Source organism: Bubalus bubalis, chromosome 9 (assembly GCF_019923935.1).
Source record: "Bubalus bubalis isolate 160015118507 breed Murrah chromosome 9, NDDB_SH_1, whole genome shotgun sequence".
NCBI classification, from domain to species: domain Eukaryota; kingdom Metazoa; phylum Chordata; class Mammalia; order Artiodactyla; family Bovidae; genus Bubalus; species Bubalus bubalis.
The window spans coordinates 27348565-27925280 of NC_059165.1; the positions used below are offsets into that span (position 1 = coordinate 27348565).

Consider the following 576716-nt stretch of genomic DNA (forward strand, 5'->3'; position numbering starts at 1 on the left):
AGAAAAGCTGAGAATCTTAAGCTTGTTTCTCTTTGAAGACAAATAATAAAATTATTACTGGTTCCTTTCAAAGTAAGAGTTTACAATATTTTTAAGTTGTTTATATTCATGAGCCAATAAAGTCATATAAAATGATTCTTCCAACTCATCATCACAGTGGACATAATCTTTAACCAAAACATAGCCTTTATGGCTGGATGTTTGTACTCAGAAAAAGTTGCCATTTTCTCTGGGATTTCTGCATCACTTTTCTGATGTCTGATAAAATGCCTCCTCACTTTATTCTCCAAATTGCTGACATCCAGATGCCTTAGAAATAAGAGCTAGGAGCTATGGCACTGTCTTTGCATTTACATTTTCTCTTTCAAGATGGAAACCAGGGGCTTTTTAAACAGTTTACTCATATTTCTCAGAGGTACAGGTTAATTCCAGAAGAAACTCAATGGAAATATGGAGAGTTTCAGAGAAAAAAAATGGAAAAACCCAGAGAAGCCGACTGAGATGGATATCAGTGATGTTCATGAGTTGAGCCATCATTGATGGATTTAATTATTCAGCAGCAACCTTATAATTTCACTGTCTTTCTATGGCTGGGCAAATATTTTTTTACGAAAATTGCCTCTTTAGTTTATTCACTAACTTCATCACCAGAAGTCCTCTGAGCTACTGTTGGTATGCGTTTCACCAAGTCTCTTGGCTTTCACTGGAGCCATGGCTCTCCCCCTTCCTGCCCCCACACATACTTTCCTTAAACAAACATCCTTTAAAAAAAAAAGCAAAGAAAATCTCTGCTTTCCATTTTTGTTTGACTTCCCACACATTGCTGTTAACCATTCCCCAAACACAGATGGAAGACCTGCTTGGACTCTTCCACTGGTGGCTTTTCCCCAAGATCTTCTTTCTTTAAATATTGTGACTTATTCTCCTGAAAAGAAATTGTACTTTTCAGGGGTTTTCTCCCTCAGCAGGAATTGGTTATTTGCAAACCCTGCCATTTTGGCAGTATTAAATAGTTCTCTGGGGACAAAGCATACACAAATGGAGTGGCCTAGTGTGTGGTTAAGAAACCTCACAACTGAGGTCTATCTCCTTTGGCATCTCCTAAAGGGTTGAGGATGGAAGGAGACAAACCCACTGATGACCTCTGATTGAAAGGATGTATATGTGAAAAGGAAAAAAAAAATGATTCCCTCGCTTCTTTATCACCTGAAATGTTCTCGCTTTGCCACTAAGCCAGGAAGGGTGTGGACATTGAGCTGTCAGCTGCGGAATTGTTTCAGAGCACAGTTCAACCTAGTGCAGGCGGGCAAGGAGGAAGGACACTGTCAATTCCGTGACTTAGAAACCAAGAAGAGCGTTCTTTACTGTGTGTATTGGGGGAGGGCATGCAGACTTCTCTTTGTCACACAGAACAACTAATTCCAGCACGAGACCATATAAAAATCTATCTAGCATGATTTCAAAATGACATACAGCTTTCACTTAGAAAAGAAGAAGTTTACTATACAGTAAGAAGTATAACATCGAGAGATTATCCAGAACCTAAAATTTATAAAAATCTTGCACTTTGAATCTGTCACTGTTAACCTCACCTGTATTTGTCTATACAATAAAAGAGTTTCCTTAGAACCAGCTATAAACTGAAAAAGTGAAAGTTGCTCAGTCATGTCCGACTCTTTGCAATCCCACGGACTATACAGTCCATAGAATTCTCCAGGCCAGAATACTGGAGTGGGTAGCCGTTCCCTTCTCCAGGGGATCTTCCCAACCCAGGGATCGAACCCAGGTCTCCCACATTGCAGGTGGATTCTTTACCAGGTGAGCCACCAATCAACTATAGGTTTCCTTCTAATGTTAATATCTGTCAACAGATAGATATGTAGATCTACCTATATAATTATTGCATGCTGATATGAGTGGAATTATACATAGGATAAGAATTATATACAATAGACATTTCTTTATCTATTTCTATATTATAGAGATAGGTACACATCTATCTATATATACATACGTATATGTGTGTATATATAGAGAGAATCAATGAATCAAGCTTCATAGGACATAGATTCTTGAATTAGTTTTCTAAACACATATGAGTGTGTGCAAGTATGTGTACCCTATATTAGTGCTATTTTTCACCAAATACTTTTGGATTTCCTTCTTATACACACAGGGTAGGATTTCTCTGCCCCTTTGAAGTGAAATAAGGCCATGTGACTTGCTTGGCCAGTGAAATGTGAGCAGAAGTGGGATGTTCCATGCCCAGGTGGAAATTCTGAGAGCCAGTGTTCGACTCATATTCCCTTCCCATGGCTGTGGCAACCATGGACGCGCATAACAACAGTCTCTGGCAGCCTCGCTTCCTGAGTGACCTAGAAGCAGAGACTCCCAACAGCCAGCGTTGGACATGCAGTGTTGGCAAGAAATGCAATTTTGTCTGGGAAAATCACTGAGATTTTATCAGTATTGTTTGTTACCACAGCATAACCTAGTCCAGAGGTTGGCATACTTTTTTGGGGTAAAAGGCCAGATAGCGAATATTCCACTTTTTATTTTTCTCAACAAACGTTTAAAAAAAATTCTTAGTTCCAGACTGCACAAAAATAAGCTGCAAGCCAAATTTAGTCTTAGTCTTCCAACGCTCTTACCTAGCCCACACTGGTGTAAAAGGCAGTTACTTCTCTCTGCATCATTTTTTTCAACCATAAAAGAGAATCTGTGTGTGCATGTTCCGTTGTGTCTGACACTTTGTGGCTTTGGACTGTAGCTGGACAAGTTCCTCTGTCCATGGGGTTTTTCAGGCAAGAATACTGGAGTGGGTTGCCTCCAGTATTCCTCCAGGGGTAAAAAAAAAAATACAGTTGTCCTAACGATCCTCTCAGAGGTTCCTTGAGAGCAAAAAGAAGAAATGGAGAGGAATTTATTTAGAAAAAAGTAGAGTCGGACACGACTGAGCGACTTCACTTTCACTTTTCACTTTGATGCATTGGAGAAGGAAATGGCAACCCACTCCAGTGTTCTTGCCTGGAGAATCCCAGGGATGGGGGAGTCTGGTGGGCTGCCGTCTATGGGGTCGCACAGAGTCGGACACGACTGAAGCGACTTAGCAGCAGCAGCAGCAGCAGCAGCAGTGCTAATGTGATACAAAATGTTATTATTTCAATGAAAAGATTCATAGTAAAACTTCTAGACAAAAATAGATAAAAAGAAATGTTTTCTCGATTGTATCCTCTTCATTTTCATATAATTAACTTATTTTGAATGGAACCCTCTGATATGGTGTGTTTTACACTTCTCCAGGTGTGTTTTATAGAGCCCTAGTCTGCTAAGATGCTACAGTCCACCCTCCCACACACACAATAGGTTCTTTGGATAAACAAATTTAGGCAAGCCTACATACTGTAACAATGGAATGCTTATTATCCATGGAGTACTTACTATCCATAGAATAGATATTACCTGTGAATAGCCAGTGGAATTTGTATTCAGCCTAACATGCTCTGGGCAGCCTTACCATGCCTCTTACCAAGCTCCTTGAAGTGAAGTCCTTGTTAGTATGACTGGTCAAAGTCTGAATTTACCCTGCTTCCCCAAGTCCTGCATTTCCCCAGCCTTATGGTTGAGCTCTAGGTTTACAGCATCTCTGGACAATTTGCATGCCACACTTGGCCTTGAATGCCAGTTGTTGGCTATGGTAAAAAATTAATTTCATGCTAAAGCTCCAGACTGCAACAAATGCAAGTTATCTTGGCTTTAAAAGAAACACTCAGGAGAAAGTGCTGGATGAGAGAGGCAAAGGAAAGATGTTTGGTTATTCGAGGTTTTATTTTCCAGACCATTATTCTATAAGAATCAAGAGAATCCATATTAGCACTTTCTGAAGAACTTCAGGCTTTTAGAAGCAATAAGCAGAGCTCTACAGACAGCGTGTCATCTGTGATTGACAGTGGGTTGTTTCACTCACATGTGTGATAATTATCTTTATTTTCGGTGTTATTCAAACCTAATTCAGTATGCAGCCCTAGAATGAATCACAAATATTTTCCATTTAGAGTGGCATTAGAATGTTTTAAGTTAGTGAACCCAAGACAGGGAGAACCGTGAGACAAACAAATTAAAAGCTAAATTAAATATGCTTCAGATATAGTATATCTGTATATATTTATATATGTTTTCATGCATACACACATAATTTTTATGTGACTATGAAGAGACTTAAGAAACGTGTTAGCTGTGCTAAAATAGATACTCCTACTTCAACTTACATAGTGTTACAGAATGTTACACATATGATTCTGGTAATTTTCCACAAGATACAATAGCAGTGAGGGGTGGGGCGGGGAAGTGTTAGCCTATAATGTTCAAAGTGGTAGGTAAGGTTTATCCTATGAAAAGAAATTGCCTCCAAATGATACAAGGTGGAGTTCTTCATGCAACCCTATCTTCCTGACTGGAATCAAAGTGCCAGGGTAATGGAAACTGGATTTGAAAGACTTGAGTTCAAGTGAGAAATTTCCAACAAGTAACAGTGTAGTGTGAAGAAAGTTATGTAACCACTCTGAATTTCTACTTATTCACCTAAAAAAAAATGCAGGTAACGATCTACTTGTTGCTTAACCTGTTGTGAATGTACTTAGAGATAACTACATTGCTACATCAGCACGTGTTACATTATGTGCTTAATAAATATAGACATGAATCTGGGTCGGTTTATATGTTTGAACCAAATCAATGATTCACAATGCACAGATCCTAACTGCCCCTTTAAAACCAAGCCAACAGGGCAAGCGGTAAGGGGTGAATATCTTTTTCCTAACTGTGTTTGAGCTGCAAAAATGAACAGAAAGCCAGATTTAAGACAGCTTAAACTGTGATAAAAATGTGTTTCTTCTTTCAAGGTAGTGTGGCCTTCAGGGTTGGTTGACTTAGCAACTGTAACAATGTCATCAAACATACAGATTCTTTCTCCTTCTCCTGTGTTGTCCACAGTGTTAACTTCATTCCACATCTTTCTTCAGTGAGAGTAAAGGTTGCTCCTCTTAACCATAAGTCCCTCCATGGAATCTGACTGGATCAACTTAGGCCACAGATTCTAGAGTCAAAAGACAGCCAGGGGAATGCGGTATTCTAATAGGCTTAAGCACTGGTTCCTCAAGGAATACTGGCAAGGAAGACAGGATTATTATAATTGGCTTAATCAAATCAGCACCTGCCTCCAGAATTAGGGTCAGCTCCCAAACCACATGGATGCTGCCTGTTAGAGGGTCAGCCACATTATCCCTATAACCAGTTTTTTCTAAGTGAACTATATTGGTTTTTAGTTAGCTTGATACAGTCACCATGTTGCTTTCGAATGCCAATAACCCATACAATTTTGAGTTAGAGATTTATAATGTGGTTTTTAAAATTATCTTCTTTTAGTTGCTTTATCTAAACTAGTCATGCAAATTAGCCCAGATCAGGAAAACAGGAAAGAAATTTTAGCTTAGTTTGAGAGAAACCAAGCCATAGGAAAGAAGGGATTTTTCTTCCTAGTTAGGAATTATATATGAGCACTGTATCCCAAACTGGGAGCTCAGATCATGAACTCCTTATTGCCAAATTCAGACTGAAACTGAAGAAAGTAGGGAAAACCACTAGACCATTCCAGTATGACCTAATCAAATCACTAACGATTATACAGTGGAAGTGAGAAATAGATTTAAAGGACTAGATTTGATAGACAGAGTGCCTGATGAACTATGGATGGAGGTTTGTGACATTGTACAGGAGACAGGGAGCAATACCATCCTCAAGAAAAAGAAATGCAAAAAAAGCAAAATGGCTGTCTAAGGAGGCCTTACACATAGCTGTGAAAAGAGGAGAAGCCAAAAGCAAAGGAGAAAAGGAAAGATATACCCATTCGAATGCAGAGTTCTAAAGAATAGCAAGGAGAGATAAGAAAGCCTTCCTCAGTGATCAGTGCAAAGAAATAGAGGAAAACAATAGAATGGGAAAGACTAGAGAGGTCATCAAGAAAATTAGGGATACCAAGGGAACATTTCATGCAAAGATGGGCTCAATAAAGGACAGAAATAGGATGGACCTAACAGAAGCAGTAGATATTAAGAAGAGGTGGCAAGAATAAACAGAAGAACTGTACAGAAAAGATCTTCACAACCCAGATAATCACGATAGTGAGATCACTCACCTACAGCTAGACATCTTGGAATGTGAAGTCAAGTGGGCCTTAGGAAGCATCACTATGAACAAAGCTAGTGAAGGTGATGGAATTCCAGTGGAGCTAATTCAAATCCTAAAAGATGATCCTGTGAAAGTGCTACACTCAATATGCCAGCAAATTTGGAAAACTCAGCAGTGGCCACAGGACTGGAAAAGGTCAGTTTTCATTCCAATCCCAAAGAAAGTCAATGCCAAAGAATGCTCAAACTATCGCACAATTGCACTCATCTCACACGCTAGTAAAGTAATGCTCAAAATTCTCCAAGCCAGGCTTCAACAATACATGAAACGTGAACTTTCAGATGTTCAATCTGGATTTAGAAAAGGCAGAGGAACCAGAGGTCAAATTGCCAACATCTGCTGGTTTATAGAAAAAACAAGAGAGTTCCAGAAAAACATCTATTTCTGCTTTATTGACTATGCCAAAGCCTTTAACTGTGTGGATCACAATAAACTGTGGAAAATTCTGAAAGAAATGGGAATACCAGACCACCTGACCTGCCTCTTGAGAAACCTATATGCAGGTCAGGAAGCAACAGTTAGAACTGAACATGGAACAACAGACTGGTTCCAAATAGGGAAAGGAGTCCGTCAAGGCTGTATATTGTCACCCTGCTTATTTAACTTATATGCAGAGTACATCATGAGAAATGCTGGACTGGATGAAGCACAAGCTGGAATGAAGATTGCTGGGAGAAATATCAATAACCTCAGATATGCAGATGACACCACCCTTATGGCAGAAAGTGAAGAAGAACTAAAGAGCCTCTTAATGAAAGTGAAAGAGGAAAGTGAAAAAAGTTGGCTTAAAGCTCAACATTCAGAAAACTAAGATCATGGCATCCAGTCCCATCACTTCATGGCAAATAGATGGGGAAACAGTGGAAGCAGTGGCAGACTTTATTTTCTTGGGTGCCAAAATCACAGCAGATGGTGACTGCAGCCATGAAATTAAAAGATGCTTACTCCTTGGAAAGAAAGTTATGACCAACCTAGACAGCATATTCAAAAGCAGAGACATTACTTTGCCAACAAAGGTCCATCTAGTCAAGGCTATGGTTTTTCCAGTGGTCATGTATAGATGTGAGAATTGGATTATAAAGAAAGCCGAACACCGTAGAATAGATGCCTTTTCACTATGGTGTTGGAGAAGACTCTGGAGAGTCTCTTGGACTGCAAGGAGATCCAACTGGTCCATCCTAAAGGAAATCAGTCCTGAATGTTCATTGGAAGGACTGATGTTGAAGCTGAAACTCCAATACTGTGGCCACCTGATGCGAAGAACTGACTTATTTGAAAGGACCCTGCTGCTGGAAAAGATTGAAGGTAGGAGGAAAAGGGGACGACAGAGGATGAGATGGTTGGATGGCATCACTGACTCAATGGACATGAGTTTGAATAAACTCTGTGAGTTGGTGATGGACAGGGAGGCTTGGCATGCTGCAGTCCACGGGGTCGCAGAGTCAGAGACGACTGAGCGACTTAACTGAACTGAACTGAACTGTATCCCAGGACAGATGTATTTATCACCTACTGATACACCCTAAATTTCATACTGATAAGTTTTGACCATGTAACAATTTTAGCCAGATGCTATTTTAGGGTAAAAACTTAAATGTTTGAGTCCTGGTTCTTCCAATTTCTATCTGTATGAGCTTCAGCAAGTTACTTTACTTCTCTGTGGCTCATTTTCCTGCAATGTAAAAAGGAGTCAAAAATAGTACCTACCTCATAGGGTTGATATGAGGATTAAATGACTTGTGTAAAGGATTTAGAATATGGGAGAATGTTGAAAAAGAAGTATTTGCTATTATTATCATATTACTCGATGGCATCACTAACTTGATGGACATGAGTTTGAGCAAGCTCTGGGAGTTTGTGATGGACAGGGAAGCCTGGCCTACTGCAGTCTATGGGGTCGCAAAGAGTCGGACATGACTGTGATTGAACTAAACTGATCATATTATTATTATTATTATTACTTTTCTACTTTAAGGTAGTAAGCCATCTACTGTGGATGTTTCAGTCTAGACAAGAAAAATAAGAGTGGAGATAACTTTTTATATGTATTTTCAGGACTGTTAAGAATTTGTTTTTAACCAAACCATACTGCATTTTAGAAAGCTATGATAAGATTTGTGGGAAACGTGAATCTGGAAAGACATTTCATGCAAAATGATGGAAACTCAACACCTCATTTTGTATACATCATGCAGCCATAAAACTCCCAAGACATACTCATGCCAAGTCCCAACGTGCAAGAAAGAATCTGATTTGTTTTAAACAGCATTTGGGTGCAATTGTAATGGCCAGTTATTCATAAATTTAGCTTGACTTTAAAAAATACAAAATTATTCAAATCTCTTCTTCAACCTATTATGTTACAGAATAACTGTGCTTATGTGATTGTTATCTTTGGAATATCCTTTTAATTCAAATAGTTCTGAAAGTCTGTGAGTGGTTTATGTTGTCCACATATAAAAATGAATCCAAATATTAATTTAAAAGTTCTTGAAATAGTACGTAGTCCAATTAATGATCTAATAATAAAACAGCTAAGATATTAACATAGGCTGGTTCGTATAGTTCGCTATCAGGTTGAGGTGAATGAGGTCAAAATTACAGATTCTATATAAGTATGATATGGTTCAGTTTGAAAAGCTCTGTTCTATAACCAGTGAACCTCCAGGAAAACTCCTGGGAGTGCTGGCTTTTGAGAACATGAGAGAGACTAGGAAGGGTGGACAGGGTAGAGCCTGTATCTATGTAAATATTAGAAAGTTACTGAGGACTGTTCTTACAGATGATGGGTCAGTTGCATTATGAGTTACAATAATCATGACAATTACAGGTGATTGAATACTTATACCTGCTAGACACACTGACAGATGTTTTACAAAGTTTATTCAATTTGATTTGATCTCCATAACAGCACAATGAAGGTGTTATTAACCCCTTCCCAAAGAAGAAGAACACGAAACTTGGAGAGTTAAAGAAGTATGCTCACAACCACACGGCTAACAACTGGCAGAGACATAGCACTGCATGGAGGAAATGCTCTTCTTCAGAGAAAGATGCTGAGGATGGACCAGCAGGGCAACTGGGCCACAAAGCTTACTAAAGCACTGATGTTGCTTTTCAGTACTTTTTGAGCTACACTCTAGAGTTGGAGTTTACAGACATCAACTGCATCAAAAGAGAAATAAAAAAACATGACTTAAAAATACACACACAAAAAAAATCTCTGATTTTTTTCTTCAGAGGAGGAAGACTGGATAATGATAATAATAGATATTATTCAAGCCAAGCACTCTCGAGCCAAGCAGTGTTTAAACACATTTAATCCTCTTAATGACCTCAGGTATGAGATAGATATTATTTTACTCTCATTCTACAGATGAAGTAAATAAGGATTAAAAAGCTAAATAATTTCCCCTACGATCACATGACCACTAAAAGGAAGAGCCAGGACCTAAGTAACTTCCTTATAAGGACAAAAGCCTGTGCTCTTACTGAGATATTACACTGACAAAAATAAACAGCAAAGAAACGTTTACATAATTTGGTGCATTTGTGATAAAAATTGTACCAACTCATGATTACACCACAATTTAGCTCTCAGAATGATTTATCAATGGTTTGATGGTATAATATATTATGCCTATAACAAAAGCCTCTTGCAAAAACATAAATGTTTCCTGGGAGATAAAAATACAGAGAATGAAGTATACATTTTGAATAGGATGCAGATTCTCATCTAAGTGGTGAAAAGTCATAATTCTGTTGCTGCTTCCCTAAGGTACCGATGATCTGTATAAAACGCTTACATTTACTTACAGCATGCGTGCACTCAGGCGTAAAAACAAAATGGAGAACAATTCAGATTAAATGTCATCATTTGTTCAAATACATGTCTCTTTGGTCGCACCTTCTTAATGAATAGTAGGGGACAAGCAACGCAGCTAATAAGTTATTTTAATAGGGTGATGTAACTGCGTGTGAATTGTTACCTCCTGGGAGAGTGAGTGACAGATTCCAGTTCTCATTACTGTGTAGATTAGTCTCAGAGAATTCATTAGTGCCCAGTGTGGCAGATCTGCTGAGTGTCCTTAATTTGGAAAAAGAGACAGGAGGCCTCTGTGCCCAAGAAACTCTATAGACGGATGATCTGGAATTGAAGGCTTTAGGGCAAAGGACTCTCCTAAGAAGACGGCAATTATTCACCTAGTTTTTCAGGTGATGGGTGACAGCTTTCTTCCCTGTAGTCTCTGTGGTTAAACTCACAAGGAATGACAGAGGACTGCCGGATTTCCCCTCGCCTCCGTGGAGGCAGGTCTAATGCAGAATGCTTCAAGTATACCATACATCCATGTGACTTATCTCCACGAGAAATGACTTTTTTATTTTACAGAAGGGCACTGAGCAGAAGTGGTGCCTAAAAATGCAGTTTATCAATAATCTTGACTTTTCATTTTTAGATAATGGTTTTAATCCTTTGCACCAAACCAAGAGACCTTAGTATTGACTGATTTAAGAATTCTATATGTGCAATTTCTGCCACATGCTGCTAAAGATATTTCTTCAAACTAGCTTCATAACAAACACAATCTTTTGACTTCTGGGCAATTAAAGGTACCAACGGTGCTGTCATGTGTTGTTAGAAAGCTTTCAAAGTTTCTTGCCTGTAACCCATCAGTTCAGTTCAGTTCAGTCACTCAGTTGTGTTCAACTCATTGTGACCCCATGGACTGCAGCACGCCAGGCCTCCCTGTTCATCACCAACTCCTGGAGTTTACTCAAACTCATGTCCATTGAGTCAGTGATGCCATCCCACCATTTCATCCTCTGCCGTCCCCTTCTCTTGCCTTCAATCGTTCCCAGCATCAGAGTCTTTTCAAATGATTCAGCTCTTCACATCAGGTGGCCAAGGATTGGAGTTTCACCTTCAGCATCAGTCCTTCCAATGAATATTCTGGACTGATTTCCTTTAGGATGGACTGGTTGGATCTCCTTGCAGTCCAAGGGACTCTCAAGAGTCTTCTCCAATGCCACAGTTCAGGAGCATCAATTCTTCGGTGCTCAGCTTTCTTTATAGTCCAACTCTTGCATCCATACGTGGCTATTGGAAAAACCATAGCCTTGACTAGATGGACCTTTATTGGCAAAGTAATGTCTCTGCTTTTTAATATGCTGTCTAGGTTGGTCATAACTTTTCTTCCAAGGAGTAAGCGTCTTTTAATTTCATGGCTGCCGTCACCATCTGCAGTGATTTTGGAGAAATAAAGTCAGCCACTGTTTCCATTGTTTCCCCATCTATTTGCCATGAAGTGATGGAACCAGATGCCATGATCTTAGTTTTCTGAATGTTGAGCTTTAAGCCAACTTTTTCACTCTCCTCTTTTACTTTCATCAAGAGGCTTTTAGTTCCTCTTCACTTTCTGCCATAAGGTTGGTGTCATCTGCATATCTGAGGTTATTGATATTTCTCCCAGCAATCTTGAGTCTAGCTTGTTGCAACCCATAGTAAGCAATATGTTTGACACATATCATTATCCATATACATGTGGGCATTTCACAGGTAAACTTAATGTTTCAGTACATGTGATACCCTGTCATTTGTACTGTTCTCTTTTAATCTCTTCCTTTCAAGTATACTATTCTAATGTAACCTAGTCTAACTGTTTTAAATTTTGATTTTTAAAGATGATATTGTGTTAAAAATTGATTTTACAACATACTACCAATGAATCATGATTTGTAGCCTGAAAAACTGTATGAAAAAAACTATATCCCAGGACAAAGACCTTTTCATATTTATTTTTGCAAAAATAATAATTTATTGAGTGCTTATCATAGGCCAGGCACTATGCCAGTGCTTCACTTAACTTACTTAATTCTTAGTTAATTTACTCTCCACAGCAGAGATAAAAGTTGATATTATTCCAATTTTCAGATGGAGAAAATCAAGCTCAGAGAGGTAAAGAGTAGCTCCAGTGCACATAGCTGGTAAGTGGTGGAGCTACAATATCGACACATTGTAGGCATTCTGTAAGTATTAATTGAATAAATACATGAATGAATAAATTATGGTTGAAAATGAGGGCTCAAGCTGACTGGCTTTTGACTATTGTGTATATTAACAAGTAATTCTCACTGTAGCATTTTTTCTGGACCACAGTCTAATACTTTGGATTTCAACTATCTCAAAATAAAAATAAAGCTTTTACCATAAAATGCAAAAATTATTTATTGATTGGGAGGGGTAGTAATAATAATGGTGATAATGGTGATTGTGGCCAATATTGATTGATTACTTAGTATGGGTCAAGCACTGCTCTAAGTGTTTTCACATGTTGATATAAAAAATAGTAGCCACCCCATTAGGTTGCTATGAGAACTGAATTTATTTAATTCTTACATCAACCCTATGGGATGAGTACTTATTCTTACCTCTGTTTTATAGTTGAGGAGACTGAGGCACAGAAGGTTAAGTGACTTGTCCCAAAACACAAGGTAATAAAAGTCAAGAGGTCTGTCACCAGAGCCTTAGCTTGTAACCTCTACTTCCTCGTGTAGCCATTGGAGACCAGCAATGTTCTTTCATCATTAAAACAAGGTAGATACTTTCCAAAGCAAATACAAAAAGAAATGCTAAATGGAGTGATCCACCCATGATGAGTCATTTCGTTCTCCTAATATATTTGTGATTTCTTAATTTTAGAGAATTTGTCTGAGGGTTTGGATATAGCCCATGTCACTCAGCAGAAATATGAAAAATTATGACTTCATAATATCTTATACTGTCATGTCTTTTTTATATGTTTTATCACTAACTTTATAAAACAAAGTTAGTGATAAAGCATACCTTTTAAGAAATCAGTCATATTTTATTTTTAATAAATCAAAATAAAAAAATATTTGTGTAGTTAGCAATTCACTCTAAGACAATGTTGGGAAGACAAATAAACACTGTCTCAAGTATAATCATGAGTGTCTTACTAGTGGAGAAATCTATGGTGGGACATTTCATTGGCAGAATTTAAGAGATTAACACAGGCTTGAAGAACAAATCAATTTTTTTTTCTGGCTGTGCTGGGTCCTCATCACTGCATGCAGGCTTCTCTGGTTGCAGAGCACGGGCTCCAGAGCCCACAAGCTAGGGGTTGCAGCAGGTGAGTTTCTCTGGGTATGGCACATGGGCTTAGTTGCCCCATGGCATGTGGGATCTTAGTTCCCTGACCTGAGATTGAACCCACATCTCCTGCATTGGAAGACAGATTCTCAACCGCTGGACCACCAGGAAGACCCAAGAACAAACCAATTTAAAGTCAAAAGCCAATTCATCAGCTGATCCCACAAGGAAGTAAGAGAACATAACAAAGGAAGGTGGTCAGAGGACAGGTGAGCACTGCAGATCCTTCAAGCTATTTTGCAATGAAACTTTCTCCCCTTGGTCCCCAGATTATCTCCTAAATTAGTTGAAGACTATATGCCCTACCACATAAAGATAGTGGTAAAATCGGTTACAATTTTTGTAGCACAGAAGGCCGGTGCCTATGTATACACACAACTCTCCTCTTCTACCTGGAACCAACACAAAACCACAGTTCCCAGCCTCCTGACATTCTGACCAATGAAACATGAATAGAAGCCATATGCCTGGTCTCTATCAAGTCTCTTGGGATCCTCCATTCTCATTCTCTTTCCTCATCCACTTGCTGGGCAATCTTGTGTCAAAGAAGGAGGCATATTAGGTCCCTGATCAAGTGGGTGGAGCAGGGGCTCCCTGACAACCTGCATCAGAGAATGGCAAGAATGAGAAATACACTTTTACTTTATTAGGTCACTGAGATTTTGATGGCAGCTAACATTATTTATCTGAACTAAAATAGTCCTGGAGTATGAACACTGGGGTAAATGTTATGTGTTAAATAAAGATTACGATTGGTGTTTAATGATGTCAGTTCTGGGAAATGGGTGTGCTATTTGTACATGTGGCCCCATCTGCAAAGATACAGCTGATCCTGTTAAGAGTCACGAATGTTCCCAGCAACCACTCTGGGCCAATAGAACATGTAGTGAGATTGGTTCTTTCTCCAGTAAATCTGCTGGAACCTGCTAAGGGATTGATCTATTGCTCTCCTTTGACAAGTCGTATGAAGCTGTGATTCCTTAAAGACTTACGTGGTAGAGTCTGGGTTAAACTACCTGAGTCCAAACCCTACCTTCACCTCTTAGTGGCTATGTCACTTGGCAGTTTGATTAAATTCTTTGTGCTCATCTTTCTTATCTGTTAGGTCATTAAAACAATAGTACCTATATCATAGAGCTGTTTTGAGGATGAAACAAGTTAATCAATATAAAGCATTTAAAATAGTGTCTGGCACATGGTATGCATTCGATCAATGTTAGTTATTACTGCTAGCGTTTTTATCATAATACTTGAGTCATTCTTTCTCTCCTGTTTGGAATATTAAGCCTTATAACTCATATCTTTTCTAAGCAAGAGACCTTCTCTGTCTAGGGAAGCTGGGAGGCAGTAACAAAATTTTTCTTTATTACAGTTCTAGTCTTTGAGTTCATTTTGCCATGTTCTCACACAGTCAGAAGGGAAGAATCTTCTTTGGGCTTTACATTAAGACTTAGGGAAAAAGAAAACTTCTAAATTCTAATTGGCCCAAAACACAAGCTACAGTAACTTGGAGGTGAGATCTGGGTCCAGATTGATAGGTCTGCCCCCTTGTGGCTTAGCCAGTAAAGAATCCGCCTGCAATGCAGGAGACCTGGGTTCCATTCCTGGGTTGGGAAGATCCCCTGGAGAAGGCAAAGGCTACCCACTCCAGTATTCTGGCCTGAAGGATCTGTATAGTCCATGGGGTCGCAAAGAGTCGGACATGACTAAGTGACTTTCACTTCCTGCAGCTGAGAGAGCATTTTTACAAGGCATGAATCTGAGCTTGGCTTTCTGTTGCCCAAGCCTACACAGTCTTTGTCACATCTGTCAGTATGAGTTACAATGGGAAGTTCAAAGCCAGTTTTCCTATCATGGTTGTGAGGAAAAGATAGCTCCATCATGAGCCAAGGTTTGGGTTGAGGGAGGCAGAAGTTATAATGAATTTTCACACATTAAGACAGTCATAATTATTTCCCTAAATCCCTGGGCACAGGTAACGATTAATGCTTGAAGGGACACTGTTGCCCTTTCTCTTTCATTGGACAGTTCATCATGGTAGCAGCCAGACTCTCTTATGAAAGTTAAAAAGTCATTATCGGCCAGAGAGTATTAGTTCCATTTTTCTCCATTTCAACAGCCAGTTAACTGTCCATAGTTTAAAAAGAGAACAGATGGGGTATAAGCAGAGACCATGAATGTGACCGAAGGTACGCGGTGACAACAAAGGGAAACGTGTCGATATTGGGATGCTGATACTTGCTCAGACCTGCCCACAGTCCGTCTGCACGGAGTTCACTGCTCACAGAAGATAAAAGAAAAGGTGGGGGGTGGGGGGGGGAGAAAAAAAGAAAGAATAGATACTTGATTCTTAAGGCTTGAGTACAAATCAATATCTACTTGGTTTGCTTCATAAATTAAATAATTTAAGTATTTTTTAGAGACAAGTGATATGTATTTTTAAACTAAGAAGAAACTTTGTGGCAAAAACTTGTCTCCAGTGAGAGAGAAAGTTTCACTTGGAAACAAGCAATGCAGAGCTTTTTGTTTGCACTTCCTTTTTTTTAAGTGAACGGGCAAGGATCTTCAATAAAGAAAAATGATGAGTTGTAAGAGAGTGAATACTAGGAATTTAAAGCTAAATACATATCTTCCAAAGCTTAAACAAAGCTGCCTTCTCTTTACCTTGTCTTTCTACCTAGTTTTCCATTTTATACAATCAGACATGCTAAACTGAATTGCTTGTAGATTATTTTTTTCATAACTTGAAGGTTCTAATAATACCAACATTATATTCACAAAATATAGCAGATCTTTTCTCATTATCCTTGGCTGCAAGTGTCTGACCTCCTTCATATATTCTTGTATTACCTATTCATTATTCAGTTCAGTACAGTCACTCAGTCGTGTCTATGACCGACTCTTTACGACCCCATGGACTTCAGCACGCCAGGCCTCCCTGTCCATCACCAACTCCCGGAGTTTACTCTAACTCATGTCGATTGAGTCAGTGATGCCATCCAACCATCTCATCCTCTGTAGTTTCCTTCTTCTCCTGCCCTCAATCTTTCCCAGCATAGGGGTCTTTTCAAATGAGTCAGCTCTTCGCATCAGGTGGCCAAAGTATTAGAGTTTCAGCTTCAACATTAGTCCTTCCAATGAATATTCAGGGCTAATTTCCTTTAGAATGGACTGGTTGGATCTCCTTGCAGTCCAAGGGATTCTCAAGAGACCTCTCCAACACCACAGATCAAAAGCATTAATTCTTTGGCGCTCAGCTTTATTTATAGTCCAACTCTCACATCCATACATGACTACTGGAAAAACCATAGCCTTGACTAGACGGACCTTTGTTGGCAAAATAATGTCTCTGGTTTTTAATATATTGCCTAGGTTGATCATAACTTTTCTTCCAAGGAGTAAGCACCTTTATATTTCATGGCTGCAGTCACTATCTGCAGTGAATCTAGAGCCCCAAAAAAGGAAGTCTGCCACTGTTTCCACTATTTGTTCAGCTATTTGGATGAAGTGATGGGACTGGATGCCATGATTTTAGTTTTCTGAATGTTGAGCTTTAAGCCAACTTTTTCACTCTCTTCTTTCACTTTCATCAAGAGGCTCTTCAGTTCTTCTTCGCTCTCTGCCATAAGTATGGTGTCATCTGCATATCTGAGGTTATTGATATTTCTCCCAGCAATCATCATTCCAGCTTCTGCTTCATCCAGCCCAGCATTTCTCATGATGTATTCTGCATATAAGTTAAATAAGCAGGGTGACAATATACAGCCTTGACGGACTCCTTTTCCTATTTGGAACCAGTCTGTTGTTCCATGTTCAGTTCTAACTGTTGCTTCCTGACCTGCATACAAATTTCTCAAGAGGCAGGTCAGGTGGTCTGGTATTCCCATCTCTTTCAGAATTTTCCACAGTTTATTGTGATCCACACAGTTAAAGGCTTTGGCATAGTCAATAAAGCAGACATAGATGTTTTTCTGGAACTCTTTTGCTTTTTTGATGATCCAGCAGATGTTGGCAATCTGATCTCTGGTTCTTCTGCCTTTTCTAAGTCCAGCTTGAACATCTGGAAGTTCACGGTTCACATACTGTTGAAGCCTGGCTTGGAGAATTTTGAGCATTACTTCACTAGCGTGTGAGATGAGTGCAATTGTGCGGTAGTTTGAGCGTTCTTTGGCATTGCCTTTCTTTGGGATTGGAATGAAAACTGACCTTTTCCAGTCCTGTGGCCACTGCTGAGTTTTCCAAATTTGCTGGCATATTGAGTGTAGCACTTTCACAGCATCATCTTTTAGGATTTGAAATAGCTCCACTGGAATTCCATCACCTCCACTAGCTTTGTTTGTAGTGAGGCTTCCTAAACCCCACTTGACTTCACATTCCAGGATGTCTGGCTCTAGGTGAGTGATCATACCATCGTGATTATCTGGGTCATGAAGATCTTTTTTGTACAGTTTTTCTGTCTATTCTTGTCATCTCTTCTTAATATCTTCTGCATGTGTTAGGTCCATACCATTTCCATCCTTTATTGAGCCCAACTTTGCATGAAATATTCCCTTGTTATCTCTAATTTTCTTGAAGAGATCTCTAGTCTTTCCCATTTTGTTTTTTTCCTCTATTTCTTTGCACTGATCACCTAGGAAGGCTTTCTTATCTCTCCTTGCTATTCTTTGCAAGTCTGCATTCAAATGGGTATATCTTTCCTTTTCTCCTTTGCTTTTGGCTTCTCTTCTTTTCACAGCTATTTGTAAGGCCTCCCCAGAGAGCCATTTTGCTTTTTCGCATTTCTTTTCCTTCAGGATGGTCTTGCTCCCTGTCTCATGTACAATGTCAGGAACCTCTGACCATAGTTCATCAGGCACTCTGTCTATCAGATCTAGTCCCTTAAATCCATTTCTTACTTCCACTGTATAATTATAAGGGATTTGATTTAGGTCATACCTGAATGGTCTAGTGGTTTTCCCTACTTTCTTCAATTTAAGTCTGAATTTGGCAATAAGGAGTCCATGATCTGAGCCACAGTCAGCTTCTGATCTTGTTTTTGCTGACTGTATAGTGCTTCTCCATCCTTAGTGCAAAGAATATAATCAGTCTGATTTCAGTATTGACCATCTGGTGATGTCCATGTGTAGAGTCTACTCTTGAGTTGATAGAAGAGGGTGTTTGCTGTGACCAGTGTGTTCTCTTGGCAAAACTCTATTAGCCTTTGCCCTGCTTCATTCCGTACTCCACAGCCAAATTTGCCTGTTACTCCAGGTGTTTCTTTACTTCCTACTTTTGCATTCCAGTCCCTGATAATTAAAAGGACATCTTTTTGGGGTGTTAATTCTAGAAGGTCTTGTAGGTCTTCATAGAACCATTCAACTTCAGCTTCTTCAGCATTACTGGTCAGGGCATAGACTTGGATTACCGTGATATTGAATGGTTTGCCTTGGAAACGAACAGAGATCATTCTGTCGTTTTTGAGATTGCATCCAAGTACTGCATTTCGGACTCTTCTGTTGACTATAATGGCTACTCCATTTCTTCTAAGAGATTCTTGCCCACAGTAGTAGGTATAATGGTCAAGTGACTTAAATTCACCCATTCCAGTCCATTTGAGTTCGCTGATTCCTAGAATGTCATTGTTCACTCTTGCCATCTCCTATTTGATCACTTTGAATTTGCCTTGATTCATGACCTAACATTCCAGGTTCCTATGCAATATTGCTCTTTACAGCATCGAATCTTGCTTCTATCACCAGTCCCATCCACAACTGGGTGTTGCTTTGGCTTTGGCGCCATCCCTTCATTCTTTCTGGAGTTATTTCTCCACTGATCTCCAGTAGCATACTGGGAACCTACTGACCTGGGGAGTTCATCTTTCAGTGTCTTTCTTTTTGCCTTTTCGTACTATTCCTGGGATTCTCAAGGCAGGAATATTGAAGTGGATTGCCATTCACTGTTCCTTTTTCCTGGGTCCTGGTGCACAAGGTTCTGATGTGCCCTCCAAATTCATTATTCAGATCAGATCAGATCAGATCAGTAGCTCAGTCGTGTCTGACTCTTTGCAACCCCATGAATCGCAGCACGCCAGGCCTCCCTGTCCATCACCAAATCCCGGAGTTCACTCAGACTCACGTCCATCGAGTCAGTGATGCCATCCAGCCATCTCATCCTCTGTTGTCCCCTTCTCCTCCTGCCCCCAATCCCTCCCAGCATCAGAGTCTTTTCCAATGAGTCAACTCTTCGCATGAGGTGGCCAAAGTTCTGGAGTTTCAGCTTTAGCATCATTCCTTCCAAAGAAATCCCAGGGCTGATCTCCTTCAGAATGGACTGGTTGGATCTCCTTGCAGTCCAAGGGACTCTCAAGAGTCTTCTCCAACACCACAGTTCAAAAGCATCAATTCTTTGGTGCTCAGCCTTCTTCACAGTCCAACTCTCACATCCATACATGACCACAGGAAAAACCATAGCCTTGACTAGATGAACCTTTGTTGGCAAAGTAATGTCTCTGCTTTTGAATATGCTATCTAGGTTGGTCATAACTTTCCTTCCAAGGAGTAAGCGTCTTTTAATTTCATGGCTGCAGTCACCATCTGCAGTGATTTTAGAGCCCAGAAAAATAAAGTCTGGCACTGTTTCCACTGTTTCCCCATCTATTTCCCATGAAGTGATGGGACCAGATGCCATGATCTTCGTTTTCTGAATGTTGAGCTTTAAGCCAACTTTTTCACTCTCCTCTTTCACTTTCATCAAGAGGCTTTTGAGTTCCTCTTCACTTTCTGCCATAAGGGTGGTGTCATCTGCATATCTGAGGTTATTGATATTTCTCCCAGCAATCTTGATTCCAGCTTGTGTTTCTTCCAGTCCAGCATTTCTCATTATGTACTCTGCATATAAGTTAAATAAGCAGGGTGACAATATACAGCCTTGACGTACTCCCTTTCCTATTTGGAACCAGTCTGTTGTTCCATGTCCAGTTCTAACTGTTGCTTCCTGACCTGCATACAAATTTCTCAAGAGGCAGATCAGGTGGTCTGGTATTCCCATCTCTTTCAGAATTTTCCACAGTTTATTGTGATCCACACAGTCAAAGGCTTTGGCATAGTCAATAAAGCAGAAATAGATGTTTTTCTGGAACTCTCTTGCTTTTTTGATGATCCAGCAGATGTTGGCAATTTGATCTCTGGTTCCTCTGCCTTTTCTAAAACCAAGTTGAACATCAGGAAGTTCACGGTTCACATATTGCTGAAGCCTGGCTGGAGAATTTTAAGCATTACTTTACTAGCGTGTGAGATGAGTGCAATTGTGTGGTAGTTTGAGCATTCTTTGGCATTGTCTTTCTTTGGGATTGGAATGAAAACTGACCTTTTCCAGTCCTGTGGCCACTGCTGAGTTTTCCAAATTTGCTGGCATATTGAGTGTAGCACTTTCACAGCATCATCTTTCAGGATTTGGAATAGCTCAACTGGAATTCTATCACCTCCACTAGCTTTGTTCGTAGTGATGCTTTCTAAAGCCCACTTGACTTCACATTCCAGGATGTCTGGCTCTAGGTGAGTGATCACACCATCATGATTATCTGGGTCGTGAGGATCTTTTTTGTACAGTTCTTCTGTGTACTCTTACTGAATAAAGGCCAGACATTCATTTCCCCAGTTTCTCTAAGCAAGATACAGGCATAAGACCTGACACCCACTAATCACATACATATGCCATGTTTTGAATAGAAAGCTCTTGATTTTAAGCGGGAGCGTCAAGAAATTCTTTCTAGAGTCAGTGACTATTGCAACAAGCCCGTATTCCCAGGGCAGCAGTGACCATAGTTCCCTGGGAATGAATCAGTGCCTGAAGTGCTGGCAATTCAAGCAGCAGAGAGAGCCACACACTGAGGAGGTTAGCTCCTCTACACCACTAGGGACACTGCTCCAGGTTGCACGGCCTTTAAGCCTGATACTCCCATTATCTCAGCACCTCAGCGAGCTATCTGATATCTTTTTTCTTTCTTTTTAACATTTTTTCCTTGGAATAATCTCAGATTTACAAAATAGTTGCAAAAACAGTAAAGAGAGCTTCCAAATACCCTCACCTCAGCTACCCCTAGTATTAACATCTTACATAACATGGCACATCTCCCAATGGTAACAGTTAACACTGGTGCAGTACCGTAACTACCCTCCCTTCAGGCTGCCTCAGCGTTTCCACTAGTGACGGTCTCTGTTTCAGATAAATCCATGACACTACACTCCTTGCCTCTCAGTCTCCTCCAGTCTGTCAAGGTTTCTTGGTCTTTCCTCATCTCTTATGGCTTTGACACAGTCGTGGTCAGGTATTTTGCAATATGTCCCTCGATCGGGATTTGTCTGATGTTTTCTCATGATTAGACTGAACTTATGGATCCTGGAAGAGGAATCCACAGAAGTGATGTGCCTTCTCAGTGTATCACATCAAGAGGTACAGGATTTTGGGCTTCTCTGGTGGCTTAGGGGTAAAGAATCTACCTGCCAATGCAGGAGATACAGGTTCAAGGCCTGATCCGGGAAGATTCCACATGACTCGGAGCAACTAAGCCCAGGGGCAACAACTATTGAGCCTGTGCTCTAGAACCTGGGAGCCAAAACTCCTGAGCCCATGAGCCACAGCTACTGAGGCACGTGCACCCGAGAGCCCACGCTCTGCAACAAGGGAAGCCACCACGAGAGCCCACACACCACAACTGGAGAGTTGCTTAACTAGAGAAAGCCCACATACAGCAACGAAGACCCGGTGCAACCAAAATAAATAATCTTTAAAAAAAGGAGGTATAGGATTTTGGTAGGTCTTCTCACTGATGATGTGAACTATGGCCTGCAGGTTAACCTGGTGTTTGCCAGGTCTCTCCAGTGTGAAGTTGCTATTTTTTCCTTTCTATATTTCATTTGTTAGAAGCAAGTCACCAACTTCCACCCCCACACAATAAGAGGATATTAAGTTTCACCTTCTTGAATTTATGGACATAAAACCACCACAGTAATTAGTAGGTATTTTGAAGCAGATACTTTCAATCGATGCAAACATTCCATTGCCACTTAAAATTTCTGACCACTAATTTCTGCATTTGGCATTGGATCCTGCCATTAATTTCTGCATTTGTCATTGGATCCTGCCTGTAGGGCAGGTTCTGTGGTGTACTCATGGTTAGATTCATCTGTCACATTCTGCATCCCAGTCTGGGTTCTCTCAATATCCTGGGGTAATTCTTTTACACTTGCACAGCATACAGTGGTATCAATTCAGTTCAGTTCAGTCGCTCAGTCGTGTCAGACTCTTTGCAACCCCATGAATTGCAGCACGCCAGGCCTCCCTGTCCATCACCAACTCCCGGAGTTCACCCAAACCCATGTCCATCGAGTCAGTGATGCCATCCAGCCATCTCATCCTCTGTCATCCCCTTCTCCTCCTGCCCCCAAGCCCTCCCAGCATCAGGGTCTTTTCCAGTGAGTCAACTCTTTGCATGAGGTGGCCAAAGTACTGGAGTTTAAGATTTAGTATCAGTCCTTCCAAAGAACACCCAGGGCTGATCTCCTTTAGGATGGACTGATTGCAAGTCTCTTTGCAATCCAAGGGACTCTCAAGAGTCTTCTCCAACACCACAGTTCAAAATCATCAATTCTTCGGCACTCAGCCTTCTTCACAGTCCAACTCTCACATCCATACATGACCACTGGAAAAACCATAGCCTTGACTAGATGGACCTTTGTTGGCAAAGTAATGTCTCTGCTTTTGAATAATTTTTGACAAATTCATGGAGTCCTATACTCAGCCCCACAGTGCCACATTGACCAATTCTATTACTCTAAATTTCCCTGGGCTGCCACTTTACAGTCAGTTTCCCCATCCCTTCTCCCAGAATCCCTGGAGATGGCTGATGTGTTTTGTGATCTTATAGTTTTGCTTTTCCCAGAATGACATATACATGAAATCATACCACATGCACTCTTTTATGTATGGCTTCTTTCACTTAATGAAATGCAATGAAGACTCATACATGTTGTATGAATAGTTTACAGAAGAATTCTACTTTTCAATAGCAAACTATCTTATATTTTCTTCTGCAGATTTGCAGTAAGATACATTTTACATGCCCAGTATTAGTAAATCCAGTGTTCACTCATTTACTTGTTAAACTTCTCCTTTGGGCTCAGCATTCTATGCAAGCAGGGTGACAATATACAGCCTTGTCATACTCCCTTCCCAATTTTGAACCAGTCAGTTGCTCCATGTCACCCTGCTCATTTAACGTCTATGCAGAATATATCATGTGAAATGCCAGGCTGGATGAATTACAAGCTGGAATCAAGGTTGCAAGAAGAAATATCAACAACCTCAGATATGCAGATGATACCACTCTAATGGTACAAAGTGAAGAGGAACTAAAGAGCCTCTTGATGAAGGTGAAAGAAGAGAGTGAAAAAGCTGGCTTAAAATTCAACATTCAAAAAACAAAGATCATGGCATCCGGTTCCATCACTTCATGGTGAATAGACGGGGAAAATGTTTAAACAGTGACAGATTTTATTTTCTTGAGTGCCAAAATCACTGTGGACAGTAACGGCAGCTGTGAAATTAAAAGATGCTTGCTTCTTGGAAGAAAATCTATGACAAACCTAGACAGCATATTAAAAAGCAGAGACATCACTTTGCCGACAAAGGTCTGTATAGTCATAGCTATGGTTTTTCTGGTAGCATGTGTGAATATGAGAGTTGGACCATAAGGAAGGCTGAGCACCAAAGAATTGCTACTTCTGGACTGTGGTGTTGGAGAAGATTCTTGAGAGTCCCTTGGACTGCAAGATCAGACCAGTCAATTCTAAAGGAAACCAACCCTGAATATTCATTGGAAGGACGATGCTGAAGCTGAAGCTTCAATATCTTGGCCACCTGATGCAAAGAGCTAATTCATTGGAAAGCACTGTGATACTGAAAAAGATTGAAGGCAAAAGGAGAAAGGGGCAGCAGAGGATAAGATTATGTAGCATCACTGACTCAATGGACATGAATCTAAGCAAACTCCAGGAGATAGTGAAGGACGGGGGAGCCTGGCACTGCAGTCCATGGGATTTCAGACTCAGACACAACTTAGCAACTGAACAACCACAACAATGCTGTGCTTAGACCCAGGAATTCATCAGTGAACAGGAAGGACTATGGTGTACTGTGATAACTGTATCAGGAGACCAAAACTACACAGAACCATGGCAGCAGACTGAAGAACTCCCTCAGCCAGCCAGGGCCCAGCAGAGTTCACGAAGTAAGGGATATCTTGGCTGAAGGATAAAGAAAGAGCAGTAAGTGGGAGTTAAGAGAAGTCACACAGAACAGGGAAGGATGCAAATAGTTCCAGGCAATAGGGATTGCACTTTGAAAGCCCTGTTAGCCTGTGAGGAAATGAAGTATGTTCAGAAGAGCCAAAACTTGAAATTAGAAGTGGGAACGAAGTGGAAAACGTGGCAAGGGTCCCTCAGGAATGAGACTGTGTGCATGCTGTGTTAAAGTATGTGAACTTTATCCTAAGGGAAACTGCCTATGAAGAGGCCTGGGAGTCCCAGCAGCCCCTTTGTTCCACCCACTCCCAATCTCACCTTCATTTACCTCCTGATTTTTCAGTGTGAGTCACAGGGAAGTAAAAGAGTAAAATTTGGAAATGTAGTCGCTTTAATTTTCCTATTTTGAGATTGAAGTGAACTTGGGACGTTCCTTTGAAGCTTTGCTTTCCTTATACGGATACAGACTAGCTTGTCCGAAGGGAGGAGATAATCAAGAGTTTGGATTCAGAATTAAAAACATGTTTTTCTTCAGGAAGGAAAACAAACAAAAAACATGATGACAAAAGGTAAAACTCTGAATAAGATTAATGAGTTCATTGTGCTTCTAATAATAAGATTGGCTCAGGGAGCTGGCTTATTTAGCAGATTTCTTTTTTTTTTTTTCCCTGAAGCCAGTTCTATGACCAAACTGAATGTCTTCACTGTACAGTTGACAGGCAGAGAGCTGCAACTGAGAATGGAGTTGAAGTTCTGGGTGCAAAGAGATGATCTTGTTTTGCCTGGAATGCTTGTCTGGCTTCTTTTGTTTACTGACATGTAATGAGCAGTATTAATGATGTAAAAGGAAAATAAGAAAACATCGTCAGACATCTCTTCCTCTCTCGAAAAAGGTATTTGATGACTATTTCCCTCATGCAATAGAAGAATCTGGTTGGAATTCCACTGAGTATGCCACATAAAGAAGTAGGTGGACTGATAGGTAAAAATGATACAGTTAGTAAAATTTTAAATTTCTATCAGAAATAGTCTTATTAAAAAAGAATCTGAAAATGTTGTAATTCTGGGCAGCAATTTGGTCATCTTTCCTTTACCGTTGCTGTTGGTAAATAGCTAGTGATGTGGATTCAGACACTTAAAATATTGTGACACTTAGACAGAAAAATATACGCTGAATCAGCATTTAAACTCCACCTCCTCCTCCCCCAGTGCACACCTTCTTCACCAATACCATTTACAACTCCATGCGGTAGATACTATTAGCATCCATGTTTTACAGATGAAGAAAATGAGGTCTACAAAGGTTAAATAATTGCTTAGGGTCACACATCTGGCAAGTGGGCATGAACCCAGATTCACTTGATTCCAAGTCTGTGGTACCCAGACTTGTGCTGTTTGCTATTTTCTTTTTTAAATTTGAATTTCACATGTCAACCTTTTTCTAAAAAATGTATTTTTAATTTATTTTTGGCTGTGCTGGGTCTTTGTTGCTGCATGGACTCCAGTTGCGGTGAGCTGGGGCTACTCTCGAGCTGCGATGTTCGGGCTTCTCACTGTGGTGGATTCTCTTGTTGGGCAACATGGGCTTTAGGGTTTGTGGGCTTCAGTAGTTTGGGCACATGGGCTTAGTTGCTCCGAGGCATGTGGGATCTTCCTGGATCAGGGATCAAACCCATGTCCCTTGCATTGGCAGGTGGATTCTTTATCACTGAGCCTCCAGGGAAGCCCTTGTCAGTCTTTTTAATGACTGTGTAGCCATCCAGTACACATTCATAATTTGCTTAACCAGACTTCTACTAAGTTGCATTGAAGCTATTGCCAATTTTGTGCCATTATGAAAAAAAAAATGCAACCATTAAATCCTCATGCCTGCTTCTTGTCCCATTTGTGCAAATGGACTTACAGGATAAATTCCTATGTACTGAGCAGAAAAAGCACAGTGTAACTGATTGATTTTAAATTTTCTATATACTATAATAATGGAAACATTTAATCAGTTGATAGAAAATGTAATACTTCACAAGAGCCTTAATTCTTCTAGAAGCAGTAAATGTAGTTTTGCTTTTCTTTGTGGCTATAGTCTATGATCCTAGAGAACATGAAGTCACCATGAAACCACAGTGGGTTGTAGAGTGGTACATACTTTCTAAAAATACATATGCTCTAGAGCCAGGAGGGTGTGAATTTTAACTGAGACTCTATTTACTAGCCTTGCAACCTTGAACACATGATTACTATTTCTAAGCCACAATTTTCCATGTGAAATAGCCAACCACCACTTTAGATAAGGTTATTTAGATCATTATTTAAGAGAAGGCAGATAGAGCCCTAGCATCACGCCTGGTACATTAAAAGTGGCTGATAAACATTCATTATTATTATCTGTCTATTAATTCTGTACATTTGCCTTTTGGGTGTGTGTGACAACACATTTTGTATCCAAGTTTCCACATGAGTTAATATATTACAATACTCATATTCATTCATTCAACAATATTTATTGAACACTTTCTATGTACCTGGCACTGTTCCGGGTGTTGGGGATAGCGTATGCCCAGAGAAAGATGATAAATATTTAAAGTCATCCAAGTTCTGCGGAAATTAGAATGTTTTAATGTATTTTTAACTTAAAAAATAACATTAATTAAAATAATATCCTGTGAAGCAGAATTTAGGACATTTAATTATAACTAAAGATTTGGTGTTACTTTAAATTGATTTTGATATTTCTCTAAAAATGAAAAATGACACTACTGTTTATGGGTCAATGGCTAGTGGGAATTCTTTTTACAGCTGCCTTGTGTCATTTATCTTGATCAGACACTAAATAAGCCATTTTTTAATAATTTACAAGATCATTGTGTTTTATATCCTGGCTCCCAGATCACAAAAGAATACAGCTTAACCTTTACTTTCATCTATCCACATGGAAAAATAACAAGTGACAGGGTTTCTGAATTCTACTTTTCAATTCACCTGCTTTAAAAATATCAGATGAACAAAGATAGTTACAATTGCAGCAAGAGGGAATTTAAATGTATATTTTACTAGAGACATACATTTTCAAAAATGTAATAACTTAGTATCAGATAGGATATACTTTTCAAAATGTATGTATATACATATGTGCATTTTTTTAAAATAACACTAGCTGGTATTTAGTGGATAAGTAGCAATCCTCTTATTGTTATTTAAGTCTCTGTGTACAGTTTGGAAAAGTCAGTAAGGGATCAAAGTCTGCCCAGAATGATGTCATAACAAGGTAATATGGAGTCTGATTATGTGAAAAGCTGGATATTTACACAGAGAGGTCAGAAACCAGCTGGCTACATATAAACTACAGAAAAACCAACAAACGTCCTAAGACAGTTCTTATTCTTGATCTGCTAAGGACTTGCAAGCTTAGCACAATTTTTTTAAGTTCCAGATATTGAGACTGTTTTCTAAGTCAGCACAAATCCACTAAAAATTTTTGTGTGGCTTGCTATTCAAATTATCTGGAGGCAATAAGAAAATGTGTTTATTTTCCTTTGCATGACATTATTTAAAAATTATAATGTTTTGAAAAACTGTAGCAACATTTTACCTCTAAGATTAAAAAAACTTCTCAGATGGAATAAAACAACTTGGGGCTATTTTTATATGTGTTTTCCTTTTATTCTAAAGATATGAATCTATGTTCAAATCGGGTTTGGTGTGGAAATTCAACTGATTGTTCTGGACTATCACCAATATTAGAAAAAATTCATATCTGAAAAGTCAGTTCTCATTGCTTGCCTTCTTCCCTTCTTATTTTGCTTCCCCCCCTCATTTCTATCCTTTCTTTGCTTCTGTTTTCTCTCATTTACTTTTATCCCCACTCTCTGTCTTTATCCATGACTAAAATATCAACAACCAATATCATGAAAGATTATGTAAGTATATAAAAACTTGGGTCACTTATGCTGCAAAAATCATTACTGAATTATTTGAATCATTTTATCTTCAGTAACTCTATTCAACCTCTTCAAAAGATGTTAGATATATTCTAAACTAAGTAATGGATAATAGGAAGGAAAAGAACCAGAAGTGTGATATTTCAGAATTATTCCTTAAAAATAAAAGTGAGATGGCAATGACAAGCCTAAGTTGTATATTCAGGCCTAATAACAAGAATTGAAATAAGTTAAAACAATTCTAACATTAGATTGAAGATAAGATTTGTTAAATTCTTTGATGGAAATATATCTAACGGCTATATTCATTCTATGATACGTTTCTCAAATTTTTTAAACTCTTGGTTACCAAGATTATTGTAATACCATCTGATTTTTATGAGGTTAAAAAGCACTCAGTGTTGGCATCTGGAGCCATTTTTTATTAGAATGCTTAAAAACATCACAAAAGAAGCCCTACACAGGTATATTCCATGGATTTTGCTGACTGAGATATACATAGTCATATTGATGAACTTGAATATCTGATAGAACATAAAAGCATTACATAATGAGCCACAGAGAGACTTTGACATTCACAGAGAAACTCCTTTTCTGAACATTTGGTTTTAATAATCTTGAACTCTTTAACTTTCTTTAAATCTTTAACTCTTTCTTATACTTTCATAGACACTTCATCTGGCCAATCTTTTAAAATAAAATAAAAATGGTAAACAATCCCTTTTTAGCACAATATAGCTTACATAGCAAAGGACCACAGCCTCAAGTGCCCAAGGGCAAATACACAGATAGTAGTGAAATAATGGTGATGTAATGAGCCACTTATTACTGTGACTTGGGGTACACAGGCAGGGTCAAGATAAAACAGTTGCAACACAAAGCTAAAAGTGTCAACTTACACTTGGGCTGGGCCATTTTGTCTAAAGCAATTAAAGTCCCCACCAGACTCCCCACCTCTTAATTTTCCCTACTACCTCTGCTTCGTGGTTCTTTGAAGTTAAAGGAGTTTGCACCACACAATTTGTTCTTTGAAGATTATGAGTTTTTCTACTTTACGTGAAAGAGGGCTACCTAGCTTCTGCTTCTTCTTCCCAAGACTAGACAGAAATGCAGAAGTCTCAGAAGATCCAGACACTATTTAAAGATCTGCTACAGGGCAGTGAAGCCTTGACTTTCTCAGGAGAATGGAATAGACTCCTTGGCAAAAAAGGGGTTGTAGTACATGAGTCATTCACTCATAGTAAGCCCCAGTGGAAGTTTTGTTTTATATTTTCAAAGTCAAAAGAGCTTCTTTGTTCCTCATAATTGTAACAATATTTTGTGCTTGCTCTACAAATATTAGAGGATCAAGAAAGGTAAGAAATGAGGTCTTAATTGTAGTTGTGCTAGGCATTACAACTATTTTGCTGTTTACTTTAATTTTTAATACTCAAACACACAGTTGTTTACCAAAATACATACTTTTTATTGTGATGAAAAACACATAACATAAAATTAGTAATTTTAACCATTTTAAGTGTATGGTTTACTCATATTGTTTCAAAACAGATTTCCAGGACTTTTTCATCTTACAGAACTAAAATTCCACATCCATGAAGCATCAGCTCTTCCCCCCCGAGTCCTTGGTAAATACCACTCCCTGTTTCTATGAATTTGACTATTTACATAAATGATGGCTGAGACGATAAAGAATCTGCCTGCAATGCAGGAGACCAGGGTTCAATTCCTGGGTCATGAAGATCCCATGGAGTAGGAAATGGCAACCCACTTCAGTATTCTTGCCTGGAAAATCCCACGGACAGAGGAGCCCGGTGGGCTATAGTCCTTGGGGCTGCAAAGAGTAGGATACCACTGAGTGACTAATTTTCACTTTCATATAAATGGAATCATACACTATTTGTCTTTCTGTGAACGGCTTGTTTCACTTAGCTTAATGTCTTCAGGGTTCATTCATGGTACAACACATGAAGGGGTTTCCTTCCTTCATGATGCTGAATTATATTCCATCACATGTATGTATCACACTGTGTTTAATCCATTGATGGACACCTGGGTTGCTTTTGTCTCTAAGCTGTCATAAACATGGGTGTGCAGTATTTATAGATTATAAGCCTTAAAATTATGAACATTATAATGAACTTCTCTGAACATAAATATTTGTATCATTGGTGAATTATCTTGTTAAGAAAAAGCCTAGAAGTAGAATTGCTGAGTCAAAGGGTATATGCATAAAAAAATGACCTACATTTCAAAGTAGTACATTCACAAGGTACAGAGCAAACATTTCAAAACTTATTACAATCCAAATAATCGTCTTCTTTCCCATGCTTCCCCATTGACTAGATAGATCCACAGGCAAATTTTCTAAATTGTTTATGTTTCTATTCTCTTGGTCACTTACCACAGTTATTCTAGATCACTAATTCTCAACCATGACTACACATTGCGGCCAATTCTGAAACTGTTAAAAATATGAATATATATATATATATATATATATATATATATATATATATATTTCTGGACTCTATCCCAGACCATTTAAAATGTAATCTCCTAAGGTGGGGTCTGGGCTTTGCCCTTTTTAAAATAATATACTTTTTAATCTCCCAAGTTGATTCTATAAAAACGCATAGCTAAATGTGAGAATCATTGTTAAGAAAGAGTGCTATTCTAATGCATGTATGAAACATTGATGGATCTTGTTAAAATGTAGATTTCACTTCAGTAGTTCTGCAGGGGTTAGGGGAGCTGAGGTTTGGCTTTTCTAACAGGTGATGTCAAGACTTCTGATTCACAGACCACAGTTTTGTGTACTGAAGAGATTGATAACACGAATATTCTTCTATTTAACTCCTTTCGACAATAGGCAATGACTACTTGAGATAAAGACAGGGATTTACTTATTTTTATCACCCCCTCTTACCTCCTTCTTTCAGTGTTTGTTATATTATTACTTTTAGTTCTACAAAACTAAACATAACTTTTAGTTCTGATTATTCTTATAATTTTAGATAATATAACTACATTCCAGTTTCTTTCTACTATTTTGAGAGTATTTCTTGATACGTGACCCCCATTTAAAGATGAGATTGAAAGTGAAGTCGCTCAGTCGTGTCCAACTCTTTGCGACCCCATGGACTGTAGCCAACCAGGCTCCTCAGTCCATGGAATTTTCTAGGCAAGAGTACTAGAGTGGGTTGCCATTTCCTTCTCCAGGGGATCTTCCCAACCCCGGGATTGAACCCAGGTCTCCCACATTGCAGGAAGATGCTTTACCATCTAAGCCACCAGGGAAGCTAAAGATGAGATGAGATTATTAGTATCCTATTTCTTAGTCCATCTTTCCTCTCAGAACAATTTTGTTACATCTTTTGTTAGCTTTACTTTGACATATAAACAATCCAGGTAGTTATTATTCTGTTCTCTCCTGGAATCTCCAGAGAAACTAAATCTGCCATTTTATGCCCTTAGGTTATTTCTTAAAACAGATATCAACAAACAGATTTGCTGGAGTCATGAAAGTGAAAGTTGCTCAGTCGTGTCCGACTCTTTGCGACCCCATGGACTATACAGTCCAGGGAATTCTCCAGGCCAGAATACTGGAGTGGGTAGCCTTTTCCTTCTCCAGGGGATCTTCCCAACCCACGAATTGAACCCAGGTCTCCCACATTGCAGGCAGATTATTTCCCAGCTGAGCCACAAGGGAAGCCCAAGAATACTGGAGTGGGTAGCCTGTCCCTTCTCCAGGGGATCTTCCGAACCCAGGAATTGAACTAGGTTCTTCTGCATTGCAGGTGGATTCTTTACCAACTGAGCTATCAAGATTTAGTGCAAAAACAGATCTATGCCATGTCAAGTGATAGACTAAGCTTCCAGAGCCTCCTCTATGGGCTGCTGTATAAGAATCTGGGCCACCCAAAGAATACTGTTCTTAGCAAGAAGGTCCATGGAGTCCTTTAAAATCACAGTATTTAGGCTGCTTCCTATTTTGATCAAGTATAATTTTTTTCCCAGGAATTTCAATTACTACCTACCCCATGCCTTTTGTTAATTGTCCTTCAGTTTTTCCACACTCTAATCTATATTTGCTATCGCACAAGCCATGGATTGTCCCAGAAGCGTATCCCTGGTCTATGGTCTTGCTGCCCTAGACCTGCGGCAACCTGGAACATGCCTTTACTCTTTTTTTTGGATCAGATCTACTGTTCCTCAGTTCCTAGGTTCCTGATCTGTTCTGCTGAAGCACTCTCAAGAAGCTTTGCAGAAGATGACATTTAGACCTAAACACATATAGGGCTTTTATCTTTGAGATTATAGTTACAGAGAATTCTAGGTGGAAAATTACTTTCCACCTAGAGTAAACAATAAACCTACAGTGAACCATTTTATACCAAAGATTCTATCTTTTGGCTCCAGAACATATCTTTTTATCATTCGCTTGAAGAATTCAACACTTCTTTGCCCTCCTCTCTCTCTCTCTGAGGTGTCTATTAGTTGAATATAGGTCCTCTCAACTTGCTCCTCTTTTGCTTAACATTTTAGAAGATTTCTTCGATTTTTATCTTTCTAGGGTCTCTCCTAAATTTTTTATTTTGGCAATTACATTTCAATTCCCATTTCTTGTTCCCTCCTTGTCTTATTTCTTGTTTTATAGGTGTAATACTTCCTTGCATCTTTTTGAGACCATAAAGGATGATTTTTACAGTTCTTTTTTGTTCCATAAGTTATTTTTTTTTTACTCTAAGGGTGCTTTTCTGTTTTTTAGAAATTGGTATTTCTCCTTTTATATTGCTAGCTCTCCTCACATTCTAGTGACTTCTTCAGTTATTAAAAAAGGAGGCTTGGGTAGATGGAAGAGATGTTTCTGCTTTTGTGTGAACAAGACTGTTTTCCTAGTGGGTCTCTTCCCTTCTGAGACTTCCTCCTAGGATGGGTCAGGCAGTGTTGACTGGTGAACTCTGATCGAAGAGTTGGCTGTCAGGCTGAGTGCCTCCAAAATGCCTCAATGATGATGGCTTCCCTCTGGGGCAACAACACATTTAGAAACGCTATCTTTTCCTGGTTTGTTCAATTTCTTTAAAGAGTCGACAAGTTTTGCCTGGGGGTAAAATGTTGGCTGCCTGCTCATGGCGTACATGTTGGGGATGTGGTGCCGACTGGAAGAATTCAGAACATATTCAGACCTTTAAGTAATCTCTCTTTTTAGTTCCATCTTTCACTCTCCCTCTGATATGTTGCTGACCCTGCACTGAGGCATCTGGGGTTCCACAGGGCAGATTAGATTTCTTCCTCTGCATACAGAGCTGACAGAATCTATTCCAGGCTAACGATTTCTCTGCCCTTTTCTTCTAATGGCTCCCATTCTATATTTTGTAGTCCAGAAGTTATTAAATATCTCACCCTTTAGCAATACTCACACACGCACATACTCTCCTGTCTGTTGTGCCAGGCAGCTGCCTTTTTGCTTTGCTTTCGGCTGTTACTCACTGTTCCTCGGCTCTTGTCTCCCTCACAGGGAAGTGACTCTAGCAAATGACATGTCCATGCCAACTGGCTTCGACCTAGGTTAAGCCAGTGGGAAACGGATAGAATATTGGAGAAAGGGAAGAAGGGAGGAGGCAGGATATTTCTCTCTTCTCTTTCTGCCTTGGGCAACATCTCTAAAAGTGGTTGCATTTTTCCATGTTGTCCAATATCTCTTGATTCCAGGCAGCTCTTTTCCTCATAGTTCCAGCTCCTGCCACTGAGTACTGACTCCTGGACTCCAGGTGGTAATACCTTCTTCTTTGGTCCTTCTAAGCCCTAGAGGGGTAGTAGCACCCAATGTTGTTAATTTATCTTTTCCTTTTTTGACATGTTCTGACACCTTCATAAATATTTCCCCATGTTGAGTTCTCTCTATTGAACTATGTGGCTAAATTTTCCTGATTGAACTCTCAGAGATAGAGATATAAAAGGTATATTCTGTTCTATATTTCCATAATTTTAATCCAATGAGGAGGCTTTCCAGGTGGCACTAGTGGTAAAGAATCTGCCTGCCAATGCAGAAGACACAAGAGATGTGGGGTTTGATCTCTGGGTCAGGAAGATCCCTTGGAGGAAGAAATGGCAACCCACTCCGGTATTCTTGCCTGGAAGATTCCATGGACAGAGGATCCTGGTGAACTGTATAGCCCATGGGACTTCAGAGAGTCCAAACAAGACTGAGAGACTGACTACCACCACCACGAATCCAATGAGGTCTTTGAAGAAATGGGAGCTCAATGCATGTGTTCGGTCTGCCATTTTTAATTGGAAAATATATGCATTTGAGGGTTTTGATACATATAATTAATTTGCCTACAAGGCAAATTACAGTTTAATTTGTATTATACCTGTATCCTGTCACCCTCAAAACAAGGGGATTGTCATTTCCTTTGAATCACTGCATCCAACTTTGTATGAGGGAGTCAATAAAAATTTCCAGCTTTCTTGGCTTAGAAGATCTTATATTTTGTGTTGTGCTAACAGCTGGAAATGATCTCTGAGGAGATAGAGCCAATAGTGCTTGCCTAACATTTGCTTCAACATGGCTGGCCAAGTTACCAAGGAGCCTAGAATCCCAACAATATGAGAGAGACACAGAAAGCAGCTTTTCCAATGCCTGCTTCTGATATCTAAAAGGGAGGAATTATTTTGGCTGTCTAGAAAAGTAAAGTTCCCCTAAATAAATAAAATCATTTCTGAGATCCAAATTATTAACGCATGACTCAGAGAAGAGAGTGTCTCACAAAAGACTGAGTCAAAATCAACTCCTAACGTCCCTGCTTCCTAGCTTAGACACTCACTGGAAAAAGCCATCACCTCTTTTATGGGACTTAGCATGCCTGAATGCTCCCCATGGGGATCTCACATAGATTCCCAACCAGAGGACCAAAAACAGAGTAAGAATATTAGAAATAAGGAACTTCTGGGCTCACATTATGGAGTAGTGTTATAACTGCAACCCTCAGTGAAACTGTGTGGAAATTTCTATCTAGGGTCTTGATTAACCACATCTGGCCATGACTCAGTCCATTTTAGGAGAAGGCAATGGCACCCCACTCCAGTACTCTTGCCTGGGAAATCCCATGGACGGAGGAGCCTGGTAGGCTGCAGTCCATAGGGTCACTAAGAGTCGGACACGACTGAGCGACTTCACTTTCACTTTTCACTTTCATGCATTGGAGAAGGAAATGGCAACCCACTCCAGTGTTCTTGCCTGGAGAATCCCGGGGATGGGGGAGCCTGGTGGGCTGCCGTCTATGGGGTTGCACAGAGTTGGACATGACTGAAGTGACTTAGCACAGCAGCAGTCCATTTTATAGTGCCTTTGACCAATATTTTTATTTCCCTGCAATACGCTCTCAATATGCATCACCTGACCAATTGACAGTAGTCATCCCACCCACACAAGACTTCCTCTCCTGCCTTCTGTTTACATACAGAGAACACTGAGACATGCTTTATTATCAACTAATCAGCTATGCTGCAAAGCACATAATTTACAGTCTTTGACCTCAGTTTTCTTATCTATCAAATGAGGCTAAAAGATCTTGGAACTTCCATACAGATCTGAGCAGGAGTCACGATGGCTGGGAAATAGAGATCTTCAGAAGTGCCATCTATCCAGGGCCTTATATTCACAAAGGGCCTCAAATGTGGCCATTTGATCTGCATTCCAAAAAGGTTAGTTTATTTTTTAGGTGTTTAAAGCATGATTTTAAGTACTTAAATTGTAATACAGTTTTTGCTTTCCTGTCTGGCACTTCTTTTTTAAAATATTCCAGGAGACTCAAAAAATGAGTATCTCAGATCTCTTTTGACATCTCAGAGGGCTGACTCCTATTATTCAATGAGTGTACTCACACCTCTCTCCCTCTCCCTCTGATCTATGAATGGGTTATTGAAGGATGGAGAAGAGATTTGATATTAGGAAGTGATGAATTGGTGTTCTGACTAAACCCAAATGTTCTGGTGACTGTGGGGTGGAACCCAACAATTCTGCCAAGTTGGGATTAGCACCAATGCTACTTCCCCATGGTGGAAATTCAGCCCCAAATCGTGGTTAATGAGAAATAAAGAGAATCCAGTGTGCAAGTGGACTTCAATTATAATAATCACCAGAAGTTGTTTTCAAAGCTTCAAAGAAAGAAAAATGAAAAACCTCATCAAACACATTAACACACCATTAGTAATTTGCCTAATGGATATCTTTGTTGAAAATTATTTCTAATGAGACAGATGAAAAGCCAAAGTGGTCAACAGATTGGGCCAAATGAGGTACAAAAAATGTTTCTGAGGTCTCTTTTATTTCATTTCACCATAATCTTCCACACACACAATTTCTCATCAGTCTCGTCTGTCACAACCTTTTCCTTTGAACCCTGGGTATCAAGGTTAAGTTCACAGATTAGTTTACCACCATTTGTCACGTTCTATAGTCACAAAAATTGTAGAAATGCACCAAATGTATGTTTCACTTTATACCTAAGAGATTTAAATTTAATCCAGTTAGTTCCATATTAAAAATGAGAAACCAAAGCATCTGGTGTGACTAAAACATTCCATGTATGTTGTGCTTTTATAGAAACATAGGTTAAGTTTTGGAAATCAATTTGCTTTTTCAGTCTACCAGAGTATCATGTAGGAAATAACTAGCAGGGTTATCAACCTATGGGACAGGGTTCTGAAATACTAGATATCTCTTGCTCTCTGCTATTTGGCTCAAGCACACAAGCTAATTTGTCCACACAAGATACCACCTCGATCTTGCCAGTATTTAAATAAAAATCTGTTCTCTACGTGTTCTGTATTGCCCAGCAAATATCTGTTCCAACTCAATCCAATTCTTTGGTAATAGCTGAGGCAAAAGGTAACAGTGTCATCTTTATGTGTGAATATTTCCATAATAAAGTTTGACTATCTGTTCTCAGGCTAAGTAGACACATGAGTACATCTTCTCAACATTCCAGGTGATTCTTAAAGGTAAAGCATGTTTGTTCCATGAATCACAAATGATATCTCTGCTTTATAAAAACTATTTCTCTAGGAAGCAAAGCATATTCTCAAGTTTTCTACAGATATCAGGAAATTCAGTTTCAAAGCACAAACAAAAACAAAGGCAAAAAACACAACAAACAACAAAATAACTGAAAATTTTTCCATTTAGTTGATACCTGCCAACATAGGGGCCTCCCAGGTGGCGCTAATAGTAAGGAACCTGCTTGCTGATGCAGGCAGGCCACGTAAAAGACACGGGTTCAGTCCCCGGGTTGAGCGGATCCTCAGAGGAGGCAAGGCAACCCACTCCAGTATTCTTGCCTGGAGAATCCCCATGGACAGTGGAGCCTGGTGGGCTACAGTCCATAGGATCACAAAGAACTAGACACAACTGAGTGACTTAGTGACGTACACACCAACATAGAGACAGAAAAAATAGCAAGTCCACTCCTTCTATACCACACTTCATGGTTAATGAGCCCACAATCACGCAAAGAAATGCTCTTCAGTACAAGCAAGGTCTTTCTGTCTGGTAGGAGTCTTGGATGTTGGTGGGGAGTATTTGAAGTTAACTGACCTAAGAAATCACTTAAAAAGTACAAACTTCTGGAAAGCACTTTTGCACAGTGGATTACGCTGTGGGTACTGCCTCTGTACAGTATCTGCCTTATCTGTGCTCAGACAAGAAGCCATGTGAGCAGGTCTCATTCTGGAGGAAGCTGCCTTCCAAAAAGAGGTTAAGTGGCTGGCTGGCAAAGGTAGTTCGGCAGCAGGACAGCCAGGGTTGGGACGTCAGAGTGAGTGACTCCAACCCGTTTGATCCCACTGTGATGCTGTCTCCACTCTGCTGAAAAAAAGTGTTGCTGCAATTATCCATCAATGGAGCAGGCACCCACGCTATCTGCAGTCATTTGGGGGAAATGTTTCCAGTTAGCAGTAAGAAACATTTACTTCTCCTGTTGTGGAGATCATCATGAATGAGGTAGGTATGGAATTAATTCATTTTGGCAGCCATATCCTGGAGGGGAAGGGAGAGCCAGAATTATCTCACAGACAAATAGAAAGGAACAGCAAGTTTTACACCCACTTTCTTGAAAACGATAGCCAGTTCCCTGTGTGACGTCTGCCCTGAGCTGAGTAATGCACTTGAGAACTATTCTCCCCGCTACTCAGAACGTACTCTTTAACCCCTCATATTAATGGAGCCTGTGACTCTGTGGCATGGGAAAAATGATACACTGCCAGGTTAAAACTATGATGGAATTTAAACTGCTTTTCTCATTCTTTACTTTCAAAGATGCTGGGGCAAAGCGAGTGGTAATGGTGTCTGCTGGTGTGCAGAAAGGGTCAAGCCAGAATTCACTGCCTTATGGCCATAACGTTGACCTATTCTGGGTCCTCTTATTAAGGATGCTGAGTGATGAATGGCTTTTCCACCTTGATAAACTACTTTGTGTTCACAGGTTAGTATTTTGTGTCTCTTTGTAATCTATTTGCTTTGTGACAGGAGAGGATCACACAAACTTTGTTCTTGAATAACTCACATGGTTTTTGCTGTACTATGAAACCTCTAATATCTATATAATACTTTTCTTTAAATTGACTCACTTTTCCTACTATTGTAAAAGATTATATCACTACTGTAAATGGATAAAGAATATATTATGTGCCTTCAATAGGAAGTAGCTAGAAAATATATCAACAATGAATATAAAACAATGCTTTAAAAATTAGGTACCTATTGTTAATTTGTGGTTAAAACTCTGAATGTGAGGCCTAGATACTCTCTCAGTTTCAAAAATAAAAGAAGAAAGAGAAAGAAAAGAAAGAGAGAGGGCAGGGAACACCATAAGGAAAGTCAAATACTTGCCAACACTAACTTAAGGTTTTTCTTGTGTGATCAGAGGGTTGAGAGAACCTTGTTAAAGAAATCAATTTTTCATTACAGGATTCAGAGTAATGATGCTGGGTCACTGGGCCGCCTTGCGCGCTATCTTACCTTGGGAAGCACCACAGGGAAGAGTTTTTATCAAACTTGCCTCGATTGAAAGCGCATTCCTGCCGCTCACTTAGATGCTAATGAGAAAGAGAACACGAGACAAGGGTGCCTGCCACTTCTCCTCCATGGTCAATACTCCTCAACGCATGATATGAATTGTGTGCTCAGATATTGGGGCAGCTTGTTCTCTTGTTGGTGAGAAGGGACAAATGTATTTGAAACAAATAACAACTAAACAAACCAACACTCAATGAAAGGTGCATTTATTCAAGCACCTGACTAGATGGAAGTGCACAAGAAGCCTCTGGGCTCCTCTGTATGAATGAAACATAAAACGAAGCTCCTTCTGGGCAAATTAGAAATGAGCCAGTCTGAAAGAAGCAGCCCAGCGGGGTCCAGGACAGGCAAAAGAAGGCAAGTAAAAGGAAGGTGGGATTTTTTTTTTTTTAATTTTAAAAATGTTGTTTATTTTTGGCTACACTGGGTCTGGTTGCTATGCATGGGCATTCTCTAGTTGCAGTGAGTGGAGGTTACGCTCTAGCTGCCGTGTCCAGGCTTCTCTGGTCGCGGAGCACAGGCTCTAGGGTATGTGGGCTTCAGCAGTTGCAGCACGTGGACTCAGTAGCCGTGGCACACGGACTTAGTTGCCCCCACAGCATGTGGGATCTTCCCAGACCAGGGATCAAACCCGTGTCCCCTGCATTGGCAGGTGGATTCTTAACCGCTAGACCACCAGAGAAGTACAAGCTGGGATTTCTGATCCTACTTTTCTACTGCTGGAAGTACTCTCTGTGCTCAAAGGAGGGAGAGAAACTCCACTCAGACTTTTACAAGATCTGATCGTGTTTGCTGGGTTGAGTGTGGACTAAGAAGGCCTTTAGCACAAAAGCAGCCTGCAGAAGCAAAGAGGGAATAAAGTAAGTTTGTGTGTTGAAACATATTACTATCGTTTTGAAGAAAAGATTTTTATAATGCAAATAATTTTTAAAATACTAAAGAACACTTTTTGCTTCCTGTGTAAATCATCATCTAAAGGCTTTCTAGCAGTAACAGTAGCAAAAGACCAACCTTTTTGAGTATGAGGACTCAAAATATAATGTATCATGCTATATACATTATACTCTCACATGTGTAGTTTGAGAAAACACATATTGATCAAAGGCTGCTATTAATTTCGCAAAGCAAGCTTGTATTTTATTCAAAATTTCCTCCACAGACATTAAAAAAAATAGCAGTGTGTGTGTATATGACATATTATTTATTTAGTCTACTATACTCAGTGTGCATATGGATTTACAGGCCCCTTACAATAAATTCTGCTCCCCCTAGGGGCCCGAGACCTACTGGTTGGCAAGCCCAGGGCAGGACAGGCTTATGATTGATGACAGCGAGGAAGGCCTGGGCCGCATCTGCTGCTCCTCCATTGCTTTTGTCATCATGACCCTGATACTTTCCTCCTGAAACCCTGCACTGGGATTTGTTTACCAAAAATATTTTCTGTGTAAACTTCAACAAGTTGGTTATGACTTTCCACAGTGGAAATATTGTTTTTTCATGCCAAAATATGTATTGTACTTCTAATAGAGACTTGAACAACTGGGAGAAAAGTCATTTAAATTCAAGATACACCAGGTCACTGCATTTACTGAGATGTTCTTCCTTAAGCCAGGTGGTGATACACGGTTATTTGCTGCACAACTATCTGTACCTTTGTAATATCTCTGTGTGTGTGCATTCTAAGTCTCATTCAGGCATGTCTGACTCTTTGCGACCCTATGGACTGTATCCCACCAGGCCCCTCTGTCCATGGGATTCTCCAGGCAAGAATAGTGGAGTGGGCTGCCATGCCCTCCTCCAGGGGATCTACATGACCCAGAGATTGAACCCACGTCTCCTGTGGCTTCTGCATTGCAGGTAGATTCTTGTACTTTATTAAATATTAGGCAATCTTTGTACTTCATTAAATATGGGCGTTACAAGGGGCTTCCCCAGGGGCTCAGTGGTAAAGAATCCACCTGCAATGCAGGAGCCACAGGAGACGTTGGTTCAATCTCTGGGTCAAGAAGATCCCCTGGAGGAGGGCATGGCAGCCCACTCCACTATTCTTGCCTAGAGAATTCCATAGACAGAGGAGCCTGGTGGGCTACAGTCCATAGGGTCCCAGAGAGTCAGAGATCAATTTGCCAACATCCATTGGATCATAGAAAAAAGCAAAAGAATTCCAGAAAAAAAATCTACTTCTGCTTTATTGCTTACTCTAAAGCCTTTGACTGTGTGGATCACAACAAACTGTGGAAAATTCTTAGAGGTGGGAATACCAGACCACGTTACCTGCCTCCTGAGAAATCTGTATGCAGGACAAGAAGCAAGTTAGAACTGGACATGGAACAACAGACTGGTTCCAAATAGGGAAAGGAATACATCAAGGCTGTGTATTGTTGCCCTGCTTATTTAACTTATATGCAGAGCACATCATGCAAAATGCCAGACTGGATGAAACACAAGCTGGAATCAAGATTGCTGAGAGATATATCAATAACCTCAGATATGCAGATGACACCACCCTTATGGCAGAAAGTGAAGAAGAACTAAAGAGCCTCTTAATGAAAGTGAAAGATGAGAGTGAAAAAGTTGGCTTAAATCTCAACATTCATAAAACTAAGATCATGGCATCTGGTCCCATCCCTTCATGGCAAATAGATGGGAAAACAACGGAAACAATGAGAGACTTTATTTCTTTGGGCTCCAAAATTAATGCAGATGGTAACTGCAGCCATGAAATTAAAAGACGATTGCTCCTTGGAAGAAAAGCTATAACCTAGACAGCATATTAAAAAGCAGAGACATTACTTTGCCCCAAAGGTCTGTCTAGTCAAAGCTATGGTTTTTTCCAGTAGTCATGTATGGATGTGAGAGTTGGACTATAAAAAATGCTGAGTGCTGAAGAATTGATGCTTTTGAACTGTGGTGTTGGAGAAGACTCTTGAGAGTCCCTTGGACTGCAAGGAGGTCCAACAAGTCAATCCTAAAGGAAATCAGTCCTGAATATTCATTGGAAGGACTGATGCTGAAGCTGAAACCCTAATACTTTGGCCACCCTGTGCGAAGAACTGACTCATTAGAAAAGACCCTGATGCTGGGAAAGATTGAAGGCAGGAGGAGAAAGGGATGACAAAGGATGAGATGGTTGGATGGCATCACCAACTCGATGGACATGAGTTCGAGCAAGATTTGGGAGTTGCTGATGGACAGAGAAGCCTGGCGTGCTGCTGTCCATGGGGTCACAGAGTCAGACATGACTGAGTGATTGAACTGAACCGAAGGATTGCCTGCATCTCAGTTACAGCTGTTTCCCTTTATATTGCTATCACCACAGGCTAACAAAGTCTACCAATAAAGTTTTTACTTGCTGCACAAAGCATAGTTAAGCAACATTGAAAATCTCTTTCTAAGAGCTTTCTGGAAGTTCAACTCATTTAGCTTAGCAAATGGTATCAGAACTTGGGATTCAAAATGTGCTTACAGACTTCAGTCCAACTCTGCTTCCCTTATTTTGTGACTACCTTATGTGTGACCCTAAGGACAGTTCTGACTTCCTTATAAGCAGTTTCTCCAATCTTTCATGTGTTTCTTCCTGCAGGTGTCCCCTCTCCCTCCTGCATCAACAATGTCTTCATACCATGGCACAATTTTCCAATAAACTTGTCTACATTTGCTGTCTACATGAGCTCATGTCCTAGCCAGTTTCAACCCACTCTCCTCTGGCTTCTGTCCCCCTTGTCCCACTGAAAGTGTTCTTGTCTTGGTTATAAGCTGTTTCCATCTGAGCCCGAAGGTCACTTTTTTGGTTCTCAGCTCACTTGCTGTCTCAGACACATTTGGCATGTTGACACTTCTTGCTTGAATACTTACGTTTGTTTCCACTATACTCATTCATTCATTTATTCATTCGGGAAGACTTGTTCTACGTACAAAGAACAGAACAGTGAGAAAGAAAAACTGGCTTTTTATCTTTACAAATGACAGCATGAGAGAAAGAGGCAAATACACAGTTGCAACAAAGTTTGCTAAATATTATGGTCGGGAAAACACCGTGTTAAGAAAGGACTTAGGAGGAATGTCTAATCAGGATGTAGAGTGGCAGGGAAACGTTCCTCAGTAAGTGAAATCTAATTCAAGACTCGAAAGAGCAACAGCAGGGGAAGAGAATTCAGAGAGTAGAGTGAGAAAGGAGACCCAAGCAAATGGAAGAGCAGACTGCAGAGGATTGGAGGTGAAGAAAGAAAGTGATGAGATGGAATACTCAGTGTCAGTCAAATAGGGGAAGGGGTAACAAAGCAGAGAATGATACAAATGTCACTGGAGAGAGGAGGAGTCATATGACAGGACTTATAAGAAAATTTTTTTTCCTCTACAATATATTATTTTATTTTATTTATTTACTTTTTTAATTTTCCAATGTCTTTTTTTATTTTTAATTTTTTTAATTTTTTTTAAAAATTTTATTTTATTTTTTTTTTAACTTTACAATATTGTATTGGTTTTGCCATATATCAAAATGAATCCACCACAGGTATACATGTGTTCCCTATCCTGAACCCTCCTCCCTCCTCCCTCCCCATACCATCCCTCTGGGTCATCCCAGTGCACCAGCCCCAAGCATCCAGTATTGTGCATCGAACCTGGACTGGCGACTCGTTTCATATATGATATTATACATGTTTCAGTGCCATTCTCCCAAATCATCCCACCCTCTCCCTCTCCCACAGAGTCCAAAAGACTGTTCTATACATCAGTGTCTCTTTTGCTGTCTTGTATACAGGGTTATTGTTACCATCTTATAAGAAAATTTAAGAAGATTAGAGTCTGGCCATTACAGAAGAAGAAACAACAAAATCTGCTGATTGACTAGGGGCTAGGATGGGGAAAAACATCTGGTCAGGGAGATGGAAGAGTCAATAATAACCATGATAAGGTTGGTACCTTTCTCCCATCTGGAAAACACCCAGGTAGGAAAAAGACGTGGCTAAAGGCAGCAGGGAGATTATGAGTTCCATTGAGTTTGTTGACACTCTTCACAGGCAGAGACACAGACATGCAGTGAGGACTCCGGAAGGTACTGGCTCGCCTCTGTTTATTTCAAATATAAGTTAGAGATGGAGGAAATGATGACGATGTCTCTACTCTTGGGACCTGTCTCAGAAGCACATCTGAGTGACCCGTGAGGCAAGATGTGGAGAGTAGGCACAACAGGCTTCTAGAAGCATCTACCTTTTCGCTAAGTGGGGGGATAGTGAGACAAAAGCCAAGGCTAAAAAACCATGGATTAGAGAATTGGGGTATCAGGGACTCTGCAACAAGAGACGGATCCTTAGGGCCAAAATTCACATGACCTCTCATATGCTTTAAGAGGCCCCAGTGGTCATAAGGAGCTGGAGAAGTAGAACTAGCCCTGAAATAGCTACACCATGAGTGGGGGCTCTTGTCCTTTCTCAGTATCCTGTCAAAGTCTTGATGACATATTCAGGTTTGGGATCAGCAAATCAGACCATGTTGAAATGAGTCTAGACAAATTAAAAATAGGGGAAGAAAAATATGAGCTTTTTTCAGTTTTGTTGGCTTGAGCCTTTTCTTTTGTATTTTAAGGGCGCATACCACTTGCAGTGGAGGTCTTATTTCTTGCAAGATCATCGCTTGTGCAATCCTATCTGGAGCAATATGAACAAATGAAAGAAAAAGTGAGGAAATGTATTTCAGTCACTTCTAAGAAATTCTTCAAGTTGCTCGATATTAGTTTAATGCCAATACCTTTCTAACACACTTACTTGAAATATTGTGTTTCGCGATTCTGTCAGCAGAGCAAAACTGAAAGAATTCAAATATTGTGGTGCAAGGGGACCATTTTTCTGTTTTCAACATGAGCGTTCCAGTTCATATTCCCATTACTTATCATCTTTCAAATCCTCTGTCTCTCTCCACGCTAATATTTTATACACCAACACGCTCTCAATACACCATTAACGGAGTGTATTTCACTCCAGGAAGTCTGTTAGGAATGCCCAGGAAATTCTGTTCAGCTTATGTGAAAGGTTGAAATTTCTGCAAATGAGTAAATGTCTTCTAAGATAGGAACTGTGGCAGGAGCTATGGGATTAAAGCTCATCGGTGACCTGAATTTCTGTACACAAAGTCCTATCAACGTTGCAATAAGGGTGGCCAACTCCCTTCTGCTGAATTAGTCATTGTCAGTCACAGCGGGAGAGTGATTTAACTCAGTTTATAAGATTGTTCCACTATCCTCAGGGGAGGGGTTAGTCACCAGCACCAGCTTTTGTTGCCTCCTGCTCATACTGCCCCATCCTCCTCTGTAACAGTTTTGGCTACAAAGGAAGTGGCATTTTAACATTAATAACCTGCCCCTCTAATGGAGTGATTCTTGTGCACTAGGAACTGTGCTTAATACTATTTTATATGATCTCATTTAATCCTCATATCCACCTGAAATGTAAGACTACTGGCTGCATTTCAGAAAGGACAAAACTCAAGTTCAGGAAGGAAGCAATTTCCCAAGGGTTATCCAGAACTGGGGTTTCAACTCAACTGTTTGACTCTTGAATCTGTTCTCTCAATCATAGGACCAATTGCTTGCAAATCTGTTCCCAAAGGATGAGGGGGCAGAGCTCCAGGATCTTATCCCAACCAAGCAACTCTTCTTTTGTTGTTTTACATACTGAGATTCAATGTAGAGTTTATTGAAATAAGGGTCCACAACCATATTTTAAAAATTGTTTGAAGCACCTGCATTCACTATATTGCCTCCGGGTAGCATCTTCACTGCACATGGAACCCAGACGTGCCCATGCTGTGCACTCGAGGGTCACTAAATGATGAAAAGAAAAGCCCCACTGATTGGCTACAAAGTCTAAAATCTTTGACTTTCCTGGTGGCTCAGTGGGAAAGAATCCATCTGCCAGTTCAGGAGACACAGGTTTTATCCCTGGGTTGGGAAGATCCCCTGGAGAAGGAAATGGCAACCCACTCCAGTATTCTTGCCTGGGAAATTCCATGGACAGAGAAGCCTGGCAGGCTACAGTCCATGGGATTGCAAAAGAGTTGGACATGACTTAGCAACTAAACAACAACTAAAATCTTATGTCAGTAACTCTGGGTTAGGTCGGTGAAGGCCTGTCAAGCAGATCACATGATAAGACAAAGGAAAGTCCAGTACAAATGAATTCTCATCTATCTTTGGCGTCAATTTATTACCTACTCTGTCATTCAGAAATGTCCCAGGACAAGAGACCTGAGGAGGTACATTTTATTCATGGGAAAGCCAGAGACAGTTACAAAAGTACGGACCCAATGACGAGCTCACGAGAGATCAAGAGGGAGAGATGGAGGAAAAGCTTTCTTTTTATATAATGGGCTAGTCCCATATAGCAGAAATTAAAAAAAAAAGAGAGATGGCTCTGATTCATTGCAGAGTGTTTATTTAAAAGGCAATTAATCAGATTTAATTTCTTATAGGCCACCCTAAGAAACTACATGCCAAGTCTCTTTATCATTTCTCCTAATGACGGTTCTACAGTTAGAAAAATATTCCTGTCTTTCTTCTAGACACAGCTATCATTTCACAGTTCAGAAAAATGTTGTGAGAATTTATTGCATGGTATGAAAACTTTTTGGAATCAAAGAATCACTATTATCTAATAGATAAAGGAAGCCTAGATTATAGAGAAGTGATGTGTATAAACCACAAACCCTCGGCAAATCAGATGCAATGGGATTTCCTGCGTGAGACCATACTTCAAAGTTCTTAGACACCAAAAGGCAGCAGCTGAGGAATCTGCCACTTTGATGCTGCAAGTCATTTTTTATATCCTAAGAAAAGATAGCTGGAGCAGACAGATTTTTGATTCTGGGAAAAGCAACCCAGTATGCCTCTCAGTTCTGAAAAACAGAGAAAGTAAATACCCTCTGTTCTTCTTGGGGGAGAAATAAAAACCTGGATTCAGACACTTTAAACCTAAAGGTCCATTTAGTCACATAAATCAAATATAATCTAACAGACTTCCTCTTCTCTGAAGCCACTTTTTGTGGTGGAGGAGCGCAGAAAACTCCTTCTTTGTATAGATTTATGCTGCTTTATAATAGCACATTGTTGATTGTTAAGAAGCCCCTCTGAGAGCACTTAGGGCGGTATGTGAGTGTGTAGGTGTGTGTTTGTGTGCATAAACACATGTGTTTGTACATTACGGTTCCCATACAGGATGTTCATATCAGAGAATCTGAAGGGTGCAGGAAAGTTGGCTATGTCTGAATCTGACATTTTATAAAAGACTTCTGACTGGGCTGCAGACACCCCATATTTAAGTGTAGTATACTTTGGCCACCTGATGCGAAGAGCTGACTCATGTGAAAAGACCCTGATTCTGGGAAAGATTGAGGGCAGGAGGAGAAGGGGACGACAGAGGATGAGATGGTTGGATGGTATCACCGACTCAATGGACATGAGTTTGGGTAAAGTCTGGGAGTTGGTGATGGACAGGGAGGCCTGGCATGCTGTGGTTCATGGGGTCACAAAGAGTTGGACACTACTGAGCGACTGAACTGAACTGAACTGACTCAACAGCAACAGTTTGGGAGAAATAGACTGATACTGAACCATTTGCCTGATGAAGTTAATAGATTGAGGCTAGCTCGGGCAGAGCATGGAGCTTCCCTTGGAGAATTAACATGGTTATCCTACAAAGAGACAGATCCTGGGATATACAGTGATGGGCCAGGAAGCCAACTCTAGGATGATGAGATGAGGGCTTCCTTTTTCCTCTGGAGCCTCGTGGTAATTTGGCCCAGGAGGGAGGACAGGTTAGAGGGCTTTGAGGGAGGTGCCTATGTGTGTGCTGGAGAGAATGTGTTGATTAAGTTGGTTCTTGCAACATGGCTGCATGCTACTGGTGACTCCCTATAGGTGGCTTTGGTAATTAAATTAAGTCAGTGCGGTGTGCATTCCTTGCATACTTGCTGAGTTTTCAAGTAATCAGGTTTGTAGCATGGAATAACTACTGAATTTGCCAATATGGGATCCCCTGGGGAGCTTGATAAAGATTTATTTGAAGTAACAACCTGGTCTCTGCTGTGCTGTGGAGAATCAAAGGTTCGACGCCCCTTTTGGGGATGAAGCAGTAGGATGGGGTGGTAGCAGCTTAAGGAACTCATTCTAGGGAGATAAAGGAATGATTGGTGGCCCACAGAAGGAGCAGAAACCTGAAGTCTGATCCAAATGGTTGGTTAAAATGATAAACAATAACTAGGGAGGGCCTACAGAGAAAACAGCCCAACAGTCACATATGGTGAAAGCTCAGATTTTTACTTTGTATATTTAAAGTTAACATGAACATGCCAGTGCAAATATCTCTTCAAGAGAGTGATTTCACTTTCCTTGGATACATACAGAAGTGGGACTGGTGGATCATATGGTAGTTGTATTTATGTTTTGAAGAACCCCCATACTGTTTTCCATGATGGCTCAACCAGTTTACATTCTCACCAACAGTGCACAAAAGTTTCCCTTTCTCCACATCCTCACCCATACTTCCCATCTTTTACTTTTTGGTGATAGTCATCCCAACGCCTCACACAACTAGGTGTGCGGTAGTATCTCATTATGGTTTTGATTTGCATTGCCCTGATCACTAGTGCTGTGGAGCATCTCTTTGTATACCTGTGGGCATCTTACTGCTTCTTTGGAAAAATATCCATTCAGGACCTTTGCCCATTTTAAAATATGGCTTTCATTGCTTTTGCTACTGAGTTGTAGAAATTCCTTATATATTTCAGATATTAATTCCGTATCAAATATATGACTTACAAATATTTTCTCCCATTCCACAGGTCTTTTCACTTTGTTGCTGGCTCCCTTTCCTGTGCAGAAACTTCTTAGTCTGACATAGTCTCACTTGTTTATTTTTGCTTTTGTTGTCTGTGCTTTGATGTCAATTCCAAAAAATTCATTTCCAAGTCCAACATCAAGGAGCTTACCTCCTGCTTTCTTCTAGAAGTTTTATGGTTTCAGGGCATACATTTAAGTCTTTAATCCATGTTGAGTTGATTTTTGAATATGGTGTAAGATAAGAGCCCTTTCATTCTTTTGCATGTGGTAATCTGGTTTTTTCAACATCATTTATTGAGACTATCTTTTCCCCATTATGTGTTCTTGGCACCTTTGTTGAAAACTAGTTCATTGCAGCATTATTATTCACAGTAGCCAAAACATGGAAATAAACTGTCTATCAAAAAATGAATGAGTAAAGAAAATGTGGTGTGTGTGTGTATATATATATATATATATATATATATATATATATAAAATGGGCAGTCCATGGGGTCACAAAGAGTCAAACACAACTGAGAGAATGAACTGAACTGACCTATATATATATATACATATACATATACATATACATATATACATACATACACATATAGTGGGCTATTATTCAGCTTTTAAAAAGAAGGAAATCCTTCCATTTGCAACAATATGGATGAAACTGGAGGGGATTATACTAGGTAAAACACAGACACAGAAAGATAAATATCATATGATCTCACTTATATGTAGGAACTAAAAAGAAAAAAAGCCGAACTCACAGTAACAGAATATGATGATAGTTATAACAGGCTTGGGGAGTGGGACGAAATGGAAGATATTGATCAAAGGGCACAGACTTTCAGTTTATAAGACAAATAGGTCTAGAGACTTAATACACAACTTATGACTATGCTTAGTAATAAAGTTTTATATACTTGAAATTTACTGAGGGAATAGATCTGAAGTGTTCTCGTTTGAGTTATTTTTTCTCAAGTTTAAGTTAGTTACAAGGGATCCACTTATTTAAATTTATTCTATTCAGATTTGTGTTCTTATCTTAGCAGTTTTGGATATTTCCGAGCAATTGGTGATGAGTCTAGGAGATGGAGTTTATTGTTCTTGACGAGCACATTTCTCTAGTCTGTCAATTATGGGTCAAAAACGGAACGGTAGTTCTGACAATAAAATCCGGCACAAAGAAGCTTGTTGTTAATCTTCATGTAGGACCCTATAACAGTATGTGCCTCAACCTTCTCGGACAAAAGACATCATGCTTTCCCATGACCCAAAGTGGAAAATCATTCCACTGTCCCTGGGACAGCTCAGAACACACACCATGAGAAGGAGTCATAAAGTCTTTTACTTGTTTTATCTTACTTTTCCCTCTTGCTAGTTCCCTTTATTTTGGCAGGAGGTGGGATGCAATGACCTAAATTAGGCTTTTCCACATCTAATTCCCAGACTCTTGGACACCAGTTTTACTTTCCTACTTAAAGACACACGAGCTTCCAAAAGTTACCCAGAAAGAGTTGTGTTGAAGGCAAGAGTCCTATCAGTTATAGCGTGGTCTGAAACAATTTATTTGAATGGGATTTCCACTGCCTTTTAAGCAGATCGGTCACATGAAGCAAATTTACAGTACAGTAAGTGGTATTTCCTGACGTGACGGATGTCCCGTCTAATGGCCTCTGAGCGCAAGTCGCATGAGCCATAATGCTTTTTGCACACAAGCCCGTAAATGCCCAGTGTAGAGTTTGCCAAATAAGCTTCCTCTGCATACAGGGTTCTATAAGTCTAGGCAGGCAATTCAAACAAAATTGTGTTTGCCTCCCTTTACTTTTTTTCTAAGTTTATACCCCTGGGTTTTTGTTAACATTAAAAAAAAAAAAAAAGATATTTAAAACTGCACTTCAGCCACCTTGTAAAATGAAAGAGTACATTGTACAGGCACCAAAGGTACACGTCAGTGCTTTTATCAAACTCAGGGTCCTGCTTGGCTGCACTAATTGGAAACATGTGTTGAAAATGCAAGACAGGATTTTCAGTTGTTTTCTAATTAAATGGAATAAAATAAGGACTAAACCTCACATTTCTTTATAAGAAGAGGCTGTTGGGTTGTTCTGTTAGCAGGACTGATGTGGAGATCCTGGCACCTGTGTCAAGGCTCCAGAGACGCCAGTAGCTGCTTTAATATTTAAGATATTCTCAGTGATTCTACGCTATGATTTAGCCACATTCATAGAAAGCCTGATTGAAAATCCTTCTCTGATAAGGAGATAAAAGGATGTGATAGAAAACCTAATTATTTTCAAGTGCATTGGGAGATTGACTCATGATTTTCTATATTCTTATAAAGTTCAGGTATTGCAAAATTCATCAGTGAGGTGGAGAAAAGTACCTTCTCAGGCACTTGCCCACTGAAATCTGTGAAGAAATAATGCTAATAGGTGTATCTACTAGAAAGACAGTGAGAAATACTGCCACAAGTTTTCTGCTGAAACCTGAAAACGGAATATAATTTGATTTTTCAAAAAGTGCTATTTCTGCCACTTTATATTTGGGGAAAAGGTACTCTGTAGCTCTTAATTGTCCTGGGATCAAAATCCCAGGGGATAAAGAATTAGTTCACAAGGTTTCTTTGCAGGATGTAAGCCCCTCTTTCATGATGCTTTATGTTATTTAACATCCATTGAATGGCACCAGTGTATTGAAATCTACTCCCTCCTTCCACCCCCAACAAAGTTTGGACCCAGACCTGGCGACTTTATGCAAAGTGCTGAAGCCTTACAGCATAAGTGTGGACACTGGTTGCGAGAGCACAGTCACACTGCACAGCCTCCAGAAAGGGGCAAGGAGAAGTGAATTAACGATGACAGCGATAGCTACTCCTCCAGAGGTGCACAGGAGCTGCATCCAGAAGGAAATGGAAACGTCACAGCAGGGACGGGAATGATCAAGAAAAGGACCGGTTCCACAAGAGGTTTAGAAATATCCTGAAATCACTCTGAGAGGAAATGATGAAACCACTTCTGCTTGTACCAACAGCCTGGGCCCAGGCATTAGAAAGGGGCTCTCTGTTGTGGGCGGGTTGTGCCACTCTATCAGGAGTTTCTCAGAACTTCCAGAGATTGTTGGAAATGCCCAATCTGTGGCAGTATGAAGTAGGTTCTGACGATTTTCCAGACAGGCTGGGAATAGCATCAGAGAGTTATACCGGCTGCAAAGAGATGGGAGACCTCTGGGTGCCCGTGGTTATGCCCTTATGTTGCCTTCAGGTTTCCCTTTGAAAGCACAGAGCTAGTCAGGTCACCCCTTACTTTCCTTAAGATCTTTCTATAGCCATTCATTCAAGTTAAAATCTGCTGTTGAAGTGTGGTGTTGGAGAAGACTCTTGAGAGTCCCTCGGACTGCAAGGAGATCCAGCCACTCCATCCTAAAGGAAGTCAGTCCTGAATATACATTGGAAGGACTGATGCTGAAGCTGAAACTCCAATACTTTGGCCACCTGGTGGGAAGAACTGACTCATTGGAAAAGACCCTGATGCTGGGAAAGATTGAAGGCAGGAGGAGAAGGGGACGACAGAGGATGAGATGGTTGGATGACATCACCGACTCCATGGACATGAGTTTGAATAAACTCTGGGAGTTGGTGATGGACAGGGAGGCCTGGTGTGCTGCAGTCCATGGGGCTGCAAAGAGTCGGACACGACAGTGACTGAACTGAACTGAACTACCTTCTCAGATGGTGCTAGTGGTAAAGAACCTGCCTGCCAATGCAGATGTAAGAGACACAGGTTCCATCCCTGGGTTGGGAAGATCCCCTGGAGGAGGGCATGGCAATCCACTCCAGTATTCTTGCCTGCAGAATCCCATGGACAGAGTAGCCTGGTGGGCTAAGGTACATGGTGGGCTATAGGGTTGCAAAGAGTCAGACATGACCGAAGTGACTTCGCATACTACCTTCTCAGTCTTGTGGCTCATCTTTCTTTTTCTCACTTCACTGCAGCCACAACCACTGAAGATGCCTCCCACACGGCTGAGTGTCCCTCAGCCACGTGGAAATGCCAGAGTCATCCCAGAATTCAGCTCAAACTTCTCCTATCTCCTCTCTCAAATTTCCCTTGGCCACAGTCTCTTTTCCTTGTAGTCTCCCAACGAAACAAGAGTAGGATGACTCTGCTTGTGAGCTCTGAGCACCCTGAGCACAATTCTTTTATAGCATTTCACACATCCTGATTGTCTGTGCATAGCTCTGCCTCCTTCCTTAGTCGAGACTTCTAGACATCGTGAGACAAAAGTGATGTCTTACTCATTTTCTATCTCCCGTACCTGGCAGGGTGCTTGGCACAAAGTGTTCAGTAAATACTTGATGAATGAATGAACACATACATGTTAGAACTTGTATTCTTCTAACCACAGGTGAGAATTGAGTGTAAGGTTGAGGAATCATGTAATTGTACAGAATCCAAATTTCAAATTCTTGAGATTAGTAAGGTTACTGTACAAAGAACAGTATAAGTGAAGGGATCACTGGGTTACTACCACCAACAATAAGAACAAACTTCAACATGGGCTGACTGTTGGCAGTTTTGAAAGTTACTGATACCACATATGATAGGTTAGGGGTGTAATAGCAAAATAAAAAATAAAACAAAACAAATATAGAAGTGCCCTTCAGAAATGTCAACATTTTATACAGAATTCCTCAAGAACATACTAGTATTTGTTTTATTATATACTTTTTTCTCTCCCTCACCTTCTTCAAATGTCACATTTTTTTATAGAACATAAAATTCTTGTTAAACAAACATAGCCTTAAGATGATATATTGTTGAGAATGAAAATCTGCCTCCAAGTCGGAAGTTTGAGATTCTAATTATAAGGAAAGATAACTAGTTACAGCCAGTAGAGAAGAACTGCAATTTTATCTTTTGAGGGAGATACAAATAAATGGATTAATGAGTGAACCCATGAGCATACTTAAAGCTCTGGGATAGATTTTCTCTTGCCTAAAAAGCACTTGGACAGACACAGTGTTTTCCACTGGAGTGCTTCATTTTTTATACTTCAGTGGCAAAACCACCTCCTTTCTGACAGTCACATGATTTCTGTAGATGGGTCACTATGTTCAATTAGGTCTTACCTGCCCAGAAGTCATTCCGTCATTTAACAATGACATTGCAGGTATGGTGGGGGACAGACAGTATTAACATTTAACACTAGGGAAAATGTTACATGAAAACATGCTACCTATTTGATAAAAACAAGGAACAATGAAAAGAAAGAGACAATATCTGAGTGGCTCTTGATGAGAAAATAAGAGGGATTGGGGGAAAGCTGAGAGGAAAGGAAAAGAGAGAGAAGGGAGGGAAGGGAGAAAAACGGGGCAGGAGGCTGGATCCTAGGAAACAAGTTGCCAATGGGAGATTCATAAGTTGGAAAGCCAGAAGATTTAAAAAATTTTTTAATTGGGTGTAGTTGCTTTTCAGCATTGTGTTAGCTTCTGCTGTACAACTTCAGTTACATGTCAGTCAGTTCAGTTGCTCAGCCGTGTCTGAGTCATTGTGACCCCATGGATTGCAGCACAGCAGGCTTCCCCATCCATCACCAATTCCCAGACATTGCTCAAACTCATGTCCATTGAGTCGGTGATGTCATCCAACCAGATATCTCATCCTCTGTTGTCCCCTTCACCTCCTCCCTTCAATCTTTTCCAGCATCAGGGTCTTTTCCAATGAGTCAGTTCTTCCCATCAGGTGGCCAAAGTATTGGAGTTTCAGCTTTAGCATCAGTCCTTCCAATGAATCGGTCCTTACAGTTTGAATTTTTTTGGGCATTGCCTTTCTTTGGGGTTGGAATGAAAACTGACTTTTTTAGTTCTGTGACCATTGCTGAGATTTTCATATTTGCTGGCACATTGAGTGCAGCACTTTCACAGCATCATCTTTTAGGATTTGAAATAGCTCAACTGGAATTCCATCACCTCCACTAGCTTTGTTTGTAGTGATGCTTCCTAAGGCCCACTTGACTTCACATTCCAGAATGTCTGACTCTAGGTGAGTGATCACACCGATGCAGTTATCTGGGTCATTAAGATCTTTTTTGTATAGTTCTTCTGTGCATTCTTGCCACCTCTTCTTAATATTTTCTGCTTCTATCGGGTCCATACCATTTCTGTCCTTTATTTGTGCCCATCTTTGCATGAAATGTTCCCTTGGTATCTCTAATTTTCTTGAAGAGATCTCTAGTCTTTCCCATTCTGTTGTTTTCCTCTATTTCTTTCCATTGATCACTGAGGAAGGTTTTCTTATCTCTTCTAGCTATTCTTTGGAATTCTTCATTCAGATGGATATATCTTTCCTTTTCTCCTTTGCCTTTTGCTTCTCTTCTTTTTTCAGCTATTTGTAAGGCTTCCTTAGACAACCATTATGCCCTTTTGCATTTCTTTTTCTTGGGGAAGGTTTTGATCACCACCTCCTGTACAATGTCAGGAACCTCCGTCCATAGTTCTTCAGGCACTCTGTCTATCAGATCTAATCCCTTCAACCTATTTGGCACTTCCACTGTATAACTGTAAGGGATTTGACTTGGGTTATATCTGAATGGTCTAGTGGTTTTCCCTACTTTCTTCAATTTAAGTCTGAAATTGGCAATAAGGAGTTCATGATCTGAGCCACAGTCCACCCCTGGTCTTGTTTTTTGCTGACTGTATAGAGCTTCTCCGTCTTTGACTGCAAAGAATATAAACAATCTGATTTCGGTATTAACTGTCTGGTGATGTCCATGTGTAGAGTCATCTCTTGTGTTGTTGGAAGAGGGTGTTTGCTATGACCAGGTTGTTCTCTTGGTAAAACTCTGTTAGCCTTTGACCTGCTTCATTTTGTACTCCAAGGCCAAACTCCTGTTACTCCAGGTATCTCTTGACTTCCTACTTTTGCATTCCAGTCCCCTATAATTAAAAGGACATCGTTTTGGGGTGTTAGTTCTAGAAGGTCTTGTAGGTCTTCACAGAACCATTCAATTTCAGCTTCTTTGGCATTAGTTGTTGGGTCATCGACTTGGATTACTGTGATATTGAATGGTTTGCCTTGGAAATGAACAGAGATCATTCTGTCGTTTCTGAGATTGCACCCAAGTACTACATATCCACCTCTTTTGTTGACTGTGAGGGTGACTCCATTTCTTCTAAGGGATTCTTGCCCACAGTAGTAGATACAATGGTCATCTGAATTAAATTCGCCCATTCCGGTCCACTTTAGTTCACTGATTTCTAAAATGTCGATGTTCACTCTTTTCATCTCCTGTTGTTCACTTCCAGTTTACCTTGATTCATGGGCCTAACATTCCAGGTTCCTATATAATATTGTTGCTTACAGCATCAGACTTTACTTCCATCACTAGTCACATCCACAATTGGGCATTGTTTTCACTTTGGCTCCATCTCTTCTTTCTTTCTGGAGCTATTTCTCCACTCTTCTCCAGTAGCATATTGGGCACCTACTGACCTGGGGAGTTCATCTTTCTGTTCATATCTTTTTGCCTTTCCATACTTTTCATGGTTCTCAAGGCAAGAATACTGAAGTGGTTTGTTATTCCCTTCTCCACTGGACCACATTTTGTCAGAACTCTCCACCATGACCCGTCTGTCTTGGGTGGCCCTACACAGCATGGCTCATAGTTTCATTGAGTTAGACAAGGCTGTGATATATGTGATCAGTTTGGCTACTTTTCTGTGACTGTGGTTTTCATTTTGTCTGCCCTCTGATAGATAAGGACAAGAGGCTTGTGGAAGCTCCCTGATGGGAGAGACTGGCTCTGGGGGAATCTGGGTTTGTTCTGATGGGTGGGGCCGTGCTCAGTAAACCTTTAATCTAATTTTCTCTTGATGGGTGGTGCTGTTCCCTCCCTGTTGTTTGGCCTATGGCCAAACTGTGGTGGGGTAATGGTGACCTCCTTCAAAAGGGCTTATGCCAGCACTCTTGTATTCAGTGCCCCTGACCCTGCAGCAGGCCTCTGTCAACCCATGCCTCTGCTGGAGACTCCTGGACTCCCGGCCAAGTGTGGGCCAGCCTCTTGTGGGGTCGCTGCTCCTTTCTCCTGGGTCCTGGTGCACACAAGGTTTTGTTTGTGCCCTCCAAGAGACTGTTTCCCCAGTCCTGTGTAAGTTCTGTAATCAAATCCCACCGGCCTCCAAGGTGATATTCCCTGGGGGTTCTCAGTCCCTTTGCCAGGTTGGGAAATGTGTTGTGGGTCCTAGAACTTTCATAACAGTGCAAGAACTTCTTTGGTGTAATTGTTCTGCAGTTTGCGGGCTGTCTGCTCCATGGCCCTATGGTGGGACTAATGTCAACCTCCTCCAAGAGGACTTAAGTCACATGCCAGGCCTCCCAGATCTGCTGCAGCAGAGCCCCTGTCCCCGTGCAGGCCACTGCTGACTGTACCACTGTGGATGACACTCAAACGCCCAAAGGCTGTTCTGGCTCAGTCTCTGTGGGGCCCCTGGGTCCTGGTGTGCAGGAGATTTTGTTTGAGCCCTCCGAGTGTCTCTGGTGGGTTTGGGGTTTTGATTCTAAATGTGATTTCACCCCTTCTGCTGTCCTGTTGTGCTTCTCTTTTGCCCTTGGATGTGGGGTATTTTTTTTTTTTTTTTTTTTTTTTTGGTGGGATCCAACATTCTCCTGTCAGTGGTTGTTCTACAGAGAGCTGCAATTCTGGAGTTCTCGCAGGAGAAGATGAGAGCACGTTCTTCTACTCCGCCATCTTTTCTCTTTTGCAGACCTCCCTTCCATCTCCTTCAGAAGACTTTAATGAATAGAGTTATGGTAAAATCAAATATAAGTGCTTGTTTTAAGGTAAACTGCCTTTCTCTGACCTGAACCTTTAATAAATTCCACCATACACAGAGATTTCTGAGTGCTTTTGCCATGTAAATCAAAGACAATGAAATGAGTTCCATGGTTGAACTGGCATGGAGGGGAGACAGGAGAAAATCAGGATTGATAACACATGAGACTTATCCCAGCAGAACTAACAGCAGAGGTAGCCATGAAAATAAATCCCACAGGAATCCAGGAAAATCGAAAATCGTGGGAAGAGCATCAGACTAGAAAAGATCAGGGACAAGTAGCTTGAGCCAATAAATTTCAAAGAGAGGGTCAGTTTAACTGATAATCTGGTTGTATGTAACTGTGCTGATCCATTACATGCAACACAACCATCATAAAATAAGACAGTATCTTGACAATCTTAAGATATTCCATATGTGCTTCACTTATTATGAAGCAGGCCCTGGGCTAAGGGTTTTATCTGCATTATCTTACTTAATTCTCATTGTATGGATAAGAAAACTCAAAGAACTTGCCCAGGGTTAGACAGTTAATAGCTGGCAGACAGAGAGTTGAAGGCTGGCTTAATCTGATCCCTAAATTCACATTTCTATTTTTTCTATTATCAGGTTGCAGCCAGAAGTTACTGGACTTTTTTTTTTTTTTTTTTTAATATAAACACTGAAAGCTATTACAAATGTAAAATTATCTTTGTTCATTATCCTATGTGATGAACTGTTTTAGTCAGAGCATGTCAAAATACATTTATATAACAAAACGACCCCAAATCTCAATGGCTTTGAGTAGCAAGCAATTATCTTCATGCTCACAGCCAGCATGGTTGACTATAGCTCAGTGTATCTAGCCTGGGCTCAGATGCAAGGCTCTTCTAAAGGTTTCAGGATAGTGAGCTTGGCTCCAGCTTGGAACCGAGTCCAGTTCTGCTCTGTGTCTTATCAACGGCCTGGGCAGGAGAGGCAGCAGCTACCTGGAACATGTCAGTCTCATGGCAGAAATCAGAAGCTCCCAAAGGGAAAAACAGGAAATGTAAGGCCTCTTAACTCCTAGGCTCAAAACATGTATATGACTATTTCATCCACATTTTATCAGCCAAAGCAAGTCAACTGAGTGCTGGCGGTGAACAGCGAAACATTTATGGACAACGCTTTAATCTTTCATAGTGATCTAATTACTCCTCTGTAAATTTAGTTCCTCAGAGACATATAGTATATCTCTTAAGGGAGAGGAACAAGATTGTTTCCAATAGTATTTAAAAGGGCTCTGGAAAAATTCACATGCGTGGATTCCCTAAATGTTTCCAGAGCTTAAGGACAAAATGAGCACTTTCAAGCCTACTTCTCCCATCATCACTGCAGCCATTTTGTCCTAATAGGGATTTTATTATAGAAGTCTCATGAGGTTTTCAATCAGATTGTTTTTTAAAAAAATTATTTATTTATTTCTACTTTTGTCTGCCATGAGTCTTCCTTGTTGCGTGCGGGTTTTCTCTAGTTGCAATGAGCAGTGGTTATTCTTCCTTGACAGGCTTTTCTTTGTGGTGGCTTCTTTAGTTACAGTATGGGCTCTAGGCGTGTGGGCTTCAGCAGTTGTGACATGAGGGCTTACTTGCCCCATAGCATGTGGAATCTTACTGGGTCAGGGATCGAACCCATGTCTCCTGCATTGGCAGGCGAGTTCTTAACCACTGGACCACCAGGGAAGTCCCAATTAGATCAATTATGAGACAGAGAGACAAAGAGAGAACGAGAAGCCCTAGTCACTGCATAGAAATGCTGTAATGTAAAAGTAGTCTCTTGACCTTTTGAGAAAAACCAAGATAAAAATTATGTTGCTTTGTATTCTTTAAAGGAAAAAAATATATATTATTCTACCAAAGGTGGCACCTTTGTAACATCTCACATTTAAAATTCATTTATAAATAAAATTTTTAGTACTGGCCCATGTTGACAAAGATCTGACATTTTATACTATTACTAAAAGTCATCAATGATTTGAAGACACATCTGGCGTAGCTGGGCTTCCTGGATGGCTCAGTGGTAAAAATCTGCCTCTCACTACAGGAGACACAGGTTTGATCCCTGGGTCAGGAAGATCCCATGGAGAAGGGAATGGTTACCCACTCCAGTATTGTTGCCTGGGAAATCCCATGGACAGAAGAGCCAGACATGACTGAGCAACTAACACTTTCACTTATGTTTACTTTCAATGGCATTTTAATGAATTTTGAAATTTATATTATAAAATATTATACAAAGTTTAATTATGAAAGTGGTTTTACCTTCTTGTTATAGCTGTCTTGAAACATTCTTTTATTTTTTTTAATTTAAATTTATTTTAATCGGAGGCTAATTACTTTACAATATTGTATTGGTTCTGCCACACACCAACATGAATCCACCACGGGTGTACATGTGTTCCCCATCCTGAACCCCCCTCCCACCTCCCTCCCCGTACCATCCCTCTGGGTCATCCCAGTGCACCAGCCCCAAGGATCCTGTATCGAACCTGGACTGGCGATTCATGAAACATTCTTTTAATAGTAAGGTTAACTAATGACAATTTGTTAATTGACGATAATGAGAATTAATTGAAATCTTCTCTGGAGAATGTATTTGATTTCCCTATTAGTTGCGTATTTTCTTGTTTGTTTCAAGAAACCATTCCACTAATAAAAGTTTCAAAAAAGGGAGCAGTGGCTTTTCAGGAAATGCATGTACTAGAACTAGTTCTGAAATACATCAGGACCTGAAGCTACTGTAGACACCAGCCACTCTCCCTATCAGGCTTGAAGGTCACACAGCGCCTGCTGCTATATGTGTTCATGCAGGGGCATGTGTAGCATGTGGGTAATGAGAAACAGAAACCCAAGGATAAATGCTTTGTGCCCCTGGATGCACAGTTCTGAGATACTTTTTAGAAGACGCCTCAGAAGATCTTGGCTCCTGGTGGCTCAGACAGGAAAGAATCTGCTTGTAATGCAGGAGATCCGGGTTCAATCCCAGGGTCAGGAAGATCATCTGGAGAAGGGCATGGCAATCCACTCCAGTATTCTTGCTTAGAGAATACCATGGACAGAGGAACCTGGAAGTCCCCAGTCCATGGGGTCCCAAAGAGTCGGATACAACTGAGAGACTACCACTTTCACTTTTCAGAAGATCTTGGTCAGGTTGGGGATATGTCATCCAAAGGACTATCTGCCTTGATGAGGCTTTTGCATCGGCATTTCCTCCTTTTCTTTTTAATGCATCTGGTCTCACACTTTTGCTCCCTGAGATGATATTCCCCAAATAAATTGCCTGTGTGCAAGCCCTGGTCTAAGGCTTGGTTTTCAGAGGAGTATAGAGTAAGATAGATTTCTATAAGAGTCTTATATGAGCAGGTTCTATAAAAATCATCTCATTCATCTACATTATTTGACTGGTTATGTTATACCTAAGATAGTAGTGAAGTTGGAGATGATCTCTAAATGCAAAGTGAGTGGTTCAGTGAAGGGATGGATTTTGAGTTCCAGATTAGTAGATGCAAACTATCATATATAGAATGAATAAATAACAAGGTCTTACTGTAGAGCACAGGGAACTATATTAATATCCTGTAATAAACCATAATGGAAAAGAATATGAAAAAGAATATATATGTACATTATATATATAGTGTGTATATATATATATATATATATATATATCTACACACACACACACACACACACACACACGTATGTTGGAGAAGGAAGTGGCAACCCACTTCAGTATTCTTGGCCTGAAGAATCCATGGACAGAGGAGCCTGTGAGGCTACATTCCATGGGGTCGCAAGAGTTGGACACAACTTAGTGACTAAACCATCCCCACCATTATACATGTTATATGTGTATATGTATAACTGAATCACTTTACTATACAACAGAAACTAATACAACATTGTAAATCAACTATACTTTAATAAAAAATAAATTTTTAAAAAGTGAGCAGCTCAGGACTAACCTACATTCCATTTACTGTAACAGTAGCCACCAAAATTGTTCCTGCCCTTAACAGGAACATCTACTGATACTATCAAGATGGAAATAGGCCCCAATCTCCCTCTCTCTCTTTTTCTATAGATCCCAAAGCCTTAAGGGACAAAGAGACCCTCACTCAGGACATACAATTATCAGTGAGATTGTGAGATGATAGTTTAGGATGAAGGACCTCCAAAAAAGAGAAGAAAAAACAACATATGAATAAAATTCATATTGAGTTTTATTCAAGTAGAGGAGAGGAAGGGCTTCCTTGGTTGCTCAGCTGGTAAAGAATCCATCTGCAGTGCAGGAGATACCAGTTTGATCCCTGGGTTGGGAAGATCCACTGGAGGGAGGTCATGGCAACACACTCCAGTATTCTTGCCTGGAGAATCCCCACGGAGAAGAGGAGCCTGGCAGGCTACAGTCCATGGGGTCACAAAGAGTCGGACATAACTGAGTGACTAAACACACATACACACATATACAGAGGAGAGGAAAATTAGAAGGAAGGATAATCGTTGGTAAATGAGACGACGTGGATATTTGAAATGGAGAAAATTAGAAGGGAGGCTGGAGAGCATTTTAGGCTGAGTAGGTAAGAAAGAGAACTGGGAGACAGGAGAAGAGATGGCTGGATGGTCAGTTAGCCACAAAATGCATGCTGTCATGTATTTTCCAAGGCATCCTTTTCCAGTTATTAAAATGGAGACAATCATTTCATGCTTGTGCCCTGAACACTTGCAAATGAAATCTGCCCTCCTAAGAAGCATTTACCTAGAAACTGTCAGATTAGCAGTGGCAAGTTTTAATTCAGACAACAGCTACACAAGGATACATGAATAGTTCTTTTGTTACTATATACTCCCTTACAAAATGTGTTAACAACCTATTTTTTTAAATTTCCTGATTTATAGATAAATTCATGAGGCCTTTCATGGACTTGGATGTCAGCTATTTAATCTCGCTTTATTTAAAATGGATTCTGTATAAATAATAGTAAGAGAATGGGAGAGACATGAAAGGATACAGGTTGGCTGCTCCTTTTAAATATCTGCTGAGAGGCCTCCAGACTGGCCTTCCTTTCCCATCCTCAGATGCCCAGCAAGGTCTCCATGACCTGAAGTTTTCTGGCAGCCCATACCTTCCCAAGAAAGTGCCAGTTAGACCTGTGGGGCTCAATGCTCGCCATACCTTTATTATACAACTGAGATTCTTGCTCCTAAACACCCTGGGCCAACAGTCCCCCTGGAATATCTTCTAACCTGTCTTCTTCATTCTGAGGATTCACAATTGTAAACCTGGAAATTAACCTCTTAGCTGATGCCCCAGCACCTTCTATACTCTCTTCTGATCTGAAGATAGCTACATCCTTAGCTCTCCCCAACTCCTACCAATTTCTCTTAATCTCCCAGTTGTATCTTTTATCTTCTATGGATTCTCATCTAAAACTTTAATTTTTAAATTTTTCTCTTTAAGTCACTTATTTTAATACTCCTTGATATTATGGTTCGTTACATAGTAGTTTCAAGCCCCAATCTCATATACTCCAGTTTTTGAGACCAGACCCCAAATTTCACTTGCTAGGATATAAACTCTATAGCAACAGAGTGCTAGTATTATTCATTGCCTCATCTAGTGCCCAGAGTGGAGGTCAACACGAATGCTTAACAAATACCTGGTAAATGATGGATTTATCCTTCACTTCCACACATGGCCCAGTTCTGTATTTTGTACATAACTAATCCTTTATAAACATTGTTGAATCAAACTTACCCAATAAAGAGTTGCTTGGCTCTAAAACATGGGACCTAGAATTTTATAAATTTGAGTTATGTGCCACTAAGAACACATTTTAAGTAGTTTCCTGACCTTTTAAAAACCACATAATGAAGACATCTCTTCCTGAGATGGGATTTTTTTCTTCCATGAATTTCCCTAATGAGGCCTGACCCATACCATCTGATGCCAGGGCCAATAATTATAAACCTTAAGCCAAAAAACACCCTTCAGAAATGTAATCACCTTGTTTTTAGAAGTGAGGGCACCAAGATCAAAAAAGCCAGGCTGCATTATAACTCAATTGTTTTGCCTTCCATTGCAGTGTCTTGTACAAAAATCTATTTTAGAGTATAGACAAGGAAAAATGTGGGAAAAAAATCATAGCATGGAATTACAGAATCTGGGCCTCTCAACCAAACCTACAGATGTCTGTTTACAGAGAACAAGAACTATAAAATAGCAATAAGTAGAAAAGAGGAAACCATGATTATGGGCTTATTATGCTCTATTCTAACCAGCTGAATCAATCTGACACACAGCAATGGCTGAAGGGATCCACAACCCTGAAAAAGTAAAATACAGTTGAACCTTGAACAATGTGGGGAGAGGGGTGCTAACCCTCTAGACAGTCAAGTATAATTTATAGTCAGCCCTTCATATCTGTCGTTCCTCAATATCTTCAGATCCTCCAAATCTGCAATTCTGCATCTGAAGACTCAACCAACTGCAGATTGTGTAGTACTATATTATATACTATTGAAAAAAATCCCCTTATAAGTGGACCTGCATAGTTCAACCCCATGTTGTTTGAGAGTCTACTATACTGAACTATAGATTGTATAGTTACCATTACTTAGGAAACATTTTCCTTTCTCACTGCTAGTTAACAGCCAAAATTCTGTTTCTTCTTTCTCTTAAAAAAATATACATATATATAAAACACACATGTATGTACATACATATATACACATACACTGATGTATACTAATTTTGGTCAGTCATTTGTGGTCTATTCAGATGTGATAGTACTATTTTGAGATTCTGGTACTTTATGTACCAAATCCCCTTGGAAAGATCCAAGGTAAATCCTGGATTACACAAATTCATTATTGAATTTTTTATGTGACCGAGTAGAATTTTATATTTCACACATTTATATTTACACTTAATTAAAAAATCTCCCTCTTAAATGGAAACCAGTATAGAAATGAAAATGCAGGAAAATTTCTATTTAAAATATTTTGTGGTTCCATGGACAATAAAATCTTATTTCTTTTTAAAAACTATTTCTATTCATTAGTAGATTTACTTGGCTGTGCTGCATCTTAGCTGTGGCATGCAGGATGTTTAGTTGTGGCATATGAACCCTTAGTTGTGACATGTGAGATCTAGTTTCCTGACCGGGGATTGGACCTCAGCCCCTGCATTGGGAGCATAGAGACTAAGCCATTGGGTCACCATAGAACTCTTAAGAAAATCCCATTTCTGATATAAACAATAATCTATCATTTCTTTCTCATTATCTTTCTGTAGTCAAGTTTTTGTGTATATATATGCATATTTTTAATTAATCAGAGAAGATAGTTATGTTTTCTGAAAATTTTTTTCTTTGTATCAAATCATCCAGCTAGATTTCAGTCTTTTAATGAGTTTGTGTTCACAGTGATCTAGAAACTTATGGCAACTAGATCATCTGAGTGCCTACACTGTAACGGACATGCTTTTACTTCTTCAGTAAACACTTATTAAGCCTCTAGGAATCCAGCCCTGTTCTAGGTACTGGCAGGTGGAGAGAGAAAGCAGATGGTCATGCCTCTGCTGTGGTGGGGCTTACTTTCCATAGGCAGACAGACTGGGGGTTGGGGGGTGGGGTCAGTGGTAGGTTAGTGAGAGAAAGACAGACAAATAGAAGGAAGGAGACGAGAGAGATAAGATGCAAGAAAAAAAATAGTAATTCCAGACAGTGATACATAAAAAGAAACTGAAAGTCACTCAGTCGTGTCCAACTCTTTGTGACCCCATGGACTACAGTCCATGGAATTCTCCAGGCCATAATGCTGGGGTGGGTAGCCATTCCCTTCTCCAGGGAATCTTCCCAACCCAGGGATCGAACCCAAGTCTCCCGCATTGCAGGCGGATTCTTTACCCTCTGAGCCACCAGGGAAGCCAAGTGATACAGAGTGAAAAAAACATCCCCATGGGATACAGTGACTGGGAATATGCACATCTTTTTTAAAGTATATTTCAGAGCAAGCACCTTGGAGCAGGAGACATTTGATTCTAGATCTGAAAGATGAAAAGAAACCAAATGTACAAAGATCAACATTCTAGGCAGAGGGACCAACAGTACAATGGTTCTGAGATCTTGAGATCTCTGAAAACCATGCTTTGATACAAAACGATGTTACATTTACATTAATATACACTCTATAAAGACCTGATACTATAGTAAAGGAAAAAGTTAAGCAAGATAACATTTTATTGAGAATACAAAATCTTCAATCAAAAGTTTTATCACCAGATTTTCAGATTGTGTAAAAACTAAAACTAGACTTTGCACATCATTCCACAAATTAAAATACTCAAACATCAGTGTTTAGAATATGATTATTTGAAAAAGAATTTGTAGACATTCTATTTGTCCTATTTTCAAAATCTTCCTAGACAGGATAGACAGCTCCTACATATAATATGTGTGAAATGAATAAGGTACATGTGACCTTTGCAATAAAAAGGTCTGAGATTTTATGTAATTACAGGCATGCTGAATGAACACATTAGAATAATGTGCCACTGTCATCAAATCATATTTTCATATACACGTGTAATCCATTTTGCACAATGGTTTCAGCTCACTTGTATGTAATTAAATTGTAAGTTGCACTAAGGGCCACTGCTGAGCTGAAATTTTGTTTTTGCAGTTTAAAGAATGGGATAGAAAACACAGTCTTGTGAATATCAAAGTACTTTTTGAGACAATTAAATCTCATCAAAGAGGTCTCCTGGACTACTGTTTCTTAGAGTTTCTAAGGACATGTTTTCAGCTGGGTCATGATCCTTTTTCGGCATCTCAGGTAGTGGAGGATCAAGCCTAGAGTAAAAAGAAAAAAATCAAAATAATTTTATTTTGAAAACCTACATATAGAATAAAAGAAAATTTTAAGAGACACATAAGTGAAATAAACGTTAAACCCTGCTTCTAAACTGTTGCATTAACATAAAGATAAATGAAAGGAATTTAATTTCTTTAACTGCTTTGGAATTAATCTGCCTCTTTTCTGAGCTAATGAAAATTCAAAGACCTTACAACAATATTCATAATTAAGGTCAAGAAATAAGATATCCTCTATGCTGTATTTTTACGTCAAGATACAGAAGGTTTCTCAATCCATTTCTTTAATAACTTCAAAACAATTTACATTTTCCTTCAGCTCCTTTAAATTCAAACTATGAACATGCATTTGAAGCTCAACAGCAGGAAGTTCTGATCACATAAATTTCTTTTAGGGGTCATTCAATTGTATATGTGTGTATAATGCCTTGTTGTATTAACAGCTGTTGATGAAATGCAGTTGGTCCACATTCATTTACTGAATCTACATATCTTCATTTAGTGAGTGAATTTCTTCAGTTTCAGTACTGCAGTTACTGTATCAATGGACTAACCTCTATATTTACATAAATATTCTGAGTCCTAGGGTAAAAGGCATGATCACTAACTCATAATTAGCCTTAAAAGTGGTGAACTGGAAGCTAACAGCTTAATCAAAAGAAGAGCTTAGGAATGTATATTTATGCCCTTGTTATGAACCTTGTTAGAATCAACCCAGTAATATGCAAATAAATACCCATATTTCCAACCACAAAGTTTGGTATAGCTAAAAAAGAACAGGATTTGAAGTCAGAACTCTTAGGTTGGAATCCAGGTCTATTTCTTATTAGCTAGGTGACTTCAGGCAAGTCATTTAACTTAACTGGACCTCTGTTCTCTCACCTGTAAAACTGAGATAATAATACCTGCCTCAGAGGTGGTCTAAAGATTAAATGAGATATTATAAATGAAAATGCTTATAAATTCCTACAAAACATTTGGAAACTATTACTTTTAGCCCTTGATATAACATAAACTATAAAAGTGCTCCTGCTAATAGCTTCTTTAATTTAAAAGAATAATCAACTAAAAATCCCCAAATGTTGAATATGTTTAGATGAGCATTTCCAAAAGCCTGTACTCATACTTAGTTGTACAGATTGCTAAAGATGAATCCTCTACAGGGTCCTCCTTGGCCTCCTGACTGCATACAATTAATCACGGCTGGCTGCCATTACATCTGGGACAGCTCTGTCTTATCCTGAGCAAGCCAAGTTCAGACAACATAACCCTCACAGGAATGCTGAAGTGCTAGGCATTAGTACATTCTCAAGATGACAAGTACTACCCTCTGGGAGAATCAGTATTAAAATTAACAACAAATATTAACATAATTACTGTAACATGTAATTAAATTTCTGAAAATATATTCTATAGAAGGAGAAAATTATACAGTACAGAACAAAAGCATAATTATTACATGTATAAGTTCTCAATGTCAACTCAAAACACATTACACATTTTTGTCTAGCCCTAAATGTCTTAGAATTACTTTTTCTTCTAGCAAAAGAGAGAGTTGAATTATTTCAATTAAAAAGTCATACATGGAAAAACCTCTGTAATTTTATTCATAGTCTAGACACTGTACAAGCACAACATAGACAGCCATCAATTTAGTTTAAAAAAAAAAAAGCAGCATAGGACAAAGGGATCGCTCTGAAGTGACAAGTTCGAAGGGAACTGATCCCTGTTTCTCCATTTCAGATTTCCATCTCCTTCTAGCCATAAGGAGCCCAGGAAATAGATTTTGACTCTTCTGTTCTTAGTGTCTAGTACATAGTAGGTGCTTAGTGAAAGCTGTTCCATGAATGGAGATCACTGTTCCACAGATTTCATATCTGTGGTAAGTGAAGAGAATAAATTTAGAACTCTCCCACACCCAGATAAAAAGTTTAAACATTTTTATAAGTAACATATGTTTATTGAAAGACTTTATAAAAATTCTGAAAAGCATGAAAAAGAAAATTAAAATGTCCACCATCCTGCTTTGCATTATTTGTGTTTTCATGCTTTTCTTTACAAATACGAGATCATATATATAATTTTGCAGCTTAACGTTTTTACTCTAAAATATATTATCAATATTTCTGCATGTTGAAAAATATAGATCTAATGTTGCTGTTGTTGCTGTTGAGTTGCTCGGTCATGTCTGGCTCTTTGCAACTTCATGGACTGCAGCACATCATATTTCCCTGTCTTTCACCATCTCCTGGAGCTTGCTCAAACTCATGTCCATCGAGTCAGTGATGCCATCCAGCCATCTTGTCCTCTGTCATCTGCTTCTCCTCCTGCTTTCAATCTTTCCCAGCATCAGGGTCTTTTCTAATGAGTTACTTTCTCAACAGATGGCCAAAAGATTGGAGCGTCAGCATCAGTCCTTCCAATGAATATTTAGGACTGATTTCCTTTAGGATTGACTTCTTGGATCTCCTTGCAGTCCAACGGACTCTCAAGAGCCTTCTCCAACACCACAGCTCAAAAACATCAATTGTTTGGCTTTCAGACTTCTTTATGGTCTAACTCTCACATCTATACATGAATACTGGAAAAACCATAGCTTTGACTATATGGACCTTTGTTGGCAAAGTAATGGCTCTGCTTTTTAATATGCTGTCTGGGCTTGTCATATCTTTTCTTCTAAGGAACAAGCACCTTTTAATTTCGTGCCTACAATCACCATCTGCAGTGATTTTAGAGACCAAGAAAATAAAGTCTCTCACTGTTTCCATTGTTTCCCCATCTATTTGCCATGAAGTGATGGGACTGGATAGCATGATCTTCGTTTTCTGAATGCTGAGTTTTAAGCCAACTTTTTCACTCTCCTTTTCCATGTTCATCAAGAGGCTCTTGAGTTCTTCTTCACTTTCTGCCATAAGGGTGGTGTCATCTGCATATCTGAAGTTATTGATATTTCTCCCGGCAATCTTAATTCCAACTTGTGCTTCATTCAGCCAGGCAGTCTGCATGATGTACTCTGCATATAAGTTAAATAAGCATGGTGACAATATACAGCCTTGACGTACTCCTTTCCCAATTTGGAACCAGTCCACTGTTCCATGTCCGGTTCTAACTATTCTTGACCTGCATATAGGTTTCTCAGGAGGCAGGTGAGGTGGTCTGGTATCCCCATCCCTTTAAGAATGTTCCACAGTTTGTTGTGATCCACACAGGCAAAAGCTTTGGTGTAGTCAATGAAGCAGAAGTAGATGTTTTTCTGGAACTCTCTTGCTTTTTGATGACCCAATGGATGTTGGCAATTTGATCTCTGGTTCCTCTGCCTTTTCTAAATCCAGCTTGAACATCTGGAAGTTCTTGGTTCACATACTGTTGGAGCCTCACTTGGAGAATTTTGAGCTTTACTTTGCTAGGGCGTGAGATGAGTGCAATTGTGTGATAGTTTAAACATTCTTTGGCATTGCCTTTCCTTGGGATTGGAATGAAAACTGACCTTTTCCAGTTGTGTGGCCACTGCTGAGTTTTCCATATTTGCTGGCATATTAAGTGCAGCACATTAACAGCATCATCTTTTAAGATTTGAATAGCTCAGCTGGAATTCCATCACCTCCGCTTTACTCACCATTAATTTTAAATTGTTTGTACTAACAATTAATCCACTGATGACTGTTTGGGTTGGTTCTATTTCTTAATGCTCTTATAAATAATACAACAATTAAAATCCTTATACCCATATCTTAGCATATTTATCATATTATTTTTTCATGAACATGCTTATTCCAAGCACTCAAGCTAAGAGGTGAAATCTGAAAGCAAATAACTCAGAGAACCTGTACCTAAAATCTTAATAGAAAGTGAGCTAAACAAGTATTTTTAAAATGGGCGTTCCTCTATTTCTAATTAAATTGCAACCATTAGTTATGACCCACTTTAAGTTCTAAATCTTCCCTGAAGACGTCTTTTCTTTTTTTGTTTTTACTTTCCAAATTGAGGTTAGTTTTTATTTTCTCTGATCATTTAAAGTACCTAATGTCTGCATCCAATATTTCAATACATAGTTTTCATTTAATCAATACTTAAGTATGTACTATGATCAGCTCACTGTGTTAGGGAAATATATCAAATTTGATAAAGGTTATACTTGATGCTGTGAAAGTGCTGCACTCAATATGCCAGCAAATCTGGAAAACTAAGCAGTGGCCACAGGACTGGAAAAGGTCAGTTTTCATTCCAATCCCAAAGAAAGGCAATGCCAAAGAATGCTCAAAGTACCGCACAATTGCACTCATCTCACACCCTAGTAAAGTAATGCTCAAAATTCTCCAAGCCAGGCTTCAGCAATATGTGAACCGTGAACTTCCTGATGTTCAAGCTGGTTTTAGAAAAGGCAGAGGAACCAGAGATCAAATTGCCAACAGCCACTGGATCATGGAAAAAGCAAGAGAATTCCAGAAAAACATCTATTTCTGCTTTATTGACTATGCCAAAGCCTTGGACTGTGTGGATCACAATAAACTGTGGAAAATTCTGAAAGAGATGGGAATACCAGACCACCTGATCTGCCTCTTGAGAAATTTGTATGCAGGTCAGGAAGCAACAGTTAGAAGTGAACATGGAACAACAGACTGGTTCCAAATAGGAAAAGGAGTACATCAAGGCTGTATATTGTCACCCTGTTTATTTAACTTATATGCAGAGTACATCATGAGAAACGCTGGACTGGAAGAAGCACAAGCCAATCAAGATTGCCAGAAGAAATCTCAATAACCTCGGATATGCAGATGACACCACCCTTATGGCAGAAAGTGAAGAGGAACTAAAAAGTCTCTTGATGAAAGTGAAAGAGGAGAGTGAAAAGTTGGCTTAAAGCTCAACATTCAGAAAACAAAGATCATGGCATCTGGTCCCATCACTTCATGGGAAATAGATGGGGAAACAGTGGAAACAGTGTCAGACTTTATTGTTCTGGGCTCCAAAATCACTGCAGATGGTGACTGCAGCCATGAAATGAAAAGATGCTTACTCCTTGGAAGGAAAGTTATGACCAACCTAGATAGCATATTCAAAAGCAGAGACATTACTTTGCCAACAAAGGTTCGTCTAGTCAAGGCTATGATTTTTCCTGTGGTCATGTATGGATGTGAGAGTTGGACTGTGAAGTAGGCTGAGCGCTGAAGAATTGATGCTTTTGAACTGTGGTGTTGGAGAAGACTCTTGAGAGTCCCTTGCACTGCAAGGAGATCCAACCAGTGCATTCTGAAGGAGATCAGCCCTGGGATTTCTTTGGAAGGAATGATGCTAAAGTTGAAACTCCAGTACTTTGGATGTGAAGAGTTGACTCACTGAAAAAGACTCTGATGCTGGGAGGGATTGGGGGCAGGAGGAGAAGGGGACCATAGAGGATGAGATAGCTGGATGGCATCACTGACTTGATGGACGTGAGTCTGAGTGAACTCCGGGAGTTGGTGATGGACAGGGAGGCCTGGCGTGCTGTGAATCATGGGGTCGCAAAGAGTCGGACATGACTGAGTGACTGAACTGAACACATAATTTCTGCCCCTCAGGAAGCTTTCAGTTAAACTTTTTACTTTCTCCATTTTTTTTTCAAATATGTTTTTTCATCCTCAACATTTTATAAGTAGCTTTAAGGCAAGGATTGTAATATAATTTGTTCACAAAATTCCTTTAGGAGTGTTATAAACATTAAATTAAGACTTAGGATTCAAGTATATTTTTAGTTTTTATGGACAACATGGTTCAACAGGAAGAATTCGGAATCCAAGGTTGGGAGATCTTTATTTATGCTTTATCACATTAAGGTTTTGGCAGGTGATGGCACATTGCTGGATTTCAGTGTCTTATTTTAAGTTGTAGAAGTTAGGGTTAATATAAAAGATCTTGGAGTTCCTTTATTCCCTAAATTCTGAGATAGTTATGTTCAAATAGACTACTCTGAAAAATACAAGCTCTCAACAAATACCTGTGGAATAAATGAAAACTATGAATTAAAAAGGAAAGGTTAATGACAGAATGAGAAATCATCATTGCACAAAGGCTAAAGTATAAGGACTTTTCAAATAAAGTGAATAAATGAAGCTTCTCCAGAACATGACAGCCTTATTAAAAAATGGCTATAGCCTCAGTATGAAGAAGGCAATGGCACCCCACTCCAGTACCCTTGCCTGGAAAATCCCATGGACGGAGGAGCCTGGTAGGCTGCAGTCCATGGGGTCGCTAAGAGTCGGACACGACTGAGCGACTTCACTTTCAATTTTCACTTATTGGAGAAGGAAATGGCAACTCACTCCAGTGTTCTTGCCTGGAGAACCCCAGGGATGGTGGAGCCTGGTGGGCTGCCGTCTATGGGGTTGCACAGAGTTGGACACAACTGAAGCGACTTAGCTGCAGCAGCAGCATAGCTTCAATAATATAGTTTCAGAGTTCTGTTTTATAACTTGATTTCACACTGCATTAAAACACACACAAACACACACACACTAGAGCTTGAATCAAACTGCATTACCACCATCTAATTAATAGTGTAGATCAAAAGTTAGACTGGCACAAGATTTATTCATCCTGGGAAAGCTTCCCTAAAATGTTAGAATGAATAATTGACTTTCTCTGGTAAATTTCTGGGAGTTGGATTATCAACAACTTTTAAAATGATATTTCTAGTTATTGGCTCATTTAATAAAGAAATTTTCTCAGTCAAGTTTAACATTGATATCAGCATGGCTGTAATATCAGTCTTTTCTTATCAAATGAGAACCATTAGTATTGTTTAGAGTAAACTACTTGCATTTTATAACATACTCTGAAAACAATATTTCTGAAAAAATGTTAATGAGCCAGTTTGAGCAGACTGAGAGGTTCATGCTGAGTAGGTAAATGCTTATAATATATAAGCTTATAAATGTAGAGCTCAGGGGAGATTCCTGGACTACATGTACAGAGATAGCAGTCACTTTCATATCACAGGATGCTAAAGACAAATGAGTTGAAGAGACTCCCAGAGATAGTCTACCAGAGACAAAAAGTTTGGTATAGAATCCTGATGTATAATGATGGCATTATGACACTTGAAAAATTATTCTCCTTTGACTATGACAGGAACAATGGTTTTAAAGTCAAAAACCAAAAGTCAATTTGTATGTGGGTTAACTGGAGAAGGAAATGGCAACCCACTTCAGTATTCTTGCTGAGAAATCCCATGGACAGAAGAGCTTGGTGGGCTATAGTCACGGTGTTGCAAAAGAGTCAGACATGACTTACTAACTAAACAAGAAGAACAAACTGTACATGATACACATACAATTCAATTACAGGTGAATTAAACAATTAAATGAGAAAAGGCAAAATTTTAAAGCATTTAGAAGAAAATAAAGGAAAATATGTTTAGGATCTTAGGATAGAGATGTTCTTTTTTTTAAGGCAGAAAGTGAAACCATGAAGATAAAGATAGATAAATTCAATTACATTAGAAGATAATAAGTACATAAGAAATAAGTACAAACATCTTAAGGAGATGGAAGAAATCACAAATTGAGAGGAAATACTACAACATATGCTACTAACAAAGGATTATTATCCAAAGGTACAAACAATTTAAGAAAACCCCAACATAATTTAAAAGCATATGCCAAAGACTACAGAAACTTCCAAGAAGAGGGAACAGTGGGGCCAAATAAGCATATGATAATTATCTGAACTTCATTAGAAACCAAGCAAGTTTCAACCAAGCAAATAAAAAACAGGACAAAGTATTTTACACTACATTAGCAAAAACAAAAATGTCCAACAATAGCAAAGATCACAGAGAACATGAAATGACAAGAATGAATTACTACTGGCTGGAGTGTAAACATTTGAAACCACTTTAGATAACAATTTGGCAATAACTGTCCAGGTATATGAAGATTTATGTACTTATAACCAGGAATTCTGCTTCTAGTTACATACTCTGGCAAATATTTGCATATGTGTGTCAGGAGATAGTAAATGTGCATTGTTTATAATAGTGAAAAACTGAAAACTACCCAAATGTCTCTCTACAGAAAACATAAGCAAGTAAATTATAGAATTTTCACACAATGGCATACACACATGCATGAAGCTCAAACGTGAGATGTTGAGCAAAAAAGCAAGGCACAAAATAATACAATATGGTTCTATCTACTTAAAGTCAAAAACACACAAAACTATATAATGTTACTCTTTGAACACTGGTATGCATGTATCTGTGTATACACGTAATCGTTTGGGATCTTATTTGTTCTCTCATTACAAGCTCTCAGATTTCAGAGTCTCGTGATTTTGGCTGTTGTGAAGATGGTGACACAGGAGGGGAAGTTGAGTGCTATGCATAAAGGACTCCCTTTCAGTTATCATGAGTCAGCCTGAAGTGGCCACACGATACCCAAACAGAGACAGATGCTGAGCAGGTAAATGCTTATAATATATAAGCTTATAAATGTAGAGCTCAGGGCAGATTCCTGGACTACATGTACAGAGATAGCAGTCGCTGTCATATCACTGGACGCTAAAGACAAATGAGTTGAAGAGATCTTCAAATGAGTTGAAGAGACTCCCAGAGATAGTCTACCAGAGACAAAAAGTTTGGTATAGAATCCTGTGCATGTGTGCGTGCTCAGTCATGTCCGACTCTTTGAGACCCCTCGGACTGTAGCGTGTCAGGCTCCTCTGTCCCTGGGATTTCCCAGGCAAGAATACTGGAGTGGGTTGCCAGTTCCTTCTTCCAGGGGACCTCCCAACCCAGGGATCAAATTCATGTCTCCTGCACTGACACATGGGTTCTTTAGCACTGAGTGAATGTGGAAAGCCTTATAGAATCTCAGGAAATGTGAAAATTGCAGAGGCAGATGGCAAGAGAGATGAATAAAAGACTGAAATAGAATGATTCAAAAGTTATGGGGAGAATTAGGGAAAAGAGTTGTTGCAGAAGCCAAGAACATAGTGTATTTTGTATGCCCACGGCTTGTGCTACTCCCATTTCCCACCCAAAATGCTGGGTTTCTATACAACTTTGACTGCTGAATCTGTAAACACACTTTAGGTAAATTATTTCGCCCACTAAGAATTATCTGGAGTTGAAAAGAATAACCTGGAAGGATGTTGCTATGCTTGTGATTCATTTTAGACAAGAAGAACAGACAATGTTTTCTTTGGAGAGGAAAGATAGTCTTAAACTCTCAGACTGCAGCCATCACACCAAAAATCTAGCAAAATGGCCAATGGTCAATGTCTGCCTGGCCACCAATGTAGAGCATCTGAAGTAGCTCTTTCTCTCGCATTATGATGAAAATTATATCTATATCTATCTATCTATAAACAGAAAGCGAGAGAGAGAGAGCTTTCCTTTACTACCAACTTGCCTGACACCCAGCCATCTCATCTCTGACTCTCCTCTGGGACTGGGTAAAGGTCAGATGTGCAGCAGGGATGAAGATGAGAGATGAGGTAAGGGCAACGCAATGGAGACAAACAGAACTGAGCACTGGCTGGGACATACATTACCTGGCAATAATAAAAGTCAAGTACTTAATGGGTTGTTTTTCAGAATGTAACAAATCAAACCATCATCAAAATGATGACAAAAAACAGGCAAGTCCAAGTATTAGGTACTTGCTACTATCAAATAACTAGGCAGCTATCATACCGGCCTTAAGAGAGTTGCCTTTATGGAACAAACTCAGAGAAACATCTTTTAAATGCAAAAGTTATAAATAATGGGCTTAAAGATTTGACATCACCAAAGTTACCACTGTATTTTCAAGTTAAATATTAGTATTTTAAAAAATATTTGAACCTCAAATAAATGGGAAAATAGCTACACATTTCTAGTTGACCTTATAAAAATCAAAAGTGTCTCCCAAATAAATTAACAGACTGAAGTCATCAGGATTCTGTAAAACAAGTGTTGAACATTGTCTGGAATTCAACAAGCCAAGACAGCATTTCACTGGTCTGAGAAAATGAAAATAAGCTGAAGCTTTGGCAACCAAAATGGCAAATAAAATAAACTGCATTAGCTATTTTCAATTAAATTCCTAAACATTTTTTTCTAATGAATATTCCTTTGCTGTTTATCAAGAACAATATGAAAATAGAAATATGCTTTGACATGAGTAATTTTGAATAAAACACAGAAAAGAGAATTATGAAGAGTAAACTACCAATGCTAAAATGCACTTGTATGCCTTATAGATACTGGGAAAGAATGATTATATAATTTCTCTGTAAAATATTCATATTATGAGTCCAAAAATAAGATTATCTAGTTCTATCCAACTCAACATCTAAAGTCACAAGACATTAAGATAAATACGTCCATAATCCACAACCATGCCAGAATTTATGCAAGAATTTCATGATAAATTGAAGGATTTTGTCCTTCATACTTTATTTAGATAAATAATATTACTCTGATAATTCATTAGATGAGCAATATTGAAGTCCATACATACTTTAAAAAAATTAATACTTGAAAAATCTTATGTTAAACTTCCTGTATTCCTTACAAGTTTTGAAGTGGTATAGGTGACATTTGCTTCTAGTGATCTGTGCCTATAAAAGTAGAAAATTGTCATATTAATAGAAAATGATTTTCCACAACTTTAGTTTTAAGATAGGCCACTGTTTTTTGCTACTTGGTGTGCTACAAGTGAAGTTTCCCTCACTAGACTAGAAGCTTCTCAAGTAGAATGACTCTGCTTTACACACCCGAGCTCATACATGTTCCAATGAGTTCATGTTTTAATTAACAAACAAATAACCAAATGAGGTAAACAGTATTATCAAGAAGGCTCAGTAAGTTAAGCAACCTGCTCAAAGCCACACAGCCAGTAAACAAGCATGTGAGCAGGCAGGCACGCCAACAATGGGATGAGGACATTCGTCTAGGTTTCCCTTACTCCCAAATCCATTCCCTTCTTGTTATATCTGTGTACGCGAGTCATTAGTTCTTATTTCTATTTCAGAGGAAGGCAGCTTGGTGTTATTCAGTGTGTCTCAAAAAGTACTCTAAATGAAAAAGATTTCACTCTAAAAAAATGAAATCTGTGGTCCAAAATGTTTGGAAAATATTTATTTTTCTCCATTAAGTCCTGTAAGTGTTTCATGTGCATATTATACATTTAAAGCTATTGAAGTTCTTCCATAAACTTGTTTAATTATTAAGTAAAATGAAAGCAAGGTACAGGAGAGTGTATGTAGAAAACTAGAGTGTGTGTGTACACACACACACATATTTATATGTGTTGTGTATGTGCATTTATATATATATATATATATATAATATCAGAATATCTCTGGAAGGATTCACAAGAAACTAGAAATGGCTGACTCTGGAGAGAGGAGCTTGAGCTGAAGGATGGATAATTTTTGCTGGATATTCTCTTAAACTATCAAGATTTTAAAAAAGTATTTATACACAGATTATATTTTTAATGTTTTACGAAAAAGAAACGTAGATTGGTTATCCTCAGTTTTACAAATGAATTTGGCAGCCGAAACCTCTTTTTTCACTCTCTCTCAACTACTAATATCCCAAAAAACTAGTGTTTCTGGAACAGCCCCAAAAATGTATTATAGTGGTCCAATGAAAGAAATTAAAAACACAGAAAACACACACACACACACAGAACTCTACTTCAGGCTACCAAGAGAAGTGGAAAACACATGCGCAGAAAATAATGCCCTGCCACGGAGGTTAGCGACTCCTAACGAACCAGGGACCAGGAGTGATCGTTTTGCCGCAATGTGGAACCAGCTGTTGGTTTCCTGCTGCTGCTGTAACTAATTACCATAACACAGCAGCTTAAAACAACACAAATTCATTATCTTACAGTTCTGGAGGTCAGCAATCTGACCCATGTCTCACTGGGCTAAAATGAAGGTGTTGGCAGAGCTGTGTTCCTCTCTGGAAGCCCCAACGGAGAGTTTTCCAGAGGCTACTCCCTTTCTCCATCCTCAAAGCCAGCAATGGCAGATGGGCACCTTCTCCTAGCATCTCACTCTGACCCTGCTTCCTTGGTTTCATTTCTTCCTCTGACTCTTCTGCCCCTCTCTTTAACAGCCTTTGTGATACACTGGACCTATCTGGTTAATCCAGAATAATTTAGCCACTTTTAGGGTCAGCTAGTTAGTGACTTTAATCTATCTGCAACCTTAATTTTCTTTTATCATGTGCTGTAACATAGTGTCAGTTTCCAGGAGTTAAGAGGTAGACATCTTTTTACTGGGGGTATGGAGGAGGAAGCATTAGTCTAGTCTTAACTTGGTTATGGCTCAAATATTATTCTAATCTATGAGTTTAAACGTTTCAGGATCACTTAGAAGAGAAACAGACCTGAGTAAGTGCAGGACTCCCAAGGCCCAGGGCTAAAAGAAACCTCCAAGCTGACTGGAGGAGGCATCTGCATGGTCTGTGCAATATGAACTGAAATGCAAAAGAACCCACACTGGGGCTTCTTATCTAGAGATGAACTGAACCGGAATCATTGAGAGAGGCTGGCAGTCACATAATCCATCATCTACTCTATCCACTATTTACTGCGTGCTTACCATGGGTCAGCAGAGAAGGCAATGGCACCCCACTCCAGTACTCTTGCTGGAAAAGCCCATGGGCGGAGGAGCCTGGTAGGCTGCAGTCCATGGGGTTGCGAAGAGTCGGACACGACTGAGCGACTTCACTTTCACTTCTCACTTTCATGCACTGGAGAAGGAAATGGCAACCCACTCCAGTGTTCTTGCCTGGAGAATCCCAGGGACGGGGGAGCCTGGTGGGCTGCCGTCTGTGGGGTCACACAGAGTCGGACACGACTGAAGTGACTTAGCAGCAGTAGCAGTACCATGGGTCAGAGACTGTGAGAGATGCTTGGGATACAAAGGGAACAAACAAATGCTCCAAGGCAGAGGTAACCTTGAGTGCTGAGCTCCCCTGAATCTACACTAACAATAGCCTTTGTCTAGGGGATAACAGCTGTTTCACTGACAGCTCTAATGAGTAAGGTTGTTAAAGAACCACAGACAATGCCACCTTCATGGGTGTATGACTATGCTGTCAGTCACACAAGGCCACAAGCTTAGAGGGGCTTCATCTCTGCTTTCATGTTCTGTTGTCACTATCTTGAAATTCTTAATAATTCTGAACAAAGGGGCTCTGCGTTTTCATTTTGCACTGGGCCTGCAAATTATTATAATCTGTCCAAACCTGGCACTTTCAGTGACCTTTGTACACCAGACTCAAATCAAACCTAACAACTGCTCATATTTATTTGGGGCCAATAAACAATGGGACTTAAAAAACTGGTTATGTACTGCTGTATGGACTCATTCTGTCCTCTTCAGAACCTAGTTTTGATCCTTAATTACCCTAATAACCTCTTTTCTAACACTTAAAAAGCACTTGCTTTTTTTCTTCAGGGAGATCCTTTAATTTTTACACTGGTAGTTTTTTTTTTTTTGCCTATAAATAAATAAGAATGAATGCAGTTTCCTGCCAAATAAATACTCTGCTTTGTGAGGTTTCTCCTTCTCCTCCCTTGCCTTCTCTTTCTCTCTTGAAGTTCTGTGGTCTTTTGTTTTACAGTAAGAGAATTTGGTTTCTATTTTAATTAGATTTGCCCATTATTTCTGTACTTGGTAGTGGACTCGATTCTTAGTATTCTCAAGATTACCCACTCTAATTAACTCCTTGGCTCACAAAGCAGCAAACCTGTCATGAGTGCCATCCTGTGCCGTGACCTACCTATCTCCTTCTCTTCTCATCTATTGAGTAGCAGTCTGCCCCAAATCGTTCCTCAATATTTTTCTGGGCTTTTCATGGAATGGGTGACCAAGGATCATGTGGCAGCCAGACGTTTTAAAGGAGACAAACTATCTTGGACAATCATCAACTTCATATAACTTTTAGATAAAATGAGTATCATATAAATGATACAGAAAAAAGAACAAACAAAAAACATTTCTTCACAAAGGATACACATAATGTGGTATTACTGGCAAATGTAGAGGGTCTCTGCTCAAATTCTGGGAGATGTTCTGTCTGTCTTAAGGAAATGTGCCAGAAACTGCAAGAAGGCAGATGGAAGCAATCTACAAAATTCTGAGGATTCTGATTTTGAATTAAAAAGATTAAACTTTACAGTTGACTTTAAAAATACAACCAAAGTGTAAAGTAAAACTATTGTATAGAATGTTTTTAAAACAACTCACTATACATCACAACCGGTGACAAGTCACTGTGAGATAAGGCAGAACAAGCCATGGAGGATTCAGTCTATGTGCTCAGAATGACCTATCTGAATTTTTTGCCCTTAAAGAGTTTATTACATGTATAGTATCACAATTTCAAGAAAAGCTCAAAAGTCACAACTAAACTGCAATCCAGTCCACACAGAAAGCTGTTGACTACAGTTGTGTGTTATGTTTATATAACTATCTTTACTAAGTACTATACACTTTCTCACTGTGATATCTTTATGATTACATAAATTACCAATTTTTTTCAAGAATTTTTTTTTTAGTGAACTAATGTTTATTTTGAGGAAGTAGCATAAATGCAACATATGGTTCCAGTAGTGTTTTAACTGGTACAATTTGGTCTTATTTCTTAAAATGTCCCACTGCAATCAGAGTCTCTTTAAAAATGTAAAAATAATCATAATTATTCAAAATTCATAGTGGATGAAGCTTTTACATAGCATTCAGAAGTATCATTAACAAATGTAATGAGATCAGTGTTTTGTAAAAGCATTGGTTTGATTTGCCAAAATGTATGACTGGCTGTAGCATTTAATTATTAAGGCTTGAACAGACATATTCAGTAAATGACTGATTAGCAATTTAAATAACCATTGTTACCTAACTGATCTTATTTTGCTCTTACAAGAAAACTATGTATGTATGTATCTCGGCTTTGATCATCTACAATCTGAACTATATAATTACTGACTTTTCTCCTTGCCTTTTATTGTTTTCTCTTTCACCCATCTTCCAACTGCTATGAATGAACTACCTTCCTACAACACAAGTCTGATTATTACTTTGTACTCCAGCAAGGCTTTAGTTGAAACTCCCTTGGCATAGCAAAAAAAATTATTACAAAATGTCTAGCTTCATGTCTGCCTTTTTGGCTCTAACTAGCCAGTGCACTTCCACAACCAACTTCTTGTCATCCACCAAATGCATCATTCAGTCTTCATTGCCATACTTTTCCATACTGTTCCCTCAGTTTGAGAACTCTTTCTCCTACCTTCTTTACTTGGTAGGCCCATACTCTTCACTAAAAGCCAAGTTCAGCTGTCCTTGCTTCTGGGAAACCTTCCTAGGCAGAGGAATTAATTATCTCCTGTTCTACGGCAGCACATCTTAAATCAAGTAGGTCTTTGTTCCTGTAACCACTGCGGTGTAACAAACCACCCTAAACTTAGTGGTACAAAACAATGATAATTTTATTATGCTCATACTTTCTGTGAATCAGAAATATGGAAAGAGCACAGTGAGGATAGTTTGTTGTTGTGCCATGGTGTCCGGGCCTTAACTGGGGGGTACTGGAAAACTGGGCTGACACAATGGCTGGGAGTTGGAGTCCTCTTAAAGCTCATTCACCCATATCGGGTGCTTGGCTGGGAGCCCTGAAAGACTAGGACTGGTTCCTGGAGACTCTTTAGTGGCCTGGCTTCCTTGTAGCCTGGCAGCCTAGGATAGTCAGGCTTCTTCCATGAAAGTTTAGGGCTGTAAGCATGAGGTGTCACTGCTGACTTCTTGTTCAGTTGCTCAGTCATGTCCAACTCTTTGCGACCCCACGGACTGCAGCACGCCAGGCTTCCTGTTCTTCACTATTTCTTGGAGTTGGCTTAAACTCATGTCCATTGAGTCAATGATGCCATCCAACCATCTAATCCTCTGTTGCTCCTTTTCTTCCTGCCCTCAATCTTTCCCAGCATCAGGATCTTTTCCAGTGAGTTGGCTCTTTGCATGAAAGTATCAGAGTTTCAGCTTCAGCATCAGTCCTTCCAATGAGTGTTCAGGGTTGGTTTCCTTTAGGATTGAGTGGTTTGATCTCCTTGCTGTCCAAGGGATTCTCAAGAGTCTTCTCTAGCACCGCAGTTTGAAAGCGTCAATTCTTTGGTGTTCAACCTTCTTTATGGTCCAGCTCTCACATCCATACATGACTACTAGAAAAACCATAGCTTTGACTATGTGGACTTTTGTCAGCAAAGTGATGTCTCTGGTTTTTATCCTCTGATAAAGCAAAAGCATCACTTCTTCTGCATTCTACTGTTTACAAACACATCAAAAGCCCATCTAGATTTAAAGGGAAGAGACATAGAAACCACTTTTCAAAGGAAGGAATAGCAACCACAGACTTTAATTCTGCACATCTTTGGTCACTTATGTTGCAAGCAATTGGAGAACAAGGACTATGATTTAGAATCACTGTTTCTTTCAAAACTTGGCATAATTCCTAAAAGAACAAACTGTGTGTGTTGAAATAGACTAAGAAATGTCTTGTTGAGGGTGTTTGCCTTTTTTCTCTTAGAGTTGAGCATGAAAAAAGCTTTAGCTAGTTTCATACACAATTTGCACAGAATAAAAACCATTCCAGATCAGAAGGGCAACTCTAGATTTTTAGAAATGCAATCACATAAAACTTATACTTAAGGAAGGAAATTTTAATTTCTTACAGCTTTTGCTGACCACTAGTTAGCTCACTTTCCATTATGAAGTAACTTAAATTATTTTTTTTTTCAAGTAGTTTTGGATGTTTACAAATTTATATGCTTACGAGTTCACACAAATACCACTAAGTTTAGTTATACTCCACTTCACTGGAATGTTTGGGAAGGGAGATCTATGGTTAAATGAATGGTGTTTCAATCCTCATGGCTAAAACCCTCACTAGCAAATGCTGGTCAACTTCTAAGTAAACACACACTCAAAAGACTCTAGTTAGTTGGATTTTCTATTAAGTTTCATTAAACTGTTGTTCTTGTTATTATTATTACTTAAGCTTTAGGACTGTTGATTAATAAACTTCTGCTATCTGCTTACTGAGAAACAACAAGGAAAAATAAGACGCAATTACACTTTCATTCCTACTGCAAGTAAAAGTCAGAAGTGAAATAACATCTTCAGCTCCATGCATCCTTTATTCTGAGAAGAAATGTGACTCCTGTTAGCAACAGGGAATTAGCACCCACAATCTCACCATCAATGACCAATGAAGAAGAGGGGTCAGATTTCAAAAATCAGAAACCATAAACAGCAATTAAAATGTTACACCAAGAAATTCTAACACTTGTTTGGAATTAGGAAAAGCTGTCATCCATAAATTCACATGTGGCCCCAAAAGACAACCATGAAAATCGAACAGGCTATAGACATGCAAGGAAAATAGTCAGTGAGATTCTACAGCCTGATCATAATGTCCCTTAAAATATATATATAACCCCCAAAGTCCTCCCAAAATGTTAGTGGGCCTCTATGGATGGAGAAACAGAGAAACTTTCAAAATCTTCTTTTATTTATTTATTTTTTCTTTCTTTATTTTTTTTTTCACTTTACAATATTGTATTAGTTTTGCCATATATCAACATGCATCCGCCATGGGTGTACACGTGTTCCCCATTCTGAACCCCTCTCATTCTTTTTTTTTTTTTGGCTCTCTGTAAAAACAGGCCCCTTTATCAAACTGAAAAAGAAGAAAGATGTTTGGCATTTCCTAATCTATTACTGAACATTTTTCTATTAATGTAACTAAGAAATTTGAAAGCAACTGGAAGGAGCACTAAAAATTCCATTTGTAAGAATCTTAAATTTCCAGAAGGCAGGAACCATGGTTGTCTTTGTGTAGTTTAACCACACACAGGAGATTAATGATTTAGGAAAGAATTGTTCTTAACAAAGTGTTTTTGAACAAACTAAGGATATTTTTTAGAAATGTTATAAATAATAGATTTTTCTCAGATCACAAAGACTAGTTAGCCTACAATATAAACAAACTATTAGAAAATATTAAGGAGAACTAGCAGTCAACATAATTATAATAACCTGTTTTTCATACATTCCTTACTTCAATTAATATTTTATCAGTGTAAGGCACTATGTTAGCCTATGAGATGAACAAATAAAACATAATCTCAGAATTTGAAAATCTCACAGTCCAGCTGAGCAAAAATGTATTTCAGTCATTAAATATAATATGCTGTGATCAAGTATGTACAAAGTATTGATTTATAAGGTTAAAAAACATTTTAAGTTCAAAATTTAGATGTCAGGAACACATCTGTGTTTATATAAGGCTTACTTGTACTTGCAGTTGTACACATAAAAATTAACATGTTACACATAAAATGCTTTTTGATGTTTACTACATGGTGATTTCCCGTAACTCCTGAAGAGATAGTTGACTGTTAAGATCAAAAATAAGGTTTATTCATAACAGTAATAACTGCTTTCTTTCTTCAAGCAACTTTTCCCATAAAGAAAATGGAATTGACTGCTATATCAGAGCACTGAATATTTAAGGGAAACATTTGTTTATATTCATGAGAGTTTCATTAAAATAATAGTAGACAATATCCAGACAAATCCAATCCAAATATCCAACATTTAGGTGGGATGAGGTTAAAAGGTTATTTCCACATCTGAATTTCCCTGCTAGGTCCAAAATTATAGTATTGCATTTTCAGGATAGAAGGGAATAGAGTAACATTTAGGTTTCATTCAAAGTTATGAGTCTAGCAACTTCCCTGGTGGTCCAATGGCTAAGACGTCATATTCTCAACGGAGGGGGCCCAGGTCTGATCCCTGGTCAGGGAACTAGATCCCACATACTACAACTAAAAACCCCACATGCTGTGACCAAGACCTGGTACAGTCAAATAAATAAATACCTAAATAAATAAACATTAAAACAAAGTTATGAATATAAATTTTCTATATTATTTTCTCTCCTTATTTTGGGTGTTGAATCATAATAAAAAAAAAATATTCCCTAGGGTGAAATAGTTACTTCTTAAAATAAACATTTGGTAAAAAGAAATAATGAATTTTCCTAAGTCTTCTTATGAAAACTTGAGCTTCAAATACAGAAATTTTAAAATTCTATAACATCCTAGTGGATGCAAGCAACAAAAACTATTTGAGGTTTTTATAAAGTAATATATATGCATATTACAAAGAATTTTAAAAATTAATTAAAATAGAGTAAAATAAAGATTATCCCAGGTGGTGCTAGTGGTAAAGAAGCAATCTGCCAATGCAGGAGATGTAAGAGAGGAGGGTTCAATCCCTGGGTGGAGAAGATCCACTGGAGGAGGGCATGGCAACCTACTCCAGTATGCTTGCCTGGAGAATCCCAGGGACAGAGGAGTCTGGTGGGCTCCATGTAGTCCACGGTGATCACAAAGAGCTGGACACGACTGAGCCACTAAGCACAAGTACAAATCTGACCTATTACAGAGGATAATTGCTTTGTGTTTGCTAGCTGATGTATGCGCCAAATCCTTTTTTCTTAAACATGAAATAAATGGCTATTATTAACTTGGAGATAAGGTAAAGGTTCTTTTTTCCACAGAATTCAGGAAGAGTCAGAGTGGACAAGGCATCTGAGCCTTGTGTGCACAGGACAAATAAAAGGACAAAAACAAAACAAAGGTGATTTACTCATTGAGAAGTTTCTTATTCGCTGAAATACTCATATTTTAATTCAAGGATACATAATTATGCTCCGATGTCACTCTGCCACACATGAAATTGAAGAGAATAATTTAGGAGGTAAAAAGATGACTTGATAAGAAGAGAATCTTGACCTTTTTCGGTGCAAATAAGAATCCCAACTAGAAATTTTAGATGTTCCAAGAACAACAGTTAACAGTTGTTAAATGTTCTCCTTATGCCAAGTACTGTGTTAAAATCCTTATTCGTGTAATTGTCACCACAACCCTATGTCCTATATGGTTTCTGTTTTCCAGACGAGAAACCAAACCTTAGATGTTTGAGCAACTCACCCAAGTTCTCACTATTCATAAATGGCCAATGTGGGACTCGGACCCAGGCCTGCTGGCCTTCTCCATGCTCTTAACCAGTGCCTCTTTCCCTTTTTCTCTTTGCCTCAAATGTTTTTTTCCTTCATTATTACATGCTTACACTCTACTAACCCTTGAGTCCTCAGCTAAAATCCTACACCTTCATGAAACTTGCCTTGTCTCTTTGTCTTGTCACTTTGTCTCTCTGAAAATCTCATATCACACATCATTATAAAATTATCCTAATATAAAGTAAAGTAGTTCTGCTCAAAAAAAGATAGCTTTATGTGTTACCTAGCTAATTATAATGTGTGAAATTGAAAGCTGGGCCATTTACAGCAAATATTTCTTAAAGTGCACAAAGGTGTTTACAGTCAGATTATAAACTCTAATTTTCCCTAAACTCATTAACATCACCATCTTAATGGACATATACTTAACAAACATTTGAAGGTGAATTATGCTTTACTGGATATTGTCTGCATAATATTAAATTGACATGGTCACTGCCCTCTTTGAGCTTACAATCTAAAACAGATGTCATGGTATAAACAAGCATAGAAAGAGATAAAGGTGCCTACATACATCTGTTCAACAACTGAAATACAATGCATGAAATATTTATATTATGTTCCAGTCACAGTGCAAGTTGGGTGTGTGTGTGTCTGTCTGTGTGTGTCTGTATGTGCGTGCAGAAGATTGAAATGTTCACATTCAGGGTTGAGGTAAGGATTTTTCGAATGCAGGTTTTGTCTGTATAAGAAAGAAGGCAATGGCTCACATCTGGGCAACTGGGACTTTACTACAAGAATACAGATGTCAATCACCACAGAATAACCACTGTACACATGTGAACCAGATGCTTCCATGTAAAATAACCCAGGGTGTTTCACAGATGAATCACTGAAAACGTAATTACACATCAGTCCTAGTTTATTGGTAACAGGTCCACTTATGTGGAAGCCATATGGTACTATCCATCCTGAAGTAGTGGAAAATACAAAAATGGGTACTTTTAGATGTTAAAATATAAACTCTTCTTCTGCTGCTTTGCTGTATTATCCTTGTGGCGACGTAAGTGATGATTACATGTGTTCAATCAAATGTCTTTGGGACAAATGTCTATTGCCGCATTTTACTAGTAAAGATTGCGCCAATAAAGTTTACATTATACCCTCTCCATTTCAAAGGAATTAACTTCAACAGAAAATAAAATGTTTAGTGACCACACGACTCTTCTATATCTAATTAATGACTGTTAGGGTAAATATTCATTTACAGTACCTCAGAATGTGAGCTCAGTATTAAACTACTACAAAGGTTTTCTTTTGCATGTAGTTTAAATATTGATTCAATATATATGCATTCATTGCAGTTAAACAAAACCCATGGAAAAGCTGTCAGGAATCATCTAAGTTCTGCAGCATTGATTCTCTGAGCTCCAAGGGTCACTAGTCTGTGTTTCATAAAGCTGTCTACCCATTTACATAATCGATCGCTTGTGTTCCGCATGTGTCAGGGCACTGACTAGAGATGGTCCTCTTTAGTTAAAGCAAAGCCTTTCAAGAGTTTAGTTTTATTCTTCAAAGAGGCTTTTTAAAACAAATAAAATCAGCATGCCAATGTCTACTTCTATGGAAAACTTTGGTTAGGAAACGATATACCAGGAGGGCACACAGCATCAAAGGCAGAAGTATTGTATCCACTCATCCCTGCTGTATTCTAAGGCTGAGGTAGAAACAGTTGGAAGTATTCTCAAATAACCTGGGCCCTTGGGACAAAATACTGAGCAGTATTTTAATGCTCTAGCCCAGGTGTTTTTTTTATTTTTTTCTGTTTATTGTTTGACTACATAGTCAAAAATGCCTTGGTATATTGATTTGCTATGTCTTCCCCTTTCCATAAAAGGGAAAATTCAAATCTGTTACCTCAAATTACCCGGTGTTTTCAATAATGTAAAAAAACTTTTATGCAATGTTTGATACATACTATATAAACACATATAAGATAAAATCATCATAATAAATCAAACTAATACATTACTACCACTTAATTTAAAAATATAAAATCACCAATATGGGTAAATCCAACATGCTTCTTCGCAACCTTCTCCCCTTGTCTTCCTGCAGAGGAATAACCTTAGCCTATTATTGTGTGTTAATCATTACTGTGCCTTAAAAGGAGAGTTTTATAACATATGTCATTGTCGTCACTCAGTTGGGTCCGATTCTTTGCGACCCCATGGACTGCAGCACTCTAGGCTTCCCTGTCCATCGCCAACTCCCAGACCTTGCTCAAACTCATGTCCATTGCGTTGGTGATGCCATCCAACCATCTCATCCTCTGTCATCCCTTCTCCTCCTGCCTTCAATCCTTCCTAGCATCAAGGTCGTTTCCAATGAGTCAAATAGAATTTCTCATAGGTAATATGCCTAGGATCTAAATTCGTAGGTCATGCTGTATGTGAATGCTTTAACCTTTTTACAGAACAATCCAGACTGTTTTTCAAAATGTTTGACCTAATTTTCATTCCCATTAGCAGTGTTTAAAAGTTCCTGTTGATCAGGGGAATTCCCTGGCAGTCGGGAGGTTATGATTCAGCACTTTTACTACTAGGACCTGGGTTCAGTCCCTGGTTGAAGAACTAAGTTCCAGCAAGCCACAAGGCATAGTAAAAAAAAAAAAAATCAACTCCTCTCCAAAACTTGATACTATCAGAACTTTAAATTTCTGCTAAAATGATGTTAAATGTATCTCTACAGAGATATATTAAAATAATCTTACTTTTTAGGTTGAAAGAAAAAGGAATTTCTTTTTTTGAAAGAAATTTGAAATATCAAATTGAAAATTTATTTGAAAATAAATTGCCAATGTAAATGTCCCTGCTATCTCACTACTTTAGTGAGTCTTTGACGAGCATGAATGTCATTATAAACATCCTCCTACTTAATCACAATACACCATCAAAATTGGAAAATTAACACTGACATATTACCGCCATCTAATCCTCAGCCTCCATTCAAGTTCCAATAGTCCGCAAAAGATCCTAACAAAAGGGTTCAGTTCAAAATCACACATAACTTCAGTAGTCACATCTCTTTAGTATCCTTTCTCACTTCCTCAGTCATTTCTTGAGGTACTTTTGACAATTAAGGGCCAGTTATATTGTAGAATGACTTTTTCTTGTGGTTTGATTAAAGTTACGGACCTTTGGCAGGACAATGGCAGAAGTGCTGCTGTGCTCTTTTTATTGCAACTGCTCACGTGGTGTATGATTCTAATTTGTACCATTACTGATGCCGTTCACCTTGATCACAAGTTGGTGTCTGCCATGCTTCTCTACTATAAAGTTTCTTGTTCCCTCTTTGTCATTAATGTGTTTTATGAAGAAATAATGAAGGTGACCATCTTTTCACATTTGAAAGTTATTTGTGTATATCTTCTCTGAAATGTCTGCTTAAGTCTTTAGCCCATTTTTCCATTGCTGCCTGCCTTTTACTTTATTGATTTAGTAAGAGAAAACAAATTTTATTTCAATTATATAGGTTGCAAATATTTCATCTTTGTACCTAGTTTTTTATTTTCAAACAATATAATACTGAATTGAAGTAGTGATCATAGGAAGATTAATCTGAAAAAAAAAAAAAAAGCTTCTATTTCTCATGAGGTTTTGTTATGTACATAAGGAAATTCCTATAAAACCTTATTTTCAAGAAAATGTAGTTTGAGTGGTGAGTTTCATTAAATTTCTATGCACCAGATGAGTTGATCATATATTTTTTCTTTTTATCTGTTAATATGGTATATTCTGATTATTCCTTCCTGAAATAAAACCAACTTTTTTATCATACATTTTTCATGCTTAAATTATGCATGGTTAGATTTAGTTTTCTGATACTATTCAGGATTTTTCTTTCCCACCTATGTTCAGGAATCAGATTGGGTCTGTAATTTTGTCAAGCTGTTACTTTTTTTTTTTTGGTAACTGAGGTTATGCTAGCTTTACAGAATTAGTTGGGAGTATTCTCCTATTTACTTTGCCAGAAAAGTTTGATAATATTAGAATGATTTATTCCTTGAAAAAGCTGAGGACTTTGCTCCAGAGAGGATCTGTGTTTGTTTCCACTGAGGCAGGGGCACTACCCCAGGGTGCTCAGGGCCTAGTGCAGTCTTTCAGTGGCTGCATTCAATCAGCACTTTGATCTCAGGGCAGCCCTATTTTTCAGTTTGTTTACTGTTCATAGCAAGGTGCCTGCTTTGCTTTCAGCTTGTTGTTTCAGTCTTGAAGATCCTTACAACTTTAATCTCATTTTTTTGTGTGCACTAGAAAAAATATGTGTATTTGTTATTCATGCATTTTACATTTAGAGGAAGGGTCTTTCAGAATGTCTACTTTGCCATAATGTCAGAGAAAGATTCAGGGGTTTAAAAATAAGTAACGCCTTGTCATGGAAGAGGTACCTAGTTTAGAGTCAGATGAAGCTGGATTAAAACCTTGGATCTGTCACTTTCATTATCATGTGATTCTGAGGAAGTCTGAACTTTTCCGAGTCTGTCTCTCTTCAAATTGGGGATACTAACTCCTATGTTATATGACTGTTCAAAAGTACATAATAAAATATAACTGATACTTACTGAACACTAAGAGCCATACACACTTATAAGTACTTACAGGTATTAATTCATTTAAACTTTACAACAGCCTTATGAAGCGGTATTATTATCATCACCTTTGCATATCTGTGTAAAATTAAACAGTGTTAGGAAATTTGTCCAAGGCCATAAAACCAGTAAGTGGAGGAGATAGGATGCAAAACTACAGTCTGACTCCATTGTTATAAAAACACTCTTATAATTTGCAGAATTATATCAATTGAAATAATGTAAAAAGTTTGCAATAGTACCTAGCACATAAAAAGTACTTTAAAATAATAGCCAAATATTTATAATAACAATAACTAATAATAGAAGAATTTATAAAGTGAATAGATAAACACACAAACCCACACATGGAGTACTACTCATTAGAAGCAATGAAATACTGACACAGAGCCAGAGGGAAGATCTCAAGGGCATCATGCTACCTGAAAGAAGACAGACTCAAAAACAGCTACATGCATGATTTTATATGGCATTCCAGAAAAAGCAAAACTACTGGGAATTAGTGTTTCCAGGGCTGGGTGTGGGAAGACAGTATTGACTACAAACAGGTATGAAGAAACTTTGCCGGCTGATGGAAATATTTCCGAGGTTGATTGTATGTTTGTCAAAATTCATAGCATTATACAACTAAGACTCATAAATTTTACTTTATGGTAATTTTACCTCAACAAGCAAAACAAATGAAAAACAGGTAGCAATTTTTCCTCTAAAAGAGCATTTTCAAGCTATATTCATGGTAAGAGTTTCATTTCTGATTAACATACAGAGCTGTTATTATTTTAAAAATCTACTGATTAAAAAATACAGTGTATTGTTAATTGTGAACTATGTATTCATGGAACAGGAATAACTGTTCTTTCCAATCCTCTGGAAATGGAGGAAAGCAATTAAGGAAGGGGCTTGTTAGTTTCAAACTGTCAAGGGATGTTTAATACGCTTCTTAAGATTTTCTATTTCTTTCTGTACTTTAAGAAATAGATTATGAAATGCTTTCTGGCAAGAATTACTTGCTATAAGACCAAACAAAATGTACAGTAACTACTAAAAACTCATGTTATGCAATGACAAAATTACATTTGTCAAAGCAAAACTTCAGGAAATAAGCCATATTGCAGTTTACAATGGAAGAGCGGAAAACATGATATTAGTAGAAAACACAGATTCAAAGTGGATTTTCCCATAAAAAATATTAAAGTGAAATGGCTCAAGCCTGGTTAGAAGGATTACTTAATTTATTTCAATTATACTTAAAAAATTAGAGACAGGTTCTATCATGAATAAATAAAATGAAATCTGGAGGAAAACTGCCTATTAGTAATAAGTGAATCTGGCTGAAAGCAAGTAAAGTCACAGTTTCTAAAAGTACAATAAGCTGAACTATGTGATAGCTTTGATTATGAGGCAGAAACATTTCCAGCTTCACTGCAAAAATGGAATATTGACTTTGGAATTAGGTCATAGTAGGGAGTAGAATAGGAAACATCTACATGCCAAGAAAGACCATTCTGTTCCACATTGTTCTAGGAAGCAATTTCATTAAAAGTCACTTGAAGGCTCCTCATTTTATCTGTGAAAGTGGCAAAAAGCGGGGAGAGATCTCACTGTAGTTGATTACTCAGGACCCAAGTTAATCTTGTGAGCTCCCCAAAATTCTATTTTCAAATGATTTTTAGCCTGTTTTACAAAGTGAGCTTGTTTTTAAATTTAAATGGTGATCAATAGGTATATTACCTTGAGTCAATCAAAATCTTTTTCCATCTAAGGTGACCATCTACTGTCAAACAGGTCCTAACCTTATATAGTCTTATGACTTATTACTAGAGCATACTGTATTCTTCCTAGAATAATAAAAACTGTATTTTCCTTTTCCAGTTGCACAAAAAAACTGTAGGGATAGCAAAAGCCAAACCCATCATGTGTGCTTTAAAAAAAAGTATTAATGCAAGCATTTTATTGTTTCTCTTTTATTAATCTGTAAGGTTGCGGCAAGGATACGGCCTGTTCAGTTCAGTTCAGTCGCTCAGTTGTGTCCGCCTCTTTGCGACCCCATGAATCACAGCACGCCAGGCCTCCCTGTCCATCACCATCTCCCAGAGTTCACTCAAACTTACGTCCATCGAGTTGGTGATGCCATCCAGCCATCTCATTCTCTGTCATCCCCTTTTCTTCCTGCCCCCAATCCCTCCCAGCATCAGAGTCTTTTCCAATGAGTCAACTCTTTGCATGAAGTCTGTTAACTGTTCTAAATTACACAGTATCCAAGAATAATTGCAACTTTTGTAAAATTCATATTGGTATATTGGCTCATCTCAGTCTAGTTTCCCTATTATTGTCAAATGGTGGAAAGCTGAAATAATTCATTGTCTAGAAACTAGCAGACCAAATAATTTTGGAATGAGCGGCTTCAAGACTTAGGCAGATGTAGATAGAAATCAGAGAGATAGAGACAGTATACGACTATATTTTTTAACAGAGTAGCTGATGGACACAACTTATGAAAAAATCCTTGAAACTTAATGGAAAGGTATATATCTCTGTAAACAGATGATACTACCAATATACATGAAACACTTGGGTATCACACTACAAAACTAAGGGATAAGTATATTTTTTGGATAATCATAGAAATCTTTAGTTTTGCAGTAAGATGAGAAGTAAATATTGCAAAATATTTAAAACAAGTTTAATATCAGTATATGTATTGTTTCTATAGGTTATCATACCATTATACTATTATCTTAGTATCTAGTGATAGCTAATCCAGTTTCTTGGCTCTGGGAAAAGAACTAAAATCAACAACTGTCTTTCTACTTTCACTTTTCTTGTCACCCCTGGATAATCTAATCATCCTTTGTATTATAATTATTTATCTTTCCCTTTTTCTCAGTCAAACCACTGATACCTAATGCATGTTGTAGAAAATATGCACTTGATGCATAACTTCTCTTTGTTACCATTGTCTCTACTACTTAATTCGACTTTGAAAACAGAGTTCAAAATTCATCTAGATTCTATCCAGTTTGCAAAATTTCTAAGAGTCCCCAGCACAGTATCAGGTGTTTTGTTTTAGTCATCCTCACTACTTCTATTGTTTAATTTTTGACAAAAGAATACACAGAAATGACCTGTCTCTACTTTTTACTTGGCTGAAAATTTTCAGGCAAAATTCTTTCTAATCCAAATAAAATGAAAGAATACAAGAGAAATATTTTATTAAAATTATTGTCTTATTTTTACTATGATTTGAGTAGCTGGTGACTATTTGTATAACTAGAATAAATGATCTCTCTTCCTCCAAGTGATGAAACTACAACACTGTTGAGATGACTTTAATCAAAATTTCTATGTAATAACCACTCTAAAACATAGCAATGACAGGAAATAATCATTATTCTTTATTTTTGTAACAGTGGATTATTCCTTTATTTGTAGTGTATATGATAATACTCTTTCTAAGAATGCTTCATATAGCCTTAAACTCTTCTTTGATAAATATGATGACTAGTTAAAATATTAAAAATAAATGAAAATTACTTTAGGGCTTAGTATTTCCTGAAATAAACTATGCATTTTAAAATATAGTTTTGTATTATAAAACTTACCGCACTTTTTTTTGTTTCGACATTTTTGCACTCCCTTCCTTGCTTGGAAAACTCTTGCAGCCTCAGCTCGGATCTTCTAAGTAGCTTTATAGAATTTGATCTGCTAGATTTAGTGCCCCACGCCTGTCTCCCACTTCCTTTCCCGCACAACTCCCAGAGAGCTCCCACTTCACAAAGATCATTAGTTGTGTTTGTCTGTTTTACTAAATGTTGACAATCTCAGTATATTCATTTCTGGTGACTGCTGCAACAAATTAGCACAAACTTGGTAATTAAAAACAACACATATTTACTCTTTCGCAGTTCTGGAGTCCAGAAGTCCAAAATTAGTATCACTGGGCCAAAATTAAAAGGTCAGCAGGGCTCCCTCTATATACACTGGGAAAGAATCTGTTCCTTGCTTCTTTCAGTTTCTCAATAGCACCACACTCTAGTACTTTTGCCTGGAAAATCCCATGGATGGAGGAGCCTGGTAGGCTGCAGTCCATGGGGTCACGAAGACTCGGATACGACTGAGCGACTTCACTTTCACTTTTCACTTTCATGCATTGGAGAAGGAAATGGCAACACACTCGCGTGTGCTTGCCTGGAGAATCCCAAGGATGGGGAAGCCTGGTGAGCTGCCGTCTATGGAGTCGCACAGAATCGGACATGACTGAAGTGACTTAGTAGTAGTAGTAGGGAGGCAGTATTCCCTCGCTTGGAGTCACGTCGTCCCAGTCTCTGCCTCCATTGTCACACTGCCTTCTCTTTTTTCTGTGTCAAACCGTCCTGGACCTCTATCTTAAAAGAATATGTGTAATTGCACTTGGGTCCACCTCAATATTCTAGGATAATTGTAAGATAATCCCACGATCTTTAACTTGATCACATCTACAGATCCTGTGCCATGCCGTATATGGTAACATTCACATCTTTTAAGGGTTAAGATATGAACATCCTAAGGGGCAATTACCCAGCCTATCACCCTCAGTAAGGGAGCGGTATCTTATTCATGTTGATATCTTCGGTCCTTAGTATTAAATATATCGGCTGGTATAAAGTAAAGGCTATATAACTTGAAGAAACAAACATACATAATTTCACTGGTTTTATCTGTATATAAAACCATGCAAAACTGTGAGTTTATAGCATTTAGTAGAATTCAGTATCAAGAAAAACTGACTAGAGGCCTTAATAGGCTAATAGTGCTACTAGTGTTATGTATATTGAATAGCTGAATGTTTCATAACATAGCATAATGCTTTATTCAATGCCTCTGCTTAGATGCTCAGTCGTGTCCAACTCGTTGTGATCCTGGTGGACTGTTGACTGCCAGGCTCCTCTGTCCCTGGGATTTTCCAGGCAAGAATACTGGAGTGAGTTGCCATTTCCTTCTCCAGAAGATCTTCCTGACCCAGGGGTCAAACCCACACTTCTTGGGTCTCCAGCATGGCAGGCGAATTCTTTACAACTAGTGCCACTTAGGAAGCCCATTCAACAACTAACAATATTCAAAAATTATGCTGACTTCAAATAAGGAAAAAATTCTTCAGCCAGAAAGTTTATAAATAATTAAATAACTGTTAAATGTGAAAGCACAGAACATGTAATAAGAAATAGCTTATCAGTAGGAGGAGAAAATGGTAACCCACTCCAGTATTCTTGCTGGGAAAAATCCATGGACAGAGGAGCCTGGCAGGCTACAGTCCATGGTGTCACAAAAGAGTCAGACATGACTGAACAACTAAGCACACACACGCAAGCTCATTATTTTCCTAATTAAAAAGATAATTCACATATCTGCAATTAATACCTTTAAAAGGACTGGTTTATTTATAAATTGAACACACTAGGTAATGAATTATTAACTAACTCACATTAGTCAATTGGATCTCTTAGAGATTGAATATGAATTGCTCTGGTGAATATCTAGCTAATTTCCTAGTCTTGTGCCATTTTGGTATGACCTAGTCATGAGTAATAAGGAACAGTATCACAACACATTAAAATTTCTTTATATCTTGATCATGGATGGTAAAGGTCACGCTAGAGGAGGCAATTTTTCAGGGATCACTTCATCTCCACAATTACATTATGTGGTGTTGGAGAAGACTCTTGAGAGTCCCTTGGACTGCAAGGAGATCCAACCAGTCTATCCTAAAGGAGATCAGTCCTGGGTGTTCATTGGAAGGACTGATGCTAAAGCTGAAACTCCAGTACTTTGGCCACCTCATGCGAAGAGTTGACTCATTGGAAAAGACCCTGATGCTGGGAGGGATTGGGGGCAGGAGGAGAAGGGGACGACAGAGGATGGGATGACTGGATGGCATCACCAACTCGATGGACATGAGTTTGAGTGAACTCCAGGAGTTGGTGATGAACAGGGAGGCCTGGTGTGCTGTGATTCATGGGGTCGCAGAGTCGGATATGACTCTGAGCGACTGAACTGAACTGAACTGAACTGATGTTCCTACTTGTATTTCACAATTCTAGTTAATGCCATGAAATAAGCTTTCCATACTTGGGCCTGTAAGGTAGACAGATATAACTCATCCAAATACTTTTTCTTTTTCAAATTGTTTGTATGTTTGTTCTCCAAAATGTACTTGAGATTAATAGCAGATTGAAGAATAAAAAGGTGAATATTGTTAGCCTATTAACAAATACTTAGTTACTGTTAACCTTAGTAACAAATATTTGCTGTGGCTTAACAGAACATGCCATGCTGCTGTTCGTTACTAAGTTGTGTACAACTCTTTCGGACCCCATGGACTGCAGCGTGCCAGGCTCCTTTGTCCTCCACTATCTCCTCAGTTTGCTCAAATTCATGTCTGTTGTGTCAATGATGCCATCTATCTATTTCATCCTCTGTCATTCCTTTTCCCTCAATCTTTCCCAGCATTGGGGTCTTTTCCAATGAATCAGCTCTTCATATCAGTTGACCAAAGTATTTCAGCATCAGTCCTTGCAATGAATACTCAGGACTGATTTCCTTTAGGATGGACTGAATTGATCTTCTTGCTGTCCAAGGGACCCTTCAAGCATCTTCTCCAACCCCACAGTTCAAAAGCACCAATTTTTTGGCGCTCAGCCTTTATGGTCCAACTGTCACATCAGTACATGACTGCTGGAAAAACCATAGCCTTGACTATACAATCTTTCTCGGCAAAGTTTTTTCTCTTCTTTTTTATATGTTAGATCCCCTGGAGAAGGAAGTGGCTACACACTCCAGTATTCTTGCCTGGAGAATCCCATGGACAGAGGAGCCTGGTGGGCTACATTCCATTGGGTAGCAGAGTCAGACACAACTCTGCGACCAACACTTTCACACACACTAGGTTTATCTCCTTTCAAGGAGCAATCGTCTTTTAATTTCATGACTGCCCCGTCTACAGTGATTTTGGATCCCAGGAAAATAAAATTTGTCACTGTTTCCACTCCCCACTCCCCACTTGCCATGAAGTGATGGGATTGGATGCTAAAATCTTAGTTTTTTGAATGCTGAGTTTCAAGCCAGCTTTTTCACTCTCCTCTTTCATCCTCATCAAGAGGCTCTTACATGCCAGGCTACCAAGAATATAATTTAAGTTTCTCTATGTTAATAATACAAATGTTTCCATGAAGGAGAAGGACCTAAAGTCTCTAACATCACTTACTGTTAACAGATTTGGATATTTTTTTGATGTACCCTGCTATGTCATTTCAAAATATCTGATGAAATTTGTGGCATATTTTGCAACTCAAAAAAAAGAAGTGAAACTAATATAAATTTATAACAGTCATAATGCTCAAAACTATTGTTTACTGAATACTGGAACAATAGGGCCTATTGAAAGCTGTTATCATCTACATTATTTGAATTACTATCTCCTTCCATTTTGGGTACTGAGAATCCAGACTATTATATACAATAATTTTACTTACAATTAGAACACTTTTGTGCAATCAAATGACTTTCTTTCACTACAGCAGGTTTATTTAAAGTGGTATTAAGGGATAATTATCAGAGTATAGGACTGTGTTGCTTTTACCCCTTTTCTGAGCAAAGAGTATGATTTATTTATCCAACAAATAGCTTTTTAAAAACTTGTATCTATCTACCATGTGCTAAGACTATGCTCTTTAAAGCAATATGTATTAAAGCAACATTTACTAAAAGGAAAAGTCTACAGTGTTAGGAGATATTGGAAAATCAAAAGAGAGATATCTAGAGCAAAGATGTAACTAAAGATAATTAAATAATCTGATTGAGAATAAGATTTTATTTGGGGCCTTCCCCAGTGACTCAGTGGTAAAGAATTCGCTGCAATGCAGGAGATGCAGAAGATTTGGGTTTGATCCCTGGGTCGGGAAGATCCCCTGGAAGAGAAAATGGCAACCCACTCCAGTATTCTTGCTGGGAAAATCCCATGGACAGAGAAGCCTGGCAGGCTACAGTCCATAGTGTGCAAAGAGTCAGACACAACTGAGCTACTGAACACAAGATTTTATTTAAGATTATATTCTTATCTAGACATAATATGTCGAGCAGTTCTTAATTCTTTAAGGTATTAGTAACAATTAAATAATATACAAAAATCAGTCTGCTTATGAAACTTAAATTTTAGTGAAAAAAGAGACAAGTAAATTAGCATATGGTATTATAGAGTGAAATGTTATATGGAGAAAATTTTAAAAAAGGAAGTAGATTGGAAGTGGGATGGAATTATAATATATAATTCATCAAAGATGAAGTTGAAATATGAGCTACAGTGTGAAGGAGGAAGCAAGTGGATATGTAAAGGAAGAGCATTTAGGCTGAGGAACGCTTATGCAAAAGCAGAGCTATAACTAATGTGTTCAAAGAACACAAAGGAAGCTGGAGTGGCAGGAGCAAAGTGAGACTGAGGGAGAAGAATCGATGAGATCAGAGAGGTAAATGGGACAGATAGGTAAAAACTGGGGAGGAAAAAAGCCAACATAAATATTCTGCAGCAGTAGACTGATTACATATATCATGAGAATTATGTAAAATGAGATACTTTTGGAGTCATAGAAGAATAAGTTAGATCTAAATATGCTGGTTGGAGAAGGCAATGGCACCCCACTCCAGTACTCTTGCCTGGAAAATCCCATGGACGGAGGAGCCTGGTGGGCTGCAGTCCATGGGGTCGCTAAGAGTAGGACACGACTGAGTGACTTCACTTTCACTTTTCACTGTCATGCATTGGAGAAGGAAATGGCAACCCATTCCAGTGTTCTTGCCTGGAGAATCCCAGGGACGGGGGAGCCTGGTGGGCTGCCGTCTATGGGGTCGCACAGAGTTGGACACATGACTGAAGCAACTTAGCAGCAGCAGTAGCAGCAAATATGCTGGTATTAAAAGATAGCAGTGTGTAATACCCTGATCCTATTTGTGTATATTAATATGTGGTCTTTAAGTCAGAAAAATGCTTTCTAAAAGGATACATAGGAAATGGTTGACAGTCTTCCCTTGTGGCTCATTGGTAAAGAATCTGCTTGCGCAAGGCGGGAGACCCAGGGATCAACCCCTGGATTGGGAAGATCCTCTGGAGAAGGGAATGGCAACTCACTCCAGCATTCTTGTCTGGAAAATCCCATAGACAGAGGAGCCTGCAGGACCCCAATCCATGGGGTCGCAAAGAGTTGGACATGACTGAGCGACTAACACACACACAGGAAATGGCTTAATAGCAGAAACCTTTAGATAGAAGATCCAGTGGTGGAGTGAAGAATGAGAGGGGCTTTTACTTTTTATTTTATACTTTTCTGTACTTAAAAATAATCTCTCTATATTACTTTTATTCTAAAAAATAAGAAAAAGAGCTATTTGTATAAATGAGGCAGGGTCATTTGTTGAGAGTTGATGACTCAACTCTCATCAGCTGTTGATGTAACAGTTTTTGCCTTTTGCCCCTTGGATGCCATCTCAGCAACCTTAGATGAATTCTGCAAGTGTTCCATTTCCTAACTTCCTTTCTCAGAGCTTATTCCAACGATTTTACCAGGTCATAATAATTTTACTAAGAAAAAAATCAGTTCCTCAATTTCTTCTTGGCTACTTAGCAACTATATCAACCTTTAGCACTTTCATTTCCATAACTTCTCCATACTGACTCATGTACCAACTAACTAGAATGACATGTATGACTACATTCTTTCCTGCTTCCATCCTCCAGATAAGCTGTCCTCCATCATCCAGAGATGGATTTCCTACTCTTCTCAGAACAAGTCTCTTCTTTCAAAACTCTCTTCCCACATGATGACTCTCTGAATTCATCCAGAACTTCCAAACATAATTTATCCTGTATTAAATATAGGTACACATCAGTTCTGTTTCACGTCAAGCATATACTCTCTGAAAGAACAGGGACCAAGTCTTTCCTTTGTTTAGTATCTTCCTATTTTGACCTCATTTGATACTCCTCACGCTGTAGACATTCTACTCATGTTGCTGCATTAACTGGCAAACTTATTAATTCATATTGTTTAGAAAGTACAGTTGGCCCTGGAACAATGGGGAGTGAAGGGTCATATACCCTCTGCAGAGTCAAAATACACCCTCAAAAGCAGTTTGTCTATATCTGCCAATTCAACCAACTGCAGATTGTGTAGTATTTACTATTGAAAAAAAAAATCCACAATGAAATGGACCCACATAGTTTAAAATCATGTTGTTCAAAAGTCAATTGAAATTTATTAAGAATATAGGGTATCATGTTATATATATATATATATATATATAAAACCTCAAAGCTTTTGTATGAATTCTGTGGATTTTTCTGCTAATCTTTTGTCCATTCTTTTTTTAGGATCACTTTTTACTACTGCAGGAGCTGGAAAGCTAAAAACAGTATCTGTCTCCTCTGTAAAACTACTGAGATCAGGAGGGTGAAAAGGAGGCAAAGGATACCTTCTTGACTTATTTGACTGTCCCTCTCCATCTACCCCAAAGCAAAATCTTGATAGAAAATTAAGAGGTTTTTTTGTTTTGTTTTTTTTTTTCTGTAGCAGATTCCTGTGCTCATTTTTCAGCTTTATGTGTTTCAAGAGGCACTTGCGGCTGAGGTGAGGGTCAGAATACAAGTTCCAGTGACCATAAATTTACCAACGTTGAGGCTGTCAAGTGGAGGAGCTTCCTGCTAACTGGACCAGAGTTATGGTAGTGACTTCTTGTGTTCTGATGGCAGACTGAGGTAGACCATTACAAGAAGCCCACTAGAGCCCAGCCCAGGTTTTCCAATGACTTTATGAGCACGTAATGCCTTATGTGTATTAATTTTCTGTGGGTAAATTATGACAAACTTGGTGGCTCTCACAACAGAAATGTACTCTCCTACAGTTTTGGAGCCCACAGGTCTGAAATGAGTATTATGGGGCTCAAATTAAGGTGTTGGCAGGACTAAGCTCCCTCAGAAGCCATAGAATAGTCCACGTTCTTGCCTTTTCCAGTGTCTAGAAATACATTTCTTGTATTCTCTGGCTTATGTCCTCTTTCTGTACGTTCAAACTCAGCACCTTAACATCTTTTTTGATTCTGCTTCCATCACATAGCCTCTTTCTCTTCTGTCTGAAATCTCCCTCTTCCTCCTCCTAAATAAGGACATTTGTAATGGCATTAGGGCACATCTGAACAATCTGGAATAATTTCTGTACCTAATTATCCTTAATTTAATTACAGCTGCAAAATTCACTTGCCCTATAAGATGACATCCCTGGGTTCCAGGGATTAGGACTTAGATGTCTTTCGGGACTATTATTAAGCCTACCACACCATGCCTTCCTCTTTCACATGTCACCCCACGGGGTAACACAGTCCCAGGCTCCAGACATAGGAAGCTGACATCTTGGATCGGGGATGGGAGGAAGTATTATCCTACCTGCCCCAGAAAGGAATAGAATACATGTGAAAACATGATATAAAAATAATTAAACTTTAAGTGCTGCCAGGAGGATTCTTTTCTTCTATCAACTTCCCAAATCTGGCCCATCCTTTCTATTTAGCTTTGCTTCCTGCTACTCTCCTAGATAAACCGCCTGTTAGAGTCAGTAAAACTTCCACAAGGGACCAAATGTCCTCCCCACCACTGCTCCTCTCACTTGTCTAGGTGGAAAGGCTTCCTCTTTCCTCTCCCTACAGCCCAGGTCTCCCTCATCATTGCAGGGACCAACAGAAAGCCTTCCCACTCCCTCAAATCTCCCCCATCAATTCAGCTTAGAGGGGAGTTTTGAGATCTGTAACGTTGCCTTTACCACCATAAGATTTATGACTGTGTGTGGTTATCTTCACTTATGACCACATCTTTATCCCCAGAAGGAATGTAAGTTCCTGGACATCAGATCAGGAAGTGATCAGATGCGGTACATCAGTTTGCATTCACAGGTAGTTAATTATTTCTCATTTCTGGATACAGCTAAAGAAAATTCATGCTACTAATCTTAAAGATCATGTTTATCTTTTTTAAAGAGTGACTTTAAAAAAAAACAGACATAACACATATAACATTGTGAGGTGTAGCAGTTTGATACATCTATTCATTAGCATAGGTCTATTTTTATATATGTATATAGAATATGTGTATTTTTCTCTAACCTTCCTATTACACAAACAATAGTTTAAAAATTCTTATTAATTTTCTGTGCTTTCTCTTTGTACTTAGACCAATCACCAATTGCAAAGAGATGATAGTAGGTGGAATGTAAAAATTCCTTTTTTCCTAAATTCTTAATCAATCTGTGCTACTGCTGCTAAGTCACTTCAGTCGTGTCCGACTCTGTGTGACCCCATAGACGGCAGCCACCAGGCTCCCCCATCCCTGGGATTCTCCAGGCAAGAACACTGGAGTGGGCTGCCATTTCCTTCTCCAATGCATGAAAGGGAAAAGTGAAAGTGAAGTCGCTCAGTCGTGTCCGACTCTTCGCGACCCCATGGACTGCAGCCTACCAGGCTTCTCCATCCATGGGATTTTCCAGGCAAGAGTACTGGAGTGGGGTGCCATTGCCTTCTCCGAATCAATCCGTAAGAAGACCTAAAACAATTCTTTCTGTTCAAAAAGCATAGATTATAGTCCTCTAAATATTAACAATAGTAGCTTAACAGAGCTCAGGGAAATTTCGGTTTTGATATTTCAATGTTGTTTAATTTAATGTGATCGCCATGAATAGCCACCTCAAAATGATTTGGCAGAGAGTTGATTCTTACTATTCAAGAAACAAAAAGGATGTGAAGAAGAAAGACCTTCTCACTTACCACCAGGTCCCTTGGCCCTCCAAGATATATTTAAAAATTTTTGGAGCTTCATGAAACATAGTCAGAAAAGGGTGGAATATATAATATGCTTCAGTGGACACAGAATATCCTATATGCTTCATAAAGACTTTCTTCACAAAAGTTAAAACATAAGGTTCAATCATTTATAATTATTTGAAAAAGAATTTTCCATCTAGAATTCTACCTGGCTCTAGCAGTTAATTCTCTATAACACTTGCATGTAGTAAAGAGTTGAATACATAATCACAAAATGCCTCCTAGTTTTCACCTTACTTATGCAGTTCTCTCTCTCAATCTTCCTGCTATGCCCTATGTTTCTACTAAGAAAGAACTGCTTTCTGCCTCTCACACATATTTTTTGTTTCCCTATTTCTGTCCTTTTGAATCAGTCATCCTCTGTGGGGACTCTGCCTTGCTTCCACCATTCACAAACCCAGCTCTTTATCACTTCAGTAATAAAGCTTCTTGATAGTCATGACTGCCTGATAGTATTCCTTCCACCTTGGCCTATGACACCCTGCTTATAATCCTCTTAATAAATAAAAATATTCTCCTGTAGTTTTCCTAAGATATATAGCCTATTTTGCCTTAAAATATAGATTCTGTGTATTGGTTCATCCCTCAGCTAAATTATAGGTATACTCAGGGAATACATTAAGGAAAGCTGGCAGTTCTCAGTGCTGAATATTGTGAAATCTTTCAGAACTGCTTATGGAAGGACCATCAATAGAAAAATTATCTATCCTCTACAACTTCTCCTTTGTCACTAGCTCCCAAACAACTGGCAGAAACAATGTATAACCACTCTTTAGACTAGTTTGAATTAATAAAACTTAAAACCCCATCAGAATTCCCTGAGAACTTTTCGAATTCTTCCATTAGCAAGAAAAGTGTGCTGAACTGAAATACTTTGGGGAAAAGTCTGTGTTCAATATTCACCCAGGGTGAGGCTAGAATACCTAACAGGGGGACAGGGAATGAAGGAAACTGGGCTCTCCCTCTGGTGTAGTAAAAAGCCTTGAATTCCCCAACACGAGCAATTCTGACTACTCACTCCCACAGAAATAAGGTCTGACCAAAACGTTTGAACGATGAAATATTTTAGAGTTACAAAATTTCCCTTCCTCCTTCCCCCTGTTTAGTGTGTGTGAGTGTGTGTGTGTGTGTGTGTTCTGTTCTCTGTTCTGTATTTTGTGCCTCACATGGGAAGAAAAGAAGCCACAAAGATGAGTCAGGATTTCCAGCCTCTGATAGAGAAAGTGGCCAAGCTGAAGCAGTTCAGAGATGCAGATTCCTGTTGCCTAATCAGCCTTTTCACTGGAGTTGGGGAGGGATACTGTTGCTGTGGCTTTGCTCACACCATCCTCTCTCCAGGAGTGTCATGTATTGCTGGTTTAATTTGAAAATCCTAAACCATCCAAAGTCTAAAAAAACAATGGCTGGGAACTGTATGACTCCATTTCTATGACAACTTCCTCTGTTGATTATAAGATCATTTTTAGAAATATAAAATCTTAAACATTCAGCACTTAAAGTCAATCTTAAGAGAAGAATCCACAATCTTAAGAGATGTACCTGATTACTTGAACGTTTTTAATAAGTTTGGCCCTGCTTTAAATTGCGACTATAAAGCCTAACATGGGAATTCAATAATCTGTGTTTTCATTTACTGAAATGTTTTTCTTTTCATGTTTAAAATGAGATGAACATAGAATGACGGATTAATCTTAAATAAATTTTATTTATTTTTTATTTTTTAAATTTTATTTAACTTTACAATATTGTATTGGTTTGCCATACATCAAAATGAATCTGCCCCAGGTATACATGTGTTCCCCATTCTGAACCCTCCTCCCTCTGCATACCACCCTTCTGGGTCGTCCCAGTGCACCAGCCCCAAGCATCCAGTATAGTGCATCGAACCTGGACTGGCGACTCATTTCATATATGATATTATACATATTTCAATGCCATTCTCCCAAATCTTCCCACCCTCTCCCTCTCCCACAGAGTCCATAAGACTGTTCTATACATCAGTGTCTCTTTTGCTGTCTCGGATACACGGTTATTGTTACCATCTTTCTAAATTCCACATATATGCATTAGTATACTGTATTGGTGTTTTTCTTTCTGGCTTACTTCACTCTGTATAATAGGTTCCAGTTTCATCCACCTCATTAGAACTGATTCAAATGTATTCTTTTTAATGGCTGACTAATACTCCATTGTGTATATGTACCACAGCTTTCTTATCCATTCATCTGCTGATGGACATCTAGGTTGCTTCCATGTCCTGGCTATTATAAACAGTGCTGCGATGAACATTGGGGTACACGTGTCTCTTTCCCTTCTGGTTTCCTCAGTGTGTATGCCCAGCAGTGGGATTGCTGGATCATAAGGCAGTTCTATTTCCAGTTTTTTAAGCAATCTCCACACTGTTCTCCAGAGTGGCTGTACTAGTTTGCATTCCCACCAACAGTGTAAGAGGGTTCCCTTTTCTCCACACCCTCTCCAGCATTTATTGCTTGTAGACTTTTGGATTGCAGCTATTCTGACTGGCGTGAAATGGTACCTCATAGTGGTTTTGATTTGCATTTCTCTGATGAGTGATGTTGAGCATCTTTTCATGTGTTTGTTAGCCATCTGTATGTCTTCTTTGGAGAAATGCCTATTTAGTTCTTTGGCCCATTTTTTGATTGGGTCATTTATTTTTCTGGAATTGAGCTGTAGGAGTTGCTTGCATGTTTTTGAGATTAGTTGTTTGTCAGTTGCTTCATTTGCTATTATTTTCTCCCATTCTGAAGGCTGTCTTTTCACCTTGCTTATAGTTTCCTTTGTTGTGCAGAAGCTTTTAAGTTTAATTAGGTCCCATTTGTTTATTTTTGCTTTTATTTCCAATATTCTGGGAGGTGGGTCATAGAGGATCCTGCTGTGATGTATGTCGGAGAGTGTTTTGCCTATGTTCTCCTCTAGGAGTTTTATAGTTTCTGGTCTTATGTTTAGATCTTTAATCCATTTTGAGTTTATTTTTGTGTATGGTGTTAGAAAGTGCTCTAATTTCATTCTTTTACAAGTGGTTGACCAGACTTCCCAGCACCACTTGTTAAAGAGATTGTCTTTAATCCATTGTATATTCTTGCCTCCTTTGTCAAAGATAAGGTGTCCATATGTGCGTGGAGTTATCTCTGGGCTTTCTATTTTGTTCCATTGATCGATATTTCTGTCTTTGTGCCAGTACCATACTGTCTTGATGACTGTGGCTTTGTAGTAGAGTCTGAAGTCAGGTAGGTTGATTCCTCCAGTTCCATTCTTTCTCAAGATCGCTTTGGCTATTCGAGGTTTTTTGTATTTCCATACAAATTGTGAAATTATTTGTTATAGCTCTGTGAAGAATACCGTTGGTAGCTTGATAGGGATTGCATTGAATCTATAAATTGCTTTGGGTAGTATACTCATTTTCACTATACTGATTCTTCCAATCCATGAACATGGTATATTTCTCCATCTATTAGTGTCCTCTTTGATTTCTTTCACCAGTGTTTTATAGTTTTCTATATATAGGTCTTTAGTTTCTTTAGGTAGATATATTCTTAAGTATTTTATTCTTTTCATTGCAATGGTGAATGGAATTGTTTCCTTAATTTCTCTTTCTCTTTTCTCATTATTAGTGTATAGGAATGCAAGGGATTTCTGTGTGTTGATTTTATATCCTGCAACTTTACTATAATCATTGATTAGTTCTGGTAATTTTCTGGTGGAGTCTTTAGGGTTTTCTATGTAGAGGATCATGTCATCTGCAAACAGTGAGAGTTTTACTTCTTCTTTTCCAATTTGGATTCCTTTTATTTCTTTTTCTGCTCTGATTGCTGGCCAAAACTTCCAAAACTATGTTGAATAGTAATGGTGAAAGTGGGCACCCTTGTCTTGTTCCTGACTTTAAGAGGAAATGCTTTCAATTTTTCACCATTGAGGATAATGTTTGGTGTGGGTTTGTCATATATAGCTTTTATTATGTTGAGGTATGTTCCTTCTATTCCTGCTTTCTGGAGAGTTTTGATCATAAATGGATGTTGAATTTTGTCAAAGGCTTTCTCTGCATCTATTGAGATAATCATACGGTTTTTATTTTTCAATTTGTTAATGTGGTGTATTACATTGATTGATTTGCAGATATTGAAGAATCCTTGCATCCCTGGGATAAAGCCCACTTGGTCATGGTGTATGATCTTTTTAATGTGTTGTTGGATTCTGATTGCTAGAATTTTGTTAAGGATTTTTGCATCTATGTTCATCAGTTTTCTTTTTTTGTGGGATCTTTGTCAGGTTTTGGTATTAGGGTGATGGTGGCCTCATAGAATGAGTTTGGAAGTTTACCTTCCTCTGCAATTTTCTGGAAGAGTTTGAGTAGGATAGGTGTTAGCTCTTCTCTAAATTTTGGGTAGTATTCAGCTGTGAAGCCATCTGGACCTGGGCTTTTGTTTGCTGGAAGATTTCTGATTACAGTTTCAATTTCCGTGCTTGTGATGGGTCTGTTAAGAGCTTCTATTTCTTCCTGGTCCAGTTTTGTAAAGTTGTACTTTTCTAAGAATTTGTCCATTTCTTCCACGTTGTCCATTTTATTGCCATATAATTGCTGATAGTAGTCTCTTATGATCCTTTGTATTTCTGTGTTGTCTGTTGTGATCTCTCCATTTTCATTTCTAATTTTAGTTACTTGATTTTTCTCCCTTTGTTTCTTGATGAGTCTGGCTAATGGTTTGTCAATTTTATTTATCCTTTCAAAGAACCAGCTTTTGGCTTTGTTGATTTTTGCTATGGTCTCTTTCGTTTCTTTTGCATTTATTTCTGCCCTAATTTTTAAGATTTATTTTCTTCTACTAACCCTGGGGTTCTTCATTTCTTCCTTTTCTAGTTGCTTTAGGTGTAGAGTTAGATTATTTACTTGACTTTTTTCTTGTTTCTTGAGGTATGCCTGTATTGCTATGAACTTTCCCCTTAGGACTGCTTTTACAGTGTCCCACAGGTTTGGGGTTGTTGTGTTTTCATTTTCATTCGTTTCTATGCAAATTTTGATTTCTTTTTTGATTTCTTCTGTGATTTGTTGGTTATTCAGCAGCTTGTTGTTCAGCCTCCATATGTTGGAATTTTTAATAGTTTTTCTCCTGTAATTGAGATCTAATCTTACTGCATTGTAGTCAGAAAAGATGCTTGGAATGATTTCAATTTTTCTGAATTTACCAAGGCTAGATTTATGGCCCAGGATGTGATCTATCCTGGAGAAGGTTCCGTGTGCGCTTGAGAAAAAGGTGAAATTCATTATTTTGGGATGAAATGTCCTATAGATATCAATTAGGTCTAACTGGTCTATTGGGTTATTTAAAGTTTCTGTTTCCTTGTTAATTTTCTGTTTAGTTGATCTATCCATAGGTGTGAGTGGGGTATTAAAGTCTCCCACTATTATTGTGTTATTGTTAATTTCTCCTTTCATGCTTGTTAGTATTTGTCTTACATATTACGGTGCTCCTATGTTGGGTGCATATATATTTATAATTGTTATATCTTCTTCTTGGATTGATCCTTTGATCATTATGTAGTGACCTTCTTTGTCTCTTTTCACAGCCTTTGTTTTAAAGTCTATTTTATCTGATATGAGTATTGCTACTCCTGCTTTCTTTTGGTCCCTATTTGCATGGAAAATCTTTTTCCAGCCCTTCATTTTCAGTCTGTATGTGTCCCCTGTTTTGAGGTGGGTCTCTTGTAGACAACATATGTAGGGGTCTTGTTTTTGTATCCATTCAGCCGGTCTTTGTCTTTTGGTTGGGGCATTCAACCCATTTATGTTTAAGGTAATTATTGATAAGTATGATCCCATTGCCATTTACTTTATTGTTTTGGGCTTGAATTTATACACCCTTTTTGTGTTTCCTGTCTAGAGAATATCCTTTAGTATTTGTTGGAGAGCTGGTTTGGTGGTGCTCAATTCTCTCAGCTTTTGCTTGTCTGTAAAGCTTCTGATTTCTCCTTCATATTTGAATGAGATCCTTGCTGGGTACAATAATCTAAGCTGTAGGTTATTTTCTTTCATCACTTTAGGTATGTCTTGCCATTCCCTCCTGGCTTGGAGAGTTTCTATTGAAAGATCAGCTGTTATCCTTATGGGAATTCCCTTGTGTGTTATTTGTTGTTTTTCCCTTGCTGCTTTTAATACTTGTTGTTTGTGGTTGATCTTTGTTAATTTGATTAATATGTGTCTTGGGGTGTTTCGCCTTGGGTTTATCCTGTTTGGGACTCTCTGGGTTTCTTGGACTTGGGTGATTATTTCCTTCCCCATTTTAGGGAAGTTTTCAACTATTATTTCCTCAAGTATTTTCTCATGGTCTTTCTTTTTGTCTTCTTCTTCTGGGACCCCTATGATTCGAATGTTGTAGCATTTAATATTGTCCTGGAGGTCTCTGAGATTGTCCTCATTTCTTTTAATTCATTTTTCTTTTTTCCTCTCTGATTCATTTATTTCTACCATTTTATCTTCTAATTCACTAATCCTATCTTCTGCCTCTGTTATTCTAGTATTTGTTGCCTCCAGAGTGTTTTTGGTCTCATTTGTTGCATTATTCATTATATATTGACTCTTTTTTATTTCTTCTAGGTCCTTGTTAAACCTTTCTTGCATCTTCTCAATCCTTGTCTCCAGGCTATTTATCTGTGATTCCATTTTGATTTCAAGATTTTGGATCAATTTCACTATCATTATTCGGAATTCTTCATCAGGTAGATTCCCTATCTCTTCCTCTTTTGTTTGGTTTGGTTGGCATTTATCCTGTTCCTTTACCTGCTGGGTATTCCTCTGTCTCTTCATCTTGTTTAAATTGCTGAGTTTGGGGTGTCCTTTCTGTATTCTGGCAGTTTGTGGAGTTCTCTTTATTGTGGCGTTTCCTCACTGTGTATGGGTTTGTACAGGTGGCTTGTCAAGGTTTCTTGGTTAGGGAAGCTTGTGTCCGTGTTCTGGTGGGTGGAGCTGGATTTCTTCTCTCTGGAGTGCAATGAAGTGTCCAGTAATGAGTTATGAGATGTCTATGGTTTTGGGGTGACTTTGGGCAGCCTGTATATTGGAGCTCAGGGCTGTGTTCCTGTGTTGCTGGAGAATTTGCTTGGTATGTCTTGCCCTGGAACTTGTTGGCCCTTGTGTGGTGCTTGGTTTCAGTGTAGATATGGAGGCATTTCATGAGCTCCTGTCAATTAATGTTCCCTGAAGTCAGGGTTTGGACTTAAGCCTCCTGCTTCCAGTTATTGGTCTTATTTTTACAGTAGTCTCAAAACTTCTCCTATACAGCACCACTGATAAAACATCTTTCGAAGACAATGGGTTGCTTTTCTGGGTGCCTGATGTCCTCTGCCGGCATTCAGAAGTTGTTTTGTGGAATTTACTTGGTGTTTAAGTGTTCTTTTGATGAATTTGTGGGGGAGAAATTGTTCTCCCCGTCCTATTCCTCTGCCATTTTAGCTCCTTCCCCTTAAATAAACTTTAAAGTGATGCTAAATTTCATGGTTTTTTAATAATTACTCAGTTTCCTACTTCTTGGTCCTCATGAATATTTATTGATACATACAGATAAGCACTGATTATGCATCAGTGCATATAGGTATCATAACAACTCTTGATGAGTACCACATGCTTCCTACCTACTAAGATTTTGCAATCTTCAGTAGAAAATTCACTGAACTTTACAGGGGTAAAATTGGTAGGGTTAACAGTTTTTTTAGTTTTTCCTGGATAACTGATCACTAATGAAAAATACGTTAGCTGAAAACTGGTGACATATATCCTACTTTTCTGATCTAATTAATAGAGTCTGCAGATCAAAGTTTAACACCTTCATGTGATCATCCTGAGAATCAGTTCTCACTGTTGCAATCCTGAGAGATTACTTTGAAATTCCTTGGACACATTTTAAAAATATTAATAGTTAAATCCTCTTTCTCTCTTTTAATTAATTCTGCTAGAATTATTAATTATTATGGTTTTGTATAATTAAGCTGTAGTTACAGTCAAAAAGGATAGTAAAAAGAGGTGGTCCCTTGACCTCGGTCAATAAAGTACAATTGATGATGCTCTGAAATCTCTGAGTAATCTAGAAAAAGACCTTTTATTGCTGTGTCCCTCCTTTGCTTTGTAAAGTGGCAACAACTTTACAAAGGATAAAATAATAAAAAGGATAATAATGATACAAATATATGGGAAATAAATAAAAGTAGGTTACAACATAAATCAGAATGATATGCTAATAGTACAGAAGCCCCTCCAGATGAATATTTTACAATTTTATTTGGATACACATCTCCCAATCAAATGGATGAAAAAGTTTCTGTTAATAGGGAGGCTAAATTATGATGAATCCCTTCTTGTAGAACATGTTGCTTAATGAACTTTGATCTTCCTTGGAAACTTTGGGTTATTTTTTCCCTACTGAAACAAAACAAAGTGAAAGTCACTCAGTCATGTTCAACTCTTTGCAACCCCCCATGGACTATACAGTCCATGCAATTTTTCAGGCCAGAATACTGGAGTGAGTAGCCTTTCCCTTCTCCAAGGGTTCTTCCCAACCCAGGGATGGAACCCACATCTCCCACCTTTCAGGCAGATTCTTTACTAGCTGAGCTACAAGGGAAACCAAGAATAACCAACTTTTAAAAACATATTACATTAAACTTATAAAAAATATTATATTAATAATAAAACTATAATCTATAAGGTATACTTCAGTTTAGTTCAGTCCTCAGTCATGTCCGATTCTTTGCGACCCCATGGACTGCAGCACACCAGGCTTCCCTATTCATCACCAACTCCCAGAGCATACTCAAACCCATGTCCATTGCGTCGGTGATGCCATCCAACCATATCATCCCCTGTCTTCCCCTTCTCCTCTCGCCTTTAATCTTTCCCAGCATCAGGGTCTTTTCAAATGAATCAGTTCTTTGCATCAGGTAGCCAAAATATTGGAGTTTCAGCTTCAGCAGTCAGTCCTTCCAAAGAAAATTCGGGACAGATTTCCTTTAGGATGGACTTGTTGGATCTCCTTGCAGTCCAAGGGACTCTCAAGAGTCTTCTCCAACACCGCAGTTCAAAAGCATCAATTGTTTGGCGCTCAGCTTTCTTTATAGTGCAGCTCTCACATCCATACATGACTACTGGAAAAACCATACCTTTGACTAGATGGACCTTCATTGGCAAAGTAATGTCTCTGCTTTTTAATATGCTGTCTAGGTTCGTCATAACTTTCCTTCCAAGGAGTAGGCATCTTTTAATTTCATGGCTGTAGTCACCATCTGCAGTGATTTTGGAGCCTCTAAAAATAAAGTCTGTCACTGTTTCCATTGTTTCCTTATCTATTTGCCATGAAGTGATGGGACCAGATGCTATGATCTTCGTTTTCTGAATGTTAAGCTTTAAGCCAACTTTTTCACTCTCCTCTTTCACTTTCATCAAGAGGCTCTTTAGTTCTTCTTCACTTTCTGCCATAAGGATGGCATCATCTGCATATCTGAGGTTTCCTTGATATTTCTCCTGGAAATCTTGATTCTCAGCATTTCTAATGCATATAAGTTATATAAGCAGGGTGACAATATACAGCCTTGATGTACTCCTTTCCCGATTTGGAACCAGTCTGTTGTTCATGTCCAGTTCTGTTGCTTCCTGACCTGCATACAGATTTCTCAAGAGGCAGGTAAGGTGGTCTGGTATTCCCATCTCTTTAAGAATTTTCCACAGTTTGTTGTGATCCACACAGTCAAAGGCTTTGGCACGTCAATAAAGCAGATGTTTTTCTGGAACTCTCTTGCTTTTTCCATGATCCAACAGATGTTGGCAATTTGACCTATGGTTCCTCTGCCTTTTCTAAATCCAGCTGGAACATCTGGAAGTTCATGGTTCATGTACTGTTGAAGTCTGGTTTGAAGACTTTTGAGCACTACTTTGCTAGTGTGTGAGATGAGTGCAACTGTGAGGTAGTTTGAACATTCTTTGGCATTGCCTTTCTTAGGGATTAGAATGAATCTTTTCCACAAACCTTTTCCAGTTTGTGGCCACTGCTGAGTTTTCCAAATTTGCTGGCATATTGAGTGCAACACTTTCACAGCATCATCTTTTAGGATTTAAAATAACTCAACTGGAATTCCATCACCTCCACTAGCTTTGTTCATAGTGATGCTTCCTAAGGCCCACTTAACTTCACAATCCAGGATGTCTGCTCTAGGTGAGTGATCACACTATCATAATTATCTTGGTCGTGAAGATCTTTTTTGTATTTCTTCTGTGTATTCTTGCCACCTCTTCTTATCTGCTTCTCTTAGGTCCATACCATTTCTGTCCTTTATTTGTGCCCATCTTTGCATGAAATGTTCCCTTGGTATCTCTAATTTTCTTGAAGAGATCTCTAGTCTTTCCCATTCTGTTGTTTTCCTCTATTTCTTTGCATTGATCACTGAGGAGGGCCTTCTTATGTCTCCTTGCTGTTCTTTGGAACTCTGCATTCAAATGGGTATATGTTTCCTTTTTCCTTTGCCTGTTGCTTCTCTTCTTTTTTCAGCTATTTGTAAGACCTCCTCAGACAACCAGTTTGCACTTTTTCGTATCTTTTTCTTGGGGATGGTCTTGATCACTGCCTCCTGTAGCAAGTCATGAACCTGTGTCCATAGTTCTTCAGGCACTCTGTCTATCACATCTAATCCCTTGAATTTATTTGTCACCTCCACTGTATAATTGTAAGGGATTTGGTTTAGGTCATACCTGAATGGTCTAGTGGTTTTCCCTACTTTCTTCAATTTAAGTCTGAATTTGGCAATAAGGAGTCCATGAGCTGAGCCACAGTCCACTCCTGGTCTTGTTTTTGCCAACTGTATAGAGCTTCTCCATCTTTGGCTGCAAAGAATATAATCAATCTGATTTCGGTGTTGACCATCTGGTGATGTCCAGGTGTTGAGTCTTCTCTTGTGTTGTTGGAAGAGGGTGTTTGCTATGACCAGTGCATTCTCTTGGCAGAACTCTATTAGCCTTTGCCCTGCTTCATTCTGTACTCCAAGGCCAAATTTGCCTGTTACTCCAAGTGTTCCTTGACTTCCTACTTTTGCATTCCAGTCCCCTATAATGAAAAGGTTACCTTTTTTGGGTGTTAGTTCTAGAAGGTCTTATAGGTCTTCATAGAACCATTCAACTTCAACTTCTTCAGCATTACTTGTCAGAGCATAGACTTGGGTTACTGTGATATTGAATGGTTTGCCTTTGAAATGGACAGATCATTCTGCCATTTTTGAGACTGCATCCAAGTACTGCATTTCAGACTCATTTGTTGACTATGATGGTTACTCCATTTCTTCTAAGGGATTCCTGCCCACAGTAGTAGATATAATGGTCATCTGAGTTAAAGTCCCCCATTCCAGTCCTTTTGAGTTCGCTGATTCCTAAAATGTCAGTGTTCACTCTTGCCACCTCCTGTTTGACCACTTTCAATTTGGTTTGATTCATGGACCTAACATTCCAGGTTCCTATGCATTATTGCTCTTTACAGCATCGAACTTTAGTTTCATCACTAGTTACATCCACAACTTGGTGTTGGTTTTGCTTTGGCTCCGTCTCTTCATTCTTCTGGTGTTATTTCTCCACTGATCTCCAGTAGCATATTGGGCACCTACCAACCTACCAAAGATGGAGAGTTCATCTTTCAGTATCTTATCTTTTTACCTTTTTATATTTTTCATGGTGTTCTCAAGGCAAGAATACTGAAGTGGTTTGCCATTTCCTTCTCCAGTGGACCACGCTCTGTCACAAGTCTCCACAGTGACCTGTCTCTCTCGGGTGGCCCTACACGTCATGGCTCATAGTTTCATTGAGTTAGACAAGGCTGTGGTCCATGTGATCAGTTTGCTTAGTTTTCAATGATTGTTTTCATTTGTCTGGAGAAATGTAAGAGAACTTACAGAAGCTTCCTTATAGGATAGACTGACTGACTGGTGGTGGTGAGTGGGGGGAAGGGGGGCTGGATTTTGTTTTGATGGGCGGGGCCATGCTCAGCAAATCTTTAATCCAATTTTCCTTTGATGGGCGGGGCTGTGTTCCCTCCCTGTTGTTTGACCTGAGGCCAACCCAAGGTGGAGGCAATGAAGATAATGACTTTGACTTCCTTCAAAGGTCCCATGCATGCATTCTTCACTAAGTGCTCTCAACTGTGCAGCAGCCCACCACCAACCCACGCCTCCGCCAGAGACTCCTGGATACCCACGGACAAGTCTGTGTCAGTCTCCTGTGGGGTCACGGCTCCTTTCCCCTGGGTCTTCGTTCACACAAGGTTTTGTTTGTGGCCTCCAAGAGTCTGTTTCCCAGTCCTGTGTAAGTTCTGGTGGTTCTATGGTGAGGTAAATGGTGACCTCTTCCAAGAGGGCTTATGCTATACCCAGGTCTACTGCACCCAGATCCCCTGCCCCTCCAGCAGTCCACTGCTGACCTGTACCTCTGCAGGAGACACTCAAACACAGTTCAGTCTCAGTCTCTGTGGGGTCTCTGGCTCCTGGTACGCACAGGTATGTTTGAGCCCTCTGAGTGTCTCTGGCAGGTATGGTGTTTGATTCTTAATGTGAAAGACAGGAGGGGAACCCTCCTACTGTCTTTCTGGGGCTTCTCCTTTGCCCTTGGATGTGGGGTATCTCCTCGAAGTAATTCCAGCACCGTGCAGCCACCACTCTAGTGCACTTACTCATTTAATTAAATTATAGATATACATGTCTTGTGAGTGCAATTTTCTGATTTCTTTTATGACCTTATCTAAGAACATTTTGTATTGCTTATTTTCTAAAATATTCTTACACTGATTGCTTTATCTTAATTCACTATCCTATACTTGAGAGCAGGTTATATGTGTATAATTTTAGTTAGCAACAATTTTTTGTTGCTGTAGACATGTATCATAACAGTTATGGTAACAAAAGCCATATTTACAGAGTAAACCTTTTTTTCCAGGATAGACTGAATTACAGAGTAATTCACTCTATAGTATTTTGTTAATTTTTGAATGGGTAATATATACTTGGTACAAAATTTAAAGGTACACAATGATACACAAGAAATAGATCTTACCCCTTCAGCCAATAATTACCTCTAGGAACTAACTAGTATTATCAATTTTTTAGCTCCATTTCCACAGATAATTCTAACAAAACTGAGTTTTAAATGTTTTCAGATTTATATATTAACCTAGTCTAAGTTGATGTGGCATGCCATGATATGGTATAGGACAATTTTCCAGAGAGTGATTTTCAGAATATGAGTCCTTCAAAATGTCCTATCTCAAAGAGTTCTGTTACCAAATAATTTTGGGTGACACAACATACTCTTAATTCCATTTTGAAATTTACATTATGTATCTTAAGGAGTCTGAGGTTTTTAGGCAAGAAATATGTTTTCTTACTTTAACTTTGCACTTCCCAAACTGACTTTACAACAGGACACTTTACCTCCCTTCCCCTCAAGAACACTAATAAGCAGCGTGTTAAATTAATTTATATTAGGTAGAACTGAAGAATGCTGAGTAAACACTTCAGTTCAGTTCAGTTGCTCAATCATGTCCAACTCTTTGCGACCCCATGAATCGCAGCATGCCAAGCCTCCCTGTCCATCACCAACTCCTGGAGTTCACTCAGACTCACGTCCATTGAGTCAGTGATGCCATCCAGCCATCTCATCAGTTGATAATAATGTATCAATATTGGTGTATTCCCTGAAACAAATGTATTACACTGAAGTATCACGTGAATCATAGGGGAAGCTGAGTGTGTTGCACATGGGAATACTTTGTACATTTGTCTCAATTTTTCTGTAAATCTAAATTAAAATTCTTCTAAAATATAAAGACCATTATTAAAAAAAGTTAATTTGGGAACTGCATATGGGACATGAAATAACACTAAGATGAGAGTTAAGACATCTAATTTCTAGATATCAATCCATGTGAAAACAGTTTATGTGAAATTTTTATAGCAACGAAGCAAAGGTTAATTTTCTCTAGAGATTATCTAAATGACTATATATTTGGGAGTGTACCCAACTCTTGATTATATGATAGAAGATAAACTAAAGTAATAATTAATCATAAAGAATGTATTTGTGAAGAAATGAAATTACTATGAATAAAATATCTATATAGTAAAAGATAACCTGTTTAGTAATGAACAGATGATATGGAGCTGTCAAAGATAGCCTGATAGACCAGGCCCTGGCCCTCAGCTCATACTTGTGGGGTACAGGCAGATCTCAAAGATATTGTGGACTGGGGTCAAGACTACTACAATAAAGCAAATATCCAATATAGTGAGTCACGCAAATTCTTTTGGTTTCCCAGTGCATATAAAAGTGTCTTTACCCTATATCATAGTCTATTAAGTGTGCAACATTATGTCTAGAAAATGCATATACCTAAGTTAAAAAAAATGTTTATTTCTAAAAAGAAAATTGCTTGGAGAAGGAAATGGCAACCCACTCCAGTATCCTTGCCTGGAAAATCTCATGGACAGAGGAGCCTGGTGGACTGCAGTCCATGGGGTCACAAAGAGTCAGGCACAACTGAGCGACTAACACATACACACACAGCAGACTATCATTCAGCATTAGTGACACATGGTATCAATGGGTGAAGCTCAAAGACACTAACCCAAGGGAAATAAGCCATCACAAAAGGACAAATACAGCAGGATTCCACCTACATGAGGTACTGAGCGTAGCTGAATTCACAGAAAGTGGGATGGCAGTTGTCAGGCAGATTAGGGGAGGAGGAGATGCAGAGTTAGTGCCTAATAGGTTAGAGCTTCAGTTGGGGAAGGTGAAAAATTCCTAAAAAAAGAAAAAGAAAAAGAAAATTGCTAAACATCATCTGAGACTTCAAGTGAGTTTTAATCTTTTTGCTGGTAGATGATCTTGCTTCAGCATTGATGGCTGCTGACTGATCAGGGTGGTGGTTGCTGAAGTTTGGGATGGCTGTGGCTATTTCTTAAAATAAGACATCAGTGAGGTTTGCCATATCAACTGACTCTTCCTTTTATGAAGCATTTTTCTATAGTATACAATTCTGTTTGGTAGCATTTTATCCAGAGTAGAACTGCTTTCAATATTGGAATCAGTCCTCTCAAACCCTGACATAGCTTTTTAAAATAAGTTTATATAATTATTCTAAATTCTTTATTGTCATTTCAACAACCTTCACAGCATCATAATAGGCTTAGATTCTATCTCAAGAAAACACTTCTTTGTTCATCCATAATAAGCAACTCCTCATCCATTCAAGTCTTATCATAAGATTGCAACAATTTAGTCACATTTTCCACTTCTAATTCTAGCTCTCTTGCTGTTTCCACCACATCTGCAGTTGCCTCCTCCACTGTTTTTTAACTCCACAAAGTCATCTATGAGAGTTGGAATCAACCAGTTCCAACTCCTATGAATGTTGGTATTTTGACATCTTTCCATGAAATCATAAACATGCTTAAAGACACCTAGAACGGTGAATCCCTTCTAGGTTTGCAACTTTCTTTGCCTAGATACATCAGAGGAATCACTCTTTATGGCAGCTATAGCCTTATGAAATGTGTTTCTTAAATAAGAGTCTTGAAAGTAAAAATGTCTCCTTGATCCATTGGCACAGAATGGGTGTTTTGTTAGCAGGCATGAAAACATTAATCTCATTGTACATTTCCATCAGATTTCTTGAATGACCAGAAGCATTGCCAATGAGCAGTAATATTTTAAAAGCAATCTTTTTCTGAGCAGTAGGTCTTAAGAGTGGGCTTAAAATATTCAGTAAACCATGCAGTCAATAAATATGCCATTATCCAGGCTTTGTTGTCCCATTTACAGAGCACAGAGTAGATTTAGCATAATTCCAAAGGTCCCAGTATTTTCAGAATGGTAAATGAGCACTTGTTGTTGCAAGTTAAAGTTACCAGCTACATCAACCTCTGCCTAACAAGAGTACCTTTGAAGAGTACCTTTGAAGCTTTGAAGACAGGTATTGACTTCTCCTCTCTAGCTATGAAAGTCAAAGGAGCATATTCTTCCAGTATATGGCTGTTTTGTATACAATTGAAAATCTGTTGTTTAGTGCATCTACCTTCATTAATGATCTTAGCAAGATCTACTGTATAACTTGCTGCAACTTTTACATCAGCACCTGTGTTTCACCTTGCATGTTTATGTTATGTAGATGGCTTTTTCCCTTCAACCTCATAAAGCAACCTCTGTTAGCTTCCAACTTTTCTTCCGCATTTTCCTCACTCTCTCAGCCTTCAAAGAATTGAAGAGAGTTAGGTCCTTGCACTGGATTAAGCTTTGGCTTAAGGGAATGTTGTGGCTTGTTTGATCTATCCAGACCATGAAAACCTTCTCTGTATCAACAATAATGTTGTTCTGCTTTCTTATCTTTCATGTGTTTACTGGAGTAATGATTTTAATTTCCTTCAGGAACTTAGCCTCTTTGCATTCACAACCTGGCTAATTGTTTGTTATAGGAAGCTCACCTATCAGCCTATCTGTTTTTCACCAGCCTTCCTCACATGTCCTTCTAACATGTCTTTACTTGAAGGGAAAAAGCTTAATCATTTCTAGCTTCTGATTTCAAGTGAGATATGTGAGACTTTCTTTCACTTGAACACTTAGAGGCCATTGGAGGATTATTAACCGGCCTAATTTCAACATTGTATTGTGTCTCAGGAAGCAAGGAGGCATAAGGAGAAGGAGAAAGATTAGAGAATGACTGGCTGGTGGAGCAGTGGGAACACAAAATATTTATTGATTAGGTTTGCTGTCTTACATAGGAATGTTTCATGGCATAACAAAACAACTACTATAATAACATCAAAGATCACTGATCATAGATTACTGTAACAAATATAATAAAAATGAAAAAATTTGAAATATTCCCAGAATTACCAAAATGTGAAATGGAGTCATGATAGGAGAAAATGCTATTGAAAAATAATTTGTTTGACACATTGGTGCCATAAAATTTCAATTTATTAAAAAACAAAAATGAAATACCTGAGAAGTACAATAAATGAATCTCAATAAAACAAGGCATGCCTGTATTCTAACACTGCAGAGCAAAAATTTTAGGTGAACCTCTAATTAAGGGTAGTAATGAAAGAGAAATGAGGCATGTGTCTGCTTAATCCCAGACTCATAAATACAAGGATCTTTACTATGAAGTTGTTTACCAGCCCAGTAATTTTTGGCAGATGGTCTTAAATCAAAGTACTTGTAATATTTTTACATTTTTGGGTAATATCTGTGGACTGTTAAACTACTGTATTATTAAATTATTTTGTGTCATATTGTTATTGGTTTCATAGTTTTGTTTTAATGATGATTCTGAGTAATTGTGGTTTCTTTTCTATCTGTTCATCACCCCATTTATGCCAGTTAATCAAGGGTTGACTGTAGTTGAGTTCAAAGTAACTAGTTTTACTATAGTCTCAAGTTGTTTCCTGATTTGCAATGCATCATCTGCAAATATTATCAAATTTTCTCCTAATTATATTTGTAACCATTTTTTGAATTGAAATTGTACTCATTTGAATGATTACCTCAAATCTTTCATTTTTAAGTAGTTTATTCCACATAATATTAACTAAATATAAGTAGGCAATGTGGTGTTCTTTGTCTCTCTAATTGAATTTTCTATTGTGCTTTTTTTTGGGGGGGGGGGCTAGGTTTTTTGCTAGATTATACTTGACTTTCCCAAGTTATTGCAGTATACAATTAAAGTTATTTTAACTGACCCATTTTCTAAGATTTGTCATGAAAGAAAACTCTCTTTTTTATAATTTACAAGTATAGTAAATTCTTCCTGTTATTCTACATATTTTCCTTATACTTTATTATAATACTGCTACAATTATAATCAAAGCTTTCTTAAAAGAATATTTAGTAACTAACCAACAAACCAACATGTATGTGATATCTCCTACACTATGTAGTTGAAACCTTTCCCCATACACAAATTTAACAAATAGCTTTAATTTTCCCTTACTGTTAGGAAATAGCAACCCACTCCAGTATTCTTGCCTGGAGAATGCCGTGGACAGAGGAGCCTGGCAGCTATAGTCCATGGGGTGGCAAAGAGTCAGCTGAGACTGAGCACACACACCAGCAATATAGATAAAGCATGGACTTTAGATTGTTACTACCTAGGTTTGAGTCCTTGTTAGCCCACTTATTATCTGTGATTCTCTGTGTCTCGGTCTTCTTATATACAGTTAGCATTTTTATCCCCATTTTATATATGAGAGGGGTTTCCCTGGTGACTAAGACAATGAAGAATCCGCCTGCAATTCTGGAGATCCAGGTTCGATCCCTGAATTGGAACGATTCCTTTGAGAAGAAAATGTTGTCATTATTCCTTCCATTATTTTTTGTTGGTAGTATTATTTTTCACCCTCCCAAGAGCTCTTATGAGCTATTTCTCCTTGAATTAGGTCTTTCATAATTTGTTTTCTATTAAAGATGAAATTTGCTTGTCACAGTAAGCTGCTTTATAGCCAGCTGGTTAACTTTACCCATTAAGTTATTCTACTTATACCTTTAGTAGAAATCTTGCTAAATTTTAGCTTCTGAATTTGAAAGCTTAGGTGTCTGCATATCTCTTGCTTAAAAGAACTAAACATGCTTGAGAGTGTGTGTGTGTACATTATTACATGGTGGTTTGGTCACTAAGATGTGTCCGACCCTTGAAACCCCATGGACTGCAGCCCCCCAGGCTCCTCTGTCCATGGGACTTCCCAGGCAAGAATACTGGAGTGGGTTGCCATTTCCTTCTCCAGGGACTCTTCCCAACCCAGGGATTGAACCCGGGTCTCCAGCATTGCAGGCAGATTCTTTACCGACTGAGCTACAAGGGAAGCCCCACATTTTTGCATACATTTGTTTTTTACTTAATAGCATCAGAGAATTGATACAGTACTAAGGAAATTATTAGAATAAAAGCTAAAGGAAAGCAGGATCTTAGAGAGATAAAATGACTACTTTTTTTTTTTTTTTGCCTAAAGACATTTACTGGAACGTAGTAAACTTAAACTGCAGTTTTCACACAATTGTGGGATACAGCGAGATAGAGACAAATCTTAGGGCTTGCCGAAAGAGACCCTCCCTCAAAAAGGTCATGCAAGATTCATTTAGTAACCACAAACCTACGCTTGGGTATATTTGCAGCTCAAATTAATGTTATTTAGGAAGGCAATGGCACCCCATTCCAGTACCCTTGCCTGGAAAATCCCATGGACAGAGGAGCCTGGTAGGCTGCAGTCCATGGGGTTGCTGAGGGTCGGACACGACTGAGCGACTTCACTTTCACTTTTCACTTTCCTGCATTGGAGCAGGAAATGGCAACCCACTCCAGTGTTCTTACCTGGAGAATCCCAGGGATGAGGGAGCCTGGTGGGCTGCCGTCTATGGGGTTGCACAGAGTCAGACACGACTGAAGTGACTTAGCAGCAGTAGCAGCAGGTGGTTTAAAAATTCTCAATGGTGAATGCTTTATATACTGTGGTAACCCTTTCACAATATCATCATGCTATACACTCTAAATACATTACACTTTCACTTGTCAATTATATCTCACTAAAACTGAAAAATAAACAAACAAGAAAATCTCAAACCAGGTAATTTAAAATAGTTGAAGACCATTAGTGCCCCTATGTGGCAGAAGCAATGACAAATATTTTGCAGAGAAAACACCTTTACACTAGGTCTCAAAGAATTCCTACAAGTAATTTTCTAAGGAAAAAAAAAAGAGTAACACACAGTAAAAAATTACTTCACTCATAAGAAAACAAGGCTTATGAATAAGAACAGAAGAAACAACAGAAATTGGTTGTGGAGATTTCAAATATTAAGAAAATAATAAAATAACAATGCTTACTACATTTCAAAAATAAAAGATACTCAAGAACAGTAACAGGAAACTATAAACAATGATAAAGCATATCTGGAGAGAAACACACACAATTTCTAGAAATAAAAATATAATATCTGAAATTATTCAGTGACCAAGCTTAAGAGATTAGCCTTTCATATATGAAGAGAGAACTAGTAACCTAAAACATGACTAGAAGGAACTATGTGGAATTCAGCATGGAAAGTCAAATAAAGGTAACGAGACATAGAAAATAGAGTGTGATGGCCTAACCTAAGCATGATTTGAGCATCAAAAGAAAGGGACAGAGAGAATAAAATAGAAGAGATATCTGAAGAAATAAAGATTGAGTAATTTTCAGAACCAATGAAAGTGACCAATTATTCCCCTCAGAAATCACAAATCACAAGCAAAATGACCAAAAAGAAATTTACATTTGGATGCATAAGAGTGAAACTTTAGAATACCAAAGACAAAGCAGTAAGCTTACAAGTAGCCAGTGAGAAAAGGCAGATTCCTCCCAAGGAGTGATTGTGAGAATGTCAAGAAATGTTCAGTTTCCTATGAAATCAAATATTTAGTGTGTTGAAAGAAAATAACTACTAACCCAAAGTCTAGCTTCAGTAGAATTTTTTCAAGAGCACAAGTTAAATAAGGACATTTTCCAACCAACTAAACTGAGAAGTTTGCCTCTAGTAGAGTATCATTGCTTGGAGAAGGAAGTGGCAACCCACTCCAGTATTCTTGCCTGGAAAATCCCATGGACAGAGGAGCCTGACAGGCTACAGTCCATGGAGTCGCAAGAGTCAGACATGACTTAGCAACTAAACCAACCACCAGAGTATCATTAAAGGAAATTCTGAAAAATGTATTTCAGATAAATTGAAAATAATCCCAGACAGCTGTTTTAAATGCAAGTTGCAAATCCAAGTAGGAAAAAAAAAAAAAACAGTGAAAGTTATACATTTGTAGATAAATTTAAATGATTTAAATGAGCACTGGCTATATATACAAACTAATAATGAGAATGTCCTTTAAAAAAAGACTAAAAATGTCCCCAAATACGCAAAAATAACGTTACCTTTGTGGGATTTCGGGATTAAAGGAATTTAAGGGAATTAAAGTTTAAAGGAATTAAAGTGTTCCAAATAATGAGTTCTCTAAAGGGAGCAAAAGTATACTTGATTGACTTTTACAGTTTCATAAGTTAAGAAAACATGTTGCAATTGTAGCTACTAAAAGAAGAGAAACAGTATATTTCCCACAAACAGTAAAAAGACAAAAACTATCAGATAAGATAAAAAACAAAAGCACAAAATGCAGTTAAATGCAGTTCATCCGAGAGGTTTCCAAAAGGTAAGGATACAAAGAGGTAGAAAGTAAAAAAGATAGAAAAATATATATACCAGGTAAATCCTAAAAAAAAAAAGAAACCTCCTGTGGCTATATTAATATCTCTTATTGAGATGAAGAACATTACTAGAAATAATGAGAGTGATTTGATAATAAAAAATTTCATTTTTCAGAAATATTAAACTATTTTATCTAATAATATAGCCACAGATTGTCAACTACAATGAAATATAGACAAGCTTATTATAGTTCAGTTCAGTTTAGTTGCTCAGTCATGTCCAACTCTTTGCAATCCCATGGACTGCAGAATGCCAGGCCTCCCTGTCCATCACCAACTCCCTGAGTTTACTCAAACTCATGTCTAATTGGGTCGGTGATGCCATCCAACTATCTCATCCTCTGCCGTCCCCTTCTCCTCCTGCCTTCAATCTTTCCCAGCATCAGGGTCTTTTCTAAGGAGTTAGATCTTCACATCAGGTGGCCAAAGTATTGGGAGCTTCAGCTTCAGTATCAGTCTTTCCAATGAACGGTCAAGACTGATTTCCTTCAGGATTGACTGGTTTGATCTCCTTGCAGTCTAAGGACTCCCAAGAGTCTTCTCCAACACCACAGTTCAAAAGCATCAATTCTCCCTGCTTAGCTTTCTTTATAGTCCAACTCTCAAATCCATACATGACGAATGGAAAAACTGTAGCCTTGACTAGATGGACCTTTGTTGACAAAGTCATGTCTCTGTTTTTTAATATGCTGTCTAGGTACGTCATAAGTTGTCTTCCAAGGAGTAAGCGTCTTTTAATTTCATGGCTGCAGTCACCATGAAGTCACCATGCAATCATCTGCAGTGATTCTGGAGCCCCTCCATAATAAAGTCTGTCACTGCTTCCCCATCTACTTGCCATGAAGTGACAGGACCAGATACCATGATCTTAGTTTTCTCAATGTTGAGCTTTAAGCCAACTTTTTCACTCTCCACTTTCATCAAGAGGCTCTTTAGTTCCTCTTCACTTTCTGCCATAAGGGTGGTATCATCTACAATCTGAGGTTATTGATATTTCTCCCGGCAATCTTGATTCCAGCTTGTGCTTCCTCCAGCCCAGTGTTTCTCATGATGTACTCTGCATATAAGTTAAATAAGCAGAGTGACAAAATACAGCCTTGATATACTCCTTTTCCTATTTGGAACCAGTCTGTTTTTCCATGTCCAGTTATTATAGTAGTGAAGGATTTTAATGCAGCTTTTTTTAGGAAAATGGATGTGGATATAGATTTTGATATGAAAATGAACAAATCTGATCTACCAGACATATAAAGAACACTTAACCAAACAAATGCAAATGCAAACATATTGTTTTCTAGCACATATAGGACATTTATGGGACCATAAGAAAATTTTCAACAAACTTCAAAGGACTGAATTCATATGGTATGTAACCTAAACTTTGCCACTTACTAGTTTTATGACATTGTTGAAGTTCTTTGAAGCCTTTCTGAGCTTCAATCTCTTAACTTCAAAATGGGGCAACAATGGTATACACACAAAGAGAATCTTACAAACAATGAGAGGTTGTTTGGATTTTAAAATAATGAATTTAAACAAGGAAAGGCATGATTAGATATGTTTTATAAAGATCATTTTGGCACCAAGACCGAGAATGGATTTAGAGAAAGGGGCAACTACAAGAGATATGTTAGGAAGAAATTATAATACATCATGTAAAATGCAGGGCTGGATAAAGCACAAACGGGAATCAAGATTGATGGGAGAAATATCAATAACCTCAGATACACAGATGACACTATCCTTATGGCAGAAAGTGAGAAACAACTAAAGAGACTCTTGATGAAAGTGAAAAAGGAGAGTGAAAAAGTTTGCTTAAAACTCAACATTCAAAAAATGAAGATCGTGGCACCCAGTCCCATCACTTCAGGGCAAACAGATGGGCAAACAGTGAGAGACTTTATTTTTTTGGGCTCCAAAATCACCTCAGATGGTGACTGCAGCCATGAAATTAAAAGATGCTTGCTCCTTGGAAGAAAAGCTATGACCAACCTAGACAGCAAATTAAAAAACAGAGACGTTACTTTACCAACAAAGGTCCATCTAGTCAAAGCTATGGTTTTCCCAGTAGTCATGTGAGAGCTGGACTATAAAGAAAGCCGTGTGCCGAAGAATTGATGCTTTTGAACTGTGGTGTTGGAGAAGACTCTTGAGAGTCCCTTGGACAACAAGGAGAGCCAACCAGTCAATTCTGAAGGAAATCAGTCTTGAATGTTCATTGGAAGGAGTGATGCTGAAGCTGAAACTCCAATACTCTGGCCACCTGATGCAAAGAACCGAATTACTGGAAAAGACCCTGATATTCGGATAGATTGAAGGCGGGAAGAGAAGGGGACGACAGAGTATGAGATGGTTGGATGGCATCACTGACTAATGGATATGAGTTTCATAGGCTCCAGGCATTGGGATGAACAGGGAAGCCTGGCGTGCTACTGTCCATAGGGGCGCAAAGAGCTGGACACAACTGAGCGACTGAACTGAACTGAACTGATAATACATCAGATGAGAAATAATGTGGACTTGAAGAGCACATCAAAGGACATATCTTCACAAATATCTATCTTCCTATTTATAATTTCAGTCCCAAAGAGAACTAACAGAAACTAGGTCTACTAAATGTATAACTATTACTTTAAAATTCTTTGGTGAATAACAGAATGTTAAAGCACATAATTTTTCATTCATTAAAAAGAGAGAATATAAGAGGTAATCTTCAAGGCAAATGTCTTTGTGACATAAAAAAATGCAACTGAGTTATGGTATCCTTTATATATATATATATGTAAATACATATATATATACACACACACACATATATATATTACAGAGATACAGGTATAGATTTATTTTTTAATTAAGTCTATTTTCAAAGTATTCTCTTTTTTCATTCTTTAATATTGTCTAAAGTTTAATAATTCTCACTGTTAGGTACTTCTTCACAGCCAATCCCCTAAAGCAAAGACACTGCATATTTCTGTTACCTGCTATCAACAGATACTTAAACTACTTGCATATTAGTGTATTCATTAGTCTTATAAAACTCAAAGTAAAATATTTCTACACATAGATTTTTTATGGAATTTGTAAATACAAATGAAGCAAGTACTAAACTCTATTTTCTTTATAATTTTTATTTACATGAAATTTGGCTAACATGAAAATATATGTAATTTAAACAATAAAACTAAAACTAATCTGAATAATATATCTGTGTAGCATAAACATTATATATGAACAAGGTCCTTCCCTAATTTAGCTTTGCTTTTGTTTTCTATCATGGATTCAAGGGCCGTAAGTGGTAGGAAGCATGATTTAAATTTGGGAGGAATAACACTTGGCTGGTGCAAATCATGCTTCCCAAGTGGTGCAGTGGTAAAGCATCTAACTGCCAATGTAAGAGACACAAGAGATGTGGGTTCAATCCCTGGGTCGGGAAGATCCCCCAGACTCTGGCAGGAAATAGCAACCCAGTCCAGTATTCTTGCCTGGAAAATTCCATGGACAGAGGAGCCTGGTAGGCTACACTCCAGAAGATCGCAAAGAGTCAGACACAACTGAGCGCGTGCATGCGCGCGCGCGCACACACACACACACACACACACACACACACACACACACAGTGTAAATGATAGTGTTAATAAGGATGGCTATTGCAGAGAATGCCACGGTGGCCTATCTTTGCCAAGAGTTCTCATTTCTCATAGTACCAAATCAATATTCATTTTCATGTCCTATAAAAGAGTGTCATAATTAAAGTGAAAGGAAATGAAGTTCATTTATAGTGAAAGGATGTGCTGAAATAAAATGTCAGAATTGATAAATGGAACAGGCAAAGAGATAGATGTGACTCCAAGGGGTCTTACACATTGTCTCTACCAATCATTTTGGAACTCTTCCAAACAATACATCAAATTAAAGTCAATCCAAGAGAGAAATTTGTAATTTAGATAATTTATACTTTGGCATAGGCAATGCTATATATTTCTGATGCTGCTATCTGGAAAGAAGAACAGAGAAGAAGAGAAAAGGAGATCAAGGTCACGCTCATTTGCAACTTCTCTCTTATCTCCTGCTAGAAAGCATCAAACTGTCTCAAATCTGACAACACATCATCCCTTTCATCTTTCATCTGGATTAGTGCAGCTTCTCAACTGGTCTTCCAGAGTTCCACTCTGGTCCACTTTCAATCTACCAGAGAGCACAAAAAGTGATCTTACAAAGTAAATCAAATAAAATCCACTGTTTAAAACTCTGTAAGTTTCCCAAAGCACACAGAATAAAATCCACACTCCCTTACTTTGAGCTCTAAGGTCTGCATGATCTGGCCTGTCTGCGTGTGTTACTTCCTGTATATGTTGCTACCCAACCACACTGAGTTTCTTCCCACCTTAGAACTTTTGCATATACCATTCTGTCTTCAGGGAATACCTCACTCTTAAAAGCCTACTCCTTACGCTTATATGAAGCTTAAATATTAACTGCCTCAAGTCTTTCCTAACCACCTATCTCAACTCCTTGTTTTGTTTCCTTCTTAGCATATGAAGGCAATGGCACCCCACTCTAGTACTCTTGCCTGGAAAATCCCATGGACAGAGGAGCTTGGAAGGCTGTAGTCCATGGGGTCACTGAGGGTCGGACAGGACTGAGCGACTTCACTTTCACTTCTCACTTTCATGCATTGGAGAAGGAAATGGCAACCCACTCCAGTGTTCTTGCCTGGAGAATCCCAGGGACAGTGGAGCCTGGTGGGCTGCCGTCTATGGGGTTGCACAGAGTTGGACACGACTGAAGCGACTTAGCAGCAGTAGCAGTAGCATACATCATAGTGTACATTTTTTATATTTATTGATTTTTTATGAAGTTTTTCACCTAACATGTAAGCTCTGTAGTGAGAGTGGTGAACGTCTTTTCTAATGGCACCTTTTTATATATAATTTCTTATTACAGACATATAAGGTAGATTATTTTATATGCACATTCTTGTTTTTTTACTCAGAAATAATAAGACTGTTTTAAAAAGTGTGTTCCATACTAATGTATGGTGTTTGGTGGAAACATGATCCTAGGTCAAAGAATTCTTTGCAAGTCCTACAAACTATATGTTCTTCCTGAGGGTCCCTGATGCATATTAAGATATTGAAAGCTTCCAGAAGTAAAGAAATTGTTTTACTTTTACTCAATCCATTGATTACTGTATTTGTAGATTCTGGAAACTCCTTAATTTCCTTACTAAGTAGCATTTATTAACCTCCTGAGATATTAAGTGTTCAACATAAGAAACTTTGAGAAATGATACTACAGAGTTCCAGGGAAGAACAACTTGTCCACTGTCTTTTGTATTTACTTACCTAAATGAATTCAAGGATTTCATCACAGCACCAAACAGTTCTCCCCCCAAACCCTTCTATTATAAAAATGTTTTTAAAAATGTTCCCCAAAATGTCTTAAGATGTCTTAAAAATGCCTTTTAAAGTTCTAAAAAATGTCAAGAAGTGGAAGAAAAGCATTATCACTGAAGCTGTGTTTAGTCACTCAGTTATGTCCAACTCTTGGCAACCCCATGGACTGTAGCTCGCCAGGTTCCTCTTCTGTCTATGGAATTCTCCAGGTAAGAATACTGGAGTGGGTTGCCATTCCTTCTCCATCATTAATGCCATGAACTAGTAATAAATCATTAAAAATTTACACATACCTAAAATTCAGGCCTAAATCCAGATTTTCTATTTTGTGTGTTTTATTTTTGAAACATGATTCTTTAACCATATCTATGCTAATTTTATAGTTATTGTTATCATTATTACTTTGTGTTTTGTTTTTTTTTTTTTGCTTGTGATCTAATAAGGCAACCAGAAGTTTTCTCAGTTAATTCCTACAAGGCTGCTTAGAATTTGCTGCTAATGTTAATATCTGCATATGGTTTTTATAGGCCACACATATGCTTTGGAGTAATGTACATATTATTTGAATGTTTACTGACAATAAAACATTTTTGTTTAGCCAGTTTACCAGAAGTTTCACTGATAGTCATAAATGCTTGGAATACATGGCTTTTTATAGCAGAACATGTTGTTGTTTAGTCACCAAGTTGTGTCCGACTCTTTTGTGACCCCATGGACTTATAGCCCACCAGGGTCCTCTGGCCATGGCATTTCCCAGGCAAGAATACTAGAGTTGACATTTTCTTCTCCAGGGGATCTTCCCAACCCAGGGATTGAAACTGCATGTCCTGTACTGGCAGACAGATTCCTTACCCCTGAGCCACCAGGGAAGTTCACAGCATACTATGGTGAAGACAAATTTCCATTGGTAAAGCTACTACTTTATCTTTACTCTTTTTTTTTTTCTTTATTTTTACTCTATCTTTGAACTATTTTGGTTCAAAAATCCAAAAATTTAAACCTTGACAACCAACAATACTGAGTTTCTATTGTTCCCATTATCTTTTGTTTATTTCTTTGGCACAAAATACTTACTTGAGCAGAAAAATATTTCTAAGTTTCTTTTTTGTACTTAGGAACTTTCATAGATATACATGCCTCTGGTTAAGGACAAGTGTGTCTGTTCATCTACTAACAGACGGTGTAAACAGTTAGTCATGGTTATTTCCTTTTTGTCATATTTTATTCTTTATTCAATAGAGTATATAAAGTACTATTTATATCTACCTGGTAGCTCAGACAGTAAAGTGTCTGCCTACAATGCAGGAGACCCGGGTTCAATCCCTGGGTCAGGAAGATCCCCTGGAGAAGGAAATGGCAACCCACTCCAGTACTCTTGCCTGGAAAATCCCATGGACTGAGGAGCCTGGTAGGCTACAGTCCATGGGGTTGCAAAGAGTCGGACACGACTGATCAACTTCATTTTCACTTTTCATGATAAAAAAAGAAAAAGACAAAGTTAAACATCTTTCCATTTTAGAAAAGAGATTTAAAAAGAGGTAAAGTTAGATATTAATCACATTATTAAAATGTATAAATGACATTATTTTATAAAATTAAGCCAACTTTAAAATATCTATACATTGGTTTCTTTTAGAGTTAATTTAAAAGAAACTTTTGTAATCCACTCTGTCGAAAACTGCTTTTGTAGCTATGTATAAGATCATGGCATCCGGTCCCATCACTTCATGGGAAATAGATGGGGAAAGAGCAGAAACAGTGGCTGACTTTATTTTTCTGGGCTCCAAAATCACTGCAGATGGTGACTGCAGCCATGAAATTAAAAGAGGCTTACTCCTTGGAAGGAAAGTTATGACCAACCTAGACAGCATATTGAAAAGCAGAGACATTACTTTGCCAACAAAGGTCCATCTAGCCAAGGCTATGGTTTTTCCAGTGGTCATGTATGGATGTGAGAGTTGGACTATAAAGAAAGCTGAGCACAGAAGAATTGATGCTTTTGAACTGTGGTGTTGGAGAAGACTCTTGAGAGTCCCTTGGACTGCAAGGAGATCCAACCAGTCCATCCTAAAGGAGATCAGTCCTGGGTGTTCATTGGAAGGACTGATGTTGAAGCTGAAACTCCAATACTCTGGCCACCTGATGCAAAGAGCTGACTCATTTGAAAAGACCCTGATGCTGGGAAAGATTGAGGGCAGGAGAAGAAGGGGACAACAGAGGATGAGATGGTTGGATAGCATCACCTACTCGATGGACGTGGGTTTGGGTGGACTCTGAGAGTTGGTGATGGACAGGGAGGCCTGGTGTGCTGCGGTTCTTGGGGTCGCAAAGAGTCAGACATGACTGAGCAACTGAACTGAACTGAACTAATTCTTGTATATTCTAATCTTTTTCTGGGGTAATCTAATGTAAAATCACATTCATTCTCTCATTTATTAATTCAACAAATATTTCATGTATGTCTAACACTCAAAGTACAAGTATCTTACTAAATGGTACCTTACTAAATGGAATATAGAAGTCGCTGGGGTCCTATCTCAGTGTTCAAGCAGTTTAAAAATTGAGTATACAGATAATTTCCATAGATAAATAATAGATAATTATCCCATAGATAATTCCCATAGATAAATACCAGGTAAATAGATTAAAAATTAAAGGATAGTTATCACTTAATAGCCTACAAGCTCAAAGAGGAAAGGTTATACTCATAATTTCCAGGGTAAAAGAGGTGATTTTTGAAGGCTAAGATTATAAAAGAAGTAGGAAATAATAATTTCCAAGCAGAGAGAACAATTTAGGAAACAATATATATAAAAGTGGAGGGATGAGAAATATGTGTGGAATTTCAGTAAATTTAACTTGAGAACAGTAACTGCAAGTAAAGTATAGCATTGTATTAGGAGATACGATTGTGAAGGTCTGGTCTTAGAAAAGGGACATCATTCTCTCTGGGAGGGGAGGAAAGAAGCTATAGTGACACATTAAGATGAATATGACTGGTGACAAAGAACAAGGAGTGGGTCAATGATTAGAGACAAGTCTCCCAAGTGGTGGCCTGGGAATGTAACCACTGAAAGAATGGCTTAGTCAGCTGACAAAAATGGAGATTCATATCCTCATTTACATTTAAATTATAATTGTTAAATAAAATTACATTGAGCAAGAACTGGGTCAATAATAAGGCTCAATATTATTTCTATTGTTTATGACAATTGGAAATAATTCTACTCAAGTTAATATACTGAATTTTAAAAGATCACTTTATCCTGTCACTAAAGCTACAGTAAAGACTTTAGTTCCTCTATTTTCCTGTGACCTAAGAAAAATCCAAAATATATTTTTGTCAGTTAGTCTACAAAATAAATAAAAGACACACATTTGATGAAATTTTGAATTTATCAAAAATAATAACTTCATTAATATGCAACTGATCAAGCAACTAAACCAAAAAAAAGAGGTGGGTGGTGAGGGGAAGGAAAGAAAGAATCACCTGTGCATTCAGTTCAGTGGGATGTTAACTGGCCTATAAAAATGAGAATAAAGAAAGAGTCCTGCTGCATTTAACTTGCAGAACTAGAAATTACTATTACCTACAAAAAGAAATTAAATCATTTCATTAATTATGGAAATATGGTATAATTCAAAATGTCATTTATATGAAATAAAATAATGCCAGTTCATTACCATAAGGAAAACAGTGGGGAACGAAATGTGTATTTAAAGATTTATTTCAAATTAGACATTGGAGCTTAAGTATGTGGGTAATGAATAGCATGAAACACTGAATTCTTCAGCAGAAAAACATCTAGTCAATCCCAATTATTCTGGGGGATACTTACTAGAATTAGTAATAATTGTAAACAGAACGTGCTCTCTGCCAAGTGTTTTCCAAAATTCCTTGAGACACTCCAGTAAAGGGTGTTTTAAATTTAAACACACTTGCAAAATGTTGATTTAATAAGGCTAACATGCAAAGAAAGTTTCACTGTGAACCTCAAGGAAGGGCTATAGCCTGTAGTTTTCCCAAAGCAGATGGCTAGGGAACATGTTATTTGCCAGACATTTTTTATTATTTCAAGTAGTAAACTCTGAGATGCTCCTCTGTGAGAAATGATGTGATTCACTTTTCCCTACAAACTTTGGTAGTTTGACTTCACTTTTCTTTATATCTTATTCACAGAATGCCCTCTAGTCCCATATCTTGCCTCACACCTCAAATATAACACACACACACACACACACACACACAATGCAAGTTTCTCAGTCATGTTTGACTCTTTGCAACCCCATGGACTATACAGTCCATGGAATTCTCCAGGCCAGAATAGTTGAGTGGGTAGCCTATCCCTTCTCCAGGGATCCTCCCACCCAGGAATTGAACTGGTGTCTCCTGCATTGCAGGCAGATTCTTTTCCAGCTGAGCTACCAGGGAAGTCATATATATATATATATATATATACACACACACACACACACATACACACACACATATATAGTTACATTTATGTATATACAAAACTTTAAATATGTATATATCTTTCATATCTATCTACCTATAAAAATTTACACTCCCTGAGCAAAGCCCAAGGATAGAGTTGTCTTCTCCTTCCCTTTAACCCAAATCAAAAATCTTAACACAAAATGCCTCCAAATCAGCTGTCATACAAAAGCACCTAATAAATTAAAATGTTTTGGCATATAAAGCTGAAAATAATCAAGTATACAAAAATGTTAAAAGAATAGGGCTATTAATCTTAATCTAAAGAAATAAATCATAAATAGTATTGTGGCAAAAGGGGAGATGAAGTTTGAAGGTGGATAAAATCAAAGGGAAGGTGTTTCTATTCTGCTCATCCAATAACTATTTTATATCAGCGTCTATCTACCTTGCTTACATGTAGGTCCAGTAATAAATTTTCATCCAAGGGAAGCACTGCAATTATATTTTAAGAAAAGTATTTAAATTTTTCATTGTTCTTCTCCCACACTTCCCAACACAAAAGCAAAAAATTAAAAAAAAAGAAACAGAAAATAGAGAAAGAAAGAGATAGAGAAAGAAAACTCAGGCCAATTTTACAGGAAAATGACAAATCTTTTTTAAATACATATTTTATCAATTTTATAATTGCATAATTTTAGTGTGAGTTGTGACACAGAATTATATAATTTATGAGCTGAAACTCTTACTAATGACCTGGTCCAATATTCTCATTTATGTGTGAAATTTTAAAAAGAGGGAGAAGTGATAAATGAACTCAAAGTCACACAAACCTGTGGTCTAACCAGACAGAACTTAAAATCCAGGTCTTCCAATTCTTTGTACCTTAGGCTTTGCAATTCACCAGAGTGCCTCCTATATTTTATTTTGTTTTTGAAAATCTTCACACATTGCAGAAAAATAAGACACACGAATACATTCTGTGTTTGTGTTCTATGAACCTAAAGTTTAAATATTAAAAGTTACCAGTAATATTTAGTTTATTTTCTATCTGAATTTATTCATATTTATCTGCTGATTTTGAAGTCTTGACAACACTTGCAAAATCTGCCAAAGCTGAATGATTACAGAACACAACAAAGTAATGACTGTGTACTTCTCCCCTTTAAAAGTGACTCTGTTATTATCATGCGTAAGGAAAAGCACATATTTACCTGCCAATATTCATGAGGGGTGACAATTTTGCAGCATTTTATAAATCTCTGAATAGTGGATATTGACAAAAGGATAAAAATTCAATTTTTTAGAGAACAGAAAATTGTGAAGAATTTAAGACTTCTTTGTACCAATTTAGAAAATCCCAGAGCCCTCTAAATTATTATATGAGCTCTTAAATAAGAAGTCATGAATAATGAAAGATTTCCTTTTGTGCAGATAACAATGTGAAAAAGATTCTTTCCAACTAGTTTTTGGTCATGAAATGACCTGCTTGAGCCTTAATGTGCTTTCTAAGTTTCCAAGTAATGAAGATTTGTTTTTAGCAGAGAATCCTTATATATAGACACATGGTACAGAATATAAACAGAGTACTTGGAAGGTAGCAAAATCATCATAAATATTTACAAAATGAATGAAATAGACATTTAAATTTGGATTTTGTTAAACAAAATCAATAAAAGTATTGACTTTATATACCATTCTACATAATGTATACATAATCCCATTTTTATAATTTCTTCGTTGTTAAAACCAAATGTAGTCAAGACTATTTCAATTCTCTATTTTGGATTAAGTAAATTTAATGTATTATGTGAGGGAGATATCTGGTTGTATTTCTAATTTGTAAAGAGGTTGGAAGTCATCACTCCTATCCTTACAAATAAAGTTGAAGAAACTGAAAATCAATCACTTTTCTTGGACCAACCAGATAATCGAGTTTGCAGAGTAAACCATAACCCTGAAATCTGGAGACAGAGGTTAATCCAGAGTATCACAGCTGAGATGTGCTTCTCTGGAGCTGAGGACCCTGGAACCGTGAACTGTTAAATGGGAATCTTAGTGAATTGCTGGAAGCTGAATGTAGACTAGCTTAAGAGTAAGACACTGGGGGCGGGGGAGGGGGGCTGAATTTTGGGGAATCCCCACCCTTTCCTGGATTTTGCCTCGGAATCCCACCAGCTTCTCCTGGTGAAGATCCAAGAAGGATCCTCTCCTGCTTCTAGCAGGGGTTAGGCAATAAATCATCTTTGTGAATATGCTGATAGAGACTCTCCATAACAAAGGCCTACCCTCCAGGGAAAAACACTTGATCTGCACTTCTCACCTGCTTGCTCAGTGGCAAAATCAAGTCTTGTCTGACTGTGAATCCATGGGCTGTAGCCTGCCAGGCTCCTCTGTCCCTGGGATTTCCCAGGCAAGAATATTGGAGTGGGTTGCCATTTCATTCTCCAGGGGATCTTCCCCACTCTGGGATCGAACATATTGGCAGGCAGATTCTTTACCACTGAGCCACCTAAGAAGCCCTCTTCCCACATGGGGTAAGGATTTTCTCATGTTCCAGACTCCTCTCCTTTTCTTATTTCACTTAAGGGGCAGGGGTGGGAGGGAGCTATAACACCACAGAAACACTTGTGAAACTCACAGCCCCAAGACACAAGTCTGCTAAAAGACTGATATTAAATTATATAAAGATAGGATGCTTTTCTCCTACACCATATCATCACTTCAATAGGGTTTCAGTAAAATACCAGTAGATTAGAGTTGAAAGAGCTGGAAGATGTAGACTCTCTTTGAGGAGAAGTACTCAGGGAAGTCCAAAGGTAAGAGGAGAGGCAAAAAAAGGGCACTGAGGGAATCTGAAGCTTCTGACAACAAACATTAGATACAGAACAACTTGTAGCACAGTAACATAAATCCTCACATTAGAGTCCTCTTCAGCCTCTATCGCTCAATACGATGACTAATTTTCAACAAAAAATTACATGCCATGATAGACATCAAGAAAAAAAAAAAAACAGTATTAAGAGTAAAAGCAAGCATCAGAACACAACTGAAAGATGAAACAGACGTTGGGATCATCACATAGAGAATTTAAAATAATTACAATGGATATGCTAAGGGTTCTAATGGAAAAAGTAGACAATTGCAAGAAAAGCAGTACCTAAAGGGAAAGTTATAGCCTTGAATTCATATATTTGAAAAGAACCTTATAGCAAGCAGAAGAAAAGACATAGCGAATATCAGGACAGAAAACAATGAAACTGAAAACAAAATAACAACAGAGAAAATCAATTAAACCAAAGGTTGTTTCATGAAAACATGATAAAAATTATTACACTAGACAATGTATATGGAAGTACTTTGTAAACTGCAAATATTGAATATGATACTGAATTTACTCATTCATTTAAAATATATTCAAATAAGAAAAGTAAACATTTGAAGGAAAGACTGAACACAGTACAGAAGGTGAAAACACTGATAGCAGCCCACAGTTTTTTGAATATTTAATGGCTAAGTATATATCATAAGGATTTTATGATTAGACATTTGTTACCTGCCTATACTTCCATCCTGAATCATCTATACAGTTAGCAAAGAAAACTACAATGTGCACTATAAAATGGTATCATAAGCTGTCAGGTTGAAATAATCAAATATCAACATTAGTAAAACTTAATTCAGCTTTATTTGTCAACCCTTTGGGTAAATATCTGCAAATAAGGTCTTAGAGAGCTGTGCTATCCTCTCCCTCCTGCCTCAGGGTCTTGAATTGTACACTGTTTGAAAACAAATTTCCTTGTCAGATATAGGCTTCTGCCAATAATGTTACCCCAAAGATTTTTCTTTCTTTCTCATTTTGTCCCTGAACCCATATGAATAGGCAGAAAAACAAGTCCACTGACAGATATATTATGTATATCTTTCATTTCCAATCTCCTATCTAAGAATATATTGACTAGAACTGTTTATGCATATATACATATATTATATATTGATACACACAATATATATATATATATACACACACACACACACACACACACACATATACATACATACATATGTTCATATGCATATATATATGTGGGGTTCCCTGGTGACTCAGACCGTAAAGAACCTCCCTACAATGCAGGATATGAATGAATGTGTATGTATGTACATGTGTACGTACACACACACACCCTTCTCTCATTGCCTCTGTCACTCTGAAGAGCCCTGATTGACACAAAATTCTCTATTGGTTCACTTCTGCCTTAAGTGTACCAATGACAGCGACGCAATGCTTAGGTAGGTCTTTGGCATTTAGACCTGCTATTCAGTTCAGGTCAGTTGCTCAGTGTGTCCAACTCTTTGCGACCCCATGAACTGCAGCACACCAGGCTTCCCTGCTGCTGCTGCTGCTAAGTCACTTCAGTTGTGTCTGACTCTGTGTGACCCCATGGACTGCAGCCTACCAGGCTCCTCCGTCCATGGCATTTTCCAGGCAAGAGTACTGGAGTGGGGTGCCATAGCCTTCTTCAGCCAGGCTTCCCTATCCATCACCAAATCCCGGAGTTTACTCAAACCCGATGGCTGGTGGGGTTGCACAGAGTCGAACACGACTGAAGCAACTCAGCAGCAGCAGCATGTCCATTGAGTCAGTGATGCCATCCAACCATTTCATCCTCTGTCGTCCCCTTCTCCTCCTGCCCTCAATCTTTCCTAGCATCAGGGTCTTTTCAAATGAGTCACCTCTTTGCATCAAGTGGCCAAAATATTGCAGTTTCAGCTTCAGTATCAGTCCTTCCAATGAAACACCCAGGGCTGATTTCCTTTAGGATGGACTGGTTGGATCTCCTTGCCACCCAAGGGACTCTCAAGAGTCTTCTCCAACACAACATTTCAAAAGCATCAATTTTTCGGTGCTCAGCTTTCTCTATAGCCCAGTTCTCACATCCATACCTGACTACTGGAAAAAACATAGCCTTGACTAGACGGATCTTTGTTGACAAAGTAATGTCTCTGCTTTTGAATATGCTGTCTAGGTTGGTCATAACTTTCCTTCCAAGGAGTAAGTGTCTTGAAATTTCATGGCTGCAATCACCATCTGCAGTGATTTTGGAGCCCCCAAAAATAAAGTCAGCCACTGTTTCCACTGTTTCCCCATCTATTTGCCATGAAGTGATGGGACCGGATGCCATGATCTTAGTTTTCCGAATGCTGAGCTTTAAGCCAACTTTTTCACTCTCCACTTTCACTTGCATCAAGAGGCTCTTTAGTTCTTTTTCACTTTCTGCCAGAAGGGTGGTGCCATCTGCATATCTGAGGTTATTGACATTTCTCCCAGCAATCCTGATTCCAGCTTGCGCTTCTTCCAGCCCAACGTTTCTCATGATGTACTCTGCATATAAGTTAAATAAGCACGGTGACAATATACAGACTTGATGTACTCCTTTCCCGATTTGGAACCAGTCTGTTGTTCCATGTCTAGTTCTGTTGCTTCCTGACCTGCATATAGGTTTCTCAAGAGGCAGGTCAGATGGTCTGGTATTCCCATTTCTTTCAGAATTTTCCATAGTTTATTGTGATCCACACAGTCCAAGGCTTTGGCATAGTCAATAAAGCAGAAATAGATGTTTTCTGGAACTCTCTTGCTTTTTCCATGATCCAGCGGATGTTGGCAATTTGATCCCTGGTTCCTCTGCCTTTTCTAAATCCACCTTGAACATCTGGAAGTTCACGGTTCAATGAAACTAAACCATGCTGTGTGGGGCCACCCTATGTGGTGAGAGAGACCCATGTCAGACCATGGTGGAGAGGTCTGACAGAATATGGTCCACTGGAGAAGGCAATGGCAAACCACTTCAGTATTCTTGCCTTGAGAACCCTGTGAACAGTATGAAAAGGCAAAAAGATAGGACACTGAAAGATGAACTCCCCAGGTTGGTAGGCGCTCAATATGCTACTACTGGAGATCAGTGGAGTAATAACTCCAGAAAGAATGAAGGGATGGAGCTAAAGCAAAAACAACACCCAGTTGTGGATGGGACTGGTGATAGAAGCAAGGTCCAATGCTGTAAAGAGCAATATTGCATAGGAACCTAGAATGTTAGGTCCATGAATCAAGCAAATTGAAAGTGGTCAAACAGGAGGTGGCAAGAGTGAACATCGATATTTTAGGAATCAGCGAACTCAAATGGACTGGAATGGAGGAATTTAACTCAGATGATCATTATATCTACTCCTGTGGGCAGGAATCCCTTAGAAGAAATGGATACCTGCTATTAGCAAGGCTTATTTTGGTGTACTATTTAGATGTGGGTCTATATCCTTGGAGAAGGAAATGGCAACCCACTCCAGTATTTTTGCCTAGAGAATCCTGTGGACAGAGGAGCCTTTGGGCTGCTGTCCATGGGGTCGCATAGAGTCGGACATGACTAAAGCAACTTAGCATGCATGCATGCATGCATGCATTGGAGATGGAAATGGCAATCCACTCCAGTATTCTTGCCTAGAGAATCCCAGGGACAGAGGAGCCTGGTGGGCTGCTGTCTATGGGGTCGTACAGAGTGGGACACGACTGAAGCAACTTAGCAGCAGCAGCAGCTACATCCTTACCTTGCCGTGTCTCCATTTCATCATGAGCTGATTGAGGGTAACAGGACCTAACTTGCAGATACCTAGACCTACCTTGAAAGACTGTTACAAAATCTCTGCAGTGAATGCTGAAAACACAGTAGGTGCTAAATAAATTATGGCTGCTGTTATTATTGCTATCACTATTACTGTTATCTCAAATATAGAAGGTTGCCTGTATTACAAAGTTTATCTTGGAGAATTGCTTCAGAGAGCCACTAAGTGAGGGTGAGGATCGCTGAGGCTGCTTTGGGCATGGAATAAAGGTGGCATGCTATCAGACAGAAAAGTACGTTTGTGAGTCAAAAAGGTTAGAGAAGAGCTGTAACAGGAAGCTCTTTTAGAGATTTTAGACATGACGTTGATTAGTGGAGAAACACTGAAATTTAGACAGGCAGACCAATTCATAGTCCTTTGGTCCCAAGGGTCACATTTAGATTTCAGTCAGAGATGTGCTATGCCAAATTATTCCAGAACCTCGCCCAGCTATGGATATTATCTTACTAACCAAGAATTAAGGGCTGGATATTCTGACTTTTCTAAAGGAACACAAGCCAAGGGCAGGGGATATTTTACACTAATCCCACTCTGATTCAAACAAACTTTGAGAAAAGTAATAGCAGGCTCCTGTGAAAAGTCATGGTTTTCGTTTTTGTAAATCAGATGCTACATTCCAGGAGGGTGGAGTGACAGCAGAGGTAATCACAGTCCATGCCTCCGCCCCTCTGGACAAAGCCCAAAGGAATTACCAACAGGACCAAAAAAAAATGATACCATGCAGAATTACAAGAACATACTCATGGTTTTCAAGTGAATTTATTACTTTTAATTTACCAAAGCTATTGTGATGAAACAAACATCACCCCCCACTTTGATTGATATTAATTTGTTGCACAATATAGCACCACAGCCAATTTCTCTTTGATGGCAGACTATTTCCCAAAACTATGAACAAACTAGAATGGTTCTGAAAAGATACTTAAAATTGTGAAAAGATACTTACTTTCAATTTTTTGTTTCTGTCAAACAGTAGGTCAAAATAAGCTACAAAAAAAATATTACATAGAGATTCCGAAGACAATGTTAACGACCTGTTTTTATTTACAAAAACCATAGCAACTCCCACTTTACTCTCTATCTAATCTCTTCTCCTTCCTGGTATAGGCCAATAACTCCCAGAATCCAACTCTATGTTCTTTACAGTTTAAAAAAAATTATTTTACTTTTAATTCAGTAAGTCATACAGGAATGTATTTACACTGTACTTTACGTCATACATGAATGTATTTAGACTGTACGTTACCTAAAGCTAAAATCTTCTTTGAGATACTCATCCCTGTCCCCAATTGCAATCCATACCCACGTCAGAGGTAGCCATTATGAACAGTGTATACACAACATTTCAAAATCATTTTGTACCAATAGAAAATATTTGGTATTTTATGTTTTTTTAAATTAATTGTCCTTATAATCAATAACCTCAGATATGCAGATGATACCACCCTTATGGCAGAAAATGAAGAGGAACTCAAAAGCCTCTTGATGAAAGTGCAAGAGGAGAGTGAAAAAGTTGGCTTAAAGCTCAACACTCAGAAAACGAAGATCATGGCATCCAGTCCCCTCACTTCATGGGAAATAGATGGAGAAACAGTGGAAAGAGTGTCAGACTTTATTTTTTTGGGCTCCAAAATCACTACAGATGGTGACTGCAGCCATGAAATTAAAAGACACTTACTCCTTGGAAGGAAAGTTATGACCAACCGAGATAGCATATTCAAAAGCAGAGACATTACTTTGCCAACAAAGGTTCGTCTAGTCAAGGCTATGGTTTTTCCAGTGGTCATGTATGGATGTGAGAGTTGGACTGTGAAGAAGGCTGAGCACCGAAGAATTGATGCTTTTGAACTGTGGTGTTGGAGAAGACTCTTGAGAGTCCCTTGGACTGCAAAGAGATCCAACCAGTCCATTCTGAAGGAGATCAGCCCTGGGATTTCTTTGGAAGGAATGATGCTGAAGCTGAAACTCCAGTACTTTGGCCACCTCATGTGAAGAGTTGACTCATTGGAAAAGACTCTGATGCTGGGAGGGATTGGGGGCAGGAGGAGAAGGGGACGACAGAGGATGAGATGGCTGGATGGCATCACTGACTCGATGGACGTGAGTCTCAGTGAACTCCGGGAGCTGGTGATGGACAGGGAGGCCTGGTGTGCTGCGATTCATGGGGTTGCAAAGAGTCAGACACGACTGAGCGACTGAACTGAACTGAATGTATGTACAAGCTAGCAATTTGCTTTTATGAAGTTGCAAGAAATTCTAGGATATTCACATTTATTTATAGAGGCTAAAAGATTAGTGGAAATAATGGTAGATACACAGCAGGTTCTATAAACCTCTGCACAGCCATGAAATTTCGGGTATCACACTAACCTCACTATCCTCACTTTTGAATAATCTTTCATCTCCCTCTCTCACAGGTTTTGTGTAAAAACTAAATGAAGTAATACATGTGTGTGCTCCAAAAGCTGTTATATATATATATGAATAAAATATGGCTTCTTATTTGGAAAATGAACTCAAATAGTGGCTACTACTCTAAAACTATATATAATAGGAATTTCAATAGAAATTTTAACCAAGAAGAGTCACAATATTGCAATTTTCAGCTAGTGGCACAATGTTCTTAGCTTGGAATGCTTCATTGGTAGCACTGCACTAAAGTTTAATCATGAGATAGTAACACTGCATGTAACTTCAAGTTATTAAGTTGTTTACAAATCCGATTTAATTTTTTTTTAATTTTATTTTTAAATTTTACAATATTGTATTGGTTTTGCCAAATATCGAAATGAATCCACCACAGGTATACATGTGTTCCCCATCCTGAACCCTCCTCCCTCCTCCCTCCCCATACCATATCTCTGGGTCGTCCCAGTGCACCAGCCCCAAGCATCCAGTATCGTGCATTGAACCTGGACTGGAAACTCGTTCCATATATGATATTTTACGTATTTCAATGCCATTCTCCCAACTCTTCCCACCCTCTCCCTCTCCCACAGAGTCCAAAAGACTGTTCTATACATCAGTGTCTCTTTTGCTGTCTTGGATACACGGTTATTGTTACCATCTTTCTAAATTCCACATATATGCGTTAGTATACTGTATTGGTGTTTTTCTTTCTGGCTTACTTCACTCTGTATAATAGGCTCCAGTTTCATCTACCTCATTAGAACTGATTCAATGTACTCTTTTTAATGGCTGAGTAATACTCCATTGTGTATATGTACCAAAGCTTTCTTATCCATTCATCTGCTGATGGACATCTAGGTTGCTTCCATGTCCTGGCTATTATAAACAGTGCTGCGATGAACATTGGGGTACACGTGTCTCTTTCCCTTCTGGTTTCCTCAGTGTGTATGTCCAGCAGTGGGATTGCTGGATCATAAGGCAGGTCTATTTCCAGTTTTTTAAGGAATCTCCACACTGTTCTCCAGAGTGGCTGTACTAGTTTGCATTCCCACCAGCAGTGGAAGAGGGTTCCCTTTTCTCCACACCCTCTCCAGCATTTATTGCTTGTAGACTTTTGGATCGCAGCCATTCTGACTGGCATGAAATAGTACCTCATAGTGGTTTTGATTTGCATTTCTCTGATGAGTGATGTTGAGCATCTTTTCATGTGTTTGTTAGCCATCTGTATGTCTTCTTTGGAGAAATGTCTATTTAGTTTTTTGGCCCATTTTTTGATTGGGTCATTTATTTTTCTGGAATTGAGCTGTAGGAGTTGCTTGCATGTTTTTGAGATTAGCTGTTTGTCAGTTGCTTCATTTGCTATTATTTTCTCCCATTCTGAAGGCTGTCTTTTCACCTTGCTTATAGTTTCCTTTGTTGTGCAGAAGCTTTTAAGTTTAATTAGGTCCCATTTGTTTATTTTTGCTTTTATTTCCAATATTCTGGGAGGTGGGTCATAGAGGATCCTGCTGTGATGTATGTCGGAGAGTGTTTTGCCTATGTTCTCCTCTAGGAGTTTTATAGTTTCTGGTCTTACGTTTAGATCTTTAATCCATTTTGAGTTTATTTTTGTGTATGGTGTTAGAAAGTGCTCTAATTTCATTCTTTTACAAGTGGTTGACCAGACTTCCCAGCACCACTTGTTAAAGAGATTGTCTTTAATCCATTGTATATTCTTGCCTCCTTTGTCAAAGATAAGGTGTCCATATGTGCGTGGAGTTATCTCTGGGCTTTCTATTTTGTTCCATTGATCGATATTTCTGTCTTTGTGCCAGTACCATACTGTCTTGATGACTGTGGCTTTGTAGTCGAGTCTAAAGTCAGGTAGGTTGATTCCTCCAGTTCCATTCTTCTTTCTCAAGATCGCTTTGGCTATTCGAGGTTTTTTGTATTTCCATACAAATTGTGAAATTATTTGTTCTAGCTCTGTGAAGAATATCGTTGGTAGCTTGATAGGGATTGCATTGAATCTGTAAATTGCTTTGGGTAGTATACTCATTTTCACTATATTGATTCTTCCAATCCATGAACATGGTATATTTCTCCATCTATTAGTGTCCTCTTTGATTTCTTTCACCAGTGTTTTATAGTTTTCTATATATAGGTCTTTAGTTTCTTTAGGTAGATATATTCTTAAGTATTTTATTCTTTCCGTTGCAATGGTGAATGGAATTGTTTCCTTAATTTCTCTTTCTCTTTTCTCATTATTAGTGTATAGGAATGCAAGGGATTTCTGTGTGTTGATTTTATATCCTGCAACTTTACTATAATCATTGATTAGTTCTGGTAATTTTCTGGTGGAGTCTTTAGGTTTTTCTATGTAGAGGATCATGTCATCTGCAAACAGTGAGAGTTTTACTTCTTCTTTTCCAATTTGGATTCCTTTATAAGGAACATACCTCAACATAATAAAAGCTATATATGACAAACCCACACCAAACATTATCCTCAATGGTGAAAAATTGAAAGCATTTCCTCTAAAGTCAGGAACAAGACAAGGGTGCCCACTTTCACCATTACTATTCAACATAGTTTTGGAAGTTTTGGCCACAGCAATCAGAGCAGAAAAAGAAATAAAAGGAATCCAATTTAATTTTTAAATCTGTGAGCCTCTGTGCTTGATTCCTGGAGTAAATGATCAGCAGCCCTAATGTGTTAAAACAATTAGAATAACTAAATCAGAAAAGAGACTGCAAAACTAAGACATTTAGAAATATTTTAAAATTTGTCCCAAATCTACTTCATATGGTATTTTATATGAGCAAACTATTTTATAACAGCAAAAACAACTGTGTAAATTATTTCATTCTTAGTTACAACTCTGTTTAACAAAATGTTTTTTATAAGATAGAAGCCTGATGGGTCTGTATTTTAAGGGAATTCAGATATTAATATTCTTGGGGAAAAGAGTTTAAAAAAAGAATGCTCTACAAAGTCCTCATTTCTAGTTTAATTACAGACAGTATCATCTTCACCTAAATTGAAAACTGCCATGTATTTCTTCTGATTGTTTTTCATTATGAATTACCCACTTTTTGCTGCTGAGGGTGGGGGTGGGGGGAGAGGGTTTTGGGGGCGTGACTGATGTTTCTCAACCCAATTTCCTTTATTTGAAACACATTACCTCACACTATTTCTTGAGCATCTCTAAATTCAAATGTCTACGTAATTTTCACCTCTTAACATTAAAGTGAAAAAGAACTATGGGAAAGTACTGACATACATACATATACATAAAAAAAATATTACACAAAGCCATAACATTTTAGGGGGTGTCAATGTGATCATAGCAAGATAACTCAGCAATGAGTAAAGATCCTGAAACACAAGTAAGTCAGAGAGTTTCCCAAATACACTCATGTCTGAGAAGGAAGGTGTGGTAGATGGAACATGTATCTAATGTCTACCTTCCAGATGCCAAGAGTGAAGGCGAACTGTAAGAATTATTTGAGGTCAGTTTAATCCCACTCCAAATTATAAATCTGAGTGAACATACATATTTATTGAATTAGTGGAATAGAGTAGATTATAAAACTCTAATTGTATAAATCAGAACAATGAATCATATGACAGTTTTAGGACCAGTTTTAATATTTTATAGTTTGTGCCAATTTTTCTAAATAGAGAAATGCTGACCACTGGTACTTCAAAAAAGCTTTTCACTCATAGGAAAAAGCAAGCAATAACACAATGACAGATGCTCAGACTAGGTAGACAAAAATAAGACAAATGAAAATTTTAACTATCCACTCTATAAATTAGGTGAATGGCAGAAAAAACATATGGAATCAGAAAACTACAGGCTCCCAGCTCTAGCTTTAGTATATTGAAACATTTTAGATTATAGTATCTTTAAATATAAAATGAGGGGGTTGGACTGTATCTTCAAGGTTCTCTACAACTTATATATTTCATGGGAAAATTTTCATAATGGTATGGTTTATAAAATCTATGATTTGAATGTCAAAAATGGTAACCTGGGAAATTTTAACAGCTCTGGACTATTTATTGCTGTCAACTAATTCTGTTTTCCAAAAACCAAAATTTTTTCTTTTGGTCTGGCTACAGAAATTATTACATGTTATATGTAGATAATGTGGAAAATAACAGACAAACTGAAGTAAGAAAAAGAATGACCTAAAATCACTACCCAAAGATAATGTGACCTATTAATATAGATAGTGTGCTCAGCCGTGTCCAACTCTTTGTGACCCCATGGACTAGCCCGCCAGGCTCCTCTGTCCATTGGATTCTCCAGGCAAGAATACTGGAGCAGGTAGCCATTCTCTTCTCCAGAGGATCTTTCCTGACCCAGGGATCAAACTTGGGTCTCCTGCATTGTAGGCAGATTCTTTATCATCTGAGCCACCAGGGAAGCCTTGGTTAACATATACATTTCCTTACCTATTGTTATATCAATTAATTTATTGAATCCAGTGGTTTTCAAATTTTTATGAGCAAAATCTTTTATTTTTGTAAAGAAAATCTCACATGTAACCTTAATATGTACAAGAAATAAAAGTTAAAATACTCTGAAATGCTAATGATGGGTCAGGGTTTTTCTGAGGTGATTATCAACATATTCCTATGGAGTCTTGTATTTTCAAAAGTACCATTTTAAAAATATTGACTTAATTTCTTAATGTTGGACATTTATGCTGTTTGCTAGGTGTGTGTTTGTTTTTGCTGTTATAATAACATTCAGGTCTTTGTACACAGTAATGGTTGTTTCCTTAGGATTATTTCTGAAGGCTCAATTTCTAGATCAGATGATCTTCATTCATTGTCATACCAACCAGTTCTAAAGATTACCTGGTTCAAAACCAGTTAACACCAGCAGGGGTTACCTATTTCCTATTCTGTTTTTAACAGTAACTAACCCATCTGTTACTAGGCTTCCCTGCTGGCTCAGACAGTAAAGAATCAGCCTGCAATGCAGGAGACCTGGGTTTGATCCCTGGGTTGGGAAGATCCCCTGGAGGAGGTATAGCAACCCACTCCAGTATTCTTGTTTGGAGAATCTCCATGGACAGAGGAGCCTGGAGGTCTGCAATCCACAGGGTCACAAAGAGTTGGACACGACTGAGTGACTAAGCACAGCACAATCCATCTGTAAAATTGGAATCAGATTCTATTTCTGACATATTTCATCATCTTCCCTTTCTCTTTTTCATGACTCCAAACAAGTTTCTATTAAGGTTAAATGAATGCTATCTTTGAAGCACCAATAATTCGTTTCTGGTAAATGATACTAGATACCTACTGGATTGGTCTTTTGCTTTCTTCGGACAATGATCTGTCAAGCAGTCAGCTTCTACATAGGAATGACCAGCCAAAGGATACATTCCGCTTTGGAGGGGAGTATCTTTGTTACTTGGTGCCCAAGGACACAACATGCCATACTTTAAGTCTTATTTATTGTATCTGAGCTTTGGTTAAAATCTATTCAAAGCAACCTCTGACCTCAGTATCGAGCAGATTTTCAAACAGGAAGAGAACCTGGAGATTATCTAATCTATAGTCTTCATTTTATAGATGATGACACCAAGGCCCACAGGGGCTTCTTCATGTGCAAATAATGACACAGTGACAAATATGTCACAAATGATACAATGCGGCTGTCCCCAAAATGTTGCTAGCCTAGCCAGAATACCAACAAACAAAGCAACAACACTACACTGTGTGATGAATGCTATGGGAGGATAAAGCAGCACAGGTGCCTCACAAGTATAGGTTGGGTGACTTTTCTGAAGAAGGCAACAGTTTTACTGCACATTGAAGGAAATTAATGGGCTGGTGAGATAAAGAAATGGCAAGGGAGTAAGACCTCCCAAGACAGGGTAAGCATAAAACTTAGGAAGAACTGGGCATCATTCAGCACTCTGAAGAATAAACCTTAAAAAGTAGCTGGAGAGGAGGCCACCAGGGAGTTAAAATTTGAATGCACACAAGTTATAGAAATGGATGAAATTTCATGGGTGAGGTCTGTGATAAATTAGAGTGAATTTCCTCTCTAACGAGAAAATGTCAGTACAGCCCACTGTCATCCTGTGAGCGGATAATCTTATAATTTGAAGAGAAGCCAAAGATCTCTTAATTTTTAAACCGGTGTTGGTACAAAATTTTAAAGAAAACATGGTACAAACAAGACCAAACATATATGTCAGTTGAATTTTGTTAATAGCCTGCCAGTTTACTACCTCAGGGCTCAAGAGCTAGGCCAGGGGCAGCTCATGAAAGGCTCTGTGTACTAAGCTAAGGGGTTTGGACTTTATCCTGAAAACTGTAGGGACTCATTAAAAGACTTGAAGTGATTAACATCTTAGAAGGGTCACTCTGGCAGCTGTGTGAAGTCTGGAAGGTTGCTATGTAACAAGGGCTTAAACCAAGGCAGTGACAGGGACACGGAAAGGAGGAGACAGATTTGAAAGATGTTAAACAAGGCAAATGGTTTAGTAAATTACAGTTGAAATCTGAACCTGGGTCTTCTACCTCTTGCTTGATATAATCATACCAGCATTTTAGGATACCTTTTTGAGTGGAATCTTACTTAGTTTGCAATTAATAAGGTACAGGGGAGATTCTCTGCAAACATTACCTTGAAACGCCAGAACTTTCTCCTGTAGATACTATTAGGATAGTGTAGGCAAACACTGCAGCACTAAGATAAACTGCAGGATACACAGAGAAATTGTGAGGAGACAGACGGTGGGCAAGACACATGAATAAAGCCCGGCTAAGACATTTCACTGGCTAACAGCCCAGGCCAGTTTACAACTAAACAATGGATGACGATATTATTAACTATTTGGTCAAGGAAAAGAAAGGACTATCTTATTCTATTTCTGCACCCAAAACTCTATGTCTAAAAATTACTCAGTTTATGAGTTTCTGGATCATCGGCATAGTGGTTAATCCTTGCATACGAAGTGCAAGTGAAGATTGAAGCTTTAATTTGGTTGGTATATTTTTTAGTTCAATGAATAACTCAGCCAGACAACACAAGCTAGTCAAATGGAAAGTGAAGTCATTAGGTGGGGTGAAGTGACGTCAAATCTCTGAGTGTTTTCTCTCTTAACCTCCTGGATGGGAACTGGACTCCGTTTGTGTGACTGACACAAGATGAACTTGTAAAAGAACATTTGTTAAATAGCTCTGTAAATAAGAAAATCTATCCCTACTACCTGCTTGAGAAAAACCTGAAAATGCTATAATTTTCTTTATTAAACAAGATATTAATTTGTTTGCAAAACTGCTGACTCATTTGAGTCAAGTGAGAGAAAATAAACTTACAAATTGTAATGCCTGAAGTGATGTTATATCTTTGTGAGTTTGTAATAATGTAGCTAAACAGTGGTGTCTTCTGATCCTCTACTCTGTTGGCCAGGGTGTCAATGTTCACTTCATGGAAATGGGATTGTACTTTCAACTGATGCTGTCTTATGACTGTTTTTTAAACAGTAGTGTGATGGTACTAAGAATATGCTACATGTGGACTAGTCTCTATTCTATTGGTTGGTACAAGTTAAGTTATACCACAGGAGCAAATATCTCAATAAATCAGTGGCTTGAAAAAACAAAGCTTCAATTTCTCATTAGTGCCATATATTCATCGGGAGCAGCCAGGGGGCTTCACTCTGTACTGTCCTCATTACAGGACACTGGATGGCAGGGCAGCTACCAACAGAGCCAGTCACCATGGCAGAAGGAAAGAAAGTTCTCTGGCTCGGAAATGACACATGACACTTTTAAGCAAATCTTGCTAGTGAGAACTAGAATCACAGCCTCACTCAGTTATAGCCATGAAGTTCAATTTTACCATGTGCCCAGATGACAGAGAGCTGGAAATACTTAGTGAACATAGCTAATGACTATCACAGTTGCCCAAATAATTGGCCTATTATGGTTTCATGTATCTTTGTTTTCCCTACCTGGCTGGACTGTGAAGTTAGAACCTACGACTTTAAAGGCTCCCAACAAATTCTTTTGATCCAGTACATGAAGAGGACAGCTTGATTAAAGTGTGATTTCAATAAAGTAATTATGTCCTTTTGGAACTTTTCTCCTAATACTATATTTTAAAGTTTAGTTTTGATACAATACTAAAGTTGCCAGAAATAGATAACAAAATTGTTCAGATGAACTGACAGCCCAGAAAGTAATCATCTGGCTACTAAATCCAGATATAATCATAAACTAGATAATCAAAACTGGACTGAATTCATTTTTCCACAGATGTTACAATCTATTAAAGAATTAAGCCTGGAGCTCTGACACAACAATATCGTCTCTCTTTACTTTCACTGCATTTGCTATTTAAAGCTTAACATTAGGAACCATTCAGGCATTGTTGAAGAGAAACACTCACCCACACAGAGTGTTCTCACTTTAAGATGACAGCCATAAATCCCAAATGTTTAGGACTCTCAAATCTTTATCTCCAGACCTCACTTCTTCCAGGAACTCTAGAATCATATATCTTGATATCTCTGCTTTGATGTCTTCTAAGTATTTTAAACATAAACTAGCCAAAACAGAACTTCATTTTTCTGCTCCACAAATCTACTGTTTTCTTAGTCTTGTGTCTGAAAACAGCACCACTCACCTAGTTTCTCAAGCTAAAAACATAGGGATCTTCCTGATTCACTTCTGCCCCTTATGCTTCTAAGTCAAACCTAGAAGCAAGTCCTGGCAACTTTACTGCTAAAACACACCCATGGTCTAAGAACACCTTGCTCTTGCTCCCAGATAGCCCAAGCCATGATTGACTTTTGCCTGGACTACTGTTAAAACCTCCTAACCAATCTGTTTTCACTAACCCCCACCTCTACATCCAGTTTCCACATAGTGGTCATAACAGTCTTTAAAACAAACATCAAACCATGACCTTTCCCTCCTTAAAATCTGCCATTTTACTCTGAATAAAACAGAAAGAATATCCACCTCAAAGCCCTGAATGACCTGACTGAATCCATTTCACTGACCACACGGTTAGATTACACCTCACTCCGTCGCTTTCCCACTGCCCGGACCCGCTTTCTATTCCTTCAACATGCCAGGTTTGGCTCACCTTCGAGCCTCTGCATTACTTATTTTCTCCCAGTCTTTGCAGGGATGTCTGATTATCTCTTTATTATTATCTGATGTATCCTGGTTTCTTTTTTGCTTATTTCACACCAGTAGAACGTAACATTAGCTGTTTTGTGCTGTGCCTTGTATCCTTTTTGACTAGATCGGCACCTGGCTCATGCCAGGTAGTGAGCATATAGGTGTGGAAAGGTATTTATGATTTGAGTATGTACAAAGTACATGGTATCAGCCAGCAAGATAAAAACATTATATCACATAACACTTCTAAGTTAATCTTTGGCCACTTTACAATTACTCCGGAATTCCAATGACAAAAATTATTAGATTATAAATTATCAAACATAATAATACATAAACTAAACATTTTCATAGTATCATTTTATCACAAGTAATTAACTTGGAAAACCATTTGCATTCAAACCTAGACAGACACTAGAAGGAGAAAATAAAATGAACAAGAACAGAGTAGCAGTAGTAATTTATATTGAGCATTTACCACATGCCTAGCATATTATATCCATCACTTTATTTTAATGAGGTATGTATTACTATCCCTATTTTAGAAATCAGAATACTGAGGCTCAGAGTGATAAAGTATCTTGCCTGAAATCAAATAGCAACTATCAGAGTTAGGATATTAATCTATCTGGAACTCTTTACTCGATGGCATGACCTTAGAAGGCAGTTATGTGGTGAGTCCTGACTGAGAAGCAGCAGCAGCTGCTACCGTCATAAAATCAGTGCTCTTTCTTTCTCTCTGTCAAAGAGCTGATGGCTGGTAGGCCTTTTAATAGGGAGAGAATCATAGTCAGGTGTGGTGTCTTCAAATAACCATCATATTTTATTATACTCATTAACTTTATATTGTATTAAATTTTATATTTATGTTCAAGTGAAACTGGTTCTCCATCTAAGAATGTGTAACTTCTTTTTTAATAAGCTTATTTAATAAGCAAAGTGATTTAAAAGATAATTAACTCATAGTGAAAGAGCTACCAAGAAGTGGCAAAAGTCAGTGAGGTAGGTGGTGAAACTCAGATACAATGTAAATCCAAATGGTGGCCCATGCACGACTGAACTTTAGAAAATTCAGGATCATAGTACTTATCTTTTTAAGTAGCTTTTCCAAATAAATAGTGGCATTGCAGGAGTGAACAGCAAGGGAACATCCCACATTAAAAGTGTGGTGTCCCATTATTCTCTGTATGAATTGCACCACATTTGAAATATAAGAGGACTCTGGGAACACGACTTAATGGAACAGTGGCAAATTATACACATTCAGTGAAAGGCAATCCCAACCAAAAGACTGCTCACGTAAAACCATATTATTTTTGGGGAATGAAGATAACCTTTGGCTCTTCTAGTGTGCAGAGAAAACTCAGAGGATATAATGGTCTCCAAATTAAATGGAGTGATATCTTAGTTGGGGTTGGGTTTTAATGGTAGGTCTTAATGTGAAAATCAAATTATCCTGAAAAATCCTTCATAAAATATTATACTCCAGCATGGTATACCAATTTTAATTAACCCAGCACCATAGGGTATTCCTCTTATTTTGATAAATGGTTTTTTTCTGAAGCAGTTACCTTCTGTCTAGTAGTTTTATGAAAAAAGATTTATCTTTAGGTGTGCTGCTCATATTATGGAAGGATAATGAGAAATCAGGAGATAAGAAGATATGTTTCCCATTTGACATCTACTTCTGGGCCTGATTGAGTAGAATGCCCAGAATTATTTAAATTGTGCTTTTTCCTGTCTCTTTCTTCCTCCACTTTTTATGGTGGGAGACAGGAATTGAGAGTATATGTTGAATGTGCATAAGTTATTTGCACTTAGAAGACAATTCCACTCTATATGAGTGACTTTAATGTAGACTATTTATCTGATATGAAACAGAAGGCAGAAAGTGAAAAGTGAAAGTCGCTCATTCATGTCCAACTCTTTGTGACCCCATGGCCTATACAGTCCATGGAATTTTCCAGGCTGCAATGCAGGAGACCTAGCTTTGATCCCTGGGTTGGGAAGATCCCCTGCAGAAGGAAAAGGCTACCTGGCCTGGAGAATTCCATGGAATGTATAGTCCATAGGGTTGCAAAGAGTCAGACACAACTGAGCAACAGAAGGCAGAACTAGGGCTAATAGGTGGACATGAGCTGTGAATAAACTTTCATTTAAAGCAGTAGGACTTCTGTCACACAAAATATTGATATTTATGTAAAGAGTACATGGCCATATGTTTTGTGTTAGATAACTAATAAATTCAATTCTAATACTAACACAATAATTATCCAAAACAAGTGGGCCAAATAAAAAGAAAATAGTAGGAAGAAAAGAATTATCATCTGCTACTTTATCCACATTAGTGTTCCCTTCATTGCTTGAGATCCAATGGGAGTGTGATAAATAAATAAACTTAAGAATCTTAGACTAAACCAGTGATCTATGTTATCTCTAAAATTCAGACTGAATGAGTCACTGGATTGGGTGTCTTATCATTATAAATTATTTGAAATAACAGAATTATAATACTTATATAACTTTAAATAAAAGTTCAAAGGACAGTAGAAAATTAAGTAAAAGAATATAAATGCCAAAAGAAACAAGATTTTTTAAAAAGTGAAAAATTAGGAAAAAAAGGAACAAGATTTTTTCTACGTTTCAGGTGACCTTAATAAAAAGAAAATTAGGTTCACTGAAAAGACAAGGTACAATAGTATGACTGAAACATAATCCTGGAACATGTCAGTCAGCAGTTGATTACAAAAGGCTAAATAAAATCCCTTCTGTTTTCCTATATGTAGCGTGTGTACATCGTATTTTAAAAGCTGTTATGTAGACATTCAGAGAAGGCAATGGCACCCCACTCCAGTACTCTTGCCTGGAAAATCCCATGGATGGAGGAGCCTGGTAGGCAGCAGTCCATGAAGTCGCTAAGAGTCGGACACGACTGAGCGACTTCACTTTGACTTTTCACTTTCATGCATTGGAGGAGGAAATGGCAACCCACTCCAGTGTTCTTGCCTGGAGAATCCCAGGGACAGGGGAGCCTGGTGGGCTGCCGTCTATGGGGTCGCACAGAGTTGGACACGACTGAAGTGACTTAGCAGCAGCAGCATGTAGACATTATCTTTTTAAATATATGGCTTAGGTGCCAGCTCCTTGAGAAAAAGGAATAATATGGTGCCTGGTTCTCAGTGTGGGCCTGAATTCTGAGATTATATATATATATACACACACACACACACACACACACACACATAATATATTAGTGAACACCGCTGACCTGATAACCTTAAGATTAAAATTAGAAGATGATTTTTTTTAAATGACAGCAAATTTAAATCATGAAAAATAAAAATTAATAACAGATCTCCCAAGGAGGATTTGGCAGATATTCACAAGACTCTAGACAACCAGAAAAATAAACTTTAAAACTTTACATATCATCATACTGAGACTCGTTCCCCTCCCATTTTTTTCTTCCCTTTTTATTCCCTCTCCTTCTTCCTCTTATGTTTGTCTCCTTCCAAAAATCTTTCCTTTTGTTTTTTAAAACTTTCTTCCCTAAACTTTCAAAAATATAAGTTATAGGACTCTGAAAAGAATAGAAATTTGTGATGAGTTCAAGATTTCTCTTTTTTGACTAAGACTTCAGCTACACAAAAGCAGGGACTTTGTTCTGTTCACTATTAAATCACTTAAGACAGTGCCTGGCAAATATTAGGCCTTCAAATATTTGCTGAATAATTCTTAGTTAGAAAAACTGTCTCCTCCAAAGAGTCTTGTTTTAAATATGGGACTTCCTGCTGGTTCACTACCTGAAATTATCATTGTTTATAAAAGTCTTATAGAAAATGGTGGAAGATATTTCTATACTGTATACACTAGAGAGTATGTGCAGAGAGTTAAAAGAAAAGTGATACAAATATGGAATTCACAGAGAACAGCATATTGGAGAGAGGTAATAAAAATGATTATAAATAGTGCAAAATAGTTAACATGTACTGAGTGCTAATATTTGTGACAGGCACAGTGCTAAAAATTCTACATCCAATATCTCAATACCTCAAAATTGAGATCAGTACTATTATTCCCCCCCCCCTTTTTTTAACTGATAAGGAAACCAAAGTGTATAAAGGTTGAGTGGGATATTCACAATCTGACAGGTAGTAAGTTGTGAAGCTATAACACAGACCCAGGCAGTTGGACTTCAGAATCCATACTCTAAATCACTATAATATGGTGTTTCACTACATATAAAGTAAATTAAGATAATTGTGTCTGGTTAAGTTCTGTGCTTTTTAGAGAGAAAAACTAAGGCAAAGAAATGTTGAATAATTTCATCAAGATCATAGTTTCTACTTACTTGGCCATTAACAAAAGCATAACAATATATTCTCTTACTTCCTATATTAAATAAGCAATCAACAGCCCTCTCTGGCTACTTCTCTTCTTGTCTGTCTACTTTCAGAGGAAACCTCCTTCAAAGTTTTTCCCATATTCTGCATATCTAATTCTTACCTCATTCTACTCTAGTTAGTCATCTGTCTCAAAACTCCCCTGAGGGCCTAGCAGTGTCTCTGTCATTATTGATTTCTCAGCAGCATTTGAGAGTTGACCTTTCTTTTTGAAACATATTTTTTAGCTTTTATTAAATCATAATCACCTCATTTTCCTCCTACGTAATAGTCTTTCTTCCTCAGACCTTGTTCTCTCATAGGTGATGTGTATAGAACCTAATCTCCAAATCTTGAAACAAACATTCTAGTGTTCAATCCTGGGTATCCTTTATTCACAATTTTCTCTGTTCCCATGGCTTTAAATACTAGTTACAGTCAGTCTTCATTATTCATGAGTTCTGTATTTCTAAATTCACCTACTTGCTAAAATTTATTTCCAACCTTCAAATCAATATTTAAGTGTTTTCTCAGTCATTAGCAGACGTGCATATGAACCGAGCAGTGAAAAATTTGAGTCCCTGAAGTGCATGTACCCGGCTGAAGTGCAATGAGGTTAGCATCTTCCAGTTTTACTTCTCATACTTGTAAATAATTGTCCTTTTTGCAGTGTATTTAGTGCCTTTTATTTTTTTCATTTTTTTATGCTTTTTATTGATGATTTTGCTTTTCGAAGTGGCTCTCAAATATAGAACTGACTTGCTACCTAATATTTCCAATCACAAGAAAGCTATGATGGTCCTTGTAGGAAAAAATGTGTTTGCTAACTTTCATTCAAGCATGAGTTAAAATCCTGTTGGCCCTGAGTTCAATGTTAATGAATCAACAATATGTATCAAATATGGTGTCTTTAAACAGAAACATATTTAAAACCCGATTAAGTATCGACTGGTTGATAAAAAACGTTATGACCAGAGGCTCCAGGAATCTAACCCCATGTTTCTCCCTGGGCCAATGATACAGTCTTTGTTAATTCCATGTTCCCAGAAACTTGACAGAACATAACTACTATGAATGAGAACTGACTGTATATGCCTGTGTTCCCCAAATCTTTGTTGAACAAATGAGTGAATCACACAATTAGTTCAAGATGTAGGGCAAGGTCATTCAGAGCATGGTAATGAGTTTCAATTTTCCAGAGTGAAGCCATTGGAATAGTTTAGGGAAAGTATAGGAAGCAGGGAGAGATGGGGAAAAGTATAAAGATAAAATTTCTGTTTTCTGAAGTTCACTATGTGGAGAATGAATTAGAGGATGGAGAAGTGAAATGGGGAGACCAAAAATGAGCACATTGCAGTATTTAGGTGAACTATGATTGTGGTTTACCCTAGCTTAGTAGCAGTAGAAGCAAGCAACAAGAGACATTTTAAATGCAGAATATATGAGATGAGCGGCTAGACTGGATGTGGGTGCAAGGAAGAGGGAGGAGTTCAGGATGATACTTAATTTCGGCTGTCATTACTGTGTACACAGTAGAAACATTTACCAAGAATAGGAAGACTCAACCACGTGAAATCTACTTTAATATCTCTTGTATCTCATTAGAGATCTGTTTATACTTCATTTACTTGATGATTATAGAGTACCTACTACTCACCAGGTATCATGCTAGTTGTAGAGTTTTTTGGTAATGGCTGATTTGCATTAAATCCCCAACTTTGGAGATTAATTTTTTGAACTCTACATGTAATATATTTTCTCATTTGCGGTCATTTATCTGTATGTCCATCCTGGGTTAACTGGAAAAAAGGTAATAATTTTTACTTTGTGTTATTTGTATTCAATTTAGTTAGGCATTCCAAACGTACCTGAACCTCTTATGTCACATGGCTTCATTATCATGCTGGATTGTAATTACTTACTGATCCATTTCTTCAACTATATCCTATCCTCTCACAGGGGGAGTACCTGGTCTGTCTTATTTGGTGCTATAGCCCCAGCACCAGGCATAGCACTCGGCACATAGGGGTTCTCCATTACTATACTAAGGGTGAGATAAGATACAGAGGACTGTAGCCATAACTAATGATAATCTATAATGGCAAATTTTCTTTCCTAGGCTGGGTTTTTTTCCTCCTTTAGAAATTACTCATGCATGTTCCCAACAGTTTATATGAAGACTCCAAAAGCATACTTTAGACTGAAAGACAATGCTATTATTCAGTAAGAACATGGAGAATTTCATTTGTCTTACTCCCACATATAGCAGTTAAGAACAAATGAAATATTTTCTTTAATAGTTTCTGTGCTTTATATGTGCCATTTATTGCTTAACCAAAAAGAAACCACAATAAATAAAGAAGTATTATTTTCATGGTTTCTGGATATATGTCTGTTTGCCTTTATATCATTATCTCATAACTTCATTAGTTTGCCAAATTCATTTGTGAATACAATTCCTATTTTATCCCCTATAGTCTGGAAATTCCTACAAAACTTATATATTTTTGGCCCTAGGCAAAACACTTTATAAAATCAAGACTATATCCATAACAGATTGTGGCAGTGAAAAAGTTGATTTTTCTCTGTAGTCCATAAGTAGAATATATCTCTAAGCGAGAAAAATCCCATAATTTCAAACTGAAATGAAAGTATATGTCCAAAAGGAATATTTCTCTGGGATTGAGGTTAACAAGAACACCAGCTACATCAAGGAAGGCTTTCAGAGGCTATACAGTACATACTCCAGAATGACAGCATTTTCAAAATGTGATTTAGACATAGTTTACTGATTAAAATACTTTCCTATATGCTAAAAATTAAGTTAAAAACTGAATTAAAAAAGAAGTAAAATAATATAAAATTAATGTAGTGTATGTCTATATACTTGAGTGTATAAATATGCTAGCCTGACAAAAGAAACTTTTCCAGTTTGGGGAAGTCAATGCCCACGGCCACCAAGTTTTGTTTATCCAGCCTTTGTGGTAGGCTGATTTCTAAAGTAAGACAGATGACTTACTTTTATAAGGACAGTGTTTAACAAATAGCTTTCAATAGCTGATGAGGCTTCCCAGTTCTTCCCTAGTAAAAGGATAGCAACCTCAAGTGTTACTCAATCCATCCTTTTTTTTTTTTTTTTTTAAAACCATGCTCATACCTACAATCATTATTTTTTCTTCAGATAATTTTTCTTGGCCCACTGTGATATCCTAGCTTCACTGCCAATTTGAAAACATTCACTCCTTCAAATGCATGGTTTCCAGAAAAAATTGCCTAAAGTGCAGTTCATTTTGTGATCCTTTAGCTCAAAATGTTTAGCAAGTCATTGTTGCATTCATAAAATAAATTCAAGTAAATCAGCTTAGCATTGGAGTCCCAAATTCTGTTGATGTTGCTATTTTAATCTACATTCTATGCATCTCATAATATGGTCACTGGTCCCCAATCTTCCAGACTCTTTCCCCACACATTTACTTAAACATTCTGTTCCTGATAGGGAGGAACCCGCTTACTAAAACTGAACAAAATCATGAAATAATGCTTATGAATAGTTATATATGTTTAATTTATTTAATTTTTTGTTTGTTCATTTCTTATACCTTGTTCTCATATTTGATGTCTTTACTGTTTGCCAAGATCTCAATTACTTGTGAGTTTCTCTTTTCTTATTTTGACATGGGCAGTTTATACTTTCACACAAGCTTAGAACATGAAACAGTCGTCAATTCTATTTTGATAAAACATTTTATTTAGTTTCTTTATGTTTTAATACAAAAGAAATATCTATTTAACATCTAGTTATATATCACAGTAGATGATTTAAGTTACATAATTTCAGTTAAAACCTAAATTTTGAATATAGTATGCCAAATAAGAAAAAATAAATATATCTCTATTTCTTTCAATATTAAAGTATAAATTATGAACAAGGAGTCATTTCCTTTGATTAATAACCCCTTTGACCAGGTATAATGAATATTTATACTTTATTCTGTGTTGATAGAATACTTAAAATGCCTGAAACAATAACTACTGTCAAGCTAAATGTAGAAAAATTTTATGGGAGAAAGTCTTTCAAGGGATAGAAACGTAATATATATGAAATATGTGATAAAGTCCCTCTACCTAAAACACAGAAGGATTATAATAGCTCCCTATTAAAATTTTTTTAAAAACAGAAATCCAAGTCTGCCACTAATTTGAAATCTAAATGCATGTAATAGCCTGAGGGAATTGTAGTGAGGGTTGTTTCCAGAATGAGTTATAAACATGGAAATACTTTATTTAAACATCTATGTAATCTCCATTGAAACATATTATTTTGAAATTATGTTAAAAAAGAACTTAAAATACATGTTATTAGACTAAGCTTCTCACATATTTAATAATCATGCTGTAAAAGGCCACAACACTGTGGCTGATACTGTATATATTTTTTAAATATTAATATTTTGTCCTTTCTGTATACTGAAAAAATGGCCATTTGGGCAACCTTTATCTCAAAGTATAATTGCTGATTTTATTGGCAAACCTATAATAATGCATATGATCAATCTTTACTTAATTATTTTGAGTTGCAAACACAATTAATAAATCATCTTTGAAATGTACTGACCATAATCAGTATATTCTGGAACAAGTCCAGGGGGCCATTAATCAAATCGCGCAGCAAGGAAAGTGAAAACCGCGGTCTGAACAGTTAGGTAAACACTCAGTGAAGCTAATAAAAACCTATCTCGTTTTAAAACCACCACTGTATTTACTTTTGCAACTAAGATAAACATTATGATAAAATTAAAGTTGTGTAAAAAATGAGGTTTGCTAATGATGACTAAAGTAAACATATAGCAATTGCACAAACATTTAATGTCCCTAACTTGACACTGAAGAAGTTTAAAGTTCAGTTACCAAAAATCTTCAAGAATTAGATATTTGAATCTGATGAATTATATTATCCATAAAAATTAAATACACACATGCACACACAAATCAAATATACTGAAGTTTAAACTAGGAAAAAAAGCACACGATAAATTTTTAGGTATTTTCTTAAGAATCAAGGCAGAAACATGAAAACAGGTTTTTAAAAAATTAATTAAATTATTTAATTGGAGCATAATTATTTTACATATTCTTTTTGAAAGAAAAGGCTGGTCAACCACCATATTCTATATTGGCAGATGTAAATAAATAAATTGTTAAAATAAGTAAATTTTTGAATGAGTTAGAAATTATATATATATAAAACATAAATCCTTCTTTCTACCCTTACTCCCTCTCTCCCTTCCCCCACATTTCTTTTTCTCTTCTTTCCTCCCTTCCTCTCTTCCCTCTACTCTCTTTCTGTCTTCCCATTTGCTTCTAAAACCTGGTCTTCTAATTTGGTTATTGTCCTTTAATATTATCTTATTGACTGCTAAGTGGGCAGAAAGATTTGTTGAGTTAACACTTAGAAGGTTATTGGAGATCCTCATTTCCATAAGAATTATGAGGAAAGGAAACACTAAAGGTTTAAAAACTCCATAAATACAGTTTACTTTCCAGGAACAGATTTCCAAGATTTAGCCTAAAACCCGGGGAAAACAGTGCTTTAAAAATAACAATGCATCATATTCCTAGAGCTTACTACTTAGATAGTGCTACATACATGGGATCTCATCTAACCCTCATATCCATGTTGAAAGGCAGGCAGGACGTATTACCAAGCCACTCTTTATACTCACAGATGCAGTCCTATCTCTACTGTGTACTGCAGAAATTTTGAACAAGCAGTTGAAAGTCACTGCATCTCATATTTACTGACCTTTTAAAATCGGATCGGATCAGTCGCTCAGTTGTGTCCGACTCTTTGCGACCCCATGAATCGCAGCACGCCAGGCCTCCCTGTCCATCACCAACTCCCGGAGTTCACTCAGACTCACGTCCATCGAGTCAGTGATGCCATCCAGCCATCTCATCCTCTGTCGTCCCCTTCTCCTCCTGCCCCCAATCCCTCCCAGCATCAGAGTCTTTTCCAATAAGTCAACTCTTCGCATGAGGTGGCCAAAGTACTGGAGTTTCAGCTTTAGCATTATTTCTTCCAAAGAAATCCCAGCGCTGATCTCCTTCAGAATGGACTGGTTGGATCTCCCTGCAGTCCAAGGGACTCTCAAGAGTCTTCTCCAGCACCACAGTTCCAAAGCATCAATTCTTCGGCGCTCAGCATTCTTCACAGTCCAACTCTCACATCCATACACGACCACAGGAAAAACCATAGCCTTGACTAGACGAACCTTTTTTGTCAAAGTAATGTCTCTGCCTTTGAATATGCTATCTAGGTTGGTCATAACTTTCCTTCCCTTTTAAAATACAGGGCCCTAATTCATTGAGTTGTTGTAAGAATTAAAGAAATTAAAGGAATTTAAGTGCTTAACATAACTTTTGGCACACAGTATTCAAACTAAATATCAGTTATTATTTATCCAGTATAATAAAGTAGCTAAAAAGTATGGTCTTTGGAATAAGATGATCCTACATTCAAAATCACAGATGCAGCTTTGTCTTCAGGCAAGTTATCTAATATCTCTAGGTCTAATCTTCCATCTATAAAATGAGCATAGTTTAGTGAAACATATAAAAGGAATATAAAGGGTTTACCACAATGTCTATATCATAAGTATTCAATGAATGTTAAATATTATCATTATTATTGACAGATGGATTTGCCTAATAACTCATATAAATACAAAATGTCATTAATATTAATTAAAAGGCAAATGATACTCTTGGTAACATAAAAGTAACATTTTTTAATGAAGCAGTAGGGGACAAAGACCTCCACTGAAAATAAGCTGAGATTATAGATGGATAATAAACAAAAGATGAAATGCCAATAATCAGTAAATATCAGAGAAAAAAGACATCTCTAAAGGTTAAGCAATGGTAAACCACTCCAATATTCTTGCCTCAAGAACCCCATGAACAGTATGAAAAGGCAAAAGGATACGACATTGGATGATGAGCCCCGCCCTCCCCCCATGTCGGTGGGTGTCCAATATGCCACTGGGGAACAGCAGAGAAATAACTCCACAAAGAATGAAGAGGCTGGGCCAAAGCAGAAACAGCACTATGCTGTGGATATGTCTGGTGGAGAAAGTAAAGTCCAATGTGTAAGGAACAATATTGCATAGAATGTTAGGTCCATGAATCAAGGTAAACTGGATGTGGTCAAATTTAATTAATGAACAAGAATTTAATTAATGGGCAAATTTATTTCAGATCACCATTATATCTACTTCTGTGGGCAAGAATCCCTTAGAAGAAATGGAGTAGCCCTCACAGTCAACAAAAAGTCCAAAATGTAGTACTTGTGTACAGTCTCAAAAATTACAGAATGATCTTGGTTTGATTACAACGCAAACCATTCAACATCACAGTAATCCAAGTCTATGACCCAACTACTAATGCTGAAGAAGCTGAAGTTGAACGGTTCTGTGAAGACCTATAAGAACTTCTAGAACTAACACCAAAAAAGATGTCCTTTTCATCATAGGGGATTGGAATGCAAAAGCAGGAAGTCAAGAGATACTTGGAGTAACAGAGAAGTTTGCCCTCAGCGTATAAAATGAGAACTTTGGTTCAGAGCCAGGAAAGCCTGATGTGTATAGTTATTTCTCTAAACAAAAGTGCATGGATTGCACAATTTCATCCAAGATGATGCTGTTAGCTTCTAGTTTAAAAGGCAAGAACTGAGCTTCTTTGAGTAGAAGACTGTATCCTATATAAAGCGTATCAGCAGTGGCAATGCACACCACATTCCACTCCAAAGAAGTGAGGAAATACCTGCTAAGATGTGCTGCATCGTTTCCTGCTCTGTGTAGCCACACGGACTATGGTAACATCGTGCAACCATGGATAATTAAATCATGAACTTAACCTGGGGTGTGCATGTGTTTGCCATGAATGTGCACACACACATGTGATTTACAACCCACCCATCACCTAAAATATTGCAGCTACACAACTACTAAATGGGACTGCTGAAAGGCTGATTCAGAACACACAGTTAAAACTTCTTCCTTATAGTTCAAGAAGCAACATCTGTGAAAAGTTACAAATTACCAATATGTTTAAGGTTGTTTGGAAGAATGTTTTCGAATTCTGTGTTTTCAGAAGACATCCATCACAAAGAAGACAAAATCATACCTGAGATATGTGAACATATATATTTTTACTTGCTGTTATACAGGAATAAAGAGTATATAAAATTATCTAAAGACTATACAAGTATTCTTTTATACTTTTGGCCCAAACTATTTTAATGGTTTTATATTGCAGTTGAGAATGTTGAACTCCTTCCTTTGCTGCTGCTGCTGCTGCTGCGTCGCTTCAGTTGTGTCCAACTCTGTGCGACCACAGAGACGGCAGCCCACCAGACTCCCCCGTCCCTGGGATTCTCTAGGCAAGAACACTGGAGTGGGTTGCCATTTCCTTCTCCAATTCATGAAAGTGAAAAGTGAAAGTGAAGTCGCTCAATCGTGTCCGACTCTTGTCGACCCCATGGACTGCAGCCCACCAGGCTCCTCTGTCCATGGGATTTGCCAGGCAAGAGTACTGGACTGGGATGCCATCGCCTTCTCCAACTCCTTCCTTTAGAGGTGTACAAATTTGTTCCAACCACTAAAATTCTCTTAGAAAATAACCCTGCTGCTCCTAGATGATCAAACAGTTGGACAAGTAGTAGATTTATGGGAAGATCGGGAGGTGGGGAAGAAGGTCCAATATACAAACTAAAATTTCATTCTTGAGATAAATTTAATGCCTAAAACTCTAATTAAGGTTGGAAGTTTCTTATATATTTAAAATCACTGATGTTTGAGAATTTTCAGAGTTTATATCCCAAACTATGGCCCAAAATAATGCTATCCCTTGGACTGTCACTAAGCCCTTTTTGGGAGAGAGGGAGGTGGACTGCATGAGGGTGCTATGCATCAAGTACTTTTGAACAATGATTAAACAAGTCAAATGAATAATTTACTATGGATGCTTTAGATCCTTTAGTATATAAATCTTCATTAATATATAAACTATAAAGTTTTAGAGGTTGGAGCATAATGGAGCATGGGAGCTATATTGGTTCAGTTCAGTCACTTGGTTGTAACCGACTCTCTGCAACCCCATGACCTGCAGCATGCCACGCTTCCCTGTCCATCACCAACTTCTGGAGCTTGCTCAGACTCATGTCTATCGAGTCAGTGATGCCATCCAACCATCTCATCCTCTGTCGTCCCCTTCTTCTCCCACCTTCAATCTTTCCCAGAATCAGGGCCTTTTCCAGTGAGTCAGTTCTTCACATCAGGTGGCCACAGTATTGGAGCTGAAACTTCAGCATCAGTCCTTCCAATGAATATTCAGGACTGATTTCCTTCAGGATTGCCTGGTTGATCTCCTTGCAGTCCAAGAAAATCACAAGCATCTTCTCCAATACCATAGTTCAAAAGCATCAATTCTTCGGCGCTCAGCTTTCTTTATAGTCCAACTATCACATCCACACATGACTACTGGAAAAACCACAGCTTTGACTAGACAGACCTTTGTTGGCAAAGGTTAGGGTTTTAATATGCTGTCTAGGTTGGTCATAGCTTTTCTTCCAAGGAGCAAGCATCTTTACATTTCATGGCTGCAGTCACCATCTGCAGTGATTTTGGAGCCCCCCAAAATAAAGTCTCTCACTGTTTCCATTGTTTCCTCGTCTATTTGCCATGAAGTGATGGGACCAGCTGCCATGATCTTAGTTTTCTGAATGTTAAGTCTTAAGCCAACTTTTTCACTCTCCTCTTTCACTTTCATCAAGAGTCTCTTTAGTTCTTCTTTGGTTTCTGCCATAAGTGTGGTGTCATCTGCATATCTGAGGTTATTTATATATCCCCCGGCAATCTTGAATCCAGCTTGTGCTTCATCCAGCCCGGCATTTCGTATGATGTACTCTGCATATAAGTTAAATAAGCAGGGTGACAATATACAGCCTTGATGTACTCCTTTCCCAATTTGGAACCAGTCTGTTGTTCCACATTTGGTTCTAACTGTTGCTTCTTGACCTGCATACAGATTTCTCAGGAGGCAGGGAAGGTGGTCTGGTATTCCCATATCTTGAAGAATTTTCCAAGTTTGTTGTGATATGGTGTGCAGCAATTTTTAAACTTATTTGAATATAAAAGCCTTTGTGCCTGGTGGGCTACAGTCCATGGGGTCACAAAGAGTCAGACATGACTGAGTGACTTCACTTTCACTTTCACTTATATAATTGTATAGAATGAAGTCTGTAAATGATATCATAAAGAATAACTTCTGTACTCAGTATCATTTAACTTCAATAAACATCTGACTTTCTTTCCTCACTTATCCAAATCTCAGAGTGAGAGGCATTTTGTTCTTACCTATATATTTAGCAGCTCTTTTGACCACAGAAGCTAATGCTTTTTTTTAGTCAAGGGTCATTTAAGGAAGAGCTCAAAGTTAAGTTAGAGTTGCTTGAGATTTGCAATAATCCTGCTCTATTAAGAACTTCATATCCAGGTTCTGGTAACTAGGTCTGTATGGTGTAGCCTGGTGTTTAACTCCTTGTCTTGGTCTCTAGCACAAACTTATTTGGCTGTAACTTGGGTTTGGCTCTCTTCTTAGCCACCTCTTCCAGGATCTGGAGCCCTGACTCTGAGACAAAGTTTTCATTTATAGGTCTCTTGTTCAGATACTAATTTCAGTATCTCTTAAAAGTAGCTTTTGATAAAGAGAATCTATAGAGATAAGAAACAGAGCAGCTATTAGAAGGTAAAGCATAATTTCTAGGTGGGAAGAAATGGGCTGAAATAGTTGAAGTTACAGACATTAAAGTGTTGATTAAATCATTTGGGCTGAGCATTTTGTTAGTTGGCTAATTTTGTTAACTGAGTGCTTATTTCAGTAAGACTGGGACACTGACTCAATTTAGACAAACAAGTGAATAACGACTGGGTCATTCATTTTGTTAAAATAACACAACTAGTCCACCTAGTCACAGTGATTTCATGTCATACCAACACAATGGCATTAGTAGACTTTTATTATATTAGATTTTTCAGGATGTTGAAAAAATAAGAGCTCCTAAATTTAGAAAAACCTGAAATGAAAATTCTTTCTGTTATTACATGAAAAAGCATTAATAATTTAAGCTAAGTGAATATAGTGTTAATTTATATACATACTGTGCCATTGTATATTTATAGAAAATAATTTTGCCATGTTTTTATTTATACTCAGAATTTTATCTAATGATATTAATACAGTATGTATAAGGATGAAAATAATTTAACAGTCTCTATAGTCTTTGCTAGCTGGTTCATTTTGTTTAATATGTAAAATTAAAAGGACATACCAAACAACTCTACAAATCATAATTTCAAGTGATGTAAGAGAGTAAATAGCAAGGAGTGTACAGCAGATGGTTATACTGAATAATAACTCTTAGTGTTGATGCTATTCGACAGAACAGGATGAGGGTTCCCCAAGTAAAATCATATTGACTGGATTAGTCACACTCGAATTTTTAATGAATATTTATCAATATATACCAGACTCAAGGATTTCAGAGTCTTATTAAAAACAGGAAATCATCAAAAGATCTAAAATTATTCCTGAAAAAAAAATGTATATTTACCAAAGGGAAAAAAAAAAAGGCAAAATGTCAGTACAATTCTGCACCTCAGGACTGCTAACACATGCCAAATTAAACTATTATCCCTGTGAGTACTCTATGTAAGTTTCAGCATGTTTTCAATTTTCTAGTTTCCTGTGTTTCAAAAGAATGAGTTTTATTATTGGGAATCCAAAACTGTACAACATTTAGCAGTTTGAAAGCAGAGCTAAAAAATGAAAATGAAATGAAATATAATGGCTTTATATAAGTTTAAATGACTATATGTGAGAAGACACTATAACAACTGAAATATCACAGATATCTAGTGAATCTAATATTTCAATAACTCAAAAAGCAAGAGAACCCAAGAAGAAAAGTCCTCTGTGATGTGCAAAATAGAAATGCTATCATATATATGAGAAAAAGCTTAATTTCTAAGAAGGTTCCACACAGCCCAGCTTGGACTGGCCTCTGAGGAGCCTCCGCCTCACTGTACTCCCTCCGTTCTGTGCCGCCTCCATTCCCACAACCTTCACACAGTCCCCCTTATGTACATGCTCACAGGCTGCTTTCTCTGCCTAAATCTCTGCTCTCTACTCCACTACTGTACTCCTCATATCTATGAATAATGTTTGTTTTCTCTCACGCAGACTAAGCTTTATGACATCAGGGGCTATATCTAGTTTGCTCAGCATGTAAACATAAAAGAAAGATACACGAATGGATGAATCAATGAGTGTGGGCAAGTCATAGTCAAAATTATTTATTCTCAACAAAAAACTGTATCTACTTTGCATTTCCTTAGACGATGTGAAATCATGTGGAAGTCATACAATGAATGCAAAATCTACTGAGAAGCTACTGCAGGAGATATAGAGGAAATATCATTGTGACAGTCTGACAATAAATGTTTGAAATCCAGCAGATGCTTAAAATTGAAAGCAAGTAATGAAGTCAGGCTTCCCAGCTAAGTTTAGTCAGATATAAGGGTTCATTATGCCATGGTAATGCGACCATAAACACAAAACCCAATGATAAATAGACAAACAAAACAATACCACCACTAACTGTACAATGGATACTTTTATCAAGAAATTTGAAACCTCTCTCCTGTCAGGCTCAGTCTCCTCAAGGTATAGACTGTGCCTGTCTTGGCATCCTCTTTGTCCATATCAGAATTCTAAACTTCATGCTCTCAGGGTACCTTTACACTTTCAAAAGTTCTTGAGGACTTCAACAATTTTTATTCATGTAGACTCTATTTGCCATATTCAAAATAAAAACTGAGAAAAATTTAAACTGCATAAGAAATAATTTAAAAATAATAAACCCAGTATATGTAATAACATATTCTTCATAAAAATCATTACATTTCCCAAACAAAAATTTTGTGAGGGCAATGTTTCGCAAATCTGTTTGATGCAGACTTTTTGCCTCAATGAAATGTTCATTATCCTAACATCTCAACTCATGACAACCAATTTGGGATGTTTACTGAAGGAGGACAGTCTGAACCAAAAAGTGAAAAACAGCACAAATTCAGTGTATAATTCCAAAATCTAAGAGAAATAAGTAGATGACTACAGAGAGACATTTTACTTGAAAAAATATCAAGAAGAATGAAATCAAGTGGCTAAGTTGAATGTTCTATGAGTCTCTTCAGAGCAGTACATTAGATCAAAATACTTTAGTGAACACAAGCTGGATTTTAATATTTTTTAGTACCCTACATGCCATTTCTCCTAGAGAAGGGCATGGCAACCCACTCCAGTATTTTCGCCTGGAGAATCCCCTTGGACAGAGGAGCCTGGCGGGCTGCAGTCCATGGGGTTGCCAAGAGTCAGACATGAATGAATGACTAAGCATGCCACTTCTAATTAATCCATAGAAACCACAAGAAAAAAATTTGCTATATTTTTTAGCACATCTGCTCTAAATATTAATAGGAATTAACTAAATACCAGGGAAAATGTATTGATCTAAACACTTTACAATCTCCAAAATCATTATTTTTGTTCTAAAAAATAGCCTGAAGTAAGTTCAGAAATAAAAAGATAATTTGAAGACTATGTAGATTCTTTTAATGTCACTTCACTACTTAGCAAAGAATAAGATGACTTACTTTTCCTTTTCTTGAAGCTGTTGCTCCTGAGAGGCCACTTTAGGTTCTGTCCCCAGATTTTTTTGCATCCGTTGCCTCCTCTTTCTACTTGGTGCAATATCAGGGATATCAGGACTTGAAATACTGGAATCATCTCTTCTTACAGTAGCTAAAATAAAATCACATAAAAATTATGCATATTTTTTGAGTACAGTATTAATTTGCAGCTTTAATACCTATATAAAGTGACACAATTAAAATAGAGCAAAACTATTTTTATAAATTTATTCAGATTTCTTATCTTTGACAAAGAACATACAAATAGGGAAAAGACAGTCTCTTCAATAAGTGGTACTGGGAGAACTGGACAGCTACATGTAAAGAATGAAATTAGAACACTTCCGAACACCATACACAAAGATAAATTCAAAATAGATTAAAAACCTAAATGTAAGACCAGAAACTATAAAACTCTTAGAGGAATACACAGGCAGAACCACTCTCTGAAGTAAATCATAGTGAGATCCTCTATGACACACCTCTTAGAGTAATGGAAATAAAAACAAAAATAAACAAGTGGGATCTAATTAAATGTAAAAGCTTTTGCACAGCAAAGGAAACTATAAACAAGGTGAAAAGACACCCCTTAGAATGGAAGAAAATAATAGCAAATGAAACAACTGACAAAGGATTAACTTCCAAAATATACAAGCAGCTCAAACAACTCAATACCCGGAAAACAAACAACCCAATCAAAGAGTGGGCAAAAGACCTAAACAGAAATTTCTCCAAAGAAGACAAACAGATGGCTAACAAACACATGAAAAGATGCTGGAAAGATGTTCAACATTGCTCATTATTACAGAAATGAAAATGAAAACTAGAATGAGATATCACCTCACGCTGGTCAGAATGGCCATCGTCAAAAAAATCTACAAACAATAAATGCTAAGGAGGGTGTGGGCAAAAAGGAAACTTCTTGCACTGTTGGTGGGAATGTAAATTGATACAGCCACTATGGAAGACAATATGAGGATTTCTTAAAAAACTAGGAATAAAACTACCACATGACCCAGCAATCCCACTACTAGGCATATACCCTGAGGAAACGAAAAGTGAAGAAGACACATGTACCCTAATGTTCACTTCAGCACTATTTACAATGGCTAGGACATGGAAGCAACCTAGATGCCTATCAAAAGAGGAATGGTTAAAGAAGCTTTGGTACATGTATACAATGCAATATTACTCGGTCATAAAAAGGAACACATTTGAGTCAGTTGTAACAGGGTGCATGAACCTAGAACCTATTATACACAGTGAAGTAAAAGTCAGAAAGATAAAAATAAGCATCATATATTAACACATATATATGGAATCTAGAAAGATGTTACTGATGAACCTATTTGCAGGGTAGCAATGGAGACGTAGACATAGAGAACAGACTTATGGACACACAGGTGGGGAGAGGAAGGACAGGGTGGGATGAATGGAGAGAGTAACACGGAAACAGATACACTATCATATGTAAAACAGAGAACCAATGGGAATTTTCTGTGTGACTCAGGTAACTCAAATTGGAGCTCTGTAACAACCTAGAGGGGTAGGATGCAGTGGGAGGCAGAAGGGAGGTTAAAGAGGGAGGGAACACAGGTATACCTATGGCTGATTCATGTTGAGGTATAGCAGAAACCAACACAATATTGTAAAGCAATCATTCTTCAATTAAAAATAAATAAAAAAGATTATTCAATTTGATGAAATGAGTAGTATGTAATATTTCAATACCAATATAAAACCTAAAATATATTGTATATATGGAACAACTTGATCAAAATGGTCTTTGCCTATCTTGAACAACAACTTCTGAAATGCATAAATAAAAGTGAATTAGAGGCACATCTAAAGAGGTTGGGGGGAGATACTGCTATAGGGATAATGAATCAAACTGATAGGAAAACAACAGTTATCAGCAGGAATGGGGACTTCCATTAGTGATCTAGAGATAGTTTTCATAAACTTCTCAGCCAACTGTAGGGAATAAATACAAGAAAAATGGAAGAAAGTACTAACATATTGCTAACGCGGCTAACCCACTAAATTACCCTAAAAAATATTTGATATACATGAAATAGAAGCAACAAAAGAAATATGCTTGATTTATATTCCTTTTTTTTCTATTAACAACTTAAATGCAAAGAGCTTAAGGGGAATTCAAAATATTCTTTCACTCAATACATAGTATATTCTGCTATCACACATTTTTCTGTAAAATAAAAGAGCTCCTTTGTTATTGGTAAATAATGAACAATATCAACATAATTTGGACTTTGGATTGTCCTGTTGGTTCATATGATTTTTTTCCCAGCTTGTTAATGTTTTAAAGTGATCAGGAGCAAGCGTCCATCCCAATGAAAAAGAAAAACTTAGCAATGTATAAAAGCCTTAAGAAGTAGAAATGAGGGCTAAAAATCCTATACAAGTCCATCACTTTAGCACTACAAAGGGGCTGGTTTAGTGAAATCAAGAACCCTACACTTTTCAAAAGTTAAGCTCTCTGCAAAGATGCAATTAGAACTGAAGAATCTGTGAAGACATTTCTCCCTGTATCTCTACTCAGACATTTAACTTTTTGAAGAAACTAGCGTAATCAAATGTGTTCAGTAATTCCCATCTCTTTCATTTAAGAGGAACTGTGGAACTGTGATGACGCACGGAGAAGGCAATGGCACCCCACTCCAGTACTCCTGCCTGGAAAATCCCATGGACGGAGGAGACTGGTAGGCTGCAGTCCATGGGATCGCTACGAGTCAGAAACGACTGAGCAACTTCACTTTCACTTTTCACTTCATGCATTGGAGGAGGAAATGGCACTTCACTCCAGTGTTCTTGCCTGGAGAATCCCAGCGACAGGGGAGCCTGGTGGGCTGCCGTCTGTGGGGTTGCACAGAGTGGGACACGACTGAAGTGACTTAGCAGCAGCAGCAGTGATGATACAAGGGTTTAGGTGACTGTGACGTTTGGTGAAAAGGTTAAAGATCTACTAACTGTTAATATTTTTATTAGGATTATAACTAGAGAACTAACAACAAGAATGTAAAACTACACAGATTTTAAGTGCTCTGTCCAAACCTTAACTTTTTCTTCCAAAAGCTCTATTAATTTTAGTGTGTTAGTTTGCAGAGTGAATAGTTGTTCAGGTGCACATATGTCACATTCTAGAAAATGCTGCATTTTAGGTTCTCATTCTATGTTGTCCAAGCTTCTCTGAGTGGCCTGACATCACTCGGACACTACTGATCCCTCTCTAGAAATGTTTTGTTTTTTTTTTTTAATTTTTTTTCCTGGATATAACTACCAGTTTTGAGAATGCAGTGCTGGACACATTACTATGGGTTTTTAAAATATTATCTTATTAATCTTTAAATCTGTGAACTTCATTTTACTTAGGAGGAAACCAAGAATTTAGAGAAGTTAAGACACTTGCCCAAATCACACAGCTTTTGTTTTTATATTTTATCATTATGACAATCAAAAAATATTTCTGCCTGGTGGGTAGAAATTTCTTGAGAAAATATGCCCATCAAAGCATATTTTACTTTCCAAAGCTGCTTAAAGACACATAAGTTATAGTTGATTTCTTATACATTGTTTTATTAAAATGTATTGGGAGTAAAGAAATATAAATTTAAAAAACAGATATTTCTCTGAACATATTCCAGCTGAATGATTCCTTTATTCTTATAAAGCTATGAGGTGACTAAGGAAGATAATTCTGGTTTCCTACCCAGTCAGCTCTCATACAGGGTTTAATCAACTGCGTAAGCAATCAACAAAGTACAATCTTGTCCATGAATAAAACTAGCAAAAGTGTCAGAGTTAGAGGATGTTTCAACTGTAGATAGACTTGTAAAATGGAGAAAGATTTCCTTTAATTACATGTTGGACATTTATGAGGAAAGAATGTTAAGTTTAAATTAAAACGTAAGGTGAATTTTTAAAAAATAAAGTTACATAAAAGTTCTGCCATTAATTCCAAAACTCCAGATAACAACTTACACTTTGGCACTCAACAGCGTATTTTATATGTCGAATGGTTATATTATTTTTATAATGCCAATAATTTACTTTAAAATGCAATGTGATTAAAGGCGTGTATTAGTAAGAGTGTTGCATCTACGCAAGAATCACAGACCAGGAAAAATTTGGGGGATTCTAATAATAAAGTCCATATACTTGAGGAGGCTACTAGAGGCACCTTTGTTATCTGCATGTCAATAACTGATGACAAAAATGTGTATCTATTGGTGAAAACAAGGCATGAAAACAAGCATGATGAATACTGCATATGAGCTCTCATGAGTAAAATTAGAGGCATTTTAGATACACAGATTGGCTAAAGCATTTTAGAGATACTCCCCTCCATTTTGTGGACAGGTTATGAGAATTTAATGAGGGTTGTTTATTCTTAGAGATGATGTACTGTCCTGAATCTTCAAGTAGTTTTCTGTCTAGTTGTGACTTATGGACGATTATAGTCGTCTGATGCCAAGAAAACCGGCCATTCCTACCTCAGGAATCTTTATATTGGTCAAAAGTGAAGGTTTGATATGAGTGGGTGACTGGGACACCTTCAAGGACATACAGCTGGGGCTTCTTCAAGCTTATAGAGCAGGTTAATGAATTATTTTATATTTGGTAGTAAATATTTAGTTGCCAACTGTATATGTGAGAAAACCTAATCTGATAATTTACTATCATTATTTCTACCGTTTAAACTTCTTGGTGACGACTATGATGTATCGCAAAGAACTTGAGTTCTGTATAACCAAGAGTTTTAGCTCAGTTCACTGCTCCATTTTTATACATTTCTCTTCACAATTACAATGTAGATCACTGTAACACTGCCGTAAGGAAAAAGGGCTACCATATAAACTTATTTACTGGTTAAACCAAATGTATCCTTCTTTTGGTTTGTTTTTGCACCATGAGAAACAGCTTTCCCTTCAGTTTATTACATACATGAGTGTGTGCTCAGTCCATGGAATTTTCCAGGCAAGAATACTGAAGTGACTTGCCATTTCCTCCTCCAGGGGATCTTCCTGACCCAGGAATGCAGGAACCCGTGTCTTCTGCATTGCAGGTGAATTCTTTACCACTGAGCCATCAGGGAAGCCCTTACTATATAAATGTAATAGCAAATCATACTGTAATAGATTCCCTTAATTTATATATGGCTTTAAATGAAGTTTTGATAATAATTATATAGACTTTTAAAAGGAAAAATTTCCATCCTGTCCTTTCCTCTTCACCCTGCAATTTCAGAAACCAGAAGAAAAGAGGTGCTACTCCAATCTCTGGTACCTACATATTATTAATTGATCATTTCAAGCATTCCTCAAATTTGAACCATCCCACCTCTATCCACTACTTGTGCTTATGTTTGGTCCTCACATTTCATTTGGTCTCAAGGCTGGATACTTTATTCTGACTCCAGATGCCTTGAACATTGATTCTGGGTCTCAAAACAAGCAAAGCTGTTTTACATACAGCAGAAGGTGTCTGAACCACATCCACACAAAGTCAAACTTTATGGAGCCTCCAAAATGTCTATATTATTCATGCTCATTGTGCTCAGTCATGTTGGACTCTTTGGGACCTCATGGGCTGTAGCCTGCCAAGCTCCTCTGTCCACGGAATTTTCCAGGCAAGAATACTGGAGTAGTTGCCATTTCCTTATCCAGCAGATCTTCCTGACCCAAGGATTGAACCCAAGTCTCTTGAGTCTCCTGCATTGGCAGGTGGATTCTTTACCAGTGCGCCACCTGGGAAGCCCATATTATTTATAACTTTACATATTTTAAGGGTGACAAAGTCTTCACTTACAAGTTTTACATCCCATTTTTAAGGGAAAAAATCAATTTACATGAAGTTTACTTAATACATACTCATTTTAGCTGTGAGGAAGAATCTGAATAGAGTTGGAAAGCATGACAAATGTTAAAAGGGAAATGAGAAGAAATCTGGCCTATACAGAGGAATGTTCATGAGAGAAAAAAATGCAGGAAACGAGATTGGTTAAGTATAGGATGCAGGGAAGGATTGGATGAAAAAAAAGATACAGAGATACGCTCAATAAATTTGCAAGCTTCCAAATCCAGGCAGAAGACTATTGAATTTGATATTGACTGAAGAGTTTTGTTTTGTTTTTCCTGAGATTCCACACCCAGAATTTTCAGCTTTTTAATATTATCATCAGTTTCTTTGTCACAACAATGTGTCTTTCACTATTTCAAGGAAATAAAGAAGGAAAAAAAAAAACTATTGCCAATTAACTTATTATGGCTGAAATAGTGAGTAGGAGAGCTGTGGGATGAATTTCAAGTTCTAATTGGGTTCACTGCATCTAGAAAATGAGGAATCTTTATACAAGCTTGGTTATTGTGAAAGGTGGCTCCACAGAAAGCCACACTTCTTCTTGTCTGACAGAAGAACTGCAGGATCTTGGCAGCAGCAGTTCAGACATGAGAATGCCTTGGAGTTGGCCATCCTGGGTACTCTCAAGGGCAAAATAAAATGGCACTGTTGGTTAAACTGCCTAAGCCCCATGAGTTAAACTACCTGGTAAATGTCTATTACTGACCAGAGACATATTAATGTGTCTTTTGTCACCCGAACATTATTGACTGGGAGGTGTTTCAATATTCACCCACATAACATACAGCTGGTCACAGGTGTTAGTTTCTACAAAAATCCCTGGGTCAATAATGTGTTACGTCTTTGATGGTTAAACATCTAAATCTCAATGTTTTAAAAATAATTTTTTAGGTTTATAATTCATTTTATTAGGAATTCAATATTATCTCATAACTATGGACATTTTCCCCCTTCTTCCTAATATGCATTACTTCACATATCTATGGAACTCTAATGGAGACTGCCACCAGAGATTCCTGTCCCCCTCCAAACATATACATCTCTCTAGAGCCCCTGAACCCACCTCCTCCCCTCAAAATTAATGTCCTGAGGCATGTTAGTCATGACAATGACTACTTAGCTCTTAAATTATTGAATGAAGGAGGCTCTGATCTTTAGGTCCTTTGACCATGAAAAAAAAAAAAATGTGCTATTTTCAATATGCCATGTTCAAACAAAAAACTTTGAGTGGTTTCACATCACCTACAAAATAAAATCCTAAGATCCTAGTCCTGCATTCAAATCTCTCTACAATGAAACCCTCACCTTCCTCTCTGACCATACCTCCCACAATCTTCTGCTAAAGAATTCCAAGGCCTCTAGGGCTCCTCCACCTTCCTTTTTCGTTCCTTACTTTCCTTGTCTTCAATGTCCTCCTATCTTCTATTGGCTCAACTATGTGTTCCCTTCGAGCGCAGCTCATTTCAGCCATTTCAGTCACTCCTAGTTTTAATAGTTTAAATCCACAGCAATCTCCCCTACTCTATACGGTTATAGTTTGAACCACTCATTTTACACATACGATCTTGTACTGTTATTCTTTTTATGTATATTTCCTCTTTCTCAAATAGATTATGAACACCCAACAACTAGAGGCCATGTCTCACAGTTAGCTACATCCCTAATGTATTATGCAATAGTGTTATACATGAGGAATATGATGACTTGAACTCATTCTGAAATGTGTATCTTATTTTTTAATCAAAATTCATTTACTTATGGTCCTCAGAAGTATAGAGAAAAATCCAACCAGAAGACCTGGATCTGGATCTCTATTTCTGCCATTTACCTTGGGCATATTACAGATCTTTAAGTTCCTCTGTGAGAAAATGGATATTAACTATGATTAAATGGGTTAATATAAACTGTTTTATAAATCATAGTATCAGAAATATTTGATATCAGCAATAAGTATTACTGACAAAATGTGTGTGTCCTTACAAAAGATCTGAGATTCATTTACTTATTCAATTTAAAAGTTTACTACTATTATTTTCTATTATATAAGTTTCAGGTATACAGCATCACAGTTCAACATCTGTAAAATGACTTTTATTTAGGTGAATCTGACGAACTTTCAGGCTATCCTATATAGCTTCTTAGAGACATAAAAATTAAATTAAAAAAATAAAAGATAAGATAAATTCATGCTTGGCAAAATTAACACAATATTGTAAAGTTTAAAATAAAATAAAAATTAAAAAAAAAGCCAAAAAAAAAAACAAAAAAAAAGATAAATTCATGGTTTTCCAAATTCAAAATAACTCAATTGTCCTAGTATTATTATTTGTTATGAACACAGAGTAGCCAGACTCCTATGGCTGTTTCCTGCTATTTTATTCAGCTGGTCATTTCATAAATGTTTATAATCATTAAGTCATTGTGTTTTATTTCGAAAGATATAAAATATTGAGGGGAAAACCGAAAATACAGACCTAAAAATACTACCTTAAATAAATCTGAAACTTCAAAAAACATATTCTTCCTCTCACCAAAGAAAATAACCAACCAATGTGCCTCTGTAGTTTGTCTTACTGACAGGTAGGAAGATAAGCAAAAAAAACTGAGATAAGGTCAAGCACACCATACCTCAATAAGCGGTATCTTAAAGTGACCTATCTTGAGGTAGTAAATTTCTAATGTGACCAAATAAGCACACGTTATTTTCCCTCACCATTCATCAAATAGCCCTTTTCATATCTGTTATCATTTTCTACCCAGTTTTCATAACCTAACTTGAATAACTGATTAACATCTTACATGGAAGGTTGATGATCTAACCTATTATCAGCAATCACTTAATAAATGGATAATAAACATTGCACTTAACTCTTAAAAGTGTGTGTGTGTGTGCGTGCGCACATGCATGTGTGTATCCATGTGCAAAATAGACTTTTCCAAAAGTCAGGCTCCTCTTTTAGCCAGCACAGCTGGGAGTCAGGTGTAATGACAAACGCTTTACTACATTGGGGTAACCCAAAAGGTCATCTTTGGAAATCTAACACTTTCAATGTCAGAGGCAGGGTGGGCCACTGAAGATAAAATACAGACTCCAGAAGTATTCATAATACAGAAAAAAATGTAAGTTGAACATACTAAGTATTATTCCATATCCATAAAACAATCTACTTAAAAATGTATTTATTATTTCACTTATTCACAAATATTCACTGCGTATTTTCTATGATTCAGGCACCATCCCAAAGGTACCATCACTATGCATTCAAAAAGCTTACAACTGAGTAGGGCAGAAAGACACAACTATTTTTGCAAGAAAGCCATAAGTTTTACAAACAGAGGAACACATTTGAAAGTTCTAAGATAGGTGCAAAGAGTTGACTGATTGGAAAAGACTCTGATGCTGGGAGGGTTTGGGGGCAGGAGGAGAAGGGGACGATAGAGGATGAGATGGCTGGATGGCATCACCGACTCAATGGACAAGAGTTTGGGTGAACTCCAGGAGCTGGTGATGGACAGGGAGGCCTGGCATGCTGCGATTCATGGGGTCGCAAAGAGTTGGACACGACTGAGAGACTGAACTGAACTGAAGATAGGCACAAGTTTCCAAACTTTTACTGATATTTTCAAATTAATCTGTGAATTTTTAATTTCTCTTTTTCATGATCAAACACTAAGATTTGATTTTGTATTCTGTTTTCTTTTTTTTCTTCAGTTCAGTTCAGTTCAGTCGCTCAGTCATGTCTGACTCTTTGCAACCCCATGAATCGCAGCACGCCAGGCCTCCATGTCCATCACCAACTCCCAGAATTCACCCAGACTCACATCCATCGAGTCAGTGATGCTATCCAGCCATTTCATCCTCTATCGTCCCCTTCTCCTCTTGCCCCCAATCCCTCCCAGCATCAGAGTCTTTTCCAATGAGTCAACTCTTCACATGAGGTGGCCAAAGTACTGGAGTTTCAGCTTTAGCATCAATCCTTAGGTATTACTTTCAACAGCTTAATTGTTGGTATCAGGTGGCTCTAAAGTAAATTTGCCAAAAGAGAAAACTAAAAGACTAGCTTGCTCTGAGCAAACTGATAAGAAATGACTGGGTTTCAAAATTAGGTTTTAATTTCAGAGTGAACTCAAAAAACATATCTGAATTAAAACTCTAAAATTACTTTCAAAGATAGTCCTTCATATGGCCCCACAACATCTTTAACAGGCTTCATCACACTTTTAATAATTTATCTAATATTTATAAAGCTCAGTGAAGGTAGAGACTGAGTTTCTTATGCACTACTGATAGTATGAGTATATTCCAACTAGTATGGTCTCTAATACATAATGGGTATAAATTCTAAAATACTAATAGAGTTAATGACTTCTTAAAAATATTTTAAATCTATGTAAAATACTATATTTTTGATTAGCTATGGTTGCCAGGCTAGTTAACATTAAGAAAATAAAAATATTAGTGGAGAAAAGCAGTTCATGAAAGAGCAACATTAGCTTTCAATTTATATTATTTTATAATTAAAAATAATAAACATTGAAAAGCAGTTTTAATGGTTAATAAGTTTTCAGAAAACAAAACTACAATTTTTCAGCTTTCACCAGCGTTATGAAAGGGTCTCTGCCTATGACCTTCGTCAAGAAATGTTTGGAGACAATATAAAGCTTTCATTGTTGTACAAGAGTCAGGTATGGACTTCTGTCAACTTTTGACATTTTTTTTCAGCATTTTCTTAATAGATTTAAAGCTTTTTAAATTCTTCATTCTTTTTTGATGTTGCTCAACTTTTAATAAAACCTGGACACTTTTTGCTTAAGGGGATTTTATTGAACTAGTATAATTGAAAAAATGGACAAAAATAAGTGAAATATAAAAACTTTTTAACGAAATGGTACAGGAAATCTTCCAGTTCACTGTTATTTTACATTGTCTGCAGTGACTTTGGGTGAATTGGTTAGAACTAGGACAAGGTCACTAGTGCAACTAGGTCAAAATGAGAATAGGATGGAAGTGAAAGTAAAGCGCTGCTTAATTACCTGGTGAACTGAGTAGGTAAAGGTCATTAATCTAAAGCATAAACCCTTTCTTTGAATATTCACAGGGGTGAGAAGGAGAACTTGACTGACAAGTTCTGTGACATGACACACTTGCCCATTTCATTTTGCTAGAATTTCCTCAATCTTAGACAGAATTAGATAGACTTTGACACATTAACAAAGAGTATTTTATCTGCACTTCTTTAAACCCCTTTCAGTTCAGTTTAGTCACTCAGTCATGTATGACTCTTTGTGACATGATGGACTGCAGCATGAGAGGCCTTCTGGAGTTTACTCAAAATCACGTCCATTGAGTTGGTGATGCCATCCAGCTATCTCATCCTCTGTTGCCCCCTTCTCCTCCTGTCTTCAATCTTTCCCAGCATCAGGGTCTTTTCAAATGAGTCGGCTCTTCGCATCAGGTGGCCAAAGTATTGGAGTTCCAGCTTCAGCATCAGTCCTTTCAATGAACAACCAGGACTGATTTCCTTCAGGATTGACTGGTTGGATCTCCTTGCAGGCCAAGGGACTTTCAAGAGTCTTCAACACCGCAGTTTGAAAGCATCAAAGTTTGCCACTGTTTCCACTGTTTCTCCATTTATTTGCCATGAAGTGATGGGACTGGATATCATGATCATTGTTTTCTGAATGTTGAGCTTTAAGCCAACTTTTTCACTCTCCTCTTTCACTTTCATCAAGAGGCTCTTTAGTTCTTCTTTACTTTCTGCCATAAGGGCTGTGTCATCTGCATATCTGAGGTTATTGATATTTCTCCCGGCAATCTTGATTCCAGCTTGTGCTTCATCCAGCCCCGTGTTTCTCATGATGTACTCTACATGTAAGTTAAATAAGCACCGTAACATTGGAACCAGTTTGTTGTTCCATGTCCAGTTCTAACTGTTGCTTCCTAACCTGCATACAGATTTCTCAAGAGACAGGTCAGGTGGTCTCCTATTCCCATCTCTTGAAGAATTTTCCACAGTTTTGTTGTGATCCACACAGTCAAAGGCTTTGGCATATTCAGTAAAGCAGAAATAGATGTTTTTCTGGAACTCTCCTGCTTTTTCAATGACCTAGCGGATGTTGCCAATTTGATCTCTGGCTCCTCTGCCTTTTCTAAAACCAGCTTGAACATCTAGAAGTTCACAGTTCACATATTGTCAAAGCCTTGGAGAATTTTGAGCATTACTTTGCTAGCATGTGAGATGAGTGCAATTGTGTGGTAGTTTGAGCATTCTTTGGCAAACCCCTGTAAACCCCTTTATGATAAGGTGTAACTCTTTGGTGCCTCTTTGGTGTAACTAAGCCCATATGGAGTAATTCTATGAAGAGGCAAAAATGAGGCTGAATTTCCAAGGTGTCCTTGAAAACTGTGGGATATTTTTTCAAAAGGGAGATTCCAAGATCCATGGTGCTAAACATGTTGTGCCAACTAGCTTTCAAACCAAATGTGATTAAAGCAATCCTTTCACTAAAAAGGATTAAGCAAAAACATGTGCCAAATGGTCAAATAACTAAGATAACATTTATACTGAATTAATAAAATACTTCACAAGGATCCTAAACCTGACTCTGTTAATCAGTGTCTTAATGACTTAGTGCAAATCATGTAACAATTCTGTGAAAGATTTTATTTTTATTCCATAAACTCAGGTGTGGAGAAACTAGACCAAATAGTTATTCCTGGCATTAAAAAATGTCCTGATTCTAAAATTTAAGTTACTATGCTTTTTAAAAATGATTATCTTAGTAATTGATATTATCTAAATTTTGTTAGAAAAACAAATGTGCTTTCAGACCTTTCTGAAGCACTTCTAAGTTAGTTTTAGGTTAAATGTTCTGCCCAAATGAGAAAATTTTTCTTTAGAAATTTCATTTCCAAACATCCATACATTCCTAAACATTTTACACTGTTTCATAATGCTTCTAGATTCTTAATTTTCCGATAAAAATAAAACAGTCCAAAATGCAGCACTAGGCCATCCAGGTATGAATTAAATCAACCCCCTTAAGATTATCACTTTCATGCACTGGAGAAGGAAATGGCAACCCACTCCAGTGTTCTTGCCTGGAGAATCCCAGGGACGGGGGAGCCTGGTGAGCTGCCGTCTATGGGGTCGCACAGAGTCGGACACGACTGAAGCAACTTAGCAGCAGCAGCCTTAAGATTATACAGTGGAGGTGATGAATAGATTCAAGGAATTAGATCTGATAGACATAGTACCTGAAGAACTATGGATAGAGGTTCATAACACTGTACAGGAGGTGGTGAACAAAACCATCCCCAAGAAAAAGAAATGCAAGAAGGCAAAGTGGTTATTTGAGGAGGCCTTACAAATAGCTGAGAAGAGAATAAAAAGGCAAAGGAGAAAGATACACCCAACTGAATGCAGAGTTCCAGAGAACAGCAAGGAGAGATAAGAAAGCCTTCTTAAATGAACAATGCAAAGAAATAGAGGAAAACAATAGAATAGGAAAGACTAAAGAGCTCTTTGAGAAAATTAGAGATATCAAGGGAATAGTTCATGTAAGGACGAGCTCAATAAAGGACAGAAATGGTATGAACCTAACAGAAGCAGAAAAGATTAACAAGAGATGCAAAAGTACACAAAAGAACTATACACAAAAGGTCTAATGACCCAGATAACCACAATGGTGTGATCCCTCACCTAGAGCCAGATGTCCTCGAGTATGAAGTCAAGAAACATCACTATGAACAAAGCTAGTGGAGGTGACAGAGTCCCAACTGAGCTATTTCGAATCCTAAAAGATGATGCTGTTAAAGTACTGCACTTAATATGCCAGCAAACATGGAAAACTCAGCAGTAGCCACAAGAATGCAAGAGGTAAGTGGTCATTCAAATCCCAAACAAGGGCAATGCCAAGCAATGTTCAAACTACCGTACAATTGCACTCATTTCACATGCTAGCAAGCTGATGCTCAAAATCCTTCAAGTTAGGCCTCAGCTGTACATGAAATGAGAACTTCTAGATGTACAAGCTGGATTTAGAAAAAGCAGAGGAATCAGAGATCAAATTGCCAATATCTACTAGATCATAGAAAAACCAAGAGAATTCCAGAAAAACATCTACTTCTGCTTCATAACACACTAAAGTCTTTGATTGTGAGAAGATAATAGCAAATGAAGCAACTGACAAACAACTAATCTCGAGAATATACAAGCAACTCCTACAGCTCAACTCCAGAAAAATAAATGACCCAATCAAAAAATGGGCCAAAGAACTAAATAGACATTTCTCCAAAGAAGACATACAGATGGCTAACAAACACATGAAAAGATGCTCCACATCACTCATTATCAGAGAAATGCAAATCAAAACCACTATGAGGTACCATTTCACACCAGTCAGAATGGCTGCGATTCAAAAGTCTACAAGTAATAAATGCTGGAGAGGGTGTGGAGAAAAGGGAACCCTCTTCCACTGTTGGTGGGAATGCAAACTAGTACAGCCACTATGGAGAACAGTGTGGAGATTCCTTAAAAAACTGGAAATAGACCTGCCTTATGATCCAGCAATCCCACTGCTGGGCATACACACTGAGGAAACCAGAAGGGAAAGAGACACGTGTACCCCAATGTTCATCGCAGCACTGTTTATAATAGCCAGGACATGGAAGCAACCTAGATGTCCATCAGCAGATGAATGGCTAAGAAAGCTGTGGTACATATACACAATGGAGTATTACTCAGCCATTAAAAAGAATACATTTGAATCAGTTCTAATGAGGGGGATGAAACTGGAGCCTATTATACAGAGTGAAGTAAGCCAGAAAGAAAAACACCCATACAGTATACTAACGCATATATATGGAATTTAGAAAGATGGTAACAATAACCCTGTGTACGAGACAGCAAAAGAGACACTGATGTATAGATCAGTCTTATGGACTCTGTTGGAGAGGGAGAGGGTGGGAAGATTTGGGAGAATGGCATTGAAACATGTAAAATATCATGTATGAAATGAGTTGCCAGTCCAGGTTCGATGCACGATACTGGATGCTTGGGGCTGGTGCACTGGGACGACCCAGAGGGATGGAATGGGGAGGGAGGACGGAGGAGGGTTCAGGATGGGGAACACATGTATACCTGTGGCGGATTCATTTTGATATTTGGCAAAACTAATACAGTTATGTAAAGTTTAAAAATAAAATAAAATTTAAAAAAAAAAAAAGAAAGAAAATTGTGGAAAATCTTAAAGAGATGGGAACACTAGATCACCTTACTGGTCTTACAAATCTGATGTTTGGCAAAACTAATACAGTGTTTCAGGTTTAAAAATAAAATAAAATTAAAAAACAAAAACAAATCTGTATGCAGGTCAAGAAGAAACAGTTAGAACTGGACATAGAACAATGGACTGGTTCAAAATTAGGAAAGGAGTATATCAAGGCTGGTTATTTTCACTCTGGTTAAATGCAGAGTACATCATGTGAATTTCCAGGGAGGATGAATCACAAGGAGGAATCAAGATTGCTAGGAGAAATATCAACAACCTCAGATATGCAAATGATATCACTCTAACGGCAGTAAGTGAAAAGGAACTAAAGAACCTCTTGAGGAGGTTGAAAGAGGAGAGTGAAAAAGCTGGTGTAACACTCAACATTCAACGTTCAAACACTAAGTTCATGGCATCTGGTCCCATCATTTCATGGCAAGCAGATGGGGAAACAAACAATGATAGACTTTATTTTCTTGGGCTCCAAAATCACTGCAGACAGACTGTAGCAGTGAAACTAACAGACACTTGCTCCTTGGTAGAAAGGCTATGACAAACCTAGAGAGTTTATTAAAAAGCAGACACATTACTTTCCTGACAAAGGTCCATATTACCAAAGCTGTTTTTCCAGTGGTCATGTACGGATGTGAGAGCCAGACCATAAAAGAGCCTGAGTGCTGAAGGACTGATACTTTCGAATTGCAGTGCTAGAGAAGACTCTTGAGAATCCCTTGGACTGCAAGGAGATAAAATCAGTCAGTCCTAAAGGAAATCAATCCTGGATATTCATTGGAAGGACTGATGCTGAAGCTGAACCTCCAATACTTTGGCCACCTGATGCAAAGAACCAACTCACTGGAAAATACCCTAATGCTGGGAATGATTGAAGGCAAAAGGAGAAGTGGGTGACAGAGGACTAGATTGTTAGATGGCATCTTCGACCCAAAAGACATGAGTTTGAACAAATTCTGGGATATAGTGAAGGACAGGGAAGCCTGCATGGTGCAGTCCATGGGGTAACAAAGAGTTAGACATGACTTAGCAACTGAACAACAAAAATAACAACAATCACCAAAGTACAGAGGAGTAATTAAGGTCACAGACAGAGGAAAATAAAGTAGGGGAAAACTGTTTGGGGTTTTCCTAAAGAGTGTAGATAAACTGGTATTAAATTTTATTTTAAAGACAGTGCATAGAGCAGATAATCACAGTTAAGCAAAACTACCCTTGAACATTCCTTAAACTGCCCATTAAGTTTAATAATACATAGTATATATAACTGTGTACAGCTGACTCATTGGAAAAGTCCCTGATGCTAGGAAAGACTAAGGGCAGGAGAAGAGGTCATCAGAAGATGGGATGGTTAGACAGCATCACCTATGCAATGGACATGAACTTGGGCAAGCTTTGGGATACGGTGAGGGACAGAGGGGCATGGTATGCTGCAGTCCATGCAGTCACAAAGAATCAGACATGACTGGGTTGCTGAACAGCAACATGATAATACTTATGCATAGCTATTTAAGAATACCGTAGTAAAAAAAAAAAAAAAAGAATACCATAGTATACAGTTTCATGGAGGAATTAAATTCATAAAAAAAATTACCCACGATTTTCAGTAATGGAAACAAATTATCAATTTTATAAACAGAATTATGAATTCCACTGAATACATATAATTATGAATGGAATTATGAATGGAAAGATTCAACTTTTTTGTTCTTCTACTTTAATCTTAATCTTCTTTGAAATATATCAGTTTCTCTGATCTTTCCTTAGTCAGATATCTTTAGGATTCCAAATTAATTTTTCACTGTTTTCTTTCCTGGGTCACATCATCACTTTATTTGCTTGCCAACCTAAATAATGATGACTGTTTGTTTCTTTGTCAATAGTTAAAAACTTCAGTTAGTCATACTTGTTCCTAGATTTTTCACAATGGTATTTATTCTTAGCAGGCTTAACTACATCCACACCTGTAGACATACACAGTTGGCAGAACTATTTAAAAATGTAAATTTTTTTGTTTTTAAACCTAAATTTACCTAGAAAGTTTAATTAAATAAGGTTAAATTAAGTATTTATATGATGCCACTTCAGTATAATTAAAAAATGACTAGTCCAAATTTCAGTCTCTCAAGGTATTTTAATTATGCAAGAGGAAGTAATGACGTGATAGAATAGCAGGCCTCACAGAGTTATGTATCTTCCTGTTCCTGAAATTTATAAAACAAGCTTTATGCACAGATGCATTTGGTAGCTTACAGTGAACAATGTTGGATCCGTGATCTCCAAAGAAGATTTAACTTTGGGACCAGGGATCAAGCTTGATCGCTCAGAGCTTTTGTGTGGCAGAAGATTTATTACAGTGAAAAAGGACAAGAGAATGCCTCTAACACAGACATCACAAGGGGGATAGAGAGTGCCCCACTCACTAGTCTTATCAAGGCCTTATATACTTTCACCAGACCAACTCCCACAACATAGATCTTAAATTAACAAGATTAGAACTAACAATAGAAAGGTCTCACCAGACCCACTCCCACAAAATACATCTTAACATAAACCCTATTAGTCAGAAGGTTTTTGTTAAGAAGAAACATGTCCTCGAGCAAGATAGATTGATGTTATATAATCATTAGTACAGTTCAGTTCAGTGTCTCAGTCCTGTCTGACTCTTTGCGACCCCATGAACTGCACCAAGACAGGCTTCCCTGTCCATCAACAACTCACAGAGCTTACTAAAACTCATGTCCATTGAGTTGCTGATGCCATCCAACCATCTCATCCTCTGTCATCCTCTTCTCCTCCTGTCTTCAATCTTTCCCAGCATCACGGTATTTTCAAATGAGCCAGTTCTTCACATCAGGTCAGGTGGCCAAAGTATTGGAGTTTCAGCTTCAGCATCAGTCCTTCCAATGAACAGTCAGGACTGATTTCCTTTAGAATGGACTTGCTGGATCTCCTTGCTGTCCAAGGGACTTTCAAGAGTCTTCTTCAACACCACAGTTTAAAAGCATCAATTCTTTGCTGCTCAGATTCTTTACAGTCCAACTCTCACATCCATACATGACAAAAAAGGCTATGGAAAAACCATAGCCTTGACTAGATGGACCTTTGTTGGCAAAGTAATGTCTCTGCTTTTTAATATGCTGTGTAGGTTGGTCCTAACTTTCCTTCTAAGAAGTAAGTCTCTTTTAATTTCATGGCTGCAGTCACAATCTGCAGTAATTTTGGAGCCCCCCAAAATAAAGTTTCTTACTGTTTCCAGTGTTTTCCCATCTATTTGCCATGAAATGATGGGACCTGAAGCCATGATCTTAGTTTTCTGAATGTAGAGTTAAGCCAACTTTTTCACTCTCCTCTTTCACTTTCATCAAGAGGCTCTTTAGTTCTTCTCTTTCTGCCATAAGTGTGGTGTCACAAAATAGGCAAACTGTTATTATGAAGAGCTAGAAATGTTTAGGTATTATAATTTTAATAAAATAAAAAAGATAAGACTATCAATAAAGAAATGTCTTTCAAATAATGTAAATGCAGTGTATTCTCACATTTTTTATATTTATGATTAATCCATAATAAACTGACCATTTAAGAAAATAGCTTATCATGCTCCCTGTTATGCTGTAGGTTGCTGAATGAAATTATTTAAATTACTGATGTTTTCATTGCTGAATCAAAATATCACTGAGGAAAATATTACAGATTTTATAAATAGAATCTGAAACAGAGCAAAACAATTGTTGTTAAACACAAACAAAAATAACAAAATAAGCATTAGAAGTATTGAGTAGAGTTCTCTGTTCTATATGGGAAAAGAATCTAAAAAGTAGTGGATATATGTATAACTGATTCACTTTGCAGTACATTCGAAATTAACACAACATTGTAAATCAACTATACTCCAATAAAAATTATTTTAAAAAATAATAAAATAAGTCTGACTGATTTGTTTACCCATAAACATAAGTTCTTTCAAAAAGCTTTTGAAAACAATTTTAGAAAATTTATTTCTAAAAAACTATTCATTATAAGAAAGAAAGAGAAATTAAGGAAACAGTTCATCACTGCAACGAAAAGAATAAAATACTTAGGAATAAATCTACCTAAAGAAACAAAAGACTTATATATGGAAAACTATAAAACACTGATGAAGGAAATCAAAGATGATACAAATAGATGGAGAAATATACCATGTTCATGGATCAGAAGAATCAATATAGCGAAAATGAGTGTACAACCCAAAGCAATCTACAGATTCAATGCAATCCCTATCAAGCTACCAACAATATTTTTCACAGAACTAGAACAAATAATTTCACAATTTGTATGGAAATACAAAAAACCTCGAATAGCCATAGCAATCTTGAGAAAGAAGAATGGAACTGGAAGAATCAACCTGCCTGACTTCAGGATATACTACAAAGCTACAGTCATCAAAACAGTATGGTACTGGCACAAAGACAGAAATATAGATCAATGGAACAAAAGAGAAAGCCCAGAGATAAATCCACGCACCTATGGACACCTTATCTTCGACAAAGGAGGCAAAAATATACAATGGAGAAAAGACAATCTCTTTAACAAGTGGTGCTGGGAAACTGGTCAACCACTTGTAAAAGAATGAAACTAGAACACTTTCTTATTTAACTTCTATGCAGAGTACATCATGAGAAACTCTGGACTGGAAGAAACACAAGCTGGAATCAAGATTGCCGGGAGAAATATCAATAACCTCAGATATGCAGATGACACCACCCTTATGGAAGAAAGGGAAGAGGAACTCAAAAGCCTCTTGATGAAAGTGAAAGTGGAGAGTGAAAAAGTTGGCTTAAAGCTCAACATTCAGAAAACGAAGATCATGGCATCCGGTCCCATCACTTCATGGGAATTAGATGGGGAAACAGTGGAAACAGTGTCAGACTTTATTTTTTGGGGCTCCAAAATCACTGCAGATAGTGACTGAAGCCATAAAATTAAAAGACGCTTACTCCTTGGAAGGAAATTTATGAGCAACCTAGATAGCATATTGAAAAGCAGAGACATTACTTTGCCAACAAAGGTCCGTCTAGTCAAGGCTATGGTTTTTCCTGTGGTCATGTATGGATGTGAGAGTTGGACTGTGAAGTAGGCTGGGCGCCGAAGAATTGATGCTTTTGAACTGTGGTGTTGGAGAAGACTCTTGAGAGTCCCTTGGGCTGCAAGGAGATCTAACCAGTCCATTCTGAAGGAGATCAGCCCTGGGATTTCTTTGGAGGGAATGATGCTGAAGCTGAAACTCCAGTACTTTGGCCACCTCATGCGAAGAGTTGACTCATTGGAAAAGACTCTGATGCTGGGAGGGATTGGGGGCAGGAGGAGAAGGGGACGCAGAGGATGAGATGGCTGGATGGCATCACTGACTCGATAGACTTGAGTCTGAGTGAACTCCGGGAGTTTGTGATGGACAGGGAGGCCTGGCATGCTGCGATTCATGGGGTCGCAAAGAGTCGGACACAACTGAGTGACTGAACTGAATTGAAGAACACTTTCTAACACCATACAAAAAAATAAACTCAAAATGGATTAAAGATCTAAATGTAAGACCAGAAACTATAAAACTCTTAGAGGAAAACATAGGCAAAACTCTGACATAAATCACAGCAGAATTCTCTATGATCCACCTCCCAGAGTAATGGAAATAAAAGCAAAAATAAACAAATGGGACCTAATTAAACTTAAAAGCTTTTGCACAATGAAGGAAACTATAAGCAAGGTGAAAATACAGCCTTCAGAATGGGAGAAAATAATAACAAATGAAGCAACTGACAAAGAATTAATCTCAAAAATATATAAGCAGCTCCTGCAGCTCAATTCCAGAAAAATAAACAACCCAATCAAAAAATGGGCCAAAGAACTAAACAGACATTTCTCCAAAGAAGACATACAGATGGCTAACAAACACTTGAAGAGATGCTCAACATCATTCATTATCAGAGAAATGCAAATCAAAACCATAATGAGGTACCATCTCACACCAGTCAGAATGGCTGCTATCAAAAAATCTACAAACAATAAATGCTGGAGAGGGTGTGGAGAAAAGGGCTCTTACACTGTTGGTGGGAATGCAAACTAGTACAGCCACTCTGGAGAACAGTGTGGAGATTCCTTAAAAATCTGGAAATAGAACTGCCATATGACCCAGCAATCCCACTGCTGGGCATACACACTGAGGAAACCAGAATTGAAAGAGATGTGTACCCCAGTGTTTATCACAGCACTGTTTACAATATCCAGGACATGGAAGCAACCTAGATACCCATTGGCAGACGAATAGATAAGACAGCTGGGGTACATATATAGGATGGAATATTACTTAGCTATTAAAAGGGTGCATTTGAATCAGTTCTAATGAGGTGGATGAAACTGAAGCATATCATACAGAGTGAAGTAATTCTGAAAGAAAAACACCAATACAGTACATTAACACATATATATGGAATTTAGGAAGACAGTAACGATGACCCTATATACGAGACAGCAAAAGAAACACAGATGTCAAGAACAGACTTTTGGACTCTGTGGGAGAAGGCGAAGGTGGGATGATTTGAGAGAATAGCATTGAAACATGTATATTATCATATGTGAAATAAATTGCCAGTCCAGGTTCGATACATGAGACAGGGTGCTCAGGGCTGGTGCACTGGGATGACCCTGAGGGATGGGATGGGGAGGGAGGTGGGAAGAGGTTTCAGGATGGGGAACACATTTACACCCATGGCTGATTCATATCAATGTATGGCAAAAACTACTACAATATTGTTAAGTAATTAATCTCCAATTAAAATAAATTAATTAATAAAAACTATTTATTATAAATCAAATGAATGAATTCAAAACCTAATATGTTAAATTACAGTTGGAATTTAAAATGCCCTTGTGGAGAATATTCTAACCTTCTAGAAAATAGAATATTTTTTATAAATATTGGTTACCAGATATCTTAGCCAAGAAACACAGTTAAAAAGGGAAGTTATCACAACACAGCTGGGAAAGTACAGAAGCAGAAAAAAAGAGTCTGTATTTCTGTCAGTGTATATGCAGATAGATAAATATATCTGTATTTATATAAATACATATAGACTACATATAAATTGGAAAATAAAAAATTATACAGGCTCTAAATAAAAGTGAAAAGTAGTATGTCTAACCAAGGTCAAAGATAGAAAATAATGGGGCAGAAGCTTAGATAAATAACTCAAGAAAATAAGGAAACATGTGATAAGAGAAATGGAGACCTTTAGGAATGAGTATTCAACAGACAATAACACGTCTTGTAAGTCACATGATTACTGTGGATTACTATACAAAGAGGTTTAAAGTTACTGTCTAAATAATTGCCATTGGATTTACCAGTGTAAACTGCAGGGGAAAAAAAGGTAAATTTAATGAGCTCATAAATCATTTGAGTAAAAGCTGATGCTTTTATCTTACGGTGGACATAGCACAAAATGTTTGTTTAAACTTCTGGTTCAGGTACTGGTTTGACAGAAGCATTAAAATGCATACCCACATTTTTAGGATATCATTTTTTATGCTAATTCTAATAGTTTAGTAAATGTCATCTAGAGTATTGTATAATAAAGATTTTTAAGGATAAATACAGACTTAGTAGAAATAAGCATGGGAAAGGGAAAGGTTTAGAGTTCCATCCTGACTCATAATGACAGAGAAGAGTAAAATAATTACTTAAAAGTAGGAAATAAAGCTGGTATTAATAGAGACAAAGCACCAACATTTTTATTCAGTAACCTTAATGGTTCCCCTGCCTGCAATCTTCCCTATGGTAAGATTTCTCAGAATTAACAGAGTTTTAAGTATGAAAATTCCCAATTGTTTTGTTTCATAAATATGCTTTGTTTTTGGTATATAGGACATACCAAAGAGTCCACCATAAAAGAATCCATAAATGAACTGGGAAACAACTCTTTTACCATTTTGAAGATCTTAAGCATAAAAAGTTTGTGTTTTCTAAACTTTTTACAGACTACTTCTCCAACTCCCTTATTGAAACATATTAGCCATGAAATTAAAAGATGCTTGCTCCTCAGAAGAAAAGCTATGAGAAACCTAGACAGTGTATTAAGAAGGAGAGACATCACTTTGTCAACAAAGGTTCGTAGAGTCAAAGATATGTTTTTTCCAGTAGTCATGTACAGATGTGAGAGTTGGACCATAAAGAAGGCTGAGCATCAAAGAATTGATGCTTTCAAACAGTGGCGTTGGAGAAGACTCTTGAGAGTCCCTTGGAATACAAGGAGATTAAACCAGTCAATCCTAAAGGAAATCAATCCTGAATATTCATTGGAAGGACTGATTCTGAAGCTCCAGTATTTTGGCCCTCCGATGGAAAATACCCCGACGCTGGGAAAGACTGAGGGCAAGAGGAAAAGCAGGTGACAGAGGATGAGATGATTGGATAGCATCATTGACTTAGTGGACATGAGTTGGAGCAAACTCCGGGAGACAGTGAAGGACAGGGAAGCCTGGCATGCTGAAGCCCACAGGGTCGCACAGGGTTGGACGCAACTGAGGAACAACAACATATTGAGGACCCATTGTCCTTTACAACATATTTGTAAATGATATTATTGGAGAGATTTCTATACATTATTGGAGAGAGTTATTTATTGATTTATTTATTCTGTAGCAACAATACAAATGATTTTACCCAGGTACCATGCTTTTTTCAGATGTTGGGGTTTTTAAACCATTTACCATCACCACCAAAATCATATTTTAATGCAACATATTTGAACAGGAGGTGCATTTTATAATAATCCTAAGCACTTATAAAATATAAAACCTGAGCCCCTATCTGTTAAAAATTCTGACTCAATAGGTCACAGGTTGTTATTTACATTTTTGAAAAGTTTCAACAGATGTTAATCCATTTCATACACAACAGTGCTAACAACAGGTAACTCAAGTACCAGTTACCAATGATAACTTCAGAGGACAAAGAAACAAAGTTCCACTTGCTTTAAATCTTCTAGCAGATTTGTTATTGTCAATTCATAAATATTTTACATCTTAAAAAGAATACATTTTCACATAGCAGAAGCAATGAAGCCTGTGTTTCTTTTCTTATAATACACAATTCTTTCTCAGATATTTTTGTTAATCTGTGAACCATCAGAAGAGCAGTGACACAGAGAGTAGCTACCAGGCAGGAGAAAGACACATATCCACAAACTTTATCATCCAAATCAGATATCTTAGACAAACTGAAATACATTTCTCTCTAATTACTTGGACAACCAAGACCTTCTACCCCTTTTTTAGAGCCCTATAATATCACTACACTAGTTAAAAGTACAGTAGATCTGAATTAGGAGACCAGCTAGTCAGCATTGTGAAGTGTAGTTCAAAATATAACTTAACTCCACTAGTCTTAAATTTCCTAAGCTCAAAATTATTGGGTTAGACTAAATCTTTGTCTTCTAAGTGATCTAAGTTCTAAGTCTAGGTTACTTTGTGTTCTACTGAAATACTTTTGAAAACAGAAAATCAACTTTGAAAGGTCATATTTCTAAATTCTAGTAAGACTATTGAATGAAAATGCCTTATTTTTGCTTTTAATCAAACAGAAACTTAATGTTATTTAAGAAAATGGGAATGGGAACATATGTTAGTCTTTTAGGGATGCTATAACAAAGTGCCACAAACTGGGTAGCTTTTAACATACATATTTATCTCACACATTTCTAGAGGCTAGTCAGATTGGTAAAGACTGCATCTTGTCAGTATTTCTGAATAATTGCCTCTAAATTCTGATTTGCAAGATTGGTCAGATTCTGGTGAAGGCCCTCTTCTGGGTTGCATATTGTTGACTTTTTGCTCCTTCTTCACGTGGTGGAAGGGACAATGTACTCTTCTTGGACCTCTTTCATAAGGGCACTAATCTCATTCATGAGGATTCCACCCTCATGACCTAATCACTTCCCAAAGGCCTCACTTCCAAATACCATCACAGTGGGGCACTAGAATTTCAACATGAATTTCAGGATGGGGCAGACAAGCATTCTAATCACAGCAGAATGCACACAATTTGCTTCTACTGTTCACATAAGGAAGCACACAGAATATACAGTAGCTTACACAGAACACTGAAAACATTTTAAAATATTAGCATATGAAAAAATTAGTTAATAATAATGGCAAATATCTTGCTAAGTTAACTTAAGAGTTTCATTTAGATTAACTTATTGAATCTCAACAATTCTGAGAGAGGCACTATTATCATCTTTATATTCCATATGAGAAAACTGTCACTCAAGAGACATTAAGTACCCAAGATCACAAAGGTAATAAATAGCAGAGTCAAGATACAGACTCACATATTTGTTCTTTATATGTGAACTATTATAGATTATTAATTAAATATTACTGTCAGGAAAACCATGCATTAAACAGATACACGTCCTTTATAAAACTGCCCTTCAAAAAATTAATACACCCAATCTTTACCTGGGCTTCCCAGGTGGTGTTATTGGTGAAGTTGTCTGTAAATGCAGGAGACTTAAGAGATGTGGGCTCGATCCCTGGGTCAGGAAAATCCCCTTGAGAAAGGCATGGAAACTCATTCCTAGTATTTTTGCCTAGATCTAGAATCCCATGGACAAAGGAGCCTGGTGGGTTATGGTCCACCAAAGTACAAATAGTTGGATAAGACTGAAGCAACTTAGCAGATAACTACCCATAAGCGATAATAATCCAGGAACAATAATGGAATAGAAAATACATAAGAGTTTTTTAAAAATTACTTTTCCTTTCTTAACACTTAGAAAATTTTCAAGATGGTTTAAGTTGCAACCAGAAATTTTATAAAGCTTAAATTTTTGTTTTATTTAAAGTGGTTTCATATTGTTTTCAAATGTTTATAATGATAACATTAAATATAATCATGCAAGATTTAGCACCTTGCCAAGAGCTGGACCTTGCCTGGCAGTGTAATGAGATATATGTCAGGCCCATCATGACACTCAAACAATCGCTTCGAATTCTGAATTTAGGGAAGTAGAAAGAACACAAATAAGGCAAAATAAGCAATTCGACCATAAAGTATTAAGGTTGGGAAAGAGGATGGCATGAACACACCCTAATGCCATGCCTCTACAATTAAAAGAAAATTAGAATTTAGAGGCAATTATCCAGATACACTGGCAAATGCAAATACTATCTCTCAGGGAAGTAACTGAAACCTCTGCCTGAGTTACCTAGATCACTATCTCATCACTTTGGGAGATCTAGCTTCAAGGGTTTGTTTTTTTTTTTCCTTTTTCCAGTAGATCACAATAATATACAATGATATTAGATACAAATTTATGTATTTATTTTTAAAATTGAGTCAGATAGCAGGGATGGAGAGAGAGAAACAGAAAGGGTGAAGGGGGGACGGAGGAGAATGAGGTGGAGGAAGAGAAGACAGACCAAGAAGCAAATATTTACTGAACCCCTACCTGAAATTATTTTGTATTTTTTCTTCACTGATCATATGAAATATTTTTAAATATCTCTCAAATAATTATTCTATCAATGTATTTTTAGGTAAACAATTATTCTTTTTAAACATAGATACACAAATATTTTTGAAATTGAAAATTTAAATAAACGGGCACATTTTAACATTCACAAAAAAATGTTACACAATTATTCAAAAGTAATTTCTAATTTCTCTTCATTTATTTTATAGTTACTAATATGTTACTTCTATGATGATAATAAAAATGATATTCTTTGGTTTCTAGTACTTACATGTTTCTGTTCTGTGTACCTCTTTGGATAACAAATTATTTTAAAATCCACTAAGTTGCTACATCAAACATGAAAGGTGCAAAGATCAATAAGGTGACTTCCTAGACTCCCTTCTTCAAATCTATACAGCAACAGATTAATTTCAAGATCTCTTGTTTCAGTAATTATAATAAAGAAAACAGGGCACCCTAATGATTTAAGCCATGAATTGTTTTTTATTACCAAAATACCTGCTACTATTTCTAAACCTGTTTTCATTAAATACAGAAGAATGTTGACTTTGTTACCCGAGGACATTAAAAGGTAAGAAAACAAACTTCTTTTAAGGGAACCATTCTCAGAACACTTTCTCAACACAAGTGATTTTAACATGCTGCTCCTTCTCAGGATGGGGTTCTTATAAAGTGGTTTATATTAATGTTTCAAGCTGGCATGATTTATCTTTGATAAATTGCTAACATATAGCCATGTTTAACTTCTTCAAAACAACAGTAATATCAGTATGAGTGTATAAAACTGTGCTCAGCAAAAGACAACCTCTACAAAGCTGAATTTATTTTTTTATTATAACCCAGAATAAAGATGTTTTCACCTTCTCAAGAAGAAATGTAGGTTTCCAATACTGGACAATAGTTAGTGCAGAACTACTCTTCTTCCAGAAAAAAGAGAAATACAAGAGGTGAGCCCAGGAGCACTCTGTCTTTTTGACTGGTGTCACTTTCCGGACCTCAGCACAGGGAGGTAGACAGAACTCAAGTAGAATGATTTCATTCAACTAAAGAGGCAGGAATTAAGAGTTTGGTGCCATTGAAACAGTTGGAACCAGAAGGGCTGGGTACTGAAAATGAGGTAACTGCACAAAAAATGAGCCCTTCAAAGAGTGACCTTAAGTTATTGGATAAATAATAAGCTTGCAAGTGCAGAGAGCAAGACTGTAGGACCCAGCAGAAAATAGTTGATGAGCCAGAGCTGTGAGCTGAATAGATATTCCAGATGTTACAAATACTGAGAGATGCAGAACTTCTGACTGGTGGAGTAAAAGACCACACTGAAATCGTTGAGCATTCAATGATACCCCTAAAAGGTCTAAACCCACCCTAAGAAAGCTCAAAAAGAAAAGCAAAAGGATCAAGCTTGTTTGCCAGTAAATTAACTGCCCACCAGAGCAAAATTCAACACTACTTAAAGGAAGAAAACAGATTCTAGACTCTCAACAACATAAAGATCACAATGTCTAGATATAATTTTAAAAAATTATTAAACATGTAAAATAGGAAAATTTGATCCACAGTAAGGAAGAAGTTACTAATACTTCAAATACTGTACATGATAAAGAAAGTTACATTCAGTTTTCTATTATATTCACCATTGTAAAATAGCAGAGTCTGGAATTTTAGAAAAACAGTATTTTAACATTACACCTCAATTCCCAAAACATTTTAATTTCACGCATTATCTCAAAAAGATATGCTTTGAAAGCCTGCCTTCATCTGCCACATTTCTGCTATCACTTACTCCACGCTCTATTAATTTAGACTTTCTCAGTGATTGGCATGAAGCAATATGCAACCTTTGCAGAGCTGAATATCAACTTTCTGCTTTCAACTAGGGAGGCTGGGTAGGTTTAACAAATCTAGCACATTTTCCTGTCCTGTCCCTCCTTCCTCCATGTCATTAAAATGTGTTTCCAGTTTCCTAACCTATTGTCTCCTTTATCCTGCTGACATCAGTATTCAGGCTCAATATTATATCTGTTAATATCTCTTTGAAAGGTCTCCTTTTCATTAAATTGATCCACAATCCAGGTAACTATGTGCAGGAGATTACTTTTTTTTCATGATAAGAAACTCCCTTCTTACGGACTGAATTGTATCCTCCTGCCCAAATTCATATTTTAAAAGCCCTAACCCCTAGTATATCTCAGAATGTGACTGTTTTAAAGATCAGGATTTAAAGAGATAATTAAAGTTAAATGCAGTTTTATGAGTGGCCCTAATCCAATATGCAGAGAAGGCAATGGCACCCCACTTCAGTACTCTTACCTGGAAAACCCCATGGACAGAGGAGCCTGGTAGGCTGCAGTCCATGGGATCGCTAAGAGCCGGACACGACTGAGCGACTTCACTTTCACTTTTCACTTTCATGCATTGGAGAAGGAAATGGCAACCCACTCCAGTGTTCTTGCCTGGAGAATCCCAGGGACAGGGGAGCCTGGTAGGAGGCCGTCTATGGGGTCACACAGAGTCGGACACGACTGAAGCGACTTAGCAGCAGCAGCAGTAGCAATCCAATATGACTGGTGTCCTTAAGAGAAGAGACTCACCAGGGATAGGCACACACAGAAAAAAGGCCACATGACGTGACCCAGCAAGAAGGCAGTCATCTGCAAACAAGAAAGACTAGAAACTAAACCTACTGACACATTGATCTGGGACTTCCAGCTTCCAGAAATGTAAGAAAATAAATTTCTGTTGTTTCAGCCACCAGGATGTGGAATGTTAATATGGCAGCCCTAGCAAACATGTAACATTCACTCAACCTCCTCATCATTGCAAAACTAACTTAATGACACCATATCCATTAAAACACCATTCTTATCCCTTGAAGTAAGACAAGCATATAACCCAAACATTTACCAACAACTGCTATTTCTAGGCCAGTATTCAAATATAACATCTCAGTCTTTAAACATAGTAAGTTGATTTTGAATGGAAACAATATATAAAGGTCAGGGACGGGGAGGGGGTGGCGTGGAGAAGAAGTTTCTTGTTTGAAATTAGGAACAGCAATGTTGTGCTACACAAGTTAAGACACCTGGATTTGAATCCCAGTTTCCTTGCTGACTATCTGTGTAACCTTGGCAAACTATTTAATTTCACTGTAGATAATAACAGTATCTACTTCATATTGCTGTTGTAAGTTAAATATGTTAACATTTGTAGAGCACCTAGCCTAGAACATTAACTATTATATGTGTTTAATATTATCAAGGGAACTGATTTCAGATGGTATTGCTAAGGGAGTATATGTGAGAAATTTGGAGATAAATGAAGGTTAGATTCAGTAATAATTTTAAAAATAAGCAGAGCAAAAGAGGAGTTTTTAAATTTATTTTAAGATAAGTGAGAATCAAACATCTTTACAATGTCAGAAGCAACAGTTCAGGTCAAAGAAGGAGCATCAGGGAAACAAAACACTGAAAGAGACTGAGGAGGATCAAATGTGTCAGGACCAGAGTTTTCCAAAACGTAGGTTCTGACCCATTAGTAAGTTATAAAATAAATTAAGTGGATGGTAATCAGATTTTCTAAAATAAAATATCTTAGAGAATATCAGAGTTCATGAGATATAACAAAGGTAAGTAATGTTTCATGAAATGTGTGTTGCCTTTACACACCCATACAGGCAACTGTGTTTATTCGGTTGAAATGTGAAATATATTCTTATTGCATAAGTAAAAGTTGGAAAGCTTACTTTAGAGCATAAGGCATTTTTGACAGAGATAGACTTTTCTTCTGGGGTGAGAATAAAAAAGGATCTGTGAACTGGCACTGGGAAAATATTATTCAACAGAATCAATTCATCTGTACATTATATTCATTACAAAGAAACTGATTTGTTGTGCTTTTTGGACCTTAAAATAAATAATATGAATGCAATGATTAAACAAATACATTAACTTAAGAATATTACAACTCAAATTTTTATTTTCGTAATTTATTTACTTTGTATTGCTGAATATTAAACACAGTGAATGAATCACTCTTTCAAAGTCCTGTGGGACATTAACCATATGTCAAATACAAAGATTGGTTTTCACAAGTCGGTATTAAATACTTACACTGGGTTACTTTAGAAACCCAAAATAATCTTTGTTTTTCTGACAGTGCCTTTAGAGGGTAAGTTTCACAGGTCTCAGTATCTCATGACTAGCTCTCCCTGGTGACCTTGCCCACTTTCAAAGCTTCAGCAACCATCTACACACAAGGGCAAAAACAACTACTATTGTGTGCTTTCCTAGTTCTGGACGCTATGCTATGCTATGCTATGCTGTCACTTCAATCATGGCCTATGCTTTGCGACCCCATGGACCACAGCCTGCCAGGCTCCTCTGTCCATGGACTTTTCCAGGCAAGAATACTGGAATGGGTTGCCATGCCCTTCCTCAAGGGATCTGCTCGACTCAGGGATCAAACTCACGTCCCAAATATCTCCTCCTTACCACTAGTGCCACCTGATAGAGGATTCCGATGGTTTCTAATACATTTTTTTTTAAAATCTGAGGTCGCCCAGACATAAATTTAGTATATGAAAATTTTAAATCACTAGTTTTGATTTTCAGTCTTACCATCAGCCTAGTAAATTAAAACACAAGCCTAAAAGTCAGGATGCTCCCATTAGTGTGGAAGAAATCATCAAGTTCCATCAATTTTATTTCCAATAGCTTGCTGTCTCTCCCTCCTCTATTTTGGAGGACACTGCTTTCTCTCATTTTAATTCAATACCTTTTTACTTCATCTCTGCCTTCTGGGTTTCCTCTTTCTGCTCCATCCTCCACACTCTAACCAGAATTTTCTAAAACGTTAGTCTAACTGTATTAATCTCAGACTTCTTGTCTAGCAACGCACTCCAGTACTCTTGCCTGGAAAATCCAATGGATGGAGGAGTGTGGTAGGTTACAGTCCATAGGGTCGCAAAGAGTTGGACACGACTGAGAGACTTCAGTTTCTTGTCCAGATGCTTCTCACCATTCTGTGAGAAGCCAGTGTGTTCTAAGCCAGTCACATACAACTAGTCTTCCTTGATTGAATTTGTCCTACTCTTGTTTTCTTCTTAAACCAAACAAACAAAAACCAAACAAACAAGGCACCTTCATGCCTTTGTGTATGGTGTTTTCTCTACCTGGAATGTCCGGTACTACCTTCTCAACTTGCTTACTCTTTAGTTCTATTTCTCACTCTTCAAAATATACAGCTCGAACCTCACCAGCTCTGTAAAGAATCCTTTCTCTTCACAGCACTTTCTGCATAGCATTTTAAATGTACATTCATTAATCATTCATTCCCTTGCCATATACTAAGTACCTTCTCTGACCATACATGTATTACTTTACATTGTAATTAATTGCTTAGATGTTTCTTTCCTCAAATAGAAGGTAAACTCCTAAAGAGCAGAGAGAACGGCTTATTTAATGTGGCACCTCTGGAGCCAGATATCAGGCCTAACACCTAACACGCACTTAACAAATGTTGATGTAAATTAATCTGATGCCTGACAAAATTTGAAATTCTGAGAACTGAGTCATTAGGCAATTAATTATTAATGATATAGTCTAGTGTGAACAGGAATTAAACAACTTTTATTATACAAGCTTACTTAAGAGCTGCCTGTAACTTGGAATCATTACATCTATAGGTGGTCTCTTAGTAACTATTTCTGAAAGAAATGAATCCTATTTTGCCTAGTTTCTTAAGCTTCAAAAATTCTCTATCTTAAAAATTTTACATTTCCTAAGAAAATTTTTTAATTTTGTTATTACTAATGAACCTGGGAACCATATAGCTAAAAGGTATGATGTAAGTTTACTTCTTTTTTGAAAAATAAACTGGCTCACGGAAAAGTCAAACTTACTTCAACATCAGCAAAATCACTTAAGTAACTATAATTCATTCTTATTTGTTCATATTGACACATAGATTAATGTTTTGTTTCTATTAGCATTTATTAGTGTTTATTATTTTATTTCCTAGCTCACTCTTTAATATTTATCTTTATGTTATTTAAAATCAAGCTGCAAATTACAGAATTTGCTTAAAAAGGAGCTTTGTGAGTGTTTAATAACATCTACTGATCCAAGTAAGCACTATAAGATTATTAGCACACAGCAGCTTTGCCCAAATTTTGAAAGGCCCACAGGGATGATGGTTCATTGTTTATTCTAACAAGTTATATTTCCCTGAAGCCTGGCAGATCCTTTCCTAAAATCAAAAGAATTTGTTCAAGAGGCAAGTTTTCATTATCTGAGTACCTTCCATATATCTCTTCAAAAATCTCTTATTAACTTCCAAGAATATTTCTTATAAATATTTGAATTTCTAAAATGAATGCTATTTAGCAACATTTTCTTTAAATATTTTTTGAAGATTTAAATAAAATAGTAATAGTATTTTATTTCATTTAACAGTGGCACATCTTACCATGACTACCAATAGTAATAGTGATATTAATAATAATGCTAATTTCAGCTAATTTTTACTGAGAACTGATGAATATTATATTAAATGCATAATTAATACTATATTAATATATAAATCATAAATATATAAAGAGCTTAAAATTAAACCTTTTAAAAGTCAGTCTCCATTAATATGGGGCTTCCCTGGTGGCTCAGAGGATAAAGCATCTGCCTGCAATGTAGGAGATCCAGGTTCGATCCCTGGATTGGGAAGATCCCCTGGAGAAGGAAATGGCAACCTACTCCAGTATTCTTGCTTGGAGAATCCCATGGACAGAGGAGCCTGGCTGGCTACAGTCCATGGGGTCGCAAAGAGTCGGACACAACTGAGTGACTTCACTTTCTTTCTTTCTTTTCTCCATTAATATATCCCCAACTTAGCAATATAGTAAAGTAAAGCATACATTTTCCTGGTGACATTAGAGAAATGTTCTAGCTCAGAGTTATTGATTTTATAACTATATTAAGTTTTCCCTTGATTATGTTTCTAGATTATAATCTGATGGGTTGAATTATCCAATAATTTAGGACTTCGCAAAAATCAGATGAATGAAAATAAGGCTGTGATTTCAGCAGGTGTCACTTATATAATTCCTTTCAGAATTTTAGGGATGGCAACAGATAGAAGAAAACTTGGGAACAGTCTTCCAAGGCCACCACAGACTTTTCCTGACCTCATTACAGAAGAAACAGTAAACTTTAAATGCATTGGAGAATTGTAAATTTAGAGCTGGTTGAACTTCAGAGATTATCTAATTTTCTCCTTAAATTTTATAGATGAGAAAAACGAGAAGCAAGAGGTTAGCAAAAAATGCTTCAATGAGAGAACTAAGGTCCTGGTAGAACTACAGTGGAATCTTAGGCTTCCACAGTGCTGTAAATAATTGTGATATAAACCACTTGATAATTACTGTTGGTAACTAAAACTTTTTGAAACGGAAGTTATAGAAAATAAACATTTCTGGACAACACATAAATTCAAGAGAGTTCTGTCTCCTTCTGGGAATAAATGAGTTGCCCCTAATGTGTCGAAGTAAGCAAAAAATCAACTATTAATAATATTATACTAAATTAATACTTCAAAAGTAACATACAGTTAGCCCCACAGATTCAACCAACTTCAGATTAAAATATTTGGAAAAACAATTTCAGAAGGTTCCAAAAAGCAAAACTTATTTTCTATACCCTGGAAACTATATAGCATTTACATGTATTGTATAACATAAGTAATCCAGAGATGATTTATAATATTTGGAAGGGTATACATAGGTTATATGTAAATATTATGTCATTTTATAGAAGAGACGTGAGCATCCTTGGATTTTGGCATCCACAGGGTTCCTAGAACCTATCCCCCATGGATACCAAGGAAGGCCTTTAGTCAATTATTAACAATAGCAATAGTGGTAAAGGATAAGGAAAAGTAAAAGAGGCATTTATTCTTTCTCTGGACTCACATCCAGAGAAAATCAGAACTAGTTGGATATTTCCATTTGCCTGTTGCACAGACAGACACAGGAACACATGGGTATCCAAGTCAAAGTTAAAGATTTAACAAGATTTATATTTACCCTGGACTTATATAAAGGGTTCTTTACAGATTAATTCTTTCTATGCATCCAAGTAAATAATAAATAATGTCTCAATAACTATTTTCTAGTATAATAAATGTCAAAATAGTTTTTAAATATTCTTTATATTAAATCTTATCAGCTCACGCATAGAAGTTAAGATTTAACAACCAAATCTAGCTATTAATTGATAATAAAAGAGCCTGAATAATGGGTTGAGTTGTCAGCCACAAGTGAGTTCAAATTTTGGCTGTTTATCATACTAAGTAAGTGACCTTGGACAAATGACTTAACCTCTCTTGAATTGAGAGCTCTAAGGCCTGATATTGATTGAGGGAAAGATAAAATAAGATAAATTATGTAAAGCACCTAGCATGGCATCCCAACAGAGCGGCATAAAATCAATGTTAGTTCACTTTTCCATTACTCCTTTGGCCAGAAACTTACCAGCTTCATTGACCTTGGTCTTCAGTAGGATTTGACTACAGTAATCACAGGCATCCTAATTTAGGTATTAGGATGAAAGGGGCATAAGAGGTTATCTATGAATTTGGACAAAACTCCACATATTCAGCCTCAAACTGTATGAGCACTTTCAGATGAAAGTCCTAATGCTCTAATGCCTAGTCTCTCGCCCAGCCACCTAAGAAACATGACAGCTCAGCTACTATTTGGTTCTTTGGCTTGAGGCAATAGTTCTACTAAAAACCTCTGTGCGGCTCTTCCTAGCAAGATTTTCAATAGACTTTTTATAGAAATATTAGGACAATTCAGTGCGACAAAAAATGTTGGCTACTCCTTAGGTAAAAAGCACTGTACTGCTGTTGGGAAGCAAGAGTAAACTATGGTATCGTCCCTTCTCTTTAGAAGCTCAAGATCAGGCAAGTAGACAACTAATTAAATTGGTCGCATTTGTCAAACATTTTAAAACTGATCAGAAATGCAGAAAATGTAAAAGGTGATTTTGATGAAAACGCTAATGTAGAATATTGCAACTTCTCTGTGAAAATATTTTACGGAAGCATAATCAGTTTGTACTCTGGCTTTTAAAATATTTTAAGAAAGAAAATATTTCATGGAAAGAAATGAATAATCAAGAATAAAAATCTTCTTTGGGTTGATGGTCTCAAGAAAAGAGATTTAAACCAAGCCGATCCTGCAGATGAAAGAAGTGTATTTTGTAAGGAAAGCCATTAAAAACACCTTATTACACGTTGTAAAGTCCAACAGCAGAGGGAATTGTGACTCATTTAAACTCTAACAAATGACGAATCCATGTAAGTGGGTCTCACAGGCAGTTTATAATCAATCATAGTCAATGAATCTGTGAGTAAGTGGCACACCAGCCAAAGAACAGAGAATGAATGGAGTCTTTTAGGCTAATTTGGATATAACACAATGTTTAAATAAGTGTTATGAAGCTTAGAGAAAAACAACTGAATAAACCATACTTTATCCTTCTGAAATAGGTAGGAAATTGCGCCAAATAAAAGTCATAACTGCTTGGCTTTGTTTAACAATATTACGATGCTAAAATAAACTGTGAGGCAGTCCTGATGTTATGCCAGGTAATGACAATAAAGGACCAAATCTGTCCAATTTTACTAATGATGTTTAAAAACATGACAGGTAAAATTAATTAAAAATATAATCCAATGTAAACTGCATTTACTGTGTTCATGTCAACTACATTCAATTATATGGTAAAGGATCCATTCACTTTATAAACAAATTTTAAAATCCTATTGTGAGCAATGCCCTGTGCTAGGTGATGCGGGAATAGCACTGAATTTACTACCCCTTAGAACACAGAACAAAGAGTATGGGAAACAAAGAAAGATGTGTCTAAAAAAGTTCCTTGGCATACATACATTCCTAAATCAAAGAGTAACATTAGTAAGAATACTACTGTCTATGTACTCTACAGAGTGCATTTTCATATATATTATTGATACATGGCTTTCAGAATCCTTGCCAGGCACAGAGGTAAGGGACACCTACCCTTATCCACAATAATAAAAGGAAGATTAGATATGAGCTCTCAGCTCACCATCTAAATCTTTTCCATTAAAATAGGCTAAGCTTCTTATGAACATGTGTTTTAGTTTCATGACCCTTCTTATGAACATGTGTTTTAGTTTCATGACGCTGACATTCAAATAAAGAAGTAGCACTAGAATGAGGTACCCTTAAAACATGTGAATTGTTACAATTTACATGATATTTAAACAAGCAAATAGAACAATACACAAGCAACCTAGGCAAAAAGGAATTCTTATAAGAGGCTGACTTTTCCTCTTCACAATCACAAAGAACTGTTGATTCAGGAAATGTCAAAATTGTCTTCTAAGTGAGCCACACAGAATAGTTCTTAAAGTGTTTATTTTTTGGTTTTCAATTCTCTGGTCCTAAACAAGCACGAAGTGAATGTTCAACAAATACAAAGATGCTAATAAAGTGGCAGCACCTTCGTCTTTTGTTTTTAAAGCAACACTCCCTATTCTGAGTTACCAAGTGACTGAGCTGCCAATCACACTCCTTGTAACATGAGCTATAAGAAACTGGCTTTGAAAATAAAGGCTTTCTGGCTAACAGCATGACTATGGGAGGTTCTCCATTTAACTATCAGACACTATTTTTTTGTTTGTTTAGTTTATCTTTCAGTTTAAAAATATAATGTAAATGAAAGATTGTCACTTAGAAGCAATTAAATTTTTTAAAGAAATGATTCATTATTGCTGATGTCCTTTGTAATGGAAATTACAGCAAGTATAAAATACTTTGCACACACCATGTTTTAAAGATACTATTCATGAGAATTCTGACTCTAATAGTAGTGAAGTCTAATTTTATTTCATTTTGGAAAGGTATACCATAAATATAGCAGAAAAAGAGCTCCTGTGAAGGCTTGATCTGCAATTGAAAAATCATGAAAAGAAGCCTTCAGAGTTTTCAAAAAGAAAGTCATATTAATTAGCCTTTGAAATTAGTCTTTTTTATTAAGGAATGTGGCAAGTGCTTTTGTCAGGCACACAAAACCTATTTAACATTTTTTAAACTCTCAAAAATTAATACCATTAAACTTTTTTATTTTAAAATGTTGTGTTACCTAACTTCATAATTTTGTACTTCCAAATCAAGTATGCTACAAATGTATCTATGAAAAAAGAATAATCAATAAAAGTAAATAAACACACAGAGCCTCTATTTCAGTAAACACTGTTTATTAAAAACTTAACCTAATACCAATGAAATTAATTTCAATATAGGAATGCAAATTAAAAAGTATACCAAATATTGTTGCACACTTTAATTTTGAATAACCTCACGTTCTGTTGGAAATAAATTAACTTTCTAATAATGCAAATGTTGATCTGTGGAATAGTGCATGCTGTATTCAAAAATGCATACTAATTACCATATTAAAGACTGAACAATTTAGAAGTAAAGAAACATGTTTAATTTTTATTAACTTGGTGTTTTCCCAACTCATTTGGTCACAAAACTCATTTTCAGCAAAAAATATGTTAATATTTCCTGCTAGAATAGTTTTGATAGAATGAAGATCATTTGTCAGAAGATACTTCTCTAATTCAAATTAATCTTGTCAATACTCAATTTTAACCATTTTTTCCCAAAGAAAAATCATCAGAAATGCATTCAAAGCAAAGCATTCTGAAGAATCCATCATTGATCTTTTCAGTCAACAATAACAGAATTATCCCTGAAACCCTATCACCAACTGTTAACACTCCTGGTCTCAGCAGTTTTAATAACCTTGGAGTCACCAAGGTGATATATTGAAGAAAGAGTTCAACCTGACACATATAATCTTAGTTAATGCATCTTGTAGTCATCACAATATTTGCCACCATAATGCCTAAGAGTATCACAGTACATGTCAAAGCATCGTATCTCAAGTCCAGCTCACAATACCATAAAACCCACCTCCAACACTAAACAGTGGAGCATTATACCAAGAGACATGGAAAGGATGAAGTATAGTGTTTAAATTCGGGAGTCGTTTTTGTTGATTTTAATTATCTTTTAGTGGGATTCAGTTAAGGTGTTAATTTACATTTTACAAATTCTCTGCAAACCAAGCTGGTCTCTGTTTTTCTGCACCAAGGAAGCTGTAATATTTTGTTGAAATACACAGAAAATAAAGAGCTGTACTAGTATCAGACAGATATAACTTTAAGGAAAAAAGCATTACTAGACATAGGAGAGATATTTCATAATGATAAGAAAAAGTCAATTCACCAGAAAGATAATTCTTAATTTATATCCATAAAATAACATATGAGTAGCAGACAGAATAAGTCTATATTTAAAACTATAATTAAACCTACAAATCTGTATTTTTAATGTCTATATGGACATTTCATAGTATTACTTAATATTTATTAAGCACTTCTTTACCTGAGCCTTTTAATCAAGTACTGAGTACAAATCACCATCTCCTGCCTTATTTGCTTTGCCATTAAATTATGGGCTTTCAACAGACACATGAACATTTCCATTCATCTTAATGGTGCATTAATGTCACCAGGCTATAGCTTTCCTAGAAGAATGTGTGCCCATTCTATTAAGTAAGAACAAGGCCAAATATTTCATGCTTCCTTTTTTAGGAGCCTTATTTTATAAAAATGAAGGCATCAAATATACTTGAATTGAAAAATATAAAATCATACTCAACTCTAAGATTTTAATAAGTTAGAGTGTTCTATTTATTGAATACAAACAACTTTACAGCAGGAAGGGTTCTCAGAGATGTCAGAACCTCAGCTCCATAATTTATTAGCCTTGTTACATTGGGCAAGTTCTCTAATCTTTCTGTGCTTCAATTCTCCCAGCTTATGGTGATAAGATGGGAGAACTAAGATTAAATTGGTGACAGTCATAGTACAAACTTTGTAGGACTGTTATTAGGTGTAAATGAAACAACACATCTAAGAAACCTAGAATAGACTCTGGTACCCACTTGTAAGTGCTATGAGTATGGGTCTGTAGTAGTTGTGGATGTCGTGATGATTCTACTAGCAGTGAGGTAGTGGAACCACAGAGAACAATAATAGTAATAGAAAAAGTAGAAGCAGTAATGGCAGTGATGGCAGTAGTGACGGTAACAGTAGTAACAGTAACAGTATTACTAATATCAGAGCAGTAGAGCTAGAAGAACTATCGTGATCATCTTCATTGTCTGTACAATCATCAACTTCCAGGGGGTCACACATTCAAATATTTCCAGAAATCACACAAGTGATATCAATGAAGGAAGTAACCCAGACCTAAGAGAAGTATTGAGGAGTATAGAAAACAAGAAAACCTACGCCCTGTTTAAATACATTCAAATTTATTACTTGAAACACTGATGTCACTGAGGAAAAACAAAGTATGTGACACAGATCTTAGCAAGAATTAACAATTCACAACCTCTGATTTACTCCAAGTTATGCCATTTAAAATCGAAAGAAAGAAGATTGTTAGCATACCTAGTCATTGTGCTTGAACGTACCCTAAGTTTTCTTTTTATTCTTTCATTTCCCCAAATTATAACCCTTCCACCCTCTCCACAAAATCCTGAGTGTTGATACGTATGTTAGCAGCTACTCTTTCTCAGCATTCCCAAGTTTTACAAGGCTTGGATTTGACACTTAGGGTCTCACTTCAAGTCTTTCTTTTGCCCACCCTCCTTGTAACTGTTCTCTTTCACTATGTCATGCATTCAGACTACTTAGCAAGCCTGCTGATATCCATCTTTCACACATACCCAGGCCCTCAGAGTTAAGTTGCAGCAAGCAACATTGTCAATGCTGGTGGGCTGGCCACATTCCAGAACCTCATCACTGGTAACCTTCTCTATCCTTTTGATCTTAAGTATGGCTTATAGGTGATATTGATGAAATGACTAAAGGAACCAGATGTGCTGTTTCTGGTGGCGATCCCTGTCACAATCACGGATAGATGAGAATCCTACACGTTACAGTATAGACATTCAGCTGATTTAGAGATTGTTGATGCATTACACCCTTTGTCTCAACAGGGTCATGGTTTGCAGTTTTAAAGTGCCAGTGAAAATGTTTAGCTTCATTTTTCTCAGTCAAATTTATAAATATAGTAAAACAGATTTCAGAAATCTGTTTTACTACAATGAATCTAAAACAAAAAACAAAAAAAAAACCCCACAAACAGTACAATGTCTTCTGCATTTATTAGGTGTTGCAATACTCAGTTACACCTACAATCATCTATACCCACCTAAAGGTTTCATGACTTATATTAAGAGCTTCATAAAGACTTGGTAAAATCTGATTTTTTTTTCACAATAATATAAATATATTCTAGAACCACAGAATTAGTCTCAGATGGAACTTTTCTAAACTTTAAGATAAAATAGATCTTAAATGTGTAAAATAAAGATATAATGTATGCTGGAGAGGGTGTGGAGAAAAGGGAACCCTCTTCCACTGTTGGTGGGAATGCAAACTAGTACAGCCACTATGGAGAACAGTGTGGAGATTCCTTAAAAAACTGGAAATAGAACTGCCTTATGATCCAGCAATCCCACTGCTGGGCATACACACTGAGGAAACCAGAAGGGAAAGAGACACGTGTACCCCAATGTTCATCGTAGCACTGTTTATAATATCCAGGACATGGAAGCAACCTAGATGCCCATCAGCATATGAATGGATAAGAAAGCTGTGGTACATATACACAATGGAGTTATTACTCAGCCATTAAAAAGAATACATTTGAATCAGTTCTAATGAGGTGGATGAAACTGGAACCTATTATACAGAGTGAAGTAAGCCAGAAAGAAAAACACCAATACAGTATACTAACGCATATATATGGAATTTAGAAAGAAGGTAACAATAACCGTGTATCCGAGACAGCAAAAGAGACACTGATGTATAGATCAGTCTTATGGACTCTGTGGGAGAGGGAGAGGGTGGGGAGATTTGGGAGAATGGCATTGAAACATGTATAATATCATGTATGAAACGAGTCGCCAGTCCAGGTTCGATGCACGATACTGGATGCTTGGGGCTGGTGCACTGGGACGACCCAGAGGGAGGGTATGGGGAGGGAGGAGGGAGGAGGGTTCAGGATGGGGAGCATGGGTATACCTGTGGTGGATTCATTTTGATGTTTGGCAAAACTAATACAATATTGTAAAGTTTAAAAATAAAATAAAATTTAAAAAAATAAAATAAAACTAAAAAAAAAAGAAAAGAAAAGAAAACCAGAGTAAAAAAACTGGCTTAAAATTCAACATTCAAAAAACTAAGATCATGGCATCTAGTCTCATCACTTCATGGCAAATAGAAGGGGAAAAAGTGGAAGCAGTGGCAGATTTTATTTTCTTGGCTCCAAAATCAACGTGGATGATGACTGGAGCCATGAAATTAAAAGGCTCTTTCTTTTTTGGAAGGAAAGCTATGACAAACCTAGACAGCATACTAAAATGCAAAGACATCACTTTGCTTACGGTCACAGGTCCACGTAGTCAAAGCTATGGTTTTTCCAGTAGTCATGTACAGATGTGAAAGTTGTACCATAAAGAAGGCTTAGCACCAAAGAATTGATGCCTTTGCATTGTGGTGCTTGAGAAGGCTCTTGAAAGTCCTTGGACTGCAAGGAGATCAAACCAGTCAATCCTAAAGGAAAGCAGTCCTGAATATTCATTGGAAGGACTGATGCTAAAGCTGAAACTCCAATACTTTGGCCACCTGATGCAAAGAACTGACTCACTGGAAAAGACCTGATGCTGGGAAAGATTGAAGGCAGGAGGAGAAGGGGATGCAGAGATTAAGATGGTTGGATGACATCACTGACTTGATGGACATGAAAAAATTGGATAATTATTATCCAATTATAATTCCAAAGAGCTCAAAGATCCCCCCACTAAACATTCTTTAAGAATCAGAGGTTAAAGGTTTCCCTGTTGGCTCAGTAGTAAAGAATCTGACTGCCAATGCAGCAGATATGGGGTGGATCTCTGATCCGGGAAGACATGCCGTGTGACAGCTACGCCCATGTACCACAACTGCTGAGGCTGGGCTCTAGAGCCTGGGGGCTGCAAATACTACCACATGCTGAAACTACTAAAGTCTGCTAGAGCTTGTGCTCTGCCACAAGAGAAGCTGTCATGAGAAGCCTGTGCATTACAACTAGAAAGCGGCCCTTGCTTTCCGTAACTAGAGAAAAGCTCACGCAGCACTGAAAACCCAATACAGCCAAAAGTAAATAAATTAATGAAATTACTAAAAAAGAAAAAAAGAACCAGAGGTTAAGATCTCACTGGATTGAACAGACCAAGTTGAAAAGAATTTATGTAGAGTTTCTGTCACCAATTAACATTAACTATATCAACCAACACTTGTCCTAGAGTCCATTCTCAGATCAGATTTCTTACCACAACAACAGGAAGATATCACTTTTAAACCATTCTCAGAACTAGTACAAGTCACTGCATGTTCTGAGGTTTAATATATTCTCATGGGTTATGCTACATTTTGAGATTATAACCTTATTTACATGCTCCTCTGTCCACATTCACTACATGTCCCCTTAAAACTGAGACATACAGAAATATGGGAAATATTTATTTTCTTTGGATACTTCCCCTTTTCTCACCGAATTCATATATAAATCAAATAATACAAAGCAGGGTTTCTTACTTGGGTGTCACAGAATAATAAAACCCATTTTAAAAGTTCTCAAGGACTTATAAATTTGAGATGTGTTTTTCAATACTTTCTTGGATTCATCGTTATGAATATTAACATATTCAAGACTTTGAGAAGTTACACAGGAAAGAAAAAACTTAAGTTAAGTAAGTTACTACATACCTTTTTCTCACATATATATTACCCACTGAAGCATCATGTAGATGACTACTTATTTCAAGTTGCCATAGTCAGTAAAATCCTATTTCTTAGATGCTTGGAGAAAAATGGTATAAATGTAGCCACATAGCAATCTAACCTCAGTTTATTTACAACATTGGCCCAATGCACTTAGCCACTGTTGCGAAGAGCATTACTGTTACCAACAACACTACTGGATGTGAGGATCACCATTCAATGATAATTAAGTGAGTCCTATTTGGTCCAGAATTCCATGCCTGAGTTAGGAAGGTCCCCTGGAGGAGGTCATAGCAACCCACTCCAGTATTCTTGCCTGGAGAATCCCATCAACAGAGGAGCCTGGTGGGCTACACTCCATTGGGTCGCACAGGGTTGGACACAACTGAAGCAACTTAGCACACACTCTGGCACTTCTCTTATTGCTGTTTGCTTTTTGCTGATTTCAAGAGCAATGAAGAATGTATTTATCTCCTTTTTGGCAATTTTAGGTCTGCAGTTACTTTTCGAGGAGAGAATTTGCCAACCTTCTCATTCACCCGCAGCCAGAAACAAATATTCTTAACAGAATTTATCTGTATCTCTTCAAGAACATATAAAGATGTAGAAATAGTTACCAAATGAGAGGGTTAATTCTTAGGTAGGTTGATAAGGAGTCTGGGTCCCTCTAGGAGAAGAAATGAACAACATTTATTTCTATATTTCTTTGTCTTAGTCACATATGTTTTTTCTTAAGCTCTGAGTTGTTATGGCAACAATCTATTTTGCCCAGGACTACAGGAGACAAGGATCAAGACCATCCCCAAGACAACGAAATGCAGAAGAGCAAAATGTGTGTCTGGGGAGGCCTTACAAATAGCTGTGAAAAGAAGAAAAGCAAAGGAGAAAAGGAACGATATAAGCATCTGAATGCAGAGTTCCAAAGAATAGCAAGAGATAAGAAAGCCTTCCTCAGCGATCAATGCAAAGAAATCGAGGAAAACGACAGAATGGGAAAGACTAGAGATCTCTTCAAAAAAATTAGAGATACCAAGGGGACATTTCATGCAAAGATGGGCTCGATAAAGGACGGAAATGGTATGGACCTAACAAGCAGAAGATATTAAGAAGAGGTGGCAAAAATACGCAGAAGAACTGTACAAAAAAGATCTTCATGACCCAGATAATCACGATGGTGTGATCATTGACCTAGAGCCAGACATCCTGGAATGTGAAGTCAAGTGGGCCTTAGAAAGCATCACTACAAACAAAGCTACTGAAGGTGATGGAATTCCAGTTGAGCTATTTCAAATCTGGAAAGATGATGCTGTGAAAGTGCTGCACTCAATATGCCAGCAAATTAGGAAAACTCAGCAGTGGCCACAGGACTGGAAAAGGTCAGTTTTCATTCCAATCCCAAAGAAAGGCAATGCCAAAGAATGCTCAAACTACCGCACAATTGCACTCATCTCACATGCTAGTAATGCCCAAAATTCTCCAAGCAAGGATTCAGCAATACGTGAACCATGAAGTTCCTGACGTTCACACTGGTTTTAGAAAAGGCAGAGGAACCAGAGATCAAATTGCCAACATCCGCTGGATCATGGAAAAAGCAAGAGAGTTCCAGAAAAACATCTATTTCTGCTTTACTGACTATGCCAAAGCCTTTGACTGTGTGGATCACAATAAACTGTGGAAAATTCTGTAAGAGATGGGAATACCAGACCATCTGACCTGCCTCTTGAGAAATCTGTATGCAGGTCAGGAAGCAACAGTTAGAACTGAACATGGAACAACAGACTGGTTCCTAATAGGAAAAGGAGTATGTCAAGGCTGTATATTGTCACCCTACTTATTTAACTTATATGCAGAGTACATCACGAGAAACGCTGGACTGGAAGAAACACAAGCTGGAATCAAGATTGCAGGGAGAAATATCAATAACCTCAGATATGCAGATGACACCACCCTTATGGCAGAAAGTGAAGAGGAACTCAAAAGCCTCTTGATGAAAGTGAAAGTGGAGAGTGGAAAAGTTGGCTTAAAGCTCAACAATCAGAAAACAAAGATCATGGCATCCGGTCCCATCACTTCATGGGAAATAGATGGGGAAACAGTGGAAACAGTTTCAGACTTTATTTTTGGGGGCTCCAAAATCACTGCAGATGGTGACTGCAGCCATAAAATTAAAAGATGCTTACTCCTTGGAAGGAAAGTTATGACCAACCTAGATAGTATATTCAAAAGCAGATACATTACTTTGCCAACAAAGGTCCATCTAGTCAAGGCTATGGTTTTTCCTGTGGTCATGTATGGATGTGCGAGTTGGACTGTGAAGAAGGCTGAGTGCCGAAGAATGGATGCTTTGGAACTGTGGTGTTGGAGAAGACTCTTGAGAGTCCCTTGGACTGCAAGGAGATCCAACCAGTCCATTCTGAGGGAGATCAGCCCTGGGATTTCTTTGGAGGGAATGATGCTGAAGCTGAAATTCCAGTACATTGGCCACCTCATGCAAAGAGTTGACTCCTTGGAAAAGACTCTGATGCTGGGAGGGATTGGGGATAGGAGGAGAAGGGGACGACAGAGGATGAGATGGCTGGATGGCATCACTGACTCGATGGACGTGAGTCTGAGTGAACTCCGGGACTTGGGTGATGGACAGGGAGGCCTGGCGTGCTGCGATTCATGGAGTCGTCAAGAGTCGGACATGACTGAGCGACTGAACTGAACTGAACTGATTCTTAGTCAGAATGATCTCTGTTCGTCTCCAAGGCAAACCATTCAATATCACGGTAATATAAGTCTATGTCTGACTGGTAATGCTGAAGAAGCTGAAGTTGAATGGTTTTATGAAGACCTACAAGACCTTCTAGAATTAACACCGAAAAAAGATGTCCTTTTCATTATATGCGGCTGGAATGTAAAAGTAGGAAGTCAAGAAACACATGGAATAACAGGCAAATTTGGTGTTAGAGTACAGAATGAAGAAGGGCAAAGGCTAATAGGGTTGTCAAGAGAAGGCCCTGAGCATAGCAAACACCCTCTTCCAACAACACAAGAGAAGACACTACATATGGACATCACCAGATGACTAACACCGAAATTAGATTGATTATATTCTTTGCAGCCAAAGACAGAGAAGCTCTGTACAGTCAACAAAAACAAGACTGGAAGATGACTGTGGCTCAGATCGTGGACAATATGCCAAATTCAGACTTAAATTGAAGACAGTAGGGAAAACCACTCTTCAGGTATGACCTAAATCAAATCCGTTAATATTATATAGTGGAAGTGAGAAATAGATTTAAGGGACTAGATCTGATAGACAGAGTGCCTGATGAACTATGGACAGAGTGCCTGATGAACTATGGATGGAGGTTCATGACACTGTACAGGAGACAGGGAGCAAGACCATTCCCAAGAAAAAGAAATGCAAAAAAGCAAAATGGCTGTCTCAGGATGCCTTACAAATAGCTGTGAAAAGAAGAGAAGTGAAAAGCAAAGGAGAAAAGGAAAGCTATATGCCGGGAGCCAGCATATTGCATATTGAGTGCATATTGCATATTGAGTGCAGCACTTTCCACAGCATCATCTTTCAGGATCTGCAATAGCTCAACTGGAATCCTATCACTGCCCGGAGCCAGGGTGAGGAGCTTCACCCATGACAAAGGTCATGAGGAAGGAGGCTAGGCATACGCAAAGGCGGGATCGAGCCTCAGGAGTCCCCCTGGAAATTCTCAAGCATCTACCCCCCAAAACCAGAGTCTGCCTACTTTCTGCTTTGTGCTTTCACCTATACCTCTGACTTTACGGGGGGCTGTCCCCCACTACGTCTCTCTGAAAAAAGAGTTAACTTACAGCTCCAGTTAATAAAGTTCCTGGGTGTGATAGTGTTTCAACCTACAAATTCCTTTGGAAGTCCTCTAGCCTGCCTGAAAAGGTTTTTCTGGCCACATGTGATTGCTCAGAGCCTCCCAACTGTGAGAGGCATGAGATGTTCTAAACTGTCTAAATACAGATTTCTTTGAGCAGTTAAAAGATTGATTAGAAATTGTATTGGTGAAGGGATTTTCACTTGTTGGGCCAATGTTTGCTGCTAAGTTTCCATATCCCTTACCTGCTGTGTCCCTGGCAGTATATTGATTAATATAATTGGTGTAAGTAGTAGCTTTAATGTTTGTAACCTGGGACCCTTGAGTTAATTCTTTTTCTTGTTATAGCCCACCACACCTTTGCTCTGTAGGAATGCAACTTTATCTAATGCTTTTGGAGGGTGGCTCCTGACCAATCACCTTTAGAGAAAAATAAGTTTTCTGAAGAAAGGGTCTTAAAATGTTAACAGGCCTCCTGGCCAGAAGATGATGCAAATCACCTAAGCTTTTGCATATGATAAGTTTGCAGGAAGAAAGCCTGGCTTGCTGCATGACTCTACCCCTTCCCCCATTATCCTCTATGCATAACTTAAGGTATAAAAACTACTTTGGAAAATAAAGTGCGGGCCTTGTTCACCGAAACTTGGTCTCCCCATGTCGTTCTTTCTCTTACCTTCTGGCTGAATTATTCAGCCTCTTTTCTCCACTGAATTTCCTCATTGAGCTATCCTTATTTCAGCCTCTTTTCTCCACTGAATTTCCTTACTGAGCTATCTTTATTCTATTACTCTTTATATTCTTAATTAACGTTTAATTAAGCAGTTGTTTTCCTGATCCTCGCCGCCGACGCCATCCCCGCTTCGAATTCCCTGGATCCACCGGGGCTGGACCCCTGCAGCTATACCATTTGAATGCAGAGTTCCAAAGACTAGCAAGGAGACATAAGAAAGCCTTCCTTGGTGATCAGTTCAAAGTAATAGAGGAAAACAACAGAATGGGAAAGACTAGAGATCTCTTCAAGAAAATTAGAGATACCAAGGGAACATTTCACGCAAAGATGAGCACAATAAAGGACAGAAATGGTATGGGCCTGATAGAAGCAGAAAATATTAAGAAGAGGTGGCAAGAATACACAGAAAAACTATACAAAAAAGATCTTTACAACCCAAATAATCAAGATGGTGTGATCACTCACCTAGAGGTCCTAGAGCCAGACATCCTGGAATGTGAAGTCAGGTGGGCCTTAGGAAGCATCACTACGAACAAAGCTAGTGGAGGTGATGGAATTCCAGTTGGTCTATTTCAAATCCTAAAAGATGATGCTGTGAAAGTGCTGCACTCAATATGCCAGCAAATTTGGAAAACTCAGCAGGACTGGAAAAGGTCCTTTTCTATTCCAATCCCAAAGAAAGGCAATGCCAAAGAATGTTCAAACTACTGCCCATTGCATTCATCTCACAAGCTAACAAAGTAATGCTCAAAATTCTCCAGGTCAGGCTTCAACAATATATGAACCGTGAAATTCCAGATGTTCAAGCTGGTTTTAGAAAAGGCAGGGAACCAGAGATCAAATTGCCAACATCCGCTGGATCATCGAAAAAGCAAGAGTTCCAGGAAAACATCTATTTCTGCTTTATTGACTACGCCAAAGTCTTTGACTGTGTGGATAACTGTGTAACATTCTGAAAGAGATGGAAATACCAGACCATCTGACCTGCTTCTTGAGAAATCTGTATGCAGGTCAGGAAGCAACAGTTAGAACTGGACATGGAACAACAGACTGGTTCCAAATAGGAAAAGGAGTACGTCAAGGCTGTATATTGTCACCGTGCTTATTTAACTTATATGCACAGTATATCATAAGAAACACTGGGCTGGATGAAGCACAAACTGGAATCAAGATTGCTGGGAGAAAAATCAATAACCCAGATATGCAGATGATACCACCCTTCTGGCAGAAAGTGAAGAAGAACTAAAGAGCCTCTTGATGAAAGTGAAAGAGAGTGAAAAAGTTGGCTTCAAGCTCAACATTCAGAAAACTTAGATCATGGCATCTGGTCCCATCACTTCATGGCAAATGGAGAAACAGTGGAAACAGTGGCAGATTTTATTTTGGGGGGCTCCAAAATCACTGCAGATGGTGATTGCAGCCGTGAAATTAAAAGACACTTACTCCTTGGAAGGAAAGTTATGACCAACCTAGACAGCATATGAAAAAGCAGAGACATCACTTTGCCAACAAAAGTCCATCTAGTCAAGGCTTTGGTTTTTCCAGTAGTCATGTATGGATGTGAGAGTTGGACTATAAAGAAAGCTGAGCCCCGAAGGATTGATGCTTTTGAACTGTGGTGTTGGAGAAGACTCTTGAGAGTCCCTTGGACTGCAAGGAGATCCAACTAGTCCATCCTAAAGGAGATCAGTCCTGAGTGTTCATTGGAAGGACTGATGTTGAAGCTGAAACTCCAATACTTTGGCCACCTCATGCGAAGAGCTGACTCATTTGAAAAGACCCTGATGCTCGGAAAGATTGAGGGCAGGAGGAGAAGGGGACTACAGAGGATGAGATGGTTGGATTGCATCACCAACTCAATGGACATGGGTTTGGGTGGACTCCGGGAGTTGGTGATAGGGAGGCCTGGCGAGCTATAGTCCATGGGGTCACAAAGAGTTGGACATGACAGGGCGATTGATCTGAACTGAACTGCAGTTTCTTTAAGCCGAGAGCTAATGATCACACACACAAAAAAACAACTCACCTTGCTCAAGGATATGTATGTTGTGGGAGTGGGTCTGGTAAGACCTTTCTATCTTCAGTAACTAATTGAAAAAGTATGTAAGGACTTGATAAGACTAGCAGGTGGGGCTCTCTATACCCCTCCGATGTCCATGTCAGAAGCTTTCTCCTTCCCTTTCCATTAATAAAAATGCCACACGAAGCTCCAAGTGACTGAAGCTGTGTCTTTGGTCCCGAAGTGAAATTCTTTCCTTCAGAGATCACAAATCTGATGCCCTTCACCATAAGCTATCACTAGGAAGTTATACCAAAGTTGCATTTTAATAGTGGGATACAGAGAAGTTATCATAGATTCGCTAAAAACCTTTGGTACATTTGAGAGTTCTCAAATAAATAATATACTAAGTCAAAGTCTAAAGCAATTAAAATACACAGGGAGTGAGGTAAGTCAGACAGAAAAAGACAAACACTGTATAATTGCACCTATATGTGGACTTAAAACACCCAAACTCATAAAAACCGAGTAGAATGACAGCTACTAGGGAACGGGGGTTGGAAATTGGAGAAATACTGCTTGAGGATACAAACTTACAACTAGAAGATCAGTAAGTCTTGCAGATCTAATGCACCACATAATAATTAGAGTCAATAATACTGAATTAAAAACGTCAAAGTTTCAATGGGACTAGATCTTTAATTGTTCTTACCAGAAAAAAGAAATGGTATTTAGATATGTCATGTGATAGAGGTGCTAGCTAACGCTTCAGTGGTAGTCACATTGTAATTATAAATGTACCAAATCTACACATTGCACAAGGTAACATGTCAACTGTATCTCAATTAAAAAAATATATACAAAGGATGACCTCAATAGAAATATGTACATTCTGGAATTTTCCCCAAAAGGTTTAGGTCATAAAGCCTTTCTTATTTAATAATACTGACTATCTCTATGGAAAACTTATGCTTTCTTTTCTCTTTAGGATTTCTCTTCTCTTTAGAAGAAAAACATGTTATCATTATTGTATTGCATCGGTGACAATTTCCTTAGTGCTAGCACATTCCCCAGGGTTTTTATAATATCTCAAAAAGAAATGTGCAAAGGTAGGCAATCAATCATTACAGAGGGCAAACACTTTCTCATTATTTTCTCCTGTGTGACCAACAGTAATGTACTCAACCTTTCTAGGCTTCTGTCTCTTCTGAAAAATGATGGGCTTGTATTAATAACAGAAGATCTATAACTATATTAGATCTAGATTCCTCAAATTATGTCATCATTCTTTCACAAGGTAGTTTATGAAAAAGAGCCCATGATTGCTAGGAAATACACTCAAATTGATTTCCCAGTTTTGTGATAGGTTATTCTAAATCAAGCTTTTTATTTAGAGTTTAGAAACAAATGTGTCTATGATAAACAAGCTGGAGAATATTAAGGGCATAATCTACAATTCTAAAGCTGAATTCTGAGTAATCTCTTTGGCAGGACATGTTGTTATCCCTTCTGTGAGTGGACATTCAGTGTTCAAAGCAACGAGCTCTTTGATAGTTGGAAATTTTGGATTCTGTTCTATTTTTAAAAGCTACTATATCAGTATTCATCAACTGTTTGACATAGCCATTCATTTATTTTCAAAAAGACCATTCTATAATCACACTTCCTTTCAGGAAGCCCACCAACTAAGCAAAAGCCTGAATTACTGATAGCAGTTATACGGGGACCTTCCTGTTGGATACGAACGAAGACTAATTAAACTAATGTGCTAAATTTCAAGCTAATAATTATGGAGAAAGTGGTAAGAAAGCTTATTTTCATGGTTGTGGACCTTTAATACAAAGTGTAACAAGCAAAAACTTTCTAGAATAAGTATATTTCTTATTTGTACTTTTAGTAAGGTTGATTTAACTATTCTCTAAATGTAAGAAATTTGTTAATTTTTATTAGAAATAATTATAATTAAAAAATATTGACTATCCAATAAAATAAGTTTTAAATTATATTAAACATAATTAATGAGACATTAAAATAATTCCTCTTGTGGTGGCTAAGTAGGAGACAGTTAACCATGTTTTCCAAATATTTCACATAAAGATCCTATTTCTGTAAAATAAATCCAATTTTTTCCACTAAATATTCACACACAATTTGAATTATGTTAAGACTAATAAATGCTTTACGATAATTTTTAAAATTCTTAGAACATTCATATACATTTAAAAACTGTTTTCACATAATTCTACTTTTAATATAGTATAAAATGATTAGGAAACAATATAAAAATCTGCATAATCCTAAATTATTTCTTAGGTTAGATCAGATATTGTTGGGGCAATTGAAAGGCCACTTGGATAAACTGTTGCTTAGTAATGTTTTGTCACTAAGATGCTGTATCAATTATGCTTATATCACTGGATATTTTGGTGAGATTCTGTTATTCACTGGACATAATTCAACTTGAAGTTTCTCCACAGCAATGGACATCAGGTGTTACCTTGAATGGTAACTAAAGAAAGAGGGTTTCCTGTAGAGAAGATTGTTTAATGATACCTATAATAACCCAGTAGGTTTCCACTGAATTAAAAAACAGAAACAATTCTGGAGGTAGGAAAAATCCAGACTAACCAGGAGTCTTAATGCCACAAGGAACTAATACCCACTGGAACAGAGTGAAATGACCTATCCTCCTTTGTAATCCAAGAACTGAGTTATAAATAGCGAACACAGCACCTAGCTTATCTATCATAATCTTAATCTGAAATAAAGTGCAATACCTACAAACCCTAGGACTTAGTATGCAGTCACAGTGTAGGAGATAACAAAGTCTATAAAACCACTGCTCTCTAGAAATTTTGGAAATTAGAACATAGAGAAAGCAAATTTTACTACAGAAAAATATAAAATGTAGTCATGGGGTGGTATCAACTGTGATGTTCCAATTTCAGAATACTTCAGAGATCTCCTGTTAGTTAATAAACTGTTCATGAACACTTTGAAGACTTTTCATAAACCTTTAAATGTGGTATAGTACATATGAACATGATGTCATTTATTAGATTTGACTACTTGTCACTAGTTATTTCCTCAACAATCCTAACAATGAGGAAAGTTTAAAAATGTTGGAGGAAAAAAGTAATAAAACAGATTGCTTATTCATAAAAATGTTACCTATTCAGTTCAGTTCAGTTCAGTCACTCAGTCGTGTCCGATTCTTTGAGACCCCATGAATCGCAGCACGCCAGGCCTCCCTGTCCATCACCAACTCCCGGAGTTCACTCAGACTCACGTCCATCGAGTCAGTGATGCCATCCAGCCATCTCATCCTCTGTCGTCCCCTTCTCCTCCTGTCCCCAATCCCTCCCAGCATCAGAGTCTTTTCCAATGAGTCAACTCTTCGCATGAGGTTACCTATTAGTTTCCTACAAACTATGACACTCCTACCCTACTTCTGGGTATACACATAAAGAAATATTTTACTTGAATGAATGTTGTGGAATCACTAAATGATCCTGGTCTCACTAAACCTCTGTAGGAATGAGGTAATAATGCAAACAACTCATGAGGCAATCTGGTGATTTTAATAATTAATGATGAAAATATACTTACATAATAAAAACTATTATCAAGTTACACATTTAGCCATTGAAAGAAATGGTTTTCTGAAAGATAAATGTATTAAATTCCATTCATTTGTTTTCCTCTTGTTTTTATAGTATAGAAAGCATACATGAACCTGCAATATCTAAAATAAATTCATGTATTTCCTTATACTCTAAGAAGTTATTGTCAAAATGGCAGAATAAGTTAAGGAAGAAATTCTCACTGCTCTCCCCAAATACTCAATAATAATATATAAAAAGCCAAAGGACTAAGCTAGGTAAGAGAAAATCCCATGGACTAAAAATATATTTTGTCACCAAAGAAGAATAGTTTATGGAAATCTGGTATATTATGAGGCTCATTTTATTGTTTAACATATAAAATGCTTCTCCTCATATCTGTTTAGTCCAGTGCTTAATGACATATCAAGCACTTTCTATCTAAGATTCACTTTTCTTTAAAGCAAACTTTAGTTTCATGAATACTTCTTAAAGACACAGAAAGAAAAGAACAGTTAAAATTTCTAATAAAAACGCTCTTAATTAAAATTTGTCAAAAGCAAGTTAAATGCAAAAAAAAAAAAAAGAGAGAGAATCAGAGACCCATGGTCAAATATGTAGTGAACTAGATATGAGTTAAAGAAAAAATAATGTAAAATATATTAAAAACATGCAATGATCTAAACATTTTTGAAGAGGAGAAATTTTGCCAAATTTAAAATAGTATAATTATAGCTTAAAGCTTTGCTTAAAAGAGACTGAACACATAAAGGACCCTATTCTCATATACCCATATTTAACCATATATTTTCTCTTCAAAAATAATTTTCATCTACATCAAAGGTTTGTGAGACACTCTGAATAGGGAACAAAATCAAAGGCCATTGTGTTTAATAGAAGTTCAGAATGTTCAAATGGAAGGAGTATTCCCTTTCCTTGTGAACTTTCACTTACATTTGATTATTATTAAAAAAGAGATTTCATTTTAAATGGGCCACTAATGGACTGCACCCTACCAGGCTTACTCTTGCCTGGAAAATCCCATGGACGGAGGAGCCTGGTAGGGTGCAGTCCGTGGGGTTGCTAAGAGTCAGACACGACTGAGCGACTTCGCTTTCACTTTTCACTTTCATGCATTGGAGAAGGAAATGGCAACCACTCCAGTGTTCTTGCCTGGAGAATCCCAGGGACGGGGAAGCCGGTTGGGCTGCCGTCTATGGGGTTGCACAGAGTCGGACACGACTGACGTGACTTAGCAGTAGCAGTAGCAATGTAAACCAAGCACAGCCTCCAAATTAAAAGAAATTTTACTCTCATGTGAAAATGAGAATTTGTGTGTGATTGTGTGATCTAATTTGAATTAATCAATCAACTAAATTAATCAACACCAGTATATTTCCATGAATACAAGTAGACACTTTTCTTTGTCTGTATCCATTTATTCTACCTTCTTTCCCGTCATTGGGAGAAGCAACCAAGCTCCCAGCTAAATAAATCCTGCCATTTGTGTATTTGATCCCATCTCATCTACTTAGAGACAATATTCCAGCATTTCTTACTTCTGTCTACTGCCTGGACACTTTTTTCCCCCTCTCTCCTTTTTTACCCCATCAGTATTCAAACATGACATTATTTCTCTCATCTAAGAAAAAAAAAAAAAAATACCCTCTTGATCTCACCCCCCTCTTCAGCTACTGACCTGGGTCTTTCCCCTTTTTTAATGGTAAAACTTGTTAAAAGTATTGCTCATACTTAGTATCTATTCTCCAGTTCTCTCTTCTCATTTCTTTTGAATCTCCTATTCTCTTCTATTTTCCACCAGTCCACTGAAAATGTTTTTATTAAGATCCCTAATAACATCTGTGTTGCTAAATACGGCAGTCAGTGCTCAATCCTCATCATCCTTGCTCAGTTTGAAGCATTTAACTCAGCTAATCAGTGTCTCCTCCTTGAAATACTTTCTTGACTTGCCTTCCAAGATACCACACCTACAATATTTGCAGCCCCCTCATTCTACTTTGTTGGTCTCCTCATCTTTCCCACCTCTGTATACTCAAGTGTGTTAGTATGGCATTCTTGGACCACTGATCTTTTGTCTTCTCTAACTCCCTTGAGATCTCAGCAAGCTCTAAATACCATTTTTACTTTTATGTCAGCAGCGAGCCCTCCCTCAAAGTACAAATTTTTATGTCCAGCTCCCTGCAGAATATCTCAGAATTAATGTTTCTGAAACTGAGGTGCAGACCTTTCTCTTACAATCTCCCCCAAATTGGTAGTTCCCTCAATTGCTTGCCTTCAGTACTTCATTCCAAAAAGCTTACCATCATTGCTGTCTTCCCCTTCTAATTCACTTTTACAGCAAATCTTGCTGCCTCTAAACATTTCTAGAATCTTCCCTTCCTTTATCACCTTCACTGCTTTCACTCAGGTCTAAGCCACTGCAATCCTTCAGTCATTGTTAAACTAGTTTTCTGTCTCTTATATCTTCTTCCATATTGATCCTCCTATAGTAAGGACCCTATTCTCAACACAACAGATTAATCCTATTAAAACAAGTCAGATCATGTCACTTGACTGTTTAAAACTCTGCAACAGTTTCCAGTATCACTCAGAGTGCAAACTGAAATCCTTACAATGACCTGTAAGACCTTATACACAATCTGGCCTCCCTCATCTCCTAATTCTTCCTATATTCATCTTTTCACTTTATGCATACTGCTCTCCATACTATTGCTTGAACACATCAGGCAAACTCACACATCAAGGCCTCTGTATTCAACTGCTTTTTCAGCATGGCATGTTCTTCCCACAGATAGACTTATTACCTTTTTACCAAGGTCTTTTCTGGTGCCTTAGCTAAAATCACAAGCCTCATTCTTATTTCCTCCCTGACATCTTTTGTTATCCTTCCCTGGTTTATTTTTCTCTTCAGCATTTATCACTATCCAACAAACTTAAATTTATTTACCTTGTTATTATCTGTTTCCCTGTCTAGAATTTAAACTCCATGAAAGAGGAACTTTCTGTGTTTTGCACCCTTACTGCACAGAAAAGTTCTCAGTATATAATAAACACTCAAAAATATATTTGTTAAATAAACGAATTAGAACATTTGTATCAGAACCTTGTATGTATGAGTTCAGGGGATCCTACCTCTAAGAAATTTGCAAAACTCTAGAAAAATAATCCATGAGTTAAAAAGCTGCTGGTCTGTTGGATTAAGTAAGGCTTAAGTACTTTAAACTGCCATTTCTCATCTTTTTTCTTAACCCACCTCCCTCTATTCTAGCACTTTTCTGAATCGTAAGAGAAGTCGACAGCCATACCACCCTGAAAGTGTCCGATCTCATCTGAATAGGGAGAGGACGTAATCTCAGGACAATCTAAACCATTCTAGATCACCCTGCTCCTTCACATAGCTCTAGCCTGATAAGACCTCAAATGTTAAAGGCAGCCAGCTTTCAGCTGGAGCTATTTATCATGCAGTCATCTCTTGCTTGCCACTTACCCATCTATGCTTAATAAGAAACACTGTACCTTGGCATACACGTGTGTATGTATGTGTGTGGACATGCTTGCTTGTTTTGTTGTTGCCAATGAGTTGCTGCATTTTATAATGAATATTAATTTTTAACATTAAGTAGCTGTGGTTTTCGAGTAAAAACCCTGAAAAATGATTGTAGAAACAATTATTTTTGAAATATTTTTCGTTATGGTTTGTTACCATAATAAGAAATAAGCCCCAGTGAGGTATTCATCAAAAGAAATATATGTATTTACTTTACCTGGAGTTAACACAGAAGGATTAGATGGGATCTCACTGTCCTCATCAGTACTTTCATCATAGATTGCATCTCTGTCAGTAGTCATTTCAGAACATGTTGGAGTTTCCCTAGAAAGAGAGAAAGGTGGAATTATAAATCATTGGTTCATTCTTGGCCAGGTATCAAATTCACCAGTAAGTATTTATAGAAAATATCCCTAGAAAAACATTATAATTAAACAAATATATATTGAAATTATGTAATTAAGAAAGCACTTTAAAGACCATTTGTTAACTCTCTTAAGAACAAGTGTCGTTTTACCTAATGTAAATGTTTAGTGCTCACTGTAATTAATTCTTGAATCAGTTTATTATCATTTATTATTCACCTGTCAAATCACAATACTACTCTCCTAAATTATCTTCTGTGTGTCACAGAATGGTCAGTACTTCTACTGATTTCAAAGCAGTTCTGCCTTTGAGCAGAACTCATTTGGTCTTCCCCAAATTCTGAGATGGCTGCCTTTACTCTTATTATGAAGATAGTCAAGTGAGGCACAGAGACTGTAAAGGACAAAGCCAAGTAACATTAGATATCAGTACCAGATCAACACTTGAACTAGGATCATCTGATACTAAATGTTATATTCTTTATATTATGCCATTAGAAAATTTGTGCTTTCTCTCAGATTCAGGAATAATAGACCCAAACCTATATCAGTTAATGCCTAAAGTAATTATAATTGTTCAAGCCATATCAGCCATAAGTCACCTATGATTCTTCCTTAAAAATCAAGTACATATTCATACTCAGAGCCATTTGATCCTAAAATTAACAACTACTTAGATCAGGATTACAAATGTGTGCCCAACTTTTGTGGTTCTGCCGAAGATGAAAGTTTTTAATTAATATATTCCTTAGTGATGCCAAAGAATTAAACTACTATTATTTAGCAGTCTCATGGCAGTTTTATGATTTAAGTGTAGGTGTGACTGTTGGGCAGATAATGAAGAGATTATGTTGTGTATTCTCCAGTCCACCGCAACTAACAACCACAGCATCCAACCCCAGGCTATGATATGTCACTAAGAAGTTTGCATCTAACTTCCATTAAGTTTGGGAAGAAATTCCACTAAAATGTATGCTTCTGCCATCCCAAAACAGAAAGGTCAAAAATACATTTTATGTTCGATGTTCTTTTCCAGTTCTTGAACTTCATTTAACAATTTATGTAAGCTTCTGATCTTTGCTTTCTTCTCATTCAGCACCAGAATGAACCGTTTATAAAGATCAGTCTCTATAGCTTCCTTAGCACTCACACATTTTTCAAACCTAAAATGTAAATAAACAAACCAATTAATATATGGTGTGGGGTTTTCTTAGCATTATTCAATCTAATACTGAAGATGATTTCAAAATTTTTTTTCAAGAAAAATACAATTAAAATCATTTTAAATAAAAATTAATTAAAAATAAACAATTCCAACTTAAAAACTCACTTTAAAATGTTTTCATTGATTTAAAGTTTTATATTGGTAAACAAATAATTAGAACTTACTGTTTATTAGCATTTGTAGTTTACACACTGAGAAAAGGATCAAAATTGGAAATTCATAGCAAAAAAGCTTTTAAAACACCTAAATTCCTAAATATAATAACTTATTCACATCTTTGGATTATTTCTAAAAGAACATATTTGTGAGAGAAATTTGAAACAAGGGTAACTATAGCCTGTTTCTGGTACTTTGTTAATATTACTATAATAGCAACCATGATCTTATTTTGGGATTAAGTGCTTTACCTAATCTGTTCTCCCAAAATAGATTATGAACAGCTCCACAGCAAGAACATCATATACCAAGCTGTATCTTATAATCCAGCAAACATACACACACAATTAAATGTATGTACTTACAAAATAAATGAAAGCATCCAACTTGAAATTTTCAAGGACATATGTAAAACACTATATACTTTAAATTTAGGTATATAGGACAAAACATAAAATTCTTTATCATTTATAATTTCTTCTATAATATTCAAATGAGCTAACAAGAGACAATACTAACTTTAATCCCTCATATATATATAAAGAAGGCAGACTAGCAGAAATTGAATATACTTGATATGTGCCTACACACAATGAATAAATCTCTATTTTAAAGACTAAAACATAAATTATTTCATGCAATATATTCATTTAAAAGTAGTTGAGGACTTCTTGAAGGAATGTAACTCAGCTCTGTGCTCTGTGATAACCAGAGGGGTTAGACTGGAGGGTGGGGTGGGAGGTAGGCTAACTAGGGAGGGGATACATGTATATATAATGTATACATATAGCTGCTTGTTGTCAGCAGAAACCAACACAACATTGTAAAATAATTATCCTCCAGTTAAAAAAAAAACTAAAAGGGTAAAAACTAAATACAAAAAACACTGAATATTCAAAATAAAATATTTCTGGATGAGAAAACAAGGAATTTAAGAATAAATGTCAAAAACACAACAAAATGAGAGCAGAAACAAGGTGATTTCATAGAAAATAATATCTCAAATAATACAGGTTAAATGATAACCCAAAATAAATTGATACACAAATGTTAACATGTGGTACTTAGAAACAGTACAGTAATCCTTGTATTTTCAGCTCTGACAAAGTTTATACCCAGGTCAGGGTTGTTCAGAAAAAGAATATTGCACAGAGTTCAGAGGACAAAGAATGCTAAAAAGAAATGGAAAAGAAAGCAGTGGTAAAGAGATTTAATAAGCCTTTAAGTACTGAAGAAGATGGTAAACAGCTGTTCCTCATCCTTTCTGATGACAGAACAAGAGGAAATGGCCTTCAAATATACCATCAAGGACTCAGATTACCAATAGATGGAAGGAAGAATTTTCTGCCTGTGACTGTTCTTAAACAATGTAATGGGCGACCAATAGGAGTTGAAGATATCTCTTGAGTCTTAAAATATCAGACTGAATTCATCTGGCTATAATGTGATCCTAGCTTGAAGGCAGAGAAAAGCTTTCGAGGTCTCTTCTATTCTAATGATTCCATGAGTGTCAACCCAATTCAATCTGCTGAAAACTGCCTCCAATTATAGGTTTAATAACTATAACTCAGAGTAAAGCTAGAGAGTTTCTAACTTGATGTTTGAGTACAAACAAAAGACCTACTCACTAACATGGAACTTGAGAATTGTTATTTGAAACTAAAAAAGAAAAACCAGTAAAATAAATATAGCTAATGACCTAAGGATTTACATACAATAATGCTAATGTTTTCTCTTTCATATAAATTATACAAATGTAAGTAAATTCAGGAATGTCACTTGCTTAAACTGGAGCTAAGATTGATATTAAAAGACGCTTACTCCTTGGAAGGAAAGTTATGACCAACCTAGATAGCATATTCAAAAGCAGAGACATTACTTTGCCAACAAAGATCCATCTAGTCAAGGCTATGGTTTTTCCTGTAGTCATGTATGGATGTGAGAGTTGGACTGTGAAGAAAGCTAAGCGCCGAAGAATAATGCTTTTGAACTGTGGTGTTGGAGAAGACTCTTGAGAGTCCCTTGGACTGCAAGGAGATCCAACCAGTCCATTCTGAAGGAGATCAGCCCTGGGATTTCTTTGGAAGGAATGATGCTAAAGCTGAAACCCCAGTACTTTGGCCACCTCATGAGAAGAGTTGCCTCATTGGAAAAGACTCTGATGCTGGGAGGGATTGGGGGCAGGAGGAGAAGGGGACGACAGAGGATGAGATGGCTGGATGGCATCACTGACTCGATGGACGTGAGTCTGAGTGAACTCCGGGAGTTGGTGATGGACAGGGAGGCCTGGTATGCTGTGACTCATGGGGTTACAAAGAGCTGGACACGACTGAGTGACTGAACTGAGGATTGCAATTATTAAATAGCAAATAAAAAATAACAGCAAATATATGTTAAAAGTATACATGTTAAAGCTCATCCTTTTCACTCTTATTGCAATTCCTCATTCCTTACTCAAACCGTATTCATTCTCCCCCATCATCCCAAATGGAAACAGTTTTAGATTTGGCTCTGATTATAATGATGCATGTCTAAATACAAAAATATATATAAAAAATACTCTCAAAAAGAAAATTTAATCCACAGTTCCAGACACACACTTAAGTTCTGTCAATTCAGTTGCTCCGTCATGTCTGACTCTTTGTGACCCCATGAACTGCAGCACACCAGGCCTTCCAGTCCATCACCAACTCCCGGAGTCCACCTAAACTCATGTCCATTGAGTCGCTGATGCCATCCAACCATCTCATACTCTGTCGTCCCCTTCTCCTCCTGCCCTCAGTCTTTCCCAGCATCAGGGTCTTTTCCAATGAGTCAGCCCTTTGCATGAGGTGGTCAAAGTATTGGAGTTTCAGCTTCAACATCAGTCCTTCCAACGAACACTCAGGACTGATCTCCTTTAGGATGGACTGGTTGGATCTCCTTGCAGGCCAAGGGACTTTCACAAGTCTTCTCCAACACCACAGTTCAAAAGCATCAATTCTTCCGCACTCAGCTTTCTTTATAGTCCAACTCTCACATCCATACATGACCACTGGAAAAGCCATAACCTTGACTAAACAGACATTTGTTGGCAAAGTGATGTCTCTGCTTTTTAATATGCTGTCTAGATTGGTCATAACTTTCCTTCCAAATTAAAAGCATCTTTTAATTTCATGGCTGCAATCACCATCTGCAGTGATTTTGGAGCCCAAAAAAGTAAAATCAGCCACTGTTTCCACTGTTGCCCCATCTATTTGCCATGAAGTGATGGGACCAGGTGCCATGATCGTCGTTTTCTGAATGTTGAACTTCAAGCCAACTTTTTCACTCTCCTCTTTCACTTTCATCCAGAGGCTCTTTAGTTCTTCTTCACTTTCTGCCAGAAGGGTGGTGTCATCTGCATATCTGAGGTTATTGATATTTCTCCCAGCAATCTTGTTTCCAGCTTGTGCTTCATCCAGCCCAGCTTTTCTCATGATGTACTCTGCATATAAGTTAAATAAGCAGGGTGACAATATACAGCCTTGACGTACTCCTTTTCCTTTTTGGAACCAGTTTGTTGTTCGATATCCAGTTCTAACTGTTGCTTCCTGACTTGCATACAGGTTTCTCAAGAGGCAGGTCAGGTGGCCTGGTATTCCCATCTTTTTCAGAATTTTCTAGTTTATTGTGATCCACACAGACACACACTAGTATCATTTAATTTTCTCCTTCTAGTTATTCTTTACTTAAAGATGTATTTTACAAAAAATGAGATACCTTCCATATTGGTAATTCACACTTCTCCTCTTAACACAACATAAACATTTCCCATGATATGCTTTTTGCTCATAAAATATTCAATTCTCTATTAAATATATTTCAGACCTATCTACCATAGCTTCTAAGTGAATTCTCAACAACTATTTTGTGCCCCTCTTCGCTCTCCAGGCACATGTAGTCTAGAAAAAAAATCTGATAAAGAAATGATGGAATCATGAATGGACACTGATATAAGACAATCAGGAGCGGCCCAGGAAACTGACCTGTGACTAGGCCTAAAGAGAGGGCCTCAACTCTATTTTCTATGTGGATAGATACCTAACTCCGAATGTCTGTGTCCTATTTCTAATCTCTCTGAAGACTCTTGACCAGTACTACTGCCTTATGGAAGCAGTAGTTGTAAATCCTTCGCTCATTTCCCAGTGAACTATGCCTCTGGACGGGGAACAGTTCAGGAAATACAGTTTGGCTGTGACCAAGGTGTATTTACAACTCTTTAAAACAGCCACTTTCTGTGTGATAGGAAAGAAAACCAAATTTGGAAACTAGGTAAAGCTACTAATCCAACATCTGGAATACATCCAGAGCCTAGAATTCTCTGGAGTAGATTTTGTTTCCTCTGTTTGGAGGGCCATTCCAAGAACACACATCTTCAATCCCTGAAAAAGATATGTGATCCAGTACTCAGAAAAAAAAAAAAGAATAAATGGAGCATAAGACTGGTGATAAGCTACATGGCTGTGCATTTGATCAAATAGGTAACTTTTTGTCACAATAACACAAGAGAATTTTCTGGATAATTCAGAAATAGCAAACTGAGCATCTGTGTGACACATATTATATGTACCCTCACACACTGTCTTACAGCACAGGGTGTATTTGTCTCTACTGTCTCATCTTTGTTCCCTGCTGCTTTCCATCCTATGGCAGTGGTGTTGAATACTGATGAGATAATACCTCTTTCAACCTCTGGCAGACATTTTAAAGCAATTTGCTCAAGTACCAAGTACCCAGTCTGCATTTTTGTGGGCAATTTGTGGATAAAATTTCCTATCATCCTGAGGGTATTTTGAGTTTTTAAAATAATGGCTTATCACGACCAGAGTACATCTCCTTTCATTTGATTTATTTTGAATATAAAATAGAAAAATACACCCAGAGTACTGGTATAAGTCCCAAAACATGCTTTCTAGAACATTTTATATTAATTTACAGCAACAAGAATTTCAAAAAGAAAGTTTAAAAGAAACAATAACATATTTTTCTGTATGGTTTCTTGACATTTACGTAATTTTGACTTGGTCTAACTATAGAATTGGAGATAAAAATTAATTCAGAACTAAAAGAAAACAAGATACTTTATTAATATAAAAATGAGAGTCAAATATAACCAAGTTTTAGGTGATAGGTGTTAGGTTCATGCCTTACATTAATTAATAAATATAAATGAATGTATAGAAATTATTTCTTCTAGTAAACCTCATTTAAAAGGATATACTGAAAAAAACCCTTCATATTTTTCATACACTTCCCCATCTACTTACTGATGCACATACAGAACAATATTAGTGAGCACCCTAAAAAGACCCTAAATTGATAAATGTTCAAATATTCTTATGTTTATGGATCGAATAAAAGATAAAAAATATTTATATACTGGATGTAATAATGAGTATTGTTACTATTTTATATATTCTGCACAATTCTTTCATATGTTACAATGTATATACTAACAAATACATGCATATTATATTAATATGTCTTTGTAGAGATTCAAATATTCACAACATACATTTCTTTCAAATATCTTGTACATAATAGAGTAATACAGCTATTCCCTGGACCAGCCTACATCATGATATAATTGAGAAAACTGCATAATTGAGAAGATAGGTCACTTTCTTCTTCATTGTTTAAAGAGGCAAAATCAGGAAAATAAAGGCTTCCAAATGTCTTATCCAGCAGTAACAACTACTTCTTTTTAAAATGCTGAGAATATGAACTTTCAATCAATCTGCAAAAAATAAGTTTCTCTCAGGAGCCAAAACATACTTCACCTGAAATAGATGTCATTCATAAAAAGATTTCAAATAAGGAATCAACTATGTTTATTTATATATTTCTCTTTTTTATTCATTATTAATCTCAGAGGTTAAAGCATCTGCCGGCAATGCAGGAGACCTGGGTTCGATCCCTGGGTCAGGAAGATCCCCTGGAGAAGGAAATGGCAACTCACTCCAGTATTCTTGCCTGGAGAAACCCATGGACGGAGGAGCCTGGTGGGCTACAGTCCACAGGGTTGCAAAGAGTTGGACACGACTAAGCGACTTCCCTTTCACTTTAATCCTTATAAATATCAAACTTCCTAAACTTTGCTTACTATTAATGGGTTCTGATCCCCACTGTTCCATTACTTCTTACTGTTATTAGTTTGATGGTGCCCCAAATACGAATGACCTAAAAGTGTTACTGTTCTCCTATATTGTATAATAACAACCAATAATTTAGTTTAATCACATTTAGTAGAGGTATAATCATTGACACATTTCGTTTTAAATATATGATACTCTACATATAGCATAAGTGTATAAATCATAAACTTAGAGCTACAATAATATAAAGAGCTTAGTGTTCTTAAGATACAAGCACATTATGTACACACCGTCCTTGAACATCATTCCAATCTCTCAGAAGCCTTTCATTTTCTTTCTGCAGGTGCTCATTTTTGGCTTGGCTTTCTGCAATGGTGTCCAGGCAGTGACAAATAAGTTCTCTAATGACCTCAGCTGGGCTTGCAATTTTCTCTAGTTTGAAGGAACCAAGCCTGAACTAGGATCAAAAGAAAACATGATTAGTTTTGGGAGAAAATCAAGATTGAGTGGCCCAGTTTTAAATATATATTTTTTCTTCTGAGAGGGGAAAAAAAGGTGTAAGATTTAAATATAGTGCATTTACCAGATATAAATACAGTGAACAAAACTACTGGGCAACCTCCTACTTTCTTATTAAAGTTTATCATATAAATCAACATAAAACCTAAGGGAAAAAAAATTAAGTGGTAAGTCACTCTCTCACATTTTAGCAGAAATGAAAACAACATAAATACCATAAAAACATGCTACCATCTGTTTTTACTGTCTAGTACATATTTTAAATCACTATATATCTTCCCTGGTGGCTCAGATGATAAAGCGTCTGCCTATAATGCGGGAGACCCAGGTTCTATTCCTGGGTTGGGAAGATCTCCTGGAGAAGGAAATGGCAATCCACTCTGGTACTCTTGCCTGGAAAATCCCATGGACGGAGGAGCGTTGTAGGCTACAGTCCATGGGGTCGCAAAGAGTCAGACACGACTGAGCGACTCTACCTTCACTTTTATACTCAGAATAATAAAATAAATTTCACATGAAAACTCTTTTTTTTTTTTTTGCGCCACACTGCATGGCATGCCTACAGGATCTTAGTTCCCTGACAAGGAATGGAAACCACACCTCCTGCCGTGCAAGCACAGAGTCTTAGCCACTGGACCAACAGGGAAGGCCCATACATGAAGATTCTAAACTCCAGTTTCTGTTAATACTGATAGTAAAAGCTATCTCTGAAGAAAGAGCAAAATTTTTGTAATATCTAAGAGAAATATAGGGTTTTAAATTTATAAACCTGGGAACAGTAATTACTTCTCTGTCAAAAACCAATAATTTATTACTATAAATTATAAATGATAATGTCATATGTCAAACTTGAGTACTTTTGTGTAGAGGTAAGATATAAAAATATCTTAAATCTTCTACTAGAGGTCACTACAAAATAAAATAGTTTAATACATCTTTATTATAGTTAAGGAATTCTAAAAGAGACACAGGCTCTCCTCGTTTTGGTAGATAAAGATACTAAAACACAATGATTTAATAATAATGACTACAATTATCCTTAGGCTTCCCTGGTGGCTCAGATGGTAAAGAATCTGCCTGCAATGCAGGAGACCTGGGTTCAATCCCTGGGTTGGGAAGATCACCAGAGGAGGGCATGGCAACCCACTCAAGTATTCTTGCTTGGAGAATATCCATGGACAGAAGAGCTTGGTGGGCTATAGTCCATGGGGTTGCAGTGAGTTGGATATGACTGAACGACTAAGCACACAGCACATAATTATCCTTACTATTAGAATTATTATAACTAAAATAAGATTTTAAATGACAATTAAAATTATATAGCTATCATATCTTATACTTGAAGTCTAACTCAAGCATAGCACAAATATAAACTCATTTAATCATCACCAAAATGGAACTATTATTATATCCATTTTAACTGAGGTTCAGAGTGGTTATCTAACATATCAAAGGAATAAAATCAAGATCCCACTATGCTATCCTGTTAAACTGTTTGCTGACATAAGGAGTATGCTAACAAACAACAAGTAAGAGGAAGAATTAGCTTCAGAATCTACACATAATTCTAAACAGAGATTCTAAAGGCATTGAGTAGGTGGCAATATTGAGAGTACAGAAATTTTTTTTTTTTTTTTTGGTTTGTGTTGTTATTTAGCCTCCTGGATAAGTAGTTTCTATTACGGCATTCACTGATAGGAATATTTCTAAAGTATCTTATTTTTAAAGAAGCACTCCTATAAATATGTTATATATATATTAAGAAACACTTAATTTCTTAATTAATTATTATTATTAATTATAATTTTTATATTATTATTATAATTAATTACTGATAATTGAGACTAATCATATCAGTCAATCTACAAATAAAAATAAAAGTCCTAAAGTAAAACTCTAGTGTTTGCAATCTGAGTGGTACTTCATAAAACATTTCTGTTAATTCCTATAATTTAGGATTATTCAGTTGTTTAACCCCACAGAGTAAACTTTTCTGGATGAATTACGTTTACCAATTTACTTTAAAATTTTCAGATTAAAACCACGGATAGATGTTTTAATATCATAGAAACTCGGTGAAAAGATTTAAATACTGAGAATTCCTAGATGTTGAAAAATATTTACATATACTTGCTTAAAATGTAAAGGAAAACAAAGGATTTTTATATTCTTGTATTAGTTCAGTTCAGTTACTCAGTCGTGTCCGACTCTTTGCAAACCCATGGACTGTAGCACACCAGGCTTCCCTGTCCATCACCAACTCCCGCAGCTCACTCAAACTCATGTCTATCGAGTCAGTGATGCCATCCAACCATCTCATCATCTCTCATCCCCTTCTCCTCCAGCCTTCAATCTTTCCCAGCATCAGGGTCTTTTCCAGTGAGTCAGTTCTTCGCATCAGGTGGCCAAAGTATTGGAGTTTCAGCTTCAACATCAGTCCTTCCAATGAACAGTCAGGACTGATTTCCTTTAGGATGGACTGGTTGGATCTCCTTTTAGTCCAAGGGACTCCCAAGAGTCTTCTCCAACAGCACAGCTCAAAAGCATCAATTCTTTGGCACTCAGCTTTCTTTATAGTCCAACTCTCACATCCATACATGACTACTGGAAAAACCATAGCTTTGACTAGACAGACCTTTGTTGGCAAAATAATGTCTCTGCTTTTTAATATGCTGCCTAGGTTGGTCATAGCTTTTCTTCCAAGGAGCAATCATCTTTTAATTTCATGGCTCCAGTCAGCATCTGCAGTGATTTTGGAGCCCAGAAAAATAAAGTATCTCACTGTTTCCAGTGTTTCCCCATCTATTTGCCATGGAGTGATAGGATCGGATGCCATCCGATGATCTTAAGTTTTCTGAATGTTGAGTTTTAAGTCAACTTTTTCACTCTCCTCTTTCATTTTCATGGGCACATAATAATAATGTATTATGGGCATAAATGTTATACAAGGACTGAAGAATACTGGTTTAGCCACAAAGAAATTTTGTATGTATTTATGTATTTTGTTTTTGAAATCTAAGCAGGTCATAATGTCTGCTTGATGCTTTAATTTGTTTTATCTCACCTCTTTCTGTTTCTTAAAAGAATGGAAACAGACTAAGAAAAATTCTGCTTTATTTCAATGAGTACATATAGTTGTGTATATATATATATAAAACCTAAATTCAGCAATTTGAGCTTAACTCTAATTAGAATAGTAAAATTATAATTTTTAAATTATAAATTTAAACTGAATTCTAATTTTAACAGTAAAATTATTATTAAATTATCATTTTAAAATACCATAATTATTATTATTAAACCTTTACCCAAAAAAGACTTGGAAAACTTATAAGAAGTTTGAAATTATCTCAGACTATTTGTCACATCTGATTTATTTCTCATAAACTTAAAATCAAATGGCCAAAAACTCTTGCTTTGAAGTACATATAATGAGTCCATTTAACAAGTATTTAAGTTTAAATAGGAAAGTTTTATCTATGCAAATTATATAAGAATTGAAAGTAAATTTGAGTATTTAACCTTTTAAAGCTTCTCTTATGCAAACAAACACACATAAGATAAAGATCAACTATAGAATATTACTTGTTTGAGTCAATACACAAGAAAAATGAAGCATATTTTATTTTTAGACAATAGATTATCAGTAAAACATAAACCCAAACCATGATTTTATATTCTTACATTTTCACAACTGTCGGGCAGCTTTGACTAAGATGGACATTTAGAAAGGAAAGAATTTTTTTTTTTTTAAATCACTTGGAAGTTGCAACAATGGCAATGGATAATGAATCATTATCCATTGAGTGTTATATTCAGGCTCACATTTTGATCCTGAATGAAGTAAAATACAAATGGACAGGTAAACACAACCCCCTAACCTATTTAAGATGGCAAAAGATAAAGGTAACAGTTTTAAATCACTAATAACAAACAACTTCTTTCAAAATATCATTCAAATGCTTATATTCAAAATTCCAAAGGAGAATTCTTCAATTTTTTTCTTGGCTGCTCAGTGTAGAATAAGCTTAAAATGTCATTTCTTCTTAAGAGCAGGCAGGCATTTTTCAGTTTCTATTTTTCTAATTATATTCACTAATTTGGGGTCCTTTAACAGGTGTGACAGAGAAGGCAATGGCACCCCACTCCAGTACTCTTGCCTGGAAAATCCCATGGACGGAGGAGCCTGGTAGGCGTAAGTCCATGGGGTCGCACAGAGTCGGACACGACTGAGCAACTTCACTTTCACTTTTCACTTTCATGCATTGGAGAAGGAAATGGTAACCCACTCCAGTGTTCTTGCCTGGAGAATCCCAGGGACGGGGAAGCCTGGTGGGCTGCTGTCTATGGGGTCGCACAGAGTCGGACACGACTGAAGTGACTTAGCAGCAACAGGTGTGAACATCCATTATTTGAAACAATGAAAATAATCAAGAAGTATTTAAAACTCAATCCAAGAAAAATATGTTACTTGAAATATTCTGCTTATTTTGTAGAAAAATTCTGGAATGTATGCGAACATGAGTCATCTGGACCATCCTGTCTGTATTCACATAGTTCAGAACCAAGGCAGGAAACGCCCTTTCACTCTCACTACCTCTGTTCCTGCCTGTCCACCTTATTACAGATGTAACGGACCACATGCCCAATTGCACTGGTCTTATCAGAGGGCCTCAAATCAGGCCTAATGAACTGAGAAGCATAAAATATTTCTGTGCTCTAACTCTACATCCAACCAATACAGTATACTAACGCATATATATGGAATTTAGAAAGATGGTAACAATAACCCTGTGTACGAGACAGCAAAAGAGACACTGATGTATAGAACAGTCTTTTGGACTCTGTGGGAGAGGGAGAGGGTGGGATGATTTGGGAGAATGGCATTGAAACATGTATAATATCATATATGAAACGAGTCGCCAGTCCAGGTTCGATGCACAAAACTGGATGCTTGGGGCTGGTGCACTGGGACGACCCAGAGGGATGGTATGGGGAGGGAGGAGGGAGGAGGGTTCAGGATGGGAAACACATGTATACCTGTGGTGGATTCATTTTGATTTATGGCAAAACCAATACAATATTGTAAAATTAAAAAAATAAAATTAAAAAATATATATATATTTCTGTGCTCTAACTCTACATCCAACCCATCTTTATACCATCCTTCAAATAAAAGTGGAAACTTTAAAAAGGTGTTAGCTGTCTCGCATGGTATATTTCTCCATCTATTAGTGTCCTCTTTGATTTCTTTCACCAGTGTTTTATAATGGCAAAACCAATACAATATTGTAAAGTAATTAACCTCCAATTAAAATAAATAAATTTATATTTTTAAAAATAAATAAATAAATAAATGTTAGCAAATTCCCACAAAAGTAACATTGGATGGTTGTGTCGATTTAAAAGTCCTTTACTTTCGTTTTTTGTTGGACATGTAAAGCTATTAACACAGATGTTCTTTATTAGTTCTGTAATTTCAAAATAATCTGCAATATAAAATTAGGACTTCAAATAGTAAAACCAGAGTCAGAAACCACAATGGGCAAAAATAAAATTTTTTTGCAGTTCGTTCTTAAGACCTTATGGTGAATTTTCTGTACACAGATCTATACTCGGCACCTCACTCAGTCTATAATCTATTAAGCTACGTTTTTATTTTTCTTTGTCAAAAAAGTTCAAAACAATTTTTTAAATACTTGCAATCATATTAGGTTGCACTAGTTGACTCTGTCATTTATTTTAGCAAGCAACACAAACAAAGCATTTTTTATCTGATTTGCATTAAAACTTCACAATTTCAGAAAACATATCCATTTTCTTTAGCTGGTGTTTTAGTCTGGACATCTTTAAATGCAAGATTAAATGCCATACCCTTTTACCCATCACTTCAAAGCCCAGATCAAATTCTCTTTATCTACTTTAGCCTGTATTAGCTTCTCTATTCTTAATAATTCAGATTTGTCTCACACAATTTTTCACCCAGTTTCATCCTCTGTGTATCTCTCTTGTTGCTTCAGAAATGCAGTGTTTTCCTTTAAATTTTTAGTTCTTTGAGATCAGAGACCATATCTTATATGTCTTCCTTAACTTCCACAGTGTCTTATAGAGCTCTGGACATATACTGCTCAATAAAAGACCTAAATTTTTTAAAACTGCTATGATATTTATTAATAAGAGAATAAAAGTATAATATTTCAGGTAAAATAAATTATCGGGACAGTGATACTCTAAATACAAATTAAGAAATCTTGAAGCTTTTAAGAGATAACAGTTTTATTTTATTGAATAGTATAATTTCAGCAAAAGGGCATGGTTAAAAGACTGTGTAATAGCTCTTGATATTGTGATAATACATAGGTTTAATAAAACCTAAAAAGATTTGTTTTTTGAAAAATGTAAGAATGTATATGTACTGTTTTCAGGTTCTTTGGAATGGCCACACAGATAAAAGAGAATATATAGTATCGGTAAAATACACAAAAGAAACACTAATGTCAGGGGAATTGTTTATTGTTTCTGGGGACAGGAGGATTCTCAAGATGTAAGCTGAACTCTGCTTAGAACATATCAACTAAAGAGGTTGATACATTATCAACGCAGTCTAAATAACCTTGCAGAATTAATCTGTGTTACTGTCCTGGGAACCAAGATGTAAACCTAAAGGAAAAGGAGGAATAAAGATATCTTGAGATGATTCCTAAGCAAACAAATGGAATTCCTTTTTTTCAGTATGTGCTTTTAATTTATTAACATGTTTAAAAAGTTTAGCTGTGTCTCGACATGTGTACACTAAAAAGCAAACCCTACTCATTATAGTTTGTAATACAGGATATTTTTATATTATAGAAAAACATATAGCTGTAAATACACAGTTGTTATAATACACAGTTACAAAATTCTAGTAATAAAGGAAACAAGTCAAGTTACATAGTAAAAAGGAAACTAAACTGTATTATTTTGGACTAATTACATTAATCATCAACTGTATTTTTAATCAAGAATAATATTTTTTACTAAGATGTTTGTATCATTAACTCTTTGGTTTTGTGACCTGCTTGAAATGTTATTATAGATTTAAATTTAAAATATTACGAATGAGTATTCTAAACCAGTGACGTACCTAAGTTGACAACTAGGCATATTTATCTTCCACAGTAGCTGGAACTGAGAAGAGAATGTTCATAGGACTTTCTAAACAGATAAGAGAACTTTATTGTGAGACTATTAATCTCAACTTTCCAATTATTTTCTTGATCACATTTCTTAAACCTTATTTAAAATGTTTAAATATCTTAAGATGATTATATGATCAAGTAAGACTTGCATATGCAGGGCTTCAGATGTATAGACCCTGTAGGTCCTTACAATCAAAATGCAATAATCCAAAAATTAAAAAAAAAATACACTGAGTTCTAGTATAGATCTACAAATTTATTAGCATTTTAAGGGTATGCTGTATGCTATAATATATTAAGTATCATCTACAAATTATTTGGTATTCATAATTACAAAATCCATTAGTAGGAATCAGCAAAATGAAATGAAAAGCCCAAATGTCTTTGCGATAAGGGAATTTCAGAAGTTACTGTTACTTTAAATGACTACAAATGTTTATTCCATTATGTCCTTGAAATAGAGATGGTAAACCTTTTGGTTCATGGAAAATATAGGAAAAAGCAGATTTATCTTAGTCTAATTAGGAGTTATAATAAACAATGAAAAATACTCTATACGTGGATTTAGAATCAACAGGTGACACCAGTGGTAAAGAATCTGCTTGCCAATACAGGACACATAAGACGCACGGGATGGAACTCTGGGTTGGGAAGATCCCCTGGAGGAGGGCATGGCAACCCACTCCAGTATTCTTGCCTGGAGAATCCCCATGGATAGAGGAGCCCGGTGGGCTACAGTCCATAGGGCCACAAAGAGTCAGACACGACTGAAGCTACTTAGCATGAAAGACTTTAGCAACAGTAAATTGGATTGGGGGTAGCAGGGTAGGTAGATGTCAGGGGTTGCCTATTATTTACCTGTTACTTTAAGTTTGATATTAGGTTCTGAAAAAGAAACAGTACTTTGGATCTCCTGGCACTCTACTAAATCTCATAACACTTATCTAATCATATCTTCATAGTATGCTTCTCTGTCTTTCATTTACAGCGTAAATGGTAATATTTCTTAGATAGGACCCTTGATCTAATTCTCTTTTTTCTCTGTTGAGTTATATGTTTATCCACAATATCAGCTCCTATTATTACAGATGAGTTGAAAAATTGCCAAATGTGTATCAATAGGTGTTTTCTCAATTCAGGACTTCTATAAACAATTAACATAGCATTACAAAATCTACTTGCATTTTTCTTCAGTTCAATTCAGTTCAGTCACTCAGTCATGTCCAACTCTTTGCGACCCCATGGACTGCAGCACGCCAGGCTTCCATGTTCATCACTAACTCCTGCAGCTTACTCAAACTCATGTCCATTGAGTCGGTAATGCCATCCAACCATCTCATCCTCTCTCATCCCTTTCTTCTCCTGCCTTCAATCTTTCCCAGCATCAGGGTCTTTTCCAAGGAGTCGGTTCTTTGCATCAAGTGGCCAAAGTATTGGAGTTTCAGCTTCAGCATCAGTCCCTCCAATGAATATTTAAGAATGATTTCCTTTAGGATTGACTCATTTGATCTCCTTGCAGTCCAAAAGATTTTCAAGAGTCTTCTCCAACACCAAGTTCAAAAGCATCAATTCTTCAGTGCTCAGCTTCCTTTATGGTCCAAATCTCACGTCCATACATGTCTACTGGAAAAATCATAGCTTTGACTAGACAGACCTTTATGGGTTAAATAATGTCTCTGCTTTTTAATATGCTGTATAGATTGGTCATAGCTTTTCTTCCAAGGAGCAAGCGCCTTTTAAATTCATGGCTGCAGTCACCATCTGCAGTGATTTGGGAGCCCAAGAAAATGAGTCTGTTACTGTTTCCATTGTTTTCCCATCTATTTGCCACGAAGTGATGGGACTGGATGTCATGATCTTCATTTTTTGATGTTGAGCTTTAAGTCAGCTTTTTCACTCTCTTCTTTCACTTTCATCAAGAGGCTCTTTAGTTCTTCTTTGCTTTCTGCCATAAGTGTGCTGTCATCTGCATATCTGAGGTTATTGATATTTCTCACATATTGATTCCAGCTTGTCCTTCATCCAGTCTGGTATTTCAAATGATGTACTTTGCATATAAGTTAAATAAGCAGGGTGACAACATACAGCTTTGATGTATTCCTTTCTCAATTTGGAACCAGTTCATTTTTCCATGTTCAGGTTTAACTGTTGCTTCTTAACCTGCATAGAGGTTTCTCAGAAGGTAGGTGGGGTGGTCTAATATTCCCATCTCTTTAAGACTTTTCCACAGTTTGTTGTGATCCTCACAGTCAAAGGCTTTGGGGTAGTCAATAAAGCAGAAGTAGATGTTATTCTGGAAATCTCTTGCTTTTTTGATGATCCAACAGATGTTGGCAATTTGATCTCTGGTTCCTCTGCTTTTTCTAAAACCAGCTTGAACATCTGGAAGTTCACAGTTCACATATTGCTGAAGCCTGGCTTGAAGAATTTTGAGCATTACTTTACTAGGATGTGAGATGAGTGCAAGTGTGTGGTAGTTTGAGCATTCTTTGGCATTCCCTTTCTTTGGGGTTGGAATGAAAACTGACATTTTCCAGTCCTGTGGCCACTGCTGAGTTTTCCAAATTTGCTGGCATATTGACTACAGCACTTCAACAGCAACATTCTTAGCATTTGAAATAGCTCAACTGGAATTCCATCATCTCCACTAGCTTTGCTTGTAGTCATGCTTTCTAAGGCCCACATGACTTTGCTTCCAGCACATCTGGCTCTAGGTGAATGACCACACTATTGTGGTTATCTGGATCATTAAGATCTTTTGTGTATAGTTCTGTGTATTCTTGCCACCTCTTCTTAATATCTTCTGTTGGTACATACTGTGTCTGTCCTTTATTGTGCGCATCTTTGTATGAAATGTTTCCTTGGTATCTCTAATTTTCTAGATGAGATCTCTAGTCTTTCCCATTTTATTGTTTTCCTCTATTTTTGCACTGATCACTAAGGAAGGCTTTCTTATCTTTCCTTGCTATTCGGGAACTCTGCATTCAGATGGGTATGTCTTTCCCTTTCTCCTTTGCCTTTAGTTTCTCTTCTTTTCTCAGTTATTTGTAAGGCTTCCTCAGACAACCATTTTGCCTTTTTGCATTTCTTCTTAAGAAGGTCGGATTTTGATCACTGCCTCCTGTACAGTGTTACGAACCTCCATCCTTAGTTCTTCAGGCACTCTATCAGATATAATCCCTTCAATCTATTTGTCACTTCCACTATATAATAGTAAGGGATTTGATTTAGGTCATATCTGAATGGTCCAGTCATTTTCCCTACTTTCTTCAATTTAAATCAGAATTTTACAATAAGGAATTCATGATCTAGGCCACAGTCATCTCATCTTGTTTTTGATGACTATACAGAGCTTCTCCATCTTCAGCTGCAAAGAATACAATCAATCTGATTTCAGTACTGACCATCTGGTGATGACCATGTGTAGAGACATTTCTTGTGTTGTGGGAAGAGAGTGTTTGCTATGACCCTCAGTGTGTTCTCTTGGCAAAACTCACTTAGCCTTTGCCTTGCTTCATTTTGTATTCCAAGGCCAAACTTGCCTGTTACTCCAGGTATCTCTTGACTTCCTAGTTTTGCATTCCAGTCCCCTATGATGGAAAGGCCATCTTTTTTTGGTGTTAGTTCTAGAAGGTATTGTAGATCTTCATAGAACTGTTCAGCTTCTTCGGCATTAGTGATTGGGGCATAGACTTGGATTACTATGATATTAAATGGTTTTCTTTGGAGACGAACAGAGATCATTCTGTCATTTTTGAGACTGCACACAAGTACTGCATTTTAGACTCTTTTGTTGACTATGAGCACTACGCCATTTCTTCTTAGCGATTCTTGCCTACAGTAGTAGATACTGTATTTTTTTTTCTTGTACTAATCCAAAAGCCACAAAAAGATAGGAGCTATATATGACTCAAATTAGCATTCCCTTTTTTACATGGTTAAATATAGAATGTATTCATTCATTCATTTATCAGACTTTTTGAGTATGTACTATGTGCTAGGCATTGGACAAAAAAAACTATTTCGAACAAAAAAAACAATTTGTCTACTCACTTGGCCCTTATATTTTAGTAGAGGACTGACAACACCAATGAACAAATAATAATTTCACCCAGTTGTAGATTTAATGAAGAAAATAAAATGGTAATAAGATAGCGACTAGAGGGCAGAGTAGGCTTAGATATAGTGGGCACAAAACAAGTCCTTCTGAAAACTGAGATGGCGAACAGAGATAGGATTGGAAAGGTAGACAGGAAACTAATTCAGGCAGGATTTTGTGGACTACAGTAACAAGTTCAGAACTCACTCTAACAAAAAGCCCTCAGAAGATTACAGGCAGAAAAATGAGTGCTTACAAAGTACTCAGCATTTCCTCTAAGACTGTTCCCAATCTGCCCACCCTCCAATTATTCAGGCCGTGTGTAATCCCGTCCCCTTAAGTGTGGGTAGGTCTGTGACTTGCTTCTAATTCTAACCAAGAGAACATGGCAAAGATGACACATATCAGAACTTCAGATAAACCAAAAGCAAAAAGCAAAAAAAAAAAAAAAAAAAAATATATATATATATATATATATATATATAAAATATACGAGGAATTTGGTTTGGAATCACACTCATTTTCAAGTTATTTTAGAAGGAATTTATATTTCTAATATAAAAGTAGTGAAAATGAAGTCATTCAGTCGTGTCCAACTCTTTGTGATCTCACGGACTGTAGCCTACTGGGCTCCTCCGTTCATGGGATTTTCCTGGCAAGAGTACTGGAATGGGTTGCTATTTCCTTCTCCAGGAGATCTTCCCAACCCAGGGATTGATCCCGGGTCTCCCGCATTGTAGGCAGACGCTTTACCATCTAAGCCACCAGTGAAGTCCCAGGGAAGTTCTAATATGAATTAAAGTGCAATTTCTCCATTCAGGATCACTACATTTCTTTAATCAAGAGTTATTTTTATGTCCTTTGTTTGTTTCTCATTGTTAATTTTTTGTTTCCATTTTCTCTTTTTAAACTTTTTTTTTTATTATTGAAGTATAGTTGATTAACAATGTTATACTAATTTCCGGTGTACAATATAGTGATTTGATATTTTTATAGATTATACTCCAATTACCATTATGATAAAGTATGGATTATATACCTTGTGCTGTCCATTATATCCTTGCATCTTATCCATTTTGTACCTAGTAGTAGTCGGACACCACTGAGCGACTTCACTTTCACTTTTCACTCTCATGCATTGGAGAAGGAAATGGCAACCCACTCCAGTGTTCTTGCCTGGAGAATCCCAGGGATGGCGGAGTCTGGTGGGCTGACGTCTATGGGGTCACACAGAGTCGGACATGACTGAAGCCACTTAGCAGCAGCAGCAGTCTATGTCTCTTAATCCCCTTTCTCTATTTTGCTCATTCCCTCAATCCCTCTTTTCACTGGTAAGCACTAATTTGTTATCTGTATTTATGAGTCTGTTTCTGTTTTGTTACATTCATTCATCAGCTTTATTTTTCAGATTCCATATTTAAGTGAACACATACAGTATTTGTTTTTTTTTCTGTCTGATTTACTTCACTAAGCATAACACCCTTCAAGGCCATCCATGTTGTTGCAAGTGGCAAAAAATTCATTTTTTTATGGCTTAGTACTCTACATATGGACATCACCAGATGGTCAACAGCAGAATCAGATCGATTATATTCTTTGCAGCCAAAGATGGAGAAGCTCTATACAGTCAGCAAAAACAAGACTGGGAGCTGACTATGGCTCAGATCATGAGCTCCATATTGCCAAATTCAGACTTAAATTGAAGAAAGTAGGGAAAACCACTAGACCATTCAGGTATGACCTAAATCAAATCCCTTATGATTATACAGTGGAAGTGAGAAATAGACTTAAAGGACTAGATCTGATAGATAGAGTGCCTGATGAACTATGGACTGAGGTTTGTGACATTGTACAGGAGACAGGGATCAAGACTATCCCCAAGACAAAGAAATGCAAAAAAGCAAATGGCTATCTGAGGAGGCCTTACAAATAGCTGTGAAAAGAAGAGAAGAGAAAGGCAAAGGAGAAAAGGAAAGATATAAGCATCTGAATGCAGAGTTTCAAAGAATAGCAAGAAGAGATTAGAAAGCCTTCCTCAGGGATCAATGCAAAGTAACAGAGGAAAACAACAGAATGGGAAAGACTAGAGATCTCTTCAAGAAAATTAGATACCAAGGGAACATTTCATGCAAAGATGGGCTCCATAAAGGACAGAAATGTTACGGACCTAACAGAAGCAGAAGATATCAAGAAGAGGTGGCAAAATACACAGAAGACTGTACAAAAAAGATCTTCATGACCAAGATAATCACGACGGTGTGATCACTCACCTAGAGCCAGACATCCTGGAATGTGAAGTTAAGTGGGCCTTAGAAAGCATCACTACAAGCAAAGCTAGTGGAGGTGATGGAATTCCAGTTGAGCTCTTTCAAATCCTGAAAGATGATGCTGTGGAAGTGTTGCACTCAATATGCCAGCAAATTTGGAAAACTCAGCAGTGGCCACAGGACTGGAAAAGGTCATTCATTCCAATCCCAAAGAAAGGCAATACCAAAGAATGCTCAAACTACCACACAATTGCACTTATCTCACATGCTAGGAAAGTAATGCTCAAAATTCTCCAAGGCAGGCATCAGCAATACGTGAACTGTGAACTTCCAGATGTTCACTCTGGTTTTAGAAAAGGCAGAGGAACCAGAGATCAAATTGCCAACATCTTCTGGATCATGGAAAAAGCAAGAGACTTTCAGAAAAACATCTATTTCTGCTTTATTGACTATGCCAAAATCTTTGACTGTGTGGATCACAATTAACTGTGGAAAATTCTCAAAGAGATAGGAATACCAGACCACCTGACCTGCTTCTTGAGAAACCTATATGCAGGTCAGGAAGCAACAGTTAGAACTGGACATGGAACAACAGACTGGTTCCAAATAGGAAAAGGAGTTCGTCAAGGCTGTATATTGTCACCCTGCTTATTTAACTAATATGCAGAGTACATCGTGAGAAATGCTGGGCTGGAAGAAGCACAAGCTGGAATCAAGATTGCCGGGAGAAATATCAATAACCTCAGATATGCAGATGACACCACCCTTATGGCAGAAAGTGAAAAGGAACTAAAAAGCCTCTTGATGAAAGTGAAGGAGGAGAGTGAAAAAGTTGGCTTAAAAAGCTCAACATTCAGAAAACTAAGATCATGGCACCTGGTTCCATCACTTCATGGGTAACAGATGGGAAAACAGTGTCAGACTTTATTTTCTTGGGCTCCAAAATCACTGCAGATGGTGATTGCAGCCATGAAATTAAAAGATACTTACTCCTTGGAAGGAAAGTTATGACCAACCTAGATAGCATATTCAAAAGCAGAGACATTACTTTGCCAACAAAGGTCCGTCTAGTCAAGGCTACGGTTTTTCCAGTGGTCATGTATGGATGTGAGATTTGGACTATGAAGAAAGCTGAGAGCTGAAGAATTGATGCTTTGGAACTGTGGTGTTGGAGAAGACTCTTGAGAGTCCCTTGGACTGCAAGGAGAGCCAATCAGTCCATTCTAAAGGAGATCAGCCCTGGGTGTTCTTTGGAAGGAATGATGCTAAAGCTGAAACTCCAGTACTTTGGCCACCTCATGCAAAGAGTTGACTCCTTGGAAAAGACTCTGATGCCGGGAGGGATTGGGGGCAGGAGGAAAAGAGGACGACAGAGGATAAGATGGCTGGATGACATCACCTACTCGATGGACCTGAGTCTGAGTGAACTCTGGGAGTTGGTGATGGGCAGGGAGGCCTGGCATGCTGCAATTCATGGGGTCGCAAAGAGTCGGACACGACTGAGCGACTGAACTGAACTGAACTAAACTGAATATTTCATTGTGTGTGTTTCAGATCTCCTTTATCGACTCATCTCTTAATGGAAACTTAAATTCATATCCTAGCTATTGCAAATAATGCTGCTGGGGTGCATATGACACTGGGGTGCATATATCTTTTCAAATTAGTGTTTTCATTTTCTTTGGATATACACTCAGGAGTAGGACTCTTAGATGGTAGTTCTATTTTTACTGAGCAACCTCCATACTCTTATCCATAATGTCTGCTTAGTTTTTAATCAGACTCCCTTACACTGTAGCTAATAAGACTACCAAATGATCTGTAGGTAGAAATATGAATGTAACTGCCTACTTAGTCTCATTTTCTGTTATCTTGAATTCCTTGGTCATATAAAAAGCATTATATGGTTATGGGAACCTAAGCAATCTCTGTTTTAGAATCCTAATTCTGACATTTATTTTAAGTGGTGTCCTGCACAAGCAATTGTAACCACTGCATTCAAAATGATAACTCATCCTATACGAAATTCATGAACACAATATAAGGGCTGATCATGAAGGATTTTACAAATAAGCCACAATGGATGTAACACCAAAGGGCACAAAAAACTCTACTCTCTAGAGTCAGTTTGAATTGGATATGTCTTCTAAAAGTGGTTGATTACTTTAACACACAGTAGCATTCCAGTGTGGCTATGACAAAGAAAAATCTCACTGGGGAGCTCACTGTTGCTGTTGCTTAGTTCCTAAGGCCTAGTGGAAACAATACGGAAACAAACACTGAGGGGGGCGGGGAAACTTATAACATGATAGAATACCTTACTACGAGATACTTAGGAAATATATCTTAATAGGACATAGTATGAAATATCATGGAATGATTTATTTCTGTATTTAAACCAGTTTACCCTGTTTAGTAAGAACTGCTCAGGCCTCTCATAACATTCTCTTAAGAAAATTTAACTGAAACAATAGAATCTTGTATTTTTTTCTGATTATAAATCCTGGACTTTTGCCATTTAAAAAATTGCATAAACTTAAAGCCAACCTCCGTTCTTCCACTCCTGAAGCACTGAACTATATATATTTGATGAAATAGCCTGACTGGTTAAAGGCGTTGTATTGACATTAGAACTTTCTGGAAACAACAACAACAAAAAAATCATACACACTTGTGTTAACTATAACTTCATTTCCTTAAAATCAGTTATTATAAACCAGTAAACTCAAAACAGGTGATCTTTAACAAGCCACAGAGGTACCAAGTAAGTATAGGAATCCAGAAAAAGATATGTTCATTTTTTGTTTGGCTTATGAGTTTCTTTCAAAAAATCTTCACAAAGCTTAATAACTCTTTTTAAGCTATGACTTAAAAATGCTTCTGTCAGATTTTTCATCCCAAAATATTTACTAAGAATCCTAAAAAAGGCACCTATAATAATGTTGTGGCAGATCTCTAACAAGCAAATCCCAATCAAAAATATTTATATAGAAAACTAGTCATACTTATTTTGATTTATTTCGTTATTGACCTAGAGACAGGATAAAAAGAAATTCCTGGTCTAAAAAACATACTAAATTTTTCAAGATGTTTTATTTCAGGTGATAATAACCTAATAGAAAATCTACTTGTAAAGTATAAAAATTAACAATTATTTTTAATGAGATTTAGAAGGACTGGAGAGTACAATGGATGGTAAACATTCATTTAATTGAATTTTCTTGCAAAGAAAAATGTAATTAAAAGTTAACATTGAGATAGTTCCAGTTTCGATAATAGCAAAGTAAGCTGTATTAGAATAATGCTCCTAGAGATAACAATTATAAACTCTGATGGTTCTCTCCCATTTAAAAAAAAAAACAAACCCAAAAACGAAACCCTATTTCAAGGACTGGAGAATGACAGAAAGCAGGCAGCAAGTTGAGAGTACTCAAACCGGGTAAGAGCATGTTTATGTGACTTGTGCCTCACATGAAATCTCCAGTCCTAGAGCTCATGCAGAACAAGTCTCTACTTGTAGTCATGCATCCAACTCTTTGCGACCCCATGACTGTAGCCTGCAAGGCTCCTCTATCCATGGCGATTCTCCAAGCAAGAATACTGGAGTAGGTTGCCAAGCCCTCCTCCAGGACATCTTCCCAACCCAGGGATTGAACCTAAGTCTCTTAAGTCTCCTGCATTGGCAGGCGGGTTCTTTACCACAGCATGTGAAGTGAAGTCGCTCAGTCGTGTCCGACTCTTTGTGACCCCATGGACTATAGCCTACCAGGTTCCACCATCCATGGGATTTTCCAGGCATGAGTACTGGAGTGGGTTGCCATTTCCACATGATACAATTAGCCAAAAGAGACAAAAAAGAGAAGGAATTTAAAAAGCAGAAGAAATGCATAAACTGAAAGATTTAAATTTCCAAATGCAAAGGTCCCAGCACACTTGATTAACAGGGATCTCACAGCAAGGTGTAGCATCCTCAAACTTCATAACATTTGGGACAAAATGAGAACCCTAAAAGATTCCAGAGCAATAAGATAGATAATATGTAAATTTATTATAAGGATTAGAATAGCACTGGATTTCTATAACAAAATTGCATACCATAAGTCAATGAATTACTATCCTCAAAATGTGATGAAATAAATCAAATTATACCACAATATTTTTCTAATAATAATAACACTTATTGAGTACTTACTATATTTCAAGTATTATGTCAATTAATGACTGAATAAATTCAGATTTTGAGCTCTGCATCTACAGCTAAAGTCATACAAGGAATACATGATATACAGTCAATAAGTTTTTGTAGAATCCTACATAAAAATTTAAAATTTGATTAAATATTCTTTAGTTCCTACCAGGTACACTACAAGGCAATCTACATCACAGAAAGATGTTATCAGGTAGAATACTTGCTTTACATAAATGTAAAGAGAGCAGTAGTATTTTATGAGGTCTACAATGTTAATAGATTAATTTTAGAAAAAATCGATACAAACTATAACCTGAATCTTTAGCCTTTAAAAGCTCAAAGTATAAATAAATGTCGAAATAGTACAGCATTAAAATTGCTGTTTCCAATGAAATAATGTCATTATTAGATGAAATACCAAGTGTTTTGTGGTAACTATGTAAATAAGTCATGTTACATAGAATAGCACCTTGCTGTTAGCAAATATTAAAACCAGAAATCCAGTCAGTTAAAGTCCAAAAGAAATCAACTCTTTTGGCATACTGTAGTTCCACTTCTGTGAACTGTTTCTTATGAAGCAATCTCAAATGAGAACACTTAATCATTGCCAAAAAATGTCCAAATGGTATAGCAATTATTGTGTTTTGACAATGTAGTAATCTCCATTCATTCAATGGGGTGCTAAGGGATGAATCTGTAACTTATGTAAGGGAGTAGTAGAAAGGAGAGTGGCATTCTGAAAATACAGTGTATACTGAGAAATATGATTACATGAAAATTCACAGCCGTTAGGGAAATAAAGTCAGACACAGAATGAACATTTCATAAAATTTTTTAAAAAATATTTTTTCTTTGTATGACTCAAAAGGTTGGATCAAAGATGTATGTTTAACCACTGGAAACACTTTAGTACCTATTGTCATGGTTACAACATGCGGGGCGGGGGAAGCATTCCCTTTAATAAGTCAGTTCAAAAAACTACAGAATGTAGACTCTCTAAAACTCATCATGATTTAAGTTTATAAATCAGTGCTTGGCTATAAATTGAAGGAGGCCATGCTGTCTGGTGTGCACATACAGAGCTCCTTTTAGAAAGGTAGTGCCAATAGGTTTATTTAACTTTTAAACTAGGCAAGTAAATTTCTCAAGATCATGACAAGTTTTGACAAGTTCATGCTTCGGATAAACTCAAATTTGCCACCAAAATATTGCTAACTGGGCCAGTGCATAAACCAAAGAAAGTTATATGGGGATAGCCAACTGCTTTTAAAATGACTGGACCTAAAGTCTTCCCAAAGGGATTCTATATTTTAAGTGACAGCAATTGTCACAGTCCATGTGCCCTTAGAATGACTATGGAAGTAGTCACTTTAAGTGAATAAAGAGAAGATAGTGCCCATAACGTTAGGTTGTTTTCCTAAACTGGACAGAGCTAATATTCCAGTTTACTGAACATTAGTCTCACAGGAAATAGAAGCCAGGCATTACTGGGGGCCAAAAGAGGCTTTTCTCATTCTGTCTGTATCTTCCCCTTAACCAAATTATTCTCATCCATAGGGATATTCTTAATATACTTCTGCCCTCAAAGGTCATCTCTGTAGATCTCCTCTGAATGATTTTAAGAAATCTGACCACCTTGACTCTACAATCTAGAAAAATGTTCTGGACTTGAATATCTACTGGTATATATCTATCTCAAATGCAAATTACTATTTGTTTAGCATTTGTTTAACTGAGTTTTTTACTTTTAACAATCCTATGTATTAGCAACAATTCTAATAAGCATACATTCAAAGTCTACTTTAAAATTTGAGGTTATCAAGTGTAACAATTAAATTGGTTTTAATAGCTATTTCCTAAGACCTAAACGTGATATCAAAGACTGACACTTGAATTTGAATTCTGGTTATTCTTAACACTTCTTTCTTCCAACATGTTTTCCTTTTGGCTGAAACTAAAAACATGAAGAAAACAGGATATGTACACAATACTCTAAAATTTGAAACTTCCTTATGTTATCCACATTGTTGGTACTTAAATTCCAGAACGAGATATATCAAATATAAATATTACAGTCTAAATGAGGTTGCTTTGCCAATAAGCTGTGTTCTTGATATCAATCTGAACTTCAAAAACCTAGATGTCCATCAGCAGATGAATGGATAAGAAAGCTGTGGTACATATACACAATGGAGTATTATTCAGCCATTAAAAAGAATACATTTGAATCAGTTCTAATGAGGTGGATGAAACTGGAGCCTATTATACAGAGTGAAGTAAGCCAGAAAGAAAAACACCAATACAGTATACTAACGCATATATGTGGAATTTAGAAAGATGGTAACAATAACCCTGTGTATGAGACAGCAAAAGAGACATTGATGTATAGAACAGTCTTATGGACTCTGTGAGAGAGGGAGAGGGTGGGAAGATTTGGGAGAATGGCATTGAAACATGTAAAATATCATGTATGAAACGAGTTGCCAGTCCAGGTTCGATGCAGGATACTGGATGCTTGGGGCTGGTGCACTGGGACGACCCAGAGGGATGGAATGGGGAGGGAGGAGGGCTCAGGATGGGGAACACATGTATACCTGTGGCGGATTCATTTTGATATTTGGCAAAACTAATACAGTTATGTAAAGTTTAAAAATAAAAAAAAAAAAAAAAAAAAAAAAAAAAACTTAGAGTAATACTACTGTCCAATCTGTTTACCCTACGTGAATGGCATTCAAAAGCAAACAAACAAAAAAAACTACCATATAACTTCAAAGAATTGTTCACTCTTACACCTTGAATCCAGTAAACAGTTAAAGGGAATTTTTTTAACCAAATACTAGTGGTCATGTATGGATGTGAGAGTTGGACTGTGAAGAAAGCTGAGCACCAAAGAATTGATGCTTTGGAACTGTAGTGTTGGAGAAGACTCTTGAGAGTCCCTTGGACTGCAAGGAGATCCAACCAGTCTATCCTAAAGGAGATCAGTCCTGGGTGTTCATTGGAAGCACTGATGCTGAAGCTGAAACTCCAATACTTTAGCCACCTCATGCAAGGAGTTGACTCATTGGAAAAGACCCTGATGCTGGGAGGGATTGGGGGCAGAAGGAGAAGGAGACAACAGAGGATGAGATGGCTGGATGGCATCACCGACTCGATGGACATGAGTTTGGGTAAACTTCGGGAGTTGGTGATGGACAGGGAGGCCTGGCATGCTGCGATTCATGGATTCGCAAAGAGTCGGACACAACTGAGCGACTGAACTGAACTGAACTGAACTGAATATATATATCAAAGGTACAAAGAAATAAAACACTGTCTCTGCCCACAAAGAGGCTCTTATAACAAAAAAAATACCCATTATATAGTATGAAAAGTGTTATTTAAAATGCTCATTAACATGTAAACTATTATATATAAAATGGATAAACAACAACAAAGTCCTACTATAAAGAACTGGAAACTATATAGTGATAAGCCATAATGGAAAAGAGTATAAAAAAATGTGTGCACGTGTATATATATATATATGAATCACTTGGCTGTAAAGCAGAAACTAACATACACTGTAAATCAACTATACTTCAATTTTTAAAAAAAAAATGCTTATTAAACTTTTCACAAGTACATCAATTTCAGAATAGATAAGCACATTTGGGGGATTATAGTAGCCACATGAAATTTTAAGTATGATATCAATATACAGGCCCATAATCAGACCCTCAATATCAAGACCATCAATACCTAGTGTGAGGCTTTATTTTATGTGTCAGTTTCATTTGGATGCCCAGAGAGCTGGTTAAACATTATTTCTGAGTCTGCCTGTAAAGATGTTTCTGGAAGAGATTAGCATTTGAATTAGTGGACTGAATAAAAGAGATTGCCCTCCCTACTGTGGGCAGGCACTAACCATAGAGCTGAGGGCCAGACTAGAACAAAAAGGCAGAGGAAAGTTAAATTCTCTCTCTGTCTGACAACTTCACTGCAACATGAATCTTCTTCTGCCCTTGAAGCTCCTTGGTTCTTAGGGCTTCAGACCTGAATTGGAAATTCAATATCAGCTCTTCAGCTCTCAGGCCTTTGAATTATACCACCAGCTTTCTTGGGTCTCCAGATTGTGAGAGTTCTCAGCCTCTACACTGTGTGACCTAGTATCTTATAATATATCTATACAGATAGATATTTTATATAGGAGATACTTTTGGTTTTTTCCTTCTGAAAACTATAATACAGGTAGTAGTTCTGTCTTAAAGAGCTTACAGTTATGTCCTAAAGAAAACTCGTTTCCCAAAATTTCCTCACTGTGCTCTGTCATCCTATAGCCAACTCAATAAAAAAAAGTGAAGAGGGTAATAACTACATTTATCAAAGTTTTTTTTCTATGAGTGTGAATTGAACATTATAAATAACAAAATAAAGAAATACTGGAACAATATCTAAAAATAAAATCAGAGAATATCAGAAATAATGACTGTTGTTGGAACATATGCAGAAATAATTTCCTGTAGACAATTCATGTCATCACTATGAACTACCATTGAAAAAGGGAACAGTCCAGAATTATTTGAACCTATGAGATCAACACAAAAAGAGAATCACAAAAAGAATTTGTTCATAATTTTACCAAGAGAGAGAAAAGGCAAAATGATGTAAATTTTTCCATTGTATCTGTCTCATCAGTGAGTAACTGAGAGGAACCACCCTGTCCTGGATTAAATATGACTTCCCTCTCATTGCCAACAACAATCTATGACTCCTTTTAACATGAGTATCTACCTCTCATTCCATGCAAAAATGATTCTGTGGGATACTGGAAACAGATTTTTTTTTTAATAGTTCAACATGATATTTCTGAAGAACAATTAAAATCTGTAGAGATAAACCCTAACAAGACAATTTAAGGACACAAAGCACTATAAACTTAATCTTCTGGATATCTGCATGTTCAATAACTCATTTATATTTTCATGTTTTTATGCAACCATAAAGAAGTACAGCAGAAATTCCACTAATCACCTGTATTTAATTCTCCAATAATCCAAATCTTCATTCTCAAAAATACTTTAGACAGCCATAGTTCAAAATGCTCTTCAATGCTGTTCAAGTGAACAGCAATAGCAATGGTTAGGAAACCAATTTAGAAAAGTTGCATTAAGAAATATTTTTGATAGATGGATGTCAACAAACAGAAAGTCTTCAAGTATCTCACAGAGAAAGGGATTAACATCAACTGAAAGTCCTATTTTCTCTATGTTCTGAACATATAACACCATAAGAGGAGCCCCAATTCCTAAGCTCCAAAGAAAAAATAAAAGGAGTAAGACACTGATAGTGTTGAAGGGTTTCAACCACCACTGTCGCTAAAACAGTATTCCAGTGATTATCCTCTGCCACTCAAAATGAGTCTATTGATTCACTTTTGGTAATCATAAAGTTATGCTTTAAGATTTTTTTCCAATAATGCTAGAGAACTGATACCTACTTTTGACTGCACTGCCTTTTTAGCAAACATATGAACATATAAAATCAGCATGTGTGAAAGTACGATCAGCACCATTTAAATCAATTTCACTGAGTTCCTGGTATGTTTTAGAAATTATTAGGGGCTGAGAATGAAAGCATAAGCAAAGCATACTTTCTGTCCTTATGAAATTATAATCTTGCAGGAGACACTGAAATGCAATCAGTCAACTAAGATGCAAAATATTTGAAAATTATGAATGGGATTGACTTCCCTGGTGGCTAAGATGGTAAAGCATCTGCCTATAAGGCAGGAGACCCGGATTCAATCCGTAAGTTGGGAAGATCCTCTGGAGAAGGAAATGGCACCCCACTCCAGTACTCTTGCCTGGAAAATCCCATGCATGGAGGAGCATGGTAGGCTACAGTCCATGGGGTCGCAAAGAGTTGGACACAACTGAGTGACTTCACTTTCTTTCTATGAATGGGATGAAGCTAGGAAAAATAATAAATGCCATGCTAAGACATTTAGTCCTTATTCTCTAGGTTAAGGTTTGTAAAGTTACTGTCTTCAGGGGCTATGCGGGTAAAATAAATGAATGAAGTTAATGGGCTGGCAAACTACAAAGAGCAATTCCCATCCATAGGGGCAGCTACTAGTAGTAACAGTGGAAGGAGTAGTTGCCTTGTGAAGATGAAGATGAAGACTACTAAGATTTTTAATTTCTCAAGAAAGATCAGAAATCTAGGTTTCTAGGTATAAGCTTCTGATTTAAGCTATTGGAAACTTGTCTAAAACGTTTTATGCATGGAAGGGTAAAACATAATATGTCTATAGTCCATATTTGGTCTTCTGGTAAAGGCAACAAGGTGGAACTTTAGATGATTTTTAAGCAGAATAGTGTGATTAGATTTGCATTTTAGAAATGTCCCTCTGGTAGTAGATGAGAGTAGGGAGGACCAGAGACAGGAAGATCAGTTTTTTGGAAAAGTTCCTGCAAAAAAGATGGTGGACTTAAATCTGAGCTATAGAAAAGTGCAGACAAATTTAGAGTGAAAAGAACTTGAATGAAAAGCACTGAAAACTGGGCAACATATAAGCTGAAGTGAAGGAGCAAATAATAAAGAGGGGAAAATGAAAATACAAGAGTAAGGCTGAGTGTGAGAGGGGAAACATATGCAGGCCTAATAGAGTGAATTCAAGGAGCGGTAGGAAAGACCAGGACAGAAGAATTTAGACTTAGAATAAAAATTCTTTCTTTTCTGAAACTAAAGAAAGAAAAGAATATACACACATATGAAGACGGACAAAAGAAACTGAAGAAATAGATGGCTAATAGCATCTATTATCTTAATGACAGGCAGAATGCTAAGATACCTGTCAAGATTCTAGTCCTCTGATATATGTGCCCTGTGCAATCCTCTCCTTTTGTGGTGTAAGAATTTGTGAATTTAATGAGATATTCACATCCATGATTATGTTAGGTTACACGGTATAGCTGACTTTTAACAAGAGAGATTTATTCTGGTGGACCTGACCAAATCAAATCTTCAAAATGGAGTGGGATCTTTGTATGAGAAAGGAGTTAACTTGAAGGAAATTCTCTGTTGCTGGATTTGAAGATGGAGAGAGCCATAAGAGTGGCTTCTAGGAGCTGAAAATGACCCTTGGCTAACAGCCAGCAAGGAAATAAATGCTGCTATTTTATTTTTTTTCCAACCATTTGAACTTGGAAGAGGAACCTGAGCTCCAGGTGAGAATGCAGTCTGGCTAACACTTTGATTTCACACTTGTGAGATCCTGAGCAGAGAATCCAGTGGTCCCAAGGCTGGACTTCTGACCTATAGAAACTGTGAGATAATGAATGGTCCTTAACTGCTAAATTTGTGACAATCTGTTATATACCAATAGAAAACTAATACATTTAGCTTAGAAAACACAATTTCTTGAATGAAACAACAAACACTCATTCAAGATAAGGTTGGTTGAACCACCACAAATCAGAGTCAAGCTGGATTCATTTTCCAGCAACTGTGATCTCATTAAGCTTTACCCAAATGTCCTACCGGGCACTAAATGAGAAATTTGTTGCTGGTGTTTAGCCGCTAAGTCGAATGAAAAATAACTTGTGTTATATCAAATCTTAAGTTTATATCAAAGAGTTAGACAGTCATAACAAGGTTCTCCAAGAATATACTCCCATGCCAAGACTGGAGAAGAAAGCAGATGGATGCAGCAAACTTAAAAAGTCACTATTTCATTGGTGGTTAACAAACATGAAAAATATTATGAAGCAATTTCTTTGAATTTAACAACTTCAGAAGGTTCTAGCCATCATGATAGAGGAAAACAAGTACAACTACAAGTTTCTCCAGTCAGCAAAGTAAATGGCTGTATTTCTACTAAAATTCTTTAAATGTATGTATGACAAAAGGTTAACTTCAGTATTATAAAATTATTTCAGAAAGCATTTCAATAATTATGGTAGAAATAAAAGTTATGAAAGAATGATAGTATTATTACAGTTCTCTTGGCATTTATTTACTTAAGTCTTTTGAAATCACTCTGTTTACAGTCATACTTACTTTCTGGTTTCCACAGTAATAAACACACAGCCTGTTTATTTTAAATATTTCATCCTGAAATGAGAAGGATTTTTTTTCCCTCAAACTTATCCTGCACACTAACCAAGATTGCAAGCCAAAAAAAACACAGGAGACCAAAAGTGTAAAAGACAAGAAAGATCCAATATGAACATTTTCTAGTCTTTAGACTGAGAGAAGAAAAATGTTAAACTCCAGCTGTTTTAACTTAATATAGAAGGATAGCATAGATTGGTCTAGTCTTTGTCTCTTGAGGGAGACAAGTAGCCTGTGACACAATTTGTCCATTTTGTTCATTTTATGTTAGTAAGTATAGCACTTGCTGTGTATTTTATCATTCTTTTGTAAACAATCAGTTCTCCTTAAAGAGAATAGTTCTCTTTAGATTAAAAATGACAGTCTACTCCAAATCAACAAATATATAAAAATCTCTGAGAAAATTGTGTTTAAAATTAAGAGCTGTCCTCAGATGAACACTTTCAAGGGGGTAGTCTTGGTTATCCAATCAGCATTCACTCTAAATCGAACAAAAGTACTTCCCTTTAAACTTAGCCAAACAATAAAAAAATCATCCATAATTTTTAAAAGTAAATGAGCTATAAAAATGGCTATTTTCCAAAATACTAGAAAATAAATCTGAAACATTTTTTTTTTAATGGAAGCATAAAATAGATGTTAAATAATAATGAGGAAATAGTAAAAACAATTCACATTTGGCAACTTTCACCTCTAACTCAAGACAATCCAAAACATCAAATAATCACACCTCCCACCAGCCCCCTCGAATTTATCCCCTGTGGCTCTCTGACCAACTCCTGCTCCAAAATGGACCAACACCCTCTAAGTCAACTGTAGTGCCATCATTCTGGATCTCCCTTCAGCGTCACCCTGAGGATTCTTTTTGTTGTATACCTTATTCCTTAATGTTAGATTGCATGACATGAGTTGAAAGCTTGGCTCATTAATCTTCAATCATTGCTAAAATATACATTTAAAAACTATGCTAACTCTTTAGCTTCAAGTTTCAATACACAGTGTTTTTCTGGATGCTGTTCAATTGTAAATAGTTCATAACCTTTCTTTAAATTTCTTCTCTAGCCCATGAATTTTCTTATGTCTATGTTTTATATTTGTGGAAGAGACAATAATTAAGTATTACGTATTTTTGTAATTAAGTATTTACAGAAAATTAGAACTCTATATTGATCCTCTAGAGCCTTTTGTGGCACAGTACATAGTTAAGTGGGCTTCCCTGGTGACGCTACTGGTAAAGAATCCACCTGCCAATGCAGGAGACATAAGTGACATGGATTCAATCCCTGGGTCAGGAAGATCCCCTGGGGGAAGGCATGGCAATCCACTCCAGTATTCTTGACTGGAGAATCCCATGGACAGAGGAGCTGGTGGCTACAGTCCATAGTATCGCAAAGAGTCAGACATGACTGAAACAACTTAGTACAGCACAGCACAGCACATATAGTTAAATATTGTCATTCTTTAGTAAGTTTGAGGAAAAAAGTACATTCTCTAATTGCTAGATAAAGGGATCTACTTATCCATCTACCTACTAATCTATCTACCTATTTATCCATCCGAGTAACCTTGTTAAAATACACTGTTCACATCTTCTAATTTCTGTTTTCTCATATGCTTAATATATCGAGTTTTGAGAGAAATGTTTTACAAACTTTCAACATGATATCTGATCTTTAAATTTCAACTGAAATTGAATTTTCAACTCAGTCAGTTGAATCAATTAATTGTTGCTTTACATATTTCAGTATTATGTTGTTAGGTGAACACAAGTTCTCAGAATTGTAATATTTTCCTACTCATTTGGTTTCCCCCATTCCTATCAACACTTATTGGCTTACAGTATAGATGCTGGCAAAGACTGAGGGCAGGAGGAGAAGAGGATGACAGAGGATGAGATGGTTGGATGGCATCATCAACTCGATGGACATGGGTTTGGGTGGACGTCGGGAGTTGGTGATGGACAGGGAGGCCTGGCGTGCTGTGGTTCATGGGGTCACAAAGAGTTGAACACAACTGAGCGACTGAACTGAACTGAACTGAACTGACAGCTCTTTTAACCTCGTTTCTTGGTGAACTTTGCTAGATCACTCCCCACTCCCATTTGACTCTCCTCTGTGCTGACTCTCTATTTTAGTTCATCTTTATGTTGGCCAATGGCAGCTCATGTGCACCCTCACGGATGTGTGCATGAAACGCTTACTGTGCATAAGGCTGAAACTTGAATCTGACTGGCTGGCCCTCTACAGACCACAGCTGGTGTCCAGGGTAATGAAGCGGTGGTCCCCTTTTAGGCCTTTTTTTTTTTCTCTTGCCTTAATTGGGCAGTAACACTCCGAGTCTTAAGGAGAGTTGCTAGAATTTATAATCAGAAATAGACAATGAAATGAATAGCTATTTAAATGTTCATTTCATGAGTGGCTAGAAAAAGCTATTCTTGCACAATCTTACTGAATGTACTGGTAGGTGGCAGCTGCAGTTCTCAAATAAACTATAGGGTTAATCCACACTCCTTCAGAATGAGATAACAGGCAAATGAAGTATCAACTGTTTTATGATCCAGTAAAACTACAGCTGACCCTTGAACAACATGGGTTTGAACTGCTCACTTCCACTTAGATGCAGGTATGTTTCAATAGTAAAATACTACAATACTGGCTGCTTCTGTGTTGGTTGAATTTTTAGATGCAGATGAACTGCAGATACAAGGACCAACTATAAATTATAGGTGGATTAACCCCTGTGTTGGTCAAAGGTCCACTGTATATCTGTACCACATTTTATAATGTGCAAAATTAGAGACTGTGTTGGAGAAGGTAATGGCAACACACTCCAGTATTCTTGCCTGGAGAATTCCATGGACAGAGGAGCCTGGCGGGCTATAGTCCATGGGTTGCAAAGAGTCAAACACAACTGAGCAACTAACACACACACATATACACCCAAGCAGTGATAGACACAAAACATGCTTAAAGTATAGCTTTGTATAATAATAAAATTCCATTATAAATTATATTTTGATTAATATTTATCTGATGTATTACTTTTATCTTTGTTTTCACCTATTTTGATCCTTATATTTTAGATGTTTCTTATAAACATATCTAAAGTTGGATTTTGCATTTCATAGAATCTGTCTTATAATAGGAGAATTTATATTCACATAATTGATCTACCAATTTACTTCTACATATTACTTTGTTTCTCTATTTACCAAGTATTTACTTTTCCTTTGCTCCATTTTATGATGTTTCATATTCCTTTAAACTACGCATAATCACTTAAAGTATGCTGGTTTTATGTTACTGTATTTTTTATATTATTTCATATTTTGTGGTAATAACTATCTTTTTAATGTGATTGCTACTATGTCAAAGTTAGATAATTCATGTGGGCTGGAGTTTTTAATTTTAAACTTACCCTCAGAAAGAATATTCTCTCCAAAAGATTCCCATTTGCATGGGCTTTGTACTAGCTTCTAAATAGCTTACCATTGCTTTTGCAAGAGTTTGAGAAATTATTTATGACAATCTCTTGGCTTGAGATCCCTGTGCTGTGGGGAGAGTATTAAGTCTAACTCTATTCAAACATGTGCATAGGATGCTCCCTCCCTCTTCACCCTTGCCCTGCCTCCCACAACGAATCCCTAATATCCTATCACTGTGTAGACATTAAATTCAATCCCCTAGAATTATACTGGCTAAATGACCTCTCAGGCCAATGCAGCATAACTCCAGCTTCAAGTTATCTTTTCATTTTCATCCCCTGGCGATTTTACCCCTCTTTTTATGCCTCAGCATTTTTATGTACCTGGAATGAGATGGAAGCTTATAGAATTCGTCAGTCCTAGAAATCCATACAACACTTTTCTAATCACTCACATTACTTCCATGAATATCATTAAATATCTACTGAGTGCTCAGCTCAGCACAAATGTGAATGACAAGAAGGTCATGTTTTCTGTCCACCTGGATTTACAAAAGGCCTGAGGATTATTCATCAGTGTTCTCAGCAATTTCAACATGCAGTATTTCCACTAGTACAGATTTCTACCTAGGACATAAAATACTCTAATTCTACAGTGTCTTCTTCATAATATTTTAAGTTAAATCTAATAAAATCAATTATGTCCAGTGATTATCCTAATCATAGACATGTTTATCACCTCAAGACATGCTAAGAGATTTTTCAGAAAGAATATCTCCTTACACAAACTAATTTTATTAATACTTTCATAGGTTATACTTATTTAGAAAAGAGGGTTTTTTTCATTATGCTCTGGATCAGGAAACTTTCACATTTGTTTTCATTTTGAATTGATAAGTTATAACTAATTCTGCATGTTTGTTCAGTTTTAAAACCTATGATGCTATTTTATAATGGGATTATTTTAAACATTATCTTATCAGATTATAGGTCCTTTAACATTTCACATTATTTAGAGCACTGAGAGAAAAAATAATTTTAGTTATTTAAATTTAAACATATCAAATGGAATACAATCATAACTTATATGTCCTCCATAAAGCAAATTCATATTTGTAACACTTTTACATTGTAATTATGAATTTACTCTGAATAATTTCTTACAGTCTTTAACACAATAAACTCATGTGATGTGTAGATGCAGTCTTTTTTAGCTTAGGAGAAGATATGAGAGATTGAAAGTTTTTTTTAACCAGAAAAACATCAAAACAATATATTAGATGTCCAAAATATATATCAAACTGTTAAGTTTTTAAAATTTCCAGTCCTTGATCTTAGTATTAAAAAGTAATAATTTTTTACTTTTAAAAAGAATAATTTATTTAAAATATTACTGTAAAATATTAACAAAAACTTATCTGAAAGACAACTTAAATATTTGAAATTCTCTCCTAGGCTCTGCTGATAAAATAAAGTATTATATATTCTACAGTTTCAAATTTCATGATAATTTAAATAGTATAAAACTGAGATTTTTTTTTTCTGTTTAGTAAAATATTATATAGTTAGCAAAGGTCATTAATAATGGATAAGACTTCCTAAAAGTTCAAATTTCTTTCTAAGAATCAGGTAATTTTTTTTAATTATCATTTAAGTTAACAACTAATAATTTTTGGTTTTGTCTATTTGCTTCATTTTGTTTTAAGAACCTTAATGCCCTGTATTGTAGAATTTATTTACAAACTTCATACAGGAAGACCTTTGACATGCTAGATAGATTTTATAATATCTTAGGGCTTCCCTGGAAGCTCAGCTGGTAAAGAATCTGCCTGCAATGCAGGAGACCCTGTTTCGATTCCTGGGTCAGGAAGACCCCCTGGAGAATGGATAGGCTACCACTCCAGTATTCTTGGGCTTCCCTGGTGGCTCAGACAGTAAAGAATCCTTCTGCAATGCAGGACACCTAGATTCTTGGGATTCCCTGGTGGCTCAGCTGGTAAAGAATTCACCTGCAATGCTGGAGACCTAGATTCTATCCCTGGGTTGGGAAGATTCCCTGGAGAAGGGAACAGCTACCCACTCCAGTATTTTGGCCTTAGAGAATTACATGGACAGAGGAGCCTGGCAGGCCCCAGTCCATGGGGTCACAAAGAGTTGGACACAACTGTGTGACTTTTACTTTCACTTTCTAGGAATTCACATTTACAAAACATAAACCTTTCTACTAGCTCCTAACATTTTCAAAGTCACATGGCTCTCAGGAGACATGTTTCAGATATACTTTGTACAAATTAAGAGTATTTTCCATATTCATTAAAATTTTCCTTCTGACCTGATAACCATTTTCTCTTAAAGATGCGTTTTGAGTACTTCAAAGGTTACTGTAACAAAATATCATATGTGGATAAGCAGTCAACTCTCCCACCTAAGAATCTGTGACTCGGAAATTAAAACTCATGATTACAGAAAATTACTGATCATTTTGGCCACAGACCCTTAGGGTTTGATCATGACTTGGATACTAAAGTCATAAATATTGGAAGCTTACTGATATAACTCATGATTTAACTTTCTATCCTTGGTCTTCTCCCTGAATTAAATTGCAACGTTTTGTTTTACAGTGCTCTGTCCATAGGTATAGAAGTACTGAAACATGTCCATTAAGATCATTTCACTAATGAAATTCAGTTCCCAAATTTGGCAGTGCTGATGAGTAATGAGATTTCAATCAACATTAATGAATCAGTTCATACAACTTCAGACAATCTAAAGAAGAACAGCTTTATTTAGGACACTTTCTAAATCTTATTTATTCAGAATTATTTTTTTCTTTTTTTCCAGACTAATAAATAACTTGAGAACTCCAACTGCTTGAAGATAAGCTATTGGGAAAAGGACTGACACCAGACCTGAGAGACTCCACAACAGGAGCAAAGACTATTTCAAAAGCCACAGATGTCTGCCACATGACAGTTCACATGCTGACCATGATGTAATGAAAGTCCTCTGTCCCCACTGTATTCGTCACAAGGAGTGGTAGCCATCTGTTCTTTATTTATGTTTCTAGAAACCAAGTAACTTTAGAGATATATTCACATGGGAAAATAATGTGTATTAAAAACAAAAAGGAGACAGCTATAAATACCTCAGTGGCAAAATGTGTGATACATTTTAGTAGGTGTACAACTTAAGATTTAATCAAAAGACTTCCAGGTACAGGTTAAGAGGTAGTTCGGAGTTAACAGAAATTGGCGAACTCCATAAATTCCACTATTACAAATTGACTGTCATTAAAATAGGAATTCAAAGATAAGAAAGGAAATAAAATGCAGTTAATTTTAATTCCCCCACTCCCAGGTCAACAAGTGAATAGCCAAGTGAAGTTCAGAGAGCTCACAGTTAATTTAGTTGAAAATGACAAGAGCAAGCAGGTTAACCTTACATAAGAGAATTAACATCCTTACTGCAGAAAATAAATGAACGTAGATTTTATATCAGTCTTGGGCTTCAATACCTACTCAAAGAGACTAAATAAGATTTAAAGGTATATGGCTAACCAGACTTTAGGGTAACAGTACTGAACAGTTGCTGGTATAAGTAAGCCCTAAGTAGCAAGTTCACAGAAAATTATGAGTCCAGGTTCAAGGACAAGATGGAAAATGTAGTCTACTTATTAAAGTTCTTTATATTTCTAATAGAAAAGACAAATGAACAAATACGGTGAGTCAAAGAAAGAATAGTACTTCATGAGTAAACCTGGAGCAAATTAGTGCTCTTTTAGCACCTAATTCTACTAAGATTTTAAAAACTGCAACTGATTTGAATTGAAATAAAATATATAAATGGAGTTGAATATACTAATAAGTATTACAAAGATTCCCTAAACCTCTTTCACCAGATATTATTTCTATCCTTATCTATTAAAAGGTATTATTTGTAATCATAGGGTCAAAAGTTTCTTATTATTCATCCAATAAAAGTAAAAAGAACTGAGAACAAAATTGTCACTTAAAAGCGATGTGTCTCTTTTTATTGGCTTCCTCATCTGTAAAATGCGGATGATAGTATCAACTGCACACAGTTGCTTTATTATTAAATGGGCTTATATTTGCAAAGTACTTATAACAATCTTGGCTCATATAAATGCTATATTAAGTGCCTGAAAAATGACAATTTTAGAATACCATATAACAAATTTAAAAACAAATGTTTCAAAGTAGTCAGGTTTAAATTTAGTCTTCTTTAATTGTGGCGGAGTGGGGAGAGGGAAGGAAGACATAGAGGTCTGCACTTTCTCTTCTGGCCCTAGGTGATAGCAGTCTATAAACAACAAAAAGATAAGTCCATATGCAGATGACACCACCCTTATGGCAGAAAGTGAAGAGGAACTAAAAAGCCTCTTGATGAAAGTGAAAGTGGAGAGTGAAAAAGTTGGCTTAAAGCTCAATATTCAGAAAATGAAGATCATGGCATCTGGTCCCATCACTTCATGGGAAATAGATGGGGAAACAGTGGAAACAGTGTCAGACTTTATTTTTCGGGGCTCCAAAATCACTGCAGATGGTGACTGCAGCCATGAAATTAAAAGAGGCTTACTCCTTGGAAGGAAAGTTATGACCAACCTAGATAGCATATTCAAAAGCAGAGACATTACTTTGCCAACAAAGGTCCATCTAGTCAAGGCTGTGGTTTTTCCAGTGGTCATGTATGGATGTCAGAGTTGAACTGTGAAGAAAGCTGAGCGCCGAAGAATTGATGCTTTTGAACTGTGGTGTTGGATAAGACTCTTGAGAGTCCCTTGGACTGCAAGGAGATCCAACCAGTCCATTCTGAAGGAGATCAGTCCTGGGTATTCTTTGGAAGGACTGATGCTAAAGCTGAAACTCCAATATTTTGGCCACCTCATGTGAAGAGTTGACTCATTGGAAAAGACCCTGATGCTGGGAGGGATTGGAGGCAGGAGGAGAAGGGGACGACAGAGGATGAGATGGCTGGATGGCATCACCGACTCTATGGACATGAGTTTGGGTGAACTCCGGGAGTTGGTGATGGACAGGGAGGCCTGGCATGCTGCGATTCATGGGGTCGCAAAGAGTCAGACACAGCTGAGTGACTGAACTGAACTGAACTGATACATAAAATAGATAACTTATACGGACCTACTATATAGCACAGGGAACTCTACTCAACCCTCTGTAATGACCTATAATGGGAAAAGAATCTAGTATATATATAACTGATTCACTATGCTATACGCCTAAAACTACACAACACTGCTATATACCTGAAACTAATACAACACTGTAAACACTGCAAATCACCTATACTTCAATAAATTTTTTTTTAAGGCTAAGTTTGAAGCCCTTCACAAAGTAAATTTTGCCAAGCATGTTTCTATGAATTGTTCCAGGAGATTTTATTCTATTATCATATATTTTTTATTTCACTCTTTCTGGGATTTTCTACTTTTCCTCCTCAAGTTTTCATTACTAGAGACTAACTCCCAGGAAGACATGAGTGAAACAGAGTAGTGATTAAACCTTTGTGAAACAAGGTCTCAAAGGTCCCTTGGTCCTTTACCTTCATCGTACCAAAAAGCCCTGCCTTACACATAACTTGGTCATGCTGGAACTATATTACAATTTTGTCTTCACTAAATTTCCTAAATTCAAATATATCTTCTTCACTGTGCCTATCTTTCTCAGCCACATGCAGTGTTCTGGAACATTCATGAATGCCTCTCAAACTGAAAGCACCATTACTCTGTGTCAAACATTTCCACTCTATTCGCAAACTTCATTATGTTCTCCAACTACCCTATCTAAATGACTGACAGTCCCATTAGGTTATAAATTCTTTAAAGAAAGAGAATTATCTGCCTTGAAAATAGGTCAAAATATGATTTGGAAATAAAAGCAACACTGAAATGACCAACCACTATTTTTTCAAATAATGAAAGTATAGAAAGTTTTCAATAATTTTGAGGAGTATCAAGATATTTTATAATATAATAAAATATTATATTTAAATTGATTATTATTTTCATATTTTCTATGTAATCCTCAAACATATTGACTATTGTATCCTCCTTCTGTTTACTAATCTCAAAATTCTGCATTAACAAAAATTATATAAAACTTAACAAGTTATAGAAATTTAATTCCCAATATATTCCTTCTCTTAATTTGGATGTCTGTGTTATAGTGACATATATTACTTGGAGAAGTAAAGTATTTTGGTGAGCAGTGTTAAAAAAGAAACTGTTAAAGGAATGAATAACTATGCCAATTAAAAATTACTTTATACTTTTGCTCAATTTTGTACATACAAGATTAGATCATTTTGATTATCATATTTTCTATTTCATAACTAAAAAGAAAAGCAGTTTCTTATGAAAAACTGAGTAACATCCCCTTCTGTCTCATACAATTAAAATTGATTACAGTTCTCCAGTATAACATGCAACAGTCTTACACAAATTTTGATATTCATTATGAGTCATAAAAGACAAACATTAAATTATCTTCATCCATTCGTAAATTACTTCCCCCTACTTTCCTCTTTTGTTTCTTAAAATTCATGATAACTTTACAGTATTGACATTACTATCATCTTTGCATGAAATAACTTGTTTTGTATATATTGGAAGAATTTCTGCTTTTTTAAAATATATTTCAGATAAAATCTCTTTCATAGGTTGACAATAATTTTACATTAATCATCAGTACGATATCCTTTCACATTATTTCTGGAATATGGACAATAATTCTTTCACAATCTAGAACTCCAATCTAATCCTTGTGTAAAATGTCATATGTGGGGTAGCTATTTTTCTTCATTTATTTAAAAGAAAACAAGAATTCTTTTAAAATGGAAAAATAATCTATTAGATCACCTAGTTCATCTTCTGTCATGGATTTATTCCTAGCCCAGAAGGATAAGAGATCATGACAGAAGATGATGTCTTAGACCTTTACTTGATAGAAATCCCATGGTTTCACAAATTTAAAGTTATTAAATATAGTCAGCTTTTCTCAATTTGTTTTCAACAGATTAAAATCCCACATAAGCATTTAGATTTAGGGAATGCTTCCTCAATATAAGGTTATTAGAGAGCAGTAATATGTTTATATGCAAAAATTTCCAAATTGCATTTGAATAAGCAAACTCTTTACCAAATAATGTACTATTCACCTAAATGTAGGTTCTTGATAAACAGCCAATTGGATGGACAATAAATTTCAAAATTTGTATTTTCAAGATTTGTGTTTTCAATCGTAGATAAACAAAGCTTGGGGGTGTGTTTTTCTTAACAGTTTTCATTAATGCACTATATAATAACTTTCTCTTTATTAAAAATGCATTTATGCTCTTAAATGCTCACAGCACTATTTTATGTAACAAAAAAAAATTTAAATCCATACTTCTTAAAGTAGGTTTTATGTCATATTAGAAGTATGTGGCTATGAATCAAGGAAGTGGACACAGCAATCCACATTATCAACTGGCACACTTAACTAAGGCATGTTGAGAGGTGGACATTTTTCTTAATATTAAAACTATCACAAGTATATTATGGAAGAGAATATTGAAGTCATGGGCATATTCTAATTCCATTTTTAACAAAAATAATGCACACATTATTTAAAAAGTCAAGGAGTTCTACAAGATTTATCTTGAAACAGCCCCATTCCATTCCTCCACATAGATTTCATCTTACCAAAAGCAACCCTTTTCATGCTTTTAGCTATTTTTCATGACTTGTCAATTTTAGCCATTCACTAATTATTTCCTTTATAGACTTTCTTCAATCTCTTCATTACTATAAGATGTGGATTTAACTCTTACTACTCCTCACCCCTAGGTTCATTTTCTCTGCTTCCACTCATTCACCAAAGTTATATGTTTTAATAAATCATTTCAATGTTTACATAATAACATAATGTGTAAAACTGTTCACAGCTGAACTATGTAATACACTACATTTTATTATTTTCTTCCTTGTACAACTACAGTTGACATGAGCAACACAGGTTTGAACTGCATGAGTCCACTTATACAAAATGATACAATCCAAGACTGGTTAAATCAGGGGGTGTATACAGAGATGCAGATACAGAGGAACTGCCAATACAAAGGAACTGCAGGTATAAAAGGCCAACTTTAAAATTACAGGCAGATTTTTGGCTGGACAGAAGGTCAGTGCCCCTAACTCCCATATTATTCAACAATCAATTTTTTTTTTTTCTGAATGACTTATTGCCTCATTTTTTCATTTGTTTTGTATTTTATATACTTATCATTAATTCACCCAGTAGAGTTATGAATGTCTCTCAAAATGTATGTGTGTGTAGTTGCTCAGTTGTGTCCAACTCTTTGTTACCCTTTGGACCGGAGCCCGCCAGACTCCTCTGCCCATGGAATTTTTCAGGCAAAACAACATTTTATATTACAGGATTTCCCCCAGTGTCTGGCAATCATTGCTGCCCATCTGTATTTGACAGTGAAAAGCTAAAACTTGATTCTGCATATGGGGAGGCCTCAGTATGTTGTCATCATGCACAACATATTCAAAGATCTCCCCCATCACCCAATATCTGAGAGTCTTTACTCTTGATCAGCTCATTTTTACATGTAGGAGTTCAAGACTGGCTGCTTGTATTAAAATTAAGCAAGGGAAGGGAGCTTGCTTCTAGTTTCATTATGGAAACTTTCATTTAATCCTCATGTTTTTAGTAAAGTCACTCAATCTTTCTTCAGCTTTGTTTGGTATCTGTGAACCCAGATTTTTTTTTCCTGCCCTGAGAATGAGAAGTGGGAAAATTAGGTGCATGGCTATCTGGGTGGTCTAAGTACCCCTTATTATCCTTCAGCAAATTGTCATGGTTTTCACACTGTTCTATACCCTCAGCTTTGGAGGTAACTGGTACCTCCAGTTCCCGAGGCTTCTGTTTAGCAATCAGTTTGCCTCTGTAGCAACCTCTCCTAAAAGAACCAGACTCTTTTACCATTCCATTTACCAAGTTACAAATCATTTGTCTCCCATCTTCAAAACTTGTATAGATATTTCTTAGATATCCTCTACTATTCTTCTTGACTTTAGGAATTTATACCTCATTTCTGCCATGTTAACAGAAAGTCTCATATGAAATAGTTAAAGCAATATATGAAGACACTTCAAAGAAATTTTACACTTATGCTAGCTAATACGCCAATCAGTTCATTCTACTTAGCCAAAAAGAATAGGGTGGTAATGTTTGAAGAACAGTGTTTAAATAAACATAGTCTCTGACATATAAAAACTAATGAAAAACATCTCTGACAAAATAACAAAGGTAAAACAATGGAGCAAAGACAGTTTCAACAAATGATGCTAGAACAATTGAACATCCATATGCAAAAAAAAAAGTCTAGAAACAAACTTTATACACTTCACAAAAATTAACTCAAGATGGGGAGCATAGAACTATATGTATAGTACAAAACTATAAAACTCCTAAAAGAAAACAGAGGAAAAAATTTAGATAACCTTGGTTAAGCCAGGGTGTTTTTAGATACAATACCAAAGACACAACCCACCAAAGAAATAATTGATAAACTGAACTTAGTTTAAAAAATTCTGTTCTGCAAAAGACAATTTCAAGAGAATGAGAAATAAGCCACCAACTGGGAGACAATATTTGCAAAAACAAATATGATGAAAGACTTATCCAAAATATACCATGAATCCTTAAAACTCAACAATAAGAAAACAAACAAACTCATTTAAAAATAAAGACCTTAACAGATGCCTCACCAAAGAAGATCTACAGATGACAAATAAGCATATAAAAAATGTTCCACACCATATGTCATTGGGGAAATGCAAAGTAAAACAATGAGGTCTCACCACACACCTATCAGAATGGCCACAATCTGGAACACTGATAACATCAAAATCTGACAAAGTTATAGAGCAACAGAAGCTTTTTCATTGCTGGTAGGATTGCAAAATGGTACACTCACTTTGGGAGAGTGCTTGGCAGTTTCTTATAAAACTTAATATACTCTTACCATACAATCTTGCAATTATACTTTTTACTATTTATTCAAAGGAATCAAAAACATATCTACACAAAAAATCTATACATAGAAATGTATAGCAGCTTTATTCATAATTGCCAAAACTTGGAAACAACAGAGATGTCCTTCAGTAGGTGAACAAATAAACTGTAGTACATCCAGACAAGGGAGTATTATTTGGCACTAAAAAGGAAATGGGCTATCAAGCTATTCAAGACATTAAAAAATCCTAAATGTATATTATGTATTTGAATACCAAGGATACACTCAGGGCTATCAGCCTTTAGTCATATAATCTTCATCGAGAATTTTAATTTATCATTTAGTTTTAATGTCTTTAATAAGTTTTTTCCAATTACACTAAAAACACTAAAAAAATAGAATATACTCTTCATTCTTAAAAATATCCTATTCATATGCTGTATTATCTATGAAAGGAACAATGTTTAGAAAGATGAGACAAAAAAAAATCAAAGAACATAAAACCCAAAAATATAAATTCAGTCCCTAAGACTCATTCGTACTATGTGACTCATTCCATAAAAAACTTTTCACTTTCTATACAATGAATAAATCACCTTGAAACAAATGTAAATACAGCAGTAGGGGCAAAAAAGAGGATGAGTCATGCCAAAAGAGGGCATGAATGCAATAACAAAATAAATCTAAACAAAGCAAAATATTTTCTTAAAGTGAAGTCTATCAAATGACTCAATAATCTCCCTAGGTATGTAATGAATGTCCTTTCACCTAAGCCCCATCACATCTGAGAACTAGTGCAGACAAAGCACTTGAGAAAACCCCATCTGGACCAGACCACTACTGACCACGGAATATGCCTTGATGAATGTCTTAAATTTTCAACTATGTTTGTCATTCAAAAGGCAAAGAAGACAGGTTACATTCCCTGAAGAATATCCTTGTAAATAAATGATGCTTGAAGACCTCATTTCAAAATGAAAGGTTATATCCTTTTCAGTTTACCCTTCTAAAAATTTTGAAATAAATTAGCTAACAGTTTTCTGGCACTGAACATATTTCATTCAAAACTGACATCAGTTATAATAGCTTGGTTAATTTACTCTTTCATTTTAAAGCTACCAATTTCTAGAAAGCATATAACTAATGAGAGTAAAATTAACATGTAAAAAAGACATGAATATTACAGATATTGTCTGTATAAAGGTAGAGAAAAAAAGAGATAAAATAACAAAAGCTTTAAATAAAATATACTAGTAGTTCTTAGTTTTTAAGTGATTTTTGAAAGAAATCATTGTTTTAAGACTTCTCAAGTTTTTCTTGGTACCAAATGAATATTGATATTCAAATTGTGTAAATCATTTTAAAGTATTCTACATGCTAAACTATGCTCATCTAAGAGCTTCTTCCTGATTTTAACTCTAATTCTAGAATAGGCCCATTTAAATGAATCTTCACATGTTGGAATGAAATCTACGGAGGACAGAGTTAGAGACTCAGTAAACATTTATTTTGTACTTTTCATTTCACATCATGTAAGAACACATGAAATTAATGCTTGAAAGCCCTTTTAGGCTAGTGAACATAACTGGCAGGTGACTGGTATGTATGGAGCAATTAATAGTTTTCTATACTCTTGCTTGAATATAGGAGCTGAGGGAATTGCTCTCTAAAGGTGACAAAAGTTATATTTTGTTACAATACTTTAATCCTTTTCCTCTTTAGAAATATATCCAAGTTCTCTTCAGAGTTTGATGAGGACTCTCCCATGGAAGTCTGATCAAGAACTTAATCTTGAGCATACTTTTAGCAAGCAAGATCTGACAAGCTTTGTTTGTAGTAAATACATTTTTAAGATGTTCTTTTTTAGAGAAGTTTTAGGTTCACAGCAAAATTGAGAGAAAGATAGAGAAATTCCCCATATACCCCCCTACACCTATGCATCAGCTTTCCCCATTATCAACATATTCTACTATCTGATGTACCATAGTTTATTTATCAGTTCACCTACTGAGGAACAACTTAGTTGCTTCTAGTTTTTGGCAATTATAGATCAAGCTGGTATAAACATCCTTATGCATATCTTTGTGTGTACATAAGTTTACAGCAGCTTTATTTATAGTTGCCAAAACCTGGAAGCAACCAAGATGTCCTTCAGTAGGTGACTGGATAAATAAACTGTGGTAATTTAAATTTAAATTACATGAAACAAATTGTTACTTTTCTAAATGTATGATTATTATCATACCAGATATGCCTGCATAAATTATATCCATTTTCTTCCTCATTTCTCAGCCCTAAAGCTAAAAATTATTTGTTTTAAAGGATGCATGAAGGGTGAAAAGAGAGAGAATTCTGGATAAAAACTGATAACAACAGCAAGAGTACAGAATAAAAAAAAAAAAGTGGTTTCTGAGTAGATCACATGCCTCTGTTATGGATATATAAGAATCCACAACTGGGAATGATTAGAAATGAAGAGGGATGAAGACAGAAGTCAATTAATAAACACCTTAAAAGCTGTGTGAGTCTGAGCCATATTCTGAAGGGGATCAAGAGGCACTGTGTAGTTACCTCTTGACTTGTCCAGTTGATTTGTAAACTTGATACTTAAAGAAATCACTTACATAAAATAATCCTAAAAATAACTCCATATTTTGTCTATGATTAAATATTTAATGAATGGCTACTGTCACAGGCTTCAATATTGGACTCCCCCAAATTATTCACTTCCCAATCCCTCTAACCTGTAAATATTACTTTACATGGCAAAAGATGGGATTAAGTTAAATATCTTGAGAGACAGAGCTTGTCCTCTTTATAAGAGAGAATCAGAAGGAGTTTACACACATAAACACACATACACACAAACACACAAAGAAGGTGACGTGAAGATGAGGTAAAAATTGTAGTGACATGGCCATAAACCAAGAACAGTAGCAATAAACGTGAAAAAAGGCAAATAAAGTAATGTGAACGTCATTTTTATAGCACACTTAAAAATGAGTAAGATGGAGAGGGAGGAGCCAACATGGCGGAGGAGTAGGACGGGGAGAACACTTTCTCCCCCACAAATTCATCAAAAGAGCATTTAAACGTCGAGTAAATTCCACAAAACAACTTCTGAATGCCGGCAGAGGACATCAGGCACCCAGAAAAGCAACCCAACTCTTCGAAAGGAGGTAGGAAAAAATATAAAAGACAAAAAAAGAGACAAAAGAGGGAGGGACTGAGTTCCGTCCCAGGAAGGGAGCCTTAAAAAGAGAGAAGTTTCCAAACACCAGGAAACCTTCTTACTGCCGAATCTGTGCCGAGCTTTGGAAACACAGAGGGCAACATAAAAGGGAGAAAAAAAATAAATGAACAATTAAAAATCGCAGATTGTGAGCCCTACAGTAACTCCCCCAGCGGAGAAGCAGCGCAGACGCCTGCACACGGCATTAGCAAGCGGGGGCTGGGCAGGGAAGCGGGGTGCGGGCTCTGTCCCTTAGAGTAAGAATCGGCCCGAATGTCCTGAGCGCTATCTGAGCGAAATAATTTGGGCTAGCAAACCAGACTGTGGGATATCTACCACGCGAAAAGCCAGCCCTAACCTAAGACACCACCAGGCCCGCGCACAGAACAAAGGACTGAACAAAGATAGCCAGTTGCAGACCTTCCCCCTCCGGTGACAGGCAGCCAGAGCCTTAAGGGGGCAATCACAGCCCAAGAGAGACACTATCTATAAAACTGTAAGCAGGCTTCTTTGCTAACTAAAACTTCTTGGGGGTCTGGACGGTCAACATCTGCCTGAGAAGGTGCGCCGGTTTTACACCCAGATAACCGAGTGGCAGGGAGGCGATAAGTCACAGCATTGGCGCCCGCCAAACACATCACCTGAGCTGCTCGGATCTGGGAAGAGCACAAAACGCAGGCCCAACCGAGTCTGCACCTCTGAGGACTACCCGAGTGCCTGAACCTGAGTGGCTTGGACCTGGGAGCTCAGCCCAGGGCCGGCCTCTGATTGTTCCCGGAGGAACAACCTAGAGCCCCAGCAGTGTGGGCAGGGAGGCTACACGCGCAGTGAGCAGGGGCAGACCCAGTGTGGCTGAGGCACTGCGAGCGCACGCCAGTGTTATCTGTTTGCAGCACCCCTCCCTCCCTCCCCACAGCGCAGCTGAAAAAGTGAGCCTAAATAAAATAAAAAAAATAGTGTCCTCCACCGTCCCCTTTGTGTCAGGGCGGGAACCAGACACTGAAGAGACCAGCAAACAGAAGAAGCTATAACAGAGGGAAACGCCTTGGAAGCTACAGGCCATAGATTAAAACCCTGTGGTTACTACGGACTACATAGGAAGGGGCCTATAGATCTTGAGAAATATAAGTCAGACCAAGGAACTAGCCAAAAATGAACTGAACCCACAATACTCACAACAAAACCAGAGAAAGACCTAGATATATTTTTACGCTCAATCTTTCTTTTCTTTTTTTTTTAATTTAAAAAAAAATTTTTTTAAGTCCTCTATTGTCCTTTAATTTTCACTTTTATAACTATTACTTTGCAAAAAAAAAAAAAGACCCTATTTTTTTTTCTTCTTCAGCAAACTTCCTATGTATATTTTATAATTTTTTGACCGTGTTTTGTTTTGTTTTTGTTTTTGTTTTTTTTCTTTTTCTTCTTTTCTTTAACATTGTATTTTTGAAATTCCAAACTCTACTCTAGATTTTTAATTTTAGCCTTTTGGTATATGTTATCAATTTTGTACCTATAGTTTTTTCATAATTTCGGTGACTTTTTTTCCCTCTGTTTCTTTCTCTTCTTCTTTTGTATAACATCGTATATCTGCAATTCCAAACTCTACTCAAGATTTTTAATTTATGCTTTTTGGTATTTGATATCAATTTTGTACCTGTAGTTTCTTTATAATTTTTGCGACACTGTTTTCGTTGGTTTGTTTGTTTTCTCTCTTTATTTTTCTTCTTCTTTTTTTTAACATTGTATTTTTGAAATTCCAAACTCTACTCTAGATTTTTAACTTTTGCTTTTTCGTATTAGTTATCAATTTTGTACCTGTAGTTTCTTTATAATTTTCGCAACCTTGTTTGTTTTTCTTTGTTCGTTTTTTTCTCTCTTTCTTTTCCTTCTTCTTTTCTTTAACATCGTATTTTTGAAATTCCAAACTCTACTCTGATGTTTAATTTTAGCCTTTTGGTATATGTTATCAATTTTGTACATATAGTTATTTTTTTATAATTTCTGTGACTTTTTTTTTCTTTTTTTTCCCCTCTGTTTCTTTCTCTTCTTCTTTTATATAACATCGTATATCTGCAATTCCAAACTCTACTCAAGATTTTTAATTTATGCTTTTTGGCATTTGATATCAATTTTGTACCTGTATTTTCTTTATAATTTTTGCAACATTGTTTTTGTTGGTTTGTTTGTTTTCTCTCTTTATTTTTATTCTTCTTTTTTTTTTTTTTTTAAACATTGTCTTTTTGAAATTCCAAACTCTACTCTAGATTTTTAATTTTGGCTTTTTGGTATTAGTTATCTATTTTGTACCTGTAGTTTCTTTATAATTTTCGCAACCTTGTTTGTTTTTCTTTGTTCATTTTTTCTCTTTCTTTTCCTTCTTTTCATTAACATCGCATTTTTGAAATTCCAAACTCTACTCTAGATTTTTAATTTTTGCTTTTATGTATTTGTTACCAATTTTGTACCTTTAAGAACCCAATCTTCAGGACCCATTTTTCACTAGGGAACGAGATTACTGGCTTGACTGCTCTCTCTCCCTTTGGACTCTCCGTTTTCTCCACCAGGTCGCCTGTATCTCCTCCCTAACCCCTCTCTACTCTACACAACTCTGTGAATCTCTGTGTGTTCCAGACAGTGGAGAACACTTAGGGAACTGATTACTGGCTGGATCTGTCTCCCTCCTTTTCATTTCCCCCTTTTATCCTTCTGGCCACCTCTGTCTCCTGCCTCCTTCTTCTCTTCTCTGTATAACTCCGTGAACATCTTTGAGCGGTCCAGTTGTGGAGTGCACATAAGGAAGTGACTACTGGCTAGCCCACTCTCTCCACTATTGATTCCACCTCATCTCATTTGGGTCACCTCTAACTCCCTCCTCCCACTTCTCTTCTCCATGTAACGCTGTGAACCTCTCTGAGTGACCCTCACAGTAGAGAAACTTTTCATCTTTAATGTAGATGTTTTATCAATGGTGCTGTATAGAAGGAGAAGTTTTGAAACTATTGTAAAAATAAGACGGATAACTGGAAGTAGGAGGCTTAAGTCCAAACCCTGACTCCAGGGAACTCCTGACTCCAAGGAACATTAATTGACAGGAGCTCATAAAACGCCTCCATACCGACACTGAAAACAAGCACCACACAAGGGCCAACAAGTTCCAGGGCAAGACATACCAAGCAAATTCTCCAGCAACAAAGGAACACAGCCCTGAGCTTCAAGATACAGGCTGCCCAAAGTCACCCCAAAACCACAGACATCTCATAACACATTACTGGACATTTCATTACACTCCAGAGAGAAGAAATACAGCTCCATCCACCAGAACATCGACACAAGCTTCCCTAACCAGGAAACCTTGACAAGCCACCTGTACAAACCTACACACAGTGAGGAAACGCCACAATAAAGAGAACTCCACAAACTGCCAGAATACAGAAAGGACACCCCAAACTCAGCAATTTAAACAAGATGAAGAGACAGAGGAATAGCCAGCAGATAAAGGAACAGGATAAATGCCCACCAAACCAAACAAAAGAGGAAGACATAGGGAATCTACCTGATAAAGAATTCCGAATAATGATAGTGAAATTGATCCAAAATCTTGAAATTAAAATGGAATCACAGATAAATAGCCTGGAGGCAAGGATTGAGAAGACGCAAGAAAGGTTTAACAAGGACTTAGAAGAAATAAAAAAGAGTCAATATATAATGAATAATGCAATAAGTGAAATTAAAAACACTCTGGAGGCAACAAATAGTAGAATAACAGAGGCAGAAGATAGGATTAGTGAATTAGAAGATAGAATGGTAGAAATAAATGAATCAGAGAGGATAAAAGAAAAACAAATTAAAAGAAATGAGGACAATCTCAGAGACCTCGAGGACAATATTAAACGCTACAACATTGGAATCATAGGGGTCCCAGAAGAAGAAGACAAAAAGAAAGACCATAAGAAAATACTTGAGGAGATAATAGTTGAAAACTTCCCTAAAATGGGGAAGGAAATAATCACCCAAGTCCAAGAAACCCAGAGAGTCCCAAACAGGATAAACCCAAGGCGAAACACCCCAAGACACATAGTAATCAAATTAACAAAGATCAACCACAAACAACAAGTATTAAAAGCAGCAAGGGAAAAACAACAAATAACACACAAGGGAATACCCATAAGGATAACAGCTGATCTTTCAATAGAAACTCTTCAAGCCAGGAGGGAATGGCAAGACATACTTAAAATGATGAAAGAAAATAACCTACAGCCCAGATTATTGTACCCAGCAAAGATCTCATTCAATTATGAAGGAGAAATCAAAAGCTTTTCAGACAAGCAAAAGCTGAGAGAATTGAGCACCGCCAAACCAGCTCTCCAACAAATACTAAAGGATATTCTCTAGACAGGAAACACAAAAAGGGTGTATAAATTCGAACCCAAAACAATAAAGTAAATGGCAACGGGATCATACTTATCAGTAATTACCTTAAACGTAAATGGGTTGAATGCCCCAACCAAAAGACAAAGACTGGCTGAATGGATACAAAAACAAGACCCATACATATGTTGTCTACAAGAGACCCACCTCAAAACAGGGGACACATATAGACTGAAAGTGAAGGGCTGGAAAAAGATTTTCCATGCAAATAGGGACCAAAAGAAAGCAGGAGTAGCAATACTCATATCAGATAAAATAGACTTTAAAACAAAGGCTGTGAAAAGAGACAAAGATGGTCACTACATAATGATCAAAGGATCAATCCAAGAAGAAGATATAACAATTATAAATATATATGCACCCAACACGGGAGCACCGCAGAACATAAGACAAATGCTAACAAGTATGAAAGGAGAAATTAACAATAACACAATAATAGTGGGAGACTTTAATACCCCAGTCACACCTATGGATAGATCAACTAAACAGAAAATTAACAAGGAAACAGAAACTTTAAATAACCCAATAGACCAGTTAGACCTAATTGATATCTATAGGACATTTCATCCCAAAACAATGAATTTCACCTTTTTCTCAAGCGCACATGGAACCTTCTCCAGGATAGATCACATCCTGGGCCATAAAGCTAGCCTTGGTAAATTCAAGAAAATAGAAATCATTCCAAGCATCTTTTCTAACCACAATGCAGTAAGATTAGATCTCAATTACAAGAGAAAAACTATTAAAAATTCCAGCATATGGAGGCTGAACACATGCTGCTGAATAACCAACAAATCACAGAAAAAATCAAAAAAGAAATCAAAATTTGCATAGAAACGAATGAAAATGAAAACACAACAACCCAAAACCTGTGGGACACGGTAAAAGCAGTCCTAAGAGGAAAGTTCATAGCAATACAGGCACACCTCAAGAAACAAGAAAAAAGTCAAATAAATAACCTAACCCTACACCTAAAGCAACTAGAAAAGGAAGAAATGAAGAACCCCAGGGTTAGTAGAAGGAAAGAAATCTTAAAACTTAGAGCAGAAATAAATGCAAAAGAAACAAAAGAGATCATAGCAAAAAACAACAAAACCAAAAGCTGGTTTTTTGAAAGGATAAATAAAATTGACAAACCATTAGCCAGACTTATCAAGAAACAAAGGGAGAAAAATCAAATCAATAAAATTAGAAATGAAAATGGAGAGATCACAACAGACAACACAGAAATACAAAGGATCATAAGAGACTACTATCAACAATTATATGCCAATAAAATGGACAACGTGGAAGAAATGGACAAATTCTTAGAAAAGTACAACTTTCCAAAACTCAATCAGGAAGAAATAGAAAATCTTAACAGACCCATCACAAGCACGGAAATTGAAACTGTAATCAGAAATCTTCCAGCAAACAAAAGCCCAGGTCCAGACGGTTTCACAGCTGAATTCTACCAAAAATTTAGAGAAGAGCTAACACCTATCCTGCTCAAACTCTTCCAGAAAATTGCAGACGATGGTAAACTTCCAAACTCATTCTATGAGGCCACCATCACCCTAATACCAAAACCTGACAAAGATCCCACAAAAAAAGAAAACTACAGGCCAATATCACTGATGAACATAGATGCAAAAATCCTTAACAAAATTCTAGCAGTCAGAATCCAACAACACATTAAAAAGATCATACACCATGACCAAGTGGGCTTTATCCCAGGGATGCAAGGATTCTTCAATATCCGCAAATCAATCAATGTAATACACCACATTAACAAATTGAAAAATAAAAACCATATGATTATCTCAATAGATGCAAAGAAAGCCTTTGACAAAATTCAACATCCATTTATGATCAAAACTCTCCAGAAAGCAGGAATAGAAGGAACATATCTCAACATAATAAAAGCTATATATGACAAACCCATAGCAAACATTATCCTCAATGGTGAAAAATTGAAAGCATTTCCTCTAAAGTCAGGAACAAGACAAGGGTTCCCACTTTCACCATTACTATTCAACATAGTTTTGGAAGTTTTGGCCACAGCAATCAGAGCAGAAAAAGAAATAAAAGGAATCCAAATTGGAAAAGAAGGAGTCAAGCTCTCACTGTTTGCAGATGACATGATCCTCTACATAGAAAACCCTAAAGACTCCACCAGAAAATTACTAGAACTAATCAATGACTATAGTAAAGTTGCAGGATATAAAATCAACATACAGAAAACACTTGCATTCCTATACACTAATAATGAGAAAAGAGAAAGATAAATTAAGGAAACAATTCCATTCACCATTGCAACGGAAAGAATAAAATACTTAGGTATATCTACCTAAAGAAACTAAAGACCTATATATAGAAAACTATAAAACACTGGTGAAAGAAATCAAAGAGGACACTAACAGATGGAGAAATATACCATGTTCATGATTTGGAAGAATCAATATAGGGAAAATGAGTATACTACCCAAAGCAATTTATAGATTCAATGCAATCCCTATCAAGCTACCAACAGCATTCTTCACAGAGCTAGAACAAATAATTTCACAATTTGTATGGAAATACAAAAAACCTCGAATAGCCAAAGCGATCTTGAGAAAGAAGAATGGAACTGGAGGAATCAACCTACCTGACTTCAGGCTCTACTACAAAGCCACAGTTATCAAGACAGTATGGTACTGGCACAAAGACAGAAATATAGATCAATGGAACAAAATAGAAAGTGCAGAGATAAATCCATGCACATATGGACACCTTATCTTTGACAAAGGAGGCAAGAATATACAATGGATTAAAGACAATCTCTTTAACAAGTGGTGCTGGGAAATCTGGTCAACCACTTGTAAAAGAATGAAACTAGAACACTTTCTAACACCATATACAAAAATAAACTCAAAATGGATTAAAGATCTAAACGTAAGACCAGAAACTATAAAACTCCTAGAGGAGAACATAGGCAAAACACTCTCTGACATACATCACAGCAGGATCCTCTATGACCCACCTCCCAGAATATTGGAAATAAAAGCAAAAATAAACAAATGGGACCTAATTAACCTTAAAAGCTTCTGCACATCAAAGGAAACTATTAGCAAGGTGAAAAGACAGCCTTCAGAATGGGAGAAGATAATAGCAAATGAAGCAACTGACAAACAACTAATCTCGAGAATATACAAGCAACTCCTACAGCTCAACTCCAGAAAAATAAATGACCCAATCAAAAAATGGGCCAAAGAACTAAATAGACATTTCTCCAAAGAAGACATACAGATGGCTAACAAACACATGAAAAGATGCTCAACATCACTCATTATCAGAGAAATGCAAATCAAAACCACTATGAGGTACCATTTACGCCAGTCAGAATGGCTGTGATCCAAAAGTCTACAAGTAATAAATGCTGGAGAGGGTGTGGAGAATAGAGAACCCTCTTACACTGTTGGTGGGAATGCAAACTAGTACAGCCACTACGGAGAACAGTGTGGAGATTCCTTAAAAAACTGGAAATAGAACTGCCTTATGATCCAGATACCCCACTTCTGGGCATACACACTGAGGAAACCAGAAGGGAAAGAGACACGTGTACCCCAATGTTCATCGCAGCACTGTTTATAATAGCCAGGACATGGAAGCAACCTAGATGTCCATCAGCAGATGAATGGATAAGAAAGCTGTGGTACATATACACAATGGAGTATTACTCAACCATTAAAAAGAATACATTTGAATCAGTTCTAATGAGGTGGATGAAACTGGAGCCTATTATACAGAGTGAAGTAAGCCAGAAAGAAAAACACCAATACAGTATACTAACGCGTATATATCGAATTTAGAAAGATGGTAACAATAACCCTGTGTACGAGACAGCAAAAGAGACACTGATGTATAGAACAGTCTTATGGACTCTGTGAGAGAGGGAGAGGGTGGGAAGATTTGGGAGAATGACATTGAAACATGTAAAATATCATGTATGAAACGAGTAGCCAGTCCAGGTTCGATGCACGATACTGGATGCTTGGGGCTGGTGCACTGGGACGACCCAGAGGGATGGAATGGGGAGGGAGGAGGGAGGAGGGTTCGGGATGGGGAACACATGTATACCTGTGGCGGATTCATTTTGATATTTGGCAAAACTAATACAGTTATGTAAAGTTTAAAAATAAAATAAAATTAAAAAAAAAATGAGTAAGATGGTAAGTTTTATATGTGTATTTCACCACCTTTTGGTTGTTTTTATTAACTCTTGCAATGTGATAATTCAGAACAGCCATATTCCGCATCCAGTGGTTTTCTCTGTGTAATTCCTTGTAAAGATATTGGTTATCACATAGGGAACTAAGACAGGGGACTATGCCAATGCTGAGAAACTTTCTCTGGGAAGCCACAGTGGGGAAAGCTAGTGGGATTAAGACTTCCTGTGGTCAGGCAGAATGCTTGAGAAGGGAAATACTGGCTAGAGAGTGAGTCATCTGATTTAAACTCAGTTATTCTCAACTGAGGCAATTTTGACCCCCACGAACATTTGGCAATATCTGGAGACATTTTTGGTTGACACAACTGGGAAGTTGCTACTGGAATCTAGTGAGTAGAGGTCAAAGATACTGTCAAAGATCCTACACAACAGCTACACTCAACCTCACAGCAAAGAACTGTCTAGCCCCAAATCTCAATGGTGCTTAGGCTGAGAAACTCTGACACAGATGGAGATTGTAAATGCATTTAGATGTTCATATGTAGATATAATAAAAAGCTAAATATCAAAAATATTAATGTTGGTTTCTAAATAAAGGGTTATCTGGCAAAAGACAACATAAAAAGGTGTACTTATTGAGGGTCTAATGTGCATCAGGCTTTGTTCTAGCTTCTGGAGTCCCAGCATCCAACAGGACAGATTTCCTGTCCTCATAGAATTTATGTTCTAGTTGGGAGTGTAGACCTCTAAGAAGCATGTACATTTCAGATAATAGTTATAACTCTTATGAATTAACTCATTGAATTCTCCCTACTAGCCTAAAAGATATGTGCTACTATAAATCCCCACTTTGTAAAACACTGAGGCATATAAAGAGAGGTAAGTAGTTTATCCAAGGCCCGAGAGGTAACAGACCCAATCTGACTTCTTTGTAGCATTTAAAATTTCTCTCACAGTCAAACAGACTTTAGAGTGTAACTAGTACATGATTTTTTCACCACAACTTTTTTTAAACTGGAAAATACAAAACAAACCCCTGGAAGAGGCAAGGAACATATCTTTCCCCAGTGTACCTAGAGGGAGTATGGCCCTGTCTACATGGAAACCTTGATTTAGGGTCCTTGGCCTCCAGAACTGTAAAAGAATAAATTTTTGTTTTAAGCCATCCAGCTGGTGATAATTTGTTACAGCAGCCACAGGAAACTAATACCTACTATATGCAAAAACTTTGTATTGTAAAATAGCAAGGAGATATCAATATATATAAATATATATATAGACCTATCTATAAATTTTATACACAGGTAAGCATGGAAAAGATAACAAACACCTTCATAAAATTAAAACATAATCATTATATGTATTTTACTTTTAAGAATAAAGGTAACATCTTGAAATTGGATTCAGAAGTCTATGGAAAACATAAATCATAAACATGACAGCATTTTCTCCCCAAGATAGTCTTTTATGAACATAGTATAGCCAGTGACTGTCACAATTGGAGAAAACAATATGAGAGACCAGAATGATATTTACTATGCAGGTGGCCTTCTTCCTAATATAGGAGTCTTACCAATTGTCAAAAAAGTAATATATCAAGAACAAGAACTGTCAGTAACTGAATCCAGAAGTAATTATCTTTTCCTTTGCAAGAAGTTTACAAAAGATCTCATCAATGAAAAGTTTTAAAAAGTATATTATTCTTATCAGACTCTAAAAGCTAATGAACAGAAATTATTTCCAAAAAAATCTTCAGTTAATATAAACGCAAAGGAAGGTATTTTTATTTAGCTGTGCTTGTATTAACAACAATAAAAAAATCTTCACTTAAAACCAGTGCCACACATTTTTCCATTTTGATTACCAAGGGTATATGTACGCTATTACTTTTGATAAACATATTTCTGCTGAAATTGCACCACTAGGGAAAAGTTAGAAACTGACTGAAAGAAAAACAAAAAATGGATGTTGATACATAAAAATATTACCTGAATATGTGGTTTGATGTCTAATAAAAAAGTTAAGTTTTACAATACACATTCAACTTAGCAGAAACTATTCAAAATCACACATAATTAAAATATTTTCCAAATGCATCATTTCACTTGTTAAAGCACTTTATTATAACAGATACTAGGACTGATACCAAGAAGTACACCAAAGCAGAGCCAGAGATAGCCAGGTATTCACAGAACTACTTATAATTCCGTAGGCTATATATTGTCACCCTGCTTATTTAACTTCTATGCAGACTACATCATGAGAAACGCTGGACTGGAAGAAGCACAAGCTGGAATCAGGATTGCCGGGAGAAATATCAATAACCTCAGATATGCAGATGACACCACCCTTATGGCAGAAAGTAAAGGGAAACTGAAAAGCCTCTTGATGAAAGTGAAAGTGGAGAGTGAAAAAGTTGGCTTAAAGCTCAACATTCAGAAAACGAAGATCCTGGCATCCGGTCCCATCACTTCATGGGAAATAGATGGGGAAACAGTGGAAACAGTGTCAGACTTTATTTTTCTGGGCTCCAAAATCACTGCAGATGGTGACTGCAGCCATGAAATTAAAAGACGCTTACTCTTTGGAAGGAAGGTTATGACCAACCTAGATAGCATATTGAAAGGCAGAGACATTACTTTGCCAACAAAGGTCCGTCTAGTCAAGGCTATGGTTTTTCCTGTGGTCATGTATGGATGTGAGAGTTGGACTGTGAAGAAAGCTGAGCGCCAAAGAATTGATGCTTTTGAATGTTGTGTTGGAGAAGACTCTTGAGAGTCCCTTGGACTGCAAGGAGATCCAACCAGTCCATTCTGAAGGAGATCAACCCTGGGATTTCTTTGGAAGGAATGATGCTGAAGCTGAAACTCCAGTACTTTGGCCACCTCATGCAAAGAGTTGACTCATTGGAAAAGACTCTGATGCTGGGAGGGACTGGGGACAGGAGGAGAAGGGGACGACAGAGGATGAGATGGCTGGATGGCATCACTGACTCGATGGATGTGAGTCTGAGTGAACTCCGGGAGTTGGTGATGGGCAGGGAGGCCTGGCGTGCTGCTATTCATGGGGTCGCAAAGAGTGGGACACAACTGAGCGACTGAACTCAACTGAACTGAACTGAATAATAGCATGAAATTATTTATTATTTTCTAGGCCAGTGAAAAAACTGGCTTGAAACTCAACATTCAAAAAGGTAAGATCACAGCATCCAGTCTCATCAGTTCATGACAAATAGATGGGGAAAAAGTAGAAGCAGTGACATATTTTATTTTCATGGGCTCCAAAGTCACTGCAGGTGGTGACTGCAGCCATGAAATTAAGACGCTTGCTCCTTGGAAGGAAAACTACGACAAACCTATACAACGTATGAAAAAGCAGAGACGTCATTTTGTCAACAAAGGTCCCATAATGAGAGCTATGGTCTTTCCCCTAGTCATGTATGGAAGTGAGAGCTGGACCATAAAGAAGGCTGAGTGATGAAGAATTGATGTTTTCGAATTGTGGTAATGGAGAAGATTCTTGAGAGTCCCTTGGACTACAAGGAGATCAAACCAGTCAATCCTAAAGGAAATCGATCCTGAATATTCCTTGGAAGGACTGATGCTGAGGTTCCAATACTTTGGCCACCTGATGCAAAGAGCCAACACACTGGAAATGACCCTGATGCTGGGAAAGATTGAAGACAAAAGGAGAATAGGGTGGCAGAGGATGAGATGGTCAGATAGAATCACGGACTCAATGGACATGTATTTGAGCAAACTCGGGGAGATAGTGGAAGAGAGAGGAATCTGGAATGCTGAAGTTTGTGAGTTCACAAAGTGTCAGACACAAATTAGCAACTGAACAAAGCTTACATAATACAAAATATACTAATATTTTATAGAAAGTTTTAAATGATACAATAGCACTTGGTAACAAAAGTAATGAATTGTTGTTGCAATGTTATGACTAAGTCATTTCCGATTCTTCTGCAACCCCCTGAACTGTATAGCCAGCCAGGCTCCTCTGGCCATGGGACTTCCGAGGCAAGAATACTGGAGTGAGTTGCCATTTCCTTCTCCAGGGAGGATCTTCCTAACTCAGGGATCAAACCCATGTCTCCTGCATTGGCATGTGGATTCTTTACTGCAGAACCACCACCTTTACTACTGTTACCAAATTATAAAGTATTGAAAATGTTACCTTCACTACTGTTAATGATAAATATTGATTCCTGATTATTCAAATTAAAAAACATATAACCGTATTTCCTTAATTTTTAAGGAACTCTGAGATTCCTCCTCCTTCCTATTTTAAAATTAAAACAAGGATATTTAACTGTACATACAAATATATAACAACTATTATACTGCTTCAAATATATTTTAAATAATTGCTCTAAGTTTAAGAGTGTTCTGGAAACATCCATGTTCTTATTAAATTTTTAATGGTCAGAGAATTATGGATTCATATGCAGTTGTATATGTTGGAGAAGGAAATGACAACCCACTCCAGTGTTCTTGCCTGGAGAATCCCAGGGACTGCGGAGCCTGGTGGGCTGCCGTCTATGGGGTCGCACAGAGTTGGACACGACTGAAGCAACTTAGCAGCAGCATGCAGTTGTACAAAGAGATCCTCTGTAGACTTTACCCAGTTTCCTAAATGGTAACATCTTGGAAATCTTTCACATAACATGAAAACCTGAAAACTGACACTGCTACAATCAATTTACTCAACCAGATATTCTCAGGTTTATATGTATTTATCTTTGTGTGTATATCAGTCCTGGGTATTCATTGGAAGGAATGGGTATTCTTTGGAGGGAATGATGCTGAAGCTGAAACTCCAATACTTTGGCCACCTCAGGTGAAGAGTTGACGCATGGGAAAAGACCCTGATCCTTATGCTGGGAGGGATTGGGGGCAGGAAGAGAAGGGGACGACAGAGGATAAGATGGCTGGATGGCATCACTGACTCGATGGACATAAGTTTGGGTAAACACCGGGAGTTGGTGATGGACAGGGAGGTCTGACGTGCTGTGATTCATGGGGTCACAAAGAGTCGGACACAATTGAGCAACTGAACTGAACTGATGATGAAAAGGACATCTTTTTTGTTGTCGTTAGTTCTAGAAGGTCTTGTAGGGCTTCATAGAATGGTTCATCTTCAGCTTCTTCAGCATTAATAGGGCATAGACTTGGATTACTGTGATGTTGAATGGTTTTCCTTGTAAACAAACCAAGGTCATTTTGTCACTTTTGAGACTGTACCTTAGTACAGCATTTTGGACGCTTTTGTTGACTACAAGGACTACTCCATTTCTTCTAAGGCATTCTTGCCTACAGTAGTAGATACTAATGGTCATTTAAATTATATTCACCCATTCTCATCCCTTTTAGTTCACTGATTCCCACAATGTCATTCTTCAAACTCTTGCCATCTCCTGCTTGATCACATCAAACTTACCTTGATTCGTGGATCAAAGATTTCAGGTTTTTATGCAATATTGTTCTTTACAGCACTGGACTTTACTTTCACCACCAGACACATCCACTATTGGGTGTCTTATCTGCTTTGGCCCAGCCTTCTCATTCTTTCTGAAGCCTTTTCTCCTCTCTTTCCCAGTAGCATATTGGACACCTACAGACCTAAGCTGTTCATCTTCCAGGGTCATATCTTTTTGCCTTTTCATACTGTTCATAGGGTTCTGGAGGCAAGAATACTGAAGTGGTTTGCCATTCTCTTCTCCAGCAGACCACATTTTGTCAGAACTCTCCACCATGACACATCTGTTTTGGGTGGCCCTGCACATTGCTCATGCCTTCAGTTACACAAGACTGCGATCCATGTGTTCATTTTGGTTAGCTTTCCGTGACTGTGGTTTTCTTTCTGGAGGCTTTGGGATTGTAGTTCTTGCTTCTTCTGTCTGTTCTCTCATGGAAATATTAAGTTCCACGTCCTGGCATTTTATGTGTAGGTTCATGTACCATGACCAAAATCGAGAACACAATCTATTATCACAGCTTCTTGAACCATAAAATGTCTTCACGTTGTTCTGTCCCTTCAGTTCAGTTAGTTGCTCAGTCGTGTCCGACCCTTTGCAAACACATGGGCTGCAGTATGCCAGGCTTCCCTGTCCATCACCAACTCCCGGAGTTTACTCAAACTCATGTCCATTGAAATGGTGGTGCCATCCAATTATCTCATCCTCTGTCAGTCCCTTCTCCTCCCACCTTCAATCTTTCCCAGCGTCCGGACCTTTTCCAAGGAGTCAGTTCTTCGCCTGAGGTGGCCAAAGTACTTAAGTTTCAGCTTCAGCATCAGTCCTTCCCATGAATATGCAGGACTGATTTCCTTTAGGATGGACTGGGTGGATCTCCTTGCTGTCCAAGGGATTCTGAAGAATCATCACAAACACCACAGTTCAAAAGTATCAATTCTTCAGAATTCAGCTTTCTATATAGTCTAATTCTAACATCCATTAATAACTACTGGAAAAACCATAGCTTTGACTAGACAGACCTTTGTGGGCAAAGTAATGTCTCTGCGTTTTAATAACCTAAGTTGGTCATAACTTTTCTTTCAAGAAGCAAGTGTCTTTTAATTTTATGGCTGCAGTCACCATCTGCAGTGATTTTGGAGCCTCAAAAATAAAGCCTGTCACTGTTTCCATTGTTTCCCCATATATTTGCCATGAAGTAATGGAACCAGATGCCATGATCTTAATTTTCTGAATGTTGAGGTTTAAGCCAACTTTTCACTCTACTCTTTCACTTTTATCAAGAGGCTCTTTAGTTTTTCTACGCTTTCTGCCAAAATGGTGGTGTTATCTGCATATCTGAGGTAACTGATATTTCTCCCAGCAATCTTGATTCCAGCACGTGCTTCATCCAGCACAGCGTTTCTCATGATGTACTCTGCATAGAAGTTAAATAAGCAGGGTGACAATGCACAAACTTGACGTATTCCATTCCTGATTTGGAACCCATCTGTTGTTCAAAACTAGTTCTGACTGTTGCTTCTTGACCTGAATACAGATTTCTCAGGAGGCAGGTCAGGTGATCTGGTATTCCTATCTCTTGAAGAATTTTCTACAGTTTTCTGTGATCCACACAGTCAAAGTCTTTGGCATAGTCAATAAAGCAGAAGTAGATGTTTTTTCTGGAAATCTCTTGCTTTTTCTCTGATCCAGCGGAAATTGGCAATTTGATCTCTGGCTCCTCTACCTTTTCTAAACACAGCTTGTGCATCCGGAAGTTCACAGTTCACGTGTTTTTGAAGCCTGGCTTGGAGAATTTTGAGCATTACTTTGCTAGCTGAGATGAGTGCAATTGTGAGGTAGTTTGAGCATTCTTTGGCATTGCCTTTCTTAGGGATTGGAATGAAAACTGACCTTTTCCAGTCCTGTGGCCACTGCTCAGTTTTCCAAATTTGCTGGCATATTGAGTGCAGCACTTTCACAGCATCATGTTTCATGATTTGAAATAGCTCAACTGGAATCCCATCACCTCTATTAGCTTTGTTTATAGTGATTCTTCCTAAGGCCCACTTTACTTCACATTCTAGGATGTCTGGCTCTAGGTGAGTGATCACACCATCATGATCATTTGTGTCATGAAAGTCTTTTTTGTATAGTTCTTCTGTGTATTCTTGCCATCTCTTCTTAATATCTTCTGCTTCTGTTAGGTCCATACCATTTATATCCTTTATTGTGTGCATCTTGGCATGAAATGTTCCCTTGGTATCTCTAATTTTCTTTAAGAGATCTCTAGTCTTTCCCATTCTATTGTTTTCCTCTATTTCTTTGCATTGATCACTGAGGAAGGCTTTCTTATCTCTCCTTGCTATTCTTTGGAACTCTGCATTCAAATGGGTATATCTGTCCTTTTCTCCTTTGCCTTTAGCTTCTCTTCTTTTCATAGCTGTTTGTAAAGTTATGTTTGTCCTCAGACAACCATTTTGCCTTCTTACATTTCTTTTTCTTGAGGATGGTCTTGATCGTTGCCTCCTGTACAGTGTAACAAACCTCCATCATAGTTCTTCAGGCATTCTATCAGATCTAATCCCTTGAATCTATTTCTTGCTTCCACTGTATAGTTGTAAGGGATTTGATTTAAGTCATACCTGAATGGTCTAGTGGTTTTCCTTACTCTCTTCAATTAAGTCTGAATTTGGCAATAAGGAGTTCATGATCCGAGGCACAGTCACCTCCTGGTCTTGTTTTTGCTGACTGTATAGAGCTTTTCCATCTTTGGCTTCAAAGAAATATAGTCAATCTGATTTTGGTATTAACGATCTGGTGATGTTCATGTGTAGTGTTTTTTCTTGTGTTGTTGGAAGAGGGTGTTTGCTATAACCAGTGCATTCTCTTGGCAAAATTCTGTTAGCCTTTGCCCTGCTTCATTCTGTACTCCAAGGTCGAATTTCCCCATTACTCTGGGTATTTCTTGATTTCCTACTTTTGCATTCCAGTCCCCTATAATGAAAAGGACATCTTTTTCAGGTGTTAGTTCTAGAAGTTCTTGTAGGTCTTCATAGAACCATTCAACTTCAGCTTCTTCAGCTAGTTGGGGCATAGACTTGGATTACTGTGATACTGAATGGCTTGCCTTGGAAACAAACAGAGGTCATTTTGTCATTTTTGAGACTGTACTGCATTTCATCCAAGTACTGCATTTCAGACTCTTTTATTGTCTATGATGGCTACTCCATTTCTTCTAAGGGATTCTTGCCCGCAGTAGTAGATATAATGGTCATCTGAGTTAAATTCACCCATTCCAGTCCATTTTAGTTCACTGATTCCTAAAATGTCAAGGTTCACTTTTGCCATCTCCTCTTTGACCATTTCCAATTTGCCTTGATTCATGGACCTAACTTTCCAGGTTCCTATTCAATATCACTCTTTATAGCACTGGACTTTACTTCCATCACCAGTCACATCAACAACTGGTAACAACTAATCTGCTCTCAATTTCTATACTTTCTCACTTCAAGAATTTTTCTATATAAATGGATTCATTTTGCAGTTGACTTTTTCAATCTGCGTAATTTCCTTTAGATTTATCCAAGTCACTTTCTATAGGAAGAGTTCATATGCTTTTATTGTTCAGTAGTATTTCATGTTAAATGTACCACAGCTTGTACAACCATTCACCAGCTGAAAGACGCATGGGTTGTTTCCAACCTCTGGCTAAGAACGAAGCTACTGCAATCATTATGAAGTATTTGTGTGAAGATAAGTTTTCATCTCTCTATAAATGTCCAGGAGTATGACTGCTAAATCATGTGATAAGTAAATTTTTTTAATATAATAACCAGCCAGTTTTCCCAGAGTAACTATGACAATTTATATTCCCACCAGTTATGCACCTGACAGTTCCACATCCTCTCCAGAACCTGCTATTGTCACTATTTTTAATTTGAGTCATTCCGATAGATGTGCAGTGTTATCTCACTGTGGTTTTAATTTGCATTTCCCTAATGGCTAATGACGCTGAAATCTTTCAGTTCAGTTCAGTTGTTCAGTCGTGTCCGACCCTTTGCAACCCCATGTACTGCAGCACTCTAGGCTTCCCTGTCCATCACCAACTTGTGGAGCTTGCTCAAACTCATAACCATTGAGTCATTGATGCCATCCAACCATCTCATCCTCTCTTGTCCCTTTCTCCTCCCTTCAGTGTTTCTCAGCCTCTGGGTCTTTTTCAATGAGTCAGCTATTAGCATCAGGTAGCCCAAGTATTCAGCTTCAGCCTCAGCATCAGTCCTTCCAATATATTTAGGACTGATTTCCTTTAGGATTGATTGTTTTGATCTCCTTGAAGGTTGATCTCCTTCACTCTTAACAGAAAACTTTGGAGAATTGTTGAAATAATTTAATCAGGAAGGGTATACAGAATGTGTTATGACTAATGACAAATTATTTGACTTTAATAACTTTATAAGTTAGATGCAATTTTTAATTAACCAATGTAATTCTAGTTACTTTTCAAAAATGTTTATAATTATATTCAACGAGGCAGAAAAGGAAAACAGAAATACAGTTGCTGTCAACTTATTGCTAGACCACTTTCACATACTATCAGAGAAATATTACTGTTCCCATTGTAAGCAGTCTGAGGCACAGAAATGCCCTGAACCATGTGCTGAGTGAAAGGAATGGATTTGAACCAGGAGTTATTTATCACCAAAGTCCATGCTCTTCTGATTACATACTGGCAACATTTTATACTTCTAGGCTCTCATTTCTGTTTCATTAATCTATTGTATGTTTTTGTACCGGTACCACGCTATTTTGATTACTGTACTTTTGTAGTATAGTTTGAAATCTGAGAATGTAATACCTCCAACTTTGTGCTTTCTCAAGATTCCTCTAGCCAGTCAGGACTTTTCTATGGTTCCATACAAATTTCAGAATTATTTGTTCTAGCTCTATGGAAAACATTATGTGTATTTTAATAGGAGTTGTATTAAATGTGCAGACTGCTTTGGGTAGTACTAACATTTTAACAATACTGATTCATCCAATCCATGATCACATGTATCTTTCCTTTATCTCTGTCATCTCCTATTCTTTTCATCAGTGTCTTATATTGATGAAAGACCAAAAGGTCTTTCACTTTTTGTTTAAGTTTTTTCCTACATATTTTGTTCATTTGCATACATTGATAAATGGGATTTCTTTTTGCATTGCTCATTCTAATAATTATTAGTATATAGAAATGCAAGTTTTCTGAATCTTAAGTTTGTATCTTGAAATTTTACTAAACAATTTATTAGTTTGAATTGTATCTTGGTAGAGTCTTTAGAGTCTTTAGCATATACAGTATCATGCTACCTGTTTATAGTTACAGTTTCCTTTTCAGTTTGGATGACTTTTACTTGCTCAACTACTAGGGCTAGGACTTTCAATACTTGGTTGAATAAGTGTGGCAAGAGTGAACATTTTTGGTCTTGTTACTGATGTTAGAGGAAAATCATAAAGCTTTTCACCACTGCGTGTATTAACTATGGGCTTGTAATGTATGGCCTTTACATTGAGAGTTTTTATCATGAAAAATAAAGATCTTTCCATTCTTTATTTTATATTTTTAGTTTCTATTTCATTTATTCCATTCCGATTGTTATTATTTCTTTGCTTCTACTAAATCTGGGCTTAGTCTCTTCTTCTTTTTCTAGTTTCTATAAACATATAGCTAGATTATTTCATATTTTTCTTGACCCTTGGGGTAGGTATAAGCTTCCTTCTTAGCACTGTTTTTGCTGTGTCTCATAGATTTAGTACTTCCATTTTCATTTGTCTCAAGGTATTCCTGATCGCTTTTATTTCTTTGTTTACCCACTGACTGTTTAGTAGCATGTTGTTTAGTCTCCATATGTTATGTTTTTCCAGTTTTCTTCTTGTAATTAATCTATAGTTTCAAACTGTTGCAGCTGGGGGAAATGCTTAATATGATTTCAGTCTTTTTAAATGTATTGAGCCTTTTTTTGTGGCCTAATATTTGATCTATCTTGGAGAATGCTCCATATGCATTTGAAAAATATGTGTATTCTGTTGCTTTAGAATAGAATGTCCTGCATACATCTATTAAATTAATTTGGTATAATTTGTTATTGATGATCAGGGTTTTCATACTGATTTTCTGTCTGGATGATCTATCCACTGTTGTAGAGGGGCATATAAAGTTTTATATTACTATTGTTAATATATTATTTATTTCTTTATTTCTGTTCATACTTGCTATATATATTTAGTTGCTCCTATGTTGGGTGTATAAATGCTTATAAATATTATATTCTCTTGTTGGATTGACCTCTTCATCATAATGCTGCTCTTCTATGTCTCACAGTTTTTGTTTCAAAGTATTTTGTCTGACATAATTACCAGTAATGCAACTCTCTTTTTATTTCCATTTTTATGGAACATCTCTTTCTATCCCTTCACTTTCAGTCTATTAGTGTCTTTAGTTTGAAGTAAGTTCCTTGTAGATAGCAAATAGAAGAGTCGCTTGTCATGTATACCATTCAACCACCCTCTGTCCTTTGATTGGAAAGTTTGGTATTTGGGATAATTAGTGAAGGTTTGTACTTACTCCCATTTTGTTAACTGTCTTCTGGCTGTTTGTTGTAGTTCCACTATGTTCCTTTTTTCTAGGAAACTTTTTATAAACACCTGCTTTAGACTATGACCACAAGCAGTACAGTGAAGTTACATTATACACATACTTAAGATATGCAAAATCAACTTTTGTGCTTACAAAAAAAAAAAAGCAAATATTTTTGGTATATAGCACCTAAATTAAAGTAGCTTTTATTTTCTTACCTGGTGGCCAGTGAAAGAAGTTTATCAATAGAGGAAAAAATTGCCTATGCTGGACTTATAGTGCCATAGATATTAAGAACATGGATACTTAAGAAAAATTTAAAGGATTTCAAGGGTAATTTTTACTACATTCAACTATTACCTTAGGCCCTGACTTTAAAACTTAGCCCTCCTTCAAGATTCCACTATAATTGTAACATAAATCATCATAATTTACACTAACTCATTTTCACTTAACCTACCACTCTCTATGTTCAAGGCCATAGGCAAACAAACCACTTAAAAGTTCTATATGTTTATGTTTACACAAGAATGTTTACGTTAGGAATTTTGTTTTTATTTTAAACAAATCTTATTTTAAAAGCTGCTATATTAAAAAAACACACGTTTATTTATATAATGACATATACTGCAACATAAAAAAATTTTCGATTAAGCAGACTATGAATTATACATACAATTCTCTGAATAATTAGGTTTATGTTTATCATGAAAGTGACAATTTCAGCCACACTAAATCCTAGAAATCCTTCACACTAGTTTATAGATGTGTGACAGAACACAGAATAATATTTGGAATAAATTCATAGCACACAAGTCCAATATCTTCTCAATGTTCATATACCATCAATGCAAGGACTTCATGTGTCTGTGTATGTATTTATGTTAAACCCTTGGTAAGCAGTTAATACAGAAATCTTCATTGCATTTATATTTTCTGTGACCAATGAAAATATAACTTCATCTTAGAGCATGCCTTTTCCCCTTAATTGAGCAGTTAGTTAAATTACCTGAGAAACACTCTGAACTCCAAGTGACCTCTGCTATTCCAAACATTATATTCTCAAACCAAACAGTTATACTACCACTCAAGCCCTGATCTACCACATCATACTTAGGAAGATTTAACACCAAGAGACTTCCCCTGAAAAGTAAAACACTTACTTCGTTATGATAGATTGCTATGAATGTGTATGATTCAAGCATACTAAAATTGGTATCAGAGTGATAACTGCTTTTTTAATATTCTTCAAAATCTCACAGAGGCAAAACTCTCTCTGTGGCAAAACACAGAGAAAGACAATACAAATTTAATGTTTAATAAAGAATGACAGCATTTCATAGCACACTAGACATTATTTAAAATATGTTTGTCATGCTAACATTTAAGAGAATAACTGAGCTATTATTTGAAGATTCAATTTAATTATATGATTTTAGATTTATGAAAGACAATTCTTCCCGTATTTTTTAATATGGAATATCAGCAGATCAGGCATTTGGAAAGATACACTTCTAAGCAATCACTATCTTTGATCAGCACTAACTCACAGAACTGGCAATACCATTAGTGTAAGTAGCAGCAGTGTAAGCAGCCCATCCTCAATAAGCACTCCCTGGACTCTTTGTGGGTGGCCCATTTTGACACTGAAGCCAGTTTAGCCACAATATATCAAACAAGTTGTTATTTTTAATAGAAATAAACATGTTCTGCTCTCTCTACTTGAAACTGGAGGAAAAAAAAGTGCTCAGATACAGAACATTTACACAGTGTCAGATAACAGAGGATTAGCGTATCAGTGCCTTTTATAAATCAGTTCTAATGACACCGTCTCTTTTAATGAAATATTACTTTGGTTGGAACTTAATGTTTCGAAATACTGAATCACAAAGAAATGCCACTTCTTTGGTCATTCTTCAAAATACAAATAAGAGAATAATTATAATTCAGAATACTAAAACATTTGGAGTTTCCTGTTTTGTTGAATAAATTATTCATTTTTCTTTAAAGTTGCTTTTAAGCATTATGCTACTATTAAAGTATAACATATACCACAATATAACATGTAATGACACATTCATTATACGTATTTCTTATATCTCAAAAAAATAAAAATATTGTAGACCAAGAGCAAGGTAATATAACACATTTCAACATAGTTCAGTCAATACAGTTCATTTGAAGAATACATGCTAACCCTGATTAACTAGAACGAACAAGAGCCCAACATAAACTCTGTGAATAGCTGAATACTACAGAAATAGATGAGGGAACAGTGGAAACAGTGTCAGACTTTATTTTGGGGGGCTCCAAAATCACTGCAGATGGTGACTGCAGCCATGAAATTAAAAGACGCTTACTCCTTGGAAGGAAAGTTATGACCAACCTAGATAGCATATTGAAAAGCAGAGACATTACTTTGCCAACAAAGGTCCGTCTAGTCAAGGCTATGGTTTTTCCCGTGGTCATGTATGGATGTGAGAGTTGGACTGTGAAGAAAGCTGAGCGCCAAAGAAATGATGCTTTTGAACTGTGGTGTTGGAGAAGACTCTTGAGAGTCCCTTGGACTGCAAGGAGATCCAACCAGTCCATTCTGAAGGAGATCAGCCCAGGGATTTCTTTGGAAGGAGTGATGCTAAAGCTGAAACTCCAGTACTTTGGCCACCTCATGAAAAGAGTTGACTCATTGGAAAAGACTCTGATGCTGGGAGGGATTGGGGGCAGGAGGAGAAGGGGACGACAGAGGATGAGATGGCTGGCTGGCATCACTGACTCGATGGATGTGAGTCTGGGTGAACTCCGGGAGTTGGTGATGGACAGGGAGGCCTGGCGTGCTGCGATTCATGGGGTCGCGAAGAGTCGGACACGACTGAGCGACTGAACTGAACTGATGTAAAGTGCAGACCTTTCTCAAATTTCAAGATCCATCCAAAAGAACCCTTAATGGGTTGACCCAAATCTCTGCCTAGCTGAAGAAAACACTAGCAAGTTTAAATATAAATCAATACAGTCATATTGATGCAACAATTATGTGATCTAATAATTAAATATAAAATACACTATATTTTAGTATTCTGATTTAATAATAAATGTTTTGTTTCATATAGGGCTATTCACTGTATAATGCTGCAAAAATAAACTATCATAAACTCTTTTTTTTGCTGGTAGGAACTAAAGTTCTTATACCTCGTTAAATATTCAGCTAAAAACATTTGTTTAGAGTACACTTAATACAATTTCTTTAACATTTTCTTATGTCTTTACTATAATTTCTTTATTATTATCAGAGCTATCTATTCCAGGAAAAGGCATTTATTCACTTATATCTTCACCCCTCACAGACCCAAAGGAAGCACCTAACACAATGCATTATATAAAGCAGGCACTCAATAAGTATTTGTTTTAAAAAATGTAAAGTTACATAAACCTGTCTTTAAGGGGATTTCTTTTACATTCCCTCTACTGGAAGTTGAAGACTGACACTATGAATAGGTGCTTGCATGCCTGCTAAATTGCTTCATTCATGTCCAACTCATTGTAACCCTATGGACCACAGCCCACCAGGCTCCTCTGTCCGTGGGATTCTCCAAGCAAGAATACTGGTTTGTCGTGCCCTCTTCCATGTGATCTTCCCAACCCAGGGATCAAACCCACATCTCTTACATCTCCTGCATTGGCAGGTGGATTCTTTACCACTAGCGCCACCTGGGAAGTCCTATGAATGGATAAGAGAAATCAAATTTGGTTCCCAGACTCATTATCAGTATAGGATGTCTTCTAGTGAACCATGAGAGTAGCCGCAGAGTATTCTGAACAACAGTGTTCCAAGAAGCTCTCATCAGTCAGAGAAGGTACAAGGCAGAAACTCTGAGTTAGTTCAAGTCTTCATTTCATAAACTGAGGATTAAATTTTTTAACTGAGGATCAAAAATTAAGCCAAAAAGGTTCAAGGTCACAGAGATAGTAAGTAGTCTGATGTTAAATATAAAATTATCTAAAAAGCAAGAAAAAAGAAACTACAAAGAAGATTAAGATGAATAGAACAATCACCATCAAGTAGCAGCTATATTTTGTTAAGTACCTATTGTGTATCTGGTATGATGCTAAATAATTTTATATATCAATCTCATTTTAAACTGACATGTGCCACATGAAATAGGTACTAATTATCCACACTTACTTTTCAAAAATGATGAAACTGAGATTCAGAGAAGTTAAGGAAGTTTTCAAAGGTCACAAGTGAGTATAGCACGTAGCCAGAATTTAAAGTGAGAACTATTTCAGTTTAGATCTGGTATCATTAACCAGTTTGTTTAATATTCTTTTCCAGCAAATAAATTTGATTTTCTGTTCTTCTGAAGTGCATTTCACAATTGCAACAAAATTTACTTTTTGCTTTTTCCTGTGACCAAAACTACAAAGAACACCTAAACATCTGAAATTCAGGCTCCTGAACTTAAGGGGAAACAGAAACAAAGAAGAATAAGAGAAATAATAGAAAACTCAATGTTAATTTTCACTTTCAATAACCGACATTCATTTGAGACTATGTCATTTTTTATCAAAAAGCACAAAGGATACTAATACTTATTGAATTCCTCCTATCAGTAGGGCACTATCCTGGGTGTTGAGAATATAATAATAAACAAAAGAAAGTCCTTGCAATCAAGAATTTTTTAAAAGAACTTATAAAATGAGTATCATATTATTGCTTTCCTTCCATAAATTTTACTATCAATTTTAAACTTTTTAGAGGAATTTGTTTTCTTATTTCAATGCACAGATGCATATCAATAAAATAAAACCTAACAGGCTTTCTTGCTAATAACCACACAGTCAAATAGGCACTAGGAAAGGTAACTATGAGATCATATAAACTGTCCATCAGCCAATACAAGACCTGGGCTTATTACTTGTTTTTTTCTCTGGCTTTTCCAATTCAGTTTGAAACAGCTCAGAGAAAGTCCCCTTGCCAGACTGTTTAGTCTCACAAATCTCACCATTAGATATTTTTTCCTGAGGTTCAGCTGAACTGGCCCTTTGCTTACTTTCATTTCATAAAACTCTTTTGAGTGTCAATACCAGCTGCTCACTTTCCTTGGAAATTGTCCACTTTTCAAATACAAGCATGACTTTAATTAGACAAGGCATAAACTAGGACAGCAGAGAGACTGATTTTAAGGAATTAGGCCTAAGCACCAATTTCTGAACAAGCAGAAAGTTCAACAATATAAACATACGTTTTTGAAAAATGGAGAAAAGCCACAAGACCATAAGGGACTGGAGAACTCAAAATTTAAGTACAGATTTCTGCTTCTAGTCATAGTCAAATAGTTCCCATAAAACAAACCCTACCCTAGATAACAATTATAAACTCTGAATAAAATAGGTTTAAAAAAAAAAATCTGAAGGCACAGTAAAGTAAACAAAAGCAGGCCAAATTTGGTGGGGGGGCCGGGGCGGGGAGAGATTTGCACTGAAAAAGATTCTCATCTTTATGTCCTGAGTGAGGACCCCAATCCCTGCCATGAAGAGCAGTTAAAATTTAGTCAAAACCAGTAGTCTTACTCTCCTATAGAACTGGAAGAGAGCGTCCAGGGAAACCATAGCAAGAAGTAAGAGGGAGAATTCTGTAAAGAACCAGAGAAAGGAAGCTCTAAATTCTATGGCTAAACTATTCAAGTCTCTTGCTAATCCTCAAAATAATTATATAAGAGACAGACTCCAAGTAGCCCTCCTAAGGTTAAAAGCACTGATCTGAAATTTCAGCTAATACCCACCACATGGGAAACAAAATCTGAGGCTGGAGTACAGCCAAGATAACTGACTTAAAAAACAAACAGACAAAAAAAAAAAATTAATATTCCTCAAATGAGTCCAACAGAATCTACTTTCCATAATATCATTTGCAATGTCCAGGACAAAATCTGAAAGTTCTCAACAAATGAAGAAACAAAAACATTAAAAAGACAATGCATACAATCAATGGAGATTGACATGAATTTATCCATGTTGCAGTTAGCAAAGATTTTAAATCAGCCAATATAACTACAATCAAGGATTTAAAGCAAAATATGATGACAATAAATTAAAAAGTAGAGAATCTTAGTGGAGAAATAAATATTAAAAAGAAGAAACAAAAGGAAATATTACAAACAAAAAATATTAACCTCAGAAACTACTGGATTGAGATGAAAAAAGAGATAATGAATTTGGGGATCAATATAAATAATCAAATCTGAAGGACAGAGAGCAAAAGGATTTTTAAAATAAATAGAGCCTCAGGGCCCTTTAACTGAAGTCTCAGAAGTAAAGAAGAAATAGAATGGCAATTAAAAAATATCTTTTTGAGAAATAATGTCCAAGAATTTCTCAGTTTTAGTGAAAGACATAAATTTACAGATTCAAGGAACTCCTATAAAATATTTTTAAAGTCCATTCCTTGGCATATCATGGTCAGATTGCTTAAAACCAAATATTAATATAAAGAGAAACTATTAAAAGCAACCAGGAAATAAACACACTATATACAGTAGAACAATGATGCAGATGAGTACTAATGCCTCATAAGAAATAAGACTGTAAAATAGCTGCCACCCACCAAAATTAAGTAACCGTTGTTTTACATTACATTTCTATATTTTCATTTAATTTAAATGTTCAACAGACTTTACCTAAGTATTTTTGGCATAATGGTAAGTTAAAATAACAACACTAAAAAAGGTGATTCTCCAAATATCAAAAGAGCACTGGAATAAGAAATCATTTAATCCCTGAATCACCTTAAGAAATAATAATCCCTATTCCACAGAGTGATAAGGAAGCTGTAAAATAACATGAAAAAATGTTGTCTCTTTTCATCTAGAAGTACTCTGTCATTGATAACTATTTGAATCTTTATGTTAAAGTGGTAGGAAGTATAAAAGATCACATGATAAAAATGAAGTTGTATCACATGTAATACATCCCAAATTGACAAGCAAAAAAACCAGTTGGAAAAAAAAAAGAAAAAACAACTGCTAAACAGGATTTATAAAAATTATGAGAACAAGTAATTTATCAGAAGGAAATTTTAATAATGTCTAACATTCAGCACTTAGAAATAAAAATAAAATCATAGCTTGGGATCTCTGAATAACAATTCTAAAAACATATACAAAGGAAACAGACATCTCAGTAACGTCATCTACCCAGTAGCTATGTACAGAATGAGATACTTTTACGAGTACAATCAAAATTACTGATAATTTATTTAAAAATAAGGAAGCTTACCCTGATAAAATTTCAAAGATCCTCACAAACTTAGCCACATTAGCTCAGCATATACTGGCTGCATGTAGATGTGCAATTTGTCTTCCATGAGTCTTTCCATTTACTGCTGCTCCTTTGCTGAGGCCCTCCCAAATTTACACCTGGAGTATTATGAATGCCTTAGGACTTTAACAAATTAACTCAATAAAAATCTGAGCATATGAACTACATCCAAAATTAAAAGACATTTTATATATAGCATGGTAATTAACCCACATACTTCTCAAGTCACTAGCTCTGCCGCTCACTAGCTGCTGCTGCTGCTGCTAAGTCACTTCAGTCATGTCCGACTCTGTGAGACCCCATAGATGGCAGTCCACCAGGCTCCTCCATCCCTGGGATTCTCCAGGCAAGAACACTGGAGTGGGATGCCATTCCCTTTTCCAATGCATGCATACATGTTAAGTCGCTTCAGTTGTGTCCGACTCTGTGTGACCCCACGGACAGCAGCCCACCAGGCTCCTCCGTCCACAGGATTCTCCAGGCAAGATGAATGGGTTGCCATTTCCTTCTCCAACTCACTAGCTATTTGCTTCTAATAAGTTATATACCACCAAATGTTAGTTTCCTCATCCATAATACTGTGAGGATAACAGGACTTATTCCATAAAATCATCATGGTTACATGTAGCACAACATATGGTATACAGTGGTCACTCTCATTATTAAGCACAGTAAAAGGACTGAAATATGACAATTACAAAGCCCCAGACCTTAAGCAGCTATCATAGCTGAACACAACTCAGTGTAAGTCAAATTATGAAATACTGTAGAATATCTATAGGAATAACAAGAAAGATGACACCAGTTTTAAATAAAAGGAGAAGGTAACTGAAAACTTCTTGATGAATAAGGCATTTCTACACACCCACAAAAATATGTACTTTTCATAAGATAGAATATGGAAAAGATATTTAGGGAATAACATGGACCTTACAGAGATGCTCAAAATATCTGCCTCATTTCTGTCACAAAGAGATTTAAATAGTATTATTTTTTCAGTATAAGGCTATTTATATATTTATAGAATATCTGAAGTTGACCTATTTAAGTTTACTATTTTGGGAAGTTTAACAACAAAGAAGCATGCTGACTGAATAAATCTCACTGTTGTAGTTCAGTTGCAAAGTCCTGTCCAACTCTTTGCAACCCCATGAACTGTATGTAGCACACCAGGCTTCCTGTTCTTCAATATCTCCTGCAGCTTGCTCAAACTCATGTCCCTTGAGTCAGTGATGCCATCTAACCATCTTATCCTCTGTGCCATCCTTCTCCTCGTGCCTTCAATCTTTCCCACCATTAGGGTCTTTTCCAGTGAGTCAGTTCTTTGCATCAGGCGGCCAAAGGAATGGAGCCTCAGTATCAGTTCTTTTAATGAATATTCAGGGTTGAATTCCTTTAGGATTAACTGGTTTGTTCTCCTTGCTGTCCAAGGGACTCTCAAGGAGTCTTCTCCAGGACAATTCAAAAATATCAATTCTTTCACGCTCAAGCTTCATGGTTCAACTCTTACATTCATATATGACACTGGAAAAACCATAGCTTTTACTATATGAATCTTCATTGGCACAGTGATGTCTTTGCTTTTTGTTATGCTGTCTAGGTTTGTCATAGTTTTTCTTCCAAGGAGCAAGCATCTTTTAATTTTGTAGTTATAGTCACGGTCCAGTAATTTTGGAGCCCAAGAAAATAAAATCTATCACTGTTTCCACTTTTCCCCCATCTATTTGCCCCATCTATTTGCCACCTATTTGGGCTTCTCTTGTGGCTCAGCTGGTAAAGAATCTGTCTGCAATGTGGGAGACCTGGGTTTGATCCCCAGGTTGGGAAGATCCCCTGGAGAAGGGAAATGCTACCTACTCCAGTATTCTGGCCTGGAGAATTGCATGGACAGTATAGTCCACGGGGTCTCAAAGAGTTGGACACGACTAAGTGACTTTCACTTTCATTTGCCATGGAGTGATGATCGGATACCATGATCTTAGTTTTTTGAATATCACTGCAACATTTTAAAAGAATATCCACACAAAGGGCTAATGTTTCCAATATATAAAGGAAATGGGCAACACAAGGATGTCATCAACTTAATTTTTAATATATAAATAGTAAAATTTCGAGTACAAAGGACCAAAATCCAGGAAAGAATGAAAAGTATATGAACAGACCATATAAGAAAGATAAAATGATTCATAAACATAAAAAAGGTGTTCAAATTCATTCAAAATTAGAGAAATGAAAACTAACACTGAGATACTCTGTCAGACTAGAATAAATTCAAAAGTGTAACAATGCATTATGTTAGTGAACTAGACAATTTTGTATGTTGCTGATGGTAATGCAACCTGGACCAATTCTTATAGAGGGGAATTTGGCAATATCTAAGAAAACAATATCTGCATTTTCTAGCAATTACACATCTGGGAATTTACCCTGAAGATAAATGTCCAACAATACAAAAATACACACATAATTCACTGCAGCACTGTCTGAACTGCAAAATACTAGAAATAACTTAAATGCTCATACACAGGATGGAAGTTGAAAAATTTGTATTTCTATACAATGGAATGAGAAATATTTGTAAAAATGAAAGAGGGAAATTATGAATTGACACAGAGCAATTTCCAGGACACATTGCTATGTGAACAAAATCAAAATGCAAAGAAATAGTATTGATGCTGTACTATACTTCATGTAAGAAAAAATAGAATATAAGAAAATACAGGTTCATTTGCACAAAAGAAGTACGGGACATATAAACCAGAAACAAATGAGTTTAGTTACCTAGAGGTGCTGCTAGGAATGTAATGAAAAAAGTGTAGGAATGGGAAGAGGTTAGCAGGAATGAAGGAGAAGTGGCTCTTTTTTTTAATATACCTTCTATACAGATCTGATTCTTGGCAATCATTCAGATCCCAAAAACTAAATAATTAACAGAAACTAGAATGTGAGTTGAACCCAAAATAGAACAGGAACACTGAAAGGATGGGAAGAAACACAACTAATCTAGGACATTTTAGGAAGCCATATTTTAATTGCATATTGGAAGGATAAAGACAAAAGGCAAACCATTTAATATCACAGTAATCCAAGTCTATGACCAATTGCTAATGCTGAAGAAGCTGAAGTTGAATGGTTCTATGAAGACCTACAAGACCTTCTAGAATTAATACCAAAATAAGATGTCCATTTCATCATAGGAGACTAGAATGCAAAAATAGGAGATCAAGAGATACCTGGATGGGGAACACGTGTATACCTGTGGCAGATTCATGTTGATGTATGGCAAAACCAATACAATATTGTAAAGTAATTAACCTCCAATTAAAATAAATAAATTTATATTTTTTAAAAAATAAATAAATAAAGGACAATGACTGAGGCTTAAAAAAAAAAAAGAGAGAGAGATACCTGGAGTAACAGGCAACTTTTGCCTTGGTGTACAAAATGAAGCAGGCCAAAGTTTAACACAGTTTTACCAAGAGAATGCACTGGACATAGCAAACACCCTCTCCAACAACACATGAGAAGACTCTACACACGGACATCACCAGATGGTCAATACCAAAATCAGATCACTTATATTCTTTGCAGCCAAAAATGGAGAAGCTCTACACAGTCAGCAAAAACAAGATGGGAAGCTGACTGTGACTCAGATCATGAACTCCTTATTGCCAAATTCAGACTTAAAAGAAAGTAAAGAAAATGAAGAAAACCACTAGACTATTCAGCTATGACCTAAATCAAATCCCATAATATTTTACAGTACTACTATTGTAGTGTACTTAGTTGCTCAGTTGTGTCCAACTCTTTGTGACCCCATGGACTGTAGCTAACTAGGCTCCTCTGTCTGTGGGGATTCTCCACGCAAGAATACTGGAGTGAGTTGCCATGCCCTCCTCCAGGGGATCTTTCAAACCCAGGTCTCCCACATTGCAGGTGGATTCTTTACCATCTGAGCCACCAGGGAAGCCAGAAGTGACAAACAGATTCACAGGATTAGGTATGATAGAGAGAGTACCTGAAGAACTAGGGACAGAAGAAGAACTCAAGAGCCTCTTGATGAAAGTGAAAGAGCAGAGTGAAAAAGCCTGCCTAAAACTCAATATTCAAAAAACTAAGATCATGGCATCCAGTCCTATCACTTCATGGCAAATAGATGGGGAAACAGTGGAAACAGTGACAGACTTTATTTTTGGGGGGCTCCAAAATCACTGCAGATATGAAATTAAAAGATGCTTGCTCCTTGGAAGAAAAGGTATGACAAACCTAGATAGCATATTGAAAATCAGCGACATTACCAACAAAGGTTCGTCTAGTCAAAGCTATGGTTTTTCCAGTAATCGTGTATAGCTATGAGAGTTGGACCATAAAGAAGGCTGTGTGTCAAGGAATTGATGCTTTTGAACTGTGTTGTTAGAGAAGACTCTTGCAAGTCCCTTGGACTTCAATGAGGTCAAATCAGTCAATCCTGAAGGAAACCAACTCTGAGTATTGGAAGGACTGATGGTGAAGCTGAAACGCCAATACTTTGGCCACCTGATACAAAAAGCTGACTCAATAGAAAAAGCCCTGATGCAGGGAAAGATTGAAGGCAGGAGAAGAAAGGGACAACAGAGGACGAGACAGTTGGATAGCATCACTGACTCAATGGACATGAGTTTGAGTAGGCTCCAGGAGGTGGTGAAGGACGGGGAGGCCTGGAGTACTACAGTCTATGGGGTCACAAAGAGTCGGATATGACTGAGTGACTGAACAACAGCAAAAGACAAAAAGAACTACATACAAATAGTGTACTATATTTAGAAAATTTGTTTTTCACTGGGATATGAGTAAACAATTCTGAAAATATGTGTATACTAGGACTGAGTAAATAACTAACATATTGGGGATAATGAAAACCAGAATTTTCACTGTCAGAGGAAGCTGCAAATTAAGAAGAGGGGGAAGGCTAGAATAAACTCTGTGACACTGGGCTGAACTAATGGCTTTTAACATATATACAGATGGAGAAATACAGATGTGTGTACATATATTTATAAGAACACACATGTATTTTCTAGCTCTGTGAGTCAGCAGAAAGGACCTAAAAGAAATAGCACCTCAGTACCTAGAAGCACACCTAGTACCCAGATATTTATTATAATATTTAATCTTAAATTTAAAAAACTATTGATCTTGGGATAAATGGTTGATTGCACAGCCAGGTCAGGAAAGACAAGATGGGTCTTGTGGTGCTGGAAAGTCAGGAATGGCTAGAAGTAATGGAGACATATCTAAAAGACACAAAAGGTGAGTAAACTCCCAATGGCAAAATCGAGGACAATTTAAGCAACAAAATAAATGAGAACAATTTAACCCATAGAATAAAATAAATATACGCATGACAGTACATATGCATATAAATAAATAATTGAAAAAATAAATGGAAGAGCATAAACAGCTTTCAGTTCAGTTCAGTTGCTCAGTCGTGTCCAACTCTTTACGATCCCATGAACGGCAGCACTCCAGGCCTCCCTGTCCATCACCAGCTCCCGGAGTTCACCCAAACCCATGTCCATTGAGTCGGTGATACGATCCAGCCATCTCATCCTCTGTCGTCCCCTTCTCCTCCTGCCCTCAATCTTTCCCAGCATCAGGGTCTTGCAAATGAGTCAGCTCTTCGCATCAGGTGGCCAAAGTATTGGAGTGTTAGCTTCAACATCAGTCCTACTAATGAACACCCAGGACTGATCTCCTTTAGGATGGACTGGTTGGATCTCCTTGCAGTCCAAGGGACTCTCAAGAGTCTTCTCCAACACCACAGTTCAAAAGCATCAAATAAGATCTGTATATTATCATTTCAGTGTTAACATTCTAGTTGTTAATAATTGTACTATGATTATATGCTGGGTCTTAGTTGATTAGGGCTTCCCTGGTGGCTCAGAGGGTAGAGTCTGCTGGCAATGTGGGAGGCCAGGGTTCTAACACGGGGTCAGAAAGATCCCCTGGAGAAGACAATAGCAACCCACTCCAGTATTCTTGCCTGGAAAATCCCATGGACGGAGGAGTGTGGCAGGCTACAGTCCATGGGGTCGCAAAGAATCAGACACAACTGAGCGACTTCGCTTTCTTTTCTAAGCTTTCTGAATATTAGACAATACAGAGTAAACGATATACAGGAATTCTTCTTAGTATTTTTGCCACTTTCTCTGTAAGTCTAAAATTAAAGAGTTAAAAAAATAGCTGTCAAAAGATATAAAATGACCAAGAAGCATAACAAATTAGTGAAAATACCATTATAATCCACTGTTATGGTTCTAGTCAAAATGGGCATATCTCCACTCTTGCACTGGTTTTGGATCATGTAGCCAGAAGTATCACATTCTCCCCAGAAGTTGCACAAAAAAAGCAATTAGCCTTTAATTATTATAACAGTATATCTTTTTTTAAAACTACTTTTTTGTATACTTTCAGTTTTGAATAAAGATTATACTATGTGGCCAGTTTTCATCAACATATGTTACTATACTAGAAAAGTCAACAAAGAAAACAAAGCTTGGATCCTCCAATAAACTTTATCTGAAAGAGTAAACAGTATAACAAAGACATCTGTTTAACAAGGCTCTCCGAGGTCAAGGAAATTCTAAGTCACTCCTACTTTTTAATCTCTACATACATTGACAGAAATAAAGATTACAAAAATTGCACTGACATATTTAAATTGATGTTATTTATAGTATGTTTTAAATGGTATAACTTGAGATGGGATACAATTTGAAACTAGCATAAAAAATGTCTGCTAAAACAATGTGTATAAACTCATTTACAGATAATATCAGAAGTATATGCTGGAGACCCTTCTGAACAAGGCATCAACTCAGTGGTCTCTCAGGACAGGCCTCACACTATACCAATTCACAATTTACAAGGAATTTGTACACACACATCAATCTTAGTGCCCACAATCATAAAATCTGGGAGTTCTCATTATAAACCTATTTGAACTATTTTTCATCATTAAAGACAAATGACTTGCTGAATCCAAAATAAATAGAAATAGATAGAAGACTAAAGACAAGATTTAAAGTTCTTTCCATTATGCCACACTTCCTCTCAACAAAAGGCCACCCCCAAAATATCCAGATTTGCTGGAATTTCAAACTCAGTTAGGACATGGTCACTGCCTTCAAGGAGTTTACTGTATAATAGAAGAGATAGCCAAGTAAATAATTAATAACAATGCATATTTATAAAGTACCTGTTAAGAGAAGTGTCCTAAAAAAGGTATACACACATACCTATATCCTAATTCATTAAATCAGGTATTAGCACATCCATCTGAGATTCAAATCAGGTAGTCAGGCAGTGTGACAGTAACATGTCCAGAATGGGTTGTATAGGTGCAGCAGGCTATAAACTGTTTTAGTAGTGAAATTTTAAAGTATAAAAGTATAGTCACTAGCTTAGCAGCATCAAAACAAATAGGTCACTCAAAAATTGGGCTAAAGACCTGAACAGACATTTCTCCAAAGAGGACATACAAATGGCCAACAGGCACATGAAAAGATCTGTGTACTAAACACTAAAATACTGATAAAAGATATCAAGGAAAACCTAAAAAAAAAAATCTGTTTATGGACTAGAAGACTCAATTGTTTTTTTGTAAATAGAATGCTTTTAAAATTAATTTTCAAAGGCACAATAACTAAATCATCTAAAACAATATTGAAAAAAAGAATGAAGTTGGGAGAATCACAAAACCCAGTGTTAAGCTTTATAATGTAGCTACTGTATTTAAGACAGTGTGGTACTGGTGGAAGAATATACCCATAGGTTCATGAAACAATACAGAGCCAAAAATCAGACCCACACAAGTACAGCCAATGATTTTTAATAAAGGTGCAAAAGCAATTCAATAGAGAAAGGAGAGTCTCTTCAATGAATGGTTAGTTCAATCGGACATTCATATCCAAGAAAATTACGGGCAAACTGAAGGAAAATAACTCAAAATAGATCATAGCTCTAAATGTAAAACATGAAACTATAAAACTGTTTTAAAAGAAAATCTTCATGACCTAGGGTTAGATGAAGTGTCCTTAGACATAACACCAAAAGAATACTCCATAAAAGGAAAGAAAAAATCCACAAACTGGACTTTATCAAAAATAAGAACTTTAGCTCTACAAAAGTGAAACTCGCTCGGTCATGTCCAACTCTTTGCAATCCCATGGACTAGACAGCCCATGGAATTCTCCAGGCCAGAATACTGGAGTGGGCAGCCTTTCCCTTCTCCAGGGGATCAAACTCATGTTTCCTGCATTGCAAGTGGATTCTTTACCAGCTGAGCCACAAAGGAAACCCAAGAATACTGGAGTGGGTAGCCTATCCTTTCTCCAGGGGATCTTACCAACTCAGGAATTGAACTGGGGTCTCCTGCATTGCAGGTGGATTCTTTACCAACTGAGCTCTCAGGGAAGCCCTGATAAGACCCTATTAATAAAATGAACAGACCGGTGATAGACTAGAAGAAGATATTTTCAAATCACATATCTGATAAATAAAAACAATCCAACTAAAGACATGGGTAAAATCTGAAAAGACATTTCACCAAGAACAATTTACAGGTGTCAAATAAACACATGAAGACAACATCCTTAGCCATTAAGGACACAGAAATTAAAGCCACAATAAGATACGATAATATGCCTATTAAATGGCTAAAATAAAAAATACTGACAACACCAAGTGTAGAAAGAAGATGGATCTTTCATACATTTCAGGCATGAACGTAAAATGGATCACCCACTTCGGAAAACAGGTTACCAGTTTCTTTATAAAGGTAAACACATATATTTATCATACAATCCTGTATTCACAATCTTTTATACCTACCTTAGAGCAGAGATCAGCAAACTCTTTCTAATAGGACAAAAGTAAACTTCTTGGTCATTACATATCATAATGTCTCTGTTGCAGCCATTCAGCATTACAGCACAAAAGCAGTCACAGACAATGCACAAACAAATGGGCATTTTTATGTCCCAGTAAAAGTTCATTTACCAAAATGGGCAGCTGATTTACAGGATGTAGTTGCCAGTCTCTGTTCTAGAGAACAAAGATGTATATCCACACAGAAACCTATGCATGCATGTTTAAAGCAGCTTTGTAATTGCCAAAAAGTGGAAATAACACAAATGTTCTTAAGTCATTCAATGGATAAACAAACCAGTACAGTCATACAATGGACTAAATAAAAATAAATCAGTGATATTTGCAATAACTTGAATGTATCTCAAGGGCATTATACTCAGTGGGGTAAAACAAGCTAATCTCAAAAGGCTACCTACTGTTTGATTTTATTAATTAATATTCTCAAAATGTCAAAAGCTCAGTGATGAAGAACAGAAAATAAGATGCCGTGGGTTACACTGGAGAGTATGACTATAAAGGGGTAATACAAAGGAATGAAGAGGTTTCTTTGTGATAATAGAACAGTTTTGTATCCTTACTATGGTAGTGGTTACATGAATCCATCAGTTCAGTTCAGTTCAGTCGCTCAGTCATGTCCGACTCTTTGCGACCCCATGAATCACAGCACGCCAGGCCTCCCTGTCCATCACCAACTCCCAGAGTTCACTCAGACTCACGTCCATCGAGTCAGTGATGCCATCCAGCCATCTCATCCTCTGTCGTCCCCTTCTCCTCCTGCCCCCAATCCCTCCCAGCATCAGAGTCTTTTCCAATGAGTCAACCCTTCACATGAGGTGGCCAAAGTACTGGGGTTTCAGCTTTAGCATCATTCCTTCCAAAGAAATCCCAGGGCTGATCTCCTTCAGAATGGACTGGTTGGATCTCCTTGCAGTCCAAGGGACTCTCGAGAGTCTTCTCCAACACCACAGTTCAAAAGCATCAATTCTTCAGCACTCAGCCTCCTTCACAGTCCAACTCTCACATCCATACATGACCACAGGAAAAACCATAGCCTTGACTAGACAGACCTTTGTTGGCAAAGTAATGTCTCTGCTTTACAATATGCTATCTAGGTTGGACATAACTTTCCTTTCAAGGAGTAAGCGTCTTTTAATTTTATGCAATAAAATTCATTTAACTATAAACACGAAAAACAAAAAACAAAACAAAACAAAAAAACACAGAAACACATAAAAAACCAAAAAACCAAAAAAAATTACTTGTAAACACTAACAAAATCTGTGTAAGGTCTGTAGTTTGGTTAATGATATTGTGCCAATGTCAATTTCCTGCTTTAAATAATATACTATGGCTATATTGTTATCATTGGGAAACCCAGGAGCAAGGTATACTGAATTCTATGTATTATTTTTGAAACTTTTCGTGAGTCTAAAATTATTTCAAAATAAATTTTTAAAGTTAATTGACTGTTAAAAACAAAAATAATTACAATATATTGCAAGGTTTATCACATATATGGAAGTGAAATCACATGACCAAAATAACATGAAGTCCAGGAGAGGAAAAATGGATGTATGGTGTGTGTGTATGTGTGTGTGCATAAAATATATGTTGCTACGAGGAATTTTAAACTATCTGAAAAGTAGTATATCACTTCAAGGTAGACAGTGATGAGGTAAAGATATATGCTATAAACTCTAAGTGAAAGTCACTCAGTTGTGTCCAACTCTTTGCGACCCCATCGACTATATGGTCCATGGAATTCTCTAGGCCAGAATACTGGAGTGAGTAGCCTTACCCTTCTCCAGGGGATCTTCCCAACCCAGGGATCGAACCCAGGTCTCCTGCCTTGCAGGCAGATTCTTTACCAGCTGAGCCACAAGGGAAGCCCTACGAAGTTTAAAGCAAGCACTAAAATGCATAAAAATGAGTTATAATCCAACCAAAAAGAAGAAACTATATTATGAAAATATATGTAAGTGGTCTAAAAAAAGACACATTAAGTGAAATAAGGAAATAAAGGTGGAACAAAAAGAGACAGCATATTTTAAAACGATCATTAATAAGCATATGAAATATAAATACCTTAAACACCCCAATTAAAATCAGAGATTTCCAGACTGGATTAAAAAGGCAAAATCCAACCATATGTTTCTTAAAAGAAATACAATTTAAATAAAGATAAAACAGGCAAAAGAAGAAGGATGGAAAAAGATATGTCATGCTAACTCCTACCAAAAGAAAGCCAGAAGTATATTTTAGATCAAATAATTTTAACAGCTACAGGGTCATTTCAAAATGATAAAAGGGTCAAATCATCACAGGGACATGACAAACCTTAATGTTTTGCACTTTATAATGAAGATTCAAAATACATGAAGCAAGACCTGATTATGCTTCAAGGTACCTACTATAGGGTTACATTTATGTAAAACTCTAGAAAATGTAAAAATAACCTACAGTGATAGAAAACTATAAGTGGTTGTCTGAGGACTAAATCAGGAGATATGGAGGGGAAGAAAACTATAGAACCTTACAGAAAACTCTGAGTGGTTGCCTGAAGACTAAATCAGGAGATGGTGGGGAAGATTACAAAGGTATACAAAAAAACTGTGGGACGAATGAGGATGTGTTCACTGTGATGACTGTTTCTGGGTACGTACATATTTTAAAATTTCTCAAAATGTCCACTTCCAATATGTACATTATATCTTAATACAGCAATTTTTAAAATATAACCATAAAAAGATTTATATATGAATGTATATAAGTGCTTTATTCACAATAATCCACAACCGGAAACCACCCACAAACTATTCATCAAAAAGTGGATATGGTATATCCATTCAATGGAATACTATCAGTAGTCAAAAAAAATGAATTGACGAAACACAACACATAATGATGAATCTCAAAAACATTATACTATGTAAATAAAGTTATATGAAAGAGTACATACTGTCCAGTTGCATTTACATGAAATTCTAAAACAAGTAAAACTAATCTAAAGTGACAAAGAATAGTTTAATGGCTGTTTGGAGCCTAGAAAATAAGCAGGATTGAGAAGGAAAGATGGTAGGTTGGGGACTGACTTTAAAGAGGCACAAAGGAACTGCCTAGAGTGATGAAAACTTTGCATCTTACACAGGTACAGTATATTATATGTACATTGCTGCTGCTAAGTCGCTTCAGTTGTGTCCAACTCTGTGTGACCCCATAGACGGCAGCCCACTAGGCTCCTCTGTCCCTGGGATTCTCCAGCCAAGAATACTGAAGTGGGTTGCCACTTCTCCAATGCATCAAAGTGAAAAGCGAAAGTGAAGTTGCTCAGTCGTTTCCGACTCTTAGCGACGCCATGGACTGCAGCCTACCAGGCTCCTCCGTTCATGGGATTTTCCAGGCAAGAGTACTGGAGTAGGGTGCCATTGTACATTACAACTAAATAAAAAAAAAGATTTTAATTGACTTTGACAGAGTCCTGGATTCCACCCTACCTAACTTACTACCTCCACTTTCCTTAGGAACTTGCTTATGCTTTTAGCAACTGTTTCCTCAAATACAAACAGTGACAATGCCAAGGTCACATGATGAAGTGAGAGTCCGTGTTAACTGAAAAGTAATAAGCAAATATTAACATTATTAATACTCAAAAGTTCTCTTGGAGCAGTTTTCACATGCTACTTCAGACTCTTGTTTTTACTAAGCTTGTTTAAAAAATCCTGGAATAATTGAAAAAATTAAAATATAATGACTTTGAGATGTTTCTTATAAAAGAAGAAAACATTTTAAATCAAAGCAGAGCAATATGAAACAAGAAAAAGAGAATAAGTTCTCAAAGACAAAACTGTATAATAATTTGAAGTCTTTTGTATGGTTAAACTACAAAACATATACTTTGAACAGGATTTCTGCACCACTTACATAACTAATTTAGTTCCCACATTTCAAAAGGTCAAGAATTATAAAATGTTTAATAAAAAAAAAATGGCAGATGTATAAAAATACTTTTATCATGGAAATAAATACTACAATTTATTTTTGAGGCATTAAAGCAACACATTTGCAACCCATACTCCCACAAACCTGAAAATCATTACTATTTTTGACAAAGTCCTTGGCAGAGTACCATAACAAAGGCTTCAATTCTGATATTTCATCTGGAAATATCCATTTGATTTCAAAGTTCTCCAAACCACAGGGACACATGGCAATAATACAGGATTTGGGGCTGCTGTCTTTAAAAAACAACTTTGACTACTTTGGGATAACTTATTTTACTTCATTTGTATATACCTGAGAAATGTAAGTTAAATGTAGGGAGGTCTGTTGAACTTAGAATGCATTTTCCACTTAAAAAAGAAAAGTTATGACATATAGGAAGATACAAACTAACCTTACTGTACATACATACCTTACTGTATGTTGCAACATTTTTCAAACAACTGAAACATTATTTGCAATGAAAATACTAAAGAAAGACTCCTGTAACAATAAAAGTGAATCCTTCTAAATGACTGAATGACAGTTCAATCTCTCCTAAACATTAACATGCAGAGATTCCTAACTGTCCCTCAACATCCACCTTCCCTTTTTTTACACAGTAATGAAAACTTCTGGCCATAGGACACAGCTGAAGAGCACACTTCACAGATTCCTCTGCAGCTAGGTGAAGCCATGTGACTTAGTTTTGGACAATGGGATGCTAGCTAAAGTAGTGCATGCAACACTAGTATAGAGGTCATAAAGAAAATGCACATGTGCTTTACTTTCTCTTGTGAGGCACCTTTCTTGCTGCCTAAAAGGTGAGAATAACCATGACTATGAGATTAAAAACTTCTTTGTAAAAAGGGAAAAGCAACATGATTACAGAAGCTTGAGCCTCCACATCATAAAACTAATGTATTAATTCAGACCTGCCTATTTGGATCATAACATCAAAGAAAAGAATCTGCCATGCTATTTAAGTCATCAAATTTTCAATCTAACTGTATCCAAGGCCAGTATCTGATAATGGGGGCAAGGGAGAGAAAGGGAAAGAAAATGCAAATTAACTTTATTAAGTTCTTTTTTTTAATTTCAAAGTTATATTCTATATACAAAATTTAAGATTTTTCTTCTTTTCTAAAAGAGACGTAAAGCCAATTTTCATGTTTATGTTTGTAATGTGCATGTGTTGATCATGTTTAATGTTCCTTCAACTTTCATGGCTTTCCTTTATTAGGACTATTTTTAGAAATATAAAACTATGGTATGATAGATGACCTGCCATGAATCAAAGAAATCACCTCAAAGTTTTATAGTTGAGAAAAAAGATATATAAACAATCTAAATCATGAGACCAAGGTTATTCTTATCAAAAATAATTAGGTCTTTTTCTAAATGGCTCATGAATGAAAACATTTTCTGAAGGAACAAATTATGAAATAGAAAAAAGAAGATATTTTTAATTAGGATGCAGTATTTTCATGATAAAGTATATATTGCAAAATCTGTATGAACTGGGAAAAGCAGAGGGAAAACAACGACACGAAGTACATGAATAATCTCCTGAGTGGGCAACAGTACTTATAGTAAGAGATAATGAATTCTGAATGCTTGTACTAGATTATGTTTCATCCAGAACAATCTATAGCCAACTGAAGTGTCCTGGTAATGGGGTAGGGAGAGTTCCAGAAGTTTGCACTGTATAGAAAACAAATGTTCAACTGGCCATACAACATTTATCCCAATGAGAATTAAGCTAAAATTAAAAATCTATGTCATGTGTAAGGAAAAGTCAATAAGAGCAAAGCAACCTTGTAAAAATAATGGACCCATTCCTTTCGACAAAACTGTATATAAACATCAACTTACACATTATACATACTAAATATTTCATTGGTTTGGAAATTGACAATTCTTTCACTGATAAAACACAAGGCAATATTTCAAAAAGAATCAGTTCTTCTTTAATATAAAAACTACTAGTTATTTCCTTTTTAAAAATAGAAAAACAAAGAAAATTTGACACAAAGGTAAATTCAAGTAAGTCTTATGTGACTTGAATACTCAAAATGTTCAAATTATGCAGTGATCTCCAACACAGAATTACACATATAAAACTTCCTGAATTTATGGCAACAGTTCAGTTCAGTTCAGTTGCTAAGTCATGTCTGACTCTTTGCGACCCCATGAACCGCAGCACGCCAGGCCTCCCTGTCCATCACGAACTCCCAAAGTTCACTCAAACTCAAGTCCATTGAGTCAGTGATGCCAGCCAGCCATCTCATCCTCTGTCGTCCCCTTCTCCTCCTGCCCCCAATCCCTCCCAGCATCAGAGTCTTTTCCAATGAGTCAACTCTTCGCATGAGGTGACCAAAGTACTGGAGTTTCAGCTTTAGCATCATTCCTTCCAAAGAAATCCTAGGGCTGATCTCCTTCAGAATGGACTGGTTGGATCTCCTTGCAGTCCAAGGGACTCTCAAGAGTCTTCTCCAACACCACAGTTCAAAAGCATCAATTCTTCGGTGCTCAGCCTTCTTCACAGTCCAACTCTCACATCCATACATGACCACAGGAAAAACCACAGCCTTGACTAGACGGACCTTTGTTGGCAAAGTAACATCTCTGCTTTTGAATATGCTATCTGGGTTGGTCATACCTTTCCTTCCAAGGAGTAAGCGTCTTTTAATTTCATGGCTGCAGTTACCATCTGCAGTGATTACGGAGCCAAAAAAAATAAAGTCTGACACTGCTTCCACTGTTTCCCCATCTATTTGCCATGAAGTGATGGGACCAGATGCCATGATGTTCGTTTTCTGAATGTTGAGCTTTAAGTCAACTTTTTCACTCTCCACTTTCACTTTCATCAAGAGGCTTTTCAGTTTCTCTTTACTTTCTGCCATAAGGGTGGTGTCATCTGCATATCTGAGGTTATTGATATTTCTCCCGGCAATCTTAACTCCAGCTTGTGTTTCTTCCAGTCCAGCGTTTCTCATGATGTACTCTGCATATAAGTTAAATAAGCAGGGTGACAATATACAGCCTTGATGTACTCCTTTTCCTATTTGGAACCAGTCTGTTGTTCCATGTCCAGTTCTAACTGTAGCTTCCTGACCTGTATACACATTTCTCAAGAGGCAGATCAGGTGGTCTGGTATCCCCATCTCTTTCAGAATTTTCCACAGTTTATTGTGATCCACACAGTCAAAGGCTTTGGCATAGTCAATAAAGCAGAAATAGATGTTTTTCTGGAACTCTCTTGCTTTTTCCATGATCCAGCGGATGTTGGCAATTTGATCTCTGGTTCCTCTGCCTTTTCTAAAACCTGCTAGAACATCAGGAAGTTCACGGTTCACATATTGCTGAAGCCTGGCTTGGAGAATTTTGAGCATTACTTTACTAGCATGTGAGATGAGTACAATTGTGCGGTACTTTGAGCATTCTTTGGCGTTGCCTTTCTTTGGGATTGGAAAGAAAACTGACCTTTTCCAGTCCTGTGGCCACTGCTGAGTTTTCCAAATTTGCTGGCATATTGAGTGCAGCACTTTCACAGCATCATCTTTCAGGATTTGAAATAGCTCAACTGGAATTCCATCACTTCTACTAGCTTTGTTCGTAGTGATGCTTTCTAAGGCCCACTTGACTTCACATTCCAGGATGTCTGGCTCTAGGTCAGTGATTACACCATCATGATTATCTGGGTCGTTAAGATCTTTTTTGTACAGTTCTTCTGTGTATTCTTGCCACCTCTTCTTAATATCTTCTGCTTCTGTTAGGTCCATACAATTTCTGTCCTTTATCGAGCCCCTCTTTGCATGAAATGTTCCCTTGGTATCTCTAATTTTCTTGAAGAGATCTCTAGTCTTTCCCATTCTGTTGTTTTCCTCTATTTCTTTGCCTTGATCGCTGAAGAAGGCTTTCTTATCTCTTCTTGCTATTCTTTGGAACTCTATATTCAGATGTTTATATCATTCCTTTTCTCCTTTACTTTTCGCTTCTCTTCCTTTCACAGCTATTTGTAAGGCCTCCCCCGAAAGCCATTTTGCTTTTTTGCATTTCTTTTCCTTCAGGATGGTCTTGCTCCCTGTCTCCTGTACAATGTCATGAACCTCATTCCATAGTTCATCAGGCACTCTATCTATCAGATCTAGGCCCTTAAATCTATTTCTCACTTCCACTGTATAATCATAAGGAATTTGATTTAGATCATACCTGAATGGTCTAGTGGTTTTGCCTACTTTCTTCACTTTAAGTCTGAATTTGGCAATAAGGAGTTCATGGTCTGAGCCACAGTCAGCTCCTGGTCTTGTTTTTGCTGACTGTATACAGCTTCTCCATCTTTGGCTGCAAAGAATATAATCAATCTGATTTCGGTGTTGACCATCTGGTGATGTCCATGTATAGAGTCTTCTCTTGTGTTGTTGGAAGAGGGTGTTTGTTATGACCAGTGCATTTTCTTGGGGAAACTCTATTACTCTTTGCCCTGCTTCATTCCGTATTCCAAGGCCAAATTTGCCTGTTACTCCAGGTGTTTCTTCAATTCCTACTTTTGCATTCCAGTCCTCTATAATGAAAAGGACATCTTTTTTGGGTATTAGTTCTAAAAGGTCTTGTAGGTCTTCATAGAACCGTTCAACTTCAGCTTCTTCAGCGTTACTGGTTGGGGCATAGACTTGGATTACTGTGATATTGAATGGTTTGCCTTGGAAACAAACAGAGATCATTCTGTCGTTTTTGAGATTGCATCAAGTACTGCATTTCAGACTCTTTTGTTGACCATGATGGCCACTCCATTTCTTCTGAGGCATTCCTGCCTGCAGTAGTAGATATAATGGTCATCTGAGTTAAATTCACCCATTCCAGTCCATTTGAGTTCGCTGATTCCTAGAATGTTGACATTCACTCTTGCCATCTCTTGTTTGACCACTTCCAATTTGCCTTGATTCATGGAACCTGACATTCCAGGTTCCTATGCAATATTGCTCTTTACAGCATCGGACCTTGCTTCTATCACCAGTCACATCCACAGCTGGGTATTGTTTTTGCTTTGGCTCCATCCCTTCATTCTTTCTGGAGTTATTTCTCCACTGATCTCCAGTAGCATATTGGGCACCTACTGACCTGGGGAGTTCCTCTTTCAGTATCCTATCATTTTGCCTTTTCATACTGTTCATGGGGTTCTCAAGGCAAGAATACTGAAGTGGTTTGCCATTCCCTTCTCCAGTGGACCACATTCTGTCAGATCTCTCCACCATGACCCTCCCATCTTGGGTTGCCCCATGGGCATGGCTTAGTTTCATTGAATTAGACAAGGCTGTGGTCCTAGGGTGATTAGATTGACTAGTTTTCTGTGAGTATGGTTTCAGTGTGTCTGCCCTCTGATGCCCTCTTGCAACACCTACCGTCTTACTTGGGTTTCTCTTACCTTGGGCGTGGGGTATCCCTTTACAGCTGCTCCAGCAAAGTGCAGCTGCTGCTCCTTACCTTGGAGGAGGGGTATCTCCTCACTGCAGCCCTTCCTGACCTTCAATGTGCGATAGCTCCTCTAGGCCCTCCTGTGCCCGCGCAGCCACAGCTCCATTTGTTGAATTTATGGCAACAAATGCCCCCAAATCCTGACTCTACTAGGTATGAAACTAATAGCAAATATACTTAGAACTCATGGAATATTCTTTGGGAGAGTAACCTTATGTCAACAACAGAATTCACTATAAGGTTTTGAGTTGAATCTATGTTCATTCTTATCTTGTAAGTATAGGAGGTTATTTTTGGCAACAATCAGATGTCTGTGTCATCAAGGAAAGGATTATAAATACCTTTTACATATTTAGGTCATCTAAAGCAAAATCAGCTTTAAAAAGTATTCTGCCATGTTTCCAATCGTCTGCATATTTTTGCCAACAAATGAATTTACAAGATACTGTCACTCTGAAATTCAATCCACAGAAGCACATCCGAAAGCACTACAAGATTCCCATGGGAGTTCGGCCAAATAAACTTGTGAATTTCATCGGCATCCATGAAGCTGACTGCAGAACCTCATACTCAAAGTTTTACCTCATTCAGACATATCCAAAAATATCTCTCAAGTAAGTCAAGTCAAAAACTCCTCCTCGTCAAACTGTTCTGAGAAGTAGCCTTTTTTTTTTTTTTCCCTCATAGGTAAAATAATAAATAATGAGGTAGGGCAACCCACTCCAGTCCTCTTGCCTGGAAAATCCCATGGACGGAGGAGCCTGGTGGGCTGCCATCTATGGGGTCACACAGAGTTGGAGAGGACTGAAGCGACTTAGCAGCAGCAGCTATCTAAGCTGCACCATAGTGCTTCAGGGCATGAGCATTTGGCAACCTACACTCTTCTGCATTACTAAGAATTTCTTACTCTGTTTCTACTTTTTTAAGAAAACCTGTTGAAAAGTTAGTGTTTCAAGGCTTTGGCTCTGATAGAGTTGATTAATTTGGGGGTAGTACACAAACTATCTTTCAGGATTATTGTCACAGTTTTTGAGTCTGACACATACTAAGCCAGTTGTACAGGACTTAAGTCATGATGACTTTCTTCACATAGGCACCAAGATCAGATGTATCGCCAAGCATGGCAAATACTCCATCCATGCCCAATGGACCAAATCTTCCTTTTCATCATGTCAAAGATACTAAAACCCTTTCAAGTACCAAAAGGTACTTCTCACACTTTTAATTTATTATGCATCAGTGTACACAAAACAGTTGAAAACCAGAAACTGCATGAAATAATGTTAATCATTACATACAAATGTTTGTCTAATGGGAAAAGGCATTACTCCCAATTTGACAATGATCTGCTTCAAAATATTAGAAGAAACAGTCCGCAGTCCTATAGTATATAACACCACTTGATTGTATTTAAGCCACAGGAAAGAATATTTTGTGACAAATAATGAAATTTTACTAGACATTTCAAACATTACTTACCCTATTTTAAATTATCATTTTTAAGGACCTCAACATATTGAAATTTACATAAATTGGCAGTTGAGTACAATAAGTATATATTTTCTAAATAGAAATAATTACTAAAGCCAGGCTCTCTGCATTATTCTATATAGGATAATATATATTTCAAAGTAATGATTCCATCTGTTGCTTCAAATGTTTCTCTAATTGGTGAAATCCCTTTAATCATTCTGAATTAAAGAGTTTTTTAAAAAGAATTTTTTAAACTCAGCTTAGTTCCAGTACAAACTGTCAATAACTGTCTTTAAACTTAATGTAGTAAAGATGTCCCTCTTTTTCTTCTACTATAGATCTAAACAGAGAAGGCAATGGCACCCCACTCCAGTACTCTTGCCTGGAAAATCCCATGGACGGAGGAGCGTGGTAGGCTCCAGTCCATGGGGTTGCTAAGAGTCGGGAACGACTAAGCGACTTCACTTTGACTTTTCACTTTCATGCATTGGAGAAGGAAATGGCAACCCACTCCAATGTTCTTGCCTGGAGAATCCCAGGGACGGTGCAGCCTGATGGGCTGCCGTCTATGGGGTCGCACAGAGTCGGACACGACTGAAGCGACTTAGCAGCAGCAGCAGCAGTATAGATCTAATATCTGATTGATAAATGACTGACAAAAAACAAATAATTCAACCTCTAGTTATACTAAAATGAATTAAGATATACAAACAGTAAGTAGTACACTTCTCATAAATAAATTTTGATTTGAACTGATGTATAAATCAAACAGAACAAATAGCAGATTCCTTGTCTGTACAGCTTGCAAGCTTTGAAAAGGTTGGGTTGAAAGTTATTTCCTTCTATTTTAATACTTCTAATTTTGAGAATGTAAATAAAATACCTCAATTTATAAACATATAACTTACTCTACCTAACTATATCATTTTGTATTTGCAAGTACATTTTAATAAAGAAGAAAATAGGTCATAATTGTTAAATATTCAAAGAAAAATATATTATTTTCTTTCTCTAAAATCAGTAGTTCCCCAAATTCATTTCAATAAGCCTGTCTCATGATCTAAAACTTCTGACGCCATTTTTCAAAACTGCTCATTCATGTAATTATCTTAATACAACTTAGTTTTAAAACACTAAAAATGAAATATACTTTACAATAATTATTTTTCACAATTCATGAATGTAAAGCATTTAATGACTAACTTTGAAGCATTTTTCCAAGTACTTTTCAAACTCTTGTTTCTGAGGTGTTTTGGGAGTAATATGCTAGTTACATAAATAATTTCTCCATAAGTACTCTCTGACATTTTACCACTTACAACATTATGGAAAGATTTACTTACTGAAACATCTTTCAAGTTTTTCTCAAAGGAGAAGTGATGAGACTCTTTAGAAAAATTAAACTTGTATGTGTCAGTTGGTCCTGCTCCTGACACCAATGCTTTTCTCAGTTCATCAACATATTTCTCTTTTTCCATTGCCATGTCATCAGCTTCTTGGGAAATATTTGATTCACAAACTGTGAGAAAGAGTAATAAAAAGTCTTATTTGAAAATAAATTTCTAAACATAAGAAAAGATATATTTACCTGTTGCTACTAATTTATTATTAAGCAACAGAAATTTAAACAAAAATAAAATCAATGCCCACAGCACACATTTTTAAGTCAAATTATACCTCTTAACTGAACTAGCAATTTTTGATAAATACATTTACTCTCAAATCTCATTAGACTCCTTGCATTCTTTCTCTGTCCTCAGATGAAATACAAAGATTATAAATCACCACAGAAACAACCATCTTGTGTACCTGCTCCAAGGTCATAGCAGAAGAAAGCATTTTCTATAATGACTAATAAACTCAGTATTTTAAAACATCCTTCTTCCTTGACTCAATTATTAAAGAGACTAAATAGTCTATAGTCTATTTCTCACTCACATCAGTTCATCTCAGTTCAGTCGCTCAGTCGTGTCTGACTCTTTGCGACCCCATGAATCGCAGCACGCCAGGCCTCCCTGTCCATCACCAACTCCCGAAGTTCACTCAGACTCACGTCCATCGAGTCAGTGATGCCATCCAACCATCTCATCCTCTGTCGTCCCCTTCTCCTCCTGCCCCCAATCCCTCCCAGCTTCAGAGTCTTTTCCAATGAGTCAACTCTTCTCATGAGGTGGCCAAAGTACTGGGGTTTCAGCTTTAGCATCATTCCTTCCAAAGAAATCCCAGGGCTGATCTCCTTCAGAACAGACTGGTTGGATCTCCTTGCAGTCCAAGGGACTCTCAAGAGTCTTCTCCAACACCACAGGTCAAAAGCATCAATTCTTCGGCACTCAGCTTTCTTCACAGTCCAACTCTCACATCCATACATGACCACGGGAAAAAACCATAGCCTTGACTAGACGGACCTTTGTTGGCAAAGTAATGTCTCTGCTTTTGAATACAGGTAGAGTCAAAGTAAAGTAAAAATGGAGTTCATACTCATCTCATTATGTGCCAACAATAAAAACAGTAGATGAAGAGAGTCTTACTACTTAGAGGAAAGAAAGGGAAGGGAATTAATATTTATTGTCTCCTCTATGGCATACATTATATTACATATCTGGCTATCAATTATCTCATTTAGGTATATTTAAAGCTGATGTTTTACTCATCCATAGTGATTTTTACTTCAATGATTATATATCCAAATTTCAGATCATTTTTTCTTTTTCATAAAATCCTGTTCTGGCCTTCTTTTCAATATTTGAAGATATATATATATATATATATATATATATATATATATATAACATTTTAGATTTCATTCAGATCAGTTTCTATGCATGGTTCCTAAAGTATTAATTCCATTTCTTCTAGCTGCTGATACATTCTCATTCTGCTTTTTTTTTCCTTCTGTGCTATGTGAAGTCTGAACATGGCTCTCCTAAGCCAAAGTATTAAGTGATCGGGCAAACAGAGGTAGCCATAAACAAAGGTTGCTGGTTGGTCTTTCCTGGAGTCCTTACAGGTTTCACCAGTTCTGCATCAGTTTTGGAAGTTAATTTCTTCACTCAGTTTTTACACTTGTGGCAAATTTTAGAGAGTTCAAATTTAAGGCCACCACCCCTCACACATACATAACACAGACAGGATTCTGATTTCTGCTGGGACTTTTAATTTACTCATTACAATTAAATGACCTAATGAGCCCTTACTGACTACTCTGAGTCTATGCTATATCTCTAAGCCAGGGTAGTTTTTTGTTTGTTATTTGTTGCTTAAAGATTTTATTAATAGGATCAATTCCAGGTTACTTTATCTTTACAGTTCAGCTCCAATTCCTAAAAGGCCTGCAGTCTCAACAAGCCATTCCTCTCAGGTATTACAACCAAAGTCATTAGATGCGTATCTATTCAGAAGTCCATGAGCTTAGTTCTTTAGCTCCCATTAATTCTTTTGGTTTTCAGATATGTCTTCACACTTGACACCTGGGGATTCTCTTTCTAAAGACCGCGATGTGTCTGTTTATTGCCTTTTAAAATTACAAGATTTAATCTAATATTTATTCAGAATGTATGCATGGTTGGGTTCCCATGTCAACTCGAGATCACAGTGATGAAAGTCCCATATAGTTCTATAGTGTTTTTTGTTTTTTTTTAAGGATACATTTATCTATTTTGGGGCTTCCCTGGTGGCTCAGCTGGTAAAGAATCCACCTGCAATGCAGGAGACCTGGGTTCAATCACTGGGTTGGGAAGATCCCCTGGAGAAGGAAAAGGCTATCCACTCCAGTAGTCTGGCCTGGAGAATTCCATGGACTGAAGAGTCCACAGGGTTGAAAGAGTCAGACATGGCTGAGCAACTTTTACTTTATCTATTTTATTCCTTACAACAATGAAAGACAGATATTCTCATTTTACAAATGATAAAAGTACAGATCAGGTAGAAGGTAAGTGAGAAAACTGGGATTCATACTTATATCTCTCTGGTTGTTCTGGTTTGAGGTGAAACAGATATGGGACATTAGATAAACTATTTACTTCCATAATATTAAAAATTAGCACATTGGTATGAAATAGTATATAAACAATAAAACCTTGATGAAAGAGCCCTTTGAAATATGGCCGCTTTCCATAACGTAGGTCCATGTGCCATCAACTGTGTGGAAGCCATGATGGGCAATGAGGAAGAGAGTCTGGGAATTAATCCGTGTATCTCTTATAATGAGTTTTTGATAAGTTCTGATACTGAAATATAAGTTTAAACACAGTCTCTGAAAAAAGGTAAGAATAAAAATATTCTTGTGGGATTTTACAGCTTCTAAATACTTCCACATATTTTTTTCTCCCTCTAAAGCATTGCACATTTAAGATCACCAATATCAAATCTATTGATTTTTCAAATACTCTATCAGCTCTTCTGAAAAAACATATAAGAAGACAAATGCTTTTTATCTGAGGAATAATTTCATATTTTCTGTTTGGATTGTTTTGAAAAGTATAAGTACCTACAGAAAGATATTATTGATATTTCACAGAGAAATATAAAATAATCTATAGAAACTATCTTGACTGTAACTATAGAAAAACTTAAGAAAACACACACACACACACACACAAAGATAAAATGAACATATTTAGAAAACAAAAAGAGGCTCAACAGACTTCAAAAACAAATTTATATTTACCAAACAGGAAAGGTGGGGAATGGGAGAGGGATAAAATAGGAGTTTGAGATTAACATATACACACTGCTGCTGCTGCTGCTAAGTCACTTCAGTCATGTTCGACTCTCTGTGACCCCACAGACGGCAGCCCACCAGGCTCCCCTGTCCCTGGAATCCTCCAGGCAAGAACACTGGAGTGGGTTGCCATTTCCTTCTCCAATGCATGAAAGTGAAAAGTGAAAGTGAAGTCGCTCAGTCGTGTCCAACTCTTAGTGACCCCATGGACTGCAGCCTACCAGGCTCCTCCATCCATGGGATTTTCCAGGCAAGAGTACTGGAGTCGGGTGCAATTGCCTTCTCTGACATATACACACTACTACATATAAAATAGCTAACCAACCAACAAGGCTCTACTGTATAATACTTGGAACTCTACTCAATATCCTGTAATAACCTACATGGGAAAAGAATCTGAAAAAAAAAAAGGATATATGTATATGCATAGCAATTACTTTTCTGTATAACTGAAACTAATACAACACTGCAAATCAACTATATTCCAATATAAAACAAAAATTAAATTAAAATATAATAAAGTATGTCTACTGATACACCATCTAATAAAAAGTATTTTAAATTTCATTACAATCAAAAGATAGTTTCCTGAAAATATTTAATGGAATATATTGATTCAATCCATTTATTGAACCCGCCTGCATTGTAGGAGACACAGGAGACAAAGGTTCAATCCCTAGGTTGGGACGATTCCCTGGAGAAAGAAATGGCAACCCACTCCAGTGTTCTTGCCTGGAAAATCCCAGGGTTAGAGGCACCTGGCAGGCTACAGTTCATAGGGTCACAAAGAGTGGGATACAACTTAGCGACTAAACAACAAGTAAATTCTGAAACTGCTTAATGAGCATCTATTATGTGCCAGGCACTATTCTAGGCACCGGGGATAACAACCATTAGACAGAGAAAAATGCCAGCCTTATGGAGCCTTGATTCAAGTGCTGACATCTTAGATATCTTTTCAGATATCCTTTTAGATACTATCTTAGATACGCCCATATGTTACTCCATCTGTGAATCCTGCATTGGTTAGTGTTATGAAATATTTCCTGAGAAGAAGAAAACATATGAAAGAAAATTATATCTGCACCTCTACTTTAAAAAATATGTTTTTAAAACAAGGTACCAGTTTAAGAAAAAAAATGTACTTGAACATTTCCTGTAATAGTCCATGTGAAATTCTGACTGCCTATTTAGAACTTCAATCCTAGAAAAACAATTTGGTCACCAGATTTGAATTTTGTGCTGGAAGAAGCACAGCTGTAAGCACTCAATGCTCCTTTTAAAAACTTCAGCGACTGGGAATAAAAGCCATGGAAATAATAAAATTCAGTAAGGATACAGATGAACGATGTAATATGGCAAAAAACTGAGCAGGCCAACAAAAAATAAGGAATTGTTTTCAGGCAGGTAGGATAAAAGAAAGAATCACTTCGACAATATCTGTAGGTAGGTGAAGATGAAAATAAGGAAAGAGAGAGGGTTCTTTACTTTGGATTCTGATGTAGATTGAACTGAGAGACTATATATTCTAAGTTTGTGTCAGAGCTGAGAAGATACACAGACTTAATAAGTCATCACATCATGGACCCACTTCTTTCATTCATTCATTAAAAATCCTTTTTATACTGAGCTCTGTAACATAATTTCCATAGAGGTCACCAAATATATCAGTGTTTAGAACAAATATAAGCAGATATAATTATTTAATAATAAAGGCATTGATAAAGTTTAGTTCATTCTTCAGTGAATTTTACTCCAAGATGAGTGATATAAGTTTCTTACTGCTGACTAATTCTTATGAAAGTCAAATAACAGTCATCGATCATTAACCCACTTTGTGATTTAACCCTGTGATATAACCTTCTATAATGTTGAAGTGATGATAGACCACATGATAATTAGACCCCAAACATTCATTAGATAAAACATTGCTAATGGAAAAGAAATCACGGAGTTTAGTGTGTGGGAGATTAAAAGAAACCCCACATCCTTTTAATTTCACTCAAATGAAAAGAGAAAAAAAAATTACCCAAATTGAAGGTTGCAGAAATCAAAAAGTTGTACAAAAAACAGGATGAGGTACAGGAAGGAAATTCATTTTCATGTTTCAATTATTTAATTGTTTCAATGTTCTTAATCATCTTATTGTCTATCTGTAAAGTGCCAAACCAAATTACATTTATGTATAAGCTTTAACTAAACATGGAAACAATGTTATGCTACTTAGTTACATATTTTATAATTAAAATTCACTCAAGAAAATAAAAGTGAATAATAAAGGGTATTAAACATTTGTGAAACTGAAAACTTCAACATCTTTGTAAACAAATGGCCATCTTCCAATGCACTGTAAAATTTTGTTTGAAAGCTTGTTCAGTACAGGAAGCCAAAATCTTAACAATCTATTTGCCATGAAGTGATGGGACTAGATGCCATGATCTTATTTTCTGAATGTTGAGTTTTAAGCCAACTTTTTCACTCTCCTCTTTTACTTTCAACAAGAGGCTCTTTAGTTCTTCGCTTTCTGCCATAACAGTGGTGTCATCTGCATATCTGAGGTTATTGGTATTTCTCCCAGCAATCTTGATTCCAGCTTGTGCTTCATCCAGCCCAGCAGTTAGCATGATGTACTCTGCATATAAGTTAAATAAGCAGGGTGACAATATACAGCCTTGACATAACCTTTCCCAATTTGGAACCAGTCTATTGTTCAATGTCCAGTTCTAACTGTTGCTCCTTGACCTGCACACAGATTACTCAGGAAGCAGATAGTTCAGTTCAGTCATCCAGTTGTGTCCAACTCTTTGCAACCCCATGAAACGCAGCACGCCAGGCCTCCCTGTCCATCACCAACTCCCGGAGTTCACCCAGACTCATGTCCATCAAGTCAGTGATGCCATCCAGCCATCTCATCCTCTGTCGTCCCCTTCTCCTCCTGCCCCCAATCCCTCCCAGCATCAGAGTCTTTTCCAATGAGTCAACTCTTCGCATGAGGTGGCCAAAGTACTGGAGTTTCAGCTTTAGCATCAGTCCTTCTAAAGAAATCCCAGGGCTGATCTCCTTCAGAACGGACTGGTTGGATCTCCTTGCAGTCCAAGGGACTCTTAAGAATCTTCTCCAAGACAACAGTTCAAAAGCATCAATTCTTCGGTGCTCAGCCTTCTTCACAGTCCAACTCTCACATCCATACATGACCACAGGAAAAACCATAGCCTTGACTAGATGAACCTTTGTTGGCAAAGTAATGTCTCTGCTTTTCAATATGCTGTCTAGGTTGGTCATAACTTTCCTTCCAAGGAGTAAGCGTCTTTTAATTTCATGGCTGCAGTTACCATCTGCAGTGATTACGGAGCCAAAAAAAATAAAGTCTGACACTGTTTCCACTGTTTCCCCATCTATTTCCCATGAAGTGATGGGACCAGATGCCATGATCTTTGTTTTCTGAATGTTGAGCTTTAAGCCAACTTTTTCACTCTCCACTTTCACTTTCATCAAGAGGCTTTTGAGTTTCTCTTTACTTTCTGCCATAAGGGTGGTGTCATCTGCATATCTGAGGTTATTGATATTAGTCCCGGCAATCTTGATTCCAGCTTGTGCTTCTTCCAGTCCAGTGTTTCTCATGATGTACTCTGCATAGAAATTAAATAAGCAGGGTGACAATATACAGCCTTGACCTACTCCTTTTCCTATTTGGAACCAGTCTATTGTTCCATGTCCAGTTCTAACTGTTGCTTCCTGACCTGCATACAGATTTCTCAAAAGGCAGATCAGGTGGTCTGGTATTCCCATCTCTTTCAGATTTTTCCAGTTTATTGTGATCCACACAGTCAAAGGCTTTGGCATAGTCAATAAAGCAGAAATAGATGTTTTTCTGGAACTCTCTTGCTTTTTCCACGATCCAGCGGATGTTGGCAATTTGATCTCTGGTTCCTCTGCCTTCTCTAAAACCAGCTTGAACATCAGGAAGTTCACGGTTCACATATTGCTGAAGCCTGGCTTGGAGAATTTTGAGCATTACTTTACTAGCGTGTGAGATGAGTGCAATTGTGCGGTAGTTTGAGCATTCTTTGGCATTGCCTTTCTTTGGGATTGGAATGAAAACTGACCTTTTCCAGTCCTGTGGCCACTGCTGAGTTTTCCATATTTGCAGGCATATTGAGTGCAGCACTTTTGTGCACTGCTATTCTCATCTCTTTAAGAATTTCCCACAGTTTGTTGTGATCCATATAGTCAAAGGCTTTGGTGTGGAAAATAAAGCAGAAGTACATGTTTTTCTGAAAATCTCTTGCTTTTCCGATGATCCAACCGATGTTGGCAATTTGATCTGTGGCTCCTCTGCCTTCTCAGAATTCAGCTTGACCATCTGGAAGTTCATGGTTCATATAGTATTGAAGCCTGCCTTGAAGAATTTTGAGCATTACTTTGCTAGCGTGTGAGATGAGTGCAATTGAGAAGTAATTTGAACATTCTTTGGCATTGTCTTTCTTTGGAATTGGAATGAAAACTGACTTTTTCCAGTCCTGTGGCCACCGCTGAGTTTTCCAAATTTGCTGGCATATTGACTGCAGCACTTTCACAGCATCATCTTTTAGGATTTGAAATAACTCAACTGGAATTCCATCACCTTCACTAGTTTTGCTCGTAGTAATGCTTCCTAAGGCCCACTTGACTTCACATTCTAGGATGTCTGGCTCTAGGTGAATTACCACACCATCGTGGCTATCTGGGTCATGAAGATCTTTTGTGTATAGTTCTTCTTAATATCTTCTGCTTCTGTTAGGTTCATACCATTTCTGTCCTTTATTGTGCCCATCTTTGCACAAAATGTTCCCTTGGTATATCTAATTTTCTTAAAGAGATCTCTAGTCTTTCCCATTCTGTTGTCTTCCTCTATTTCTTTGCACTGATCACTGAGGAAGGCTTTCTTATCTCTCCTTGCTATTCTTTGGAACTCTGCATTCAAATAGGTATATCTTTCCTTTTCTCCTTTGCCTTCCAAGTCTCTTCTTCTCACAGCTATTTGTAAGGCCTCCTCAGACAACCCTTTTGCCTTTTTGCATTTCTTCTTCTTGGGGATGGTCTTGATCATGCCTCCTGTACAATGTCATGAACCTCCATCCATATTTCTTCAGGTTCTCTATCAGCTCTAATCCCTTGAATCTATATGTCATTTCCACTGTACAGTCATAAGGGATTTGATTTAGGTCATACCTGAATGGTCTAATGGTTTTCCCCACTTTCTTAAGTGGGGAAATTTAAGTCTAAATCTGGCAATAAGGAGTTCATGATCTGAGGCACAGTCAGGTCCCAGTCTTGTTTTTCCTGACTGTATAGAGCTTCTCCATCTTTGGCTGCAAAGAACATAAACAAGCTGATTTTCGTATTGACTGTCTGGTGATGTCCATGTGTAGAGTCTTCTCTTGTGTTGTTGGAAGAGGATGTTTGATATGACCAGTGTATTCTCTTGGCAAAACTGTTAGCCTTTGTCCTGCTTCATTCTGTACTCCAAGGCCAACTTTGCCTGTTAGTCCAGGTATCTCTTGATTTCCTACTTTTGCATTCCAGCCCCCTATAAAGAAAAGGATATCTTTTTCAGATGTTAGTTCTAGAAGGTCTTGTAGGTCTTCATAGAACTGTTCAACTTCAGCTTCTTCAGCTTTACTGGTTGAGAATAGACTTGGATTACTGTGTTACTGAATGGTTTGCCTTGGAAACAAACAGATCATTCTTTCATTTTTGAGATTGCACCCAAGTACTGCATTTCGGACTCTTTTATTGACTATGGGGGCTACTGCATTTCTTCTAAGGGATTCTTGACCACAGTAATAGATATAATGGTCATCTGAATCTGAGTTAAATTCACCCATTCAATTTTATTTCACTGATTCCTAAAATGTCAATGTTCACACTTGTCATTTCCTGTTTGACCACTTCTTCTTTTTTTTTTTTTTTTAATTTTATTTTTAAACTCTACAATATTGTATTGGTTTTGCCAAATACCGAAATGAATCCGCCACAGGTATACATGTGTTCCCCATCCTGAACCCTCCTCCCTCCTCCCTCCCCACACCATCCCTCTGGGTCGTCCCAGTGCACCAGCCCCAAGCATCCAGCATCACGCATCGAACCTGGACTGGTGACTCGTTTCATACATGATATTATACGTATTTCAATGCCATTCTCCCAAATCATCCCACCCTCTCCCTCTCCCACAGGGTCCAAAAGACTGTTCTATACATCAGTGTCTCTTTTGCTGTCTCGTATACAGGTTATTGTTACCATCTATCTAAATTCCATATATATGCATTATTATACTGTATTGGTGTTTTTCTTTCTGGCTTACTTCACTCTGTATAATAGGCTCCAGTTTCATCCACCTCATTAGAACTGATTCAAATGACCACTTCTAATTTACTTTCTTGGACCCAACATTCCAGGTTTCTATGCAATATTGTTCTTTACAGCATCATACTTTACTTCCATCACCAGTCACATCCATGACTGGGTGTTGTTTTTGCTTTGGCTCCATCCCTTCATTCTTTCTGGAGTTATTTCTCCATTCTTCTCCAGTAGCATATTGGGCACCTACCGACCTGGGGAGTTCATCTTTTGGTGTCATATCTTTTTGCCTTTTCATACTGTTCATGGGATTCTCAAAGCAAGAATGCTGAAGTGGTTTGCCATTCACTCCCTTTTCCAGAGCACCACGTTTTGTGAGAACTCTCCACCATGCCCTGTTTGTCTTGGATGGCCCTAAATGGCATGGCTCATAGTTTCAATGAGTTAGACAAGGCTGTGGTTTATGTGATCAGTTTGATCAGTCTTCTGTGATTGTGGCTTCTATTCTGTCTGCCCTTCCTTTGAGAGATAAGGATAAGAGGCTTATGGAATCTTCCTGATGGGAGAGACTGACTGTGGGGAAAACTGGGTCTTGCTTTAATGAGAGGAGCCAAGATCAGTAAATATTTAATCCAGTTATTACCAAAGACAAAAAAATCAAAAGTCTATTTCATAAAATAATAGCCAAAAACCCACATATGGGTTTGAAACATGGTTTACAAAATTTTAAGCTATTATTAACAGTTCTGTTTCATTTTGTTACAAATGTAGTATATGTTCACTGGAAAATAATTCAAACAATAATATGAAATAAAAAGAAAACCACCACCACTTCACTTTCCTAAGCTTTGGCGTAGCCAATTCACCTTCCTGTTCCTTTCAGTATTTCCTTGGCGTGCTAAGAAATGATCCATATAAAAAATACTATTTTATATGTTTTATATAGAGAAATAATTTTTAAAACTCTGATCAAGTACTATGACTCAAAAAGGTATTTTTCCTCATTTCTATTAATGTCACTTACAGAAAACAGCATTAATATTACAAATCTGCATGTAAATTTGACAGCAATAACAAGTAAATGTTCATTTTAACCAATATCAATTAAATATTTAATTTGAAGTATCACTGAGGACTGAAATATAGCATATTACATTAATTTTTCTTAAAAAATTCACTTTTAATATTACCTGTCCCAGTCCATGCTGACTGCCCATCAGTAAGTGTAATAACAAAACCAGATCCTAGTGTTTTCTCCCAAGCAACTTGTAGAAAATGAATTATATCAGGTTCGGAAGCAAGACAGATTCTGCTTACTTTTCTTTCCATTTCTGATCACCTGTCATAAAAGAAAAAAATAAATATTTTTACATGAAACTGTGACTATCAAATAGTGACTTTTCTGTATTGGTCTCTTGAGTTATACAAAGCACTAAGGAAATAAGTTAAACAAAAAGTTGTTTAATAGCCAACCATAAACTCAGTAAATCACAGTTCTATTCAGTATTGATTCACAATTTTAACCAATAAGAAAAGCAGAGACTCATAAATGACAAATGATTTGCCCAAGTTGTATAGCTGAATAAAAGCTACTATCTTCAACATTTTAAAAACTTAATATCAAAGCATTTATATCAAGGCAGAAGTACATATCTAAAATCCAACTTGGAAGCTTTTCAACTGAACAAATCCATATAAGCAGTACCTAGATCAAGAAGCAGCACACGACGACCCCAGAACTCATTCTTACAACACCCCCCTTCCAGTCACTACATCCCCCAAAACCACTTTCTTAACTGAGATTTGCGTTTTATTTTTGCACTTTCACATAAATGTAATACAGCATTTTATTTGTGTCTGGCTTCTTTTGTTCAGCATTATGTTTAAGAAATGCATCCATATGGTTTCTTAGAGTTGTAGATCATGCACACAATTGTACAATATTCAATAATATGGTACAATTATTTATCCACTTATCCACTAGTGACGGGCATTTGAGTACATTCCAAGTTTTGACTATCACAAATAGTGCTGCCATAGACATGCTGCTGCTGCTAAGTCACTTCAGTCGTGTCCAACTCTGTGCGACCCCAGAGACGGCAGTCCACCAGGCTCCCCTGTCCCTGGGATTCTCCAGGCAATAACACCGGAGTGGGTTGCCATTTCCTTCTCCAGTGCATGAAAGTGAAAAGTAAAAGTGAAGTCGCTCAGTCGTGTCCGACTCCTAGCGACCCCGTGGACTGCAGCCTACCAGGCTCCTCTGTCCATGGGATTTTCCATAGACATGCTAGCAAATATCTAAGTTTTTCTGTTGGGTATATACCTATGAGTATACACGTGTAATTTGTAGATCAGAGGATAAGCATATGCTCGGTTTTAGTACCATACAGCCAAAAATTGTCTAAAAGGTTTGAACCAATTTACACACTTGGTATATGAGAGTTCTGATCACTCCTTATTCTTAGAAACATTTCCCATCTTTATAATTTTAGCCATTTTGGTGGGTATGTAATACTACATTATGGTTTATTCACATTTCCCTAATTACTAAAGATGGTGAATTCTTTCATATCTTGATTGCACTTTGAACATCCTGCTTTGGGGAATATCTGTTAAATCTTGCCAATGCTTTTATTAAGTTGTATTCTTCATACTGACATTCTTACTGAAATCCTCTGCCACCCTCTTCTTTTGCCTTCAGTCTTACCCAGCTTCAGTGTCTTTTCCAATGAGTCAGTTCTTTACATCAGGTGGCCAAAGTATTGGAGCTTCAGCTTCAGCATCAGTCCTTACAATGAATATTCAGGTTTGATTTCATTTACAATTGACTGGTTTGATCTCCTTGCAGTCCAAGGGACCCTCAAGAGTCTTCTCCAGCACCACGATTCGAAAGCATCAATTCTTTGGCACTCAGCCTTCTGTATGGTCCAACTCTTACATTATATATGACTACTTCATAGCTTTGACTATATGGGCCATATGGATGTTCTTCTATGTTTATCTAAAAGTTTTATAACTGTATGTATCATATTTAGATCCACAATTCATCTGGAACTGAATTTTGTACTTCAATTGTCAAGAAAAGATCAAACTAGATTTTTTCCATGTGGATATATAATTGACCCAGTACTATGTATTAAAGACTGTCCTTTCTTACTGCAGTGCTAGGTTACCTTACTCATAAATCATGTGACTGAATATGTGTACAAGGTTCAATTTTTGTTTTGTTTGTTCTTTGCAGTTTCATATTATATACTTGGCTTGTCAAGGTTCACTGAATAGTGATTCTGTTACTGTGATCCAACACATTTATAATCTCTCTATGGCTTTGCCATTTAAAAGTTTGATAAACCTCTAAGTATTAAAATCACTTATGTAAAATGTTGAGCAGCACAAGCTGAAGCATTGGACTTCTGTGGCTTGCCATTAGAAAAAAACTTCTCAGACATCAATTGCTATTATTAGGTGGGTGTATTGCTCGTACCTCCATTTAAGTCATAAGAGTACCAAAAGAGTCCTTTGCAAAACCTTAAGCTATAGAAGGGCTTTCCTGGTAGCTCAGCTGGTAAAGAATCCACCTGCAATGCAGGAGACCCTGATTCAATCCCTACGTTGGAAAGATCCCCTGGAGAAGAGATAGGCTACTCACTCCAGTATTCTTGGGCTTCCCTAGTGGCTCAGGCAGTAAAGAATTCGCCTGCAGTGTGGGAGACCTGGATTCAGTCCCTAGATTGGGAAGATCCCCTGGAGGAGGACATGGCAATCCACTCTAGTTTTCCTGCCTGGAGAATCCCCATGAACAGAGGCACTGAACAGGCTCCCCATGTGTCCATGGGGTCACAAAGAGTCGGACATGACTGCACAACGAAGCACGGCACAGCACAACAAGCTATAGAAGCTAACAAACAAAACTAAAGAAATACCATAAAAATTACAAATATGCCAAGAAAAACATAAAAAGTCAAAACCAGGAACAATGCACACACTTCAAAGATGAAAAACTAGAGAGGATTATTCTTTAATCACATAGCATGAATCTCTTACCAGATGATTCTAAAAAAGGTAAAAGAATACTCCAATCTTTTATTTGGGGGAACAGTATAAAATTGCCTCAAATTATTATGACCAATTTAAATAATATGATATTCCAAAGGTAAATTATTAATTGCTATTTCATTAATAACTGATAAGTTTTCATCAAAGCCAAACTGTTAAGCTATTTTAATCTGCTTTCTCAATTTAAAACTATTATGTTCTCATAAATAAAGCATCATATTTTTCTCAACAAGTGAATATGAAAATAAAAACAACTCATTCTGTCAACTCTTCACAAAACTAAGCTGATTTCTCTATCTGCTGTGGGGTTGAGAGGCATGCTTAATTATAGAATGCTAGAGCTGTACTATCTTACATAAAAAGTACAAGGAAGCAGAGAAATGGCCAGAATGAAAGAAAAGAATATCTAAAATTAAGAGTGTAATATGCCTCTAAATTGATGAATTAGCAATAATATCTAACCTAAAGTTTACTCAGAAAATTCTTCTTCTTCCCAGTGAAAAAACAGTTATAAGATAACCATACTTGCAGTCACATCAATTAAGCATGCTAACATATTTTAAATGTGCAAACCTGTAGGTTTGACTACAACATAATCGCTGAAAAAAATATAATTCTGTTTAAATATTTCATTTAGTCAATAATTTTTCCTACATTGAGATCTTCTTTGCCTAGAGGTACTTAATTCTGAAATGCTTCATCCACTTGTAAATATTTTCTTTTAAATCAATAAGTCAATACACTAAACATGCAGTAAATTACCCCACATGCTCTGTAATTCCCAAATTTGAAAATGACTGGCAAATGTGTTACTGCTTTTCTATGCCAATCATTGAAAAAGACATACTCAGAGGCTTACATAATTCTAATGAACCCAAATCCCACAATTCTGGGAGGGCAGAAGGTAATACAAACTACTGATATAGGCAATTTTTTTTTTTTTTTTTTGCCTCTACAGAATGTACATACACACACAAAGGTACACACACATTTATATAGACCATTTCTTCTTAAAATGTGCCTGAAGAACCCTGGCTATTGTTACCATTAGTGTAACTCAGAAATACCCTAAAACAGCAATTGGTATCACTGCTGTTTCTTAGCTTGTTTGAAACAAGTAACACATATCTAATTATAGAAAATAATAATTTAAAATTCAATATATCAGATGCCTATCAGTAAATCCTGCTTTCCACAATAACATAAAAGGCTTTAATCTCAATACTGTTAAAAAGACATTCAGGGGTCATGTATTAGTTTTGAGATCTTTGAATTATTTATGTTTGAGATATTTTCCAATTTTCTGATTAACTTTAGATACTTACCACAGAAAATAAACCGAATGATCAAACTAAATAAACTAAATGAAAGCAAAATAAATGATTTTATTTTAAAGATTCTGTTATTCTAGTAAACTCATATTTGAAATTTTGGATGTTACCACACTAAGGACTTGATATATTAAAAGTCTAAATTTGACAACTCAGTATCCTATAAGTATTTTATGGCTCAATAGCCTTATAAATGTTTTCCTTATATCAACTGAGTCTTAATTTCCTTATAATATACTATTTGAACCAATTTTGAAAGCACTTCATTCACTTACTTACTGAGGTCACCATCTCATTAAATACCAAATACAAAATTTCTAAGACTCAACCACAGAAACAGAAAAAGAGACGACTTGGAATGTCTTTTAAGATTCAGTAAGAGCGAATCAAAGATCTCTTTGCTTTCACCAGCACCTAACGGAAATAGCCGTGGGGTTTTTTGCCTGAAGACTAATACTTGAAGAAAGGGGGTGGAATCCTCTTCGGAAGGACTGATTGATCAGGGCCATAAGAAAGCTTGTGTTTTCTTTTCTAAGGGCACTAAAGGTCAGACTAGTATCAGCACCTCTCCCAGCCAGAGCCAAGGATCTAAGACAAGCTTGCAGGTGGAAACAGTTGGGTCCCACCCCAATTTGTACATCAGTAGCTTTATTGAGAGCTCAGAACAGTTGAGAATTGAGAAGCTTATCTTTAGTACTTTGTATCTTTGATACTTGGCTTCTCTCTTAGAAGAGAAATAAGTTGTTGGCTGGTATGCAATTGATGTGATCTAGACTCTGAACAAACACCATTCACAGTTGCTTCTGAATAAACAAGACGCTTTTTAAATTAGTTTACAAAGAATTTTGTATGCCCTTTTGGATGCTGATAAGGAGCCATGCAGAAGCCAAGTCTCTTAGGTCAGCTCAAGTTAGTGACTACACTGTATCATTGATAACACCATTTTGAACTTGGGCTTCTTTCATTTTCCTTTATAGTAAGTTATGGCTTCCTTTCAGGCTGCTTGGGCTGCAGGTGTTCAAACTTCTGCAGCTACATCAAGGAGTTGTACTTACAGATCAGAAAAGGCTAAATGCATGTTTCTAATGAAGCAATTAACTTAAGTGCCCCCTTGTTGAGAAAAGTAGGCTGATACCTAAAGTGAGTTCAGAATAAAGATTAGCACATAGCACATGCTGTTAATAGTCTGTAATTAGATGCTTGATCACACTATTTTGTTTGACCTTCCTTTAAAAAAAAAAAAAGAGGAAAAGAAAAATATATACTAAAAGTGTGGCGATAAATTTTTTTAAAGTTCTATCATACTACAAACATTCAAGGACAGGACTCTATATAATTGCTAGATAAAAAGGAAAGAAAGGTTTATGTAATAGTCATTGGGCTATTTCAAAAACAAACATCACATAATAATTTAAGAAGAGGACTATTTTCTTATTTGTTTAGTACTTTTTTAAAAGCACTGATTATCCATGTTTATCTTATCAGAATTCCCACACTGAGTATTTTTAATTAGTTTATTTCTACCATTTTCATTATTAATAACATATAACCTTGCTGCTTGTTGCTATCTTCTTGACCAAAGGGTAAATTAAGATCTTTTTGAAAAATGACCAAGAAATCAATTTACATTTAAAATGCCAAAGCAATTAAAATAAAATTAACCTTCCATAGAAGAAATGCTTTCCTGAAATAACATTTTCAAGTTAAAATTTTATAAACTTTAAGGGTAAAGAATTTACAGGGTTATTAAATAACTTTCTAATCATATCGGGATTTTCTCCACTCAGTTAATTTTGAAATGAAGGAAGGTGACCATCTGTCCAAGATTCCCTGAGATTTTCCCAGTTTTAACACTGAAAGTCCAACATCCTAGAAAATCTCTCAACAACCCCAGGCAAACTAAGATGGCTGATTACCCTAAGTAAGAGTAAAATTTAATTAACACTGTTAGTATAATCTTGATCAAAAATTTGTAATATACAGCTGACTTACAAGGAAGACATTAAATAAATAATCTGATGCTTTAGGAATAAAGCACTAAAACTATAAAATAAGTCTAAAATCTAAGGCATCTTTGCCATGAATATAGACTATTTTCAATTATCCCTTATGAGCCTGGAATGCCAGCTGCTAGCATTCCAGATTATCATATTACTGCTCATTTCCTCTGCTTATCTTTTGCAAACACCATTAATAATCATTAGTTTCAGTGATTTGTTCAAATTCTACTTCCTCTACTTTCCTTTCTCTTATCCAATGGAGTACTAAAAAACAATAAAATGGCCTAAATAAATTCTCCACATATAATCTAAGGCCTAGATCCAAAACGCCCATAAAATTGGACTCAAAGTTCCAAGACTATGACTTTTTTTATATTCATCAATGGATACTCTTGATTACCAGTAACCTTGGTGGAAAGAACAAGAGCATACTTAACATTATGGAAACTTTCTAAATGTTCACAAGAATACTTCAGTTCTAATGGCAGAGTTCATATGAGAATGACACAACAGAAATGAAGAGATAAGACAGTTTGTGAAATATAATATTATCTTAAGCAACAGTGAAAGTGAAGTCACTCAGTTGTGTCCGACTCTTTGAGACCCCTTGGACTGTAGCCCACCAGGCTCCTCTGTCCATGGGATTCTCCAGGCAAGAATACTGGAGTGGGTTGCCATTTCCTTCTCCAACAGTTCTTTCTCACTAAAAATTTAGCACTTATGACCTCTTAGGGCTCAAAATTTTGACACCTTGATCATATTTAAATTCTACAAAGAGTGAAGAGACTCCTATTTGCAATACCATCCGTTAAGCAGGAAAGTGAAAAAGTTGGCTTAAAGCTCAACATTCAGAAAACTAAGGTCATGGCATCTGGTCCCACTACTTCATGGCAAATAGATAGGGAAACAGGGGCTGACTTTATTTTGGGGGGCTCCAAAATCACTGCAGATGGTGACTGCAGCCATGAAATTAAAAGACGCTTACTCCTTGGAAGGAAAGTTATGATCAACCTAGACAGCATATTAAAAAGCAGAGACATTACTTTGCCTACAAAGGTCCGTCTAGTCAAGGCTATGGTTTTTCCAGTGGTCATGTATGGATGTGAGAGTTGGACTATAAAGAAAGCTGAGCACCAAAGAATTGATGCTTTTGAACTGTGATGTTGGAGAAGGCTCTTGAGAGTCACTTGGACTGCAAAGAGATCCAATGAAGCTGAAGCTCCAATACTTGGGCCACCTGATGTGAAGAGCTGACTCATTTGAAAAGACCCTGATGCTGGGAAAGATTGAGGGCAGGAAGAGAAGGGGCTGACAGAAGATGAGATGGTTGGATGGAATCACTAACTCAATGGACATGGGTTTGGGTAGACTCCGGCAGTTGGTGATGGATAGGGAGGCCTGGCATGCTGTGGTTCATGGGATCGCAAAGAGTCGGACATGACTGAGAGACTGAACTGAACTGAACTGAACTCTGCATAGAAGTTAAATAAGTAGGGTGATAATATACAGCCTTGACATACTCCTTTCCCAATTTGAAACCAGTCTGCTGTTTCATTTTAGGTTCTCACTGTTGCTTCTTGACCTGCATACAGATTTCTCAGGAGACAGGTAAGGTGGTCTGCTATTCCTGTCTCTTAAGAATTTTCCACAATCTGTTGTGATCCACACAGTCAAAGGTTTTGGCGTAGTCAATAAAGCAGAAGTACATATTTTTCTGGAAATCTCTTGCTTTTTTGATGATCCAACGGATGTTGGCAATTTGATGTCTGGTTCCTCTGTCTTTTCTAAATCCAGCTTGAACATGATGTCTGGTTCCTCTGCCTTTTCTAAATACAGCTTGAACATCTGGAAGTTCACGGTTCATGTGAACTTTTTGAAGCTTGGCTTGGAGAATTTTGAGCATTACTTTGCTAGCATGCAATGGTGCAGTAATTTGAACATTTTTTAGCACTGCCTTTCTTTGGAATTGGAATTAAAACTGATCTTTTCCAGTCCTGTGGCCACTGCTGAGTCTTCCAAATTTGCTGGCATATTGACTGCAGCACTTTCACAGCATCATCTTTTAGGATTTGAAATCGCTCAGCTGGAATTCCATCACCTCCACTAGCTTTGTTTGTAGTAATGTTTCCTAAGGCCCACTTGACTTCACATTCTAGGATGTCCTGCTCTTGGTGAGTGATCACACCATCGTGGCTATCTGGGTCATGAAGATCTTTTGTGTGTAGTTCTTCTGTGTATTCTCGGCACCTCTTCTTAATATCTTCTGCTTCTGTTAGGTACATACCATTTCTGTCCTTTATTGTGCCCACCTTTGTATGAAATGTTTCCTTGCTTGGTATCTCTAATTTTCTTAAAGAGATCTCTAGTCTTTCCCATTCTATTGTTTTCCTCTATTTGTTTGCATTGGTCACTGAGGAAGACTTTCTTATCTCTCCTTGCTATTCTTTGGAATTCTGCATTCAATGGGTATATCTTAGGGGAAACGGACATCAGATGGGCTCCTCAGGGAAAGTAGCAGAAGAGCGGGCCCCCTCACCATCCTTTAATAAGAACAGTCACTACCTGGGGCTTGGGGCAAGTATATAAGAAGGTCAGTCAAGTGAAGCAGGCCCTGGTTGACCAGGGGATGTACAAAGCAAGAGAACAGCCATTTTGGGTGGTCTGATCATACAACAGTCTTTTCTACTTGAAAACCGTGCTGCTCCAAATTGAAATGTAACTAAAAGCACTTGTATGGAAACAAGACAAGATTGTACTGTACTTTTCCCCCACTTACAAATCCACCATTTACTTAAAACTATACTCATTTATCGGCCTATTTTCTAATGGCAAACAAGAGGATGAATGATAAGACTGGGTACAAATGAGAGTTAACTCACCCCCAAAAAATCCCTACGACATATGCTAAACTGGTGATACTACCTAACTCAGCCATACAAACTATTTAGGAACCACAAGAAATTGCCAATATTTAACAATTTTTAAGCTATAAAGATGAGAATGTCACATGTTTCAAATAATACTGTTATTAATATAAACAGGACATCATGACTTAATTGGATAATTACATATGTATCTTCCTTGCCATAACTGCTGAGTGAATCTAAGACATTTTCAACCACATCTCTGAACATATTTTGGATAATTCTAGTGGAAAGAGGTTTCAAGATAAAAGAAAAGATTCAATTCTGAGTCCCCCTAGGTGATGCATTTTCAAATTGAATGGATATTTGTATTCCTAAATTTAAACCAAGACTCGTACATTTTACTAAGAGTGTGAGTCTTAATGTCTACAAGGCTCTGCAGATCAGGTGTAAGCCCATGCACGTTCACTGCATGAAGAGTGGGGACGATAGCAAATGGGAAACTACAAGTGACCCCATAAAGATGCAGCCCTGAAATTAAAAAACGCTTGCTTCTTGGAAGAAAGTTATGACAAATCTAGACAGCGTATTAAAAAGTATACATCACTCTGTCAAAGAAGGTCCAAATCGTCAAAGCTATGGTTTTCCCAGTAGTCATGGATGTGGTGTTTATAGTAATAAGCTGACTTAGGGTGGGTCACTAGCCTCAGGATACAGCTGGTCACCAGGAAGGCCAAAAGATTAAAGGGTTGGCACTTTCAACCGCAATCCCAACCCACCTCCAAAGAGGAGTGTGGAGCTGGAGATTGAGCTCTATAAAACCTTTGGAACAAAGAAATGGGGCAGGGGGAATGCCACTGGGCTAGTGAACAACTCAAAATACTGGGGAGCAACTCACCCACTCAATGAACAGAAGACCTGCACTCTAACCTTCCAAATCTCACCCTATGCATTTCTTCCATTTGGTCATTCCTCAGCTGTATCCTTTTTACTGAACCAGTAAATAAAAACAAAGCATTTTCCTGAGTTCTGTAAGCCATTCTAACAAATTATCAGTCCTGAGAAGATAATCAATGGGAACCTCCAATGTATTGCACATCAGAAGTATGGGTGACTCAGAACTTGCGACTGGCATCTGAAGTGAGGGCAGTCTTGTGGGACTGAAGCCTTTAACCTATGGAAACTGACACTAACTCCAGGTAAACAGTGTCAGAACTGAATTGAATTGCTGGATATCCAGCTGGTGCTGGAGAATTGAGGAACTGATAAATGGTGGTGGAAAACACACCAATGTTCCAAACAAAACAGCCTTAGTCCAGCTTTATTTAAGGCTATTGGTGTATAACCTCTACTAATTCAGAAACTAATTCTTTTATCCCCACACTCTTGGAACAGGGAATCTTTACCTGAGAAATCTGATCTTTCCTAATGTCACTGGATAAAAAGGTCCAAGTTGGCCTCTCACAAATACAGTGACTTTTGAAACATGGCAAGTCAAACATAAGCATTTATTTAGATCCTGCCTGACAACAGGTCGTATGATAGGTGTTGGGAATAGATCTGTGAATAAAATAGACATATCCCCTGACCTCAGAACATTTACAATCTCATGAAGAGAGAATCAAATAAACACATGTTATAAAACATTGTGGTAAGAGCCATAAAGAGGTAGAAGAGTTAACTAGGGAACCCTGATTAGACACACCCAGACTGACAGAGTCATAAGAAGCTTTCTGGAGGAAATGAGGTCTAAGACCTAAAGGTAAGGAGGAATTCTGTATCCACCCTTGCAACTGCGCTTTTGCTTAAGCTATTTACTCTCCTAAAATAAACACCTCGAGTCTATACCTATGAATATCTATCAATTGTTTCAAGGTCTAGGAGCACTGAAAGCAGTTATGATCAGCCTCCAAGGATCTCACTGTCAATCATCTCATTCCCCAACTGGAGCAAAAAGAAGAAGACATAATATGGGGAGGATATCAGGATCATCATATTCAGAGAGATTCTGCCAGCTCTTCCTCCTGAGTGAAGAGGCTCAGAGCTGAATTATGCCCACTGAATCGCTCAACAGTGAGTTTAGAGTATACATCTATTGACTTTTTGAAATGGAACTTTGGCAGCTTCAGAATTCTAGTACCACTCTGTTGACTTCCTATGTTTGGACCTCTACATTTGAATAAAGTAAGCAATGCAGTTAACCTAGATTAGAGTCATTTGTTATTAAGGTATAAGGATTTTGGAGTCTGTGCTTCTACACTGTGTAATGGCAGTATCTGGAAGCCAATACCTGTAGCTGGCAGCAAAAAAATAAGGTTGCACAGCTAAAAATTGGGCCTCCCTGGTGGCTCAGATGGTAAAGAATCTACCTGCAAGGCAGGAGACCTGGGTTCTATCCCTGGGTTGGGAAGATCCCCTGAAGGAGGGCATGGCAACCCACTCCAGTATTCTTGCTTGGAGAATTCCCATGGATAGAGGAGCACTGCAGGCTACAGTCATGGGGTTGCAAAGAGTTGGATGCAACTGAATGACTAAACACAGTACAACTAAAAAATTAACCATATTAATCAGAATATTAATCAGAAAAATATTCAATCCATTGTCATCTTCTGACGACAACAGAAGATCAATTTTGAAGTTAAATCCTTAAAAAGATTCTGACACAGAAATGAATCAGAGATGTTCATGCCTATAAAATACAATGAAAGTCATCAACAATATTCAAACTACATACAGAATTATCAGTGATGATTTTTCTCATTAGGAAGAAGTCAAAAATATCACATTGCTTAGGAAAAAAAATAAATATTTATTTTTTTTAAAACAAACACTTTCCCCAAAGATTCAACAGAATGCTGCTGTTGCTAAGTTGCTTCAGTCATGTCCGACTCTGTGCAACACCATAGACGGCAGCCCACCAGGCTCCTCCATCCCTGGGATTCTCCAGGCAAGAACACTGGAGTGGGTTGCCATTTCCTTCTCCAAATCAACAGAATACTTAGCAACAAATGAAGCTACTTTGTGGAACAGAAATAAGTTTAATTTTGTAATGAAGAATCTAAAAAGCTAACCTGAAGAGTCATTCAAAGTTAAGTTAGTTTCAAAGCCAATGTGTGTGCGTATGTTAAGTCACTTCAGTCGTGTCCAGCTCTTTGCAACCCTATGGACTGTAGCCTGCTGGGCTTCTCTGTCCATGGGATTCAGCAGGCAAGGATGCTGGAGCGGGTTGCCATGCCCTCCTCCAGGGGATCTGCAGGTCCAGGGATCGCACCGATGTCTCTTGCATCTCCTGGCAGGCAGGGCTTTTCACCACTAGTGTCACCTGGGAAGCTTTCAGACGCAGTACACAGAACAAAACCAAACTTTCCATTAGGTTGAAATAATGAACTAACATTTATTTGAAGGAAATGAATTGCAAAAAGTCCACTCTGCTAAGTCGCTTCACTCATGTCCAGCTTTGTGTGACCCCACAGATAGCAGCCCACCAGGCTTCTCCATCCCTGGGATTCTCCAGACAAGAACACTGGAGTGGGTTGCCATTTCCTTCTCCAATGCATGAAAGTGAAAAGTGAAAGTGAAGTCGCTCAGTCGTATCTGACTCTTAGCGACCCCATGGACTGCAGCCTACCAGGCTCCTCCATCCATGGGATTTTCTAGGCAAGAGTACTAGAGTGGGTTGCCACTTCCTTCTCCAAAGTCCACTCTATTACCATTCAAACATTCATTGAGGAAGCACTATGTACAAACTATGCTCAATAAGAAATACAGTAGATTAAAAAAAAAGAAGAAGAAGAAGAAATGTTGTCTTCCCTTAGAAGATTTTAATCCAGTTACAAACACATGACAAAATAGAGTTGTACAAAATTATAACTAAAATACAAGATGGTATATAATTTTGCTAGATGGGAGCTAAAGAACTAATTAAAAAGTAAGGAAGAGATATGTTAATACATGGTAGATAATATATGAAGTTTCTACATTTTCTGATGTTTAAAAAAAAATTCAGGCCCAAAATAAAAACAAGCGATATTAAGAATATGTTCACATGAGGAATCCTGTGTTCATAAAATGAAATAACAAAATAAACTGGTAGATTCACTAAAAACAATCATAATGTAATGCCAATACCTTAAAAATTAGCTTTAATTAACAAGTGAAATGTATATTAGTAAATTCAATTCTGCCTGCATGAATACTCCTCTTTGGCCAAGGTACAACAATGTCCAACAAATTAAAGAAACACAGATATCCAAAAAGATACCCACTAATGTAAATGTTTTTCATTATTAAAAGGGACTTAACTCTAAACTCACGCTAGTAAATTAATGCTCAAAATTCTCCAAGCCAGGCTTCAGCAATATGTGAACCATGAACTTCCTGATATTCAAGCTGGTTTTAGAAAAGGAAGAGGAACCAGAGATCAAATTGCCAAGTGGAGAGTGAAAAAGTTGGCTTAAAGCTCAACATTCAGAAAACGAAGATCATGGCATCTAGTCCCATCACTTCATGGGAAATAGATGGGAAAACAGTGGAAACTGTCAGGCTTTATTTTTCTGGGCTCCAAAATCTCTGCAGATGGTGACTGCAGCCATGAAATTAAAAGACGCTTACTCCTTGGAAGGAAAGTTATGACCAACCTAGATAGCATATTCAAAAGCAGAGACATTACTTTGCCAACAAAGGTCCATCTAGTCAAGGCTATGGTTTTTCCTGTGGTCATGTATGGATGTGAGAGTTGGACTGTGAAGAAGGCTGAGCACCGAAGAATTGATGCTTTTGAACTGTGGTGTTGGAGAAGACTCTTGAGAGTCCCTTGGACTGCAAGGAGATCCAACCAGTCCATTCTGAAGGAGATCAGCCCTGGGATTTCTTTGGAAGGAATGATGATAAAGCTGAAACTCCAGTACTTTGGCCACCTCATGTGAAGAGTTGACTCATTGGAAAAGACTCTGATGCTGGGAGGGATTGGGGGCAGGAGGAGAAGGGGACGACAGAGGATGAGATGGCTGGATGGCATCACTGACTCGATGGACGTGAGTCTCAGTGAACTCCAGGAGTTGGTGATGGACAGGGAGGCCTGGCGTGCTGCAATTCATGGGGTCGTAAAGAGTCGGACACGACTGAGTGACTGATTTGATCTAATAACTCCAAACTAAAGCCAGACACTAAAATAATCAATCTTTCAAAAATAATCTTGTATAAAATATTTTGTATCTTTTATTAGGATACCTTGTTTGCTCAGAAAACATGGACAAATGATGGCCATAACCAATTTGGAGAACTGCTGTTATTTGAAAATGCCACTCAACAGTCAGCAAAAACAAGACCAGGAGCTGACTGTGGTTCAGATCATGAACTCCTCATTGCCAAATTCAGACTTAAATTGAAGAAAGTAGGGAAAACCACTAGACCATTCAGGTATGACCTAAACCAAATCCCTTATGATTATACAATGGAATTGAGAAATAGATTTAAGGGACTAGATCTGATAGACTGCCTGATGAACTATGGACGGAGGTTCGTGACATTGTATAGGAGACAGGGATCAAGACCATCCCCATGGAAAAGAAATGCAAAAAAGCAAAATGCCTGTCTGAGGAGGCCTTATAAATAGCTATGAAAAGAAGAAAAGCCAAAAGCAAAGGGGAAAAGGAAAGATACAGCATTTGAATGCAGAGTGCCCAAGAATAGCAAGGAGAGATTAAGAAAGCCTTCCTCAGCGATCAATGCAAAACAACAAAATGGGAAAGACTAGCGATCTCTTCAAGAAAATTAGAGATACCAAGGGAATATTTCATGCAAAGATGGGCTCGATAAAGGACAGAAATGGTATGGACCTAACAGAAGCAGAAGATTTTAAGAAGAGGTGGTAAGAATACAAAGGAGTACTGTACAAAAAAAGAGCTTCATGACCAAGATAATCACAATAGTGTGATTACTCACCTAGACCAGACATCCTGGAACGTGAAGTCAAGTGGGCCTTAGGAAGGATCACTACAAACAAAGCTGGTGGAGGTGATGGAATTCCAGTTGAGCTATTTCAAATTCTGAAAGATGATGCTGTGAAAGTGCTGTAGTCAATATGCCAGCAAATTTGGAAGACTCAGCAGTGGCCACAGGACTGGAAAAGGTCAGTTTTCATTCCAATCCCAAAGAAAGGCAATGCCAAAGAATGCTCAAAAGTGAAGTCGCTCAGTTGTGTCTCTTTGCGACCCCATGGACTGTAGCCTACCAGGCTTCTCCATCCATGGGATTTTCTAGGCAAGAATACTGGAGCGGGTTACCATTTCCTTCTCCAGGAGATCTTCCCAACCCAGGGATTGAACCCAAGTCTCCCACATTGTAGGCAGATGCTTTACTGTCTGAGCCACCAGGGAAGTCCAAGAATGCTCAAACTATCGCACAATTGCACTCATCTCACATGCTAGTAAAGTAATGCTCAAAATTCTCCAAGCCAGGCTTCAGCAATACATGAACCGAGAACTTCCAGATGTTCAAGCTGGTTTTAGAAAAGGCAGAGGAACCAGAGATCAAATTGCCAACATCCACTGGATCATGGAAAAAGCAAGAGAGTTTCAGAAAAACATCTATTTCTGCTTTATTGACTATGCCAAAGCCTTTGACTGTGTGGATCACAATAAACTGTGGAAAACTCTGAAAGAGATGGGAATACCAGACCACCTGACCTGCCTCTTGAGAAATTTGTATGCAGGTCAGGAAGCAACAGTTAGAACTGGACATGGAACAACAGACTGGTTCCAAGTAGGGAAAGGAGTATGTCAAGGCTGTATATTGTTCCCCTGCTTATTTAACTTATATGCAGAGTACATCATGAGAAACGCTGGGCTGAAGAAGCACAAGCTGGAATCAAGATTGCCGGGAGAAATATCAATAACCTCAGATATGCAGATGATACCACCCTTATGACAGAAAGTGAAGAGGAACTAAAAAGCTTCTTGATGAAAGTGAAAGAGGAAGGTGAAAAAGTTGGCTTAAAACTCAACATTCAGAAAACGAAGATCATGGCATCTGGTCCCATCACTTCATGGAAATAGACGGGGAAACAGTGGAAACTGTGAGAGACTTTATTTTTGGGGGGCTCTAAAATCACTGCAGATGGTGACTGCAGCCATGAAATTAAAAGACGCTTACTCCTTGGAAGGAAAGTTATGACCACCTACACAGAATATTAAAAAGCACAGGTACTACTTTGCCAACAAAAGTCTGTCAAGTCAAGGCTATGGTTTTTCCTGTGGTCATGTATGGATGTGAGAGTTGAACTGTGAAGAAAGCTGAGCGCCAAAGAATTGATGCTTTTGAACTGTGGTGATGGAGAAGACTCTTGAGAGTCCCTTGGACTGAAAGGAGGTCCAACCAGTCCATCCTAAAGATCAGTCCTGGGTGTTCATTGGAAGGACTAATGCTAAAGCTGAAACTCCAATACTTTGGCCACCTCATGCGAAGAGTTGACTTATTGGAAAAGACCCTGATGCTAGGAGGGATTAGGGGCAGGAGGAGAAGGGGATGACAGAGGATGAGATGGCTGGATGGTATCACCAACTTGATGGACATGAGTTTGAGTAAACTCAGGGAGTTGGTGATGGACAGGGAGGCCTGGCATGCTGAGATTCATGGGTCGCAAAGAGTCAGACATAACTTAGCGACTGAACTGAACTGAATTTTTGGTTAAAGCTTGATTGGAAATTTTCTGTAATAGAGACATCTATTTAACTGATGACAATAAGATTCAATCAAGTTAGGATATTTTAGGACATGAAGTTCATAGAGAGTTAAGTGAAAACATTCAGTTCAGGTATATCTGGTTTAATATCCAATAATTTCTTCAACTCAGGAAAAAATAAAAGAGACTGGTAATAATCTGGGATCAAAAACTACTAGATAAACACGAAAAAATAAAGGTACATGTATAACTAATTATAATGTATGATGCAAATAGAGCTTTACTAAATCATTCATTTCTCCTAATAGCTCAAGCTATGGCACTGTCAGTGAGGGAACAAAATGAACTATGCTGGAAACTTAATATATATGGCTATAATCTTCAGAACCATTCTAAAATAAGAAAACTGAAATTCAGCAAGGAGTAGTAAAGATAGAAGTGCATTCAAAAACAAATCTACCCAACATACTGCCTAAAGGTTGTCTCCACCCTAGACAGCCTCTTTATAAGTCTTATTCTTAGCTTACTTCGTGGCTCTCAGCCTTTCTCTGAATTTTGTCCCTTTATAACTATCAAGGTACTGAACTGTTTTTTAATCTATGAACAAGTTATCACAATATATTAACACAACTCTAAATCATCAGGTGACATGTAACCCAAAATATCCCATGTATAGACTCCAAAAGTAGAGGCAAAGTTTTTTATACAACCTTATTATACCTTCTCCAGAAATAACTGCTTTATTTTAGATTATTCTAACAACAAACAATTTTCACAGAGAGACAATCCTTCTACTAATGAGAACTCATGAAATTCTAAAGGAAAACATTCTTTGAGAAAACATGTATGGCTCAAAACAAGAACTCCTAGCATAATTTGTTTTAAAATTAAAGAAATGATGAGTTACTAAGTAATGACAAATGTATGGCCAGTAAACATGTCTGTGTGTGTGTGTATTCCCCACATTCTGACTTCTTTTATTTCCTAATACAAGTTCTGTCCTAAAGCCAAACTTACTGTATATTGAGATATAAACAAAAAGAACTCATAACCCACTGGCTTAACCAAAACAAAAATAATTCATAACCCATTGGTTTCCATGGTAAAAGCTTTTACTCTCTACACAGCACTACCAATGATATACCCATGCTAAAATAAAAACAAAAAAACAAAAAAACACTACATCATAAATAAAACCAAACCTTCAATTAACATAAAACACAAAGGGTGAACAAACATGTAAAATGTCACTCAAGCAATGCAATCAGCAAAATCTACATTGTGGGACACTTCATGGGGCAACCGACCCAGATTTTTTCAACAAACTTCAATGCAAAAGCAGGGTAGTGTTGGACTATTTAAGAAAGATTTAAAAGCCATAAGTAAGAGCAATTTAAAGACCTTATTTAAATCATGACTCAACCAACAATCAAAATTTATGAAGCAGTAATCTGAGGAATTTAAAGACAGATTAGGCACTTGATAACAATAGGGAACCATTGTTAATTTTCTATGGTATATTAATAGAATCGTGGTTATGTTTCTCCAGTTTCTTTACTTTTTAAAGATACATGTTAGAATATTTACAGATGAAATGATATGATGTGTGGGGTTTGTTCAAAAATAATTTACAAGAGTAAAATTTGAGTAAGATATAAATGAAACAAGATGGGCTTTGAGCTGATAATTGTTATCAGTTCAGTTCAGTTGCTCAGTCATGTCTGACTTTTTGCGACCCCATGAACTGCAGCTCGCCTGGTCTCCCTGTCAAACACCAACTCCCAGAGTCCACCCAAACTCATGTTCATTAAGTCACTGATGTCATCCAACTATCTCATCCTCTGTCGGCCCCTTCTCCTCCTGCCCTCAATCTTTCCCAGCATCACAGTCTTTTCAAATGAGTCAGCCCTTTGCATCAGGTGGCCAAAGTACTGGAGTTTCAGCTTCGCTCTAGGTGAGTGACCAGACCATCATAACTAAAAGGGTCATGAAGACCTTTTTTGTACACTTCTTCTGTGTATTCTTGGCACCTCTTCTTAATATCTTCTGCTTCTGTCAGGTCCATACCATTTCTGTCCTTTATCGAGCCCATCTTTGCATGAAATGTTCCCTCGGTATCTCTAATTTTCTTGAAGAGATCTCTAGTCTTTCCCATTCTATTGTTTTCCTCTATTATTTTGCATTGATCCTTGCTATTCTTTGGAACACTGCATTCAAATGGGTATATCTTTCCTTTAATCCTTTGCTTTTCACTTCTCTTCTTTTCACAGCTATTTGTAAGGCCTCCTTAGACAGCCATTTTGCTTTTTTGCACTTTTTCCTGGGGATGGTCTTGCTCCCTGTCTCCTGTACAATGTCATGAACTTCTGTCCATAGTTCATCAGGCACTCTGTCTATCAGATCTAGTCCCTTAAACCTATTTGTCACTTCCACTGTATAATCATAAGAGATTTGATTTAGGTCATACCTGAATGGTTTAGTGGGTTTCCCCACTTCCCTCAATTTAAGTCTGAATTTGGCAATAAGAAGTTCATCATCAGAGCCACAGTTGGTTCCCGGTCTTGTTTTTGCTGACTGTATAGAGCCTGTCCGTCTTTGGCTGCAAAGAATATAATCAATCTGATTTCAGTGTTGACCATCTGGTGATATCCATGTATAAAGTCTTCTCTTGTGTTGTTGGAAGAGGGTGTTTGCTATGACCAATGTGTTCTCTTGGCAAAACTCTATTAGCCTTTGTCCTGCTTCATTCTGTACTCCAAGGCCAAATTTGCCTGTTAGTCCAGGTTTTTCCTGACTTCCTACCTTTGCATTCCAGTCCCCTATAATGAAAAGGACATCTTTATTAGCTGTTAGTTCTAAAAGGTCTTATATGATATAATACTGGAGATCAGTGGAGAATAACTTCAATATGGAGAAATAACTCCCAATATGATACTGGAGATCAATGCAGAAATAACTTCAGAAAGAATGAAGGGATGGTGCCAAAGCAAAAACAACACGCAGTTGTGGATATGACTGGTGATGGAAGCAAGGTCCGATGCTGTAAAAAGCAATACTGCATAGAAACCTGGAATGTAAGGTCCATGAATCGAGGCAAACTGGAAGTGGTTAATCAGGAGATGACAAGAGTGAACGTTGACATTCTAGGAATCAGAGAACTAAAATGGACTGGAATGGGTGAATTTAACTCAGATGGCCATTTTATCTACTACTGTGGGCAGGAATCTCTTAGAAGAAATGGAATAGCCATCATAGTCAACAAAAGAGTCCAAAATGCAGTACTTGGATGCAATCTCAAAAACGACAGAATGATCTCTGTGCATTTCCAAGGCAAACCATTTAATATCACGGTAACCCAAGTCTATGCCTCGTCCAGTAATGCTGAAGAAGCTGAAGTTGAACGATTCTATGAAGACCTACAAGAACTTTTAGAACTAACACCCAAAAAAGATGTCCTTTTCATTATAGGGGACTGGAATGCAAAAAAATTCTTGTGCTAGATAATGGGAAATCATCATTCTCTCTTCTTTTACATATGGTTGATATTTCCCATAATAAAATGTGTACAAAGAAAAATGGTTTCAATAAATCTTCTTTGACCATCAGGATAATTATCTGTTACAGGACACTTTTATAAAAGGAAAAAGTCATCTACTAGAAATACATTCTTAAATATATAATCAATACTTCAAAATTTAGGAGCCTAACTAAATAAGTATTAAATTCACTAGTGGTCACAGAAAATACTTCTATCTGATAAACATTACACTAGGGACACTGGTGCATAATGCATTGGTAAATTTTACAATGAATCAAATATATTAATATTAAGGATAAATTTTTTTTGAATAATAGATTGAAAAGCTGGTAATCAAAATAGCTAAAATTATTTCAAAATTTATTAGCTATACACTAATAACTTGGTCTTAAGGCCAAAATGTAAAAAAATTAATTGAAAAAATATTCAATATATGAGCCAATGTATATGTATATTCAAAGACTGCACAGAATATCCACAATAAAGAAACCAGAAGTAATAATCGTATTGAAACTTTCCAAAATTTTTCTTCCTATGACACATCATTAGAATTTTGACATCAGAATTTTTTTATCTAACCAATATGAGTCAAATACCTATTACACATAATAAGCAATTCTAATTCAAATGGCTGAATTAATTTACTCTATACCAATCTGAATGATGTTAGTTTACACTGATACTTTTCCTTCTCCATTTCCAACTGACGAGTTCTGTACTGTTAGGTATAGCTAAACATTTATCAGAAAATGCCATCAGTGTCTGGTCCATGCCCTACCCAATTCAGGTTAAAAGTGTTCATTTATCCAACATTTAGAGAGAATTTGGTGGTTTGCATTACTCAATACAGACTCCCTACTCATAGCAACAAACCCTTGAGTGCCACACACCCCCACCTCCACTGTTCTCATCCACAGGGTATGAGCAAGTTGACTTTAATCCCAAACTGCAGTAGAATACATATCTGGACTAAACCAACATTACATTTTAATCTCCAGGAAGTGATTCAAAGATGAGTACATGATTCAAGTTAGGACAACTAAAACCTGTAAGGCTCAATGTCAAGACTTTTATTTGCATCTAAAGCATAGAGTTTCTTCTGTACTAGATTTGATGTTATGAGGCTGTACAACTGGAAATGTTTAAAACAAAATGAAGAAAGCAGAAAGTAGAACTGAGGGGTGGCCAGCAGCTCAGATCTGATTACGGCAGCTACAGATTCTAGATCTAATTATGAATGTTTTAGGTATGAGGCCAAGAAATTCCTTTTTGCTTAAGCTATCTTGTGTCAGGCTTTGGAATCAGACATTTGAAGATGAATCCTCACTGTTACTCATTGGTTATGTGGATCTCAATTATCTTAAAGTATGTGCAAAATAAGTTGTAAGTAAGCAAACGTATATATTCCATCAATGGTGTGTGTACCACACTTCAGGAAACACTCTATTGAACTCGTAATATTCAACATCAAACAGGAAGTTTTACATTTTCAACTTAATATGCTTCCATTCTTATCAAATCCAAAACACATGTCATTTCGAAAACACTGGGACTTCGTTGTCACCACATAATAAATAACCAGTAACAGGTGATTCAAAAAGACAATTGGCAAATATTTTGTATAAGGCACTAAGATTCTAAAAAAACAGTCATAATGTCTACTCAAACCATAAGTACAAGTCTTGGTTACAGGGCAAAAAATGTTTCCCAAGTTTTAAAAATCACTAATTAACAATTCTAATGTTTTCTCGTAAAAACTCAAGATCTTACCTCAAAATAATGGCAATGCCTCTCTGAAAGAGATATTCAATTTAAATTTTAAAATGTGTTTTTCACTTCTATCTTTAATATACTGAACACATCAAAAGTTTTTTTATAATCCTCTAAGCAAATTTGTTTTTCCATGTTTATCAAGTTGTTTACAGACACAAATGTAGCTGTTGCAAGAATATATGATTTCAATTATACTCAGCATTCCCTGTTCACAATATAACATTCAGTTCAGTTCAGTCACTCGGTCGTGTCTGACTCTTTGCAACCCCATGGACCTCAGCACGCCAGGGCTCCCTGTCCATCACCAACTCCCGGAGTTTACCCAAACTCATGTCCATTGAATCGCTGATTCCACCCAACCATCTCATCCTCTGTTGTTCCCTTCTCCTCCTGCCTTCAATCTTTCCCAACATCAAGGTATTTTCAAATGAGTCAGGTCTTTGCGTCAGGTGGCCAAAGTATTGGAGTTTCAGCTTCAACATCAGTCCTTCCAATGAACACGCAGGACTGATCTCCCTTAGGATGGACTGGTTGGATCTCCTTGCAGGCCAAGGGGCTCTCAAGAGTCTTCTCCAACACCACAATTCAAAAGCGTCAATTCTTTGGCACTCAGCTTTCGTTAGAGTCCAACTCTCACATCCATACATGACTACTTGAAAAACCATAGCCTTGACTAAATGGACCTTTGTTGGTAAAGTAATATCCCTGCCTTTTAATATGCTGTCTAGGTTGGTCATAACTTTTCTTTCCAAGAGTAAGCGTCTTTTAATTTGATGGCTGCACTCACCATCTGCAGTGATTTTAGAGCCCCCAAAAATAAAGTCAGCCACAGTTTCCACTGTTTCTCCATCTATTTGCCATGAAGTGATGGGACCGGATGCCATGATCTTCGTTTTCTGAATGTTGAGCTTTAAGCCAACTTTTTCACTCTCCTCTTTCACTTTCATCAACAGGCTCTTTAGTTCCTCTTCACTTTCTGCCATAAGGGTGGTGTCATCTGCATATCTGAGGTTATTGATATTTCTCCCAGCAATCTTGTTTCCAGCTTGTGCTTCATCCAGCCCAGCATTTCTCCTGATGTACTCTGCACATAAGTTAAATAATCAGGGTGACAATATACAGCCTTGATGTACTCCTTTTCCTATTTGGAACCAGTCTGTTGTTCCATGTCCAATTCTATACTGTTGCTTCCTGACCTGCATACAGGTTTCTCAAGAGGCAGGTCAGGTGGTCTGGTATTCCCATCTCTTTCAGGATTTTCCACAGTTTCTTGTGATCCACACAGTCAAAGGCTTTGGCATAGTCAATAAAGCAGAAGTAGATGTTTTTCTGGAACTCTCTTGCTTTTTCCATGATCCAGTGGATGTTGGCAATTTGATCTCTGATTCCTCTGCCTTTTCTAAAACCAGCTTGAACATCTGGAAGTTCACGGTTCACGTATTACTGAAGCCTGGCTTGGAGAATTTTGAGCATTACTTTACTAGCGTGTGAGATGAGTGCAATTGTGTGGTAGTTTGAGCATTCTTTGGCATTGCCTTTCTTTGGGATTGCAATGAAAACTGACGTTTTCCAGTCCTGTGGCCACCGCTCAGTTTTCCAAATTTGCTGGCATATTGACTGCAGCATTTTCATAGCATCTTTTAAGATTTGAAATAACTCAACTGGAATTCCATCACCTCCACTAGCTTTGTTCGTAGTGATGCTTCCTAAGGCCCACTTGACTTCACATTCCAGGATGTCTGGCTCTAGGTGAGTGATCACACCATTGTGATTATCTGGGTCATGAAGATCTTTTTTGTACAGTTCTGTGAATTCTTGCCACCTCTTCTTAAAATCTTCTGCTTCTGTTAGGTCCATACCATTTCTGTCCTTTATTGAGCCCATCTTTGCATGAAATGTTCCCTTGGTATTTCTAATTTTCTTGAAGAGATCTCTAGTCTTTCTCATTCTATTGTTTTCCTCTATTTCTTCACACTGATCATTGAGAAAGGCTTTCTTATCTCTCCTTGCTATTCTTTGGAACTCTGCATTCAGATGGGTGTATCTTTCTTTTTCTCCTTTGCTTTTCGCTTCTCTTTTCACAGCTATTTGTAAGGTCTCCTCAGACAGCCATTTTGCTTTTTTGCATTGCTTTTTCTTGGGGATGGTCTTGCTCCCTGTCTCCTGTACAGTGTCACAAACCTCTGTGACATTATGTTGTAATGTAATATAAACATTACAATATGGTAACATAATTAGATTACTATATAAAAGCTATCAATCTTCACTATCAGAAATGAGAAATGATGAGAGGACCAGTCCCAATAGCCATGGTTCATGCTTTTCTAGGACTGTTTGGACTATTATTATTCTAAGAATGCTAAGTTTAACCTTCTAGAAATCTGTAAAACAGATGCAAGGTTGTTTTTGTGGTTCCAGCGACTTGATATAAAGGTTTCAAGCAACTATTTTTCATTAAATACTCTCGTTAAGTTACAGTGAATCTCACATGGGAATTAACAGTGGGATCTGTGATACTCAACCAAACATATTTACCTTAGTCGCTCATTACCCTATACATTTTCTTCTGAGACATAGTTGCTATATAATAATCAGGATAAATTTCCTCATTACAGTTAAACTTCAGAAACTTATATTTTCTCTACTGCTAAATTCTCAGAGCACAAACTTTTGGTTCCCAAAAGTAATATTATGATTTGAGCCAACTTCTGTAAGAAAAATGCTCTAAATGAAGAAGTCAGTTCCTAAGCACAATATTAAGGCAAGATTTTTTAAATTCAATTTAGAGATGAGTATCATAGCACAACCAATTTACAAAATTATACATTTCAACCAAGCATGCTGTAATTTAGAAAAAAATACTTAAGTCAAACACATATATGGAACTATATTAATACACTATATTATACAAGCATCCACCTACAAATTACCAAAAAAGAATCAATAAATTTTTTAAATTCAACTTTTGAAGTGCCCTCAAGTTTAGACAGATGTTATCCTATTTTCTCTGAGATTTTCTCTGAGCAGCTGTTCATTGGGACATGATCCTTATTTATTGATATACTGTGTCCAATGCTAGGGTCATATTTCTTAAACAGGAACTTGGCAACTTCCAGATTCTATGGTAAATATTGACATGTCTCAGCACATCAATATTTATACTATCAGGACACTTTGATGAGTCTCTTCACAATGGCCGCATCTTATGTCTTGGCAGCCACTTGTTTCTGCCAATTGAGAAAGACTTTTCTTTATTCAATAAAATTCTCATTAACTGTTCTTACAAAATTACAAGTAAGCTAATAGCATCCTCTCACACAAAGACCAGATTGAAGTCCTTGCTTATTTCAACATTTTGGTCACTGTTGCAGGGTTAACAAAGCTCAGAGAAACAAGGCACAAATTCAGAAGTGTACTCCAAGTAACACTTGTTTTGATTCTTAATTCTAAGCCTAATCATTATTTTCAATCCCATTGCTAAGGGTGAAAGCCGCTGAAGTGTTTTCAGAATTTATAGAATTAAATTATTTCCCTTTTTGTTAGTCCTAAAAGCTCGACAAATTTATAAAAGACTGGTTTACAGACTGTAAAAATGATGACAATATTCAGAGAGCAGTTAAAATCCAGAATGCCTGCCATAAAAGGTAGTTGGAAAGTCTGGCTCATTATCTAGAATTAAACAGTGTTTTATATGCAAAATTAGTGCACCTAATTTTTGTGCCAAGTATCAGAAATCATGTTAACAAACCAACCATTATTAATCTTAAGAACAAACTCCCATATCACTGGGAGAAAATCTTTGTAAAATGTTGTAAATACCCTGGGATTTCCCAGTGGCACAAAAGCAAAAGTTTAATTTAAAGCTGTTGGCAATACTGGTATCTAGCAAAAGCATGAATGCCTCATCAACCATTTGGAATTCTAACGTGGTTTTTTCTTTTGGGCAACAGAAGTCTCAATGGTGTTTTTCTTCTATAAAGAGCCCAATTTCATCAATATTAAAAATTTGCTGACTATAACAACCCTCTGTTCACTAATTTCAGCCCGTGTTTTAGAAAAAGTCACAACTAACTTTCTCACCAGTACTGGCAGCTTCACAAAGGACAAGGAGCATATTGCCCAGAGCAATAAAATGCATTAACTAAAAACCTCCTACTAGTATAAGAAGAACTGTCTTGAAAACAGTTACCTTTTTCCTTGAAAACAAGGTATTGCAAATAAAGCATTGACTTATATCTCATAAAACTCAGATTGAAATCAAAACTCCTACCTGAATAACTTTGGTCATGCCAATAATGCATTAAAATATTCACTGACTACATCCTTTGTACCAGGCTTTAAACATCTCAAAGATGAGTAAGACATATTCCCAGCTATCTGGTGAGACAGAAACACCCAAAGAAGATTATTATGCAAGCTTGTAAAATACAGAGGCAAGATGGGAGCTCCTCTGAAATGTAGCACATTAACCAGTCTGAAATTTCAGAAGAAGCTTCCTTGAGTTATATCGGATATACAATTTAGAAGTTGGAAAAGGTTTAGGAGTGGAAGGAAAAAAGATAAGAAAACACATTCCAGAAAGAAGCAGCTACATGAGCAAAGGCTTGGAGGCAAGAAATAGCATGATAAACAGAAATGAAAATTCAGTTTCAGACTGACTGACACTAACAAGAGAATTTGGGGGAATCATAGGCACTGTGCTGAAGGGATCTCAAGAAAGAAGAGTAAAAGAGAAATTGAAACTTGGAGCACAGAAAACTCTTGAAGGGATTCTTCCTCAGAAGAACAAATAAATGGCACTGAAATCAGAAAAAGATTAAGAGAAGCACTTCTTAAGGTGAAAAAAATAACATGCAGGTCAATCAAAAGTTTTGTGGGTCTTAATCTAAGACCCATGGGGAAAGAGAATTTTTAAAAAAGGAGAAAATGAACACTAAATAACAAAGAACTTCAACCTCTGACTATGGAGACTAGTTGAGGATCAAAGAAAACAACAAATTAAGTAAAACTATTATTTTTTTTTTACTATATGTGAATATCATTGAATGAGAAAAAAGTCAGATAAAAGGAAATGATCAACACCATCAATACTGCTGCTGCTAAGTCACCTCAGTCGTGTCCGACTCTGTGTGACCCCATAGACGGAAGCCCACCAGGCTCCCCCGTCCCTGGGATTCTCCAGGCAAGAACACTGGAGTGGACTGCCATTTCCTTCTTGCCAATGCATGAAAGTGAAAAGTGAAAGTGAAGTCGCTCAGTTGTGTCCAACCCTCAGCAACCCCATGGACTGCAGCCCACCAGGCTCCTCCATCCATGGGATTTTCCAGGCAAGAGTACCGGAGTGGGGTGCCATTGCCTTCTCCGATACTAGAGACAAGTAAAAAGGGATGGGAGAAAGCGGTCTGGTACTAAAAGCAGTACCAATTCAATTTTTAAACTTTTAATTTAAAAAACCATTCACTGAGTGCCTAACATTCAGGTCAACTGGCCCTCCTTCATTATCCCTCCCTTTAAAAGGTTTTTATTTTAGTGAACAAAGAAAGCCAGATACAAAACACACAAGCCTTATAGAGTGCTTGAAAGTGAAAGTTGCTCAGTCCTGTCCAGCTCTTTGCCACCCCATGGACTAAACAGTCCATGAATTCTCCAGGCCAGAATACTGAAGTAGTGGGAGCTGTTCCCTTCTCCACGGGATCTTCCCAACCCAGAGATCAAACCCAAGTCTCCCACATTGCAGGCAGATTCTTTACCAGATGAGCTACCAGGGAAGCCCATTGAATGCTTGCTGGAGTGGGTTGCCATTTCCTTCTTCAACACATGAAAGTGAAAAGTGAAAGTGAAGTCACTCAGTCCTGTCAGACTCTTCGCGACCCCATGGACTCCAACCTACCAGGCTCCTCTGTCCATGGGATTTTCCAGGCAAGAGTACTGGAGTGGGGTGCCATTGCCTTCTCCATTGAGTGCTTACTGCAGGTCAAATACCTGACAATACTAGGGAGGTCCATCCATTCTTTGCACAGAAAAACATAAATATGTACTATTTTTACATATAATAGTATGTAAAGTATATAAAGTATAATAGTATTTCTTACTGAACCTAAGAAATCAAAGTTGAAAATACTCTCCTAGATGCAGGAGAGACAATAATTTTTGAAGAAGGAAATTATAAGAATCAGATTTCACTTTTACTGTGTATGAAAATGATCCAAGATAGTCTGAAATAAGATTCCATACTAGAGTTGCTAGAAAAGAGACTTTTGAAATAGCAATGTAAGACAGTGCTTAAATTAATTCACTGGCAGTGAAGCCAAGAACAGGGAGTTTATGTGCTTAATGACCACATATCTCAACTACCACCTCCTTAGGGATCTTGCCAAGAGATCGTGTCAGATTAACTTTGTTGTGTTACATGAAAAACTTTATATATAAATGTATGTTCAGTCTTATCTGTTGCTATTTGGCTTCCTCTGTGGGTAACTTTAAAATAACTGGCATTGTTCTTCCCTATTTTGAAGCTGAAGTACATAAGAGCCTATAGTCTAAAATTAATTAAATTCATAAATACAGTAAATCAACTGTGATTTTTAAAAACTTCAATTTCCTGGTGCACTTCAGCTATTACATATAACCCTCAAGTATCCATGTAAATGAAGACAATCTACATGACATCAAGATGTCTGCAGACACATTTACTACTTTGGAAACCAAGCTTGATGAGTTGCACAACATAATTTCCATAACCAAGCCAAGATAATTTAATTTGAATGGTAAGACTTAAAAAATAAATTATAAAGCAATCACAAGACAAAGTATTACAGCTTGTTTTTTGAAAGGACAAGGGTACAGTATATTTTTATATATTTCTTATTCCCCTCTTCCCCATGCCCACTAAATTTCTGGAAGGAACAGGCCATCTTTATCCCTCTGCAGCAGTCTCATGATGGTATGAATAAAAGCTCAGTTAAGTACTTGCTAAATTTGTGTACTTAACCAATTCTTGACAATTCAGTAGATTCGAACAAAAAGTTTGTAATGGTTTAAAAAAAAAAGAAAAGAAAAAAACTTGGTGGGCAGTAGCCAACAATACAATCACAGATATTAGAAACCCAAATATTCTAATCACTGTGTTGCCCTAAATATAGAAGGGTCTCATAGTTTGGCCAAGAACAGCACATAAATCAATGCATTATATGAGCTTCCTTTTCCTGTTTCTCTCAATCCACTTTGAGTCAAAGTATTAAAAAACTGATAATATTCTAAAAAGAATCTGGGGAGAGGGAATAGAACCTTATCTAATGGGATTGTTAAAATTAGAGAAAGCTAAATAATAATACTGATTAAAAGAAAAAGTTGGTATATGTCTTGCAGGTGGACCATTTCTCTAAAACACCTCATCAATCACTTGATTCAGGAAAGGCAGCTCCTTCCCATTTGTTCCCACAGAAAGTTCTTTCCTGACTCCAACCGGCACCTTTCAGCCTCAGATCGAACCTACTGACAATCTACAAAACGCTGGGAATTAGAAGAGAATGCCAATATTAGAAAAATGATCAAACACCTTCTCAACACAACCCTCTGAATTCAAGTGTCCTCCTAATCCCACAGCTTTACAGGGCATTTCAAAGGCGCTTTACACAAAGAATCCCGCAGGTGCAAAGGGAGAAACTGAAAAGGGAGCCCAGGAGACGCACGACCTGAGGATAACGCCAGAGAACTCAGGTGTTCCCGAGAGTTTACAAACAGAAGGGCCAGAAGCTTACACATCGAGGGGAGTCTACGCCGGAAAAAAATTGAGCGCTGAGGAGTTCTAGAGAAGTAAAGAAAAAAAAATAATAATAACTGGACCACCGACTACTATTAAAAGAGTCAATCGCCACTTCCGGACCCTACCTCTCAGCAATTCCACTTCCGGCCTTCTCCAAAAGGCCCGCTCCCACAGGCGGACATCCAGCACCCAATGAGAGTGTCACCTACTTCCGCGGGGGCTGAATGACGTCATTTAAGTCCCGTCCTTTCCGGTAGAGAGGAGCCTATCGTAGAGCCCGAGACCCGCGCCTCAGGAGGGGGTACCCTGACAGGCCCAACCAGACCGCGGGAAGGGGAGAGAAAGGCAAGCCGGCCGTGCACGCCTCTTCCGCCCTGGGCCCGGAAGGGTGATGTGGCTGGGGCTTCGCCGGCCTCACTATGGTAAGAACCGGGGCTTTGGGGTCGCGACTGAGCTTTGTGCAGGGGCTGCGAGCCAGTACTAGGGTTGGAGGGTTGAGTGGCAGTCCCCGGCCGGGGAACCCTGTCACTAACTTGACTCTCCCGGGGCTCAGAGGGAGAGATGGGCCCGGGAGCCATGTGGCCCCTGCACGTCCAAACTGGGACAACCAGAGCCGACAGCCCAAGAAAGAACCTCAGGGCTGCAGAGTCCCTCCTCACACGCAGAGGCTACTTTAATGATTTGTTTCAAGGAAATGCGCTGGTTTGGCTTAACCCGTCGTTACTTACTCTTTGTGGTCATTTTCAGGCTTTAGAGCTGCCGGGTTTGCGCGCTTGTTGTTTTGCGGTTTGTTATCTCATTGTGGACCTAAGCCAGGTGTTTCTCATTGTTGTCAAACAAACCCCAAACACTCCACCTTAATTTTCACTTGTCGAATTAATTGGCCTTTTAGGTCTCTCCAGCTCCATTCTTTCAACTCTAAAGATGCTACTTTATAAGCTGTGTTTTAATGATTGGAGTTGTCTGTAGAGGTGGCTTTTCTAGAAGCTTACTGTGCTTGGAGTGGTGTCTGGCCTCTGGTCTTCCTCCCCTTCCATACACTATTAAGGTTTCTTGTGTTATTTTGTCTTATTGCAGATTCCTTTAATAGTTTGGGCCTCTTAGAGAAGCTTGAAATAAGCCACAGAAGTTCACAAGAGAAATGTTTACTTCTCCAAGCTGAGAAAAATACATAAAACCAACATGGACAGAGGACAGATGAAATAATCAGTAGTAATAGCAAAGATCTCCCAGGCTGTGTCTGCAGGCATTTCACCTTTGTCACGGTAAATGCTAACAACCTCTACACCAGGCCCTCGCCATGAATTTATGAGGTCTATGTGCCAGACCTCATAAAAGGTTCGTGCCTTTTATTATAGTATCAAAAGCAGCCATGACAGAAGCTTTTCTACAGTGAAAAGTTGCTGAGCTTGTGTTCCCAGAAGTTCCTGCAGAATCCCATACAGCACAAAACCCTTAGACTTTTAATCGAAAACTCATTAATTGTTGTTTACTTTGTGCCAGCTTTGGATATAGCTGGAGCATAAGTCACAGTCTTTTCCCTGGAGAAGTTTACAATGTATACAGGGGATGACATTGGCAGATTATTCCTTCCTTGGCCGAAGATACTCTCCAGTTCCAAAATTGAGCTATCACGTGAAAGGATGCAAGTGGATAGACTTGTGTCCTGAGTGAGCCATTATTTAACTTAGAAAATGTGGTTCATTTGGCAATCCAAAAAGAGTAGCGCGACTGTTACTCTTAATTCTTGCATATATCCTCCTTGAGGCTGAAATTGGATTACTCACAGTACAAGCAGAGATAGATTCTTCTTTTTGTCTTATATTCTATTTAGAAGCAAGACATATACCATTTAAGATTAACAGTATTTGAACCATCTGGCCATACTGGTTTATTCAGAGAAACAATAATAACCCTCATTTATTAGCTATTGCTGTGTGCCAGGGTGCATTTGAAAAATCAACTTAAAAGTATTGTCTCATTTCGAAACTTCTGAATAGATGTTTACAGGTGAAGAAAGTCAGGCATGTCAAAAGTCTTCATGCCGTTGTTAATGAAAAGAACATAACTGAAAATTAAATATGTCTTAGTGGTTTGTTGCTCTCAAATATAATATGCCAATCGGATGTGGGTGGAAAACAGAAATAACTGCCAGGTAATTAATGTTTTCATTCTTGCTCTGTTCCTGTGAGCTTAAGATGTCAGTATTTCAGAAGAAGTACATTGTAGTTGGAAGAGTTACACAGTGAGGTTTCTTTTTGAGTTTGTGCCTAAACTTGGTATATTTGCAAGATAGCCTAGTGATAATGAGATGGTTAAATAGCACCACTGATTCAGTGGACATGAATTTGGGCAAACTCTGGGAGATAGCGAAGGACGAGGAAGCCTGGCCTGCTGCAGCTCAGAGACATGGCTTAGAGACTGAACAACAACCAGTGATTATGACTTATATCTGAATTACTGTATTTTAATGAATCCATTTTTCTTTTTAGAAAGAACCTTTCAGTTTTTAATATCCTCCTTCCAGTACATTCTTCCCCCTCCATAGTACATCCCCCCCTCCCCATAGTTTTATTTATTTATTTCTGCTTGTGCTGGATTTTTGTTGCTGCAAGTGAGGGCTACCCTCTAGTTAAGATGTGCGAGCTTCTCAGTGCAATAACCTCTCTCATGGCAGGGCACGAGCTGTAGGTGCACAGGCTTCAGGAGTTGCGGCTCCTGGGCTCTGAAGCACAGGTTCAGTAGTTGTGGCACAGGCTTTTATAGTTGTTCTGCAGCATGTGGGATATTGTCAGATCAGGGATTGAGAACCTGTGTCTCCTGCATTAGCAGGCAGATTCTGTACCACTGAGCCACCAGGGAAGCCCCCAATGAACCCATGTTTTAAAATGCATTTCAAGGCCATTAAATGTTTATCAACAATAATAATTTAAAACTATCAGAGCATAAGCAGTGTAATAATTATATCATTTATGAATTAATACTTTTAAAAACTCCAGAAACCCTAGTTCTCCCTAACTTAAAGATCTTCAAGATCCGTCTCTAGTTTCATCTCTTCCAAAGAAGGCTTCCCTGTACCTTAAGTTTTCTTCTACTCCTTTTAGGTGTTTATTTGGACGTCTGTAGTCCAGTCCATGTATATGCCACCAGTGTCCCTCTTGCATAGAAAACAACAGTAAGAGATTGCTTATAATTCTCCCTTCTCTAGGCAGAGTTCTTAAAAGTAGAGACTAGGTCTTTTAATCTCTACATCACAGTGTCAGAGTTAGTACTTAAATGAATGAGTGTCTGGATATACAAAGTCATGTAAAACATGCTCATTGTATTCAAGGACTTTACAGTTCAATGGGGGAGAGTATTAAATAAGTAAACTCTATGTGTCATCTGCTAAGACATAGACAGCGTGTGTGGTAGAAAGAATGTGAGCTTTAGACTAAACCAAACAGGGTCAGAATCATTCCCAGCTACCATCCTTTACTTGATTAACCTGAGGAAGTTTATCTTTGTTTCTTCTGTTGGTGTGTTAAGTGACTTACCGATATTCTCATTTAATGTTCATAAACCCTACAAAGTAGGACCTATTTATTGCCCATATTTTATAATTAAATTGAGTACCAGGGAAAGAGTGTAAAATAGTTTATTTACTCTTGTAGCTGAGAAATTGTTTCAGTTCAATTGAGTCAGTGGCTCAGTCGTGTCTGACTCTTTGCGATCCCATGAATTACAGCACACCAGGCCTCCCTGTCCATCACCAACTCCCGGAGTTCACCCAAACTCATGTCCATTGAGTCAGTGATGCCATCCAGCCATCTCATCCTCTGTCGTCCCCTTCTCCTCCTGCCCCCAAGCCCTCCCAGCATCAGAGTCTTTTCCAGTGAGTCAACTCTTCGCATGAGGTGGCCAAAGTATTGGAGTTTCAGCTTTAGCATCAGTCCTTCCAATGAACACCCAGGGCTGATCTCCTTTAGAATGGACTGAGTCCAAGGGTCTCTCAAGAGTCTTTTCCAACACCACAGTTCAAAAGCATCAATTCTTTGACGCTCAGCTTTCTTCACAGTCCAACTCTCACATCCATACATGACCACTGGAAAAACCATAGCCTTGACTAGACGGACCTTTGTTGGCAAAGTAATGTCTCTGCTTTTGAATATGCTATCTAGGTTGGTCATAACTTTCCTTCTAATTATCACTGGGAACTGCTGGAGGGCATCATCAAGGAGATAACACTTTGACCTGTGTATTAAGGAGGGACTGAGAATTAGAGAAGGAGTCATTAGCTAGAGCTGGGAAAACATTCTCTAGCCTTTAGATAGATAAAGGCTGAGGTAGTTAAGGACACAAAGAGCATGAAGTTGAATAGTTGCCTGGGGAGTGCAAGAAGTTGAAGTTAATCAGTGAAAAGATGAGACTAGAAAGCTTTTGGCCAGATCTTGAAGTCTGTTCAAGGTCTTTATATTTTGATAATGTTTGTGTACCTAATAAACACTTTGAGCAAGGAAAAGAATGGAGTGCACTTTAGAAAACCAACTGGTAACAATGGAAAGGATATATTTACATGTTATTGTTTAATCGATGTCATGTCTGACTCTTGTGACCCTATGGACTCCAGCACACCAGGCTTCTCTGTCCTTCACTATCTATCTCCCAGAGTTTGCTCAAACTCATGTCCATTGAGTCACTGATGCCATCCAATCATCTCATCCTTTGCCACCCCCTTCTCCTCTTGCTGTCAAGCTTTCCCAGCATCTGGGTCTTTTCCAGTGAGTTGGCTCTTCTTATCAGGTGGCCAGAGTATTGGAGCTTCAGCTTCAGCATCAGTCCTTCCAATGAATATTCAGGGTTCATTTCCTTTAGTACTGACTGGTTTGATCTCCTTGCTGTTTAAGGGACTCTCAAGAGTCTTCTCCAACACCACAATTCAAAAGCATCAATTCTTCAGCCCTTTGTCTTCCTTAGGATCCAACTCACATCTGTAGATGACTACTGGAAAAACCGTAGATTTGATTGTACAAACCTTTATTGGCTAAATGATGTCTCTGCCTTTTAATATACTGTCTAGTTTTGTCATAGCTTTTCTTCCAAGGATCAGGCATTTTTTAGTTTTGTTTTCCCATCTATTTGCCATGAAGTGATGGGACTGGATACCATGATCTTAGTCTTTTGAATATTGAGTTTTAAGCCAGCTTTTTCACTCTCTTCTTTCACCTTTATCAAGAGACTCTATAGTTCCTCTTCCCTTTCTGCCATTCCCTTTCTGCCTTTCTCCATATCTGAGGTTGTTGATATTTCTGCTGGCAGTCGTGATTCCAGCTTGTTATTCATCCAGCCCAGCATTTCACATTGTACTCTGCATATAAGTTAAATAAGCAGGATGACAATATACATACTTGTCATACCCCTTTCCCAATTTTGAACAAGCCCTTTGTTCCATTTCTAATTCTAACTGTTGCTTCTTGACATGGATATAGATTTCTCAGGAGGCAGGTAAGGTGGTCTGGTATTCCCACTTTTTGAATATTTTTCCATTTTGTCGTGATCAACACAAAGGCTTTAGCATAGGCAATGAAACAGAATTAGATTTTTTTTTTTTAATTCCCTTGCTTTCTCTTTGAGCCAATGGATGTTGGCAATTTGATCTCTGGTTCCTCTGCCTTTTCTAAATCCAGTTTGTACATCTGGAAGTTCTTGGTTCATGTACCGCTGAAGCCTGTCTTGAAGGATTTTGAACAGTACCTTGCTAGCATGTGAAATGAATGCAATTATCTGGTAGTTTGAACGTTCTTTGCCATTGTCCTTCTTTGGGATTGGAATGAAAACTTTTTTCCTGTCCTCTGGCCACTTCTGAGTTTTCCAAATTTGCTGACATACCAAGTGCAGCATTTAACAGCATCATCTTTCAGGATTTTGAAATAGCTCACCTGGAATTCCATCACCTCCACTAGCTTTGTTCACATTAATGTTTCCTAAGGCCCACTTGACTTCATACTCCAGGATATCTGGCTCTAGGTGAGTGACCACGTCATCATGGTTATCTGAGTCATTAAGATCTTTTTTGTATGGTTTTTCTGTGTGTTCTTGCCACCTCTTCTTAATCTCTTCTGCTTCTATTAGGTCCTTGTCATTTCTGTCCTTTATTATGCCCATCTTTGCATGAAATGTTCCCTTAATATCTCCTATTTTCTTGAAGAGATCTCTAGTCTTTACCATTCTATTGTTTTCTTCTATTTCTTTCCATTGTTCACTTAACAAGGCTTTCTTATCTCTCCTTGCTAGTCTCTGAAACTCTTGTGTTCATTTGTGTATATCTTTCCCTATATTTTTCTCAGCTATTTTTAAGGCCTTTTCAGACAACCACTTCGCTTTCTTGAATTTCTTTTTCTTGGGGATGGTTTTGGCCACCACCTCCTGTACAGTGTTACAAACCTCCATCCATGGTGCTTCGGCACTCTGTCTACCAGATCTAACCCCTTGAATCTATTCATCACCTCCATTGTATAATCATAAGGGATTTGATTTAAGTCATACCTGAATGGTCTGATGGTTTTCCCTGCTTTTTAAAATTTAATCCTGAATTTTGCAGTAAGGAGCTCATGATCTGAGCCACAGTCAGCTCCAGGTCTTAATTTTTCTATCTGTAAAGAAGGTTAAAATCTGAGAAACTAGAAACAAATACAGTGATCGTACATGATTGAATGACTGCCCTCTTGACAAGTTTAAGTAGGTTGAAAGATAAAAATAAGAAAATCATTATAAGGTGCTTAATAAGGAGTGGTGAAGTACAAGTCCAGTTTAGATGATTGGAAGAAAATATTGTTTAAGCACCAGCTCTGCCATGTGCTTTACATATGATGTTTTATTAAAATCGTACATTATTGGCCAAAGTGTACATATGAAGAAAAAGGTGCAGAATTGTTAAGTGTCTTCCCCAAGACCACACTGCTTATAAGTAGTGAAGCTCAGATTTAAACTTAACAGCTCCACTTGTCACCAAATCTTGGGCCCTTTTTATACAACACCATTAATCCCACAGGGAATTCAAGAGGAAAAGCAATATTTGTATGCCTCAGTGTGGGTTGTTTGTCAAGATCATAATTCCATAGCTACTATTACTTGTGCACCTTCAATACAAATGACATCGCAGTAGAAAGGTTATCTTCTTAGTATTACAATAATCGTTTTGACTGCATAAATATATGAGGAATTTCCATGAGCTACACTTGGAAAACCTCTGCGTTAGGCTAATAGGTAGGTATCTGAAGTGGATGCTGGTCTTCTGTAGCATAGTGGCTTGTAACTGTAACTGCAAGTAAACTCCCAGGGAGCCCATAGTGAGTGAGTGAGTGAAAGTCGCTCAGTCGTGTCTGACTCTTTGTGACCCCATGGACTGTAGCCCACCAGGCTCTCCTCTGTTAATGGGATTCTCCAGGCAAGAATACTGCAGTGGGTTGCCATTCCCTTCTCCAGGGGATCTTCCCATACCAGGGATTGAACCCAGCTCTCTTGTTTTATCTTCTTTTAGTTTTGCTTCCTTTTGGTCTTTACCCTACTGAAGTCTTTGGGAGCTGTGCATATGTGTTAACAGCATCTACCATACCTCTTCATTTCAGCTTAGGCTGGATTTGAAGAGCCAAAACAGGGAAACACTTAAGGAGACCTGAGATTCTCACAGAGAAATAAATTAGAGCTGCTGTTTCTTTTAGCTTTGCTTTCCTGTTCTTTATTATTTATGTATTTTTTAAATGTAATCTCTCCTTTTATCAACCTTCATCATTTCATACTGTGAGAAAGTGAAATTACCAAAGGCAAATAACCTTATGAATCTGCTGAGTGTGAAGAGAAAAGGCCATGGTACAGATGAATGGATTAGGAGGGAGACACCGAACACTAGGTTTACAGTTGGCAAAAACTCAGGCTTTGTTGTACGATAAGTATCATTATGTGTTACACAATGTCTGGGTACTGATTGCTTGCAGTGACATAAGCATAAGCAGTCCTTCAAAATCAAGTATAAATGTAACAGAAAAGCAATATGGAAAAATTCAGAAATGTCCAACTATTACTCTTTCTTGGGTGAAACTACTGATCAATAGTTGGGTTCCCCAACAAAATGTGAGAACAAGAGAATTTTAGAAAGCAGCAATTTAAAGAAATGAGAGCTATGCAAAATGCATTGCAGTCCTTCATTATATAGTTCATAAGTATAAAAAAAGAATTCCAGGCTGTTAATTAAGCCATAATTCTGGAAAATATTTTTCCATGCAGTGAATCTATAACAATAGCTGTTACACAGTCTCTCTCCCTCGCTGTCTTTATGAGAGACCCTTATCACCAGGTCTTCCCTGGATAGTCTCTGCCACCATTTGCTTCCAGTTGCCTCACAAGCCACTCTTAACCCACCTCTGGAAACTATGTATAAAATCATGTAATTTGTGCTAATGATAAGAGCATTTGCCCATCAAACCAGTATATATTTAACCAAGATAATCCTTTAAACCATGATCATGATTAGAAAGTGACATTACGTCAATATTACAAACAACTATTTTTCTCTTGGACAAATTCACCTCTTCCCAGAAATAGGCAAAGTTCAGTGCAAAAGAGTAACAGTAAAGTGTTCATTAAGACATCAGAACAAATCACCTTGTTTTTAAGATAACAACTCCACCTTAGTTTCAAGTGCATCAGTGTACTAACCTAAAGGATTGTTACCTGTAAACAGTTTACACAGCAAAAGTGCTGGGAGGAAGTCTTACAAGCAAAACCAGGTGCCGGCTATTAAAATGACTAAAATTATTAAAAAATGACTTAGTGATTTTAAATGATAACTGATCAAAAATCACGTTAGCTCCTTAGAATGGGAATTTAAGTTTAGAGGAAATACAGTGTCTTCTGAATATAGTCAACAAGCAACAAAGCCAGAGCCCATAGTTAAAGGTCTCCAGACCCTGCAGAAGGAGTCTACTGTACTGCATGGATATCTGCCCATGCCACAGAGTTTAGTCCAAATTTCTGGGCGTTGATAAAGCTCTAGGTAAAGTGAGTAGCCAGGGTTCATACCCTGCTTGCCTTCATTTATTTGCAAGTTTTTCCATTTTGTCCTTCTTAGTCTTATCTATTTGCATGATCAGAATATTTTTTTCATAACAGAATTTGCACTTTTCCTTCAGACTACTTTCTCTTATCATTTATCAAGGAGATGTGAAGCATTTACATCAATTTTCTTAAGTCTACTGTTTGTCGTAGTTACATGCATGCTTCCTCTTTGTAATAGCTGTGACACTTTTGTTGCTTCGTATTTAGATGTGAGATGTCTAAGCTCAAAATAAGCAGCACAAATAGAACAAATACACTGTCGGTCCTATTGACAATGATACGAAAATAGGCACAAATGACCACCAGTGTTGCCAGTGGCAGACAGTAGAAGTAAAAAAGAAAACGTTAATATTCCTGTATGTTATTAGAAATATTTTCTATCATATTTGACTTACTCTTGAGGAAATGGGATGTTGTGTTTGCACATCCACATACTGTCTTAACATTTATCCCTGTGTTTCCATGTTTTTCATTTTAAGAGATAATAGTGGTGCATATGAATTTACAATAGAAACTAGTTAGGAAATGCTGACCTGACCTAGATTTGTAAATGATAAAATGCTGACCTACTTTTCCAGTGCTGTATAATTTCTATCACAATTAGGTCAGAAATATCATTTCTGGGTTTCATTTCACTTCCAGAGAGGGATCAAGAACTTTAGTTTTGCATGAAAGCAATAGATATTGAAATTAGTAAAATAGTGTTTAGAGTTTTAAAAATTTAAGTTTGATTCTCAGTTAAACTGTAAGAATTAATATGTCAATAAAAATGTATTCCCCATGTAGGAGGCAGTCAACATTTGAAGCTCCCAGACAGTGTTATGCATAAAGAAGGCCCTTAATCAATAGACTGGCTAAAATAATTTGTGTTGATAATCCTAAAAATAAATAAGCTCCATGGAATTCAAGAGATCCAGGACTAATGAACATGCTGGAGGCTTAGCCAAAGTCTTTTCTGTAGGATAAGTACAGTTAGCAAGCAACTAGTCATTTAGCAGTCTTGGACAGAGCACTGTTTAGCATATTAATATGTGTATTTTTTTTTAGCGTTTTTCATTGTTTCTTTCTTTGTACTATTCTAGTGCCTGAATCTTTTCCCCTTTTTTACTTCTGTTCCTAATGCTTTGGGTTTTTTGGTTTTTTTTTTAACTTAGAAGTATTTTTATTTATGTATCTAAAAACAGAACTCGTATGTTTAAGTCTTGCCTTATATCCATACTTAGTATAGTTTTAACATTCAGGAATGACTCCAGAAATAACAAATTATATCTTTATGGATAAAATGATAGAAATTGAACATGAAATAAATACTCCTAACTTTTCAAATCAACTTGAGAATAGAGAGTTTTAAAGAGACATGTCAACATTAGAGGTAATTTCATTTTGGATGCTAACCTTTGCATTGATGAGTCTCTATCCTTTATTGATAAACGTTCAATCTAATGTGACCAAATGAAAGTCTGGGTTATTTTTATTCTTTCAGTGGCCTAATAAATTGCCATCTACTTCAGAGTAATTATGCAAAGTGACTGATTCATCAAGTTTATTGCCTTCTAGTTTGATAAATTTAGCATTCAGTGCAGTGATTTGCAGCACATCAGAAGCTCTGGTTAGCTGTAAGTAGTATGATGGGTCTGGAGTATGAAGGGATACTAAAAAGGGGCCTTTGAGGGGAAAAAAAAGTTGAGATATTCATTACCAGTTTTAGAAGAACAAGCACAACTCTGATAATAATGGACAGGGTGGGACTCCTATATTCCAGGACCCCAAAGGTTACCATTCTGATTGTATCTGAGGTTATGCTCCAGAAGTTGCTACAGGCAGCCCTGAGTCTAGGGAATGTTACTGGATACCTCTTTATAAAAAAGAATTGTTTGTAGCTGTGGTGGACAGAATGCAATTCTCCCCAACCCCCTTTAAAAAAAAAAAAAATGAATATGTTATCTTAGGTGACACAAGGGACTTTGCATGTGTGATTAAGAGTTTTGGAATGGGAAGATTATTTCTTGAATTACAAGGAGACAGGGCAGTTTAATCACAAGAATCCTTGTGAGAGGGAAGCAAGAGGGTCATGATCACAAAAAATGTTGTCAAGGTCAGAGTGATGAGTGGCTCACTAAGCCAAGGAATCAGGCAGCCTTTAGAAACTTGAAAAGGCAAGAAAACAGATTATTTCCTCAAGCCTCTAGAAGGAGCAAGTTCTATTGTAGTTTGTAACTTTTGTAACTCCTTAGTTCCAGTGTGTGTTATTTAATGTTTAATAGTGAGCTAAATTTATTAGACTGAATAGTACGCCACTGTATATCTCCCTGGCATTGTCACAGGATGTCTTTGATGAAAATTAGATAAACCGTAGACTTGAGGGTCTAGAACTTTCTGCCAGCCAATTTGCCTGCTGCCTCAGGCATCCAGACTCATGAGGATATCTCTCTTACAAATGAAGTGGACTCAGAAGAACACACACTGTCCCGTATGCAAGCACCTCAAGGATGACTGCTCAGTAGAATTTCTCTGTGTTCTGGTTAGTGATACAAGATTTGGATGCTGAGAAGAAATTACCTCAGACCTTTATTTTACCCTATAGCCCTGGCCCTTAGCACAAACATATGTTTCTTTCTGAATTTTGCAAAATGCCATTGATAAGTAAATACAAATGCAAAGCTGTGTATGGAGGTTTCTCTTAAATAGTTAAGAAAACATTCAGCAGTCTAACCTACATTTTTTTAATAACATGCATTGTTAATTTGGCATCTAAGTGTGCTCTTGCATTTGTTAAAATGTTTATTTGCAGTTGTGTTCACTTTCTTGTTCATTCAGTATTTTTTCAGTGACTGCTGTGTACTATTTTATTTAATAAGCGCAGGAGATTGATAAGAACCTCCATAAAATAGAGGAAACAGTTATAAGGCAATCTGGCGGGTGACAGGTATATGTGTAACATGTAAATGTACAAAGATCCAGCCTCTGCTTGGTGTGGAGAGTGGGGTGGGCACAGGGAGGACTTCACAGAGGAGATGACTCTTGAGACCAGAAGCTTGAAAAAAAACGTATAGCATGTACATAAACATAGTGTACCTTGAAAAACGCATGATTTAAAGGATCTGGAAAAAAAAGAACACAGTAAGTGAGTTATACTTCCCTTTTTACCTTTTTTTTAAATCATATTTCCCTCTATTTTGTGATTAAATATGCTTGCTTTCTTCTTAGCATCCTCCCTTCCCTTCAGTAACACTTTCCTATTGAAAACCTCAATTACTTATCTACACTACAGTAACATCTGTTTCCTTTAACTTTGAGACTAAAATTTTGTATCAGCTGACAACAGATGCTAAGCCTTAAGAGGAGTGCTTAGGTAGGCTAGGCAGTGGTAGACTAACGTCTGCGAGTTTGAAACGCTCTTGACCAGAGTCTGCTGCTGCTTCTAAGTCACTTCAGTCGTGTCTGACTCTGTGCGACCCCATAGACGGCAGCCCACCAGGCTCCCCTGTCTCTGGGATTCTCCAGGCAAGAACACTGGAGTGGGGTGCCATTGCCTTCTCCGGACCAGAGTCTAAGTACATCTAAAAGACTTTACCACCTTAGATTATTTGTTTAAATTTTAGGGTCTGTAAATCCCAGGAACAAAGTTGTATGTATCATATAGTACCTACTAGTAAGTGGTTTTCATTTGTAAATGATTTCACACACTAACATATGTATACACACCCCACTTCTTTAATGTTTAACGTTCTTGTATGTTTTTAAGTGCCTCTTGAAAATCTTTTATGATAAAAAATTTAAACATGTAAGGTAGAAAGAAGAATATAGTGAAGCCACATATACTCAACATTTCATCATCAACTCCACACCTCCCCCTACACACACACTGGGTTCTTTAGAAACCAATCCCAGACATATCATTTAAGTACATTTCTTTAATAAGACATTCAGGGAATAAAGTATAGATTGCAAAATCATGAACTTAGATACTCTATTAGGAAGATAATAAACCTTTGCAAATTTCTTTTCCATCCACTTTACTAAGTAAATCCTTTGCTTGGTACATTAAGTCTGCTCATTATTCCCTGAACATGCAAATTCCTGATTCTTTGGGGATGTTTCCCATGCTTTTGTCTCTTCTGGAGCCTGCTCTGTATTCTTTGCCATTTGATTGTGCCCTTTCAGGCTTGACTCAATTCCTTGAAGCCTCTCCTGACTTTTCTTTGTGAAAATGGCTTTTTTTTTTTTTTTTTGGTCAGCATTGCTCAGTTGTTATTTACATATGTTAGAAGTTGCTATTTCGTTTTTAAAATGTATGTCCTATTCTCTTTCATTTATAACCGATCTATGCCTTACTTATCTCATGTATAAAATTAGGATATTAATAACATCTACATCAAATATGAGGATGAATAAGATCATCCAAAACAAGAATTTAGTGAATATCAGTGAATTCTTGTTCTTAGCTATTAACAGGAAGGGAACCATGCTATGTACTTTCTTTTTAATTTTTATTTTATAGTGGGGTGTAGTTGGTTTACAATGTTGTATTAATTTCAGGTGTACAGCAAAGTGATTCAGTTATACATGTACATATTTCCATTCTTCTGCAGATACTTTTTTATGTAGGTTATTATAGAATACAGGGTAGAGTTCATTGTACTAAACAGTAGGTCCTTGTTGATTATTTTATGTTTATATTAATCCTAAGCTCCTAAATTATCCCTTGTCCCAGTCTTTCCCCTTTGGTAGCCATAAGTTTGTTCTCAAAGTCTGTGAATCTGCTTCTGGTTTGTAAGTTACTTTGTATCATTTTCGTAGATTCCACATACAAGTGATATCATACACTGTTTGACTTTCTCTAACTTCATTTACTATGACAATCTGTAAGGCAATCCAAGTTGCTGCAAATTGCATTATTTCATTCTTTATATGGCTGAGTAACCAGTCCATTCTAAAGGAGATCAGCCCTGGGTGTTCTTTGGAAGGAATGATGCTAAAGCTGAAACTCCAGTACTTTGGCCACCTCATGTGAAGAGTTGACTCATCGGAAGAGACTCTGATGCTGGGAGGGATTGGGGGCAGGAGGAGAAGGGGACGACAGAGGATGAGATGGCTGGATGGCATCACCGACTCCATGGACATGAGTTTGAGTGAACTTGGGGAGATGGTGATGGACAGGGAGGCCTGGCATGCTGCGGTTCATGGGGTCACAAAGAGTCAGACACGACTGAGCAACTGAACTGAACTGAATATCGAAAAAGCAAGAGAGGTCCAGAAAAACATCTATTTCTGCTTTATTGACTATGCCAAAGCCTTTGACTGTGGATCACAATAAACTGTGCAAAATTCTGAAAGAGATGGGAATACAGACCACCTGACCTGCCTCTTGAGAAACCTATATGCAGGTCAGGAAGCAACAGTTAGAACTGGACATGGAACAACAGACTAGTTCCAAATAGGAAAAGGACTAAGTCAAGGCTGTATATCGTCACCCTGCTTATTTAACTTATATGCAGAGTACATCATGAGAAACACTGGGCTGGAAGAAGCACAAGCTGGAATCAAGATTGCTGGGAGAAATATCAATAACCTCAGATATGCAGATGATACCACCCTTATGACAGAAAGTGAAGAGGAACTAAAAAGCCTCTTGATGAAAGTGAAAGAGAAGAGTGAAAAAGTTGGCTTAAAATTCAACATTCAGAAAACGAAGATCATGGCATCTGGTCCCATTACTTTATGGGAAATAATGGGGAAACAGTGGAAACAGTGTCAGACTTTATTTTTTTGGGCTCCAAAATCACTGCAGATGGTGACTGCAGCCATGAAATTAAAAGACACTTACTCCTTGGAAGAAAAGTTATGACCAACCTAGATAGCATATTCAAAAGCAGAGACGTTACTTTACCAACAAAGGTCCGTCTAATCAAGGCTATGGTTTTTCCAGTGGTCATGTATGGATATGAGAGTTGGACTGTGAAGAAAGCTGAGTGCCAAAGAATTGATGCTTTTGAATGTGGTGTTGGAGAAGACTCTTGAGAGTCCCTTGGACTGCAAGGAGATCCAACCAGTCCATTCTGAAGGAGATCAGCCCTGGGATTTCTTTGGAAGGAATGATGCTGAAGCTGAAACTCCAGTACTTTGGCCACCTCATGCGAAGAGTTGACTCATTGGAAAAGACTCTGATGCTGGGAGGGATTGGGGGCAGCAGGAGAAGGGGACGAGAGAGGATGAGATGGCTGGATGGCATCACCAACTCGATGGCCTGAGTCTGAGTGAACTCCGGGAGTTGGTGATGGACAGGGAGGCCTGGCGTGCTGCGATTCCTGGGTCTCGAAGAGTCGGACACGACTGAGCGACTGAACTGAACTGAACTGAATATTCCATTGTGCATATGTACTCACCGTCTTTATTCATTTCTTTGTCAGTGGACATTTAAATTGTTTTCCTGTCTTGGCTATTATAAATAGTGGGGCGATGAACACTGGAATGTATAGGTTTTCTCCAGATACGTGCTCAGGAATGGGATTACTGCATCATATGATCGTTCTATTTTTAGTTTTTTAAGGAAGCTCCTCACTATTCTCCATAGTGTCTGTTCCAGTTTACATTCCCACCAATAGTGTAAGAATGTACAGTATTTTCTCCACATCCTCTCCAGTATTTATTGTTTGTAAACTTTTTTATAATGGCCATTTTGACCATGTGAGGAGACCTCACTAGCTTTGATTTATTTTTTCAAATAATTAGTAATGTTGGGTATCCTTCGTGTGCTTTTTGGCCATCTGTATGTCTTCTTTGGAGAAATGTCTGTTTAGATATTCTGCCCATTTTTTTATTGCATTGTTTGTTTTTTATATTGAACTGTGTGAGCTGTTTGTATATTTTGGAGATTAAGCCCTTGTTGGTCACTTTGTTTGCAGATATTTTCTCCCATTCTGTGCATTGTTTTTTGTTTTGTTTTTTTTCTTTGCTATGAGAAAGCTTTCAGTTGTAATTAGGCCCCACTTGTTTGTTTTTTCATTACTTTACTATAGGATCAGGATCCAAAAAGACACTGTTGCAATTTATGGCAGAGTGTTCTGCCTGTGTTTTCCTCTAGGAGTTTGATTGTATCCAGTCTTAAATTTAGATCTTTAAACCATTTGAGTTTATTTTTGTTTATGGTATTCTAATATCATTCTTTTACTTGTAGCTGTCCATCTTTCCCAGCACCACTTACTGAAGGGACTGTCTTTTCTGCATTGTGTATTCTTGGCTCCTTTGTCATAGATTAATTGACCATAGGTGCACTGGTATATTTCTTGGCTTTCTAGCCTATTCCTTTGATCTGTATTTCTGGTTTTATGCCAGTAACAAGTTTTGATTTCTACAGATTTGTAGTATAGTCTGAAGTCACAGAATGTGATTCGTCCACTTCTGTTTCTCTTTCCATGATTGTTTTTGGCTACTCAGGGTCCTTTAAGTTTCCATACAAATTATAAAATTTTGTGTTCTAGTTCTGTGAAAAATGCCATTCATAAGTTGATAGGGATTGCATTGAATATGTAGATTGACTTGTGTAGGATAGTCAGAGTGCATATATTTTGTATCCTTAAGTTGGTTTATTGCTAAATATTTTGTTCTTTTTGATGCAATGGTAAAAGGAATTGTTTGTTTATTTCCCTTTTTGATCTTTCACTGTTGGTGTATCTAAATGAAAGAAGTTGTTGTGTATTAATTCTTTATCCTGCAACCTTATTGAATTCATTGATGATCTCTAGTACCTTTCTTATAGCATCTTTGTGATTTTCTATGTATAATACCATGTCATCTGCAAACAGTAACACATCACACATTTTCCAGTTTGGATTCCTTTTTTTCCTCTGATTGTCATGGCTAGGACTTCCAAAACTATGTTTAATAAAAGTGGTAAGACTGGACTTCTTGTCTTGTTCCTGATCTTGGAGGAAATGCTTTCAGCATTTCACCATTGAATATAATGTTACCTGTAGGTTTGACATATATGTCCTTTATTATGTTGAGGTATTTTCCCTCTATGTCCACTTTCTGGGGAGTTTTTATCAGAAATAGATGTATAATTTGTTGAAAGCTTTTTGTGCACCTATTACATGATCATATGGTTTTTATTCTTCAGCTTGTTAGTGTCACACTAATTTGGGAATATTTAAAATTCCTTGCATCCTTGAAATCCACTTGATCACAGTGTATGATCCATTTAATGTGTTGTTGAATTTGGTTTACTAGTTTTTTGTTGAGGATTTTTGAGGCTGTGCATGAAGGATAATGGCCTATAATTGTGTGTGTGCGTGTGTGTGCGTGTGTGTGTGTGTGTGTGTGTATGTATGGTATCTTTGTCTTGTTCTGGTATCAGAGTGAGTGAAAGTGAAGGTCACTGTCCGACTCTTTGCGACCCCATGGACTATGCAGTTCATGGAAGTCTCCAGGCCAGAATACTGGAGTGGGTAGCCTTTCCCTTCTCCAGGGGATCTTCCCAACCCAGGCATCAAACCCAGGTTGCCCACATTGCAGGTGGACTCTTTAGCAGCTGAGCCACAAGGGAAGCCCAAAAATACTGGAGTGAGTACCTTATCCTTTCTCCAGTGGATCTTCCCAGCCCAGGAACTGAACTGGGGTCTCCTGCATTGCAGATGGATTCTTTACCAACTAAGCTATCAGGGAAGCCTATCAGGGTAATGGTGACCTCATGGAATGAGTTTGGGAGGATACTTTCCTCTGCAATATTTCAGAATAGTTTCAGAAGGATAGGTGTTAACTCTTCTGTAAATGTTTGATAAAATTTGCCTATGAAGCCATCTGGTCCTGGACTTTTGTTTATTGGGAGTTTTTAAAACAGTTTCAATTTCATTACTTGTGTTTGGTCTGTTCATGTTTTCTATTACGTTTCTCCCTAGTTCAGTCTTGGAGGGTTGTATCTTTTTTAAGTTTTTGTCCTCTTCTTCCAGGTTGTCCATTTTATTGGTATATAGTTGCTCATAGTAGTCTCTTATGATCCCTTGTATTCAGCCTTCTTTATGGTCCATCTCTCACATTTCTACATGACTACTGGAAAAACAAAGTGATGTCTGCTTTTTAATAAGCCATCTAGGTTTGTCAGAGCTAGGTAAAAGCAGTGACAGATTTCCTCTTCTTGCACTCTAAAATCACTGTGGATGGTGACTGCAGCCATGAAATCAGAAGATGATCGCTTCTTGGCAGGAACGTTATGACAAACCTAGACAGTGTGCTGGAAAGCGTCAGAGGATGAGATGGCTGGATGGCATCATTGATGCAGTAGACATGAACTTGGACAAACTCTGGGAGATGGTGAAGGACGCGGAGGCCTGGTGTGCTGCAGCCCATGAGGTCATGGAGAGTTGGACACGACTGGGCAACTGAATCAAAAGAACTAGGTTTGTCATAGCTTTTCTTCCAAGGAGCAAGCATCTTTTTAATTTTGTGGCTGCAGTCACCATACACTGTGGTTTTGGAGCCCAAGAAAATGAAATCTGTCACTGTTCCCACTTTTTCCCCATCTATTTGCCATTAAATGATGGGACTGTATGCCATGATCTTAGTTTTTTACATGTTGAGTTTTAAGCCAGCTTTTTTATTCTCTTTCACCTTCATCAAGAGGCTCTAGTTCTTCTTCACTTTCTGCTATTAGTGTGACATCATTTTCAAATCTGATGTGTTCTCCCGGCAATCTTGATTCCAGCTTGTTCTTCATCTGCCCCAAATTTCACATGATGTGAACATTTCACATTTCCCTGTCCTTCACTGTCTCCCAGAGTTTGCTTAAATTCATGTCCATTGAGTCAGTGATGCTATCTTAACCATCTCATCCTCTGATGCCCTCTTCTCCTTTGCCAGCATCAGGGTTTTTTCCAATGAGTCAGCTCTTTGCATCAGGTAGCCAAAGTATTGGAGCTTCAGCATCAGTCCTTTCAATGAATATTCAGGGTTGATTTCCTTCCAGATTGACTGGTTTTATCTCCTTAAAATCCATAGGACTTTCAAAAGTCTTCTCCAGCACCACAATTCAGAAACATCAATTCATGTGAATGTATGGCAAAACCACCACAATATTGTAAAGTAATTACCTCCAATTAAAATAAAAAGAAAAAAAAAAGCATCAGTTCTTTGGCATTTTCTTTATGGCCCAACTCTCACATCCTTACATGACTACTGGAAAAATCATAGCTTTGACTATACAAGCCTTTGTTTGCAAAATGATGTCTCTGCTTTTTAATACAATATCTAGGTTTGTAATAGCTTTCCTTCCAAGGAGCAAGTGTCTTTTAATTTCTTGGCTGCAGTCACCATCTGCAGTGATTTTGGAACCCAAGAAGATAAAATCTGTTGCTGCTTCCACTTTTTCCCCTTCTCTTTGCCATTAAGTGATGGGCTGGATGCCATAACCATAGTTTTTTTGAATACTGAGTTTTAAGCTAGCTTTTTTACTCTCCTCAAGAGGCTCTTAAGTTCCTCTTCACTTTTTGCCATTAGAGGGATATTATCTGAATATCTGAGGTTGTTGATATTTCTTCTGGCAGTCTTGATTCCAGCTTGTCATTCATCCAGCCTGGTATGTCACATGATGTAGTCTGCATGTAAGTTAAATAAACAGAGTGATATTGTATAGCCTTTTCATACTGCTTTCTCAGTTTTGAACCAGTCAGTTGTTCTGTGTAGAATTCTACCTGTTGCTTATTGTCCTGCATGCAGGTGTTTCAGGAGACAGCTAAGGTGGTCTGGTATTCTCACCTCCTTAAGAAGTTTCCAGTTTGTTGTGATCCACACAGTCAAAGACTTTAGCGTAGTCAATGAAATAGAAGTAGATGATTTTCTGGAATTCCCTTACTTTTTTTATGATTCAACAAATTTTGGCAGTTTGATTTCTGGTTCCTCTGCCTTTTCTAAACTCAGCTTGTACATCTGGAAATTCTTGGTTCACATACTGCTGAAGTCCAGCTTGAAGAATTTTGAGCATTACCTTGCTAGCATGTGAAATGAGTGCAATTATATCATAGTTTGAACATTCTTTGGCATTACCTTTCTTTGGAATTGGAATGAAAACTGACTTTTTCCAGTCCTGTGGCCAGTGCTGACTTTCCAAATGTGCTGACACATTGAGTGCAGCACTTTAACAGTATCATCTTTTAGGATTTGAAATAGCTCAGCTGGAATTCCATCACCTCCACTAGCTTTGTTCATAGTTAGGTTTTCTGAGGCCCACTTGACTTTACTCTCTAGAATGTCTGGCTCTAGGTCAGTGACCATACCATTGTGGTTATCTGGGTTATTAAGACCTTTTTAATATAGTTCTTCTGTACATTCTTGCCACCTCTTAATCTCTTATGCTTCTTTTTTTGTCCTTACCATTCTTCTCCTTTATTGAGCCCATCCTTGCATGAAATGTTCCCTTGATATCTCTAATATTCTTGAAGAGGTCTCCAGTCTTTCCCATTCTTCCTCTATTTCTTTGCATTGTTCACTTAAGAAGGCTTTCTTATCTCTCCTTGCTATTCTGGAACTCTGCATTCAGTTGTGTATATCTTTCCCTTTCTCCTTGCCTTTTGCTTCTCTTCTTTTCTCAGCTATTTGTAATCCTCAGATAATCACTTTGTCTTCTTGCATTTCTCTTTATTGGGGGTAGTTTTAATCATCACCTTCTGTACAATGTTATGAACTTCCATCCATAGCTCTTCAGGCACTCTGTCTACCAGATCTAATGCCTTGGATGTATTTGCCACCTCCACTGTGTAATCGTAAAGGATTTGATCTAGGTCATACCTGAATGGTCTAGTGGTTTTCCCTACTTTCTTCAATTTGAGCTTGAATTTTGCAATAAGGAGCTGATGATCTGAGCCATGGTCAGCTTCAGGTCTTAATTTTGCTGACTATATAGAGCTTCTCCATCTTCAGCCACAAAGAATATAATCAGTCTGATTTTGGTATTGACCATCTAGTGCCGTCCATGTGTAGAATTGTCTCATGTTGTTGGAAGACGGTGTTTGCTATCAACAGTGTGTTTTCTTGGCAAAACTCTGTTAGCCTTTGCACTGCTTCATTTTGTACTCCAAGGCCAAACTTGCATCTTACTCCGGGTATCTCTTGATTCCCTACTTTGCGTTCCAGTCCTCTATCATGAAAAGGACATCTTTCATTGGTGTTAGTTCTAGGAGGTCTTGTAGGTCATCATAGAATCGTTCAAGTGCAGTGAATATGTGCCCATAGTTTCCTGTATGAAAATAGCTATTAAAACAGTAATTACAAATCAGTTTTGCTTTATTCAGCCCATAATAGTAACACTTCAAAAGTTTGAGAAATTCAGCAAAGTTGAGAATTAGGTTAAAAACGTTTGAGAGAGAGCACTGCATTATCTCCTCTTCCTTGCATAAAGTCTTAACCTAGTACAGATATACTTATTGTGAGTCTTGTTTCCTGTTTTTCCCATCCCTTAGCATTGTAGAGGAGGATTTTTTGTCCTTAAAATATTGGCAAATAGCATGTATAGTTTTCTTAATGTTTTGAATAGTTTGTAAATTAAATCATTAAAAATGTGTAAAAGATTAAAAAAGTATTATGACAGTTTCTGAAAGATGTAATTCTTTTTTTAGGAATCTCCTGGTTATTCTTCCTATTTTTCTATATGTACTTCAAAATCAGTTGTCAACTTCAAAAATAACATGTTGCTGTTGGGTTCACTTTAAATTTACAGATTAGCTTTACGGTGCTGCTATAAAAACCTGGTATCCCACCCATTCAACTTCCGTGTGCTTTAGTATGTTTTAAGGCTTTGTCAATTTTGGTCTTTAATGCCAATATTACAGATTTCTTAGTAAGATTGTTCCTATATGTTGAATATTTTAGCTTTTTGTTCTAGTTGCTATTATAAATGGAGTCCTTTTTCTACTGGTTGATATTATAATTATGCAGTCTATCAATTTAAATATTATGATCCTATCCACCTTACTCAGTTTTAATTTCCTTATGATCTATAGTCATTTTTTCTATATTCTTTTGGGCTTTTTAGGGTAGCACTTATTTTCAAGCAACAATTTAATCTTAGTATCTTTTTAATAATTCTTATTTGTCTAACTCCTCACTTTACAAGAAGTACTTTCTACTTAATTGAGAATGGTTTGATTTACAATATTTTGTCAGTTTCATCTGTTCAGCAAAGGGATTCAGATCTTCTTTTTTTTTGGATACTTTTCCCATTATATGTTATTATAAAATATTGAATATAATTCCCTATGCTATACAGTAAATTCTTATGACTTATCTATTTATGTATGATAATGTATATCTGCTAATCCTATACTCCTTATTTATCCCTCCCCCCTCCCCTGGTCCATAAGTTTGAGTTCTGTGTCCTTGAGTTTTTTCTGTTTTGTATATAGATTCATTTTTATTATGTTTTGGATTACGTGTATGAGTGATATCATATGATACTTGTCTTTCTCTGACTTAAACTTCGCTTAGTGTAGTGTTCTCTAGGTCTTTGTATTTTGCTGCAAATGGCAGTATTTCCCTCTTTTGTGGCTGAATAATTTTCCATTGTGTGTGTGTCACATCTTAAACCAATCCTCTGTTAGGCACTTGGATTGTTTTCACCACTTGGCTAATACACAGTGCTACTATGAACAGTGAGGTGCGTGTGTCTTTTGAGATTGGAGTGTTCATATTTTCCTGATATATGCCTAGGAGTAGGATTGCTGGATCACACGGTAGGTCTGTTTTTCCTTTTTAAAGGGGCCTTCATACTGTTTTCCATAGTGGCTGCACCAATTTACATTCCCAAAACAATGTAAGAGGGTACCCTCCTCTCCACACCCTCTCCAACATTTTTTACTTCTAGACTTTCTGATGACAGTTATCTGACCAGTGTGAGATGATACGTGACACGTCATTGTGCTTTGATTTGCATCTCTCTAATAATTAACCTTGTTAAGCATTTTTTAATGTACCTAATGGCCATCTGAATGTCTTATTTGGAGAGAAGCCTGTTTAGCATTTTTTTAATTGGGTGGTGTGGTTTTTCACTTGAATCATACAAGCTGTTTGTATATTTTTTATATTAACCTCTTGTAGGTCTCACCCATTGCAAATATTTTCTCCCATTCCATAGGTTGTCTTTTTGTTTTATTGATAGTTTTCCTTAGCTGTGCAAAAACAAAATGACTAAGTCCCATTTGCTTGTTTTGCTTTTATTTCTTTTGCCTTGCGACTGCTGCTGCTAAGTCACTTCAGTCGTGTCTGACTCTGTGCGACCCCATAGACGGCAGCCCACCAGGCTCCCCCGTCCCTGGGATTCTCCAGCCAAGAACACTGGAGTGGGTTGCCATTTCCTTCTCCAATGCATGAAGGTGAAAAGTGAAAGTGAAGTCGCTCAGTCGTGCCCAACTCCCAGCGACCCCATGGACTGCAGCCCACCAGACTCCTCCGTCCATGGGAATTTCCAGGCAAGAGTACTGGAGTGGCGTGCCATTGCCTTCTCCATTGCCTTGCGAAACTCATCTTAAAAAAAAAAAAATACTGCTACAATTTATGTCTGAGAATATTTTGCCTGGGTTCTCTTTCTATGGTGTCATGTCTTATTTATATTTATATTTAGGTCTTTAATCCACTTTGAGTTTATTTTTGTCTATTGTGTGAGGGAGTGTTCAATTTCAGTTTCATTGATTTTTGTATAGCTGTTCAGCATTCCCAACAACACTTGTTGAAGAGATTGTCTTTTCTCCATTATGTATTCTCACTTCCTTTGTCATCAGTAAATTGGCCTTGGGTGTATGGGCTTATTACAGGGCTCTCTATTCTGTCCATTGATCAAATGTTTATTTTTTGTCCTGGTAGGATGCTGTTTTGATTATTGTAGCTTTGTGTATTCTTGTCTGAAGTCTGAAAGTGTTTATTTAGGCTTCCAGCCTTGTGCTTTGTCCTTTGTCCTCAGGATTGCTCTGGAAATTCTGAGTCTTATGTGGTTCATTGTAAATTTTAAGGTTATTGTTACTAGTTCTGTGAAAACTGTCACAGGTGTTTTGATATGGATCACTTTAAATCTATAGATTGCTTTAAGTAGTATGGCTATTTTAACAGTGTTAATTCTTCCAGTCCAAGAGCATGTGATATCTTTCCATTTCTTTGAGTTATCTTTAGTTTCCTTTAGCAGTGTTTTATAGTCTTCAGCATATAAGTTTTTCAGCAACTCAGATAAATTTATTCCTGGGCTTTATTTGGGGGAGGGAGGATGCAATTTTAAACAGGATTGTTTTTTACTTTTTCTGATAGTTCATTGTTAGTGTAAATAAATGCAATACTTCTTCCCTTCCATTTTGGATGCTCTTTATTTCTTTTCTTTGTCTGATTGCTGTAAGTAGGGTTTTCAGCACTGTTGAATAGAATTGATAATGGAGAAAAGACAATCTCTTTAACAAGTGCTGCTGGGAAAACTGGTCAACCACTTGTAAAAGAATGAAACTAGAACACTTTCTAACACCATACACAAAAATAAACTCAAAATGGATTAAAGATCTAAACATAAGACCAGAAACTATAAAACTCCTAGAGGAAAACATAGGCAAAACACTCTCTGACATAAATCACAGCAGGATCCTCTATGACCCACCTCCCAGAATATTGGAAATAAAAGCAAAAATAAACAAGTGGGACCTAATTAAACTTACGAGCTTTTGCACAATAAAGGAAACTATAAGCAAGGTGAAAAGACAGCCTTCAGAATGAGAGAAAATAATAGCAAATGAAGCAACTGAGAAAGAATTAATCTCAAAAATATACAAGCAACTCCTACAGCTCAATTCCAGAAAAATAAACAACCCAATCAAAAAATGGGCCAAAGAACTAAACAGACATTTCTCCAAAGAAGACATACAGATGGCTAACAAACACATGAAAAGATGTTCAACATCACTATCAGAGAAATGCAAATCAAAACCACAATGAGGTACCATTTCACGCCAGTCAGAATGGCTACTGTCCAAAAGTCTACAAACAGTAAATGCTGGAGAGAGGGTGTGGAGAAAAGGGAACCCTCTTCACACTGTTGGTGGGAATGCAAACTAGTACAGCCACTATGGAGAACAGTGTGGAGATTCCTTTAAAAACTGGAAATAGAACTGCCATATGACCTAGCAATTCCACTATTGGGCATACACACCGAGGAAACCAGAATTGAAAGAGACACGTGTACCCCAGTGTTCATCACAGCACTGTTTATATTAGCCGGGACATGGAAGCAACCTAGATGTCCATCAGCAGATGAATGGATAAGAAGGCTGTGGTACATATACACAATGGAGTATTACTCAGCCATTAAAAAGAATACATGTGAATTGGTTCTAATGAGGTGGATGAAACTGGAGCCTATTATACAGAGTGAAGTAAGCCAGAAAGAAAAACATCAATACAGTATACTAACACATATATATGGAATTTAGAAAGATGGTGACAATGACCCTATATGCGAGACAGCAAAAGAGACACAGATGTATAGAGTGTTTTGGACTCTGTGGGAGGCAGGGGGGGGATGATTTGGGAGAATGGCATTGAAACATGTATATTATCATACGTGAAATGGATCGCCAGTCGAGGTTCGATGCATGAGACAGGGTGCTCGGGGCTGGTGCAGATCCAGAGGGATGGGATGGGAAGGGAGGTGGGAGGGAGGTTTAGGATGGGGGACACATGTACACCCAGGGCGGACTCATGTCAATGTATTGCAAAACCACTACAATATTGTAAGGTAATTAGCCTCCAATTAAAATAAATAAATTTATATTAAAAAAAAAAGAATTGGTAAGAGTGAGCATTCTTCCCTTGTTCCTGAATTTAGTAGGAAGGCTTTCAGCTTCTCAGCCTTGAGAATTGTTGCCTGTGAGTTTGTCTTAAATATCTTTTATTGTGTTGAGATGTTTCCTCTATATCTAGTTTTCTAGTTTTTATTGTGGAAGGATGTTGCATTTTGTTTGAATTCATTTTCTATGTTTATTGAGGTGATCATGTGCTTTTTATTCTTCAGTTTGCTCACATTGAGTGATTTGTAGATATTGAGAAACCTTTGTATCCTTGGGATAAATCCCACTTGATCATGGTGTTCCTTTTAATGTATTATTTGATTCAGTTTGCTAATATTTTGAGTATTTTTTATCTATATTCATCAAAGATATTGGCTTGTTATTTTCTTTGTCATGTCTTTGTTTGGCTTTGGTATCAAGGTAATAGTGGTGTCATGGAATGAATTTGGTAGCATTCTGTCCTTTTCAACTTTTGGACTAATTTGAGAAGCGTAGATTTAAGTGCTTCCTTGTATGTTTGGTAGAATTCCACAGTGAAGCTGCCCAGTCCTGGACTTTTGTTTGCAAATAGTATTTTTATTACAGGTTTTCTTTCACTTGATCAATCTGTTCAAGTTATGTTCACTCAATTTTGGCAGGCGTTCTGTTTCTATAAACATTTCTTCTGGGTTGTCCAATTTGTGGGCATATAATTGTTTATATTTTTATGATTTTCTTCTATTTCTGTGGTATCATTTGTTATTTCTTCTTTTTCATTTCTTATTTTGTTTATTTAGGCTCTCTCTCTTTTCTTGATAAAGCTGGCTAGATTTTGTAGATTCTGTTTGACTTGTCAAAAACCTTGCTCTTTATTTTACTGATCTTTTCTATTGCTTTTAATCTCTACTTTATTGCTTTCTGACCTTATTATTTCCTTCCTTTAGGTGGCATTGGGGTTTGTTTGTTCTTTTTCTGATTGTTTTAGGTGGTAATTAGGATGTTTGTTAGAGATTTTTCCTGTGTCTTGAGGAAGACCTGTGCTTCTGTGTACTTTCTTCTTAGAACTGTTTTTGCTGCATCCCATAGATTTTGTAAGGGTGTTTTTTCATTTGGGGGCTCCCCTGGTGGCTCAGGGGTAAAGAATCCACATGCCAATGCAGAAGACACTAGTTTGATCCTTGAATTGGGACGATCCTCTGGAGAAGAAAGTGGCAACCCACTCCAGTATTCTTGCCTGGAAAATCCCATGGACAGAGGTACCTGGCAGACTGCAGTCTGTGGGGTTGCAGAGTCAGACACAGCTTAGGGACTGAGCATACATGTTTTTGTTGTCATTTGTTTCATGGTATTTTTTTTTTCTTTTATTTCATCATTGTCCCATTTATATTCTTGTAGCATGTTGTTTAGTCTCCATAAGTTTGTTCTTTTCCTGTTTTTTTTTTTTTTTTTTTTTTTCCCGCTTGTGGTTGATGTCTACTTTCATACCATTGTGGTCAGAAAAGATGCTTAAGATACTTTCTGTGCTCTTAAATTTGTTAAGGCTTGTTTTGTGATCTTGTATGTGGTCTGTCCTAGAGAATGTTCCATGTGTGCTTATTTAAAAGAAAAAAAATATGTATTGTGATTTTTGGAGCTGTAGTGTCTTGTAGATATCAAGTCCAACTAGTCTGATGTGTCATTTAGGATATCTGTTTCTTTACTGATTTTCTGTCTGAAAGATCTGGTCATTGATGCATATATGTAATTAGTGTAAGACCTTCTGGCTGTTTTTAACCATTTATTATTATATAATGTCCTTCCTACCTTTCTTTATGGAGTTTAAGTCTCCTTTGTCTAATATGAATACTGCTACCACCAATTTCTTATCATTTCCGATTCCATGAAATATCTTTTTCCATCTACTAACTTTGAATCTGTGTGTTCTTAACCCAAAGTGAGTCTTTTGTAGGTTGCATATTGTAGTGTCTTATTTTTCGTCTAATCTGCCTCTCTGTGTCTTTTGATCAAGTCATTTAGTCCATTGACATTTAAAGTACTTACTGATGAATATGTACTTATTGCCATTTCAACCTTGTTTTCCAGTTACTTTTGTACTTCTTTGTTGATTTCTTCTTTTTGTTTTTTCTTTTGTGGTTTGTTGGTTTTCTTTTGTATTATGCTTGAGATCCCTTCTGTTTGATTTTTGTCAGTCTGTTGTATATTTTTGATTTGTGGTGAACCAGAAACTCCAATACTTTGGCCACCTGATGTGAAGAGCTGACTCATTTGAAAAGACCCTGATGCTGGGAAAGATTGAGGGCAGGAGGAGAAGGGGACGATAGAGGATGAGATGGTTGGATGGCATCACCAACTCGATGGACATGGGTTTGGGTGGACTCCGGGAGATGGTGATGGACAGGGAGGCCTGGCATGCTGTGGTTCATGGGGTCACAAAGAGTCAGACATGACTGAGCAATTGAACTAAACCAGGTGTTTAAGTATATTGACACATAACTATGTCTACTTGCATTTTGTCATTTCTTCTTACTTTTCAATCAATGTACTGGCTTAAGATAGAACTTCCCTGGTGGCTCAGGTGGTAACGCGTCTGCCTACAATGCGGGATACCCGGGTTCAATCCCTGGGTTGGAAAGATTCCCTGGAGAAGGAAATGGCAACCCACTCCAGTACTCTTGCCTGGAAAATCCCATGGACAGAGGAGCCTCGTTATGCTACAGTCCATGAGGCCACAAATAGTTGGACAAAGAGTGAAGTTGAGTGACTTTACTTACTTAATCCTTTTATATGCTTGCCTTTCCTATTGTAATTCCCCTTTTCCTATTAAGGCTTGCTTCTTTTCTCTTTAGAGAAACCCTTTCAATATTTCTTCTAGGGTAGGTTTAGAATTGTTGTATTCTTTTAATTTTTGCTTGTCTGAGAAATTCTTTATCTTTCTAGTCTAAATGATAATCTTGCAGGGTTTAATATGTTGTAGGTTTTTCTCTTTGAGAACTTTTTGAGTATATCATGCCACTCCCTTCTGGCCTACAGAGTTTCTGCAGAGAATTCAGCTGATAGCCTTATGGTGATTCTCTTGAATATGACTCTTTGGTTTTCTCTTGCTGCTTTTAGACTTCTGTCTTTGTCTTTAATTTTTGCTATTTTAACTATGATATATGTTGGTGTGGGTCTATTTGCTTTTATCTTTAAGGGGACCATCTGTGCTTCCTGTACCTGAATATCTGTTTCTTTCTTTTGGTTTGGGAAGTTTTTAGTCCTGATTTCCTCAGCTACATTTTCAGTCCCCTTTTATTTCTTTTCTTCTTGGACCCCTGAATTGTTAATGATACACCATATGGACTTCTCTGAAGGCTCAGTGGTAAAGAATCTACCTACTGGTGCAGGAGATGCAGGTTTGATCCCTGGATCAGGAACATTCACTGGAAAAAGAATTGGCAACCCAGTATTGTTACATGGGGAATCCCACGGACAGAGGAGCCTAGTGGGCTACAGCCCATGGGGATCAAAAGAGTTGATCATCACTTAGTGACTAAATCATAACAACAACAAAATGATACATCAGAGATCTCTTGTTTACATTTTTAGAATTTTTTCTTTAGCTGTTGTGATTGAGTGATTGCCATCATTCTATTCTCCAGATCACTTATTTGTTCTCTGTAATTTAGTCTGCTGTTGATTGCATCTATATTTGCTCTTATCTTAGCAAGTGTATTGTCTACCTTTGATTGGTTCATGTTTATAGTTGCTAGTTCCTTGTTACAATGATCTGAATTTCTATCAGTTATCTTTTTTAATTCCTATAACATTTTTCTTCCTTTTTGAACCCAGGGTCTGGGAGACTGGTGAGGGCTGTTTCATTTCTTTCAAGGGAATTTCTCTTGTTCTTTTAAATCTGAGTAGTTCCTCTGCTTTTTCATATTTCTTAACTTCATTCAGGCTCTATGAATTTAAGAGAAACAGTTCTCTACTATGGATTTGAAGATGTGTTTTTAATATGGGAGCACCCCTGTATAGTCTGTGTGAGTGCAATATTTTTGACAGCCACAGTTCTGCCCATAAGCAGCCCAAAATTGCTTCTCTTTTTCCATTGTGTTTGTCCCAGATATAGTGCTAAGCTGTAGGCTGTGGTGCAGAGTGGACTGGTTCTGGGGGCCAGGGTACTGTGGCTGCATGAATCAAGATGGTTGTGCTGTTTCCTGGGACCTTAACTGCCTCTGTGGCAGGCCTCTCTCAGGACCTGTCCACCTCAGATCCAGCTCCAAGCAGAGGTGGGAAGAGGGTGGACCTGGAGCACTGAGTACTCCTCCACAGGGGCTCTCTACTGGAGACATGCCTTTCTGTGCATATCGAAGTCCACCCGGTACCACTGCCAAAACCCAGACCCACCCACCAACTCCTTCCCCCTTTACCCCCACCTCCACTTTAGGGGTGCTTCAGACGGATCTCAGGTGGCTTCAGCCTGTAGCAGCTTGAAGCAGGGCCTGAGTTCCCACCCAGAGACTGAGGCCAGGTTGTGGCAGTGAGAACACCAATCCTAGCCATTAGACCAGTGGTCAGTGACAAGGCCCTGGCCCTTCAGCTTTGCAGAAGAGTACCCACAAAGTTAGAAAGTAGTGAAACAAGTAAAGTATTTGTTAAAGGGGGAAAAAAAAGAATACAGTATATGTGGATAGACACATGGGTAGACTCAGAGAGTTGCTGAGTCACGCCCTCATGGCAGTTTGAATTACTTTTATGGGGTAGTTTCTTCCAGCTTTCTTTTGGCCATTTTGATTTGCCTGGTTCACAGTCCATATTTGGTATATCTCTGGATCCTCCTATGTGTGAGGACACATCTCTTAGCCAAGACTTCTTCCAAAAAGGCATATGGGTAGAATATCCTTTGACATCACTCCCACTTTGACCTCCAGGGAGCCTTTCTGCAGGAATGTGGTCGAGGAGGTCTCATGACTCCCTGAATGAGAAATGAATGAGAAGCTGAATGAGAAATGTGTGGTCTGGGCAGGGCCCAGCCTCCTCCCTTATTTGTGCTGCTATTTTCATCTTGGAGTTTCAGTCCATAGGGAATGAATCTCTAGTTGCTTTACTCTGGTGGGTGCCCATCTTCCTCCTGCCTCGGGACTGTGGGCTCTGTGGCTAGACCTGGAACACCAGACCCTGAGAGCTGGCTCCTTGCAGCTGTTAATAGATGGAGTCCTCCTGCAGAGCGTATCTGTGAAGATTCACTGCTTAGCTGTAGCCCAACCTGATTCACACTTTGACTGGGAAGTGTGGTCAGCACCAGTCTCTCTCCACTCTGATTGTTAGCAAGCCAGCATGCATACATTCCTATCAAGTCTAGGCCCCTGAAACCCCTCTGTCTGTTCCAGCAGGCAAGGATGCTTCCCAAGCCTACCTGTGTAGACCCTTTCTCCTTTACACATGCCTACCAGAGGCATCTTGATGTCCCATCTTGATGCCTTTTTTCTTCCCTGTCCTACCTGGTTACATGGAGATCTTTCTTGCAGCTTTGGTTCTATAGGAGATCTTCTGCCCATTTCCAGTTGGTTTTCTGTGAGAATTATTCCACATGTAGATGTATTTTTGATGTGTTTTGTTGGTAGAGGTGAGTTTCACATCCTACTCCACCATCTTGATCCCCCTCAGGAAGTACTTCTGAGTCTACTAAGTAAATATATGTTGGCTACTGTGTAAGATATTTTAGCTACCTGTGTATAATAGAAAAGTTGTTCTTTATTGTATGTACAGTAGCATTCCTGTGTTTTTAAAAAATTGTTTTATTTACTCCATCATCTCTTATTGGGCTCCCACTGTGTGGCTGTCGGATACTTAGGTGCTCGAGATTCAGTTTGTCCCCTCTTTAGGGATGAGTATTATGATAAATGTGTAGCAGTTTTATTTAAGAACAGATTCTTGTGTTCAATTTTTTATCTTAAAGTATCAGCAGTGAATGAGCAAGTCCTTTTTCCACCAAAACCTAATTGACAACTATTAGTTAATGCATGGAACGTGACTACTTAAAGCATTCTTATTCTAAAAGAATTTCAGAATTGAAAAATCTTGAGCCAGCATTGAGTCTGTCTCCCCATTCTCCACCTAGTTTTACTGATGTGAAACAGAGATTTAGAGAGGGCAGTATTCAACTGAGGTTGCATAGCCAGCTTACTTGCAGAACTTGGAGACCGTATGTTCTGCCTAGTAGTCTGGGATCCTAGGACATCTGTATTAATTATTGGTTTGGCTTTGGTGAGCTGTTTTGGATTTGTAACATTTTTGATGGTATTTTTAAGTTCTTGAATTTAGAATTTTTGTTGCATCTTCTGAATTCCTTAGCCCAAAGAATGGAGAAGAAGGTATGGTCTCAAAATACCTTGTGATTTTGTTTTTAAGGCTTCCATGGTGGCTCAGATGGTAAAGCGTCTGCCTGCAATGCAGGAGACCCGGGTTCGATCCCTGGGTTGGGAAGATCCCCTGGAGAAGGAAATGGCAACCCACTCCAATACTCTTGCCTGGAAAATTCCATGGACAGAGGAGCCTAGTAGGCTACAGTCCAAGGGGTCGGAAAGAGTCGGACACGACTGAGCGACCTCACTTTCTTTCTGCTTTTAAACAGTGTTCTCAGACATGTCATTCTGTTTGCCTTTTTGAAGAAAAAAATGTGATTCTTAATATGGAATTGTCTGACTTTTTTTTTAACTATGCAGTTTATCTTGTGACATTAATTTTTCTTTTTCTCTTTTTAGTCTGCCATTTTCAATTTTCAGAGTCTGTTGACTGTAATCTTGCTGCTTATATGTACCTGTGCTTATATCCGATCCTTGGCACCCAGCCTCCTGGACAGAAATAAAACTGGGTATGTTACTAATAATGTTTAATCACCCAAGTTAGTTCTTAGAGATATTAAATGCCAACTATTAAAAGTCATTAAGTAATTTAATTTCTATATGTAATTTAGTGTGTATAACTAAATTATGTAAAAATAACTTTTTACATTGTTTTTCCTTGTTTTTAAAAAATCCAAATCTTTATATTCATAGATTCTTACCAAAAAGATAAATATCAGAAGTTATCTGAAGTGTGCTGGACTGAAAAAAAACAGTGTATTTTAAAAGATGAGATAGTTTTTCTTTCTGAAATTATAGCTACAGTTTAGTAGTTTCAGAGACAGGGTTTGGCCTTCGTTTTTATAGTAAAATCCATTATCTTATCTGGAAAGCATTAAACAGTTTATAAGCACTGTGTCCTCTACAGTACTAGTATAGACATCCCATCTCCACTCCAGGACTGCTCTAATCATATAGGCTCCCCAGCTGTATCATAAAGCAAACATCTTTGGAGAAATTTAGCTTTCTTAAAGCAATAATAAAAGTTAAGTTTTGGGCATGTCATATCCCTTTTAATTGTGTGTTAACACTCCTGCCAAAATTGAGCTTAATGTGATACTACATAGACTTAAAATTTCTAAGTGCCATGTTCCTCATACAGAAATACATGTTGAGTTCAACCAGAAGGACAATTATATTAAAAAAAAAACAAAAAACAGAGACCATATGGTGAAAACTGTCTAAACTTTCTTTGCCTTACAGATTAATTCTGTGAATAATTGTCTTAATCCTTTCATGGTAAGATCCTTAATCATCTTAAGAAATAATAGGATGAAATAGAACACTTCACATAGGAATAATTAATTATCTCCACCTTTTTTGTTTTTGATGGAAAGGAAAAGTTCTAATTAGGATACTATAAAGTCGGGCTCTGTTCTTCCACTAAAAAAATCTCCTACAAGAAGCAAGGTAGTAGATATTCAACTATGAGAGGAAATAATTATCTTCCCTTCAACTGCATTATATCTTTGGGGTCATAATTAACATTTATTCAAACATTCCATTATCTAAATCATTTGGCTTTTGTTACTATTTCTTTTTATTATGTAGGTTTGTTTGAACATCTATAAAGGCATAGAGAACCCCTACCCAGTTTTGAATAATGAAAATCTATAATCTTATTCCAATAAACTGATGATCTGCCTCTATTGTCCTAAGGCATTTTATTTAACCTACTGAAGGTGAAAACAGATGTTATTTGTCCATGGGTTTTTCTCACTTCCTTTGTAGAGATTATGTTCTTATCATTCCACCTTTTCTCTGAATTCTTATTGCACTAAGTCTTCAGTCCCTTTGTTGAAATTACATAATTTGTTGCTTAGTTGTACAAGAAGCCTTTCTACTCGGCCAAACAATTTGATTTCCTCCTTCCCTTTCTCTGTAATCCCCTGTGGGTTTCTCTGGTGGCTCAGCAGTGAAGAATCCACCTGTGCAGAAGGCACAAATTCAATTGCTGGGTTGGGAAGATCCCCTGGAAAAGGAAATGGCAACCCACTCCAGTATTCTGCCTGGGAAATTCCATGAACAGAGGAGCCTGGCAGGCTGCAGTCCATGGGGTCGTGAAGAGTCAGACCCAACTTAGCAACTACACAACAACAACAAAGCATATGGTAGAATGCAGTAAATGATCTCATCAATTGTTAGTTTAGATTTCTAATACATAATGTTTAATAAAGAATTTATTTCATTCATGAATAATCAGTGGTAGAACAGAGTATTTGTACATTTCTGGTGCTGTGACAAAGTAGGCTGCATGTGGAAATGTCTGCTTCTCATTCCTTTGGAAGCAGGAATACATCCACAACATGCTACATTAAAAAAGGAGTTCTCAGGGCTGCCAACCTTACAGTAGAGGTTGAGTAGTAGTATATTTCTCCTACATAAAACCAAAGAAATAGCATGCCTATTTTTACATTTTAAAGTATATATGATACAGTTAGCTGTTTGAAAGGTTTTTTGAAAAACTTTTTGTTTGCTTCTGACTGTGCTGGGTCTTCATTGCTTGCTACATGGGCTTTTCTCTATTTGCAGCAAGTGGGAGCTACTCTCTAGCTGTGGTGTGCAGGCATCTCATTACAGTGGCTTGTCTTGTGGAGGAGCATGGGCTCTGGGCCAGGCAAGCTTCAGTAGTTGCAGCTCGTGGGCTCAGTTCCTGTGGCTCATGGGCTTAGTTGCTCCTCAGCATGTGGGATCTTCCCAGATCAGGGGTCAAACCTGTGTCTCCTGCATTGCCAGGTAGATTCTTTACCACTGAGCCACAGTGGGAGCCCTAAAAACATTGTCTCTATACAAATGTTAAGCTCCTTTTATTTTGACTTGCACAAATGAAATAATTTATGTGGAAGACATTTTTACTGGTCCTTGTTCTTTTCTGTTAAAAATGTATATTTATGAAAGTCATAGTAAACTTTCCTTTATACTGAGTGTTCCATGCTTTAGTGAACCAATTAGATAAAATCGACCAATTAGATAAAATGAGTTCTTAATAACTTCACTGTTGAAAATAGCAACTTCATTTTTTGCTGCTTCGAATAGTATAGAACTTAAAAGCAGCAGAGAAGAGTTGCTATTTTGTCTACTTTCCTATTTTCATAGACTTTATAATTTTATCAGCATATATGCTTACTGGCTTATGTCTTTAAAAACTAAGCAGCATATTTGTATTGGTGTTTACCAGCTTAAGTTCCTTTTAGCATTTGGGATATCGTGTAAATGTCTAGGTAGGGAAATATGTGAAAAAGGCCAAAGCAGTACCAATTAATCTCTTATGTTGCCAAATTAGGAATTTTTTTCATTTAAGTAGCTTTTAATATGCTCTGTTATACCAATTTCCTACTGATGCTTTGATGCTAATTTCTAGACTATAAGACCTGAAAAGACCTTGACTGTGATGATAGGGTCTCAGACTGTTCTGAAGGGCCCTAAGCTTCCCATAGAGGAACTTCAAGTGTCGTACTTCTGAATACCTCAACCAGAGCAGCTTTGAGTCAATAATTCATTTTATAATCAATAGATTTTTAGAATCAAGTTTGCAGGACATTGCAGATCACTAACCAGTTGTCTTCCATTTTTTTGATGAAGTGTAAGCCAATGTTAGTGATACCTGGAGTTATTGTCCATACCTTTAGCCTATGTAATATTGAACACAGCACATGTTAGTCACTATTCTGAAGACTTCCTATGTAATAACTCATTTAACCCTTATAGAAACCCTATTAAAATGAGATAAAATAACCTGCTCACAGTTATGCAGCCAGTTAAGTAGAATTGAACTTAGGCACAATTTAGCCCTGATCCTTTGCTTTCAAGAGTATACATTTGTCCTTTTTATTCCTATAGTGAAGTTGTTTCACCTGTCAGAATTCCTATCCTTCACAATACTTATATTTTTGCCCATTTCATTTAATCTGAACTAAGGGACTTTTTGCTTTGATGTCAGGAAATTACTGTATACTTCAGAGGAGGAACATGTTTGGAACTTCATTGAGTCAGCATTTTTTTTTTAGTCTTAATCATTCCAATATAACGAATTGTTGCCAGCCATCTCTTTGGGCAAAGAAAATATAATTTCTCTCAAATATAAACATGATTTTCTTCCTATAACAATTCTAATTCACTGCAGTAATTTTAATGTTAATTTATCTTGATTTGTAACCATGTGTAATACTATTTATATTTCTGTTCTTTTGTCACATCAAAATAATTGTCTATAATATTTTTTTTAAATATCTCTATTAATTGAATGTCATTTTTTTAAGCTGGTATTTTTTAATATTTGCAAAATAAGTGATATATCCATATAATATGTATTTATATTTATTCATGGAACTGAAATAGAAATATTAGTCTAATTTTTATTATTTCCAGAATATTTTAAATATTTAATTTAAATATTTAAATATTAAATATAATATTTAAAAATTAAATATTAAATAATTAAATATTTATGTGTTTTAAATATATATTTTAAATTTTATATGAAATTATAGTTTCATATACAATATCCCTAACCTAGGGTTTTCTTATGTTGAGATATGTTATATTGAATATATTACATTGAAATATAGGCTCATATTTTTGTATTCCTCCTCATTTAATGTTATGGTCATGTAAATACTGTCATTGGAGTTCATGATTATAGATCATTCAGATATAGAACTATATTCAGTAAAAAGTTTTTTCGGTTACTGTCAAAATTTATCCAAAACCAACTGTGTCCATTTACTGTTTTTTCAAAATTAATGTTTATTTAAATCAGCATTATGAGTTTTTTGCTTTTGAAGGTAAAGCACTTGATGTTGACTGAATTAATCTTTTAATAGTAAGCTGTTGTGCAAATTTTTGCCATTCTTACATTAATTTACTTTGGGCCCAACCTGTGACATCACGTATGTTCCAATTTCTAATAGTTTCTGTGTACTGATGGTTGATAAGCTATTGTGTCCTACTTTTCTAAATAAGTAGTGGCTCAATATCAAATGAATTTCAGTTTAAAGCAATACATCAGCAGTTAAAATGCTAGTATGTAATAAATTACCTATATGATACTGAATAATTTGTCTTTCCCAGTAATCAGTAGCTACTTTTTTATTTTCTGCAGGTTGTTGGGTATATTTTGGAAGTGTGCCAGAATTGGTGAGTATCTGTCTATTATCTCTCTACTTTCTTATGCTGTAAACTGTTGGCCAGTTATAGTCAAACAAATCAAAATGTCAGTTTTTAAAGCGCAGACTTCCCAGTTGTGTACCTTTTTGCAGTACTTTATAGAGTTCCACATAACTCTTTTCTTGACACTATTTAAAATGGTTTCACACACACCTTCTAATATTCACTAATAGGGAGATGGAAAGCAGGTCAAAGGTCTCTGTAATTTAGACAGTAAACAGTATGCATTCCTGGTTTTGAGGCGATTACAGGCAAGTATGTATATGCACACATTGTATCAAGCATGCTGTTTGGTATAATGTGTACCATTTCAATAACGGAGGATGATTTTTGTATTTCATGAAAGGCTTGCTGAGCAACTATCTAATTGCCCTCTGGTAAGTCATAGACTCTTACTAGTTGCTTTTAGAAAACATGAACTATTTCATCTTTTGAATCCATGTATGTGATCATCCTTGAACTTTGTGTAAACGTGGATATCTTCTAACTTTTCATAATAAAGTTAGTAGCATCTTAAGTGTGTAAATGGTTAGATAACAATATATATTAATATTCATTGTCCCATAACATTATGTATAGTATTTAACACAATGCCCAGCACATACTAGATTCTCAAATAATTGGTAAGTAAATGAATTAAAATATACTTTATTCACCAGTAATTTTTTTTTTTTTTTTGAAGTGTAATTGATGCAAAATAGTGTGTAATAGGGCTCCTCAACCTCTGGGCCACAGACCAGTTCTGTAGTCTTATTGCTGGGTCATATTGTATGTTTGAATTGCTGGGTCATATTGTAGTTCTGTTTTTACTGAGAAACCTCTATCCTGTTTTCCATAGAGGATGCGTTAATTTACATTTCCACCAATAACCTCAGCAACATTTCTTGTGTCCCGTCTGATGATAGCCATTCTAACAGGTGTGAGATGACATCTCATTTTGGTTTTAATTTGCATTTCTGTGATGATTAATAGTGTTGGTCATCTTTTCATCTGCCTGTTGGTCATCTGTATGTCTTCTTTGAAAAACTTTCTCTCAGGCCTTCTGCCCAGGTTTAATTGGGTTGTTTTTTTTTGATGTTGAGTTGTATGAGCTGTTTATAGATTTTGGATATTAATCCCTTATCAGTCATGGCATTAGCAAATATTCTGTCTCATTCAATAGGTTGTCTTTTCATTTTGTTGATAGTTTCTTCTGCTGTGGAAAAGCTCTTAACATTAATTAGATCCAGTTAGTTTATTTTTGCTTTTGTTTCCTTTAGATAGATCCCCAAAAATATGATTTATGTCCAAGAGTATTCCACTCTATTTTCTTCTAGGAGTTTATGTTTTCCAGTCCTACATTTAGGTCCTTAATCCACTTTGAGATTATTTTTATATATAGTGTGAGGAACTAGCTGTTCTGATTTCATTTTTTTACGTGTAGCTGTCTAGCTTTCCCAGCACCACTGGTGGGGGTGGGGAGGGGTTCCTGACACAGTTTGGTACAGTGTCTAGGGTGTTCTGAAACTTGGCCTGCCAGTGGGCCAGACCATGTCCCAACTGGACCCAGGGCAGGGCCTGGCCTGCTGCGATGGGGGTTTAGGGGGCAGTCTGAGTCTGTAGGTTGCAGGATTGTCGCTAAATTTCTAACATTTAGTGTCTGCCCCCTGTCGGAGTGAGGCTGATCCAGAGGCTAGAGCAGGCTTCTCTGAGGACAGGGCTGGGCTCCATGGGTTTCTGGGGCTGGTGCTTGCCCACTGGTAAGTGGAATGGGGCACCGAACCCTCTGGTGGATAGGGCCATGTTCAGAGGCAGCTGTGGGCTCTTAAGGCAGCATGTCTGCTGATGGATGTGGCTCTGTCCTCACCAGATGGGTTGCTTAGCTTGAGGTGTCTCAGCACTCACCTGTAAGCTGTTGGGCAAGGACACAGTTGGGTCCTACCACTCATAAGCTAGAGGGAAGATTCTACAGTGGTGCCTGCCAGTGTCCATATGACAGAAGTAACTCAGAATGGCTCCCATCAGTGTCTGTGTCCCCCAGGTAAGATGCAGTCGCCTTCTGCTTCTCCAGGAGATTCTCCAAGGCCAGAAGGTAGGTCTGACCGAGGCTCCTATCAAGTCACTGCTTTGGCCCTGGGTGCCAAAACATGTGAAATTTTGTGGGTGTCCTTTAAGAGAAAGGACAAGAATAAACCTCATGCGTTTATGATCAATTAATCTACAACAGTGGAGGCAAGAATATACAGTGGAGAAAAAGTCTCTTCAATAAGTGATGCTGGAAAAACTTTACAGCCACAGGTAAAACAATGGAATTAGAACATTCTCTAACAACATACAAAAATAAACACATATTTAGGTCTTTAAGTATCTTAAGACTAGATACTGTGAAACTTCTAGAGGAAAATATAGGCAGAAGACTGTCTGACATAAATTGCACCGTATTATTTTGGATACAACTCCTAGAGTAAAGGAAACAAAAGCAAAAATAAACAAACAGGACCTAATCACACTTACATGCGTTTGCACAGCAAAGGACACCATAAACAAAATGAAAAGACAATCTATGGAATGGGAGAAAATACTTGCAAATGATGTGACCGACAAGGAAATTAATTTTCAAAATATACAAACAGCTTGTATAGTTAAATATTAAACAGATAACCCAGTCAAAAATTGGGCAGATCTAAATAGACATTTCTTCATAGAAGACATATGAATAGACACATGAAATGATGCTTAACATCACTAATTATTAGAGAAATGCAAATCAGAGCTACAATGAGGTATCACCTCACTCCTGGTCAGGATGGCCATCGTCAATGGCCACTGAATAATAGATGGTGGAGAGGGCGTGGAGAAAAAGGAAGCATCCTGCACTGTTGTTGTAAATTGGCACAGCCACTGTGGAGAACAGTATGGAGATCCCTTAAACAAAAAATGAGTTGCCATATGAGTCAGCAATCACATTCCTTGACATATATCCAGAGAAAACCATCATTTGAAAAGGAAAAGATATATGCATCCCAGTGTTCATTGCAGCTGTAGAATATCACTCAGCCATAAAAAAAAGAATGAAATAATGCCATTTGCAGCAACCTGAATGGACCTAGAGATTATCATACTAAGTGAAGTAAGTCAGGCAGAGAAGACAAATATGTTGTACCACTTACAAGTAGAATCTTGAATTTATTTACAAAAGAGAAATAGACCTGCAGACATTGAAAACAAAGGTGGGGAGATAAATTAGGAAATTGGGATTAACAAATACTATTACATACAAAATAGATAAATAACAAGTATCTACTATGGTGGCTCAGAAGGTAAAGAATCTGCTTGCAGTGCAGGAGACCTGGGTCGATCCCTGGGTTGGAAAGATCCCCTGGAGGAGGGCATGGCAACCCACTCCAGTATTGTTGACAGGAGAATCCCCATGGACAGAGGAGCCTGGCAGGCTACATTTCATGGGGTTGCAAAGAGTCGGACACGACTGAGCGACTAAGCACAGCACAGCACAGTATAGCACAAGGAACTATATTCACTATATTGTAATGTCTTTAATGGAAATAAATCTGAAAAAATATATAAATATATGTGTGTATGTATATATTTACATGTATGTGGATGTATAACTGAACACTTTGCTGTATACCTAAAACATTGTAAATCAGCTATTCAGTTAAAAAAAAATAAAGAACATTATGGACAGTTTGAGGGAATAGGGAACATCACTGGATTGGAGTCATCGGTTCAGTTCAGTCACTCAGTCGTGTCAGGCTCTCCAGCCCCATGACTGCTGCAGCACGCCAGGCCTCCCTGTCCATCACCAGCTCCCGGAGTTCACTCAGACTCATGTCCATTGAGTGGGTGATGCCATCCTACCATCTAACCCTTCTCCTCCTGCCTTCAGTCTTTCTCAGCATCAGGGTCTTTTCCAGTGAATCAGTTGTTTGCATCAGGTGGCCAAAGTATTGGAGTTTCAGCATCAGTCCTTCCAGTAAATATTCAGGATTAGAGTCATACGAACATTAGAATTATTGGCTTATGGTGAATAAAATGTTAAGGCATTTTAAATCCATTTTTTATGTAATAAATTAGAAAACATTGTACAACTCCCTTAGTAACTAATCCAGGTGACTTTGTTCACAATTGTTGCTCGGAAGTGTAGGTAAAGATTTCAGACATCTAGTTTATAGCTTTCTTAATGATATCCTGTTAGTATTGTCTATTTTTATGTCTAATTATAAACTATGCCTTTTCTTTTTTTGCTTGCCCATGTATTTCCATTTTCCTCTCTTGACTGCATGAATATCATAGGTTAAATAGTTCAGTTATTCACATATTGCTAATTATGTGAAAACCATTAGCTTTTCATTTTGGCAAAGGGTTTTAGAAAATGTTGGTACTGATATGCAGCTTTCTCAACCACATGTTCCTCTCTTATCTTGACACAGAATATATCCCCAAAGAAAGGATGCAGTTTTAATGGGAAAAGGCCCAGCCAGATCATCCTATCATGTTACACATCACATTACAGCAACTGTTTCACATTCACTTATAGAGACCTAAGACCAGACAAGAAGTAACATTCTTACCCTAGTTCAACTAAAGATGTTTAGCTCTACCACATGGCAGTCTCTTTTAAGAAAATTAAAAACAGGAAAATGAAACCCATATGTAAATCATAGTATTCTAAGTTGGAGGATGAGGAAGAGAAGAACTTCCTCAAAATTTAATTTTTAGCAGATGGCAAATTTAGGACAGTATTAATTTCTTCTTTTAGTATTTAAGAAGGCTGTATTTGACAATAAGGGTATCTAGACTTTCACTTTTCACTTTCATGCATTGGAGAAAGAAATGGCAACCCACTCCAGTGTTCTCGCCTGGAGAATCCCAGGGACGGGGGAGCCTGGTGAGCTGCCGTCTATGGGGTCACACACAGTCAGACATGACTGAAGTGACTTAGCAGCAGCAGCCCTATGGAAATAGGGACAGGCTTCCTTATGAGATCTACCTGAAATTTTGGTCTGATTGATTTTTGTTCTTGTTTTGTTGGATAACTTGAGGTTTTTTACTCTGAAACAATCAGCATTGCTAAAAAACAAGGAACACCACTATTTTCTAATTTCTTTTTTTTTTTCCAGTTGAAACTGTATTTTCTCACTTTCTGAATTTTCGTTTAGTTGGAACACAGTTCATTAAATGTCTGTGGATAGAACACTCTGAAAAACACCAAATGTTTATTTTATTTGCATGTGTGTAAAATGTGTCATATGAATATTGCCATTGAATAGATACAAAGATAAAAACTTACCAGTTGTATCCCTATGATCTCAGTGAGGGAGCTGAGTGATCAAGATTCACATTTTCCAGAAATAATTAACTAACCTTGCTAAGTGAATTAAGGAACTTAGTTACTAGAAAAGAAATTATTTTAAACACCATAGAAAAACACAGGGGAGGGGAGTATAAACCATCTCTGTAAAGGAAAGTGAAAGTGAAGCCGCTCAGTCCTGTCTGACTCTTTGCGACCCCATGGACTGTAGCCTACCAAGGCTCCTCCATCCATGGGATTTTCCAGGCAAGAGTACTGGAGTGGGGTGCCATTGCCTTCTCCAGGGGATCTTCCCAACTCAGGGATCGAACCCTGGTCTCCTGCATTGCAGACAAGACACTTTAACTTCTGAGCCACCAGGGAAACCCTTCTATAAAGGAACCAGGTACACACTCAGAATTTTTCCTAGAAGTAGCACGTCCTCACTCTTTCTCCTTCCTTCCTTCTTCCTTTCGTGTGTGCCCTCAAAGCAGCACAAAAATGCCTGGTGCCTTGTATGTACAGTCTTGCAATTATTGAAGAAACAGGAATGAACAAGATAGGTTTGAGTTAGTTCACAGTCACAGGATCTCTGCAAGACAATCGCACAAGCCAACTCCAGATCTACTTATGCAAAGGAAAGTCTCCAGCTGTAAACAGACACTCCTTAAACACATGTGAAAACTGACTAATTCAGAAGTGATTGTTCTATGTCTCTAACCCAGAGTAATTATACTATAAAAAATTTGATACGAAATCCATCTCAGAAATAGTTTAGGTTTCTCTAATGTGTTTTTTTTTTTTTTTAAACATTCTATGTGATGTTGATTTTTTAAAATGCAGTTTTGTTGAATACTTGTTTATTTTCATTCAGGAATGCTATTTTTCCCCCCTTATAAGTTTTTTGAGATAATTTCTCTTGGCTCTTTATCCTACATTCTTTGTTACATTTTTCAATACGTAGGTTTATGCAGTGACACTAAAATGGCGAATCCAGTGTTTTCTAAAGACATGACAAAGAGGTAGTCTTAGATCAGTATCGTTTAGTTCATTCTGGTGTGTACTTACTTTTATGTTGCATGTAGTTCATTTTGCCCCTGCCCCTAAGTGTATGGACTTCATAGGCAAGAATCTTATCTTGGTTTGTACGTGCCTGTCCTCTGTAGTAATAACCTTATGTTCGCCACTCAGTTAACATGAACATATTTCACTGCCTCTTTTCCACCAGGAGAACGGAAGAGTCCGTATGTTGCAGTGTGCTGTATCGTGATGGCCTTCAGCATCCTTTTCATACAGTAGCTTGGGAAAATGCCAGAATTCTTCAGTCGCCATCAGATTTAAATATGACAAAAAAGGACTGATCTGCTGAAAATAGTGGAAAGAATGGTTAACCCTTTTATCTCTGAACATTGAATGAGCTACACTTGCAGCTGCTGCTCTCTATTTTTGTTATTGGACCAATGTTCTATATAAATAATTAGGCTGTAACATTTAATACTCAGAGTTGAAATGTGTCTGTAACAATCAACCTCAGTACTGTCGCTACAATATTACATTCTGCATATGTCATTCTGTTGTGCTAGATACCAGTTTTTAGTGAGGTATCTTTAAGGCACATAGTAGAAAACAAAATTGGTAAATTATCCAAGTTCCTTTCACTGTGATTTGGAAATGATAAATCTTTATAGAATGAGACCTTTTTTTCGGACTAGCTTTTTTATTGGAAAAAAAAAGGTTCAATTTGTGTTGGTAAGGATTGCATTCATATTTAATAATGCTGGCTTTTCCTCTGGCCATACCATTTTGAGCATTAACCAGAGTACCTCTACTCTTAGCAATCTGTAGTTTATTACAGGTGTTTAAACTATTTAAAACAAGCCTATGTAGTTAGTTCTTAAGGAGGAAGATAGATGTGACTTAAGAGAAAATGTTAAGACTATTGAGAAAATGCTCCTATTTAACATAAAATAATTCAGAATACCTGACTGGTGTTATTATCTCTGAAACCTCTGGTTAAGTATGGATAAATGTCTTAAGCAAAAATTTGACCAGCTGTCCTTCTCCAAATAAGACTACATGCTTAGAGTAAAAAGAGCTAAACAGAACAATTACAGAATGATAATCTTGGATGTGTTTTTCATTCTTTTTAGTGTTAGGTCTGTACATTTTTAATTACCCCAAAATACAAACTGTGTTTTTGTTTATTTAATACATTGCCCTCAATCTAGTTTATGTTTTCTATATCAACTTGAACTGGAATCTTGTGTAACTTAGTAAGTGATGATAAACAGCTTTCAAATCTACTTACCATATGCCATGACATAAATGTCTTTGAGTTTTGTTGATAAAGGAAAACCTTCAGTAATTTTCATCCAGGCAACAGGAATTTTGGAAATGCGAATTACAGATTTTGTAGTAGAGCAATTATTACACATTTATGGTTAACATTTAAGGTTCAACCAAAATTCAGTTAAAATTTCAAAACTAAGCAGAGCTTCTTAGCTAAAAATTGCCTGTTAACAGTTTTAATTAGATACTGTTGTCAGCTATTAATTGCCATAAAGATAAGACTAAACCTTTTTTGTTTTGTTGTTGTTGTTGTTGTTGTTGTTTTTAAGAAAAAACTGTTTGGAATTATTATAAAATGAGCCTGCTAGTAGCTCTTTCTGCAGAAACAAAGTATGGAACTAAAAGTCACTGATTTTTATGACTACTTTAAGGTGCTTAGTAAGAATTCTAGGAAACATCTAAGAAAATCTTGTTACATGTTGCTGGTTTTTTTTTTTTTTCTTTTTTTGCAAAAGATGAAAGCTTCTGTAGATGGGATGATATCTCAGTATCTTCTTTATTGTACATTTCTGGCTTATCTATAGCTGATTTAAATGGTATATAGTGCCCTAGACAGGTAATCAGGTTATGATCATTGCTCCTACCTACACTGTCTCTTGGGCTTTTGCATTAGGTCAAGGATTTTCAGGGTATTCCCCAAAATAGAACTCTTATCAGCATACAAAGAGTAAGTAACCTTCCTGGGTCTAGTTTCTGAGTGACCATCTGTTGTCCAACTCTGCTGCCAGCTGGATTTTCCTAAAGCTATGTCAACTAACTTTTTTTAGTTCTTTACTAACACAAATCTAATATGAAGAGGGCAAGAATATTCTAGGTAATCAGTTCTAGGATATCATCTCTTTAAGTTGGCATTTCAGAGGAGGTAAGTGGAAGTAGAAGTAGAAATAATTTCTTTGGAAAATTTATGGCAACATATAAGCTTTTTTTTTTTTTTTTTTTTACTGTGTATAGGTGCTGAACAAAGTGGGAAACAGCTTATTTCTGACTCCATTCTGACTTTTTGAAACATAAGATCTTTGGGAGGTGGGGAAAAAACACAGGATTCTGTGGGGGAAAAAAGTCAGTCAGCATATTCTCTTTTTTCCAAGAGTTACCATTACCACTGAATCCTGTTGTCTAACCTAAAGGGCAGAGTAGATAGTTAAGTAGTCCACAGAATATTCAAATACTCCTTTTGTGGTCTTAGCAGGTTGCAGAAGAGGATTAAGGATCAATTTAAACATCAGAGGTTCTGTCTTTATCACACAGTCTTGGTGCAAGACCGGATGGGATGATGGGCGCTAAAGTCCACAGTTTACTAGATTTGAATACTCTCCCTAATCTCCTTCCTAGCTCCAGAATCTTGATTCCAGCTTGCTTGGAATTTTTGTGTTGATGTTTAGTTCCTGATTGGCTTCAGCTGTACCAATGGCAGGAGCGTGTCTTCTTTCCAGGCAGTCATAAAAAGATGATCGGTCAAAAGAACACATAGTCTGTTGAATTCCATCTGTGGCTTAAAAAAGTTTAGATACAAGTCCAGTATCCTGTTAATGCTTATGCTGCTATGCCAGGCACTACTATCCTAAATGTTCTTTGCATCATCAAATTCAAAAATAGCCCTTTTATGCTGGGAAAAGTAATAGTATGTAATTTGTAACAGACACCATAATCTTAGTAAAATGCAGATCGATCTAGTCCTAACCTAGGACAAAATAGAGGTTTGAATGAAATAACTTCTCTAAGTTCACAAAGTCAAAAATGAACAGATCGCTGGCTAGTTTTGTGAAAAAACTTAGCACTTGTAAATAGAATATTTATATTTCAACATTTTTAAGAGGCATTACTAGAATGCCTTCGGTCTATTATTAGTGAAGATAGAAAGACAAGTACAGTTTCTTCACTCTAGTGGTTCATAATGTAGCGGGTGAGAGAGAAACGAGGTTATTTATATGAAGTACAATATGATAGCATTTATTACCAAGATAATACCAGGATTCCAGAAGAAACTAAAAAGGTTCAATCAGAGATATGAACTTCCTTCCAGAGAAGCAATGCTTAAACTGAATTTAAGAGCAATATGCAAATGCACCAGGGCTATATATTATGGACCATCAGAACGTTGATTGTTGTGAAAGCCACTTAGGAAGTGGAGTTGAGCCGTGAACAAGACAAGTTTGAACTGTGTAGCTCCACTTACATGTTGGATTTTTTTCGGTAGTAAATGCTTTAGTAATAAACAATCCCAAGTTGGTTGAATCTGCGGATATAGAACCATAGTTATGGAGGGCAGATTGTAGGATATGCATAGATTTTGGACTGCATAGAGGGTCAGCACCCCTTACCCCCTCACTGTCCAAGGGTCAACTGCATTAAGACATAAGCCTAGAAAGGTGGAGAGAGGTTAGATCCTAAAGGGTCCTGTATTTTTCTCATTACCACCTATTACCTACCTCAAAATTGAAGTGGAATGTGTTTTCTCCTGCCTGACCCAAAAAAAAAAAAAATGTAGGGAAAAAAATTCCTCGCTTGGTGTATGTGTGAAAAAGATTGAATATATCCATGCCAACCTTATTTTGGACCAAGAATACAATAGCATCCTCTTCAGAGACACATGCATAGCATATAAAGCCAAGGTAACTTACAAGTGAGGTCAGGTCCTCTTAGGAACTTTGCAGCTCATACTCTATCAATGCCGAGAGTAGTCAGGATTATTAAAGCACAGGTGCACACGTGAAGGTGGTTGTCATTTCTGCGTTTCCTGGGTGCACAGAAGAGATTAGTCTTTTCAGTCTAAACAAGGAGATGTGCTCCTTTCAAACCCTTTGAGAAGATACTGTATCACAGGAAGTTGAAAACAAGAATGAAAGTTTCTTACGGACCCCTTTTTTTTTACTTTCCCTGTTATCTAATAAGAGGAGATGAACAAAAGTAGTGGGCTTCCCTGGTGGCTCAGTGGTAAAGAATCCCCCTGCAATGCATTAGACGCAGGTTTGATCCCTCAGTTGGGAAGATCCCTTAGGGAAGGAAATAGCAACCCACTCCAGTATCCTTACCTGGGAAGTCCCATGGACAGAGAGGAGCCTAATGGTGTACAGTCCATGGGGTCTCAAAAAAGTCGGAAACAACTTAGTGACTAAACAACAACAAAATTAATACCCGAGTAATAGCATTTTTAATACTGCACAGCCCTGTTACTCTCAGTGTGCCTGAGAATAACTACTGGCTACTAGCTTCTACTGCTATAGAAGTAGTAGATACTACTAGCTTCCAAAAATAGCTCATGATTATGCTATATATATTGCCTTCCATGGTTTCCTTTACATTGCCCTAAACCAGTTCCAAGATGGTAGTCTGAAATGCCACTCGAGCATTGCAAAAAAGAGGGTAGGTAGAAATACATTTCCTGTGATTTTGAGAGTACAAAGAAGCATCCTACTCTCTAGTTAGTGTACATGTCTGTGGTGTGTAATAAAAATCAAAATGAACTCACAAGAGCCTCCTACTTTTGTCTTTGGTCAGATGAATGGGGGTTGTTTTAGAAGTTAAAAGTACTGAAATTGCCACCTTTTGAGTAGGATGCAAATAGATATGGTTCTCTTTTGCCTGCATTTTAATTTGTGGCTGGTCAGTTTTGGTTTGGGGGAGTTTTTATATTGTGTTGCATCTTAAAGCTGTTCAGTCTATAGTATTATATTGCTGTTGCTGTTTCTTTGAGTGAGCCTTCAAGAGTCTAAATGACTAAATACAAAGTCATGAATTCCCTCCAGAGATTGGAAATCTGATTCTGAGTGAAAGTGACAGTTAATTGTTGAAAATTACTTTCAACCTGTCCTCAACTAAGAGCCTTCAGATGCCCAAATATTCTGGCAAGTAGCTATCAAAATCTGTGAGCAATATCCATCAGAATGAGATTATTTAACCAATTTATACCATTTGTTGAAAAATAGGAAAAAAACATATATGTACTATGTGCCTTGCTTTGGGTAGCATGGTCTTTCTACTGATATCTTCCCAACCCTCCATTTACACGAACAAATCTTTGTTAGACCTATTACTGGAAAGAATTGACTTAACCAAATGAAATTGCAACAACTGTATTTTTAGTTGAGTTTTTACTCAATTTTTAGAACTCAAAAAAGTACTTCAGATACAAATAGAAAACCAATATCCTAGTTGTATCTTCAATGTATAGTTTAAACCACCCTCACTGCTTCATTGTAACTACCAGGTGATATAAGACTAAAGAAAAATCACTAAATTTCTCATTTTTAACTTAACGTCAAAAGAATTCAAAATGGCTTTGCTTGGGACTATTGAGTGTAACATAGTAGGAAAGCAAAATCTGTTTTCTGTTCAAAGGGTTTGCATTAATATCCTCAACCATAACAGAATTGCTGGGAGGGGAAAAAAGAGAAACATAATATTGGAAATAAGGGTAAGTCACTTCACACATACTTTGTAGAGAATGAGAACACACAGAAGCTGCAAAATAGCCCGACACTACTACTGTTAGAGCTTTGTTTGGCAAGGGAAGTAGCCTAGGAGCAAATGTGTCGTGATTGAGGTTTTGTACCCAAATTGCCAAAATGTACAATTTATAAGCCACTTCAATATTTTTGATCAAGTAGTATGTCTAGGCTAAACGCTGGAAAAATAATTTACAAAATACTAAACTGATGTAAAAGGAATAAAGATACATTTAAGGCATAAGGCATTTCAAGAAGGAATCAAAAAAGGAATATTTCTAGTAGTGAAGTTTTAAAGAGATCTGCAAACTTAAGGTCTAACACCAAAAGATTTGACATTGGAGACAAAGTTCGGAAGACAGAACAGTATAACATTTCATTAGGGCCTTTGCAAAACAGGATACGATTTTCCTTTTGATTTTATTTAATAAAAGTATTGTTTATTCTTTGGTCACTTTGTAGCTGATGTTATTCCCAAATGGAGGAGACTATTAAATCTTGGAAAGTGATGAGAATACTTTGACTTACAAAATATGTTTAAAAAGTTTACAGTATGAAATTAAGAGAGCTGTAGAATGCAAAATATAGGATAATAAAGTTGGATGAGTTTTTAGAAAATTTAGTTTTATGAGTATGTAATCTAAACCTCATTCAGATCTCTAATGGGTCACTGTTCTGAGCTTTGACTGAATCAAACCCAAAATAACATATACTAACAATAGTTCTAAACTCATAACTTAAAACTGTAGTCATACTAAACTGGCAACTCCAATACTAGTTTTTATATTTAAGAATTGCCCTCACAAGCATCCCTGGAAAGAGGTGTAATTGAATCTCTTAACATTTGGAAACTGGACATAGAAAACTATTGAGATGGCTCCTAAATCACTGGGCAATTAATGTGACTTGCAATGAAGAACAGAAATAAGGGTAGAATTGAGGATAATCTTTATACTCCCAAAGAATGGAAAAGTAATCCCTCTTACATGTCTGCCACACAAGGTAGATTCCTTCATAACTCCTTTTCTGTTTCTAGAAGAATCCTTTGAGAATTGGATGTGTGCCAAGGTCAGTGTATCCAATGTGGAACAAGACAAAGCTGCTATCACAGAACCTAGAATCTAGTGAAGACCAGCTAACCAAAATAATTAAGTAAGCATACAAAACGTGTAGTAAGGACCTTGAAGACACCAAAGGATGATTTAGATGGAGTAGTCAGAGAAGGCCAGTCCATAAAATTGATAACTTGCAGATGAAAAGAGCATGAGCCAGGAGTCAGAACGAACAGCATACTTGAGGACTGAGAGATGGGAAAGAACTCAGGACTTGAGGTGGAGAAATTGATAAGAAACTAGCATGAACTGAGACAAAGAATGGTGTAAGTTAAATAGAAAAACGGACCAAATTATGCAGTTGCTTTGAGCCATAGAAAAGACTGGGAGACTCATATAAAGGATGAATCAATACCTGATTACGAAATTAGAGGCATAGGGTCTATAAGGCTGTCCTTGGATCTCATTGCAACTAAAATCCACAGGGTAGGTAATACGGAAGGACAGGCAAGAAGCCTCAGGATGGGCTGCAGCCAATGTCAGTTATTGCTCTAATCTTGGTGCTGTGCATGGCCTGCAGAAGGAAGCCAGTGCCCATCACTTTGGAGCTAAACACAATTTTCAGTTTCAGAAAAACTGAAGGAGAAAGTGAAATAGTTATAGGTCAAGCCATTGCCTCATGCTAACAAGGTTAGTGCATCTGTGACAACCTGTGTGAACTAACAAAACGGTGGTAGCTTCACCTTTGCCCCCCAATTTTCACACGAGACTGTCACGTAACCCACTCAAACCAAACTGTATAAGAAACTAAGAAACAGAATTCTGGAAAATGTAGGATGGCCAAGCTTGCAATGTATCAACCAAGCTGACACATTACAAGGGCATCACACCCTCTTAAGACCCATTTGGATGGCCTCCCAGCAATTCAAAACATTTTCGAAACAAAGCTGTTTATCCCTTCTAAATCTGCTTCTCTGAGTTTATTTTTGTAAATAGTACAGCTTTCCTTCTATTACTGAAACTCTCTAACCCCCTAAACTCCTCATTGACTCACATCCTTTCCTTGCTCCTACCAATCCATAGTTGTTGTTGTTGTTGTTGTTAACCTCTGCAGTGCCTACCCCAGGCATATGAGTTCAAACTCAACAGGTGACTATACACTCCCACACAGATTTCAGATTCAGTTTTATATAAGCCTCATTCTGGAACCCCAGAAGTACAACACGGGCATTCTCCCCCCACCCGCCCCAAAGACATGTACAGGAGAGTGAGTTATGGCAGAGGAGTTAGCATACTGTTTTCGTATTTAAACCAAGAAAAACACACTGTAGACAAGATGAAAGATCTAATAAAAATGTGTTCTTATTCCTGATTCTAAAACTTTAACAGCTGGGCTTTCCCATGTGGAATAATGTTACATAAATAGCTCAGCCATGAAGCAGAGGGACTGAAGAAGTCCAACGAAATGATAAATGATCTTGGACACTCTGAATCACACCCAGTGGAGTTACAAGGAAATAAGTGGTCTTCGGAAGGTACTGGTGAGCTAGCGCTGGTACATCAGCAGACTTTACAGAAACTTAGTCATGTATCACTAATTTTACAGATGGTTTCTTTCTACTTAAGCATATTAACACTGTCTATTTCATAGGGACTTTTTCTGTCCATCCAAAAATGTTCTTTTAGTTCTAGACATCTAGAGAAATTGGCTCTCAGAAAATAAACTTGTTGAGATTTAAAACTAAAATGGACTGAATTCTTTTGCTTAATTTTTTTTGAAAGGGGACACATATCCCTGGGAGTAGGAAATGGCAACCCACTCCAGTGTTCTTGCCTGGAGAAGCCCATGGACAGAGGAGCCTGTCGGGCTACAGCCCATGGGGTCGCAGAGTCAGACACGACTGAGTGAGCATACGTATCCCTGAGTATTTAGTATTCTCATTCACATAACCTAGGTATAGCTCATGGTGCAAATCCTACTCCCACTTCTTCCTTCCACTGAGGTATATAATAGTTGCAGTTGTAGCATAAATGCCAAAAGGCATAATGAGAGAGATGAGTGAGGTAATGGAACTTCAGCTTAAGAAAATGAACACAGTTCTTCACTTATATAGTGGGAAAATGGTGATAAGGGAGCCACCATCTGTACAATAGATACAGAACTTTGGGGAAAGTCTCATCTTTCTCAGATTGGAGTTTGATGATCTTTAAAAGCTTGACCAACTCTAAAAACCGATGACTAGCCTGTATTTATAGGACAGGTTGTTCTTCACTGGCCCCCACTTATATTTCCCAGCAGTTGGTTAAACAGAGACAGAGCTCTTAGTGAAGATTCATTTGATTTTTTCCAGGCATATTCTTGGAAACCCCACTGTGCTTGGAAGTTGTACTTTGTGAAATGTACACAGGAATTCACCTTGCCAGAAACTCTGTGAGGGCTCACTTTGATCATTTTTAAGAGTTACAGGAGACAGAATGTGATTACAACAGTGGTTATTTCAGTAGAAAATATTCAGGAAGATGTGCTTGTTACTTTTTTTTTTTTTTTTTTTTTTTTTAGCCTAATCATGAGAGTAACTTACTCTGAATATTAGCAAAAATCAGCTCACCTATTAGCTACACCATGCAAAGGGAGATGTCCACATCAACTTGAAAGAAAAGAGGGAGTGAAAAAATATAAAGAAAATAACTTGTAGGCCTTTAATTGATAATCATTCCCCCCTACTCTCTGCCACCCAAATGTTTTTACTTGGAAAAATCCAAGGCAATATGCTAATAATTTAGCTGCCCCTTACCCCTCATCATCCTAGAACTGTATGAGTCACTCAGTGGGAGATATTCCTAATTTCTGCTATTGAAATTATTGAAATTTCTGCCTTTTAAGAGAATGGTGACCCCTAAATGATAAGTCATCTGGTTGAGAGATGGGGTAATGAGGCCCTTCATTTTTTTTTTTCTCACTACAAAAGTTAAATCTGAATTACAGAAAACTTACAAATACACAAAAAGAAAGAAGTTTCCAGTAATCCTAACAGTCTAAAAACAACTACCATTAACAATTCATATAAAGATAGTCATGTAAAGACATGCATGTAAAGGTAAAGCATACAATTTATTTTTACAAACTAGGACAAAATACATGTTCTTGGACCCTCCCCATTTAACAACACATCATGGGAGATTCCTGAACAAGATAGCGGAGTAAAAGGATTTGGCCCAACCTCCTTTCATGAAAACACCAAAATCACAACTCCTGAACAACCATTGACAGAAAAGACTTGAACCTACCAAAAATGATAGTCTATACCCAAAGACAAAGAAAAAGCCAAAATGAGATGGGAAGAGGCAATATGAGCAAATTCCATACCCACTGAGTGGGTGACCCACACATTGGAAAATAATTGCATCACAGAGGTTCCCCAACATGAGTGAGAGCTCTGACCCCCATGTCAGGTTTCCCAGCCTGAGGGTCTGGTATCTGGAGGAGGAATCCCCAAAGCATTTGACTTTGCAGGCAGTAGGGCTGAGTGAAGGAGCTCCATAAGACTGAGGGAAATAGTGACTCCACTCTTGGAGGGTGCACACAAGGATACATATGCACTGGGACCAAGTCCAAAGCAGAAACTCCATAGGAGCCTGGGCCAAACCTACCTACAAGGCTTGGGAGGGTTGCCTAGGGAGGCGGAGATAGGCTGTAGCTCGCCAGGGGGCTGTGAGGTGGGGGAACACTGGTGGCAGAGGCCTCAGAATATTGATTAGAGTAAGCGCTCCCAAAGGTCACAATTTTGGCATCAAGACCTGGTCCTACCCAACAGCTACAGGCTCCTGATGCTTCACACCAAACCATCAGCTGAATAGGAATACAGCAACATCCGTCATCAGACAGACTGTCTGAAACCATACTGATTGCACAGCCACCTCTAAACATACTGTTTGATAGTCCTTCCCACCTGAAGGACAATACCTAACCCCCATCAGTGAGCAGGCATCAGTCCCTCCCACCAGGAAGTCTGAACAAACTCCAGGACAAAACTCGCCCACCCAGGGCCAGGCACAGAAACAAGAGGAGATACCATACCGCAGTCAGCAGAAAGGAGACCAGAAACAGAAAATGAGACAGAATAAGATGGCAGAATAATATATTTGAGATGAAGGAACAAGATCAAAATCCCCAAGAACAACTAAATGAATGAAGGCAGGCAAGCTACCTAAAAAAAGAATTTAGAGTAATGATAGTGAAGATGACTCAGGATCTTGGAAAAAGAATGGAGGCACAGATTTAAAAGACACAAGAGTTGTTTAATAAAAAGATTTAACAGACAAACAGAGATGAACAATACAATAACTGAAATGAAAATACACTAGAAGGAATCAATAGCAGAATAATTGAGACAGAAGAAGGATTAAGTAAAATGGGAAACATTGGTAGAAATCATTGCCACAGAACAGAATAAAGAAAAAGAATGAAAACAAGTGAAGATAGTCTCAAAGACCTATGGGACAACATTAAATGCACCAACATTTGCATTATAGGGGCTTCAGAAGGAGAAGAGAGACAGAAAACTCAAATTATAGCCAAAAGTTATCCTAGCATGAGAAAGGAAAAATTCAAGTCCAGGAACCACAGAGTCCCAAACAAAATAAACCCAAAGAGCAACATGCTGAGACATATTAATAAAACTGATAAAAATTAAGTCAAAGAAAAAAATATTAAAAGTTACAAGGGAAAAGCAAAAAATAACATACAAGGGAATCCCAATAAAGTCATCAGATTTTTCATCAGAAACTCTGAAGGACAGACAGGCGTGGCATGATATATTTAAAGTAACAAAAGGGAAGAGGCTACAATTGAGAATACTCTACCCAGCAAGGCTCTTATTCAGACTTGATGGAGAAATCAAAAGTCTTTTAGACCAGCCAAAGCGCAGAGAATTCACAACCACCAAAACAGCTTTACAAGTATAGAGAGAAGTTTCTAGGTGGAAAGAAAAAGGTACAGCTAAAAACAAGAAAATTACAAATGGGAAAGCTCACTAGTAAAGGCATGTAGGAAATCATTCACACATGAATGATATCTAAACCAGCAATTGAGAGGCTAGGAAAGTACAAATGCAGGATATTGGAAATGCATTTGAAATTAAGAGGCCAACAACTTAACACAACCTTGTACACATAGAGACTGGTATATCAAAGCATAATGGGAATCACAAGCCAAAAAGCTACAATAGATACACACACACAAAAGAAAAAGCAATCCAAACACAATAGATACACACACCAAAAAAAGACAATCCAAACACGACACTAAAGTTAGTCATCAACACACAAGAGAACAGAAGAGGAAGGGTAGAAACAAACATTTAAAAATCCACATAATTAACAAAATGGCATTGCAGTTGAGCTATTGCGAATCCTAAAAGATGAACCTGTGAAAGGGCTGCATGCAATATGCCAGCAAATTGGAAAACTCAGCAGTGGCCACATGACTGGAAAAGGTCAGTTTTCATTCCAATCCCAAAGAAAGGCAATGACAAAGACTGTTCAAATTACTGCACAATTTGCACTCATCTCACACGCTAGCAAAGTAATGCTCAAAATTCTCCAAGCCAGACTTCAATAATACATGAACCATGAACTTCCAGATGTTCAAACTGGATTTATAAAAGGCAGAGGAACCAGAGATCAAATTGCCAATATCTGATGGATCATAGAAAAAAGCAAGACATTTCCAGAAAAACATGTACTTCTGCTTTATTGACTACACCAACACCTTTGACTGTGTGGATCACAATAAACTGTGGGAAATTGTGAAAGAGATGGGAATACCAGACCACCCTATCTGCCTCCTGAGAAATCTGTATGCAGCTCAAGAAGCAACAGTTAGAACTGGACATGGAACAACAGACTGGTTCCAAATTGGGAAAGGTTACATCAAGGCTGTACATTGTCATCCTGCTGATTTAACTTATATGCAGAATACATTATGAGACATGCCTGGCTGGATGAAGCACAAGCTGGAATCAAGATTGCCGGAAGAAATATCAATAACCTCAGATATGCAGATGACACCACCCTTATGGCAGAAAGTGAAGAGGAACTAAAGAGCCTATTGATGAAAGTGAAAGAGGAGAGTGAAAAAGTTGGCTTAAAATTCAACATTCAGAAAACTAAGATCATGGCATCCAGTCCTATCACTTCATGGCAAATAGATGGGGAAACAATGAAAACAGTGACAGACTTATTTTTTTGGGCTCCAAAATCATTGCAGATGGTGACTGCAGCCATGAAATTAAAAGATGCTTGCTCCCTGGAAGAAAAGTTATGACCAACCTAGACAGCATATTCAAAAGCAGAGACATTACTTTGCCAACAAAGGTCCTTCTAGTCAAGGCCATGATTTTTCCAGTAGTCATGTATGGATGTTGAGAGTTGAGCTATAAAGAAAGCTGAGCACTGAAGAATTGATGCTTTTTCACTGTGGTGTTGGAGAAGACTCTTGAGAGTCCCTTGGACTGCAAGGAGATCAAATCAGTCTATCCTAAAGGAAATCAGTCCTGAATATTCATTGGAAGGACTGGTGCTGAAGCTGCAACTCCAATACTTTGGCCACCTGATGCAAAGAACTGACTCATTTGAAAAGACCCGGATGCTGGGAAAGATTGAATGTGGGAGGAGAAGAGGACAACAGAGGATGAAATGGTTGGATGGCATCACAGACTCAATGGACATAAGAGTTTGAGTAAACTCAGGGAGTTGGTGACGGACAGGGAGGCCTGGTGTGCTGCAGTCAGTAGGGTCACAAAGAGTTGAACACAACTGAGTGACTGAACTGAACTAAACTGAACAAAATGGCCATAAGAACATACATTTTAATAATTACCATAAATGTAACTGAATTAAATGCTCAAACCAAAAGACATAGACAGGCTGAATAGATACACAACAAAACCTGTATATATGCCCTCTACAATAGACCCACTTCAGATCTATGGACAGATCTGAAGGCTAAACAATATTTATTAGATAACCAGTGATCACTAGAGAAATCAAAGAGAAAAGCAAAATATACCTAGAGACAAATGACAATAAAAACATCATGACCCCAAACTTATGGGATACAGCAAAAGCCATTCTAAGAGGGAAGTTTATAGCAATACCATCTTACCTCAGGAAACAAGAAAAATCTCAAATAAACATCCTAACTTACACATAAAGCAACTAGAGAAAGGAGAACAAAACCAAAGTTAGTAGAAGGAGAGCGATTATAAAGATCAGGGAAGACATAAAAGAAGTAGAAACAAAACAACTGCAAAATATTACAGGCCACCATCACTGATGAACACTGATGAAACTAAAGGCTAGTTCTTAGAAAAGATAACATTGGCAAAATTCTAGCCATACTCATCACGAAAAAAGAGGGAGAGCATTCAAATCAATAGAAATGAAAAAAGTTACAGCCAACACCACAGAAATGCAAAGGGTTATAAGAGACTACTACAAGCAACTATATGCCAATAAAATGAACAACCTAGAAGAAATGGAAAAATTCTTGGAAAGGTACAACCTTCTAAGACTGAACCAGGAAGAAACAAGAAATATGAACAGACCAATCATGTGTACTGAAATTGAAACAGTAATTTAAAAACTCCCAAAAAGTGAAAGTGTGGGACCAGATAGCTTCATAGTTCAATTCTATCAAACATTTCGAGAAAAGATAACACCTATCTTTCTGAAACTCTTCCAAAATTTTGCAGGACAAACACTCCCAAGTTTATTCCATGAGGCATCACTCTAATACCAAAATCAGACAAAAGATACCACACACACACACACACAAAATACAGGCCAATATCACTGATGAATATGGACACAAATTCTCAACAAAAAAACTGGCAAACCAAATAGCAATGTACTAAAAGGATTGTACACCATGATTAAGTGGGATTTATCCCAAGGATCCAAGGATTCATCAATATTTACAAATCAATCATTGTGATACACCACAATAATAAACTGAAGAATAAAAGCCATGTGATTATCTCAATATATGCAGAAAAAGCTTTTAATAAAATTAAAAGCTTTTAATAACATTCAACATCCTTTTATGAAAAACTCTTCAGAAAGTGGGCATAGGGAAACTTACCTCAATATATTAAAGACCATATATGGCAAACTCACAGCTAACATCATTCACAGTAGTGAAAAGCTGAAAGCATTTCATCTACTATCAGGAATAGGACAAAGATATGATTGTATCGATTTGCCAAGTATTTACAGTAAATTCATATACTAATTTGATAAAGATTTCATATTTATAACACTGTGATTTCAGGGTATATACCTCCATTTATGCAAGTCCATCTTAGAAACCCTCAATCAAATTCTATGCTTTCTTTTAACTAGGTCTAGTACCTTCCATGTTTATTTTATTTTTAGAATAAAATTTATTATTTCCAATAATAATTAGAAATGGAAAAAAAAAAGTGGACTCTTTTCACTCTTGCCACTTTTGTTCAACATAGTTTGGGAAGAGCCATAGGAATCAGAGAAGAAATAAAATCCAAATTAATCCAAATTAGAAAAGAAGAAGTAAGCTGTCTCTGCAGATGACATGATACTATACATAGAAAATCCTAAAGAAGCTACCAGAAAACTACTAGAGATCATTAATAAATTTGGTAAAGTTGCAGGATACAAAATTAATACACAGAAATCTCTTGCATTCCTATACACTAACAACAAAAGATCAGAAAGAAATTAAGGAAACAATTCCATTTACTATCACATCAAAAAGAATAAGATAGCTAGGAATAAACATACCTAAGGAAACAAAATATATATGGTAGTAGTTTAGTTGATAAGTTGTGTCTGATTTTTGCAACCCCATGTACTATAGCCCACCAGGCTCTCTGTCCATGGGTTTCTCCAGGCAAGAATACTGGAGTGCATTGCCATTTCCTTCAGAGGATCTTCCCGACCCAGAGACTGAACCCGTGTCTCCTGCATTGCAGGTGGATTCTTTACCACTGAGTCCTAGGGAAGCCAACAAATAAATGATACCATTCATTGTGGAATCTAATTTTAAAAGACAACAGAAATGAATTTATTTACAAAACAGAAATAGATTTACAGATGTCGAAACAACTTATGGTTATCAAAGAGAAAATGGGGGGAGGAATAAATCAGGAGCTTAGGATTAACATTCACACACTACTATATATAAGATAGATAACAAACAAGGACCTACTGTATAGCACAGGGAGCTCTATTCAGTTTTCTGTGATAGCATAGATAAGAAAAGAATCTGAAAAAGAATGAATACATGTATATGTATGGTTCAGTCACTCTGCTATACACCTGAAACTAACACAATTCTGTGGGTCAACTATACTTCAATAAAATTTTTAAAAGAAACTAAATATAGTTTGTTTAGTTTAATAGAAACTAAAAATAGTGTGATCCAATAATTCCACTCCTGGGCATATGTCCAAAGGAAATCATAATTCAAAAATATACATGCACCCCAATGTTCACTGCAGCACTATTTGCAATAGCCAAGACAGGGAAGCAATCTAAATGTCCACTGATGGAGAGATGGATTTAAAAATGTGGTACTTATATATGAATACTACTCAGCCATAGAAACAATGAAGTAATACCATTTGTAGCAACATGGATGGACTTAGAGATTATGATGCTAAGTGAAGTAAGTCAGAGAGAGACAAATGTCATAGATGTCATTTACATGTGGAATCTAAAAAACTGATATAAATGATTTTATTTACAAAACAAAAATAGACTTCCAGACTTAGAAAGCAAATTTATGGTTACCAAAAGGGAAAGGTTGGGGGAGAGATAAATTAGGAGTTTGGGATTAATATACACACACTACTGTATTTAAAAGAGATAAACAACAAGGATCTACTGTATAGCATAGGGAACTCTACTCAATATTCTGTAATATCCAATATAGGAAAATAATGTAAAAAGGAATAAATATATGTATATGAACAATTGAATTACTTTGCTGCACACCTGAAACTAATACAAAATTGTAAATCAACTATAAAATATAATAAAAATTAAATTTTTAAAAATGTTTAATGTAATAATAATAAAAAATAAAATCTGAAAAAATAATACATCCTGAACATCTTTACACAAATTATAGATTTTTGCTATTATACCATTTTAAATAATTGGTGAGTATTCTGCTATACGGTATAACAATTTATATAGCCTATAGACTGTTACTGGATAATTATATTGTTTCCACTTTGGAAATGGCATAAAGGGACAGCATGGCACAAATCACATCACTGTCCTCTAAGATTAATTTATATTGCACAGATACGTAAGTTAAGTGCATATTCTTTTTCACTTAGGTCTGCATGAACATGTAGGTATCCTTTTCAAAATAAGAGACACAGGCTTCCTGGGTGGCTCAGTAATTGAGAATCCAACTGTCAGTGCAGGAGACACGAGTTTATATCTCACATGCCATGGAGCAACGAAGCCTGGGCACAACTCTAGAGCCTGGGAGCCACAGCTACTGAAACCCACATGCTGCAACTGCTGAAGCCCACATGCCCAAGAACCCATGCTCTGCAACAAGAAAAGCACCGCAATAAGAAGCCCAAGTACTGCAACTAGAAAGTAGCTCCCACTCGCCACAACTAGAGAAAAGCCCACATAGCAACGAAGACCCAGCATAGCCAAAAATAAATTAATTAATTAATTAAAATTTAAAAAAGAGTAAGAGGCACATGTACCCAAAAGGATTGACTGCTCACTTCTGATTATTTCAAAGGCACTTAGAAATATCACCCCACTTCACCTCTACCTGCAAACTGAAGTCACACCCTTAAAAAGCTTAACATTCATATTTTATCAATTCGCAGCAAAGTCAGGCACAATGCATTTTAAATCACTCCTTCCCCCAAGACCATGTGTCTTCAGTGAAGTACCTCTGTGCGTTAAACGTGGAAATCAGCCACGGAAGCACCGTGTTTAGATCCAGTTCTATCAAACTTTGCAGTACACCAGATGAAATAGAGATGTTTCCCCACACTGGGCAAAAGGATTTAGGCATCTGGGAAGTGAGAGAGAGAGAATACCATCAGAATAGTAACCTGGGAAATGAGCCGAAGCTGGGGAGCGCTATAGATCTTCAGGCTAAGCAAAGCACCCCCAGATGCAACCGCCCTCTAGCCTACCGATGCCTCTGCTTCTACAGTTTTTCACTCACGCAAGGTGCAGTGGGTCTGTAGCTCCATTTTAATAATGGAAGTTGTGAGGGATCCATTTACAGAAAATTTTGATAAAATTCATTTATTTGTTTATTCTACAAAATGGAATATTTATGCACCCTTTGAATGTATATTGAAGTCAGTTTTTGGCATGAAAAGATGCATGTAATATATTAAGTGATGAAATCATGTTACAAAACACTTTATAGAATCCAGTCCCTTAGTGTAAAAATATCCTCTGGGTGTATATGGGCACATACACACACACACACACACTTATAGGAAAAGACTATAAAAATATATACCAACATGCAAAGAATGACTTTCTCTAGGGGGTAGGAATAACAGTGGTTTTTCTTCCCTTTTATTTTTTAAATCTGCATTTTTATGGTAAACATAATGATAAAATAAACAGCAACAAATGTACAATTGAATTTCATGCTCTACTTTTTTTCTTCATGCTTATGTTTTCAGGCCAGCAGACTCCTTTTTCAGCTTGCTTTATTGATTTTTTTCCCTCTCTTTGTTTCATTCCCATGAGAATATAAAAGGTCTTTGTCATTTTATCTCTAAATCTATTACTCTAATCTTCCCTTTTTCCCACTTTCTCCCACACTTGTTTTCTCAAACTAGATGTTTCATTTGAATTTAATGTATTTCAGGATGGGCACTCCTTATTTGCCTCTCTAAATCCAGAATGTGAACAGTATTTAGTAAACTTTCATCTATCATGTAAATTCTAAATTCTTTGAAGAAGCACAAATGGACTGAATTTAGCCCCTAATGCCCCGACTTCAAGCATTTTCAACCATCAAGAAAAGTAAATCATTTAAATTTACAATTGACAAGAAACAGACTTGGTTATCTTGAACACATATGCATTAAGACTAGTCTGCCAAGGGTTTTGTGTAAAGGCAAAAGATAATAAACTTAAAATGTATATACTAGTCAATGAAGGTTTTACATATACAACACAGTGAGTGTGATCCAAGTTACAGAAATAAGTGCCTTACACTGAATGTAAAATTAATGCTAAGTAAATGAGTTTATTTTATTTTTTTGAGCAATGAAACTTGATTCTTTTCTATCTTAAATGAAATAAAATACATCTCTCCTCAATAACATGGCACAAAGATGTCAACTGTATAAAATATCCTGATTCTCTGGTTAATGCATTAAGGGCAAACATATCTCCATTCACATTACATCCCTAATACAATACTTAGGGAATTTAGTATTTATTACACCATTCAATTATGTATACTCTGAAGCTTTTGAAAAAATGAAACACTTAACAAGTCTGAGTAAGAAAATCTGAGCATGAATGATTTTCTAGCAGTTATGTATAGCTTCAGACGTATAAAACTTTTTTTTCATAAATTCTGTTAATTACTGAAGCCAGGTTAATGAATGTCATTTGAAGAAACTTATTATATAGAAGTTGTGGCTAATGACTGAAGTCTTCTTTCTGACCTAATGATTTCTTCTACCTTTCTCGCTAGGAATTCTGAGCATATCAAAAAAGTATCTAAGTATTAACAATTAGATAAGGAAGAGAAGTGTTAGTGAGACATAACTGATTAGTTTTAGGGTTGTTGATGAACATAATTTTCTGACTGAAATACTTTGATCAATCTTTTTGAAAGATAACCTACTCACTAACCCCATTACTCACATGCTCAATGTGAAGGTAGCGATCATTGGAAGTTGTCAGAAACATAAAATAAAAATCACACCTTACACTACACAGAAATTCTCCACACCCCGCCATCAGAACTATAGACCCATGAACTCATGTTTCTACATCTTCCACTATTGGCCTCTTTCACCCTCTGCTTTTCCAAATCCTCTACTTCCCAGTGATATATAAGGGCAAAAAAATCAGACAAAGTTGCAAACAACACATACTGACCCAGACCAAACTAAACAGAAAACAAATTACTGGAAGGATATTAGTTATCTCATAGAATAACCCAGAAGACCAGCAAACCAGGGAAGGAAATCAAACAAGAACAGAGGGAAGCTAGGTAGCCAAAATCTCAGCCAAGTTAATACCCCAGCTGCACACTGAGCTTTGTCAGCACCCCATCACTTGTTCCTGAGTGCAGTCTCGATGTGAATGAAATAAATTCTTCACTGTCACTATCCCTATGCATCATGGGCTACAACGTCCCAAGACTGAGTGTATTGGTCAACTGTTGTCACACAGGAGCTGCATAACACTAAAATTCAGTGGCTCTGGTTCAGTTCAGTCACTCAGTTGTGTCCGACTCTTCACAACGCCATGGACCACAGCACACCAGGTCTCCCTGTCCATCACCAACTCCCGGAGTTCACTCAAACTCATCTCCATTGAGTCGGTGATGCCATCCAACCATCTCATCCCCCGTCATCCCCTTTTCCTCCTGCCCTCAATCTTTCCCAGCATCAGGGTCTTTTCAAATGAGTCAGTTCTTTGCATCAGGTGGCCAAAGTATTGGAGCTTCAGCTTCAACATCAGTCCTTCCGATGAACACCCAGGACTGGTCTCCTTTAGGATGGACTGGTTGGATCTCCTTGCTGTCCAAGGGACTCTCAAGAGTCTTCTCCAACACCACAGTTCAAAAGCATCAATTCTTTAGCACTCAGCTTTCTTTATAGTTCAACTCTCACATCCATACATGACTACTGGAAAAACCATAGCCTTGATGAGATGGACATTTGTTGGTAAAATAAAGTTTCTGCTTTTTATTATGCTGTCTAGGTTGTTCATAACTTTCCTTCCAAGGAGTAAGTGTCTTTTAATTTCATGGCTGCGGTCACCATCTGCAGTGATTTTGGAGCCCAAGAAAATAAAGTCAGCTGCTGTTTCCACTGTTTCCCCATCTATTTGCCATAAAGTGATAGGACCGGATGCCATGATCTTAGTTTTCTGAATGTTGAGCTTTAAGCCAACTTTTTCACTCTCCTCTTTCACTTTCATCAAGAGGCTCTTTAGTTCTTCTTCACTTTCTGCCACAAGGGTGGTGTCATCTGCATATCTCAGGTTATTGATATTTCTCCTGGCAATCTTGATTCCAGCTTGTGCTTCCTCCAGCCCAGCGTTTCTCATGATGTACTCTGCATATAAGTTAAATAAGCAGGGTGACAATATACAGCCTTGACTTACTCCTTTTCCTATTTGGAACCAGTCTGTTGTTCCATGTCCAGTTCTAACTGTTGCTTCCTGACCTGCATACAGATTTCTCAAGAGGCAGGTCAATGGCTTAATATAATATTTTACTTTTGTTCATTTGTGGGTAAGTTGGGAGTTAGCTGATTTAAGCTATACTTGGCTCCAAACCTGAAGTTGGGTTCAATTTAAACTCCTTTCCTCTCATTTTTTTTGCATCTGTCAACTGCTTGACATGCCTTCTCATGATGATGGTAGAAATTCAAGATGGCAAGTCAAGTTGTGTAGGGAGTTTTTGAATTTCCACAGAGCAAATCTACTAACATTCCATTGGCAAATCCAAGTCACATGGCAAACCCAAAGTCAAGGGGACAATGAAATCCATTTCACCTCTAAAGAGAAGATCTGTGAAGTCACATAGCAAAAGTCACAGATACAGGGCAGGATAAAGAATTGGGTCTAATATTTCAAATTTATTCCAGTGACAATTACTACTGGTCAAGTTTAGGCCTTCTGATAATGCTCTGGCTGCCATGGGGGTGAGTAGAGAAAGTACCTGGTCCTTTCTATTTATGTAGGAGTGAAAGGACCCTACCAGAAAGGGCTCAAATGCTAAGCATGCATCAGAGCAGCAAATATCTATCAAAAGTATCCAATCATTATGCTTTCCCATTCCCTTCAGTGGCGTTTCACTAGATGGTAAAAAACAAAAGAGGGGGTGTGCACACCTGGAAAGTGGAGATTAAATCAGAGTATTAATTTGGAGACTAGGGCTACATAGTAGGAAAAGAGGAGAAAACATCATTTTCTCAGGAATAATGACAATGAGATGATTATACTTGCCCTGGCTTTATACAGAACCTGGAACCAACATGCCATTCTTTCATCCTCACACCCCAAGGGACTTACCAGAAGTAAATATACATGAAATGGAAAGAAAGGAACACTCTCATTTATGAAGATGTTCAATCCTGTGCCACATACATCCCAGGAACAAGAGTTAAAATCCTTCAAAAAAAAAAAAAAAAATAGGGAAATCTGCTGCCAAAGTGCTGTTAGTCTGATGGAATTTGACAAGAAATAGGTTTCTTCCCTCCAAGTATTTGAAATCTGGTTTGGAGAGACAATGAAGCTTGGAGTGAGTGGAGCTGAAGTGCATTAATGGCAGTGTTCTGGTGAGATACTTATGAGGACTCTCAAAACCTTTCTAGTAACTTTTCTACTCTATTTTTTTAATTTATTGGCTGAAATTAGCTAAGTTTTGTTTCTATTGTTTGAAACTAAAATAACTATTCCAACACACCCCTTTTAGGGGGCAGATTGGGGTTCAAGGACATGTAAGTTACCCAGAGACTCTCACAACTGCATAGTATTATTTTATACTATATATTATTTTATAGTATTATATTTTATATAATATACTATGTATATTTTATACATAGTATTATTTTATTTCTTTATACTAAAGAATCCACAAAGACCTTATTGTCAAGTGCCCCTTCTAATAACGTCCTTTAGAATAGGTGGTTGGTTAAATGCTTCCCATCTCTTAACCAGGACAGGGTCAACTAGATGAAGTCAAGCAACAGTTAGGTAATCCTTTTAAACACTGCAAAACACAAGACATGACTGAAGTAGTATCTCCTCCACTTATGATTCTAGTCATAATTATGATACTTACTTCCCAAGCACTTGTATATATTTGAGTCCTTTAATAAGGAGAGAGTTCTTAGAAGATGCCTCAAGATATCCAGATGTTTCTAAATAAGTCATAGGTCATCTTTCTATAATGAAAAACAAATGTGAAAGGGAATCAAAGGATACTTATAATTCTCGCCAGCTTGCCTTGACAATCCTTCCATTCCCTCAAATGGCCTTTTGACATAAGGACGGCAAGAAACAATCTGATTCTGCCACACCAAGGGTTCATTCAATTAGTGGTAATTAAGATTATAACGATGGTTTAATTACTTTTTCTTTTATCCCTTACTCCTGGGTATAATGCTTAATTGAAGTATATCCCATAAGAGAAAAGAGGAGGGGAAAATTTGATGAAGTTTTTCAATGGCTGCTTAAAGCAAAGAATCTTACAAAGAAGCTTAATCACAGTTAACAAGGAATCCTATTGATTCAGATGTGGCTTGGTCCAGAAGTAAGATCTAGAATGGTGAATAAGACTCTGATTGTTTATATATAGTTTTCTCAGCACTAATCTCCATATTTTTGCTTTTGACTCACCCTTATTTCTTTCATAATAGCATTAATGGATACAGCAATTTCAGAATGTGCCTCCTTACCATGCAGTCCAGCACTTCCCAGGTGATGCAGTGGTAAAGAATCTGCTGGACAATCCAAGAGACACAGATTCCATCCCTGGGTTGGGAAGATCCTCTGGAGGAGGAAATGGCAACTCACTCCAGTATTCTTGCTTGCAGTATTCTTTTCATGGCATTGCTTGGAAAATCCCATGGACAGAGGAGCCTGGCAGGTTACAGTCCATGAAATTGCAGAGTCAGACACAACTGAGTGACTGAGCATGCATGCAGTCCACAAAGAAAGGATCTCTTCCTTAGCTCCTGACAAAGAGCAAGTAAACTCCTTTCCCATTTCCCCCAGCAAAAATCCTTTCATGTTTCATTGGCCAGAATGACGTCCTAAACCAATGACTACGACCAGGAGAAATCGGATGCTCTGATTGGCCTAACCTACTCAAATCACTGGGCCATCACCAGTGGAGGAAATTAGGCATACACTGTAAAGGAAATTAGTGCAAACTTGTTAGAAAACAGAGGGACATCAGTGCTGGAGAGACAACTTTCCTTTAAACATATTCAAGAATATGCTCTGAGAGGCTGTAGCTGCAGCAAATAAGCTAGAGAATAGGAGTAGCAGTAGTAAGCAGGCTCAATCACCAGTAATTCACCCAACCTCATGGGGAGACTCCATTTAGTAGTAGTAAACCACCAGGCAGGGACTTCCCAGGTGGCACAGGGATAAAGAATCTGCCTGGCAGTGCAGGAAAGGCAAGAGATGCACGTTCGATCCATGGGTCTGGAAGATGCCCTGTAGGAGGCAATGGCAACCTACTCCAGTTTTTGCCTGAGGAAATGCCTTGGACAGAGGAACCTGGCAAGTTACAGTCCATGGGGTTGCAAAGAGTCAGACATTGAGTTAGTGACTAAACAAAAACAAACCACCAGGCTCAGGCTCAGCCAGGGAGGAAGGTAGAGGACTCTGCCTCAGACTGGGCAAGTGAAGGCATTTGGGTCTCTCTAGAACAAGGATTGAAAACTATGGCCCACAGTCCAAAAATGGGCCTGAGTCTATTTCCATATGACTCACAAGAATGGTTACTAATTTTTAATCACTCATACATTTTTTAAAGAATGATGTTTCATAAAGTAAAAATTCTATAAAATTCTAATATAATCATCCCTTGTGTCCCTGGGGACATTAGTTTCAGGATACCCCCCACCCCCCCGCCCCCAGCCAAGATACCAAAGTCCAGAGATGCTCAAGTTCCTTATGTAAAATGCAGGGTATCACTGTGCTGAAATAAAATTTGACCAAAGCACAGCCACACTCATTTATCTACATATTGTCCAATGTTGCGTTTGAAATATTTACTGTCTGGTGCTGTAGAGAAAAAGTTTGCCAACCCTGATATAGAAGCATTGGTGCTTAAAGTGTGATTCCTGACTAGCAGCAGCATCACCATCTGGAAACTTGTTAGAAATGCTAAGTCTTGGGCTCACCCAGACTTTCTGAATCAGAGACGATGGGAATGGAGCCCAGCAATTTGTGTTTTTAAACCAGCCATCTAGGTGACTTTGATGCAGGCTAAAGTTTGAGAACCACTGGTATAGAAGGATGTGAAGATGAAAATGATCTCAAGTCGGAACCTAAAGAGAAGGGCACTGTGGCTTGTTTTCTGAAACAAAATACAAGGCCAAGAACTTAAGAAAAATAACAGTGCTAATAATGGTAATGTTTATGGCTAACTTGAGTGTGTCAGACAGTTTGCATTACATTCACAATCTTATTAAAACCTCAGAAAAAGTCTGTGAAGTAGTTACTATTATTATCCCCATTTTGTAGTTAAATATACGAAGGCTTCAGGAGATTGAGATGAGTTAAACAGTGTTAGTAAAGGGTGGCACTAGGCTGAAACTTAGATGGTTTGACACCAGGTCAGCCCTCTTCATGTCATGCACCTCCGAATTCTGTAAGCTAGATAAATGAAAGTGTTACTGAAAAAAGAAAGTGACACACGAATACCATCAGTTTTGAAATCAGTGGTATACATTTATACAGAGTAAGAGGCACTTATAATTCCATTCTCTTCTTGCCAGGGAAACTAGTTTCAACAAAACCAGACCCGTAGCCTTTCCTTGAATAACTCTAGAGGAAATTACCACCATTTGTGACTACCTATTAAAATATATTTCTCTGTCTTTATACATTTCACATAAATTTTGAAAAGTAAGATTTTAGCTCCCTTTCATTTTCAGATGCCTGAGAGTCTTTGTCTTTTGTAATGACTTTTGATTTTGTTGTTTTCCACATAATTGTCAGAACAGTTTATTTTGGTCTACTTTTATATAACATTACAAGTTTAATTTTTTTTTTCTGGTTGGTAAGGCTGAGCAGGAAGGAGAGAATACATGAAGTGCAGGAGATGGGGAAGAGATGAGGATTAAACTAACACCAGGAAAAGAAGTAGAAAAACAAAACAAGAAAAGATTCTTGGTGCTGCAGGATGTCAAATCGAAGCAAAAGACACCTAATACCAGTGATTTGACCTTTTTATATTAGAAAAACAAAACCATGTTGAGATGTGAGAGACACTTGAAAGGTACAATTTGAATTTTGAACAATGTTTTCCATATGGTGCACATGTCACCCATAATCTTTACAGGTTTCCAGTTCACTCCTCAATGAAATTCACATTTCCAGTCTCAGTCCATCAAGACTAAAAATTATAGCTCAGCATACCTTTAAAAGGCTTTGAAAATTATGAAAAATGCACAAAATTTATTTATATTATATGTTATAGAGAGATCGAATAAGAACCAACAATTTCTGAAAAGTGAAGATTATCAGATTGATCTATGTGGCTATAATAAAGCAGTTGACCTAGGAGACCAAGATAGAGAACATATTGCTTTGTGTTGCAAAGTTTCTGATTCTGTTCATTAAATACCCTGAACTAACAACTATATGTGGAGAATGTCACACAATGCTAGCTGACTGTATGCAAACTGATCAACTAATGGAAGAGCCTAGAACATTAGAAAAAATGCAGACTTTTTATATAGCAAGTACTTGCAGAGATGGAGAATGAACTAGTTGAATAAGTTTTACATTTCCTTGGTCATAAATCTGCTACAAAAACTGATAAAACCTAAGGATCCTCTTCCAAAAAGTATGCACAAATCTACAAACAATCAAGCTTAAACATTCAGGAGGTGATAAACTCCAGGTAAACAATTTCCAAACCATATGGGTTTTGAGGGTTTCTTCTGATTAAAAAATTCTAGGATGATATGATTTCATTTTTAAATCATATGAATTAATATCATTTAGGAAGAGCTGGTGGTTCATCTCATAACTCAGAATTCTGGGGAATCCGAATATGGATGACCTTGGTGGAAAGCGATTGATATCCACTTCCCTATGGACCTAACACTGATGATTTTCAGGATATTTTGCTCTTTCAATTAATTGCAACTGTTTCTTAAGCAAAAGACAGTTGATTAGAAGTAATTAACTAATTGATGTTGATTTTCATGTACTAATGCAATATTGGATTTCTGATTGTACCTTCAGAAGATGCGTTTTATAATGTTTATTGGTCTTATCTGCAGTCCACAGAGACTTGTAGCCCTTTACAGTTATCAAATCTAAACCCCTTTTATTCTGTGCCATACAGAAAATTTGGCTCATCAAATACCCTTCACCTTAGTTGAGGGTAAAAGACAATAAACAAAGTGACAATGATTTCAGGGGGGATTTAGTTTATATAGGAATGAATAGCATCCTGGCACTTACTGAATGCTAATTGCCTTGCACTAGAACTACTCTGGTTTCTGAAGGAGTGTTTTTTGCTCTTGTTGTTGTTACTGCTTAGTCTTTGTTTTCTACATGATGAACTTTCCATCAGAAATATTCTGAAAGTAAAAAAAAAAAAAAAAGATAATGGAAAAGTAGAGCCCATTGGGGAAGTAAATGGTGTAATTATATATGACACTGAAAAAAAAAAATGAAGGCTTTCCTTCTTCCAATCCTGCTTCCTCCTAATGACTCTGATAACTGAAGTGTTAGGTTTTATTAAATAGAGCAGAATTGAGCTCTCAGGAGATGAAAGCAGCTATTGAGATTCATACCTACTGAAATAGAAGGAGTCTCCTCCCTTTTGTAGCTGGCAGATAGGACTGTAATGAGCACATTTTGTAGCTGGAGAGAAAGAAAAAGAAGATGAAAGGAAAATCTTTTGAAGACTAGGAAAAAAAGGGAAAATCCCACTAATATAGTGCAGCCCCTTAAATTGTTTTCTAAGAGACAGAAAAGAAAATGCCATATAAATGTTGGTTGTTGAAATTAGTCTGGCTTTGAGAAGATACATATTGTGTATGGGAATATTAAGAATATCTCCTCTAAGCTACTTTCATACAATGAACAAAGGAATCATTCCTAATATGTGATTAACTGATGGTCCCCGTTCACCACAAATGTTGGCTTTTAAATACTTCAGGTGAGGGGGCTCTTTATTAATTGGCTCAAGCAACCCTTAGGACTTCTAAGAGATTAAGACTACAGGATGCTTCAAAGTTCGTTCTTTCTTGAAAAAGTATGCATACAGATGTTAAAAATGTGGGGACTGCAATAACACTGTCATCTATTTTAAATTGTAGAATTAACCTATCATTAGCATTCAGAACTTCTCTGCAACATGCCTAGATTAGCTCACTGTTGATTAACCAAAGATTTTATTTTTCCTTGTACCTTAAAAAAAAAAAGCTTAATTGTAATACAATTTGCTTTTAAACCCAAATAGGGTCTGTGACTTTAAATGCAAATTACCAAATGGTTCCTATGGCAAGTGAAAAGCAGGATTGCATCCATCATGCTGTTATTGAAAATGAATTTTAACCCCTTAGGCTGACAACAAACACAAATCCAGACTGCCACAAACAGAAGCCATGGGGTCTGTTGGAATAAGGGCTGCCATTTCAAATAAAAAGAGAGGGCCTCAATAAAGCCACAGCAAACAGAACTTGCTGTTGAAATATCAGATCTGATCTAGATGAGATTGAGGGTGAAAAACTAGGGAAGATATGAATGAGATTTTCTATTGGGCAGTGGTAATTCAAGGAGCCTTTCACACACTGCTGAGGCAACCAAGGTTTTATTAACTCTACCTCCCACACACACACTCCAGTCCATTGATTATCTTATGTTGGAATGACCGATGCCCCTTTGGCTCCAGGGAAGCACCTTGGGATCTTGGGATCTGACAGGAAATGGTGGATTGTTTATTTATTTTTTAATTAGAAAACCAATGGAGCTCCAGAATCCATGTAAACAAAACTGGATCTTAAGTTAGAAACATGCCCACCCCCCGACCCCCCACCCCAAGCTAAGGGCTCTAAATCACATCCTGCTTATTAGAATGTGTTTATTTAGAACTTTCTTATTTTTGTCTTTTTACTGGCTATACAATTCTTTAAGTAAATCATTCTCTGTATCCTTTTAGTTACAGGCTAATGGCTCAATTCTTCAGCCCTGTTAATGGTGCAGGCTGGTTCATATTGGTGGTTTGTCCAGGGGGCTGGGTGTCTGTGCTGACCCCAGCCATCAGCCATCCTGCTTTCTCTGAAATGTGGCTGGGTGCCCAGGGAATGAACTAGCTACTGCCTGGTAGAGAAGAGAATCAAAGACTGGCACTTGGCAGGGACCCCTGCTCTTGCAGCTGCTGAGTGCTAAATTATTACTGATGTGCTTCTGCAGCCGCCCACAGCAGGGCTGGCCAAGCTGAGCACAGAGCCCCCTCCTTTGGCCCTCAGCACAGGACTTGGGTTTCAGAGCTGGAGACAAGGGGGCATGCTGCGCTGGCTCTGCCTGAGGCGGAGCAGCGAGCATGTCGGTCCTGCACAGATGCTGAGATGCGCGGCACACGTCTCCTGCTCTTAATGTGCATCCGAACACGTCTAGACTCCCACCACGAGCCTCAAGTGATTGCTTCACAAGCTTGTTGTGCTTTGCACACGTGTCTGAGTCCATCAGATCGAATTTGTGTGGCCAAGTGACACCGTTGAGACAGAGCTTTCCTGCCTCTGAGGTCTCGGCTGGAGACAATGAAAGGGTAGAAGCATCTTTCCTTCCTTCTGCTTCAAGAAAAGAATTGGGATCAATCCACCTGAACTTCACTAATGGACTGTTTTTAACCAGGCATTTAAGTGTCTGTAGTCTCCCAGCACACTAGTTAGGTGTCTCTACTGAGGTTAATATTTGTAAAAGAGGCAGGGATGGACAGAGCCCCAGTTCAGGACCCCCTGCATGACGGTAAGATTGCAGATTTCTGGGGCTTTCTGTGCACCTGTTTTCTCATCTGTCTCCTGCATGTGTAGCTACATAGATTTCTTTCTTTCTTTTTCTTTTTTTTTTTGGCCACACCACACAGCATGCAAGATCTTAGTTTTTAGTTCCCCAAGGATCGAACCCATGTCCCTGCAGTAGAAGCACAGTTTTAACCACTAGACCCGCCAGTGAGTCCCGAAGATACATAGATTAGTAGTCCCAGTTATTGCCTACCATTTCAGGATGAATCTCTTGCAGGGCCAGTATAGATGTCATTGTGTGAAGAGTCAGGTTATACACTGTATATAAATTATATTTTTATGATGTTCCCTTCCACTTCTCATATTCAGTTCTACCCATCAGAGTAAGCCAAACTCTTCACTGAAACCCCCTTTCCCAAGGTTTTTACACACAAAAAAAAGGGCTTTGTCTCCTTTTGGATAATTTTCTTCTAAGAGCCACTCAAAGCAAAGGGTGATCATATTTATTGGCAATTGATTTATCTTTCTTAAAGTGATAAACTTTAAACTTAGACATTTTATGATCCGACACACCTACCTTGCTATGTAAAACTGAAGCATTTTGAATGGCTTTTATTTTTTTTCAAGATAACTCATTCAAAACAGTATAATTTAAAAGCCAAAATTTTGAACAAAATAAAAAAAAGCACACACATTTGCTTTCCATACCAAGTGAAGCTCATTCTTCACTGATCTTTCAGAGGAAATTTACATTTAGCAAACTGAGCTGGCTCGTTTTAATTGTTCACCCTTGTTGCCTGATAGCTTCTACAGTCTAAACAACCAACATGTTAACATTTCATTTTCAACTAGCTACTTTGCTATAATGTGAATGCTGCTGCTGCTGCTAAGTCACTTCAGTTATGTCTGACTCTGTGCGACCCCATAGACGGCAGCCCACCAGGCTCCCCCGTCCCTGGGATTCTCCAGGCAAAAACACTGGAGTGGGTTGCCATTTCCTTCTCCAATGCAGGAAAGTGAAAAGTGAAAGTGAGGTCACTCAATCGTGTCCGACTCTCAGCGACCCCATGGACTGCAGCCTACCAGGCTCCTCTGTCCATGGGATTTTCCAGGCAAGAGTACTGGAATGCCATTGCTTACTACTGGGGTGCCATTGCTTACTGCCTTAAAATATATGTATTTTAAATGTTGCAAATGGATTTTGAAAGAAGCTAATCTCCACTTCAGAGGTAAATGCATAAAAGAGTTGGTATAAATGCTCTATACAGTGGCACATATTTCATTATACATTTTAATTTTCTCACAGACAAATCCTTCAAGAAGTGTGTATCCAGCATTCCTTTTTACAAGTAATCTTCAAGGTAATAATGAAGAAAAATTAAGAAAGCTTCTTATCTCTGTAGGTGGTTTTCCTTAGCAGCAAAAACTGATCTCAGAGAAATTTCTTCAGTTCAGTTCAGTTCAGTTCAGTCGCTCATCGTGTCTGACTCTTTGCGACCCTATGAATTGCAGCACGCCAGGCCTCCCTGTCCATCACCAACTCCCGGAGTTCACTGAGACTCACATCCATCAAGTCAGTGATGCCATCCAGCCATCTCATCTGCTGTCATCCCCTTCTCCTCCTGCCCCCAATCCCTCCCAGCATCAGAGTCTTTTCCAATGAGTCAACTCTTCACATGAGGTGGCCAAAGTACTGGAGTTTCAGCTTTAGCGTCATTCCTTCCAAAGAAATCCCAGGGCTGATCTCCTTCAGAATGGACTGGTTGGATCTCCTTGCAGTCCAAGGGACTCTCAAGAGCCTTCTCCAACACCACAGTTCAAAAGCATCAATTCTTCGGTGCTCAACCTTCTTCACAGTCCAACTCTCACATCCATACATGACCACATGAAAAACCATAGCCTTGACTAAACAGACCTTTGTTGGCAAAGTAATATCTCTGCTTTTGAATATGCTGTCTAGGTTGGTCATAACTTTCCTTCCAAGGAGTAAGCGTCTTTTAATTTCATGGCTGCAATCATCATCTGCAGTGATTTTGGAGCCCAAAAATATTAAGTCTGACACTGTTTCCACAGTTTCCTCATCTATTTCCCATGAAGTGATGGGACCAGATGCCTTTAGTGTAGTACAATTCCACATAACTGAGAAAAGTAGAGAAGCAAAAACCAAAGGATAAAAGGAAAAATATACCCAATAGAATTCAGAGTTCCAGAGAATAACAAGGAGAGGCAAGACAGCCTTAAGTGAACAATGGAAAGAAATACAGGGAAACAATAGAATGGGAAAGACTAGTTCATTCACTCATTCAATCATGTGCAACTCTTTGCAATCCCATGGACTGCAGTATGCCAGGCTTTCCAGTCCATCACCAACTCCTGGAGCTTACTCAAACTCGCGTCTATCGAGTCAGTGATACCATCAAACCATCTCATCCTCTGTCGTCCCCTTCTCCTCCCACCTTCAATCTTTCCCAGCATCAGGGTCTTTACAAATGAGTCAGTTCTTAGCATCAGGTGGCCAAAGGATTGGAGCTTCAGCTTCATCATCAGTCCTTCCAATGAATATTCAGGACTGATTTCCTTTAGGATGGACTGGTTGGATCTCCTTGCAGTCCAAGGGACTCTCAAGAGTCTTCTCCAACACCACAGTTCAAAAGCATCAATTCTTCAGTGCTTAGCCTTCTTTATAGTCCAACTCTCACATCCATACATGACCACTGGAAAAACCATAGCTTTGACTAGAAGGACCTTTGTTGGCAAAGTAATGTCTTTGCTTTTTAGCATGCTGTCTAGGCTTGTCATAGCTTCTCTTCCAAGGAGCAAGCATCTTTTAATTTAATGACTGCAGTGACCATCTGCAGTGATTTTGGAGAGCCCCCCCAAAAGTCTCTGTTTCCACTGTTTTGCCATATATTTGCCATGAAGTGATGGGACTGGATGCCATGATCTTCGTTTTCTGAATGTTGAGCTTTAAGCCAACTTTTTCACTCTCCTCTTTCACTTTCATCAAGAGACTCTTTAGTTCTTTTTCGCTTTCTGCCATAAGGGTGGTATCATCTGCATATCTCAGGTTATTGATATTTCTCCTGGCAATCTTGATTCCAGCTTGTGCTTCATCCAGCTTGGTATTTCACATGACATATTCTGCATAAAATTTAATAAGCAGAATGACAACATACAGTCTTGATGTACACCTTTCCCAATTTGGAACCAGTCTATTGTTATATGTCCAGTTCTAACTGTTGCTTCTTGACCAGCATACAGATTTCTCAGGAGGCAGGTCAGGTGGTCTGATATTCCCATCTCTTTAAGAATTTTCCACAGTTAGTTGTCATACACATGTTCAAAGGCTTTGATGTAGCCAATAAAGCAGAAGTACATGTTTTTCTAGAGCTCTCTTGCTTTTTCAATGATCCAGCGGATGTTGGCAATTTGATTTCAGGTTCCTCTGCCTTTTCTAAAACCAGCTTGAACATCTGGAAGTTCACGGTTCACCTACTGTTTAAGCCTGGCTTGGAGAATTTTGAGCATTACTTTACTAGCGTGTAAGATGAGTGCAATTGTGCGGTAGTTTGAGCATTCTTTGGCATTGCCTTTCTTTGAGATTGGAATGAACACTGACCTTTTCCAGTCCTGTGGCCACTGCTGAGTATTCCAAATTTGCTGGCACACTGCGTGCAGCACTTTCACAGCATCACCTTAAAGAATTTGAAATAGCTCAACTGGAATTCCATCACCTCCACTAGCTTTGTTCATGTTGATCCTTCCTAAGGGCCACTTGACTTCGCATTCTAAGATGTCTGGCTCTAGGTGAGTGATCAACCATTGTGATTATCTGGGTTGTGAAGATCTTTTTTGTACAGTTCTTCTGTGTATTCTTGCCACCTCTTCTTAATATCTTCTGCTCCTGTTAGGTCCATACCATTTCTGTCCTTTATTTTGCCCATCTTTGCATGAAATATTCCCTTGGTATCTTTAATTTTCTTGAAGAGATCTCTAGTCTTTCTCATTGTATTGTTTTCCTCTATTTCTTCGCATTGATCACTGAGGAAGGTTTTCTTATCTCTCCTTGCTATTCTTTGGAACTCTGCATTCCGATGGGTGTATCTTTCCTTTTCTCCTTTGCCTGTAGCTTTTCTTCTTTTCTTGGCTATTTGTAAGGCCTCCTCAGGCAACCATTTTGCCTTTTTCATTTCTTTTTCTTGGAGGTGATCTTGATCACTGCCTCCTGTATAATATCACAAATCTCTATCCATAGTTCTTCAGGCACTCTATCAGATCTAATCCCTTGAATCTATTTGTCTCTTCCATTGTATAATCATAAGAGATTTGATTTAGGTTATACCTGAATGGTCTAGTGGTTTTCCCTACTTTCTTCAATTTAAGACTGAATTTTCCAATACGGAGTTCATGATCTGAGCCACAGAAAGACTAGAGATCTCTTCAAGAAAATTGGAGATACCAAGGGAATATTTCATGCAGATAGGCACTATAAAACACAGAAACAGAAAGGACCTAACAGAAGAAGAGATTAAGAAGAGGTGGCAAGAATATACAGAAGAATTGAACAAAAAAGGTCTTAATGACCCATATAACCACGATGGTTGATCAGTCACCTAGAGCCAGACATCCTGGAGTGTGAAGTCAAGTGGGCCTTAGGAAGCATCACTATGAGCAAAGGTCGTGGAGTTGATGGAATTCCATCCAAGCTATTTCAAATCATAAAAGATGACACTATTAAAGTGCTGCACTCAGTATGCCAGCAAATCTGGAAAACATCAGTGGCACAGGACTGGAAAATGTCCGTTTTCATTCCAATCCCAAAGAAGGGCAATGTCAAAGAATGCTCAAACTACCAGACAATTGTGCTCATTTCACATGCTAGCAGGTGCTTCCCAAGTGGTGCTAGTGGTAAAAAAAAAAAAAACCCTGCATGCCAATGCAGGAGATGAGGGTTCTATCCCTGATTTGGGAAGATCCCCTGGAGGAGGGTATGGCAACCCACTCCAGTATTCTTGCCTGGAGAATCCCATGGATAGAGGAGTTTGGTGGGTTACAGTCCATAGGGTCACAAAGAGTCGGACATGACTGAAGTGACTTAGCATGCATGCATGCACATACTAGCAAGGTAATGCTCAAAATCCTTCAAGCTATCTATCCTTCAACAGTATGTGAACCAAGAAATTCCAGATGTACAAGTTTAATTTAGAAAAGGCAGAGGAATCAGAGATCAAATTGCCAACATCTGTTGGATCATAGAAAAGCAAGGGAATTCCAGAAAAACATCTACTTCTGCTTCATTGACTATGCTAAAGCCTTTGACTGTGTGTATCATAACCAACTGTGGAAAATTATTAAAGAGATGGGAATACCTGCCTCCTGAGAAACCCATATGCAGGTCAAGAAGCAACAGTTAGAACAATGGACCCGTTCCAAATCGGGAAAGGAGTTCATCAACGCTGTATATTGTCACTCTGCTTATTTAACTTATATGCAGAGTATGTCGTGCAAAATGCTGGGCTAGATGAAACACAAACTGGAATCAAGATTGCTGGGAGAAATATCAACAGCCTCAGATATGCAGATGATACCACCCTGATGTCAGAAAGCAAAGAGGAACTAAAGAGCCTCTAGATGAAGGTAAAGTGCCCTCTCATCACATGCTATGCATATGACTTATAACTGTGATACTAACCTTGACCACTTTGTTCAGATGGTATTTGTCAAACTTCTACACTCTAAAGCTACTCTTTTTCACCTTTTCCATACAGTACTCTTGGGCAGGATGTTAATTCGGATGTGCAATCCAAACTAACAGAGTAGGGAGTTACGTTCTATTTCCTTGAGGACAGAATATCTACATAAATTATGTGGAATTCTTTTTGGATGAACAATTTGTCTTTTTTATCCAATTTATTTTTTTTAACCAATCCTATTTTCGTATAGCCATTTGCAGTCATAAATATTTATTTTATACTTTGGGTTATGATCAAATACAACTGTATTTACTTTGTTGCTCAAATCATTTCAGCTTTGGCTAGGCCATTGGGAGAGTTTTAAGTTGGCTCCTGTATTTCTTTGATGTTCTCCATCATTGTGGCCTTTTTAGGGTCTTTTTGTTTAGTTGTTTTTGCCTTTTTTTTTTCTTTTTGAGAGCTTCCTTACTTTCTGGCACGGTAAGATGCTCCAGGGTCATTTTATATATTTCTTGCTCTAGTCCTAGAATTAGATGTTCCTCCAAGGAGTGCTGGTTTCTTTTATTGCAGAATGGTAAAACACAAAACAAAACAGCAAGATCTGAATCCTAGGTGCTTAACATTTTACGAAGCCGTTGGTAATTTATAATCAGTTTTTCCTAAAAAAAATGAGCAACTTTCCTGAACATTTTCCAGGTGACACATTTACACATGGTAAAATCTGAAGAACATCTGGGATTTTTAGCTTGGCATTCCTATCAATGGCAATCCAGGTGTACAATAGAAAATGTACCCAAGCTAGGCAAAGAACACTTTTCATAACCTTTTTTCGTGTATGTGATGTGAGTCAGATATGAAAGACAGCAACTGACTTGAAGGTAATGTTATTTATGTTACATTATAAACAATGGATGGCATCACCAACTCATGAATTTGAGCAAGCTCTGGGAGATGGTGAAAGACAGGGAAGCCTGGCATGCTGCAGGGCATGGGGTCACAGAGTATTGGACGTGACTGAGTGACCAAACAGCAACATGTTACTTATATTATATCACACTTTCCAAAAGTCATGTTGGTAAAACAGAAAGGAAAATGTGTTGGTCCCCTGCCCCACCTGCCTGCCTCAGAACCCTAAAATCATTCGAAAAATTTCTTCTAAAAACTTAAAAAATGATTTTTTTTAAGGTAAAGTTGGACTAGGCCAAGTGGATATTTTACTAAAACATTCCACTGGAGTCTTAGAGGAAAAAAGGGAGGTACTTCTTCCAGTTATGGGAGCACTAATGCAAACCAGTTTGGTATTTGGTTGATTCGTTTCTAGTTTAATACAGCAGGACCTCATTCTAGCCCCGCCCTGTGCTGGGTTGGGTAATTCTGCTCCCTTCATTTTGGCCATTCCAGTGTTTTCCACATCTGCCCTCCCCACTCCATCCTTCTTTCTATAGCTGGGGCGTATCTTCAGTCTTCATATGCATCTTGCTCCCACTTACACTTAACTCGCCCCTTAACTCTTCAGTTTTTGGTCAGTTCTTGAGACCATGATTTAAGCCTATACTATTTCAGACTCTTACTGAGCTTTTGAAACACAGCCTAAGAAATGGTGAATTACTCAACTACATGTGGTATATCAAGCCTACATTTGGGAGTTCTATAATCTTGCCAAAGATTTTAAGAAAACTGTAACCTGTGTTCTCATCTTTTCCTCTCTCCTGAGACAATATATTTGAATTAACATATATCTCTTCTCATTTTCTCTCTTTCTTTTCCTCATCATAGTATCATTTAATCCAAGATTGCACCCAAACCAAGGCTGTTTACACAAAATCCCTGAGAGGGGATTGTTTACCACCTACTCAAACATCGTCATTGCTTGGAACTCATTTCTTTGTGAAGTTTGCTGTTTCAATTTTGGACAGATCAGTTTATGGAAAACTGTCCTTCATACTGAAATGAAATTTATCTTATCATCTGTACCCATCATTCCTAGAATCAAATGAGGCACTATATGTAGAAACTTTTTAAGAAAGCAAAACCCTGAATAAATAAAAAGTATATTAATATCAATTCTACTATGTAGAGTTTGCAACTTTGACAAGCATTAATGTCTTATCCAAGCCATGGGAATGTGAATGTGAGAATATGGCAAAGGATGCTCTTCACAGGTTTCTGAAAAGCTCCCTCCAATTTCACACTAATCCATTAATCACTGTTTTTTAAACTGTTCTATTTCAGCAATAAAAGACAAAGGCCAAGCTAAGCCAAGAGCTAGAAAATAGAAACAAAGTCAAAACAAGAAAAAAACGAACAAAACAGAACAGAACCCAAGACTGAAGCCCATCAGAAGCCAGAAAAAGTAGGAGGCAGTTGATAAGACTGAATCATCTCTGCTGGCTAGGACACTTTGGTCTCTGAGATCAGTGGAGGCAGTGGTTTCTCTGCTGTCTGCTTCAGAAGTATTTCTGCTTCTCTCCTCATGGTCAGAGAGATCTTCAGAGTACTTGAGAAATTGTTCCAGTTTGAGCCCATCAAATAAGCAGCAGCACTGGTTTGGAAAAAAAGAATCCCAATTGAAGGCTTGAGAAGATTCCCAAATTGACTCTCCAAAGGTCATTTTGAAAGCTGTCCTTAAGGCTTGGTTGGGTATGCTTTGCTTCCAAGCTGAGCTATGGATGAACTATCCTGCCAGCAGTCCTGGATTTGGGAGTCAAGAGAGGCCAAGAACAGAGCAGGGCAGGACTCCACGTCTGCTGGTGTCCACAAGACACATTTGGCAAGCACTCCCAAATCCAAACTTTCACAGAGCGTCAGAAATCACTGGAAGCCATGGGGTATGTCAAAGACTGTAAAAAGATCACCTTGATCCAAATAACACAAAATCCTTGGATACACACAAGATGGCCTATGAGGGAATTTCAGGCTCATAAAACTTACCAGGCACTTCTCACAGAGAGTGAGAAATTGGTTCAATATATAACATAAATGATTAAATATGAGTAACTTCTAGATCCTTTGGAATTGAAATTAGTAGTATATATCACTTAGAACATAAACTCAGAGTTCATGATAAAGTCTAGAATATGGCACATGACTTTCTACTGTGATAATTAGACCCTTATATCCAGAGATCTCATTTATTTTTGTAGAGACAAAATCTCAATGTTTTCTTAATCTCATCATGATCTTTCCATAAATATTAGCTTTGATAGCAATCTTAACTTTTGGATAAAAGCCCTAAACTAGCTGGAAAATTTCTAAGATATTTATTGTACACACTACTGTTCACTGGAATGAATATAAATCTATAAAATGCTCTTGGCTAAAACGAAAGATCATGCTGATACATTTTCTTTAAAGATTAATAATACAATAAATAGTGAAAACCTCGCTTGGAATATTTAGCCAATGTGAGGAATTAAATCTTACATTGTGCCCTCCTCCTCAAACTGGAATATAATACAACAAGCCAAATTCCAAGTGGAAGCATATTAGTTATTCTTTTCTTTATTTTTTTTCCAACCTTAGGTAGGTATAATTGACAAATTGAAATTGTCACTGTATATTTAAGGTATACAGTGTGCTATTTTGATAAATATATACATTGTGAAATGATTACCATAATCAATCAAGCTAATTAATATACCTATCATCTCATACTATTTTTTTTCCCTCCCCCTTTCGGAGAAGGCAATGGCACCCCACTCCAGTACTCTTGCCTGGAAAATCCCATGGATGGAGGAGCCTGGTGGGCTGCAGTCCATGGGGTCACTAAGAGTTGGACACGACTGAGCGACTTCACTTTCACTCACTTGGTGAGAAAGAATAAGTCTACTCTTTTAGCTAATTTTAAGTGTACAATACAGTATTATTAACAATAGTTTCCATGCTGTACATTCAGTCTCCAGAGTGTATTCATCCTAAATAACTAAAGCTTTGTATCCTTTCATCATTTCCTCATTTTTCCCCATCCTCCATCCTCTGGTAACTACCAAACTACTCTCTGCTTTGGAGAGGTTGATTTTATAAAATTCCACATATAAGTGAGATCATGCAGTATTTATTTTTCTGTATCTGTCTTATTTCACTTAGCATAATGTCCGCCAGGTTTATCCATATTATTGCAAACAATAAGGATTTTCTTCCTTTGAAGAGTATATGATATGTCTAGTTTGTGGAAGATTTTTATCCTAAAAGGGTGTTGAATCTTATCATCTTATCAAATGCTTTTCTGCATCTGTTGAGTGAATCATACAATTTTTTACTTAGGCATTATTGAATGCTAACTAAATGATACCATTTAGTACACAGAAAAATTGACTCTGTACAATTCAGAATAAAAATTAAGATTAGCCCTTAATCTTAATGAGGGCTAATCAAATGAAGGTCAAATGACCTTCATTTGACCACAATACTGAAGTGGCATTCTGTATATCATGTCCCAAGTCCATTTTAACTATCTCTATTTTGTGTTTTAAACAACAGAATATAGCGTGCTTAGTGATACTCTTCTTAGAGGAATTAAAACAAAGTCCTAGAATCAGCTTCATCTCTGCCTGTTACTGCTGCTCAAGCATTGTAGTATGGATTTTGTCCAAGAAGATGAACTCCCTCTTTTCTCATAATACAGAGTATAACAGACACTCACCATTGATCTAGCTACTTAAAAATACTTTCCATGGAAGATGATGTAAAGAAAAACCTTTCATCATATCCACCTACTTGCAGCCTCACTTTTCTTTTTCTTTCAAATAAACCTCCCATGAAGCTTGCCCTGAACGCCAAACACTCCTGAAGTACATCCATTGACTCCTGAAGACAGAATTGGAGGGCAGGCCTTAAAGGTCACGTAGTTCAGCCACCCCCACAAACACTCTCACTTCCGAGCTTCTTCTGGGTTATGTCACCTCCCTTAGTTCCCAATGGGATGAGACATTTAAATTACAACAACTCATTCAGAAACACAAAGCAGCTGCTGATTGGAGTCGGCCTCAGCATTTGTGTTTGAGAGAGGGTCCTGGTTGTCTGGTTCACTCCCAAAAATTATTATAGATGATTCAATTGGGTCACATAACACAAGGTTTAAAAAATAACAACCCTCTTATTGACACATGACCTAGAACTAAGACAGAGGACTTTAGTTCTTGTGATGAAATATTTGGCTCTATGGAAATGTCACTAGCTTTGTTTCTTTTCACGTGGGAAGCCAAGTTATATTTTCATATTAGGCTTATTTTCAACTGTGTCATCCTTGTGGTATCTCAATAAATTGAACCACTCAAAAGGTGCTTTCTGCTCAGCAAAAATAAGCTACAAAATCTTTTTCAAATAAGAGACTGTAAGAGTCATCATCTCCTCTTTCCATGCCCTCCCTGGCTGCTGGCTTGGTGACCTGGGGCTTTTACCTGGTGGTCTGATGAGTCATGGCATTAAAAAAAGATGATAACAAGGATGTTTGGGTGGTGAGATGGAGAGGCAATTAAAAACCTGCTGGGTGGGCTTTTTCCTGTAGGGCCTAGATGCTCATTTGGATGATGTTAGTGGATTCTCTTTGTAGTGCCTACGACTATTCTAGAAAATGGAGTAGGAAGGGAATGTGAAGCCAGACCCATCAGAACAGACTGTCCAGACTCTTAGTCTCCGTGGATTTTACCCTCTTTGAAAGATCTCCAAAAAAGTTACTTAAAAAAAAAAAAAATCAGTTATAAAGTTGACTTGGAAGAACAATCTGAACACAAGCAAGCTTGACCACAGAGGGGAGTGTGTCTGATGGTGGGCTGTCATATAACTCCCCATCTTGTCTCTTAAACCAGTTCCTTCCGAGTTCTCTCTCTTTGCTGATACTGTTCGCAACCTCCAAGAGCCAGCTAGACCAGAGACTTTGGAATTCTCTTCAATCCCCCTTCCTCATCCACTCACACATGGTAAGTTCTCAAATATTTCTTGTCATTTCCTTGCCAATGGCTACCACGCAAGTTGAGGGCCTCATCTCATCACCACCGGGTCCGGCAGTGGTCTTTGAACTCTGTCCATTCTCTTCGCCCCATCCTGTGTCCCCAGAATGATCTTTCCAAAATTCAAGTCCAAATACATCCATGCTTAAAAGCCTTCAATGGCTCATCCCAAATATAGGTCACTTTGGATTGTAAATCCTCATTCCATACTAATTAATATAATATAATGACCTATATTTGAGAGGTATATAGCTTAAGAGTGTGGATTCTGGAGTGGGAGTGGGAGCCTGACTGGTCCTTTTACCATCTGTGTGATCTTCAGGAAGTACTGAGCCTCTCTGAATTTCAGTTACTTCATTTGTAAAATAGGGAAAGTAACAGGATCTACCTCATGAATTGTTGTGAGGATTAAACTGTTGTTGTTGTTTAGCTTTGAAGTCATGTCTGACTCTTCTGAGACCCCATGGGTTGTAGCCCACCAGGCTTCTCTGTCCATGTGATTTCCCGGGCAAGAATATTGATATGGGTTGCCATTTCCTTCTCCAGGGGGTCTTCCTGACCCAGGGATCAAACTCACATCTCCTGCTTGGGAGGCAGATTCTTTACCATTGAGCCACCTGGGAAGTTGGAGGATTAAATTAGATAATGCAAAACACACTTGACATGATGCCTGACAGCTAATTACTGCTCAGTGCTTGAAAAGTTTTACTACTTTGTTGTTTTAACCTTTCTGGCTCTAGTATTTGCTTTTTCTCAAACATTCTTAGCCATATTCAACTTTTGTCTGTCTCCAGAGGATATTTTGATTTTCCACCATTTTTTCAGGTCCTGCCCAGGAGGAAGAGGAAGACTAGATAGAAAAATGCTTAAAGAAGCTATGGATCCTTGAAAGTTGCTAGACTTTGGGTTGAATGAGTGCAGTGTAATCCATAATTGTTTCCCCACAATTATGCTGAGATATAAACCGTTGCTAGGATCAAAGTGTAAGACAGACTGTCTCCTTTATCGAGCGGATTCGGTGAAGGCCAAGTTATAGTAGCAGATGAGTCATACAAAGCTGGTGAAAACTGGTGTTTCAGGAAGACAAGTTTAGTAAAAATGGGCGCACAGAGGGGAAATTCTGTGGAACACCATCCTATAATGCCAGTAAGGGGCAGATTCTTAAAAGTGCCACATCAGGTTGGGCCACTTTGCCAGGACTGAACTTCTTTGCTGATTTCTTCACATTTCAATGGTTATTTCAATTGTCCCTTGCCTATTTCCCTTCCCTAACTCCCGCAGTGTTATGTACCTACTCTTGGAAGCTCTCTAATTTGTTTCTTCTATTAGAGCACATACCACGGTACGTGTAGTCATCTCTGGCTTATTATATGTCTTCCTTGTTAGGTTTGACTCTGTCAGTCATATTCAGATACATGGTAGTATCAATCAAGTGATTGTTTGTTAAATGACAGCATGCAAAGCAAATTTCTTTCTAAGATATGTTTTTGACGTGGCTGAACTTTTTTCTGCTCTTCTAATTTCTCTCAGGTACACAGTACTTTAAAAGGAAGAAAAATTTATAAGACCTTTGACTGACAACCTACAAAAGCAAAAGCTGAGTAAGGATACCAACACTTGAATCCAAGGATAATGGAAAAATAACATCTGACTGGAATAAATGGATATATATATATATATATGCCATGCTAGCATGTGAGTAGAGTAGAAGCAAATTAGGTTGATCCACAGAAAAGCAAATAAGGGTTCTTGGAAAAATATAGGAACTGAAGAACTGGTAGTTCTGGCTGACCTGAGTGTAAAATGCTTCATTAATTTTGCTGGTAAATTCTTTTCCTGGCAATCTGGTTCTCTGGGTCTGCTATTTACCAACTGTGTGGTCTTGAGGAACTTTGATTCTTTGAGTCTCAAATTTCTCATATATAAAATGGAGTGAGAATGCTATTCTACCTACTTTATCAGTTTCAACTTTCAAAAAGGGGAATATGTGATAGCATAGCTTTAGCTTGGTCATAGCATTTCCATGAATAAGTGAGGGTAAAAGGGAAATGCTGATTGTGTGGTTGCTTGTCATGTTTTAACTAATGTAAAATTTTAGAACCTACGATTAAGCTTGAACTCATCATTGAGGTAATGCTTTGTGTTTTCACATTAAAAATTAATGATTACCTAAAATATTGAGTGAATGCTTTCCTTATCAAAATTCTGAAATTGTTTTACTGCATTAGTCCAAGTCAGCAATGTAATTATGCAGGCCTTTGTAGTTTGTTTTTGAAGATTAGAATTCATCTTATGAGTAGTTTGTTAGAATTCATATCACACACAAAGTAGAACATTTTAAGGTAAAATAAGTGTTTGAACTAAATGAATTTGTTTATACTCTTAACTTTTTGGTACCTGACATTGTAAAACTGTAGTTTAATTGACGGTGTGATATTAATATGCTTGAAGTGACTTTATAGGAATTTGATTGCTATTATAACTACAATTATAAACAGTAACAAGCCAGATAACAGAGAGCTTTTGGGACGAGCTTTCCAAGCAAATAAGAACACCTGGTCACTCATTGGGTGTAATTTGATATAATATAGGAATGTTAACTTTCATATAACTGGATTTAAATAGCTTTTGCCTATACTTGCTTCACTTAATATTAGTGATTGAGAAATATTTCCTGGCTAAGTAATTGATATATGAATGATACTTACTAGATTTGTAGAAGGTATTTGAAATATCTTAAACTCTTTGTTTATTATCTCATTTATAGTTTTCATTTTTTCATAACCAGGTAGATAAAATTTGTTAAATATTGTAAACTTTCCTTTTCACATCTAATGAAATCATACTCAGGAAGAATCTATTTAAAGTCATTTGTGAAAAGAGGTGTGAATAGTTGGTTCTATAAATAAAGGTTTTACATATTTTGAAATAGGATATGATACCATCAAAAATCACAAGAACTGTCTGGAAATGTAAGGAATTTTAAACAAGCAGTTACTTGTTTTACAAAGTTCATTCAAATATGTATCCACCTTTCTTCATCCCAGGCAATTTTCTGCAGATCTCTTCCAACTAATATTAAGTTGTAAGTGCTGAGCTAAATGAATTTATCTATGCTGTCATCTTTGGGTACCTGATGTTATAAACCTGGAAATCTAATTGGAAATATGATATCAATATGCTATCTTTAGGAGTTTGATTATATGACTTATTTTATGAAGCAAGAACTAATAAAATTGCTAGTTATTTTAATCAAGAACCATTTGAATGCTTATAAATTAAAGATATTTAGATGTCAAGGCAATAAAGCCTGTGAAATGAAATGGACCAGATAACTATTTAAAAGAATTCCCATCTGTCAAGTTGCATAAAATAACACAGCCTAGAAATGAGGATTAATTTTCTCTCAGATAACATGTTATCTTGTTTTAATGTGATTAAAAATCCCCACTGGGTCTGATGCTAATCTCTCTTCCAAAGGCGTGGATCTTATCAAGTTTGGAGCCATTCTGGAAATAAGAGAGTACTCTACAGAAGAACTCTCAAGAGCCAGTATCAGTTTTTATAATCTGTTTCTGGGCTAATGAGAGAGTGGTTGAGTTTACACAGATTATCACTTGTGGCTGTCTCATCAACTTGACATTGAACAGGAAGAGAATTCAAAGCTCAAGGAGGCTCAGACAAGGTCAGACAGGTAGAAACTGGGAGACCATTTTTTTAGTGGTTTACCTTAAAATGCTTTAGGTTTTGGTTTTTGTTTTTTTTAATCTTATCATCTCCTGATGTCCCTAAAACTTCCTTCTCTAGCTTAGAGGCTTACATTATATAAAGAGTCTTTGCTTTTAAAAATTCAATATGTTATTCATCAAACAAACATTTATTGAGTATCTGTTATGGACCAGTTACTGTGCTGAAGGGGCTGGGGATGTAACTTTGAGTGAGGACCAGGAGCTGCTTTTCCTTCTGAGGCTCACATAGCGGTGAAGTGGGCATTAACCTGAAGGACACAGAGGCAGGGAGGACGCTGAAAGTGTCCTTCCTCTTTAAATGCTTCTTGTCCCTGCAGCCTTTGGTTATGATGCTGCCTATGTTTATGTCCTCCTGTCACTTTATATTTGAATGAATATCCATCTATGCATTCATTATTCTTTCAACGAATGTCATTTGAGTGACTCCATCATCTTTCTAACAATTGAGTGATAGTCTTGCTCTCGGGCATCTTATGGTCTAGTGTGGGAGATAATATACACACATATACATATGATGATGCCATGCCATTCAGAGTTATGGAAGTTCAGATAAAGGGGGGATGATTTCCAGTTGATAGGGTCAAGCAAGGCTTCATGGATGAAGAGCTTGTAAATGGAGCCTTATGATTAGTGAGATTATGAACATAGGGCAAAAAGAGAAAAGTAGTTCAGGTAAAGGACAAGAGAACAAAGGCATAAAATTGAAAACCCAGAGAATCAACAGAGCAAGGGTAAGCATTCAGTTTGGACTTATTATCTCAGTTTTGATGGATTAGTTGGGAAGAGAAAAGAGATATAAAGAAGAACATTAAAAGCAACTAATAGTTACTTGCTGCCAAGGGCCACTGCAAAATCCTCAGGTATTTGGAAGCTTCCTTGAATGAGACACACTTTGAAACTCTAGATCTTCTGCAACCACCCACTCCATGGTGCTGTTCCTCTAAGTTCCAATTCTCTTACACTACCTAGATATTTAGGAATGTACCGCATTAGACATGACAGATATTGGGGCCAAATACTCAACAATAGTTGGAAACATGTAACTTGGAAAGACATGTCTTCATTTTGAAATTGAATTCCAGACAAAACTTTTGGGATTTCAGGGCTGGTTACAAAGGTTGAACTTGTATGAAGTTCAGCAAAGTTCACTTCTAGGGATCCTGGAGAGAATTAGGTGTAAATCAGAACCAGTCGAGGTGGCAGTCTGCACGCACACATTCATCGGTACAGACAGACTTGCCCCAGTCTTCTGTAGCTTTAGATGGAAACCATGTGAAATGCCTTGACAATGCACAGCTTTGGCTGGAAGCCTAGCCAGTTCAGTGCCTTCCATTTGAACCTGAACTTACTGCAGGGTCCATATCCTGCCCACAGAAAATAAGAAGCTTGAAGCAGTAGGTGGGCCCAAACTATTGATTGTCCTTCCTGCCCTGACCTACATTCTGTAAAATTTATGACAATGTGATCACCTCACATTTCCATGTAAGTTAGAACATGAAAGGGGAAGCTGAACCTGCTGGGGCTTCCATGATTGGATTTTTCCAGTTGGCATCAATTTCTGTTCCTAGATAGAATTATGACAAAAAGAAAAGAATGGTAGGGAGCCAATATTGTCTTACTGTAACAGGATCTGTTTCATTGAAGGTCATCAATTATGTTAGCATTTTGATCCACCTGTAAAATGTATACTTTTTGAATTTTGAATTGTTTGGTGAGTGGTATTTAACTTAAAAAAGAATCAGAGCTGTGCCTACTAATGCCTTCAGTGCACTTTCCCTGGTTAAAGAAATCTAAAAACTTCAGCATTGCTGTCTTGGGACTTTTCTCCTTTATACAAGTCAAAGGTGCAAATTTTAGACACAAAGACATGCTGATGTTTCCTATTAGAATGTGCTTGAATAACTGAGGTGATGTTTTGGTACATTGTTTAAGAATATTAGACAGAAAGCTGTGTGCAGTATGGCTTAATGTATATTTATCATAGCAACTGAAAATATATCTAAGCTTCATATTGTCACTCCCTATACAGTACAATAAAAAGTTACTGAGTCCTAAACGGTGTGAAAAAATTTTAAAAAGGGCTCCATTGTCACATGAGTGAAATGTACAAATGAGAGCAATGTGTTTCGATGTCATAAAACAAGCTTCAAAGGTGGGCATCAAAATGAATCTATTTTTAAAAGTCTGCATTTTGATAATGTGCATTTTATGGCTTATTTGCAAGGTCTGGTACAAAGGAGTACAATCTCCCTCTCCCACTAGGCTGTAGCCATCAAGTACTTTTCAGACATGTTGGCTCCAATAGGAAAGAGGAAAGCATCTGTGTACTAATAGACATTATTTCCATATTTAAGATGTTTATCACAGTAACAACCAAGTTTACTTATTTTTTTTCCAAGTGACTTGCCTTCTTAGTTTAAACCATCAGGTTAAAATGAAAAAAAAAAAAAAAAAAAAAAGGACAAAAGACCACACTTCCTTTCAACGAAAGGTGTAATCACTGATTTTTCTTGCAATGTTCCAGAAGAAAGTGGCACTGCTGAGTGATATGTGCGTCCCAGGGCTAGCGGCTGGAGGGCAAAAACCACTTTTTATCCATGATTGACAAATAATACATAATGAGAAGAGAGAAGCAATTCGAGTTTTAAATTTCACTCTCTCTGGCTGTTCAGGGCAGCTGGGCACTCTTGTTCTCACTTGGTAAGCTTTGAGGTGCTGCCAGGAAAGGGGACCTGAGTGACAATTGTTTTGCTCCTCGTAGGATCCCCTAAAGCTCTATAAATATGTGTGGCTTGCTCTTTCAAAGAGGATCCAGCTGCTAACAATTCCCTCATTTCTCCTCGGAATGAAAATCTTGGGGGTCTGGAAATGTCTTGCATGCTTATAATGACCACAGTAGAGTAAGGCTAAGATTTTAAATCCTGACAAGTGGCCTCGCAAGCAGGGAGTCCATTGCTAACTGATGAGTAAGCAGTTGGAGGGAGAGGGGCCGAGTCCACAGAAAAGAAAAATCAAAGCAGATCTCTGTTGCTTTCATAAATAAGCTGTATGAAGTGGTGTTGCAGATATTCAAAGGTTTTACATTTCACAAAATTAAGACATGCTTAATGTAATTAATCTAGGAAATGTGTAAAAGAAAAACCTGCAGATTAAATCTAAAACAACTAGAGATAGCTGATGTTAACATTTTTGGTCTCTTTTAGATTTCTTTATGTCTCTATCTCTATATTTTGTCTGTGTCAGTTCTCATATCTGTATCTATCTGTAACTGTATCTACATACAATACATACTCATATATTTCCATCCATCCATCAGTCTAAGTAGCTATGTCATGTGGCCTTCTTCCTAATACTTCACTTCCAACTAAAGTTGTGCTCCATCTATCCTTCCAACTGATAGATTCTTATCAGGCCTAAAATTTTGGATTCATCCTCTTCTCTTTCTCTCTCATACCACTTCTATTGCATCAGCAATACCTGTCAATCTTAAGTATTTACTCAGAATCCAACCAATTGTCATCTCCTCCTTCCTACCTCCCTGGTCCAGCCATCATCATTTATGTGGATTATTGTGACAATCTCTGAACTAACCTCTGTGCTTCTGCCGTGTCTCCTTCATCTCCAACAGGATGGTGAGGCTGAGCCTTGAGAAACGCATTAGACCATTCATTCTTCTTCACTGAGATCTCTAACGGCTTCCCATCTCATTCAGAGTAAAGTACAGAGTTTGTACAATGGCTAAAGTTACTTGGGGTCTCTCAATGGGATGTTGTTGGCATTGGAGGCGAAGCAGTTTCCCACCATACAAAACAACCCTACAGAGTGTCTCTGCACCCCTTAAGTGTCAGTAGGGTCCCAGAGTCATTGTAACAACTAAAAACACGTCTCCCCAACATTTCCAAATGCACCCGAGGGGGAACCCCTGTCCCCCCAACCTATGTTGGAGAACCATTCTGGCTTCCCCACCCACAATCCTCTCCCAAATCATCTCCACTATTTCCCCTGGCTTACTCTGTTACAGCTTTGCTCATGGGTAGATAGAGTCCGGTCTAACAGGGTGCCTCGCATTTGCTGCTGTATGAACACAAATGTCATCTCAGTGAGGGAGCCTTCTTGCTCAACACTTCATATCCACTACATTATTTTTGTTCCTTGGCATTTAACAGTCTTAAACATACTACTGGCTTCCTTATTACTCTTGGTCATTATGGTCTAGCATTCTGCCTCACTAGAATGTAAACATCATGAAGGCAGGGGATTGGTCTATTGTGTTCTAAAAATCTCAATAGTTAGAGCTCTCCTGGCACACAGTAGGCACTCAATAAATAATGATCGTTAGAGATTTTTAAAATAGATATTTTAATATATTGGGTGTTCAGAGAATTTACAAAGTTAATGTTTCTTAATATTTTTTATGTCAGGAAACTTTCTGAAGGTCTGGTGGAAGCTATGAATCCGCTCCCAAGGAAAGTGTATATCTATGTGCATGCATGTGCACTCGAACATTCTTTTCCCAGAGCATTCTTAAAGACAGGTAGAAAGCTGACAACAGAGTTGAGTAGGCCATTGACAGGTAAATGGCTCTTCTCAAAAAACACTGAGGGACCAGCTTGAATCTGGAAACCAGGAAGGAGGACCTGAAGCAAAGTCTTTTCCTACTCTGCTTATTTTTTACTGACTTGGAGGGAAGAATTGACTACATACACATCAAATTTGCAGAGATAGAAATAAAGAAGAGAGAGTTCTAGAATCAAATACAACCTTGACAGGTTGGAATAAAGGCCAATATAAACATGATGAGACTTAATAGGGATAGATAAGAAGTCCAAATGTCCAATTGTGGAAGTATATGATGGTAAAGATGAACTTTAACAGAAGTTGGGGGTTCCAGTCGAGTGCAACCACATGTGAGTCAACAGAGATTTGCAGCTGCCAAAATAACTAATTAAGCTTTAAGACTGCATAGATCAAGCTATTATAGTGAAATGATTCAATATCCTCTGCTATGTTCTGTTGGACATGATAATACCTGTAATGCTCTGGCCAGCTTGGGCTGCCAAGAATTTGGTGGAATATAATGAGAGAAGAAACAACCAGGGGATGAAGAGAGTCTTACTAACCAGAAGCCATAGGTGTTTCACCTGAAGAACGGGAGGCTTTGAGGCAACATGATGAAGAAAGTAAAAGTGTTAGTTGCTCAGTTGTGTCTGACTCTTTGTTACCTCATGGACTAATAATAACTGCTGGCTAAGTCATGTCCTAATCTTCTTTTTTTGAGACTTCATGGACTGTAGCCTGCCAGGCTCCTATGTGCATGGGATTTTCCAGGCAAGAATACTGGAGTGGGATGCCTTTTCCTTTTCCAGGAGATCTTCCTGACCCAGGGATGAAACACAGGTCTACCCCATTGTGGGCAGCATCTTTATCGTTTGAGTCATCAGGGACGTCATGATTATCATCTTTAAATATTAAAAAAGTCTGTCATGTGATTACCATTACCCCAGAGGGAAAATGAAGGACTATTGGGGGGAAAGTTACAATAAATCATTTTTTCCCTACATGCGAAAAAGAATTCTTTTGAAGTACAAATTGTGAAAATTTAAGTGGGGGCTTGCCCTCATTGGAGAATTGAAGATTTAAAAAATCAGTTTGGTAGGAATGCCATAAAAATAATAAAAGTGTTGGATTGCCTTTCTTCAGATCCCTCCTTGCTTTGGAGTTCTGTCACCTGCATAGTATTCTACTCCGTGCTTATGGGCCACTAGTAGGTCGCTCCTGGCCATGTCTCAGTGTGACATCTGTATTCAAATGACAGTTTTGTTTTTTTGTATAGAATTTTTCTCTATTTCTACTAATATACCCAAATGTAACAACTGACTTAACTGCTTTTAAAATATTGAGAGGGTGGGATGATTTGAGAGAATATCATTAAAACATATATATTACCATTTGTAAAACAGATAGCCAGCAGGAGTTTGAGGTATGAAGGAGGGAACCCAAAGCTGGTGCTCTGTGACAACCTAGAGGGATAGGGTGGGGAGGGAGGTGGGAGGGGGGGTTCAGGAGGGAAGGGACACATGTATGCCTATGGCCAATTCAGTTGATGTATGGCAGAGGCCATCACAATATTATAAAGTAATTATCCTCCAATTTCAATAAGTAAATCTTTAACAAATTTATTTATTTGGCTGTGCCAGGTCTTACTTGCAGCATGCAAGATCTTTAGTTATGACATGCAAACTCTTAGTTGCAGCCTGTGGAGTCTAGTTCCCCAACCGGGGATCCAACTTGGGCCCTAGGCATTGGGAGAACAGAGTCTTAGCCACTGGACCATCAGGGAAGTCCCCTGACTTAACTTCTAATTGAGGCTTTCCTACATAAGGAGGATAAGTTACTCTTTCAAAGATAGTTGAGAAAATCTCTTTCACCAGGCCATTCTTGAAAGAGGTACAGAGCTCTCTGTAGAGTTAATGAGACTTAGGGACTCTTTTCTGAAGGAAAAAGGATCACCATTTCAAATAGGAATTGCAAATGTGAATATATAGCATCCAACAGGCATCACAAATCAGTATAGCTCCCTCAGTGTAAGACAACCCTGAATGGTGGGCTGTGGTACACCAGACAGCCTGTATCATCATGAAAATGGGCAGGTTTTACTAATTCTAGCTAATTGTTCAAGACAGACTCTGTCTTGCTAGATTTTCCCATTTTTTTAAAACAGAAATTTAGATTTTCACATGAGGTCTTCTGCTTTTAATGTTGGAAAATAATGCAAATAAAAAATTAAACCCTCAAAAGAAATGACCCTGTGCTAACAACACACACATCTTTCAGAGTATCACAGATCACCAGTTCACGATCTCTACTATAAAATCAGTTTCTGGGTTCTCAACAAAGTCCGCTTCATCTTACAATGTACCCCTGGTGTTCCAGAATATCAGTTATCAAACTGAATTCAACAAATGTTTCTGAGGCTCTAATAAGTGAAAATAGTTTCCTAGATATTTGGGAAAATGAACATGGAGAGCCATGATCTTTCCTCTCAATGTTTACAGTTTTTAGTTAGGTTAAGACAAACACCAAGTTAATTATAATTTAAGACTAACATGTAGTTTTGTGAGTGGTGCAATAAAGTATGGAGAAGAGAATAGTTGAGAACTGAGGGAATTCAGGAAAGGTGCCTTAAGGAGGACCACTTGTGGTTAACCGTGGAAGATTTTCATAAGTGACAAATGAAGTGGGGAGACATTCTAAAGGACCAGAAAGAAAAGGAGAGGTACAGTGAGAGTTGAGTGAGGGATATTTGAGGAACCCGTGTTTAAGTACCAGTTTCCCTGGAGCAAAGGATAGATGTTAGGGATTTGCATGAGAAAACTTCTCAGGAAGGTTGGAAATCAATGGTAGGCTAAAGTGTTTTGATTTAATTTAATACATTGTATGTGAGAAATTGTATGATATCATAGAAAGAGGCATGTATTCCAGGGCCAAGTCTCAGCAGTATGACCAGTTAGCTGTGTAGCCCTGAATAAATTTTTAAAATTCACTACATGCCATATTACTACTTGTCATATGAGGCATAACCTACTTCAAAATGTGGTGTGAAACATAAATTATATCAGGAAATCAATTCTTGTGAACCTTGGGAACTCATTATTAGTGGTGGGCATGCATTGAAGGTTTGTGACTAGGGCCCGGGAGTGATAAGAGCTGTGCCTGGGGGAACTGGCTGGCAATGATGCTTTGAGTGCATTGTGGGACAGGCAAAAAAGCCACTAAAAAGTTAATTCATTTGCAATAAACATATTTTCAAATACACAATAATACATGTATAGCCTTCAAAGAGAAGTCAAGGGGTAGGTAGGGAGATGGAAAGTAAGTTTCTTTGAATGTTTCCCAATTACCCAACTATCTTTCCCTGCGGCAATCACAATGGCCAGTTTTTGTGTTTTCTCCCAGAGATTAACCACATGTTTATAAACATGCATGTATAAGCTGTTCCAGGGTTGGAACTATTTCCACTTCAGTGTAGGAAAACCTCTGTTCTGACAGGGTGTGAGACTGCATTCCATTTCAGACTGACAGGGCGAGACCAGACTGCCAAGTGTATGGAATATGGAGAAGTACCCCTGGGAAGTCACTTGGGGGGCCTGTGGGATTTCCAGGTCACCAGGATGTCTCTTGTTGTCTCCTTAGGGTCGGCTGATCCAGGATTAAAAAGCATTAACCTTTTAGCTATTAAGAACACTTCTGTGCTTTTGAGTTTAATCTAAAGGTCTGAAAGATGTTGGGTGGTCTCCCGTGATTCATTTCAAGTCTTTTGGAATTTGAAGATGCAGCTGAGGATGAGACAGAGAGGAGATGAAAGAGTTCAAACAGTAATTTTATATTGAAAAAAAAAACTGAAAAATTGTTTTGTAAAACTCTTCAATGCCTTTGTAATCTCTGTAACCCAACTCCACTGAATTTGTCCAATTTTGTCTTCACGTTCAACGTTGTTCAAACTTTGGATTCAGTTTGGGCAGTTTCTTTTAAGGGCCTTAAAACGTACCATGGACACTCCAGCAACTATGCCCTCACTGGTTTTGGTCCTCCTTCTTAAAATACCTCTCTCCATCCTCCTTCATTTAGAAGGACCACTAAGTCTTCAAAATGCTCATTGAGTTTGTCTTATTCCATGAAGGCAGAATACCTTAGTAGCTAAGTAATCACATGGTAGGATTTGACTATATGGGTTCATTTCCCAGTTCTGCTTTTTACTAACTTTTCAACATGGGCAAGTGAATCTCTCTAAGCCTCAATTCATTTGTCTGTAAAATATTGATGCTAATGATTGCAATGTATAGGGTTGTAGTGGGATTAAATGGTAAGCTATTAAACATATTTGGTACATGGTGAATATTCCAAGAGATGTTAGTATGATGTTAGTAAGGCTTCTGTAATTGGTATGATTTTCTTCATCCAGTCTTTTCTATATCACTATGCCCTGATGCACAATTTAGTAATTAATTACGTGCTATATTTTCTTGGCTATTGCTTCTTATATTTTAGATCGATGTCCTCAAATAAGTTTTAAGTTCTTTGAGGGCAGGAACTATGTATTTTAATTTTTTCTGGATATACTATCCATTTTGTAAATACTTAAATAATCAGTTAATATAAAGTATTTTTCAAAGTTAAATTAGTTTTAGAGAAGAGCACAATTTCTTCTTTGGAAAGAGATTTGTAATTGTTTTAAGAACAATTATAAGGCATGAGGAAAAAGAAATTCTAAAATTAAAAATATACATTTTGTACTTTGATGCAGTCAACACTCCAAAACAGCATTTCCAGAAAATCTTTGTTTTCCTCTTGGTTTTATTAGACTCTGAAAATACTTATTTTTCATTTTAAAAAATCATGGTAAATATTGTCATATATAATCTCTTTGTAAATCAAACCTCATTTCCAAGGAAGTATTGTTTGTTACTGGGTTCTGAACAGATCACTGGTTAAAATTAATCTTGGACCATAGTAGTAGCTGGCATTATATGAATCTTAATACCATCTCGTTGTTGGGTGCCTATCCCAAAGCTGAGTGCTTTCCATGAGAAAACTTGTTTTTCCTCTTTAATGCTAGCTTGCATGAAATCTTCTGGTTTATATTTTTAAGAGGTGATATACATCCTTATATGAGCATGAAACATATTTGCAGAGGCCTCCTTTCCTTTACTTGGACTTATCCCAGTCATCCATTAAAGTTTAATCTTGTCCATGCCTTGTGACATGGTTGCTTGCCAGCAGTATAAGAATTTCATAGCTCAAGCCAATTTATTTAATACTTAAAACATTTGTAGTTTTCTTCCAAGTGTATATCAGAAGGAATATTTATGTTTCAGGATCTTAACTATCTCAGTTAATACCTCTTAAAAAAACGAATGGGTAGATATTGGAAGAGGCTTCCCTGGTGGCTCAGATGGTAAAGAATCTGCCTGTAAGAGGTAGAAAATACTGATGGTTGCCTATGTAGAAGTACACGTTCTCTACTTATTTCTTCCCAAGAGAATCCCAATTTTGTGTATTCATTACCCTTTTATTATGCAGCCAAGAACCTCAGGGGCAGTTTATACTGCATGGCCGTAATTCCATTACTCTACCACCTCAAACACTGGTATACAAATGAGCATGCAACTCAATTTTAGCCAAACACCTTTGAAGGGAGATTAGGAAAGAAGTTCCCTCTCTTTTATAGAAGAGTTCTGAAAGCTATTTTTTTCTTCTCTAGGCTGTGGTCATTTGTTGTTGTGCGGCTTGTATCTTCTGATGCTATTCTGCTCCGTCCTGAGGATCATGTTATGCAGGGAGTGCGACACAGCTAAGAGAACCATGAAAGTGAAAGTTGCTCAGTCGTGTCCAGACTGAAATACTGGAGTGGGTAGCCTTTCCCTTCTCTAGAGGATCTTCCCAACCCAGGGATTGAACCCAGGTCTCCCACATTGCAGGTGGATTCTTTACCAGCTGAGCCACCAGGGAGGTGGAACCCAACCAGAACCACTGGACAAAGCCTCCTTCAAGGTTCATCTTAACCCCTGAACTTCCAGCTATGAAAGGCAGTATTTTCCTTAATGTATAATCCGTTTTGAACCTGTATTCCTTGTTACTGCTGCTGCTGCTGCTAAGTTGCTTCAGTCGTGTCCGACTCTGTGCGACCCCATAGACGGCAGCCCACCAGGCTCCGCCATCCCTGGGATTCTCCAGGCAAGAACACTGGAGTGGGCTGCCATTTCCTTCTCCATGCATGAAAGTGAAAAGAGAAAGTGAAGTTACTCAGTCGTGTCTGACTCTTAGTGACCCCATGGACTGCAGCCTACCAGGCTTCTCTGTCCATGGGATTTTCCAGGCAAGAGTACTGGAGAGGGTTGCCATTTCCTTTTCCTTGTTACTGAGAACATGGTAAATGATACAGAAATACTCTGAATTTATGTACATAAGTGTATTAATGCAATTACCACCACCTAATATTCTTACAAATTTCTTGAGGTATCTTTGAATTAATCCCTTGAAATTATACTTGAATTTCTTACCATCACATTTATTGCTACTGTATTTCAACCCTACATTTTTGGAATGACAACAGAATTAAAAAGAGCAAGGAAAAAACAGAGTATTCATTGTTCAGTCAGTTCAGTCGCTCAGTTGTGTCTGGACTCTTTGCAACCCCATGAATCGCAGCATGCCAGGCCTCCCTGTCCATCACCAACTTGTAGAAGTACACGTTCTTCAATCAAACTCATGTCTGTTGAGTCAGTGATGCCATCCAGCCATCTCATCCTCTGTCATCCCCTTCTCCTCCTGCCCCCAATCCTTCCCAGCATCAGAGTCTTTTCCAATGAGTCAACTCTTTGCATGAGGTGGCCAAAGTACTGGAGTTTCAGCTTTAGCATCATTCCTTCCAAAGAACACCCAGGACTAATCTTTAGAATGGACTTGTTGTATCTCCTTGCAGTCCAAGGGACTCTCAAGAGTCTTCTCCAACACCACAGTTCAAAAGCATTAATTCTTCGGTGCTCAGCTTTTGAATATGATTATTTCACCAAACCTGATCCATATTTAGTTGTTAGTCTGATCCATAAATGAAATGGAATCCTCTAGCCTCAAGGAATCAATATCAAATTGGACTACCTGATTTTAGAAATACTTATAAATTCAGGTTGACTGAAGTTTGAAAGCCAATGTTGATTCCCTTTTGAATAATGTTAAGTATTTTTTCACAAAGCAATGCTTTCCAATCCCATCTATAATTATGGTGATACTCTATTTGTTCATCAGGAAAATCTATACTGGAATTAAGTAAAGCTTTTTAGTAAAGTTTCAATTTATTATGAGATAAAAAGCCTAGAGATAAAAGAAATGGTCACGTAGGTCTGTAAGACATACTACTTTTTCAATTCAAAGAAATTCTTCATGTACATCTACATTCAAGAACCTTTGCAATAACTCCAAGGTGTCTAAGAGTTAAAATGTAAGTGCCTAGGGGAGAGCTCTCTGTGTGTGGTCAGCGTTTGTGCACAATGAAACCTATATGGGTTTTCACTTTCCTCCAAAAGTATATATATATGTATATATATAATTGGGAAAAGAGAAATCAGCATAAAGTGAAGTGCTGGTGGCAATGATTTATGCAACACTTATTGTGGCCAAGACTTTACACTTGTTATTGTATTTAAGTTTCATAACAATCTTTGTTTTACAGATGAAGAACTTAAGGCTTGGAGAAACTAGCTTGTGAAGCTTCCTTGAGGTGGTAGTGGAGGAATGGGAATGTAAAGTTAGGTCTAGGTGCCTCTGGAGCTCATGCCCTTAACTGTGATGCCATGTTTCCTGAGCGTTCCAAGTTAGGGTGGAGACAGGAATTCAGAGCTTCTGAATTTCAGATTGGTCTGTACTTGTCTTAACTGGCTATTCAAAGTGAATGTAGCTTCAGAATTAGAGAATTTGATTGTGTAAACATTACAAACCAGTAGCAGAGTAGAGATGCTTGAATTCTTGATCCACTCTGCCGTTTACTGGCCGTATCAGCTCACACATTTTATTTATCTTCTCTGAGTCCCTACTTTTATTTCTTTAGGATGGAAAGAATACAAATTTCACTGTCTATGTCATGGGTTTTGAGGAGTCAGTCCAATTGTATTTGCTATAAAGTATAGAAAAGCATGCATTATCATTATATCACAAATTTCTCATTCCTTCTTACTACATTTCCACATCCAGAAACACTAAATTATAACAATGGAAGACATCTATTATTGTTATTATTGTTGCTATTAATTAGGGAGGGAGTAAGAAAAAGGCAAAATGTTCCCGGGTTTATGCTGATTTTGGAAAACTTGATAATCTAGTACTGGAATAAGACTTTGGACCAGACTTTGACAGAATGGCCAAGAGCTGTACCACCAGGAAAAACACTATTTTAAAAAAGGAAAACATTCCATTTCAATTTTCTCCTTTGTAAGATGTACAGCAGAATTTAAAAGATGGCTTTTCACCTCCCCCCGCAAAAGAAAAATAAATCAGACTCATGTAGCATATGCATTAGACACTTTTAATCTTTTTCCACATTTGAATGAACAAAGGACATATTTTTATAATGTATAATTGCTTGAAATGGAAAGATTATGAACAAACTTACATGTAAAACAACTGAAAAAGTAGAGAGTAAAAATCATATTTAAAAACATCTACAAGAATGAATGCTAGAGAGGGTGTGGAGAAAAGGGAACCCTCCAACACTGTTGGTGGAAATGTAAATTGGTATAGACACTATGGAGAACAGTATGGAGATAAATTTAGAAACTAACAATAAAGCTAGCATATGATCCAGCAATCTTACTCTTGGGCGTGTAACTAGAGAAACCATAATTCGAAAGGATACATGCGTCCCAGTGTTCACTGTAGCACTATTTACAATTTACATGGAAGCTACTTAAATGTCTATTGATAGAAGAATGAATAAAGAAGATGGGGTACATATATACCATGGAGTATTACTCAGTCATAAAGAAAGAATGCCATAATGCCATTTGCAGCAACATGGATGAACAGAGAGATTGTCATACTGAGTGAAGTCAGACAGAAAAAGACAAATATCATATGATATCATTTATATGTGAAATCTAAAGAAATATTACAAATGAATCTATTTACAAGACAGAAGTTGAGTTACAGTTGAAGGAAACAAACCTATGGCTACCAACAGGGAAAGGGAGAAGAGGGATAAATTGGGAGATTGAAATTGACATATACACACTACTTTATTTAGAGTAGAATAGATATAGATAGAATAGGTAACTAATAAGAACCTACTGAATAGCACAGGGAACTCTATTCAATACTGTGTAATGACTTGTATGCAAATAGAATCTAAAAAAGAGTGGATATATGTATAATGGACTTAACCTGCTATACAGCACAAACTAACACAACATTGTAAATCAACTATACACCATTTAAAAATTAATTAAAAAATTATGCTGATAATAAAAAAATCATATTTAAAAAATCAGTTGGAAAAATCCATTAATAAAGATATCTTGTCAAAGCAATGAATTTCTGATCTAATGAATTCCTTACCACACAGATATTTCAAGTACAGTGTTAATACGTTTCTTTTTTTAATGCTGATGTTTCACTCAAGTTGATTTTTCTAGAATTGAGTGCAGTTAAAAGCTAGCTTTCCAATGCCAACCAATTAGAGATACAGTTTGTTGGATTTTCATCATGCAGAAAGATAATATGTAATAGAAAAAGCTCTAAGGTAGACATGTTCTAGGTTCTGGTACTTATAGGCTCTACAAAAGTAACTGTAACACATTGTTTTTGAAGATTTCAATTTCAACATCTGTTAAATGGAAATAATATGTGCTTCATTTAATTTAAGCTTACTATAAATGTAAAATAAAATAAACTCCATAGTGCTTGGTAAACTTTAAACACCAGCTTAGAATTCTATTAATATCTTTCCCAATGTTTCTGTGCATATCTATAATTATTCTTTTAATAATAATGATTATTGTTGAAGTTTTAGAAAACAAAAATTCTAGCTGTTCTTTTATGATGGCATTCGGAATGGGATGTCTACTAATGCTCAAAAAATAATGAAATCAAATAGTTATTTGCTTTCTCAGTTTTTATTTGGGAATCTATATACCATAAATTATTTGAAAAACTGCTTTTAAAGCAGTCTATGAGCCCCTTATACTGTTTGGCTCTTGTGATTTAGAGGATTCCCTTGGTAAATCCTTTGAATATGAAGTATTATAATGCTATTATCTAAAATTTATATTCTAATATTTCTAATGTAAATTCAGGGGTGATTAATATACTTTTTTAAAAAAGACCCATAACTACTTTGAGCGTTAAAATATTTCTATTATTTTTCAAAAACAAGACAAAAATCAAATTAATAAACCTTTTTCCTTTCACCATTCTGGCAGGCTACTTATGTGAACTGAAATAGGGATAAGGAAGCATATCTGGTTCTAATTTCTGAACTCAACACCAGATGTTTTCAAGGTTCGCCTTTTTTTTTTTAAATTAACTTTCATGAAGCCATCTCAGCCCAAGGGGTAGGGGTGGGAGGGAAATCACTGAAGACTAAAAATTTGAATTTATATTCTACTATTAAACTGTACTTATCAGGAACATCTCTAGTGAATCATCCAAATGACCAAAGAGACCCTTTCAGTATAAATATATTATATACACTGTTCATATACTGTCAAATCTTTTAAAATAGGATGTGCCATTTTTCTGAAATAGAAGCACCATGTTCCTTACAAAGCCCCTCACACACTGCAGGAGGAGAGAGAGAAGACCTTGGGGAAAGTTTACATCCCAGGAGCCTTGTAAGACAGTTTTGTGATCCTTATTTGCTCTTCCCAGGCGGCACAGGGGTAAAGAATCTGCCTCCAGTATAGGAGATGCAGAAGATGTGGGTTCTATCCCTGTGTTGGGAAGATCTCCTAGAGTAGGAAATGGCAACGCACTCCAGTGTTCTTTGCCTGGAAAATTCCATAAAGGAGCCTGGTGGGCTCCAGTCCTTGGGGTCCAAAGAATCGGACACAACTGAACCTGCACACCCTTTGCTCTACAGATTTGTGCCATGGAGTCACATGAGTCATGTGTTAACTGCTGAGTATGGGAAAGCTCTAGCCACTTATGAAATTAAAACATATTTACCTTTTAAACAATCATTTCCAAGTTGTTGCCCAAAGGTCATTTTCAGGCTCCTTGTGGTTGGAAAGAAATGTAATTTTTGACAACTTCAGGTAAGCTATTAACCAAATAGAATAACCAAGTGTTGAAATGACTAGTTATTAATACCTGGGCTTCCCTAGTGGCTCAGACAGTAAAGAATCTGCCTGTAACACAGGAGATACAGGTTCAATCCCTGGGTCGGGAAGATCCCCTCAAGAAGGAAATGGCAACTCACTCCAGTATTCTTGCCTGGGAAATCCCATGGACAGAGGAGCCTGGTAGGCTACAGTCCATGGGGCCACAAAGAGTCAGACACGATTAAGTGACTAATAGTTTCACTTTCACCTGTAGTTACTTCTATGTGTTGCTTTTTCCTTAAAATAAGTACTATGGTATGTATATTTATCTATTTTTATTAATATTGCATTTAGTGAGTTTTCCCTTCTTTGAATATACTAAAGGGAGATTAGAATTGTGAATGGGGTTGTGTCTAAACTAAAAGAGCACCTGCTAACATTAATTCAACAAATAAGTATTGAGGGCACTCTGGGAATGGAGATCTAAGATGCATATATATAAAGCCGAATCTGTAAATAAAGAGAAATAAGCATGAGAAAACTGCAGTCATGCATCATAAGAACTCAGAGCACTGGTAGACTTTCACTCAGTCTTCATTTATTCAGCAGTGTTTATTGGTCACCTGCTGTACTCTGGGCTTCAGAGATACCCTGGGGAAAGCTGAGAGACAGCTGCAGGCCTTTCTTCTTTGAGCTTACATTTACAGTTGTCCAGGAGACTTTCTCACCCAGATACATGTCAAAAACAACGCATGTAAAATTGAGCTAATTATTTCTACCCTGAAGTCAGCTTTTCCTTCTGGTATCCTCATTTCTGTTAATGGCACTTCTATTCCTTCAGTTCCTAAGGCCTCAAACATCAAATTGTTATGTCTTTTACTTTGCCTCTCATAATGGTGCTGTTTGCTTTCCAAATACCTTGCCATCTTTTCTTTTCTATCCCCCCTCTCCCCTTTTACTCCTCATCATCCTATCCTTAACCTGGCGTATTGCAAAACCTATCAGATTTCACTTGTCTTCATTATTTTTCCTCTTTCATTTATGTGGATAAAGCTGCTAAATAATTCTTCCTAAAGAAGAATACTAATCACATCACTGCCTTGTTCAGGAGCCCTCAATGTCCCCCTAATCTTTGTCTAATTAAGCAAAATCTCCCAGTCTGTTATTTATAACTACCATAATAGCCCCAATCCCACTAACCAATGAATATAAATTATATTTATGTCCAAATTATAATGATGCTGAGCTACCCCCTGCAGACAATGTTCCTTAACCTTCTGGTTCTGATTACCTAACTGTGCTTAGAATTTAAAAAAAAAAGAAAAAGAGGAAGAAAAAAAGCTGTTTTCAGCTTGTGTACTGGGTTTTCCTGAAGCTTGTTGTCTTCCTTTATATTCCAGTAACAATGGCACAGGCCCTCTTCTGCCTCTCTGATTATGTACTCTTTTGTCAATTTTCCATTCTAGATGGTGAGAATCTAAAGAATGGAACTGACAAGTCAAGGGCCCTTCTCTGTGGGTGGAGAAAGGGAAGAAATGACATAAAAAAGTAAGATTCCTCTTGAGCCAGTCAGTGGATGGGGAAGGCTGGCAATAGTCATATGTTAATAATTTTGGTCCCAATCACACCCATTTGCCAGCTGTAGTCAACACTTGGCATCTTCCAACTTCTTCCTTTCTGCTTTCCTCTTGTCAACGCCTGCTGCATAAAAAACTCCTTAAAGGAGCCTGACTGCTGCTTCATCATGAGAACATCCACACTGGTGCCAAGAGCTGGCTCCCAAGGCTGACTCCTGTACCTCACTCTCCAGATGAATGGAACCATGGGCTCTCCCCCGCAACACATCTGATTTCTTGTCTCCGTGACTTCCCTTTCTGTATGATGCCTCCTCATTTCTGCTTGTTGTAGTCCTGTCACTTAAGTTCCATATCTCATGCCAGCTACTCTCTGATGCTTTTTCCAATTTCTTTAACATCAGGACAACCTTACTCTATGCCAAAGAAGTATTCCCAACTACCTGGAATAATCTGCATAAGTCAAGATGAATTTCCCCATATAAATCAAAAAGAATGACAAGCACTTCTATTTATCAGCTCGCCTGTGGGGGCTAACATGGTAGCATGGTAACAGCATAAAGAGAATTCATAATTTACTTTATCCTCATACTTTGAAAATATGTAATTCCTGATAAATGTTAAACCTTTTGAGAAATGTACGTTATTTTGAAATCTTTGCATAAAAGGACACTTGATAGTAATGAATCTATCTTCAGGGAAGCAGTGGAGATGCAGATATAGAAAACATGTTTGGACACAGTGAGGGAGGGAGAAGGTGGAATGATTTGAGAGGGTAAACATGCATTACCATATGTAAAACAGATAGCTGCTGGGAATTTGCTATTTGCTAACACAGGGAACTCAAAGCCAATGCTTTGTGACAGCCTAGAGGGGTGGGATGGAGAAGGCAATGGCATCCCACTCCAGTACTCTTGCCTGGAAAATCCCATGGATGGAGGAGCCTGGTAGGCTGCAGTCCATGGGGTCGCTAAGAGTCTGGCACGACTGAGCGACTTCACTTTCACTTTTCAGTTTCATGCATTGGGGAAGGAAATGGAAACCCACTCCAGTATTCTTGCCTGGAGAATCCCAGGGATGAGGAGCCTAGTGGGCTGCCGTCTATGGGGTCACACAGAGTCGGACACAACTGAAGCGACTTAGCAGCAGTAGCAGAGGGGTGGGGTGGGGAGGGAGGTGGGAGGGAGATTTAAGAGGGAAGGGACATATGTATACCCATGGCTGATTCATGCTGATATAGGCAGAAACCATTACAATATTGTTTAGTAATTATCCTCCAATTAAAAATAAAATAGTTTTTAAAAAAGATACCTGAAATGCCTCTATTTGTCCATAACTATCTCAGCTAAAATCTAACTGAAGAATATTCAGGATTATAGGCATAAAAGGTAAGTCCGTATAATATCAGAATATTCAATTTAAAAAAAAAAGGTTCATATGAATGTAGGGCAAACAGCAATGAGTACCGTCCTTCAGGAGATAATTTTCTATAGATGAGACTAATCTCACAGTCTTTTAAATGGTGTTTTAAAAGCTCTGGGAAAACTGTATGCAGCCATACTCCATTTGAAGCCTATTTTCCCCTTGAGGTATTAATAAAATTTGACTCAAAGTTCCTAAAATTTAACGCTTATCTCCTCTTTCTTTGTCTATTTCACTTCTCTGTTAAAATGTGTAGCCCCAGCTGCCCTCCTGTCATCTGTTTTAAAAACTAAGTTAAAAAGTGAATAAATTTACTGGTCGATCTATGTGAAGTGAAGCAGGTTGGCGTTCCACACCTTTTTGGGAGATATTAGGGGAATGGGGTCCCACTGTGTAGGAGCAGCCTTTTGTCTGCACTCTTTTTTTTCTCCTCTCCTCCCATTTTCCTTTAATTTCCACTCCTGTCCATTCTTCTCTGATATAACCAGGAAATTCTTCCACTTTGTCTAGCAGAACAGTTTGAAGAGCAGCCTACTTGTATCTTTAATCCCAAGTGTTTATGAAATTTTTTTCTGAAGCATGTCAGTGTCTTCCCTGCAAAGAATTCTGGTCAACACATATTTCCCCCCCATATTTTCTTTTACTAAGACAGACTAGAAATCAGAACTTAGAAACACTGATGGATGGAATGAACATACATTATATGTGATAACATGAAGACAAAGTCATTTTTTGGGGGATTTGTTGCAGGAATAGATTGTGTCTATTGGGCTTGATTGTGTGGTGCCTAATCTAGAATCAACAAATGAAGGTTTGGTTTTTTCCTTTATAATTTAAGTTTTAAATTGAGGTGGGTTGTGAAGATACCCTGGAGGAGGATATGGCAACCCTCTCCAGTATTCTTTCCTGGGAAATCCCATGGACAGAGGAGCTTAGCGGGCTACAATCTATAGGGTCACAAAGAATTGGACACGACTTAAGAGACTTAGCTTAAATACATAGTTAATTTATAAGGTATGTTAGTTTCAAGGGTACAACAAAGTGATTCAGTTATACATATCCATCTATCTATCCTTTTTCAGATTCTTTTCCATTATAGGTTATTACAAGATATTGAAAATAGCACAGGGAACTATACTCAATATCTTGTAAGAGTAGGTTCTTATTGCTTACCTATCTTATACAGAGTAATGTGTATATTAGTCCCAAATTCCTAATATAGCTCCCCCTGCCCTATCCCCTTTGGAAACTATAAGTCTGTTTTCTATGTCTGGGAGCCTATTTCTGTTTTGTAAATAAGTTCATTTGCATGCTACTGGTAGAAGTTAACAATAACTTAGATATCAGACAATTACAGCAGCTAGTTCTGTGAATGTGGCTCACATTCTAGAGATGGTCCACTGCAACGACCAGGTAAGTCAGTTTCATAGGATACATTTTAAAACATGAGGGAAATACATGTTAAACATTTTCAGAAGAGTAAGCGAATAATTCAAAGTACTTAGATTACCTCCCTGGGTTGATATAAAAATATTATTTATCACTATTTTCTTAGTAAAACTGTAGGGAAACAGATCTATTGGCAAGGTCTTCCCCTGAAAGGAAAGGCTAAAGGTGTTAGGTTGTCCAATGTGCCAGAGAATTTCAAAGACTCCCATATATACTGCCAACACTTTGAGGGGAAACGGCTCTAAAATGGTATCCAATTACTGTTTAATAAGTAAGGTTTTCTAATTACATTTCAGAATTGGAAAAGAAAGTTCTTCTGAGTCTAAACTTTATGTCATTCTTTAAAAATCAAGAAAAGTGAGGCATTACAGAGAAAAAAAGAAAAAACTAAAAAGGGGTCTCCATAGATTTCAAGAAATTTAAAATTTCTGTCTTTATTGAATGTTTATCTTTAAGAATTTACCAAGAAAGAACACACCAAGTTTGTTAGTGGTGCCATAGAAAGAAGACACTGTATTAACTTTGAAGGCAGAAAATAAATAAAATAACGGCAGTTTTCTACTTTGAACAAATGACTTGTTATCTTTGTGGCAAGAGTAAGTTCATGAATAGAAAAATAAATCTGATGTAAACAGTAAGAAACCTTTTGAAGTGATTATTTTTGGAGTGCTTATTGATCCAAATGCTATCTGCTTACTGAGGCTATCCTACCTAATGTCTCTAAATACTCCATTCTTCCACAGGACTCTTGTAGCTGAGGCTTTCTGAGGCTCTCTGCCTGTGGCAAGACTTGGGTTGGTGATGTTTACCAAGACATTTTTCTTCATTTACACATTTGTTTTGAGTTGAAAAACCTACAGTTTGGGATTTAGCCCTAAGCTTATGGGCTGAACACATCTGTTTACTTCTGTCTCATTCTTAGTGTTTGCCTAACTTCTGCTTTAAGAACAAGGAAACAACTTTCACAGAGATTCAAAGAGCATGGAGATATATAATAAACTGCAACAGATTAAAGTCAGGAGATCAAGAAGACGGTTCTAATTTCCTCATGGACTGCCTTCACACTATTTTCTTAGCTTTGTTGAAATCGCCATGGCATCTATAATTTTTATTCACCAAAGTGAAATGAACATATTATTGTGATTTCTGAGACCTCTAGTTCCTTTCCTTAAGATGAATTAGGCTGTACATTTCCTAATATTTATATTACATTGATCCTTTGAGAAGGGCAAACTTGTATTTAGACCTACTTAATCAAAAACCCTGGCTTCCCAGGTGATTCAAGCGGTAAAGAATCTGCCTGCCAATGCAGGAGATGCAGGTTTGATCCCTGGGTCAGGAAGATCTCCTACAGGAGGGAATGGCAACCCACCTCAGTACTCTTGCCCGAAGAATACAAGGACAAAGGAGCCTGGCAGGCTACAGTCCATGGGATCGCAAAGAGTAGGACACAACTGAGCCACTGAACAGGCACACAATTAGATAACCTAAAATATTATCAATCACTGTGTTTTCCTTAGAGAGTCAAGATGTGAATGGCTTTTATTAATTAAAAAATTGTCAAATGAAAACAACCAAGTACACCATATGTACACATTTATGGTCATGGAGGCATGTATGTTTAAACAGATGCATTTGATTTTAGCAGCGCCTATGTTATTGTTTATCTTTGCAAGAAACAGAATTCACTGGGAGCAACTGAGTGTCTGCACGCTGTGCCCTGTTTGTAAGGCAATTATTAATCTGTGTGAGAATGTAGCAGATTCTAGGTTTGCCTTTACTTCTTAATGAAGAGGTCTGTTTAAAGAGTAATTTTAACATTCTGGTAAACAGTTCTTCACACCTATGCCCCTTCTTTAAAATTTCACCCATTAACTACAAAATGGAAAATTTCATTCCAGGCCAAGGTGTGAGACATATCTGGGTGTAAATGGTTGAGCTTTATGGCAAGTTTTATGTGCTTCTATAAGGAACTAATCTAAAGATTCTCTGAAAGAATCACTAAACATCACATCAGTGATATTTTTAGAGGACAAACACAGGTACCTGCTGGTCGATACCTGTCTTGTAAGGTGCAGAGGAGGGGCAGAAAGGGATCGACGTCAAACAGACCAGTGTTGGAACCTGGCTTTACCACCTTCGGCATGTGACTGTGTCCTGGCAGCTCCTTTCCCTTAAAAACTGCTTTCAAGATTAAAAATAGTACACAAAAAGTGTCTAACAAAAGGTGCTTCGCATATGGTATATATGATTGTTTTATAGGTTCAAAGATTACATCTTTCAAAGGTTTTATAGGTTCAAAGCCACTCAGGAGCTGATAACACTGTGTTAGAGGGAAAAGACTGGGAGAACTCACTACACAGAGTTGGACTATAGTTCTCAACTTGCATTTATTTGTGGTCATTTTGTAGCTAGTGATCCTGTGACTATTAGAATTCCATTCTTAATACAGACCTTTATCAGGGAAAACAAATGGAGCCCTCTTTAACAACTGGTGCCCCTTTCTCCCTAGGATACTAGAAAAGTTACAATTCTCAACATTTGCTAACATTTTGAAAAGAAAGAAAGATGCTAGACATTAATTATTCATAGTTACAAAATAGACTTCTACTTGATGGAAAAGTTTTAAAAAATGAATTAGAAGGGGGAGGAAATGAACAGCAGAAAGGAAACTGTATTTTGGCAAGCTCTGAAACATGGAAACATTATTCTTTCATGGTTTTCCATGAATTTGAATCTCTTGACAGTTTCTCAATTATAGCTTGTAACTGTGGGCTTCAAAGCAATTCTGCAGTTCAGTTCGCCTCAGCCAGTCGGTCAATAATGTTTATTGAATTCCCATGGAGGGAAGAATACTGAATGAGGCCCCATTTCCTCAGCATGGATGCCTTGATCCAGAGAGTCTGTCATTTACCCAGTCAGACCTGCTAATGGTCTCTCACTTTGAATCCAGAGAGCTTTTCCCATCTGCCACCCTACGCAGTTCTCTTCCTGCCTGTTTCAGAGGAAAACCCTTTAGGCCGGAAGCATTCCTAGATTAATTCCAGACCCTAATCTCATACCAACTCCTCCCCAACGCAGCCCAAATTTATTTTATAAATATGTGTATTGTTTCTACAAGTTTAAGGCTTAGAATCACAGGGTATCCGAGTTCAAAGGGGTTTTTAAGGTTTAATCCAATTTTCATCTTATTTTTTTCAGGTTAAAATAAATCAAAACTAAAACCCAGGAAAGGAAAATTACTTGTCATTGTATAGTGAAACAGCAGGAGGCTTTGGAGTCTGAAAAATCAAACCCAGGGCTAGTTCCTAGCTCTGCAAATTGCTAGTTAGCTATTAGTACGTGAGTAGGTCACTGAATCTCTCTGTGCCTTAGTGCATTTTGATCTGTAAAGTAGGGGCTTGATGATTATTGTAGCATTATTGACATTTGTAGAAATGAATGGAAAATGCCTGGCAAATTGAAGCTGGTCAGTAAATGATGGCTGTTCTTCTCCACCGTCACAACTGATATAAACGGCAAACCAGAACCAGAACCCAGAACCTCCAAACTCAGTGCTTGCTGTTTCCTAACCAGTTGCTTCTTTCCAGAGGAGTACCACCCCCTGAAGGATTCAGTAAAAGCCGTCTTGCAGGGATGGTTGTCTCCCAGGCAGATTAGAATTCTCTTGAGACAGGCAGGTAGGAGGGATTTTTGTTATTATTTCTGCCCTGGGAGAAAGATTCCATCAGTAAAGTAGCAACAAAAAGTTCTCTTTTAGTGAAAATGATTAACACTCCTTTAGTTAGGCAATACATTCCCACCCATCTCTAAATCTGGCCTCACACAGACCAGGTCACACAGATGGGGATCAGAAACCTAAGAAAACAGCAACAAATTGGTTTGGTGAGTGGATGTGGTTGAAATCTTTCATCTGGTTTGTCTCAACTTGTTGTGGAAGTTATACCGGTTCTGAATAAAGTGGAAAATCCAAGGAAACTGTTACGAGTATTAAGCCACAGGTATCAAAGCTTGGAGGATCTGATGAAAAATGAACCGGTATAAACCCAAACATAAGGATATTACACACGTTCTTTCCAGAAAGTCAATTTCTGACAGGAAGAGACTCTTAACTTGCTGTAGGAGAGGAATATGCAGCCTTGCTAATTAATTATCACCTCCGTGTTTATTTTTCAATGAACCAGTGCGCTGGAATGATGAAAGCAAATATGGCTCAGAAACAGGCAGGAAGCAGTGAGCTGGGACTAAAAGCCAATGCTAACTGTGCCCACATTGACTGTCCCAGGGGAACCCAGCCTTGCCTTGAATAAAGGTTTCTGAGGCATAAGTACTTACAAACCTGCCAATTTGGCCCTCCACGTATTTGGGATAATTGCTTGAAAATGGTACTTCCAGATGGAAAGCTGGGGAAGGGTGAGTCAATCAGTATAAAAGTGATATACATTGCCCACTTCCTTTGTAGAGTGTCTTAGTCATAAAGGCAATGATATTCCACAGTGCCTTGCTTTAGCTTGCTTGAGAAGTAAGCCATTGGCCGCCAGAGCAAATATCTGAGATACAGTATATGACTTACTTTGCCTCAGTCAGACCAGTGGCTGAAACTTTCAGTGGGTGAGATCGTGCAGAACGAAGAAGCAGCTATTCTAAGTTCCAGAGGAAATGAAAACTTTGTTTTCTTGATTTGTAGCTGTTCTTCAGTTATCTTCAAAGGACCTACCCTTGTGAAATACTTGAGACTGAGTAAACCAACAAGGGTTTTGTTTTTGTTTTTGTTTTTCTGATTTTGTGATTTAACAAAGAAATGACGGTCCTTGGAAAAACTCTAGTGAAACTGTGTTTGGAATCTGCTTTGTCAGAGGCTATTTTTCAAAAGCTGTTATGTGTTTTCAAAAGCTGTTAAATGGTTATCAAACTGCACTTTCTCAGGCCCTGTAAAAAAAAAATCTGAGTTGCTTTAGAAATTTAGAGAAGGGAGATCTAAACTGAAATTTTAGTTGTCCTGTTTAATTATAATAGACGTTTATAATTCATGTGCAAGATGTGTCCACATATGGCAGGTCACTTTAAAATAGATCTGCTTAATTACAACTACCTGGGAACAAACCATCACATGGATGACTTAAAGCTCTTCTGTTTAGTTCAGAGGTATAAACATTCAGGAGAAGAAAATAGGCTTGGCCTTAAAAAAATCTCTAGCTAAAAAATATGTTGAACTAATAACTGGGTAATCTTAAATCATTCTATATAAAATAATACGTCATTATCAATTTACACGTAAAATTTCAGTTGAAAGCAAGGTATAAATTGGGAGAAGAGTAACTAATGATTCTTGAGAAGAAAAGGGCCTTGGAGAAATATTAGTTCCATACAGTGGCCCCTTGGAAGTTTTCTCTTCCTCACTTGCCATGAGACAAGGACACTGTAAGGAGAAAATTCTCCTTGGACAAAGAAAATACAACAATTTTGATTTCTTGGGTGAACTAGGCAAAGTGCTTGCCAAAAAAATCAAAACATGCAATTAAAGGCTTTGGGTAACTGGAGCAATGTCTTTCATGCCAAGCATGGCAGCACCAAACTGCCATGAGTTGACATCAACTGGCCAGAGTTGACATTGAAATTCTTTTGAACATAAAACACGTGCAGTGCATGTTGAAAACAGTTTTTTTCAGGTTGAAAATATAAAAATGGAAATAAATAGTATTAGATAAATAATAATGATTGTCACTAAAGCACACTTGCAGGTATGCTGGGAAATGGAGGACTATGTAAGGACCAGAATGGTCCCAAATGCTCTATCAAATTACTCAGCTCTGGAGTTACAGACTTGGAATAGAAAATAGGTTCATTGTTTCCTAGGTGATTTGAAATAACACTTCAACTCTGCTCTTAAAATATTACTAACATTTCTAAATGTTTAAGATGGTGGGTTGACAACATGGACTAGCTATGTTGAAAACATACTATTTTAGGTAATAGTTTGTTCTAGAAAACAAACTATTCTAGGAATTTTAAATGAAAGGAATTTAGTACAGGGGATTGGTTAGCACACATTCAAAATGCAGAGAAGGAGAAGAGATGATGAGAGAAATAAAAGGCATACATTAGCAGGAAGCCCCTATTTATAAGCTCTGGGAAAAAAGCTCAGAGGGTAGAACATACAGCTATTGGTTTAGCCTTTAACTGGGATTTAACTAAAACATGGGGGGTACATGGGTATTGAAGCCACAGAGAAAGCAGAGCTATTGTAAAGATGCCAAAAGAAACAGAGAGAAGAAGGAAAAATACCCTGGCTTTCCCCTCTTCCAATCTTCCAATCTTTGGCCAGTGTCATTAGCAAAATGACGCAGAAGCAAAAAAGGGCACCTAGGAACCATAGTTTACTGCAGTATGAAGCAGAGAGCTGAAGAGAGCCAAATGACATTCCACCTTCCTTCACGGAACCTCTCCAACTACCCATTCAACATGCATAAACGTATAGCTGCTCATGACAGTATTACATAAAACTTAGAAGACTGAAACCGATGATGAACCCATGAATGTTGGAAAGCAGATGACCTCAAATCGAATAGAGAAGTTGTGGGCCAGAGTGTGTGCAGGGGAGCACTAGCGGTGAGCCACAGAGGAAGCCAAGCATAGCTGAGACATGGGATAGGATCATTGGGGTAGAAGTGAACGTTAAGCTCTGTTCATGTTCCTACCTTGGACCCCAAAACCTAAAGAGGAAGTCTGCCTCCAATTAGAAACAATGAAAATGGGCAGGGAAGCCTGGTTAAAAGAGGAATCACCTGAGATCATGAAAATAGCCACTGCCGAGGGGCATATCTTGCCCCACCCCCTTCCTCACTGAAAACAGTGTGGCGTGCAAACTGCGGCAGCAGTATTCATGTTCTCCCAAAGACACTCCATGAATAGCTGTGTCACGACAATCCGATAAGGACTTCGATGGTAAAGATGAGCGTACCATCCAAAAGTCTCACACTCCTCAGGAAAGCCAACAGCGTAACGGGAGGCAGTATTCTCAGTACCAAACGAACCCTGTTAGCAGGGCAGCCAGAGAGAATGCTAAAATATATAACAAGAATATTATAAATCAGGAAGGAAGGATATGATGTACACAAAATTAGTACAGGTAGTTTAGAAACAAAGAAGACAGAGATAAACCCAGATGCATTATTATTTACAATGAATAGCAAGGAGGAAGAATGGATAAGAGGTTTACTTTGTTTTAACGACTTCCCTGGTGGGACAGACGGAAAAGCGTCTGCGTACAATGCGGGAGACCAGGGTTCGATCCCTGGGTCGGGAAGATCCCCTGGAAAAGGAAGTGGCAACCCATTCTAGTACTCTTGCCTGGAAAATCCCATGGATGGAGGATCCTGGTGGGCTACAGTCCATGGGGTCGCAAAGAGCCGGACACAACTGAGCGACTTCACTTTCTTTACTTTGTTTAGAATGTAAGTTTAGTCCATATTTTTAAATAACTATTTACCTATTAAAACCCCAAATTTTCCATTTAAATCATGGCTTTTCTTTTGTGAGACAAACTAAAAGCATTTCTATAGTTGGCTTTAGGAACCAAGTTGAGCAGCCAAACAGGAAGTACAACTAGGATTCTGGTCCCAGCAAGAATAATATGAAACCCTTTAAAATTAGATTCTCTCATCTCTATGCATAATAACAATTGAATGCCACTCTTATGAACAGTCACTTTCTTTTTCTTTTGCATGTTCTGCTTTCTATGCTTTGCTTCTCTGTGACCTCTCTGAGAAGTGTGTGTAGGGTGGGGTGGGAGTAGGGATGATGTACATCAAAGTAAGATCTGTAGATAAAAGCCCCATCTCGCCATAAGTTTTAACCAGAGCTCCCCAATATATCATGGGAGCTCATACCTCAGCCGGATGGATTTCTGGTTATCAGAAAAGCCTTGGAAGTTGATGCATATAAGATCCACAGAGATGTCTTAGTAGCCTTGCTAGGAGCACTAATATTATTTCCCCTTATCCTAATAGCCTAGAAACTAATCTCTCTTATTCACTTACAACCTGGCAGGCACCATTATAACTCCAATGACAAGAGCAGAAATTACTGTACTTCATCAGTCTTAAGATGCATGTTTTTATCATCCCTGAAATCACAAGGCATCTTAAAGTGATGGCTTGTCAGTTTAACTTTTTTTCCCCTCAGTGGTACATAAATAATGGTGCTTCTGAGTCAATGGTGTCTTAAGAGTCAATGAAATTTGCCCCTTTTTGCCCACTTATTTTCACCAACAAGGAAGATGTGACTATTTATCATGTTAGGTTTTGTAGTCATCATCCATTGTTCACAGAATAGATGTGTGTGTTTGTACGCTGATGTATTTTTGTTTCTTCTTACAGTAAGACATTTCTAAACATGTATTGCATAGAATGCTATAGAGCTATACTTCCTAAATTTGTCCAACTAGCAGAATCACCAGCTGCTGCTGCTGCTGCTGCTGCTGCTAAGTCGCTTCAGTTGTGTCCGACTCTGTGCGACCCCATAGACGGCAGCCCACCAGGCTACCCCGTCCCTGGGATTCTCCAGGCAAGAACACTGGAGTGGGTTGCCATTGTCTTCTCTGAGCAGAATCACCAGAGGAGCTATTAAAACAATACAGATATCTGAACTCTCCTGAGTTTCTGGTTCTAGATGCAGCTGAGAATCTGCAGTTTTAGAAATCTCCCAGACTGATTCTGGTGATTAGAGAGATTTTGAGAGCCACACCACAGAAGAGGAGGAAAAAAGAGGAACATCTATCTATGCTATAGAAGTACATGAAAAATAATTTTAGTATATAAATATCACTGTCTTAAAGTAGGGAAAGAAGAGTCCACCCCAAATCAAATTCTTTTGTACTTAAAATTTCTCTTGTTTTATAAAAATAAATCTACATTTTATCATCAGTGAAAAATTTTTAGCATTAAGAAGTCAACTTTATGATCCAAAATGTATTAAAAATTAATTTTCAGTGATTGTCAAAGTTCAAACAGAGTTTAAACCACAGAAAATTATATTAATTTCCATTGAGACTTGAAAATCAATTCATTCAGTGCCCTTTTTATGTTGCTTCCATGGTTTATGGCACACTGGTTACACCAGACATTACAGAATTATACTAGTCTCCCGAAATACTGGGTTGTATTTATTCAATTCTGGTAGGCCTCACTGCACACCAGGAGGCATAATTTAGTGGCAAGAACCAGGAATCACAGGAGACCTGTCATTAACTGTGTGACCTTAGACAGGTCATTTAATTCCTTTTGGCTCCAATTTTCCAACCTGTAAAATAATTAAGCAAGATTACTGTGCTGTGCTAAGTTGCTTCAGTCTTGTCCGACTCTTTGTGACCCTATGGACTATAGCCTGCCAGGCTCCTCTGTCCGTGGGATTCTCCTGGAAAGAATACTAGAGTGAGTTGCCATGCCCACCTTCAGGGCATCTTCCCGACCCAGGGCTCAAACCTGCATCTCTAAAGTCTCCTGCATTGACAGGCTCTTTACCACTAGCACCACCTGGGAAGCCCTAAGCAAGATTAAATAACCTCTAAGTTTCCTTTCTGGCTTCCCAGGTGGCTCAGTGGTTAAAATCTGCCTAACAGTGCAGGGGACGCAGGTTCGATCCCTGGGTCAGGAAGATCCCCTGGAGAAGGAAATGGCAACCCACTCCAGTGTTCTTGCCTGGGAAATTCTATGGACAGAGGAGCCTGGCAGGCTATAGTCCATGGGGTCGCAAAAAGTCGGACATGATTTAGCGACTAAACAACCACAAAGGCTCCTTTTGCATTAAGACTATGTGGTTTTTGTGAACTGAATGGATGCAAAGCCATATTGTATTCACAGATTACTGGCAGGAATATTTATATTATATTTATATCTTATTGGCAGGAACTAATTAATTTGCAATGTGAAATTAAGAGGCAACTTTGCTATGATGACCTTGAACTGTGATAATTCAGAACACTAATAAACAGGCTTCAGGGAAAGAATTTCAAGTGAATAATTCACCAAAAAAGGAAACAACTAAGATATTAGAGAACTCTAGAAACTATTTAAATAAGGTTTTAAATCTTATGTTATTCCTAGGACAAAGTTAAACATAGAATGTATCCTTCAAAAGAAGCAATTTGAGAGAAACTTCTTGGTAAAGTAAAAGAAAAGGAAAATTTAAAAGAAATAGAAACAAGAGTCGGTCAATCAGTTTGGATGATGTCAGTTCTAAGTAACGAAAGTCAGAAAAAATTTACTGGCATATAACTATTAGTTCATCTGTACTGAGTGGTTCTCAGTCATGGTTTGACCAGGAAACTGGCTGAAATTCCTATCAGTGCACCTGATCCTGCTTCACTTTATGTATTCAGTTTGTCTAGACCGGCCTCAATCATAATAACCAAACATTTGCAGCAATTGCAGGTTTCATTTGCATATACGACACTACCCAGAGACAGAGAAGGGCCTTTCTTCCCTTCACCGTGTCATAAACACTTGAATTTCACCCTGGACCAAGTGAAACCAGTCTCTGAAATCATATGAGTGTCATGTCCTGATCGTAATCTAAATGACTGTTCCTTCCTCAGCCACCAGGGATTGCATTAATAGATGAATTGATGTCACTCAGAGTCCACACCTAAAGCAGGAAGTGGGGTCAATTTTGTTCAAATCACATGCCTGCTGCACAATGGGAGATTAATCCCCAAAAGGAAAATCTTGTTGCTCTTAGGAAGGGGAAAGAGAAATGGATATCTGGTATGCCACCAACAAACATCTGCTTCCAAATTGAATGTGTATTACTATACCAAGCATGGAGAAAATTAAGTTCTAAGATTTTGTCCTTTAGATATAGAACAACAATAAGCACAGAAGTTTAAATATTAAATCACAAGTAGTCAAGGAAAGGCAGTGTAAATAAACTCAATCTAATGTGTGACAACAAGAGCAAAATGGTTAAGGGTTTGGGTCACAACAAACAGGTTCACATTTCAGATACAGCTGTGTGACCTTGTCCTCTATCTACATCATGGCCACAATGGTAGTATTTATGTCATAGAGATTTTATTTTGTGAGAATTGCATGAGATAATGTAGATAAAATGACTCTCCAAGTTAGTTGTAGAAGTTGTTTAGATATTAGCTTAAGTAACATACTGAAGAAAACTCAAAAGACAGTCATCCTGAAAAAGCCCCAAATGAAGGTTAAAAAAGAAGAGGTAATTCTCATTAGCAATTATGTCAGTGAAAAATATAAAAACTCAATGCAACAAAAACTAGAACTAATTATTGTGCTTAATCCAGAGAACTGATATGTCCTTGCAAAAAGGACTCAAGAGTTCACAGCTGGAGTATCATGCTTTATTCAGCCCAAGTCATATAGTGCAGAAAAGATACTGCACGTAGTAAAGATCAACTGAGAAGGAAACTGAAGGATTGAGTAGTGTGGAAGAATAAAAAGAAAAATGAAACATCTGATTGTCAGGGAAAGCTTCTTAACTAGAGGAGCTGTAAGTCTCACTAAGAAAGTGAAGGAAGTTTCAATATTTGGAGAACTTAAAAATTGGATACACTGAAAGTCTAATTCACATGGAAATAGCCATACATAAAATAATCATATAATAAATGTGTGTTGGATAAATATGAAGTTCTATAAATTATTAGATGTTAATTAATTTTTCCAAAGTGGACTGAGTTCCTGCCAGATGCTGTTCAGGAACTTGCAATACTTCAGTGAACAGAAGTTTCTATCTTCCTGGAGTTTATATCTACTAACTTTCTAAGTAAATAATTTTGTAATCTCAGAGTTCTCTTCTTTCAGAAATACAGACAGTTTGAGGGAATCTTGATTTCCTATAGGCCAGAAAATCACGTTCTTTGTCTTAGTAACAATCTCCAGAGTTTAATGAAATAAATACAAATTATACAAAATATCAGCATTAAAAACAGAGATAAAAGTTGGTCAACTGTAAACACATATAATCATAATTTTCAGTTTTAAACATATTAATATTTCACTTTAAAATTCTTACAGATTTATATACTCTTGGCATTCATTGTTGGTACAATGAGAAGTGAAGTGAAGTCACTCAGTCGTATCCGACTCTTTGCGACCCCATGGACTGTAGCCTACCAGGCTCCTCTGCCCCTGGGATTCTCCAGGTAGGAATACTGGAGTGGGTTGCCTTTTCCTCTCCAGGAGATCTTCCCAACCCAGGGATTGAACCTGGGTCTCCCGTATTGCAGGCAGACGCTTTACCATCTGAGCCACCAGGGAAGTCCACAATGAGATGGAATGTTATTTCATTTGCAGTAGCATCTCTGCCCAAGGTCTCACTCCTGGAAATTCCCTGGTGGTCCAGTGGTTAGGACTCTGCACTCTACTGCAGGAAACACAGGTTTGATTCCTGGTTGGGCAATGGAGATAGATCCCACATGCTGTGCGTTGTGGTGGGGGGCAGGGAACTCTCACTCCTGCCCTATAACTTTTATAAAGAAAGGATACAATTTCTATCTACCAAATGGGAGTATATAATGAAGCCTAACAGAAAATCATGGACTTAAAAACATTATTTGTCTAATATTTGCAATGGAATTCCTCATAAGAAACCTATATTTATTTGGAAAATATATCTTAATAATTGTACTTGAAAGTAAAAAGTTCATTCCAAGAGATATGAGTAAGGATTGTTTATTACTCTAGAGAGAATGGAGAAAAGAAAGAAAAAAGTGAATAGGGTGGGCTTAGCAAGATAGTAGAAGGGGATGTGACCTCTTCCCATGACCTTGTGAAACTTTAGGAAAGCTTTAGAATGCATGAAATTGTGTCGCAAATTGATCTTTTGTGGAAAGCAGCTAAGAAACTGAATTTTGGATCTAGGTCAGCAGAGCCTGAAACAAGGCATCCTACACAATTTCAGGGAAAATATCAGAGTTCAAATTGCTAGAAACTGGTAGACAGCTTGGGCAGGGCACTGGACCCTTCTAGGTCAGGAAGATTAGGAGTTTATGCCAAGTATTCCTAAATCTTAGAGCATCTAGGTGAGGGCCAGAGACTTCTTGACTGGTTTATGGCTACAGGTGGATGTAGGAAGGCTCCCAGCTGACAACGGGATTACAAACACAAATAAAATTAGTCATATTCCTCTTTTGCTGCTGCTGCTGCTGCTACAGCTGCTGCTAAGTCGCGTCAGTCGTGTCCGACTCTGTGCGACCCTGTAGACGGCAGCCCACCGGGCTCCCCCGTCCCTAGGATTCTCCAGGGAAGAACACTGGAGTGGGTTGCCATTTCCTTCTCCAATGCAGCTAATTATACCTTTTGGTCTTTTGGCTAAGCATATGGCATTGATGTTTGAAACATGGTGATGGATATACTCCAACCTTCACATACTTTCTTGGGGATTAATAGTAGTAGCTGACATTAAAGAGCAGTTACTTCATGTCAAGCGTATTAAAACTTTATGAGGAGTAGCATTTTTGACGCTTATATCAACTTGTGAGGTAGGTACTGTTCTCATCATTTTACAGATGAGGAACTGAGACTTATAAAGGTCAATGAGAACCACCGGACAAAAGATCAATAAGGAAATAGAGAATGTAAACAATAGGAAAGACCGATTAGACCTAACAGACATGTACAGAATCGTTGCTGAATAATATGGGTGGTCACATGCATCTTAGTTATCAAATACCAAGCACCTAACATACTAGGCTGATGGGAAATACTGTCATAATCATCACTGGGTTTCTTTTTCCTTGGTTGTACCAGGGTCCTCAGTCTGTGTGTAGCACATAAGCATGGGGAGGCCCCTGCATTTCCTACTGGTTCCCTTGCAAGGCTTACTGCTCTCTGGATCCAGGCTGCCTGGATCCATATGGTTCAAGATCTGTCAGAATGTAGTCTTCAAGCAACATCTGCTTTCATCTGTATACACATTACTGAGACGAGGAGATTTGAACGTATTTGCTTTTTTCTGCCCAGTAACTTTCCCTTATTTTGGTAACAGCACCTTGGTTTCCTTGGGAAGTATACCTCTTCCCTACTGTAAATTTGTTTGGTTTATATGGGAAGAATCTTTGCTGGGCTGGGCACATAACCCAATTCCAATGAACAAGAGCATTTTATCCCCATGACCATAGTGATCGGTAAGAGATGCACAGAAGACCCAAGCCAGGTCAGTAAGACCCAGTATAGGAAAGATGAAACTATAGGGATAGAGGCTTTCTTTCTGGAGTTGCTGGGAGCTGGTGTGGGAGCCCACAAGACAGTAGAAACAGTCCAGAGAAAAGCAGAGTAGAGATGGGCCGAGATACAACATTTGAACTTCGGTTCTAGCCATGCTTGGACTTTCTAGGGAAGCCAATCAATAAGCTTTTGTGGTGATTTCACTTTGTACTGTGACTAAGAGAGTCCTAGGGCTTCCCTGATAGCTCAGTTGGTGAAGAATCTGCCTGCAATGCAGAAGACCTGGGTTTGATCCCTGGGTTGGGAAGATCCCCTGGAGAAGGGAATGGCTACCCACTCCAGGATTCTGGCCCAGAGAATTCCATGAACTGTAGAGTCCATAGGGTCACAAAGAGTCAGACACGACTGAGCGACTTTCACTTTGAGAGAGTCCTTACTCTTGGTCTCCACTCATACAATGTGTTTCATGATCACAATGCAGGGGAGGGAAAGATCAAAAAGAGACAAAATAGACAGTAAGGTCTCAAAAACTTCCCCTTCCACATACATCTTCCACAGTAGAACAGTGTTTATTCAGACTAGATGGCAATAACCTCCTTTAAATTAATTCCAAAATTTCGATAGGTCAATTTGAGAAAAGCATACCCCAAATTTTCTGGATGTATTCTTATGGGTTTTCTGTTATATAGATTAAGAAAGAAAGAAGATGCATAAAAATAGGCATTTTAGCTGTTGCAGTTTAAATCTTTAAAACATTTGTTACTTGCCAAAATATACAAATAGCAAGAGCAATGTGTGGGCATTTTAGTAGCGTGAAATGCCATGTAGTTGACAAATGTCATGTTTGTCAATGTTGCTGATTTGCTCCTACAAAATGACATCTTCCTTTCATATCATACATTATATCAAATTGCTCTTCAATTATTGTAAAGATTTTTAAAAATTTATGGTCATAGAGAAAAATTGGAAGACTGTAGTCCACCAGGCTCCTCTGTCCATGGGATACTCCAGGCAAGAATACTGGAGTGGGTTGCCATTTCCTTCTCCAAGGGATCTTCCTGACCTAGGGATCGAACCCAGGTCTCCGATTGCAGGCAGACGCTTTAACCTCTGAGCCACCAGGGAAGCCTCTTCATTGTCTAGACTCTCAGGTAAAGGACTTACATTTTCAAATGTATGTGGATATTGATGGAATTTTCCAAAATAAAACCTTTATTTCAAAGACATAATGAATTTTGCTTTCTGTCAAATAGCTTTCTGACATTGCATATTTTCCCTAATCAGCAACTATCAATATTACACAGAGTTCTGTCTTTCTTAGCTTTGAGGAATTAAAAACCACGGATAAGAGAGATTTGGTGTCCTGTACAGTAAACCAGAAAGACTCTTACTGCTCTCAGAGTTTTCCCAGCATCAAATCTTTAGAGGGTTCAAAGCCGTGTCTTTGAAGACACAAGTTATCTCTTGTAAATTAAAGCTCTTAGATGAAGAGTTTTTCTTATACTTGATTTTATAGACTCCAAACTCTCAAAAAAGAAAATATGTCAGGTTTTTATTAGGGAAAATCAACTAACTTCTTCTGAACTCATTCAACATTCAGCATTTCAAATGATAGCATTCAAGTTGACACATCTATTAGCCTGAAGAAATGGAATTAAGAAAACAAAACAAAACAAAAAAACAAATACAACCATCACCTTCCGAGGAGAATACCTCTGATTCAGAATTGGGTAGTTTTAGGATTAAGTTTTGTCAGTTTCCCCTGACACCTCTCCTTAAAGGGGAAAATTAATCCCCAGTTGATGCCCCAGATATTTACAATAGAGACTAATATATTTTAATCCGCCAACAAGAAGAGCTGCCTTAGTGTGCAGTTTTCCTGCCTTGATCTATTTGTACTAAGCCAGCAAGGAGACATTCCTGTACCACATTTATCTCCACCTGCAGATAACTGCTTTGGAACAAAACTCCATTTATCTGGGCTTCAGATAGAAGAACTGACAACATATGGAAGAGAAGATGTTTTAAGCAGCCAACAATTTATGGAAGAAATATTTTTTCCATAATTCAATTTAGGCTAAACTCTTCTATAGATTTTATATTCATTCTAAGAGAAAAACATACCCTTCCCATAAATCTCAGAAAATACATAAAATATATTTTTGAAAACTAAAAATTTCCAGCCATCCTAATGATTGCCCCTGTTATGTTGGTATATGTTTTTCCAAACTTTTTAAATGCACGCATGCACACACACACACACACACACACACACACACAGAGGATTGCAGCACATACTTTCACAAAGAAAGCTAATAACATTGAAAAATTATTTCACGGTGGTATTCTAGATCATTTTGTGATTGACCAGATAGGATGATAAACTCCCTGGACAGCTGGCATTCTATTTTGTAAAGCATGCTCAGGAAAATACCTAGAGATACCTACTGTGAATTGCGTTTTTCAGCTTGAGGCAATAGGAAGGCACAATTAGAAACGAATCTGCTAGCCACTGGGATGAAGCCCTGGAATCATCCGTTTGCTCATGTGCTACAGTCTGTAACACAACAAAACCAAATATATGTTCTGCAAAGTACACTGGTTCTCCTTCCTGTATTGTTCCGACTTTTCTTTAGTCTTTCATGTTGGGCATCTTGGAACACAGCACTAACCCAGCTGGAAAATGGTTCTCTGTAGAAATTCCTCTCTTGGCCTCCATGACTATCTTCTTCTGGTTTCCTTATCTCTCTATTTTTTCTTTCTCTTTTGTTAGACATTTTTCCTCTGTCCCTTATTGATGTTGTTCTTCCCTACGGTTCCATCTGTAGCCCTTCTTTCTTTCCAGGATTCTCCCTCTTCTGTCTTTATCTTCTACCATATACTCCTAAAGCTTTACGTCAAGCAGCTTGTGGAATCTTATTTACCTGAACAGGGATTGAACTCAGGCCCTTATCAGTGAAAGTGCAGAGTCCTAACCACTGGACCACTAGGGAATTCCCTACGTAGTACTTTTAAACAATTATTACATATCTCAAATGTTTACTTCTCTCTTGAGGTCCAATGCTGTATTATTTCCAACTACCTACTCTGACTTTTAATTTAGGTGTCCATTTTTAACCTTAATTCTCTCTAGAAAGTAGAGTCTGAGATAGGGCAGTTTATCTGGGGATGTGAACAGAAGTTGGGAACCAGGCAGAGGGGACGTGGAAGGAGAGAGTGCTGTTTTAAGGGTGGTAGAGAATGCTGTGTTGCCAATGGCCTTCTCAGGAGTCTTATAAAGGCTCACAAAAGCTCCACCTAAAAGACTTCTCACAGGGCACAAAAGGAAGAGGCTTTATCCATTGTCCACCTTCTCCCATTTTTTTGAAGATTGCCCCACTTGGTATTTATTTCTTGACACTTCTGGTGGCTCAACTCTGGATGCTGAGTGGGCTCCCTTGAAACCAGCATCCCCTACAAGAGTCAGAGAAACCTATGGAAGGAAGCGATCGTTCAGCAGCTTATGTCTGAGGATGGTCATCAGCAGCAGGAAGTGGGTCAACATCTATACTCAAGTGTTCACTCTGACTTGGCTGGAATCAGAGGCATAGCTGAGAGTTGCATAAACCTGGACAAGTAACCTAACTAATTTGGGCATCAGTCTCCCCACATACAAAATGATGATTTATGCTGCCCACCTTATGAAGCTACTATGGAGATAGAAGAGGTAATATTTATGAAAGTGTTTTACAAACTCAAGAAACACTACAGAAGGTTAATATATTCTTATGACACCCAATTTCTCAAATAAAACCTTCTTTTTTAAAGTTTAAGGAGTTAAACTTGTTTTATATTGACTTAATTTCCCAAGATAATATGATTATTCCTTTGGTTTCTATTATGGCTAGAAATATTTGCTCTTGAGACAAGGTCATTCCAACTACTTTATATTTTTATATAAATTGCTTTTAGTAGGATAATTTGTTCAAGATCTTCTTTTGTAGCATTTGGTTGTGCTTAGAATAGCTCAGTAATTAAAAAACAAAACTCTCAGGCCTGTATGTATCCACACTAAGCTACCACAGATGGACATTTAATGAATAGCACTGATATTCATTTATAGTGTAAATTTGAAAAGCATTGCAGGAAGGACAGATAGAAGATAGGCTAGAACTCCACATGATATGCTAGTTGAAGACACGAAAAGTATCTAGGATTTCCAAAGTTCTGATATACAGGATCTGGGCTCCTATATAGGAATTACTTTTTTATAGCCTATAATTATTAAGTTCCTGGAAACTTCAACCAAGAGATTTTTTTTTACTTGTTTTTTTCATTATAATGATACAATTTTTTTTATTAAAGTCTATATTTTTACAAAACCCTTACTTTGTTGAAGAATTTTCTTCTTTCCCAACCAAACAGTAATACAATATTTTAAACAAGGAGCTACGGTTGCTTTGTAAGGTTAAAAACAATCACCCATCTTTGCAAAAGAAAATACATTTTCCAATGTCTTTGTGGGCTAATTTTATGTTAATCGTGTCGAGAGAAAGCAAGAAAGCTCATGGGCTTCTATTTCTTTGAAGACTCACAGTTTATCACTCTTTCTCTGACATGTAGTTATTATGTTGTACATGAAAGTCAACTGTAGCTCGATGGGAGGTGTCCAGGAGATTTCATCCGTAGGTATAAAAGCTTCTTCCTTAGGAAATTACTTCAAAAGCATGCAATTTACTAACCCCTAGAGACATTTCATTCTGTAAATAGCTTCAAGAGAGCTCTCCTTATGTTAATTACAACACAAATTGGACTTAAGAATATCTGGAAGATAGTGTAAAATTACTCTAAAGTCCGCTTTCTTACAAAGGCATATATATGTGATCAATTTACCACACTTACAATATATAGTGTAATAAGATTACCTTCAAATTCCCAATGAAACCCAGTAAATTCACATTATGTTATAGACATGGTGCCAGTTGAGAATAATGGGCAGATAACGATAAGAGAAACATTTTAATTTTTTTCCCTCTAAACTGGCATAGGCCTTGGTAAGACCTATTTGATTGATTTCATATATAGGTTTATTATGCTGGAACAAAATAAAAAGTCCAAGGTTAAAATATTTTAGGCTTTCACTGTCCACACTTTATCAACAGAGACTTTGACCTATGGTCGATCTAATAAAACTGAGACCTTTCACCAACCCCTTATTCTAAGAAATAATTAGGAATACCACAGGAGACCAGAAGGAAGCTGGTGACAAACTGGTAACAGAGGAGGCGTCCACCCACGTTAACAGGCTGCTCAGAGTCTCCATCTTAGACCCAGCGCCTGTGGATCCATCACAGTGAAAAGGACAGGAAGTGTATGCTTTTCATCTCCCTTACCCTTACTTTATCCTATAAGAAAACAAATGTATAACCCTAAAGACAGCTTGTTCCAAACGATATCTAATTCTAGGTGACAACTGAAAAGCTGGGGTGACAGGCTCTCCTGCCAGAACTAGGCAGTTTGCTGTGTCGTTAACCTTTTGCTCCAAGACAACTTTTCCTTAGTTGATTTTTTTTCTTTTCGTCTTTGCAGATTTTATAAGTGCTTTCAGATCAGATGCAAATACAGATGTATTACTGCTTGACAGGCCTGTCAGTCTTCTGTTTAAAATGCTTTTTGGCACTTATGGTCTTAAGACTCATAATCATGAATTTTCACTTTAAATTATTAAGTCCTTTCATAGCTGTGCAATGCAGGAGACCCCAGTTCGATCCTTTGGTCAGGAAGATCCCCTGGAGAAGGGAATGGCTACCCACTCCAGTATTCTTGCCTGGAAAATTCCATGGACAGAGGAGCCTGGCGGGGCTACAGTCTATGGGGTCGCAAAGAATTGAATACGACTGAATGACAAACGCTTTCACTAACTCTTTCACAGCTGTTAACTGGCCTTTCAGGGGAGGCTTGATGGCAGCGAAGCCTGAAGTTCCTGCTTATGGTTCAGAACATAGAGTGTCTGTAACAAAAGGCACTCAGACCCACTGCAAAACAGATTACTTCCATTCAGGAAATAGTCCAGGAAGAATGCCTATTCATCCAGACCACACCGAAGTAGACTTAGCATTTCTCAGGTTAGGCTGTGCTTATCTGCGCCCCAAACAGCTTCCATGGATCTCAAACAGTTGTCTGGTGCAATAAATCTCAGCAAGCTGTGTTGTTGAAGCTGCCTCTGTCACAGAGGAGGTAAATGAGCATGATTTATATTTACCATTCTGATCTCTTTTAATGGGAGAAAAACTGGGACTACTTCTATTGTGCATAAAAACTGCAGTAATGTTACAAGTAGGTATAAGGTAATTATTTATGGAAGTCTTTCCACATTGTTTCCTTCTTCTCTTGTCTTGCTAATGTTTATTTTGACTACTTGGCAAAGAGACTGACTTTGTTACAGCATGAGAGCAAGGCTGAATGAAGGGTGCCACCCAGGTAGTTCCTAATAACCAAACTGTTGAGTGCTGCTTCTTATTTTTTCAGTATTTCTTATTTGCACTTTATGAACATTAAGCAGTATTTACATAAATGAGCTATGCACTGTTCTTTTCTAAGGACACTTGTTATGTATTCACAAGATCAATTGCATTTACAAACATACTGTATTTTCCAAATATCCTAGGATTTGGAATTAGATTTGACAATAAATCTGGGAGCCACTTGAGGCTCACCTGGATCAAGAGACTTTGTTGAAAAGAGGCAAACTGAAATTGTCCACAATAATTTTCCCCAGACACTTGAAAAATCCAAATCTGATTCTTGCCAAATGGTCTGTGTCAGAGGTTGCCTATGTGTTAAGATGGCTTTTTACACCAATAGAAAGAAAGGATTCAGACTAGTATTAGAATAAATCAGTGGTTTTCAAAATATGCAGGACTAGCCTTTTTTGGGGGTGAGGCTTCTCTGGTGGCTCAGACAGTAAAGAATCCAACTGCAATACAGGAGACCTGGTTTTGATCCCTGAGTCGGGAAGATCCCCTGGAGAATGGAATGACTATCCACTCAAGGGAATGGCTGCCTGGAGAATTCCATGGACAGAGAAGCCTGGTGGGCTACATAGTCCATGGGGTTGCAGAGAGTCAGACATGACTGAGCGACTAACACTTTCACTACTTACTTCACTTTCAGCCTTTCTAAGGGAGCTTCTTAACAAATGAAAATTCTCAGATACTACACAGTGCTACTGAATCAGAAAATCTGGGGATGGGGACCCAGCAATCTGTGTTTAACAAAGCCTCTCGGTGACCCTGATACCTACTACGTTTGAGAGCCGCTGGTCTAAATAAATCACAAAGAATTCCATCATAGTTGTTTTAAGCTTATGAGTAACATTAAGCATACGATGTTATAATTCTGAAAAAAAATCTATGCAACTACTTGATTCACAGTTCTCATTAGGTATCATGGAGATGTGAAGTCAAACTTAGAAAGTGTAATTTAAAAGTGTGATGGTGATTTAAACAAAAGACTTTATTAAATGTGTTATACCATCATATCACTTTCTTTTCTTTTGACTTCAACTATTTCAAGGAAAAAAAAAAAGTTGACTCTAACTGGCAGAAAACAAGGTGAGTCATATATATACTAAATATTTATATTCCTATTTTACTTTGTTTTGTTTTTCTTTCTATATAATTTCCTGGTCTCAATGTTTGTTATTATTGTCAACATCCTGCCAAGATACACAATTTAAAGGTGGAAAGATAATTTACCTATACAGAGAGACATATGCTGGAAGTCAGTATTCCTATGAAAGTCACTCTCTCTCTAGAAAATTCCTACTATTTTTTTTTTTTTGCGACCAGAGAGAAGAAATCTACAGGGAACGGGCCCTGTTCTTGAAGTGCCCACAGACTTGAGGACAGGCTGGATGGTGTTTTTTCTGTGAAAGACAACCTTGGGGTCATTGTTCACAGAGAATGATGTGGTTTAGGATTCTGAGAGGAAGAAAGGGGAACCAATGAGGCAAAGAGAGAAAAAATTGAAATGTAAATTTCATTAAACTTAACGGAAAAGTAAAGACTTACAATGGAAATTAAAAAAAAAAATGTTCTTCAGATTTTGCCATTTCCAAAGGTAAACAACACATTCCATTCTCTCTTTACATCTGTTGACAGGTTAGTTATGTGTTCCTGAAGGTCAGGAGGTACCCAGAAAATAATTCCTCTCAGGCTCAGGCTGGGGCTACAGTATACTCTCTCCTTAGTTTGGTAGAAAGAACCATAAACCAAGAGCCAGGTAAATCAGGTTCTACCTCTGGTTTAGAGACATTGGGGGAAATAATCCAGCAATCCCTGCCTCTGTGCCTACTTGACTTTTGTTTTTTATCTGTCCAATGAAGGGATTGTGCCAGAGAGATCTGATGAGAATATCCAGCTCAACCAATCTATGATTTTGCCATTGTCTGACTGTTAGAGTGAGAACTATTGCTATTGATGACTTCCTAGCTTAAATGTAACTTACTGTTGTGTTTGGAGAAAAGATGATGATTTTGGCTAGTTATCAGGAAACATGTTTTATGAGCACTGCTTTCTGCATTTGTGATGGATTTATACTAAGCCACCCACTCTTTCACTCTATCCTCATTGTGAACAACAGTATATGTCGACTGTCTGGGGTTAAATGTTGAACTTTCAGTTATGAATCAGAAGAAAGCCCTCACTTAAACTTCATGTTTATGACATTGACCTCATTAGCACTGAACTTCAACCTCCAATCAGCTGAGTTAACCAGCCACAAATACTTTAGGGGCCCAAGATAAATGAAAGTTCCCTGATTGTTCAGTCCAGTTGTATTTATCAGATGCGTGAATTTGGATAAGCCACTTAAAGCCTCAGTTTCTTCAAATATAAATGGTCCACCATGATTTGACCTTGCAGGGTACTTGTGAGTTTTGTCATTTAAACCCTGTAAATCAGATTCTAGTTCTTAGCAAGTGCTCAATAATTGATAGTTAGAAGTGGTGTAGGAGTTTGAATTGAAAAAATGGAGTTTGCTTTTTGATATATAAGAAACTTAAAATAATAAGATAGATTATATTAAAACACAAACGTAGAGACGGATATCTTTTCATGTTTGCAGCTGGAAGAAAGTGAAAGTGAAAGTCGCTCAGCCTTGTCTGACTCTTTGTGACCCCCTTGGAATTCTCCAGGCCAGAATACTGGAGTGGGTAGCCTTTCCCTTCTCCAGGGGATCTTCCCAACCCAGGGATCAAACCCAGTTCTCCTGCATTGCAGGCGGGTTCTTTACCAGCTGAACCAGGAGGGAAGCCCAAGAATACTGGAGTGGGTAGCCTATCCCTTCTCCACCGAATCTTCCCAACCCAGGAATCGAACCAGGGTCTCCTTCATTGCAGGCAGATTCTTTGCCAACTGAGCTATGAGAGAATCCCCAGCTGGAAGTAGGGAACCTAAAAGGCAGATTGACACTGCTCCTTCCTCTCCTGGCCTCATATGTAGGCAAATGCAAAATAGTCAGAATGCAAATAATGAGAGTAAGGTAGTCAGGATTCTCAAATCATTTCCATCTCCTTCTGGAATGAATCTTAATCTGTGAATGCAGACATATAAACTAATTTTTAAAATCTGTTTTGAGAAGGAATCTCTTAGCTATCTCCTTCTCTCCATCTCCTTCTTTAGAATACCCATCATAACAGTGATCTTTAGATAAAGAGGAAATGAATGCAAGAGTGTACTTTGTCCACACACAGAAGGAAAAGCTGGGTAGAATGCTGTCCAAGGATATTTAAATTCTATACTTGCAGAATAACTCCTTTTCATGAATGTTATTTGTTAATGTATAGTAAGTACCAAGTCTCTGTGTTTGCACACAAAAAATGGGAACTTCTGCTCCCACTGCTGTTTGGGTGCAGGTGGCTGGAGCAGAGTGAGTGAAAGGGAAGAAGGAAAGGACTTTAGGCAGGTAAGCAGGGCCTAGAATATGAAGAACTTCTAAAGCTAGAGTAGGGAGTTTGGGTTTTATTGTGAATGTGACGGAAACCCATTGGAGGGTCTTGAGCAGAAGACAGACAGGAATTGTTTGCATTTAGAAAAGATTGTTCTGACTGTTTTTGTTTGGAGAATAGATTGTCAGGGAGCAGTGGTAGAAACTGAGAAATGAGGGATGGGCTACAAGTTCAAGGGTCAGTACTCCACAGTTGCTGCTCAGTAAATTCATCATGATTTGGCAGGTCTACAAAATTGATAACAGAAAGCCTTCCTTTTAACAAAATTACAGAGTCACACAAAGAGTGTTCCATCTAAACCTGATAATATGCACAAAATTCATAGTAGAAAAGAAATAACTCACAGAACATTGCTGGTAGAATTAAGTCTTTGCCATTTCAATGTATTCATATCTATTATAATCTTTTATTTAACAAGCAACTATGAAGCCATTAAGCTCCTCTTTAAGAAAAAAGTTTCAAAATTTTTTGAAGACTTGTATCTTTCAATAAATTTTGGACTTTGCCATTTTTCATACATAAGGTTACAGGGAACTTCTCATTCTTTTGAACTGTGAAAAATTAGCATCATGAATGAAATAGCAGCAGAATCTACAATAAATTGGTATTACATGCATCCAGATTCCTTAGAGATGTTCTGATTTCTCTGACAGTCTGCCTGCACCATGGTCCTATTAGGTGGATTGACCTCACCTTACAGAGTAAGTAAATCCTCTTCTTTCAAGTTGCAACAACTGAAGGGATTGAGTTATTTGGCTTTGAAAGGAAAGTTATTCTTCTGAGTTGCTTGTACCATGAAAGACATAAGGCCTTCCACGGAAGCCTAGGTCTTCAAGGCTATAGCATCTGGAACTCATTCCTGAACAACTGCCCAGCTTCCCTGTATAAACATCGCCTTTCTTCCCTTCATCTTTCTTTCTGATGTTAAATGCAAAATGCTGGTGAGAAATCTAATTTTGATAATCAAGGAATATTTACTTGAGAAATTTACATCACAAGCTTCTTCCATCCTCATAAAGCCCCAAAGATGGAAATAAGCCCTAAACAGAATGCCTGTTATTTAACTAATCTCAGAGGATTTCCCTTTTTTTTTTTTTTTTTTTTTAAAGCAATCAGTATAGATAGAAATGTTTAGAGCACAGTTAGAAGATGTACAGGTCAATCTTCGAGACCAGTGGCAAATGTGGACATGTTTTTATACTTGAGGTCTGAGCACTTAAAGGCTTTCTTCAATTCACAGTAACATGTCTTAGGTTTTTGAGGTAAAACATACATGCTCAAAGAAAAATCAGGTTTTCAACTACTGTCACTTGATGAAGAGCAATTGTTTTTTGAAATGATGGTGGTCATAAGTGGTTTCATTTTCAGACATAATCTCCTGGTGCTGGGAGATCTCAATTTCTTTGATAAGACAATCTGTTATACATTTTAAGTGTTTTTCATATACACAACCCTAAAGACATTTCTGTTTTTAATAAGATGCAAGAAGTCCCAAGTAAAAAATACATGTGTTCGAAGATCATTTAGCATTTAATATCAAGTAAGAAGTTTCAGTTTTACTGGGGGAAAAAAAGCAAAGTTTGTCAGAAAACTGGTAATAACAGGCACTGGTAATATTAACATTTTACTTTTTTCCTTAATCAGTCTGGATAGAAGTTTATCACTTTTGTTGATTTTCCTAAAAACACAAACAAATCCCAACACCTGGCTTTTGGTTTTCATTGATTTCTCATCTCATACACTCATATTTAGTATTTTCTTCTCTCTGCTTACTTTCAGTTTCATTTGCTTCCCCCCCAACCCCCCGGTGGAACTTTCTTCTTTACTAATACAGGCATTTATGGAATATGTTTTCCTTAGCAGCATCTCACATATATTAATTAAGTCAAGTTGGTGTTTGGTGTTAGACACTTTTATATTCTTATGAATATTTTTGAAGTTTGTCCTTGGGTGCTGTTAGGTTACTTAGGAAAAAAATAGTATGATCCTTTTGGGTTTTGATTTTAAGATTTGTTAGTGGGACTAGACCCATATTTAACTGAGGACTAATTGTTCACTCTTGAAGTAAGAGCAGTCTAAGTATTCTGTGATGCCATCTGAGTTGTAAGGGTTTTTTTCTGTCTGACTGGTGAGACAAATAATATTTCTTGCCCTGTGTGAGTGCCATATATTATTCTTTTTTCATTTTGGGGTGAAAATGAAAGCTAGCTTTCCCTAGCTTTAAGTGGTTTCCTCAGTTGCATGCAATTATCAATACTCCACTGAATACTCACAGGAGACCCTCTGAGGAACCTCTGGAGTTCCTTTCTCCTTTGTTTTTAGGTCCTGCAAGCTCTTGCTGCTTTTATTTCCCCAGCGTCTCATCATTATTTCCTCAACTCAGGGAATCTGCAATACACCGTCCAAGTTCTCTCTCTATGCCAGCAGTAAACTGGGGCATTTTGCTCACTTTGTTTCTCTCTCGTCTCTCAGGGATCATTGTGTTTTATTGATAAATGTTCAGTGCCTTGAACACCATTGTTTAAGCTATTTTTGGATTTTTTGGTTGTTTCAGGCAGGAGAGTAGATCTGATCCCCCTTACTCCATTTTGACCAAAAGCAAAAATACCCCACTCATAACTTTTAAGGTAAAGAACAGATATATCCTAATTTTCAAATAAAACAATTTACTGTTTGGGAAATCTTTATGATTGCAAGGACTGTTTCCTTTGAATCTGTCACAGTCTTCTTCCACATGAAGCAGTCCAAAACTTATCCATCTTTCGATTTTTATCTCAGATGCTCTGACATTTTCTGCAACCAGAAGATTCTCCTCTGACTTGCCATTACTCTTTTTACTTCATCTATGTGTTTATTTTATTCCTTCTACTAAAGTTTGAACAGTTAAATGGGAGGTTCTAATTTCTTTTTTTTTCTTTCTGCCACAGAAATACACACAATGCTTAGTACATTGTAGTTACTCATTTTCAAGGGGAAAGAGTGATGTCTGATGTGAAATAAAATAGTCAATTGAAACTGTAGATAGTTATGATACTCCTCTTTTACAAATTTGATGTTTTAATTGTTTCAAGTTGTTGGTTAGAGAACCGTGTTATCTCCTAAAATATGAACATGATTAATAGATGCCCTATTAATAAATGACTAATATGGTTCTAAACATCTTATATTATTAGAAGGGGGGAAATATTTAACTTTAGAGACCAAGACATGTAAAACAAAAGTGAGATCATTGTCTTTGGCCTTTGACTCTTAGTTTTGCTCAATATGTTTTTATAGATCAGTCTCCTAATTCAGTGATCCCTGTAACATAGCATATGTTCTAGAAGCAAAATGATTCAACTGTCAGTCAGAAAGAATTTCCCTGGAGTTCCTTGAACTTCAATCACAGAGATTACTAAAATTTCTTCTTAGCCTAAATCTGCTTTATATTTGCCAGCATATCTACATTATAATAGATTATACTACAAATAGAATGATGCACCTATACTTCAAATGTGCACATGTGTGCTAAGTCGCATCCAACTCTGTAACCCCATGGACTGTAGACAACCAGGCCCCTCTGTCCATGGGATTCTCCACTCAAGAATACTGGACTGGGTTGCCATGTCCAGTCCTCCTCCAGGGGATCTTCCTAACCCAGAGATTGAATCCATGTCTCTTATATCTCCTGCATTGGCAGGCAGGTTCTTTACAACGAGCACCATCATCACATACCAACACACAAATGTGCATTTCTTAGCATCTAAGACTTTGGACACATTTGGAGCCAATAAATATACCTTCTTATTCTTTTTCCTTCAATTGTTTTGTGTGATGGTAGTGAAACAGATGTCAACATTATTTTTATTGAAATGGAAAATAATTTGAAGGCAGAAATCAAATCTCTTTTTTACTAATTGAATTAATTTTCTCTATATTATTTTTTCAATGCTAACTGAAAGAGAAGCTGATTTCCATTTTTCCTCCAGCTAATAAGCATTCATTGAGTAACATGAGATGTTCTTTTTTTCCTCTTGTTTGGGGTTAAGCCATGAATAAGTATGTCCTCCTTGCCCACAAGGAACTTGTATCTCTAGCAGGAGAATATGGACATGAAATACTGTATGGTGTTATAAGTGTTACAATAGAGATGTATACAAGTAACAATGAGGGCAAGAAAGGGCAAAGAATTATGATACAACAACAGGCCCTCCACAAAGGAGATGATTAAGCTGAATCTTCAAGAATGAATAGGACTTTATGAAAGTATTCTAGGCAGAGCAAATAATCTAAACCAAATATAAACCGAGAAGCATAATACTTCTTGGTAGTCCATGAGAATCGCCAGCAATTTGATACAGTTAACGCATGAGGCAGAGGAAAAAGTAGTTAAAAGCGGGACAGAACAGGGTGTAAAATAGGAAGGGAAACTGGGAGAGAGGATATTCAAAAGATAGGCAGGGGTTAGGGAGTGAAGGTCCTGGATTTCATTCAGCGAAGTTTAGTTTAGCAGGGTTTCTCAGGGGAGGGTGCAGTTGACATGTGAGCAGGACAAGTCTTTCTTGTTTGGGATTTTTCCAAGGCTTGCAAGGTAGCCAACCTCTCTGCCCTCAACTCACCAAATGTCAGTAATGCTCGTTAGTCCCTGGACAACCAAAAGTATCCTCCACCCAATATTCCCAAACAGCCCCTAGGAGTGGTATCAGCCCTGCTGGAAAACCACTGAAGGATGGAGAGCTGACGAAGGTGTTAGAGAGAGCAGTTGTGTACTTAGATCTCGTTTCTCTTTTTCCTTATTCTTACCCTCCTTCTCTCATTTTCTAGTACTTTGCAATTAATATAGAGAGGGCTATATAGCCCAGTCTCTATAACTATGAGAGCCATTCTTCTGTTTTTTGAAAGAAGGATGTACAAAGATTTATTTCTAATGCTGGGATAATCTTTACATACTGAAAAAAACTTGTATCACCAGAGTGGTTTCTCAAAAGCTTAAAAAATACTACACAAGTGACCTATGATTATTGAAAACAAATTAGAAAACATAAATTAACCTGGAGAAAATGGAAATCAACCATACTTGCTCAACCAGGAATGACTATTTAACATTGTGCTGTATGTTCTTTTCTGTTTCATGTCTATTATTATACAGAACCATCTTTCCAGGTCAGTAAATGTTCACACTGTATGTTTAGATGGATGTCATAGTCCATGATATAAATGTGCTATAATTTATCCAACTACCATAACACTTTAACATCATATCAATTTTCCACTATAAACAATTTTCATGTTTGTAATAAACCTCTATGTGCATCTGTCTGTTTTCTTAGATAAATTCCCAGAAGTGAGTCAAAAGGTCTTTGCATCTTAAGGCTTTTAAATACCTATTTCCCAATTTTCTCCCAGAAGATTTTTTTGACCCATCAGCAATACCAAAGGTGACAGTTGGTCACGTCTTCAGTAGACACTGCTTTCATTTAAAAAAAAAAGTTTTGTTTTGTTTCTTTTGAAACTGCTTAGCAATTGGATCACAGGCATGGTGGCTCAGACAGTAAAGAATCTGCAATTGGGTTAAATGAGCACTTCGGAGTAGAGTTCTGCCTGAGCGCAGAAGTTCACTCTGGGGTTGTGGGGCAAGGTGGCCATACCCCCGCGGGCAGTCGCTTCTCTGCAACGCTGTCCTCTGCTATCAGCCTAGCTCTGCTCATCCCCTTTTCTGGGAACTACTCTCCCACCCGCCTAGCCACCAGGCCATTCCAAGGCCACGTGTCTTTGTCAACATTGCCACAGGGGGCTGGAGCAAACGAAGGTGGGTGCTCTCCTCAAGCTGTGACTATCAGTGGTCAGTCCCTTCCCCAGAAATTCAGAATTGGGATCCAGAAATCCTTTCCAAGATCTCTCCAGGGAGCCGAACCTGCATCGTATAAGCCTGGGAGCTCTCGGTTGTGTTTATTTTCTGTTTGTGAGTTGGATCCACAGCAGATGCTGAGAGATAGTCGTGTGGGAAGAGAATGATGCAGCAAGAAGCAGAGATGAGGGAACACCCTCATGACACTGGACTCTCTGGTTCCAGTCTTTTCTGAGGCAAGGATGCATCCCTGCCCTTAGGTTCTACAGGTCATGTCCTAATGCTTGTCATAAATTTGTTTTTCTTTGCTTAAACTAACACAGTTGGTTTCTTCTACTTAAAAATCAATGAATGTAAACACATGTGATTCCCCGCCCGGGGGGCATGCAGAAATGCTTGGAGCCAAGCGTCTTCTCTGTATCGGTTGAGGCCCATTGAGCCAGTAGTACTGGGGTATTAAAGTTAATGTGACTCATTTGTGCCCCTAGGCTGGTGGGGTCTAGGGACATCTAGGTTACACATTTTCAAACCCATAAAAACCAGACACAGACCTTATTGCAAAATCCACATTGTCTGTAATGTAAAAACAAATCAATTGCTCGGTTACTTTCAACTGTTCTTGAGACCAGAAAGAAATGTTTCCCTGGAGTCGTTATAGAGGAGAGTCTGTGCAATGTACTGGAAAAAAGCACAATGCCAAGAAATCATACTTTTTAGTATATTTGTCCTCATATGTAGGTCCCCAGCTGAGACCTTTGCTTTAAATGAGCTCTTGGTAAGATCAAAGAGCAAAATAAACAAAGATTTCCCTCCACTGGGTCCAGGCATTACCTCAGAATAAAAAAGAACTCAAAAGTAGGCTGTAGAAATCAAACTTCTCAAGGAATTTACTGGGTCTTCTCTTCATTAGAGTCATTAGTTAGGCTGGCAATCAAAAAATCCCCTTTAGATTAGAATTATCTCTCCCAGTCATGGAGAATACATGCATAAAGCAAACAAGATTAGACAGCTCACAATGAAAACACACCTTAGAGGACCAGAGGGGTGTCTTCTTGGTTCATACCAAAGCTAACGATCTGTCTTGGGAGTTTGGATAAAAATTTACTGCTTATGGATTTTTCTAGAAATAGCCAAAGATTTAGTAGATTAAATATTTGATCTTTTATTATTTTTTTTTTTAGTACAAAAATCACAGCCGAGCAACTTGAATTGTTTTTCTACTTAATCCTTTTAAGACTGCTGTATAGTCACTAAATTGTGTCTGACTTTTTGTGACCCCGTGAACTGGAGCCCTCCAGGTTCCTCTATCCATGGAATTTCCTAGGCAAGAATACTGAGGTGCATTGCCATTTCTTTCTCCAGGGGACCTTCCCAATCCAGGGATCCAACCCTTGTCTCCTGCATGGGCAGGCAGATTCTTAACTACTGAGTCACCAGGGAAGCCCTCTTTTAAGTTTAGCCTCTCTTCTTTTTCTTGCATATTTGCTACTCTAGTTTTCTATGATAAGAATAATTCATGTCTATACATAAAATTTTAATCATTTAAAAGAAAACAAAATAGAGAAGTAAAAGTCTGGTGATCACTGTCTTCATCTGTATTTTCATTTTGTAGAGCAAAGCAGTTTATAGTTTCTCATGTTTGTGCCAGAAACTTGCAATGTATTTATTAGCACATGTGTGATTTATACATTTCTCCCTCATCAAATGACATAGAAAGTCACCCACGGTATGTTTGGCAACAAAGTGTTGCAGCAAAGCAACATATACTATATACACACCCATTTTTATGGCAATAGTAACATGATAGTATATATCTTCCAGATGTACAAGCTGGGTTTACAAAAGGCAGAGGAATAAGAGATCAAATAGCCAACATCCATTAGATCATAGAAAAAGCAAGAGAATTCCAGAAAGACATCTGCTTCATTGCTATGCTAAAGCCTTTGACCTTGTGGATCACAAAAAACCGTGCAAAATTCTGAAAGAGAAACCAGACCACCTTACCTGCTTCCTGAGAAACCTGTATGCAGGTCAAGAAGCACCAATTAGAATTGTACATGGAACAATGGACTGGTTCAAAATTGGGAAAGGAGCACGTCAAGACTGTATATTGTCACCCTGGTAATTTAACTTACATGCAGAGTTCATCATGTGAAATGCTGGGCTGGATGAATCACAAGCTGGAATCAAGATAGCTGGGAGAAATATCAATAACCTCAGATATGCAGATGATACCACCCTAATGACAGAAATCGAAGAGAAACTAAAGAGCTTCATCAGTTCAGTCGCTCAGTCGTGTCCGACTCTTTGCAACTTTATAGTGAAGCTGAAAGAGGAGAGTGAAAAGACTGGCTTAAAACTCAGCATTCAAAAAACTAAGATCATGGCATCTGGTCCCATTATTTCATGGCAAATAGATGGAAAAACAATGGAAACAGTGAGAGACTTCATTTTCTTGGGATCCAAAATCACCACAGATGGTGACTGCAGCCACAAAATTAAAAGATGCTTGTGCCTTAAAACTATGACAAACCTAGACAACATATTAAAAAGCAGAGACATCACATTGCCAGCAAAGGTCCATATAGTCAAAGCTATGGTTTTTCCTGTAGTTGTGTATGGATGTGAGAGTTAGACGATAAAGAAGGCTGAGTGCTAAAGAATTGATGCTTTTGAACTTTGGTGCTGGAGAAGACTCTTGAGAGTCCCTTGGACAGCAAGGACATCCAACCAGTCCATCCTAAAGGAAATCAGTCCTGAATATTCATTGGAAGGACTGATGCTGAAAGTGAAGATCCAATAGTTTGGCCACCTGATGTGAAGAGCCTCATTGGAAAAGACCCTGATGCTGGAAAGATTGAAGGCAGGAGGAAAAGGGGATGACAGACGATGAGATGGTTGGATGGCATCACCGACTCAATGGACATGACTCTGAGCAAGCTCAGGGAGATGCTGAAGGACAGGGAAGCCTGGCATGCTGCAGTCCATGGGGTCACAAAGAGTCAGACATGACTTAGTGACTGAACAACAAATACATAAAATAAATTTGAAAAAATACTGCACTGCACTGTTCGTAGTACTTACCTCTCAGAGACTGAGATAACAGCCTCTCCCCGAACTTTGTTGTATATTAATATCACAACATGTATATTTTATTTTTTAAAAGGACAAAAGTGAAGTGTACCGTCAATTTGGGGAAAATATAACAGGCCACACCTACTCTTCTTTTCAAAACAAATGTTTATTACTTTGCACTGACTTTGCTCCTTGTGACTCTAATTTCTAATTTGATTCTTTGTGACTCTTGTTCAATGATCATAATAATCCTCTCCATCGTCTAATGAACATATACAACAACACTTTGCCATTGATGTTTATTCATTCAAACATCTGCAGATGAAGATAAGAGCAATCATGCTGATATCTGTCAGAATCATGCTTTATGACAATCGAACTTTAGTCCTCATCTTCTGTCATACATCTGCCTATAAATCACATCTTTACAGTAGCACCTCTGCTGCTAAGTCGCTTCAGTCGTGTCCGACTCTGTGCGACCCCATAGACGGCAGCCCACCAGGCTCCCCCGTCCCCGGGATTCTCCAGGCAAGAACACTGGAGTGGGTTGCCATTTCCTTCTCCAATACATACTCCCTTTTTCAGAAAAAGAATGAGCTGCTCAAACACTTGTAAAAGTAATGAGTTCTTACAACTGATCCATCATTGGAGTGCCTCTCATTCTGTAGCAGAGATTTTGAGACCTGTGAATGTGAAGTGTACACTACCGTTAAAGAAAGAAAATCCTAAATGTCTCCTGCTTAGGAAGTGAAGCTCATAATTTTCTACTTGAATATAGGTCTTGGGCAAGTTCCTTAAGACCCTGCATTTCCTTTAAGGAAGCAGTGAAAGGCTAACAAATTGGCAATCCCAAAATTAAAATTAGAGCCCTCACAAGTACTCCCTGTCCCTCCTATTGTTCCAAATTGTTCAGTGTAACAGCTAAATAGCAGTTTTAGCATCCACATCATGTTATTTAGGATCCAACTATAATTCCATTCCTAATTTCAATTACCATAATAATCCTCTGGTAGAACAACTTTCTAAAAGTCAAAAATCAAAGCAGTTTCTACTGAGAGTTCTCAGGGCTGCCTAATTACACCAAATCAGCATTCAGCCTATTGGTCTGTATGATTTCCTCTGCACTCATGGTCTCGTGTGGCTCCTTTCTGATTCAGAGAAGTAAGGAGGGAATCAGGCTGAGATCTGAAGGGTAACTGACAATTGTGAAATTGTTTTGGGTAAGGTTCCTTTTCTCTTCTACTTCAAAATGAAACTCAGGTGGTTAATAAAGAGGAACTGAAGCCTTGCCTTTGTTCTCTTCTGCTTTCTTTGACCTGGTCTGTCCACTGTGTATCTTTCAGTGTGGACTTTGATAAGGTTTACATTTTTTTGGTACTGAGAGAAAATTTTTTATTTCAGAGCCCAATTTCTTCTCCTGACTTCAGTCAGGCTACTGAGTGATTTCATCCTTGTCTTCATGTTTTACCCAGTCCCTTCTCTCTAGTGAAGTGAAGCCGCTCAGTCGTGTCTGACTCTTTACGACCCCATGGACTGTGTAGCCTACTAGGTTCCACCGTCCATGGAATTTTCCAGGCAGGAATACTGGAGTGGGTTGCCATTTCCCTCTCCAATAGAACAAGTGGATTAACTCTACCATGTTATGAAAATTTAATAATCCCAGCAAACTTTCCATTTTCACAGGAGGAGTCTTTCTAACTCTGATGAAAAAGACACTTGTTAGGACAGTGAAATTATAAAACCATCATTAGAGATACTCTGATGGTTTGCTTGAGGATTCCTTTCATCAGAGATTATACTGTCAAAGTGGTCTATGGCCTCTAACCTGAATAATTTCAAACTTCTTTGTTTATTTGTGTTTCATGAGGCCATATTTTAATTTTTGGTTAGACAAAAAGATACCAATTGAAATCACTCTAGCCATTTATACATTGATCCAGTTGGATCACAGAATAGAATTACTTATCCAAACTCTGGCATGAAATGGGCTCATGAAGCCAGCTGTAGGCTGATTCAGCCAGCAGTGGACACCAGGAGGTGTTTGTATCCATTGTAATAGTGGTTGGAAAGACACATGGCATGATGTGGTATCTTGGGGTTAAGATTACACATATCATAAAAAGATCTGGGGATCCTAGAGGAGAAATGTGAGCTGTTTCTATCATTACTGAGACATCTGCCTATTATCTCCTTAAGGTTAAACTGTTATGAACTCAATTTATGCCCCCAACAATTCATATATTGAAGTCCTAACACTCAGTGTGACTGTATTTGGGGTAAGCCTTTTAAAGAAGTGGTGGTGGTTTAGTTGTTCAGATCAGATCAGATCAGTCGCTCAGTCGTGTCCAACTCTTTGCGACCCCATGAATCACAGCACACCAGGCCTCCCTGTCCATCACCAACTCCCAGAGTTCACCCAGACTCATGTCCATCGAGTCAGTGATGCCATCCAGCCATCTCATCCTCTCTCGTCCCCTTCTCCTCCTGCCCCCAATCCCTCCCAGCATCAGAGTCTTTTCCAATGAGTCAACTCTTCGCATGAGGTGGCCAAAGTATTGGAGTTTCAGCTTTAGCATCATTCCTTCCAAAGAAATCCCAGGGCTGATCTCCTTCAGAATGGACTGGTTGCATCTCCTTGCAGTCCAAGGGACTCTCAAGAGTCTTCTCCAACACCACAGTTCAAAAGCATCAATTCTTCGGAGCTCAGCTTTCTTCACAGTCCAACTCTCACATCCATACATGACCACAGGAAAAACTATAGCCTTGATTAGACGGACCTTTGTTGGCAAAGTAATGTCTCTGCTTTGGAATATGCTATCTAGGTTGGTCATAACTTTCCTTCCAAGGAGTAAGCATCTTTTAATTTCATGGCTGCAGTCACCATTTGCAGTGATTTTGGAGCCCAGAAAAATAAAGTCTGACACTGTTTCCACTGTTTCCCCATCTATTTCCCATGAAGTGATGGGACGGGATGCCATGATCTTCATTTTCTGAATGTTGAGCTTTAAGCCAACTTTTTCACTCTCCACTTTCACTTTCATCAAGAGGCTTTTGAGTTCCTCTTCACTTTCTGCCATAAGGGTGGTGTCATCTGCATATCTGAGGTTATTGATATTTCTCCCTGCAATCTTGATTCCAGCTTGTGCTTCTTCCAGCCCAGTGTTTCTCATGATGTACTCTGCATATAAGTTAAATAAACAGGGTGACATTATACAGCCTTGACGAACTCCTTTTCCTATTTGGAACTAGTCTGTTGTTCCATGTCCAGTTCTAACTGTTGCTTCCTGGCCTGCATACAAATTTCTCGAGGCAGATCAGGTGGTCTGGTATTCTCATCTCTTTCAGAATTTTCCACAGTTTATTGTGATCCACACAGTCAAAGGCTTTGGCATAGTCAATCAAGCAGAAATAGATGTTTTTCTGGAACTCTCTTGCTTTTTCCATGATCCAGCGGATGTTGGCAATTTGATCTCTGGTTCCTCTGCCTTTTCTAAAACCAGCTTGAACATCAGGAAATTCACGGTTCACATATTGCTGAAGCCTGGCTTGGAGAATTTTGAGCATTACTTTACTAGCATGTGAGATGAGTGCAATTGTGCGGTAGTTTGAGCATTCTTTGGCATTGCCTTTCTTTGGGATTGGAATGAAAACTGACGTTTTCCAGTCCTGTGGCCACTGCTGAGTTTTCCAAATTTGCTAGCATATTGACTGCAGCACTTTCACAGCATCATCTTTCAGGATTTGGAATAGCTCAACTGGAATTCCATCACCTCCACTAGCTTTGTTCGTAGTGATGCTTTCTAAGGCCCACTTGACTTCACATTCCAGGATGTCTGGCTCTAGGTGAGTGATCACACCATCGTGATTATCTGGGCCGTGAAGCTCTTTTTTGTACAGTTCTTCTGTATTCTTGCCATCTCTTCTTAATATCTTCTGCTTCTGTTAGGTCCATACCATTTCTGTCCTTTATCAAGCCCATCTTTGCCTGAAATGTTCCTTTGGTATCTCTGATTTTCTTGAAGAGATCCCTACTCTTTCCCATTCTGTTGTTTTCCTCTATTTCTTTGCATTGATCGTGGAAGAAGGCTTTCTTATCTCTTCTTGCTATTCTTTGGAACTCTGCATTCAGATGTTTATATCTTTCCTTTGCTCATTTGCTTTTCACTTCTCTTCTTTTCACAGCTATTTGTAAGGCCTCCCCAGACAGCCATTTTGCTTTTTTGCATTTCTTTTCCATGGGGATGGTCTTGATCCCTGTCTCCTGTACAATGTCATGAACCTCATTCCATAGTTCATCAGGTACTCTATCTATCAGATCTAGTCCCTTAAATCTATTTCTCACTTCCACTGTATAATCATAAGGGATTTGATTTAGGTCATACCTGAATGGTCTAGTGGTTTAGTTGTTACACTGTGTCTAACTCTTGCAACTCCATGGACTGTATCCTGCCAGGCTCCTCTGTCCATGGGATTTCCCAGGCAAGGATACTGGAGGGGGTCGTCATTTCCTTCTCCAGGGGATCTTCCCAACCCAGAGATCTAATCTGGGTCTCTTGCGTTGCAGGCAGATTATTTATTGACTAAGCAACCAGGGAAGCCCCAAAAGAACACACCAATGACCCTGGGATTAAGAATCTCCTCCACTACTGGCTGAGCTAGCCAGGCTATAAGGAGGTAATTAAGGTAAAATGAGGTCATAAGGGTGAGGTCTTATCCAACAGGGCTGGTGTCTTATAGAAAAAGGAAGAGACACCAGACATGCACAGAGAAGACCACTCTAGGACACAGCAGTAGGATGACCATCTGCCAGCCAAGGAAAAGGGTCAAGGGATAACCCAGTACTGCAGACACCTTGATCTGAAACACCCAGCCCCTGGAACTGTGAGAAAGTCAATTTTTGTTGTTTAAGCCACCTAGTCTGTATATGTTATTATACAATTAGTCTGAGCAGACTAACGCATAAACCAAAGCTATCTACTTAGTTATTAAGCACCACTTCTGAGAGGAAAGTATGGGACAGTGTATCATTCAGACATTTAAAATGATCATAGTAGTGAGGAAGTATATGTGTGTAGTTATGCATCTGAAAATGCCTGTGTCGTACAATATCTGCTCATTCAGAGTAGGAAAAGAAGAAAACTTGCAGTTCATCATAAAATTTTTCTTTTATGGGGCATCATGATGAAAGAACCTAAAGTAGAACAGAATGTAAGAGGACAATATTTGCTCCCATGTGTGATCCATAACTATTCAACACACACGGTGTTAAGTTGCTATATTGCTTCAAGGACATAGAAAATAGAACTCTCCAGGACATTAGTACACCGCATGTTATTGCTAGTATGTTATAGGCTAGGAATAGCACTGAACTAAAAACCATAACTTGGAAATAAAGCCCAGGGGGAGTAAACCTATCTTTGACACACCATTAAAAAGAAACTAAGTTAGTATGGCAAATTTAAGCAAATGTAGGGATAAACCCTCACTCCTGTTAGTTATAATGCAATATAACTAGGAAACCTAGATTCTCGATCTAGACATTTTATTTTTGTTGAGATTTTCTTTCAATAAACCAGGCTTAGATGATAATAATAATAATTTGCATAGTTATATCACTTTTACTGCACTGGCTGTGTTTTTACCATATATTTATGATAAAAACAATGTGGTTTGGGGGTCAGTATTTTTATTTGTTCACATTGCTTTGAAGTGCTCTCCCTGAAAAAACATCGAAAGCAATGACCAACCAGTTCCTGGAACCCTTAACCTGAGCATTCTTTTTTTTATAGTCAGTTACAAGTTTCCCTGGTGGCTTAGATGGTCAAGTGTCTGCCTACAATGAGGGAGACCTGGGTTTGATCCCTGGTTTGGGAAGATCCTCTGGAGAAGGAAATGGCAACCCACTCCAGTATTCTTGCCTGAAAATCCCATGGATGGAGGAGCCTGGTGGGCTACAGTCCAAAGAGTCGGACACAACTGAGCGACTTCACTTTCACTTTTTTCACTTTACAAGTTTATGCAAAATATGGTCAAGAACTAGCTGATTCTGCCTATAGCTCCTAGCCATGTTTTAAATGTTAACTTAATTCTATTTTTGAAGAGAGACCTGGGATATTTCCCATCTATTCTCATGGAGAAACACCTCTCAAGCACCTGCTGTCACCCACCATTTTCCTTCAGAAAAGACAGTGCCCTGAAGGGCCCTGTATAACAGGTGTTACCAGAACAAGTGAACAGAGAAAGGATGGGAGGTAAAGAAGAGAGCAGGATACTTCTCATCGAGCAACTCTGCAAACTCAGTGGTGCCCAGCAGGTGATTTGTGAGCACCTATATCCAAGGGAACCATCTACCTAAAGGGCACCTGGCAAAAGCCTAGAAGTTCAATATCCTCGACGCTTGGAGAGGAGACTGGAAGAATCTCAACATATTTTTTGAGGGGGATGACTCTGAGTCTATCTCTGATTATTTGTATATCTCCCCTTCTACATCTATAGTATGTAACATATACTGAAGATAACACTTTATGTCTTTATAGTTCTTAATGTTCTCATGCTTTCTCAGCTTCAACATTCTCCATCTGTCCACTGGAGTTCAGACTCTGACCCCCAACTATACATTCTAGAGTCTTGAAGTCTTCTAATTGACTGCCTTTAAATCTACAGACTCATACCTTGAGTTTTTCCTTTTTTAGAGTCTTTATTATTCTCAGAAAAGGTGAAACATTTTCTCAGTTCCTGAGGTTTCCACACCAATGTAAATCTTAAAACAGGGCTACAAAAATAGTACTGTTGTGTGCAATGTGGGACTCAAAGACCAAGAGTTCTGGGATGTTATAGAATCAGATGTGGCTTCCAGGAACATACCAAGTATGGTTGTCTAGAGATGTTTATAGGGAATTTTTAGATTTCTAAAAATTTAGAATAAAGGAATTGGAAAAAACACTGAAAACAATTTTCAAAATTCTGATTTGCATTCACCAAAAACCTAAAATAAAATTAGTAGAAGCTTTAGTTTGCTGTTCTGAATGATCACAGCTGAATAATACCACCTGATTTTAATGCTTACAGTTGCATTTTTTCGGCTTTCTTATTGGCACCAAAACGTACCATGTCATTGTTGTGTGCTAGTTAGAAAAAGAACAAAAGATAAGTTAATTTGGAAATGATGGCTTCCCACTAAGTAAAGAACAAATTACATCATTAGGCATAATTTGAAACTGAAAACTTGGAAGGAAACTTGAATCTTCCAAAACGTCTGCAGAGGTGTTAGCATATGAACTCTCTATTGGTCTGTGAATACTGACTTCATTTCTATAAAATATAATTTGTCACATAATCTGTTCATTTCAATTTTTACTTTTTCATTTTTGTAATTTTGTTTACATTGATTTGCTTACTTTGATTTTGTAGTTGTAGCACAATTGTGACACAACAGAGCTTGCACTGAATTTTTGGTATATGTACAATTTAAAAAATGAAAATTATAGTAAACATTAATGGCTCATAAAATTTTCTCTTCATTTAAAATGTTTTGTTACTGAAATGTAAGAAACACTGACCTAGGTGTACCAAATTCCTCAAGGTGATGGTACTGCTGTGCTGTGTGTGTGTGCTCGGTTATGTCTCTTTGCAACCCCATGGACTGTAGCCTGCCAAGCTCCTCTGTGCATGGGATTTCCAGAGCAAGAATACAGGAGTGGATAGCCATTCCCTTCTCCGGAAAGTCTTCCAGACCCAGGGATTAAACCTAGGTTTTCTGCAATGCAGATCTTTACCACTGAGCCAGTGGGGAAGCCCAAAGTGATGGGAAATCAAACAGAAATATTAACTATTGAAAAATAATTCTCTTTGCTGGAAGACGAAGTAATCTAATGAATAAAAAATGTTTGAAAAAATGTTTAAATAAAGGAAAAGAAAGATAAGTCATTTGTTTAATTCATTGTCAGAAATTTCTCCTTGCATAGCACTTTATTGGTTGATTTGATAAAGATATATATATGACTTAGAAAATAAATTACCCTAAACTATGAAACCATGGAGTTCTCAACAATCTAAAAGCAATGACAACAGAAATAAGCAAACCCATGAGATTATTTAGAGCTAAATTTTGTAAGCACATACTGTGAATGAAGAGAATGTATGTAACAATCAGAGAAGTCTTATTTATCATGTTACTGCAGTCTTCCACATTTTGTTATTTGCTTATTTATTTCTGCTGCTTTCATTGAGAAAGCTAATTTACTAAAATTTTAGATTCACAATGAAGCCTTCGGCTCCAACTTTCATTTGCTTTGTGGTAAAATTTTCTGGTGGACTTTCCTCATATTTGAAGGTTTTAGAGCTATTTTCCATATCTTCTCTTATATAATCTTTGGCTCAATACTGTATCAATTCCCTTTATTAATGAACAATTTGAATTTTCCTGAGCAACTTTTCCTAGAAAGCTCCTACAGGAGAAGAAACATGACCGTAGCCTTTCAGGCTTCCTAATGCACTGCTCTCTCTTACTCTGCTTCCTCAGATTCACACTTCTTTCTTCTAACGTGGCTTAGCAGGGTGGTTTTTATGTAACCCCACCTTCTCTGCTTCTCTCAAATTTACTGTGTTCATGAAGAATTCCCCTGCCAGCCCTGCTCACACAGGCCTATATCCATTGTTGCCCCCATGAATACAGTTTCCTCACCTCTCAACTGAATCTCTCGCCTGCAGGAAGTGTGTGTGTGAGGAGGGGAGGCGGGGTTCTTTTGAAATCTGCTACCATTGGATCATCTTGAGACTCTCTTTGCTATTTTCCTCACATTTTATGTGTGGCTTCTGCCTGATCTTGGCTGCTTTTTGTAGCCCTTGCATTTATTTTTGAGATTATAATTTAAATCTGCCACCTAGTTTTGCCAAAATGGAGTTCGCAGGTTCTTTTTATATTTTTCGTCTCTTTGGTTTCCAAGAGTAGAAAAGGGAAAATATGACTAACACTTCCATGTTAATACTGACGTGCTTCTGATTCGAATTTAATGTGCTTCAATTTGTCCTTTTGCGGTGCTTTTTTTTCCTTGGACATTGAGATCAAACTGAAATGTTCATGGCCAGGAGGATGTTGTCCATAGGGGAAGTGTCTATAATATTGTGTGGATGGATTTGCAGAGAAAAAAAGTTAAAAATAACCTTGGAAAATGATTGTTTGGAAATGACCCCGTTAAGTGTAAAAATAGAGAATTTGGTTATTTAAAATAATTTTATCTGATGGCACTAATGATCAGGAACCATTTTAGGGAGAGCAAAAGTGATGTTCATGTGAAAACCAGAAGAAAGTAGGCAGAGACCATTGTCTTTGAGTTTTCTTAAAGGATAAGACAAAGTTGTTACTGTTCTGTTTTTAATAAAATTAGCTGTAGGTTAATTTGGTCATATTTAAAATTCTAGCCAAAGTTTGTGGCTTTCAGATGCAGTCTCACTAAGCTTATACATTAAAGTATTTCATTTTAGAAAAATTTATTTTAATGAGATCTGTATTTCCTCATAAGGAAGGGAGACCATATGCTTATAAAAATTCTAAGGATGCCTAAGTCTTCTCTATGTAATACATAATGTAATGAAAACATCCAAAGGGCTTTGAGTATAATGTACATAGCAGACGGTGGTGATTCTGACTCCTAAAACAGAGACTACAAGGAATGAGACTTTCCAATATTTTGACAAAGCCAGTTTTCACTAGGTATTTTCTCTCTGACTGGAAGGGAGAATAAAAAAAAAAATGATTTGAAGAAATGTTTCCTCTGGGTTTATGCTATGGTGTGAATGTCTGTGTCCCCCCAAACTTCATATGTTGAAATCCTGATCCCCAAAAAGTGATGTGATGATATTACCAGATGGGGCTTTTGGGAGATGCTTCAGTCATGAGGGTGGAATCCTCATGAATGGGATTAGTGTCTTATAAAGAGGCTCCAGAGAATCTCCAGCCCCTTCTGCCTGTGAGGATACAATGATAAATCAGCCACTCAGAAGGGGGCCCTCGCCCAACCGTGCTGGCTCCTTGATCTCAGACTTCTAGCTTCCACCATGGAAAGAAGTAAATTTCTGTTGTTTATAAGCCACCCATTCTGTGACATTTTGTTAGAGTAACTTGAATGTTCTAAGACAGTTTAAAGATGTTAATCATCAGCTAAACAGAAAACAATATTTATTCCTCTTCCAGGCATTTTCAGGTATTTTTGAAAGGATGCGTATTAGGATAGCTTGTTGTTGTTCAGTCGTGAGTTGTGTCTGACTCTTTGTGACCCCATGGACTGCAGCATGCCAGGTTCCCCTGTCTTTCACTATCTCCCAAAGTTTGCTCAAATTCATGTCCATTGAGTCAGTGATGCTATCTAACCATCTCATCCTCTGCCTCCCTCTTCTCCTTTTGCCTGGGAAAGATTGAAATCAAAAGAAGAGGCCAAAGGATACAGTTATTTTATAAATAATACAAAGTATAATGAATATATACAAAATGCATAACTTAGATTGTTATGAACTGAATGCTTGTATCCCCACCTCAAATTCATAATTTCAAATCTGAACCCCTAATGTGATAATATTAGGAGGAGATGTCTTTGAGAGCTAATTAGGTCATGAAGGCAGAGGCTTCATGATAGGATTAGTGCCCTTATTAAACCATGTAAAATATCATGTATGAAACGAGTTGCCAGTCCAGGTTCAATGCACGATACTGGATGCTTGGGGCTGGTGCACTGGGACGACCCAGAGGGATGGAATGGGGAGGGAGGAGGGAGGAGGGTTCAGGATGGGGAACACATGTATACCTGTGGCGGATTCATTTTGATATTTGGCAAAACTAATACAGTTATGTAAAGTTTAAAAATAAAATAAAATTAAAAAAAAAAAAAAAAAGAGAACCCAGGGAGCTCGCTCATCTCTCTTACCACAGACAATAGTAAGACATTGTCTGTGAGCAGACAATGAGAAGACAGACAGTCTACAACCTGGAGGATGGTTCTCACAAACTCAACCACACTGGTACCCTGACCTCAGACTTCCAGTTTCTAGAAAAGTGAGAAATAATCCAGTTGTTTATAAACCACCCAGACTATGATATTTTTGTTATAGCAGTCTGAAAGACTAAAGCATGTATGTGCTAAGTTGCTACAGTCATCTCCAGTTCTTTGTGACCCCATGGACTGTAGCCCTTCAAGCTCCTCTGTCCATGGGATTTTCCAGGCAAGAATATTGGAGTAAGTTGCCATGCCCTCTTACAGGGCATCTTCCCAACCCAGAGATGGAACCCACGTCTCAGTTCTTTACCACTGGCGCCACCTGAGAAGCCGACAGACAAAAGCATACATGTTACTATTTATATTAAATGACACAATTCAGAAATCTTACCATGTCAGTATATTTGAGATATATTTTACCCACACACATACACATACACAGGCACACACACTTAAATTAGTTGTCACATCATATTTTGTTTTATGAACATACATCAATTTATTTAACCAAAGCTCTACTTAAGGGGCTTCCCCGGTGGCTCAGCAGTAAAGAATCCACCTGCAATGCAGAAGCCGCAGGAGACATGGATTCAGTCTATGTCTGATTGATGAGGAAGATCCCCTGGAGGAGGAAATGGCAACCCACTCCAGTATTCTTGCCTGGAGAATCCCATGGACAGAGGAGTCTGGCAGGCTAGAGTCCATAGGGTCAAAAAGAGTCAGACATTACTGAATTTAGCACACATTACTTAGGAACATGTAGGTTGATTCCAAGTTTTTCTAATTTCATTTTTGTAATATAACCTCATTGCTATATATACTTCATTTTGTAAATATTTATGAAAGTTAGATTTCTTTAAGTGCATTGCTAGGTCAAGTGGCATATAGATTTGAGTTTTAGTAGATATTTTAAGGTCGTTCTATTACAGGATGAAAAAGGCATTTTTCTTTTTTTTTTTTGGATGGAGCAAACAAGTGAGGTTGAGATGAGATGAGATCAGAGAGGGACAGAGAAGGATCAGAGAGGGAGTAGAAGCGGACCATGTGGGACTTGCAGGCCATTGTAAAGACCATTCTCACCTGTCTTTTTAATCTTGCCAATCTGAGAAGAAGATTCTTTTAATTATATGTGCATTTTTCTGTTTATATGTTTTATTATGTAAAGTGCTCATTTTACTCATTTTTTCCATCCTCTTGTTCATTCCATTCTTTCTGATTTGTAAGACCATTTTTTATTTTTTTTATTATTTTTTATTTTTTTATTTTTAATTTTATTTTTAAACTTTACATAATTGTATTAGTTTTGCCAAATTTTTAAAATGTTGGTATAATGAGCTCTTTGTCTCACATATCAGCACAGTTTTAGTCTTAATATTTTTTCTTTCTAAAGGACCTTAAGAAGGCTTCTCTACTTGTGAATTACATTTAAAGTATATTTTTGCAAATTAATTAAAGAGAATATCAGGCCTCATATTTGCTTTGCCATATTTGTTAATCACAGTATCCTGTGAGGTTTTTTTAAACAAAATTAACACATATCTTTGCTAGAGCCTTAGTTACTACTGAAGTTTAGACTTTTTGATTGTTATTTGTGGTAGGTACAATAATATGCCACCTCTCTCCTTCTCTGCCCCACTCCATATACTCAAAATCTATAAATATACACAGTAAAAGAAACATTGCATTCATGATTAAAGATCTTGAGTTGGGAGGTTATTAATCATGAGGGTGATTGTAAGAGGATGACTCAGAAAACGGGATGTGACAACAGATGCCGAGAGAAGTCAGAAAGGAAAGATACTTGATGATGTTGTGCTGCTGGTTTTGAAGATGGACAGTGGGGATACAAGCCAAGGAATGCCAGTAGTCTCTAAAAGCTGCTGTAGAGATTCCAGGAGGAGCGCAACCCTGCCAGCTTAATTCAGACGTCTCCCCTCCAGAACTCTAAGAAAATAAATTTGTATATTAAACCCATGGTGATAGGAAGCTAACATATTATTCCACCACTGACCTACGTTAATCACTTTGTTAACTTCTTGGTTTGCCAGTTTCTTCATTTATAGGGTGGAACTTTTATGATATTTCATCAGTCCTTAGATTCCTTTCAGATAAAGCCCTGGGGGATTGTATATTTTACATAATGAAGGAAAACTCAGATTTGTCACTCTCCCGACTTGACTTTATCTCTCAGAGGGAAGGGTCAGCCTGGTCACTTGAATCCCTCAGGGAATTTCTACCACATGTTAGTTTGGCTCTAATATAACTTGCTTTCTCTGCTTTGTTCAGTTAATAAAAGCTGTGTAGAAAAAGGATCACAGGGCATGAGAAACTCTGTTATCCCCGCCTACGTTCCAACAAGGGTACCCAGTGCCGGCCAGGGCAGGGGGTGGTACAGCCAGTGAAGGTGGCTCTTGTGGAAGTTCTGGACCCACAGGGACTGCCTGGTCCTCTGAAGGCTTTCCTTGTAAAGTCACTGTCTGTGTGAAACAGGTAAATATTTCAGTTCAGTCGCTCATTCGTGTCCGACTCTTTGTGACCCCATGAATCACAGCATGCCAGGCTTCCCTGTCCATCACAAACTCCCGGAGTTCACTCAAACTCACGTCCATCGAGTCAGTGATGCCATCCAGTCATCTCATCCTCTGTCATTCCCTTCTCCTGCCCCCAGTCCTTCCCAGCATCAGGGTCTTTTCCAATGAGTCAACTCTTCGCATGAGGTGGCCAAAGTATTGGAGTTTCAGCTTCAGCATCAGTCCTTCCAATGGACACCCAGGAGTGATCTCCTTTAGAATGGACTGGTTGGATCTCCTTGCAGTCCAAGGGACTCTCAAGAGTCTTCTCCAACACCAAAGTTCAAAAGCATCAATTCTTCGGAGCTCAGCTTTCTTCACAGTCCAACTCTCACATCCATACATGACTACTGGGAAAAACCATAGCCTTGACTAGACGTACCTTTGTTGGCAAAGTAATATCTCTGCTTTTGAATATACCATCTAGGTTGGTCATAACTTTCCTTCCAAGGAGTAAGCGTCTTTTAATTTCATGGCTGCAATCACCATTTGCAGTGATTTTGGAGCCCCCCAAAATAAAGTTTGACACTGTTTCCCCATCTATTTCCCACTAAGTGATGGGACCAGATGCCATGATCTTCATTTTCTGAATGTTGAGTTCTAAGCCAACTTTTTCACTCTCCTCTTTCACTTTCATCAAGACGCTTTTTAGTTCCTCTTCACTTTCTGCCATAAGGGTGGTGTCATCTGCATATCCGAGGTTATTGATATTTCTCCCGGCAATCTGGATTCCAGCTTGTGCTTCTTCCAGCCCAGCGTTTCTCATGATGTACTCTGCATATAAGTTAAATAAGCAGGGTGACACTATACAGCCTTGATGTACTCCTTTTCTTATTCGGAACCAGTCTGTTGTTCCATGTCCAGTTCTAAGTGTTGCTTCCTGCCCTGCATACAGATATCTCAAGAGGCAGGTCAGGTGGTCTGGTATTCCCATCTCTTTCAGAATTTTCTACAGTTTATTGTGATCCCCACAGTCAAAGGCTTTGGCATAGTCAATTCAAGGGCTAGACAAATAGATTAGGAGGTTGCAGATGAAGACAATGGAACAGAACCCACATTTAGTGGATCCCAAGTGTTCATTTTTCATTGCTAGGCAATAGCTCTTGGTCTGAATCATCTACAAATGCCCAATTCCCTTTGTGGTCTGTTCAAGGGTGACCAAGCAGCAGTCCATCACTGTGTAAAATGCAAGATTCCTTAGAGGAACCAAATATGCTTCATGGCCTAATATCCACCATGAACTAAGATAAATGAATGCTTTGATACACTGTGTAGACAGATTATAACTACTGAAAGTCAAAGAAGTTACTCAGTCGTGTCTGACTCTTTGTGACCCCATGGACTGTAGCCCACCAGGCTCCTTTGCCCAAGGAGCTTTCCAGACAAGTATAGTGGAGTGGGTAGCCATTCCCTTCTCTGGGAAACTTCCCAACCCAGGGATCATATCTGGGTATCCTACTTTGCAGGCAGATTCTTTACCGTCTGAATCACCAGGGAAAGCCCATAACTACTGAGGCCCTGAGCAAATAAAACTGAATATTCTTCTCCATATGATATGGAGAATGTAAGGCTACAAACCACCCTAAATACCCATCATCTCATGACCACGTTTTTAAGCTTATAATAACCAGAACACATAAAGAACATTTGTATGGAATGAGGAATATCACTGAGAGAAGTTGTATTCCTAGGACCAAGAATAAATGTTTGAGTAAAATGACTGAACTATGAAGTCAAATTAAAAAAAAAAAAAATTGTCCACTTTTCTATGGACAACTCATGAGATTTAGAATGAGCTTTCTATTCTATTGTTGCTCATAGTTATACTTCCATGGTTGGGTCCAATATGTCTAACACTGTTCTTTCTGACTGGCCACCTATCCTATATGACTGCCCTGTGGAGCAGGGACCAGAGGTACGTGTCTTGGTCTTTATTGGCGGTTTCACGTAGTCTGACTGACTTGTACAAGTCAAATGTTTCCATGTTCCTGTAAGAGTATTGAATGAATAAACTGAGCACACTAAGCTAGCCATTAATTTATATTGGGGAGAATCACAAAATATGGCAAAAAAAAAAAAAAACTAAACTAAAAAGTGATACTATGCAATGTGATTTAATGGAAGGTGACTTATGAGAAATTTCACTGTATAATTTACTCACCTACTAGTTTTGACACAACTATGGTTCTCTACTTCTTCTTCTCTGTTACACAGACTATATATTTCTCAAATAAACAGTTATCAGTTTCTCTGGTGCTTGGGCTTGGAGGCCACATTTGTGGTTGGCTAACATTTTGCCAAAAGCTTTGTTAAAATAAAATGAACCATTCTCTAATCTGTGTGGAAGCTCTGGGAGTGGGAAGAAGGAGTCCTTTTACTGAGAGGGAAAAAAAAAAAACACCCTAATTTTGCTTTGGTTTCAAGACAGTATTCAGTTCTTGTTTGACTGATGAACAATTCAAAGTACATAGCTCACTCTGATGGGGATAATGTTTGGTTTTAGGGTATTGTGAACAGGAAATAACATTAATAATTCTTTGAATATATTATTTTATATGATTAAAGGTCACATGTATTTAAAGAACTTGTCTTTTTTCTGTTCAGTGTTTATTTACCAAGGCACAAAACAATGGTTAAGAGATCTTCATCCAACCCTAAACCAGAGTAAAAGATGTTTTCTGAGGGTAATCAGTTATTTGGGGGTGTCTACAGACTACCATTCAATGTGCCAATGAAACAGCTTCCTCCTCCTTGACATTACCTCCCTTTAGTGTTTATAGAACATGCTCTTTGCGTAGCTTGGGCTTGGGTACAGATAATTTTTAGCTATTAGGTAAAATAGCTAATAGCATACTACATATTTAGGTAGTATGCTGTTCCTTACAGAAGAATCACAACAAAATGCTCACGGATACCTGCCCTGGGAACTCTCAAAGGCTGAATGGTATGGAGCAAAGATCACCAAAGTAGGAGGCAAAAGGACAAAGGGATTTCCTAACTTTTCTCCCGGTCATGTGATCATGTGTGCGTCTCTTTTCCAGTAGACTGGTGATAATACACGTGGCCTGCTAACCTCATAGGGTGATATGTGACATAAATCACGAATGTAGGGGACTTCCCTTGTAGTCCGGTGGTTAAGAATCTGCTTTCCAATGCAGGGGACGTGGGTTCCATCCCTGGTCTGAGAACCAATATCCCACATGCCATGGGGGCAACTAAGCCCGCAAGCTGCAAATACTGGGCCCAAGCACTCTGGAGCCCATGCGCCACAACTAGAGAGAAGCCTGTGCTCAGCAACAAAAGATCCCACGTGAGGCAAGTAAGACCAAACATAGCCAAATATATATATATATATATATATATATATATATATATTTTTTTTTTTTTTTAAAGGAAGAATGTGGAAGTGTTTTGTGGGCCATACCATGCTGGGCAAAAACAAGGTGCTACTGGTTCGGGATTCCACAGAGGTTGGCCCTGACTGCCCTGAGTCTCCCCACTCCACTAACATCTGCACCTGCTCTCACCCCATCAGAGCAGCAGAGCCCTCTACTTGGCAGCCAGAAGACAGAGTCATGCTCAGAACTGCTGTTTTCCAATCAAATGGCTCATTCATCCCACCTCCTCCAGCTCCCATCTGCTGTGCGCAGACGCTGTCACCCCAGGGAGGTGACCCAGTTGCCTCACCACACACAGAGCTGTCCTCCCCAAGGACACACAACCAGGACACGGGCGTATAGTTTGGCTCCCCCTTTCAGTAGAGCCTCACCCCAACACAACTCGCTGTCCTTGCTCTACACCCACGGTTTGCTCTTTCCTGCTGCCCAAGTCCGCGTTGCCCCTTAATCATGTTTGCATGTCCTGGAGCCCTCAGTATAATTTCTCTTTCATTATCAGTGTTCTTAGGATGGAACTTACTCACTATAACTCAGTATGAATTTAGCACTTCTGACAGCATTGTTTACAAATTAGAAATTGCTGTTGATAATGTTGAAAAAGGATTGAGTTAATTTTTTGGCCTTGCTTAACTCCCAGGGAGGCCCTAAAGGTGAGAAGAAACTGCAGACAAGATAGAAGGGGGATTCAGAAAAGATCTAAGAAAATGGAATCAAGGGCTAGAGAGAACAGACTTCTAGAAAGGGTTAAAACAATTGGCAGTATCCTGGCCTAAAGGCGAAATATGCAAAATGCTGGCCAGCTGTTTTCCATCTCCACCAAAGAAGGAAACAAGGAAATGTTTAAAAATGTAGCGAGAGGGATTTAGGTTAGATATAAAGAAGAATTTCTTAATAATGTGGGTTGTTAAATATTGCAGAGGTTTACAAAGGAAATTTGTGGAATTTCCTTCTGTGGGAATCTTTCCATATTAGGATAGATTCCACTTGTGTACAATGGTTTAAATAAAGTACTTCATAATTTTTCTAAAATGTCTGCACTTTAGAAGTTGGGCAAATAGATCAGAGCTGTAGTGTCTCTTGCTCATAACTACCTCTGTATCTTTAAACAACTTTTGGGGAGATCCCTTTAAAATATTGCATTCTATTCTGACTACAGGAACATAACGTCTTCTCACAAAATGGTAAGATGTTAATCAGAATTGGCTGACTGATTAAGAGAGCAAACTCTGGAGCCAGGCTCCCTGGCCTGGTATTAGAACCATGCCTCCATCACTTACCAGCTGTGAGCCTTGGGGAACTTGTTATACTTCTTTGTGCCTCAGTTTCTTATCCATAAAATGAGGATGGTGATGACACATACTTGGTAAGGTAGTTGTGAGGAATATGTAAGTTAATATCTATCAAGTCCTTAAAACAATGCCTGACATCAAATAAGTGCTATACAAATGCTGTTATTAAACTCTCTTCTGTTTACTGCAGTTGATTTTTCTGTTTTATTATTTTGGCCTTTTTCTTTTGTGCTTCCAGTTATATATTTTTTGTTATTCACCCACTTTAAGAATAAAGAATGAGGCTCTTTAAGTGACTGGTATAAGTTTCACCTGTTGGCGTGTGACTAGGTTTTTTTCCCCTATAACTACCGTGGCATCAGGTCTCATCACTTTACGGCAACCAGAAGGGGAAAAAGTGGAAACAGGGAAAGATTTTATTTTCTTGGGTTCCAAAATCACTGTTGATGGTAACTGCAGCCATGAAATTAAAAGATGCTTGCTACTTGGAAGGAAAGCTATGACAAACCTAGACAGCATATTAAAAAGCAGAGACAGCACTTTGCCAACAGAAGTCCCTATAGTCAAAGCTATGGTTTTCCCAGTAATCATGTATGGATGGGAGAGTTGGACCATAAAGAAGGCTGAGGGCCAAAGAATGGATGCTTTTGAACTGTGGTGTTGCAGAAGACTCTTGAGAGTCCCTTGGACTGCAAGGAGATCCAACCAGTCAATCCTAAAGGAAATCAACCCTGAATATTCATTGGAAGGACTGATGCTGAAGCTGAAGCTCCAATACTTTGGCCACCTGATGGGAAGAGCTGACTTATTTGAAAAGACCCTGATCCTGGGAAAGATTGAGAGCAGGAAGAGAAGGGGATGACAGAGGGTGAAATGATTGGATGGCATCACCAACTCAATGGACATGAATTTGAGCAAACTCCAGAAGATAGTGAAGGACAGGGAAGTCTGGCATGCTGCAGTAAATGGGGTCGCAAAGAGTTGGACAAGACTTGGCAACTGAACAGTGACAATACCACCCGCTACTATATTGAAACTTGACTGATAGTTTTATATATGTGGGGAAGCGCATGTCAAATAAAATGATTTCCTTACAGGTGAGTGATCTAGACATCAGCTGGATAGGTCACAGTTTCTCTAAAGGCTAGAACAAAGAGGTTTCAAACTTGTATACCGCAACATAAGCTCAGCAGTCTAACCAGTTTAGGCTGCTTGACTTTCTTCTTCTGGTGTGAGGAAGGAGAGATGAGAAGTACATTGGGCAGTGATTTGGTTCACAGACCTATTTGCTCTGCTTCTGTCTCCCACATTCTTCCTTATCTCCCACCTTCAACCTGGGACCTCCAATGGGAAGACTGACTCCCACCTCCATCTCCATGCAGCCTACAGTTAGTGGATTTGGATCTGCATTTTGCTGTGTTCTATTTCATATGTCAATTACCTCATATACCCTTTCAGATTTTCAAAAAATTTTTAGGGTCTCTGTTCTGATAATACCACTTCCATTCCCCCACTATCTTCTTTGTTAACAAGATTAAGTTTTTTGTACTGCTGAAATGTCAACCCACTCCAGTGTTTTTGCCTGGGAAATCCCATGGACAGAGGAGCCTGGTGGGCTACAGTCCATGGGGTTACAAAGAGTTGGACATGCCTATGACTAAACAAAAACAACTTGATATCTTAAAATCACTAGGACTTCCATCAAGTCCTAAGACTGATGGGAAATTTGTTACCACTTCTGTCTTCCTGATCCGCAACTAACATCACAAGTATTACTGCTGGGATCACTGGAGATTGCCAGTTAATTATGTATCCTCTTTTCTTGATTCTCAAACAATTGAAAACCAAGATAATAGTCTTCCACTTTGAAAAAAAAAAACTACATTTAAACAGAAAAAATAAATGCATTATCCTTTCCAAAAAAGGAACTAAGACTAATAGATATTAGACTCTCCACGAAAAGTAAATGCAGAGAAAACAGTTGTGTTGGGCCTCAAAGAATTGCCTCTGAGGTGAGAAGTATTGGTCAATTTCCCTCTTACAAGTTGAGATTGGAACATAGGGAGTAGAAAGATACAGATACCTTTAAAAATTATTTTATAGATGAAGTACCTGAAACTTTGGGGGGATTAAATGACTTGCTCAAGGTAATTTATAAATGATAAAACCAGACTCTAGCATTTCTTACTGGGAGCACTTTAATCCTCCTTCTGTACTATATTCCTTCTCTATATATGCTATGGAGATGTCAAATATCAAAACACTATATCTTCAAAGAGATATATTCAGAGAAATTAATAACATTTATTTAGAATGACACTTTCACACAGTCATTGTAATTCCCTAGCAAAAAAGAAAATAGCTTAGAAATTTCAAAAATATACTGGAAACAAAAGGATCTTCAGACTCTCATAGGTCTACATTTTATTAAGCAGAGTTATTGTTTTTTTTTTATTTGAAAAGCTTTCTGATATATATATTTTTAACATAGAAAATATTTTTATTTTCTGTATTTCTCATTTCAGTTTTTAGATTTCCCAGGAAATAGTTGACTTCATGCCTACAACTGGCCTGTAGTAAATCACAAATGTCTGATTTCTTAGCATCAGAAAAAGCACAAAACTGAAAAGGCTCTCTCAGGAGAGGTATGTGTGAGTCTTCATGGGCCTGCAGATGGCTGGTTTTCAGCAGAAGTCCATTTTACATGGGGATGGCTCCTGACACAGCTCCTCTCACAAAATAGCTGTTGATAACATTTGGCCATTTTCATTAAGCATCTCATTTTTTCCTCTGCTCAGCTTGAAATCCATTCCTGAATTGCAATCCCTGGCAGGACAGCTGAAGCAGGAAAATATTAAGTTGCTGGCACACAAAAACTCCTTTCCTTTCCTTCATCCTGAAATTCCATTAAAGCATCTCTGGCCCTTTACTGACACTTTTTATAATAGGCATTTCCATGTTACTTGAGGATAAAGGACAACTAGCTGAAATGGTGTTTTCTCCTTGGTAGCATAAAAATTATAAAGTCAAAGAGAATGTGCTATACAGGTCATTCAGCCAAAACAACACACTTGTGACCTGACTGAATAGTTCAGAAACAGTGTATCTTCCTTCATTCCAGTATTTATGGGGCACCTACAATGTGTTATTCAGTATGCTTAGAATTGCTGTATAAAGATGAGCAGAGCAGAGACCCTACCTTTAAGGAGCTCTTGGTCTAGCGAGCATGCATGCTAAGTCGCTTCAGTTGTGTCTGACTCTTTGCGACCCTATGGATTGCAGCCCGCAGGCTCCTCTGTCCATGGGATTCTCCAGGCAAGAATACTGGAGTGGGTTGCTATGTTCTCCTCCTGGGGATCTTCCCGAAAGGAATCGAACCCACGTTTCTTACGTCTCCCGCGTTGGCAGGCAGGTTCTTTACCACTAGTGCCACCTGGGTCTAGTGAGGGAGACAGAAAAATGAATGATTTCAATGTTCTGTGATAGGAAGTGATTTAGGTGAGCATATGAACCAGTCCAGGGGAGAACAGCAGCTTATCTACATGGTACAAAGAGTAGGCGAGATGCAGGAGATGATCTTTGAGTGAACCTAAAAAACAAAGATCTTCCAGAAAGACAAGGTAAGAAAGGGCCATCTAGGCAGAGGAGAGAGAATCTTTAGGTGGGGAGGTATGAAGGAGGAATGTGTGCTCAGACATAAGCTGGAGAAGAGTTTGGGGTGAAGGGAGAAGTGGGGTGATGATAGATGGGACCAGAGAATAGACAGGAGGCATTATCGATGTGAGAGGGACTTTGAACTTCATCCTCTAGACTTGTTTTCCCTAACGTGTCTGAGTGCCTCATATCTGTTTGTATACTGGATTGCTGGTGGCACACAAGAGAAGTGGACTTGCATATGCATTTATCGCAGATCATTTTTGCTGAGTAGAATTGCATCCTGCCTGGATTACACAAAGATGGAAAAGTTTCCTCATGTTCCATGGACATATGCTTTCCTTGGCTCAACTTGACATTTCTCTGGGCTTCTTAGCAACCTGCCCCCCTGTTCTGTCGTCTCACGGTCACCTCAATTCAGTTTTCTGTGTGATCGATGTCACTGCCACAGTATTCAGAGAAGGCAATGGCACCCCACCCCAGTGCTCTTGCCTGGAAAATCCCGTGGATGGAGGAGCCTGGTGGGCTGTAGTCCATGGGGTCGCTAAGAGTCAGACATGACTGAGCGACTTCACTTTCACTTTTCACTTTCATGCATTGGAGAAGGAAATGGCAACCCACTCCAGTGTTCTTTGCCTAGAGAATCCCAGGGACGGGGAGCCTGGTAGGAGGCTGTCTATGGGGTCGCACAGAGTCGGACACGACTGAAGCGACTTAGCAGCAGCAGCCATAGTATTAGCCCTGGTGAACCGATAAGACAGAACACATGCGTGTTGCCTTAAATTTGACAACACATCTGTGAGAACAACCAGTTAATGATTAAGTGATAAAGGACTAATCAGGGAATGATTGAGAATGTGTGACACATTTGTGTTTTAGGGACTTAATTCTGGAGGAGGGATCACTCAGATACATTATGATCGGAGTTTTATCTAAATAGTGAGGATGAAGGGCAAGGTGTATACATATGTATAAAATGAATAATTTGAGAAGGCAGAACAGCACTGGGATTGAGAGCGTATGTTCTGGCATTACTCAGCTTGGGCCTGAGCCCTTACTCCTTTAGTTGCCTGTTGTGAGATGTTATATGGGCTTCCTAGGTGATGTTAGTGATAAAGAACCCAGGATTGAGAGCGTATGTTCTGGCATTACTCAGCTTGGCCCTGAGCCCTTACTCCTTTAGTTGCCTGTTGTGAGATATTATATGGGCTTCCTAGGTGATGTTAGTGATAAAGAACCCGCCTGCCAATGCAGGAGATGTAAGAGACACAGGTCCCATCCCTGGGTCAGGAAGATCCCCTAGAGGAGGGCATGGTGACACTCCAGTCTTCTTGCCTGAAGAATCCCATGGACAGAGGAGCCTGGAGAGCTAGGATGGTTCAGAGTCACAAAGAGTCAGACACAACTGAAGCGACTTAGCACACGTGCATGTGATGTTATGTAATATCTTTGTACCTCAGTTTCCTCACCTATACAATGCGGATTATGACAGTACTTGCTTCTTAGACTCATTGTGAAGGTTAAATAAAATAATGCATATGAAGCAAGAATAGTATCTGGAACAACACAAGCGCTAAATAAGTATCAGTATTATTATACAAGAAAGTATGACTTTACCAGGAAGAGAAAGCTGGTGGGATATAGGAAAATATAGGATAAAGAGAAATGAAAAAAGAAGGATAACTTGAACAACTGGATTATTGGTTGATTGCATGATAAATGAGAGAAGAATCAAGAAGGAGGTAAGGATTTGGGGAAGGTCATGAAAGAATTTCAGTGTCTCAGGTGCTGAGTTTGAGGAAGACATGATATATTTATATATTGAGATGACAAGCAGTCAGTTAGATATATATGAGTTGGGGGTTCATGTAAAAGATTGGGCTAAGGGTATAGATTTAGGGAACCATGAGCCTATACAGGAACTTTGGGGCCATGAGGGTAGAGGAGGTTGCCAATAAGAGAATGAGGAAAAAAGAGGAATTTATCTTTCAGACAATTACTAAAAAGATTCAGATAATTTTCTCCTTTTGCCTCTTTTAAATTAATTCTGTGTTACTTTTCTGATAATGCAAGTAATACACACTTTCTGTACAAAATTCTAAATGTTTTCTTAATGTTCCTTTCTGAGAAGAAAATTTTATGAGATCTTTCACTAACAGCCTTTGCTCTGAGAAGAAAATGTTCTTGAGTCATCCCGCATTGGGGCTTCGAATACAAGACAAATGCAAAATACCTCCTGCTCTGTTGTCTTCAGTGAAGGCCAAACAAAAGTAATCAGCTTGAATCCACCCCTCATTAGATGAAAGCCCAGCTGTGTTCCTGTCCAGACAGGGAGCTGAGAGCCAAGCAGCAGGGGGATGCACCGCGTACTCTGTGATGGGGGAAGAATACTGGGGCCTTTGTGCTGCTGACACTCTGGCAGGGCAGGCTGGTATTAGAGGAGAAAGCCTATGATTACTTCAAGTACAGACATTTTCCCTTTAGTGGCTTGACTGTGAAGCCTGGAAGTTCAACTGCTAAGTGACCACCATGGCACCATCAGGGCTCCGCTCTGCCTATCCCACCTCAGACACAGCAGCCCAGCCCAGGTGGGGAAGAGGAGAGCTTCACACCCTCCTCACTGGCCAGGAGCACTGAGGCCTGGGACCTGCAGTCACTTCGGAAGGAAGACAATCCTGGAAGGCTTTCTATAGTCATCTGTTTCTGTGTCCTGGCCTATCTCCCTCTGCCTTCTCCAGCCCCTGTTTGGATCTGGAAGTGTTGCAGGAAGGGGAACCCCCTCCAGGGCCCGAAACTGGGCTCTTGTCTAACACTCGGAAATGAATTGTCCGAGGAGACACATGCGCTGACAGAGCAAGAGATTTTATTGGGAAAGGGCACCCGGGTGGAGAGCAGTAGGGTAAGGGAAGCCAGGAGAACAGCTCTGCCACGTGGGATTAATTTCTGGGTTGTCTTTATTCTAACTCAGAGTCCTTCCTGGTGGTGCACGCCTTGTTCAGCCAACTTGGATGCCAGAGAGGATTCTGAGAGGTATTCAGACATGTGGTGTCTCCTTTTGACTTTTCCTGAACTCTTCCGGTTGGTGGCGGCTTAGTTCCATGTTCCTTACCAGGACCTCCTGTCATAAAACAACTCATGCAAATGGATACTATGGTGCCTGGCCAGGGTGGGCGTTTCAGTCAGTGTGCTTCCCCTAATAGAAGGAGTCTGGAGGTGGATCAACCAACAGGCAGACTCAGTGTGGGTCCAGGGCATTAAAAAAAAAAAACAAAAACTGAGCCACCAAATCCACACCAATAAGAGAAGTCAAGCTCCAATGAATTCAGCCATGTTCTGCCATCGAAACATCTAGAAAGAAGCGATTTAACTTCAGCATTCTTGCAAGCTGTGTTTCACGCTTTAGGTATTGTTCTAAATTGCCAGTGGGGAGGGCCTCATAATATTTTCAATGCAAAGAGCCTCTAAAGATGTTCATCTGACCCTGAATCAGTACAGGGTGGTACGTGGGGAGCTGGAAATCTCTGTTCCTCTTTTTTCTAAAGCTGTGTCCTTTTCCCTTGCATGTAAGTAGAAGGAAAGGACCTGCTGGTCTCTTTCCAAACCCTTGGTTGTTCTTTTATACATCTGGTTGACCTCCTCTGCTGAGCCAAGGGATAGAGGTCTGTGACCTGCTTCTTTTGACGTCTTATCCCCTGCTGCCTGCCTTCCATCCAATGTTCGGTTTAGCCACTTATCTTCTGTAACTGCTTTTCTGCTGCTCTGCCAATGCTCACAGACCAAGCATTTTGTGGAATTTTATGTTGACGACTTCTCAACACTATGTGAAGTTACCCTGTATTCTTTGAGTGTGCTTTGTCCCATTGTTGTTTACCCCTTCAGACGGTGACTGTTTATCACAAATCATACCAGGCACAGCCAATTTGTTGTGAAATCTCTTCTTGAACTTCCTGAAAATCTACATGAGTGTAAAGTTAAAACAAACAAGAACCATGGCCAGTCTGAAAATGACTGCAAAACCCTCAAAGATTCTGGCCCTGGGCCAGAATTTATTATATAGGAAACCTCAAATTTCCCCACCCACTGTTTTCCCTTGCCTTTCCTGGGTTTCAGATTTCAGGACCATTATAATGTCACCACATGGAGCTCATGGCAGTTTAGTTAGAAGAAGCTACTTAAATCCTGCCAATTTCACCTTACACTTACTATCCTCAGTCTTAGATCCTCCTCTTCCCACCCTTCCCTTTCTCCTTCCTATTTTTCCTATAATCCCTCCCCTACCAGCACATTCCCCTTAGGGAAACCAAGAAGGAAAAAAACAACAGCAGATACTGACCTCTAAGAAACAAAGTCATAGAGTTTTCTTAATCATTGACATTGAAGGAAAAAGGGAAATCAACAGAACACCTCCTCCATCCCTTTAAATCCTCCCTTACTACTGGGATTGGACTGATTTCCAACTGAAAAGGCTTCAGAGGATACTCAGAAACTCTGTGAACACAAGTAGGAGAATTCTGATAGATTAAGAACAAATGTTAACAGTCAATCCGTTCCAAGATTGTTCTGCTCTCTTTCTCCAGGAGAATTTCAGTTGAGCTGCCTTTAAAAGACACAATTGGATGTGTAACATTTCTGACCCTTGGCCTCGAATTTGGGGTGTTTTTTCGATGGAGGAGCAGTATTAAGGCTTTTATAGTCACTTTCCAGAATGAGACTCTTCGTTAACCAGAAAGGGGTGCCTTCTGTAGCTAACATGGGAAAACTAATCTTTGGAAAGCAAATACTTTGGAAAGAAAAGCTTTAATACATGTAATTAATTCATGTTGTTTGTCATAATCTAAGAGGGAGCTGACTGACTATTCTGTCTTTGTGTGTGTGTATGTGTCTATAAGAGAAGGATTAAGTAGAATGTAGCCCCCTCCTTTTTAGAATTTGTATTACAGGAAGAATTGTTTTACTCCCAGAAAAGATTAAATTGGGAAACACTTCTTTTGACACATTGCTCATAATTAAAGCAAGTCTTCATTTTCTCTGTTTCCTTTAAGTAAAAACTTGTGGCTTTATTTAACCTTCCATCAATTAACTTTCTTAAAAGAAAATAACCTTGAGCCCCATAAACACACACTTAATGCTTTATTGACAGAGAAAAGAGAAGCAGTGTCTGTCCTCCACTGCAGGAATCCAGCATTATTGCAGCTCCAAAGTGTGCTGCCCTGTGTGCACGACCTCCACTTCCCTGCTCTCACTGATAGAGGCTTTGACTTTGAACTTTTCTTCCATGTTTCACCAATGCCCACAGCCATGTAATTCTGTTAAAACCACACTGTTAGAAATGTTTGCAACAGAACAGTCTTCACTCAACAAATAGGTCTTGAACTCCTTCATGCTAGGAAATGAGGGCACAGTAGTGAGCAAAATAAACATGATTGTTTCTTTCATGGGGCTTATAAACTGGTGGGGAAGAGAAATTAACCAAGTCATCCATATAATGATGAAGAGTAAAAAAAAAATTACAAAGAAAAATATCAAGTTCTATGAGAGTGCCTCTTTGGGGGGTCCTTATCAATCTATCTATTTTCCTATCTATCAGTATCTCTATATATTTACAGGTAATGATATACTGGGGGGAGTTTGTCAGATCAGAACAGTCCTTCCTGAAGAAATGTATGAACTAAGATCCAAAGGATGATTGTTTTGTCAGGAATGTTCATACAATGGGGTGCAATATAGCAGCTAAAAATAAAAGAGCAATAGTAACATGTATCAGAATGGATGGCCCTCTAAATATATTGCTTAGGGGAAAAAAATCTCCTTGAATGTGACTGGGTCAGATCTAATCAGATGATCCCTAGTAATAGCTGTTCTAGAAGACAGAAAAACAAATCAGATAGATTTTCCTGGTGGCTTTGAAAACACACACTGTGGCTTTGAAGAGGCCATGTGTCAGACAAGTATAGGTGGCCTCTGAAAGATAAACATGATCCCCGACCACAAGCCAGCAAGGAAACGGGGACTTCACATTCGCAAAGAACTGAATTCTGCAAACAACCGGTGAGCTTGGGAGAGGACCCTGAGCCTCAGATGAGCTCACAGACCCAAGTGACTCTTGATTTCAGCCTTGTAAGGCCCTGAACAGAGCATCCTGTTACATTGTACCAAAATTCCTGACCCACAGAAACTGAGATGATAATTTTGTCTTGTGTTAAGACAAGTTTGTAGTGATTTGTTACACAGCCATAGAAAACAAGTACAACTATAGAAATAAATGTTAAGCAAATGCACAGGCTCACAAGTTGAAGGTCAGGAAGGGGCAGAGAGGCCAAGATGGCCTCACAGAGTAGAAGGAAACATTAAGGTCTTCAGGGCTGACATGAATTGCCCAGCCACGAACATCCAGTTAGTGACATGGGCTCACCAGCGTCCAGGAAGAAGACTGAGGACAGAGTAACATGTGAGCAAGATGCTGTAGAGGGGAAAAGAAGAATAAAGTAATGATTCTAGATTATTCTACATTGTGGGTGTGTTAGTTGCTCAGTCACAGTCCCCATGGGCTATAGCCCACCAGGCTCCTCTGTCCATGGAATTCTTCAGGCAAGAATACTGGAGTGGGTAGCCGTTCCTTTCTCCAGGAGATCTTCCCAACCCAGGGATCAAACCCAGGTCTCCCACATTGTGGGCAGACTTTTTATGCTACCCAGGAAGCTTGTTATTCTACAGTAGTGTCCAAGTTAAAATACAAAAAGCAAGTGGAGTGGTAAAGCAGATCTAGTTTCCAGTACCACATCATCACTTAGTTGTATAGTTTTAGATCATTTGTTTCACCTTTATATGGTTGGTTTCTTCATCTCTAAAATAAAGCTGTGTGTATCTCCTGATAAACCTGTATGCAGGTCAAGATGCAAAAGTTAGAACTGTACATGGAACAACAGACTGGTTCAAAATTGGGAAAGGAGTACATCAAAGCTATATATTGTCACCCTGCTTATTTAACATATGCATAGGACAACATGCAAAATGCCAGGCTGGATGAAGCACAAACTGGAATCAAGATCGTGGGGAGAAATATCAACAACCTCAGGTATGACCACTCTAATTGCAGAAAGCAAAGAGGAACTAAAGAGCCTCTTGATGAGGGTGAAAGAGGAGAGTGAAAAAGCTGACTTAGAACTCAATATCCAAAAATGTAAGATCATGGTATCTGGTCCCATCACTTCACAGCTAATGCTGTGCTGTGCTAAGTCACTTCAGTCATTTCCAACTCTGTGTGACCCTATAGACTGTAGCCCACCAGGCTCCTCTGTCCATGGGATTCTCCAGGCAAGAATACTGGAGTGGGTTGCCCTCCTCCAAGGGATCTTCCCAACCCAGGGATCAAACCCCTTCTCTTAGGTCTCCTGCATTGGCAGGCAGATTCTTTACCACTAGCGCCACCTGGGAAGCCCTCATGACGGGGAAAAGTGGAAACAGATTCTAAAATCTGTCACAGATTTTCTTTTCTCAGGCTCTAAAATCAGTGTGGATGGTGACTGCAGCCACAAAATTAAAAGATGTTTGCTCCTTGGAAGAAAAGTTATGACAAACCTAGACAGTATATTAAAAAGCAGAGACATTTTTCCAGTAGTCATGTACAGATGTGGGAATTGGGCCATAACGAAAGCTGAGCACTGAAGAATGACTGCTTTCAATTTGTGGTGCTGGAGAAGACTTTTGAGAGTCCCTTGGATAGTAAGGAGATCAAACCAGTCAGTCCTAAAGGAAATCAATTCTGAATATTCATTGGAAGGACTGATGCTGAAGCTGAAAACTCCAATACTCTGGCCACTGGATGCGAAGAGCCCACTCATTGGAAAAGACCCTGATGCTGGAAAGATTGAGGGCAGAAGGAGAAGGGGGCAACAGAGGATGAGATGTTTGGATGGCATCACTGACTCAATGGACACGAGTTTGAACAAACTCTGGGAGATAGTGAAGGACAGGGAAGCCTGGTGTGCTGCAGTCCATGGGTTGCAAAGAGTCAGACATGACTTTCCAACTAAACAACAAGAGCAAACTAAAGCTAACCAGTGTGCTTGTACGGGCTCCACAGGTGGCACTAGCGGTCAAGAATCCACCCACCAACGCAGGAGACACAGGAGTCACAGGAGATGCTCTTTCGATCCCTGGGTTGGGAAGATCCCCTGGAGGAGGGCATGGCAACTCACTCCAGTATTCTTGTCTGGAAAATTCCATGGGCAGAGGAGTCTGGCAGGCTACATTTCATGGGGCCGCAAAGAGTCGGACATGACTGAGCATTCCATTCCAGTTCAGCCCAATATACTTATAATTATTGTAAAGTTTAAATGGAATAATACACATGGAGTGCTTAAAAGAGCCTGACACAAAGTGCTTGTTATTGTTACCTGTTAATATCACTATTACCACCAATGTCCTCATCATTATCACTATTACTATTATTTATTTTTATAATCTGAATTATCCTTAAGAACAAAGCCTAACCTTAAGCATATCCTAAGAAAGTGGGATGTTGTGTACGACTAAACACTCCCATTGCTTTAGTAATGCCCTGTGAATGGGTTAAGCATTTTGGACAAAATTCACTAATGTTTTTAACCGACCAGAGATTACATATAATCATTCAGATAAGTCAATCAGAAATCCTCAATTTTACCTTCTGACCATGACCTTGTGTACTTCCAGCTCACCTATTATATTTGTCAGGCTTCTTCAGAGAACCTAAGTGGATAGATAGATATGGGAGGGAGAGAGAAAGAGAGAGAGAGATTGACTTTAAGGAACTGGCTAATGTAATTACAGAGAAATGGTAAGTCCAAAATCTTCAGGGCAGGCCGGCAGATTTGAGACCCAGGGCAGAACTGACGTTGCAATTCAAGTCCAAAGGCCTCCAGCTGCTTGGATGAGGCCCAGCCACCTTACGGAAGGCAATCTGCTTTACTCAAAGTACACCAATTTAAATGTTAATCTCATCCAAAAACACTCTGACAGAAACATCTAGAATAATATTTGACCAACTATCTGGGCCTTATCGGCCAGTCAAATAGACACATAAAATTAACCATCAAATCTACTCTGTCCACCCACTCTAACTATGTTTTGACCTTGTCAAGAACTCCAATCCATTGATCCTACTATTTTCAAACTCTCATCACCCCTCTTTTGTCCATCCTTCTCTCCTTGCTCAGATTAATCACTCACTGAAAAATCCTGAGCTCCTTTATCTCTTTCGTTCTTTAAATTCCAGAATCTACCTACTTTGTGCTAGATCAATACATTCTATTGACTTTCCATCAGCGACACTGAATGAAAAAAATATAGTGAAACAATTTCTTTAAGATTTCTGTGGGAAAATAATTTTGAACCAAGAAAACAGACTAATATTAAGGTCTAAAAAGAGTCATGAAGTTTACCACTCAAGAGTTTCTCAGAAAGAAGTTGTAGAGGATAGGTTACAGGAAAAAAGAATAAAATATATAAGGAAAAGCTATGAATTAAAAAATAATAATAATTGAGCAAAGAAAACTGTAAAACTTATAGTTAAGTCTAAACAGTATTTGATTGCTTTAAAAAGAATAATTGGCAATTAAAATTCTAGATATTCTCAAGAAAGAAGTCAGAAGAAGAAAGGAAATATGGTGGGGATTTGTGTTTGTATAGATTATACCTGTCAGTTCACTCTAGCCGTTGTTCAGCAAACATGCTTCTAAATAGTGGCCTTTATCTCTTATTTTAAAGACCCCTGGAAACATAATAACTGAAATGGAGAAATTTAAAGCAATTATGTTTAGATAATTCAAGTCAAAACAAACCCCCAAATCTTTACATTTATTTTTTGAATACCTCAAATCAAAGGCAAGTTTGGATTTCTCTTTACTTTCTTTTAATTATCTCCACAGAATTTCCTCAGTTTCCCACATCATTTGGCAAAGACAAGAGACTAAACATTTTAAGCATATTTATAACAAGATGCTATAGCTTTGGTTCAAATTTAACTTTACCCTCTGGCCCGCATTGCTTTGCATTTTAATCATCACCCAGTACACCCTTGCCAATTTAATTTCAAATTATTTTTAATTGAGACTGAACACTACAAATTTGGGGTGTAGTGAATATAATTTATGAGGACCAGCTGGAGAGCCAAAACTTTGATCAGATTGTCAATGTTAATGGGGATACCTAGATGTAAATGACTAATAGCCTAATTTGACCCATCTAATTGATTGTTTTTCACAGAATTACCTCCACTTCTTGAAGTTCTGAGACTCATCCATCATTTCCAGAAAAGAAGAAAAATGTGGTAAGTAGCACTTATTTTCTTTGCGTAATATGATTTCTATTATTAATTGTAAAGGCTCAATTTCTGACCTTCCTATTACATAATTAGTTTTATCAACTAATTATTGATGTGTTTTTATAATATCTAAAAGCAGTTTTTAAAGTTGTGTTTAAATTGTGTTAGGTCTTGTCATGAGATTTATCAAATGAGTGTTAAAAAATGACAGGAAAATAGTTGATTAGCTTAGCGTCCAAAGTACAACTCTCTAAATCCCATGGTTGAATCCAGAGGTCAAAGATTATAATGGCTCGGGTTTTCAGATTGGATGGGTACTGAAAAGAAGCAGTGCTTTTGTGAGTATTCGGCCAGTCTACAACTGCTGCCTCTGACTTGATCACTGAAATGAGAGTCATGGGAACATTTTGGCCTCAGGCAGGACAGGAGAGATGAGAGAGACCATGCTTACTCCCTCCACCTCTGCTCGCCCCTGTGTTCATGCCCTTGTTTCTGCTGAGAACTTGCTCTCTATGACAGCTGCTCACACTTGAATCTTGAAGACTAAAGCTAAAGGGTTCCACTGGGCATTCCAGAATAGACCATTATTTGCCTTTATGTCCTATAAAAAAGTCCCTTTCAGCAAAATATCTCTTGCTGAAGATCAGGCTATTGTATATGGTTGTGAAAAAACATTTTGACCTCGGAGTCAAAATCCTAGGTATTAGTCTCAGACCTTTTATGGCTAAACTAATCCCTGAGCTACGTTTTTAAAAGTCTAGACAGGCAACAGAAATTTTTAATGCTGCACATGTACTTTATGGGTACTAGAAGGAGATAGCCCCAAAGCCCCCTTTCCTCTAGCTTTTTAAATATTAATGAAAACAGCTTGAATTAAATTATTTACTTGACATTACTTTATTCATTCTCATAGGCCTAATTATCTCCTCTATTACCCTTCTCAGCTTCCTTTGCTTGGTGCTCTCACCTGTCTGCACAGAGCGGCCTATTTCTATTCCTGGGCCCCCAAAACTTAATCATAGCCAAGAAAATCACCTGCTTTGATTCATTAGATGTACTATCATTTAAAGTATTGTAAAATGAAGAAAGCTAAACTCATGTTCTATTGAAATTAAAAGAAAAAATAAAAAGCTAATGGAGGGACTTCCCTAGTGGTCCAGTGGCTAAGACTCTATGATCCCAGTGCATGGGGCCCAGGTTCGATCCCTGGTCATGGAAATAGATCCCATGTGCCACAACTAAATGTTCATATGCCACAGTTCAAGCTCCTGTGTGCCACAGTGATCAGTGATCTTATGGGCTGCAACTAAGACCTGGCACAGACCAATAAATAAATAAAAATAAATATTTAAAAAAGATCTAATGGAAATATTTTGATTTTGAATGTTTTCAGTTACTATACTAATATAGTATCTCTCTAAAGTTGACCATTAATATCCAGGGGAAAAAAGAGGAAATAATTATTGTTATTAGGTAAGAAGCTCAACATAGGATCACAAACATGGTTATAATGTTAGATCATTGTATTCGGATTAATGTATTTTGACAACTAGACTCTAAGTCCCTGTATGGCAGTTCTATCCCAGCATGAACCAACCATAGTTTGAGAAATGATGACATATGAACCATCATAGAAGATTTTGAAAACATAGAAAATCTTCTTTTGTGATTCTAAAGGGCAAGAAGTGACAAACTGTTTGTTTTTTTTTTTAATTACAGTAAATAAACTCAAGTGGCAGGTAGAATAAGACTACATTTTTTAAGTTTAGTTGATATGTATGTAATAGTGGGGTCTCTCTCTCTCTTTTCTTTTTTAATACAGAATGCTTTACAAGTTTGCATACCATACTTGCACAGTGGCCATGCTTGTCTTCTTTGTTTCATTCCAATTTTATTATCTGTGCTGCCAAAGTGAGTAGAGTGGGACCTTCATTTCAACTCAGTGCCGGGCATAGAATAGGCCATCAGTACATGCATTCCGAATGGATGAAGATGGTTGATACACTGATACTTGGCATAAGGTGTTGTATATTCTCATCACCCTATATAATGTAAGTGAACTAGCGCTTCTCTTGATTTTAGTTTTATTTTTGGCCACAATATGTTGTAAGTAAACTGATCCATTTTTCCAAAAAAAAAAAAAAAATGAAGTCTGAATCACAAGATAAATAATGGAATGAAAAGACTTGTACCCATTTCCATCCTTATTGAAGGAGGAGGGTGGAGGCTTCAAATGCAGAACCATTGCAAGCTCACAGCAGACATCCAGGGACCCCTTTATTTTCCCTTCACCACCTCTATTTTCTCCTCCCTCTTGTGTGACAAGCCTAATGATTGAGGACATTTCTACCTATTGAATATAAAAAGAAGCTAATCGTTTTGGGATCAAAATATCTTTAAAATGGCAAGGTGAGCAGATGTGAGCTTTGCTAGGTCAGTCCACAGGTCAGCCAGCAAACAGTGGCCACGGATTGATAGCCAGGTGAGAAATGCAGGTCAGAAGGGACAATTTAGAGAACAAGGGCAGTTAGTTAAGGGCTTTGGCTATAACCAGTAGAAGGATGGGGTGGGTGGTAAACAGATTTGAAGCCAGACTTGTATGGGATTGTGGAAATAGGCAAGACAGTCATGTTTAGGGGAAATTTCATTTGGCATCTGGCCAGGGTTACTTGGGGCTCCATCATGCTAGGCTTTTCAATCAGAGTGGGTAACTTTCCAGCAGCATTTAATATCTGTAAAGCAATCATAACTGCTTGTCAGTGGATTCACACAAGAGGAAGAAGGAGGGCAAGCTACTTAAGGAGCTAACAAAGGCTTCTGTCACTTTTACTTCCCTCAGAGTTTGAGTCTGCAGGTTTCTACCTGTTTACTTTTATGATAACATATTGAAAAATAGCTCAAGTTCTTTATAAAATGAATGGTTTGAATGTAATACTGACTTTATTTGAATACTTATCTTCAACCAGATAGCTCCCTTCGGTGATCTTTCCTCTGAGTGAAGCAGTTGACAGCTAAGGAGAGCTGCTAGTTTCAACGTGTTTACCTGTTCACTTCTGTCTGAGACTGCGGTTTGCCCTGACACAATGAACAAATATACAGAGGTTCAGAGACTAAGAGATTTTCTTGGGAAGAGACATGTATTGTTATTGTTCAGTCTCTTAGGTCATGTCCGACTTTTGCGACCCCATGGACTGCAGGATGACAGGCTTCCCTGTCCTTCACTATCTCCTGGAGTTTGCTCAAACTCACATCCATTGAGTCAGTGATACCATCCAAACATCTCATCCTCTGTTGCCTCCTTCTCCTCCTACCCTTGGACTGCAAGGAGATAGAACCAGTCAATTCTAAAGGGAATCAACCCTGAATATTTGTTGGAAGGAAGGACTGATGCTAAAACTGAAGCTGCAATACTTTGCCCACCTGATATGAAGAGCTGACTCATTGGAAAAGACCCTGATGCTGGGCAAGACTGAGGGCAAGAGACAGGTGTGAAAACTACTATTTATTTTTAAAGGGCAGGTTGAGGTTGTGTGTCTTTTGTGTTTGGTGAGACATGTCAATCCAGTATGCAGAAGAAACATGATTCTGTAGAATTAGTATTTCACAAAGAGAATGAAAACACTGTCATTTCACAGTTTGGCACTGTGATAACTAAAAGTTCTTTATTATAAGTAAATGAGTTTTTCTTTAAAAACTGAAATTATCCTGAGAATGACCTTTATATCTTTTTGGTTATACATTTACAAGTATAATGTGTAGAATTACCATCTATTTAGCTCTAGTGGGACTCAAGTCCTTTAGAGACCTCTGCATACTGATTTTCTCTGCCCTGTTTTCTCTTATTTATTAAGACACTGGCTTCTTAATTAATCTGCCTCTTTCTCCTGTACATCTTAGAGTGAGATTCTTAAAGGAAGATCCAAGCACGTCCTGCATTTGAATAATCTGCACAATTTTTTCAATGCAGATTCCTGGGCCATAGTCCACCTTTACCAAATCATTTTTTTCTGAGCTTGAGGCCCATGATTTTGCATTTTTAATAAAGTCATCAAGTGATACACACAAGAATTTCAAAATTCTTTCAAAATGGGAAAACGTATCTTCCAGGGAGTGGAAGCTTTAATGTAAAAGTGGGGCATGGGCAGGGAACTTAAAGATTTTATGCCAAGGGAACACAATCACACTTCAAGAAGAAGTTTTATAAACTTACACATTAAAAATGCACATTTCCAATAGTATTTTGCAAATACTTATCATACTGGAAATTTACTGGCAGGCTTCCCAGGTGGCTCAGTGAGTACAGAATCTGCCTGCAATGCAAGAGACTCGAGTTCGATCACTGGGTCTGGAAAATCCCCTGGAGAAGAGCATGGCAGCCCACTCCAGTATTTTTGGCTGGAGAATCCCATGGACAGAGGAGCCTGGTGGGCTACAGTCCATGGGGTCACAAAGAGTTGGGCAAGACTGAAACGACTGAGCACACGCACAATTTACTGGCCGGATTAATTGAACTGGAATAGATGCTTAATGTAGGAATACATACTTCTCCTTACGGGAAGTTTAAAAGTGACATCCAGTTCCTGTTCAGTCACTCAGTCGTGTCCAGCTCTTTGCGACCCCATGAATCGCAGCATGCCAGGCCTCCCTGTCCATCACCAACTCCTGGAGTTCACTCAGAGATGCCATCCAGCCATCTCATCCTCTGTCGTCCCCTTCTCCTACTACCCCCAATCCCTCCCAGCATCAGAGTCTTTTCCAATGAGTCAACTCTTTGCATGAGGTGGCTAAAGTACTGGAGTTTCAGCTTTAGCATCATTCTTTCCAAAGAAATCCCAGGGCTGATCTCCTTCAGAATGGACTGGTTGGATCTCCTTGCAGTCCAAGGGACTCTCAAGAGTCTTCTCCAACACCACAGTTCAAAAGCATCAATTCTTCAGCGCTCAGTCTTCTTCACAGTCCAACTCTCACATCCATACATGACCACAGGAAAAACCATAGCCTTGACTAGACGGACCTTTGTTGGCAAAGTAATGTCTCTGCTGTTGAATATGCTATCTAGGTTGGTCATGACTTTATTGCTTTAGTGGCCACAGAGACCCGCATTCCTGTGGCTGAGCATCACAGGAGGATTTTCTGTCCCATTGCACCATGGAAAAGCAGGAGTTGGCAACATCCTGACCCTATAACTATTACACACACAGTTACTTATATGTGACAAGTAGCAGAACTTGATGATAACACTTCAGTTGCTTGATATGTCAGTTTCTTAACTTTAGCTAGTGACCTAATATATTGCCAAGTAAGTCTTTCAAAAATGTTTACCAAAGCAGTAAATTTTGAACTAGGTCATGCAGAGACACCTATCAACACTGAGATGGACTACAGCTTGCCTCCCCAGTGCTTATGACAAGAGCAGTCCTTCCAGCCCTGGCTTCATATTCTAATCACTCAGAGCTTCCTAAAAAAACCCATAACTGAGCCTCATTATATAGTGGGGGATGAAATCAGAAGACCTGGAAAGGGATATCTTCAGTACTGAAAGGCTGAAGAGAGGTATATTTTGGAGAAAAATGGGCCCACATAAAATGTCCAATAGCCAAACCACAACATTTAGCACATTCTGTTAGTGAAGACTGTAGAATTGGAACACTGATAGTGAAAGTATAAACTCTCAACATTGGAGGGAATGAGAAGGGGACCATCATCAGACTAGACATTTCAATACTTTCCTAGAAGTACAAGGATGATTGGGATTGGTTGATTTGGAGGAGAGGATGCTGAAGCCTGAAAGGGGAGGGGAGAGCTACAGGACAGATGGAAAACCGTTAGTTCTGCACAGCACTGGAGAATGTGGTTCATAGGATCACAGGGACAGGGGAGAGTAGGGGTGAAGCAGGGACACAGAATGGGGGGTTAACTGAAGAACAGAATATTGACCACCCTGCCATAGCCTTTGCTTCCCCTGCACACAGAGGTCCTAGAAGCCAGGCAGCACTCCTTAAACAAACAAACCAAGGAAAAATGGGGAATATATTTTCTCATTGTACTGAATGAACAATCTAAGGAGAACCAAGACAGTCAGGATAAGCCCTGGGGCAAATGCCCCTGTTCTGTAATTTTAAAGTCCCTGGTGTGAGAGCTGGCCAGTTGACAAGCCCCACTACCACCAGAGAGCTCACAGACTGATTTCTGTGGCCTCATGCTTAACTCTAATTGAAAAACAAGGGACACTGAATATGAGAAAAGCTTGCAACAACAAAAAAAGAGAAAGATCAAAATTAACAAACAGGAAAAAATAAATGATCCTAGAGGAGATAGTTCGGAGAAGGCGATGGCACCCCACTCCAGTACTCTTGCCTGGAAAATCCCGGGGGCGGAGGAGCCTGGTAGGCTGCAGTCCATGGGGTTGCTAAGAGTCGGACACGACTGAGTGACTTCTCTTTCACTTTTCACTTTCATGCATTGGAGAAGGAAATGGCAACCCACTCCAGTGTTCTTGCCTGGAGAATCCCAGGGACGGGGAGCCTGGTGGGCTGCCGTCTATGGGGTTGCACAGAGTTGAACACGACTGAAGCAACTTAGCAGCAGCAGAGGAGATAGTTAATTCAGAATTCAGGAAAAAAACTCTTCTAATCTGTATTAGAGAAATGAGAGAAGACTCTGCACCCATAAACAAAACAGGATGCAATGAAAAAGGAAAATGAGAGAACAAAAAAGAGCTCTAGGTAGTTTAAAATATGTTGTCTGAACCTAAAACATAGAAAGTAAAAAATGAGTGGTTAGAAGATTGTTGAGTGAACTTTCTAGAATAAAAACCCAAATGTTAAAAAGACAGAAAATATGAGAGAAATGTTGTAAGACATATATTCACATATGCACTTATTCAAAAGCTCACATCCTGTTCATAGGCATTTTAGAAACAGAACAGGGAAGACAGGGAGGAAACAAGAAAGGAGATTTCCTAGAGTAGAAGACAAAAGTCTTCAGACTAAATAAGGCCAGGGAGTCCCCAGTACATCAAATATTAAAGCCCACACTGTTATATTGTCATAGATTTTCAGAATATCATGGGGAAAAATTATCCTAGTAATTTCCAAGGAGAAGAAACAGCACATCAATAAAATAACAAGTGTGAGTTTGGCACTGGTTATCCAGTCAACCATTTTGAACGCTAGAAGATAATGGAGGAATGCCTTCAAAGCTTTAAGTGGAAATTATGTTCAACTTAAAATGCTAAAAACAGTCAAGCCAACTGTCCAAAGAAGGACACATTTTTTAAAAACCTTAAAAAATGTAGCTCCCCTGAAACGTACTATCCTATGTCTCAGGATATTGCTTGAGGATATACTATAGCACAATGAGACAGAAAACCAGGAAAAGAACAACAGGTAAGGTCTAACAAACAGATGACCCGGTCTAGGAGAGGACTATGATGTCCATCCTAGAGAGATATCAGAAAAACCTGGAGCAGGATAATGGAAGGCTTGGGAAAAGGTATTAAAGGAAAAAAATCTTTAATACTATTCTTGACATCCTAAAATAATCTAGGAGACAGAAAGGGCAAAGTAAGAAACAAAACAAACCAAAACAAGTTTGGCAAAACTAATACAGTGTTTCAGGTTTAAAAATAAAATAAAATTAAAAAAAAAAACAAACAAAAAAACCCACATAGGAACTCTAAGAAAACAAACCAGATAAGAAACTAAGTATAGGACTTCCCCAGTGGTCCAGTGGTTAAGACTCCACGTTACCAATGCAAGGGGTGAGAGTTCGATCCCTGGTCAGGGAACTAAGATTCCACATGTTGCAAGGTGCAGCCAAAAAAAAGAAGCTAAGTATAACCATAGCACACTACTTAGTATTGTATGGATTTTATTTGTATTCTTATTAGAATGTGAAAAGTGGTTAATGACTGAATAGACTACCTAAAAAGATAGTATTACATACTTGTTAGGAGCAGTATCTCTAAAATTCTTACCGGTTGTATGAATCTAGAAATTTTCTTGATTTCTATTTTATTCAATTACCTTTCTATAAGATAGAAATAATAATAATTACGTATTTTATAGTTTTGTGAGGCTTAAATGAGTTATTTTACACAAAGTACTTGTAACAGTGCTTAACTCACAGAAAGTCCTCAATAGGTATTAGCTAAACAATAACAAACTACATAAAAAATAGAAGTATTTCTTGACACAGAACAAAATAAGCTAATAGTAGATTATGACTATAATGAATAAAACAAAAGCTGATAGATAAATTCATAATATAGAGATATAGAAAGAAACAACAGAAGAACCAAAAAATAAATAAAAGTATTGCTACTGAGGAATCAAGAAAGGTAAATATTTTTATCTTTAAATATCCTAAAATTTTATTCATCCATTAAAATGGAAAACAATAAAACAAATGAGAAAAAAAAAAGGAATGTAAGGTATCTGGAATCTATAGAGGAAGCAAAAATTTTTTACCAAGAAGTAAAATTAACACTATGATATCTAGAATTCTTACTAGGAATTTCAGGAAACTCCAAGAGTTTGAGAAATATAGAATCATAGAAAAAAATGCCAATTTCTGGACAAAATTTGATCAGTTTAAAATAATTTAGTAATTCACCATAAAATAAAAAAGGTAATGTGTACTTCTACTGATGAAATCAAGCAAAAAATCACAATATATCTGAAAAACAAGTGAGGATCAATGTCAGTCACTCTTTTAGTTTCCCACCCCTTGAAATCATCAAGCATATTTTAAGGAGGTGTTTGATTACTGACTTCAAGCTCTTTGGGCATAATTTTTGCCATCCAGATATGCAGACGACACCACTCTATGGCAGAAAGTGAAGAGGAACTAAAAAGCCTCTAGATGAAAGTGAAAGAGGAGAGTGAAAAAGTTGGCTTAAAGTTCAACATTCAGAAAATGAAGATCATGGCATCTGGTCCCATTGTGGACCAATCTATTCGTGGCAAATAGATGGGGAAACAGCGGAAACAGTGTCAGACTTTATTTTTTGGGGCTCCCAAATCACTGCAGATGGTGACTGCAGCCATGAAATTAAAAGACGCTTACTCCTTGGAAGAAAAGTTATGACCAACCTAGATAGCACATTGAAAAGCAGAGACATTACTTTGCCAACTAAGGTCCGTCTAGTCAAGACTATGGTTTTTCCTGTGGTCATGTATGGATGTGAGAGTTGGACTGTGAAGAAAGCTGAGCGCCGAAGAATTGATGCTTTTGAACTGTGGTGTTGGAGAAGACTCTTGAGAGTCCCTTGGACTGCAAGGAGATCCAACCAGTCCATTCTGAAGGAGATCAGTCCTAGGTGTTCTTTGGAAAGAATGATGCTAAAGCTGTAACTCCAGTACTTTAGCCACCTCATGCGAAGAGTTGACTCATTGGAAAAGACTCTGATGCTGGGAGGGATTGGGGGCAGGAGGAGAAGGGGACGACAGAGGATGAGATGGCTGGATGGCATCATCAACTCGATGGACATGAGTCTGAGTGAACTCCGGGTGTTGGTGATGGACAGGGAGGCCTGGCATGCTGCGATTCATGGGGTCGCAAATAGTCGGACACGACTGAATGTCTGAACTGAACTGAACTGGGCTTCTCCAATTCTCTTTCTTTCCTGGCTGCTGTATGACTATTCTGCATCATTAGATTTCCTTTTCTGTGTTCCCAAAGGATGAGCATATTTGCGGTCAGGCTTGGAAATCTGATCTTTATCCTGAATCTGCTCAAAAGCCACGAGAGATGAATTATGTGGATAGTCTTGTTTTATTAAGGAAATGTATAATACATACTTAAAATAGCAAGGCTTGCTTTGGTGAATTTCATCACTGCTTCCTAATCTGGACCTCATAGAACATGCATTTTTGGGGGCTGTTTGATTTCTTTTATTTTTTGGTCAGTGTCTAAGACCTTAAAATTCATAGTTTTAATTTAGTTGTTTGCTTAGGCTAGAGATATCAATGACAAAATATTTCTGTCTGCCAAAGCTGACCAGTATTTCCCAAAATCTGGAAAAGAACTCACTCTAAGAGCTTTATTTGGGCTCCTACGACTATGGTCTTTCGGTTCAGTTCAGTTCAGTCGCTCAGTTGTGTCCGACTCTTTGCGACTCCATGAATTGCAGCACGCCAGGCCTCCGTGTCCACCACCATCTCCCAGAGTTCACCCAGACTCATGTCCATCGAGTCAGTGATGCCATCCAGCCATCTCATCCTCTGTCGTCCCCTTCTCCTCTTGCCCCAAAGCCCTCCCAGCATCAGAGTCTTTTCCAATGAGTCAACTCTTCACATGAGGTGGCCAAAGTACTAGAGTTTCAGCTTTAGCATCATTCCTTCCAAAGAAATCCCAGGGCTGATCTCCTTCAGAATGGACTGGTTGGATCTCCTTGCAGTCCAAGGGACTCTCAAGAGTCTTCTCCAACACCACAGTTCAAAAGCATCAGTTCTTCGGCGCTCAGCCTTCTTCACAGTCCAACTCTCACATCCATACACGACCACAGGAAAAACCATAGCCTTGACTAGACGAACCTTTGTTGGCAAAGTAATGTCTCTGCTTTTGAATATGCTATCTAGGTTGGTCATAACTTTCTTTCCAAGGAGTAAGCATACATGTATATATACTTGTGTTTCTCTTCTACTCTTTGAAATCACATGGACTGTAGCCCACTAGCCTCTTCTGTCCATGGAATTTTCCAGCCAAGAATACTGGAATGGGTTGCTATTTCCTTCTCCAAGGGATCTTCCCAACTCAGGGATTGAACCCATGTCTCTTGTGTCTCCTGCATTGGCAGGCAGATTCTTTACCAGTGTGCCACCTGGGAAGCATCTCTTCTAAATGGTACAGAAAGGCTCATATGAAATTTCTAGCTTTAATGAAACTTAAGAATATAAAGTAACATGAAGTACTATTGGAATTAATGTCATCAGTGGCTTAAGGCTTTGTTCTCATAACTTTTTAGTTCCACTAGGTCTCCCCATCTTCCCTTTTCTTTCAAATATCACATATGATTCAGCTGTTTGTCATGCTTAGTGGAAACATGTGACTTTGGTAGAAGAATTTAAAGGAGCATGGTTGGAGCTGTTTTCTCCTGATGACTGTCCACTGCTAGCTTCAAGGTTGGCAGTTCTGATGCTAGGGATGGAGCTTCTAGGGGGTCAGGAACAGAAAACTCAGGTTGGGGGGAAGAGTCACAGAGGTTACTACTAGTATGTGGAAAATAGAGAGGAGTGAGGAAGGCAATGTGGCTATAGCTCAGCAGGGGAGAGAGCTCCTGGAGGTGAGGTCAGAGAGGTAAATGAGATGATGAGATCAGGGGGTAGATTTCGCAGGAGCTGGGAGGCTTTGAAAAATGTTTCTGAAGGACCTTTACTTTGGGAGAAGTGGGAGAATACTGGAAAGTTTTAAGTAGAAGAATACGAGATTTTAAAGGATAACTCTGAACTGAATTGGCTACTCTTTTGAGAGTAGATTATATGGAGGAAGAGTGAAGCAGGAAGACCAAAAGAAGGATAAGGCTACTGTAATGAACAGGCCATAGATGATGGTTGCTTGGACTGGCAAGCTGGTGATGAAGGATCTGAAAGATGATTGGTTGGATTCTGTCTCTGTTGTGAAGATGGAATCAATAGGATATGCTGATCATTTGAATGTTGAACATACAAAAGAGAGGTCAGGGCTGACTCCATGATCATGGCCTGAACAACTGGAAGGATGGAGTCACCATTTACTGAGCAGGACATGTATGTCTTCAGGTAAAGCAGGCTAGTGGAAGAAGATCAGGAGATCAGTGTAAGAAATGTCAAATTTGAGAATCTGTTACAAATATTAATACAAAGTTGATATGAATAACCAGGAAGTAAAATTCTTACTTTTCTATATTCATTTTCAAAGTTGAGTTGACACAGACTAAATATCATGAGATAAATTTATATCTTGATGATAATTTTAGATCTTTCATATAAAAATTCTATGGCAGATCTATTTTTTGTTGCTCTTATTGAATCATAAATTATGATCACTTCTAAAAAGACTTCCAAAATAAAGCATAACAGCAAAGCTTGAAAATACAGTCCTTTACCCTTCTTCCCCAAATTGACACCAATGAGCCTCAAAAGCCTGAGGGCCCTTTACTCTCAGATCATTCATTATTATAATAAAGCATGTCATGTCAAAATTCACCAGGCATTTCACAAAGCATATTTTACACTTGACTTGCCCCTGAGCATTTAGATATTTATTTCTCCCTGAAGCCACCTGTAAAGTTAGATTAGATAATGCTGAGGAGTTTGGTTTTACTCAGGTGTGCTGACAGGCACAAAAAAATAAATCCTTGGGAATTTTCCAGATTTCAGTTGTCCTTTGTCTGTGCAAGTTACATGAACCACACAAACAAAGAAGGGTAGAATTTAATTTATTCATCTTTCTCCTTACTGAAAATGGTGTAGCCAGTTTATGTTATTCAGAGGAGGCTTTATTACTCTCAAATCTCGGGCAAATCCACAGTGGAGATAGATATGAGTCTACTGGGAGAGACTCGGAAGGACTCGAGGCTTGAGAATTTTCCAAAGCAGCTCTCAAATGTCCTCTGTCACTGCAGCTGTTCTTCCCCTCACCCCATCCCTTCTTGCAAATGACTGTATCTCCTAACTCATCCTCCCACGACTCTTGACATCAAAACTCCAGATTGTCTAAACATCCAGACTCCAACCTCAGATCCTCTATTCCCACTTCTTTTTTTTTTTTTTTGAGATTCTCTATTTTTATTTATTTTTAAAAAATGTATCAATTTTTGATTGGAGGATAATTGCTTTACAATATTGTGTTGGTTTCTGCCATACAACAACATTATTCCCACTTTTGAAAGTACTCACTGGCATCCTACTGCTCACGTTCCATAAAACTTTTTGCCCGCCCCCTCCCCCTAAATTAGAATACTTCTTCATAGCCTTTTCATGCCTGGCACTTTCAAACAAAGATTTATATTAATTAATCCCTGAAGCCACAGTTATCCTATGCCCCGTGGAATTCCATTACTCCCACACTTAGGGCCTCTCCTCCCGGCAGAATTCAATTGTTAGTCCCAAGAAGAGAGACATGGAAGGGTGGATTGGAAGATCGGTGTTCCAGGACAAAGCAAAGCATGAGTGAGGAGGCTCTTCAATGAGGCTATGAAAGAACAGTGAACAATTTCAGTTGTCCAATGTATAAAAAAAGCAAATAGGTGAAAAATACACAAGGGGTGGATCTTACAGGGTCTCAAATGCCCAGTCCAAGAGTTTGGAATTTATTTGTGAAGCATAGGTACTATATATCACAGGGAACTAGATTCAATATCCTGTAATAAATTATTAATATAACAGAAAAGAATATGAAAAGAATATGTATGTATGCATATATATGTATGTATAACTGAATCATATACCTGGAAACTAACACAACATTGAAAATCAACTATACTTCAATTACCAAAAAAAAGCCTTTGTTAAAAAAAAGTGCAGGTAGTCACTGAAAACTCCTCAGCTGGGTAGTAACATAATAATGAACATGGAAAAGAGCTAACATAGTACAATTTTATAACTTACTAAGTTCGCTCCTATATGTGATCTGAATTATTGATTGGTTTTCATTATGAATTTTTCTTCTGCACCAACATTTAATCGGGATCAAAGAGAGAGGAAATACTGGGAGCAAAAGGACCTGTTAAAGCCATTGCAATGATGTTTGAGATTTTAAGTCTGAGTGATGGGCTGGGGACTGAAATTATCAAAAGTGAGGGAAGGAGGACACTGAAGGTAGATGATGGTGATTCATTTTTTGGGACACATTGAATGTGACATGGTAACCAGAAATGCAGGCATGTTTTACATGCCGTTAGATCTGTGGGACTCTAAAACACAAAGCTATAGATTAGGAAGGTATGCACATGGAACACTGTGTGATGATCAAAGGAGATCAAGTAAAAAGAGAAATTCAAGGACAAAATTTCTATAGCAGGAGGAGGAAAAGAAGCTAGAGAATATTATGAGATTTATGAAGACTGGTCCTTGTCCTGACTGTTCAGCTCTGTAATCCAGCATCTAGTACTGTCGCTGGTACCAAGCAGGCTTTCAATAAATGTCTGTAGACTGCATGGCTGAAGCATTGCCAAATTGCCCTCTGGTGGAAAATGTCCCTCTGCCTATCTGAAGGTATGAATTTAACGATGGATGCTGCGGAAAGGAAAGCAAGAAGCTTGTGCAGAGGTAACTGGTTTGTTCCATTTCCAACAGTGTGTTTTGGTCTAAAGCCATCTAAATAAGAGCAAAAGGGGAAGAAAATGGGGAAAAAAATTCTTGCTAGTGAGGCCAATTCCCAAAGCCAGGGTGGCTTTGGCTTCTTTTTGTTTATGTTTTTAATGAGTAATCATTTGTTAAATTTATCCATTGACTGTCAAAAATTCCATCCTTTCTATTAATTTACAACCAGAGGAAATTCCTAGGAGATTTCTGAAGTTTTCCTTTGTCCAATATTTGGATGAGCCATGGGCTGCACGATGCTTACATAACCTTTAAAGTCAGAAAAAATAGAAAGTAACCCAAATGGCAGTTTTATGAGACTTCTGAAGGGTGGGTTTCAGGAACGATTCTGCGATTGAGATCACAGTTTATTTTCAGCATTGGCTATGTGGAAAATTTGTTTTACTTTTGTAATATCACACACAATTTAAGGAGCCTTGAATGTGTTTCCTTTAAACCACTTTAAACTCCTTTGTGGGTACAGGATCAACCAATCAACTGAAAAATTCGTGAAGTAAAAACAGTTAACTTATTTGAATAACTTATCCCACAGTACAAAAAAGATCTTAATTATCATAGAATACACAGAAAAACGATACAAAAAAGATCTTCATGACCCAGAAAACCATGATGGTGTGATCACTCACCTAAAGCCAGACATCCTGGAATGTGAAGTCCAGTGGGCCTTAGGAAGCATCACTATGAACACAGCTAGTGGAGGTGATGGAATTCCAGTTGAGCTATTTCAAATCCTAAAAGATGATGCTGTGAAAGTGCTGCATTCAATATGTCAGCAAATTTGGAAAACTCAGCAGTGGCCACAGGACTGGAAAAGATCAGTGTTCATTCCAATCCCAAAGAAAGGCAATGCCAAAGAATGTTCAAACTACTGCACAATTGCACTCATCTCACATGCTAGCAAAGTAATATTCAAAATTCTCCAAGCCAGGCTTCAACAGTACATGAAATGTGAACTTCTAGATGTTCAAGCTGGATTTAGAAAAGGCAGAGGAACTGGAGACCAAATTGCCAACATCCACTGGATCATCGAAAAAGCAAGAGATCCAAAAAAAAATCTACATTTGCTTTATTGACTATGCTAAAGCTTTTGATTGTGTGGATCACAACAAACTATAGAAAATTCTTAAAGAGATGGGCATACCAGACCACCTGACCTGCCTCTTGAGAAATGTGTATGCAGGTCAAGAAGCAACAGTTAGAACTGGACATGGAACAACAGACTGGTTCCAAATCAGGAAAGGAGTACATCAAGGCTGTATATTGTCACTCTGCTTATTTAACTTATATGCAGAGTATATCATGCCAGGCTGGATGAAGCACAAGCTGGAATCAAGATTGCCAGGAGAAATATTGATACCCTCAGATATGCAGATGACACCACCCTTATGGCAGAAAGTGAAGAAGAACTAAAGAGCCTCTTGATGAAAGTGAAAGGGGAAAGTGAAAAAGTTGGCTTAAAACTCAACATTCAGAAAACTAAGATCAAGGCATCCAGTCCCATCACTTTATGGCAAATAGATGGGGAAACAATGGAAACAGTGAGAGATTTTATTTTTGGGCTCCAAAATCACTGCAGATGGTGATTGCAGCCACGAAATTAAAAGACTCTTGCTCCTTGGAAGAAAAGCTATGACCAACCTAGACAACATATTAAAAAGCAGAGGTATTACTTTGCCAACAAAGGCCCATCTAGTCAAAATTATGGTTTTTCTGGTAGTCATGTATGGATGTAAGACTTGGACTATAAAGTAAGCTGAGCACCGAAGAATTGTTACTTTTGAACTGTGGTATTGGAGGAGACTCTTGAGAGTCTCCTGGACAGCAAGGAGATCCAAGCAGTCAATCCTAAAAGAAGTCGGTCCTGAATATTCATTGGAAGGACCAATGTTGAAGCTGAAACTCCAATACTGTGGCCACCTGGTGCGAAGAACCTATTCATTGGAAAAGACCCTGATGCTGGGAGGGATTGGAGGCAGGAGGAAAAGGGGACGACAGAGGATGAGATGGTTGGATGGCATCACTGATGCGATGGACATGAGTTTAAGTAGGTTCTGGGAGTTGGTGATGGACAGGAAAGCCTGGCATGCTGCAGTCCATAGGGTCGCCAAGAGTCAAACACTGAGTGACTGAACTGAACTAAACAGAGAAGTAAGCCTATTTTTTTCCCCCACAGGCTTCAAAGGGGGAAAATCCAGTCTTGGAAGTGAATGTGGGGCAGTGACAAACATATGCCAGATAACTCATTCAAATAAGGAAAAGGAATACCCTCGTGTACCTATAGCTGTGCCACAGTCTCAAACAGGCATACATTGTTTCCTTTCTGAGGATGCCAAGCACCCATACTCCCCGCCCTTTTGGGGGACTTGTTCCTCCTCCTTCCTTCCCTCCTCATCCAACCCATGGTTCCCATAGAAACCACCAAATTCTTACAAGGCAGCATTGCTGATTAGTACTTTGATTAGTCCAGAGATGGGTACCTTCCTAGCTGAGCCATTCCAAACTCTCCCCTGAGCAGTTTTAACCACCAAGCAGAGACTCAGTGCCCCTCTGGTACACAGGAATCCCACAATGGGAAATGAAAAGCCATCATAGTGTCTTGCAGAGAAGGCAATGGCACCCCACTCCAGTACTCCTGCCTGGAAAATCCCATGGATGGAGGAGCCTGGTAGGTCACTGAGGGTCGGACACAACTGAGCGACTTCCCTTTCACTTTTCAGTTATGCATTGGAGAAGGAAATGGCAACCCACTTCAGTGTTCTTGTCTGGAGAATCCCAGGGACAGGGGAGCCTGGTGGGCTGCCGTCTATGGGGTCACACAGAGTCGGACTCGACTGAAGTGACTTAGCAGCAGCAGCAGCATGGTGTCTTGCCCCATGGAGAAGTTAAGACTTCAGTGAAAGAGAATGAAGGCAATCTGCAAGAGGAGCCTAGCAGAGTCATGGAGAGGGAAAGGGGGAGAAGGAGAATGAAAATGAGAGAGACCTTGCAAAACCCAGGTGGACTGGACATTTCCTGTTGACTTCCGGCCCAGATGCATTTGTATCCTTTCTGTTTCTTCAAACTTTAGTCTCCACGAACCAGTAACCCCCCTTTCCTATTTTGGTTCCCTGGCTTAGTTCTAGATCATTTTCTGTTAGTTGCAACCAAAAACTAAAAACAAAACAAAACAAAAGAACCAGACCTCTCAGCCCTTCAAAACAAAACAAAAATAAAAGCTGTGCATGTTTGAGTTAAATTCAATAATTGTAACTTGATGTAGACTTCTGAAAGGCAAATTAACTGTAGCTCTGAAGAGTCTGAGTGTAGAAGTCACAGTCAGGATGAGCTGAGAGCAGTTTAAGAAAACTGACAAAGGCTACTGTTTCCCTGTGTGAGACTGCAGAGCAACACACCCATTGAAAAGAATAAACAACTCAGCTCTAGATTTTTCTTCCAAAGTAGGTTTATATTTGACTCATGTAAAGAAAATGAATTGAAACTGATATTCTCCACTGAGCCAATCAGCCTTCCTAAGATGCATCCTAAATTAAAAAGAGAATAGAATCTCTTCTGGGACAGGAGAAGGGCAAGCAGACAACTACTGTGTTGCGGCAAAACTACAGACATTTCAAGGCCAATCCCCAGCCTGACCCAAGTCATGCTCCTTTTATATGACTTGACTTGAAAATGGTGCAGCTCTGAAATGGAGAGGAATTCTTCCCAACTATCAATCTGTGTAGAGTTTGTTGGGGAGTTTACATACTCTTTATCTGCTCTGCAGACGAAAACAAAAATATACCAAAAGAAAAAAAAAAAAACCTTCAAAATTCGAGTAAAAGCAAGAATGGAAGTGGAGAAGCAAATTCTAGCTGCAAACCACCAAACCCATAATTTTACACTCTACAAGCATCTAAATAAACAAAATCACGCTGTGTAAACACTTCTGATAAAGGACTAGCACACAGTGTTTAATAGCCCTAGGGGAAATAAAAAGACAGCATAAATACGTTTTTTTCACAAAAGGCACATTCTCTGTAGTTTTAGAAAAATTATTATTTTCAAAGAAACAGTGATGTCTCTCTAATTTCCCACTTAAAGTAAGTATCATATACAAAAATGTGAGTTTAGGGAGATAACAATGTTTATGAATTGAGAGTGCCCATAATTCCCAGTAAAGAGTTTACTTTGAGTAACTTTCTGAAACTTTAAAGTAGGATATAGTCAGTAAATATAGTGTGCATTTACTCAATATTATACAGAGAACTACTTCTGTGTCCAACCCTAAAGATGAGGACAGATTCCCCTGCAGTGTCAATTTATTAATGTCCAAAATAAATGTATTTAATAATCCATAAGAATGTTTTGGTGAACATAACAATTATGTTATGTTCATAACAATTATGTTGTTATGCTGTATAATAAATAGAGCAAGTACATGAATAATCTTGAGGAAGTATTTTACTCAGGCTATGGTGAAGGGCTTTCCTGGTGGCTCAGTGGTAATGCCAACGTGGGAGACACGATTTCGATCCCTGGGTTGGGAAGATCCCCTGGAGATGGAAATGGCAATCCAATCCAGTATTCTTGCCTGGGAAATCCCATAGACAGAGGAGCCTAGCAGGCTACAGTCATGGGGTCACAAAAGAGTCAGATATGACTTAGCGACTGAACAATGAAAAACCTGGTGAAGAAGGAAGAGCTATATTTTATACTAAAATAGACTATTCACTGGAAATGAGTGGGATATTTTTGTCTGCCAGATTCAGCATCTCCTTGCTCTGGATGATGCTGAGTACATGTAAACATTTCTGCATCTTGGTCTTTCCATTTCTGTAATCCAGGAAGACCACCTACCTTCTCTTTCTTTCTTTAGACTGGAAAGATACAACTGATGGAATTTGAATTCTTGTTCAATCATATATATTAAGATATCCCTAATCTCCTTAAACACATACTTATAGACTGTATCTTTTAATCTGGGTGACCTCTAAAAATTACTTAATCACATAACAAGGTATAGCTAATTCCTCAGAAGTAGCTAATTACTCTGCAGTTGGTAGGATTCTTGAGGCCTTATTCCTATACATAGGAGGTACCAAGACGTTTGCGAGAAAGAACTCATTCCAAAGCCATGAGGAGATGGAGAAGAGCCAATGAACTGATATTGGAAAGGAGGGATGAGTCTGGACACAATTTGTCACCTAGATTACACTCTGGCTCAGCTCCTATAGCCTCATGGCCAAGTTTGTGGAGGATAAAATCTGAGCGGAAGAACAAGTAGAAGTTAAAAAGCTAGTCTTTCTAAAATCTCTCTGGGGCATTACGGGTACAAAGCAGCTGGCCCATAGGCACCAGGAGTGGCACTAATCGTGATGACATTACTGACCATGAAAGCAGCAACATTAGTGGAAGCAGAGTTTGCTGCAGCTGCGGCTGTTTGTCATGTCCTTACTCGGGCAGAGTTACACTTGGGGTAGATCTTGTGACATCTTTTTCTGTAGGCAGCAGCAGCGGCAGAAGCAGCTGGTGGTGTTTTTGGTGGGAGGCACAGCTGCCACCAGGATCTTCATCACCAGGAATCAAGACAAAAGAGGGAGAGAATTCAGACACGCCATGGTGGTCAAGAGGGTTAGTTCTCCAAGCACAAGGGAGAACCCCCTTGGGACATGCAAGCTCCATCGGTGAAAAAAACAAAAATGGTTCCTTCTGAGCACACAATGATAAACTTTGACAAATGCTATTTAGCTATTGATGTTGATGTTCTATCTCCAGGCTGAAATGATTTGGGAAATTTAGGTCACATACCATATGCCCCACCAGCTATGCCTCTCTGGCTGGAGTCACTCACTGTTGTATTTGAGTGTAAAGGCCAAGAAATCTTTGCTGCCAACGCATGCTACTTTGAGCTGCATTCGTGGTGCTCTGTCATTTCAATGACCAGTGTCAAGACCTGTATTTGTGGCAATACAAGTATTGACCCCTTTAGTGAGCATGAATAAAAATCTAAAACTTTCCCATACTAACTAGGCCCTTCCACCCTGAAGGTCTGTCATATGCATGATGTCTTTCTGAGAAAAGCAGCTGCAGGGGGATTCCCTGGGCATGGAGACTCATGCTTTCTGCCAGGTGACCCCGCCCTGGTCACAGTTAACTGGTCCAAGGACTGATGCTTGATACAAAAGCAGTCCATTTAGAGGCTACTACAAAAGCTTTTGAGCACGGATGGTGACAGGCTGAACTAATCAGATTCTCTCTCTGGGTGAATTTGAATGCCAGATATCCAAAGAGATTTGGCAGAGCAGTGGCATGGGATGAGGGAGACAGAGAAAGGAGGCAATAGGGAGATGTCACGTATCAGGAGTAAGGAGATGCTCAGAAGCAAAGAGGTTAAGAGCAGAGAGTGCTGGTCAGAGTGGCAAAGTAATCTCAGAAGAAGGGAAAGCAGAGATAACTTGAGATCTATTAGGAGGATGTGTAACAGTAGGAAGCATTATATTCTGATGTCATTCTATTGGTTTGGCCAAAAAGTTCATTTGAATTTTTCCATCAGATGTTACAAAAAAAGCTAAACAAACTTTTTGGCCAGCCCAACAGATTCTGTTCTAGTTCCTTGAGGCCTGAATTGGCAGCTGCTGTTAGTAAACATTCAAACAACTTATTATAAATTATTATTTAGTATAAATGGTAAACTCGAGAGAGAAATCAAAGTATTTGAGAGGCAGATCATTTAATATACAGAAAAATGCATGCTTTTGTTTGCTTGTTTTGCTTGTGTAGAAAGGTATTCATATGTGGGACAGTTAATCCAGGCTTCAAAATATGCCACAGATGCCAATATAAAACTCATTTTTTCCTCATTACTACTATTTCAGTGGACATCTTGTGTTTAACCATCATTGCAAGGTTCTGTGCTCCTTGTAACCTGAAAGACCTTAGAGTCCTCATTTTGCTATATATCTTTAAAATAAAATCCCCAGACCCGAATATCTTGAGTAGGTCTTCTGCTCATCCCAACCTCCAAGAACATGAGAGAAAGAATGGGTGGTAAGTTTGTGCTGCCACCTGGAAACTGTGTGTATAGATACCTTTGAATAAATTTGCTGAAGTTACAAAGAGCAGCCTGCAGGAAAAACAAAATTAGTCTTCAAGAGCCAGCTTCCTAGTTTGTAATTGTAATGTGAAGTTTCTTCCTCTTTCTCACAACTACTTGTCTCCCCTTTTCCTAACCATCACTTATACCGTACCATTCCTGTTAAGAGAGTTGCACTTGACTTCTATTTCAATAAGGTACTAATAGATCAGCTAACACATTCACACCTTTCAGACTGCCCCCTCCAACGACTGGGAAAAAGTGTAAAAATAGAATGAACCAAGTGTGTTCACAAACGCTAATTTGCCACGAGGACAAATGTTAAGCATTGAGGGTCAACATAGTTTCTGGTGCTCCTTGCAGAAACAAAACACTACAGCGTATAACAGAGTTGCATCGAAAGATCATGCCTTTGGACACTGTTGTTTCTCTTAGCTGCTAAAACTGCTGCTTCAGTAAAGTCAAAGTTTAATTCAGTTCTTGACCAAATGAACAAAAAATAACAAAGAGTCATCAATAAAATTTGGAGGGAGGAAAAAAGAATAATCAGTGGGCCTTTGACCTGGCACATATTGAATTGTCTTATAAAGCTATAGCAATGAAAACTGGTTTTTGTGTAGATCTCTAATCTGAGATATTTTTTGCATAATCACACCAAAATGGTCCTACAAAAGTATAAATGCATTTTTAAAAAACTTCCAAGAAATTTGAACCAAAGATGTACTTGACACTTATTCTATTTCTAAACCTGACAGCAAAAATGAACTTTTATTTTATACAGTGCTATTCTGTTGGGATTTTTAAATCACATGTTAATTAATTAATCACTGCATTAATTTTGCAGTCATATCAATTCAATAAAATACTTCAAAAGTCTGTTATAAGTAAGCCAGCCTCCCCAAATAAATTTATCCTATTCTACTAATTACATTTGTAAGTTTCATATAACCCACATATATCATCGAGAACATTATATAAATGTTATTGTTAAGTCTGAACATCCCCACCTTCTCACACCTAGTCTTCTGTAGTATCCACTTTACATTGGTTTATGAAAAAGGCCATGGTAAATAGAAAAATGAAAGTATTGAAAGGCAGATCATTTAATATATAAATGAATTCTCAGAAAATGCACAAACTTTTTGCTTACTTTGCTTACATGATGAAGTAGTCATGAGTAGGACAGATAACCCATGTTTTAAATATATATTGTACATGAGGCCAGGCCACATCCTGATTAATCGAAGTGGGGTTTTTCTTACTCTCAGCAATCCTGGGAGCAGATGTGAATCACGGAGAGCTTTCATTAGTGAGTGTGGGAATGTGAGGGGGAGGGTTGGACGAGGGTGGTGAGCTCTCCCGGCCCATAAAGGCAGACAAGGAGCTATGCGGGCACTGTGGCTCCATCTTTGCATGGAAGCAGCTACTGTGGCAAGAATTCTAGCATATTACGTGGGCAGTCCCTTTCAGCCATCGTGGAGCTCTCTAGCCCTAGACAGCATGTCTAGCTTTCACACCACCATGAATGGGAAGAGAGCGCAGCCAGGAATGAATAGAGACCTTGTGAGAACCCTGTTCTCTCCCTGGGACGGATTAAGGCACCAACAGGGAACATCAGAATGATCACAGATGGCTCAGGAATTTGGTGAGGATGTCTATTTCACACAGTACTTACTAATGAAATGATTGCTTACCCATGAAATGATTGCTTTTTAGGTCATATGGAAATACTCTCACTTCAAAACAGTCATATAAACACAGTCACACTAAAATGACTGCCTCTAAAGCACAGTATCAGAATCTTCCATCCTGACAGGGAAATGGAACAGAATATGTGAAGTTTGAATTTGATCTTGTTTTTGCCACATAATTCTTTATTCTAACAAAATTTCACACACAAGCCCACGTTTCTGGGAAAAAATAAAAATTGGCCTGGTTAAAGGAAAATTGGGAGACCCAGAATCTCTATCTTTCAGCAGACAGATCTGCTTCCTGCCCACTGCACACTCTCTTTCTTAAACCGCATCTCAAAGGCTCTGAAGAACCCTCAGAACTCTGAGTCAATACAAAAAGATATCCTGGGACTGAGTCTAGAAAACACAGTGACAAATCTTTGGGAATTTACAATGTACTATAATTGGCATTGGGCTTCCCTGGTGGCTCAGCTAGTAAAGAATCTGCCTGCAATGTGGGAAACCTGGGTTGGGAAGATCCCCCGGAGAAGGGAAAGGCTACCCACTCTAGTATTCTGGCCTGAAGAATTCCATGGACTGTATGGCATTGCAAAGAGTCAGAGATAACTGAGCAACTTTCTCTCACACACACATAATTGACATTTCAAATAAGCAGGGGTAAAAAATGGATAGAAAATAAATAAATGAGGGGGAAGCTGGGAAAAATCTGAAAGAAGTCACATCAAAATGTTACTTGTGGTTATTTTTTGATGATGAGAGTATGAATGATTTTTTTTTTTCATTTTTTGCTTTGCTTTCCATCTTTCTGTATTAGAGGAGCTTATAGCACATAGATTGTCTTTGTAATGAGAATAAATAATAAAGGAACTTGAATTGAAAATCTAAACAAGCAAATGCGGAACACAACAGCATCTTGTAGGGCATTTTGTTTCTACTGCACACCAAGGGGAAAAAGTAGAAAGACAAGCCAGGGTGTAAAATGAGTCAGATTGAGGCAAATCTGAGAGCTCCTTAGTGACTCAGAAGTGAGAGAGAGGCAGTTTTGAGTGAGAATGAAATCAGCAGCTAACATTTATCTCACATTTGCTCACTCTCTGCTCACAGAGCCTTCAGCGTCCAGGGCAGACAAAGGGCGATAACTGTTGGTGATGGGCTGTTTGTCAGACTGATCTCCGAGGAAACAAGGTGAAATGGGAATAAGCATATTTTACCATTTAGGCTACAAATGCATCAGAAGTGAGAAGCCCTGTGTTGTGTCTACATATTATTTTTTGTCAAGACCTTCCTTTTGTAAGCGCTTTCTCTTGATGACTAAATTTTTTTCAATGTTGAATAGGTTGGCTTGTTTTAATTTTCCCCCTCTCTGTGAACAACCAAGGGAATGAAAAGTTAAAGTACCTATTTATTTTCCTTCTTAAGCTGAAAGTAACACACAGCAAAATTACCCTGGAGTTGTTCTGCTAGACACCACATTATAGAATAAGTGGAGATAGTTTGAGGCAGTCGATGTGCTAGTTTTTCAGTGTTTGTTGAATTTAACTGTATACTGGTGCTTTCACTGTGCTTGCCATCAAATTCCCCCAGAATATATTCTCAGAGGCAGAGGTGAGTGGTGATTCACGTCAGTTTATTTTCTGCAGGTCTCACAATATCGGAAGTGATGTTGTTTGACAGGAGAGCTGTTGAGTTGCTGCTTCTACTGCTCAGTGTCGCTAACAGGGAAGGTTTAGGGGCAGACTCCCAGCAAGAAGTTGTTATTCCTGCCAGAGAGGGATTTAAAACCCCCAGGTGTCCACTGAGATCCAACATTGGGCTACAGAGAAGAGTTCTAGCTGAAGAGACAGAAACCCAAAAGCACAGCCAAGCAGGCTGGTGGCACTTTGCTGAACATGAAGGATAGAAGCAGAGCTTTTTATGGAAGTCTATTGGTAAATTCGGGCTTCCCTGATGGCTAAGATGGTAAAAAGTCTGCCTCCAATGCAGGAGACCTGGGTTTGATCCCTTGGTCGGGAAGATCCCCTGGTGAAGGGAATGGCAACCCACTCCAGTATTCTTGCCTGGAGGATCCCATGGACAGAGAAGCCTGGTGGGCTATGTCCACAGGGCCTCAAAGAGTTGGACATGACTGAGTGACTAACTACTGGTAAACTCAGCACTTAAGACTGTTTTGGTTGCAGACAAAGACTGAGAGCTCTCTGAGTGTAATCATTAGGGTGTCAAGGGACAGGTGAGATCCACAAGGGACTCCCCAGAACTGAAGAGAAATTCTAGGTGGGCCAGCACCCTTCTCTTGTACATTCTGATCAAGGATTATCACTTCCTTGATAAGCAGGATCTGGGGGTTGATCAGAACTCACTGTCTATCTTTCAACCTGTTAACAAGCCACAGGTTTTCATACTACCGCTTCAGGGATTCCCAGCCAGCATGTCCTGTGATATCTACAGATTCTCTGCAGGTCTTGTAAAAATATGATCACAATGGCTACCCTTTTTAAGTATCAGTTTTGTGAAGGTACTTTATAATCTTCACTCCTAATTATAATAGTCCTTCAAAGTCCCTATTTTCAGGACCAGGGTGAGGCAGGTGATATAGTCACTATAGGAGCAAAATTTAAGGGGGCATCAAAAAACTCAGTACTCGACAAAATATTTTAATGTGATATTTAAAAAAAAAGTCCAAATTAATACCAAAACTCCATGAAGAATAAAAAGTAACTTGAAGTAAAAATGAGCTGTGTGTCTCACAACCATGTACTATTATGCAACAGAAAAACAGTCACTCCCGGTCAGCCTGTCCACATCAGCCACTTGATTAGAGTTGGTGATGGTGTGTGAGCAGATTGGGAAACACAGAATTTTTACAACAATTTTTTTTTTTTTTTTTTGCTGGAGAGCTTCTATTGCTTTTTTTCACGTGATTCAAAATATGGAATTGTGTGTTTATAAGTGTATGTAGGAGGAAGGGTCGGAGAAGGCAATGGCACCCCACTCCAGTACTCTTGCCTGGAAAATCCCATGGATGGAGGAGCCTGGTAGGCTGCAGTCCATGGGGTCGCAAAGAGTCCGATACGACTGAGCGACTTCACTTTCACGCATTGGAGAAGGAAATGGCAACCCACTCCAGCATTCTTGCCTGGAGAATCCCAGGGACGGGGGAGCCTGGTGGGCTGCCATCTGTGGGGTCGCACAGAGTCAGACTCAACTGAAGTGACTTAGCAGCAGCAGCAGCAGCAGCAGCAGGAGGAAGGGTGTACTCTTCCTCTACTTTCAGGCCCCAACATGGCCAAACAAAGCACCACATACTATTTTCCTAAATTTAGAGATGTGAGCTACCTTCATGGAAACTAGTGAGTGTTCAGGCTGGGGTTCTACCGCAGCTCTGTTTGTCCAGCCAAGCGCATTACATCCCACAGACTGTAGTTAGTTCTGTAGGGGCAACATTCCTTCATGTTATGAAGAAAATCTTAGCTCCCCAGTGGGCAATGCCATGTAAATAGCATGTCTTAGATGCACAGCGCTTCCCATGGGTATGTCTGGCTCCAGAGGTGACTTAGAAGCCTCTAGACAAGACCTGGGTCACCGATGTCTCAATCTTCTCCAACCCAAGTCCTTCTGTCTGATGCTTTGTAAAAATGAAATTATAGTTTTTTTGTTTGTTTCACATAATATATTATGATGTGGAAAAGGTCAGAAGGTACAGCCTGTTGTCAGACCCAGGCTCACTTCTAATTAGGAGTTCTAATTCTCTCCAACTTCCTCTCTGCTGCTCCCCTGCTCTATCCTGGGAAAGGTTACAACAGTGATACTATTACTTGACTCTTTGAAGCTAGTAATTTCAATTATTGCTGCTAAGTCACTTCAGTCGTGTCCGACTCTGTGTGATGTGCCATAGACGGCAGCCCACCAGGCTCCCCCGTCCCTGGGATTCTCCAGGCAAGAACACTGGAGTGGGTTGCCATTTCCTTCTCCAATGCAGGAAATTACAACATAATAATTAAGAGCTTTCTCATTCCTCTTTCCATCACCTCTTGTATGAAAAACTAGCCAATTTATTTGCTACTGCTAAGTCACTTCAGTCGTGTCCGACTCTGTGCGACCCCAGAGACGGCAGCCCACCAGGCTCCCCCATCCCTGGGATTCTCCAGGCAAGAACACTGGAGTGGGTTGCCATTTCCTTCTCCAATGCGTGAAAGTGAAAAGTGAAAGTGAAATCGCTCAGTCGTGTCCAACTCTTAGCGACCCCATGGACTGCAGCCCACCAGGCTCCTCCATCCATGGGATTTTCCAGGCAAGAGTACTGGAGTGGGGTGCCATTGCCTTCTCCAGAATTTATTTGCTAAGACTTATTCAAATGATAGTTGCTTTTCATTCAGGCACCCAACTGAGAGACAAGGCATACAATATAATTCACTATATGAGGTTCCACTATAAAAGGTTCCACTATAAAGTAAAATTTATTAGCAGTAGCCTGGTAGGTTGCAGTCCTTGGTGTCGCTAAGAGTCGGGGACAACTGAGAGACTTCATTTTCACTTTTCACTTTCATGCATTGGAGAAGGAAATGGCAACCCACTCCAGTGTTTTTGCCTGGAGAATCCCAGGGCCGGTGGAGCCTGGTGGGCTGCCATCTATGGGGTTGCACAGAGTCGGACACGACTGAAGTGACTTAGCAGTAGCAGCAGTAATTTAGACTAGTGCTTGAAGTTACTTGACAAATTGCAGCTCGCTTTCTATTTCTGGGAGGTTGTGCTGTTTGGTAAAGGTACAATACCTTGAGGCTTAAGGAGAAAGAGGGGGTGTGTGTGTGTGTGTGTGTGTGTGTGTGTGTGTTTAGGTCTGCTCAGCAGGGCTTTTTGGTTTTCTTTTGTTTTTAAAATCAAGACTTTGTTTCCTCAAATACCTCAGTGGGAAATGAGTTGCTTGGTAACCCCGCACTGACTGGAGGCTGTTACTCTCAGAGCTACAACCCCAAGGAAGCTGCCTGGAAGAAGACGCCTGTCAGCAAAGCTGCACTCGGAGGATTTCTTGTGCAGAGAGCTGCAAGCGAGCAGATCAGAACTCCAGAGCCTGGCTTACTTGAATCTGTCCTCCAGCTTATTACATATTTTTGTCACACATATAATCATTTGTTTGCAGTCTGGTAACATAAACCACTCGAGAAATGGAGGCCAAACTATTGGTAAGAAGCTTCTAATCCACGTTTAATATCTCACAACGTGTGTGGTAGGCAACTGAATGATTTATCTTGTTCTCCTCTGTCTGCTTCTCGAGTTCTGTGTACTTCCCTTCGGATGGAAGTCATCTGTTGTCCCGCTCACAGTGAGTTACAAGCATTTGAAATTCAATGTGAAGAGAGTGGAAACACCTTTTCCCTGGTTTCTCTTTTCCTTGTGTTTTTCTGCTGATTTTTGTCCAGAGATAGGTTTAAAATATCAAACATTAATAATCCAGGGAAAACAAGTTGAACAGTGGAGGCAAACACTGTGGGTTTGCTGCGGAAGAGGCAAAATATTAAATATATCGTTTCATCTGGTGGTCACAACAATCCACTAAAGTTTGTGTGTGTGTGTGGGGGGGAGGTGTATATATATGTGCATGTGTGTTTTGGGAGTGGGGTCCTATTATTATCTCAATTTTACAGATTAGTACCTGCAGCTTAGTGATGTAAAGCAACCTTCAAGGTCACACAGCTGGTGGTTTGCGGGGCTAGGAACGAAGCCAGGCAATCTTAATCACTATGCTACAGTATATTGCTGAAATGGATTTAAATTACTCAGTTCAGGGACAGAGAAGTTGACTACATTGTTAAGGCATAATGCTCAGATATTAAAACCAAAATAACTCAATTGGTCCCTTGGAAAGATGCTCAGAATAAAAGAGCCTCTGCCTGGTGTTCACCTCCAAAAGAATGTGATTCACTGAGAAAGTTAAAACACCCCTGCTTTGCCGCTGCAACAGCATAACATGACTTTATGGCAGAATTCTGGGCCATCGGAATCTTCCCTGGATAATTATAAAGCTCTGCTTATCCAGACAACCTGAGTTTATTGGTCTCTGGAAGGGACAAAAGAAAAAGGCAGGAGAAAGGTCGAGGAGATGGTGTGAAAGAGGACCCTGGGGAAAGGGACTGAATCAGGGCTTCTCTCTGCGCTGGTGGAAATGAGCCCTACTCCTCTTTTGTTCCTGCTCCAAGTTATTTGGCATCCTTTTCTTCTCTTTTCTTGATTCTATTAAACTCCCTCGGGGCGGAATGATAGTCACAACAGCCAATTAGGGGGACACTGAAGGGAGAAGGGCGTCCAGTGACAGCTCCCCCTCTGTCCACAGAGAAACAATCACTTCCCTGGAAGTGCTTGTAATTGGCCTTCCCCTCTCTTCTCCTCTCCATCCTCCCCATCCCTGCCCTCTCAATCAGGCTCCTTGGCCTGAAGCTAGCAAATTACAGGGACCAGAACAGCACGCATAGGCTCCCAAGCAAGTGGTTTGAATTAACGTGCAGGCAAACCCAAATCTTCTTCTGGGATCAGCCAGTGCTTGTCCTCAATCCCCACTTGCACCAGAGTGTTTTTCAAGGTGTGCACTTAGACCACCTGCATCAGGCTCACATGGGAGCTTGTTAAAAAGGCAGATTCCTGGGAGCCTCCCAGATCCTCTAAGTCAGGAGCTTTTAGGGTGATGCTGGGAAATCAGCATTTTTAACAAGCTCCCCTGGTAATTCTTGAATATGCTCTCGTTTGAAAAGCACAGCCCTGTCACTTGCCAAGTGCTTTTCCATAGATGGCCAGGCTCAAACCCCAGCTTCTCGAGAGGTTTGTTTCCTTATGTCCTTTTCTGTGCTGAGCGGTTGTCTAGCATCTAAACCAGTAAGTCCTCTGTTAAGAAGACCCGAGAAACCAGAGTCAATTTCCCTGCCAAAGGTGACAATGAAAAGAAAATCACACATGCTTAAAAAAAAAGTTAAGACCAGAAGTGAGATATATGTAGGGGAGGATGGAGAGGCTTAGTCTTAGCTGAATCTTTGTCACAAGGCCTGGAGCAAAACTGGGCTCAAATCTGGTTTTGTCATTTTTGCCTCAGTCTTTTCATCTGTCAAATAGGAGTAATAAATTTACCTCATAGGGTTGTTGTGAGAATTACATGAGTTAATACAGGTAACGTGCTTAATACAGCACCTGGCTCAATGATAGCAGCTAATTAACCAAGGTGGCAGAGAGTGGCATGTTGATTACCCACAATTCAACAAATCCATTGTGAGTCTCCAAGTTATAGTTTGTAGAACTTAAGTACTAATATCATCCTTTTTGTCTTCAATAAAGATGTAAGAAAAAATTAACAGAACCAAATGTTAAGAAATGTCACAGTGTGCTTTACACAGGGGTTTCTCAGTCCTAGCACTAGTGATATTGGGGGTCTGGTAATTGTTTCTTGGGGCTTTCCAGGTGCCACTGTGGTAAAGAATCTGCCTGCCAATTCAGGAAATTCAAGAAATGTGAGTTTGATCCATGGGTCTGGAAGATTCCCTGGAGAGGGAAATGGCAACCCGCTCCAGTATTCTTGCATGGAAAATTCCATGGACAGAGGAACCTAGCAGGCTACAGTCCATGGGGTTGCAAACAGTCAGACATGACTGAGCGACTGAGTACACAATTATTTCTTGAGAATCTGGGAACTGTCCTGTGAATTGTAGATTTTTTTACCGGCGTCAGTGACTACCACCCGTAACAGCCACCCCGACCCCAGTTGCAACAACTAGTGATGCCTCCACAAATTACCAAAGATCTCCTGAGGGGCAGGGATGAGGCCAAGCCACTCCCTGCTGGGAACTGCCTTATAGTCATTAGTTTGCATTTTCAGAAATGTCCACAAAAATTACATTCTCTCATTTTCTAAAACCTCTCTAAGGTAGGGAATGCAAATAATCTATTATTGCTCCCAGTTTACAAATTAAATGATACTGAGATGAAGCAGTTTGCCTATGGCCACCACGCTGGTTCTCAGGATGGTTATGCTCCCAGTTTAGTCCTCAACTAATTGACGCCTTCCACATCCATGTCCATGAAGGGCAAAACTGTTGTATGCCAAGTAAAGTCTTATAATTTCTGGTGACTTTTCATCATTTTACTTTGGCACAGATTGAGTAAGCCAGAAATGTAAATTCAGTCGTGCCCTTCACAGCATATTCCTCAATCATCTTCTTCCTAGAAAATACTCAATAATAATGAAAGAGGGTCGATAGGCTCCTATATCTCAGGAATACGGTTCCTTATTCTTTCATTAGATGTTCATAGAGAGAGTGGCATGGACATGCTGGTTACTGTGCTACCCAGTAAGGAGAACAAGGTCATTAGGAGGGAGGAGCATCCCTTACAGAGCTCACCAGCTAGATGAGGATTAATCACATACAAACACATGGCGATAACATGGGCAAGATAAACAAGGCTGGTAAAGCAGGCAGGTATGAAAATACTCTGAGGTAGGGACAATGCAAGAGTCTAGATTTGATGGAATATTCTATGTGAGAAGTGGCCGGACATAAAGCTAGACAGGGCTGAT

At 37.9% G+C, this 576716-nt stretch overlaps 2 protein-coding genes, 2 long non-coding RNA genes and 2 other non-coding genes across 16 annotated transcripts; 3 read left to right on the plus strand and 3 right to left on the minus strand.

The window, feature by feature from the left end:
- Positions 1 to 66603: 66603 nt before the first annotated feature.
- Positions 66604 to 370886, minus strand: XRCC4 (X-ray repair cross complementing 4). Of its 8 annotated transcripts, none has more exons than XM_025292255.2 (8): positions 370777 to 370881; positions 340834 to 340982; positions 329928 to 330103; positions 237977 to 238143; positions 231200 to 231352; positions 230042 to 230148; positions 172408 to 172555; positions 66604 to 67242 (listed from the first exon to the last, which is right to left on the minus strand). In XM_025292255.2, exons 2-8 carry the CDS (start codon positions 340970 to 340972, stop codon positions 67131 to 67133), a joined length of 1002 nt encoding a protein of 333 aa, XP_025148040.1. In that variant the 5' UTR covers positions 340973 to 340982; positions 370777 to 370881; the 3' UTR covers positions 66604 to 67130. The 8 variants fall into 8 exon arrangements, with proteins under 8 accessions (XP_025148040.1, XP_044803268.1, XP_025148041.1 ...); XM_044947333.1 differs by lacking the exon at positions 66604 to 67242 and adding an exon at positions 112290 to 113295 and having other exon boundaries at positions 370777 to 370884; XM_025292256.2 differs by lacking the exon at positions 66604 to 67242 and adding an exon at positions 164923 to 165217 and having other exon boundaries at positions 370777 to 370882.
- A 41-nt stretch (positions 370887 to 370927) lies between these two features.
- TMEM167A (transmembrane protein 167A) lies at positions 370928 to 415944 on the plus strand. Of its 2 annotated transcripts, XM_006062620.3 has the most exons (5): positions 370928 to 371073; positions 403269 to 403378; positions 408010 to 408044; positions 410095 to 410145; positions 414593 to 415944. In XM_006062620.3, exons 1-5 carry the CDS (start codon positions 371071 to 371073, stop codon positions 414661 to 414663), a joined length of 270 nt encoding a protein of 89 aa, XP_006062682.1. In that variant the 5' UTR covers positions 370928 to 371070; the 3' UTR covers positions 414664 to 415944. The 2 variants fall into 2 exon arrangements, with proteins under 2 accessions (XP_006062682.1, XP_006062683.1); XM_006062621.3 differs by lacking the exon at positions 410095 to 410145 and having other exon boundaries at positions 370946 to 371073.
- On the plus strand, positions 405159 to 405293 carry LOC112587186. The gene has a single exon (XR_003111711.1). It is a non-coding gene; the product is annotated as a small nucleolar RNA U109 (small nucleolar RNA).
- Positions 415945 to 418334: 2390 nt separating the features above from the next.
- Positions 418335 to 437968, minus strand: LOC123334998. The gene is made up of 4 exons (XR_006553194.2): positions 437908 to 437968; positions 437292 to 437394; positions 432178 to 432302; positions 418335 to 418450 (listed from the first exon to the last, which is right to left on the minus strand). It is a non-coding gene; the product is annotated as an uncharacterized LOC123334998 (long non-coding RNA).
- Positions 437969 to 445277: 7309 nt separating this feature from the next.
- On the plus strand, positions 445278 to 461617 carry LOC102400018. 3 transcript variants are annotated; one of them, XR_006553196.2, is made up of 4 exons: positions 445278 to 445532; positions 452097 to 452692; positions 455672 to 455782; positions 457343 to 461617. It is a non-coding gene; the product is annotated as an uncharacterized LOC102400018 (long non-coding RNA). The 3 variants fall into 3 exon arrangements; XR_006553195.2 differs by lacking the exon at positions 445278 to 445532 and adding an exon at positions 449770 to 449808; XR_327919.4 differs by lacking the exon at positions 445278 to 445532 and having other exon boundaries at positions 449816 to 452692.
- Positions 461618 to 546908: 85291 nt separating this feature from the next.
- LOC112587151 lies at positions 546909 to 547015 on the minus strand. The gene has a single exon (XR_003111681.1). It is a non-coding gene; the product is annotated as a U6 spliceosomal RNA (small nuclear RNA).
- Positions 547016 to 576716: the final 29701 nt, after the last annotated feature.

What these genes read in the sequence shown, in the direction of transcription:
- XRCC4 (XM_025292254.2), bottom strand. Translation starts at nt 340,972, where the DNA reads ATGGAAAGAAAAGTAAGCAGAATCTGTCTTGCTTCCGAACCTGATATA. An exon ending in TGGAATGATGTTCAAGGACG is followed by an intron (nt 231,353 to 237,976) that starts GTGTGTACATAA and finishes TTTACATTTTAG; the next exon opens with GTTTGAAAAATGTGTGAGTG. An exon ending in TCCTTCTGTGTTAACTCCAG is followed by an intron (nt 172,556 to 230,041) that starts GTAAAGTAAATA and finishes ATTTTATTTTAG; the next exon opens with CTACTGTAAGAAGAGATGAT.
- TMEM167A (XM_006062620.3), top strand. An exon ending in CTGGACAGAAATAAAACTGG is followed by an intron (nt 403,379 to 408,009) that starts GTATGTTACTAA and finishes TATTTTCTGCAG; the next exon opens with GTTGTTGGGTATATTTTGGA. An exon ending in TTGGAAGTGTGCCAGAATTG is followed by an intron (nt 408,045 to 410,094) that starts GTGAGTATCTGT and finishes TGTGTCCCCCAG; the next exon opens with GTAAGATGCAGTCGCCTTCT.